The sequence below is a fragment of the Homo sapiens genome, chromosome 10 (genome assembly GCF_000001405.40).
Source record: "Homo sapiens chromosome 10, GRCh38.p14 Primary Assembly".
Taxonomy (NCBI): Eukaryota; Metazoa; Chordata; class Mammalia; order Primates; family Hominidae; genus Homo; species Homo sapiens.
The window spans coordinates 109821053-110395701 of NC_000010.11; the positions used below are offsets into that span (position 1 = coordinate 109821053).

At 42.0% G+C, this 574649-nt stretch overlaps 4 protein-coding genes, 3 long non-coding RNA genes and 2 pseudogenes across 52 annotated transcripts, besides 54 other annotated features; 3 read left to right on the forward strand and 6 right to left on the reverse strand.

The window, feature by feature from the left end:
* Positions 4609-5110: an enhancer, noted in NCBI's record as "H3K4me1 hESC enhancer chr10:111585419-111585920 (GRCh37/hg19 assembly coordinates)". NCBI's record gives its function as "activates a minimal SCP1, AML or CMV promoter by ChIP-STARR-seq in primed H9 embryonic stem cells {active_cell/tissue: H9 hESC(primed)}" and the evidence as "EXISTENCE:reporter gene assay evidence [ECO:0000049][PMID:30033119]".
* XPNPEP1 (X-prolyl aminopeptidase 1) lies at positions 43714-102459 on the reverse strand. Of its 13 annotated transcripts, NM_001324133.2 has the most exons (22): positions 102350-102459; positions 93959-94047; positions 86639-86763; positions 71960-72023; positions 70670-70774; positions 67451-67543; positions 66997-67140; positions 65194-65289; positions 63015-63096; positions 61380-61590; positions 59790-59879; positions 59136-59186; positions 56948-57006; positions 56738-56815; positions 54476-54547; positions 52315-52375; positions 50740-50809; positions 49679-49852; positions 48901-48977; positions 47562-47660; positions 46477-46534; positions 43714-44260 (listed from the first exon to the last, which is right to left on the reverse strand). In NM_001324133.2, exons 1-22 carry the CDS (start codon positions 102379-102381, stop codon positions 44103-44105), a joined length of 2088 nt encoding a protein of 695 aa, NP_001311062.1. In that variant the 5' UTR covers positions 102382-102459; the 3' UTR covers positions 43714-44102. The 13 variants fall into 13 exon arrangements, with proteins under 13 accessions (NP_001311062.1, NP_065116.3, NP_001311060.1 ...); NM_020383.4 differs by lacking the exon at positions 46477-46534; NM_001324131.2 differs by lacking the exons at positions 46477-46534; positions 59136-59186 and adding an exon at positions 72964-73058.
* RNU4-5P (RNA, U4 small nuclear 5, pseudogene) lies at positions 48754-48956 on the forward strand (annotated as a pseudogene).
* Positions 71077-71136: an enhancer, noted in NCBI's record as "active region_3996". NCBI's record gives its function as "activates an Ori minimal core promoter by ATAC-STARR-seq in GM12878 lymphoblastoid cells {active_cell/tissue: GM12878}" and the evidence as "EXISTENCE:reporter gene assay evidence [ECO:0000049][PMID:35858748]".
* Positions 91788-91837: an enhancer, noted in NCBI's record as "active region_3997". NCBI's record gives its function as "activates an Ori minimal core promoter by ATAC-STARR-seq in GM12878 lymphoblastoid cells {active_cell/tissue: GM12878}" and the evidence as "EXISTENCE:reporter gene assay evidence [ECO:0000049][PMID:35858748]".
* Positions 92184-92839: an enhancer, noted in NCBI's record as "NANOG hESC enhancer chr10:111672994-111673649 (GRCh37/hg19 assembly coordinates)". NCBI's record gives its function as "activates a minimal SCP1, AML or CMV promoter by ChIP-STARR-seq in naive H9 embryonic stem cells {active_cell/tissue: H9 hESC(naive)}" and the evidence as "EXISTENCE:reporter gene assay evidence [ECO:0000049][PMID:30033119]".
* Positions 102135-102674: a silencer, noted in NCBI's record as "silent region_2804". NCBI's record gives its function as "represses an Ori minimal core promoter by ATAC-STARR-seq in GM12878 lymphoblastoid cells {active_cell/tissue: GM12878}" and the evidence as "EXISTENCE:reporter gene assay evidence [ECO:0000049][PMID:35858748]".
* On the reverse strand, positions 124507-187329 carry ADD3-AS1 (ADD3 antisense RNA 1). The gene is made up of 5 exons (NR_038943.1): positions 187129-187329; positions 184905-185029; positions 132704-132839; positions 126144-126224; positions 124507-125243 (listed from the first exon to the last, which is right to left on the reverse strand). It is a non-coding gene; the product is annotated as an ADD3 antisense RNA 1 (long non-coding RNA).
* Positions 135548-135597: an enhancer, noted in NCBI's record as "active region_3998". NCBI's record gives its function as "activates an Ori minimal core promoter by ATAC-STARR-seq in GM12878 lymphoblastoid cells {active_cell/tissue: GM12878}" and the evidence as "EXISTENCE:reporter gene assay evidence [ECO:0000049][PMID:35858748]".
* Positions 135848-135977: an enhancer, noted in NCBI's record as "active region_3999". NCBI's record gives its function as "activates an Ori minimal core promoter by ATAC-STARR-seq in GM12878 lymphoblastoid cells {active_cell/tissue: GM12878}" and the evidence as "EXISTENCE:reporter gene assay evidence [ECO:0000049][PMID:35858748]".
* Positions 166293-166794: an enhancer, noted in NCBI's record as "NANOG hESC enhancer chr10:111747103-111747604 (GRCh37/hg19 assembly coordinates)". NCBI's record gives its function as "activates a minimal SCP1, AML or CMV promoter by ChIP-STARR-seq in primed H9 embryonic stem cells {active_cell/tissue: H9 hESC(primed)}" and the evidence as "EXISTENCE:reporter gene assay evidence [ECO:0000049][PMID:30033119]".
* Positions 175321-314513, forward strand: ADD3 (adducin 3). 31 transcript variants are annotated; one of them, XM_047424588.1, is made up of 17 exons: positions 175321-175394; positions 254566-254657; positions 258188-258245; positions 279573-279796; positions 291725-291863; positions 295207-295358; positions 296290-296370; positions 297535-297684; positions 298159-298302; positions 298414-298512; positions 301058-301240; positions 302965-303222; positions 304774-304893; positions 305365-305451; positions 309311-309434; positions 311253-311348; positions 312274-314513. In XM_047424588.1, the coding sequence occupies exons 4-17, from the start codon at positions 279602-279604 to the stop codon at positions 312564-312566; spliced, it is 2121 nt and encodes a 706-aa protein (XP_047280544.1). In that variant the 5' UTR covers positions 175321-175394; positions 254566-254657; positions 258188-258245; positions 279573-279601; the 3' UTR covers positions 312567-314513. The 31 variants fall into 31 exon arrangements, with proteins under 31 accessions (XP_047280544.1, NP_001307520.1, XP_047280546.1 ...); XM_024447796.2 differs by lacking the exon at positions 175321-175394 and adding an exon at positions 186932-187247; NM_001320591.2 differs by lacking the exons at positions 254566-254657; positions 258188-258245 and adding an exon at positions 184912-185099.
* Positions 185577-186132: an enhancer, noted in NCBI's record as "H3K27ac-H3K4me1 hESC enhancer chr10:111766387-111766942 (GRCh37/hg19 assembly coordinates)". NCBI's record gives its function as "activates a minimal SCP1, AML or CMV promoter by ChIP-STARR-seq in primed H9 embryonic stem cells {active_cell/tissue: H9 hESC(primed)}" and the evidence as "EXISTENCE:reporter gene assay evidence [ECO:0000049][PMID:30033119]".
* Positions 186133-186686: an enhancer, noted in NCBI's record as "H3K27ac-H3K4me1 hESC enhancer chr10:111766943-111767496 (GRCh37/hg19 assembly coordinates)". NCBI's record gives its function as "activates a minimal SCP1, AML or CMV promoter by ChIP-STARR-seq in primed H9 embryonic stem cells {active_cell/tissue: H9 hESC(primed)}" and the evidence as "EXISTENCE:reporter gene assay evidence [ECO:0000049][PMID:30033119]".
* Positions 186133-186944: a biological region, named in NCBI's record as "H3K27ac-H3K4me1 hESC enhancer GRCh37_chr10:111766943-111767496".
* Positions 186515-186944: a silencer, noted in NCBI's record as "silent region_2805". NCBI's record gives its function as "represses an Ori minimal core promoter by ATAC-STARR-seq in GM12878 lymphoblastoid cells {active_cell/tissue: GM12878}" and the evidence as "EXISTENCE:reporter gene assay evidence [ECO:0000049][PMID:35858748]".
* Positions 187255-187664: a silencer, noted in NCBI's record as "silent region_2806". NCBI's record gives its function as "represses an Ori minimal core promoter by ATAC-STARR-seq in GM12878 lymphoblastoid cells {active_cell/tissue: GM12878}" and the evidence as "EXISTENCE:reporter gene assay evidence [ECO:0000049][PMID:35858748]".
* Positions 192847-192906: an enhancer, noted in NCBI's record as "active region_4000". NCBI's record gives its function as "activates an Ori minimal core promoter by ATAC-STARR-seq in GM12878 lymphoblastoid cells {active_cell/tissue: GM12878}" and the evidence as "EXISTENCE:reporter gene assay evidence [ECO:0000049][PMID:35858748]".
* Positions 193327-194132: an enhancer, noted in NCBI's record as "H3K27ac-H3K4me1 hESC enhancer chr10:111774137-111774942 (GRCh37/hg19 assembly coordinates)". NCBI's record gives its function as "activates a minimal SCP1, AML or CMV promoter by ChIP-STARR-seq in naive H9 embryonic stem cells {active_cell/tissue: H9 hESC(naive)}" and the evidence as "EXISTENCE:reporter gene assay evidence [ECO:0000049][PMID:30033119]".
* Positions 211099-211393: a silencer, noted in NCBI's record as "tiled region #15659; HepG2 Repressive non-DNase unmatched - State 23:Low, and K562 Repressive non-DNase unmatched - State 7:EnhWF". NCBI's record gives its function as "represses a minimal TATA promoter and a strong SV40 promoter by Sharpr-MPRA in HepG2 and K562 cells {active_cell/tissue: HepG2 | K562}" and the evidence as "EXISTENCE:reporter gene assay evidence [ECO:0000049][PMID:27701403]".
* Positions 238914-238973: an enhancer, noted in NCBI's record as "active region_4001". NCBI's record gives its function as "activates an Ori minimal core promoter by ATAC-STARR-seq in GM12878 lymphoblastoid cells {active_cell/tissue: GM12878}" and the evidence as "EXISTENCE:reporter gene assay evidence [ECO:0000049][PMID:35858748]".
* Positions 239024-239133: an enhancer, noted in NCBI's record as "active region_4002". NCBI's record gives its function as "activates an Ori minimal core promoter by ATAC-STARR-seq in GM12878 lymphoblastoid cells {active_cell/tissue: GM12878}" and the evidence as "EXISTENCE:reporter gene assay evidence [ECO:0000049][PMID:35858748]".
* Positions 251462-251531: an enhancer, noted in NCBI's record as "active region_4003". NCBI's record gives its function as "activates an Ori minimal core promoter by ATAC-STARR-seq in GM12878 lymphoblastoid cells {active_cell/tissue: GM12878}" and the evidence as "EXISTENCE:reporter gene assay evidence [ECO:0000049][PMID:35858748]".
* Positions 265708-265857: an enhancer, noted in NCBI's record as "active region_4004". NCBI's record gives its function as "activates an Ori minimal core promoter by ATAC-STARR-seq in GM12878 lymphoblastoid cells {active_cell/tissue: GM12878}" and the evidence as "EXISTENCE:reporter gene assay evidence [ECO:0000049][PMID:35858748]".
* Positions 308579-308873: a silencer, noted in NCBI's record as "tiled region #905; HepG2 Repressive non-DNase unmatched - State 15:Elon". NCBI's record gives its function as "represses a minimal TATA promoter and a strong SV40 promoter by Sharpr-MPRA in HepG2 cells {active_cell/tissue: HepG2}" and the evidence as "EXISTENCE:reporter gene assay evidence [ECO:0000049][PMID:27701403]".
* Positions 318162-318374, reverse strand: SNRPGP12 (small nuclear ribonucleoprotein polypeptide G pseudogene 12; annotated as a pseudogene).
* On the reverse strand, positions 326295-330928 carry LOC105378479 (uncharacterized). The gene is made up of 3 exons (NR_164121.1): positions 330236-330928; positions 328660-328779; positions 326295-327134 (listed from the first exon to the last, which is right to left on the reverse strand). It is a non-coding gene; the product is annotated as an uncharacterized LOC105378479 (long non-coding RNA).
* Positions 330086-331080: an enhancer, noted in NCBI's record as "H3K4me1 hESC enhancer chr10:111910896-111911890 (GRCh37/hg19 assembly coordinates)". NCBI's record gives its function as "activates a minimal SCP1, AML or CMV promoter by ChIP-STARR-seq in naive H9 embryonic stem cells {active_cell/tissue: H9 hESC(naive)}" and the evidence as "EXISTENCE:reporter gene assay evidence [ECO:0000049][PMID:30033119]".
* Positions 331081-332073: an enhancer, noted in NCBI's record as "H3K4me1 hESC enhancer chr10:111911891-111912883 (GRCh37/hg19 assembly coordinates)". NCBI's record gives its function as "activates a minimal SCP1, AML or CMV promoter by ChIP-STARR-seq in naive H9 embryonic stem cells {active_cell/tissue: H9 hESC(naive)}" and the evidence as "EXISTENCE:reporter gene assay evidence [ECO:0000049][PMID:30033119]".
* Positions 343613-344112: an enhancer, noted in NCBI's record as "H3K4me1 hESC enhancer chr10:111924423-111924922 (GRCh37/hg19 assembly coordinates)". NCBI's record gives its function as "activates a minimal SCP1, AML or CMV promoter by ChIP-STARR-seq in naive H9 embryonic stem cells {active_cell/tissue: H9 hESC(naive)}" and the evidence as "EXISTENCE:reporter gene assay evidence [ECO:0000049][PMID:30033119]".
* Positions 347824-348791: an enhancer, noted in NCBI's record as "OCT4-NANOG hESC enhancer chr10:111928634-111929601 (GRCh37/hg19 assembly coordinates)". NCBI's record gives its function as "activates a minimal SCP1, AML or CMV promoter by ChIP-STARR-seq in naive and primed H9 embryonic stem cells {active_cell/tissue: H9 hESC(naive and primed)}" and the evidence as "EXISTENCE:reporter gene assay evidence [ECO:0000049][PMID:30033119]".
* Positions 349459-349753: a silencer, noted in NCBI's record as "tiled region #9707; K562 Repressive non-DNase unmatched - State 22:ReprW". NCBI's record gives its function as "represses a minimal TATA promoter and a strong SV40 promoter by Sharpr-MPRA in K562 cells {active_cell/tissue: K562}" and the evidence as "EXISTENCE:reporter gene assay evidence [ECO:0000049][PMID:27701403]".
* Positions 353091-353686: an enhancer, noted in NCBI's record as "OCT4-NANOG hESC enhancer chr10:111933901-111934496 (GRCh37/hg19 assembly coordinates)". NCBI's record gives its function as "activates a minimal SCP1, AML or CMV promoter by ChIP-STARR-seq in naive H9 embryonic stem cells {active_cell/tissue: H9 hESC(naive)}" and the evidence as "EXISTENCE:reporter gene assay evidence [ECO:0000049][PMID:30033119]".
* Positions 384634-385134: an enhancer, noted in NCBI's record as "H3K4me1 hESC enhancer chr10:111965444-111965944 (GRCh37/hg19 assembly coordinates)". NCBI's record gives its function as "activates a minimal SCP1, AML or CMV promoter by ChIP-STARR-seq in primed H9 embryonic stem cells {active_cell/tissue: H9 hESC(primed)}" and the evidence as "EXISTENCE:reporter gene assay evidence [ECO:0000049][PMID:30033119]".
* On the forward strand, positions 386553-466313 carry MXI1 (MAX interactor 1, dimerization protein). 3 transcript variants are annotated; one of them, NM_130439.3, is made up of 6 exons: positions 386553-387030; positions 407137-407269; positions 423776-423805; positions 458128-458242; positions 458862-459033; positions 463772-466313. In NM_130439.3, the coding sequence occupies exons 1-6, from the start codon at positions 386757-386759 to the stop codon at positions 463933-463935; spliced, it is 888 nt and encodes a 295-aa protein (NP_569157.2). In that variant the 5' UTR covers positions 386553-386756; the 3' UTR covers positions 463936-466313. The 3 variants fall into 3 exon arrangements, with proteins under 3 accessions (NP_569157.2, NP_001008541.1, NP_005953.4); NM_005962.5 differs by lacking the exon at positions 386553-387030 and adding an exon at positions 404944-405231; NM_001008541.1 differs by lacking the exons at positions 386553-387030; positions 423776-423805 and adding an exon at positions 389179-389263.
* Positions 386724-386803: a silencer, noted in NCBI's record as "silent region_2807". NCBI's record gives its function as "represses an Ori minimal core promoter by ATAC-STARR-seq in GM12878 lymphoblastoid cells {active_cell/tissue: GM12878}" and the evidence as "EXISTENCE:reporter gene assay evidence [ECO:0000049][PMID:35858748]".
* Positions 388944-388993: a silencer, noted in NCBI's record as "silent region_2808". NCBI's record gives its function as "represses an Ori minimal core promoter by ATAC-STARR-seq in GM12878 lymphoblastoid cells {active_cell/tissue: GM12878}" and the evidence as "EXISTENCE:reporter gene assay evidence [ECO:0000049][PMID:35858748]".
* Positions 389084-389343: a silencer, noted in NCBI's record as "silent region_2809". NCBI's record gives its function as "represses an Ori minimal core promoter by ATAC-STARR-seq in GM12878 lymphoblastoid cells {active_cell/tissue: GM12878}" and the evidence as "EXISTENCE:reporter gene assay evidence [ECO:0000049][PMID:35858748]".
* Positions 389084-390077: a biological region, named in NCBI's record as "H3K27ac-H3K4me1 hESC enhancer GRCh37_chr10:111969909-111970887".
* Positions 389099-390077: an enhancer, noted in NCBI's record as "H3K27ac-H3K4me1 hESC enhancer chr10:111969909-111970887 (GRCh37/hg19 assembly coordinates)". NCBI's record gives its function as "activates a minimal SCP1, AML or CMV promoter by ChIP-STARR-seq in naive H9 embryonic stem cells {active_cell/tissue: H9 hESC(naive)}" and the evidence as "EXISTENCE:reporter gene assay evidence [ECO:0000049][PMID:30033119]".
* Positions 389171-389523: a silencer, noted in NCBI's record as "fragment chr10:111969981-111970333 (GRCh37/hg19 assembly coordinates)". NCBI's record gives its function as "represses an EF-1alpha promoter that drives an FKBP-Casp9 reporter gene in an ReSE screen in K562 erythroleukemia cells {active_cell/tissue: K562}" and the evidence as "EXISTENCE:reporter gene assay evidence [ECO:0000049][PMID:32094911]".
* Positions 390364-390583: an enhancer, noted in NCBI's record as "active region_4005". NCBI's record gives its function as "activates an Ori minimal core promoter by ATAC-STARR-seq in GM12878 lymphoblastoid cells {active_cell/tissue: GM12878}" and the evidence as "EXISTENCE:reporter gene assay evidence [ECO:0000049][PMID:35858748]".
* Positions 391816-400875, reverse strand: LOC105378480 (uncharacterized). Its single transcript, XR_946315.4, has 2 exons — positions 400805-400875; positions 391816-400482 (listed from the first exon to the last, which is right to left on the reverse strand). It is a non-coding gene; the product is annotated as an uncharacterized LOC105378480 (long non-coding RNA).
* Positions 393543-393592: a silencer, noted in NCBI's record as "silent region_2810". NCBI's record gives its function as "represses an Ori minimal core promoter by ATAC-STARR-seq in GM12878 lymphoblastoid cells {active_cell/tissue: GM12878}" and the evidence as "EXISTENCE:reporter gene assay evidence [ECO:0000049][PMID:35858748]".
* Positions 404693-404752: an enhancer, noted in NCBI's record as "active region_4006". NCBI's record gives its function as "activates an Ori minimal core promoter by ATAC-STARR-seq in GM12878 lymphoblastoid cells {active_cell/tissue: GM12878}" and the evidence as "EXISTENCE:reporter gene assay evidence [ECO:0000049][PMID:35858748]".
* Positions 404863-405022: a silencer, noted in NCBI's record as "silent region_2811". NCBI's record gives its function as "represses an Ori minimal core promoter by ATAC-STARR-seq in GM12878 lymphoblastoid cells {active_cell/tissue: GM12878}" and the evidence as "EXISTENCE:reporter gene assay evidence [ECO:0000049][PMID:35858748]".
* Positions 405353-405422: an enhancer, noted in NCBI's record as "active region_4007". NCBI's record gives its function as "activates an Ori minimal core promoter by ATAC-STARR-seq in GM12878 lymphoblastoid cells {active_cell/tissue: GM12878}" and the evidence as "EXISTENCE:reporter gene assay evidence [ECO:0000049][PMID:35858748]".
* Positions 406323-406392: a silencer, noted in NCBI's record as "silent region_2812". NCBI's record gives its function as "represses an Ori minimal core promoter by ATAC-STARR-seq in GM12878 lymphoblastoid cells {active_cell/tissue: GM12878}" and the evidence as "EXISTENCE:reporter gene assay evidence [ECO:0000049][PMID:35858748]".
* Positions 464333-464834: an enhancer, noted in NCBI's record as "NANOG hESC enhancer chr10:112045143-112045644 (GRCh37/hg19 assembly coordinates)". NCBI's record gives its function as "activates a minimal SCP1, AML or CMV promoter by ChIP-STARR-seq in naive H9 embryonic stem cells {active_cell/tissue: H9 hESC(naive)}" and the evidence as "EXISTENCE:reporter gene assay evidence [ECO:0000049][PMID:30033119]".
* On the reverse strand, positions 469678-483868 carry SMNDC1 (survival motor neuron domain containing 1). Of its 2 annotated transcripts, none has more exons than NM_005871.4 (6): positions 483696-483868; positions 482416-482535; positions 477596-477738; positions 476515-476676; positions 474176-474329; positions 469678-473235 (listed from the first exon to the last, which is right to left on the reverse strand). In NM_005871.4, exons 2-6 carry the CDS (start codon positions 482533-482535, stop codon positions 473098-473100), a joined length of 717 nt encoding a protein of 238 aa, NP_005862.1. In that variant the 5' UTR covers positions 483696-483868; the 3' UTR covers positions 469678-473097. The 2 variants fall into 2 exon arrangements, with proteins under 2 accessions (NP_005862.1, XP_047280394.1); XM_047424438.1 differs by lacking the exon at positions 483696-483868 and adding an exon at positions 479495-479684 and having other exon boundaries at positions 482416-482519.
* Positions 483380-483699: a silencer, noted in NCBI's record as "silent region_2813". NCBI's record gives its function as "represses an Ori minimal core promoter by ATAC-STARR-seq in GM12878 lymphoblastoid cells {active_cell/tissue: GM12878}" and the evidence as "EXISTENCE:reporter gene assay evidence [ECO:0000049][PMID:35858748]".
* Positions 504157-504316: an enhancer, noted in NCBI's record as "active region_4008". NCBI's record gives its function as "activates an Ori minimal core promoter by ATAC-STARR-seq in GM12878 lymphoblastoid cells {active_cell/tissue: GM12878}" and the evidence as "EXISTENCE:reporter gene assay evidence [ECO:0000049][PMID:35858748]".
* Positions 533496-533585: an enhancer, noted in NCBI's record as "active region_4009". NCBI's record gives its function as "activates an Ori minimal core promoter by ATAC-STARR-seq in GM12878 lymphoblastoid cells {active_cell/tissue: GM12878}" and the evidence as "EXISTENCE:reporter gene assay evidence [ECO:0000049][PMID:35858748]".
* Positions 534416-534465: an enhancer, noted in NCBI's record as "active region_4010". NCBI's record gives its function as "activates an Ori minimal core promoter by ATAC-STARR-seq in GM12878 lymphoblastoid cells {active_cell/tissue: GM12878}" and the evidence as "EXISTENCE:reporter gene assay evidence [ECO:0000049][PMID:35858748]".
* Positions 535516-535975: an enhancer, noted in NCBI's record as "active region_4011". NCBI's record gives its function as "activates an Ori minimal core promoter by ATAC-STARR-seq in GM12878 lymphoblastoid cells {active_cell/tissue: GM12878}" and the evidence as "EXISTENCE:reporter gene assay evidence [ECO:0000049][PMID:35858748]".
* Positions 535516-536766: a biological region, named in NCBI's record as "BRD4-independent group 4 enhancer GRCh37_chr10:112116377-112117576".
* Positions 535567-536766: an enhancer, noted in NCBI's record as "BRD4-independent group 4 enhancer chr10:112116377-112117576 (GRCh37/hg19 assembly coordinates)". NCBI's record gives its function as "activates an origin of replication core promoter dependent on BRD2, P300/CBP, MED14 and CDK7 cofactors, and independent of BRD4, by STARR-seq in HCT116 cells {active_cell/tissue: HCT116}" and the evidence as "EXISTENCE:reporter gene assay evidence [ECO:0000049][PMID:35650434]".
* Positions 536336-536435: an enhancer, noted in NCBI's record as "active region_4012". NCBI's record gives its function as "activates an Ori minimal core promoter by ATAC-STARR-seq in GM12878 lymphoblastoid cells {active_cell/tissue: GM12878}" and the evidence as "EXISTENCE:reporter gene assay evidence [ECO:0000049][PMID:35858748]".
* Positions 536456-536505: an enhancer, noted in NCBI's record as "active region_4013". NCBI's record gives its function as "activates an Ori minimal core promoter by ATAC-STARR-seq in GM12878 lymphoblastoid cells {active_cell/tissue: GM12878}" and the evidence as "EXISTENCE:reporter gene assay evidence [ECO:0000049][PMID:35858748]".
* Positions 543709-543888: an enhancer, noted in NCBI's record as "active region_4014". NCBI's record gives its function as "activates an Ori minimal core promoter by ATAC-STARR-seq in GM12878 lymphoblastoid cells {active_cell/tissue: GM12878}" and the evidence as "EXISTENCE:reporter gene assay evidence [ECO:0000049][PMID:35858748]".
* Positions 567241-567520: an enhancer, noted in NCBI's record as "active region_4015". NCBI's record gives its function as "activates an Ori minimal core promoter by ATAC-STARR-seq in GM12878 lymphoblastoid cells {active_cell/tissue: GM12878}" and the evidence as "EXISTENCE:reporter gene assay evidence [ECO:0000049][PMID:35858748]".
* Positions 567571-567730: an enhancer, noted in NCBI's record as "active region_4016". NCBI's record gives its function as "activates an Ori minimal core promoter by ATAC-STARR-seq in GM12878 lymphoblastoid cells {active_cell/tissue: GM12878}" and the evidence as "EXISTENCE:reporter gene assay evidence [ECO:0000049][PMID:35858748]".
* Positions 567741-567810: an enhancer, noted in NCBI's record as "active region_4017". NCBI's record gives its function as "activates an Ori minimal core promoter by ATAC-STARR-seq in GM12878 lymphoblastoid cells {active_cell/tissue: GM12878}" and the evidence as "EXISTENCE:reporter gene assay evidence [ECO:0000049][PMID:35858748]".

Genomic DNA, 574649 nt, shown 5'->3' on the forward strand with positions numbered 1-574649 from the left:
ATGAGAAGTAGATTTTGTTTCAAAGCATCCCTCTCTCTTGCCATTCATTACACCTCTCCTTACTCTTTTAAAGCATGGCAGCAGCTTCCCCTTTCTGACTCGCAATAAGATGGGATTTTCTTTTCCAGGTCAGCAGCTGACAGGAGCCTTGCATTCTCAGAGACCTGGATCGGCACACACCTGCTGTGTTTCTGAGCGCACCTGCTGTGTGATTTCTCACCCAGATTCTCCTTGTCTGCTTGAGAGATTATGAAAACATGTGGTATGTGTACAGACAGTTCATTACTAGGTACTTTAATACTTACCATTTCACTTAATCTTTGCCACAATTCTGTGAGCATTTTCCTTCTTATACTGGGGAAGAAACTTATTCAACCAACGTAGACTGAATGTTTGCCAAGTGCCATCACCAGGCTGTGGGCAGAAAGATGAGCCAGGCAGACATCCTGTTTTTAAGACACTTACAGTCTGAAAGGGCAGGCAGCAAGTAGACAGACAATTATAATACCATGTGGCAAATGAAGCCCACTACCACCATTCCATCTTATATACATAGTATTAATAAATGTTAATGCTTGTCCTTATTCTTAATGAGGAAATTTTACTGTCTGCCCTCCATGATGAGACCAGGAAAAGATCTAAGGTGACGCTCTAAAAGAAACTGAAGAAAGACAATTTACTAAATGGACCTTAGAGGAACAGGGAAGAGGGCATTCTCGAAAGTGAGAAGATGTTATGCAAAGATCTGGATGATTCGTTTGCAGTATAGTGTGTTTAGGACACTTCATAGTAGGGGGCCTGGATGAAGTACTTGTCCAAGGTCCTGCAGCTGTTTAACCGCAAGTCTTGTGGTCAAGGATGGTTTCCAGAGCATCCTTCTCCCCGGCTGTAAGTGGCCAGACCCTCCCTAACACACTGAGCTTCCTGAGTGTAATGCTGCCTGACCATTTGCCCTCCAAATGGGTGCTCACAGCAAATCATCTCTGTGATTCTTGATTTCAAGCTGCATCTCTTTGGACAAGCCATCTCTATACACTAGCAAATTGCAATCGTTATGATCATAGTCATAACATCACAAGAATAATCAAATGCTGTTGAAACAAAATGTACCAATTTAGGCTAGGCTTCAGCTACTGTAATGTGCATTTAAATGTGTGCATAGTTATGATTTATTGTAAAGATGATGGCCTTCATGATTCCCCTAGAAGCTGTGATAGACTGCCCTCTATAATCTGGTTTTGTTTGGCAAATTTATCTCCCCTTCATCCATCCTCAATTTTGAAAGAGAGGGAAACCAACCCATCTGCTGTAATCTGAGCCTATGCAAACTAGGACAGGCTGAAGTCATGATAAACTACTAGTTGATAATTCCATTCAGTCTTCTTTTCACTGGCAGGACCAGATCGGGCTTCTGTAAATAAGCTTCCAACAGAAATCAGTTCAGCAACTCAGTCCCTGACACTTTCCTGAGGCTGCCCATGATCTACATTCCCCTGCCCTATGTCAGTTGGTCTCATGCAGGCTGCTCTGGTAACTTTCAGACTCGAAAGAACACAGTGTCTGCCACCAATTTTCTCTACAGAAAGGAGCAATCTGGTTGCAAGTCAGGGCCAGAGACTTTTTTGAAGCTATTATATTTGCATGGCAAGGACATTGGGCTTATTCAATTATGTGTTTATTTGAGATGGCGTGGAGAGAGCTGATGGCACAGTGTAATGAGAACTCTCCCAGATGACCCCTCAGTACTACTGTTGACAGCTGTTGTGATACCTCGCTACTTGTCTTCTTAGTTTAAAAGAATTTAAGCAAGAGACACACAGCAAAGGATATATATCTAGAATAGAATAGATTTATTCTATTCTAGAATAATATTCTAGCATTTACTCTATTCTAGAATATTCTAGCATTTACTCTATTCTAGAATAATATTCTAGCATTTACTCTATTCTAGAATAATATTCTAGCATTTACTCTAGTCTAGAATAATATTCTAGCATTTACTCTAGTCTAGAATAATATTCTAGCATTTACTCTAGTCTAGAATAATATTCTAGCATTTACTCTAGTCTAGAATAATATTCTAGCATTTACTCTAGTCTAGAATAATATTCTAGCATTTACTCTATTCTAGAATATTATTCTAGAATTTACTCTATTCTAGAATATTATTCTAGAATTTATTCTGTAGAATAATTTATTGCAAAAGTAAAAGAATATTTTGAAAGTTAGATGCAGAATAGACAGTACACCCTGAGAGAGAGAATTCAGAGAGGGTGACTCAGAAGGAACAGACAGCAAAGACTGGCGCTAGGGACACTCCCTTTATGGGAGTCTTATCTGATTATTCATAAAGGGGTAGGATGAGGTGTTATTAGTAAGCATGTCCTGGGTGGTCCTCTGGGCACACATGCACAGTAGCTGTCCATGCTTGTTCATACATCGCCTGTCTCATTAGCATCTTAAATCTCCACCCGGGGTGTGATTTTTACTATTATAATGAGTAAGGGGTCAGTTTGAGAACACATAAAATCAAAGTACACATGATATCTACAGGAGAAATTCCCTACTGAAGATATCTTTACTTTAATGAGCTCAATTACAATGCAATGCTGGGCTTATTATGTTGACTATACCATCACCATGGTTGCTGTGTCCTGAAGATATGGTCATTTTCTTGACTACCTATCCTGCCTCACTACTAGTAGGAGAACACTCACTTGAGAAGACTGCTTTGTTGTTCCCTCCCCATTTTAAATCCCATATTCCCAGGCAGAATTCCTCTCTCCATCTCTACAGCTACCTTGGCACTCTTCACCTGTATCTGAGCACTTTTTATAGACAGCCAGGTACTAGGACTGCTTGAGTTTCATGTATTTTCTCCATTATGAGATGAGCTCTTAGAGGACAGAGTGCCATAATTCTCTCTGCTTTCCGCATGTATGTTAGAGGTTCAATAAAACCTACGGGAGCTTGTCAAAGACAAAAATCAGATGAGTAAAGAGATTGATTTTATTCAGGTAATTGCAATAAGATGAAAAGATCTGAAGACCAGAATGTCTCAACAAGGTGGCTTTGCCTTAAACTTTTAGGGAAGGGGATGGAGGGTAAATAGCTTACAAAGGAGGTAATTTACAGTTGGAGTTGTTTTGCAAGCAGGACAAGTCTATGTTAGTTATCAGGCCTGGAATATTTTTCTCTATGGTTAACTAATTTCAGGGATACAAGCCATTCCAATCCAGTTAATCAAATATGAGAAAAAAAGAACAGGAGTTGGAGGGGCTGTGTCCAGCCTTGTCAGCAGGTTCAGACCAAAGAGGAAAGGTCTGTGTTTGGCCTTGTCACAGGGTAAACAAGGGAGCCACCCACGAGTCTTATGAGAGTCATGGGAAAGAATGGATTCTGAGTTTTATCCAAATCATATAAGGAAGGGTGTTCTTTACTGGAACACAAAAGGCTGGGGAGATTTCTCAACCATCACTCTTGCTCTCCAGGAGCACAGGGCTCAGGTAAAGTCAAGCTCATCACACTGAATGAAAGCAACTGTGCTGTATTCTTCACCCTCTCTCACTGACCTTCTTTCTATATATATTAATCTATATTGGCCAATAGTCTGCTCAAAGAAAGATTATTCACGTTCTCTCTCTCTCTCTCTCTCTCTCCCCCCCCCCCCCCATTTGTGACCCATTCAAATAGAGAACTAGAAAGAGAAGGCAGAAAGTTCCAAAAGAAAGAATTGCCTTTAAGATTATTGGACTTCAATAACTTTCAGTATAAATATCACACTGGTAATTTTTCCACTAGAATTGAAGATGTGAGAAGCAATGAAAATAAAGTGTTTCTGTGAGTGTATTGGGTGAAGAGACTGGTCAAAGGGGCTGTTCTCTGAAGAGCTAGAGTCAGGGAAATTATAAAGATTTGGTTGGTTCAATCCTGGTTTACTCTGCAGTGACCCCTTATTCACCACATCTAGAGTTTTGTGGAGCTGAATCCCATATCCAGGTTGTTTCAGCAACCACCAACCTATACTATGGTTCACTGAGTCAGGGATACTTTTGCAAGTCTAGCCTGCTCATGAGTTGAATTTTCTTTCTCCCTACACATTTCTTTTTCATAACATAGAGTTTTTGTGTATGTTTCTAGACTGGAGTGAAGAAAGGAGAATTAGGAGATTTGGACGAGACTTGTAAGGTGAGGAAGCTCTTTGAAAAACAAGCTTTGGCTCAAAATCTGGGCAGAAATTCTAGTTGGCTCTCCCCTTTTATTTTTAACTGGTTTGTTTATCCCTAACAAACAGTAGATGAGCAGTTCTGGGAATCATTATTAAAAACATTAAAAAAAGATAAGCCTGCATGTAAAGAAATCCTTTGCTGTTGTATTTGATGAGATGACATGTTTTATTCAAATACCCCATTACCTAGTAGAATCTTTGGCACATAGTAGGTGCTCAATAAACAGTGATTAGTTGATTGACTGAATGTATTAATTGCCTTTTAATGGTATTTATCTTTCTCCTCTCATAAGAGGACACAGCTGTACCTCCCAACATTCTTATGTGGCTTGTCAAAACAAAAACAGACTAGGCTTGAATTGGCCACCCTGATTAATCTGGTCTTGATATTTTTTCAGAAGCCATTTTTGTCATCAGTGTAGCTGGTGAAAGACTTTATCTGCAGGTACGGGGGATACAGGCCAAACTTGCCCAAAGGTAGCAAGGTGGATGCCCAGGCAGTGCCAATTCTTGGTCAAAAGTAAGAAATGTGGCAGAGGGGGAGGAGCCAAGATGGCCGAATAGGAACAGCTCTGGTCTACAGCTCCCAGCGTGAGCGACGCACAAGACAGAAGACGAGTGATTTCTGCATTTCCATCTGAGGTACCGGGTTCATCTCATTAGGGAGTGCCAGACAGTGGGCGCAGGTCAGTGGGTGCGCACACCGTGTGCAAGCCGACGCAGGGTGAGGCATTGCCTCACTCGGGAAGTGCAAGGGGTCAGGGAGTTCCCTTTCCTAGTCAAAGAAAGGGGTGACGGACGGCACCTGGAAAATCTGGTCACTCCTACCCGAATACTGCGCTTTTCTGACGGGCTTAAAAAATGGCGCACCACGAGATTATATCCCGCACCTGGCTCGAAGGGTCCTACACCCAAGGAGTCTCACTGATTGCTAGCACAGCAGTCTGAGATCAAACTGTAAGGTGGCAGCGAGGCTGTGGGAGGGGCGCCCGCCATTGCCCAGGCTTGCTTAGGTAAACAAAGCAGCTGGAAAGCTCCAACTGGGTGGAGCCCACCACAGCTCAAGGAGGCCTGCCTGCCTCTGTAGGCTCCACCTCTGGGGGCAGGGCACAGACAAACAAAAAGACAGCAGTAACCTCTGCAGACTTAAATGTCCCTGTCTGACAGCTTTGAAGAGAGCAGTTGTTCTCCAAGTACGCAGCTGGAGATCTGAGAATGGGCAGACTGCCTCCTCAAGTGGGTCCCTGACCCCTGACCCCTGAGCAGCCTAACTGGGAGGCACCCCCCCAGCAGGGGCACACTGACACCTCACACGGCTGGGTACTCCAACAGACCTGCAGCTGAGGGTCCTGTCTGTTAGAAGGAAAACTAACAAACAGAAAGGACATCCACACCAAAAACCCATCTGTACATCACCATCATCAAAGACCAAAAGTAGATAAAACCACAAAGATGGGGAAAAAACAAAACAGAAAAACTGGAAACTCTAAAAAGCACAGTGCCTCTCCTCCTCCAAAGGAACGCAGTTCCTCACCAGCAACGGAAAAAAGCTGGATGGAGAACGACTTTGATGAGCTGAGAGAAGAAGGCTTCAGACGATCAAATTACTCTGAGCTACGGGAGGACATTCAAACCAAAGGCAAAGAAGTTGAAAACTTTGAAAAAAATTTAGAAGAATGTATAACTAGAATAACCAATACAGAGAAGTGCTTAAAGGAGCTGATGGAGCTGTAAACCAAGGCTCGAGAACTACGTGAAGAATGCAGAAGCCTCAGGAGCCGATGCGATCAACTGGAAGAAAGAGTATCAGCAATGGAAGATGAAATGAATGAAATGAAGTGAGAAGGGAAGTTTAGAGAAAAAAGAATAAAAAGAAATGAGCAAAGCCTCCAAGAAATATGGGACTATGTGCAAAGACCAAATCTACATCTGATTGGTGTACCTGAAAGTGACGGGGAGAATGGAACCAAGCTGGAAAACACTCTGCAGGATATTATCCAGGAGAACTTCCCCAATCTAGCAAGGCAGGCCAACGTTCAGATTCAGGAAATACAGAGAACGCCACAAAGATACTCCTCGAGAAGAGCAACTCCAAGACACATAATTGTCAGATTCACCAAAGTTGAAATGAAGGAAAAAATGTTAAGGGCAGCCAGAGAGAAAGGTCGGGTTACCCTCAAAGGGAAGCCCATCAGACTAACAGCGGATCTCTCGGCAGAAACCCTACAAGCCAGAAGAGAGTGGGGGCCAATATTCAACATTCTTAAAGAAAAGAATTTTCAACCCAGAATTTCATATCCAGCCAAACTAAGCTTCATAAGTGAAGGAGAAATAAAATACTTTACAGACAAGCAAATGCTGAGAGATTTTGTCACCACCAGGCCTGCCCTAAAAGAGCTCCTGAAGGAAGCACTAAACATGGAAAGGAACAACCGGTACCAGCCACTACAAAATCATGCCAAAATATAAAGACCATCGAGACTAGGAAGAAACTGCATCAACTAACGAGCAAAATCACCAGCTAACATCATCATGACAGGATCAAATTCACACATAACAATATTAACTTTAAATGTAAATGGACTAAATGCTCCAATTAAAAGACACAGACTGGCAAATTGGATAAAGAGTCAAGACCCATCAGTGTGCTGTATTCAGGAAACCCATCTCATGTGCAGAGACACACATTGGCTCAAAATAAAAGGATGGAGGAAGATCTGCCAAGCAAATGGAAAACAAAAAAAGGCAGGGGTTGCAATCCTAGTCTCTGATAAAACAGACTTTAAACCAACAAAGATCAAAAGAGACAAAGAAGGCCATTACATAATGGTAAAGGGATCAATTCAACAAGAAGAGCTAACTATCCTAAATATATATGCACCCAATACAGGAGCACCCAGATTCATAAAGCAAGTCCTGAGTGACTTACAAAGAGACTTAGACTCCCACACATGAATAATGGGAGACTTTAACACCCCACTGTCAACATTAGACAGATCAACGAGACAGAAAGTCAACAAGGATACCCAGGAATTGAACTCAGCTCTGCACCAAGCAGACCTAATAGACATCTACAGAACTCTCCACCCCAAATCAACAGAATACATTTTTTTCAGCAACACACCACACCTATTCCAAAATTGACCACATACTTGGAAGTAAAGCTCTCCTCAGCAAATGTAAAAGAACAGAAATTATAACAAACTATCTCTCAGACCACAGTGCAATCAAACTAGAACTCAGGATTAAGAATCTCACTCAAAACCGCTCAACTACATGGAAACTGAAAAACCTGCTCCCGAATGACTACTGGGTACATAATGAAATGAAGGCAGAAATAAAGATGTTCTTTGAAACCAACGGGAACAAAGACACAACATACCAGAATCTCTGGGACGCATTCAAAGCAGTGTGTAGAGGGAAATTTATAGCACTAAATGCCCACAAGTGAAAGCAGGAAAGATCCAAAATTGACACCCTAACATCACAATGAAAAGAACTAGAAAAGCAAGAGCAAACACATTCAAAAGCTAGCAGAAGGCAAGAAATAACTAAAATCAGTGCAGAACTGAAGGAAATAGAGACACAAAAAACCCTTCAAAAAATTAATGAATCCAGGAGCTGGTTTTTTGAAAGGATCAACAAAATAGATAGACCGCTAGCAAGACTAATAAAGAAGAAAAGAGAGAAGAATCAAATAGACACAGTAAAAAATGATAAAGGGGATATCACCACTGATCCCACAGAAATACAAACTACCATCAGAGAATACTACAAACACCTCTATGCAAATAAACTAGAAAATCTAGAAGAAATGGATAAATTCCTCAACACATACACTCTCCCAAGACTAAACCAGGAAGAAGTTGAATCTCTGAATAGACCAATAACAGGATCTGAAATTGTGGCAATAATCAATAGCTTACCAACCAAAAAGAGTCCAGGACCAGATGGATTCACAGCCGAATTCTACCAGAGGTACAAGGAGGAACTGGTACCATTCCTTCTGAAACTATTCCAATCAATAGAAAAAGAGGGAATCCTCCCTAACTCATTTTATGAGGCCAGCATCATTCTGATACCAAAGCCTGGCAGAGACACAACCAAAAAAGAGAATTTTAGACCAATATCCTTCATGAACATTGATGCAAAAATCCTCAATAAAATGCTGGCAAAACGAATCCAGCAGCACATCAAAAAGCTTATCCACCATGATCAAGTGGGCTTCATCCCTGGGATGCCAGGCTGGTTCAATATACGCAAATCAATAAATGTAATCCAGCATATAAACAGAGCCAAAGACAAAAACCACATGATTATCTCAATAGATGCAGCAAAGGCCTTTGACAAAATTCAACAACACTTCATGCTAAAAACTCTCAATAAATTAGGTATTGATGGGACGTATTTCAAAATAATAAGAGCTATCTATGACAAACCCACAGCCAATATCATACTGAATGGGCAAAAACTGGAAGCATTCCCTTTGAAAAGTGGCACAAGACAGGAATGCTCTCTGTCACCACTCCTATTCAACATAGTGTTGGAAGTTCTGGCCAGGGCAATTAGGCAGGAGAAGGAAATAAAGGGTATTCAATTAGGAAAGGAGGAAGTCAAATTGTCCCTGTTTGCAGACGACATGATTGTATATCTAGAAAACCCCATTGTCTCAGCCCAAACTCTCCTTAAGCTGATAAGCAACTTCAGCAAAGTCTCAGGATACAAAATCAATGTACAAAAATCACAAGCATTCTTATACACCAACAACAGACAAACAGAGAGCCAAATCATGAGTGAACTCCCATTCACAATTGCTTCAAAGAGAATAAAATACCTAGGAATCCAACTTACAAGGGATGTGAAGGACCTCTTCAAGGAGAACTACAAACCACTGCTCAAGGAAATAAAAGAGGGTACAAACAAATGGAAGAACATTCTATGCTCATGGGTAGGAAGAATCAATATCGTGAAAATGGCCATACTGCCCAAGGTAATTTACAGATTCAATGCCATCCCCATCAAGCTACCAATGACTTTCTTCACAGAATTGGAAAAAACTACTTTAAAATTCATATGGAACCAAAAAAGAGCCCGCATCGCCAAGTCAATCCTAAGCCAAAAGAACAAAGCTGGAGGCATCACACTACCTGACTTCAAACTATACTACAAGGCTACAGTAACCAAAACAGCATGGTACTGGTACCAAAACAGAGATATAGATCAATGGAACAGAACAGAGCCCTCAGAAATAACGCCGCATATCTACAACTATCTGATCTTTGACAAACCTGAGAAAAACAAGCAATGGGGAAAGGATTCCCTATTTAATAAATGGTGCTGGGAAAACTGGCTAGCCATATGTAGAAAGCTGAAACTGGATCCCTTCCTTACACCTTATACAAAAATCAATTCAAGATGGATTAAAGACTTAAACGTTAGACCTAAAACCATAAAAACCCTAGAAGAAAACCTAGGCAATACCATTCAGGACATAGGCATGGGCAAGGACTTCATGTCTAAAACACCAAAAGCAATGGCAACAAAAGCCAAAATTGACAAATGGGATCTAATTAAACTAAAGAGCTTCTGCACAGCAAAAGAAACTACCATCAGAGTGAACAGGCAACCTACAAAATGGGAGAAAATTTTTGCAACCTACTCATCTGACAAAGGGCTAATATCCAGAATCTACAATCAACTCAAACAAATTTACAAGAAAAAAATAAACAACCCCATCAAAAAGTGGGCAAAGGACATGAACAGACACTTCTCAAAAGAAGACATTTATGCAGCCAAAAAACACAAGAAAAAATGCTCATCATCACTGGCCATCAGAGAAATGCAAATCAAAACCACAGTGAGATACAATCTCACACCAGTTAGAATGGCAATCATTAAAAAGTCAGGAAACAACAGGTGCTGGAGAGGACGTGGAGAAATAGGAACACTTTTACACTGTTGGTGGGACTGTAAACTAGTTCAACCATTGTGGAAGTCAGTGTGGCGATTCCTCAGGGATCTAGAACTAGAAATACCATTTGACCCAGCCATCCCATTACTGGATATATACCCAAAGGACTATAAATCATGCTGCTAAAAAGACACATGCACATGTATGTTTATTGCAGCACTATTCACAATAGCAAAGACTTGGAACCAACCCAAATGTCCAACAATGATAGATGGATTAAGAAAATGTGGCACATATACACCATGGAATACTATGCAGCCATAAAAAATGATGAGTTCACGTCCTTTGTAGGGACATGGATGAAATTGAAAATCATCATTCTCAGTAAACTATCACAAGAACAAAAAACCAAACACCGCATATTCTCACTCATAGGTGGGAATTGAACAATGAGATCACATGGACACAGGAAGGGGAACATCACACTCTGGGGACTGTGGTGGAGTGGGGGGAAGGGGGAGGGATAGCATTGGGAGATATACCTAATGCTAGATGACGAGTTAGTGGGTGCAGCACACCAGCGTGGCACATGTATACATATGTAACTAACCTGCACATTGTGCACATGTACCCTAAAACTTCAAGTATAATAATACAATTTTTAAAAAAAGATAAAAAAAATAAGGAGAAAATGTTACCTTACGCTTGCCTGATGAAGCTGGACATGTCCTTCATACAGAAGGAAGATTTCGCACCGTGACACACTTTGGCCTCTCCAGCCAGGGCCCTCCTCCTCTTGTGTGATCCTAGCCCTTAGTCACAGTTCACTGGAGCTGAACAAAGCAGAGGCATAAGATTCACTTGGAATCAGGGCATGCGAGTGAACATTGGAAGTGGACATACTATGCCGAGGTCTGTGCCAGGAGCCAGGAGGTATGGGAAGCTACCTCCTGGGAAGATGAAACAGAGTTTCCTACTCTAGGAACAAGTTTACATGTGCAAGCACTGCCGGGGGCAGCAGTTTCGTCCTGTGTCATATGAGGAACGTAGATCGGTGGTTCTAAGTCCTGGTTACACACCAGAATCACCTGGGAAGACACATTTTTTAATAGGATGTCGAAGCCCCAGCCCAACCCAATTAAATCAGAATTTCTAGAGTATGGATCCCAGGTTTATTAGTCTGTTCTCACCCTGCTAACAAAGACATACCCAAGACTGGGTAATTTATAAAGGAAAGGGGTTTAATTGACTCACAGGTCAGCACGGCTAGAGAGGCCTTAAGAAACTTACAATCATGGTGAAAGGGGAAGTAAACATGTCCTTCTTCACATGGTGGCAGCAAGGAGAAGAATGAACAAAAGGGGTAAAGCCCCTTATAAAACCATCAGATCTTGTGAGAACTCACTATCATGAGAACAGCATGAGAGTAACCACCGCCATGATTCAATTGCCTCCCACTAGGTCCCTCCCACAATACATGTGGATTATGGGAACTGCAATTCAAGATGGGATTTGAGTGGGGACACGGCCAAACCATATAACCAGGCATAGATTTTTTTTAAAAGCTCCTCCAGCTAATTTTAATGAGCAGCCAAATTTGAAACCCCATGAACTTGATGATTCTTAAGAGCTGTTCCGGGATTAAGATTCAAAGTACCGCATACTTGATACAACAAAATCAAGAAAATATAAATACCCCATTGTTTGGGCCAAACAGGGTGTGTGGATGGGGTGTGTTGTAAATAGAAGGTATGGCTGCCTCATGATTTGGGGAAATTTTGAAAGGCTGAGCCCAAGGTGGTGAAAAGATGTATGAGTCTGGAGAAATAAGGCACAATTGGTAATAAACTTAGAGATCACCAACGTGGGAGATTTATTGAATTTATTTATCAATAAATATTTATTGAGCACTGACTGTGGGCCAATACCTCTTGGACTCTGAGGTTGAAACACAGTATATTGGACATGGCCAATTAGATATGAGCATAATAGAAACACCATCAGTATAGGCACTAATCACTTCTCTGTGAGCACCAGGATATGCTTCAGGAAGGAGGTGGTGTTTGAATTGAACCTTGAAGACTGCATGGATGCACCTGACCAGGTGAAACTCAGGTCAGGGCAGAAGGCAAAGTCAAGGGAGGAGAAAGTTGGTAAACAAAGCTTTGCACTTCACACTTAACAAAACTGAACTGTGTTGTTCCACACACTCCATGCTCTTCCACATCTCTGTACCTTTAATCAAGACATTCTGCCTGCCTGTGATACCTTCCTTCTTTTCACCTGGACAAGTCCTGTCATTTTTTTTTTTTAAGAGTCAGCTGAGATTAGTCTCCTCTAGGAAACCATCTCTGAGGCCCCTGTCAGTCTCCCAACAGTTTCCTATGCTTGCTTCCATCAACACACTTACACACAATAGCCCCAATTATGCTGTGAGCTCTTCAAGGGCAGGAACATCATCTATATTCATTCATGCGCTTGTCTCCAGTGCCCATCACATGCCCCTTGCTCTAATGGGTCTTCAATAATATTTACTTAACTGAACATTTTAAACATTATTTAAAAGAAAATTTAATAATAATTAAATCATTTTGCTTAATTTATTATATAGAATTATATCTCCACTAATGGCTGTATTAACGTTCTTTCTGATAATTCCATCATTCCTTTTCTGTATCTGTTTCTATTGGCTAATTTCTCTGTTGGTTAAAATATAATATAATTATATTTTAATTTAATTTATTATATTAATTAAAGATAACTTTAAACATTATTTAAAAGAAAATAGTCTTTTAAAAAAGATAAATCAGATTGATATCATTCTTTAGCTGAAACTCATCTCATGGTTTCTTGATTACTTACAATAAAATCTAAAGTCCTCATGGGGATATACAACATTCTAGATGATTTGGCTCCTAAATATTTTTCTAGCCTTGAATCACTTTCCTTTTTCACCATGTACATAAAACTAGTCTTAAAAGAACCAGCCTGATCCACAAGTAAACCCTACCAGAATAAAACACTCTTATTAAGAAAGATAATGAAATCCAGATAGTCAACACTATAGCATCCAACATACAATTAAAATTTACTAGTTATGTAAAAAAGCATGAGAATGTGATTCCTAACCAACAGAGAAATGAGCCAATAGAAACAGATACAGAAAAGAAAAGGAATGATGGAATTAGCAGAAAGAACTTTAATACAGTCATTAGTGGAGATAAAATAGGATGCTAAAAAAAAAAAAAACCCAGTTACTCCTAAAAAAATGCAGGAAAGAAGGGGAAAAGGAACAAAGAACATATGACCCAAGTAGAAAAGAAATAGCAAAATGGTAGACTAAATCCCAACTAAATGTAAATGGAATAAACATGCCAATTAAAGTGGGGAGGTTGTCTGGCTAGAAATAAAATTGAAAATAATCACTTGGAAAATAGCAAGTGTCCAGTCTGACCAACTAGTCAGGTTTGGAAAGTTAAGTAATGGGAGATAGGCCAGAAAGTTTGACTGAAGCCAATCTATGTTGGGTCATGGATGTCAAGTCCTATACTTATTACAGGCACTTGTGCCTTCTGTGTGCAAATTAGTAGTCAAGCCTATGAAATGGCATGAGCCGCTGAAAGAACAGGTATAAAGCTTCCTTTTCGGGATGTTTTATTTCATACGGAAAGCAAACCTTTCTCCCATCTCCTGATTGTTACCTTCTTCATAACAGAGTGGCCATGGCCATACATTTCAGCTGCCCAGGTCCCTAATGCGTAAATAAGCCAGGTGAAAAAACATTAACCTTCAAGCTACATACTACATACTATGAATCTTTCTTTTAAAAGTGAAAATACACTTGGAAACTGAGGGAAGTAGTAAGTATAATCTTCCCTTGTCATTAAATCAATAAAGAAATTACTCAACATTACTGAAAATCTGCAGTTCTTGGAAGGTATCTCCTTGTTTGTTATTATCATTATTGTTGTTATTTCACTTTTCAATGGCTGCCAAGTCTGAAGGTTCCTGGAGTTAAGGACATAACAAGATAAAGTAAAGATATTGCTTTTGCATGAGTTAATGAAGCTGATATCAATCTTTTATTTCATATACTTCAGGCTGATTATTGCTTTAAATGCAAGCTTTGCTGCATTAAATGTGACACTAACAGGAATACAAATAAGAGAATTCCCAATGATATTAATGAGTGGGGCTGAGGAAAGGCTGGCTTCCCTCCCACGCCTAGAGAACAAAACACAGGAAAGGTCACAAAGCAGCCAGACCTGGAGATAAATCTGAGCTCCACTAACTCAGTGAATGACTCAGAAGTATATTTTTGCTGTTGTTTGTTTCAAACTAGAGGAAGAAAAGACAAAAAATTTGATTGAGCCTCAGGACAAGGGCTGGCCAGGGTGAGGTTGAAAGGGCCCAGACTTCAGAGTCAGAAGACTTGGTGTTTACCCCTAATTCAGCCCATAACTAGCCAACCCCTCTGGGCATCCACTATTCTGTGAAATGACAGGATTTTGCAGCAGTTAATCTGTAAAAGTCCTTCCTGGCTTGAAATTTTAAAGACCAAGTACAAGCCTATTATGAAATAATCAGAAAGATTTGGAAAATGCCTTCCAAAAGACCAATTGTCTTGATGCCTATGACCTTAAGAGGAAAAAAGGGAACAGTTGAGTAAACTGAGTTTTCACTAAGCTGAAGTACATATGATGAGCTAACCAAACAATAGAGCTAGTCCTACTCTATGGGTCTTCTGGCTTCTAATCCTGCTTCTAATATTGAAGCAAAACGGGGAAATGGTGCTTTGGAGTTCCACAGGGAGGATTTGGATCTGGAACCAAACTGTAAAAGCTTCATGGGTTTTTTCCATAAAGTGAAGATTTAGAATGACATTTGCCCACTCCAAAGTATATACCCAAGAGAACTGAAAACAGGTACTCAAACAAACCGTGGTGCATGAATGTCATCAGTGGCAGGGGATAAGAACAGCCTTTATATTGCTTGACATCCAGATCATTTCTCCACGGACTACAGAATAAACAGCAAAATCCCTAACTTCACTTCCAAAGCCCCCAGTAAACTGGCCTTCTTCTCCTCCACTTCCCATGTAATCCTCACCACTCCACTTCAGTCAGAACAAAGAATAGCCCTTTCCTGTGCCTGCCTCACACTTTCCTGCCAACATACTATTTCCTCAGTCCGTGATTGTATTCTCTTGCTTATCTCCACACATCTCCAAAATTCCAAGAAACATTCCGGCTGGAAGTGCTCCTCTCCCTTTCTCTTCTAAACATTTTCTTCTTTCTCCTCTGTGTACTTTACTTCACTCCTATATTATCATCATTGCTGAACTTGCCTTATCTCCCCTCTTAAATGGTACATTCCATTAAGGCTAAAAAATATGGACTTTCACAGGACATGGCTTTAGGGATTTGAACCAATCTTATCTTGATCTCTATGGTGCCAGGAGCCCCTAGTTGGCATCTCAAATTGGATATTAAACAGCTCACTATAAGTATATAAATATATAGTAATATTTGTTGAATGTTATTTGTTTATTGGTTCATTTCATTTCAAGGCCATTTTATGCTAAAACTCTCACTCTTTATTCACTTTTGGAGTAATATTATCTAACTGCAACACAAATCTGTGGAAAAGCTGAAGACTTCCATGAGCACTTTAAGGGATTTTCTTCTTTAAAAAATGGAGCACTAAAGACCAAGACTTGGGATCCCATTGCTCAATTCTGATATCACCAGAAGAGCTTTAGCCTTGGCAATAGAATTTTCTTTGTGATATATTTTTAAACCTCCCAGAAGGAAACATGCCGAATTGAAAGGAGATACTTTGATTTCATTGATTTAAACCCTTATTCAGTTGATTACTAAAGCACATACCTAATCATGGCACATATTTAAAACCACGAAATATTCACAGTGCAATGCATAAGAGATATGATGTATCGTATATTTATTCTACAGTTCAGTAAATTCTGGATACAAAGGCTCAAATTGATGCTCTCAAGTTACCGTGTTAGTACAAACACAATTTCTTTCAAAAACAGTTCTTCATCTCCAGAATTTGATTTCCATTCTGAAAGATGCTGTCTGTAGATATGCCTTAGATGACATAAATAAATCTAGGCTATAACTCTTTCATACAGCCATCAAAGTACATTCTGCCTGTGGCTGAATCACTTCTGAACAGGTGAGGCTGTTCCTGCTGCTCCTAACATTTTAGAGTTACCCCATAAAAGGCTACGTCTAAGTACATATTTGCTAAATGAAATAAAAATTCTCAGTTGAATTTCCCAGAGCTCTGAGCGACTCCCCACTGCTGTTTTGATGTCTCATAGGAAGCGCTGGCACATCACTGAGTTTGTAATCCTGAGAAACCACAAGGACTTAGTAGTAGTAGGTGCATGAAAGTGGGACAGGCCAAGAGCCTTTCTTGGTCAAAGACTGGAACTGTTTTACTAACTTCTACATTTTATTCATTTGCCTCTTTAAATCGAGTTACTCTGCAACTTCCTTTTCTACAGTGATTCCACCATTAACCTTTTGTTTTGTTTTCCTTGCTCACTTTGTGCAATAGTCACTAGAGTCAGTTAGCGAATACTTAACAAATATTGGTTGAATGAATACAAAATTATTTATGATACTTGGTTACCACATGCCAAGTATTGTGCTAGGTGCCAGAGATGAAACTGTGAAAAAATAAATATGGCCTCTCACACTACAAAGTTAAAAGTCTAGTGGGGAAGACAGACCACCAGTCAAATCATCACAAAATAAATGCTGACTTATACATGCGTTAAGTGCTAACACAGAGCAGCATGCGTGGTTCTAAGAGGGGTTAGGGTAGGGGGCTCTGAGCTGGTCAGCAAGGTCAGGGAGTGCTTCCCCGAGAAACCGAAGCTTTAACTGAGATCTCAATTGTGAGTGGGAGGTGACAAGTGGAGAGAGAGGAGACGTCCCCGGTAGAGGCAGTGGCAAGTGCAAAGTTCCGTGGAAAGGAATCTGGAAGTTACCAAGGGCTGAAAGAAGCCTGAAGGTCTGAAGCAGAGAGTTAGGAAGTATGGGCCAGGCGTGGTGGCTCACACCTGTAATCCCAGCACTTTGGGAGGCCAAAGCGGGCAGATCACCTGAGGTCAGGAGTTTGAGACCAGCCCGGACAACCTGGTGAAACCCCATCTCTACTAAAAATACAAAAATTAGCCAGGCGTGGTGGCCAGCGCCTGTAATCCCAGCTACTCAGGAGGCTGAGGCAGGAGAATCACTTGAACCCAGGAGGCAGAGGTTGCAGTGAGCCGAGGTTGAGCCATTGCACTCCAGCCTGGGCGAAAGAGTGAAACTCCGTCTCAAAAAAAAAAAGAGAGAGTTAGGGAGTGTGGTGAGAGAAAAATCCAGAGAGAATGGGCAACATCAGGTCACACAGACTCCTAGGTCCATGTTCCAGGGTCTCTATTCTAAGAGCCACAGAAGTGTTGGAGGATGCTAAGCAGAGGGTGGCAGATCTGGATTTGGGTTTCAAAACCAGAGTGAAATCATTAATACAAAAGGAGAAAGCAGAAGTAGAACTGCCTTATGGTAGCAGACAAATATTAACTGCAAGGTTAATAATAACAATACGCTTTCATTATTGAGCTATTATTGTTCCCCACTCCTGTTGCTACATCAACACATGTGTTTCTAGAGGAATCATCTGTTTGAAATCATCTCCAAGTAGATCCTTGGAAACCCAGTCTCCTGTAGTAGTAGCCTTTTGGCCTGCAGAGATACTACCTTTGTGATGAAAACAGTGAGGGAAAGATCATTAGTCTGTGGCCTGACCTTCGGAAGTATGCTGCACCTCCTGGTGGTCATTAGCTCACTCAGCTTCTACTGGACACGAACTCGCAGGCCACCATGGCCACCAGAAAGCACAGACTGCAGACTGCTCTCCTGACCCAGGATGACCATTACGGAATAACAGCCCCTGTCACGTGCCACCTCACTCCTACAAAATATCCTAGCTACGACTTAGGGCCATAGGTTCATCACATCAATTTTGCATATGAATCAATGTCCTATTTACTTTTCCTCTATGGTGTTTAAATGACATCTGATTCCTCACTGTAACCTTGAGCTTCTAGTACATGCTACAGGATAGTTCTATAACTGAGGAAGCTTTTTAAGTGGGAATGTTAGCCACTTGGGCACTTAATCATCTTTTTATGGATTACAGGATGCATTTTAGGATATTGTTTATTTATGAGGGAGTCCTTATAAGCTCCCTAAGTACAAAGACATTCTAACTAAAAATATGAGACTTTATTCTTAATTCTCTCGTCCTAATTAAACTGAATAGTCCGTCTTCCTAATGAGACTGAATAGTCCGCCTCACTGATTTCAAATCTACCATGTTTGTGAATCCAAACACAATTCCAAAGGGCCACCTTTTGCTCTTTCTCAGTTGAAATTACACCACTCTGGCTAGGCGTGGTGGCTCACGCCTGTAATGTCAGCACTTTGGGAGGCCGAAACGGGTGGATCACCTGAGGTTGGGAGTTTGAGATCAGCTTGACCAACATGGAGAAACTCCGCCCCTACTAAAAATACAAAATTAGCCAGGTGTGGTGGCACATGCCTGTAATCTCAGCTACTTGGGAGGCTGAGGCAGGAGAATCGCTTGAACCCAGAAGGCAGAGGTTGTGGTGAGCTTAAATCATGCCATTGCACTCCAGCCTGGGCAGCAAGAGTGAAACTCCATCTCAAAAAAAAAAAAGGAAGAAGAAGAAGAGGAAGAAGAAGAAGAGAAAGAAAGAAAAGAAAGGAAAGAAAGAGAGAGAGAGAAAGAAAGAAAGAAAGAAAGAAAGAAAGAAAGAAAGAAAGAAAGAAAGAAAGAAAGAAAGAAAGAAAGATTATACCAATCTTCATGGTCCATATTATGATAATATCTCCCTTGTTGAGTTTTCCTGATTACTATCCCTTAAAAGGCCATGATATCTTTCTTCTCTAAATCTTCCAAAGCTTTTATATCACAATTTTTCCTTTTATGCCAATACCACACACACCTTCCCTAGGCCGTAAGTTGTTTGAAGGCAGGGGCTTTACAATGAGTACCTAGTAGTACGTGCTACAGTCTTCCGGGGATGCTCGACAAGTTGATTGTATCCTCCAGAAGATCCCTGAGAACCCCAACTTAATTATTAGCCCTCCCACGGCTGTCTCAACAATGCAGGAAAATATGCTTCTCATGTTCAAGCTGCTCTTTCCATCAGCTGGGCTGGGCCTTCTTGCTGCCAAGGTAATAATAAACATAATTCCAAACTTACAAATGAGAGAAGCTTTGTAGCTGAAAGAATTGAAATCCTAAGTGTATAAATGGGTGAAAATTGCTAAAGAGAGGAATGAATGCATGTCAGTTACTATGTATACGGGGTTTACAAGTGTATTCATAAATTATTTATATAAGCAGTTGCTTGCTTTCCTTACAGAAACTTATACTGTTAAGGAATTGAGGCTGCTTTTATCTTTATATCCATAGTACTCTGGTTGGTAGTAGAACTATGCCTGGTTGGCAGCAGAAGCCCCATAAATACATGTGGAAACTGATTTCTGGTGTGCCTTGCCATCATGATCAGAGTAAACTATGTTACTAACAATGTGCTACCACTTCCCAGATATCCTTGTTTTTAAAAGGATAACTGCAGATGATAAAGCCTAACCTAGATCTTTGATAAAGTTGACTGCTTGGGCTTCTTCAAACCACAGATATAAGATGGCCCATCCCCCTCTCAGAAGGTATTCTGTTCTCCCAGCTCTATTTTGAGCTCTCCAAGGGCAGGGGCTGGGTCTTGCCAGTATTCCTCGGCCACCTGACACAGAAGTGAGCACACAGAGAGAAAAAAAATAAAAGATTTTCTAGGCCAGGCACAGTGGCTCACGCCTGTAATACCAGCACTTCGGGAGGCCGAGGTGGGTGAATCACAAGGTCAGGAGTTCAAGACCAGCCTGGCCAACATGGTGAAACCCCATCTTTACTAAAAATACAAAAATTAGCCAGGCATGGTGGTGCACACCTGTAATCCCAGCTACTCAGGAGGTTGAAGCAGGAGAATCACTTGAACCCGTGAGGCAGAAGTTGCTGTAGGCTGAGATCGCATCAATGCACTCCAGCCTGGGTGACATAGTGAGACTCAAAAAAAGATTTTGTATATTATTATAGGCACAATCTCAACAGCTGATGGCAGACAGCAGCACTCTGTTACCGCTGCCAAGCCCAGCACCAGAAATGGACTCCATCAAATGCCAGGCTACCCTATGCCAAAATACTCTCACCCAGGCAGAAAGAAGGTCTGTCCAAGTCTTCCAAAAGAGCCAAAACAGGGCAGAAAAAAAGAGGATGAATAGAAATTAAAAAAAAACATTTGGTTCTGTCATGTGCAAATAACCACAACATCACCAAGATTGTCAAACCAGCGAACCTGAATGCCCTCTTTATCCCCTCAAGGAATTCAAAGTCCGTCTTTGCACAGGTCTGGCTATAGAAAGTTCATCCTGACATTGAGCCTTTGTTCCCTGAAATTTCCTCCTGTTGAGGGGGGAATAAAAGTCAGCACCCTGATCACAGGGATTTTTGTCCTTTTTTAAATGTTTCACTGCTTGTAACCCCAATGTCTAGAATACAATCTGACACAGAGTAGCATACAATATGTATCAGCTGAATGAATGAATAAATGAGTCTTAGCTCGGCCTCTCAGAGCTATACAGAATAAGTCTGACCTCCTTCCACATACCACCCTTTCAGATTCTGATGCATAATCATTACACGATGTATCCGTACATGTTTACCTGAGCTTCCTGCTAAAACTTCTCTCCTAGGACAAGTTTCCAAGCTGCTTCTCCATGCTGGTCTTTCTTCTCTGACTACTAAGTCAAGGTTCTCAACAGGTTGGCTTCAGGTGATTTTATCCCCCCAACCAGGTGACAAGCAATGGTTGTAGCCTATGAGACCAGGGGTCATGGTCATGACCATTTCTATAATCCTCACATTGTCTGGGACTGCACATGGCATCATGGCATGAAGTAAGTGCTTAGTAAGTGTTGATGAATAAAGCCCTTAGCCCCTGTTTAAGCTCCAGCCTGGCTGAGCTAGATTTCCATAGCAAGATCTCTTCTCCTTTGTTTCTTTCTGTTTTGTCTCTTTTCTCCAGAGCATTCACTGTCAGGGAACTCCTTCCTCCTCCAATCTAATTAGAGGAGTTATAATTAATCCAATCTATAAGTAATTAGGCAAAGCAACAACAAAACACACTATAACTACAAAATGGAAAGTATATTCCTAAAACCAAGGTTGTTCACACACACACGCCCCACCTACAAACACACGCACATGCCCACACACACACATACACACACACTCATATTTTTTCTACCTGTCCAGTAGGAATTAAGAAACATGGGGAGAAATCAGAATGAGCAATAAGACCGAAGTGGAGACTGTGGGGACAGGAGCAGGGGCCACCTCATTCATAATGACTTAAGTGAAATCTTTGACACACACTCATTTTATATGTATGAATGTCATTATTTTAACTTTAAAAAATATCTTTTAACACTTTTCAGAAGGATAGAAAGACAATTAATTATAATACATAGAGTGGTATTGAGTGTTTTTAAATAACCCCAGATACATCTTGCTTTGGGATATAACTTGCGATTTCACTGAGTGCTGTGTGTCCGGCCCTTAGAGAGCCTAGCTTACAACAACCCTCGGAGAAGGTTGTTAGTTGTCTCCATCTTAAAGGTGAAGAGCTTGAGACTCTAATCACATCCTAAACATGTTGAGCTTATGATCTGCCTGGCACTTCAGCTTGCTATGTCACTCTACCTCCTACAGTCTTGTGAGGATGAGAACACTGAAGCTCAGATGACCTTCCCAAAGTCACTCAGTCAGCAATTAGGAGATCCAGGATTTACAACCAAGTCACTCTGATGCCAAAGCCTGTGATGTTAGTCACTAGACCATGCTGAAAGAAGATGAGGAAACAGAGACTTAGAGCGGTCCCATGACTGGGAGAGAAATTGTCCCTCAGGCCAATGAATACGTCAGGAAACAGACATGACTGCCCCCTCCCAGGATTCCCATCTACTGCCAGCCAATCCTTGTGTCTCCTGCCTTCAGGTCACTGTACAGAACTCCCTGTTCCACTGAGCCATGTCCCATTATATGCAAGGTTGAGTCCTCCCTGCTCTGCAACCTCTTAGCACTTGCCAATTCTCTGGGGCCCTGTCTTTAATCTGCACTCATTTATGAGCTGTGCTGCTCTGAGAATGTTCCTAAGTGCACGCGCACACACACACACACACACACACACACACACTTTCCTCAACTCAGCTTTATGCTCCCTCGTCGCAGAGAAAAAGAAGGTTGTCCTATGGCTGTGTGGTTCTTGCACACAGTGGCAAGAAATAGCTCCTGTCCTGGAAATGCCGAGAAAGACTACCATCACTAATAACAGTGGGCAGGAGACAGGCCAACATGAAACCAGTGACAGGTGACCTGTTTGTGAATAAATGATCTTCAGATAAAATGCAGGGTAGAAAGCAGAACAGTCATTGGAAAGGTTCACACAGAGTTCCAGAGAATCTTTCCAATGTGGAGTATATGAAAAATCAGAGCAGGCTCCAAAGAGAAGATGACATTTCCTCTGGGCGCTGAAGGATGGAAGAAGTTGAGTACATGAGAGGGAATGGGTGTTCCAAATAAACAGCAAAGACAAAAGTCCCGAGGCAGGTAATCACAGGAAGAACATGAGGGGCAAAGAACATGTCCATCTAGCTGGATCGCTGGGTGCAAAAGGGTGCAGCGGGGGAATTAAGTTGGTTATGCAGGTGGGGTCCAGATGCGGGGAGCTTGAGTGGCAGGACCGAGGATTTGATCTCTAGTCTGAGGACAATAAGGAGCCACTTGAGGTTTTAGAGTAGGGGAGTAGCATAATCTAAAATGTGCTTCAGAAAAATATACCTGCTATTAACATGGAAATTGGATTGGAAAGGGAAGAGGTCTGTAGCAAGGATACTTGTGTGAGATTATTTCAGAAGATTACAAAGAAAGAAGACGACCTGAAACAACTAGGGCAGCAGCAGACACAAAGGAAAGGAAAGGGTTCTGAGTGCCCACAGAGACAGAATGGACAAGATTCCACAAAGGGGAAGAGGAAGGGAGAGAATGGACAAGATTCCACCAAGGGAGTGTGGGAGAGGAAGGAGTCAACGCAGGACACCTGGGAAGCTGAGACAGGAACAGCAGATACTGGATGCTTACTGAGTGCCAGGCATTATGTGGAGGACTTGATACAGGTCCCAGCCCATGGAATCCTCAGAAGCACCTATGAAGTAAGCAAACTCATTTAACAAGTGTGATCACTGAGGCATTGAGAGGTTAAATAACTTGCCCAGGTGCTCTCAGCTGGTAAGTGACAGCACTGGGGTTTGAACTAGGGGATCCTGTCTCCACAGCCCATCCTCTTCATCGCAAAGCTAGGCTGAGTTGCAGAAACCAGGAATCCAAGAATTCCAGCAGGTTAGGATGGGCCAAGGCTGAAGAGACAGAAAAGGAGTCTAGAGAGCCAGGAGGAGACTGTGGAAAGTCCAGGAGTCAAGGGAGAAGGGAGCTTCGAGAAGGGAGCAAGGGTGGGAGGGTCCTGCTTCCTGGGCACCCCCTCCAACGGAGCTTGCAAGCACTGCACTTGCTTCCCTCCCAGAACCAGCAGCCACCCTATGAAGCAAGCACTTTCCTTTCATTCCTGTGTTTACAGGTAAAGAAACTGAAGCTCAGAGCTTGTGCACAGATGAGGTGTGGGAAATTAACTCAGGTCTCTGTTTGTCCTAAAGTCTGAGCTTTTAACCAATACTTTGTCAAAACAGACCCAAGAATCAGTACAAATGAAAAAAAGAAAAGGCCACTGTATATGGCTAGTAAGCAGGGGCTGCTGGGGAGGTTACTGTATAGCTTAAAATCCAAACCAGAGCATTTTAGAGAGTGAAATGGATGCTATCAATAATTATGCCAGGAGAAGTGGTGTCAGATAGGACTTTCCCAAGCAACCTAAGATGTGTGTTCATCCTACTAAAAGGGCATTGGCCACTAAAACAAAATGAAATAAAATAAATGCAATGGCAGTGAGCATGGAAGCCAATAACAGCAAGCGAAGAGAAATAGGACATGAGGAGCTGGAGAAAATGAAGACGAACTTGGCGACCTCAAAAAGTCTGAAAACTTTAAAAATAACTTGTGGAGGGCGGCAGGTAAGACCTGCTCAACCATGAGCAGGAACAGCACCTTGCACAGTGCCCAGTACAAGCACTTCAGAAATGCCTGTTGACTCATTAATTGGGGGCAGGGAAAGAATTCTTTTTTAGGAAAGAAAAATACTGAGTATATTTGTAATCAGAAAGAGATGATCCTTTGGCGGAGGAGTATAAAAAATGCAAATGCAAGAGAAATTAATAAAATAAAGAGAGCCTCAAGGAAGTAAGTGGGAGAATAGTTTGCCTTAAAAAGGAGCAGAGGAGCTTTCTTCTGGAAAATATATAAAAGGCAGGGATCATAAGCAAAGGACGTGCAGGGAGGAAGTAGACAGCTACTCAGGAGACGAAATTGAAAAGCCTTGGGGCGAGGACAGGATATCGGCAGCGTCCACTCCACATTTCACCCAACAAGTATGTACTGAGTGTCTTCCCGTGAACACGTTCCCTGAGGCAGCCAGGACCCTTTTTTTAGAGTAGCCTGCAGCTGCATGGTGACCCCAGGACTAGGAAGCTGGAAGCAGAGAGTCCAGGGGCCAGGGACCAATTTCTAATTTGGCCACTGATTTGCTTTGTGACCTGGAACAAGTCACTTCCCCTCTCAGGGGATCAGTTTTCTCCACTATCAAATGTGGAGGTTGAACTTGATCATTGGGTCCCAGAGAACTAGAGACCCAGGTTAGACAATGATGAACTGTGTGTTTTTAACAATTCAAATGTAGTAAGGACAGAAAAATGCATGTTTCATACATTTTCAGTTCTCTGCATTTTCACAAACTGAACATGCTATGAAATCAACACTCAGATAAGAAACAGAACATAACTAGTAGCTCAGAAGCCCCATGGTGCTCACTAACCGCTCACTCAGAGTAACTATACCCTTATCACTAACAGCATGGATTAGTTTCACCTGTGTTTGTCCCATCTCCAAGTATACTCCTAGAATACGTGCTAGTTTATGTCTAATTTCCTCCACTCAGGATCATTCATGAAGTTTGCTACAATACATTCCTACATATGTGAAAAATAAAGACAATACTGTACATTCTGTTATCAAGCTAAATATGTTTCAGTTAAATGACTGTCCTTTATTCTGAGATAATATTCTTTCATCTACTTTGTATAAACAGTCCTTTTGAAAAATTTCCCCCATAGCATTGGAACTTTGGTTGGTATTTTGTTTTCTTTTGTTGTTGAGATAAATGTTTTTGTTCCCATTTAGAAAATTCAACCTCTAAATTATATTGTCCAGGAATTTGGCTGGGCTAGGCCACCCCCAGACGTGGGCCCTGCTGGTGTAACTGGGCTGTAGGGTTCTGGACACTGTAATTTACTGGGCCAAGCTTTAAGACTCTGAGCTTCCTGGTTAGAGCCCTCTCTGATGGCAGAATGTGAAAGAAGAGATGCCACAGGTTCTCAGCAGTGTCTGCAGAAGCCACAGACATAAGACTCGACTTTTCTGAAGAGGAGAGAGGAGAGGAGAAGAGAGGAGAGGGGAGGGGAGGCTTGAAACCTCCACACACTATCCACACAGTGACATAAACAGCAGTTTTATCTCCCCATTAAAACAGACCAGATGAGGTTTTATCAGGCAGCAAAGAAGTCTGGGCTGGGAGTCGGGGGAGGGAGGAGGTGGGCAGAGGGAAACGTGTAACTCACTTGTGGGACAGGACCAGAGGATGGAGCAAGGCAGCACAAACTCAAGTCAGAGTCTCCTCAACTCAGGGTCCCTATGGAATGCTGGGGAGAGGAGGATGGTGTGTGGGCTATATCCTCAGGAGGCCTCAGAACCAGAAGCAGGACCTTGAGGAGAATGCAGGGCCTCTGTTTTAAAAAGAAGGAAAGAAAAAAGAAAAGAAAAGCTTGCTGCATTGACTTCTCCGGCAGAGGGGCAAAAGGTAAAGAAAGTCTGAGAAAGAAGCAAAAATCACCTGTGCTGTTGCAAACAACACCAGTTGTGATGAGGGTTCGGTCTATCTGCAACAGCATCCATTTAACGTGAGCACCCCACAGGAAACCTTAACAAAAATGACCCTGGCTTATTCCCTGTTCTCAAGAAGCCATACAGGAGACAGAATAAACATGAAATTTTTAAAAAGGGAACCCTGGCATGCCCAGTTCTTAAGGAATAATTGTCTGGTGTGATTATACAGAGTCTGTGATGGAATCTTCCATCAAAATCTATTCAAGGAGATGTGCCTTCAAGGAAAAAGATCTCTGTTCCTCAGGAGTGCACAATTATATATGCAGCTGGATCTTCTTTGGAGCAATCCATTATAGGACAACTCCACATAAAACAAAATTATTCTCAGGCTATGTTTGCATCATTAGTTTGCAAAAGGATGTACCAAGAGTTTCTTTTAATAGATGGTGTCCTGCTCCATTCAACATAGGATTCCTTGTGAATACAACTTTTTAGAAGGCTTATATATTGCATAAAGCAAGATACATACCAGCATCTCTCCATAGTTGGTTGTTTTGCCATTGTTTCCATAGGGGGCAGTTCTGGGTTTTGTTTTGCTGTTGTTTTGGGGTTTTTTTGTTTTTTGTGTTTTTTGGCTGTTCAGCATTCAACAACACCCCCCACACCCACCCCACCGCCCATTTCTGCTAGCACCTCCATCTCCTGTTGGGGAAAATTCCCCAGTTTTAAGATCTCGGCAGAAGGTAAGTCCCAGCCCCTGCCACCTTGCACCACCTGCTCTACTAGCGGAAGTCAAGGAGGCCACACTGTTTCTCCACCACACTATGCCAGGCTTGACCAGTCAGATGTTCATTCCTGGGACTTTGAGATTTGGCCAAGTGATGTCAAGTCAGAGGGAATATTTGAAGGGACACATTCACCACGGTGACTGAAGCCTTTTGACACCAACTGTTCCTGATATCCCAACACCAATCCCACCAATAACTTTTCCTAAATCCCTCCCCCTTCCACCTTTTCTCCCTAAATATGGACAGAGTTGGTTTCTGATTCTTGCAAATGAGAATACATCTGGGAAACTGAAAAACACTGTTTCTAGCCCACATATAAAAGGGCCACAGGCCTTCCCAACAGACTCTACACCTAATACATTGCAGGTCCTTCAATAGTAGAGACCACATTTTCTGTTATCTCTTCCCATTCCACCGATGAAACAGACCAACAAAAGAGCTGGGGGACACTAACCAATATGGACTCCAAAGTCCATATTGAAACTTAGCATGAAGTTAACCGAGAAGAGGCCAAATAGAAGCATCTTAAAGTCTTCTAGAGTAGATTGGGTTGTAAATAATACAACAAGTTCATATACTAAAGTACAAGAATATAAATAACTACACTTCATGTCTGCCTCATGAGCAGACATTATGTCTTAGGTATTTAATTTTAAAGTCACGCTGAACATTATGTTTTAATTAACGAACCTTGCTTCACAAGGCAATGAGGAGCATTTCTGCCAATTAGCGTCAGATCTATCTTTCATACATATGTCCTCTAATTCCTCACTTGCACTCCGGAATGGCCCAGGGGAAATTAATGACCTCTCTTTCACTTTATGTATATGGGTTTTTCCACCCACTAGTGGCTCACTTTTTGTCACCTCCCTGCCAAAGGACATCTGGAATATCTACAGCTGCATCTGTGGATGCCATTCCTTGATGTATAATCATGGCAAATCCAATTTCCCTCATAACAAAACCATCAAGAGTGCCCCCGCAACCCCAGGTCCCCAAGCCTTTCCCCTACAACCAGGTTATGCAAGGATGTGTCCAAGTCTGCAAATGGTAGCTGCCTCCATGAGATCAGAACAGGGCGGGGGGCAACACTGCCTCTTAGATGCCAGCGCAGGCTCCAGCATCAGCCTGCCAGGTGAAATTCCTGGTTTTACTAGCTGTAAATTCCAGCATTTACTAGCTGTGCAACCTTAACAAGTCCTTTCACTCCTCTTAGGTTTAGCTTCTTTACATGGAAAATTGGACTATTAATAGTAGCCACCTTACAGGGGTGTTGGGAGGACTAAATGAAACAGCATGTGTTGCACTTAGAAAATAACCCAGCACTTAGGAAATGCTTAATAAGCGTTTGCTATTGCTCTGCCTTCAACTTTGTGAAGTTCAACTTTGTGCCTTCAACTTTGTACACTTTGTGGAGACCTTTCTATCCATCTTTACAACAATCCCATAGACCCAAAGGTTCCTAATGTTTGGGGGACTTTTTGGCTTTGCTTTGTTTGGTTTTGTTTTTTTTGCAGGCCACCCACTTGCCTTGCCAAATGCTCCATGAACCAGGTGCCCAGGATGGTAATGGGCTGCTCTAATTCATTCACATTCTCCCTCACCTGGCTGCCACCTAATCCGGTGCTACAGAGATGTAAGCAACATGTCCTATGACTCCCCTAGGAAAAGAAGGGTAGGGAATAGACAGGCAAGATCAGGGATCTGATCCCTGGGGCAGGCAGCAACACAACACACAGTGACAGGGAAGTGGTGTTAGAGAGGGGGTGAGAGGCAGTGGGTGGTCTAGGCTAGTGGCACCTCCTCTGAGGAGTCCAGCAAAAAGGGGCATGTTCCACCAGATATAAAGGAACATGCGACTCTGTAGTCGGGGGATGAGTAGAGCATAGACTTTCAAGAAATATTTGGCATCAATCAAGCTTAAGCTTCCAGGTCCTAGGAATGTAAAGATGGGGGAAGTGGGAGAGTTGGAATTAGCATTAACTGATGTCCATTTTGCTCGGATTCGAAGAAGGCCACAGTATGAGCCACTCCCATCCCTTTTTTGTTGTTGTTGTTTGCTTGTTTTTGAAATGGAGTTTCGCTCTTGTTGCCCAGGCTGAAGTGCAATGGCGCGATGTCGGCTCACTGCAACCTCCGCCTCCTGGATTCAAGCGATTCTCCTGCCTCAGCCTCCCGAGTGGCTGGGATTACAGGCATGCGCCACCACACCTGGCTAATTTTTTGTATTTTTAAGAAAGGAAGAAAGTGTGTTTCGGAGAAGCCAGGAAACAAAGTCAAGGCACATGGTGGGAAACTGGTAGGTAAGCTCCACCCCACCAAGCTAGTACCTCTGCCCTCTCAGAGTCCAGAAGCTACCAGAGGGCTGAGCAAGAAACCAAAGCTGAATTTCAGGCAAGGAAGGTAATTCAGAAGCCCAGGCCCTTTCTTAGAAGCGGGCACAAGGGGGCTGGGTGCGGTGGCTCAAGCTTGTAATCCCAGCGCTTTGGGAGGCCGAAGCAGACGGATCACTTGAGATTGGGCATTTGAGACCAGCCAGGCCAATATGGTGAAACCCCGTTTGACTCTTCTAAAAAACAAAAATTAGTTAGGTATAATGGCACACATCTGTAATCCCAGCTACTCAGGAGGGTGAGACAGGGGAATCACTTGAACCCGGGAGGCGGAGGTTGCGGAGGTTGCGGTGAGCCAAGATCACACCACTGCACTCCAGCATGGGCAACAGAGCAATACTCTATCTCAAAAAAAAAAAAAAAAAAAAAAAAAAATGGGCACAAGGGGGAAACAGGCCTGCAAAAAGAAGACTCCGAATCTGCTCAGCATTCAGCTTCACAGAGACGGCCCTGGTCCTAGAGTCTGGGCAGGGTTGGTTCTGAAGATGGGGATGAAAGGAGATCATTTTGGGGCTGGAGAGATGGGGATGCAGGAAGTAAAGCCAGGACATCATGTCAACAGGGCCAAGGTGAAAGGTATTGGCTGTGATCATGGAACAAATGAAATCTACTAGATCACCTGAGGTCTTGACAAAGATTCTTTGCTTGGCCAAACTTTAGTCCACTTTTGGAAACTTCTCCTAGGCCCAGCTATGTACTCTCTTGTAAAGTCCACTTTTAGCAAAGAATCCTAAGTCAGTTTAGCAAGAACTCCCACTCCCACCCTTGATATCAGACCATCCTCAAAATCTGATCAGGTTTCTCATCCTCCACCATCCCCCAAATGATAACTGATCCCCCTGGCCTTTCTTCAGAAAGATTCCTTTTAGGTCAGTTTAGCCAGAACCTCCTAGCCCCTGATGTTTCTTCTAAGTAATTTTCCATCCACTGACCCCACCCTGCTCCTTGGCTATAAATTGCTGCTCGCCCATGCTATGATGTATTCAAAGTTGAGCCAAATCTCTCTCCCCAGCTGCAAGACACCATTGCAGGGGTCCCTCTAGCTATCACAATGGTCCTGAATAAACTCTGCCTTACAGTGCTTTGACAAGTATCATTGAAAAAATGTTTCTTTAACAGTTTCAGCAAAGGATTTTGATCTTATCGGTGCTGAGCTCCAAACCACTGAACTAACCAGACTACCTGAGGCTACAGACTACAAAGCACAACACATGAAGAGAGAAGAAAGGATTCTGGGGTCAGAGTGAACATAAACGCCTAGTGGTATCACAGCACAAAGCCTTTGTTTAAATAGGAAATGGCACGATAGAAGGCAGCCCTTAGCCCTCCTCTTGCTATTGCAGAGAATAGAATCCTCATTAGGTTTCCTGTTTAGGACAAAGTCAGAGGAAAGTCACAGAGGGATCCATCGGAAGAGTCCCAGAGGGAAAGGGAAAGGGAAAGGAGGTGAGATCGTTGACACTGAAGACAAAAAGGCTGGGGCGACTTGCTGGCATGGTGAGCCGCCTTACACAGAGGCCAGAGGTAGGCTGTTCTGATGAAATGGATTCGCACATAACTGGGGAAGTCTGAGCCAGATACAGGCTGTGCCAATGGGACAGAGTACTGGGACCCAGCCAGGGGACACCCTAGAGAGGTTCTGTAGATGCCTTACACCTGTTCCATTGCATCATAACCATAACCTCCTCTGTACTGTAGTCACATTTGGGCATGTCAAGTCTCCGTCAAAGCACAGGCTCTGTGAGGGGCACCGTAGGATGTATCTTTCTGTTCCCATCACACCCAGCTGAGGGTCCCATCAGAGCTGGCACTCAGCCCATCTTTATTAAATGAACTCTCCCTACATTCCTGCCTACAGTCATGAGCTGGGTACAATGGCCTCTGAGAGGACACTGAGTGGCAGCCACATGAGCGCCTCCAGGTCAGTAGGAAACCTCGAGAGGGTCCTCCCCGTGTCATCCTTCTCTATAATAATCCATCCGCTTCCTCAGCTGGCTGGCCGTCTCCACTCTCTCCACAGATCCACACTGCCATCTGCTGGCAGAAGGCACAGGAGCATCTCAACGCCGCTGTGCCCGCCTTGCAGGGCGTGCAGCAATTCCCAATGCCTGATGCCCAGAGTAATGCCCTCCTAACCCTTGGCATGTGACAGTGTCAGCCGTAGAAACTTCAGGCTCTGTTCCTTGTGACTTCCCAAGCATCTCCCTGTACTCATCCTCCCTTTCTTCACAAATTGTTCTCTAGTTCAGAAACGTGTCTTCCTCCACCATCCCACCTGGGCATACTGCAGACTCCTTTGACCCTGGGTTAGAGAAAAGAGAGCACAGAAGAGAGCCAGACACCTTCCACTTCGCAGCTCAGCCCTTCTCTAAGGCACTTCACTACAGATCATGATGCCCGAGCAGGCTTGGTTAGATTTTCTATAGTGAGATCTGTGATTTGTTTGTTTCACATTTCAACAACTCAGAAATGAGGATGCATCTTAGAGTCATGAGGTCTCGTGTGAAAACTTTGACACCTTCTGGAGAGATCAAGAAGCACGAGCATTAACGTGTCTCACTTTAAATAGGTGAAGTGCATGATGTGTGAATTATATCTCAATAAGGCTACACTTAGTTTTGTTTAAAGCTGTCTCAGGTTGGGTTGGGGAACATGGATGTATACACAAAGCTAACATTCAAGGATACACTCTACAGGAGCTTTCTCTTTCCATCCTCATAGCCTAATGAGGAGACATCGCCGCTAACCTCACATTACAGAGCAGGAAATGGGGGCTCAGAGAGGCTGTGCTCTTGCCCAGGGACTCACAGCTGGTACACAGTGCCATCTGCTTTAGAACCCATGTTCTAAACCACTATATACTCTTCTTTCACATGTTACTTCTATAAAGGAAAAATAAAAGAAAAATTTCTGTTGTAAGACAACAAACTTTCTTTTTTGATTTAAAAAAAAAAAAGTTATGGTAGGAAGTATCCAAGATGTCCTCCAATAGGTGAATGTATAAACAAACCTTGTGTATCTGTAACAAGAACATTATTCCATGATAAAAAGAAATAAGCTAACAAGCCATGAAAGGACATGGATGAACCTGAAATACATATTGCTAAGTGACAGAAGCCAGCATGAAAAATTCTACATGCTGTTTGATTCCTATTATATGGTATCTGGAAAAAGCAAAACTATAGAGACAGTAAAAAAAAAAAAAAAAAAAAAAAATCACTGGTTGCCAGGACCTTACGGGGAAATAGGAGGTTGAAATCAGGGAAGCCCAGGGGATATTTTTTTCAGGTGGTGAAACTATTCTGTATGATTGTGTAATTGTGGATACATGACACTATGCATTTATCAAAACATACTGAACCTTACAGCACACAGAGTGAACCATAATGTATGCAAATTGAAAAAAAAAAACCATTTAGGAGGTCAAAGGAATCCCAGGATGGAATGCAGTATGTGATAAAATGATCTAACTATATTAAAATGTATGAAACTGTAATACCTTACTGAAAGAAGGGGAGGGGGTGAGAAGGAAGGTGCTGACCTAAGCAACTTTGGAAATAAATGAGTGGAGTCTGTAAAACCGAAGCAAAAATAATTGCATATAAACACTATACTCGGCCGGGTGTGGTGGCTCATGCCTGTAATCCCAGCATTTTGGGAGGCCGAGGCAGGCGGATCACGAGGTCAGCAGAACGAGACCATCCTGGCTAACAGGGTGAAACCCCATCTCTACTAAAAAATACAAAAAATTAGCCAGGCGTGGTGGCTGGCACCTGTAGTACCAGCTACTCGGGAGGCTGAGGCAGGAGAACGGCGTGAACCCGGGAGGCGGAGCTTGCAGTGAGCGGAGATGGCGCCACTGCACTCCAGCCTGGGCGACAGAGCAAGATTCCGTCTAAAAAAAAAAAAAAACCACCGTACTCAAGTTGATAAAGCTGTTCCCCACAGTATACAGGTTAGCAATCTTAACACTGCTACACATGTACACTAGAATTAAGCAATTAAGTGAAATATAAGTGAAATGGATGGCGGATGGTGGGAGCCAAGTTCTCACTGATGAAGTAGGAAGTCACAGAGAAGCAAGGGGAGATGATCATGAATTAGAGTTGGAGACATCAGTGTGAACTCATGTTTAGTTTAATATAGAAACAGATGGTTACATATAGAAACACTGAAAGATAGTTGTGTGTGTATATATATATATACATATACATATGCATACCTCTTTGTCCTTGCTCTCAGCTGAGACGGCCTAGCAGCAAGGACAAGCCAGTAAGAGAACCTATCTAGTGCTCAGATCTTGGTTTTATTTATTTATTTATTTATTTATGAGATGGAGTTTCACTCTTGTCATCCAGGCTGAAGTGCAGTGGCATGATCTTGGTTCACTGCAACCTCCACTTCCTGGGTTCAAGTGATTCTCCAGCCTCAGCCTCCCGAGTAGCTGGGATTACAGGTGCCCACCACCAGGCCCAGCTAATTTTTGTATTTTTAGTAGAGACAAGGTGTAATTTTTGTATTTTTAGTACAGACAGGGTTTTGCCATGTTGGCCAGGCTGGTCTCGAACTCCTGACCCCAGGTGATCTGCCCGCCTCGGCCTCCTAAACTGCTGGGATTACAGTTGTGAGCCACCATGCCCAGCCTGGATCTTGGTTTTAAATACCTTTCTCCGGTAAAAGGCACTAGAGCTTCTTAAAGAAATGATTGATTCTAGAATTGGAGCAGGAAATACACAAGATGAGCCTGGAGCAATTTGTAGTGCCAGAAAGTAAAGAAGTGCTTACAACACACACACACACACACACACACACACACACACACACGATGGGATATATCAAAGGAACACAGGAGACAGCTGAAAGAGCCCTCAGTGGCCAAAGCTGGAACAATTTAAAGAAAGCAGTATTGATTATAATCCAAAGTATAAAATAAATATCTGCAAGCCTATACAAATATGAAAAAATAAAAGAATGTGGAAAAAGAGACAAATCTGTGCAGAAGCATTCTAAATAATTTACATATATTCTGTGCCCTCAAGAAAGTTGAACATAACTTCCACTCCTTAAGTATGGGCTACACGTAGTGACTTTCCAAGAATACAGGATAAGCAGGGGGTTGAAAGAGTCACTTTCCTATGGAGAAATATGACAAACACTGCCTCAGCCAGATGATCAAGGTTAACCTCATCAGTCAAAAGCCATGTTGATAGTATGTACCCTTGACATGATGTGACAAAAATGGCACTTTACCTCCATCGACTTCCGCCTATAAAACTAAAACCACAGTCTAATCATGAGAAAAATATTTAAAATCCCAATATAAGGATATTCCACAAAATATTTGACCAGTATTCCTCAAAACTGTCCAGGTCATCAAAAATGAAGAAAATCTAAGAAACTGTCACAGCCTAAGAAGACAGGACAACTAAATATAATGAGGGACTCCGGATGGGATTCTGGAAGAGAAAAAGGACATTAGCTAAAAACTAGGGAAATCTGAATAAAGTGCAGCCTTTAGTTACTAATACTGCGATAACATTGGTTCGTTAATTGTGACAGATGTACTATACTAAGATCTGAATAATAGTGAAAACTAGGTGTGGAGCATAAAGAAACTCTCTGTACTTTCTTCGCAGTAAATCTAAAACTGTTCTAAATAATAAAGTTTGTTTTTAAAAATAATGATATAGGAAATTTGGGAGGTATTTGGGAAGGAAGAAATAAGGGACAATAAATAGAGAATTCAAAACAGAATTGCACATCTCCTTCTTGTTTAAAAATATAGGTGCCCTGTCACGATAAACAACTAACATTTACTGAGAGCTGATTACATGCCTGACAGCATGCTAAGTGATTTGTGCATATTATTTCTTTTAATCCTCACAAATATGCTGTCAGAATATACCATCACCCTCATTTTGTAAAGGATGAAACTGGAGGTCAGAGAAGATACATAATTTACCCAACCAAGGTCACCAGCTAGGAAGTAATGGGACTGAATTCAATTCTGCTCCCATCATCCATTCTGTTGTAAACTTGTTTGGAATGTCTTCATCAATTCTTAAATGTATCCATCAATAAATATTTATTGAGTAGCTCTTATGTGCCTGGTCCTGAGCAATAGCTGGGGCTGGGCCCCAAGGAACTACAAGTCTAGTTGGAGAGACATGGGAAAGGTTAAATTTCATAAAGAGAAAGTCAATTACAGTTTGTGAAGAAAATGAATGCCAGCAAAACTTAGAGCAAGGACTTGTAGCTGGAATAATTGGGAAACACTTCATGAAGAAGCTATGTGGGAATTGCACTAGATTCTAAAGATGGGAAGGAATTCAAAGTTGAAGGACAGGAGGAAGCCCTCCAGGAAGAAAGGCTGGAGCCAATGACTGTACCTATCTGCCTGCAGAATAGGTGTTAAGGAAGTAGCGCAATCCACCTGGTGCAAACAGCCCTGGCCTGAGAGCCAGGAGACCAGAAATTGATGTGAAGTTGGTCTTAGCCTTCAATCTGGACCTCATATGGTTCACTCTTTTTTTGTTATTGTTGTTGTTGTTGTTTGTCGAGATGGAGTCTTGCTCTATCACCCAGGCTGGAGTACAGTGGCGAGATCTGGGCTCACTGCAACCTCCACCTCCCAGGTTCAAGCAATTCTCCTGCCTCAGCCTCCCGAGTAGCTGGGATTACAGGCTTGTGCCACCATGCCCAGCTGATTTTTGTAATTTTTTTTAGTAGAGACTGGGTTTCGCCATGTTGGCCAGTCTAGTTTCAAACTCCTGACCTTGTGATCTGCCTACCTCAGCCTCCCAAAGTGCTGGGATTACAATCATGAGCCACCATACCCGGCCCTTCCAACACTCTTTAAAAAAAAAAAGAAGAAAAAAAGGATGTTTAGAATCCACCCTAACAATTAGAATACAGAGCATTCTGGACTGAGAAAGAGATAAGAACATTAGCTAGGTGCACACCTGTAATCCCAGCTACTTGGGAGGCTGAAGAGGAAGGATTGCGTGAGCCCAGGAGTTTGAGGTTACAGTGAGCTATGATTGTGCCACTGCACTCCAACCTGGACAACAGAGTGAGACCCTCTCTGTAAATAAGTAAGAAAGAGATCCCCAACCAAATGACCTAGCTTGTCTTTTGCAGCTTCTACTTTCAGAGTGTGCAGCGGGGAACGCTTAAGCCTCAGGTGTCTGTGATGCTGCTCAGCCGCCAACCTTTCCCTGGCCTCCAGGCTGCCAGGAAGGGGATCCTGGCTGGGTACCTGTCCTTACAGAGCTTGCAGTGCAGTAAGAAGCCACAGCTTCTGCCCGAGAACCAATTTTAGATCACACATGTGTTTTGTTAGACCTACATGAGATTTTGTTTTAGTTTGTAAAATGTTACATTGGTTGTAAATGTTTAAAAACTAGGATATGCCCACATACACAGTTTCAGCTCCTCTTTAAAATCCTGTTTCAGGCCAGATGTGATGGCTCACGCCTATAATGCCAGCACTTAGGGAGACAGAGGCGGTAGGATACTACCTTGAGCCCAGGAGTTAGACACCTGCCTGGGCAGCATAGCAAGACCATGTTCTCCACAAAAAGTAAAAAAGACATAAAAATAGTAAAATCACATCTTCACTCTGCCCCTGTGAGCTCTCTTTATCCCAAGGCAGACAGGCTGGAGATGGGACTTCCTGCCACCTTTACATAGAGTACTGCTCTCCCATCCATCATAGGCTAATCCTACCAGCTCTAACTCATTCCCTTGCCCACCTGGCCACTGTTGGCACTGTTTCTTTTTAAATTTTGGGGTTTGTTTATTATTGTACTTTAAGTTCTGGTATGCATGTGCAGAACATGCAGGTTTGTTACATAAGTACACATGTGCCATGGTGGTTTGCTGCACTCATCAACCCATCATCCAGGTCTTGAGCCCCGCATGCATTAGGGATTTGTCCTTATGGTTTCCCTCCCCTTGCCCCCCACCCCCCGACAGGCCCCAGTGTGTGATGTTCCCCTCCCTGTGTCCATGTGTTCTCATTGTTCAACTCCTACTTGTGAGTGAGAACACGAGATGTTTGGTTTTCTGTTCCTGTGTTAGTTTGCTGAGAATGATGGTTTCCAGCTTCATCCATGTCCCTGCAAAGGACATGAACTCATTCTTTTTAATGGCTGCATAGTATTCCATGGTGTATATGTGCCACATTTTCTTTATCCACTCTATCATTGATCGGCATTTGGGTTGGTTCCAAGTCTTTGCTATTGTAAATAGTGCCACAATAAACATACGTGTGCATGTGTCTTTATAGAATGATTTGTAATCCTTTGGGTATATACCCAGTAATGGGATTGCTGGGTTAAACTTTGTTATTAAACTTAACACAGATGCAAAACACCATGTAAAGCAAACATGGGGCTTATTGAATTACATAATGAGCACCCTTGTCACTACAACTAATGTCATTTTATTTTCTTCTGGCCTAAACTGTTGCTTTGAAAATTTCTGATGGCAATATAATTTTTTTTTCACCATAAGTTACTTGGTCTTTTGTCTGATTAACCAGGAAATTTTTTTTAGGTACAGTAATTCTACCATAAGTATGCCCTGTTGGCTATTCTAGGTTTATTTATTGAGTTATACGGCATGCCTCTTCAAAGTGTAGTTTCGAACTTTTTTTTATCTCAGGAGTGTTTTCTTATAGTTTTTTATATTTGTTCTGTTCCCTTTAGCTTTCTTCTTTGTTGAAACCTATTATGTAAATGTTGAATGTTGTTGCCTATCTTCTATATTTCTTTCACTTAAATAATTTTTATTCATTTTGGTTTCAATTCTCCTTTTAGTCATCTCCTGTTTATCTTAAGACATTATCTGTGGTGTTTATTCATTCCTGTGTTCCTCCTACTTTAGTCTTCATTATTTCAATTGATTTTTTTCTCATTCTTTCCTGAGTTCTCTCACTTAATTCCTCAGCTTCTCTAATTCTCTGTTGTATATTGTTTTTGCATACACTGTTTTTAAACCTGTAAATGTGCTTTGAACATTACAGATTTTCATCTGTTTATGGGCATGTCTCTGTGATGTGTTTCATTGTAGGCACGTCATTCTGCACCTTATTTTCCTTTCTAAGTTTACATAGCATTTTACCTCAACCTTTTTTTCTGTTTCTTATTTTTATGTGAAATTTTTCTGAACTTCTGGGAGACTTTAGAATAGTTTTTTTCTTATTTAGGGCTCTAGAGCTCCCTTTTCTGTTGATTTCCTGAAGTATTCAAAAATATAGCACTTACTTTTGGAGATCTCCTGGCTCTGTTCCCCTCCAAAAGAACCTTCTTTCTCCTTTGCCTCCGCTGTACCTGTCCTGCTCCTCTTTGGCTCCTATCCCTCAGCGTGGGGCTTGGTCGTGGGAGTTCCTGGGACGCTGACTGCTCCAGCCCCTGCAGGCCTTACCAAAAACCTCTCATACTCACCCACTGGAGGTGCAAACTGCTCCCAGTGTTAGTGGCTGTTCTCAGATTGGCTCCGTGAGATTCTGAGCTCCTGATGGCTATTGTGGGGTTCTGTTCTCAGGTCCATCAGATACCCCATCACTTCCTTCAGCTTCCTCCTGCACAGATGCTGATAATACGCTGGTTAGTCTTCACGTGCTCTTATTAAGGGTTTGTGGAGATGCTTGACACCTGTATATTTGGTGCAAAGCTCATCCCTGAATTTTAGTTTTGCTACCCCAGTTTATCCGTGTTTTTATGAAGTTATTTGGAGAGATTCAAACACTATGGCACAACTGCTGCCACCTTGCCAGGATCTGCATCGTTGTTCTTAATCCATGATTCTATGAATTTCTTAACTGCTGCACCAGCTACCTGCAGGAACTAGCAAGCACAGTATCCTTCCTCCCCTCTCGCAGCCCTCCCAGTCCCCCATCTTGTCTCTTGCTAGAGGCCAACGGTGCTTGAAAGATGCCCCAAAGCACTCTACTTTGTCTTCATATCATTACTGGTATAAACCCCCAGTTGCTGGGAAACACGAGGGCAACACCTCCCTCATGGCTTGTTAGTTCAACCTTGGTTCCTTTCACAATTGCCCACCCCTAACCGGGAATGAGCCTGATGAGGAACAACTGATGGTTACTGTCAGGCAGCCAGATGCCAGGCACAGCCCTCAAGCTAAAGAAGTGGTGAGAGCTGGGGTGGTGGGGGCAGCCCCCTCACTGGCAGGAGGCACAGATGGACTCTTTCCAGAAGGCGAACAAGCGTCCCACAAGTCAGTCCCTGGAGTGTTCACAGCAGGGGCCCCACATCTGTCCCCTTCCTTGAATCCTCCTACCTTATACATAAAACTTCACCAGGGAATACAGTGAGCAAGACAAAGAAACGAGATCAGCTTCCTTCTTTAAATTCAACACAATGCCCATTTTCCTACCCAACATTTATTTTATCATTTATTTAAAAGTGAGGAAGAGTGATTTTTTTTTTTTTATCTACATTTTTATCTCCTCATCTTCCCTCTGAGCTCTGGCACATTAGAGTTTTATTCTGGTCCTCAATCCTTATGGGGCCATCTTGCCTAGTTTATGTCTCTTGGACTTAATGCCAAGACAAAGCAGGTCCAGGCAGGAAGCTCCAAGCACCCAGCACCTGTTACCTTTGCTTCTCGGGCTACAGCCAATTAAATCAAACTTTGCTCTGAGGCTGCCTTGGGGAAGAACAGGTTTAACAGCCTGATGAACAGACAGTGGAGTTGCCGTCACACTTGAGTTACGACTATTTCAACTCCAAATCAACTGCGATTCATGCCTCCCATTTCCTCAGCAAGAGAAGACTTTGGGATATCAGAGAAGACAACAGCCTGAGTCCTAAGGGAAATCTTCTAACTTCCAGAGGAATGACAGATGAGAAACATGCTTAATACATTCTATCATTTGGGGAGAAATTTCTCTTTTAAGTCCAATGTTATGGTACATATTAGAAATATGACCAAGCATGGACAAAAGGCATTCAAGAATTGATCTTTGATGGATCAAAATATGTCCTATTATTGGGAGGCACTGCTTCTATGCTTTCCTGACCTCGTTAGAAATATACCGAGAGGCAGCAGTGAATCTTGCTTCCTCCCACATAGCACATTGAAATCAATGATCCTTGAGAGAAAAAAAAAAAAAAAAAGAGGAGGGTGGGAGACGAAAAGCAAACAAATGCTGGTTCATTTGTTTTTAGGCACTCTATGTAGGACCACCCTGGTTCTGAATGGTAAATATAGATTGTTTCATTTCATTTTCTGCTCCGCCAGGTGGAGAAAGTAATGGGCACTTACAGCCATGCTTTGGTAAATGGCCAAAGTATGCTTATATTTATTCATTTGTCAAAGCCATTCGAATTAAATATATGGTTTAGGATTTAAGGAGAGGATTCTGGGAAGATGGTAGGAAGCACTCGGAAAGTGTCTCTCCACCTAGACAACAATTGCACTGGCAGAATCTGCCTGATGTAACTACTTTAGAACTCTGGAGTCTACTGAACGCTTGCAACTTCCAGAGGACAACTTGGATGGTAAATGAACGTTAATTTCAATCCATTTCAGCTCTTAGCACAGTAGCAGCTACCAATGTCTACTCCTAACCCCTTGGCAGGAACTTATGCACACGTTCCCAGAGCAACTGGCATACAGCTTGTGGGAGCCAAAATGAACAAAAGGAAACTTGCCCTCCAAATACTGCAGACCTGTGTTCTGGTAACTGCTTCTGAACACAGAGACGCAGACAAAGACGTGGGCAGCCACTGTTGCTGTACATCCCATCCCCCGACTGTTAGAAGTCCCTTCTCCCCTTCTGGCTGAAGTGACTTCCAGAGGATTTAAAGGACCAGTACCCTTTTCCTGCCCTTCATTTTTCTTTTTCCCTCGTTGGGAGCCAGACATTAAGTAATAGGACATTCAAAAACAACTGCACATATAGGGGAAATTAGAGACTGACTGCACATATCCAGGGAAAGGCTCAAGCTCAGAAAAAAACCTGAGAAGACCTTAAGTTGATACCTCAGGCTGATACTTGGCCCACAGACTATCTACAACAATAAATAATAATAATAATAACACACATTAACAAAAAAGGGCAAACCCTAGGGAAAGAGGAAAATCTGATTTCCAGAGTTGCCACATTATTAGATTCAAATGTCCAATTGTCAACCAAAACTCACAAGGCATACAAAGAAACAGGAAAGTATGGCCCATTCAGAGGAAAAGAAAAATCCACAGAAAAAAAGGAAATATCAATAGAGACAGACAACATAAAAAGAAACCAAAATGAAATTCTGGAGCTGAAAAGTACAGTAACTGAAATGAAAAATTCACCAGAGGGATTCAAAGCACATATGAGCAGGCAAAAGAGAAAATCAGTGAACTTGAAGATAGGATAACAGAAATTTTGAGTCTGAAAAACAGAAAAAATATTAAAGGGAACAGAGCCTAGAAGACCTGTGGGACACCATCAAGCTGACCAAAATATACATTGTTAGAGTCCCAGGAGAAGGCAGAAAGCAGCAGAGAGAATATCTGAAGAAATAATGGCTGTATAATTCCCAAATCTGGTAAAAGACATGAATGTAAACATCCAAGAAACCCAATAAACCACAAGTAAGATTAACTCCAAGAGATACACACAAAAATACATTATAGTCGAGCTTCCAAAAGTCAAAAACAGAGAGAATCTTGAAAGCAGTGAGAGAAAAGCTACTTACCACGTAAAAGGGATCTTCAGTGAGATTACCTGCAGATTTCTCATCAGAAATTCTGGAGGCCAGAAGGCAGTGGGCCAATATTCAAAATGTTAAAAGAAAAAAAAAAAAAACTGACAACCAAAGAATCCTATATCCAGCAAAACTGCCCTTCAAAAGTGAGGGAGAAATTAAGAGGTTCCCAGGTAAACATAAGCTGAGGGAGTTCAGTACCACTAGACCCACCCTGCAAGAAATGCTTATAGGAGTTCTGCAAAGTACAATGAAAGGACACTAGACAGTAACCCAAAGCAGTATGAAGAAATAAAGATCTCAAGAAAAATAAATACATTGGGCAATTATAAAAACCAGTATTAGTGTACTGATAGCTTGTGATTCCAGTTTTTGTTTTCTATATGATTTAAGACTAATACATTTTTTAAAAAATTATGTCTAAATGCTAGTATTACTGTTTTTAAAAAGTTAATGAGGCTAGTTTTAAAACAATATAACCATACGATGGAATTAAGTCATTAAAAATAATTCAATCTAAAATATTGCCAAGTTAAAAGATAAAATTGTATACGTACAGAATAATTCACTGTTTGTAAATGTGATATGTTCATATATGGCATATTCTTTCATACATACACAAATAATCAGTATTTTAGTAAATTTTGAATACAAAAAAAAAAGGAGTCAGCAAAAAATATAAAGCAGATAATAGTGGTTATATCTAAGGAGTATGTCAGGTTGGATTAATAAAAAAGCAGACCCTAAAACAAGGATTTGCATGTAAATGGTTCATTCAGGATGGTACCAGGAAACACTAATGGGACAGGAAGAAAGTAGGACATGGAAGAGAAGAAAGAAAACAAAGGGTTGGTTATTGAGCAAGTTACCATGGTGGGCAAGTGGGGCTCAATCCCACTGGGAAACCCTGAGTGACAATGTAAGACATACCTCTGATATCTTAGCCAAAGGATGAGGAAGTCTATTTGCCCATCCCATCCCCAAACGTGATGGTCTGAGATCTCAGGGACATTAACTCTCCAACCCTTGGAGCTTGCCCCACATATACAAGTCAAAAGAAATCCTGCAGAATGGGAGTCGCAGGCACTTGTCACAGAATCCTGCCTACAAGTAACGGAACAATGAGAGCTGTGGCCATGTAGGTAAGACACTTGTGGCATCTGCTATAGGGTGAGTTATGGAAAACTGACTTTTGACATAATTTTTATTGTTTTTTGCATAGGAATGACATATTTTAAAATCAGGAAAAAAAACTGAGATAAAAACACCATAATATTAGGTTTTCTAGAGAAAAGAAAAAGCTTACAACTAAGCCCCCAAATGTGCGGGGAGGCCAGGGGTCTCTTCTCAAAGGGGCCCTTCCACCTAGGAAATGTCTGCCACAGAGCCAGCAGCCCTGGAGATCAGCTCACCCGACATGCCGGGGGACAGCACCATGAAGAAAGAGACAGCTAAGACAAAGCACAGTTCTGACATTTTTATTCACTGATCATAAATATAGTCTCATGAGCATTAAGGTGATCATGAATGATGTACTAGCACCTGGAACATGACCATCATGGAGCACTCACTGATTCCCCATCACTGGCCAAAGAAGTCGGGGCATCTTCCTTTCACCAAGTGTTCAACTTTGGAGGGACCCTCCTTCTGGTGCAGCAATTTTATTCTTGGCTTGTTCTCAACAATTAAAAAATCATAAAAGACTGAGTGTTTGCAATAAAATATCAAAGAGGATAAGAAGATTTTCTGTTCTTCTTAAAGTCTAAAGTAAAAAGGGGAGGTAGGGAAGAAGGAAAGGAAAGGGGAAAGATGTCAGGGATCTGCCACGTTTCTTCCTTCCTCCAGAGCATTTTACAAAAACAAAACCGGGGAGGTATTTATTAATGCTGTTTGGAGATGGGTTGCGTCTCTCTGATGAGCCACTCGAGAGCTTCCTGGCGGCCCTGTTTCTGCAATTCCTTCCCAATCACATCCCTGCAGGTCAGGTGGTAATTGTTGAGCCAGTCGCACTGCAGGGAAGAGAAGGACAGACACGGTATTCACCACTACATCTTTAACAACTGGCTACACAGGTCAACAGCAAAGGCCCCCATGTGCTAAGATCACAAGCTGAGAGAAAAGGTGTGCAACACCCTTTCTCCTTACTCACAGGTAAGTATTTTCCTTGTGTTCTGTTTCCCCGGAAATACATAGGACCAGACTTCATGGCTTCTGGTGAAAAGGCTCCCAGAACAGTTTACTATTATAGACAGCAGTCTCTAAGCCAGTAGCTCCTGCTCCCACCTGTGTGGCTTCATTCCCTTAAACCTGAGCCATCCTGGGAGGTGGTAAGTGGGGGAATAGCCCCGGACTCTGTGAGAACTCCTGCTGAGAGAGACACTCGAAGCTGTCCTGCCAACACACTGGGCTACATATCCTATATCCACTGAAAAAGCTGAATAAAAAACTAGGATCAGCCAAGCCCATGGGTGTCTTTTGAGTGTAGCTGCCTAGATGAACCCAAAACCTGCGGTGGTTAAAGACTGTGGTGCAGCAGAATGGCGCTGGGAGTAAACTTAGTTTTCAGACTCTCAACTCAACATGCCACAAGAGCAGGAGACAAAAAAGAGAGTGAAAGGAAGGACCTGCTGGCAGGACTTGGTGCCTGGGCAGGGGCTGATCCACTAGACATGATGGCAAAAGCTCTGAGGCAGGAAAAAGGGTGAACTCTCCTCCTTGGTTGTATACGGGAAAAGGTGAAGTCTGGAGTGAAGCAGGTTTTACCAAGAGGACAACAAGCCACTCTCATCACTGTCTATGGGGGTAGCTGTCTGGAAGCTGATGAGACTGATAGTGCCATGGCTGTGCTTGTCATAAATGAGTCAAAGGCCATTTTGGAGGGCAGCGATGTTACAGAAGTACTGCTTTCAGGGACTACAATCCAGCCAGGTACCAAAGCCCAGCTGGGGTCAGGATGGGCACACAAACCCATTAATTACAAGGGACTGAGGGCAGACAGATAGGGTGGTGTTACCAACTGGCTGTGACCCAGCCAGGGTTCCAATCCCTACTGAGAAGAGCCTAGTAGCCCCTTCTGGGAGTCAGGGAAGTGATGGGGGCAGGGGAGGATGTCAAAAGCAGGCAAACTGCTATGTGTCCACAGCAAGGCCAGCAGGGCTACAAAGCAGCCTACTGTCCAAAGCAGCTCAACAGTAAGGCAACGGCAGCATCCTGGTGTAAGCCTGGGGCCACAGCCAAACGCCCATGGCCCTTTTGGTTGGAAGTAGGGAGGGAAAAGTGGGAGTGTGGACAGCCTCGGTGGAGCCTGAGGAGCAGCACAAGGCCCTGACAGTCTGCAGCTGGCCATATTCATATCTGACCAAGGTCCTTTGCTGCCATCTGGTGATAAGTGATGACGATGCAGACCCAAACCAAAAACTCCCTAAAGTGACTCCAAAATAAAGGCTAAATAGTAAAGGGCAAATGACCAGATATTTTAAAAGCCAGATATTTTAAGAAGACATTATCTGCCCTACAAAGAGTAACTGGCCGAAAGAATAGTTCAATCATGTGGGCATGCAAGGTGCAGCAATGAAACACTGGGTAACACAGATCCCTGGTCTATGTCCAATGTCACGGGAGTAGACTGATTCTCCTTCGAGGAAAAATGGCCTGGCTTAAACTTCCTCATATACTACTTCCCTGGATAAAGGGGAATGTCATATGGGAGAAATGCCTCCTGATGGGTACACTTTATGTGGACAGGAAGGACTGCATGACCTAGAATTACTTGGCAGGAATCCATAGCCTTGGACTTCCAAGAGTGCGAAATGACTTATTACTGGAAAGCCCCTTGCTAAGTCCCTGGAAGCTGTGCCCAAGGGCCATTACAAGAGACACTGGTTCCTATGGGGCAGAGGGATTCTAAGCAGGGTGGGTCCCATGCCCACCTATGTGTTTTCATTTCCTCTCAGCTAAGGCAACACTTACAGGGGCTGGACAAGAGCCCCTGGACACTGGAAGGACTCTTCCTGCTGAAGAGACACACCAGACATTGTGCTGATAGGCTGAGTTTCCTTTTCCATATCCATCTACAAGCTGCATAACCCACCCGGTATCAGCAAGGCCCATGTGGGTCCTGTGAGTGGGAATGTTTAGCTGAACCAAGGGCACGGATGGTTAAGCAGAGGCGCTCAAGCACAGAGGAAAGCTAAGCAGGAAGTGGATGGACTTTCTCATCACCCACCTGTGAACTGGAACAGGCAGAAGAGGCTTCTAGCTGGGAGAATCCCATTCCACAGCTCCTGTGGAAGGGAAGGTCCTTAACCCCCAAAGACCCTTTCCTTTACAGTGTCAAGAACGAGGCCCAAGTGGGCGCCAGTGAGGAAATGTTCCTGCCTTGAGAGGCACTCAAAGGCCATTGGCTGCCTCAGATAACAAAATATTCTTATTCCGAGAGTAACCCACCGTGCTTACCCTGCCTTCGGCTCCCACCAGTCATTTGCTTTTCATTGGAACTTCTGACCCCTGCCTTGCTCTGGAATTTGTGTCCTCCTGGCTTCCAGCTTCCTGGTTTGGGAACTGTTTTGTCTGTCTAGTGCTAACAGTTCCTACCCCATTTCTGACCCTTGTTTCTGCTCTGACCTTGAACATCTGTGTGATTCTTCAGGCCTTTCTCATGTCCCCAGGACTGCCATCTGACCTGGCCTTACCAGTCCAGGGTCTGAAGGAGTTAAGACCCATAACCCTCTGAGCTGGGCAAGTAAGCACTGTTGTGCCCCAGGCTTTGTGAAGGGTTTCACTGCCCCAGAGTGACCACAGTAGTAACCGAGAAGGGCTGGTACTATCTTTCTCCTTGTCTGTGTGAAAACAGGACATACGATAATAGATTTTGCTTTCCATTTCCTTAATGTTTCATGTAACACAAGAAAACAATCTGGTATGTACAGTGGCCAAGAGGCCCCACCATCCATCTGGCTTTTTGTAGGGACACACATAGGCTCATATTTGCTAAACACGCCTCACTGCAGCTATGGAGGAATAGTACAGCCAAACAATGGCATACGAGTTCCACCCACAAACCCTACAGCCCCAGAATGGCTGCGGGAAACAGGACTATCTCCACCTGGAGGCCCAACAAATACAGGAAAAGCTCAGGAGTCCTCAGAAAACCTAGGGCTTTCAGACTCAACTGGCCTAGACCTCTAAATTTAAAAATTACAAAGTGAGACTGGATTAGAGAATTTAGGATTTAGAGGATGGATTAGAACTATTTAAGGTAGTCTCCACCTCCCCTAGTAACATGCCTGCCCACCAAGACTTCCCCATTACCTCTTTGTCTGTAAGAGAATCCACATCTATCATTTTGGTCTGAATTGGAACCAATGTTAGAGGTTCAAAGGTCAGGCTTCCCCGGTTATTAAAATTATACTGCGGGAGAAAGAAGAAAACAGATGCTTTTACTCCTCTTTACTATGCTGAAGCACCATGAGGTCATTCCACCAGCATGCCATCCCTCAGAGCCAGGGGTAACTGGGAGCCAAGAAGTGGTGAGCTGGTCACCACTTTTCACAGACACACAAGGAACCTGATGCCATTTTCCAAGAGCTCCTCCACTGGGCAAACAATGGCCTGTGCCATCAGGAAAGGCCAAACAAAGGGTGCTGAGGGGCTCCCAGCAACAGGTCCCAAGGCTAATGTCTACTGTGATAGGAAACAGGGGCAGGATATGGGGGTATCTGGGCTTAGGGGCATCTCTGGTTTTGGTTCTCCAGGATGCAGGGGTGTAAGTCCTCAAAATCATTTTTATAACAGTCAACTGTGTGGTCTGCCTTGACCCAGCCAGGCCCATCAGGCGACAACACATCTATCCACTGGAGCACACAAGAACATGTCGGGTTTCTGTTCATGGCAGCTTTTGGGAATAAGATGGGAGGTCACTTCCAAGAATAGTGACTTCCATGCCAAAGCAGAGAGCAGATCCCCGCAGTTAACCTCCTTGTAGACACAGGAAGCTACTTCCCTCCAATTGTTCAATTCCACCAATGGAGGAGGCACAAACAGGTCTTTTAGGTAAAGCCTAGAGCCTAAAACCCTGCAACCTTGGTAACACTGATGGGGGAAGAGGGTGAAACACCTGTCTTGTATTGCCTTTGAGGCTGACCCATGGATAACTCAGGGTTCCTCAACTTTACCTAATAAAAGTCACCTGGGGAGTGTGACAAAATTACAGCTTCCAGGCCCCCCACCCTGGAAATTCTAGGGTCTGGGAGGGGCCCTGGAAATTAGCGCCTTGAATAGGCACCCCTAGCAGAAGAGACAACAGGCCGCCTATAGTAAACTCAGAGCCCCAAATCATGTGAAGCAAGCATCAGCCTGAGGGTCTGTGAATCCCAGTTCTAGATCCCAGTTCATTAAGGATTTTCTTTCTGGCTTTGCAGGGAAGGAGTGTGGTTTCCAGGAAAGTCCCTGATATCTGGAGAAGAAGGCTCCATGTTGGCCCCAGAATGGCATACTCTTGGCTCCAAAGACATTAAGTCTTCATCTTCCCACACTAAGAAACAGGAAAATTTTTAAGCTTTGCGCAGTGGCAGTATTGTAGCCAATGAGGTCTATCCGAGGCGTGATTATTGCTAATAGAAACAGGAAAATTTTTTTAATAAATCCTCACCTTGGTCTTCACAGGAACCACAAGGACAACATTCTCAATGCGAATTCCAAAAGCCCCATCTTCATAGTACCCGGGCTCTAAAACAAACCAAATCCCAAAAATGAGAAGCAGCCCACGATGAAGATGTCTACAGAGAGAAACTTTCACTCCTTGGATGACTGCCCTACTCCAAAGGAGAAGAAACGGGTGAAGAGCCCACTCTATCTGGTGTAAGAGCCTAGAGATGCCACCTTCTCTCATATGGCCACTTTTTTATAGGCACTTGAGGTGCAGAAAGCTAGACTCTGAAGTCCCTGCACACTGGCTACAGGGTAAGGAGTAAAGTAACAGTGGATCCACTAAATAAATCATGGTTCACATCCGTAAGACACAATAATGAAGGCATTAAAATATATTTACAAAGACTTGGCAATGACCTGAGAAAAGGCAATGTATCAAGTAAGAAAGCAGAACATAAGACAAGATGCCCAGTAAGATCTCAATGATTTAAAAAAAAAATGCTATCTACATACCTGAAAGACCAAAAGCTAATACAGTAAAACACTAAGTCATGTTTCCCCTGAGTGGTTAGATTGCAAATGATTTTCATTTTCTTTTTACACAGTTCCCATCTCATTTTTTCTAAAATGAACATGTATCAGTTCTATAATCAGAAAAGTTTGTTGGAAGGGAAAAGTATTGCCAATTTACTTTAAACTAATTAAAAAATACAAAACAACGAATAGCTTTCAAAAAGGCTCAAGGATCCACGCATGCCCTCTATGTGAGGGACACTTACCATCAGTGACAATCATGCCTGCCTCCAAGGGCTCATCAGAGAATGTTTTGTAACTGATGCCGCAAGGACCCTCATGGACATTCAAAAAAGACCCAACACCATGTCCAGTCCCGTGCAAGTAATCTAGGCCTGAATCCCATAAAGCTGAACGGGCAAAGGAGTCAAGAAGGTGACCTGAAAGACATAAAGAGCCACTTAATTGTATTTGTACAGCGCTTTAGAGATTAAATTTATTATGTGTGGCTCCAGAACGTGAAACAGAAACCAATAGGTAAGTTACTGGAGGGTTCAGATTTCAGCACAGCACAAGGAAGAACTTTCTAACAATCAGAGCTCCTGAGAAACCATCAGAGCTCAGTCTGAAGCTAGGCGATCATCCATTCAGGATGCTGGTGAGCGGGGATAGACACCTACAGCACACAGAGGCCGTATCAGACATGGACGTTCCCTTGCCAGCTCTGCGACCCTAAGGTTTCAGAATTACAAAGATGAGACTCTAACCAGACTGCAAGCAGACAGGCAGGCATGACAGATGAGGAAACTGAGGCCTAGGGAGATGAGTACATGTCTAATCTACCCAAAAGCAAGGCAGCCCAGGTCTTGTCAATGCCCAGTCCAATGCTCCACCCACCAGGCCTCAAGCAAAGTAGTACATAGCTGAAGTCAGGGTCCCAGTAAAATAAATCCTAAGAATCCCGAAAGGAAGCACTGGCCCAGTACTAAAGGGCAGACAGGAGGCTGCACCAACTTCCACTCAGGCCCTGTGACCTTCATATCTGGTTTGTCCTCTCCTGGGAGCCATCCACATGTGTCATCCAATACCATAAGTGGTCAGGAGAATGGTGCACAGGGGGTACTGGGCCCAATCCTAACCCGGCTCCCTGAGGCCTCTGGGCTCAGTCAGTGGGTTATGGAGACTCACCCCATGAGCACCTGGCTGGGCCTGAAGTGGGATGGGGACCTCACAGTGAAGGAACGACATGTTCTTTCACTCAAACATAGACATATTTGATTCTCAAACAAGAAAAAGAGCCTGCCATGTGACAGAATGCACCACCTACCTTTGGTTCCAGTCGGGAAAACGGCTGCACTCACAGCTATGTGGCCCTTGAGGACATATGTGAAGCATTCCTGCAAAGAAAACCCAGGGGCATGTTGCAGAATGGGGACAGATGTCTAATCCTGTAGTTTTCTGGTAGTTCAGAAAATCCTGCCTGCTAAAGTTTTTAGCAATATCATAGAGAAAATGTAAGTAAAAAGAAAAAAATCTGGTGGAAAAAAAGCCTGGCCACGGGACCAATTTCCCAGAAAATCTTGAAATTCAATTTAGTAGAAGAGCACTGTCAGAGAGATGACCCCACATGACTTTATAATGAACACTCTGACATACTCCATCATGTGAGCCTTAGAAAGAATGGAAAAGTAATAAAAAGTACTGATGACCCTAGCTAACATTACTGAGCTATCCTCTGTGCCACGCACTATTCTAAGCACTGTATGTTTGATCCCACACTTCACGATGGAGGCACTACTGTTATCCTCGCTTCACAGAGAGATTCAGTAGCATGCCCAGATCACACAGTGCCTAAGTGGCAGCATCTGGCCTTGGAGCCAGGCACTCTTGCTTCAACAGCTGTGCTCCCTACCACCATCCTATCTTCAGGGGTTATCCCCACTGTCCGGACAAGAGAAGTGCTACTCAGAAGTGTAGCAGCTTGCCAGTAAGGTGCAGAGTCAGGACTAAAACTCCATGCTCCTCAGCCTGGTTGAGCTCTTTGAAAAGCACAAAAAGAGTCACACCAAAAGAATCCTAGACGCAAGGTCCAAATTCTTCTAAGGCACTGGTGAATACAAATGGAAAAGGCAAGGGACCAAGACAATGAAACCTGCCCCACTACATTGCATAAAACCCTTTTCCTTGGATAATCTTCCTGAAGGAGCTCTCTTGGACAAACAGATTCACTTAGGTGCTCAATCAGCATTTGCTGAGCAGTGACTATGATCCAGGAACTTGCTGGGCTCATGGGAATTCACAGCCACCCGGGAAGGTGGGTCCTTTTATCCTCATTTTTATGGATGGTGACTGCTTTGTTCAACGTCACAGAGCTAGTAAATGGCACAGAAGCTCTGAAGCCAGGTCTCCAGACCCCTAGTACACATCTCTCTGCCTCACAGCTCTCTTTCCCCTTTCCATGCCAATCATACCAGAAACTTAATAGAGTCTGTCATTTCAGAAAGTTTCCAGAGAGTTAAGCCTGTAAATAAGAATCTCAAAAAAAGAAGGGGGTGGCCTTCAAAATCAAATCTAGGCACTGCTTATAAAGCATGTATTTCACTCTCTCATCCCCAGCCTCAAAGGCATTTCCTGACTCAAGAGAAGGCCAAAGCTATTATATTTAAACTTACACCTGAGCTGCCCTAACCTTAGCAGAATGCTTTAAAAATTTCTCCAAATGTCTTATTCCAATAATTAGTTAAATGAACCTCGTAAAGCAGATAAGCCTGACTCCACAGCAAGGAGCAATTTTACTACCCCACATGTAATTTTTACTTCTTTATACAATCCCTTTTCATAAAAGCAATGCTCTTCTTAAGAAAGCAGAGAGGACCTCTTGAGTTTTTTACCTCCACCTTACCTTCTCGTAGGCTGTAGGGGTCCCAAAATGCATTGTCCGCGTCACATCTGTGGTGCCATCCCTTTCCAAAAAAAGGACAAATTGGTTTCCCGTCAAAATAAGCTTTAAGTCAAATATGACACAGGCAAGCATGTGGACAAGTGAGAAGCCCCATACAATGCTGGTGGGCATGTAAAATAGCACAGCCATCTTTGCAAATAGTTCGCAGTTCCTTAAAAGGTTAAATATAGTCACCATATGACCCAGTAATTCCACTCCTAGTTATATATCCAAGAGAACTGAAAACATACATCCACACAAAAACTTGTACATGAAGGTTCACAGCCACATTATTCATAATAGCCAGAAGATGGAAACAGCTGAAATGTCCATCAACTGATGAATGGATAAACAAAATGGGGGATTATCCACACAGTGCAATACCATTCAGTAATTAAAAAGAAATGGAATACTGATACATGCTGCAACATGGATGAACCTGGAAGACATTGTGCTAAATGACAGAAGCCAGACACAGAAAGCCATACATAATACAATTCTATTTCTATGAAGGGTCCAAAATAGGCAAATCCATAGATACAGAAAGGAGAGTAGTGGTTCTCCAGGGTAGTGGAAAAGGGGGTAGTGACCGCTATTGGGTATGAGGTTTCTTTTTGGGGTAATGAAAATGTTCTAAAATTGATTGTGCTGATGGCTGCAAAACTCTGTGAATATATAAAAAAAATTAATTGTATATTTTAAGTGGGTGAATTACATGGTACATAAATTTTACCCCAATGAAGTTATTTTAAAAAATGAAACAAAGTGTGAATGCAGGGATGGCTAAATAAACTGGGAGTGACGTCAGCCCCTGACACACGCATTCTTGGTCTACAGCATAAGGGCTGTTTCACGAGAGACACTATCACTGGGGTTATGAACAAGACAGAAGAAGGCAAAGAAAACAGGAGCCCATCTCTAGCAAAAGAGGGCCAAAACCCAACTTCTCCTGTTAGAACAGCAGGGGGTTTCCTGGACAGAGACCCTAAAAATATCCAAGTACATATCTTAACACACACTAGACTATATCCCTGACATAGAAAGGATAACTTCTAGAATCCTGCTAAAAATTTAGAAGTGAAGAAAAGTTTACACCATTATCAAGCAATCCTTAGCTCTAGGCTGATATTATTAACACCCCTGTGTCCCAAGGCCAGGCATGGTTGCCACGTAATTGGCTGAGCTCATTCAATAATTAGGTCCTCCCTTAGCCATAGTCCCAACTTCAGTGGGGAATGGAGCAGCACTAAAAGGTCTTGCTCGGCTGGGCACAGTGGCTCACGCCTGTAATCCCAGCACTTTGGGAGGCCGAGACCGGCGGATCACGAGGTCAGGAGATCGAGACCATCCTGGCTAACATGGTGAAACCCCGTCTCCACTAAAAATACAAAAAATTAGCCGGGCGTGGTGGCGGGCACCTGTAGTCCCAGCTACTTGGGAGGCTGAGGCAGGAGAATGGCTGCAACCCAGGAGGCAGAGCTTGCAGTGAGCCGAGATCACGCCACTGCACTCCTGCCTGGGCTACAGAGTGAGACTCTGTCTCAAAAAAAAGGCCTTGCTCGTGCCCTCTTAATGCAGACAGGGTCTATTCTTACTCCTTCTTTTGGGTTCCGTATCAAGACCCAACCAAATCTTGGGTTCTTCTCTGAGAAACTTTGTTCCAGAGATGATAGCCGTGAAAGCAGCAAAACATGGAGAAAGAAATTCAGAAATGTGGGGGCAGCCCTCATTTCTCATTTATTCATTCAAAATTAATCCCTTACTTCATAAGGCCCTGGGGCAGCTGAGAGTACAGGGAACCGGCAGGCGGTTCATGGGCTGGGGTGGAAAACTTTCAACGGTTCCAAAAGCTTGCTTTACTTCACAGTTGTTTACTTATATTTTTAAAACTTCCAGCCAAGGACTGTAACATTTCTATCAAACAGTCTTTTGTGAGAACAGAGTCACAACTGGGCTATTTCAAATAGGGGTGAAAAAAATGACAAGACACAGGAACGATTCCATTAGTGGCCAGCACAGAGGGCGATGACCAGCTGAGTGCTCTCAGCTGGAGCTCAGCTGTCCACCTTCTCCACTGCCTCGAATCCATAGTCAAGTTCCACAGCAGTCCTGGTTTACTTACTTGTATTGAGCACCCGAGTCAATAAGGTACACCTCATCCAGGGACAAGGTCCTATTCGTCTCAGGGACTGGCCTAACAAAGTTAATTAAAAATTAATTATTCCACAAATGTAAACACTTAGTGAATCTGGGAGGAGGACACACAAGAGCTCTTTGTACTATTCTTGCAACTTACATAAGCCTGAAATTATATCAAAATAGAAAGTTATGCAATAATGAATTATTTCAACTAATATTAAACTTCTACTTTTCAAAGATCCAATCAACCTATCTCCCCAGCTGAGATAAAGAGCTCAACAAAGGAAAAGTAACACATTTCTTTATGTCTACCTCTGTTTGTGTCTGAAACAAAATAGGTGTTCAAGAGATAATTCTAAAAGCTAAAAAAATGAGAACGATTAGATGCAACAGGACCTAGCTAGAGTCCTGGGAACTGGGACAGGAGCAGCCTGGAGTCACTGCAGCCTTGCTTGTCTCTGGGAGCCCCAGGCCCCTGCCTCAGCCTCCAGGCCCCTCCTTCAGCCCTGACCCCAGCAGGTACCTCCCCACTCGCTCCCCAGACTGCTAGACAGGCAGGAGTGGATGTCTCAACTTGGGAGAAAAACTAAAGGAATTTTGCTGGGAAAAGGAATGGATCACGATATTCTTCTGCTTCAAACAAACATGAGGTATTTTCAAAAAGTGATCTCTTTCCCCACACCGTTTTCAAAACAATATCACTGCACTGGGAAACACCCAAAGGGATGAGAGCACTCCAAGTCTCTGCCCTGCAGCTGAAGTGAGGTTGTCCTCCATTTCCAGGTACCACCCCCTCTTCAGCAATAAGGGCACCAGTCCACACACAAGCTGAACAACTAAAAAAGACAACCAGTACCTCCAGAACCCCGCCTCTAAACAGGCTTCCAACCACCCACAATGAAGAAATGCCAACGCAGAGGCAAATTTCTTCCACTGGCATGAAACTGTTTAATGTTTTAATTATACGGAAAATTCTAGGATAGTATCCAGCCAGGAAATTCATCCTGAGTTAAACAAAAACTGAAGTCCCTCTGATATTTTTATGCTGGAACAGAAGCATTAAGTGAGGAAACTGTACTGTCCCATCTGTGACTGTCTCCCACACACAGCTTCAAAATCTGCCCCAAGACTAAAAGCTCTAAAAACAATTATTAAAAGGGGGAAAAAAGTGTGTGCCCAAGCACAGTGTTCTTTTGTTGGCTGTGCATGTAACAGATGGGGATGCACAGAACTCAAAATACCCAGTGCAAAGCAAAGCGGTTTGAACCAGGCAGAGCTGAGGCTGAAGCCCAATGGCCACACCTAATGACATTTCCCCCCATCTCCACAGGAAGATCTGTCAGTCCTAGACATATCAGTGCCCCTCTGTCTCACAAGGAAGGGAGGCTCGGCCCTGTGGGTCCATGGGTTCTTGTAGACCACGTGGTAAAAAAACCACATACTGGGATGCCAGGCTTCAGGCTCAGGGGGACAGGAAGAGAGGGTACTGATTATCTCTCCACCCAAAACAGGTTGCCTCACAACCTACTACTAAGTTTTTTTTTGGTATGGAACTGATGGAGCTCACAAGATGTATGGACTAGTACAAAACAGCTGCTGTTACCAAGAAAGAAAACTACTCAAAAATTCCAGTCATGGGCCAAGCACAGTGGCTCACACCTGTAATTCCAGCACTTTAGGAGGCTGAGGCAGGAGGATTGCTTGAGTCCAGAAATTCGAGACAAGCCTGGGCAACACATCAAGATCCTCATCTCTACAAAAAAATCTAAAAATTAGCCAGGAGTGGTAGCACATGCCTATAGTCCCAGCTACTCAGGAGGCTGAGGCAGGAGGATTGCTTGAGTCTAGGAGTTCAAAGTTGCAGTGAGTTGTGATGGCACCACTGCGCTCCAGCCTGGGCAGCAGAGCAAGACCTTGTCTCCAAAAAAAAAAAAACTTAGTCATCAAGATGCAAGGGCTATGCATACAGTTCCTGCAGCTTCAAAAAGGAAAGAGGGACACCCATCTGACTACCCTGCAGAGAATGCCAGTGCCATACTGAGCCTAAGAAGAGGCTCCCAAAAGGCAGAGGCTTGGGGATTGGGAGAAAATAAAATCTTAGAAGTCTTATTTCCCTTCATTTTACAGTCTCAACAGACAGATGAAGGTGGGCACAGAGGCCTCTGGTAAAATAATGTCTCTCCCCTGCTCAGGCTCCTGTGCAGAAGCAGCAAGGCCAGGCAGCATGCTCCTCCGCATGCCTTACGCGTAGTGAATGATGGCGCCGTTGGGTCCCGTACTGGAAATTGTTGGGAAGCTCAGGTCCACAAAGTCTGCCTGTTGCCTGTAACAGAAAGACAGAAAGCAGAGTGGCTTAAAGGTTTTTACTGTGCTAAGATTCAGGGCCCTTCCAGCCTCATTCAACTAGCAAGAAAATCAGCACGAGGCTCCTGGGTCCCCCCAAATGGATCCTTACCTGCGAAACTCCTCAGCTTTGTCAGCAGCTGAGATCTCTGTCACACCACCTTTGGGAACCTATGAGAAAATTGCTTATAAATCATCTGGTGAGATAAATTCATGTGTGCCTCTTACAAATTAGAGGAGGTACATTAAAAGCTCACTTTTTCCTCAATTGCTTCATCCCAACTGACCAATCTACAGGACACATCTTTAGCAAGGGAGAACTCCCAAAGGCTCTCACCAAAGCTATCTAAAATCCAATAGTTTCTATTCATTTAATTTTTCACTCAACTATTGTGCTTCAGTATTTTATCCTAAAACCTCCCAAAACAACATATCTAAGTTTAAAAATTCAAAAGCATCCCCTCCTAAGAAATCATCGTAAGAAAATCATTCTAGAGAAATAAAAAAGATAAATGCGGAGAGATTATTGCAGGATTACTGATAACAGCAAAAAATTAAAAACAACCCAAACATTTAAAAATAGGAGGACTGGGTTAGTAAATCAGAAGAGCCACTAGATGCAGTTTTCATTTGGATCCTTTTTTAAGGCCTCAATGTACATGGAAAATGTTCACACTATGATTCTAAGAGAATAAAATAAAACACAAAATCATATCTAAGCCAGGTGTGATGGCTCACACCTATAATCCTAGCACTTTGGGAGGCCAAGATAGGTGGATCGCTTGAGCCCAGGAGTTTCAGATCAGCCTGGGCAACATGGCAAAACCTTATCTCTACAAAAAAATCAGAAAAAATCAGGTGGGCTGTAGTCCCAACTAATCGGGAGGCTGAGGTGGGAGGATCACCTGAGCTTGGGGAGGCTGAGGCTGCAGTGAGCTGTGATCACACCACTACTCTCCAGCCTGTGCAACAGATGAGACCCCATCTCAAAATAAGAAAAAAAAAAAGAAAAAAAATTTATCTGCACACTAAGAGACATGTAAAAATAATTTATATTTTTAAAAATAATTTACGGCCAGGCACGGTGGCTCACGCCTGTAATCCCAGCACTTTGGGAGGCCGAGGCGGGCGGATCACAAGGTCAGGAGATCGAGACCATCCTGGCTAACACAGTGAAACCCCGTCTCTACTAAAAATACAAAAAATTAGCCAAGCATGGTGGCGGGCGCCTGTAGTCCCAGCTAGTCGGGAGGCTGAGGCAGGAGAATGGCGTGAACCCAGGAGACGGAGCTTGCAGTGAGCCGAGATCGCTCCACTGCACTCCAGCCTGGGCGATGGAGCAAGGCTCTGTCTCAAAAATAAAAAAAAATAATAAAAATGTAATAATAATAATTTACATAAAGTCCAGGCATGGTGGCTCATGCCTGTAATCCCAGCACTTTGGGAGGCCGAGGTGGGTGGATCACAAGGTCAGGAGTTCAAGACCAGCCTGGCCAAGATGGTGAAACCCCATCTCTACTACAACTACGAAAATTAGCCAGGCGCAGTGGCAGGCGCCTATAATCCCAGCTACTTGGGAGGCTAAGGCAGGAGAATCTCTTGAACCTGGGCAGCAGAGGTTGCAGTGAGCCGAGATCACACCACTGCACTCCAGCCTGGGTGACAGAGTGAGACTCCGTCTCAAAAAATAAAATAAAATAAAATAATAATAATAATTTACATAGATGAACAATCACCAGAAGGAAACATGAGGGAAAAAGTTACACTAGTGGGAATAAAGACAATATTTTCTTTTCCCAATTAAAGAGTTGTTTATACAATACTTAAAGGGAACATGATATTGTTTAATAACACCACAGAGAAACCACCCTCTTGTCAACTAGAGCAAGAAATTAATGGCCAAGAGTCAATTTAATATAAAAAGGCTCAAGGCTTAAACTGAAGTTCAAAATGTACACAAAGATCTTTTTCTCCTAATACAATCAGCTTGCCTATAATAATATTATAAGACTCATTTTTCCTTATAATGAAATTCCACTTAGTTATGATTCCCTAACCCAAAAAGCATCCACTCTATTATGGAACTTTTCTTCATTCTTGTTACTATTTTCATAATTAAGGAATTTTGAAATCTACACACACCAAATTTCCAGAGAGAATTATTAAAATAGAGCCCAAAAATTTGATGAAGATCTCAGATCTCATGGTCAGCAGAGCATGGGAGATGCTAGAGTTAGAATCACATATAGGTAGGTCTGAATAATGTATATCCACATATTAAACAAAGACTAAGAACCAACCTCTTTCTCCAGCCAGTTAAAGAGTTCACAGAGAGCAACAGCATCTTTAATCTGTGCAAACAATGGAGACATTTTTTAAGTTATCACTGAAAATCACGTGACCAGATTCAGAGCCTAGCCCTAATGCAATACTGAGAAGGCTGTACCTGCAGGGCCACACATCATCAGCAACCAGAGCTTTACATGTGGACATTTCTGGGAAGCTGGTGTGTGCAGCAACTCCCATTATCAGGGAAAGGCTCCTCTGCTATTCAGTAGTTCAGGTACAATCAGGAAGGGCCCCACCTCAGAGCACAGGGAGCTCCTCCAAAAGGTTAACTTAAAGGTTAAGAACCCTACAGGGGCCAGGAAAAAACAGGCCACTATCAAAAGCCACCTCTGGGCCCAAAATCTTTCTTCATCAGCATCACGTCATCACCATCATCTACACTGTGAACATCAATATCTCCTTTTGTATTGTGTATTATACTTTGTAAAGATCTAATCCATCAAGTATTTTATTTCATTCCCTCAATAACTCCTCCTGGAAGGCCAGGAGGCTGAGGCTCAGAGAGATTCTAACCTTGTGCCAGGCTCAATGCCACAGAGGAGGTGAAGGAGCCGGGCCTTCTGACCACCTCACATCCCATCTTCTGCACCAGCTCCTCTACTCACGTGAGCCCGCCTCATGCCTTCTGACTCAGCTGAATTCTTCACAGCTTTGGCGATGCAGATGGGGGTGTAAGGCATACAGCAGCGGTGGTCCTAGAGGCAAAGGGCAGTAGGGTGGGAAATCAAACCGGCTCCACCCACCCAAGACCAAGGCAACAACCTTTTTGCTCAGCAAAACTTACTTTAGACAAATCATTTGAAGAGCTCCCACTGGCGACCCATATAGCTATCCCCTGGGGCCCCAACGACCTGTCCCTTTTGATTGATGACCCTGAGCTTAAGCTCAACCAAAAAGAGTAAGTACATCAAACAAGGTGTCTCTCTTCCATCCCTCACTCCCTTAGCTCTTTGAGACTGCTGGCTGCCTGCCGTCAGCAAGACATTGCTTTCCAAGCCACTGTGGTTGTGGTTAGAGTTCACTAACACTGAAAGCTTGACCGAAATCACCCTTCTCTTGCTGTACAAAGGGGGCTTTTTCTCCCTGTCTAGCCATGCACATGACCTGATGAGTGAGGTCTCCTGCTCCCTCCCTTCCCGCCCAGTGGTCCTATCTCAGCTACTGATAATAATCTGATCTTGAAGGGCTGGAGAAGACCCTTTCCAATTTGAGAACAAGTTAGAATCCAGCAGAGGGGCCTCAGCACACCTGGCACTTGCACAAAGCTTCTAAAATTGCTTTTGTGATCTTATCTCCTTTTCTCTTTCTCTCCAGAGAGAGAGGAGAGAGAGAGAGGAGGAGTCACACTGTGTGTGATGATGGCAGGGGTACAATGGCAAGCCAGATCTAGAGAGCCAGGCCTGGATTCTTCCCAGGATGCCCCACTGCTCAGTGGAGAAGAAAGGACATCACTGGGCTTGCCAAAGGCCACTTGGCAGCCAGAGGCCCAGGGGAGGACAGTAGAAAAGCCTACCTCTAAAGAGGCCTGGATTCCAGTCCCATCCCAGACCCTAATGAAAATGAGGCAACAAGTGTCAGCTGCTTAGCACTGCCCAGCAAGGGCTCAGTAAAGGGCAAGGCTATCACTATCACTTGAATTTGACAAATCCCCAAATCCCCAACTCCCCAATCCTCTCTGAGCCTCAAGTGTCCTTAGCTATAAAATGTGGTGCGGCAGAAGGAGGGGGTAGAGAAGCATTTCCCAAGCTTCAAGCATTCTTATACCACCTGCACAGCTTTTACCCTAGCTTCTTAACTGCTGTACCCTTATTCACTTAGTACTTTACTTTAGACCATCTTTAAATCAGCTTTATTAAATTCAACTTTATTTTAAATAATTATATCATGAACTCATGCTAGTTATGTTTTTTCTATTATATGCTAAATGCTGTTAAAACAGATATATTTAAGCAAACCTAAATAATAATGTGTACCACCTAAAATAATCTCTCATGCCACACTCTGGAAAACACAAGACTCAACAAGCAATAAGGGCCCTCAGGCTCTTGCTATGGCTCCAGCTTTAAGGCCTCATCCATGGAGACCACAGTTCTGATCCAACAGGCAGCCTCAGAAATCTGCCTGTGCTCCAAAGACAATACCAGAACTGGGAAGGGGGTGGCAGAGTTTAGATGGGCCAAAGTGGGGTCACCAACCTTGGGGATGGTCTCGCTCACAGCATAGCTGGCCTTGTCACTGACCCACACCTTCTCCCTTGGGGAGAGGTCAGCACACAGGGCCTTGAGCTCGCTCAGGATGGACTTGTAGGGATGCACCTGGATCCTGTATTCGGCTTCCAGACCCAAGTCAAGAAGCAGGTGCTCCTTCACACTGGGGGCGTCTATGCGGTCACCATCAATGAAGAGCCTGCAGATGGAGGAGAGGTGGGTGGCAGAAAAAGGAGGGAACATGAGTGAGAGGTGGCAACACAGACACACATACACATCAGGCTCTGTTTCCTGGCAACCAAAACCAAGCCCCTTTTCTCTCCTCCCCACTCCTTTCCCAAATCCTGCCCTCCAAGGTGCATTCCCTGCCCCCATCCACCCAATCTGCCAAGCCAGAAATCTGGGCAGTGTCCTCCTTCACTGATGACCCTCTTCCCGTCCTTCATTAAGACCTTGGGACCCACAGCCTAAATCTCCATCTAATCTGTCCAGCTCATCTACAGCCTCGCCCAGTCACCACTCAGGTTCAGGTCCCACCATCTCTCACTTGGGTTAGTGCCACAGCCTCTAAGTCTTTCCCCATCTACCGATGTTTCAGTCATAATATTCTTTACAACTTGTACATCTAACATGTGGTTCCCTCTGAAAAATTCGTTCAATAGCTTCCCACTATTCTTGTTCAGAAAAAGAACCCAAGCTCCTGAATGTGGCCCACAAGGCCTCTCTTTTCTGTGGCCCCTGCTCACATTCTGGCCTCACTATGTTCTGACCTCACTGAACCACTTCAGGTCCTCCACATGCACTGTGCTCTCTACTGTCCAGAGTCTCTGAAAATGCTGTTCCCTCTGCTTGGATCATGGTTCCCCGCCCCTCCTCACCCTGCCATTCACCTAACTCACCCACATTTATCCTTACTCTCTGCTTCAAAATATTACTTTCCCCAAGAGTCTGCTCTGATCTCCAAGTCTAGGTCAGGCCCCTCTCGTAACACCTGTATCTGTCCCACAAGCAGACTGGTGCCCACTTATGTGCCCAAATACTTTAGAAAGAGGACATGCTCATCTCCCCAACTCCAGCCAAGGACCCCGTCCTGTTTCAGTCACCCTAGCACCTAACAGAGACCCTTAGCACATCACCAGCACTTAATAAATGTGTTGTCTTAATGCAAAAAGCTATTGAAATAGAACAGTAATGAAAAGAAGGCCACACGAAATGCTTTGAAAAAATAAACTGACAATTCAACAAAGCGTAGTTGGAGGGGTTTTCCCATATTATTTTTGACCTTCAAAATGACTGGGTTTATTTGCATTGTGGACCCAGAATTGTATAATTGAGCATATATACCCCTTAACACTGGCTGCTAGAAAACTTGACATCAAATGGGTGGCCCGAACTATAGACACTTTCATGCGTTTCAAACCATTTTGGGGGCTCAAAGAGAGGCAGGATATAAATAAACACCTACTGCTAAGGAAAACAAGAAGGGAAAATGTTAAAAGGGCAAGAAAAAAGAAGCACATCAGTGAAATATCAGGCAGTGATGGGTGGGCCAGGACCAGAAAGGGCACACTAGGGCTCTGAGGAGCTCTGGAAGGGAGTTCCAGATGCAGGGCAAACACTCACATGATCGTCTCTAGTCCTATGATTGCGTAGGAGAAAAATACTGGATTGTGCTCCACATCTGATCCTCGGAGATTAAATAGCCCTAGAAAAGAAATCAAAATCCCTGTCACCTGTCTGACTTAAGATGTTAAGGGGTCGCTTGTAGCGGGAGGGAAGAGCTTCAGCTTGGAGTCCAGCTGCTGCGCAAGGATTCAGTGGAATCGCACAGAAAGGCTGGAAGCCTGACTCCCGTCTGGTTCCACCTCTGAGCTGCAATTGCTCATGTCCACCACGTGATGGCACCAGAGCTGTTTCTCAGGCTTCCACATCACTGCCCGGAGAAGGGAATAAAAGCTATTAGTTGAAATCCTGAGAACTGCCCCCACAAGGAGTTGAAATGATCCGCCTAGTGGTGACCTGCCAGGCCTGGCCTTGAAGCCGACAAACCTCTGGCGCTCCCAAATAAAAAGGAAGGAGACGAGCACTCTCTCCCTTCTGAGGCAGATGACCTAGGGTAGAAAAACTGAGACCCTCCCACAAGGGAAGCCAGGCAAGCCTCCTCTGTAAGGGTCAGTGAGCCCCATGGAGACGGAGCTTCCTGTCAGAGGTGGAAAGAAAAGCAGTGAGTCAGCAAGGCTGCAGCTCACCAATGAAATCAGAGCCTGCAGCCCACCCATGGGTCTGCTCTGGCACCACGACTGGGTGGGGGACCTGCGGACAGCCAGTAACAGTGATGTTGCTGAACGTCTGAGAACTAGACAGACCAGGAGAGAGCACAGTTCTGGTCCCAGGACTTCCAGCTTCCGTCACTTGTTCTCATGAGGATCAGAGCAAAAAAACGCCTGGGCATTAAAAGTATAACCTCTATTTTAAAATAATGGCTTCTTAAAGTGATGAGGCACCATTTTTTACCTATCATACTAGCACTTCTTTAAAAATGACAGTACCTGGTGTTCAGGTGTGGCAAGACAGACAAATTCAAATACAAAGGTGCAAACTTTCTGGCAGACAAAGGGCAAGATGAGTCAAAAGCCCTAAAAGCCAACCAGAAATAGGAAGAAAATTATCAAACACTAAGACATGGATTCATGAACCAAGATTTTGATGGTAGCATCATAATAAATTACAGGATTACTGCAAATAACCCAAAGGTCATCCTTAGGGAAACAGTTAAATAAATTATGGTATAACCACATGATGGAGTATTTAATACTCACTTAAAATTATGCTTGTATATGCTTATAGTGTACTGATACAGTGAAAAAATCAGGCTATAAAATGATATATGCATAGAATATTGACACTGATTATCTCTAAGTAACAGAATTTATACGTGATTTTTTTTTTCTTCTTTTTACTTCCTCTGCATTTTCCAAGTTTTCTATCATGGGATTGTGTTTTTGTTACAATCAGGGAGAGAGAAAAGTTTTACAGGTGTTTTTCTCTGACGTTGAGATCATTAAGTTAATTAGGGATGTAAGTCACTGACACACTTGACAATGTTTTGTGGATGGAAGATGCAGGGACTGAAGAGAGAGGACACTGCAGTAGGGTCTCATTCTCTAGTGAGAAGGCAAAAAGATAAAGCAGTGCCTCTTCTCAGTTGCCCTGGGTCAAATCCACTCAGAAACCAGAAGACAGGACAGGAAGGTTCAACCAGATTCCGTCAGGTTTTAGATGAAAGAAGGTGCTGAACAACTGCATGAAGGTGGGTTAAGGTCCAAAGACTGAGAAACTACTATTACATCAAAGGGCTTGGGGAGGAACTTTTAGTTCCTAGTTTTCTGAGGTAGAAATGCTCCCAGAACATTCTCACTATAAAGACCTTAGGAAACCACAGGACAAGTGTAAAGAAAGAAGGCCTCTCCTATGAGCCCACTTCTACACCTACAGAGGCTGACAGACATAAAATATTTGTAGGAAATGCCCTTCCTCAGAGGTGCCATGGTCCTGAGGGACTGGCCAGAGGTGGGCATCACCCAGCTGTAATACTGCTCTGGACAAGCCTCACTCCCCTCCCCAGCTCCCTGTAATTCTTTCTCCTTCATCCTAGTTGGCATCTCCTATACCCATTTGGTGACGTAGTCTTCTTCTTATTCCCTGGCCACTCAGAAAGTTGAATGGCATGAACACACAGATACCCAGAGACCCAAAGGAGAGATCGGGTAACATGCCCAAACAGCGAAACCAGAGCACTCACACGCAATCTCATCCAAGGCAGTGACCACAAACCACATGACGTTCCTCTCAGCCATTTTCAACCGAAGGTCTGCAACCTTGTCCTTCCAGGAGATGCCTGCAAGAAACAAATGTGCTTTAACTCCAGCCCTGGTCCCAGAAAGCAGTAGGAACCCAGTGAAAGAACCTACCCTAAACATCTTTAATCAGCACCATTTCTTACAGGAGCACGCTACTTAAACAGGCAGGAGGCCTGGATTCAAGCCCTATACAAGAAGTGTCCAAGCCACTTGACTGTCGTGAGCCTTGATTGCCTCACCAGTAAAATTCATTCATTTACGCATCCCACAAATGCCTGTGTAACATCTAGATCTGCCAGGCATAGATACGTGCCAGGCACTCTGCTGGTCACTGTGGTTACAGATCTGAGCCAGACCCAGTCCCTGTCTTCATGGGGCTTACAATATAGAAGGGAAGACAGATAATTAAACCAGCAATTAACACACTACTGTAAATACTGATGCAACAGGGGACACACAGGGACCTATATCAACACACTACCCAGCAAAGGGAACTCACCCAGTCTCAGGGGTCAGGGGAACAGCACCCACCACTTGATGTTCCTGGGGGCTGCAAGACTTGCCTTTCAGTGCTAAGACCTAGGAATTCCCTGTAGTCTGACTCACTGTGATTACCACTTCCAAATCACACTTGCCCTTTCAGACACTGCCAAGGCCTCTCTGTTGCTCTGCAAGATGAAATCGTGGTGCTAGAGGAGCTCACCCCATTGCCACCACAACCACCCTACCAGGGCAGCATTCATAACTCAGGGAACAGCCACCTGTGAGCAGGGTGGGCATCTGTCTTATTCACTCAGCACCTCGCACAGCATCCTGCAGATAGTAGGCACCCAAATGTGTACTGAACAGCAACATTTGCTCTCCCCTCTCCTATAAGCAACAAGTCAGAGCTTCTGCTCTAGTGAAAAAAACTTCAAACCACGCTGATGGAAAATATTTAGCTGACCCTGGGCCACTCACTGGACCCATCCTCCCCATTCCGCAATACCCCTCTGGTGAGGATGTCACACAAGAAAGCAGGCTGGGGCTGCCCCCACACCCAGGGCTGCACTGAAGATCAGTTCGGGAATGCTGTTTAAAACTTGGCCCAGAATCTAGGCTGTCACGCTTTCTTCCCAGGACCCCTCTGGGCAATCTGCCTACATTCCACAGCCATCCCCCATCTACCTCTGTTTCTACAGCAAGACGCCCTCCCCTGCAGCCCCACCTCCAGGCCTCTCTCTCTGCCCCCTCACTGCTTCATAAATCCACACAATGGTTCAGAGAACATGCTGCTTACCCATCACTATCGCACAGGCCAAGGAAACACACCCACACCCCAAAGCCTCTAAAGCAGAAGGTACAAGATGGAGGACAAAGGCCTAGGAAGGTAAATCTACAAATGCTGACATAAGAAGGGAAATGGAACCTAGAAACCTCTATGCTCTATTTCCAATATCAAATACGTTCGAGTGGCAGTTAGCAGCTGAGTGGATAAAAAAAACTCAGTCTTTTCAGCAGCACCCAAAAAGCCACCCAAACGAGCTTTGCGAAAATAACCAAAGCCAAACTAAGTGGCAAGTAGGTGGCAACAGTGGAAACAAACAAAGCTCCTGCTTCTTCAAATATCCCACTGGGGCAGAGTAGGGCAAAATCCTCCTGTCAGCTCCAACTCGACTTGGATTCGGAGGACGAGGCTGGAGACAATAGCAAGAGGTGGGGGGACAATGGCAGGGGCCCTGCTGGGCAGAACCATTGATTCTGACCTGTGTAATCCAGGCCCAGTGTGAGGAGAGGCTTGCAAGGGCGCTCAGGACGGTCTGTCCAGATTTTGTCAACGAGGTTCTCCTTGACAGGAATGAGGTGATGGCCGGCACTTCTCAGAACTTTGGCCATTTTCTTCCAATAATCTGAGGAGACACATTGTGGCCCAGCCATGAGCCGAACGCCCATTGCAGCAGGGCAGGGAGCAGGGCCTTGAAAGTCCAGAACCTTCAGAAAGGTGGTCCTGCCATGGCCCAGAGCTGGGTGTGCAGGATGAGGAACTGTAAAAGCACATCTTCACCACCAGTGGAACTCTTCTCTTCACCCTGACCTCTACTATAAAATCAGTCATGCTGAGCCCCCCAGTGCTCCACACCCCACAAGCAAATGAGGAGAATGGAGGGGAATCTAGAAGCCACTTCCTTACCCAAGCAGAAAGGGACCAAGCTCACTTACCTGTAGGAATGATCAAGGGGTCCACACCAACCCTGGATCCTTCAGGAAGCACACTCACCAGCCAGTCTTCCTGAGTTGGTGTGTCCTTCAGACCTACAGGGGGAAGAAATGATAAGAAACAATTCCCAGTGGGCCCACGCTCATTATCCCACCAGAAAGATACAATTCTCTAACATCATGATAGCAGGGTCTTTATTAAGCAGCTTCTTTAAAGTGGATTGACAGGACTTAGAAAATCTGAACCTCCCTTAATCCTGGAAGGCTACAGAGAGGGAGAAGTGTAAGTTTTTGTGTATGAAAAACATAAGACAAGGGTGAGACAGAAGGGAAAAAAGTATGATTTTTCACTTGACCCCTTGTAAAAATATCTTGGGGATCACTGCCACGTACACACATGGCGTCACCACAAAGATTGTCTCCTCAGCGTTCAGTCACTTCCCCACTACTGGTCACTTGATGAGAATTTGGGCAGTGATTTGGTGAAGTCTGGGAACTGGGAGACTCCCACATATCACATACCAGGTAAGGTGATAACATGCTCCCAGTGCCCGCCCCTCATCTGCAAGGGCAGGGTGGCCAAGAGAAGGCCGCTGCCCCATAACCAGCCTCTGAATAGAGGGCTAAGCACAAGTCTTGGCAGCAAAGAGATCTTTCCGAAGATTTTAAGAGAGGCACACAGGCACCTGTCCGGTTGTCTTTATTTATTTATTTACTTCTGAAGACAGAGTCTCACTCTGTTATGCAGGCTAGAGTGCGGTGGCACCATCTCAGCTCACTGCAACCTCCACCACCTGGATTCAAGCAATTCTCCTGCCTCAGCCTCCCAAGTAGCTGGGATTACAGGCTCAAAATTACCATGCCCAGTTAATTCTGTATTTTTAGTAAAGACGGGGTTTCACCATGTTAGCCAGGTTGGTCTTGAACTCCTGGCCTCAAGTGATCCTCCCACCTCAGCCTCCCAAAGTGCTGGCCATCCTGTTGCCTTTAACATGAGCCTCTGGGTTCCCCAACTCCCAGGATGAGACAGCCCTTTCTGTTTCTAAGACGCTAGTCATAGGACACTATATCAGCCTCCAGAATAGAACTAAAATTACTTCTATAGTCCAGTTTTCCTTTAATCTAAGCCAACACCTTCCATATCTAGCCAGTTATCTTTGAAATGTATACTTTTTTTAACCAATGAGGTTTTGGCCAAACAATTAACATCTTGATAAAATATACATATATTTAGAGTAAAAGTTCACATATTCTAAAACAGTAGAAACTTATCTTTACTATTTTCTCTACTGACTACTGATACAACCACATAACCATAGAAGGGAAGTGCAAAGGTTTATAAAGAAAGAAGCTCATGAATTCCAATTCTAAAAAACTGCCTAGAAGCTGACATTGAGTTTCATTCTGCTATTTGATTCTTTCCTATTTTTTTTCAAACCACTAAACAAGCCACTTATTAATACAGTTTCTCCTAATGCCCTAGTACACTACATAATATAACTTTCACAGGATGAAGTCATGTCATTTCCTAGCAGACAGATCTTCGGCAAAACCCCAGGGATGAATCACTCACTGGCCAACCAAACCCACCAGAATCTCCCTACACAGAAGACTCGACTGAGGAAACTAGGAAGGAGCCTGGAGGAGAGGAGGACTCACTCCCTCTGCCACCCCCTTGCTGCCACATACCTACATTAAGGAACAGGCAGGCAGTGTTTGCGCCTCTGACCCCCAAAATGCTAACAGACTTAAGAGCTGGAATCCGTGGGCCCCAAAGAGAGATGCCTGCTCCCCAGGGGGACACAATGATCTACTGGGTGCAAGAAGAAAGTAACAGAGCTTCTATTTGTATTTATTTTTTATAAAGAAATTACAAAGTTAGTTTTTGATATTTGGAATATAGAGGAACACTAGCACATATAAATAACAAATAAACAAACATACATACATGTTGCGGGTGCTTGACTCCCATTAACAGAAGCACACAAACAAAAAAATTTAAAGGCCACTAGCTTGTCCATTTATAACAGCCAGCTTCAAATGCCTGCCTTTGTGTGTGTGTGTGTGTGTGTGTGTGTGTGTGTGTGTGTGTGTGAGAGAGAGAGAGAGAGAGAGAGAGAGAGAGAAAGGGAAAGAGAAATCAACTGCAGCAACAGGCAACAATCTGTAGCTTTGGTGTTTTTATATTTATGAAATGATTTTTGAGAAATAGAAACTTAATCCAATGCCAAGACAAAAATGTTCCTTGTTCCTCCCTAAGACAAAGAACACATGTGTGTGTATGTGGAGGGTGTGTGGCATACACCTGAGTGCACACACCCCTCAGTCAGCTGGCTGCCTGGATCTCAAGGTCATGGTCTAGTCCTCTGTTTCCTGCTGTGAGTCTGAGGACTATTTTCTTTCCTCATTATTTCCTACAACAAACAAGAAGCATCAGGTATTTTGTTTCATCTTCTCTTTCTCACTTGGCCCTTCCTTATCTTCTGTTCTCCAAGTTCAAAATTCAGGAAGCAAAGACTTTGTACAGTCCCTAAAACCGTGTTTCTAAAGACTATTTTAATGACAGGAAAGTACACACGGCAGAAAATTAAATGAAAACACAGAGTATATACACACATTATTCAATAAACATTGATCTATATGCTTTCCACATAGTAATGCTTTAATTCTCACCACTTTATATGTTACTTACTGTGATTAACCCATTTTACAGATGAGGAAACTAAAGCACTCAAGTGAAGCGACTAGCCCAAGCAAGTTCCAGACCTGTTCGCTTGTCCTGAATGCTGCTCTTCTCCAGAGCTAAGCTTCCAGAAGCAAATCCAAGATCCTCAGAGAGAGCCTCAGGGGAAAGCTTTCTGGCTTCTGTTGCCAATGACTCCTTGCCTTTATCTCACTCTGAATCATGAGGCAGCAAATAGTAGAAGGCCCCCAGTACAGGAGTGAAATGCACAGCAATGTGATCTGCAGCAAATCAACTGTCCTCTCTAGCCCTCAGTTTCCCCTCAGTAAAATAAGTATCCTGAACCAGCGTCCTCCAAAATTGAATGCACATTGGTACGTATGTATAGGCATGCCATTTTTTTTTTTCTCAGTTTTCCTTGGATTCTCAAAAGGGTCCATGACTGCATAAAAGGATTAAGATCCAGGAGTCCTGAGGACCTCTAGGATCCCTGCCCAGATCAGGCCAACTAAGTTTGGGCTAGCCATGCCTGTACCCACCCATCTTCATAAGTGTCCAGTTGCTGTCCATTTGCTTGGCAGCCTGGAGAAAGTAGCGCCCGTCAGTCCACATGGCTGCATGCTCTTCTGTGATGATGGCTGTGCCTGAAGCAGGGGAGAAAAAAAAAAGAAGAAGAAAGGTTTCTAACAACTGCTCAGAAGCTGCACAAAATGACAGTAGACAGGCAAGAGCAGTAAGAGGCATCAGCTCCTAGTGGGGCAGATGGGTCCTTGACTCCAAAGAAACCTCTGGGCAAGAGAAGACCACACTACTGAAAACAAGCTGTGTGTCAAGCTCTGAAAGAACAGTCCTGAGACCCAAGCTACCTGGCACTGGTCCCTGCACAAAAAGGACTCCACTTGCACAGTATGAGTCAAGAACAGAGAATGGAGAACTGTAGACCTATGGCCAAAGTGGTCTCGTATAATCAACAAGACACAGGGAGGGATGGTTCCTGCTCAGCAATTACAGCCACTCCTCTGCTCCACCAGACACCCCAGGGGAGCTGTTTCACCTTTCCTGGAGAAAGACCAAGTGGGCCCTATGAGTGTTCCTGCTGTGGTCACTAGCAGGAAGCTTATGCCTCCTACCTTTATCTGCCCTCCGTTCCCACAGGCCTGGCAGAACTTGGGGTTTTGGCAGAGGTGTCAGCCAAAGCCAATCCTAATGCGCCAACCAACACAAGCACTTACGCCAAAGGAAGCAGCATGCTAACCATGAGGGGAGGGGAGCTCCCACCTTGTCCAGCTTGCTTTAGAGAACAAACCTGAAGTGGGGAGTCCACCCTAAAACTCAAAGGCATAATGGTTTTGAGGAACACCAATGCAGCTTAGAGTTAACCTTTGTTATTTAAGCCAAGAGTGAAAACAGAAACCAAAAGCCAAGCACTTGGGAGAATTATCTGGGACCAATAAGCTAAGAGAGGAGGTTCTGAAACTATATTAAAGTCTCATTTCTTATTTGGGGTGCTAGTAACACAGGTATATTCAGTTTAATTGATAGAACTTTTATATGTATGTTATATTCAATAAAAAGTTCAAAAACTTTTTAAAAATAAAAATTGTTAAAACTTTGAAGCAAAGATACAGAGAGGAATAAAAAGGGTTACTGAAAGGTGACCTTGGGGAGCAGGGAAAGACTGGGAACCCACACCTTTCTGCAGAGAGTCAATGTGGAGCATCTGGTTTGCATTTTCTTTTTGCTTCTATATCACAGGCTGAAACTCGGTTCAGTTATTTTTAGGAGGCGAACAAAGGTGCAGCAAGAACAGAGAAAAAGTAGTGACTCACCCGCAGAGCCATCGAATCCAGAGACAAAAGCCCGCCGACAGTCACATGGAGCAATATACTCACTCTGGAAAACAAAGATGACAACAAAGTGGGCCTCGATCAGTCATGAGCAGACTGTTCTGCCTGCTTAGCCTTGTGCTAGGCTCAGCGGGGACTATGAAGACTGGGGAATCCTTGGCCCCCGCCCTCAAGAAGCCAACAGTCTAGCTGAAAACAACAGATTAGCACACACTGCAGAAGATTGAATTAATTAAGGGCAGAGAGAGCTGTTCCCTTTAGCCTCTATTTCCTCATTAGGAGAACCAAAGCACATCAGGAGAAACAGATAAAAACTGCTCTTTCTTCACTGAGATCTTACTCAAAAATCAAACCAATAATAGCCTTCTCCCCTCCTTGCCACTGACATTTAGGCATCTGTTATTTTTCTGAAAAGTAAGGCTGAATTTCTGTGTTAAGCACCAACAATTCCCTAACTTAAGTTTCTGTAGATACTGACTTGTTTCCAAACTTCCTGTTTGGGTCCTCCTCTGAGGTAGCATCACCAATCTCTCCCATGCAGACCCTGTCCCTTCCTGCTACAGAGTGAGCGGAAACGCTTCATCCAATCCAGGAGGCTTCAGCAAAATAAAATGTCATGTCCAAAACCAAGGTCTTCTCAGCTGATAATCCCCTTGCCTCTGTATGGAAGGGGTTAGGGAGTGAAGAAAGTAAGAAATTCTTACGCGTGGGCAAAGGGTACAAGTCAAAGTGTGCAACTTCTGGTAATAGCCAGTGAGGCACAGAGAGTTTAAGTAACTTGCCCCAAATCACACAGCTAATTAAGTAGCAGAGGCAGGATTTGAACCTAAGCAGTCAACTCCAGAGTCTGGACTCTGAAGCCCTATGCCAGGCTGCCAATGCATGACACTTTATCTCTCGCCCTCATCACTCTCTAGGATAAGACCAATAGCAAATGAGAAAACTGAGGTTCAAAGAGAGAATCTTTAAGTAAGCTGCCCACTTACAAGTTAATAGTAGGTCAGGATCCAAAGCCAGGCCTGCCTGAGTACAGAGCTGCTGCTCCTTCTGCAGTTACCAGGATTCTCCCAAGCCAAAGGACCTGGCAAGGTTAAGAAAGTTTAGGGTGGGGAATGGGGCTGCTGGCCAGACCCAAGGCATTTTTAGGACAGTCAACATGATGTAGGGGGAAAAGGCCCTCATGTTCCTTTCCTGCTATATGGTTAAGAACTACCCCTTTCAGCCAGGCACAGTGGCTCATGCCTGTAATCCTAGCACTTTGGGCGGCTGAGGTGGGAGGACTGCTTGAGCCCAGGAACTCGAGACCAGCCTGGGAGCATGGTGAAACCTCATGTCTACAAAAAATACAATAATTAGCCAGGCATGGTGGCACGTGCCTGTAGTCCCAGCTATTTAGGAGGCTGAGGTGGGAGGATAATCTGAGCCCGGGAGGTTGAGGCTGCACAGTGAGGCATGATTGTGCCACTGTATTCCAGCCTAGGCAACAGAGTGAGACCTTGTCTCAAAAAATTAAAACAAAAATTAAAAAAAAAAAAAAAAAGGACTGCCTCTTTCACCAAGGCACCGGCAATCACAGCCTCAAACCAGCCTCCAGGGAGATACTAGAAGGGCCAGCATAGAGAACCACAATGGCAGGATAAAGCAGCTCTGGGCCACCTGCCCACTAGCCCAGGCCCAGCTGCATAGTCTGCAACAAGTCCTGGCAGCTCTCTCAGCCTCATTTCCTCATCTCTAAGACAGGTCATTTCAGATTGCTAAATGCAACAGCAAGCACGTTTTATTCCTAAAGCATAAAGAACATTCGGTCAACAGCACTAAGGAAATAGAAAGAAATGGCCACCAGCATCGTTTAGGAACTGCAGAATCCTCACTTGTTTATTAACCGAGTAATTACTGTGTGCAAGACTTTTTATTAAAAAGTAACAACGGGGGGAAGGGTGGCCCACACATCTCCTAGGACTCTTGTGAGAAACAGTAAGTTAATGTCTTTCAAAACTCACCAGAAACTTGAAAGTGCTGCACATATGCAATGGAAGAGATATTATTAATCTCTTCTTCCTAAACAGTGAGAAGACATCTAAGGGGCTGGGAAAACTAAGTTAAAAATAACTCTTGTGCTAAAAATCACTGCGCACAATGGGGAATACACAGTGAGGGCACTCTCCACCAACATGACGCCACAGGCTTGGGGCTCTTCCACCCGTGACACAGGGTGAAGATACTGGCAAAGACTGGCAGAGAATGCAGTGCAGGTCTGAGCCCGGCTGGACTCTTCCATTCAGGGACATAGTACTCTAGGGATGCCCCACCCCTTTCTGGGCAAGCTTGGGAGAGATGGAAGATCCGCAGGGTTTACCTAGACTTCTCCATCAGCAAAGGCAAGGAAAGAGTTCCTCCAAAGGGAGGTGGAATTAACAGCAAATGGACATGTTTAGTTTGGGATGGAGACAAGGTCTGGGGTAAGAATGTCCAGACATGACCTAAGTGGTCAACATTCCAGAAAGACATTGCTAAGCAAGGCTGGCCACAGCCTCACCTCCACACTGACAGGCTATGCAGAAGCCAGACAAGCACTGGGCCCAGGGCTGTCACTCTCCTTCTCCCAGGCATGAAGCTGGCAACGCCCAGGGGCGGTCTCCTTAGAACACAGCATAGGGCCTAAAATAAACCAAAGCTGTAGCATGCTAGGAAAAAGGCACAAAGAAGCACAGCTGCTGGCTTTTTCTCAAAACCACCCACTTCTCTCCATTTCTAATAGCAGCACTCAGTCCAAGCCTCCATCATCTCTACCTGGACTACCGCCCCTACAATCCACTCTGCACATACACTCAGAGTGAGCTTTTCCAAATATCTAAGATCATGTTAGCAACCTCCTTAAAACCCTCCAATGGCTTCCTATTATATTTAAGATAAAATCCAAACTCTGGCCCAGTCAAGGTACCAGCTGATCTGACTTTGCCAGTCCTCTTGCAGCTCTGCTCCCATTCACCATGCTCCAGACACACCCACCTCCTTTCTGCTCTTTGCATATCCTGAGCTCATTCCTGCCTCAAGGCCTTGGCACATGTGCTTCCTTGTGCCTATAAAAGTATTTCTGATCATGGTATGGCTAGGTCCTTCTCATCATTACATTTGAGATCAAATATCACCTCTACAGAGAGGCCTACCTGTACTACCCAGCTATAATAGCCACCTGGCCACTTTTAAGTCTCTGTATAGCACACACATACTCTAGATATTTGTCTTTTTTTTTTTTTTTTTCTTTTGGAGACAGGATCGCCTTCTGTTACCCTAGCTAGAGTGTGGTGACACAATTATGGCTCATTGTATCCTTGACCTGTCAGGTTCAAGCAATCCTCCCACCTCAATCTTCTCAATAGCTGGGACTACAGCAGGCACACACCTTTTTTTTTTTTTTTTTTGTAGAAACGGGGTTTTACCACGTTGCCAGGCTGGCCTTGAACTTCTGGGCTCAAGTGATCAGCCTGCCTCAGCCTCCCAAAGTGCTAGGATTACAGGCAAGAGCCACCATGCTGGGCAATGTTTCTCTTCTTAATGAACTTTTTATATGTTTATTGTCTTGTTCCTCAACCCCCATCTTAACCCCAAGCATATAAGTTCCATGAGATCAGGGTATCTGTCCTGTCCCTGCACTCAGCACAGGTGACTAGATCCTCAACCCACATTTGTATTATAAATGAACAAGCAGAAAGAGACATGAAGCTTTTCCCTACATCCAGTTAAAACCTCAACCATATCTACGAAGATGGACGAAGGGACCATGAGCCAAGGAATGCAGGTGGCCTCCAGAAACTGGAAAAGGCAAGGAAATGGACTCTCCCTGGAGCCTGCAGAAGTAACATAGCCCTGCTGACCCATTTTAGACTTCAGACTTCCAGAACCATAAGAGAATAAATTTGTTTTAAGTCACTGTGGTAATTTGTTATAGCAGTGATAGGAAACTAATACATTATCTAATGGGGAAAAGATCGTAAGGGATTATAAATGGGGTTTCAAATTCAAATACCTCAGGGTACAGGACAAAGGATATCTTTTCTAAAGACAGCAGCTCCTACTCAGCTCTGATTTCTGAAATGCAGGCCACATGTTGCTAACCTTCAATATTTCAGAAGAAGCCAGAAATATGGGTTCATGAGAAATTACCCAATTTTTAAATGTTGGCATCTAATTCCAACAATATAAACAATACATAGCCAAATAAAGCATCTGTAAACTACAAAAAAAAAAAAAGCTAGTCATCTCTCAAAAATCTGGTTCAAGTGCTCCCTTTTCCATGAAGCTTCCTGACCCACTTCAGCTTTCAGAGGCTCCCACATTTCTGAATTTTACAGGACCATCCATGTTGGCACTTATCCATACCCTACCTTGGATAATGCTGACAAATAATGTTAGCTAAGATTATTTAGTCTGTATTGTTTATTATTGTCTCAACACCTACTAGTCAATAACTGTATTCATTTCCTCTCATTCTAATCCTCACAGCAGCCCTGGAAGGTATCATCCCTCGCTAATCTACAGATGAAAAAAATGAAGCTTAGAGAAATAACTAACTTCCCCAAGGTAACACCACAGTAAATGGCAGAACCAAGATCTGAACTCAGGTCTGACTTTTTTTTTTTTTAAGATGGGGTCTTGCTTTGTCGCCTGGGCTGGAGTGCAGTGGCGCAATCTAGGCTCACTACAACCTCCACCTCCCAGGTTCACGCGATTCTCATGCCTCAGTCTCCCAAGTAGCTGGGATTACAGGCGCCCACCACCACACCCAGCTAATTTTGGTATTTTTAGTAGAGACAGGGTTTTGCCATGTTGGTCAGGCTGGTCTCGAACTCCTGACCTCAAGTGATCCGCCTGCCTCGACCTCCCAAAGTGCTGGGATTATGGACATGAGCCACTGCACCCAGCCTCAGGTCTGACTTTCGAAAGCCCATACCCTTGCAAGCTGCCAAGCAACCTCTTCTACTTTTGTACAGAAGTTGTACACATCTAGTCTCACAATTGGATTATAAATTCTGAGGGAACAAGGAATACGAGGTGTATGCTGCACTTACCTCTACTTTCATCAGCCACAGAATAGACATCTCCTACAACCAGCAGTTAGAACTCTGTTCAAGCCTGGTTCCCCACTTACTAGCTGGGTGAACCTGGGGCTCAACTTCCTCATCTGTAAAATGGGGATGAACATAATGCCCACCTTGAAGGGTTGAGGTGTGACATAAAGCAATTAGCGCATGCCGAACATCTGATGAACTGCAGCACTTATTGCTATGAACTGCACCGAGCTTGACTCTATAGCAAACATAAGAAACTATCTTCTCGAAGTGGACAATCGGCAATAGTAGACAGATATTCCATGAAATATTAACACTAATAAACAGCCATATAAACGATGCTGAACATGCAGTGTGGTATTTGCTATAGTTTAAAGGATGCTCAGATGTGCCTTAGATCCATCAGACCAAGCTCAGAGGTTTGACTGGGCCACCAAGGATAGGCGAAGAGAGCAGGAAAACAGTCCAGAGGGAAAGGTGTGACAAGGCCCAGAAGCAAGAGGCAAGAGGCCTGTCATGAGGCGACACCCAATTAGCCTAATGGCAGGGGCAAGAAGTTCAAGGGAGCAGCTGCAGAGATTTCTGTAAAGGCCGTCTGAAGACAAATAGTCAAAGACCTCAAACACCAGACTAAGAGGCTTGAACTTTATCCTGCAAGTTCTAGAGAGACACTAAAAGTTGAAGAGAGGGTGGTGACATGACCAGAGCTGGGTTTTAAGAAGAGGGATCAACATGGCTGGTCACATGCCGATGGAACTTGCCAAGTAAAGCTGACAGCTGACTGCCAAGATAAGCATGACTAAAGTTACTAGAGTCCACATTAGCGTGACATCTTTCCCCTTCCCTGACCCTCTTCTCCCATCAGCCATGAGCTTGGCACTGTGCCTCAAATATACAAGGTTCTCAAGAAAATTGAAACTGAATGAATAAATGGCCATCGGTCCACAGGAAGTACCAAAAGTTAGACTGTGAATGGAGATGTGGACTCCTTGTTTCCAAATATAAGTTATTGGCATTTTTTTCTCTCCTAAATGAAACCAAGTCAGGGTATGTGGGAAAAACTGACAGTTGTCCAAAGATTTGTGCTCCTTCCTTAGTGTAGAAGAGTCACTGGAAAGTAGCTGCCCAGCCAGGCCTTCATTCCCATGCCTCATTACATTGAGGTGAGGTCACATGACTTATTCTTACCAATGAAATGTGGGTGAGAGGTGATACCTGGGTCGGGGCTCTAACAAATGAGTGTGCCCTGTCCATACTCTGTCCCCTTCCACCAGCTAAAATGGTGGTACTATGGGATGGAAGAGCCTAGATCCCTGAATCACTTTCCCTCAAGGTAGAGGGAAGTCCCCCACCAACCAGGAACACCCACTCTATACTGCTACATGAAATAAGAAATAAGGCTTTACAATACCAGGCCACTGAAACTTCGAGATGTGTTACCACAGCTAGCATTATTCTAACACAACAGATAAAATCACTGTGGGATAAAAATCATTAACCCCACCCCAAGAGAAAGCCTGTTTATGAAATACAAAACAAAACAGGAAGCTGACTCCAGGAGAATGGAGTAGGGTCCAAAGAGTTTAGGAAAATCTGAATCATGTCTTCCAGGAGGAGGAACCACAAACAAAGCCAAAAATTCACATTGGCAGAGTCAGTCCCTGACAAAACATCACCCTTTGACTAAGCCAAGCCCAACAACATAATATGGGGTCTACGGATGAGGAGGATGAGGAATCAAGATTTCTAAAAGGCAGTGCTGGCACAGCTCTGACTCCAACCAAGGATTCTCCTGCTTTGAGGCAAGTGGTGCCCACGAATCCCAATATACGACTAGGATGGTACATGAAAGTATCCAGATTACCAGAGAGAACAGACGATTCCTTGCTATAAAAGTCCCCCAGGGCCCAAGCTCATTAATACAACAACCCTAATACCACAACCCTTGCTCTGAGTTTAAAAAGAAGAAACCCTTAGAGTTGCAGAGGACAGAGAGAAGCAGACCACTGCAGTGCCAAGTCCTTGCGTAATTATGCATTTGAGGTACGTTTTCTCTCTTGCAGGGAACAGCGTGTGGGTGTGTATATTTGTGTTTTGGAAAGTACACAAAGGACAGAATTCAAGATTCCCCTTCACTTCTCCAACACCCTCCCCTCCCCAGCCGTAGGAGAAACTCCATCAACCCAGAATCTACCCTGAAATGAAACAATTAGGAACAAGAGCCACAGGGAACAGCAGCCTCTCTATTACTGAGGAGGCTACTATGGCAGGTCACACATGAAGCCAGCCCTTCCTTCTTGTTCTCACAATCACAGCAAGGATCCAGAGTCCCACTTAACAGAGTCGCCCCAACTATGTGGCTCTTCTCCACAGGAACTAAAACAAGGAACCCATTTCCTTCTGTTGATGGCACCACAAACACTCCCAGGCTTCAAACCTTCCCAATCCCCTCTACCACCTGCCTGCAAGGTCCACATTTAATCCAGGTTGTACTACTTCTCCAAATCCTACCCCTCCTCTCCGCTCCTAACCCCAGTACCCAAGTCCAGGCCCTCTTTACCCCAACTCTGAGATCCTGCAAGGCCTAACAGGTTTCTCAATTCCCAGAGTCTCCTTTCTCCAACCCATACTAAACACTGCTCCCTCTGATCATGTCACTCTAAAATCCTGATTCTGGTGGTCAAGGACAACCATGACCAGTCAGGGGTAATTCATGGATGGTCTTAACCAGGCCACTGTTCTCCCTTCTTCAAGCTTATTGTCATGCATGTTCTCCTAATTCCATAGATACCCATGGTATTTCTTACCATTTGATCCAGCCATCCTATTACTGGGTATATACCCAAAGGATTATAAATCATGCTGCTATAAAGACACATGCACACATATGTTTATTGCGGCACTATTCACAATAGCAAAGACTTGGAACCAACCCAAATGTCCATCAGTGATAGACTGGATTCAGAAAATGTGGCACATATACACCATGGAATTCTATGCAGCCATAAAAAAGGATGAGTTTATGTCCTTTGTAGGGACATGGATGAAGCTGGAAACCATCATTCTGAGCAAACTATCGCAAGGACAGAAAACCAAACACCGCATGTTCTCACTCACAGGTGGCAACTGAACAATGGAACATCACACACTGGGGCCTGTCATGGGGTGGGGGGAGGGGGGAGGGATAGCATTAGGAGATATACCTAATGTAAATGATGAGTTAATGGGTGCAGCACACCAACATGGCACATGTATACATATGTTAACAAACCTGCACGTTGTGCTCATGTACCCTAGAACTTAAAGTATAATTTAAAAAAAGATTTCCATGGTATTTCTTGTACTTCTCTCCCTCTTTCCATGCATCCAAATTCTACCTGTTCACGTTCCAATTTAAATCCTACTTTCTCCATGAAGACTTCCCTGATCCTGCCAGCTTAAAATACTCTGTCACCTTTGAATTCAGTTCACACTTTAAGTAAACTTACATTACAGTTGCCACCAGCCACATGTGTCTAAGCACTTGAAATGTGGCTATTGTGACTGAGAAACAGAATACTTAATTTTATTTCACTTTAATAAATTGAAATACAAATTTAAAAACTGATATTCAAGATTCAGTTACTGGAAAACTTCTAAGTATGTTTAGAACAACTTGGGTACGTGAGTCCACCTTTTCAACTGTCAGTCTTATGAAATCTAAACACAGATCAAATATTTCCAATGAAAATTTCACATTCAAATTGCGAAGTTTTGTAAATGTAAAAACTTCCCATATTTGAAACCACAGCATAAAAAGGAATGTAAAGTATCTTCTTAATAATTTTTATAATGATGATGTGCTAAAATAATATTTTGGATATGTTGGATTAATATATTGTTAAAATTAATTTCACTGCTCTTTTACTTTAATGTGTCTATGAGAACATTGAATATTACATGTGTATCTCACAGATTCTACTTAGACAGTGCTAATGAGGTCCTTTCCCATGACATTCACCAGTTTCTTTTTGTGTTCTCATTTATGACTGTGGCTTACCTATTATTTAATCTCTTCAAAGGGAATCTCATTCATCTCCACAACAGTAATAACAACAATAGCGGCAGCTAATATGACGAGACTTTTCAAGTGACATCAAGCATTCAAGCAGCAAGCATTCAAGTGCTTCAAGCATTCACATCTACAGTATGAACCCATTTCATCCTAACAATAGCCCATGCGGTACATACCACACTGTCACAATCTCCTTTTTGCGAATGCAGAAACTGAGACCCAGAAAGTTTAATTGACACTTCAGAATTTCATGTAACTTGCCTGATGTCAAGCAACTAGTAAGTAGCAAATCTGGCATCTGAACCCAGAGAGGCTCTAGAGCTCATACGCTTACCTATATGCTAACTACCTGCCCTCTGCATTTGCCCCAGACCTAGCCCTGAGCAGCAGTCAGAAAACATGCAAACAAACAAAACACAATTTCTCCACGTATGTAAGACAGACAGCTAAGCTACAGCAATAGAAATGACAGTTAAGATTATAAAAGAAAGAGTGGAGAGGGGTGATGAAGATGGAAGGACAGCAAGAGTGCAAAAATGTAAGTCTGTGAAGTCTAAACAGTGACTTCTGCAATAAGAGCAACAGCTAACACCAAGCAAGCTTGATACATTTTGTATTTTCAGGATGTTGCTACAAAACACATCTGTCTCAGATTAGAGCCTCAGTTTCCTCATGGAGGGAAAAGCCATCTAATTCTGATATTGCAGGATCATTAGTAGGAGATAAAGAGCTGAGGGAAAGCCTGGAACATCCCCTGTGGCTTAGATGGCCTCACTGCCACTCCCAGAAGGAATTGCTTCGGGTGTAATAGGCCACACCTACTGTCAAAGATAGAACATTTTTAAGTATCAGTCAGGGTGTCCAAAAATCAGCTTTATGATGACCAAACAAACAAAAAAAGCTGGCAAAGGAACAGCACCCAGGACCAAGAACATCAAGATAAACTTGACTCAGCTATAAGATGTCGGTGTCTCCTACTAGTAAACACACAGATAATATCCTAACTCCAGGCAAAAGAAAACTGAAATTGAAATACAAACACTACAAAGCTTCCAACACACCCTTAACCAGAAACCTTCAACTCTTAATTCAAGTAACATTAGCAGGTCGAATCTTTCTGTACACTGAGGCCTCCCCTGGAGGTAAAGATTCACAAATAGTAGAGCTATTAGGAGTCTTCAGCTGAGGCTCCATGACGACCTGTGAGAACCCTTTCGGAGGAGGGCCCCAATTTCAGACAACTGTGCCAGGGGACTTACAGAACTGCCCAAACCAACTGCTACATAATCATCATGTGCTCCAGTTGCGGGAACCACCATCTGCTCAACACTAACAGGGTGACTGCAATCAAATCAGCCTAGGGCAACTGTCCAATGCTTGAAGGGCAGAAAATTAAAAATGCCACTGGTGAATCCAGCAGAGAATCCAGGTGACATGAAGCCCACATCCAAAGGCTGAGGCCTAGGACTGACAGGAAACAAGGAAGAGCTCATCAGAGGGGCCCAAAGAAAAGAAAAAACAAAATTCCTTGAAGACAAGGCAATGGTCTGCCCTTCTTAAATGGGGGAGTGCCCAGCTCCTCTGCTACCTACGACTCATACCATAACTCAGGCTCAAATCACAGTGGCCAGCCTACTTCCTCACCCAGTCCTTGGTCAAGATGATATTTTGCTTCATATGAAGTTGGTCAATCTTTTTTTTTTTTTTTTTGAGACAGGGTCTTGCTCTGTTGCCTAGGCTGGAGTGCAGTGGCGCAATCTCAGCTCACTGCAACCTCCACCTCCTGGGTTCAAGCGATTCTCCCACCACAGCCTCCCAAGTACTCAGGACTACAGCCATGAGCCACCACGCCCAGCTAATTTTTGTATTTTTTGGCAGAGATGGGGTTTCACATGTTGACCAGCCTGGTTTCGAACTCCTGACCTCAGGTGATCCACCTGCCTCAACCTTCCAAAATGCTCGGATTACAGGCGTGAGCCACCACACCCAGCCTGAAGTTGACCAATCTTATTTGTCTATTCTAATGAACACAAACGAACCTCACCAAGTCTATCCTTACCTTCCCACTGCCTACTAGATCTAACAGTTATGCACCCAGCCTCATGGCTTCCTCACATGCCACCACCCCGATTCCAGCTTGATATTCTACTTTTCCTATATTCTGCCAGGCTGAACAGCCAGTGAGCTGGTGCCTGAATACACCTCTCACTCTGACCTCTCCCTTCATCCACCTCTACATGCAAGACCCATCATCGGATGAAAAGTACTATCACAGAACAACATATAAAGGTATTCCATGAAACACTAGAGTCTCCCACCCCGCCCCTGAAATAACTGGGAAAATTCCATGGACATTTAAGTCTGAAAAATGCTGAATACTTTATCCCCTCCTTAGAGGTACAGAGTGCACATCAGCATATTAAAGGCCCTGAGAAGTCCTGCAGCTATGAAACTCATTGGGGCAAAGGACTTGAATAGACATTTTCTCCAAAGAAAATATACAAATGGGACCAAAAAGCATATGAAAAGATACTCAACATCACTAACCATCAGGTAATGCAAATCAAATCTACAATGAGCCATCACCTCACAACAAAACAAAAAATAGCAAGTGTTGGTGAGGAAGTGGAAGAACTGGAATGCTGTGTACCATTGGTGGGAATGCAAAATAGTACAGGTGCTGCAGAAAACAGTATGGAAGTTCCCCCAAAAATTAAAAATAGAAGGATCATATGATCTGGCAATCTCACTTGTGGGCATATATCCAAAAGAATGGAAAACAGGATCTCAAAAAGATACTTGCAAACCCATGTTCATTGCAACATTACTCACAATAGCCAAGAGGTGGAAAAAACTGAAATGACCATCCACAGATGAACAGGTTAAAAAAAAAAAGTCTCTAAATAAAATGGAATATTATTCAGCCTTATAAAAGAAAGAAATCCTGTCATATGTTACAACATGGATGAACCTTGGACACTATACTAAGTGAAATAAGCCAGTCACAAAAAGACAAATACTGCATGATTCCAATTACATGCGTTATCTAAAGCAGGCAAACTTTTTTTTTTGAGACGGAATCTCGCTCTGTCACCCAGGCTGGAGTACAGTGCTGCAATCTCGGCCGGCTCACTGTAACCTCCGCCTCTCAGGATCAAGCAAATTCTCCTGCTTCAGCCTCCTGAGCAGAGGGATTACAGGCACGTGCTACCAAGCCTGGCTAATTTTTATATTTTTAGTAGAGATGGGGTTTCACCATGTTGGTCAGGCTGGTCTCCAACTCCTGACCTCATGATCCGCCTGCCTCGGCCTCCCAAAGTGCTGGGATTACAGGCGTGAGCCACCGTGACTGGCCCAGCAAAATCTTAGAGAGAGAAAGTAGAATGGTGGTTGCCAGGGATAGGAGGGGAGGAGAGAGACTGGGAGGAGCTGTTTAATGGATATAAAGTTTCAGTTTTGCAAGACGAAAAAGTTCTAGAGATCTGTTGCACAACAATATGTGCATGTAGTTAACACTACAGTATTGTACATTTTTAAATGGTTAAAATAAATGTCATATTATACATTTTTCACCACAATAAAAAAACACTGTTCAGCTCATTTCACTATTTTCTCAACTAACAAATATATTTTTTGTAGAGCATCTTACAAGACACAACAGGAATACTGAAGAACACACACAGTTTGGGGAACACTGTTCTAAACATCAAAGTATCCTAAACTTCATACTGTTGCCTCAAATATCCGATCCCTTTGCTTATTCATTTCAAGCCCTTCATTTGCTCCTAAGGCCAGGAAATCCATGTCTCCAGGCAGAGATCCAATCTTGAGGTTGAGTTGTTCCCAGGTTAATACAGGCCTGACCTTGTCGCAACCATGTAGACCAGGACCTCTGGGGAGAGGCAGGAAGTCAGCCAGCCAGAATGGACATGTTTTGTGATCTTTGCTCAACTTACAGAAATACCCTTATCTACCACCCCCTCCATCATGGTGGACTGGTGGACCCCCATTACTCATGTCTGACATCACACAGACACACACACAGACACAGACACGCACACGTGCACACACACAGAGTAACCAGGACCATGCAGAACCAAGTTGCTACATATACCAATCAAGTTCTCATCCTGGACTTTGAATTTGGGGGATTAAGGTTCTAGTTCAATCTGGTATCTTGAAAGTAAGAGAGGAAAAGATATAAATGTAGGTGTTGTCAGGTTTATATGACCCAACCAGTTGGCTGAAAAAGAGAAACTGATATGCAGCAAGACCTGAAAACCCTCCCGTCCCAGTTCTTCTTGAGGGCCTGCTACATTCCTGCCCTCATGTTCCACAAGACACCCTATCTGAGGCCCTGACACACATAACTCTGAGAGCACCATTCACAATCTGGAGTTGTGCCAATATGGTGGCTCTGCCCTTGAATCCTTATAAAGCATTTTTATTGCTCAAGGTATCTCAAGGCAGTTTCTATTACCTGCAACTGAAGAATCCTGTAACAACAGCTTTATTTCCCACCACTGCTTTTTACTTCCCTGGTCTCTTGCCAGGGAAACCTGTCCCACTGTTTCTGAAGAGCATCCGAAGCTTCCCTGTTTCTTTGCCTTTGCTGCCACTAATACTTTTACCTAGAACCTCTTTCCTCCTCCTCCACCCCATCCCTCTATTTACCCAAACTCCACCCATCCTTCAAGGTCCAATTCAACTGTCTCCCCTGTGCCATGAAGCTCTTCATCATCTTCCCCTCTCACCCTCAAACTTCCACAGCCTTCTGTCCAGATTTTCTTGATCACACTTACCACATTTTACCTTACAATACAGGTATGTGCATGTACATCTAAACTCCATTATTAAGCTGTATGCTTCTTAAAACCAGGAACAATCCTCATCTCTATATCATGTCTAATACCTGAGATGGGTAGGGCCTTATACATAAGTAAAGGCTGGGAAAAACTGTACTTATAGATGATTCTGTGGAAGAATAGCACTCTTATATTATTTCATCTCTCACTAAACCATAAGCCTAGTGAGAGCAGACATTCAACCTTAAGTTCATCTTTGCACCCTACAGCACCATAACCACAGTGTAAGCACTCAAACACTTGCTGACTCAATGACTTCACAGTGGATCCTAGAATCCTTTTACCCTACCGCCCATCAACCCTATCACATGAGGTCTCTGCCTCTCCAACTCTCCTGGATTGGGCAAAAGAGAGACAGGGCAAACAATTCTGCTAGGAACACAGTGTGGCAGAGGAGATGTGGAGTATGCCAGCAACAGAAAGTTCCAGAACTTCTGTCCCTTAATTTGCCCACTAATTCTTCATTGAAAGATGGCTAAGTCACTGGAATCAAGGAAGCTAGGGCCAATCCACAAGCATTCAGTGAGACCTATTGGACACAGATCCCCATAGCAAGCCCTGGAAGGGCTTGGTTGTGGCCCTGGTTGTGGGTTGACAATTAGAATCCTACAAACACATTAGGGCTGGGGAAAAAAGACTGAAAAGAAAGGAGAGGCCCATTGCCATGCAGTACCTGATGAGCATCTCCCGATGGGATGATGTAGGCCTGGATCGGTTCGGTCACATACTCAGAGTTCCTCATGGCTTGTCTCAGCTGCCGAAGCAGCTCTGAAGTCACCTTTGGAGGCATTCTGCCGTCTGCAACAACAGGAGAGCAAATTTCAAAACCAGCCTGCCCCCAGCAATTCAACGTCCAGTTCGAAGTGGGCCACAGAGAGAAGTGCCTTCTACGTTCTGCCCCACTCCCAGTTAGGTCTTCAAATTGATCACTCCACCACCAGACCAAGACCAAAGCTGCCAGAAACACTAATGTTCACAGTTCTTAAATACTACCTCCAAATAGCCATTTGTGGCCAGAAAAGTTCAGCTACTAACCATTTCCAACTTGACTGGTTACCTCTTTCACTCCTAGGACTTTATTCAAGAATAGGAGATAAGTACACAGAAATTTAGGTGTTTATCTTTGTTTATAGTAGAAAAAAGCAGGAGAAGTGTATGGTCAGTTAAATAAACTATAATACGTACAACAGTATACTGTGTACTCATTAAAAATTACACAGACCTAGAAAAGAATTACATAGACTTATATATTTGATTTGGAAAGATACCTAGACAACATTTGTGGGTGATTAAAAACAGATGACAGGCTGGGCGCAGTGGCTCACGCCTTTAATTCCAGCACTTTGGGAGGCCAAAGCAGGCAGATCACAAGGTCGGGAGATCGAGACCATCCTGGCCAATATGGTGAAACCCCGTCTCTACAAAATATAAAAAATCAGCCAGGTGTGGTGGCACGTGCCTGTAGTCCCAGCTACTCCGGAGGCTGAGGCAGGGGAATCACTTGCACTCAGGAGGTGGAGGTTGCAGTGACCTGAGACCACACCACTGCACTCCAGCCTGGCAAAAGACCAAGACTCCGTCTCAAAAAACAAAACAAAACAAACAGATGACAAAGGAAAAAAATATAGATTGTTCTTATTTATTTAAAATTGTGTATGTATATATGCAAAGAGAAGTTTCTAGAAGGACAGTCACCCAAGTGTTAAGAGTGGTTACCTTTGGGTAAGTAAATTTGGAGTAATTATTGTCTTCTTGTATTTTTCTGCTTTTTAAATTTGACTGCTTTAAAAGAGTATGTTTTATAAACCTTTTGTTAAATATCCAGCTACAGATTTAGAGAAGAAAGTTCCGTCCACTAGGAGTCAAAAGTCTTATCTTCTAGTGAATACCTGCTACCAACCAGCTGTGCAAGGGAGAAGGGGACCAGGGCCTCAATGCTCTGTGTTCTCCTCTTTAAAGTATGGCGGGAGTGGCCGGGTGCGGTGGCTCACACCTGTAATCCCAGCACTTTGGGAGGCCAAAGCAGGCGGACCACAAGGTCAGGAGATCGAGACCATCCTGGCTAACATGGTGAAGCCCCGTCTCTACTAAAAATACAAAAAAGTTAGCCAGGCGTGGTGGCGGGTGCCTGTAGTCCCAGCTACTCAGGAGGCTGAGGCAGGAGAATGGCGTGAACCCGGGAGGCAGAGCTTGCAGTGAGCCAGGATTGCACCACTACACTCCAGCCTGGGCAACAGAGTGAGACTCTGTCTCAAAAAAATAAATAAATAAAGTATGGCGGGAGTGGATGAGACCCAAGGTTTTCAAACGAAGTCCCAAGGCTCCAGGGGAGTCTACCATTCAAATAAAACCAGAGTTGGAATCACCAGCTTTAGAAAATACAAAATAGGAATAGAAATATAAAACTAATTAAAATGAAATGTTAAAGATGTTAACTCTGGTCCTACTAGAAATTCTTAAACTTGTTTCATCTATATCTATAGTCAGGAATAGTCTCTTGTACTCACTTAGTGGAAGCACAGATGATACAAGCTGACTTAACCACTTTAGTTGGTTCTTCAAAAAGACCTTTTCTCAACAATCACTGATATTAGTTAATGTTCTGATAAACATCATAGCTGTAGTCCTATGTCTACATAACAAAACAACTTCAGAAGGAGCCAATTACAGAATAGTGATCATGCATATTTCACTATATCCCATATACTGGCACAAAACTATACTATTAGAATTCAAAGTAGAATAATGAGTTTTTCCAACTCATTTTTAATAGACTTCATTTTTTACAGCAGTTATAGTTTCACAGCAAAACTGAGCAGAAAATACAGAGTTCCCATGTAGCTCCAGCCCCAACACACACACAGCCCCCTGCCACTATCTGCATCCCCAACCAGAGTAGTACATTTGTTAAAATGGATTAACTTACATTAACACATCATCATCACCCTAGGTCCACAGCTTACTCCTGCATTCATTCGTGGTGTTGTACATTCTATGGGTTTTGAAAAATGTGTAATGGCATGTATCCACCATTATAGTATCACACAGAGTACTTTCACTGCCCTGAAAATTCTATATGCACATGCAGCCTATTCATTCCTCCTTCCTCCTCTCCTCTAACCCGACAATAACTGAGCTTTTCTACTGTCTCCATAGTTTTGCCTGTTCTAAAATGTCATATAGTTAGAAACATACAATACATAGCTTTTCCAGATTGATTTCTTTCACTTAAGAATATGCATTTAAGCCAGGCACAGTGGCTCACACCTGTAATCCCAGCACTTCGTGAGGCCAAGGCTAGTGGATCACCTGAGGTTGGGAGCTCAAGACCAGCCTGACCAACATAGAGAAACCCCATCTCTACTAAAAATACAAAATTAGCTGGGCATGGTGGCACATGTCTGTAATCCTAGCTACTCAGGAGGCTGAGGCAGGAGAATTGCTCGAACACAGGAAGCAGAGGTTGTGGTGAGCCGAGATCACACCATTGCACTCCAGCCTGGGCAACAAAAGCGAAACTCTGTCTCAAAAAAAAAAAAAAAAGACAATATGCATTTAAGGTTCCTCTATGTCTTTTGATTGCTTGATAGCTCATTTTTTTAGCCCTGAATAATACTCCATTGTCTGGATGTACCACCATTTATCCATTCACCTGCTGAGGGACATATTGGTTGTTTCCAGGTTCTGGTAATCATGAATAAAGCTGCTATAAACATCTGTGTGCAGGTTTTAGGTGGACGTAAGATTCCAACTCATTTGGTGTTTTTGGTGTTTTGGAGTTTGCCAACTCATTTTTTAACAAAAATATTTTACTTAGTCAAAAACATTGTAACATAACTCTGTAAGTAACACAGAGTTAAATCAGGACAATTACATGAGGTGATCTTCAACGACTGACATCCTGACTTGCTGTAGCTTAAACCCTGCTGGGCATAGGTCCTTTTTGGATCTTTTTCTTTAACATACTCATTTGCTTCTTCCTTTTCATCATCACCAGCACCTTAGGCTTCTATGCCTCAGTTGTTATGGTGATCTCCAATAGAATCCCCTATGGGGTACCATACTGATCTTGAGCTAGAAAAAGTGCCCCACTTATCATCTGCAGCAAGGGCAACTTCAAAAGCAGGCCTTAGGGCTCACCCTCAGGAGTCTCAGAAGAGAGAAGTACTCAAAGGAAGAGTCAATGGAAACTGTCCTACTCATAACTCAAGCATATCCATGTTCCTTGCATTACACCTGCTTCTGAATATTGTTCAGAGGGGCATTCTTTTTTTTTCTGAGGGGAGACGGGGTCTTACTACATTGTCCAGGCTGGACTCCTGGGTTCAAGTGATCCTCCCGCCTCAGCTTCCCAAGTAAATGGGACTACAGGTACACACCACCACATCCAGCTATCCTTTCGTCTAATCTACTGGGCCTATAATTTCTCACCTATCAGAGAAAAAGGGATCGGAAGTATCTGGTCTGATCCAAGTTTATATGTCAACACCTCCACTGGGGGTTCAAAATAAAGCCCATTGTGATCTCCCAAGCTTGCCAGCATCTAAAAATTTTACTCTGATATCTTTCAGGAGCTTCAGAATAGATTTATTGTGTTTTCAAACCATATTTCTGAGCAAGTTATCATTCTTAAAAACAGTCAAGCAAAAATGAAGCTTTCTTTAGGAGCAGGACTTCAACACTGGCTGCACATTAGGACTATCCGGGAAACATCTGACTTAACTGGTCTGGAGTACAGCCTTGGCTTCAGGAGTTTTAAAATGCAAAAATATAAGAGTCTAATATACTTTCTTTCAAGATCATTTATTTCTTTATAGACTCTGCCTTCCATTCAGGTACATTCTGACGTAAGGATTTTGGTGGCACTGACTGGGTGTTTAGTGCTGATTGTAGTATCAATATTATCAGTCACTAACTTCATCAATAACGTTAACACAACCAATCATGAGCACAAAATCTTCAACTGCAAACTAAAAACCAACAAAAACAAACTGGATCTGTTCAAAAACATCCTCTGCTTCCTGGTCATCACAACCTGCCTCCTCATTCCCACATTCTGATCTTCATCACTACCACCATCACATCATCACGTTTCCCCTGGTGACTGGCATATCAGACCCCCACAGAATCATCAGCTTTATCAGTCTCACTGACACTCCCCTCCACAATGCTACCTACCCCCATCAACACTCAACACTTTCCCTCTTCCTACTTCCTCATCCTTCAGGCCGATCACATTCATGTTCTGGGTGCAATGCAGCTACTTCTTTATCATCAATATTAGACATGATGAAAGAAGTCCCAATACCATAACCAATAGTTAGGATGTGGTAAGGGGCAGTGGCAGCAACAGTGAAGGTGAAGAAGATAGCAACAGGCAATGGCTGAGGCAGTGAGGCAGCTACCACTGAAGTGAATACAGTGGGCCCTGGTGGTTGAGGCAGCTGTACCCACAAGGAAAACAGGTGATGGAAAGTGATTGAATGAGTGAGCAGCTGGAGCTAAGGAGAGAACAAAGTTGGTGCAATTATATAAGTCCTAGCCATTGAGGTGGCACTGGTTGAAAAGGCAGCCAAGATGGAGGAAGTGAAAGTTGTAGCTAATGACCCTCATAATTTGTATAAGGAGTAAATGAGTTACTATACATATGGCACTTAGAAACAGTACCTGGCACATAACAAATGTCATGTAAATGTTTAATGTTATTAGAGTTAGACACACAACTAACCATAAATGCAATGTGATAAATTGTGTAAACAGGTGTGTATACCACTTCTCCGGAAGGCAGGGATGATGTCATCTCTGTATCCATGTATCTACAATTAACATATACATATGCTCACTCAAAGATGGCTAAATCAAATTCACAACATTGGATCTATGATCTTTTCAGTCTCAATGAACAGTAATGAATCTTCAGTGACAGATAGGCTCTTGCAAGGTGCTGTATTATGACATCTGCTCATTCCACATCCTATGACTTTTCAGAAATGTTAGAAACAGCCAAGAGCTAAGCAAAGTATGCAGCAAAGTAGGAAGCCAAGAGCAACAGGCCTAGTCCACGATGAAACATTAGCCCATACACTGCCAGGTATTTTCAAACTATGCCTTACAGAGAATGACTCACTTAAAAGTCTTGCATATACAGGTCTGCTTTTAGAAATAAGTTCCCACACCTTCAGCCTTTATCACAAACAAGATTTTTCACTGATTGTACATGAAAAGCACACCATACTTACCTCACTGGTGGCCAGGCAAATTAAACATGATAATGTGTGTGAAAGCACCATGCACAGCATCTATTACACTGCAGGAGCTCAAGAAATATTTGAATCTGGATCTGAAGCACCAGCTGGAATTCCCAAGTCTCGTTATAAGAATGGAAGGGGCCAGTTTACTCCAATTTCAGCATCTTAACACGGGCACAGATGCTCTTCCAGCATCAATAGCTTTAGAGGTAGTGGTTTGTTTCTCTGTTGCACAGCTGAGGGAACGCTAAGGGCTTTACATACATTAGTGGCTAATTCTCACAACAATCCTCCAAGGGAGGTTTCACTATTCTCATTTTACACATAAAGGAACAGGAGTTAAAAGGAGTTAAGTACTTGCCCAAAGTCAGCTGGTTCATCAGGAACCGGGACTCAAGGTCTATGCAATTCCCAAGTCCATGCTCTATTACACCATATTAGCTGGGGGACATAATAGAGCCTTAAAGTGTTCTAAGACCAACAGAAGCAAAACAAGTGAGCTCCAGTTTCCAGCTGGGATCTACAACCTCAGGCAACTGAAGCTACCTAACCTCTATTTCCTCATACATTACAAAAAGAAAAAGAAGTTATCTTCCAACTCTAAGTTTAATGATTCCATCACTTTTTTCCTTTCTTTACTTTCTCTTTTTCCTCCTTCCTCTGCTACCTCCTAATATGGTCCAAAATGTGTTGGATACATCTATATTTTTTAAAGAAAAAGGATCTAAAATTGCATGCAATTATAGCACTGATCTTCCAAACAGAGATTAGACGGGCATGGTTTCTTATGTACTTCAAGAGATCAATTTTTCAGTCAGCTAAAAAAAAAAAAAACACATGGTTCTCCTTAGTAGTCGTTAGAGCAGTACTGGCTTACTGGGATAGAAATACAGTAATACACCACTTTTCAGAATTCAGGTTTCTGGCAACCCATCAGACAATTAACCAGTTCTGGGGAGAAGGGACAGCCAAGAAATATTTCCCAAAAAGACTTTCCTAAATGCACACTCAATTTATAAAGGACAATAATATATTACAAGCTTTTCTCATTTTGCAATCTTATGATCAAAATTGAAAGCTAATTTCTAAGATAATGAAGGACTATATTAGAGAAATAGAGAACATTTTCCATAATAACCTATCTCCTTCTCCACCACCACCACTCTGACAAAAATGGAAAACGAAAAAAACAAACAACAAAAAAAAAGTTGTAATTCTCTAACTTACTACCTTAAAAAAAAATGGTAATGGCCAGGCGCAGTGGCTCATGCCTGTAATCCCAGCACTTTGGGAGGCCAAGGCGGGCAGATCACCTGAGGTCGGGAGTTCAAGACCAGCCTGGCCAACATGGAGAAACCCCATCTCTACTAAAAATACAAAATTAGCTGGGCGTGGTGTCGGGCGCCTGTAATCCCAGCTACTCCGGAGGCTGAGGCAGGAGAATCGCTTGAACCCGGGAGACGGAGGTTGCAGTGAGCCGAGATCACGCCATTGCACTCCAGGCTGGGTGACCAAGGGCGAGACTCCGTCTCAAAAAAAAAAAAAAAAAATGGTAAATATATAGAAACAGTAACCAACCACTTAGGAAGCCAAAAAATAAAATGGTTTTTAACTTCCAGATACTAACCCCCAGTCATGATCTGTTACTAATTCCTTACCCTCTTCTTCTCACCCAACCTGGGGTTGGGGTGGAGATCTAAAATCCTTTACAGATGTTCCATCTAATTTCCAGACAAAATTATTACCTGTTTCCACACCTGTGTCTCCTGAGTGTGTCACCTCGTTAGGTTCAATTATTCTTAAATTTCTCAGTTGAAAATCCTGGTGATTCACCCTTAAGGAGAGAAAGAACAGGAAGTTGCAGACTTTGACCACAATAAACGTGGCAAGGCTCAGTTAGAGGAGGCATCGCTTAACTTAGCAGTTCTCTAACATGAGTCAGAAGAACTTTCACCCCCATTATCAGTGGCAGAATAAATAAAAGTTTGATGTAAAACTTGCAGGTGTAAAACATCCCCATGGCAGGTTAACCTTCTCAGTTGCAGCTTCTAGTTCATAAATTCTCACACCTCCTATTTAACTAGACTAAGAAGACTTATTTTCAATGTTTTTTCCTTACACAAGTTCTATTTGGTTCTTTTTCACATCTGCCCGTTCTTTCTTTATGGTGTCCTATTCTTGCACTCTGGTTTCTATGCCTTCTCTTTGTGCCTTCATTACTGTAGGCCCTTATTTTATAATTTCTCCCATACTTTCAAATAGATCTTGGGAGACTAACCCTCATGTTTGCTAGGTCTGCTGCCTCTCCCTCTTGGTGGTTCATTCCTTCTGCGTTTTGTGATCTTTTATTAAGAGCTTATCTTCAATAGAGGCTATTTATCTATGAGAATGTGATGGGTCCTGGTTTGTACAAGCAGTTCTGTTATTGTTTGCTTCTAAGACTTTCACATTAATTTATTAGCTAGAAGATTTACACACAAACTTCTTGTTCCCATATGGGGATAGTCTAATGCCCTGGACACCAGGCATGAAGGTCTATATCTGCATCTGGTAACTTTCCCAGGCTCAGGTTACTAGCATACCACTCAGGCGTTAGGTTCCCTCTACATTTTTGGCACTTGAGGATTTCTCTTTCTTTCAAGTTCATTCAGTCAACAAATATTTATTGAAAAATCTTCCATAATCCAGGCCCTATTCTGGACACAACAGTGAACAAAACAGACAAGATCTCTGACTTTAACAAATTAAGATGGGGCAAGGCAGGGGGATGGGCAGAAGACAGGGAAGAGAAGGCAACAGACACAAAACAAGTACACAATACGTCAAGTAATAAGAACGTGTTTTGTGAAAAAAAGTAAAGCACAGCAAGGGGAAGAAAGCATCAAGGAGGTAAGGGGAAGGATTATTTCATATGGGGTAGCCAGGGACAGCCTCTATTATAACAGACAACATTTTAACACAGACCTAAAAAGAGTGAGGAAGCAAGCCATGTGAACGGCTAGGGGAACAATGTTCCAGGACAACAGCAAGTGCAAAGGCCATGAGGCAGGAGTATGTCTAGTTTACCTGAGGAAAAGCAAGAAGGTCAGCGCAGTGTGATTGTATCAGGGGATGGGGAGGTAAGTGGTTCAGAGACAACATCATTGAGGCACCAGGGGGCCTACTGTGGGGCCATAGAAAAGGTTTTGAATTTTACTCAGCTATGAACTCAATTAAGTTATAATTTAACCGCATTTTTACATGTTGGTAAAGACAGAGAGGGACACATTAGCTCAGTCTACCACACGGTAAGAACCAGATAACCAGGCAGCTTTACCAATGACTCTAGGCCTGCTTTCATATGGCTGTGACTTTAGTTTTACTGGACAGAATGGGATGTTCTTAACGAGAGTAAACATATTATTCTTTCATAAAAAAGTAAGACACCCCAATATGTCTTCTAAAATATAAATACAAATATCCTCAACAAAATACCAGCAAACGGAATCTAGAACAATATAAAAAGGATCATCATCGCCAAGTGGGTCTTATCCCAGGAATACAAGGTTGGCTCAATATATGAAAAATCAATTATTATAACAGGCCATATCAATAGAATAAAGAACAAAATCTACATGGTCTTCTCAACAAACGCAGAAAAAGCACGACAAAATCCAATGCCCCTTCAAGTTAAAAGTACTCAGCAAACTAGAAGAAAAATTCCTCAACCTGACAAAAGTTATTACAAAACCTACAGCTAACATCATTCTTAATGCTGAAAGACTGAATGCTTTCCCCTATAATCTAGGGAATGTCTACTCTTGGCAGAGTAGACAGGGATGTCTACTCTTGGCATTTCTATTCAACATTGTACCAGAAGTTCTATCTAGGGTAAGTAGGCAAGAAAATGAAACAAAAGGCATCCAGTTTAGAAAAGAAGAAGTAAAACTATCTCTATTTGCAATTGACATAATCTTGAATACAGAAAATCCTAAAGAATCCACAAACAAAATTAGAACTAATAACTGAGTTCATCAAGAATGCAGGATACAAAAATCAATATTTAAAAAATCAATTTGACTTCTATATCCTTGTAATGAGCAATTCAAAAATAAAATTAAGAAAAGTCCATTTACAATATCAAAAACAAAAAATAGTTAGAAATAAATTTAACAAAAGAAGTGCAAAATGTACACCACAAAAACTAAAAAAGACTGCTGAAAGTAACTGAAGAAGACCTAAATAAACAAAAGCTATTCCATGGTCATGGATTGGAAGGTTTACTATTGGTAAGATGGCAGTAATTCCCAAATTGATCTATGGACTCAATGCATTCCCTGCCAAAATTCTAGCTAGCTTGGAGGTTGAAACTGACAAGCAGATTCTAAAATTCATATGGAAATGCAAGGGACCCAGAATAGCCAAAACAATCTTGAAAAAGAACAAAATCTTGAAAAGAACTCTTCCATCCCAATTTCAAACCTAAATACAAGACAGTGTGGTGCTAGCATAAGAATGGACTTACAAATGAGTAAAACAGAATTAACAGTCCAGAAATAAACCCTCACAACTGTCAACTGATTTTTGAGGATGCCAAAACCATTCAATGGGGAAGGAATAGTCTCTTCCACAAATGGTGCTGGGACAAGTGAATATCCACATGCAAAAGAATAAAGTTTCCAACATGGCAAAACTCCGTTTCTACAAAAAATACAAAAATTAGTCAGGCATGGTGGTGTGCACCTGTAGTCTCAGCTACTCTGGAGGCTGAGGTGGGGTGGATCACTTGAGCCCTGGAGGTCAAGGCTGCAGTGAGCCATGATAGCACCACTGCACTCCAGCTTGGGTTACAGAGCAAGACCCTGCCTCAAAAAAAAAAACAAAAAAACAAAAAAGCCCAGGCACAATGACTCACATCTGTAATCCCAGCACTTTGGGAGGCCAAGGCAGGCAGACTGCCTGAGTCCCAGGGTTCGAGACTAGCTTGGGCAACATGGCAAAACCCATCTCTACAAAATTTACAAAAATGAGCCAGGTTTGGTGGTGCACACCTGTGGTCCCAGCTACTTAGGAGGCTGAGGCAGGAGGATCGCTTAAGCCAGAGAGGTTGAGGCAGCAGTGAGCTGTGATCGCCCCACTGCAGTCTAGCCTTGGTGACACAGAGAGACCCTGTCTCAAAAAAAGAAAAATGAAGTTTAACCCACTTCATATCATATTCAAAAATTAACACAAATGGGCCGGGCACGGTGGCTCACGCCTGTAATCCCAGCACTTTGGGAGGCCGAGGTGGGCAGATCACGAGGTCAGGAGATCCAGACCATCCTGGCTAACACGGTGAAACCCTGTCTCTACTAAAAATACAAAAAATTAGCCAGGCATGGTGGCGGGCGCATGTAGTCCCAGCTACTCGGAAGGCTGAGGCAGGAGAATGGTGTGAACCCAGGAGGGGGAGCTTGCAGTGAGCTGAGATCGGGCCACTGCACTCCAGCCTGGGCGACAGAGCAAGAGAAAAGGAAAGAAAGAAAGGAAGACAGGAAGGAAGGAGAGGAAGGAGAGGAAGGAAAGGAAAGAAAGGAAAGAAAGGAAAGGAGGAAGGAAGGAAGGAAGGAAGGAGGGAAGGAAGGAAGGAAGGAAGGAAGGAAGGAAGGAAGGAAGGAAGGAAGGAAGGAAGGAGAGAGAGAAAAAAGAAAAAGAACGAAAAGGAAGGAAAGGAAGGAAAGAAAAGAAAGAAAGAAAATAAAAAAAAATTAACCCAAATGGATCACAGGTATGAACGTAGGCGCTAAACTGTAAAACTCTTATAGCGCAACCATAAGTCTGCCTGACCTTGGATTAGGCAATGACTTCTTTAGACACAAATCAAAAAGCACAGCAACAAAAGAAAAAAGAGATACACTGGACTTCATCAGAATTTAAAATGTTTGTGTTTCAAAGGATACCATCAAGAAAATGGATGACAACCCACAGAATGGGAGAAAACATCTGTAAATCTGTTGAGTCTAGTATCCAGAATATATAAAGAACTATTATAACTCAACAATAAAAAGACATATAACCCAATTTTAAATGGGCTAAGGATCTGAATAGACATTTCTCCAGCAAAAGTACACAAATGACCAAGAAGTACATGAAAAGATGCTCATCATTAGTCATTAGGGAAACACAAATCGAAACCACAATGTGATACCACTTCACACCCACTAGGAAGGTTATAATAAAAAAGATTGACAGTAACAAGTGCGGGTGAGGGTATAGAAAAAATTAGAACCCTCAAACATTCCTGATGAGAATGTAAAATGGTGTAATGGCTTTGGAAAACCATTCCTAGGTACACAATCAAGAAAATTGAAAATATATATCCTTATAAAAAGTTGTACACAAATATTCACAGCTGCATTATTTGTAACAGCCAAACTGTAGGAACAACTCAAATGCCCAACTGATAAATGGATAAATAAAAGTGTCTATCCATATAATGGAATGTTCTTTGCCAATAAAGGGAAATCACGCCAGGCGCGGTAGCTCACGCCTGTAATCCCAGCACTTTGGGAGGCTGAGACGGGCAGATCATGAGGTCAAGAGATAGAGACCATCCTGGCCAACATGGTGAAACCCCATCTCTACTGAAAATACAAAAATTAGCTGGGTGTGGTGGTGCACACCTGTAGTCCCAGCTACTCAGGAGGCTGAGGCAGGAGAATCACTTGAACCCGGGAGGTGGAGGCTGCAGTGAGCCAAGATCGTGCCACTGCACTCCAGCCTGGCAACAGAGCAAGACTCCGTCTCATTTAAAAAAAAAAAAAGAAAGAAAAGAAAGAAATCACACCTATGACATAGGTGAACCTTGAAAACATGCTAAGGGAAAAAGCCTAATACAAAAGACCACATAGTATATGATTCTATTCACATAAAATGTCCAGAATAGGCAAATCGGTAAAGACAGGAAGTAGACATGCAGTGTTGGTGGTTGCCAAGGGCTGAGGTGAGGAGTGACTGATTACAGGTAACAGGATTTCTTTCGGGGATGAAGAAAATGTTCTAAAATGATTGTGATGATAGTTGTACAACTCTGTGACTATACTAATAACTTGAATTGTACATTTTAACAGATGAATTGTATATAAGTGAATTATATCTCAATAAAGCCATTATAAATTTTATAACATCTCTTTCTTGTGGACAGGGATACAAGTCAGATTCTCACCGAATTTCCCATTACTTCATACGTAAGTTTCTAAGATGGTAAGTAACTGATCCCAATGACTGGTTCAGACACATGACTACAGAGGTGGAAGGTTATCATTTTTTTAGAGACAGGGTCTTGCTGTGTCACTCAGGCTGGAGTGCAGTGGCACAATCTTAGCTTATGGCAGCCTCAAACTCCTAAGCTCAAGCAATTCTCCTGCCTCAATCTCCCAAGGACCTAGGACTACAGGTATGTGCCATCACACCAACCTGATTTTTTTTTTTTAATAATTTTCTGAAGAGACAGGATCTCACCACATTGCCCAGTCTGGTCTCAAACTCCTGGCCTCAAGTGATCCTCCCACCTCAGCCTCCCAAAGTGCTGGGACTATAGGTGTGAGCCACCGTGCCTAGCCAAGGTTACCTTAAGGTAATCCTATTCATTCATTTTACAGAATAAAAAAACAAAGATAACTTACCATAGGCCATATAACTCAGTAGCCGCAAAGCCAAGACCAGAAACTAGGTCTGACAGGTGAGCTCAAACTCTCTGTGTGAGCATCAACACCTCCACCTTTCTGTCAGGATCACAGGAGCTACGAAGCAGCTCAATACTACAGCTGCTCTGTTCTTGTCGTATCTTGGTCTCCGCAGAGTCCAAGATCTATCCACCTTTCACTTGTTTGGACAGATAAAATTCTTAAGTTCTCTGTCAAAGCACAATTATCATTAAATATTAAGAACTAGAAGAATATACCTCAGGGACTATCCAACTCAATTCCCTCCTCTAGACCAGGAAACCAAGAAACAAAGATCAAATGACTGGCTCAAGGCCTCACAGCTAACTGCTGACAGAGCTAGAACCAGCGTTCCAGCCTCCCAACATCCAGCTCAGTGCTCCTACCCTTCCCAGAACTTCTTCGACCTACACCTTCTCAACTTCATGATGAGCCACAAAGTGGGTAAGGGGCAAGAAGCATGCAGAGCACTTTCAATCTTTGTATAAGATGGTTATGGTAGCACTAGAAAAGGCCTTCTCCCTCTTTTTCCAAGAAATTCTGGCAGGGTTCTGAATACCTCACCCCCCTGCAACCCCCAGTTCATGGGAATCACACATGTGTAGCGTTCAGCATGGGGCAAAACAAGGAACAAGATGCTCAATCACACCTAGTGGATGAGACAAGGGTAAACTGGAACAAGTTCTAAGGTTGGGAAGTAAGCAATGTTGTCTTTGTCTACCCAGAATCCATCCCTCCTTTTGATGGGAACCTTGGTTTTCCTTTTGAGAATGTACCCTCTCCATTTCAGCCCAAGGGGTTCAAAGCAGTCTTATCCAAACACCTAACAGGCTCTGGGACCCAAAGCAGGTCAATCCCTCCCTCTGGCCATAATGATTGGTTCACAGATGAACATGAGAATTAAGGCAGCCCAGTGAGCATCAGATCAGGGACTTCTGCTCCATTAGGAAGGAGGGCTCAACTTCTCTGCTGGGGCTGTCAGCCTAGAACTGTCATAACCTGCCATAAGGAGAAAGTCTCCCTGAGAATGAAGCGGATACTGAATAAATCAGAGCCAAGAGATGATAAAGAGAAGTCTGAAGCCAATGTTGGTGGTGCTCCCGGATTCAGCCACACTAGAAGCCAGCTCAACCCCATTTTAGGTAAATCAATTTGAGTTCAGTTTCCATTACCGAAACTGAAAGAAGTGCTCACTTTTACAAGGAATGGCACTCAAATTCTACCAGTAGGGGAGGCGCCTGTGGAAAATGGCTTCCCCTCTCTCAGCCTTTCACTGGACTTTCCTTTGAGGTAAAAAAGACTCTACCAGCTGGTGTAGAAAAGACTCTTCTGCTCCTAAAAGGCTGTGAGTCTATAAATCTAGCACAGATCACCTTGGCCCCCTAAAGACCACCTGAGGCCTACAGCCTAACTCATCATTATCCACTTGCCTGACTCCATTTCCAGCACTTCACTTACAGGAAGCTCCTTCCAGATGGAAGTTCTCCACCCCTCCCACATACTTCCACAGGGTGGGTCTGGTTTTCTGCTCACCCTTAACAAGCTGTGGCAACGGCAAATCCAGGTCAAGGTAGGTTTGGGACCCCCCTACTCACAAACACAAGCAGGAGCCATGGTCTGTGTTCAGCAAGAAAGCCTGGCCATGCTGCAAAGTGAGTGCATTCATGTCTCAAGTGGTTAGCAGGTGGGTGACCCCTTGGGGATGGCCAGGGAGTCTGGCCTGTGGCCTCCATGAACTCTGAACACCTCTCTCCGTCTCCCACTTTGTCAGAGGCTCTGATAAGTACATCCTGGTTATGGCAGGGGAATAAACTAAAACATGTTTAACTTGAGGCCGGGAAATTATCTGTCTCACCCTCCTATGCCCAAGGAGAGCCCAGGGCAGGCTACTGGGGGGATTTTCCTGGAGATTATACCAAAATATTCCCTTACACAGCCTCTGAAACCATTTGGGTAGGGAGGGGCCCGCGACCGTCTATCCTTGTGGCGGTGACAGATCAGTAGAGTGAATTGCAGGAGTCAGTATTGTCGAGATTGTAACTTGAGGTTTAGATTCCTGGGTAACAGAAGCGAGGGCAAAGGCTCGCCCACCTCCCCGGACACGAAGAGGGGCCAACTTCCTCCAAGAACGGGGCCTTCCCGCGGGCCAGGAACTGTGACGGCCGCCGCCCCCTCAGGCCGAGTGCAGCAGTTCCGCGGGCATACGCGTCCAGGAACCAGACTCGGGCCGCCCCGTGCCCACCGACCCTCCGGAAACGAACCGGATCTCGCCCGGCCTCATGGACCCCTTCCCCCGGCTCCTGTTCCGGGGCTCCGGCGAGCGCGGCCCTCGCCAGACTGCGGCGGGCCGGGCTCCTCACCCGCGCGTCCCTGCCCGCCGAGGTGCAACACGCGCGGCCGCGCAGCGAGGGCTGCACGCTGCCCGGACGCCGGCTGCCGGCGGAGTGCCCTCACCTTACTCGCGGTGGCTTTCTGGAGGCTGCCATTCGGCGGTGACGTGCCCCAGCCCACGTCAGGGGAGCGCAGACCAGCTGATCACCCGCGGAAGGGCCGGCGCGAAGGAGGCGCGAGAGCCGGCGGGCGGGCGGGCGGGCTAGCGCCGGGTCGGCCACGCCCTCGCCCGTGGCGGGCGCTGGCGCCGCGGCCCCGCCCACACGCAGGCCCCGCCCACACTCCCGGACCTGGGGTTCGCGGCCGCAGCGCCTGCGGCCCAGAGCGGGGCCTGCCCTTCCACACCAGTCCGCATTGCCTCTCCCTGCAGCGAGCGGGGAAAGGACGCAGTGCTGCTGAGTGTCTTCATTTTTGTTCGTTTTTGTCGTCATTCCTCAAAGAGGAAAAAGGGCTTTGCCGAATAAAGGGGCTACTGTCCCAGGGATTTTCCGGCTTAATTTAGGAGGGCTGAGAAGAGAGGGACGTGGCCGGCTCCGGAAGAACCTCGACAGGGTCTTCGAGGCTTTGGAACAGGGTCTCAAGCTTTAGAAATGTCCCCAAAAGTATGTTCCCAGAGAGCTTCAAAATCCAGCTCTCCGCTCCGCTTGGATAGTAAATAGCCCCTTCAAACTTAACGTCCAAACGGAACTCCTGGAACTCCCAATGCACCGAAGCAAAGCAAAAACGTTCTCCACCAGTCTTCTTTGCCATCTCAATCAATGGCTACTCTATTCTTAAGAGGCAAAATTTAGGAATCCTCCCTGCCTCTTCTCTTTCACACCCCACATCTAATCTGCCAGCAAAATCTTGTTGGCCCTGCCTCCAAAATAGACCCCTAATCTGGCCGTGTCACACCACCTCCACCTCCTACCCTCTGATGTGCATCAGAGGGTTGTACCACCCCACCCGTGTGGTTACAGCAGCCCCCCAAATATCCCCTCACCATCCCGCACCTGCACAGTCCAGCCTGAACAAAGCCGCCAGACCAGTCCTTTGAAGCGTGACACCAGGTCACTTCTTTGCTCAGCACTTTCCATTAATTTCTCGTTTCACGCAGCATAAAAGCTCCATTTGATCTACCCCCAGCCACATTTCCTCCTGTTCTCACCTTCCTCACTCTTCTTCAGCTGAAATGGCCTCCTGGCTCTCCTTGAAAAAGCAGGGTACACTCATGTCCCAGGGCTTTTGGACTTGCTCATCCCCCAAATATTGAGGCTCCCTTCCTCATTTTCCTTCAAGTCTTCGTTCAAGTATCACCTACCCTGACCATCCTATTTAAATTTGTAAATCATTCCAATATTCCTAATCCGCCTTACCCTACTTCATTTTTTCCATAGCACTTACCACCTTTTAACAGGATTCTTTTAATGTACTTATGTGTACTGTATTCTTCCCCCTCTCCTGCCACCACCCACGCACACAACAAAACCATCAGTGCAGATTGTTTCTGTTTTGTTTAATGATGAACAATATCTAACATGTCATAAGTTCTCATTATATATTTTCTGCAGAAATGAATGTTTCAGAATGTGCACTCCTCAAAAGCAGGGATGGTGGCTCTCTTGTTCATTGTTATTTCCCTGGTGCTTAGAACAACACCTGGCACTAAATGAAAGTGACCACATTTTTTTAAAGGTGAATGGCACCTCCTCCTGCTTTGACCTTGGTGTAAGGCCTAATATACCTGTATCAGCTAGGTTCTGCTACCTGCAAGAACTCAAAGTCGTTATTGAATAAGCATTTAGGCAAGCCGAATTAGACTGTGTAGTTAAAGCATGAAAAAACTAAAGATGTGCTTCCTGGGAAAGCAGCACACATCTGTTGCATTTCCCCAAATTTATGAAGCCAAAAACAGAGAGATTGTAAATAAAATACTGGTTCCAGCCCACATCTGAAAGCTGGTGGGAAAAATCAAGTTATAAGAGAAAACGAGATAAGAGAGAGAGAGATAAGTGAAACTTAAGGGGGACAGGTATTTAATAATCACATTGCCTAAAAGAAAAGGAGTTGGCTCAGAATTTACGGCATCCAGCTTCAGGGGAGAGAGAGAAATACCTTGCATTCCCTGAGCTGGATTTGAGTTCCTGTTTGCAAGATAAAAAAAGGAACCCTTTCCCCTCTTGAAGTTTTTTTGTTTGTTTGTTTTTTGAGATGGAGTTTTGCTCTTTTTGCCCAGGCTGGAGTACAATGGCACAATCTCAGCTCACTGCAACCTCTGCCTCCCGGCTTCAAGCAATTCTCCTGCCTCAGCCTCCTAAGTAGGTGGGATTACAGGCATGCGCCACCACACCCGGCTAATTTTTTGTATTTAGTAGAGACGGAGTTTCACCATGTTGGTCAGGCTGGTCTTGAACTCCTTGGCCTCGACCTTCCAAAGTGCTGGGATTACAGGCATGACCCACTGTGCCCGGCCTCGCTCTTGAAGTTCTAACAAGAGAACCTCTGGAGAAGTTATAGCACTGAATTACCATGAGAGAATGAGAACACCAGGAGTTATATAGGTTCTTCTCCTGGCTCTACAGTCCTTGCATCCTCAAAGAAGTGGAACAGTCACACTGCCTGACATTCATTGAAGGCTATGTGTCTAACCCACAACAAACCAATGGGTGAAGGACTCTTATCCTCATTTTACTGGTTGAGGAGACTGAAATTTGCAGAGGTTAAGCCCCTTGCCCAAAGTCCCTGAGCTAGTAAGTGGTGGTACTGTAACATACATTCAGACAGCAGGATGGATTCCTAGCCCTGACACTTAATCGCGAAGTTATCTGGAAGGGACCCTAGAGGTGGCCTCATCCAGTCTCCTAGCCCACACAGCAGAAAGAGGGAGACAGCTGGTTTTGGCATTCACACCCAGACCGGGTGGGTCTTAGATGTAGCCAGAAATATTAAATGCGTAGAAATATGTTGGATTGAATTGTGACCTCAAAAATTCATATGTTGAAGCTCTAACCCCTAGTACTTTCGAATGTGATCTTATTTGGCAATAGGATCAGTGCAGATGTAATTAATTAAAATGCAGTCATATTAGAGTAGGAAGGATCCCTAATCCAATATGAAGTGTCTTTATTTAAAACAGAAAAAGAAATCACACTGTGCACACAGGAAGAACACCATGTGAACACGAAAGCAGAGATCAGGACGATGCATCTACAAGCCAACAAACACCAGGACTGCCAACAAACTGCCGAAAGCTAGGACAGAGCCATGGAACAGATTCTCCCTCACAGCCCATGGAGTGAACTAACCCTGTGGGTATCTTGATCTTGGACTTCCAGCCCTCCAGAACAGTGAGACAACAAATTTGTTTTCAAATCACGCAGTTTGTGTTGCTTTGTTACGAAAGCCCTAGGAAACCAATGTAAAACAAGTTCCAAATGTCCGTGTATAGATTGTGGACCTGTGTTTTGGGCCACCCGACATTCATTCATTCTCCTTCTGATAACCATCCTACCAATTCCCTCTGGGGCCCACCTCTCCCTACTTCCCTCCTTTCCCCATTCTCTATGTATGTTATCCAAGTGCAACACTTGGATTCCAAGAGTGTATCATGTAACCCAGGCATAGGCTACAATGATAGGATCAGATATTGCTATGGGAATAGAGTCTTGCTTCCTTCTGCCAGCCAAGATCCTGGATGCATATACTCGAACTGCTGCCTCTATGTGCAACATGTGAATGGCACCAAGGCAGCAGAAGACAGAGCAAATAGAAAGGGGAGAAGCAGACCTCAAAACGTTATTTGAGTGCTGCATCCTGCAACACCTTAAACCAGATGTCCCACTGGACTTTACTTAAGTAACCATCTGTACCATTGAATTTTATGCATGAGTAGATATCATTTTATTAATGTAGACAATCACGAACTAACAAAGGGAAAAAGTAAATTATAAAACAATATAATATCCCTTTTTTTGTTTTTGTTTTTTGTTTTTTGTTTTTTGAGACAGAGTCTCGCTCTGTCACTCAGGCTGGAGTGCAGTGGCACAGTCTCGGCTCACTGCAAGCTCCGCCTCCTGGGTTCACACCAATCTCCTGCCTCAGCCTCCCGAGTAGCTGGGACTACAGGCTCCCGCCACCACACCTGGCTAATTTTTTGTATTTGTAGTAGAGATGGGGTTTCACCGTGTTAGCCAGGATGGTCTCGATCTCCTGACCTTGTGATCTGCCCACCTCGGCCTCCCAAAATGCTGGGATTACAGGCGTGAGCCACTGCGCCTGGCCAATATCCCATTTTTATAACATATCCATAACTATGTATACTGATACGGATATATAGATACAGAGTTTTTTGGGAGGGAGAGACAGGGTCTTGTTCTGTCACCCAGGCTGGAGTGCAGTGGTGTGATCACAGCTCACTGCAGCTTCGACCTCCCAGGCTCAAGCAATCCTCCCACCTTAACCTTCTGAATAGCTGGGACCATAGGCACACACCACCACACCCAGCTAATTTTTTTTCCTTTGGTAGAAATAGGGTCTCCCTATGTTGCCCAGCCTTGGTCTCAAACTCCTGGGCTCAAGCAATCCTCCCGCCTCAGCCTCCCAAAGTGTTAGGATTATAGGCACGAGCCATTACACCCAGAGTAAGTACTTTTTTAGAATAAAAGGAAAGTGATCCACAAAATCTTAGTGCATATCTTGAGGTGGCAGAACTTGGGCTGATTTTAATTTTGCCATTTTTTTGAGATTGTTTTTTATTAACAAGAAACTCAAAGTACTAATAATTTCTCTGGCCCTTACTCCTTGGAAGGCAGAGCCAAGGAACTCGTTTTGTACTCCAAATCCAAGCACTACAAGTAATAGTAGCCCTCTAGTATTCAATTTGATAATTGGTTGATGACCTGACCACTTATTGAAACAGGAGCAACATCTCTTGATAAACTCCCAGATGAGAGGACTAAAAAAAATAGAAATCCCTGTAGGAGATCAAACAAAATTATAGCTTTAGAGGAGAGTTTTAACCTTTTCAAACATTTCAGTTTGTTCTAATAAAATTGATAGTTACAAGAACAGTAATGAGTGAAGCTCTCATAAATCATTATAACATGGCCTTATTTTTTGTAAAGTTAACTAAAAGATAGGCTTGAGGTTGCACCCTAGAAAGGAATGGGAGAAGACAAGCCAACTTTCAGGATTGTAGAGTCTGCCAAAACAATGTACTGTAAATTAAGGGTGGGAGAATGCATTTGGCTCAATTCAGAATCTACTCACCCTTTGTATTCAATGAAAACTGAACTCAGACCTTTTGATATCTGAGTTCCATTTACTCTTGGCAAAGTTCAATTCTCTGGCTCAAATTTTTTAAAAAGCCCTTTAAGAGGCCCAGAGGGTTTCTTGAACATCAAATGGTTCTTGCACAAACAACATATTGATGAGCTAAGTGCAAATGAATTAGAAACATACAGAGTAAGTGTTCTTTGAAACACACAGACCCTCCCACCCTATGAGGGAAAAGACTCAGGGAAGCTCTATGGCAGTCTCTTCCTTTAAGGAGTATTCCTTTTTACCGTAATTTATCCCCTCCTCAAGAAGCCTTTGGGGGACCTTTGCAAAATATGGGAAAGGGAAGAGAGTATATCCAGCTGTTCATGATGTTGACTTCTCACAATCCCTTCCAAGCTATGTCTTCAAAACTGGGCTTTGGAGAGGGGCAGCACAGCCTAGAGGTCAAGGTCAAGAGACAAATTCTGACTCTGTTTCTGCCGCTAAATAAATGTGTGACTATAGAACTGGCAGAGCACCCTTTCCTCTGGTTTCTTAAGGTGTTGGGCTTGACAAATGCCTTCCAGTCTGACTATGTAGTAATCAAATCCCATATGTTTTCTTTGACCCTGAGTATATATTTTTTTCTTTTCTTTTCTTTTCTTTTCTTTTTTTTTTTTTTTGACAGAGTCAGAGACAGAGTCTCACTATGTCGCCCAGGCTGGAGTGCAGTGGCATGATCTCAGCTCACCACAACCTCCACCTCCCAGGTTCAAGGGATCCTCCTGCCTCAGCCTCCCGAGTAGTTGGGACTACAGGAGTGTGCCACCACGCCAAGCTAATTTTTGTATTTTTTAGTAGAGACGGGATTTCGCCATGTTGGCCAGGCTGGTTTTAAACTCCTAATTTCAGGTGATCCACCCACCTCAGCCTTCCAAAGTGCTGGGATTACACTATGCTCAGCACTACATTCTCTTTTTAATAACAGCTTTATTGGAATACAATTCAGTGCCATACACAGAGCCAATTGAAAGTGTGCAATTCAATGGTTTTTACTATATTCATAGAATTGTGCAAGCATCACCACAATTTTAGAACATTTCATCACTCCAAAAAGAAACTCATACCCTAGGGCAGTCACTCCCCATTTCCCCCCGTCCTCTCCACCCTAGGCAACTGCTAATGTACTTTCTGTCTCTATAGATTTGCCTCTCTGGACATTTCATAAAAATGGTATCATTTAATATCTGGTCTTTTGTGACTGACCTCTTTCATTTAGCATAGCATTTTCAAGATGTATCCATGTTGTAGGATGTATCAGTACTTGATTCCTTTTTATTACCAAATATGCCAATTAAAATTCCATCGTACAGAATATTACTTTGTTTATCCATTCATCAGTTGATGGACATTTGGGTTGCTTCCACTTTTGGATATTGTGAAGAATGTTTCTATGACAATTCATGAGCAAGCTTTTGTGTGGACATGTGTTTTCATTTATCTTGAGTATATACCTAGGAGAGAAAATACGGAGTCATATGGTCACTTTTTGTTTAACCCCTTGTGGGAGACTTTTGGACTGTTTTCCAAAGTGGCTACACCATTCCCAGCAGCACTGTTTGGGGGTTGCAACTTCACATCCTCATCCATACTTGTTATCTTTTTTTCAATTCCAGCCATCCTAGTGGATATGAAGTGTTATTTCAAGTAGTATTGTGGTTTCAATTTCCGTTTCCCTGATGCTAACGATGTTGAGCCTCTTTTCATGTGTTTATTTACCATCTATATGTCTTTGTTGGAGAAATGTTTAGTCAGATCCCTTTCCCATTTTAAATTGGGTTATTAGGTTTTTTTGATTATTGAGTTGTAAGCATTCTTTATATATTCTAGATGCAAGTCCCTTATCAATTATATAATATGCAAATACTTTCTCCCAATCTATGGGCTATTCCATTTCTTTTAAAATTCTAATTAGATGGAAACATTCAAAGAGGAAGATTTCACTATTTAAAAATCCGTGACGGGCGCGGTGGCTCACGCCTGTAATCCCAGCACTTTAGGAGGATGAGGCGGACGGATCATCTGAGGTCAGGAGTTCGAGACCAGCCTGAACAACATGAAGAAACCCCATCTCTACTAAAAATACAAAATTAGCCGGGTGTGGTGGCACCTGCCTGTAATCCCAGCTACTCAGGAAAGCTAAGGCAGAAGAATCGCTTGAACCCGGGAGGCGGAGGTTGCAGTGAGTGCAGATCGCGCCATTGCACTCCAGCCTGGGACACAAGAGTGAAACTCCGTCTCAAAATAAAATAAAATAAAATAAAAAATAAAAATAAAAATAAAAATCTGTGTCTTCGGTCTCTTTTGAAAAATCGGAAGGTTGGTTTGGCAATACTAGTCTTTCCTTCTATACAGTAACAAGGAACATGAACAGCGCAGGGACTGGCCCCATGAAATGGGACAGAGAGCCCTCCATTTAACCACTTACACTGTTCTACTTTACCTGCCAGACCACTATTGATGTCCAAATTTGTGACTCCTCCTCCTGGAGAATCTGACAAACATGGCCTGGATTTCAACTTCACTGAAATTGCCCTTGCAATTAAGCTAAGGTAACTACTTCTTGTCAGAATGGTTTCACCTTTCGCACCTAAACATAGAATCCCCCAAACTTAACACCAGCTAGCAAGTCCTCACTCTTCTTGTTTTGCAATTTGGATTTTGCAAGGCATGGGGCAACTCATTGGGGCTTGGCAGAGCCCCCAGAATTCTGGCAGCCCTGTGTGTACTGATGTCATGAGTGTCCCTTGCCATAATGCATCCTCATTACTAACTCAAATCTGCCAAACTCAAACAATTGGAGCTGAAAAACAGAGTAACAGGCTGCCTGAGCTGCAAAACAGTGCATAAAAATACTCAGAAAAACAATTAGTGCCTAGGACCATATCCAAGAATGAAAATCACTATTTATTATTGTTAATCATCCCTTTCCCTGATCACAATTTGCCTGCTAAAAGCAGCCCCTTCTCAAAATACAATGAGTAGTTCTAAAAGATATCTTAGTAATATAACCTAGTCATATATATTCTTTTCCTTAGTTTCTCATTAACCTATGTTTAATGTTTTATTCATCTACTCCTTCAATTTAATAACCTTTTTACCCTTACTTTTTCTTTTTTAAACAGCTTTATTGAGATGTTAGTTCTCATTACCATTCAATTTGCCTCTTTAAAGTGTCCAATTCATGTCTTTTATTATATTCAGGGTTTTACAACCATCTCCACAGGCACTTTTAGGGTTTTGTTTTTTTTGTTTGTTTGTTTGTTTTGCGACAGAGTCTCACTCTATTGCCCAGACTGGAGTGCAGTGGTGCAATCTCGGCTCACTGCAACCTCTGCCTCCCGGGTTCAAGCGATTCTCCTGCCTCAGCCTCCCAAGTAGCTGGGATTACAAGCGTCTGCCACCATGCCCGGCTAATTTTTGTATTTTTAGTAGAGACAGGTTTTCACCATGTTGGCCAGGCTAGTCTCAAACTCCTGACCTCAGGTGATCTTCCTGCCTTGGCCTCCCAAAGTGCTGGGATTACAGTCATGAGCCAGTGTGCCCAGCCAATTTTAGGACATTTTTATCACCCCAAAAAGAAATCTCATATCCTTTAGCATCACTCTTCTTTCCTCCCATCCTCCCCAGTCACAGGCAACCACTAATGGGCTTTCTATCTCTATAGAGTTGCCTCTTCCAAGCATTTCAGATAAATGAAATCCTACAACATATCATGCTCTGTGACTGGCCTCTTTCACTTATCATAGTGTTCTCAAGATTCATCTGTAATGTAGCATTCATCAATATTTCATTCCTTTTTTGCAGAATAATATTCCACTGTATGAATGTACCACATTTTACTTATCCATTCAAATGGACTTTTAGGTTGTTTCTACTTCTTGGCTGTTATGAATAATGCTGCGAGAACATTTGTGCATAAGTTTTTTTGTAGGTAGATTTCATTTTTCTTGGATAAATACCTAGGATGGAATTTCTGAGTCATAGGGTAACTCTATGCCTAACATTTTGAATAACTGATGAACTGGTTTTTTTTAAAGTGGCTGCACCTTTCCCACCAGCAATGCCTATTCTTATTACTCTTTATTAATATATTTGTTTTCTTTTTTCCATCAACTGTCCCCAGATTTCAAATGAAATTCCTAATTGCTTTTGCCCTTGGGGAAGTGGAGTGGCATTTAATTTTAGAGTGAACCCTTCTTTAGCCTCTCCTGTTAAGGACTCCGTTGGAGAAATCACACTTCAAGGGTCCCTTCACTCTTGTAAATCAGAATTGTTACCACAGTGCTACTTAAGCCAAAGTCTCTAAGTATCTAGCCTAGGTATTTTAGATACAAACAAAATAAAGTAATTCAATCATTTAAAGGCATAGACGTGGAAATTTGGAACTAGAAGGGGCCCTAAGGATTCCTTCATCAATGCCTTCATTTTATACATAAAGATGCTCTAACCAAACCGAGAGTCATGTGAGCAAGGCCACACAGCTGCTTATTAGAGAATAAGACTGAAACCCAGGTCTTCTGATTCCCCTCTATTCCTCTGATCAGTTCACCCTATAGTCTCTCAGCCAGCTGTGCTTAGCAAACACTGGGGCAATTATAATTCCAAGAGCAAGGGCTGCATTCATACATAGAACAGAGTGGAGAATTAGGTGATTCCGGGTACCATGGGCTGATTCTAGCCCATAGATGTATTTAGCTTACCCTACAAGGTATTTTAAGATTTTTTAGAAAATAGTTGCCAACTCATAAAAATGAAGAAATTTCGGCCAGGCGCGGTGGCTCGAGCTTGTAACCCCAGCACTTTGGGAGGCCGAGGGGGGTGGATCACGAGGTCAGGAGATCGAGACCATCCTGGCTAACACGGTGAAACCCCGTCTCTACTAAAAATACAAAAAATTAACCGGGCGTGGTGGCGGGCGCCTGTAGTCCCAGCTACTCGGGAGGCTGAGGTGGGAGAATGGCGTGAACCCGGGAAGTGGAGATTGCAGTGAGCAGAGATCAAGCCACTGCACTCCAGCCTGGGCGACAGAGCGAGACTCCATTTCAAAAAAAAAAAAAAATGAAGAGATTTCACCCCGCCCCCCCAAAAATCTGTTAGCATTGGACCTGCGGTTCCTGCTTAAATTTTGCAAGCAACAGGCTAGAGTTGAACAGTACCTCCCAGTACCCATCCAGTGGACCTCTCTTATCATGTCACCTGCCTAGTTCCTGAAAGTATTTTAATTTGGGACCCTTATTCCAGATAATTGAGACATATATGAGGTGTTTATGCATTTGCTCTCTGTAGAAGTACCCCCACCCCACCTGGTCCCGGTTAAAGAGAGAGGGAGAGAGATAGACACCAGACAGACAGATACTGGTTGGCAACTCAGATCTTTGCAGGCTTGCAGGGCTTGTGAGGGAAGCAGCAGGGTGAGCAGGAAGCTGTGGGGACTCTGTGGGGCCTGCCTTTGGCCTAAGTTCACAAAATAAGCAGCAGATGCAGCAAGGCCTCTGCAGATTTAAAAAAAAAAAAAAAGCATGTTGCGTCAGAGCACATGTCTCCCCAAAGGGTACGTGTACGAACAGCATGCAGACTTGTGAACTGAAGCCCTTCACTTTCCCAAGTGTGAAGAGCTGGGCCTTAACTTGTTTCCATAAATTGCCGTTTAGTTTAAGCTGCTGTGCAGCACATCATCTCTCCTAGTCAATTGCTAACTGGTAGTGTGCACCATGGTAACCTGCAGGCCAACAGATCCTGTTGGATCCCAGGCCAACAGATCCTGTGGAGCAAAGCACTCTGCATACTGAAGTCCTCTGTCAGCTGGTATGCCTGGACTCATTCATGTGTTGATTGTGAAAAGCATGCTGCACATCTTTTGGCTCTTTGCAAGCTCTCAGTTCTTGGAGGTGACCAAAGCTTAATCCGCAGTTGGGTCACAGACACTGAAAGGAGTTTCACCTTACCTTAGTATTTAACACCACAAGCCTTGGTGTCAAATAGATCAAGGCTTGAATGCCTGTTCTGCACCTTAGTAGCTGTAAGATCTTGAGCAACTCACTTTTTTCTCTCTAAGCCTCATCTGTAAAGTGGGAAAAAGGATACCTGACTCTGAAGGCTATTCTGAAGACTGAAAGAAAGAATACAAGAAAAGTACTCTGCACTGTCTGGAGCACAGACAGAGCACAATAAATGTTGGCTCTATTATTCCTGAAGAGCTCCCACAGTGCATTGTACAAATCTGATATCTATACATCTTCATAAAACCATAGATGGTCAAAACTGGAAGAGTCTTTGGAGACCATCTAGTTCACTAAACTTACGAGGAAAGCAGTTTCCTCCTCCACAAAATGAGGTGGTGGCCCTGGCCAGCATGTGGTCCCATCAGTCTAGGGTTTTGTCAATGCCCTTATTGTGTAAAGCAAGGCGCACCTGCAGACACCAGAGTAGATTTGCCCATGGGGTAGGCCTTACTGTTATGTTAAAGAGTCACCTTTCCTGCAGCCTTGGCTCACTCCTTAATAGGCAGAGCTTAAGAGGCCCCTGGGTGAGGCTCAGAGACAAATGAGCTCAGAACACATGTGGGAGGGCACGACTTACATCCTTTCCCTCTTCGCCAGAGTTGCCCGAGTGTGTGAGCAGTGGGATGGACAGCTCTAAGTTGGAGTTCAGCACAGCTGTGAAAACAACCTGTTCCCATGGCTTCCCTCAGCTCTTTGGCACAAAGAGACCTTCCAGCAGCTTCAAACAAAGGAGGAGCTACTCTTAAATGGAAAGAGAGCAAAACAGAAAGCTGCTATTGTATGACCTCGTCACCAACTAGGTCTTCCTTCCTTCCTTCCTTTGAAGTTAGAGGGGATTGGAATCATGTGGGTGTAAAGCAAAGAAGAAAAAAGAAATAGATTAAAAATCTCATGTTATACACCACAATCACCAGTTTCCAGTGCCCTTTAACTGCAAATAGCCTCAAGACATGGAAACAACTCCTGTCTGTTGACAGATAAATGGATAAAGAAATTGCATAAGGGAATATTAGTCAGCCTTAAAAAAAAAAGGAGGTTCTGCTATTTGTATCAACATGGATGAACCTGCAGGACATTATGCTAAGTAAAATAAGCCAGATACAGAAAGAAAAATACTGCATTATCTCTCATTTTATTTGTGGAACCTGGAAAAAAAGAAAAAGTTAAATACATAGAAACAGCATTAAATGATGGTTACGGCAGGGGGCAGGAAATGAGGATATTTAGGGCAAAGGGTACACAGTTTCAGATATGTAGGATAAATACATTTAGAGATTAATGTACAACATGAGGAATACAATTATAATATTGTACACTGGAAATTTGCTAAAATAATATATTTTAGGGGCTCTTGCCACACACACACACAAAAAGGGTAACTAGGTGAGATTTTCACTATGTATATCAAAACATCATGTTGTACACCTTAAATAAGCAATAAAAGAAAACTGCAAACAGGCTTTCAAAGGCTAAAAACCTTAAGCTGTTGTGCTGGGCAAGGCTCTGCCCAACCCTCCGCTTCATCCATGCACCTTCTCTGGGCCTCTTTCTCACCTTCCTTTGTGCCTCGGGACTGTCGCACATCCTGTTCCACAGTCTGAGGATATTGCACATCCTCAAAATGAGCCCCTCTACACACCACCTCTGCCCCAATACCTCTGCCCCAATAATGCAAAATTTAAGCAGGAACCACAGGTCCAATGCTAACAGATTTGGGGGAGGGGGTGGTGTGAAATCTCTTTATTTTTATGAGTTGGCAACTATTTTCTTTTCTTTTTTTTTTTTTTTTTTTGAGACGGAGTCTCGCTCTGTCACCCAGGCTGGAGTGCAGTGGCACGATGTCGGCTCACTGCAAGCTCCATCTCCCGGGTTCATGCCATTCTCCTGCCTCAGCCTCCCGAGTAGCTGGGACTACAGGCGCCTGCCACCATGCCTGGTTAATTTTTTGTATTTTTAGTAGAGACGGGGTTTCACCGTGTTAGCCAGGATGGTCTCAATCTCCTGACCTCGTGATCCACCCGCCTCGGCCTCCCAAAGTGCTGGGATTACAGGCATGAGCCACTGCGCCCGGCCAGCAAGTTGGCAACTATTTTCTAAAAAATCTTAATCCTCCTGCCCCCTGCCATAACCACCATTTAATTCTGTTTCTATGTATTTGACTTTTTCTTTTTTTTCTAGGTTCCACAAATAAAATGAGAGATAATGCAGTATTTTTCTATCTGTATCTGACTTATTTTACTTAGCATAATGTCCTGTAGGTTCATCCATGTTGATACAAATAGCAGGACCTCCTTTTTTTAAAGGCTGAAAAATATTCCTTTATGCAATTTCCCAAAACTCAAATGACTGACAAAAGCAGTGAATGAAGTACATGAGAAAGACTGGATTGGGCAATATTTATTAAGCACGTATTATGTTCCAGGCACTATCCTCAGTGGCACCACAAAGGAGACAAAGATGACTGAGCCTTGCCTCTACCTGGCAGCAAAACACTCCATGGATGTCAAACTTGGGGGCTGTTTTGTTCCAGCTTCAGCCAAAGTTGACCTACTGTTCACCTGTATATCTTCTACTCTTCTTCAGGGATCAGGTGAAATGTCTTCCATAAGGAAGCCCTCCCTGCCCTCCTGACCTTATGAGTGTCATCTGTGCCAGCCTCCCACAACAGCAAGCTCCGTGATGGCAGGGCCTATCCCAGTCTTGTTCCCACACTACATTCTTAGGGCTTAGCACAATTCCCAGCTCATGTGAGATTCTCACTTTCATTTAATACGACAATGAATGTGTACATAGCACATGCAGCCCACAATACTCGACTTTTTCCTTCTCCAAGGAGCTCAGATTCCTCAAGTCTAAATGTACCGACTTGGAGAAAGAACCATCTCTTTGCAAAACTCAACTGACTGAGAAGAGCAGTGAATGAAGTACATGAGAAAGACTGGATTGGGCAATATTTATTAAGCACCTGTTATGTTCCAGGCACTATGCTCGGTGGCACACAAGGGAGTCAACGATGACTGAGCCCTGCCCCGACCTGGCAGCAGAACACTCAGTGGAGGTCAAACTTGGGGGCTGTTTTGTTCCAGCTTAGCCAAAGTTGACCTACCATTCAGCTGAATTGTCCTCTTCCATGCAACTCACATGCCAGACCTTGTGTTGCAGTAAAAAAGGAGAAATTTCCCCCCTCATCAAATAAAAATCACTTGCAAGCAGGTCTTTTATGTGGCAAATATCTAGGTCATGTCATGTAGCCTTAGAAAGAGGGTAAGATCAACGCTTTAGAGTTTGAAGACCTAAAAATGATGGTGAGCAGGACCGAGACACCAATTCTAGATAACTTCTGAATGTATTCCCATATTTAGCAAATTTTTTTTTAGTGCTCCAATATGCCAGGCACCTAAGTGGCAGCAATAGAGCAAAAAACAAAATCGACCAAAATCTTGGCCTATGTGGAGCTTACATTCTAGTGGGAAAAGACAAGCAATAAAATAAAAATATAGTATGTAAGGCAGTGATAAGTGTTAAAGAGAAATAAAAAGGAAGGGAAGGGAAATTGGGTTGCTGGAAGTGGAGTGGGGTGTAATCTCTCTAGGAGTGTCAGGAAAGGCCTCTTTGGAAGCCTAACATTTAAAGGACGTAAAGGGGTGGGCCCTCACAGTAATGTCTTGATGCCTCAGCAGCACCAAAGTTGACAAAGTCACTGAACAGAAGAAAGAGCTGCCCTGGGTGGGATGTGCCAGTGCCCCGGAGCAGTGCCTGGCGGAGGGGACCCAGCCCAGCCTAGGCAGGTCATTTCCACAGCTAGGTTTGCAGCATCTCTCCCCTTTCCATGCTGCCTCCCACACCCTAGGATTATAGCAATACAGTTGGACATTATAAATCCAAGGAGGTCCAGGATAGCTAATGGAAGGAGCCATGGTTGGTGGGTCATGCATGCATTATCACCAGCTGCCAAGGAGCCAGGTGAGGGCAGGGGCTTTTATTATAAGTGTAATGGAATTATCAGACAGGTCCATACCACATACCGGACATGCTAGAGAGCCCTAGGGAAGGAAGCTACCAGGTATGCTGAAAATGAAAAGGAGATGTTGCAGGGCAGTAGGAGGTGTTCAGGGAAGACCATGGAGGACAATAGTTATAGCAGACTTGAAACAAAAAGGCATGGAGATATTCTGGGCTTTTAGGGAACGTTTGACCAAAATGAGGGAAAATTGAAGCTGAGTTGAGAAAGCAGTGTTAAGCTGGGTGTGATGGCTCACACCTGTAATCCCAGTGCTTTGGGAAGCCCACATGAAAGAACTGCTTGAGGCCAAGAGTTCAAGACCAGCCTGGGCAACATAGCGAGCCCACATATCTATTTTTTTTAAAATTAGCCAGGCATGGTGGCACATGCCTGTAGTCCGAACTACTCAGGAGGCTGAAGTGGGAGGATCACTTGAGCCCAGGAGTTTGAGGCTGCAGTGAGCTGTGATTGTGCCATTGCACTCCAGCCTGGGCAGCAGAGTGAGGCCATGTCTCTAAAAAAGGAAAAGAAAAAGGAAAGCAATATTGTAAATGCCCTAAGGGGCTACAGTTTTCTTAATTGGAGCTCCTAGGTTGTGGAGTTAGAGGAGGTGAGCAGGGGTGTACTGGTACAGAACTGGAAGAAAAGCAGGACAAATTAGGGTTCTGGCTCTTGGGATACCCAGTTCTGCCACATGTGAGCTGCAGGGCCTCAGCAGATCACTGTCCACACTGGGCCGTCTTCCCCTTCTCTGAAACAGGGCAGATTGGATGTACCCCAAGCCTTCCTCCTGCTATGACATTTGGAGACTATGGTAACAACTAAGGAATGATCCTCTCCTGGGCCTGCACACCCAACAGAAATATGTACATATGTTCACCAAAAGGCACGTACAATTGCAGCACTGTTCATTGTAGTCAAAAATTGGAAACTACTCAAATGTCTAAAAACAGTGAAATGGATGAATAAATTCTGGTCTATCCATACAGTTGAAAAGTGTAAAACTGTAGGAATGAAAAAGCTATGGCTGTATGCACAGTGTGAATGAATCACACAAATAGGACTCAGACATCTAAGAGTATATGCTGCGTCTGTAGGCCTTTATAAAGTTCAAAAACAGGAAACACTAAATTGTTACATTAGAAGTCAGATTAATACTTACCCTGGCTAGGGAGCTTGTGACTAAAGGAGGCCTGAGTGACACCCCCTGGCTTCTGATTATGCTCTTTCTTAATCTGGGTCTGCTTACATAGATGTGTGGACTTTATGAAAATTCCTGGAGCTATACTTTTATCATCTGTGCACCTTGTAAGTATATTATTCTACAATTAAAAATATACTTAAAAACACTTTTAGAAGAAAATATAGGTGACAATCTTTAAGATCTTGAGGTAGGGAAAAATTTTTTATATAAGACAAAAAGAACACAAATCATTAGAGAAAAAACCAATGGATTCAATTATATTTAAAAATTTTTTAATTCAGAAGGAAGCAGATACAATAACAGCAGTGCACCTGCAAACAGCTTCAGTGTGATAGGGGAATAACATAATGAATAGATTATTCATTTCATTTTGCTGTGAACTATGCCAAGCCCCTTGCAACTGTTATCCCATTGAACCATCATAACTATTCTATGAGGCCAGTGCTATTATCATCCCCATTTTGTAGATGGGTAAACTGAGGTTTGGAGGAGTTAAATTACTTGCCTATGAGCACTTGGTTGGTGAGTAGAAGTGCCAGTAATTGAATTCAAGTGGGTCTGACTTCTGAGCTTTTCATCATTTCTCAGTGACAAAGCAGGTTCAAAGGCCAGCTCGAGTGGGGAGTAAGGTCACAGGTTGCAGGTTCAGGTCCCCAACACAGTCCAGTCCCAGCAGTGTTTTCAAATAGAGCAGATAATTAGTTATGACTCCAAGCTCCCACCCCCCAAGATCAGAAGCCCAAGGTTGAATCAGAACCCTGTCCTCTTGATGGGGTGGAGTAAAAGTGAAAGGTGGGATTACGGGAATCCCATCAATCTCAATTTCAATTGAGAATTGAGAGGAGGAGGTTGGGCTCTTCTGTTGCATTCTCTGTGCCTGTTATAATCAGTGATGATGCCTTTCTCAGTTCCTCAAAAGGAATGTTCTACTCCAGCTAGTCCTCTCCCACTGAGTGTTGGCCCGGTATGCCAGGTTCATTCCAATCTCTGAACACCGTTTGTCCCACCTGGAAGACCCTTTCCCTTTCCCTCCTCTTCTATCTAATTCTGCTATACTTCCAGGCCCAGGTGGAGCCACACCTATACTCTGAAGTTGGCCTCTATTACTGCAAGCCAATACTGTCCAATAGGACTTTCTCTAGTGAGAAGGTTAATTTTGCATTTTCCCGTATAGTGGCCACTAGGTACATGTGGCTGTTGAGCACCTACTATGCCTAGTATGACTGAGAAACTACATTTTTTATTTCATTTAATTTTCTTTAATTTACATTTAAATAGGTGCTTGTGGCTAGTGGCTACCATATTGAACACACGACTTTGACTTTACCTTGTACCGACTCCCTGTATTGCTTTGATTATATTCCTTCAGGAACTGAATACGAAGTTAATAGATATTCTGCTTATTTTACTTACATAAGTCTTATCTTTAGAGCTGAACCATTAGCCTAAGAAAAGAGAAATAGGAAAAAATCTACTTGTGTGGCCATACTATTGGCACACAGTGCTGAGCATAGAGGATGTCAGTCTCAGTGAATTCCTGCTGAAATCAGTTGCTGGCTCAAAGTAGGCAGAGGTGGAATACAAGGCCTGGAGCACTTGGAGGCCTGAGTGGATGGTGCTCTGCTTCTGGGTGTGGGGTAGAAGGTGGATTCCCAGGAAGAAGTTAACAGCTCCCCTGTTACAGAAGTCAGCACCTAGAGCCTAGATGAAGACAGACTTTTGTCCTGGCCAAGTACATACTTAAACTCCTCTAAGGCCTTGCTGCCATTTCCTGGAATCCTCTTGCACCTCCCAAATGGCTCACGGTTCCAGAGCGCATGTCTGAGGCAGAGTACAGAGAAATGATTACAAAGCAGCAGTGCAGCCGTAGCAGAAGCACCTGGGGTGTTAATTAGAGGCATTAACTGTAGCATTCCTGAGAACCCATGAACTCTCTCCTCCCTTTGCCAAGCCGCAGAAACACCTTCTTTGGGATTTTCTCTCTGAAGTAGTAAGGAACAGCAGAGTGGGAAAGAGAAGCAGCTGAGCAGAAAAACCTTTGTCATGCCCCGACCCTGCAGCTTGTCCTTAGGCCCTGCCCTCCAGTCTTGGGCATTTCCCATTGGGACAGGCAATGAGGGACAGGGTCATCAGGGACACTCAGGAACAGATTGAAATGAAAGGGGCAGGCCTTTAATTATGCCTGTAATCCCAGCACTTTGGGAGGCTGAGGCAGGCAGATCATCTGAGGTCAGGAGATCAAGACCAGCCTGACCAACATGGTGAAACCCTGTCTCTACTAAAGATACAAAAATTAGCCAGGAATGGCAACGTGCACCTGTAGTTCCAGCTACTTGGGAGGCTGAGGCAGGAGAATTGCTTGAATCAGGGAGGCGGAGGCTGCAGTGAGCTGAGATCGCACCACTGCACTCCAGCCTGGGCAACAGAGCAAGATTCTGTCAAAAGAAAGAGAGAGAGAGAGAGAGAGAGAGGAAGAAAGAAATAGAGAGAGAGAAAGGAAGAAGGAAGGAAGGAAGGAAGGAAGGAAGGAAGGAAGGAAGGAAGGAAAGGGAAGGAAGGAAGGAAAGGGAAGGAAGGAAGGAAAGGGAAGGAAGGAAGAAAGAAGCAGTGGGGCCCTTGAGACAAGAAGACAAAAGAAGAGATAAAGGGGCTAAAGCCTATTAAAGAATGTTTGTGGCAGGGGTGAGTGAGAAAATAAAAAGAATGTTCATCAGTTCCTCCCAAGGCCCATGCCCACCCAGGTCAATTAGGGATTTCAAAACAGATGAAGGTCAAGTTGCAAGAGAAAGATAGAAGTGAAGATAGAAGGTCTGGGGAGGCTGGACATTGTACCAGGCAATCTGCACACTGGGCACTCCGGAAGGTCTTTGTATGGCGTTTGAAGGGGCCCTCGTACCTTCCTTCAGGGTGAGGTGGCAAATAGAGTGCAATGGAGATACCTGCTACCACCCAGGATGCCCAAACGGCCACTGGAAGATGTCCTTGGGCTGGCCCAGGATGCCCAAACGGCCACTGGAATGAGAAGAGTGGGAAGGTACCTGGATACCTGATTGCATTACAGATGGGCACCCCAAGGTGACATCGTCCTTATCCAGTCTAGGAGGGGTGTATTAGGCCATTCTTGAATTGCTATAAAGAAATACTTCAGACTGGGTAAACCTCAGAAAAGAGGTTTAATTGGCTCATGGTTCTGCACGCTGTACAGGAAATAGTGCTGGCATCTGCTCCTGGGGAGGCCTGGGGAAACTTCCAATCATGGAGAAAGGTGAAGCAAGAACAAGCACTTCACATGGCAAAAGCAAAAGAGAGAGAGAGCGCAGGGTGTGGGGTGTGGGGATGCCACACACTTTTAAATGACCAGATCTCATGTGAAGTCAGACCCAGAGCTCACTTATCCCACCAAGGGGATGGCCCAAGCCACTCATGAGGGATCCGTCCCCATGATCCAAACACCTCCCACCAGTCCCCACCTCCAACACTGGGGATTACATTTCAACATGAGATTTGGGAAGGGGAAAATATCCTAACTATAACAGGAAGAAAGTATTTGGGGTCTATATACTGTAGTACATCATCTGTAGCAGATCCCAGGCCCCACCTTCTCTGTCCACATCTGCTCCCTTGTCCAGGGAGAGGAGCATCATCAGTTTAGGTGGCCTGGCACAAAAAGTCCTTAACATCTTCAAAGCTGTTTTGGGGGGAACAAAAACTGTCTTCCCTCTTCTCTGAGTTTTGCCCTCTCTTCCTTTCCCCTGGGCCTTCAGAGACAGGCTTTGCTGGGTGAGATCCTCAGCCTCATCACTTCCCACCCTCCCCTCACTGACTCCTCCTCCACCACTCCACATCCCTCCACAGAGAGACCACCAGGGACCTACCTGTGGCCAAACTGAACAGAAAAAGCTAAGGCCTCATCTTACCTCTGAGACAATGCCTCCCCACTTCATGAACTGCTTTTCTCCGTACGCCTTCTTTGTCTTTGTGTGTGTGTGTGTGTGTGTGTGTGTGTGTGTGTGAGACGGAGTCTCGCTCTATCGCCCAGGCTGGAGTGCAGTGGCACGATCTCGGCTTGCTGCAACCTCCACCTCCCGGGTTCAAGCAATTCTCCTGCCTCAGCCTCCCAAGCAGCTGGGACTATAGGCACATGCCACCACGCCCAGCTAATTTTTTGTATTTTTAGTAGAGACGGGGTTTCACCGTGTCAGCCAGGATGGTCTCGATCTCCTGACCTCGTGATCCGCCCGCCTGAGCTTCCCAAAGTGCTGGGATTACAGGCGTGAGCCACTGCACCGGGCCTCTCCCTACGCCTTCTTAATACAGTGTTCTCCTCACTTTTCCAATTCCGTGGGGCCCCCTTCCTTTTCCCTCATAAGCCCAGATCATGCGGTGTCAGGGCTCCACTCACCCTCCCTGCACCACCCAGGGGGGGCTTGCCCTGCACCTGCTGGCCTCTCCTGTCGTGGCTTTAACCACCATATCAACAGCACCAGCCCAAAGCTGAGTCCTGGGTCCTTATTTCCAATTTACTCCTCAATAGCATTGTCCACATATTCTGCAGATACTTCAAACTCGACATGTCCAAAATTAAAATTATTCTCTTTCTTCCCTTGAAACTTGATTTCCTTTGCTCTATTTACAAATATTCATTACTATTCTACTCTTTGACAAAGATTCAGCTCCTAATGAGGGGCAGTTTTGCATTTATTTCCCTTCCTCCTGTTAACAGTACCTAGGTTTTCATTCAGGCAAGACCCCTCTCCCCACAGCCCATATGCCACTAGAGAAGGTGGTGTCAGGCATGATCCTTGGTTTTCAGCACATCCCCTCCTCCTAGCCACCAAGTTGGGTTTAGGAATAGGCAGCACGTGGCCCAGTTTGAACTAGGGAGATGTGAAGAGATGCTGCCTGGGAAGGAACTGTCTCACACTTACAAACTCCTTGGACAGCTGCTTTCTCATCCTGAGTATAAATAAGGAAGCATGTAATTCTCAGAACATTCTGGCAGCCACCCTGTGATCATCAGGCAGCCAGTCTTAGGATGAGGCAAATACCTGGGAGCCTCAGAAGAAAAGGAGAAAGAACTAGATCTTTGGTATTATGACATTGTTAACTTCTGGATCAACCCTCACCTGAAGGTCACCTTATCACTGGGGTTGTCAATAAATTCCTTTTATATGTTAAGACTGTTGAAATGGGGTTTGCTATTGCAGGCATACCTCATTTTATTGCACTTTGCAGACATTGAATTTTTCACAAATTGAAGGTTTGTGACAACTCTGCGTCAAGCAGGTCTATCGGCACCATTTTTCCAACAGCATGTAGTCACTTTGTGTCTCTGTGTCAGTATTTTTTAGCAATAAAATATTTTTTAATTAAGGCATGTACATTTTTATATATCATACTATTGTGGATTTAACAGACTATAGTATAGTGTAAACATACCTTTGTATGCACTGGGAAACCAAAAAATTCATGTGACTAGCTTTATTGCAATATTCACTTTATTGCGGTGATCTGGAGCTGAACCTGCAATATATTCAAGGTATTCCTGTACTTGTAACCAAAACATCCTCAGTGATAGAACTAGTAGTAGATCCTCAATAAGTATTTTTTGAATTGAACCAACTTGTAAAAACGCATTAATTATACATTGTCCTTCAAGTGATCCAATGCCTTGATCCCATTAAACTACACACATCTCATTAAGAAGCACTTCAGTGGCAGAGATTGTTTTATTTTTTATTTATTTTAGAGGTTTACAGTAATCATAGGCCTCATGGGGTGCCTCAGATCACACGATGGAGGCAGCTAGACATGCTGCCTGCATGTGAGCCCAATTCTCTCTCCATTTCAATTTCCTTGTCTCTAAATCCAAGTGATAAAACTTGCACTTCCTTCTACCACCCCAGGGTCATGAAAAAGTTAGGAAACCAAACGTATTACATTTTATAAGGTTTGTTTTCCACTGCAAGAAGTGTGGATGCTATCTATATAAAGTGAGACTCCTCACATTTGGAGGGGCAATTTCTCTCTTGGGAAACTTGTGAGAAGAGCTCTTAGGTTGGCTCCTTACACTGATGAAACCTCTAATGAGGTGTCAAAACCACAAACAAAACTATAACACATGATGGCCAAAACAAACTTATTAAATGCTGATAAAATCGTTAAGATGAGTAGGTTGAATTGGATCAGAGGTTTTTGACCATATTGTGCTAACACACTGGTGAGTCACAATCCCATGTGCCATATATGTTATAAGTACTTGCTCACTAATAATTGTCCAAATTTTTTATTTACTATAGGGAACATCTGTTGGTTTTGCCCACTCTGCTTCCATTCTCCCATTTTCTAGTAACGCCCCTCAGTCTTCCTTTGGGGAATACTCCCATAGCCCCTCTTAGTCCATGTGGTTCAAATGAGGCCGATGCCACCTCCATCCCCACTTCCATCCTGGAGAGAAAGAAAGAGAAGATGTAGTCCTAGGCAGTCAGCATATCCCACTGCCCTGAAAACAGTGGCTGATTCAAGGATAGGGGACAGTGATTCCAAGTCAGTCCAATGAGTCTTAATCCTAGAACTTAACACTGAAACTATTGGGAGAAGAAAGCTCTCTTTTCACAGAGGGTGCTAAGCTTTGGGGATACAAACCGAAGCCTGCCAACAGCCATTTATCACTCATGAAAAGACTCTGTCTGACAGTGTCGATAGAAAGAAAAGTAGAACCTAGAGATGAATAAATAGTCTAAGTTCTGACAAAACCATTTGATCCCCTGGATCTAGCCAGGACTAAAGCCTCTACTGCTGGATATTCTTTAATTTCACGAGTCAATAAATATCAACTCTTGCTTAAGTTGGTTTGGGTCAGGGTTTTGTTCCATGTGAGAATCCTGAGTTTGCATTTTTGAAAAATAAATTAGAGTGAAATCAAGGTTACCCTTATAATAACCTCTCTCACTAACATTCTGGTATGCTTTCTTGAGTGAGTGAGAGTGGAGTGGAGAAGGAGCCAATGCCAGCGATGGCATTTTGCTTGCCGTTTAGGTGCCTCTTAAAGTGAGAGACCAAAAATCTGAGCCACCAAAGTAATGTGTCCTGCTCCTGCCCACGATTCATCTGTGCATCTTCACAAGATAAAAGACTGAAACCTCTTTACTATTATTTCTGAAGTTCCTTCCAGCTCTATAGCTTCCAGAGTGTCTAAATGACTTTTATCATCACAGTGCAGTTCTGTCTATGGCTTTTTGTATTTCCTAAAGCATTCCTGCCCAACCCACAGCAACATTTGCACTTAGACAACCCTAAGCAGTCAACAGCCCTTATAATACCACTTCACAGATGAAGAAACTGAACCTGAGAATGGTGAAGTGACTTGCTCAGCCACAGAGCATGGGAAACTCAAGTTTGCTTCCTAACCAGCTCCCTTTCTTCCTCCTGCAAGGGCAAAATGAGATCATAAATAGGAAAGCACTCTGAAAAGAAGGAATCTCTATTGATGCCAGATGTATTATTATAAAGCCAAACCTAAGTATAGGGTGACCTTGTTATCACCCCCAGAGGTGGAGATGCTTACAGATCTGGCCGGTTTAATCTCTGGATACCCTGGGGAGAGTATCTGGGGCTTTCTCCAGTAGGGTTAAGTTTTGCATGTTCCCGACATCACTTTCTCCAGAGGGGACCCATCAGAAAGAAAAGAGTGACATCCCCTCATTCCTTAAAAACATCACCCCCTCAATTTTGCACAACTCAGGCCAACCCAAACGTCAGAGGGTAATAGTGTTGATGTCAGGATTCAAAATTTATGGACAGTGTGGACATATGCGATGGTTTGTTTGGGGAAATGGATTTGTCATGTGCAGGATATATGGCACCAGATAAAACATCCTGACAATATTACACGATTGGGGAGGAGGGGGTGCACAAGGATATTATTTTGAAAATACACTGTTATGACATTTTAAAAATTCCAGAGTGAATGCTGAGAAGATCCAGAGGTTAATGTGATGCTGGAACATGCAGCTGTGCAGGACCATAAAGAGTCATCCATTTTGTATCACAAAGTACATTTTTCATCTTCTTCTCCCTCAAATCATGGAATTGGGGGCAGGGATATTGTAAGCAAATTTGATTTAAGTACATTTAAAGGAGACTAATACAAAAGTAATAATAAAGATTCATCTTTTTGAAATTTTGAAAATAATCCAAGCTGGGCGTGGTGGCTCACGCCTGTAATCCCAGTATTTTGGGAGGCTGAGGCGGGCGGATCACGAGGTCAGGAGATCAAGACCATCCTGGCTAACACGGTGAAACCCCGTCTCTATTAAAAATACAAAAAAAAAAAAAAAATTAGCCAGGCATGGTGGTGAGCGCCTGTAGTCCCAGCTACTCAGGAGGGTGAAGCAGGATAATGGCGTGAACCTGGGAGGAAGAGCTTGCGGTGAGCCATGACTGCGCCACTGCACTCCAGCCTGGATGACAGAGCGAGACTCCATCTCAAAAAAAAAAAGAAAAGAAAAGAAAAGAAAAGAATCCAAATAATCTAAAAATAAAAATTTGTCCAAAATTGCAAGATTTTTGACCTGCAATCCCAGCAAACTATAAACTTTGCTTCTTCTCTTGCCAGCTGGCCAACATAAATGGCTGCCATCCTTTGCCAAGAGGACTCTTATATCATGAGATTTGTTTGTTTGTTTGTTTTCTACTCATCTGAGGTCTCATAAAGTGCAACCCTAACAAAATGCAGCTTCCTTATACTTAGATGCAGTAAAGTTTTTCAGAGGGCCTGTTATATATAGGCTTTCACATGTCTGCTATTTTAAACCTCACAATAGCTCTAACAGGTAGATAACGCCATCCTCATTTCACAGAGGAGGAAACGGAGGCTTAAAGGATTTGAGTAGCTTGCCCATGGTTATGTAGTGAGGAAGTTGCAGAGCCAGAACTCACATTCAGGGCTTCTATCTCCTCTCCACCACAACCACTCAAGCCAAAAGAGATGAATTTGACTGCATTTGTGCATATAGTCATTGTTCTCCAGGCATGTGTCAGACACTGTGCTAGGCACTAGGTCAGTGAGGATGGGAAGATTCCAGAACCAAGATTTCATACGGGCAGGCAGTGCTATAAGGCCTAGGGTCAGAAGTTCCAGGTCAGTTCCAGCAGGTATCAGTATCTGGAGATATGCATGGCAGTGAGAGATGGACAGGGGTGGGGTGGGTCCCCTTCGCCTGGATGGTGTGTTGAACAGCACAAACAAAGCTAAGAGTGCTTCCCTTCTAGGTTAGGTTACCTTCACACCAGAAATTATGGAGATTCATTGTAATGATAGAAATAGAAATAAGAAAGCTCAGCCAAGTTGGTAGGCCTCTCGTGTGAACCAAGCTAAACCACCAGACCGCACAGAAAGAAAAAAATCCACGGCCCAGCCTAGGGAGTTTGGGAGTCTTAGGGAGTTTTGCTCTTGGTTTGGGATCTGGAAGCTGGTAGTCAAATCAGCAGGTTATCTCATGGACTTTCAGGTCTGGTGCTGACTGGTCCCTGGCATCCTACCATTACCATGCCTCCGCTGTTTCCTTTCTCTCTCCTTCTACTTCAGCGGCTCCTGTTGCAACTGACGAAGTCCTGATTCCATCCTTCTTCCCTCCCCATAGAGCAGCTTGTTCAGGACTTCTACGACTTCATGAATTGTATTTACTGTTTTTTTCTCTCTATGTATCTTTTGGCTTTTTTCTTCCTACCAACTGATTCTCTCACTCTCTCTTACTGATTATTCTCTTACTCTCTGACTACTGAGGGAGAACCTCTGATTTGGTTCACTTAAACACTATTTCCCTCTAGTGCAAAGGTCTTGCACCAGGCTACTTTTTAGACTATGGGCCAACCTATGCACTAGCTGACCTTGGGTCAAGTGCTCACTCCTGATCCAATTAGCTATGACGTTGGGGATGGGGTAGGGGTGGGGTCCTATGGGACACAGCATGACCACCTACCTGTGCATAAAGAGCTTAAGGCCATTTCCTCAGCAAGGAACTGTAGGTGTAGGGTTGCCAGATAAAAAACAGGATACACAGTTAAATCTGAATTTCAGATAAACAGTGAATAATTTCCTAATAGAAGTATGTCCCATAGATGGCATGGGACATGCAAATATTATTTATTGCTAAGCTGAAATGTAAATTTGTTGCTAAGCTGAAATGTAAATTTAACAAGGTGTCCTGTATTCTTATTTGCTAAATCCAGCAACCCTATATAAGGGGAATTATTAGAAGAACTTGTAGATATCCCTCGAAGGCTTGGCCAGTTCAAAAAAGAAAGGAGGTAGGAGAACCAAGGCCATGGATGCAGAGAAGGACATCCAAACTAGTCATCAAAATCAAGAGACAGGAAGCAGGTATAGGAAGCCACAGACAATAAACCCATAGATCCAGAGAAGGAATCCATGGGTGTGAGAAGTAGGAGGAGGGTGGTCCCATGTACATGCCTGATGCACAAAACTGTTGTCCCCAGCAAGCTTGTAGGTGATCTCCATGGGCAACATGTGGGAGGGGGTTCTGGAAGACAGGCAGGCAGCAGGATTCTGCTCATGGGTTCATCCAGACAAGGGACATAACCTGTGCCTATCAATGGGAAGAGGGAGATGTTAACGACATTGTCCAATCTCCAGGACAACTTGGCTTACAAAACCATAGCACAGAGAATACAGAGCAGAAAATGTAAGCAAAAGTTCAATTGTTTCAATTAGGCAAAGGTAGCCATAGGCTGTAGTTCAGGAAGCAAGCAAGCCTCTGGGACATAAGCCATGCCATTGGGATACTGGGCTCAGATGAGCACAACTAAATTGAGGTCCTACTTCTGCAGGCTGGAGACTCCAACCAACCATCTGCCAAGATAAGGGTGGGCTCAGGAACCAAGGAAGGGTTCGATTTCCTAGCAAGTGAGGCAAAGGAAGGCTGGGCTTGGCAACTCACAGTGCTATAATTTTTTCAACTTTCACTTCCTGGGACGCTGGGGAGTCAAACCAGGCTGAACTTCCCAGAGTTGGGCCTGGACATGGAGCTGAGAGAAAGAAAGTCTGAGACCTGAATGAATGGGGAGCAGGAATCAGATTCAAAACAAAGTTTCAGCAAGGAAAATAAGGCAAGATCACAGGAGTAGTGAGGGAGACAAGGCCTAGAAAGATCCTCTCAGATAAATGTCCCTAGGGCACCTGCATCAAATCTGTGGGCAGGCAGATAGGAGTGAAATGGTTTGGGCTTTGGTTTGGTTTTTGATCATGTTGCACCACAATCCACACTTTATATACTAGTTTACCTTTACTAGGTAGGTTGCATGCTAATATTTCCTAATCTCTAATCTCTTTTATTTCATTTCTATGTTATTTAGAAATATGACTCACTACATTGATTTCATAGCCCATTAATGGGTCATACCTCATAGTTTGAAAAACATCAGCTTAGATTATATTCGATATACCTTTGGACTATTCATTTTTTTAATCACTGGCCCTTGGTAATGCCGTGTTTTGAAATGTCTGCCTTTCTCATACAACCCCTTCTCTGAGAACAGTTTCCCATTTCCCCCAGATGGGCTCTCCAAAGGCATTGAGGCTCTGGACATATGTGCCTACAACATGATGTTTCCAATCTGAGCATATCTGATTGGAGAAGAGAGGACAACTGGCCCAAAATGGACCACCAAATGTTTTCCTCCAGAAATTTGGAATTTGGCCATTGAGATTAATAGTTAGTTGGATGGTGGGTGGTCCTTGAGACAGGACTATACAACATATGGTTGTACAGGTTGTGGACTACACAACTATAGAAATTACCAGTGACAGCCAGGTGCAGTGGCTCACACCTGTAATCCCAGCACTTTGGGAGGTCAAGGTGGGTGGATCACAAGGTCAGGAGTTCGAGAACAGCCTGGCCAATATGGTGAAATCCCACCTCTACTAAAAAAAAAAAAATACAAAATAAAATTAGCCGGGCGTGGTGGCACATACCTGTAATCCCAGCTACTCGGGAGGCTGAGGCAGGAGAATGGCTTGAACCTGGGAGGCGGAGGTTGCAGTGAGCCGAAACTGCACCACTGCACTCCAGCCTGGGTGACAGAGTGAGACTCCATCTCAAAAAAAGAAAAAAAAGAAATTACCAGTGACATAGACTATAGGTAAAAGGTGCTCCCTAGGGTGGCTTAGTGTACAACCTATACAACTGTACATGACAACCCCGCTGGAGTTGAAAGTTAATTTAGTTCCAGGGCTAAAATGACTGCATTCTATCAAGTACATATGAAACAAGGTTAAAAAAAAAAAAAAGCTTTTATGATATTACCAGCTAGAACCTAAATTTATTTTAGGGAAAGAATTATCTTTGTATATGAAAGTACCATGATAAGCTGCTCAGGAAATCCTTCAATAACAAACATAAGTTGATGCCAAGACATCAGAGAAGGACAAAAGACATTCCACTGGAAATAAAGAAGAAATCTTCTCAGTTTTTCTCCTAAAATGTAGAGAAAGAGTTGAGCAATCCTATATTAGGAGGAAGCTGGTAGACCTGCCTGGAATGCCAATCTATAAGCAGTAGTGAAACCTCATTAGGATAATTTAAATGTCACCAAAAATGCAAAGAAAATTGGAAAATTTAGGCTAACAAAACTCAGAAAGAGAAGGGTACATTTTTAATGAACACTTTGATAAGCCATATGGGGTTGGGGTGAGTCCCCAGGGACATGATTGCATAAAGACAGATAGTTGTTTAAAACAAACAAACAAACAAACAAAACTCTAAAAAGGGTGGGTTGAGCAAAATCCATTTATTCTATTTTATTCTATGCATTTCTTCTATTTTAGTAAGTTGTGCATATTGGGGCCAGAGCTGAATTGCTCAGGATGACAGAGGCTGAGTGTGGTCCTTCTACTTTGCTTTGTACCCCAGGCAGGATTCTGCCTCTCCTCCAAGTAGCAATTTGAAAAAGCATCCAATTGTTAGATTTCCCAATGTACCAACTTGTTAGTCTTCCCAGAATATCCAAGGGCTTTTGATGGCTCTTGGTACAAGTAAAGGGGAAAATGACAAATAGAGGGAGAGAGAAGAATGAAAACTAAGGAGACAAGTTGGGGCCAGGTGAAGTGAAGGGCCAGGGATACTCACCAGTGGTAGGTGACTTCAGGGTGGTGACACGTCTGTTTCATTTGAGGTTTGCACCCCTGTGAGTGTAAGCCCTTCCTCTACTTATTCCTCACCAATTTCTCACTACAATCTCTTACTCTCATAAATAATTTGTGTGAGTGTGAAGTACATATGTATGCATGTGTAACTCAAAGGAAAAAAAAAAAAAGGAAAAAGGGTGGAACAGAACAGAGACCAGCCAGGTACGGTGGCTCACACCTGTAATCCCAGCATTTTCAGAGGCCAAGACAGGAGGATTGCTTGAGCCCAGGAGTTCCAGGCTGCAGTGAGCTGTGATTGTGCCACTGCACTCCAGCCCAGGCAGTAAAGAAAGACTCTATCTCTAAAAAAAGAAGAAGGAAAAAAAAAAGAGAGAGAGAGAGAGACAGAGAGAGACCATTTGAGCTGAAGACTTCAAAAGGGAAAGGAATCTTTAAAAACAGAAAACAGAAGCTCCATTGGGAATTCAGAAATATCTTGGGAAAGCTTTAGATACCCATATGATAAGGTGATCATTCCAATTTCACCTAGACCTTATGGGAAAGGGAAGCTCCAGCTAACAACTGAGTTACATGCAGAATTGAAACGAAAGCCAGCCTACAGAGAGAGAACATGTTTAGCACACACAGAGAAAAAGAGATCATGTTGCTTCTTATATTAATTAAATAAACTAAGCTGTGGTAACGAGCATACAAAATCTTATAATTGCTCAAAAACAATAGGAGTTTATTTTTCACTCACCCAGTATCCAACTGAAGACAGCTCTCCCAGCTGAAGACAGCTCCCCTCCATGTGATGATTCAGAAACCCAGGCTCCTTCCGACTCCTGGCTGCACTGTTCCTTAGGGTCTTGGGCCTCATGATTATCTGTATTCAACTAGCAGGAAGGGAATGAGAGCCAGGAGAGGACACACTGGCTTCTTGGCCTGGAAACAACCCACATCACTTCCACTCACATTCTGTTGGCTAGAACTCAATCATGTAGCCACACCTAACTGCTTGTACAGCCAGGAACGTGTGGTCTAGCTGTGTTCAGGATGAAAAGGAAATGGATTTTTAGTAAACAGCTATCAGTCTATCACAGTCCACCCTCCTGTATGCCAACTGTCCATTTGCATCCTTCTTCCCTCATGGAGACTACACCCATGCCCTCCTCAGGAAAGAAAACCCAAAGTCCCATTCAGCCACTACATCCACCTCAAAGTCCAGGATGCTTGAGGACACAATGTCTTCTTAATCAGGTCTATATGCGGTTCCTCCTGGTCCAGCAATTGATGAACTCAAAGACCAGTTACCTGTCCCTCTAACACATGTCCACTATACTGTGGTGGACCCAAGACCTGATATCTGCAAAAAGACTCCCATTCAGAAAAAAAAGAAAAATGAGAAGAACACAGTACTTACTTAATAGCATGATGGAATTCTGCTGGGCCAACAGTGTAAAGACCCTCTGCCTGGCAGGGGAGATAAATTCCTTACCTAGTCCTTAATCTGCTCTCTGGGAAGAATTTTTTGTCTATTTTTGTTTAGGGCCCCTTACTCTACCCTGTTGGGTATCCTTCCATGTCCATTATTTTTTTTAGCCACTTCTGGAGTGTCCTCCTTGAAGACTGTACCCCCTTTATACAGCTGTCAAAATACAGAATTAAAATAAATTTAATGCAAAAGTCTTAATTGGCTTTATTTGCAATTCTAGAATCGGGCAACACTTCATCCCATAAAATAGAGTGAGTGTTCTGATGAGCCAAGCAGAGGAGGCTGGTTTTACAGACAGAAAAGAGCTGAGGAAAGCAGACACAGGAAACAAAATGTGGATTGGTTGTCTCAAAGTTACATTTCTGGTAAAGGGTAAAGATTAAAGCAAAGGGGGCTTTGTTTTTCTTTTTCTTTTCTTTTCTTCTTTTTTTTTGAGACAGGGTTTTGCTCCATTGCCCAAGCTGGAGTGCTTTGGTGCAATCACAGCTCACTGCAACCTCAAACTCCTGGGCACAAGCGATCCACCCGCCTCAGCCTCCCAAGTAGCTGGGACTACAAATGTACATCACCGTGCCTGGCTAATTTTTTATTTTTTGTAGAGACAGGGTCTCACTTTGTTGCCCAGGCTGGTGCAGAGGGGACTTTCTTACGTCTGCTAAAACTGGCCTGCTTGGGGATTTAACTGTTATCCCTTTCTCTCTCCTGGTTTTTTGGAAGGTCACATAAACAACTTAATTTCAGTTTGGTGATGTGGAACTTAAGCATGAGTGACTCCATTTTGATTTAGTCTGTTGGGCCCAGTGCAGGAGCTCAGTTCAAGCCAACAGCCTCCTGTAAATTTTATTTAACACAGCTCACTTTCTGCTCATACAAATTTAGGACGGAAGGGTAAGGCTTAACCAATCAAAGATTATTTCATCCAAGCTTGTGATTTTTTTTTGTAATACAATTCCCTCAAAAATAGAAAGTTTCTCGTTTATTTGTTTCCAGTAAATTCCAAGTGCCAATAACCACACCCAGAGTTCTTTCCTAGACCTAGTTCTGAAGCCCAAATTATTTTCTTCCTTGTCTCCAAAGATTTCTCTCAATTTAATGGCAGCCACCTTGAGACCATCTGAACAATAGGTCTGGGTGGAAAGGAGCCCTTTGCTGCAGAGTCGAGTTGCTATATTTAACTGAGATTTCTTAATGGGCTTTTCTCCTTTCAAAGTTTTTTTCTTTTTTTAGAGGAGGGCAATTGGGTTTGTGTTTTTGGTTTTGGTTTTTTTTTTTTGGTCTTTGTTTTTTTGTTTTCTGATTCAGTCTATTTCCAGTTGGGTGTCCAGAATCAATAGGTTTTTCCAAATTTGGGGATTGTTTATTCTCTTTTGTTTCTGCTTATAAACTGGCCAATTATTGCCAGGGAATGTATTTTTCTAGTAATAAAGTGCAATAAGCAGCAAATAACTCAACTGTAACACACAACAATGTTCTATCTCTTTATAATGGCTTTCCCTAGAGTTACAGGGACAGCAGATATTTGCTTGGCCTTCCAAATAGTTTTAAGAACTATTTTGCCACGGCATAACACAGGTCACCATTTCTTCAGCCTATTCTGTTTTCTTGCTTCCCATGGCACAACTACTGAGTGCTACATATTATGATTATTTCATACATTAGCACTCTTTCTGACACTGACTTCTTTACTACTTAAGGTAAGTAAACTGCTGTTGAAAATAAATCAAAAATGTATAATGACTCAAACACAATAGAAATTTATTTCCTTCCCACGTAACAGTCTGAGGCAGTTGTTCCTGGTCATTAAGTGGGTCCACTTCACACAGTGATTCAGGAATCAGACTGCCTTACCCTGTGGCTCTGCCACTCCTAAAACTTCTTCATCATCTGCATTCAGCTGCAGAAGGTAAAGAATGTGAAGGGGCATACCTGTTTATTACAAGTTTTGACCTAGAAAGGGTCCACATAACTTCCACCTAGGTTCTTTTAGCAAGAACTCAGTCATATGGCCATATCCAATTACAAGAGAAGCCAGAAGGTACATCCCCCGCTGAACAGCCATTTTCCAACAACAACTCTATGTAGTTAACAGGGGTAGGCAAGCTATAGCTGGCTGGCTGAATCCAGCCCAGTGTCTGTTTTTGTAAATAAAGTTTTATTGAAACACAGCCATGCTCATTCATTTATGTATTATCTATGGCTGTTTTCACACTATAATAGCAGAGCTGAGTAGCTGCAACAGAAACCACACAGTCCACAAATCCTAAAATCTTTTTTCTCTGGCACCTTGACGGAAAAAATGTGTTGACCCTTGCTTTATGCTATGGAGGCTGGAACTGTTGTTGCCATCTTGCCACCACAAGGGGGAGTTTGGAACTACTGGGGCCCACAACATGGAGGCTTAAAATGAAGCCAATCAAAGAGAAGGCAGAGCCTAGAGATGGAGAGAGACCAAGCCCTGATGACCTCATTTGAGCCTTGAAGCCCCACTCCTGAAGCCAGCTAGCCTTGGGCTTTTTTGTTGATTCAATACAGTTCATTCTTCACTTAAACCAATTTGAATTGGGTTTCCTGTCCCAACAGAAAGGGCCCTAATTGATAACCTCTCCTACTTTAGCAATAGCAGGCAACATGAGAGGGAGTGATATTTGTCTTATACTCAAAGCATAGTGATGAAACTTCAGTCTGATTTAGTACACCAATGGGTCGGACACGGACCATGCACAAGTGCTACTGAGGTGTAAAACCAACATGTGACATTTCCCCAGTTTAGCCCTGCAAGCTCTTGAGACACTGCTCACCGAAAGCTTCTTATGAATATTTCATGTTTCTGTCTGAGTCGATCAAATTTCTCAAAGCAGTTGAGGTGAGAGTGAAAGGCAGGGGTTCAATGAAGCAGCTGCTTAATGATTCCCTAAGTCTTGGGAGACCCTGGATAAAATTTGGCCAAGAAATAAAGGCAGAGATTTTTTCAGTCCAACCTGTCCTGGAAAGGCACTGTGTCATCTCACGCAATGAAACATAATAGCCAGTCTCTCTTCCAGGCCGAGCTCTCGGAGCTCTCTGCAGGTGCACTGGCAGAGCCTGGAAAGGTTGGCAAAGGCCAGGTGGCTTTGTTCCCCTGCTGCCTCCTCTTTAGAAGTTGCTCATTACAGAGCAGGACGGTGGTGTTATATAACACAAGCTCAGCCTGATTCCACTAGAGTACAAGGGAGAGGAAAATGTCTAAATGTCTTAAACACACTGCAGACTGAGACCATATATAGGACTCTTTAGACATTGACAGACGGGCAATGCATTGAAGTCATAATACACCCTAGACTTCCTGTACAGTGCCCCTTATAAACGCAAGCACTTGTTATATGATAAGAGTCTTCTAGAGTAGAGCCAACAACAGCAAAGCCTGTATTTCTAATAATTCTTGGGGTTGGCCAAGCAATCTCTTTCCATGGATCTCCAAGAGCTTTGCAAACATTTGCTGTGAAGAAACCTCACACACACACACACACACCCATATTTTTAAAAATCACCCTTGTGAATAAGGGTGATTATACACACTCCCATTTAATTAACAAACATGTCCTCTTGTAACCACATGCCTCCTGTGACATGAATAAGACATTCAACACCCAGGAGGTGGAAATGAGTCCTGCTGTTTTTTAACCCTTTGTAAAAGTATGAGAACACTGTATAAAGGAGGTGGTTTCTGAGCAGAGGTATGTAGGACAAGAATGCTGTAAGCCATGGAAGCACCGAAAGGCAGAAGCCCTGGAGGCTGTGAGCATGTAAACAGTCATGCCTGTACAAAGCTGAGCTCAGTCATACCTGTCCAGGTCCCTCTGGGTCAATCTATGAAGTCTCGGAGTTGGAAGAAGATCAGAGGAAGTTTTATTCAGGGAAATAAATGGTAGCCAAGGCCAAAAAGAAAGTTTAAATAATGGTCATCTAGGTGAAAAGCACAAGGTTGAAGCTAGAAATATAGAGCTGAGGGGTGAGGCAAACACAGAAAAATAAGCCAGAACTGAGGTCAGGTAGGGAGGTCAAGGGCAAGGTGAGCCAGGGCAAATGGCTGTAGCTAGAGAAAAAGAGAGATTTATTTTTTTTTAATTGGCTCATGCAATTGTGGAGGCTGGCAAGTCTGAAATCCATACAGCATGCTAGCAAACTGGAACTTCAAATGAGAATCATGTTGCAGGCTTCTGCCTAAAATTTTAGAGCAGGCCAACAGAATTTCAACACAGGCAAGATTTCTATGTTGCAGCCTAGAGGCAGAATTTCTTCTTCCGCAGGAACCCTCAGTTGTTACTCTGAAAGCCTTCAACTGGATTGGATGAGGCTCGCCTGCATTACGGAGGGTCATCCACTTTACTTTACTTACAGTCAACTGATTATGAATGTTAACCACATCTACAAAATACCTTCACAGCAACATCTAGACTAGTGTCTGACCAAACAACTGAGACCATAGCCTAGTCAGTTGACACACAAAATTAACCATCGTGGGGTGTTTAAAGATGCCAACAGACCAAAGTGTTTACGAAATTCCTTACTCATAGAGATGTAGGGCTAGAAGATACTCTATAGGTAAGGAATCTAAGAACTGGTCCTTAGATTCCTTATCTATAGAGTATAGATGAAGAGAGTATGGTGGAAAGTGATACCTGGATCACCCAAAAGATGGCAAGGACGTAGGCCTCCTAAACCCCGTCCTGTGCTTTTTCAAACTCTGGATCTAGATATCCTAAGCCCCAGTGTGCCAACTCCCACGCGGTTTCTTCTTTGATCAAACTTGGTTGGGTACAAAAACAGCCATGTGTCTTTAAATTTGTGCCAGCTAGATCACATTCTAGTCATCCAAATATCTATTTCTTCAATAACCTTGGGAGGAAGTTAGGGATAGCAGAAGGCTAAGGACAACAACAAAATGCAAAAGTTTCCAAGAGACTGGAAAACATATGTGGAGTTGGAGCCTTGCCCTTGTGGGTTTTATTTCGGAGCCATCTACATCTAGCCAGCAATTACTTTGGGAATTCTCATTTGCACCTATGTTCTTCTATTTGCAAAACTTGAGTTACATCAAGATGGGCCTGCCTATCAAGAAAGGGCTGTTCACTTTTCCGTTCGTTAGGCCTAAAATGGCGAAATCAGCTTGTTTTTGACTTTTTGTGAATGAAATAATAGTGTTTGCTGTGTGGAACCATCTGGCCCATGCACAGCATGGATTGTTTGCATCAAACCCCGCCTGGCATCCCTCTGAGGTCAGAATCCTCCTATGGCTGGGGTGGCTCCAGGAAGTGCTTAGAGCAACAAAAAACTTGGCAAAAATAATCCACAAGAGCATCATGAATGCAAAAACTCTTCCCATAACAGAACAATCACCAGAGGAGTCAGGCGCTTTTCTGTGGAAACCAGGGTGTACTTGAAAAACTCACCCAGAGACCAAGGCAGAGAGGAACGATCTGTTACCATCCTCCCAATTTGGCCTGCTTTTATTTCTCTAAAATCATGGTTTGCAATATGTGGGTGTTACTGTGCTGTTTTTTTCCCCTAGTAGAATGACAACCAGGAAAACCTCCACACTTCAACTGAGCAAGTATTTGTCGACTTGAGTGGGATATAGTGAATAATAACAATAGCTAATTGAGCACTTATTATGTTCCAAGGAATGTTCTGAGCATTTTACATGAACCGACTCTTGAATCCTCACAACAACCCTGAGGTAGGTACATTATTATTCCCTTTTTTTTTTTTTTTTTTTTTGAGACCGAGTCTTGCTCTTTCGCCCAGGCTGGAGCGCAGTGGCGCAATCTCGGCTCACTGCACGCTCCACCTCCCAGGTTCACACCACTCTCCTGCCTCAGCCTCCCAAGTAGCTGGGACTACAGGCACCCGCCACCACGCCCGGCTAATTTTTTTGTATTTTTAGTAGAGATGGGATTTCACTATGTTAGCCGGGATGGTCTCGATCTCCTGACCTTGAGATCTGCCTGCCTCAGCCTCCCAAGTGCTGGAATTACAGGTGTCAGCCACCGAGCCCAGCCCTTATTATTCCCATTTTTTAAATGAAAAGATGAAATAGAGAGATGTCAAGTTAGGGAAAGATTAAATTTCCTAAACAAACACCATAGTTCATCAATTCTAAAATAATTTTTGTCACATTTTAACATCACTGAAATTAGAATGTGTCCTACAACTGATGGCACGTTAGCATTGTGTCATAATTTAATTAACCACTTTTTTTCTTTTTTGGTGATGCTTAAAATAATATTTCATCTTACAGCAACAGTATCTTAAATTTGATGAGAAATGGCAGGGAGAGAGAGTCAGGGTAAAACCCGGGCAGTTTGACTGTGGAGTCTGTGTTCTCAGGCCATGCAATGAGAGATTCCCAGCTGCCCAGGGAGAAGGGGAGGGGAAAAAAATAGATTTTGATTTCAACTAGGAGTTCAGAAAATGCTGTAAGTAGGATTTCTGAGACCTCACCATTCACCTAGTTCTTAAATTGGTCATCAAAAACAAAACAAAACAAAAACTTTACTTGGTTTTTAAATGGATAAAAAGCTAAGGCAGCCTAAGCAGTTTTCCAGTCTTTTAAAAAAGAAATCTTCAATGCTTTTTGATAAACAAAGACCTCATACTGGTCCCCTCCCTATGACACCCCCAGAAATTCTGATACTATATGCTGACCCTACTATCACCCCACTCTGTGAGAATATTTGGCCTAAAAAATATTCAAAAACTGTCTTGTTCTGTGTACAATTCTGCGTGGGATTTGATCCACCTTTCTCTTTTCTTATCTTCTCAAGCATGATAATATTTAGATAGCAATAAACTTAATTTTTTTTTAAAGAGTGAGGGTGAGTGAAAGGGTAAAGAGGAATTGTGTGTGTGTGTGTGTGTGTGTGTGAGTGTGTGTGTCTGTGTGTGTTTTGGAATTGTTTTGTTTTGTTTTATATTTGGGTTGGTAAGGAAGAAGTCTGTATTTTTTTTTAAAGGAAATCTGTAATTTTAACCAATTTATTATTCCCAGTTTTTCTAGCAACAACACATTGATTTTGTTGCCCAGGAAACTGGTGGGAGTTTCTGGAGAATTAATTACCTCATTCCAAACCAGGAGGTCACCAACCACGCTCTTTTCAACTCTGTTTTTATATGAAACAAAGGCCATTCCTTGCAGCTCACCTGAGTCTCTCTAGAGTCTGAAACCTGAGTCTCTACTCATTCCTGGGATTTCGCACTTCCTGCTGCAAACCATATGTCAGGTTATGACGGGAAAACCCTATAGTTACATTTGGGGAGGGTGGGGGAGGAAGGATGAGGTCACAAATCCCTGCAGGAGGCAATCACAGCTCCAACTCAAAGCTGCTAGAAAAACATGTTCCAATAAATTAAATAGATTGTTTTCATAGCCCTTTAACAACATTTTGCTTTTTACAGTTTGAAGTGTCTTTCCCTCTGCTCTGTGCCATAAGTGGGCTCCTTTTAGACTTTTGCAAAAGCTAGCGGCTAGCCTGCCCTGAGCGGTAATCTGCCTGGATTTTGTTCCCTGCACCTGGAAAGTTCTTTTAATTGGAAGGGTTTTTTATTCCCTTCCTTTCTTTGGTGGAGACACCAAACACAGAGAGCCTGGGGGGAAATGGGGTCTCTCAAGTCACTAAGAGACTGAAGTGTCTTAGGGGGCTTTGGTGGTACTGAGGACTCACCTAGCACTCCAGTAAAAGACGCCTAGGGATTTGGGAGGCATGCCTCAGGGGAGAATTTGCCCTCCTAAGGACAAGAGGATGAAAAAGAAGGCTTGCTGACATGCCCCACTATTGATAGGAAACCCTGAGTACCAGGAGTAATCTGGTTACCCATCTGAACCACAAGAAATCTATCACTGGGGATGAGAACATAGTCCTTGTCCCTTAAGTGGAGGACAAGAAGAATGTTTCTTTAAAGATGACTGGCAGAAAACTGACTCATGTCAGGGTGGTGGAGGAGAGAAGGAACAGGATCTGAAATCTGGCAGACTTAAATTTGAATCCTGGCTCTGCCACTTGCTAGCTGCATGACCAGCAGTGAATGAACCGCTCTCTGAGCCTCTGTTTCCACTTGTACAAAATAAGGATAACAATATAAAGTATGAGTACTATGAGGATTAAATTATATCAAGTATTTACACTGCCTAACACATAAAGGCATGGAATGGCTGCTCTATCCATGCAATGCATCGTGCAGATCTCTCTGACTTCACATCTCCATGTGAGAGGATTAGGGCAGCACCTTGACAGCAGGTATGCCCCATTTTCTTTTCTCCAACAAAGCTCAGACTTATCCTATTCCTCAGCACACCTCAACTGCTTCTCCCTGGGGCCTGGTGGGCTTCAGAAGTTAAATCTGTGCTTATTCCACTTCTCCTAACAAGAGACCAGGAATGACGAAGGCTCCAGCCTTGTAGCCATTGTGTTTCTTGGGCCAATTTAGGTTAATGTCATGGACAACTCATTATCTTATGCACTTTCTTTTTTTTTTCTTTTCTTTTTTTTTTTTTGAGATGGATTTTCACTCTTGTTGCCCAGGCTGCAGTGCAATGGCACGATCTCAGCTCACTGCAACCTCTGCCTCCCAGGTTCAATCAATTCTTCTGCCTCAGCCTCCCAAGTAGCTGAGATTACAGGCATGCGCCACCATGCGCAGCTAATTTTTTTTTTTTTTTTTTTTTTTGTAGAGATGAGGTTTCACCATGTTGGTCAGGCTGCTCTTGAACTTCTGATTTCAGGTGATCCGCCCTCCTTGAATTCCGAAAGTGCTGGGATTACAGGCGTGAGCCACCGCGCCTGGCCTTATGTACTTTCAAAACCAACTTACATCAAAGCAAGACCCAGATGTAAAAAAACAAAAACAAACTTATAGGAGTATCATCCCTTTCTTTCAGCTGTTTCTGTGAATTTATTTCCATAATAAGCACATTTTAGAAATCACTTAGTCTATTGCTATTTCCACTAACACTTTCTGTAGCCCAGAAACCTTTAAAACCCCCACTCGGCTAGATTGGAAAGTCCCACCTCCTCTATGAAGCCTTCTCTGGTTGCCCAGTTCACATTGTGCCCTCCCTTCTCAGAAATCCTGCAACACTGCTAATCAGCACCATATGGCTTAGCAGGGAACACTGTTCTTGCTCCATAGTGCTGTGCTCATCTCCCTTGATTGCTATTAAGATTCTCGACGATGGTTGCCAGATAAAATACAGGATGCCCAGTTAACTTTGAATTTCAGATAAACAGCAAAAAACGTATTAGTATAAGTACGTCTCAAGTATTGCATCCCATATTTTTATTTGCCAAATCTGGCAACAGTAAGGCCACATTCTTATGCTTCTACATCTGCAACAGCATTGCGGAGGTGAGACTGTCCTGGGCCACATCACAAATAATTACTGGTATCAACAACAACAACAATAATGGCTAACATTTATCAAGCACCAAGCAGTTACTGCCAGACACTAGGCTAGATACCTTATGTCTACCATGTCAAGGAGAGGGTCCAAAAACATGTACATAAATATGTCATTGACAATGCAAGGTCGAATATGTTTTTTTTAAGGCAATGTAGCTTCAAGATTGAGGGGAGACACTCTAAGCCACATAGCCCAGCACTGTCATTTACTGTCCTTACCACCTTGGGTGTTTACCTAATCTCTCCTTATTCTCCTCATTTATAAAATAATGATGCTAGTAGCGCTTTCCTCCCGGAACTGTGGTAAAGATTAAAGTAGGTAATACACAGCTGGGTGCGGTGGTTCATGCCTATAATTCCAGGACTTTGGGAAGCTGAGGCAGGTGGATCCCTTGAGCTCAGGAGTTCGGAACCAGCCTGGGCAACATGGCGAAACCCCATCTCAACGAAAAAAAAATACAAAAATTAGCCAGGCATGGTGGGATGCACGTGTATTCCCAGCTACTTGGGAGATGGATGTGGGAGGATCGCTTGAGCCCAGGAGTTCGAGGCTGCAGTGAGCCGAAATCACACCACTGCACTCCAGCCTGGGCAACAGAGTGAGACCCTGTCTCCAAAAATTAAAAAAAAAAAAGTAGGTAATACGTTAAGGGAGTGACAAGGTGCCCAGCACATGGTAAGTACTCAGGAAATGGTAGACGTTGTTGTGGTGGTAGTGGAGATGGTATCGTTCTGATGGAACTTAGAGGTGGAGCTCTTTGGCCTGAGTGTTTAGTAGGCCTTCAAGGACTGCTAAGTGTGACGAGTCAGGGAAGATTCCCAGGACAGCAAGAAAGTGGAAGGCCTTTTTAGGATGTGGTAGGTAGACTTACCTAGCTGCTTCAGTTTGCATGGGATTAATGCAAAACCTTGTTTACAATCAAAATGCTCTGTTAATCTAAATTAACTTATAGTCCTCATAGCTTAAATATTTGCTCTTGTGGCTAGAGCAATTGACAGGTCTTGGGACACAAGTTGAATATTCGGTGACATGATTCTTTTTTTTTTTTTTTTTTGAGACGGAGTCTCACTCTGTCGCCAGGCTGGAGTGCAGTGGTGCGATCCCGGCTCACTGCAACCTTCACCTCCCGGGTTCAAGTGATTCTCCTGCCTCAGCCTCCGGAGCAGCTGGGACTACAGGCACCCGCCACCATGCCCGGCTAATTTTTGTATTTTTAGTAGAGATGGGGTTTCACCATGTTGTCCAGGATAGTCTCAATCTCTTGACCTCGTGATCTACCTGCCTCAGCCTCCCAAAGTGCTGGGATTACAGGCATGAGCCACTGCGCCCTGCCCTACATGATTCTTTTTTAAGGGAAACAGCAGGGATAGTTCTGACAATTGATATCTGTCATTGCACCTCATTTCCAAGCTTATCACAGCAAGATAACATTCACCAAGGAACTAAGATATTTATTGACTATCTATCGATTGGCAATAAAGAGAGTTGTACTCTCTTGGTAATGAACCTTGAGGATCCCCTCCAAAAGTTCCTTTTGCCCCTTCTCTTCTGCAGGATGACTTGGGCACGGAAGCATAGACCCAGCGCTCGGGACCTTTTGCTGGATCTGTTTCCGCTGAGGCTTCTGCTCGGAGCTGAGGCTGTGGGAATGAAACCATAGAGGGTGCCAGATGGCAGGGTGTGGGAAGTCTCAGGCTGGAAAGGGATGGCCAAAATAAACAAGCGACTGGAGGTCTGAAAAATGAATGGATAAACATCCAGACCAAAGTCAACAGTGCTGGAGAGTCCAACCCGGTCTCCGCAGCCGGGGAGGTTTCGACACGTGAGTTCAGTCTCAAGTCCTTGAAAGAACTTTTGTGCATCTGATTCTTAAGCATCCCTGCCTTGGAGGGGGTTGTGGGGGAGAGATCACACGGTTCCTGTAGCAATTCAGGAATCGTTAGATTTTCATCAACATGCTTTTCTATAAGGTTTCTGCCTAAAAATCAGTAGATGACTGGACACTTGTTGATATTAAAGAAGTAATGTTAATTTTTTTAGTATAAGAATAGTGTTGTGTATATATTTTTTAAATAATTTTTTTTGAGATGGAGTCTTGCTCTGTTGCCCAGGCTGGAGTGCAGTGGCACGATCTCGGCTCACTGCAACCTCCCCCTCCCAGGTTCAAGAGATTCTTCTGCATCAGCCTCCCAAGTGGTTAGGATTACATGCGTGCACCACCATGCCCAGCTAATTTTTTGTATTTCTAGTAGAGAAGGGGTTTCGCCATGTTAGCCAGGCTGATCTGAAACTCCTGGCCTCAAGTGATCCACCCGCCTCAGCCTCCCAAAGCGCTGGGATTACAGGTTTGAGCCACCGCGCCCAACCTTTAAAAGAATCTTTATCTATTGAACATTTACAGATGAAGTGATGCGATGTTGTGCATTTTCTTAAAAATAATCTGGGAATGGAGGCTGGGGATTGGCCAAAAATGGACAATTTTGAGCTTGGAGAGCATTATACTATTTCCTGTACTTTCATATATGATGCTTAAAATTTTTCATAGTACAAAGGTTTAAATAAAAGTTGTCAAAGGTGCATTTATTTTTATCTCATAGAAAGAACCAAAGTAGGATCTAACAGAATATTTAGGGTTTTTTTTAAAGTATAAAAGATCCCTATTTTAGGTCTACATAAAACACAATGAAATGGAAAAGAAGCAGAATTAAGCCATTTGGAGATAAAGCATAAATAAGTGTTTTACACATCTGAATATTTTATGACAGAATATCTGTGCTTTCCTATAAAGTAACAGATAATATGTGTATAGCACCTTTGGTATTCTCACTTCTCCAGATAACTGGATTGTGTTTACCTCATTTTGGGAAACAGTAAATTCAGAGAGTAGAGTTTATGATGTACATCTAAGAGATGCTTCAGAGTAGCAGTTATTACTTTGCTGGTTGGGGGCCCATTTGCAGTTCAGTGGGGTCTTGACTTAGACTGGGGCAAAAAGAGGAAACAACTCCGTGAAAGAAAGGAGTCTAGCACACTGACCAAAAAGTCCCTGCTGGAATTCTTCTCTGACTCAATTCATTTCCTCTCAGCCTTCTGGTATGATGGGTTTTTTGTTTATTTGGTTTGTCTTTTCAATCCCTGATAAATTTGAATTACAGTCACTCTATGATGTGTGCTATGGAGAAAAGCAAAAAAGCAAACTGTTTAGAATCCTTGTTTAAACTGGAATCACTGATTCAGCTTTGAAAGTAATACATGATCATTTCCTGGCCAGCAAAAGACCCCAAATCCTGTGTGACCAGTTCGTATTTATGCAACTAAAATGCCTCCAGTTTGTTTGCTGTTGTTGGGGGCTGGGTAGAAATGTGCTGCTGTTTCTCTAAAGCATAGTTGGCACAGGCATTGACTCTATAATCTTACTGCGTTTGCAAATGTTGTTAGGAGACCAGCATATGTCATATCACATTGTTTTTAATGCAGTAAAGAGTCAGATGATACCGCACAGCCTGCTCAGTGCGGGAAGGTGCCTGGCTGCTCTGCTAGCGGAGTCCAAATCAATTATCCTCTAATCAGGACTGTTTCCGGCACTGGTCAGAGTGAGGTTCAGAGTGAAAAGGAAAAACTGCTATTTCTCTCCAGATCCTGTTTGCATCAGCGGACTCCATCTGAGACCCATCCTGTTTGACCTCTGGTGTGGCGGGGGAGGGGAAATGGTCTGTTTGACTTTTGACTGTCACTGATCCGAGGGCCTCTTTTTCTCCAGGAAATTCTAGGATTAGTATTAAAACTTAGTCATCATCCTCAGTCTAACAGGATATACAGTCTGAGCTATTCAGGTTTCTCAGACTGGTCTGTGGGACACTTGTTCAAAATGCAGAGTTTGACACAGTCTCTAGGAAGATGCTATTTAAACAAACTACCCAGGTGATTCTGAAGTACAGCCAAACTCAAGAACTTGGATCAGAATGAGAACTCCTCAAATCCAGGCCACTGACTCCAGCCAGGCCCAACTCTTCTATTTATACTCTAATACTGGGAAACTTGTTTAGAGTTCTGGGCACCTAGAAGGGACCACAAAAAGAGATGCCTCTGTTTATGGGCACAGGAATGCTTTAGGACACCACCTTCATACATTCCTAGGGGGCAGATAGTGAGAACCTGGCCTAACCCGGGGTCAGCCTGCAGACAACAGTCAGACCCTGACCAGCTTCCCACCAAGACATGTCAAAATGGGAAAAACAAGGATAAAGTTAATTCACTCAAATGATTTTGTGATTATTTTAGCCATATCTTTCTTGAGGTCCTAAAATAGCTTTTCTTTTAGAGATTTATTTCCAATTTATGTGTTTATTTTTTGAATGGTTAATACCTGATACCCCTTGCACAAAATTTAGAATGTTCAAAAACTTGCTACCTTGACTATGTGCGAAGCCTCCTTCCCATCCCAAAACAGCTACTGATTTCTTTTTCTTCAAAAAATGCTTATTAAAGGAGATAAATCTGTAGAACTCATTTCTAATTAAGCAGGTAGCATCTTCCTTAACAATGTATTGTGGAGCTACTTCTATATCAGTACATTTGGGGAATTTTATAAAATTAAATGATGGTGATGATATATTATAGTTGGGTATTCTTAAAATGCCTTAAAGACTGCACACACACACACATAAACACCCCACAAAATCACACACATACACGCATATTTGGCGGCCCCATACCGGAGCCCCAAAAATGTTTTTACATTTTTTTTCTAGTCCATGAAATCTAAAAGCTAAAGCCAGGGACATAATACCAATGAAGAATAATAATAATTTTTAAATGATATTTTTGTAATATAATATCATATCATATATAATACATAATAATTATTTATTTAATAATAATAGTAAAAGGGTTTCGGACTCAAATGGGTTTGAGCTTAAGTTCTAGTTCTGTTATTTTCTAGTTCCAAGAATTTAGATAAGTTGCTGGTTTCTCTGAGCCATTTTCCTCATTTAGCAAAACTGAAGGTGGGGTGAGAAATAAAATCTCCTTCCTGAAGTTGTGAGAAGTGAATAAATAATGAATAGAAAGCACCTGGAACCTTGAACTTGAAGGATTATCAGTATGTGGGGCGCGGCTAAGATAGCTGGCAACAGAAAAGAGCTGCAGAGAGGTGACATTAGATAAGGACTGGAAGTGCTCATTGACTTTGGCAGTTGGAAAATCAGTGAAGATTCAGCCACAGAGCTCAGGGGAGTGTTATGGGCAGAGATCAGAGCTGGCAGCAGGGGTGGCACAGCGGCTGGCGAGGAGAGGAGGCGGTTGGTGCTGAACACGTGCATCCTTGTTGAAGCTCTGCACTGTGTGCTCCAGTCTCAGAGCAGGCAGGCGTTCTTAGTCAAAGAAATACTGTCTGGCAAGCAAAAAGATCTTTCTGTTCCTTTATCTGCATTTTCTGAACACGGTGAAGGGATTATACTGGCAAGAGGGATATTTCTTTAAGCCCCACTTCTTTCTCAAGGACTCCACTCATATCCTGCGGCTGTTCTTGTGCTTCTCTCACGTAAACAGCCGCCCACCAATCTTCTCCAAAGACTCTTTCTCGCTAGTTCGTTCACGTCTTCCTCCTCTCCCCACTTCCTCTCTGATTCTATCCCAAGAAAGCCCAAAGAACCATTGGTCTAGAAGACAGAATCCTCAGAGGGCAGAAACAATTCACAAATACACAATCCTCTTTGGCTGTCAACAGCAGGGTGGAAAGGGTGGGAACCCTGCTGGGTAATAATTTTTGTCCCTTCACAAATGAATGAATGATGGGTTAAACTGAGCCAAACCCCAGCTGGGCTGCAGAGACACATGGAATGTGCCGAGGGTTTATCTGAGCAAAACTTTGAGGAGCTGTGAACAGACTGTGTGCCCGTGACAAATGGTGTACTGCATTTAACACAAATTAGGTGATCACAGTTGCCTTGCTGGACCAGCAGGAGTGATACTTCGGGATAGAGAGCATTCCAGGACCTCTTCAGTTAAGGGATCCAGTTCTCTTTCTGCATAAAGAACTGGCTGTCTTGACCCTGAACCACGCACTGTGCTGTAGCATGCTACCTTTTTCCATTTCTGAGTAAGCCATCTACGGCCAAAGCCCAACTGGAAAGTTCTGGGAGAATCCTGGGCATCAGGCTCAGCATCCCAACACATGATGGGCAAAATAAGACAGAAGCCAAGGGGAAAGGGCCAGTTGCTTAGCTCTGAGAGCGTTCCAAGTTCCTTGGAAGAGATGTCTCTCCCTGCCCCCTCCTTCTGGAGAACTGAGGCCCAGTTTAACAAAGCAGAAATGTGAGGGATTTGACCTTCTATTAAACTTTGTTATTTCAAAATAATGCTCCGGTTTACTTAAAGGTACAGTGCAAATAATTGGGTTCACGTGTTTCACCAATTCAGATAAAAGATGAGGGCCAATCTGCATAAGTGATGACTCTTTCTTACAGCGAAACTCAAGCTAGGAGAGGCAAGACAGTGTAGCTGTGGAGCTGCTGAGAGCCCAGGCTTTGGGGTTAGACAGACCTTGTCACATCCTAACTCCATTGATGAATTAGTATCTGTGTGTCTTTGGGCACTTTATCACTGTGAGCTATAGTTTCCTTATCTGCAAATTGAAGATAATAACCTTACCGGCCGGGCACAGTGGCTCACGTCTGTAATCCCAGCACTTTGGGAGGCTGAGACGGGCGAATCACTTGAGGTCAGGAGTTTGAGACCAGCCTGGCCAACATGGTGAAACCCCATCTCTACTAAACATACAAAAATTAGCCGGGCGTGGTGGCGCATGCCTGTAATCCCAGCTACTCAGGAGGCTGAGGCAGGAGAATCGCTTGAACCTGGAAGGCGGAGGTTGCACTCCAGCCTGGGCAAAGAGCGAGACACCATCTCAAAAAAAAAACCATACATACCTACTTCATAATGTTGTTGTGAACAAATGTATAAGGCACTTGACATTGTGCCAAGTAGGGTATCTTTCACTAAATAGTTTCTCTTGTTGGTAGGGGTTCTTGGAGAATCACACTTTATGAATGTGTAAGAATTTTTAATAAACTTTTAAATTTTGGAATAATTTTACAGCTACAGAAAATTTGCATAGCTAGCCCAGAGAGTTAGCATATACCTTTCACCAAGATTTTTTTTTTAATGTTAGCATCTTAATATTACCATGGTACATTTGCCAAAACTCAGAAGACAACTTTGGTACATTACTACTGACTAAACTCGGTATTTTATTTTTATCCATATTTCAGTTTCCTGTTCCAGGATGCAATCTGGAATATCACATTACATTTAGAAGAATGTTTTTTAATTAGCACAACAATCAACATTATTAATCAATCAACTAGTGTCTCTGTTCTCAAAACCTAAATGTGGGGGCAAATATGGTGGCTCATTCCTATAATCCCAGCATGAGTTCTTGTGTTGTTGCCCAGGTTGGTCTTGAACTCCTAGCCTCAAGGAAACCTCCTGCCTCAGCCTCCCAAAGGGCTGGGATTAAAAAACAAAAAAACAAAAAACCCTAAATGTACCTTTCAAGACCACTTGAGAGGTCTTGAAAATCATTTATTCTCTTAAGCAATTTTTTGCAATTTGTTGATCTATTGATTGGCATGGTAAGTCTTTTTTGCATGGTTAGTGAAATAGTCAAATACAGGTTAGCATCCGCCTGAATTATCACAATATTCAGTATATTTGGATTTGAAATTAATAACATTTTACTTTGTACATAATCATGTCCTACAAAGAGATGTAGTACCTGGCACTTAGTTTGTGTTCAAAAATCGTAGTTGGTCAGCTAAATGTAAAAGGGAATTCAGATCTCCCAACAGCTTCATCTGTTTACAAGCACAGCTAGATGTAGTTTGCCATCAGCTGGGTCTTGTTTTGAACGATCCCTTGGAGCTTAACTTTGCCTTTGCACATAGAGCCTGTTTGTACAAGATTATACAGAATCTGAGCAAATAAAACTTACTATTTGGCAAACCATGAATTTCTCTCCCACCTTTCACTCAGCAAGAATTGTCCCTCAGGGGCAATTGATTCCGATGTTGAAAATAATCAGTTTTTCTTTCATCTCTGAAGAAAAAATTACCTGTGTGTGCGAATTCAATTTCTAGGAAGTTAGATGTGGTAGTTGCTGTTTTTAATAAACAGTATTAACTGAAAATGATGAGAATCACCAGGGTGGCTGTGCCAATGAGAAAAACAGAGATACGGGTGTCCAAGCAGCTGTGAACTTTATGGTGTGACCAGGTGGGTCTGCTGCAGCCCTGCTGGGACCTCAGGGGTAAGTTATTACAAGATAGGTGTGGCGTGAAGCTGTAGCTTCCTTCACCAGTATTGAATGCAGCATTGCATCCAAGGCATTCATTTAGCCATTCTTTAATTCAACTTAAAATACCTGTCAAGTGACAACTATAGACCATCTACTAGATCACTGTTACCAAAAGTGTGACCTATGGAGCATCCGTTGACCTGGGAGCTTGTTAGAAATGCAGAATTTCAGGTCCCACCCCAGTCCTCTGAATAAGAACCTGGATATTAACAAGATCTGTAAGTGATTCTCATGTCCATTAATATTTGACAAGCACTTGGCCAGATGACAAGTGTTAAGAGCCAGGATCCTGTCAGGAGACAGATGATACATTTATTGAAGAGACTATTAATGAAAGTTAAGTTAGACTTACAGGAGGACACCAATAAGGAATGGTGAAGTGCCCTGGAACTAGTACCAGCAGGAAGTTGTTTCCATACCAGCAAGAGCTGTAGCTGTAGGAGAGGGCTATGCAGTAGAACCAATGGTCTTGGGTAGAAGAAAGCATTACCAAACTGTGCCTTGGCAAAGAGTGAGCTACAGGAGTAAATAGTCCAACCTTTCTCTCATTCTCCAGCCAGTGCCTCCCAACCCAATGCAAAGCTGGAAAGCAAGAAAGTCCAGTTGATGCAGTTGGTAAAGGTCAGGTGCCCAGGGCAGAGGGCACAGTGGGGAAAGGTAGAAAGTGTCTCTGGGTCGGGCCAGGGTAGGGGTGCCAACAGAAAATATCCATCACACCACCAAACATGGCCTTTAACGTCAATGAATTTGTTCTACAGAAGAACTTATATATGTATGGTTTAGAGGTGAAGATAACCTCTTTTGTTCCAACTTATACAAAAACTAGATTTTTCAAAGTGGCCTTGAATTTGATATTCTAGGATTCTCCCAGATCACTCTTTCACAAACTGAGCATATTTCTAAGCAAGTATTATGTCAAAGGTACACAAGTAGGCACTAAGAGAGAGATGGAAGTATTAAAGATGGTCTCTGCCTTCAAGAAATTTGCAATTTTAGGTAATCAGTGCTTCCTGTATAAAACTTTGCAGACAGGCTCACATATCAGCCAGAATCCAGTAAAGCAGTATTCTGAGTTGAGACTCTGGAACTAGGCTGCAGGGTTTGAAACTCAGTCCTTACTTATACTAGCTGTGGATGTGCTGCCTAACTTCTCAGTATCTTTGTTTCCTCCTCTGTGAAGCTATGATGATAAAAATAATTACCTGCTTCAAAGGGTTGCTATGATGATTGTGAAGATTAAACGAATTAGTACACAAAAAGTATTTTTAGTGGTCATCAGCTAGCACACTGACAACCCTATACGTGTTAATTATTGAAAACTAAGAGAGAACTATGCCCCTAGGGGCAGAGGGTCTAAAAAGCAGAGTATCAGACTAATGATATAAAGTTCCCTCTCTAAATTTATTAAAACATGTCAATTAAAGGAGAAAAACAAGGAGCAAATAATCACAGAGTTGGCACAAGAATAAGGAGGCATTGAAACACATAAGTTTGAGAAGCCCCGACCCCTGGTTACTTCCAGCCCCTAGACTCCATGCAATCCCTGTTTGAATGTCCTTAGAAGATTAAGAGTCTTTCAAAGGGGACAGGTTCTTAAAGAGCTTTCTGGTTCAGAGGAAAATGAAATGTAAATATAAAAATAGGAATGCTTTTAAGAAATGGAAGTTGGGGCCAGGTGCGGTGCTTCACGCCTGTAATCCCAGCACTTTGGGAGGCTGAGGCGGGCCGATCACAAGGTCAGGAGATCGAGACCATCCTGGCTAACACGGTGAAACCCCGTCTCTACTAAAAATGCAAAAAAAAAAAAAAAAAAAATTAGCTGGGCGTGGTGGCAGGCACCTGTAGTTCCAGCTACTTGGGAGGCTGAGGCAGGAGAATGGCGTGAACCCGAGAGGCGGAGCTTGCAGTGAGCCGAGATCGCGCCACTGCACTCCAGCCTGGGTGACAGAGCAAGACTCCGTCTCAAAAAGAAATGGAAGTTGGTTAGCCGGGCTCAGTGGCTCACCCCTGTAATCCCAGCACTCTGGGAGGCCGAGGCGGGCGGATCATGAGGTCAGGAGATCGGGACCATCCTGGCTAACACAGTGAAACCCCGTCTCTACTAAAAAATACAAAAAATTAGCTGGGCATAGTGGCGGGCGCCTGTAGTACCAGCTGCTTGGGATGCTGAGGCAGGACAATGGCGTGAACCCGGGAGGCGGAACTTGCAGTGAGCCGAGATGGCGCCACTGCCTCCAGCACTCCACCCTGAGCGACAGAGCGAGACTCTGTCTCACAAAAAAAAAAAAAAAAAAAAAAAAAAGAAATGGAAATTGGTTGTGTATTCAAAACTAAAGGAGTTCTAAATATCTATGGGGGAACAGCTACTCTGAGTATCAAATGTGCTATGCACCCGTGCCAATAGAAGTCATGTGCATATATCTGAGGGCAGAAGTCAGCTCTTGAGGCTTCGTTTAGTTACCTCTTTGTCAGGATTTCCAAATTTTCAGGCTTCTTTTGTTAGATCCAGCACCGGTTTTCTTTGCTTTTTGATGAACTTTTGACCTATATTGCATTTCCAACCTCCAGTCTTTTAGTGGAAGGCCATTAGTGACTGGTTAAACACAGTGTACACACACACACACGTGCACGTTCATATATTACATTTCCAGACCAATTGAATTACAGAAGGAACCAATTTGAAAAGTTATTGAATTAAAACCCTAGAAGACAGAGATGGATTTTATTGTTAGTGGTTGGCATGACAACTTGATATGCTAGAGAGTAGTATGTGCTGAGTTCACATCGTTGGAGACTCTGACAAGTTCAAGGCCAAGGCTTTGCTTCTAAATCTTGTTGCCAAGGTAATGCAGCATAAGGCCAGAGTCCACTGAAATGAATACCTCTGACAGCTCATGCCAGCAGGAGCTATCTGATTAAAAGGGATCTTTTTTTTTTTTTTAAAGAAGAAGAAGAAGAAAAGAAAAAGAAAGAAACAGTACTTTAACAAGAGCAGGAGGAGAATGCAAAGGTGGGATATTGAAATATGGGCAACAGAAAGTCTGAAAGGGAAGCAGCCAGTGGATGCCAAGAAGAAACTAAATAATGGGGTCTGTTTTATTAGCAAAAAGTTGGTGATGTGTGAAGGTCTGCAGGCAGGGATTCCAGCCTGCTGGGCCATCTTGCATGCAAAATGATACTGCCCCAATTTGGTTCCCTGGCTCAAGTTCAGCAGAATGATTTCACTTGATTGGTGGCCACCCTCCTCCCAATGGCAGACTTTAACAGATTTTCTTCTCTGATAATACATTCAGGAAAATGGTTTCTGAGGGACTTCATAGGTTACAGATATTTCCCAAGATGAGAAGGGAATCCACAAAAATCTCAACTCAAGAGTAGAGGCCACCAAAATGCCACTGCCTTCAGCCACTAGAATGGCCTTTTTGATATTCGTGTGATTCATGCCCCGGTGATTTATGAGTCAGTAATTTATAAGATAATATTCTTAGATTCGTGATCTTATGAGATCCTCATTTTCCTAGATTTATGTACTAATTTATCTTGGATTTGATCATGATGAAGCTGTGGTCCTTAAGCTCCAAGAATGGGGAAGAACAAGTCTTTAAGCACATGATCTTATTTCCCATAGGGATTTGACCCAAGCACTGTATGAGCCATCTCTCCTTTACACTTCCAGGGATTTAATGGAGATAATCAGTAAATGGGGATACGTGGCTAAGAAGGTAAAAGGTGGAATCTGAAAGGAATTCAGAATCCCAGGTCAGCAGTTCTAAAGTTCCTACATATTCAGATCAGAGTACTATTTCATAAGCAAATGAGGGAGTAAAAATTTACTTTGCTTATCCTACCCTATACAAATAGCTTATACTGTATAAGCCATAGTGGAAAGTACTAATATAGTAGCCCCTGGAATTACTGACAAAAATCCAACTCCTGCCTCACCAAATGATTTGCTGAATGACATTGGGGCAAAGTATTTAACATGTTTTGTCTCTGTTTCTTACATTTTAAAACAAGGTAGATTATCCCAGCTTTCACCTGTAATGGTTGTTCTCTACCTGGAATGTACAGCCAAATCATGGAGAGAGCTTTTTAGAAAATCAGATTCCCTAGGCCCCACCCCAATCTCTACTGAGTCAAAATTTGTCCTTTCCAAAAGCTCTACACATGATTCTGATTTGCATCTTTAAGAAGCACCAAATATTATGGATAACTTATAAAGATGAGCAAGCTGATATATGTGAGTTGTCATAAGCTCCTTAATCAAAGAAAAGGGGTACTGCTAAGTTCAGCTTACATATTTGTTCAGCTTATATTTTTAATATAAAAAATTTCCTAAATTCCAAAGAAATTTGGAATGTAGGAAACTTGGCATACATAAAGTGGCTACATTTCCGTCTACCATTTGAAGTATTTAGAGTTGTCCAAGCTTTAAATGAAAAGCTCTTTGAAGTATCTTTCTTTGTTCATGGTTTGCAATATTCCCTTCAATCTTTATTGATCTGGACAGAATAATAATGATGTTTATCTAATGCTTACTGGCACTCACTCTGAGTGCTTTTTAAGTGTTAGCTCATTTGATCCTACTTCCTCTTACACACATGCTGTGAAGAGATTAAGTAACCTGTCTAAAGCCTCATGGGTAATAAGAGGTGTAGGTGGGCTTTGAACCCAGGAACCCCACTCTAGAGCCCCACTGTTAATCACTGTGTTACTCAACGACGTGATGGGTCAGATGTTTCCAATGAATTAATTTTTCAACTATTTCAAGTGAAAACAAAAGTCTAGATGGTATATGAATTTTTCCAGGCCTCAGATCATCATATTTTAAAGTGTGAGCCTTAGACCTCCTGCATCAGAATCACCAGAGGTGCTTTTCTAAAATGCAATTTCCAGGAACTGCTCCCAGGCTTATTACACTAGAATCTCAGAGTGCAAGTGAAGACTGGGAACTGACATTTAGAAAATACACTCCTTAGGTGATTCCTGAACCCAGTGAAGTTTAAGAACCACTGGCCTGTATCAACATTTGTAGGTCACCATCATAGGGAATGAGGGTAGGTAGAACATCTTGGGAGCTGCGGGAACCAAAGTTGTTTTCCAGAATCAGATATTGGGCACTGCCTGGGGCAGAACATTCAGTCAAGTGGCTAATAAATCTGTACAAAGCACAGCTTCTGCCCAGGAACCGTGGTTGTTGTCCTTCACTGAGGAGAGCCAGCAAACTGACAGTATGAATTTGCCTTCAGGGCCCAGATCTCATTTCTCCTCAAGGGGCTTGTGCTTGTTGGTGGCAGCTAGCACTGGCCCGGAACTTTGATGTTTTCCTTTTCAGTATCCAAATGCTACAGAGACTGTGTCACTGCATACGCCGTCTCTGGTATAATGGCAGAGGCGGGGAGCAGACTGTTTGGAATGCAGTCTGGCCCCATTGGGACTTTGAACTGGGCTGGAACTTGCAGAGTCTAAGAGTTTAATCGTGGCATCTTTTTCAGATAGGCAAAGAAAAGGAAACCAACCCAGAGGGGTTGGTGTTCAGTACTCTGGAAGAAATCCATGATAATTTTTTAAGGAATTGAAAGTTTTTATGAGGCTTACTGAGGTATCATTCATATACAGTTAATTTTACCCTTTTCCAGTGCACAATTCAATGAGTTTTGGAAAGCAGCTATACTCATTGTCATACCACCATTGCCAGTTCGATAAGTTTTGACTAATGTATGTAGTCAAGTCACCAACATCAAGTAAGATAAAGAACATTTCCATCTCCCCGAAAAGTTCCCTAATACCCATTTGCAACCAATCCCACCATATTTCCCCAGCCCTGTGGCTGCTGCTGATCTGGTATCTGTCTGATTCCAGAATGTCACATAAGTAGAACCTTATAATTCACAGCCTCTTGTTGCTGCGTGTCAGTAGTTCTTTCCTTTTTATTACTAAGTAGTATTCTATTGTATGGATGTGCCACAATTTGTTTATTGATTCCCCAGCCGGGCATTTGGGTTATTTTCACTTTTTGGCAGGAATTGACATTTAAATGAGCTCAAATTCAGCAAGCATTTATCGAGCATGCACAGAAACAGACTGGAAAATGAGATAGTTCATGTTTACAGTTTCTAATAAAAATTATAATCACACTGGAGATTCAAACTAACACCTAAAGAAGAAAGAAGTCTATTTGTGACCCTAGAAACAAACATGGAGGAAAAGGACTCCATTCAATAGCATTGGTCTAATGATTAGGAGAGAATCTCATGCCCTTGGAAAGCCCTAAAATGACACTACCATGCTGAGACACATGAGGGCGCTGTAACCAACCAGCATTGCCAAACACTTCATTCTTACAAAAGTTGTTTGTTTTTTTAATTTATTGGAATGCTTTGTTGAAAACTCTAGTGAATTCTCACTCCTACCCTTGGTCTCCTTGGCCACTCTTGAATGATAGAAAAAAACATAGGCATCGAGTGGATCTGTCTTTGACTAGTCATCAGGGGATTACTGTACCCGACCACAGCTGTACGGTGAGGCTCCCGTCGGCTTTCCTACTTAAACTCACAAGGAAAGGCTCCCAAAGGAACTCTAGATTAGAATACCTCATGATCACAAAGAAAATTGGGATTGACCCTAAAGTTTCATTTTTATTGTTGTTGTTTTCAGGCCTTCCCTGAATATAACACACAAATATTCAAACATAATTGCTGGACAACATTTTAGAAAGACTTGTAAGGTACTTCTTTCACATCTCAGCAATTTGGCTAGTTGAAAGTTGTTCGTTCTTCAATGAGAACACATGGACACAGGGAGGGGAACAACACACATTGGGGCCTGTAGAGGGAGAGCATCAGGATAAATAGCTAACACATGCAGGGCTTAATGCCTAGGTGATGGGTTGATAGGTGCAGCAAACCACCATGGCACACGTTTACCTATGTAACAAACCTGCACGTACTGTACATGTATCCTGGAACTTAAAATAAAATATAATAAATTTTTTTTAAAAAAAGAAAGTGGTTCGTTCTTGTCAAAGCAACCACTACAATCAGTTCAGAGGAAAGCTATCTTTACAGCAAAGCAGCCAGGAGAACTTAGGGTTACTGGGTTTGGCTTCTGAATGGCTGTTCAAAACAAAAACTGAAAAGAAAAAAAAAACCCTCTGGATACATTTAAAATTTTTTGAAAATCAATGACTCATTTGTTACAGAGTAAGCAAGTACAAAATAAAAGACACTTCATAAAAATTGCATTAGAATGTTCTGGTGGGATTCTAAATGAATTTAGCTGTGGGATGGTATATGATTTTTGTGCAAGATCCAGCAAGGCTTAGGGATTCCTCTCTTAGAGAAAGGGTTTGATTCCGTTATTTGAAAGGATGTCTCTCCAAGCCCTTTCTATAATTAATAAAATGCTCACTTGAAGAAAGATTTACTCAGTCAAACCTATCCAACCTAAAATATGACTAATTGTTTCGAGCAGAAAATTATCTCTGGCTGTCATATCCAAATTATATAACAACATGGCCTTAAAATTGGGTGGAAAATAGTGAAGAGCTGATTCTAAAGGCAGAATGTGGCTCTGGTCTGGATTTTTTAAGCAGTTTCACCCAATCTCTCACCCAGAGGGACCAACCTGATGTTTTCTTTCTTCCTATTTGAGTAAAACTCTGAACCACTCGATCAAACCTGGGCCCTTCACACAATCCCACTGTGGCCCTTTCAATTATCCCCTTCAAAAGGCATTTTCCCATTCTCTCCTGATCTTACTCCTTGCGTCCAAAGCTCACTGGCTCTGTGAGTGTGCTGGTAAAAGCATGGACCAATGAGTTGTTGCTGGCTACGTGATCTTGACCTGGCTACGTTACTTAACCTCTCTAAGCCTCAGTTACCTCCACTGTAAAATAGAGATTATAATAATATCTACTTCAGGTCCCCGTAATAGTATCTATCTGAAGTTGTTGAGAAGAATAAATAAGATCATGCATATAAAGTAATATAATCCAGCATCTGACACACAGTAAGCCTTCAATAGAGATTGACATTATTATCATCATCCACAACATTATTATTATTATTATTAATTTCCAGTATGGTCCCTCTCTCTATGATCTGATCTCCCCATCCTGGTAATCCATCCTCAGAGCTCCCTGGAAAGAACCCTCCTAGTCAAAAAAGCCCTTAACCACTCCTATCTCTGCATCTCCCCTGAGGGTTGTCCTCCCCTCCCACCAGGGTTCACAAACAAAATGTAGTCAATGCTAAAAATCTTGTCCCATCACATATTAAGTTGTGCTAAGACTACCAGGAATGGCCATCACTTTAGGTAACCATCAATTCGTGTGGCTTTACCTTAAAGGTGGCACACACTTCATCCTATTATAAATCTCTGCACTATTCATGTTTCTCTCCCATAGGGGAGAAACATCACTTCAGTAGCATATTCTGCCCATCAACAATCTTCTTCTTATAAATGAGATTCAGAAAGAGCACAATGTGAGTGGACAGGTGTTCTGTTTAAGGAGGGGAAATGCTATTTTACATCATTTCAATTATGTGCCCAGCAAGCCACAGAGTCAAGGCACAAGTTGACAATTATAGCTCCAAGTTTTGCAAGAGAAATGGAACAGAGGAAAAGGAAATCCAAAGAGACTATCATCCCAGTTTTTCGAAACTGTCTCTGGTGATAATGTCCTGCGAAAGATGAATGAGGAGAAACAAAGTGCCTCAAAGTAGATTTGTTAATATTTCCTTTGAATAATGGGGGAGAGGTGTCCTACAGACAATTCAGAATAACTTAGAGACAAGTTGTATTTTAAATCAGTTTTCTTGATTAGCTTCTGTGGTGTTTAGGAGTGTGGATTCTGGATCTGTCTGGTTAGTTTGATATTCTGCCTCTTCCCTTTAGCCTCCTTAAGCCTCAGTTTCTCCATATGTAAAATGGGGATGACAGCATTCTCTGCATTGTCTACTCCAGTGTTGTCATTAGAATTAAATAAGATAGTCCATTTATACCACAAGCACAGCACCTGGAAAGGGAAAGGGGATGGGAGATGAAGCAGAAGAAAATAATATAGTAAAATTAGGCCAGTTCCGGTGTAAAATTAGGCCAGGTCAGCACTTTGGGAGGCCAAGGTGGGTGGATCACAAGGTCAGGAGTTGGAGACTAGCCTGGCCAACAGGGTGAAACCCCATCTCTACTAAAAATACAAAAATTAGCTGGGCATGGTGGCGCACACACGTAATCCCATCTACTCAGGAAGCTGAGGCAGGAGAATTGCTTGAACCCAGGAGGTTGCAGTGAGCTGAGATTTTGCCATTGCACTCCAGCCTGGACGACATAGTGAGACTCTGTTCCCCCCGCAAAAGAAAAAGAAAATAATATAGTAAAATTAAACAGAGAGAGGCCTTATCCAGACTAATGATGAAAGGGTGCATGAACCCACAAGTATGATTTACTCAACCCCATGCTCCTGAGGTCAAAGAAAAGCAATAAGGAGAAGGAGCTTTAACACATGGACTTTGCCATTGTGTTTGTCCGTTAGCACATCTTGGCTTATTTCCTCCTTCTCCACTATGTCTGATGTGGTGAGTTTGCTCAGTAGCCAAGTTCTAGAGAAAATGAGTAATAAACAAAAAGGAGCCAAAACAATTATATACCCATAGAAGTAAACCCACATACTAATGAGACTTTAGAGGCTCTTCAGATCAATCGTCTGAGACTGCAGAGGTTGAGTGGCCTGTCAAAGTCATGTGGCTAAGGAGTAGCCAAGTCAGGACCAGGCTCTAAAGGTGTCCTAGGGTCCCCCTCAGTACATCAGGCAGCAGGAGGAATGGAGATAATAATAATAATGTTACCTTATATCATATTTTACGTCCAATGCAACACGAAAGAGAAACTTCTATACAAGTATCTTTTAAAGTTCAACTCACAATAGGCTTTACACTTTAAATGGGTCACTCTTCATCACCATGGTGATTCTTCCAAGTTTTCCTGGAATTATCAGCTGTTTTCTAATAAGGACACTCCCCAGAACTTGCAACTGCACCAAGCAGATAAATATTTCCCAGTAGAAAATACTTAGCTCCTCGCTCAGCTTAGTCAGCAATTGCTTTTTCTTCTCCACTTCCCAGGAAAACAGCCTGAAGCATGCTCCTACATTTGCTTTAGATATCACAGAGTTCTTTAAAAGTCTCTTGATTCTACTGAGGACAAGCTTGCTTCCTTGGGTTTTATGTGATTTATATATTGAGAAACAGCCACCTTCTTGCTTTCTATCTTTCTAACTGAGCAATGAGTAGATCACAATTTAAAAACATATGGCAGCTCTTCAAAAAATTAAAAAAGAATTACCATATGATTCAGCAATCCCGTTTTTGGGTATTTATCCAAAAGAATTGAAAGCAGGATCTTGAAGATATATTTGTACAGCCATGTTCGTAGCAGCATTATTCACAACCGCCAAAAGGTAGAAGCAACCCAAATGTCCTTTGACAGATGAAAGGATAAACAAAATGTGCATATTATTCAGCCTGAAAAAGAAAGGGAATTCTGACACATGTTATAACATGGATGAACCTTGAGGACATTAAGCTAAGTAAAATAAGCCATTCACAAAAAGAGAGAAATATTGTATTATTACACTTATATGAGATAGCTAGACAAGCCAAATTCACAGAAATAGAAAGTGCAATGGTTGTTGCCAGGGGCTGGAGGGAGAGGGAAATGGCAAGTTGGTGTTTAAGGAGAATAGAATTTTAGGTTTGCAAGATAATAAAGCTCTGGAGATTGGTTGCACAACAATGTGAATATCCTTAGTAATACTGAACTATACACTTAAAAATGGTTAAGACGATCAATTTTATGTTGTCTATTTTATCACAGTTAAACATTTTTAAATTTTTTTTAAATAAGAGGGAGAGAGAAAGAGAGATGGGGAGGCAGGATAGAATGCATCCTGTACAGTTTGTATTAAATAGTCTCATTGTTTTAAACAATTCTGTTCTATTTTATTTTATTTTATTTTATTTTATTTTATTTTATTTTATTTTATTTTATTTCAATTCAGGGTCTTACTCTGTTACCCAGGCTAGAGTGCGATGGCGCAATCTCGGCTCACTGCAGCCTCAATCTTTCAGGCTCAGGCAATCCTCCCGCCTTAGCCTGCTGAGTAGCTGGGACTACGGGCGCGTGCCACCACGCCTGGCTAATTTTTGTATTTTTAGTAGAGACGGTTTTGCCACATTGCCCAGGCTAGTCTGGAACTCCTGGGCTCAAGCAATCTGCCTGCCTTGGCCTCCCAAATTGCTGGTTACAGGTGTGAGCCACCACGCCCAGCCTAAATAGTTATTTTAAATAGTCTCATTAGTCTTATCATGCTTCTCAGTCATAGTTGTGAAGGTTCAGCGTTGAAGTCTCAGGGCACTAAATCTGCCAAAAGCACCAGCTTAAGGCAGTGTAAATAGACAGTGAACAACACCATGACCAATTATTTACCTGAATGTTCCCCCGAATTTGTCAAGTTTCCTCTTGGCTCATATTGATCTCCAGTTGGCTAGAGATATCTACCCTTCCAGTTTTGTCAATATCCCTAGAGTTCCTTTGCATAAGTTATGATTTTGACTAACACTTAGAAACTGTTGATTTCGCAGGGAAAAAAATGGTTATCTTTTAAATGGACAAACCAAAATTCTTGAAGTTCAAATCCTTGCTTGTGACATAAGTTCCTTTTTGTACCTACCTTTATGAGTAAAACTGTGTTCCTCTCCTAAAAAAATTTACATATTGAAGCCCTAACCCCCATAACTCAGAATGTGACCTTATTTGAAAACAGGGTAATTGCAGATTTAAGTTAAGATGAAGTCATAGTGGAGTAGGGTGAGCCTCCAATTCAAGATGACTGATGTCCTTACAAAAAGGGGAAATTTGGACACAGTCACATACACAGAGAGAACGCCATGAAAGCAGAGATCTACAAGCCAAGGCATGCCAAAGATGGGCAGCAATCCTGCAGAAGCTAGGGGAGAAGCATAGAGCAGATTCTTCCCTACAGCCCCGAGAAGAAACCAACCCTGCCCACACCTTGATCTCAGATGTCCAGCCTTCAGAACTGTGAGACAATACACTTCTATTGTTTAAGCCAAAAATAAATAAAAATCATTGCCTTGATATGAGCTTCATTACCACCACCATTTCCCTTTCTCGATTCCTTTGCCTCTTAGCGCCTTCTGCTTTTTTTCAACTTAGAAGTAGCCAGCTCTCTTCCCTCCAAAGTTTCCCTGCCCCTCTAGGCTCCCACCCCATGCACCATGGTGGGTTTTTGTTTGTTTGTTTGTTTGTTTGTTTGAGACAGAATCTCGCTCTGTTGCTCAGGCTGGAGTGCAGTGGCGCCACCTTGGCTCACTGCTACCTCCACCTGACGGTGTCAAGTGATTCTCCTGCCTCAGCCTCCTGAGTAGCTGGGATTACAGGCATGCACCACCATGCCTGGCTAATTTTTGTATTTTTAGCAGAGATGGGGTTTCACCATGTTGGCTAGGCTGGACTCGAACTCTTGATCTCAAGTGATCTGCCTGCCTCAGCCTCCCAAAATGCTGGAATTACAGGCATGAGCCACCGTGCCTGGCCCCATGGTGTGTTACAATATGTGCAGCTTTATTTTCTTTCTTTCTGTTTTAAATTTTTTTATTTCCATAGGTTTTTGGGAACAGGTGATATTTGGTTACACGAGTAAGTTCTTTAGTGGTGATTTGTGAGATTTTGGTCCGCCCGTCACCCAAGCAGTATACACCGAACCCGATTCATAGTCTTTTATCCCTCACCCCCTTCCCACCCTTTCCTCCAGAGTCCCCAAAGTCTACTGTGTCATTCTTATGCTTTTGCAGCCTCATAGTTTAGCTTCCACTTATGAGTGAGAACATACGATGTTCGGTTTTTCATTCCTGAGTTACTTCACTTAGAATAATAGTCTCCAATCCCATCCAGGTTGCTTTGAATGCCATTAATTCATTCCTTTTTATGGCTGAGTAGTATTCCATCATAAATATATGATATATATATATATATCTCACAGTTTATATATCTTTGATATATATACCAGAGTTTCTTTATCCACTCATTGATTGATGGGCATTTGAATTGGTTCCATGATTTTGCAGTTGTGAATTGTGCTGCTATAAACATGCATGTGCAAGTATCTTTTTCGTATAATGACTTCTTTTCCTCTGGTTAGATATCTAGTAGTGGGATTGCCGGATCAAATGGTAGTTCTACTTTTAGTTTTTTAAGGAATCTCCACTGTTTTTCATAGTGGTTGTACCAGTTTACATTCCCACCAGCAGTGTAGAAGTGTAGATTCTTTTATTATGGCCATTCTTGCAGGAGTAAGGTAGTATCACATTGTGGTTTTGATTTGCATTTCCCTGATCATGAGTGATGTTGAGCATTTTTTCATATGTTTGTTTGGCCATTTGTATATCTTCTTTTGTGAATTGTCTATTCATGTCCTTAGCCCACATTTTGATAGGATTGGTTTTTTTTTTCTCCTGTTAATTTGTTTGAGTTCGCCGTAGATTCCAGATATTAGTTCTTTGTCAGATGTATAGATTGAGAAGATTTTCTCCCACTCTGTGGGTTGTCTGTTTACTTTGCTGACTGTTCCTTTTGCCGTGCAAAGCTCTTTAAATTAAGTCCCAGCTATTTATCTTTGTTTTTATTGCATTTGCTTTTGAGCTCTTGGTCATGAAATCCTTGCCTAAGCCAATATCTAGAAAGTTTTTTCTGATGTTATCTTCTAGAGTTTGTATAGTTTCAGGCAAAAGCAACCAAGCTGAGAAATCAAGATCTCAACTCCTTTTACAATAGCTGCAAAAAAATTAAATACTTAGGAATATACCTAACCAAGGAGGTGAAAGGCCTATACAAGGAAAACTACAAAATACTGCTAAAAGAAATCATAGATGACACAAACAAATGGATCAACATCTCATGCTTATGGATGGGTAAAATAAATATTGTGATAATGACCATACTGCCAAAAGCAATCTACAAATTCAATGCAATTCTCATCAAAATACCACTATCATTCTTCACAGAACTAGAAAAAAAATCTTAAAATTCATGTGGAACTAAAAAAGAGCCTGCATAGCCAAAGCAAGACTAAGGAAAAAGAACAAATCTAGAGGCATCACATTACCTGATTTCAAACTATACGATAAGGCCACAGTCACCAAAACAGCATAGTACTGGTATAAAAATAGGCACATAGACCAATGGAACAGAATAGAGAACCAAGAAATAAAGCCAAATACCTACAGCTAACTGATCTTTGACAAAGCAAACAAAAACATAAAGTGGGGAAAGGACACACTATTCAACAAATGGTGCTTGGATAATTGGCAAGCCACCTGTAGGAGAATGAAACTGGATCCTCATCTCTTACCTTATATAAAAATCAACTCAAGATAGATCAAGGACTTAAATCTAAGTGCAGGCTTTATTTTCATTTAATTTTATTAACTTGTTTGCTTTTTATTATAAAAGTAATATATACTTATGTTTAAGTTGACTTTGGCTGGGAGTGGTGGCTCGCCCCTGTAATCCCAGCACTTTGGGAGGCCAAGTTGGGTGGATCACTTGAGATCAGGCATTCGAGACCAGGCTGGTCGACATGGTGAAACCTCTTCACTACTAAAAACACAAAAATTAGCTGGGTGTGGTGGTACAATTAGCAATTAGCACCAAAATGAGCATCCTTGTGTTTGTATCTTTAAGCACTTATTTGATTGTATTTAGACGATAAATTCCTAGAGTTACTGGGTCAAAAGACACATGCATTTTACATTTTTATAGATATCCTCCATGGACCTTAGTACCAGACAAAGCTGGGATTGAATCTGTACTCTGATACTAGCTGTGTTGCTTCAAACATGTTACTTTATTCTTTCTCAGCCTCAGTTTCCTTGGCTGTAAAATGGATATAGATTATATCTCAGAGTTGTTCAAGGATTAAACAATATGTTTAGTTCAAAATGGTTAGCAGTTCACATATATTCATACCTTTCTCTCCTCTTTATTGTCCCTCTCCTAATTCCTCTCTGAGTTTTTGCAAAGATTTGGCAAATATCCCATTTCATTTTATGTCAACAAATATTTATAAAACATTTAATATGTGCAAGTTTTGACAAACGCTGTAGGGATTCTAAATGTTTTCTTTTAAGGCACAGTCCTTTCTGGAACTTACAGTATTGTACAGGAGAAAACTATCTCCCAGGTCCTACAATAGGGCAGGCCCTTACTTAACATGTTTGGAATGAGTGAGTAAAGAAAGGAAGGAATGTTGCTGAATGAGTAACACCACAGTCTGGAAAAGAGCTCAGTGTAGGTCCTAGCAGCATAGAGTGGAGCATGGAGTCAAAAGTGACGGAGATGAGATTTTGCAAAACTTTTCTTCTGGATTTTACCTAATCACAAGGGAGGCATTGGGGCTGAAGGCCAAAAAAGCATTTGCTAGAAATATACTTAAAGTCTTATGTTTTAACTTAAAACTTCACATGAAGTTTGCATTCTACTCCATAACACATTGTTTGTTTCCAAATAAATGGAATCTTTCTCCTCAGTCCTAGCATAAAATGAACATTCCAAGAAAATGTACTATATTTATTGGGTGGCTCTAGTTCCTCCTGACATGCTTTCAGAGATATATACACCCAAGTTTGAGAAGCGTGAGATTAAGATAGATGCAGAATGAGTTCTCACTTCATGCTTCACCAGCCATCTCCCCTCTGTCTGTACTACACACCCACTCACAGCCTCATCCCTCTCAACTTTCTGCTAAAACTCTTACCTACCCCTGTTTTCTCTTCAATCCTGGTGTTGTTTTCCTTACCAATCTAAATTTTATGTTGACACTCTGCTACTCAAAATATATGTAAGAAAAAGAAATCAGCTACAAAACTCTTCCAACATCACTTGAGGTCATTAAAGTCTCAAGGGACCCTGTCATTCATCCACATTGTGTTAGCTTCTTCTGTCTCATCCCGGTCATCTATGACAATAGACTCTCAGAGAGATGTAGCTTGTTTCATTTAAATCTTGAAAAGCACCCAAACTAATGCTGTGGTCAATTAATGTTGCTTGGGTTCTGAGCATTCAGCTGAGTGTTCTCCTCTGTGTTTGAAGGACACTGTAAATGGAACACATGTTTTGAATTGCTTCTCCAGAGCTCTGATCTTTCCACCCCTTCTCTACCCCCACTGCTTGGGCTCTGGGTCAGTCCTCATCATCTCTTGTGTGGATTATTTCCCTAGCTCCTTCCATGGGTCTTCTTGTCTTTCTATTCTACCCTCCTCGAAGCTGCTAAAGTAGCTTTTCTAACCCAGAGGTCAGCCCACACTACTCCCTTGCTTAAAACTTAGGTGGCAACAATCTATAACCATGGGCAAGGACATTCCATTTCACTTATAAACATGAGTGAAAGAAGCCAGATACAAAAAAAGTACACACGTTAAAGCTGTAAAATGGATATAAATTCTATCTCAGAGTTGTTCAAGGATTAAACAATATGTTTAGTTCATAATGGTTAGAAAACCGATCTATGGGGTTAGAAGTCAGGATAGTGATTCCACTTGGCAGGGATGTGGAACAGTAGTGATTGGTAGGGAGCACAAAAGGGGTTTCTGATAGGTTGTTAATGTCCCATTTCATGATCTGAGTACTAGAAAAACAGATAGGTTCAGTTTATGCAAATCCATCCAGCTGTACTCTTATGTTTGGGTCACTATTCTCTATGTCTATTCTGTCAATAAAAAAGTATAAACAAACAAAAAACATTGGCCAATTTCCCTTAGCATAATGCACAGTCATTCTCATATCTCCCACCCATTCCCCCTACCAATTATCCGCCCTATGAACCAGCCACACCAGATCACCTGATGTTCTCCAAACACAGCATGCTTCCCATTTTCTCGTGATGCTGCTCACTTCGCCAGCAAGCTCTTCGACTGAAAGTCGACTTATTCTTTGAGGCTCCTCTCAAATATCACCTCCTCCATGAGATTTCTTCCTGACTTCCCTTACTTTGTATTTTCTTTCCTATTTTTCCTATATATATAACAAGATGCATGCTCTGAAAAGTATGAGTTATACTTAATGGGACAATAGGATTAGAATACAGGGATCAGGAATGGCCTGGAAAATCCACGCTGTGTATAAAACATTGTATTATAGTAATTTCTTTGGATTTATCTCTCTATCTGGACCAGAAGTTCTTAATCATTTCTGTGTCATGAACCCCTTTGGCAGACTCGGTAAGTCTACTGATCTCCGTTTTTTTTTTGACACGGAGTTCCACTCTTGTTACCCAGGCTGGAGTGCAATAGCCCGGTCTTGGCTCACTGCAACCTCCACCTCCTGGGTTCAAGTGATTCTCCTGTCTCAGCCTCCCAAGTAGCTGGGAGTACAGGCGCCTGCCCCACACCCAGCTAATTTTTGCATTTTTAGTAGAGACAGGGTTTCACTATGTTGGCCAGGCTGGTATCAAGCTCCTGACCTCAGGCAGTCGGCCTGCCTCGGCCTCCCAAAGTGCTGGGATTACAGGTGAGAGCACCTGGCCTGGATCTCCTTTTTAAAAGTAAGTTTTTTGTTTGTTTGTTGTTTTTTGAGACAGAGTCTCACTCTGTCACCCAGCTGCAGTGCAGTGGCACAATCTTGGCTCACTGCAACATCCACCTCCCAGGTTCAAGTGATTCTCTAAAGTAAGTTTTTATAACTATAAGTGCATAAATCATGTACAGCTCAATGAATGTGTACAAACTGAATATATTCATATTACTAGCATTTGGATCAATAATTAGCTAACCCCAAAGCCCCCTTGTCCCAGCCACCACCCCACAAAAAAGTAAACTATTTTGAAATTAGTCTGTTTTTAAACTTTATGTAAATGGAAAAATATAGTATGTTCTCTTTTGTGTCTGGTTTCTTTTGCTTAACCTTATGTTTGTGAGGTTCATCCATGTTGCTGAATGTAGCAATTGTTTATTCATTCTCATCTCTGGGTGGTATTTCATTACATGATTATACCAATGGTGATTTATTCATTCTTCTATTGATGAACATTTACTTTGTTTTCAGTTTTTTATTTAATGAACAGTGCTATTATAAACATCCTCATGCATGTAATACAGTACATATATGTATCCATTTCAGAACACTTTTTAAATGAATAAATACATAGGAGCACAAAAGAAATAAATGTACGGCTTTCAAAAGACAAAAAAATTTCAGATATAACTACATATGTGCTTCATTAACACAATTTCTACATCTAGCAGTGAGTCTAATAACTATTGTAATTTCAAAGTTATGATGTGCATAAATGACATTTTAAAATTTCTGCCAAACTACCATATGCTATGAAAATATCTATGATTTCTCCTGGTAACAAAGTCACACATATTGTGAGTACTTCTGTTCTTTGGTGAATACATTTACAATTGAAGGAAATGTAAAATTTTAGTTAGAGGTTAGTGGAAAATAGACATGTGATTCTTTTTCCCCATCCAAATTCAAGAAGCCTCTGAATTCTATTAGGTTAATAACCTCTCACCTAGACTTAACCCCCTTAAAAGCAAGGATCATATCTTAACCATATTAAAAATTCAGAATTTGGCACAAAACTTGGCACACATTAGGTGTTCAAATATTTTTTGAATGACAAACTCATGAATGACAATAGCTAACTTTTACTGAGCATGTAATATATGCCAGGTTCTATGCTAGGTACTTTAAATGTTCTTAAATCCTCACGACAACTTTTTGATTGCTGCCTCCATTTTACTGATGAGAAAACAAAGACTTGGATAGGCTACATAAATTGCCATGATTTTATTGCCAGTAGGTGTCAGGGCAGGAATTTAAACTCAAATGTTTCGGACTCCCCCCCCACCACCCACCTCCCCAAGCCCCCAGCTGACTGCTAACTTCTACGTTTACTGCTGACAATTGAATGAAGAGATAAATGAATAAATGAATGAACAAATGGATAAACTTAACCAACTACACACTCTACTCCACTAATTTTTACAACCAGTGGAACAATTTCGAGAAGCAATTGGCTGGAATTAGTGATGCAGGGTGGTTGTTGAATATTTCTTTGCATGAGGCAATTTGGCTCCTTGAAAAAAATTAAGCTCAAGTGCTCATTAACACTGTTTTTTAATCAAATGAACTGGCATCTGGCAAATGTTAGATGATAGATGTTTGCAGTGCCCAGCTTTAGCAGGCAAGCTCCTGGGCCACAGAGCTTTATTCACTGTAACCAGTACTAAGCTCCAAGTGCACACATCAGGTTTTTTGTGGGAAATTATCTGATGACCAAGTCTCACTTCCTTTCAAGAAAAACACTCATAATGGTCATATGCCAGTTAGGGCATTTTGCCCTATCTGAGATCCAAAGGAAGCTGTGGAGGGATATAAAGGAACCCTAGATGTCAGGGGTTCCAGATTCCTCTCTTGTCTTGAGGGCTTAGATAGGTGAGGGTCTTTCTAGGGTATTAAACCAGATGGTCTTTCAGTTCTGACTTTTATCCAAAGGAAACATATTAACTTATTTATTTCCTTTAAAAAGGTATTCTCCAAGTGAGGATTCCTGAACTTTGTGAAAAGGTAACCAAGTGCTTAAACATATGTTTGTGAATTTAGCTATTCTTATTTTACTGTTTTTTGAAATTATACAAATAATACTTGCACATGTAAAAGCACTCAAATATCCAAACATTTAAAGCAAAAAATGAAAATCTCTTTCTCCTAATCCCACCCCTCAGAATTAACTACTGTTAAGTTTTTCGTACAGATTTCCAAACTTTTTTCTAAATACATACACCATATATTTACATCTATATACTCACATAAATATATGCACATGCCCATGCATACATAGATACATATATACAAATATAGCTCATCATATAGTGGTCTAAAACGTACTTTTTTCCTCAACAATATATCATGGACATCATACCAGGTTAACATGATGTTTCATCAAGGCTGTATAGTATTCCATTTTATGGATCCATTATCATTGTTTTTACTATTCTATTGAAAGCTTTAGACTGTTGTTGTCACTGTTGTTTTGTTTGTTTGACATTGGAAACCACCTGGCAGTGAACATCCTTGTAACTATCTTGTTTAAATGTTCACACAAGAATTTCCGCACAGTAACTTCATTACCATGGATTTTTTTTAGTCAAAGAGGCACATGTTTTAATTTTTCATACTTATGGACAAGTTCAAAAAGAGATGTTTTGAAGCTTCTGTTCCTACGGAAACTTTCTGTGAAGTTTCAAATGACTGTGAGGTCCACAGCTCTGGGTTATCTCACTCCTAAACTCATGGAATTCCTTTCACTTTAGTAAAGTTAGCATGTTTCCTGCATTACGACAATCTCTTATCCCAGAGCACATTTGAACTCCTTTCCAAACTATCCTTTATTTCAGAAGCCTCTCATGCTGCAAAGTAAAGATTAAATTCTACCTCCACTATGGATTTTTTCTAACTAGTTAGCATACACTTGCGTACAGCTTCATTAAGTCCCTGTTTAAGCTTCCTTCTTTTCTATTGTACAAGCAAAAGAAGGTGGTTTTATTGAGAAGGAAAATGCAAGGCAATATACAGAAAGTGGTTATTTATTTGAAACAGGAACAAGGGAAAAGTTGAGAACATTTCAGAACAAATCATCATAACAGGAACCTGAAATCATGCCATAAACACCTCAGGCCCCAAGAAATACTGACTTCAATATATTCTAAGAAAAGAATTCTTAATTGTAATTTTACCAAGCACTCTGTATGTGCAGGCATTTTATAGAAAATCTTTTTTTTTTTTTTTTTTTTTTAGACAGAGTCTTGCTCTGTCGCCCAGGCTGGAGTGCAGGGGTGCAATCTTGGCTCACTGCAAGCTCCGCCTCCCGGGTTCACTCCATTGTCCTGCCTCAGCCTCCTGAGTAGCTGGGACTACAGGCGCCCGCCACCATGCCTGGCTAATGTTTTTGTATTTTTCAGTAGAGAAGGGGTTTCCCCGTGTTAGCCAGGATGGTCTCGATCTCCTGACCTCGTGATCTGCCCGCCTTGGCTTCTCAAAGTGCTGGAATTACAGGCGTGAGCCACCGTGTCTGGCCTAGAAATTATTTCTAATCCTCCCAATAGACTTGTCAGGTAAGTTGCAATATCTCCGTCAGGTAGATGAGGAAACTGAGCCTTACAGAACTGATGCAATTGCGTCAAGATTTCATATCCAGTAAAGTGCTTAAGATGGGGTTCAAACTCAGATTCATCTGATTTTCTTTCCATTGTACTTTGTTGTTTCTCTTGCCATCCACATTGCCAACTCAGAACTTCAAGGAAAAGAATCAAGACCAATGAATGGAGGTGCCAAGATGCAGAACTTAGCTCAGCATAAGGAACATAAGAAGATGAGTCACTTTTCATGGGAGGTTGGATGATGGGTTATCTGTCAGGAGTAATGTAGATTATATTTCTGCAGTGGGTCAGAGGCTAGATCAGTCCTCTTCCAAGTCTACACATGTATACTTTGACTCCCATATCCATTTTACAGATAGGGAAACAGAAGTTTAGAATCATTAAGTGATTCGTTCAAGTCCACAGCTCATTAGTGCAGACCCCAAGCATAGTGGTGGCTCTTCTACTGACCTTTCCACAAGAAAACACCTACTTCTAAGTTTGTAGACTTTCTTCTATCTTGTCTATATTATCTTGAATCCCTTTAGTCACTTGTTTGTTCTTGTAGGTTCTGCCTTGATATCTTAAACAAACACAGGATTGGAGCAGAGAGTGCCATGCTTTTATTTTCTCCTCCTATCTCTTCCAAGAACAAAGGCACAAGGGGCAGTCTAGCGCAGGACCATTTGGCGTCACCCTACTTCACCTTACTTTTTTTTTTTTTTTTTGAGACGGAGTCTTGTTCTGTCGCCCAGGCTGGAGTGCAGTGGTGCAATCTAGGCTCACTGCAAGCTCCGCCTCCTGGATTCACGCCATTCTCCTGCCTCAGTCTCCCGAGTAGCTGGGACGACAGTGTCCGCCACCACGCCTGGCTAATTTTTTTGTATTTTTGAGTAGAGATGGGGATTCACCATGTTAGCCAGGATGGTCTCAATCTCCTGACCTTGTGATCCGCCCGCCTCTGCCTCCCAAAGTGCTGGGATTACAGGTGTGAGCCACTGCACCCGGCCACCCTACATTTTTTAATGATTTGATTTCCTCATCTAGTAGTAAAAGTACTGATGCTATATATAAAGAAAGCAATAGCATGGAGAAAGAGGACTGAAATATTCCTCAAAAATACAAAAGCCATCCCAACCACAGGTACATCCAGTAAAAACTCTGGCAATCTTTTTAAAAGCAGTCAGGGTTGTATCAATTCTATCATCCCATTTCATGGAAAAGAAAAAAAAATGAAGGGTCTTTCAGAAACCACCACCTTCTGGACTGAAGCATGTTGGGTCATGGCCAGACTTCAGGGAGACTGGCTCAGAAAATTTACGCTGTATTTGAAGAGCCCCTGAATGTTTAAGAGTAGGCTGTTTGATTTATGTGCCACCCACACTCCATACCAGGTTGCAGATACAAGTTCCAGTCTGGTTTCTCAGTTACTTCCCTGGCAGAGAAGTGAAACCACCTATCAGAAAAATAACTCACCTTTCTGAGAGAGAATGCCACTCACCTTCTCATCCCAAATTCACTGCAACAAAGTATAAACTGCATTTGAAAACCAAAGGCCTTGCTCATGCATTTGGAGACTTTGATTAGATCCCTAAATCCTTACTATTTAACTTAATGTAAAGTCTGGATAAGTAAATTTCTGTAAAGGCTGCTAGAAAGGCTTATCATTGAGTTAACAATTAACATCCAAACAATTTGACTCTTGGAAAGCCTATTTACTTTGATTACCTGGTTCAGGTAGTTTTCAAAATGTAATTCTTAAACATTCAAAGTGAGGGTTAGAAGGGCCTCAAGTACAGGCAAAAGCAAAGACCAGGTGCTCTCTCACTAACTGGCCAAGCAATGTTGGAAGGCGGTAAAGAGAAGGGGCTGATAGCCCAGACTCAAGCCATTTTGTTGCCTGGTGTTGTGCTGAACTCCTATAGACTATAATGGGGATGGCACCACGTTCAAGAGGCCAAAGAAGAGACTCAGAGACATGGAGTTTTACAGAGGAGAGAGGCCAGTGGCGGTGGGCTGGGTATGAGAACCACTTGAAAAAAGCATGCAGTTTACATAGTATTTTCGCTTAACTCCCCGTGCCTAAAACCTCCACCTGGCAACTTTCATTTAACCGAAAACAAAGGACCTCGATCTCCTGTACAGCCCTCACTCCACTGGACAGGATAGGCGCTCAGATGGTCCTTCTAAGATAAGGAACAGATCCCTGATTTGGCCACTCTTGGATTTCTTAGCTCAGAATTCTGAACACACATTCAGGTGCATCTGCCATGTAGGATCATTCTCAGGATATGCACATGTCAAGTTATCACTGTCAGGTGTGTCTAACATTACCTGGATTCAAAACCCAACCACTGCTATTTACCTGCTCTTTGATCTTGGGCAAATTACTTAACCTCTCAGTGCCTTAGTTCCACTGTTTCTAAACAGGTATATTAGGGCAATACCTCATGGAGGTGTATTAAATGAAACAACCTACATTAAAAAGCACTTAACACAGTACCTGGCACATAGTGAGTGCTCAGCAAATGTTAGTAATACTATTATGTTTTAATAAGAATGGTGATTTTTCTCCACCCCCATTTGAAATGAAAATGATTGGCCATGCAGAATCAATATTGTTTTATATCCAGATTTTGTTATGTTTAATTTTCACAAATACCAACCGCTATTAAAAATAAAAAATATTAACTAGACTGGTTTTTACAACTTGATCTCTATTTATACTGTATATAATCTGCAAGTGATTAGATTTCATTTTTATTACTCTTGTTAAACTACAACATGCTTCGTTATCTCTCCCTGGGTGTGGCTTACACCCAGAACTCCTGCTGGCTTTGTTCAGTATGCTTTCTGTTGTTACTTTAGTTTCAGTAATCATTGTGAATGAGACTGTGAGAAACTTGGCTTGTTCAGAAGATACTGTGCATAAGACATGAGGTAAGTCATTAATTTCTTAGCGTTTTAAAGAGTCATAAGTCTTTTCAAAAATGGGGGAAGGAGGAAGGTCAACAAATGACTAGGATTTAACTCAAATGATTAAAAGGACAGGATGTTCCTCTTTTTCCCCTGGGGCCAGAGAAGGAAATGAGAACTAAATTTAATGTTATGAATTCTCATGTTCATAAATTAATGTCTTAGGTTTATGTGTCCTAGTAATTATGCCCTGCTTTGGAAAGCCTTGCTCTGAAAGTTTAGTCTGAAGGTAGAAACTCAGTATCTGGGAGGGCTTAGTAGAAACTATGAAATAAAAGTGTAGACAGTTTGCAGCAAGGTATTTAAATCATGCGTTAAACTTTCCTTCCTACCTCAGTGGTGTGACTGATGTCAAGCCATGGAGCTCTTCACTCTCTTCGGCCTCAATGAATTGTGCTGTTCAGGTTCTGCTATCATACATTTACACTTTAGTGAGAATTTAGGTTAATGTGTTACTACTCCCAGGAAGGATTTGTTTTGAAAGCTTTACCTCTAACTATAGATCACAAGGTTTTTATTGCTATGCCATAGATTATATTTCAAGCAACTGAGGTCACTCTAACTTAAGCAAAGCAGGAATTTATTGGAAGAATAAGGCACAGAGCTCACAGAATTGAAGAGAAAGCTGAAGAATAGGGTCTTGTAAAGACAGGAGCTAAGTGGGTTTTATGAGGTCTTCGTAGCAGTATCTAATCTCATTTTCTTCTAGGACCTCCTTTAGGTGGAATTCTAATCTTAAGTCTTTGTGTTATTACTCAAGATTCAAATGCTAGGAAGAGATTATCTGTTTGATTCAGCATGGGGTCAGCCCCTATCTCAGAAGAGGGTGGGGTGCCAAGCTGCAGCAATGAGGTAAAAAAAGGCTCCAAAGGAATATTGGGGCACCCTTACTGGAAAAGGCAAGGAATGCTGTGCAAACAAAAACAAACATTTACTATAATCAACAAGTAAAGGAATTTCACAGACCTGTAAATAGGGATACTTTGGAGATATAGTCAGAGAAGGCTGTTGCTGCCCTTGAAATCCCTGCACTTAGGTAGCCATTTTTCTTCACATGATGAATCCTTCTGAAGGACCCCTTCACAATGACAGTCTATAAGTCAAACGAGACAGAAGGGACTCTAGGATTCTTTCGCTGCTTTTCTCTCAAAAGCTTTTAAATCACACCGTATGATTTGACTATATTTGGGAATGCCATTGAATTCTTAAAGCCATGCTTTGTGGTCTTTTACACAGATGCCACTGAAATGTAGTTTCTAAGGCAAATATTTGAAAGAACACTGATACATCTAAACTTGTAGTCCACTGCACACCTACAGTGCTGGCTAAATGTGCAGCTTCCAGAGTGCAACATCAGACCTACTACAGAAGAGTTTTGATGGGGAAGGGTTAAGATGGGGGCTGATGCTAACTTTTAATAACGATCTAAATCCGGGCGGTTTTCATGTACACTTAAATTTGAGAACTACTGAACCAGTCTCAACAAATCCTAATATTTATTGGGTATATACTCTGTGACCATCAATGTTCTAGACTCTAGACTGTACTAGGGATACAACAATGAACACGATAAAGTTCTTGCTCTTTTGAAGATTCCTATGGGGAGGAAATTAATGATAAATAAGTACAACAAAATTAATTAACAAAATAATTATAAAGTGGAGTTTGTACTCTGAAGAGAAGAAAGAGGGTAATCTCAAACTTAGCAGAAGGGCTCGCTTTTATCTGTTATACTACTTCTTCTCAAGTCTTCTCTGTCTCAGGTAATGGTACTACCATCCATCAAGACACTAAGGTCAAAGGCTTTGGAGATCACTCTGGATTGAGTCCTCTCTTTCTCTCCTTTTCTGCACTCAACTCATGTACTCCATCAGCAAGTCTCCAAAATATACCCAAGATCTTTCACTTCTCTTCTCCACAGCTACCCCTACAACAAGACCCCATTTCCTCTTGTCAGGATGACTTTAATGGCTTCCTAACTAGCTTCCCAGTCTCTAGTCACATCTCTCTAGTGTTCATTCTGCACATAGCAGCCAGGAAATTCCAAAAATGCAAATGAGACTGTAGCCTTCCTTTGCTTAAAACCTTCTGAAAGTCAAACTCCTCACCATGATCTGCCAGACCCACATGATCCAGCCCCCACCTAGCTCTCCTGTCTTGGGCCTCTCTCCTTCAGTCACAGTGTTTGACCACCATGCCTTTCCCTCAATCTCTCAATCATACCAAACTTGTTCCTGCCTCATGACCTTTGAACTTACTTGTCTCTCCAGCTGCCGACTACAGATCATTCAGGTCTCAGCTCAAATGTCACCTCCTCAAAGACACCTTCTTCATCCATCCTAACTAAAGCAGTACCCCTCCCCCACCCTAGTCATTGTCAATGGCCTATTTTACTTTCTTCTTAGCCTTTAGCATCTGAAATTACCTTATTTATTGATTTGTTTACATGTTAACATCTGTTGTTTTCCCAGTACAATAAAAGCTTCATGAGTACAGGGATTTTTGTTCATTTTGTTCACTACTTTGTCTCTACCACCCAGAACAGTGCCTGGCACATAGCAGGAGTTCAACAAATACTGTTGCCTTAATGAGTGAAAATAACTGAGTGAATTAATGGACAGTGACTGGAAGTGTGGCAACTTAAACAAGCTCTCAGTAAATGAACGCTGGGTGTTTCAGGGTTTGGGGACTACGTACATTCTAAATTTGCCCTACACAAACTCTCTACTCCAGGCAAACAGATTTGTTTGCTACTCTACCAACACACTTTATATTTTGCTGTCCATGTTCAATGAGGAGACCTAGGTTGTGCATTCATAATGAGCTTGACCCTGAGCAAAGCACTGTGGGACCTGTCTCAGAAAGCTCACATGCATACGCTTCCTCCTGCCACCGCCATCACCTAAGGCCCTTCTCCTCGTTTTTCCCCCATTAAAGTTCTGCTCTTCCCACTCACAGACATCCTCCCTGTTTTCTCCAGCAGGAATTGACCTCTATCTTCCCTGACTCCTTTTGGACTCTCTTATTCCCTGACTCTGGTATATTATACTTACAAAATATGTGCCTGGGCAAATTATTTAACCTTTCTGAGTCTCAGTTTCCTCATTTGAAAAACAGGATCAATGATACTAATTTAGCAGGACTGATATCATGATTAAATGTAGTATAAACTTCAAGCATAGTGCTTGGCACATAATCACTCTTTAAACTGTAGCTATAACAAATATTATTTTCCTCATTATTAATAAAACTATCATATCTTAATAATTATTAAAATAAAAATATTGATACGACAGTTATTTATTGAACATTCAGCATTTCCTAGGAGCTTTACATTTATTATGTCATATGAAATAATTCTGCAATCTAGTTGTTTCATACATTTGTGTTTCATTTCCCAGCTAGATGTTGAGGCCATAAGCTATGTCTTAAGGTTGTTTTTTTTTTTTTTTTTTGAGACAGAGTCTCAATGTGACACCCAGGCTGGAATACAATGGTGCGATCTCGGCTCACTGCAACCTCTGCCTCCTGGGTTCAAGAGATTTTCCTGCCTCAGCCTCCTGAGTAGCTGGGATTACAGGCATGCACCATCATGCGCAGCTAATTTTTGTATTTTTAGTAGAGACTGGGTTTCACCATGTTGGCCAGGCTGGTCTTGAACTCCTGACCTCAGGTGATCCGCCCACCTTGGCCTCCCAAAGTGTTGGGATTATAGGCGTGAGCCACCGCACCTGGCGTCTTAAGGTTTTTTTAAATAATCCTTCCACTACCAGACTAGTGTGCTGTTAATAACACATGCTCAAGAACTATCTGCTGTAAATAATAAGATGATTTATAGCTCTGAGAGTTAATGATTTGTATTATGTCAGAATATAAGCTGGTCTGAAAAATCAGATCAATTCAGTCTGCAATTTTTGTGTGAAAACTTGGGTTTGGATCTGTCAGCTGCTTAAATAGTGTGCTGACGCAACCTGTCCCTTCCATTCATTCGACGAGTACTTTTGAGCACCTACTATGTGCCATGCTCTGTTATGAGCAACTGGTAAAGACTTCTAAAATAGGGAAATTATTACATTCATTTGTCAATATTTCTGTTATGTTTATAAACTCCACTTTTGCAGTTCCATACTCTTCCCAAGAAACTGGCTCATATTTTAGAATCTAAGCACTTAGAGAATGTACAGAACATACAGCATGATGAACTGTTAGGCTCTGGAGTCAGAAAGCCTGGATTTGATCCCTAGCAGTGTTAATTCTATGCTTTGATATCCTGGGCAAGTTACTTATTCTCTCCAAGGCTCAGTTCCTTAATCTGTACAATGAAGATAATAATACAGTAGTATCTACCTTTAAGGGTTATTGTAGGTATGAGATGAAATAACACATATAAGACATTCAGTACTGGTATGTTTTAAGAGCTCAAAATTTTAGCCACCATTAAATTACTAGTTCACATTACTCTACCAAACATACTAAGAACACTAGACAAGAATAATGCACCTGGAAACTCATTTTTGAACACAGAGTGAGAGAATAAACAAATATTTAAATTCCATATGGTGTCAGGCATTAGAAGCTCTCCATATGTTATGTCATTTAATCCTCACAACAATGTCAAACAGGTATTATCTTACAGATTAAGATACTAGGGGCTGGGCATGTTGGCTCACACCTGTAGTCCCAGCACTTTGGGAAGCCGAGGTGGGTGGGTCACTTGAGCCCGGTAGTTCAAGACCAGCCTGGGCAACATGGCAAAACCCCGTCTCTACTAAAAACACAAAAATTAGTCAGGCATAGTGGTGCACACCTGTAGTCCCAGCTACCAGGAAGGCTGAGGTGGGAGGATCGCTTGAGCCCGGAAGATTGAAGCTGTGGTGAGCTGAAATCACACCACTGCACTCCAGCCTGAGAGACAGAGTAAGACCCTGTCTCAAAAAAAAAAAAAAAAAAATTACTAGGACTCAGAGAGGTTAAATATTTTGCACACATTTATGCAGCAGAAAAGGTGTAGCCAGTTTTGTGCTTATCTGAATCTCTTTCACATAATGAAACGGGGCCATCCGCATTTCACTCATGTCTGAGATTCTGTCTACACAGTGCATTGTTTCTATAGGATAGCTGTGATCAAACTGGTGATACATGAGAATCACTTGGGGTGCTTAAAAAGTCCTCAATCGTCTTCTTTATTCAGAGATTTTTTTTTAAAAAAAGTCTCAATCCAGGGCCCCATCCTAAAAGATTTAATTCAGTAAATTTGGAGTAGAGCCTATGAATTAGTATTTTAGGAAACACTCCAAATGGTTCTGTTGGAGGTAGTTCCTGATTACTTTCTAGAAATACTGTCATAAGAAGTAAAACACCTGGTTTTAAGATCATGTAACATACTAGAGATTCGTAGCTGAAGTGTGAAGGCATATGACTATGTGATGAAAAGATGTATATGCAACTAACGTATTTTAGGTTTCACATAGCAATTGCATTTTTTGCATTCATTTTAAAGTTTTTCTACATAGAAACTAGCGATTCTTGGCTGGGTGTGGTGGCTCACCCCTGTAATCCCAGCACTTTGGGAGGCTGAAGTGGGCAGATCGCTCGAGGCCAGGAGTTCAAGACCATCTGGCCAACATGGTGAAACCTCGTTTCTACTAAAACTACAAAAATTAGCCAGGTGTGGTGGCAGGCACCTGTAATCCCAGCTACTCAGGAGGCTGAGGCAGGAGAAACGCTTGAACCCAGGAGGTGGAGGTCACAGTAAGACTCCGTTTCAAACACAAACAAACAAAAAGAAACTAGTGAGTCTTTTTTTTTTGAGACGGAGTCTCGCTCTGTCACCCAGGCTGGAGTGCAGTGGCACAATCTTGGCTCACTGCAAGCTCTGCCTCCCGGGTTCACGCCATTCTCCTGCCTCAGCCTCCTGAGTAGCTGGGAACACAGGCTCCCGCCCCCCACACCGGGCTAATTTTTTGTATTTTTAGTAGAGACGGGGTTTCATGGTGTTAGCCAGGATGGTCTCGATCTCCTGACCTTGTGATCTGCCTACCTCGGCCTCCCAAAGTGCTGGGATTACAGGCATGAGCCACCGTGCCTGGCTGGAAACTAGTGACCCTTAAGTTGAGTTTCTATGAGTCTTTATGTTCTACATATGAGTGGGCCTCCCACTAGGAGTTTCTTATTTGTAGCAGTTGTTTGCATATTTATTTAGTCATGATGATTTTAAGTTACCAAATAGAAAATGAATAAATGAGAACAAACACTTAAAAAAAAAGAGGACCCTAAGGGTGATATTTCATTAAAGTTTCAGAAATATATCAGGCTTGATTACTTAAACAGTTGTATAAAGATCTTTCAGATATTTAGCTGAGGTTAATTCCTTTAAAATAAACCATATAGGTCACATAGTACTAATAAAATATGTTGACGAATCCTTGAGTATTGCCCTGATTATATCTCCTTGGGGAATGGAGAACTCATTAGCATGAATTCCGTGTTAGTCCTCCCTGCCTTGTTCCCCAAGTACTTTCCAGACTGGCTTGGCATAAAAGGGTGATCAAAATGTATGCAGCATGGCCAAGTTTCAAATGAATGGCTCATCTAACTCCACTGATTAAATACATAACATTATGTAGTTTGAAAAGGCTGTTGTGCTTCATTAAGTTTACTTTTCTGTCTGAGAGCTTTAAAAAGGTAAATTTTGGGGGGGTGGGATAGGGAGAGGATTCTATAAATTCTTGGCTCTTCATATTCAAATGGCATATGCATATTTCCCAACCCAAGGGAAAATCCTCAAAGCTGAGAAGTTGTTAAATTGGGAACAGTAAGGGTGTGTGTGTGTGTGTGTGTGTGTCTGTGCATGGAGAAAGAGGAAGAGAGAAAGATAAACCTGTTTGCTTTCTGAAACAACAAGTAGTAAAACAGGTTGTTTAGGGTAAAGTCCCTTGAACTAGATAATTGATTTTAAATACATTTGCCTATAATAATACCTTATATTTACATAGTGCTTTGAAAAGTTCAAAGCATTTTTACATTTATTATCTCATTTGAACTTCACTACAACCCTATGAAGTAGGTACAGCACGTATTATAATCCACCGCCACCACCACTTAAAAGACAGCTATACTGAGGCACAAGCATGTCGAGAAACTTGTTTAAGGTCATATAACCAGTTGGTGTTACATCTAGAACTGGAACACCAGAACTCTGAAACTGAAGCCTGTGTTTTCTTGGCAGAAAGTGCCTCTGCTACTGCTTGATCTACCCAGAGTTCCTGTTGAGATTTGTGGCTACAATTTAATTGGAGAATACAAATCAGGCACGTCTAAAGAGCTCTACAGAAAAGAGATTGTTTCTTTTAGATCATGACTGTGTTAGGAAAGGGAGGTAGAGAATGGAGTCAGTTGTTTTGGACAATGCAAATTAAAAACAAACAAAAACACTTTGTAGTCAGTTTCTGGATATGTTGGGAGCAATTCATTCATTAAATCGTGTATTCATTTTTTAAAGTATCCGTTAAGTGCCTTTATATAAGAGACTGTGCTGAGCACTTTGGGAAGAGGTAAAGAAATGCATTCAATTTGCGGGGAGGGGATGTGGGGGAATGCTTTGAATTATACAAATAATCACCATTTTATTCATTGTTCAATACTACCTGGTAGATGAAATAAAAAGCCCTCCTTGCAGAGAAGCAAGGAAAACAAAAACAGATGAAGGAAACTGGGCAACTAATTTCTTTTAATTCTCTCCCTGTAGGAGGCATTAAAAAAAAAAATTGAGGCCGGGTGCGGTGGCTCACGCCTGTAATCCCAGCACTTTGGGAGGCCGAGACAGGCGGATCACAAGGTCAGGAGATCGAGACCATCCTGGCTAACACTGTGAAACCCTGTCTCTACTAAAAATACATAAAATTAGCTGGGTGTGGTGGCATGCGCCTGTAGTCCCAGGCTGAGGCAGGAGAATCGCCTGAACCTGGCAGGCAGAGATTGCAGTGAGTCGACTAATTTTTGTATTTTTAGTAGAGACAGGGTTTCACCATGTTGGCCAGGATGGTCTTGATCTCTTGACCTCGTGACCTGCCTGCCTCAGCCTCCCAAAGTGCTGGGATTACAGGCATGAGCCACCATGACCGGCCAGACCCTGGGAAATTTCAATCCAACTTCCTCACTTTACAAAATAGGGAACTAAGAACCAAATAAGGTTATTTACTTGTTCAAGATCACACAGGTACATCATTAACAAAAGCTGTGCAAAGAAAATTAAAGGCAGAATATTTCCTTTATTTCTTTCTATTCATATTTTGAGATCACACCTCTTCATTTACTTATAGAGAAAAAAACATAACTGGTAAGTGCTTAAATCAAGTAATATAAAGATAAAATGTAAGGTTATAATGCAGATTCTCAGGTGGACACGACACATTTTAATAGTGTAAATAGCAGATTCATATGCACTTAGAGTCAGTCAATCCACTTGTGTTTCTTAATTTTGCTGACCTTTGAATTGCCACTGAAATAGCATTAATACTGTGCTATTATCCAAAAATTATTTTAGATATATTTTGTTTTTTCTATACATAATACTGTAATTTTATTTTATTTTTTTTTGAGATGGAGTCTTGCTCTGTCACCCAGGCTGGAGTGCAGTGGCGCGATCTTGGCTCACTGCAAGCTCCGCCTCCCGGGTTCAAGCAATTCTCTGCCTCAGCCTCCTAAGTAGCTGGGATTACAGGCGCCTGCCACCACGCCCGGCTAATTTTTGTATTTTTAGTAGAGACGGGATTTCACCATCTTGGCCAGGCTGGTCTTGAACTCCTGACCTCGTGATCTACCTGCCTCAGCCTCCCAAAGTGCTGGGATTACAGGCGTGAGCCACCACGCCCGGCAATATTGTGATTTTTTATATCACATGAGCACACATTGAAACCTGTCAACAATATATTTTCTAATACTGGTATTCACTGAAGTTCCAAGTATGCTTATAGGTAGGACTTGAATCCATTGCTTCTAGTCACATAAACGAGTTTTAATTCATTTTTCTTTTTATTCTTATATTAAATACTAAATAGCTTTCCTTTATATAGTTATTATTTTAGTACGATGTTGAATATTAGCACAAATATTAAATTAAATTAAATATTAGCACAAATTACTAATCAGTTTCAAGGCATACAACTTTATTTTGCCATTACCCCAATGTTTGAAATTAGCAGGGCTCTTTAAAACTGGTGCTTCTAGCATTTCATTGACTTACACTAAAATCATTGCCTCCATTCCTCAACCACCCAGTTAATTTTAACCTTGACCTCCCACAGCTGTACTCATTTACTCAGTCCACAAAACTCCCTGATTCCATCCTCTCTGCCTCTTATGAAGCAATACTAGAGAGGAAAAACAAAACCCATTCCTTTAAGAAAGATTCCGCCTCCTCTCATAAGCAAGCGCCTAATGGTAATTGTAGAGTTTACTAAGTCAAACACTTACTACTCAGCATTGAGAGAAGCTGCTGCTGCTAATGCTGCTGCTGCTGCTGCCGCCGCCGCCGCTGCTGCTGCTGCTGTTGGTCTGAGGCTGCAGTAGGTTTCTGTGCAGCATTGCAGAATCCACACCTAGAGAACAGAAGACACAGACACGTACGTCTACTACCCTTGTTAGAAGGAAGCTTTGGATCTTCGGTGGGTAAGGAGATCTATCTAGCTATTTTGTCCAGAAACTGTGAGAAAAGGAATGATCATGGAAAAGACTGTTCATCAGACATGCTTAAAATGGATTATGTTAATTTGTCTTCCTTTGGTGGTGGTGGGGGTGTCCAGATTTGCGACTAGCAAAATATAGTGAGGACTATATTCTGATAGGTGCCCTTAGGATACTTTTTTTGCTATTCATAAAAAGGCTAACCTTGATGCATGCAAAGCTTTTCATTTTTTTGCTTTTTAAATGCAAGAAAATATCCAGCCACTCCCAATATCTCTCTCAAATACTGCAGATATTTTTAAATACCAAATAAAATGTCAGGCTGAGCATTTTCTAAACAATTTTCTTCCTCAAACTAGGCAGCCTTCCCCACGATTCGTTAAGAGTATTTAAAAATAATAAGGCATGGTTGGATTTTTTGAGCAAATGGGAGATGGTGGTAGACTAAAATTTCTACAGCCTTAGTCCAGTGGAGAGAGAAAACGATAAATGCATCACAGTTTGTGTCAAGACAAGATTCATTTTCCACACTTCATATGTGGGAAGAGGAAACTACATTTTAATTAGCACATTTTTAGGGAGGAGGGGGGGGATGAAGATGAGGCGGATGGCGTGAGGTATTTGAGGGGGACGAGTCTGCAGATGAGGAAAGGAAATGAAGTGGATTGTCGCCAGTGCCTTGGAAACGAAGGGGGATAAGGGTGGGGAACGAAGTTTGTTGTGTGTGTTAGGGTGGGGTTGGCCCAAGGGACCATGAATCATTAGAATGGCGCTCGGAGGGGTGTGCTTGCAAGTGTACTGGTGCAGGAGGGACGTGGAAGTCGTGGGTGGCAGAGAAAAGTGTGCACCGCTGGGAGGTCTATTTCAAGAATAGGTTGGGATGAGAAACATGTCTGGGCGAGGGGGGTGGGAGGCCCGGTGTCACCTGTGGATGGATCCACAGCCCTGCAATTGCGTGTTGCAAAGTTTGCCCGGCCCCGCATTCATTTTGAAGGTTCTTGGCGATGCCTCGACTTTTCGCCTCAAAGAAGTGAGCTCTCATAAGGTTCAGAGGCCGGGAGCCAAAGCGGGAGTGAAGACTCTCGAGGGGTCCAAATGAAGCAGAAGCGAGAGCCCCTGTCCTCCCCCTATGTGGAGGTGAAGCAGGGGTTGTGGGGACTAGGCGCCCGCGAAGGCAGCTGTGCTGAGAGCAAAGTCCAGGCCCCACGGGGGGCGTGCGGAGGTTGAACCTTTGCAGTGGCCTCCTACAGCCCCAGCAGCCAGCGTGGGCGGCCGAGGCTGACTCAAAGCGGCGGCTCAGCCTCGGGAGTAGGAGTAGGGGGCTCGCTCATTTAGGGCGGGAGACATTTCCGAGGCGCCCCTCCTCCCCTTCGCGGTCGGGTTTCTATCGGGGTCGTTTCCCCCTCTGGCCCTCCGGGGACGCCGCGGATTCGAGCTGCACAGTCAGAAGAGGACGTTGAAAAGGCGCCAGGCAGCCGCCCCGAACCAGGCCCTCCCGGCTGCCGGGCCTGCAGGCCCCCACCGCTGCGGCTTCACGGACTTAGAGCTTGAGGGCGCGGAGGGGGCTGCGGGGGCGGGACCAGGACTCCCGAGGGGCGCTCGGGGCGGGGCCAGAGAGAGCTCGGGGCTGCCAGAGGCGAGGTCTTGAGGAGGCGGGGCCGGGAGGCTTCGGAGCCCAAGAGGCGGGGCCAGAGGCGTAGGGGGCTGCGAGGGGCGGACCTTGGGGGCGTGACCGGGGGGGGCGCTTGGGGACCTAGGGGCGGGGCGTTAGGGGGCGGGACCAAGGGACGCTCGAGGGGCGCTCGGCTAGTCCCGCCAGAGCGCGAGCCGCCAGCCCGTAACGGTCGCCAGTGTGAGGGGCGGGAGGGAAAGAAGAGGGGTTTAAATTAGATTTTTTAAAACACAGAGCAAGCGCCAGAGGCGTCGGCATCCCAGGTGTCGCCGCTTCCTGCTGCACAGGGCTCGGCGTACAGGTCCCTCCCTCCTCAAGCCCCCTCCCCTTCTCCCGCCCTACCCTCTGGGGCTCTGCGGCGCTTAAGAGGCGGCCGCAGCGGCGGATCCGGCGGCTGCTGCAGCCCGGGCGGCTGCCGAGAAGGAGGGAGGGGAAACACAAAGCCGGCTACGCGCTGCGAGGTAATCTTGCGGGGAGAGGACGCGCCGTCGTCCCGCCTCTCTTCCGGGCCGGGACGCGGGCACCCGCGCGGGGGCTAGCACTGGGGACGCTACTGGGGGTCGCGCGGGGGTAGGGAGCGGCGGCTGGCGGGGCCAAGGGGACTTCTCATTGGCTGTCCCTGCGGCCTCAGGTGAACCCTTTTCCGGGGCGGGAGTGGGGACCACGGCCAGGCCAGAGGGGAGCGTACCTGCGGGGGAGGGTCCGGGGGTGGCGGTGCACGGCCTGCGGCGCCGCCGGGTGGGCCCGACGCTTCGCGCGTCTGCTGGTTTTCCCTAGGAAGGCGGGGAGTACCAAAATCAGTTACTGGCTGAAGCTTAGGTGACCCCGGGGACCTTAAGCCCTGAAGGTGCGCTCCAGGGGAGTGAGAGGTTCCTGCGCTTAGAAAAGGTGGAGGAAAGGGAGCGAATGTTGGTTTTAGTTGTTTTTCTCCTCATTTAAAAAAAATTTTTTTTGTTACAAGTTGAAAGTGTTCAGTCACCTTTCTCCTATAATCCGCTTCCCCACCCCCCAACACAGACACACACAAACACACCGCCCCTACAAACGTATACATGTTAGGTTGAGCTTCCTGCTAGGGGTGACAAGCGAAGTTGGCAGCAGGTCTGGTGTGCTGGTGTTTGGGGCACGTCCAGCCTCTTTGGAGGTAGGCTATTATAGCTTAGGCAAGACCACAGACAGGTAGCATAATCTGGGCCTCTTTTAAAATGGCAAGAACGGCTTCAGGTGAACTTTTTTGTTGCAGAGATTTAATTGCAAGTAGGTGCCGGTTGAAAATGGGAGCGCAAGGAAAACCACTAATTTCCTTGGCACATGTGCTGTTGCAATTAACCTGGTAGAGTGTTAAGGAATTTAACTTAGCCAAGAGGCTTTGAGGGAGGATTATATGCAAGTTTGGGGAAGGAATTGATAAGATTCTGGGGTATGGGACTAGCTACATACACGTGCGTGCAAGTTTACGTTAAATTATGTAGCATTTTAGATTTAGCAGTATTAAATGGTTGCTTTTCTTGGAATGGCTTCTGACTACATAGTGCAGGGTACGTTCCTAATTTTGGCTTTAGAAGACTCCTAGTGAGAGTGTTTTTAAAGATTGAAAAAATAAGAGTACAGTGCAATTTGTCGTTTTCAAGTTAAATACTTGACTGTTAAAAATATTTGTGTAATTAAGTTATGGGACCAACCCATTTATAGGGTTAAGTTACTTAACCCTATAAATAACTGGAACATTATAAATGGAGCATTTGTAGAAAGTTTTTATATCGAAGTCTCCATTATATTGTACTTGCATTATAACTTATTTTCCTTTGCTTAAATGGAGCAGATTAACTTTATGGAAGGAGGACCAGGATAAAATAAAGGCAGCTACATTTAACTCTTCATCTTTCTGAAGAGTTCAGTCTGTGATAACACTTAAGGTGCCCAGAAGTGCTGGCATGTTGGTAATAGTTTTTAAAGAAGAAACGGGTGTATCTATTTTGAATGTTAAACATAATTTGAAGGAGTTCTTGAGATAGTTGGTTATGAGACATTCAATGTATTGCTACATTTTACATATATGATATCAGGAAATGTTTGGTGAACATTTGACATAGTTGATCATATGACACTTGGGAAATATTTTGCATGATAGAAGGATAGTATTTTCGTAATGTAAGTTTCAAGCATTGACTGAAAGGGAGAAAATTACACACTTTGCTGTCTCACCCCTTTCTTCAATATTATGCTGGCATGAATGTGAATTCTGCCTAATTATGTTTAAAGTGTAGATCTGGCCTTTGTAAAACCAGAATGTCTTTTGAGACCAAGAGAACATAACATCAGCAACAGCCCAACTCCTACACACAATCCTAAAACCTAGATACAGGGTGGTGCCCAACTTCTGAGGTTTTGAGGCTTCCTGAAGTAGGCCTATCATGTCTGAGTGCTTTTGTCACATGTAAGCCTACAGGTGGTTAGCTGGTTAATCTCTCCCATTTCAAAGCAGTTGGTTAGCAGTACTGGGTGGCATGTATGCATGTCATCAGAGTATAAGAAGTGTTTGAGGGAAGAAATCACATAAAAGCATAGAAACCTGGCTCTGAACAAACTGTGTAGCGTGTTGGGGAACAGTCACATCAGAACTTTAGCTTAACCGAGTTGTTATATGTAAAGTGCTTAGAATGGGGTTTGTATTCAGTGCTTTTTGTGTTTATCATTATCAGTATGTAAAGTGACATATCTTTTTGAAGGCTGTTAGGTCATGCTACCCAGCATGTGAAGACTCAGCAAATATTTGTAATAGCCAATATTTATTTGCCTAACCTCTGTGCCAGGCACTAAGAGTTTTATATGATTTAATTTACTTAGTCCTTCCAACAACCCAGTGGCTAAACAGAGGCATGGAGAGGTTAAGTATCTTCCCAAGGTGACACAGGTTGGTTCTGAAGCCAGAGTCTGGCCCAAGAGTGAGCCCATGTAACCACTGCCCCTTGTTGCTATTGAGCTCATGGTAATTACTGCAAACCAGTGAGAGGTCTTCATAGTATTCCCACGACTATCAGGTGCACATGTCTTGTTTAACCACATCCTCTGGTATTAATACCACCAAGTTATGCTTAAATCTAAGGAGTGGTGGTTAATCCGCATTAAATACAGTCACCTTTTGACATTGAAAGGGTATTCTCTTTTGATACACAACATATGTTTAGGGTGCTAGAGTTTGTGCTAGAGTGTGCTATCTTTCTAATTACTAAAGATACTAAAGTCTTTTTTTTTTTTTTTGAAGCTTACCAGATATGTAGGGCCCCAGGTGGCCCAGAGGGCACTAATTCCCATTGGAGATTCCAGTTCTGCAGTAAATCAGTAAACCTTATCACCTTTCTGATTACCAACATCATATCAACCTGAGATAAATTTTAACTTAAGTTTGTTCTAAATACCACCTGAGTTGCTTCCTAAAATGAACCCTAAATGCAAAGATGTAACTTGTGGCTTATACTTTGTCATTCACATTCCTCAAGGAACTGTGTGTTGCTGCTTCACCATTGTAGTTGATATGTCAAACAAATTATAAACTAAATTAGGAGCTGTTTTAAGTAATGTTTAGAATTATTGTAGATAGATGAAATGTCATTTGACAACTTAGTGCAATGTAATGTTAGGAAAAAATGTTTAAAAACAAGCATGCGTTGAATTGAGAAAGTGCAAGCTTTATTGAAGACACAGGTTACTAATCTGTTTCTCACACTAAACACTGTTTTTGTTATAATTAGTGCTTTTCAGATTCCTTTGAAAATATTAAATATGTAGAGTTTGAATTTTTAAAAAAACTTTAAATATCTAATCGAGTGCTATTCTTCCTTTTAAACGTAGACCTATTTGAAGTTATTTAAACCCAATTTAAAATTAATTGGACAGTCCTAGACTGTCATGTCATTGAGATTCAAAATAAGTGCCTTAATACTTTATGTCTTCTTTGTTAATACTCTATGGTTTGAACTCCGGGTCCATGCCAGAGTGTTTATAGGTGAGATTGTTATGAGGTCTTTCAGGTTCTGCCAGAGATTCAGTTCTCTTGGCCAAATGCCAAGACAGTCTCAAATTTTTACTGTAATTTTTTACTGTAATGGGTTGTATATATCAAGAATCCTCTAAAACATACAGGTTAGAAGTCTTTCATTGGCTGTTGCTTGAACGAAAAAGTGTGTTATCCCTTAGATGAATATGATTATTTTTTATTCTTGCAGTAGCTAATTATGGATGTGTGTGTCTATGTATACGTATGTCAAACCATGCTACTTGAGGGATTCTCTTCCTTTTAGGTAAAGTTAAAAATTATTCACCTGGTGTATTAATGTAATATTTATTGAGTACCAACAGTATGCATAGAGTAATACCTTTATGTGGGAAAAAAGTGTTGGAGAAAAAAGGTTTGTGGATCTTTTATTTATTTCATGTGTATTTTAATGTTGCTGAATATCTGGACCAGTCTCAAAGTTCAAAATTGAATTGCCAGTTGAAAACATGTTAAATGTTAAGAAAGTACTGTTTAACTTAAAGTCTTAGATGGTAGCACAGATAATGAGAATCAGAGCCCCTTGTTTCCTTAAACTGTTTTTGGTTGAGTATGTTTGAAAAGCTGCGTTAACAATTCCTTTCAGGCTTCTAGGACATTACTTAACTGCATTGAAGGAATACATTTAGAGTATCCTAGAAACCTTAAAGAATGAATGTGGCTTTCAGAGTTGTCTAGCATAATCCAAATAGTAGTAGCATGATCACCAAAAGGTATAAAATGGATGAAACCTCTCTTTGATTTTAAAAGGCTTACTGTTCTTGTAAGTTTGTTTCTTGAAGATAATATTGCTTAGTTTTAACTCCACTAAAAGCTGAACCGTTATTGTACAAGATGTATAGGCCTTGGCATATGTTTATATCTTTTTTTTTTTTCTTCTTTTGTATTTTTGAGACAGCTCTCACTATGTTGCCCAGGCTGGTCTCGAACTCCTGGGCTCAAGCCATCCTCCCACCTCAGCCTCCCAGGTAGCTGGGACTACAGGCATGAGCCACAGGCCTGGTTTATATCTTTAAGGTAAGGTTAGATCTAAATTGAGCCTTTACTTGAAGTCAGACTGATCTGCATCAGCACCATATGTTATGTTTACTTTTTTTTTTCTTTCAATGAAAATGGGCCTGAGGAGATTGGTTTGTATACGGTACATAAACTGGCATTTAAGATGACTACCTCTTCAAACAAGGCTACGGTTTTTTTGGATTTTTAGGTTTTTGTTTTGTTTTGTTTTGAGATGGAGTCTCTCTCTGTCATCCAGGCAGGAGGGCAGTGGTGTGACCTCGGCACACTGCAACCTCTGCCTTCTGGGTTCAAGCGATTCTTCTGCCTCAGCCTCCTGAATAGCTGGGATTACAGGCGCCTGCCACCACTACCGGCTCATTTTTGTATTTTTAGTAGAGATGGGGTTTTGCCATGTTGGCCAGGCTGGTCTTGAACTCCTGACCTCAAGTGTTCCTCCCCGCTCGGCTACCCAAAGTGCTGGGGTTACAGGCGTGAGCCACTGCACTCGGCCAAGGCTAAGGTTTTAATCTAGGGTTATGAAACTCAATTTTTTCTGCAGTGGGCATATGCAATTTCCATAGGATAAACATTTCCCTCAACCAGCTAGGAGGTAAAAACACTTCTGAGAAATTTAAGGACAGTAACATAATGTCTTTAAAACCAGTGTCTCAAGAAGTATACTATATTAGTGAAACAATAAAATAACAGTGATCACAGATACGTTAAGGCAAGCAGTGGATTAAGCAGGATAACCTAACTCCAAGTAATATACACGAAATTATTTTTTTAAGCTTCCATACCTCTTTAAATTTATTCTTGTGATTTCTTACTTTCCCCTCCCTCACCAAAGGAAGTGCTCACCTTTTCAGATGGAATGAAAGAGGAGAGTGCTGATGTGAGTGACTCAGCCTGTTTAACTCTGCCTCTGTGGTGGTTTGTTGGTTACCTACTAGAGGAGGTGGAACTCAAACAATGTAAAAGCAATCAGGTTGGAGAAGTGCTGAGTTTTTAGTGTCATGGGAACTCGGTGTATGTCTTTGTCACCATTAGCAGTGTTTCTGTGCAGTTCTTCCACAATGGCTCAGCTCATCCTGAGCAAGGACAGCATTTCTGTTTTCCTTTTCCATTCAATATTCTCATCCTATCATCTTTTGATTTGCTAGAATGACTAAATGCTAGAGCAGAAAGTTGGGTTTACTCATCCTCCTGAAGAAGATAGTTAGGCTTACTTGGTATATCTAAGGAAGTAAATTTGGAAGTCAAGGCCTCCCCAGGGACTTCTAAGAACACTCCACTTTTACGCCCTAGGAAGTTAGAGTGAGCAACTGTTAGCTGCATCGTGACTTCTGTTCTCATTTGTCTTAATACATGACAAAAAAATTCTAGAAGGTCAGCCTTTTAATATCTAAGGAGGTGGTTGGAAAATGGCAATGGTCAGAGCTCAAATGGAGTTGTGATTGGGCATAAGTGCCTTGGATGAGTGGAATGCTTCATTGCCTGAGCTGCACAAATGGGAGGTAGAAAGGGATTTGCAATGAAGTTGATGCATTGTTCGTATTCCTTATTTCCACAGCCAACTTTTTAAAGGTGAAAACAGTGTACCTCTTACCTTGCCTTTCTTTTACAGTTTTTTTATTTTTATTTTTTTTGAGACAGAGTTTTTTACTCTTGTTGCCCAGGCTGGAGTGCAATGGCGCAATTCTCAGCTCACCGCAACATCTACCTCCTGGGCTCAAGGGATTCTCCTGCCTCAGCCTTCCTGAGTATCTGGGATTACAGGCATACGCCACCACGCCCGGCTAATTTTGTATTTTTAGTAGAGATGGGGTTTCTCCATGTTGGTCAGGCTGGTCTCGAACTCCCAACCTCAGGTGATCCACCCGCCTCGGCCTCCCAAAGTGCTGGGATTACAGGTGTGAGCCACCGCGTCCAGCCTTCTTTTACAGTTTTTATTGTCAGAGTTGAGTTCACTTTCCTAAGGGAAGGTAGAATTTTTTTTTTGAGACGGAGTCTCGCACTGTTGCCAGGCTGGAGTGCAGTGGCGTGATCTCGGCTCAATGCAACCTCCGACTCCCTGGTTCAAGTGATTCTGCTGCCTCAGCTTCCCGAGTAGCTGGGTTTACAGGCATGGGCCACCACGCCTGGCTAATTTTTTGTATTTTTAGTAGAGATGGGGTTTCACCATGTTGGCCAGGATGGGAAGGTAGAATTTTTAAGGTGAATTCTATCTGATTGCTTAACATTTTAGCTTTAAATTGGAGATTGCACTAAAAGGAATTTTTTTCTTTCTCCACAACTGTCTGCTTGTTAAATTTCGAATAAAGATTTTCAAAATAGAAGTGTGACAAACCTTACTCAACATTTAATAATTGGGAGCTATTATTTATTAAAGTACACATTATCAATGAATTAGAAATTCATTGCTTTAAAAATACTTGTTTTTTGAAAAACTAGAGCTGCACTAATTTTCATATTAGAATGTTTGATTTTTTTTTTTTTTTTGAGATGGAGTCTCGCTCTGTCGCCCAGGCTGGAGTGCAGTGGCCTGATCTCGGCTCACTGCAAGCTCCGCCTCCTGGGTTCATGCCATTCTCCTGCCTCAGCCTCCCAAGCAGCTGGAACTACAAGCACCCACCACCATGCTCGGCTAATTTTTTATATTTTAGTGGAGACAGGGTTTTACCATGTTAGCCCGGATGGTCTCGATCTCCTGACCTCGTGATCCGTCCGCCTCGGCCTCCCAAAGTTCTGGGATTACAGGTGTGAGCCACTGCGCCTGGCAGAATGTTTGATTTTTTTTTTAAGTGGACATCAAATTTATTTTCAGTTAAAAATGCTGAAAGTAATACATTTTTACTTCATCTGTCATAGTGAATGTTGATAATGATAAAATCTTATTTCTCTAAGCACTTTGCCATAGCTAAATACCTTAGTAAAACATGCGATAGACAAGGGTCCGGTCACTAGCCACAGAAAGGCTGTCACTGTTATAGCAGAATGTAATAGGGAAGGAACATTTTATGCCTCAATAAGAACAGTGTATTTGCTTGAGATAGTAATAACCTCTGAGAAGCTGATTAATTGGTAATCACTTAAGTTAGATGATTTTATATTGTTTGATGTCTTATAATCTAAACGTCCCTGTGCTCTTTTAGAGTGTCTGCCTTGACCAGTCAGCATTTCAGGAGGGATTGTGACTGTCAGTTAAGTGCTTTGAAGAGAGAACCCCTGCTTTGTGTCACACCTGAATGTAACAGGACATACTTCTTGGGGCTGTTTAATTTGGGCTCAAAGGGAAGAGTGCCATCTACTGAATGGCCAGCATCAAGTTGAGCAGCTCCTGTTTTCCTTACAGAACTCAGCCAGTTCCTGGAGAAACCAGGCCCAGCTTCATTTGGAGGATTTGACAGGATCTTAGTACCAAGTGGAATTGTTGCCTGCTTAATTTTAATTATGCTTCCCAGCAGGAGGCCTAAACACATGATGAAGAACTAATTCAGTACTTGTTGGAATGCATGGGAAAAGAGAAACCTGAAGAAGTTGTTGAGCCTTATGTTAAAAACAGCCGAGTAGTGGTGAAATTAAATTAAGTGGTAAAGAAAATTATTTTAATGAGAGCAGTCTTTCAATAGCAGGTCTGGTTGGTTATTGATGGCTCCTGCAGACAATAATGATGTTAAAATCTGCTTGGGCTTAGAATCAGCAAACAAATCATTTGCCTAACTGGAGGTAAGGGTTTTAAGAATACTTGAATACTTCGATTGTTTTTTTCTCCTGCCCTTTTTGTCTCATTTTGTAAGGCAATGATTCCTACTTGAGTGAATTCACTGTTTCAAAGTAGATTTTGTTGTTGTTTTGGTGTATGGTAGTGGTTTCCTGGTTTTTGTTTGTTTTTTCTTTCCCTATTTTCCAAAAACTTACTGTGGTAGCAGCCATGGGTAGAACTGGAGGTAGTAGAACTAGTTACAGGTCAGTGGAGGTTTAAGGTATCTGGAATAGGCTTGTCAAAGCCAGACAAGAAGGAACTTTGAAAATATGAATTGAAAGGAAGCTTTGAAATTGTTGCTATAAAAATACACTTGATTGTTACATATTTATATATATTATATGTAATTACTTAATTAGTAATCATTTTTGTTAGCCTTTAAAACCTGCCAAGGATCATTTTAAGCACTTCACATAAATTATCCAAAGTTTAGTGAAGTAACTTGCCCAAGATCGTACCGTTAACAAAGGGCAGAGCCAAGATTTGAGGTCAGGGCTAATACCCTTAAGCACTATGCTATATACTGCTGATTTATTTATGTTTATTTTTGTTGGTGACTGCACAGAAGAGTTGAACCAAGATTAGAATGATATTTCTGCCTTGGCTGGAAAATACTGATGCTGGGGTTCTTGGTTTCTGTTGTTGTTTTTAAGGAAGTGGTAACATGGGTAAATACGATTGAGAATTCACTAGAATCAGGACGTATACATGAGATGAACTTCCAAATGTTTTCTATTTGATTTTGTCTATGTTAACTTTTGTTCCTTCTGCTATATTTAAAACCACAAGAAAAGTTTACTGAAACATGAAGTGAATTGTTTCACCCTGGGGCGTGTGCTTAAAATATACCCTTCATGGGAAGAGTTACTGAAGAGGTTTTGGCTGGGTTTATTTTTTGTAGGGGAGTGGGGATTTGTTTTTTGTATGTATAATATATACATATTTAGTTTGCTTCCTTCTAAATATTTTTATGTGGTAGTACTTTTCAATATGGCAATAATCATGTCCACAGTACAATAAAATTAAACCATGTGCCATCCTGAGGTCCTAGGGGAAACCAAGTTTTTGTGCATACCAAGTACGTTCTGTATACTGAATAAGTACCATACCTTACGTGTATGTACTAAAACTTCATTGAATCCATGTATTTTTTAAATTAAGAGATATTTAATACCTGACTACTATTATGAGTAATGGTCTTGTTTGTTAACACATTTTGAGCATAAAAGGTATCTTGTTTAAAAAGGTTGGGGATCATTGTTTTGGTATAACCAAAAGCTTCTAAAATTGCAGTTAAATGATGGTTTTGCTGTGTATTCTTAACCCAGTCACCCTTAGGGCTTCTGGTCCTTCTCCTTTATCTGTAAGGAATTATACTTTAATATGTGTCTTCCAGAAAATCCCCATAAGCTATGAGATACATCACTCCTTGAGACTCAGACTTTCCCAGTCAAACATAGGAATGGTCAGCAATAACTAAAACAACAATGCAAAATATGTTACTTGCCAGTGTGTGTGATGAATGCCAGATGACAGATACAGAAAACAAATGCCACAGGTCAACTGGTCAAGAAAAGAGATGGAGTGGGCTGGGTGCAGTGGCTCAACGCCTGTAATCCCAGCACTTTGGGAGGCTGAGGTGGGTGGATTGCCAGAGGTCAGGAGTTCGAGACCAGCATGGTCAACATGATGAAACCCCATCTCTACTAAAAATATAAAAATTAGCCAGGTATGGTGGCAGGCGCCTGTAATCCCAGCTACTTGGGAGGCTGAGGTAGGGGAATCGCTTGAACCTGGGAGGCGGAGGTTGCAGTGAGCTGAGATCACGCCATTGCACTCTAGCCTGGGTGACAAGTGAGACTTTGTCTCAAAAAAAAAAAAAAAAAAAAAAAAAGAGTTGGAGTGGTCAGAAAAGCCCTCATGGGAAAGAAGAACAAGGGTGGACCTTGAAGGAGGAGTTAAGATTTCATTAAGTGGAGAAGATGGAAAGGATTTTGGCCAGAAATTACTGTCCGTGAAAATGATTCTTTTTCTATAGCATGATGGGAGATAGTTTATAATAGTGGTTCACAATATCTTGCCACTATAAGGCATTTAACAGCTACAGCAAAGACTTATTTGTAGCAGTGCCAAGGACTGGCCTCCCTAGGAAATACATTAGAATATGGCAGGAGTGAAGGGAGGGGATGGAGTGGCAGTGGTGGTCACATGTAGACTTTTAACAGTGCTCCCTCTTAACTCCATATGAAAATTCCTGCTTTTATAGGAATATCCTTATACATCTGTTTTGAAGGCAGTAATGCTTAGGAAAGTTAGTATTAATAGAAAGACTTTAGGAATCCTCATCATTCCCAGCGCTGGACAAGGAAAGCCTCATTTTGGGGAAGAGATGTACGATTTTAAAAATCTGTATTTGTCCATCATTTACTTTGTTTGCCTAATGCTAGAGCATATTCTGTCAATGTCTGTTATATAACTTTTAAATCTAATATGTGGATGATGGATGGATGGAGTTGATACGAGATATGACCATTTCACTTAAAATTTTTGTAAAATAACATTGTCCGTTTTCAGATTTTAGATTTGTTCCAAAGTGTCTCAGTTCTCTCACTCAGACTTGTCATGTTTATCCCTTACTATTTGAAAAATTCTTACTGTAACTCTATTCAAGACATTTTGAGCAAGTAACTTTCTGTTTGCTTTTTTTTTTTTTTTGAGACGGAGTCTTGCTCTGTTGCCCAGGCTGGAGTGCAGTGGCGCCATCTCGGCTCACTGCAACCTCCACCTCCTGGGTTCACTCCATTCTCCTGCCTCAGCCTCCCGAGTAGCTGGGACTACAGGCACCCGCCACCACGCCCGGCTAATTTTTTGTATTTTTAGTGGAGACGGGTTTTCACCGTGTTAGCTAGGATGGTCTCCATCTCCTGACCTCATGATCCGCCCACCTCGGCCTCCCAAAGTGCTGGGATTACAGGCGTGAGCCACTGTGCCTGGCTAGTTTTCTTTTATATAAAATATGTGAGCCATTGGGATAAAGCATTTTTTTAAGATTCATCTGTGCTTGAAGGTGCTGTGATTATGCTTCTGAAGAAGCTGAATTCACCAGTTTGTAGGTTTACTTGGAGAGTGGCCAAGAAACCTATGATTGTACTGTGTGAAGATTCTGGGAATGGGGCTAATAGAAGATGAAGACCATGAAGGTCCTTGGCTCTATGTATATGTGGCACTTAAGAGAAGGACATCATTACCCCAGGAGCTTGTCAACTCCCAGAGTTTGTTGTCAGCTCTTCGGAAGCTAGAGCCTTTGGCAAAGGACAGATTCTTTCCAAAATACGTGAAATGAGCAAGGATAGCAACTTTTCCTAAAGCAAACTGTAGAAACATTGTGGTATCTTTTCCCATAAATGCTTTCCACTCTCATCTGAACTTTATTAGATGTAGTAATATTAGTTCCTCATACATATTTGTGACCTGTTTAGCCCTTATTTTTTTGAGCAGCTCGGTGCATCCTTTATTCATTTATTCATTCAACAAATATTTATTGAGCAATTATTATGTGTCAGGTTCCATTCTAAGTGCTGAGAATTTGGCAGTAAGCAAAACAGACAAGTCCTCCTGCCCTAATGCAGTTTATATTCTTGGAAGTCAATAGAAATAAAGTATGTGTTACGTTAGTGATAAATGTTATGGAGCAATATAGAGCAGGGAAGGGAAACTAAGGGAGTGTTTGGGCGTAATTGCAGACCTAAATAGAGCAGCCAGGAAAAGTCCTCACAGAGAAGGTGACCTTGAAGATGATGAGAGAGCATGCATGTGGATGTCTGCGGGGAAGAACATTGCAGGCAGAGGAAACAAGCCAAAGGCCCCGAGGCCCAAGCATAACTGGCATGGATGAAGCAGAACGTGGTGGGGATAATGGGAAGCCACTGGATAACTTCAAACAGAGGTGTGGCACCGTCTGACAGATGTTTAAAGGGTTTATTTTGGCTGTGTTTTGAGACTAGACCATAGTGAGCAAGTGTAGATGCAGGGAAACTACTTAGGAGGTCAATGCAATACTCTTGGTGAGAGATGATGTATCTGGTAGAGGTAGTGAGAATTGATTGGATTCTGGATATATTTTAAAGATAGAATCAATAGGATTTTCTTACTGAAATATGGGGGTATATGTTGAGAGAGAGGAGTCAAACTTGACACCAAGGTTTTGGGCCTAGGCAAAAGTCTAAGAAGGAGCAGTTTGGAGAATGGGAGAGAATAAGAGTTCAGTTTGAGACATTCATTTGAAATGTCTGTTAGACATCTATTTGCAAGTTGCTATGAGGAGAGATCAGTGCATAATTATAGGCCGACTATATAAACTTGTGAGTTGTCATTTTCCTCCTCCATTTTTTAAATGGTTGCATATTTAATCCCTTTGATGACTAGAATAAGCTTTGCTCTAATATGGGTTTGAAGTATTTCTATACATCTTTATGCTTTGAAGGGATTTAATGTATCTTATAAAACCTTGAATTTATTTTAACTGCTAAGGACACTTGGTCCTGAAGGAAACCATTTTCTCTAGGGATTGAACAACTTTATTTTAATCAAAATGTGAAAATAAAAATAGTGTTGTTACTGCCCTTTAAAAATGGAACAGTCTGGCTGTTCCTCAGAGTTAACGTGGTTAAAAATGGTAACGGTTTACGATCCAGCACTTCTCATAGGTATATACCCAAGAGAATTGAAAATGTGTTCCCACAAAAAAATTGTACACTAGTGACCATAGCAACATTATTCATAATAGCCCAAAAATGGAAACAACCCATATGCCTATCAACTGATAAATGGATAAACAAATGCGGTATCCATGCAGTGGGATATTATGCAGTCATAAAAAGGAATGAATTACTGATGCATTTTATATTATAAATGAACCTTGAAAACATGCTAAGTAAAAAAGCCAGATACACAAGGCCACATATTATATGGTTCCACTTACATGAAATGTCTAGAATAGACATTTATAGAGACAGAAGGGAGATTAGTGGTTGTCAGGAGCTGCAGGGAGGGGGAAATGGGGAGTGGCAGCTTAATGGGTACTGGGTTTCCTTTTGAAAAGGAAAGATGATGAAAAAGTTCTGGAGCTAGATAGTGGTGATGGTTGTGCAACATTGCGAATATACTGAAAACCACTGAAATGTACAATTATTAGTAAATTTTATGGTATATGAATTATGTCTCAAGTTTTTAAAAATACCAGGAAAAAAAATCTGTGCGTGCAAATTCAGATGTATGGAAGAATAACTAAAATAACTTATGTGGACCTTATTTCTAAAACAGAACTGTTTTCCCAGTAGAAAGTTGGATGAAACAAGAATTACCGCACTCAACCTGGTTTAGCCTGCTTTGCTTAAAGAGGCTAGGTTAAGATGCTTTTCTTGTCCAGGTAGAAATCAGGAGGTGGTTTGTGATACTTGATAACTCAGGGGTGAGTCTAATTTTTTTTTTAACACTTGATTTTGTCAGGGATGATCTAGAGAAGCTGAAGAAGCCTCTATGATGATCCTTTCCATGGGTTTCAGAGAGTTGGAACTGTCTTATGAATAAGTTTATTAGGTCTTAAGCAATAAAGATGGTCTACTTTTTTCTCCATATCTATAATTTTAAAATATGGAATAACCAATTCCCAATAATTTTTTTTAGCCAACCCAAAGTTATATTTACCTTCATAAAAAAAACAGAACCATCAAAGAGGATGATACTGGGTTGGCTAAAATATTTCTAAATTACCTTTCATATACCACTTATCGTAAAGTTATTTTTTTGAGGTATAATTCACATACCATAAAATTCACCTCCTAATTTTATTTCAAATATATATATTTATGTAATTTTCTTTATTAGAATGAAAACTTCTAGAAAACAGTGGTCCATATTATTTGAATGGCTGCATAGTCATAGCTTGATAAGTTTTCAGTATTTTAAAGGAAGCATATGTGAACCAGACAAAAACCTTAGTGGTGAAGATAGACATTTATGTAAGTAACAGACTCCAACACAAACCTGCGAGCTATACTATAGCAACAATTCAAAGGAAGTACAGGTGGGCACAGAGAAGGGAAATATCTCATTGGGGAGAAACAATTCAGGGAGGAGAGTGGCATTTGACTTGAGCTTTAGAGAATCCAGTAGCATTTCAAGCTGTTGGGGAGGAGGGTGAATTATAGGCCATAATACTAGAATATGCAAAGCCACGTAAGTCTGTGGGATGGTTATGATATGGGAGAGGAAGTAGGAATAGTGAGGTTGAGAGGACCAGATCATGCAGGCCCTGGGTGCTACTTTAAGAAATTTAGATTTTATTCTGTGGCACCTCTTTCAGTTGAGAAGAGGCATAATCAAATGTCTCTGAGATTTGGTTGTGTGAAGAAAGTCACGATGGAGAGAGAGTGTGTTGGCAAAGAGGTTAGGAGGCATTTAGAGATAAGCAAATGAACTAAGACCATGGCTTTGAGATTTGAAAGAGAATGGTATTTGGTGTGTGATGGTATTTGGAGGTGGGCCTTTGGGAAGTGATTATAAGGGATTAGTGCCCTTATAAAAGAGACCTCAGAGAGCTCCCTCACTCCTTCCTCCATGTGATGACAAGCAAGATGACAACTATCTGTGAACAAGGAAGCTGGCCTTTACCAGACACTGAGTCTGCCAGTGTCTTGATCTTAGACTTCCCAGGCTTCAGAACTGAGAGAAATAAATGTTTGTTGCTATATTATAAGCTACCCAGCCTATAGTATTCTATTATAGCAGCCTGAACAGACTAAGACAGGAAGGAATGGGACATTTTGGAGGCAGAAATCTGTGCAACTTGCTGAACAATGGAGAGGCTGAAGAAATATATAGTCACTGAGGGTCGAAATCTAAATGTGGCATTTGACTCCATTTCCAATACTCTGATTTATGACAGAGGAAAGAGAACACTTGTACTACTTAGAAATGAAGTAGATTCAGCAAGTCTTGAAGGTATATTTTTCTTCCCAAACATAAACATTTTAGAAACTTGACTAGTTCTTAATCTGCTTTACTGCTCAAGTGTTACCCAATCGTCCAGTCTTTAAATTTGTTTTCATTTATGAATTTGGAAGTGGTTGAATAGTCACCATTTTGGCTAAAGAATAGTCTTTTTGTTTACAAATGAAGGTGCTTCCCCTATGCTGTGTTTTTGCATTTAATTTTAAACTTTTGTGCATTGCATTATCCCAAGCAAATTAACACAGGAACAGAAAACCAAATACCACATGTTCTCACTTAAAGTGGGAGGTAAACATTGGGTACACGTGGACATAAAGACAGAACAGTCGACACTGGGGACTACTAGAGGCAGAAGAGAGGGAGGGGATAAGGGCTGAAAAACTGTCCAGCACAATGCTTACTTCCTGGGTGATAGGATCAATTGTACCCCAAACCTCAGCATCACACAATATACCCGTGTAATAAGCCTGCAGAGGTACACCCTGAATCTAAAATAAAAGTTGAAATTATAAACAGAACTTTTGTGCAATGGAATAACAAAAGAATTGAAGGCATTGGGCTTTGCAATATCAGGTATTGCATGTTGTCATTACAGGAAGTCATTGTGCCATCTTGGTTTCCCCTTAATAACATATGGTGGTTTATCTTGAAACTTCAAAAGTAAACATAGCGTAAGCACCTATAATAAATTATTGCCAAAAAAAATCACATGCAGAATTATTTTTGCTATGTGAATTTAGTGGAGAATCCAATCCAGTAAGACTTTTTGCACATTTGAATGGTGAAACAAGATGATTTGGCTCCTCTAGTAGCTTTGTTGCATGCACAGTTGACCATTTTTGTTTGTAGCTCCTTGTAATAAGATATTTAACACAGGGCTTTATATTGGGACATAGTGATTTTATAAATGGGTGGGAGAAAACACTGAATTTGACAGAACTAACTTCTAGATTATTTCAATGTAAAATTTTCATGCTTAAAATTTTTAAGTGTTAGATGTTTAAAATAACTTACTCAAAAGTAATTCTTAGTAAAATGAAAATCAGTGAAAAGCACTCAGTTTTTTAAAAGCAAGAATGATTTTATTGGTTTCAAAGTTAAACTTACTATTTGAATCAAATTTTTATAAAATCCATTTATTTTTTAAATACTTGAAATTTTGAGTAAGAAATATAAGGACATGGAACAAAATAAGGCACAAAAGCGTATACAGTGAAAAGTAAGTTGTCACCCCCAAACCACTCAAGTTTCCTCCTCTTTTCTTTTTTTTTTTTTTGGAGACAGAGTCTCACTCCATCACCCAGGCAGGAGTGCATTGGGTTCAAGTGGGTTCTTGTGCCTCAGCCTCCTGAATAGCTGGAGTTACAGGCGTGCGCCACCATGCCTGGCTAATTTTTTTGTATTTTTAATAGCGTCGGGGTTTTGCCATGTTGGCCAGGCTGCTCTTAAACTCCTGGCCTCAAGTGATCCACCCACCTCGGCCTCCCAAAGTGCTGGGATTACAGGTGTGAGCCACCGCACCTGGCTGTCATTTTATTAAAACGTTTCCTTTCCTAGCGTCCGTTCCACTAAGGCAGAGGTATAGAAAGTGGGAGGTGGTAGCTATAATAATCTTTCACTCATACTATAGTATAAATAATACTTTTTAAATTTAATAATACTAATTTAATTTAATATTTTTTTAATTTTAGTTCGATATTTGTGGGAGAGATGGGAATCTTCAGAGTGGTGGTAGCCAACTTCTGCCTCCATGGTTCAATTAAAAGCAAGTCCCCTAGTTAATAGAAGTAAGGGGTCTCTAGGCTTGCAAGTTTCTTCAGATGCTAAAATTATGCCTTTGTGTAAAATCAGACTTTCTGTTATATGAGTAGACGTAGGAATTCTCTGTATACTTTAAAGGAGAAGCAAATAGAAATAGAGAGGGTGATAAAATCTAGATTCATAGAATTGTGGAAACCTTACTTCATTTTAAGAGTGAAGAACCCAGTCTGATTAAAGGAAGTTCCGTGTTTAAGGCAACATGTTGCTTGTGGCAGATCTAGACTCAAAACTGAGATTCCTGCCTCTGTCCAGTGCTTTTTTCACTTCATTACATTACGAGCCATCTTAACTCCATTCATGCAATTCTGGGGTAAGGGGTTTTGTCAGAATTCCACCTGACCTTCCCTAGAGCAGGGTTTGGACAGGATGAGAGACCCCAATCTCTCAGATTTGAGGCTTCTTTTCAAGATATCTGTTTTTCCCTTTTCCTTAAAAAAGAAAAAAAAAATTTCATCGAATTTGGGAAAGTTTTGTGAAGTTTTTTCCAAAATCTGTAATGTGTCAGGATCTTTCTTGTTTTCTTAATAGAAGCCACACTGATATTATGTATATTGTTCCAATTTTAGTGTGCTCACCACTGAAGCAAGTCATGTACATGGTAAATGTTTCTGACATGTTTAGGAACATTATATAGAAAATTCAGAATGGATGTATTTGGCTGCCTTGACATTCCTTTTTCTTTTGGAAAGGAATGTATTTAAATGAGAAACAGTTCCACCCCTCCAATGAAAAGGAATAGTTTTAGGTCATTTGAGTGAAATAGATTATAGAACTTATGACCCCAGTTTTCTTGTTTTTTTTTTTTTTTTGAAACGGAGTTTCACTCTTGTTGCCCAGGCTAGAGTGCAGTGGCGTGATCTCGGCTCACTGCAACCTCAGCCTCCCGGTTCAAGCAATTCTCCTGCCTCAGCCTCCTGAGTAGCTGGGATTACAGGCACGTGCCACCACGCCTGGCTAATTTTGTATTTTTAGTAGAGATGGGGTGTCTCCATGTTGGTCAGGCTGGTCTTGAACTCCCGACCTCAGGTGATCCGCCCACCTCGGCCTCCCAAAGTGCTGGGATTACAGACGTGAGCCACCACACCCGGCTGATTGTACTTTTAAGTCAGTTTTAATAGGACCCAGGTACAAGGTCAAGGTACTTGAGAATTTTTGGATTTAATGTTTTACATTGGTTTAAACTGGTTGGAGTCTGGCTGTGTTTCCTGGTGACAATATTCATATTAAAAATCTTATAGGTCAGTTTTTATAAAAACTATGTAATATTTCTTTTAAGTTAATGATTGATTTTTTTTTTTTTTAACTTCTGGTGCCTTTGCCTGAGATTTTGGTTTGTAGAGAATAATATGTCAGTTAAGCAGAAATTTCAGTGACCTGAAAGTTTGGGTTCTTCATTTTAATGAGGGCCAAATGATTAAGAATACCATTGGATTTCAGTAATGTATTCGAAGTAGTATCTTCTGGCTGGGTCCCAAAATCATCAGATGCTAACTATACCTTTTCTAGTCTTCTGTACTTAGAATCAATATTTAGAATGAAGATCCTAATATCTTGCATAATTCTTAAACAGTAAAGATAAATATGTTCATGAAAGTATATGAAACCAAAAATTGGAAAGATGGCTTTTAAGATGGGGGAATGAGGTAGAAGACTACATTAGTTTGGCTTATTACTGTAAGAATTTGTTTGCCATTTCTGATGAGAGTAATAATGTGGGTTCCTCCCAAAATGTTTGTCTTTTAAGAGAAAATCTAGTGAGCTATCAAGAGTTGTAATCATAAGGATTAGGCCTTCTGTTCAGTGATGCCTTTTGTACAGGTTGAGTAGCTAGAACTACCTGCATGGTATAATTTGAAGTTTCATAGGAAGGCCCTGAAATAGTACTGTTCTCTCCACCCCAAAATGTGAGCCATATATGTAATTTAAAATGTTGTAGAAGCCACATTAAAAAATTTTTAAAGAAACGGGCGGGAAATTAGTTTCAATATATTTGATTTAACCTAATATATTTAAAATATAATTTCAACATGTAATCAGCATAAAAAATTTTTACTCAGTCCTGTCTATATTTTACACTTAGCACATCTTAATTCAGGCTAGCCACAGTTCAAGTTTTCAGTAGTCACATGTGACTAGTGGCTATCAAATTGGATAGCATATCCCTGGAACATCTTTCTCTTTTATCCCACCTCAGGTGAGAATTCCTCCACTAGCAGTTTTTCTAGGGGGACTAAAGTCTTGCCATTTCTTTGTATGCTCCCTCTATAATTGAAAGGAAAATGAGACACTTCAGAGAGAAAAAAAACACATTAAACCATTCCTGGGGCATGTTTTAACCATTTGTGCTTTATGTGATAACCAAAAGCTAGTACTACTGAAAAAGTGCAACTGTTACTGAATGAAAACTTCAGAGGGCAGGTTCAGTTGGTTATGCTTAAGTGAGAGGAGAGCTTGGGTAGAAAAGGTTGTGGGGGGAAGAAAAGTTGGGACAGGTTTTGACTTCAGATCTTAGAGTCCTGTTGGCCTTGAACAAGTTAGCTACCTTCTCTGAGCCTTTTTATTTGCTTCATACATAGAATTGGGGTTAAATACCTCTCAAGTTGCTATGAGGGTTATATGAGATGACATACGTAAAGTGTGTAATATGGATAATATTTGGTACATAGTAGGTGCTTAGTAAATATGTATTGAATAAATGCTTGCTGATTATTTACATCCCTGACCCCCATCTCCCCTTATGAGACAGGAAAAGAGAGGAGAAAAGCCTAAAATGAACGTAGAAGTATATTAAACAAACAGCCTGGCTGGGCGTGGTGGCTCACGCCTGTAATCCCAGCACTTTGGGAGGCTGAGGTGGGTGGATCACCTGAAGTCAGGAGTTCGAGACCAGCCTGGCCAACCTCATCCCTACTAAAAATACAAAAATTAGCTGGGCGTGGTGGCGGGCGCCTGTAATCCCAGCTACTCAGGAGGCCAAGGCAGGGAGAATTGCTTGAACCCAGGAGGCGGAGGTTGCAGTGAGCCGACATCATGCCATTGCACTCCAGCCTGGGCGACAGAGTGAGATTCCGTCTCAAAACAAAAGAAAAAATAAATAGCCCATTTACAAAATTGACTGGGACTTAGTGTTTGACCTGAGCAAATGAGTCTCTAAGCATTGTGGTTGAGATTTTAATTCAGTACTTTTATCTGAAAAGTTCAGAAAATAATGATGTAGAATCATTCATACTCTGCATTGTTTAAATAGAAAGAAATGAGTTTTGCTAATTTTATTTCCATGTACTTATACCATTAATAGCATTAGTAAATGTTTCTGAATTTGTTTCAGTTAAGAGAAAAATCACAATTAACTCTCGTCTTTCCCTACATATGATACAAATTCATCACTTTCCTTTTTTTTTTTTTTTGAAACGGAGTTTTGCTCTTGTTGCCCAGGCTGGAGTGCAATGGCACGATCTCGGCTCACCGCAACCTCCGCCTCCCGGGTTCAAGCAGTTCTCATGCCTCAGCCTCCCGAGTAGCTGGGATTACAGGCATGTGTCACCATGCCCAGCTACTTTTGTATTTTTAGTAGAGACAGGGTTTCTCCATGTTGGTCAGGCTAGTCTCGAACTCCCCACCTCAGGTGATCCGCCTGCCTCGGCCTCCCAAAGTGCTGAGATTATCGGCGTGAGCCACCGTGCCTGGCTCACTTTCCATTTCTTCAAAAGTTTTATCACAGTAGTTATTGCAGTTTGGAATGTAGACATTTTATGTCTACTTTGCAAGTTTAATATACAGAGTAATAGATTGTCGTGATGATTATAAACTTGTAGTAATTGGAACTAAGGAAAACATCTCTAAATGGAAGAAAACAGCCACTTGGTGACTATACTTCTTGTTATAATGCAAATGGCATATTGTTCTTCTTCCGGCATTAACATTAATTTGTACTTTCTATGACATTAGCTGTATAACAATGTGTTCTGAATCTGTTAAGGAGAAGTCCTCCTATACGTATCATATTTCTGATTTGCTATATATTTTGAGATATTTATTTGAAAATTTGAAATACTGAAAAGTGGGAAAGCATGGAGAGTTCTGAATAGATGATTAGATAAGGGCTTTCCAAAGCTTTAAGCTCACCAATGTGTAGGCCTCATCTGTGGTAATGTTCTTGGAAATCAGTCACATTTGAAAAATCCAGTTTTCTTGCCAGTAGCATCTGGTTGCACTTTATTTACTTTGAAAGTATTTTTTGAATTGCAAAAAAGCAAACCATATGACAAGACTTTTCTTACCTGATTGAAAGTTGCTTACGGTTTAGTTGAATTTTTAACAAACTTAACTAAAGGTATGATTGTCCAAATGCATGGAATATCCTGACAAATCAGATATAAAGAATTTTTAAAGTTATTATTGGCCTTTAAAAATTGCCCAGACTCGTACTTTATTTACTTTATTTTAGTAACACTCTTAAGGAGTCTTATTTATTAAAAGTTCTTTCAGGTTTGTGGAATTTTGATGATAGCTGACCTGACTGGAATGTACTCTACTAAAAGAAAGTGATGATGGCTGGGCACGGTGGCTCACACCTGTAATCCCAGCACTTTGGGAGGCCGAGGTGGGCGGATCACCTGAGGTCGGGAGTTCGAGACCAGCCTGACCAACATGGAGAAACCTCATCTCTACTAAAAATACAAAATTAGCCGGGCATGGTGGCACATGCTTGTAATCCCAGCTACTAGGGAGGCTGAGGCAGGAGAATCACTTGAACCCAGGAGGCGGAGGTTGCGGTGAGCCAAGATCGCACCATTGCACTCCAGCCTGGGCAATAAGAGCGAAACTCCATCTTAAAAAAAAAAAAAAAAGAAAGTGGTGATTATTATGTGATTGGCATTTCTCCACCAATTTCTGAAACCTTCTGACAGCTGTTACTAGTTATATACTTGTGTATATGTTTGACAAACTGACTGTGAGCTTTTAATATACAGGTGTTTTATAGTAATCTAAGCAACTGGATTCCCTTGGTAACCTAGAGATTTGTGAGATGATTTTAGGTGGCATGGATCTAGGCTAACCTGTGAAATGGGTATTAGGGTAGATTCTTTGGAATGGGCCCAGGCTTGGTGCCAGAATTATAGAGTTCCACTGACATTATGGTAACCACTAGCTGTGTGTGGCTGTTTATCGCTTGAAATGTGGCTAGTCCTAATTGAGATGTGCTGCAATTATAAAAATATACAGATTTCAAAGACCTAGTACAAGAAAAAGAACATAAAATAACTTTTTTTAATATATTGATTACATTGGCTACAGCTATTCCAGCTGACTTGGCTCGTCCAATTTGTATTACAGTGCTGTTTTGAGAGCTATTGCCTACAAGCAACCTCTACTCCTTCTCTAACTCTCCCATTGATGAAGTTTAAAAAACGAAACCAAACCACTTGCTCCACCCACTATCTTTAATGGTTGGTGACTCCTGACCAGCTTCTTGAAAACAGGTGATAAAAATAAATTTGTAAGTCCAGGCACGGTGGCTCACGCCTGTAATCCCAGCACTTTGGGAGACCGAGGCAGGTGGATCACCTGAGGTCGGGAGTTCGAGACCAGCTGACTAACATGAGGAAACACTGTCTCTACTAAAACTACAAAATTAGCTGGGCGTTGTGGCGCATGCCTGTAGTCCTAGCTACTCGGGAGACTGAGGCAGGAGAATCCCTTGAACCCGGAGGGGGAGGTTGCAGTGAGCTGAGATTGTGCCATTGCACTCCAGCCTGGGCAACAAGAGCAAAACTCTGTCCCTCAAAAAATCAAAATAAAAAATAAATTTATGGCTACTATCCATTGGGCACCTGCCATGTGCAAGGTACAGTGCTAGGTACTTTAGGTAAAATCATGAATCCTCACATCAGTTCCACCGGATTTATATTCTAAATTACGAAGAAACAGATTCAGATACATTGTGACTTTGCTCTGGGTAAGTGGCAACTAGTAGGTGGCAGAATGGAATTCCAACCTAAGCCAGCCTGGTTCTAGAACCAGTGTTCTTTCAGCTGTATTATACTCCCCTATGTTTTCATTTCCATGTGTGTCCTTTAACATGAAGCGGAGTACTGTTTATAAAGGAGTTTCTTGGCAAATGGTGTTGACTGATCAGTACTTAGGATCCTTAAGTTGTTTTCCTTTGTCTTGGTGGATGACTTTAATGCGCCACCCTCCTACCCTATCTGGTACCTAGTGAGTGGCCTAGATGTTAATGAAGAGACATGAGCTATTTTTTTTTTTTAAGTAACTTTTAAAAATTGACAAAAGTTACATGTATGTATTATCTAAAACATGATTTGGAATACGTATACATTTAGAACATAAGGTTTTAGAATATGATTTATGAGAATGCATAAATCAGTCTAATTGACATATGTATTACCTCAATACTTTTTTTTTTTTGTGATAACATTTAAAGTTTCCCCTCTTAGCAACTTCAAAGAGATTTAATCTTATTGGCAGCCAGTTGAACGGTATAGATCAAGCCTATGACTTTCTCACCTGGAAAATCAGTCACAAAAAATGTTTCAGATGCCTTCAGGAAGAGATACAAGAAGAGTCTCCTTTGCTAAATGCCAGGAATATCAAATCTTGGACTTCAGAGACTGGCCATATAAGGAAAGAGATTTTTATAGACAAAGAGGGTTGAAGTAAAATAATGGGATAGAATAAGCATATTAAGCTGGATAAGTGTTATGTAATCCTAGGTCATCTCTTAATGGCCATGTCCTTGACATTGTTGCATTAAGAATGAGAGCTCGGAGAAATAGTCCATGTGTTGGCATGCTAGTCTCTAAGTTAGAATAGATGTGATCACAAATCATGAGTGCTCTTAAAGGGTGGATCCTGCATTCACTCATCCACTTCTGCCTTCATTCAGGCTCAAGCAAGTGGTGGTGACTTTGGAAAGATAAGGAGAGAAAAGGAAGGACAAAAAAGGAAAAAGGGAGTAAAACCAGACTGGGGAAGTGGGCAGCAGGGATACTTGGGCAAATTCAGAGTGCATAGTATTTGTACATGTACATGCATATTGTATTTATAATACTAAGAGCTATGTAAACTGTAAAATACTATTTCAGGAAAGAGTATAGTATGCTAGAAAGAGAATTTCTGACTAGGTGGTGTGGATTCAGCTTTCTCAGCTCTACCATTACCCTAAGTGTGTAACCTTATGAAAGTGTTAGAATCTGAAATAATCGCTATTCTATTAATACTTCTCTGGCTTTCCTTCCTGATTAAGATCATGCTAAGTTTGAAAACACTTTGTGCGTGCTCATATGCTGTATACATGTTGTTATTGTTTTTATACTGTTAATTATTTCTCTTCATCTAAAGTATTGCCTACCAGAAACTTTATCGAGAGGAAAAAATTTGTACCCAAGAACACACACATTATGATTAAGAGAAGTTAGAGTTAAATTAAATAGCCAATTTAAATAGAGCCAATTTGGCTCTCATCCCTAGGCTTTATAAAAGAGACAGTGGCAGCCTTGTGGGTGAGGGGAATGTGGACCTAATTACTCATTTAATTTAATCATTCATCCCTTTAACTCCTTTAAAACCTGACTTTTATAGGTCGATTATATAATGTGTGTGAGCACAGTGTTTCTCTTTGAATGAAAAACCCTGTTGAATGGCTTTACAAAAAGAAGATTTTGATATATTCATAGTAATAAACTTGGTTTGCATTTCTCTGAGGCTTATGGTCTTCAACTTCTGACCAAGTTAGTGAAGGGCTGCTATAACTACCAGATGGCAGTCTTTTCTGATCCAGTGTTAGATGCCAACAGACTAATAGCAGAATAGATGTAAGCAGAATTCAAGCACAGCATTTGAAGTATTGTTTAAATTGGTCATCTAGCAAATTTAATATAAAGAGGATAAAGAGAATATGTTCATGTCGCCATACAATTGTTTGGTTCTCAGGGCAGTCCCAGAATGCATCTTTAGTTTGTGTTCCATGTAAAATGCAGGGTACAGGGATATTTTGCCAAGTGCTGGTTTGAAATTTACTTGGGATCCATCCAGCTGGCAGATCAGCTGTGCTAATCAGATGGGCCCGTTTCTGGGGAATGGGATTTCATAGAGGGAGCAGTGTTCTTGAAGTATAGTTACTTAAAAACCAGTTAATTTTTAATTTAAAAATTCTCATAAGTGCTATATTAAAATGTATATAGTGCAAGTATTATGTATATAGTGCAAATACTTTGTGCATTCTTGTAAATAATAAATAGGGACAATAAAGTCATTGTGCTATACTCAGCTGCCTTTAATTTCTATTTTGAATCTCTGGGACCGTAATTTGCTAGTTGCCTGCAGTGTTTATTAGGATTAACTCATCTGCATTTCCCACTAATGTAGATCATTAGTTCTAAGAGATTTCTCAGGATAAATAGTGCCAAATATGTTTGGGAAACTACTTTCTGTACCATCTCTTAAAGGTTTATATTGTACCTTAGCATAGCAAAGACTGAGAAGTACAGCAATTAAGTACAGGGTTTGCTTTGTTTTGTTAAAACTCAGTGTGTCTCAAGTATGTCACTAGACCACAGAAATCAGTCTCTAGTTCCATCCCGTGGAGCTCCTGTTTCTTAGAACACTCTTAGGGAAAACACTGCCCTTAAGTTATGAGTTAACAAATCTCTAGAGTTTATTTTTTTGATTACATTTTGGAACTACTACAATTAAAATTTGTAGTTACAAATATCTCAGCCTAGGGGATATAATGCTTTTGTTTTAAAAATCAGTATTCATAAGGTCATTTTACATAGAAATGTTAATTTCTATGGGGTATGTCTTTGAATTGATATTGACATATATCTTGGGACATTTTGGTATTTTGTAAATATAATTTTCCTTTTGTTTCAAAAAATTACATTTTTTGATAAACAAGATAATTTCTTTAGCAAGTATTTTATAATTTAAAATTATATTTTTTCATTAATAAAATAAAATATAATTATTTTAAATTCAACTGTAAGATAAATGTTTTAGTAGCAATTAAACTAGTCTGTAATTCTCATTTGAGCTGAAAGGAAAACCAAAGATTTCAATAGTCCAAGATACTGCCATGTAATCAGTTATTAAATGGGGCTTTGAGACTCTCAACCTAGACAATCATACTCTAAAGATAAGCAAATTACTTACGTATACCAGTCTACTGTTTATATTCTCTAATCTGAATATAAAGGGTTTTAAACATTTCTTTGCTTTCCATGAATTCCTTAAAAATGACATCTGAGAATGTTTTTTAAAAAATGTTATATCTAAATGTGGATCTTGAATCATCCCCAGGTTGTAAAACAGGAAAGTTGTGTCGTTTTGTGAGTAATAGGAAATACTAAGTATAGACAAGCTTCTAAGTGTAAGCCAATGCATACATTAAGTAAATTAAACCAAAAAAGATTAACCAGCCATGTTTCAGGTTTTGGAACATGTAATGTATAAATGTAACCTACTAGAAAAATAGTTCTTTGCCATTAACCCTCAAACCAAATCATGAGACAATTTTTTCAGTTGCATTTGGAAGACCATGTTTGTTAGCTTTGGCTTACCATTTGCTGAATAAATAAAAATGGCATGTTTAATGCTAAGTAGTATTTATAACCAGACCATCAAACACCAAGTGGAATTCTGAGGGAGGGATTCTTTCATATTGAAATATAAAATAAACGTTTTGTCCTTAGGGTTTCATTAGATGGTACAAGATCTGTAAGGTAATGAGCTCATCCATTTCTCATCATTATGTCAGCGCCCCCTTGCTGCTATACCTTCATTGATATTCCCTTTCCACCCTCTGCTCTATCACCAACCCCATCTATCTGCATCCCATGTTTTAAAGAAATTACAGGTAAAGGGAATAAACTCACTAGAACAGCCTTTATTCTGAAGAATATTGCTTGGTGAGGAAGCCTAATGATTAGAGTGATAACTGACTCCATCAGGAAGCGAAGCAACTTCCCATCAGCAGAAGTGCCATTAAAAGCTCTAAATCCAAGCTAGACTTGCTGACTAAACAGAAATTGCACTTGTGGCGCTTTGTCAGCTGCCTGTAGTTTGACCCTCTCTCTTTTCTACTACCAGTAATAGTATGAATCCTTTTAGACTAGTGGTACTCAGACTTTAGCATGCATTGGAAGCACCTGGAGGGCTTGTTAAACCATAAATTGCTAGGCCACACCCCATACTTTGATTCTTTAAGTCTGAAGTAAGGCCCGGTAATTTGCATTCTCACACGTTACCAGGTGTTACTATTGGTTTGAGACTCAGTGTTTTTTTAGGCTAAGAATTGTCTTTGAATTTTCTCTTTTCCTGTCTCTTATGCCACCACTGTCCCCATCGAAGCCTATCATCTGCCAGGCGCGGTGGCTCATGCCTGTAATCCCAACACTTTGGGAGGCTGAAGCGGCAGATCACCTGAGGTCAGGAGTTCGAGACCAGCCTGGTCAACATGATGAAACTCGTCTCTACTAAAAATACAAAAAATGAGCCAGGTGTGGTGGCAGATGCCTGTAATCCCAGCTACTCGGGAGGCTGAGGCAGGAGAATCGCTTGAACTCGGGAGGCGGGGGTTACAGTGAGCCGAGGTCATGCCACTGCACTCCAGCGTGGGCAACAGAACGAGACTCCATCTCAAAAAAACAAACAAAAAACCTGTCATCTGTTGTGGACTGTCCTGGAAGCTCTTTTCTTATTAGCTTTTCCTATATTGGTTTCATCTATAGTGAGGCAGCATTTTACCATGGAGTCCAGTTTCATTATTATAACTTAGAATATCTTTACCAGTTTTGGAATTGTTCATACCTTCTCCAAGTTATATTTCTCATGTGATAATCCCCTTACATAGTTTAGAAAGTGTCTTTTTTTTTTTTTTTTTTTTCTTGAGACGAGTCTTGCTCTGTCGCCCGGGCTGGAGTGCAGTGGCGTGGTCTCAGCTCACTGCAAGCCCCGCTTCCCAGGTTCATGCCATTCTCCTGCCTCAGCCTCCCAAGTAGCTGGGACTATAGGCGCCTGCCACCACGCCTGGCTAATTTTTGTATTTTTAGTAGAGACGGGGTTTCACCGTAAGGATGGTCTCTATCTACTGTCCTCATGATCCGCCCGCCTTGGCCTCCCAAAGTGCTGGGATTACAGGCGTGAGCCACCACGCCCAGCCTTCTTTTTTTTTTTAAATGATCACATTTCAATATCTAAGTAGATACTTTCACTCTCTGAGGTATTGTCATATATGTAATCTTCTAAATATATATTGGCTGTTTAAGGCATGGGGATAGCATTTCATAGAGGAGTGTGCAGGTCATTCCCCAGCAGTAGAAAATAGTGTTATGACTAGCCTTCTGGAGTTAGATATTAGGTGAGGAGAAAGATCTTTTGCATATTCCTCTTGAAGCAGCCACTGCTTTAGCCACAAAAAATACAGCCTCTTTTTACCTGGGACACGGTTAACTAGACTAGTGCTTTTTGCTTCCCATAAGTGGTCAGGTTCTAATTTCTGAGGGTAAGAGATGGGTTTTCTAGGATATGGAGCATTCTGGGAGGACTAGGTATATCATAAGAAAGAAAATACTAGTTGGAAAGAATTGACCATAGACCTCAGAGGTTTTCTAGTTCAGCTTTCTCATTTTATATGATAGGAAATGGAACATTTCCTGGACTTGCCTAAAGTTTTACAGCCAGTTAAACACACATCAGTCGACCTCTGTTTCAGTCTTACCATGGGTTCCTACTGTTCTTTAATACTGGCATGAAATTTTGTGACACAGTCACGTAGTGACTAGCCACACAGTTCAGCTTCTTAAGTTGTATAGACCAGGCAGGTGACTCAACGCCTATAATCCCAGCACTTTGGGAGGCCGAGGCAGGCGGATCACTTGAGGTCAGGAATTTGAGACCAGCCTGGCCAACATGGTGAAACCCCGTCTCTACTGAAAATATAAAAACTAGCCAGGCGTGGTGGTGGGCACCTGTAGTCCCAGCTGCTTGGAAAGCTGAGGCAGGAGAATCACTTGAATCTAGGAGACGGAGGTTGCAGTGAGCCGAGATCTCGCCACTGCCCTCTAGCCTGGGCGACAGGGCAAGACTCAGTCTCAAAAAAAAAAAAAAAAAAAAGTTAACTATATAATATTTATTTCAAAAGTCATGTTTTGGTGATTTTAAATTTAAAGGACACTGCCATATCATAACATACACTGCATTCAGCACTATTTTTATGTATGTTTGTTTCTGATTGTAAAAACAGCATAAACTCATAAGATATTTGGAAAATACAGGCTGGGCGCTGTGGCTCAAGCCTGTAATCCCAGCACTTTGGGAGGCTGAGGCAGGCGGATCACCTGAGGTTGGGAGTTTGAAACCAGCCAGATCAACATGGAGAAACCCCGTCTCTACTAAAAAATAGAAAATTAGCTGGGTGTGTGGTGGCACATGCCTGTAATCCCAGCTACTTGGGAGGCTGAGGCAGGAGAATCGCTTGAACCCGGGAGGTGGAGGTTGTGGTGAGCCGAAATGGTGCCATTGCACTCCAGCCTGGGCAACAAGAGTAAAACTCCGTCTCAAAAAAAAAAAAAAAAAAAAAAAAGATATTTGGAAAATACAGCAACAAATTGGTAGATAAAAATTAGCAGTAAACCACCACCCAGAGATAGCCTCTTATATTAAGGTAGGTTATCTATGCTTTATTAACATCTCCAGAATTCAGTGACTTATTTTCCACTTACATGTAGTTCAGTGTGGACTAGGTGGGGGTAGAAGAGGGTTTGTGTAACCAGGCTAATTCATCTGGTGGCCCCCATCCCCCAGAGCCTTTGAATTCTGCCCTGCATCTTGGATCTTTTGCAGCCAGCCTGTAAGGAAGGAGAGACCTTGGAAGAATCCATAGTAGGTTTTAAGAACTAGAGCTCAAATCTGGGACAGCAGCGTAAAAACAATTTTGTATGCTGTTTTATTAAAACATATGTTTAACATTTGTCCTTAATCATTAAGTACTATTAGAATATTATGCAGCCCTTACAATCTGTCTTATTATTAACTGTTCTTTTTAAACAGATATAAAAGCCTGTCTACTATAAAAGGACTCTTTTAGCTGCTCTTTAAAAGCACGTTGTCTTGATGCACTGTTTCTTAAGGGTCACACATATACATATATATGTTAAAATGTTTGTATTCATTGACTCGATAATTCTCCAAAGAATTTACCTACAGAGTCCAAATGTGAAAAGTTAAATGCATAAGGATGAAAATTATGTTTGTAAACTAGTAAAGACTAGAAAAAACTGGACATGTTTGAAAGAGACTGGTCAAATAAGTGTTAGTAACTACACACATTATACAACATTAGCATATAACACAGCCATTAACAATGATGTTTATTTGCTTAGAAAGATGTTACAGTAAATTATGGGCTATAATATGTGTAATATGAAAAAGTTGATTGCATGAATGTACATGTATATGTGAATAGATACCTTTATGTGTGTTTGGAGGGTATTACCACAGTGTTTCCTAGCGATTATTTCTGTGTTGGCAGATTTGTGGTGATTTTTAACTTTTCAGAAACTCTTCAGAAATGTTTCTGTAGTTTTTAATTGTAACGACTTATATTTAAGCCCACTCTGGCCAGACCCTCTCCCTTACCTTGCACATTGCTTCTGGTATTGAGCCTTCCTAACTCTTCTCCTTCCAGAGTAATCATGTTGTTGCTTGCCCCACTCAGTCAGTCCGCTACCACCTCCTCCCATCCTTTAAGACCTTCTGACTTAAAAGTTCTCCTACCCCAATTTAAGCATTCAGGAACTGATTGGAGAAGAGCTTGAATTGGTGAAGTTAAAAAAAAAAAAGTGTTCAGGGCTGTAATTTAGGTGGAGGGACTAATGAGGAAGGAGGAGTGTGGCCCTGACCTTGAGGCATGATGCAGTGGCAGAGAGTCCCAGCCACCTGGATATAATCTAGGAGGATTGTCTTTTGAAGTTAATGCTAATTATGTATATGAAAGTGAAGCTATTACAAACTGCTGAAGTTATTTCCAGTAGGAAAGCATACAGTGAGCACCCTGTTTAAAGAAAAAAGCAAAACCATAAAATACTGTATTAGTTATCTATTGCTACATAACAAATTACCCCCAAACTAAGCAGCTTCAGACAACAAACATTATCTCACAGTTTCTGTGGAGCAGGAATCCAAGAGCAGCTTTGCTGGGTTCTGGCTCAGGATGTTTTATGATGTTGCAGTCAAGCTGCTGGCTTGGGTCTTCAGTCATTTCAAGGCTTGACTGAGGCTAGAGAAGCTGCCTCTAACTTCGCTCTTGGTTGTTAGCAATGCCATAGTTCCTCATGAGCTTATGGTGGAGAGCTTCAGTTCCTTGCTAAGCAAGCCTCATCACAGGGTCATCTGAGTGTTCTTAAGATGTGGCAGCAGGCTTCCCTTGGAACAAGTAGAAGGATGGGGAGGACCCAAGATGGAAGCCAGTTTTTAAAATAATCTCATCTTGTGAACATACCACCACTTCTGCCCCTATTGCTGTTGCTCTCTCAGACCAACTGTGATACAGCGTGAGAAGGGACTACACATGGTTGTGAATACCAGGAGGATGGGATGGTTAGGGACTTCTTAGAGGTTGCCTGCTGCAAATACTCATGCTGTTAGGTAAATCGTTAGGAAAGTTATTATTATTTTTTTTTTTCAGATTTCCAGTCTTTACCTCATAAAGATATGTTAGACATTGCTAGTTTGAATGAGGTTTGGGTGAGAATATACTTAGTGGAACATGTGATGCAGCTTTCTTATCAACTTAGTGGAGATAGATTATGTAAAACCTTTGCCAAGACTGGAAGGTGATTAATAGGCCAGCTTACCTGAAACATGATTGAACAGATTGACACTGGCAGGATCACACAGCACAAATTTAGTTTGGCCAATTAATATATGTACCCAGTAATTTTTGATGATTATCATCCATAATTAGGAGTACTTAATTGCATATTTAAGTACTCATTATTCCATTGCAGTATAAAGCAGATAGTTTTATAGCAAAGATTATGCCGTGGAGACATATACATACCATGTTGTGGAATTTGGGCTTTTTTCTGTGGGAAATAGGGAGCCAAAGAAGGATTTATAAGAAGTGGATTGATGTGGTCAGATTTGTGTTTTAAAAATCTTCCTTTGGCAACAGTATTGAGAGTGGACTGAGAGAAGGTTGAAGGTAAAGAGATTACTAAAGTATGCCAGGAGAGAGAGAGTGCCTGAACTAAATCAGTGGACTCGGATAGAGAGGAAGAGACTTTTCCTGAAAGGAAAAATGGTAAAACAGAAGGAATGATGGAGTTTGAAGGTCAGGTTAAAGAAGTGCCTAATTTCTGGCATGGAGAAAGAAAACTGGAAAAAAGAACTTGCACGCACGCGCTCTCTCTCTCTCGCTCTCTCTCTCTCTCGCTCTCTCTGTCTCTCTCTGTCTCTCTCTCTCTCTCTCTCTCCGTGTGTCTGTCTCTCTGTCCCTCTCTGTCTCACTCATGCTGTATCTCTTGCTCATGCTGTGTCTCTCACTATCTCCCTCGCTGTCTCTCTGTCTTTGGAAGAATATGTGGGTGATAAGAGTTTGATTTTTCAACATTTGAAGATTGAGATACTTGAACAGCAGACCACAGCAGGAGATTTTAAGTAGGTAGTTGAACATAGAGATCTGGAGCACAAGCTAGAAGTTTGACAGGACTGTAAATAACAGATCTGTGAATTAATAACAGGAGAATTGAGAGTTGAAGTTGTGGGAGGCAGATGAGGTTTTCCAAGGTGAATGTGCAGAGTGAGAGAAGTACACCAGGGATGGAACTCTGTTGAATACCAAGGTATAAAATCATCCTTTTTATAGCCACAATCCAGACTAAGAAAATGCCAGTGTAGGGATCCATTTCAATCCCGGCCCTGCTTGAGGTTACATTGAATAAGGTATCAGACCCCTTTGTGACTTCAAATAAATGGTTTAACATCTCTAAGCCTAAGTTTCCTCATCTGTAAAACGAAAGGGTTGGTTCAAATCAGCAGTTCTCAAGCTTTTTTCTTCTAGATTATGTGTGATATAGGATGTTCACACTCACATTTCCACAGACGTGCTTAGAATTATGGGCAATTTCCACTGCTCTGGTTCTCTGTCATACAAGAAATGCAAGATTGTGAGAACTAAGCTGTTATAACAGTAACCTTGGGCCTCCTCTGTTATATGTTTAAAAAGCAACTAGTTCAGAAATTTTCGTACTGAATCAACAAGAAGTTACTTGCAATAGATACCTGACAGCTGATAGGCATGTAGCAACAAAATCATTACTTAAAACTCCCAGGCTAGTTATATTACTTTTAAAATTCTTTTGGGATCACAGACCCCCTGTAAGAACTAATGAAGGCCATGGATTCTCCCCCCAAAAAATATGTGGATAATTTTTTTATATTTGAGAGAATTCAAATAAAATATTCTAAAGTTGGTAGCGTCTCTTGGGATCCGTGACCCTGTATTAAGAAATTCCTTTTCCAGATAAAAATCCCCTTCTGGAAGATTTTATGACTTTATTTGTTGTAAAAGGAGAAGCATATTTCTTTGGAAATAAACTTTGTGATTAGATCTTTGTAGGTAAGTATTTCTATAGTAGTTTTAATTTTTAAATACTGTTGTTTGAGCTTGCCATAATTAGAAGACAGCCACCTATTCTGTGGATAAACTAGTGCCACTTTAAGAAAAGGTGATTTGGAGCACAATTATATTAGAATAACTACTAGCTATTTTAAATATTCTGTTCTATACTACTTGGGTGAGGGGAGGGTGTCAGCGAAGGCAGTGGTAGTAAGGCAGCCAGGAGGTGACAAAGAGTCCAGGCATTCAGGGGGCTTTCCTGGGGCAAGTAAAGCCTTTCTTGTTCGTGTTTGTCGGTCAGTCTTGCTCAAGTGACTTAGAGGTGTCTGGAAGTGTATGTTCAGTGAGCTGAGAAATAATCTTAAATCTTTTTACCAAAAAAACAACACTCATGATTTTTAAAATAAATTTATTTCAATTATAATAATACTATCTTTAATCAGGAAATAGTCTAATAACATGGAATGTGGATTTTGGTGTTATCTAGAAGAAGAATTAGCACACTAATAAAATATTAATAGTCTTATTATTGATAACTGAGTTTTGTCTGGTGCTGTTTTTTTTTTTTTTTCCATCAGTTTTTTTACTTCTTAGGCTTGGGAACCAAATCGAATTCTCCTGGTAATTACAAATAAGTACTGCTTCAATTTCTATCATCCAGTTATTTCATGAGAAAGTTTACAGTAATGGTAAAGCAGTTTGATTTTGTTCTTTGTCTAAAGTACACCCATACCAAGATAATTTAAATTAATTTTTATTCAAAGTAGTTATTAAAACTTTGAGGGGAAAACATAGAATGCATATTTTTCTACTTCAGAGTTTCGGTGGGTCATATTTAATATTTTTAAATAATGATCACGTATTTCAGCTTTTCAGCAAATGGCATGCACTGGCCTAGTAATGATTAATCTTGGCTCAATGATCAAGAATGTTGACTTTGAAAACTTACTTGCAGGCTGTGGAATAGCCTACAGAGGACATAGTAATTTTGTTTGTGTTTCAATTATGTCCTGAAGATCTTGGTGTGTGTGGTTGTTGGGCCAGCCCAGTTTTCATTTGAACGGCTTGGCCTTTACAGGTGGACTTCTCTTCCAAATGAGTATTTCTTTTAACTTGCATCCGAATTAATGTTCTTTAGAGAAATCTATAACTTAAATAAAGAAATTGACCTCCTCCCAGGTTTCTTTTTTTTAAACAAATCCTATTTATTTTTTAAGTATGGCTGATCTTTTTTTGTATGACTTTCTATCTTTACTACGAAAGTTGCATTTGGATGTTTCTAGATATTTCACTCACCTATTTGCTGTTATTCCATTTTTAGGGTTAACTTAGCAGCCTGCTGCTTTATTTTTATTTTTTTAACCAAGGATGAATAGCTTGGTAAGAATGATATAGTAAAATGAACATGTATTTCTTAGGGAGAGGGATCACTATTGGAGCCACATTTTTTCCACTGCATAAGTTCTCCTAAGAGTAGATTGGGAAATTGTAAAAGCTATGTTAGTCTCTTGAAACTAAGATATTATTTTCAAATTATTGCATCAGGGCTCTAAATTCTTCATTCAATAAATATTTTAATTCTTGCTGATAAACACTATGGGGGATACAATGATAAATCAGAAATAGATTCTTTTCTCAAGGAATATCTAGTCAATGGAGAAGATACACTGTGTGGTTAAATAACTACAGTAAAAAGTACAGATTAAGAGCTGTGGTAGCTCAAAGGAAATACTATTTTTGGGTTGAGAGGAGTGAAAATTAGGGGAGATATGAGCCTTATAAAATTTGTTGAACAGGCCGGGTGCGGTGGCTCACGCCTGTAATCCCAGCACTTTGGGAGGCTGAGGTGGGCGGATCACGAGGTCAAGAGTTCAAGACCAGTCTGACCAATATGGTGAAACCCTGTCTCTAAAATACAAAAATTATGCAGGCATGGTGACACACGCCTGTAGTCCCAGCTACTCGGGAGGCTGAGGCATGAGATCGCTTGAACCTGGGAGGCGGAGGTTGCAGTGAGCCAAGATCATGCCCCTGAACTCCGTCCTGGGTGACAGAGCGAGACTCTGTCTCAAAAAACAGAAAACAAAATTCTGTTGAACATCTAGAAAAAGGAAACTTCTGATTCTATAAATGAAACTTTATAGATTGATTATATTAGGACAGCTTATGTGAGAATTTGTCGCTTTATATTATTGTGTCTTCTGGCCTATTAGACCATTGGCTCCTTGACAGTGAGAATCATATATTTTTATCTTTGTGTTTCTAGAACTTCATACTTAATTGATGCTTATCATATGATTTTTGAGAGATGAATCAACTAGGAACCTAGAATTTTCCATACAAAATCAGACAAGCACTTCATGTATTCTTTGTTTAATGTAACATAGGTGCTGCCTTCTGTACATTAGCTTCAAAATGTTAAAAATATTCATAGAACATCCACAGCTGATAAGTAACACCAATGAAATTTTTATTTCAGATACAGTTAGTGATGTAATGGGGAGGAGAACAAATATATTCCTTCAAAATAAAATTGTAGACTAAAGAAGTAATAGGTGTCAAAAGAGGAGGTAGCAGAGAGTCTTTAGATTTCTCCCATGAGATTCAATTAATAAGACCCTTTTAATTCAAAATGAAGCTATGTGATTTATACTTTGGGACTAGGTAACTGTATGACCTTATCAAATGCTGTTTCTAAAAGTGCTATACTCATAGTAAAACTATGTGTATAACTATGCATAGTCAGTCCTCAAAATAGATTGCTATGTGCATTTGGCTATGTGCATTTGAATTTTGACTACAGTCTTACAAGTGGAATCTTACTGTAAAGTAGTTCCAGACCTGAGGAAGAACGTCAGTTATTCAAGGTGTTGGGGGACTAGTTGGTTACTTAGTAGAAAATACTTTTCCGAAACACTGGGTAGTTTGAAGTAAAGTACCTGGCTGGGCGTGGTGGCTCATGCCTGTAATCCCAACACTTTGGGAGGCCAAGGTGGGGTGGATCACAAGGTCAGGAGTTCAAGACCAGCCTGGCCAACATAGTGAAACCCCGTCTCTACTAAAAATACAAAAATTAGCTGGGCATGGTGGCGTGCGCCTGTAGTCCCAGCTACTTGGGAGGCTAAGGCAGAAGAATTGCTTGAACCCAGGAGTCGGAGGTTGCAGTGAGCCGAGATTGTGCCACTGCACTCCAGCCTGGGTAACACAGCAAGACTCTGTCTCAAAAAAAAAAAGAGAAAGTACCTATGGTGAAAGAATAGAATGGTTTTGGGTCCTCTGTTGCTATTTAGCACTTTTGAGCTATAATATTAGTTATAGCAAAGATCTGTATAAATTTTATCTCCTTATAGTTGACGCTTGAGCAATGTGGGTTTGAATAGCACAAGTCCACTTACATGCAGATAATTTTCAGTACATGTTTTGGAAAATTATTTGGAGATTTGTGACAATTTGGAAAAATGGATGAACTAGAAATATCAAAATAAGAATAAAGTCATGAATGCAGAAAATATATGTAGATTCTATCTACTTCTATCATTTACCACCATAAAATATACACATATCTATTATAAAAAGTTAAAATTTATCAAAACTTACACACACAAACACAGACCATACATGGCACTGTCACAGTTGAGAGAAATGTAAATAAACATAAAAAGGCAGTATTAAATCATAGCTGCATATAATTAACTCTCGTACATACTGTAGTCCTGTAATCATGTAGCCACCTCTTCTTGCTGTTGCCGTGAGCTCAAGTGTTAGGACTATTTACTTAAAAAGCTGTGTGATGTTAATCATCTATGTGAACAGTTCATCCTTCCAGTAAATTGTGTATTTCAGTAAAAAGTGACCTCTCAGTATTATTGTGTATCTTTCATTGTGTCTAATGCAGAAATGTAAACCTTGAATAACACCATGAGACTCATACAAAGTGATACTTTCAAGAAGCAGAGAAAAGTCATGACATTCTAAGAAAAAGTTGAATTGCTTGATGTGTACCATAGATTGAGGTCTGCAGCTACTGTTGCCACCATTTCAGACAAATGATTCGTCTTGTAAACAGATGACATAAATTTATGGTATCAATAAATACAGTACAGTACCGTAAATGTATTTTCTTATGATTTTCTTAATATTTTCTTAGTATTTTCTATAGCTTGCTTTATTGTAGAGTACAGTAATATGTATATATATAACATACATAATCAACTGTTTATGCTATCAGTAAGGCTTCCAGTCAATAGTAGGCTATTAATAGTTGGGGATAGTCCAAAGTTATACGTGGATTTTTTTTTTTTTTTGACTGCGTCAGAGGCTGGTGCCCCTAACCTCCCATGTTGTTCAAGGGTCATCTATATGTAATTCTGGAGACGGGGAGGATCAAAAGCTTTGAAGGATATAAAATCTCATCTAAAGTGAAATTTTTATAGAATGTACATAAATGTATAGGTTAAATGGAAAGCAATGTTACAAGAGCCAAGGGTATTCAAATTCTACTTACTGTTGTCACTTTGGGGAAGTTGCTGAACTTTTCTAGGTCTTGTTTTCCTCATCTACAAGATGGAGGTAATTGTTGCCTCACTAAGGTAGTGGTGAGTATTAAGTACGATAAATATGTAAATCACTTAGCATGATGCCTTGTACATAATAGTTGCTTTAAAAATAGTAGCTGCTAATCAAGCACAAAATACTGGTTTGGAAATATTTGGTTTGAAATTGAAAAAGAATAACACCTTAAATAAATACTGTCATAATCCAGGATAATTTTGTCCTTTTTTTTGGTTTTATGAGGTTTGTATTGAAGCATTGCTGAAGTTCAGTGATTCTGAAGTGATGTCTACTATAAGCCCAAAGGGTCACAAGTGCTGACTACTGAGATGTAGTAGTTTTCACCCCAGAGACAGCAGAATGGAATTTCCACCAGATCACTCTTTGTGATAGATATTTTAAAAGCCATGCTATTCTAATGTGCCCTGAATAATATAGATAGCTAGTTCACAGTAGCTAAATAAATATTATTCATTATCTTTCCATTTACCTTTAGGGCAGTTGTAAAAGTCATGCTATTAATAGATCATTTATATGTTTAAAACTCAATAATATAGGTAACTCACAATTTACAAAGTAGATTTGCCGACTTAACACACTTTTAGCAACAGTCTGAGTAATATTAGGCTTAGACAGTTTTACATAATGTACTTATAGTTGGAGACTTGGCTTCTAGTCTATGACTTTGGGCAAGTCACTTGGCTCTCTCAGCCTCAGATTGCTCATCTGTAAATGCACACTATATTAAGTGGGGAAATCTGTTAAAATCAGGTGCTAGCATTCTCCAAATATATATATCGGGTCCCATTCCACGTCTTCTAAATCAGAACCTCTGTAGGTTGAGGCCTAGATAATTTTTTAATGTATCCCTGAAAACCATTTTATAAATGAAAATTTGTGCAGATACTATCTTTTAATATTCTTTGAATCTTAAGTATTTAGGAACTAATAGAGAAACTTGTCATGCTACTTATCGTATGACTTAGGAAAATAAGGAAAGATAGTTATAGGAAAAAGTCTCTGTTGCAAAATGAGAAATGAGATAGCTTCACAGAAGCACAAATGAAAGAAATGTAAATTCTAGAGAATTATCTGTGGGAAAAAGAAATTGTTTAATATATATCCTCAGAATATCTTGGGAGTGTCTTCAGCTGGTAAGGTAAAATGAGTATGTTTAAAATCCAGCTCAACTAATGAGAACCACTATCCCATTAGAAACAAACATATTATTACTATACTTTAAAAAGATTTAGCTAAGTGTAATATGAAATGTATCCTTTCTCAAGTGATATGGTGTGGCTGTGTCCCCACCCAAATCCCATATTGAATTGTGGCTCCCATAATTCCCATGTGTTGTGAGAGGGTCCCAGTGGGAGATAGTTAAATCGTGGGGGCAGTTTCCCTCATCCTGTTCTTGTGGTTGTCCTTAAGTCTCACGAGATGTGATGATTTTATAAGGGGTTTCCCCTTTCGCTTGATCATTCTCTCTTGTCTGCCACCATGTAAGACATGCCTTTCCCCTTCCACCATGATTGTGAGGCCTCCCCTCCCCAGCCACGTGGAACTGTGAGTCCATAAATCTCTTTTTCTTTATGAACTATCCAGCCTTGGGTATGTCTTTATCAGCAGCATGAAAATGGACTAATACTGTAAATTGGCACCAGGAGTGGGGTGCTGCTGTAAAGATGCCCAAAAATGTGGAAGCTCCTTTGGAACTGGGTAACAGGCAGAGGTTGGAACCATTTGGAGGGCTCAGAAGAAGACAGGAAAATATAGGAAAGTTTGGAACTTCCTAGAGACTTGTTGAATGGCTTTGACCAAAATGCTGACAATCATATGGACAATGAAATTTAGGCTGAGGTGGTCTTAGATGGAGATTAGGAACTTGGTGGGAACTGGAGTAAAGGTGACTCTTCTGTGTTTTAGCAAAGAGACTGCCAGCATTTTGCCCCTGCCCCAGAGATCTGTGGAACTTTGAACTTGAGAAAGATAACTTAGGGTATCTGGCAGAAGAAATTTCTAAATAACAAAGCATTCAAGAGGTGACTTGGGTGCTGTTAAAAGCATTCAGTTTTGAAAGGGAAATAGAGCATAAAGGTTTGGAAAACTTGCAGCCTGATGATGTGATAGAAAAGGAAAAGCCATTTTCTCCAGGAGAAATTCAAGCTGGCTGCAGAAATTTGCAGAAGTGATGAGGAGCCAAATGTTAATCGCCAAAACAATGGGGAAAATGTTTCCAGGGGATGTCAGAAAACTTTGTGCCAGCCCCTCCCATCACAGGCCTGGAGGCATGGAGGAAAAAATGGTTTCATGGACTGGGCCCAGAGTCCCCCTGCTGTGTGCAACCTAGGGACTTGGTGCCTTGTGTCCCAATCACTCTAGCCATGGCTAAAAGGGGCCAAGTTACAGCTCATGCTGTGGCCTCAGAGGGTGCAAGCCCCAACCTTGGCAGCTTCCACATGGTTTTGAGCCTGTGGGTGCACAGGAGTCAAGAATTGAGGTTTGGGAACCTCCACTTAGATTTCCGAGGATGTATGGAAACGCCTGGATTCCAGGCAGAAGTTTGCTGCAGGGCTGGGGCCGTCATGGAGAACCTCTGCTAGAGCAGTGCAGAATGGAAATGTGGGGTTGAAGCCCCCACATACAGTTCCCACTGGGGTGCTGCCTAGTGGAGCTGTGAGAAGAGGGCCACTGTCCTCTAGACCCCAGAATGGTAGATCCACTGACAGCTTGCACCGTGTGCCTGGAAAAGCCACAGACACTCAATGCCTGGGAAAGCAGCCTGAGTGGTGCTGTATTCTGCAAAGCCACAGGGGCGGAGCTGCTCAAGATCATAGGAACCCACCCCTTGCATCAGCGTGACCTGGATGTGAGACATGGAGTCAAAGGAGATCATTTTGGAACTTTAAGATTTGACTGCTCTGGCCAGGCGCGGTGGCTCATGCCTGTAAGCCCAGCACTTTGGGAGGCCAAGGCAGGCAGGTCACGAGGTCAGGAGATCGAGACCATCCTGGCTAACACGGTGAAACCCCGTCTCTACTAAAAATACAAAAAATTAGCTGGGCGTTGTGGCAGGCGCCTGTAGTCCCAGCTACTCGGGAGGCTGAGGCAGGAGAATGGCATGAACCCGGGAGGCAGAGCTTGCAGTGAGCCGAGATCGCGCCACTGCACTCCAGCCTGGGCGACAGAGCGAGACTCCGTCTCAAAAAAAAAAAAAAAAAAAGATTTGACTGCCCTGTTGGATTTTGGGACTTACATGGGGTCTGTAGCCCCTTTGTTTTTGTCAGTTTCTCCCATTTGGAACAGCTGTATTTACCCAATGCCTGGACCCCACTGTATCCAGGATGTAACTAACTTGATTTTGATTTTATAGGCTCATAGGCGGAAGGGACCGGTCTTGTCTCAGAAGAGACTTTGGACTGTGGACTTTGAGTTAATGCTGAAATGAGTTAAGACTTTGGGGGACTGTTGGAAAGTCATGATTGGTTTTGAAATATGAGGACATGAGATTTGGAGGGTCCAGAGGTGGAATGATATGGCTTGGCTGTGTCCCCACCCACATCTCATCTTGAATTGTAGCTCCCATAATTCCCATGTGCCGTAGGAGGGACCCAGTGGGAGATATTTGAATCATGGGGGCAGTTTCCTCCATACTATTCTTATGGTAGTGAGTAAGTCTGAGATCTGATGATTTTATAAGGGGTTTCCCCTTTAACTTGGCTCTCATTCTCTCTTGTCTGCCACCATATAAGACATGTCTTTTGCCTTCCACCGTGATTGTGAGTCCTCCCCAGCCACGTGGAACTGTGAGTCCATTAAACCTCTTTTTTTTTTTTTTTTTTTTTCCTGAAGCGGAGTCTCGCTCTGTTGCCCAGGCTGGAGTACAGTGGCACAATCTCAGCTCAATGCAACCTCTGCCTCCTGGGTTCAAGCGATTCTCCTGCCTCAGCCTTCCAAGTAGCTGGGATTACAGGTGTGCACGACCACACCAAGCTAATTTTCGTTTTTTAGTGGAGACAGGTTTCACCATGTTGGCCAGGCTGGTCTTGAACTCCCGACCTTTCAAGTGATCTGCCCATCTCGGCCTCCCAAAGTGCTGGGATTACAGGCAGGAGCCACCGTGCCTTTCTAAATTACCCAGTGTCAGGTATGTTTTTTTAGCAGTGTGAAAATGGACTAATACATCAAGCCATATTATATTGCTCTCAAATGTGTTTGGATGATGTGGAAAGTGAACCCTCTCATATATCAGTTGGAGTATAAGTTGGTGTTTGGAGGGCAATTTGCCAGTATCAAAATTAATATTGTCCCAGAAAGTAACTCACATATACAGTCAATTGATTTTTTGACAACGGTGCCAGCACCATTCAAGGGGGAGAAAATGGTCTTTTTCAAGAAATAGTGCTGGGAAAACTGGATGTCCTCATGCAAAAAAATGAAGTAAGACCCTTGTACAACATACAAAAATAAACTCAAAATGGATCAAAAACCTAAATAAAGAGCTAAAACCATAAGACTCTTAGAAGAAACCAGAGGGAAATCTTCATGACATCAGATTTGGAAATGATTTCTTGGATGTGACACCAAAAAACAGGCAACAAAAGGAAAAATAGGTAATTGAACTTTACCAAAATTTAAAATGTTGATGAGGATCTGGAGAAATTAGAAACTGCTGCTTGTAATGTAAAATGGTGCAACTGCTATGGAAAAACTATACAGTGGTTCCTCCAAAAGTTAAACATAATACAAAATTTATATAAATATTTGCAAATAAGTATATATAAGTGCATCATTATAATAGTGAAATATTAGGGAAAATCTATATGCCTGTTATAGGGAATTTGCTAAATAGTGATATATCCATACAGTGGAATACTGTGCAACCATTTAAAAATAAGTTAGATGGCTCTCTAAGTCCTGAAATAGAACATATTCTAGGGTATACCATTAAGTAGAACAAAGCAAGATGTAGAGAAGTGTGCATTCTCCAATTTTTGTAAAAACAGGAAATGCATAGAAAGAATCACAGGGTGGCAAAAGTAGTTCTTTCTAGGAAGGAGTTCAAGGTTGAGAGGAAGAGTAACTTAATTGTATAGATTCCTTTTTACGGTTGGCTTTTTATTTATTTACTTATTTTTGAGACAGAGTCTTGCTCTGTTGCCCAGGCTGAAGTGTAGTGGCACGAACATGGCTCACTGCAGCCTCAACCTCCTGGGTTCAAGCGATCCTCCAACCCAGCCTCCCAAGTAGCTGGGACCACAGGCCCACGCCATCATGGCTAAGTTTAAATTTTTTTCTTCTAGAGACAAGGTCTTGCCATGTTGCCCAAGCTGGTCTCAAGCTCCTGGGCTTCCCAAGGTGCTGTCTCAGCTTCCCAAGGTGTTGAGATTACAGGTGTGAGCCTTCATGCCCAGCCCAGTTTGGCTTTTTCTGTACCACTGAATTGTTTACTATGTACAGGTATTATAAGTGAATTGAAAAAAAATGTACCAATAATTTTCTTTTATAGAGGGATCTTTCATATCACCTCTGTCTACCTGGAAAGTAAGTAGTAGGTACCCCCTCCCTCTTTAGGAAAACACCAAAGAATCACTGCTCATAAGATATCTGCTTCAGCCTAATGGTCCCTGCCAGGGGTTCCCATTCCCTGGGCCCCGGACCAGTACCTGTTAGGAACCGGGCTGTGTGGCAGGCAAGTGAGCATAACCACCTGAGCTCCACTTCCTATCAGATCAGTGGTAGCATTAGATTCTCATAGGGGCCCGAACCCTGTTGTGAACTGCGCATTCAAGGAATTTAGGTTGCACACTCCTCATGAGAATGTAGTGCCTGATAATCAGAGCCACAGTTCCATTGGGAAACCATCCCCTTTCTTCCCGACCCCCAGTCTGTGGAAAAATTGTCTTCCCTGGTGCCAAAAAAGTTGGGGACCGATGGTCTATGCTAATAAATGTTTAGGGTAAAACAGCTTTCTTAAACTGCAGGCTCCTCCTGTGCATAAAGATACGTGGTTACTTTGACAAATAGCTTATATCAAAAATGTAAATAAGTGAATAGTTTTATTTTTAAGCCTGAAAACCATTTCAGAGGTTATATTTGATAGGAAAGTCAGTGACTCAAATGAAAGGAACTAAGGTCCATTCAAAGACAGGGTTGCAGAAGTTGAAGTAGAAAAGGTGAATTTCCTTAGAGCTTTAAGAAACATTGTTCAAATGGAGTGCAGGAACAACCATAAATATATAGTATGTTCTATGAAGATATAAATAATAATGAGGCCTTGAAGAGTTTGTCCTGAGGTGGGCAAAATACCTGGTTTAGAAAATGGAAACAAACAAACAAACACATGGGAATAACTATGCAAACACAATAGGAAAAATAGAGTTTTACTTTTGTTAGTGAGCAAATACAGCTTCCCAGTAGTACAGTAAATACAAGCCAGATGGCTGAGAGCATAAGATCATAGCAGAATGGGGAAAAATCAACTGAACAATTTACCAGTGATCTGTCTACATTTTCACATTTAGTTCAATAGTAATAAAAAGAATGCTGTTGGATTCACTTTCAAGTAGATGAATTTACATAATGCCAGTTTCTGCTTGGGTATAATGTGGATTTTTTTGTTGTTGTGGCAAATGATAATGGAATATAAAATAGCTTTTTACTTTTCATTGAACATTTCTCAATGTATCTTCTTTTTGGTTATAACTGTTAGAAACTGTCTATCTGGATTCTATAAAGGTCATCTCTATGTGTTTAAATTTTATGTCTGCATTTCTAGTAATACTCATTAGAAATTAGTACATATGCTGTAATACCCAAGACTATTGTTTTTCTATGAGTAAACTTAAAGTAGTACATTTTCTCTCACAGGGTGTACTTGTGTTATAAATTTGTTTTTATAGCTTGCTTTTGTTCATTTTTTTAACTTTAAAAAAATAGTAATTGGAACCTTTACTAACCATCAGTAGTCTTAATTTTCACTGTGAAGTTAATGACTGATTCATTTTCCTTGAGGATTATTGTTCTCATCAATAGGTAAAATAAGAGTAGGTAAAATTCCCCTAGAACAGAAAACTCCAATTCTCATGTACACACTGGTGTTGAAAGTATTAATAAGTTTAACTTTTATGGAAGGCAATTTGTCAGAGGTTAAATGCAACTACCCCTTGACTTGTCAGTTACATTTCTAGAAATTTACATTTTAGTTCCAAAAAATGCCAAGTTCTATGTACGAAGATGTTTATCATAACAGAATTGGTAATGACAAGAAAACAAACCGACCTGGAAATGGGAGATGTGTATGCCATAATCATGCACAGCAACCGTTGAAGAATGAGGTCATTTGATGTGTACTGACTTAGAATAAAATGTCCACTATAAATGTTTGAAAACTAAGCTGTAGAACAGAATATGCGATATAATAGATTTTTAAAAGTATGAACAATAAAGTTTCGTTTATATATGCTGAGAATGTGTGAAAGATGTACCTGACTTTGATTAAAATTTATTTTGGGGGAATGGTATGTGAATATTGAGTATGTGTTACTTTTATAGTACATTTTCAGAAATCAAGAATGTAGTATAAAGATTAAGAGCCATAAATCTGAGTCTCAAAATATTTCAGCCCTATCAGATAATGCTGCTATTATTTGTGTGTAATACAGGGAGTCTTGAGTTTAGAATTAGAAGCCCTAGATTGATAATCTGGGACTATCACTCAACTAGCTGCAAGATCTTGGGAGAAAGCCAGTTTTCTCTTTTTTTTTTTTTTTTTTTTGAGATGGAGTCTTGCCATGTTGCCCAGGCTGGAGTGCAATGGCGCGATCTCGGCTCACTGCAACCTCCACCTCCCAGGTTCAAGTGATTCTCCTGCCTCAGCCTGCGGAGTAGCTGGGATTTACAGGCACGCACCACCATGCCTGGCAAAATTTCTTTTTTTTTTTTTTTTTAGACGGAGTCTCGCTCTGTCCCCCAGGCTGCAATGCAGTGGCACGATCTCCGCTCACTGCAAGCTCTGCACCCCTGGGTTCATGCCATTCTCCTGCCTCAGCCTCCCAAGTAGCTGGGACTACAGGTGCCTGCCACCATGCCCGGCTAATTTTTTTGTATTTTTAGTAGAGACAGGGTTTCACCGTGTTAGCCAGGATGGTCTCGATCTCCTGACCTCGTGATCTGCCCACCTTGGCCTCCCAACGTGCTGGGCTTACAGGCATGAGCCACCGCGCCTGGCCTCCATGCCTGGCAAACTTTTTGTATCTTTAGTAGAGACAGGGTTTCTCCATGTTGGCCAGGCTGGTTTTGAACTCCTGACCTCGTGATCCGCCTTCCTCTGCCTCCCAAAGTGCTGGAATTACAAGCATGAGCCACCGCACCCAGCAGTTTTCTCATTCTTAAATGAAATTCATGTAAAGTGTTTACCTCTAGTAAGTGCCCAATAATATTAGCTGTTTTAATGCTAAAATATCAGACAAGAAACAGGAATAAGTTATGATGATAAAAACATATGGGCAGGTGTAGTCAAAATATTTTTTTGAACTGTTGAACTTCTTGCCCGGGTGTTCTGAATTATGGTATTGCATGACCATAGAAAATAGTGGTAAAGCAGTCTGTTTACATAAGCCACTCAGCTACTTGTTGCTATTACCCTTAATTTCAGAAATATTACACGTGGTACTTCTTGAACGTTAATTTGCTGAGAAATAAGCATGTTTTGGGATGAGTACTGAGTTCAGTGTTCCATATTTGGCAGTTGATAAAAAAATATGGGTTGCTGAGTTTCACAGCATAAGTTATTTGGCAATGGTATTATCTCAGATTCAGCTTTTAATGAATATTTACAATATTAATATCTTATTTTTCCTTGATTTTTTTTTCTAAGAAAAGCCCAGATTAAAACAAAAATGGATAAAGTATAAGTGAGTAACTATGGCAGCTCAATTGTCTAAGAACAAAGAGGCAGGCATCAGAGTCTTTGATTCCTGTCCTAACTCAGCAACTTAGTAACTCTGTGTCCTTGAGTAAATCCCTTAACTTGTCTAAGCCACAAAATGGATCTTAGTCTATGTATTGGAGCTATGATTTTTAAAAGTTGTTTTGAGCATAAAATGAAATGAAGGATGTAAAAGTGCATTATAAACTTGAAGACACTATGCTGATAGAGATTACACAGCTCCTTCTAATCAAGACTTTCTTGGCATAGTTTATTAAATGACATAAAGCTCATTATACAAATTTTCTCAATGGAATAAGACAGTAACGGTCAAATGAAACATAAATCCATGCTAACGACTATGAAATCTTTTGGCCTAGCTAAATGTGCAGACTATATAATCCCTTTGGTAGCATATGTATGAGTTTGTGACCTGAAGGCTGTTGTATTGCAAGCAGATTTTTATAAGTCAGCAAAGACATCTGAAATCACATCACAATTCCAGTGTTAATGAGATAACTAGCTGCATCACTGCTACCCTTCCTTGGCTCTTGGGTTTAGGGAAAACCTTAATCCTCAAACTAACATAATTCACAATAGGTTCTGATGATGCTCAAATGTATATAATCTTTAGTTCCATGAATAAATTGCATACTAGAGTTACTCACTTTCATTTTGCATTTGCAGACTTTGTGTTCTTACATTGAATGATATGTTTTCTAATCAACTGATTCCTTTAATGATTAATTTTAGGCTTAAACATAATATTTACAAAAGCAGGAAAGTGCAATTGAAAACTAGCAAAGACTAAGACAATTAGTATCAACCCCATTTTATATTGGGAATTAAAACTGTTTTGAAGATGACAGCACAGCCGAAGTAAGGGTTTTTTCTCCTTATCACAAACAGTAGTAGGCATTAATTTTTAGAAGTAGAAAATACCTTTCCTTATGCTTGGGAAATAAATGGAATTTTTTACAAAATAATTACAGGACTTGGAGTAGAAAGTGAAAAATTAATTTTGTGGTTTAGAGTATTAATTTGCTCTAAGAGTTAATAAAAGGAAATGGGAAATGGACAAATCAGATTTGTCTAGTCAACACTGAATAGATTCCTCAAAGTATTGAATTTGAAACAATTGGCACACATTTAAATTCTAAGATCTCTATAGCGAGTAAAACTTGAAGTTACTTTTTATCTCACCTTCCTCAAAAGTACCCTTAACCATGCACCTGGAGCAAAGGAAAAACCCTTTCTTTTTATTGGTCTTCTTTAGCTATCACAGGGACTATTTGGGCAGTGGCTATACTAATGGGAAGATGGGATTATAATTAGGTTAGTTTTCGTTCTTTCTAGACCCATGTCTTTATTTGAAAGTTCTTTGGATTCCTGTGGTCAGTGATACAGGGAAACTCTAGGTTCTTAACAGTTTCCAATTATTTTCTCAAGAATTCCTTAGGTTGCAAAATATTTTGATGCCTTTATGGATAAGAGATGGGCTGGGGTTAGTGACCCAGTGCATTTTTTCATACCCCCAATTCTCCCCATATCAACCCTTTCTCTACCCGACTCTGCACTTCTCTAATTGGGTATTATGTGACAACTAACTCTTCTCTGCATTGAATATATTATATTGTTACTTATCCAAAAATAGTTGCCAGTAATTTTTCCTAGTAGTTCTGGAAAATTCCTCTTCCTTAAAGATGCAGGAAAACAGTTTTACTGACCAAGAGGTGTTTTTTCAAAGACCCAAGTTGAGAACTAATGCTTTCAAACTCATGGCCTCAATCAGTCCTCCTGCCTGGGTTTCCCAAAGTGCTGGGATTATGGGCTAAGCTACCACTCCTAGCCAGGAACTAATGCTTTAGATCTACTGGTACTCAAACATTATTGTTCTTTGGAGTCACTTGGTGCTTCAAAATTATTGATGTCTAGGTCTCACTGCTGAGATTTTGATTTAAATGGTGTCGGTGCAGTCTGGGTACTGGGATTTTTTTAAAGCTCTTCATCTGATTCTAATTTGCAGTAAAGTTTGAAAACCACTGCTCTAGTCAATAAAACAAAACTAGGCAAAACTCCAGGAAGGCAGGAAGCTTGTTCTCCACTGAGACCCCAGCATGTAAAATGGTAAACAGTAGGCACCCAACAAATATTTTTTGTTGCAATGAAAGAATATACTTTTTAAGAATCACTGTAATTTAAAGAATAAACCAAGCAGTGATTCTTTGAAATAATCCATAGGAGCTAATGATAAGTTAGTGATGAAGTATGGATTCTTTTGTGTATGTATGTAGAAAAGCTGATGCTAGATAATCATTTTCAAAAATTATAGATAAAAATCTTTGCATGAATATCAAGTGGAAATATGCTATCATTTCCCTTATGCATATTTGCATTTAAAATAACCCACAGGGACAAAATGATTTTCCCACTGAAGCTAACTCTTACCATGAAATATTTCTTTGATTTAGTTATTTTCTCCTTTATCTCCTGAAGATTTTTTTTTTTTTTGGCTTGCCATATGCATGCTATTTTGCTTTTCCTTTGTACTTTGGGTTTTTGTGGTGTATTTTTTGAGGAGGGAGATTTCTTTTGCAAATAAAGGCAGCACTCTGTCTCTCCTTTTTTCAGGAAACACCTTTTTTTCTGTGTGATGCAGTCAGTTTTTGTCATTTCCACTTTAACGTGAACTAAGAAGTCATCCTTTTCCTGTGAACAGGAAATTTCCCAGCTGTTGATAAACTGTGGAGCCGCCTGTGAAAAAGGGCAAGATCTCAGAATTCCTTCTCTCGATTCTACATGTTCTTTATTGCTTTCTACATATTGCTGATCTTTTCATTTCTAATGTGTACCATCTGATTGACGAGATGGTGACTTCCTGTTTGAGAGTTAGCTCCATTCTTTGTGTATCATACCCACGGTGATAGTACTTTGTGAGGACTGTGGCAACAGTGCTGTGCTCTCCTCTGATGTAAAGGGTAAGCTGGGAAATCAAGACATTGAAAGGAGTATTAATTTGAAAATAATTCTATAGCATTTTCTTGGGGAAAAAATGCTCACCACCTCCTCTCTTTTCTAAACACACCATTTGAGGATATCACTATTTCCTTTGTATTGAGCCTTTTATGTATGTTGAACTATCATTTGGAATATGATCTGCTGATGTACCTGGGCACCTCTAATCAGCATCTAAGTATCTAGCTCATGATTCTTTTCAGTATCACAAATCCATTCTAAAGTGGAACTGTAGGAAGGATCTGTCATATTACTGTTAAATTATCATTGGTTGCAAAAGTTTTCCCAGTGCCTACAACACTGTCTTCCTTCTTTCCTTGACTCTCATCTTTTAAAATTATAGTTTATAAGTGACATTTAATTTATAAATCACTTAAAAATTACATTAGATCCATTGTGAAGTGCTCTCTTTTCACCTCCATTACCTTGGGCCTGGGTTAGGTGCCTTGTCTGTTAGCTGACACAGGATCCTATGAAAGATAAAGGAAATTCTATTTTTTTAAATTATATGTTGGTACCATGGAAACACTTTCAGAAATGGAAAACTAAAGATCACCCATACAGGCCGGGTACAGTGGCTCATGCCTGTAATCCCAGCACTTTAGGAGGCTGAGGCAGTTGAATCACTTGAAGTCAGGAGTTTGAGGCCTGCCTGGCCAAAATGGTGAAGTCCTGTCTAAACTAAAAATACAAAAATTAGCTGGGCGTGGTGGCGCATGCCTGTAATCCCAGCTACTCAGGAGGCTGACGCAGGAGAATTGCTTGAACCCGGGAGGCAGAGGTTGCAGTGAGCTGAGTGCGCGCTGCTGCACTCCAGCCTGGGTGACAAAGTGAGCAAGACTCTGTCTCATAAATAAATAGGCCGGGTGCAGGTGTCTGTAATCCCAGCACTTGGGGAAGCCAAGGCAGGCAGATCACGAGGTCAGGAGTTCGAGAACAGCCTGGCCACTATCACCATATAGAGACACCCCATCTCTACCAAAAATACAAAAATTAGCCGGGCGTGGTGGCTTGCGCCTGTAGTCCCAGCTACTCGGGAGGCTGAGGCAGAAGGATCGCTTGAACCCAGGAGGCGGAGGTTGCAGTGAGCCAAGATGGTGCCACTGCATTCCAGCCTGGGTGACAGAGCGAGACTCTGTCTCAAAAAAAATAAAAAATAAATAAAGATCATTCATACAAGTATGAATTTCTCAAAGGCCAAAGTTGGTTTTGTCTTTCTTGCTACAACCTGTTTATTCTGAAGAGTACAACCAAACACATTAGTCCCACATGGCTTTTTATTTAGGGACATCATGATGAAAGGTTATTCTGTGGACTCTCAAAGTACTTGTCATCCATAGACTTGCTGACACCTCGTCAAGGCTACTTGAATGGGTGTATTACACAGGCTTGGTCAAAGGGTTAATGCATGCTAGAAATGTGAAGTGAAGGGAATAGAGTTGAGGCTTGGGAACATTTATGTTTTTTAGACTGCGACTTCCTGTTCAGCTGAGAAGATAGTCCTGTAGCTTTGCTGTTAGCTAAGGAGACAGTCTTGTAAGCTTGACAGATCACAGCTGTATCCTGTACTTTGTGTGAAAATGTACTTGCTTTCCCTCCTGTTCATTTCGTTTTTCTAATTTCCTAATATATTAACGTTTATTCCAGTGTTTGATGGAGTAAGAAGTTGGGTATATGCCCACATGAGAATGTGAATAATAGCTAAGTACTAGGTTGTAGGCAGATAGTGGATTAAATATGGAGTGTGTGTGCTGCAAAAACTAAATGACAAGGAAAACCCCCCCTCTGAATAAAATTTTACAAGAAAGTCCCAAAAGCACTTGGATATTTTAGCCTAGTGCTATAATTGAAGCAGTTGTCTTATTTCTTTGCAAATCAGATAATTTCTTTATAAAGAATCAAATGCTTGCTCTGTGTTCTAACCATTCCACCATTTTATTCTCTCTCAAAGCTTGAGGACAACTTCGGGACATTTCTTTCATCTCACTATCCTAAAAATCTTTGCCACTGGAACAATATTAAACTACTTCCTTCCTTGGGATTTTGCACTCTGTCTGAGCCTAATATGCTAGTAGATTGTGTCTATCAACACAAATTCATTTTTTGACATTTGGACAGACAGAACTTGAAGTTTTTCAGTATCTCATCTCATTTGAAGTGGATGTTTCATTGTTGCTATAGAGGAATGACAATTACCGTGTTCTATAGGAGGTGGATTCCAATTTAAGCATTCTTTCCTGAGAGGCAACTTTAAATTTTATAGAGTAGAAAGAGTACTAGCCTGAAGTTAGGTTACGCACATTCTGTATGACCTTAGATAGTGACATTGGGCACCTCTGAATTCTCACAAGTGAAAAGAAAGAATTGGACTAGATGACCTTTAAGGTCCTTTTGACCGTATTTGACATTCACTGAGCCTGAGCTTTGTGCTATGACTATGTTGTCCCTCTCATTGTATTAGTGCCTATTACTCTGAAAAACCCACCGCTATATAATATGAAAGATGAGAAAGAGGTAAGCCAGCTGAGCTGTTTAATTTAGAAAGATGGAGCCATGGTGTTCCAGATGGTGAGGCTCATCCAGCAGAGCCATAAATGACAGCCAAAGTAGATACAGGTAATGCTGATGGCTTCCTGACAGTGTATGTAGTAGAGAGGGACTTATGGGATTGACTTACTGAATGACAGTTTTATTGGTGTAGTGCAGCCTGGAAAAGGGTTGTCAGTCTTTTTTTTGGGTGGAGTGGTGGTTTCTGTGTATGTCCCCTTAATGCTAATTGATGTTGAAAGTATAAATGAGACAGGATTGACTGGAGTCAGCTTTCCTTTGGGAAAGCAGAATGATAGCATCTTCAAGAAGTACTTTTGCAAGGTATAAAGCAAATAGGTACTGTACTTCATAGACACTTCTGCAGTGCCCATAAGTGCTGAAATAGATGAAATTCAGGTGCTTGTAGAGGAAGGAATATCCATTTGCACAGAGACCTAACTTAACAAATGGACTGGCTAATTAAGGGTTAACTATTTGCTTTTCTTTTGTATTGCTGTATTATCTTTATCTGGGTACCATAATCATCCTTGTAAATTTCTAGTCTGAGATACATTCTACACTAGACCCATTATAGGATATTAGAATTGTATGAAATCTTCAAGGGCATCTAATTCAGTCCTCTCATTTTCACTTGAGCAAAGTGAGTGCTAGAAAGACTGAGTAACTTAACCAAAATCATTGTGGGAGTTAAAATCAGAGCTAGAACTGGAACTAGAACCTAGTTCTGCTGACTACTAGATTTTTACTGTCAAGAATGCAAATTGGCCAGGCCAGACACGGTGGCTCACACCTATAATCCCAACACTTTGGGGTTCCAGGGCAGGAGGATCACTTGAGCCCAGAAATTCGAGGCTAGCCTGGGCAACAGGAGGACACCCCATCTCTACAAAAAATAAAATATCGAGGCCAGGTGCAGTGGCTCACGCCTGTAATCCCAGCACTTTGGGAGGCCGAGGCAGGCGTATCACCTGAGGTCGGGAGTTCAAGACCAGCCTGATGAACATGGAGAAACACTGTCTCTACTAAAAAAAAAAAAAAAAAAAAAAAAAAAAAAAAAAAAATACTAAGTTAGCTGGGCATGGTGGCACATGCTTGTAATCCCAGCTACCTGGGAGGCTGAGGCAGGAGAATGGCTTGAACCTGGAAGGCAGAGGTTGCGGTGAGCCAAGATCATGCCATTGCATGCCAATGCAGGCCATTGCACTGCAGCCTAAGCAGCAAGAGTGAAACTCCATCTCAAAAAAAAAAAAAAAAGATAGCTGGCTCGTGAGGGTGTGTACCTGTGGTCCCAGCTATTAGGTGGCTGAGGTGGAGGATTGCTTGAGCCCAGGAGGTCAGGGCTGCAGCGAGCTGTGATCTCACCACTGCACTCCTGCCTGGGCAACAGAGCAAGACCCTGTCTCAAAAATTAAATAAAATTAATACAAACCTACCTTTATATATTTGAAAGTGTGAAATGTACCCCCAAAATTTTCAAAATGGTAACCGATTTTAATAAATTAGTGAAGAAGACAAAATTAGTTTTTTCTAGGAATCTTCCTCCCAGCCTTTGCTCTTCAATAACGTATCAGAAAGTAGCATTCTACCAGCAGATACGTTTCCATATCACACTCTACCAGATTCTTAAACTATGAGATAAAACAGTATTAGGCAAAAGTAGCATAATATGGATATAAAATTTCTATTACACTGAGAATTCAGAAAATTCTCTTAGGACAAGATTGGATAGGGCAAGATTGTGTAACCCTGAAATGTGTTAGTCTTGAACAGATATTTCGGGATCTGTTCTGATTATCTCTCCCCAGCAGAAAGATTGTGATTAAGGGAAAAAATAATTCTTAATTATTTGTTGTGGGTTAGTGGTTACATGCAGGTTTTTGTTTTCATTTTGCATAATTTAGTTTCGAACAATGTCTTCATTTTTTTTAACGACTAGAAGGCCTAATTTAGATTTTAAGTGTTTTGTGAATGTGTTGTTAATGTTTCTTATCACTGAAAAATGGCATCAGGAGCTGAAGATGGGAGAAGCTGTTGAATTCAGACAACAGAATGCATTAATACTGTAACACTGCTGTTGGCCACAGTGATTGAACATTGTGATAATTTATGCTGCACTATGTATTTAAATCCATTATATTGTTGAGGTGGAGAAGCGGAGTTAAGTAGTGTACTGATTTCAGACCTAAATTTTCTTGAATTTCTTTATTTATTATGCCTCCTTGCTAAGTAGTTGATATTACATGGATCACTTACATTTTGTATAGGAGTATATATAGAGCTCATATAGGAGAACTTAGATTACTTCTTATAAGAAATTGGATACGAAAATGCTTTGGTTTTGTGAGAAAGAGGATTTAACAGTGTCTCCAGAGAGCTAAGCTAACCAACAGAAAAAATGGCATCAAGTTATAAATTCTTGCTATAGAAAGAGGGGAGGCTTTTCTTTCTTTTAAATCACTTAATTTTTTCAGATAAACTTTTAAATGCAAGTTTAACATATATATAGAAAAGTACAGAAATCATAACAGTACAGCTTGATGAATATGAATATATATATTCATTATATATATATATATATATATATATATATATATATATATATATATAAAGTGAACACCGTGTGTAACCTACCTAAGTCAAGAACTAGAATGCTAGCAACACCCTGCTCTGGGTTCTCAGGCATTTCTCCTCTCTCTGCAAGGCAGCCATAATCCTGACATAATTTAGTTTTGAACATACCATATTCTAAATTCAAAGTTTAGTTTTGAATACCATAGAGTAGTGTTGCCTGTTTCAGGATTTTATATACATGGAATCATTCAATATCTACTCTTTTGTCTCCAGCTTCTTTTGCCCAGCATTTTTTTTCCTGTGGGATTTGTCTGTGTTGTTAAATGTAACAGTAATTCATTCTCTTTATTGTATGTACTGTATTCCATTTTATGAACATAAAATAATTCATTTAGATAATGGTCATTCAGATTGTTTCCAGTTTGCATCTATTAAAAATAATTCTGCCATGAACATCCTTGTTGTATGGTTTTTGTTGTTCATATCCATGCAGCTCTTTTGAGTGTATTTCTGGGAGAGGAGTGGCTGGCTTACAGGGCATGTGTGTCTCCAACTTTTGCAGGTAAGGCCAGTTTCCCAAAGTATTTGTACTAATTGACATACCAACTCTGAGTTCCAGATGTTCCACATCCTTGCCAGTACTTGATATTAAGTTTTTTGTTTCTGTTTTCATTTTAGCCACACTGGTAGGTAGATAGTGGTATCTCACTGTGGCTTTAATTTTTATTTCCCTTATAACTAATGATGATGGGCACTTCTTAATGTACATACTGGGTTTTTGGATGTGCTTTTGCAAAGTGCTGTTCACGTCTTTTACTAATAGAAAAATTGGGTTATTTTTCTTTTTATTATTGATATCAGTGGTCTAAAAAGATATATTCTGGATTATCTTTTTTCAGATACCCTTAAAATGTTAACATCCATTCTTAAAATCCAAAGTTAATAGCTGTCTCTTCCCTTTTTCTGAACAATACAAGGATCTTAAAACACTCTTATTTTCTATTCTTATCTTATATGCTATTATTAACCAGGGTATTAGTTCACCTTGTTTTTAACCACCTGCATTTGTTATTGCTATTTTTTTATACAGTATTTTTAAAACTGCATGTTTCCCAGCCTGGGCAACATGGCAAAACCTTATCTCTACAAAAAATACAAAAATTAGCCAGGGGTGGTGGCACGCACCTGTAGTCCTAGCTATGCAGGAGGCTGAAGTGGGAGGATCGCTTGAACCTGGGAAGCAGAGGTTGCAGTGAGCTGAGATCTTGTCTAGGCGACAGAGCGAGACCCTGTTTCAGAAAAGAAAAAAAAAATTACAAATTTCTTTACTCACTGTTGTTTCTTCCATCCCAGCCTGCCCTTCCAGTTTTAATTTCTTTCTTCCTAGAATTTGTCCTTTAAAAGTTCCTTTAGTAAGTTCATAAAACTTTTTAGTGAGACAGTGTTTTATTTTACTCTTATTCTCCAAAGATAGTTTTGTTAGATATACAATTCCTAGACTGACATCTTGTCACAGCAATTTGAATATATTTCTTTGTCTCATTGCTTTTATTTAGTCTTCTTTTGAAGTCTGTTGCAGGTTTAATTGTCAGTCCTTTGTAGGCAGTCTGTCCCTGGACCACTCTGCAAAAAGTCTCTAGCCATGATTTCCTTGAATATCTCCTCTGATCTATTTCCTCTTCAGGAACTTTGGTATGTTGGACTTTACTAAAGTCTCTTAGTGTGTGTCTGTCTCTGTCTGTCTCTCTCTCTCTCTCTCTCTCTCATTTTTTCTTAGCCTCTCTCTCTCCCCTTTTTTTTTTTTTTTTTTGAGAAAGAATCTCACTCTGTTGCCCAGGCTGGAGTACAGTGGCTCGATCTTGGCTCACTGCACCCTCCGCCTCCCAGGTTCAAGTGATCCTCCTGCCTCAGCCTCCTGAGTAGCTAGGATTACAGGTGTGTGCCACCATGCCCGGCTAGTTTTTGTATTTTTAGTAGAGACGAGGTTTCACCATTTTGGCCAGGCTGGTCTCGAACTCCTGACCTTAAATGATCCACCTGCCTCAGCCTCCCAAAGTGCTGGGATTACAGGTGTGAGCCACGGCGCCCGACCTCTTTTAGCCTCTCTTCTGTATATTCTGTTTCTTTGTGTCTCTGTGCTTCATTCTCGCTAGTTTTTTCAAGTATGTATTTTAGTTTACTCTCTTGGGTCTCATGTACTGTTACTCCATTAAGTTTTTTCAATTATTCGATAGTCCTTAAAATCTGCTGGTCTTTATAGCATCTTCCTTTCTCATGCTTCTAATTTTATCTTTAAGGGTTTTGAACACTTAATTTAAGGGTCTTGAAACATGAAGACCACTTCATGTTTCTCTCTTGACTTGGGGTTTTCTGGACCATGCTGGTGTATAAACCCAAATCTCAAATCTTTGTGAGTGTAGGCCTATTGTTACAGATTAGCAAGGGAGACTTTTTCCATTCAGCGTTCTGGAAAAGACAGATAAGGCTTTTTGATTTGAGTGTTTGTTTGTTTTTGAGAGTCTCTCTCTGTCGCCCAGGCTGGAGGGCAGTGGCACAATCTTGGCTCACTGCAACGTCTGCCTCCGAGGTTCAAGCAGTTCTGCCTCAGCCTCCTGAGTAGCTGGGACTACAGGTGTGTGCCACCATGCCTGGCTAGTTTTTGTATTTTTAGTAGAGACAGTTTCACTGTGTTAGCCAGGATGGTCTCGATCTCCTGACCTCGTGATCCACCCTCCTTGGCCTTTCAAAGTGCTGGGATTACAGGTGTGAGCCACCGTGCCTGGCCCTTGATTAGGGTTTTTAATTCTCTCTGTTAAGGGATAGATTTTTTTTTCTTTCTTTTTGGTCAATCTTTTAACTAAGAATGAACCCTTCAACATTCTGGGTTTTTTTTGTGGGGTTCTCTGTAACTCCCCATCTTTTAGAAGTCTGTTACAGGCTTCGATAAGCATAGCCCACAATTTGTGAGTAGAAGAAAACCTGGTTTCTAGTTGTTGACTATGACTCTGAAATTCTTTTGTAAATTTTAAGCAGCTTATATTTCTTTGAGATATAATTGTCTAGAATTTTTTGGAAATTCTAAAACGAGTATTTCCATGAGCGTTTCTTACTAGTGGTGTGATCTATATAATGACATTATGTTGAGAGAGGTTTGTATATTTAGATCCCTCTTTTGCACTCTAGCTACAAATTTTTGTTTACAAACTGGTAAGCCAAAATATTAAAGCTACACTTGGTTGCTCTGTTCTGACTGTGTTAAGAACACGGGTCTAGGTGCACTGATTGGTTTCTGGTTTAGCAAGCACACCTTGACTTTTGTATTATGGTGAAAGCAAATGCTTGTTAACTGTATAGTGCCTTTTAAAAAAATTCCTGTAGGAAGATATTAATGCTTAGAAAAATCAGTAGATTTGATTAATAAATCATCTATAAAAAACCTGAAATATTTTTCAACTTTCATTTCCTAGAGTGTAGTAAAGGCAGTAACTGTTAAACGTGAAATCAAATAAAGTAATTTGCACCTGGAAGAAAGCCTTTCTAAAATTATTTCTGTAGTTTCTAGCCACATGATTGAAAAATACAATAAATGTATATTATGTTATTACTTCTCATTTGCAGTTTTTATAAACTTTAAAGCAACTTCAGAGGTGCTAACTTGGGCCTTCTTTCTTCCCTCCACCTCCCCTTTTTATTTAAAGCATCATATCATTTATTATATTGGACCAGCAGGAATGAGTTTAAAGAGGTTGAGAACTGTTTCAGATTAATAACTTGGAAATATCCCACAGGAGTCACAGTATTGCTTATCTTGGATTAAGTTTTAAGAATCCAGTCATTGAGAATTATTTCTATAAGCTGCCATATTTAAAGTTGGAGTGAGGAAGAACCTTACACTGATCCACATACCCCAAAATTCGTGTCAGTGTACTTTATGGGGATCTTGTAGTTTGAAGGATGGCATGGTCCACAAGATAAAAAGCTTCATCATGACAGTCAATAAGTAATGTTCTGGGTTTACATAGAGTTTATATTTCTTTCCTCAAGGTTCTCAGTTTTTCATTTTCATGTATAAGGTATACATCGCTTTTCTAAAACACCAACAATGCTAGATTATTTTTGCTTTGATTTGCTTTGTTTTTTTCATATTCCTTTGAATGATTTAGTTATTACTTCTCTTTGTTTAATATTTTTTAAAGGGATAACTATTTATCCTAACTTTCTCTATACTGGAAAAACACCCCCTTTCCTTCCCCCATTTACAGGATTGTGCAACCTTTCAGTTAAACAAAACCAAAATTGTTCACTTGCTCAGTGTTCCACCCCCTTGAAATAAGCCACATAGCTCTCTATGGGTGTGGCCCAGCGTCTTTGGCTGCCACAGTTACTTGATCCCCTTATCTCATGTCACCCTTGGCTCCCTATATTGTCTCTTCATCTGGTTTCTTAGCTCCTCCTTTTCCCGCTTCCACCGAGTTTTTGTACTGCTCCTGTCACTTTGCTTCTCAGAAGTTCAGAAGCAATTGTCATGAGCTTTTCCACCTCCCCCCCTCCTTTCTCTGAATCTTCTGAGGAAGTTACAGTTGGCCCTCCACTTCTGAGGGTTTCGCATTCTCAGATTCAACCAACCACAGATTGAAAATATTAGAGTAAAAATACAGAATAACTACTTACATAGCATTTACATTGTATTAGGCATCATAAGTAATCTAGAGATGATTCAAAGTATTCAGGAGGAAGTACAAAGTTTTATGCAGATACCACTTCATTTTATATCAGAGACTTGAGCATCCTGGATTTTGGTGGCCATGGGAGGTCCTAGAACTAATCCCTGATGGATACCTAGGGACAGCTGTACATATACACTGTCCAAAGAATTCATTGAGGATTTCCTACTCCAGGATTAAACTCCTGAAGTGAACGTTTTGAAAGGCAAAAGGATTTTTTCTTTTTTGTCAAAGTTTAGATGTTGTAGGTGTGAATTCATTAGTATAAAGTACTTACAGCCCTTGCTTTATATAAAGTATATGCTCCTAAAAAGTTGGCTAGTGGCTGGTCATGGTGGCTTATTCCTGTAATCCCAGCACTTTGGGAGGCTGAGGGAGCTGGATCACTTGAGCGCAGGAGTTTGAGATCAGCCTGGGCAACGTGGTGAGACCTCGTCTCTGCAAAAAATAGAAAAATTAGCTGGGCGTGGTCATGTGAGCCTGTGGTCCCAGCTACTTGGGAGGCTGAGCTGGGAGGATTATTTGAGCCCGGGGAGGTTGTGGCTGCAGTGAGCCATGATCATGCCGCTGCACCCAGCCTGGGCAATAGAGTGGGACCCTGTCTTAAAAAAAAAAAATTGCCTGTATCTCAGTATAACATGGTTAAATGCAGGTGCGATTACTATTTAAGACAACCTGGCAAGGAATCTTTAAATAATTTACATAAATAATCCTACCTTAATTTTTCCATTTTAAAGGATTTTTCCTCTCAGGTTGTCATGATTGTATATGCTGTAAATGATCTGCATATTCTTCTTCATAAAAATGGAAGATTTGTTATTTATTTGTACTTCAGTGTGGAAGCATCTTAAACATTAACCCTGTGGCATTTTCTCATCAATAGTAAGTTGATCAAATGAGTGACCCAGTCTCAGCAATTTAACATATCATCCCTTTCAGCTTTAAATGTATATTTAATCACCTTAGCCCATTTTTCAATCCACAAAAGTAACCTTTCTCATATATCAACAGCTTTCTGGGCCAGTGAACCTTAGAACTTAAGTGCCTTACAAAACATAATGCTTATTAGTTGTGTTTTTTTTTTCCCCTTCCCACCCTCTCCCATTAAATCTACCTTGCTTATACTTGATGCTTTTAAGGATTTGAGCTCATAGGGTGTAGTATAATGTAGTGCCACCTTGACCATGAAATTTGTTTACTGACCTTAGTATTAACCTAGAACATTCTTATGCCTCTTTTCATGGTGATGTGGTGTCAGATTACAATTTGACTGGCTTTCAAGATAATTGGTCTTAATTATTTCTAAGTCATTGGTTAATGCAGTGTAAGAACAAGCATTGTTTAAAAAAGAATATAAATGGCTTTTGAGTTTCTTTTCTTAGCATGCAAGTCAGATTAGAGTGAAAGCAAAAGCACATGACACAAAACTGTGGTTCGCTAATAGATTGTAGGCTTCCTGTAGCTTAAATTATACACACCACAGTAAACTGTTACCCAGTGGCAATTTTGATTTCCCTTTTGTATTAGTTGTAATCTGTGATACTTTTATTTAAAGTAAAGCCATGTATTAAAAGTTTATTAAAACATATATTGTCTTTTTTTAATCTTTTTCCTCTTCACCCCATACATATATACTCATTCCTTTTAGACCAAGCTCCAGGGTAACTTGCCCTGTAACCTTTCAAATAGGCTCCTTTCTCTGAATATATCTGTAGTATATCTGTAGTATATCTATTATAATAACAGAGTGTGCTACAATTGTCTCTCCCTCTCCCCTGCCCCAACCCACTAAATTGCTAGTATTTTAGGGTCAGAGACAATGTCTCGTTCATTTCTTACATTTTTTACCATGATACCTGTTCACTTGTAGCATGTAATAGTAGGGGAATGAATAGTTAGTAGAATAAATGTATTTAAGAAAAAAGTAGAAAAGAAATATATGGTGAATTGATTTACCAACTCAGAATTTAAATATAAATTTAAAAAATCTAAAATCAAAGTAGGTTATGTGATCAGTACTGCTGTAGGTTGCAGAGAATAAATTGATACTCTACACTTTAGTTATGTTTGGGAGCAGTATGTATGATTCTGTAAACTGAAATCCCTCTAATATGTACAGAAGAAATACATTTACAGACTAGTTTTGTTTTTGTTTTCGTTACACCTTCTATCATGCCACTGAGTATATAGCAAATCTATCAACCATTGAGTGGAAAAACACATTAAGATGCTTGAAGGCAGGCAGAGTTATGCAGGGGTTGAAGGATAAAGATTGGGGGGTAGGGGTGCAGATAACCAAACTTGTCTCTCGCCCTGTCTTGGAAAAAGCTTACTTATCATATCTGAGGACTCTTAAAGCATTAATTTTAGAGGCTGGGATGTGGCTCTTGTCATATACAGGCAGCCCAAGTTCTACAGCTAGATCTCAGAGAAGCTGAGAGTGTTAGTAGGCCTACAAACACATCATGTGGGTTTTTTTTTTTGTTTGTTTTTAGTTTTTTGTTGTTTTTGGGGGGGGGGGGTGGGGAGCCAGCTTTGCCTCCTACCTATCCAACAGCAGTGTTTGAAGCTAAGTGCTTGAATTTGTTTTAGGAGGATAATTTTTAGAAACATTATTGATACTTAAATTTCCCAAGATTAAAAAAAAATTGGGGGAATGGCTTTTACTGGGTAAAGTATTTGAAACGTAAAACATATTTTTCCAAGTAAAATGATGTCTCATAGTTGGAAAAAGCAATTTAAAAATGCCTACAGAGCCCCATATCCTTAGATGGAACAGCTCAAAGCAAAAGTAACATTTTTAACAAATTGCAGGGGAGAGGGTTTCAGTCCAACAAAATAAAAAGGCTCTTTAGGTTTGCTATAGAACATTGTACCTATAATCAACAGTAATGTATACTTAAATTTAAGAGGATAGATCTCATGTATTCTTGCCACAGTTAAAAATAAAAGTTATACCTCAAAGATTTAGAAAGTAAAAACAAATTGCATGTGTCATGAATATTTCGTATATTGTGGCTATATTTCATTTTGTTTTTACTTGTTTTCTATTCCGTTTTAGAACTTTTCCCAAAACAGAAATTATTCATGATTGCAGATTTTTTTAATGGCACAAATAGATTTATTCTTCACTTTTTATTCTGTGCTTTTTTCTTTTTCATGTAGTCTGTGTCTTCACAAGGTGTTAATAAAATGCATAGTTTTCAGAAGTACTATGCCATCAGTAGAGTCAAAGCCATATTATGTCTTTCTACCTCTAGTTTGGCAACCTTGAAGATACAATACAACCTCACTAGTTTGGTGAATTTTTGTTTTAAATGGGGATCATGCCTAATCTTTAGACCTAATGACTTACTGAATTTCAACCTCAGCTTTAATAAGCTGAACTTACCAATCATTGTAGGTTATGTTGTGTACATTTTTTTATCCAGAAAAAGCCTATTTTGAACATTAACCATATTTCACTTATCCCCAACCTTGCCTTTTCTATAATTCTTCCTTTTTAAATCCTGGATTACCTGTTTTAACAAATAACCATCTATCACATATTAAATAGGCAAGGGACATTATTCATTTACCATGTATAATTTTATTTATTTATTTATTTTTAGACGGAGTCTCTCTCTGTCACCCAGGCTGGAGCGCAGTGGCGCAATCTCGGCTCACTGCAAGCTCCGCCTCCTGGGTTCACGCAATTCTCCTGCCTCAGCCTCCCGAGTATCTAGGACTACAGGTGCCTGCCACCACGCCCAGCTAATTTTTTTGTATTTTTTTTAGTAGAGATGGGGTTTCACCATGTTAGCCAGGATGGTCTCAATCTCCTGATCTCGTGATCCCCCAGCCTCGGCCTCCCAAAGTGCTGGGATTACAGGCGTGAGCCACTGTGCCCGGCCACCATGTATAATATTTTTTAAACTCCTTTTTCAACCCCTGGTCTAGGTCCTGAGGGGCCCTGCCCTCAAGTTGCACACTGTACGTGTGAGAGGTATACCCAGGGAACAGACAGTTAGTGTAAGGAGTGCTATGTTGGAAGTAAGCCAGAGGGTTGTGGGACTTGAGGCTTTACCGGGTGGAGGCCTGTAGGAGGCTTTTCTTTACAAATCCGTCTTTGCAGGAGAGGCTAAACCAGGGCATCCCTCAAATAGGAAATTATAGAATATAGTCAGAAATGCCTGCAGACAACAGTTGGATTTCACCAACTTGGATAGTCTCTCATTATCTTCTGAAGCATGAACACCATGGTCAGCATTTTTATCAAGGAGTTATCTATGTGGTATTATCACTTGTGAGAACAGTTAACTGGGAGAACAAAAGCTCTGAGAGAGTAAGAGCTACTCTTGAGCCCTTCTACAGTTCAAGGGACATCTCTGAATTAAAACTATAGGATGGCAGACTGTTTCATGAAGCTTCCTCCTACATAGAACTCACACAACTCTTACACCTTGGCTTTGGTTTACTTTTTGTCCAGGCCTTTTTTTCTCCCCTTGAGTTTTACTCCCTCAGCTGAATCCCACAACTGAGTTTTCTTCAACCTAGAACCTCCATAGTGTGTGTAAAATTGGCCTATTGTGAAAATCACCAGGGATGAAAAAATCACTGTTCGACTTATCTCCATTGCCACTAGTTGTATGACCTTATTTGCTTAACCTCTTTGAGTTTTAGTTTTCTTTTTTTTTTTTTTTTTTTTTCGAGACTGGGTCTAGCTCTGTCACCCAGGCTGGAGTGCAGTGGCATTATGTCGGCTCACTGCAAGCTCCACCTCCCGGGTTCATGCCATTCTCCTGCCTCAGCCTCCCGAGTAGCTGGGACTACAGGTGCCCACCACCACTCCCAGCTAATTTTTTGTATTTTTAATAGAGACGGGATTTCACCGTGTTAGCCAGGATGGTCTCGATCTCCTGACCTCGTGATCCACCCGCCTCGGCCTCCCAAACTGCTGGGATTACAGGCGTGAGCCACCGTGCCCGGCCCTAGTTTTCTTATCTGTAAAGGAGGCATCATGACAGTACTACCGATAGGGTTGCTGTGGAAGTACATGGAATAAGTATGTAAAGTGCACGGCACAGCAGTCTAAATTATTCCAGTGGCACTTTAACTGCTGAGCAGCATTTAGATCTCTGAGGACACACAAGTTTGCACAGTTGGTTTTTAATCTTTTTAGTATTTCATGCATTTTACTCTGATCATCTCCTTGCCCCCTATTTTTCTGTCATTTTGCTTTCCTTTTTGGAGAGTGTTCATCCTTAGTTGTTTTGTTTTTATTATAACTAAATGCCTATTACCATTCAGCACTTAACGGATGGTTTCAGTGGGCTAAGCTCTAAGCTCTGTGCTATCTGTTGGAATACAAAGGTGCTCCCAACTGAGTAGAGGAACCCATGGAAGCAGCCACCTTCCCACCCCCGACTAACATGAATTTAACCTGATTTAAACAGTTTAGACAGACCTTTTTTTTTTTTCCTTAGCCAGTCTTGTAGTAGATGGAGAGGTTACTTTCCATAGACATTTCAAGCTAGACTGAATGTCCCACAGAGCTGAAGCTTGCCAAGCAAAGCTCATCTCTGTGGCTGTTTTAAGTCACTAATAGTTATACCACATTTCTAGAAGTTGGTGTCACCATCAGCCAAAGATTAAACTTGTCTCCTCTCCTCCCCCAACCCGATATATCCTTGACCAGATGATGTTTGTTCAAAAGGAAAAGCCCTTTTTTTTGGTTTTGTACTTTTAGTCTACCACATGTTTGAGATGCCTAGTAGTTCCTTAACAAATCAAACTTTGTGACTTCGGGATTCATAGCACTTTAGTTGGAGACAGTTTCTCATTGTGCTGGTTTGATTTCTGGCACTTGAAAACATCTCCATTTGGAAGCTTATGGAATGTTTCATTCACTCCCCTATTTGGAGTAGACAGTTTGTCTTCTCTTCATTGATCAAGCCCTAGACCCTAGTGGTGCCCAGAGTGAGTGTCCTGTCTATGTTGTATTTGAGAATGTACAGGCACTAGGAGTGCGTGAACTCTTGTGCAGCTGACGTTGATTGGAGGGCAAAAGGGGAAGGGGAAGGCCCTTAGGACAATGAATTCAGTCATGGGGCTACCTCATTTCCTTTTTTTTTTTTTATCTTAAACAAAGCTAAAATATGTTTTCAATTACTTTGTTTTTAAAATGCTATCTTTCTCTTTTTGCTAACTTTCATAACAATAACTAATCGCAAGTCATTTTATGTACTGAAAATACAATATGACAGAATGACATTTTACAAAATTTAAATGAAACAAATATTTGAAATAAAATTGGAGTTGGAGGACAGGAGAGAAGGGGGATAGCATGCTTCATGAGTTGCACACAAGCTCATACTTTAGTTGTTAAGCCTCTGGCACTCAGTAGAGTATTTTTATTTAAAATCTACAAAACTGAGGAGGCGGGAGGGAAGGAGAAATTTCACTGCTTGAAAGTTACCCTAGAAGATTGGATCTGTAAATTTACATGAATCCCTGAAACAGGCGTGTATGTGAGTGCCAAATAATATCAAGACTAACCAAGAAAAACTTGCTTTTCTGCATGATTGTGGTGGAAGCATTGGTTCCCAACAACTTTCACATTTATAAGGATTTTTTAAAGGGACTAACTACACATTGGGCAAGTAGCTGTGTAGTCCAGAGTATTGGCTGGATTTAACATACTGAGGGCATGTGGATTCCTAAGAATGTCACACCTTGTCTGTGCCAGTAAATCAGAGTGTCTATTCTTGATACTAAATCTGATATCATTGGCAGATTTTCTCCTTTATTGGAAGGGTGATATTCAGAAGGGAGAATATTTTTTCATGTATTTTGCTCTCTCTGTGATTGGGGTGTTTTTATGGTTTTTTGTTTTTTTTTTAAAGCTATGAAATAATACTGGCAAGTCCCAAGAAAACTAGATCTGGATTTCATTTTGTCTCTTCAACTCTGTGTGATCTTGTGCACATTCCTGACATGTTACAAACAGCTTGTGTCTCTGAATGTGCAGTATCAATTTTCAGTGGTGAAAGCCCCAAAAGGAAACAGACTGATTCTTCCATGCACAAACAGCTGGGCAGTTGTGGATGGAATTAATTGCTGATATATATTGGCTGTGTTTTTCTTCTCTTGTCATTTCCTTTGCAGCTGTGAAAGTGAAGTTTGGCTTGAAAACACATTCTGCCAGTGCAAATCCAAAAAGTATCAAGACAGGATTCTTCTACTATAATAACCAACTGGTAACTTTGAATTGTTAGTTTGAGGGGGGAGATGAGGAAGAGCCAAGAGATAGCAGCAGGTGATTGATAATTACATAGATGGTTGAAAAAATAAATCATGCTGTTAGACTATGAGAAGAGTATGTTGGAATGGTTAATTTATCATGTGGCAAGAGTGACCTCATAATCCAACAAAGGCAAGATCAATCAACAGCCCCTCACTAGGGTCCTGAGAGAGGATGTTCTAGGCCATCTCTCAAAATATTGAAATGTTCAATACTCCAGACTGAATTATTGTTCCAATGTGAGAGAGTAGCTCTTGGCTAGAGTAACATGACAACATGCATCATTAAAAATAATATTTTCCTGGTGTTCTCTCAAATCCTTTTCCATTGTTCATTTTAAATTCTATGTAAACAATTACATAGTTTTTTATATGCTTATTTTACTCAAACTTTAATTTTATGATTATAGGAATTCAATTAAAAATAACTCTTGGTTGTGTTTCTGAATATGCGTATACAGAAAACAGTATTGGTTAAAATCACTTGAATAAGTATCAGATGTTTGTTAATAGTTTCAATAACTGATAAATTATTTTAGATCCTATTAAAGATATTTGTACAGTATTTATACATACTGTGGAAAACTTTTTAAAATAAAATTCCTACAAAATTATTGAAAAAGTGGGTGAGTATAAAATTTTTTAAAGTATGGTATGCATAATAAATAATTTTCTTTTTTACATGTACATTTCAATATTCTACCAGAGCAACTCCATAAATTCAAAATAAATCTTATTTTGAAGGGAACTATTGCTAGTTGATAATAAAACGTTTTTATTGTTTGTGTATTGCTAGGAGAACTAGAGCACTGGTGAGGAGAGAAAGAGGTAATTTGTGTTCATGGTCAGGACCTCCAGAAACAGGCTGAAGTAATGTTTTAGAATGAGCAATGCTTCTGACACCTTGAGATATGTAAAAGCTGCTGTTGCTAAACTTAGAAGTTGGCATGGTTGGACTTCCTTTATAGTACTCTACTTCCATCTAACATTCTGTTGGTTGAACTGTGTGATCTGTCTTGCATTTTATCTTTACTTTCTTCACAAACAAGAAATGAGAATACATTTTACTTCAAGGCAGGAAAGCTGATCTACAAACATGAACTCTCCCCCACTTTTTTAGGAGGACTAATGAATTAATTGTGACTCCAAGGCTCTGAAAAATGTGTGGCAATATTAATGTGCAGTTTGCTCTCACTGAAGTCTGCCTGGGTGTGTTGTTTCCCCCAGAGTGAGCTCCACCCTTGCTCTAACCACATTGAGTGTGGATATCTTGCTCTTTAAAACAAAGTTCATTGTTAGGGCAGTATTGCAACAGAATTGCCACACAAAAACCAGCTTAAGAAATGTACAGCACTTCAATTTTTTTGTAAGTAATGGATTGTCTATTGTAATACTGATTGCTCACAGCTTAAGGGGAAACACAGATAAGATAGATGGTTAAGCTTTGTGCCAGCTGCTAGTAACATGCAATATTCTTCTTTGGGAGGAGCCTCTGGCTTTATCACTCCACTAAGTTTTTTTTCTTTTAGTTCACTTGTCTGCTTTTTTTTTTCTTTCTCTTTCTTAAACAGTTTACTGAATTGTTATTTTTAACGATTTTGGGGATGACACTGACTGTTCAAATGAAGGCAAATAGTATTCTCCCAAATGTGCTAGTTATTTAACTTGAAAATGCTTGAAGCAGTGTTTTGTACTGAATTTATTGGACCCATTAATAGCATAATCTGGCAATACTGTATTTCGAGACATCGTGACATGAACTTTGTGTGTAAGAGTGGGTTCATTGAATTAAAAAAAAGGCAGCTTCTAAAGAGCCTTTTATTTCTGTCATAATGATGCTTTGTCCTGTTGCTGTTGGGTATTTGTCAGAAGAGTTGGGGCAGGCTGCAGCCCAAAGTTCTGTTCCATGCCTCATCAGTTCCGTGCTTCTGTGTTCTTTCTAGAGTTTGTGACGTGAATGGTGAGTTGAACTATAGGAGAATTATTGTTGTTCATTGAGGTCCATGTTCAGCAATTTTTTTTTTCGCAACTGGGGGTCTGTCTGATCTTTTTTCCCCCTCACACACTGAGTTTCTCTTTGTACCTGAGTTTTAAATGCCTTTGGAGTGTTTAATTATTCACTGACTGAAGTGGGCATGTAGAGAGAGAGAGGCTGTGCTTTGTGTTATCTATACTCTCTGGTGTGTGGTCATGTGTACACTTTGGGTAGACACTCATTTGGTGCAAGCAAACTGAATAACTGCCTCTGTTGAAATCAAATCTGAATGTTGAAAATGGCTAATTTCTGTAAGGCTTGCAGGGGTGACATTGTGTCATCCTTTTTGAACTAAGACTTCTTAGCATCTCCTTGCTTCAGCTTCCTCCTTTTTACTTGGTAGTAATTGGATTTAGCTGACTTCTAACTTCATAAGGATGTAAGAATAAAGCACAGGTGTGGTATCATAGCAAAAAGCACTAGCCTGGGAATCAAGAGACTGTTTTACCTCTTTGGACATTAGTTTCTTTACCTGTACAGTTAGGAATTTAGGTTAGCCTCTTCTAAGATCTTTTCTAGCTTTGAGTACCCTAATTTTCTTTGTAAAGACACATGACTATCCCAGCAATGCTAAAGGGAATATGCTAGAATTGAGAGAAAAATGTTTGGATGTTAACTCAGTAATTCTTATAAGTGACATGAAAACTAAAGCTTTACTTTAAGAAGTTGTGTCTGTCAGGAATTTTGAAATTTACTTTTTAATATCTGAGTAGTAGAACTAGCTATATAAATCATCTCATCAGCATTTTCAAGTTGAAATTAGGCCAACCTCCTGCCACAAGTGTTTTCGTGGACCTGGCTACTCGTGGACATTGGCTACTCAGTGTACAGCTATTAGTTGTGTAGCCTTGGGTAAAAGTGGCTTTCAAACTTTTTTCAGTATATTTTGCATCATGACCCAATCATGACACACACGAACCACTTTACATCTCTGAAATAAATCTCTCTTACAACACAGAAAATGCTATTTTCTGTTATGTTTCATTTCAAAAAATATTGGTTACAATGTACTGTCCCTTTGAACTCTGGAGGAATACAGTTAAACTTCGACTTTTACAGTTATGCTGGAGCAAAGCTTGCCAACGAATTTGCTGTTAAATATTGAAATTAGAAGATTTTTAAATAGATTTTTATTTGGAACTTTAATAGAAAATCATAGTTAATATCTCCATTAATACTCTTATCTTTTCCTAAATACATAATATAAAGAAAATGGAATATTTTTTACCAAGCCCTGTGAATCTGCCCCTCAGTCTCCTCCTTTTTACTCCAGTCTGCTATACAAGCTTTGTCTTATTTATGCATACCCTATTAGTGAGAACTAATAGACATACCATGACATGAAAAGCATTGAGAAGGCTTTTCTAGAGAACTAGATATAATGTGTCATGTACATTAGATATAGAGTGTCAGATTACCATTGATAAACCCTTTCTTTATCTTCATCACCAGAGTTGTCTCCCAGAGCTCCGTGGAATTTCCTTTCTCTGCTTTAACGTACTTTTAAAAGGTAATTTTACTAAAAAATGCATATGGTAAAAAGATGAAATAATATAAAAGGGCATGTGACAAAATGTTTTTCCCACCCTAATCCCTCAGCCCCACTCCCCAGAAGGGAATTTATTTTTCAAAAAAATGATGAGAGAGAGAGAGAGAGAGAGAGAGAGAGAGAGAGTGTGTGTGTGTGTGTGTGTGTGTGTGTGTGTGTGTGTGTGATCTACCTGAACATCTTTTTAATACATATAAAATTATACCATTATGTATCTACTCTTTTCCTTTTTTTTTTGAGACAGAGTCTTACTCTGTCACCTAGGTTGGAGTATAGTGGCGCGATCTTGGCTCACTGCAACCTCTGCCTTCCAGGTTCAAGCGATTCTCCTGCCTTAGCCTCCCGAGTAGCTGGGATAACAGCTCGGCTAATTTTTGTATTTTTAGTAGAGATGGGGTTTCACCATGTTGGCCGGGCTGGTCTCAAACTCCTGACCTCAAGTGATCCACCTGCCTCAGCCTCCCAAAGTGCTGGGATTGCAGGCGTGAGCCACTGCACCCAGCCTACTTCATTCTTTTTAATGGCTTTATAGTACTTTATTGTGTGGATGGATGTACTGTAACTCAGTTATTCCTCCTTTGATGGATATTTGGATCATTTCCAAGTTAGTTCCCATCCCCTCTCCATCAGACGTACTTATGCTATCAGTCTTCTCCTACCTCCGTTTTGGGATAGAACCCAGAACTGGGGTACTATAGGGAAGGTATAATAGTGCTGTGTGGAAATAGAAAATTCCCTTACCAACTTCTATGTATCAGACTAGGGCTCCAAAACTAGGCCGCACTATCCCAGGCATTCATGGGTCGGGGTGGGTAAGAACTGCCCCAGGAGGAAGTCATTTCTCCTCAGAGCAGTGAAAGAACATTGGGTTCAAAGTCGGGTAACTTGGGTGTGGTATTGGGGTGGGTCACCTGACCTCCTTGAATCCTCAGTTTTACCATCTATAAAATAAGAGATTGAAATAGATGAGTTTTAATGTCCCACCCAACTTCAATATTTATGTAGTATTTTTGTTGGAATATTGATTTAAACTGGATAACCCAAATTATATGAAGTTTCTCATATTTAAATTAAAAACATCTATTGTATATATTGTGTGGTCTGTAATTTATTTGACCTTCCATGTGGCCTAAGCTATTTTAAAGTTTAAGAATGTAAAAAAGGAAAGTTGAATATCATTCTATATTTTACATAAACTATCCTTTTCTCAAAAGTCAATTTCAAAAGTATAAAACCCATTCCAGAATTAAAAGCAAATCCTTTTTATCAAGCTTGAATATTTGAGGAGGAAGATTGTGAAGTTATGTTTGTTTTTAAAATGGATCCTTATAATTTTTCAGTGAGTCCGACCATTCAGAAGTAATCCTAGGGCTTTGAAACTTGGCTTCAGGTTTCTTGTTTAAACTGTTTGCACATTCTAGCCCTTTAATCCATCTCCTTGTTTCGTTAAATGCTAAAACTGACATTACTTAACATAATTAAAGTTTTCAGATTTGATGCTGAGGAAGCTGCTTTAGAGGTGAACTATATCCTGCCAGCAAAGTTACAAAGTTACATGGCAAAGTTATAAAGTAACAAAAGCAGTATTTTTGCTGTATCACACATAGGATATTTAGCATTGGGTAGCATTACCTGTTTCACAGTTTTAGTTTCATAATTCAATCAAATGACAGCTGTTCTAAAGATAAAATGATGTAAGGACTTCAATTGATTTGTGTAATTACAACTGGAAGATAAAAGACATTTTCTTGGCCAATAAGGTAGGAGAGAGAGTTTGTATGTTTGTGTGGTGGTTACCTTAGTTTCTTTGCAGAAGGCTTAATATACCTTGAATATACTTTTCTATAATCTGAGATATTATTATTATTCAAATAATGCTAGATAATTATTAGTGTTCCTTGTTAATTTTCATACGCATTTTTTGACATACAATTCCACTTAGCAAAATGTATCGAAGACCTTCTAGCAGCCAAGCACTGAGTTAAATGCTAGGAGTACCTAGGTAACTGAGACAGTCTTGCTTAGAATCCTCTAAAATGACAACTGCTCCTGTTCCTTGCGTTGTTGGAGCTTTCTAATATCCACTGGTGATTGGAACTTGGCAAAAAATATATATATATTTAAATTCGAATCTGTGAAAATAGATGAAAAGTATGTTTTCAGTGTTTAAAAAGAAGGTCTTAATGTCTTAGTACAGTGTCAGTTACTTTGGAGGCACACTCTTCTGTATGAGGCTCTGCTGGTGACACCAGTTTCTCACTAATTGAACTCTAAGTAATGCTGTGGTGCTTGGACTAATTAATTGAGGCTAAATTTTTGTCTACTAAAACGTATCTGATGTATAAAAAACTGTTGGAATTATTGTGCTTCACCTATTATGATTTTTTAACAATTGCTTATATGAAACCACGCTTGAAAATGGTCACCCTCTGTTTTGAAGATACATCCTGATGGCTTCTTTGTCAAATTACCCCATCCATTGTGGCATGTATAACTAAGGAAATTCTTCATAGTTAGAAATATACAGGATGCTGCTGTCTACAGGATGTTGAACAAACTTTGAAGCATTTGAAGCCATTTTAGGAAAACAGTCCTATGGTGGCAAAATCAGTCAAATAGATTGTAGTTTGAGCTGAAACAGACATTTTAAACGAGAGAAGGGGAAGTCTCATTACCCTGGTCTGTTACGCAGTCCCAGAAGGCACTGCTGTTTCTGCTTTGGAGCCCAGCATTTGGCTAGGGTCCTGTGACACACAGTGGGAATTCACTTCCTATCAGGAAATGCTGTTTTTCAATGTATTATCTTGCTGAGACAACCACAGTGAACAATAGGCTATTAACGTTTTAGAACAACAAGTGTCATGACTAAGCCAATATTTGCTTTGTTTTGAGTATCACTCTAAAAAAAAACTTTGGCTGAGCTTCAGAATACATTTGACCATCAGTAACTGTTGGGCATAAAAGTCATGACAGTTAAAAAGATCAGAAAAAAAATGCTTTAATAGTGGTTATGACCTTTTGCAGGCTTAGCTTACTCTACACACTTCCTGTCCTTAGATGAGAATGAATTATTTTAAACATACCTTTTGGGTATGAAAAATGTCCATTTAAAGACCTATTTTGAGTTTTGGAAGCCATGAATTCAAGTTCTGTAAAACATTAAACTGTCTTACGAGATAGCTTATTCGGTTTACTTCTCTCCACAATTATTAATAAACTGGAAAGTCCTTAAGGGCAGGAATCAGAGCTGTGCCTTAAATAGTCTTTATAACCTTTTTCTAACACCTGAATTAGCATTTGCTGATTGATTGGATCAGTAGTTTCTTTGGTGTTTGAAGATAACATTTTTGTATCATTATTTGTACGTGGTCTCAAAACATGGCGGTAAATATAGATTTTTAGAAATTGCTCTTTTTATGTATGTATTTACTTATTTTAAGTATTTCCAGATACCGATAATGCTCTTCTCATATCTTCACACTTTTTTTGTGTAATTACTTTTCAGTCAGCTTAAGACATTTCATATTCAGGTCACAATATTCATTACCTCAACCATCTTGGATACTTGGCCAGTCTTATCAAACCACGAATAGCCCAGTTTTCAGAGTTTGCTCTAGAATCCCTGTCCTGGTTTATTCTAAGACAAGTAGAGAATGGGGGTATTATGAGTCAAGAGCCTTACTCACCTCAGTGAGTTAATAAACCCTTATTGAGTAACTCTAAGTGGACAGTAAAGAAAGGAAAAAATGTTGACCCAGTTACTTGGAGCCAACAGACATACTCAGATAATTAAAAGGCAATACAGACTATGACAAAGTGATTTGAACACTAAGGTTGCGGGGAGAGCTAAGATGGAGGAACTTAGGAAAGTCACCATGGAAGGGGTTGGCTTTTGAATAAGAATTCAAAGTATGGACAAATATTGGATGGACGGATGGAGATGAGAGGGGAAAACAGTCCAAATGTATGAGATATGGTGAGCATCCTGGCTAACACGGTGAAACCCCGTCTCTACTAAAAATACAAAAAATTAGCCGGGCATAGTGGCTGGCGCCTCTAGTCCCAGCTACTCGGGAGGCTGAGGCAGGAGAATGGAGTGAACCTGGGAGGCGGGGCTTGCAGTGAGCCGAGATCGCGCCACTGCACTCCAGCCTGGGTGACAGAGCAAGACTCCGTCTCAAAAAAAAAAAGAAAATAGAAGAAGAAGTATGGTGAGCAAAGCAACAATCGGGGATGGCTTTTTTTTAGGAAGAGTCATTTCCCTCTAAACCTAATTAATAGGGATGGACTTTGAAGTCTTTCCTATCGTTTTTTCAGGGCCTGAATTTTAGAAGCCCCAGGCTGATAGCTAAGTATTTTTTAAAGATGGGACTTCCTGGATGCTTTTTTATTTCCTTGGGGCAGGGACTGAGGAAATGGTGTTTTTGGAAAACTATAGTAGTTGGCTTTGTGCTTCTTTGTTGCAACCAAGGATCCCAGGGTTGTAGTACTCTTACTACCTTTTAAAGGTTTAAAATAACACTTTCTAGCACTTTACAACTTGACAGAACCTTTCCTAGACAATAGAGATCAAAAGTAGACACAAAATATTTACCAAACTCTGGAGAGCTACTTAAGTTACTAAGCTCCTCATAGATAGCTTTTTATTTGACAATAAAGTACTTGATGTAGGCTTTAAGTACAGCTAAATAGACACTATAGAACTAAGCTGTGAGTCTAGTCTTTGTGAGCCTCAGAAAAACAAGAGTCCTACTTCAAGCTGGAATTTAAAATATAGCAAGCAATTTCAGTGGACCTTTTAGGCATGTGTGAGTGGGCACAAAAAGCTGAGTCATGAAGTTTACTCTTCCTGGTGAATTACCATGAAAGCTTGAAAGAAAAGCACTCTCATTATTTTAAAATAGTAAAAATTGTTTTAGATTCTTATGGAAATAACACCAACAAAATGTTTTGTATATTAATCATGAGCACATACCTAGAAACCCTTTAAAATCAAGAAATTGTAACATGAGGCATTACCTGGCTTTTTAGAGATAAAAGTTAACAGTTTATTTAATGTACAGTAGCACCTGAAATGTGCTTAAAATTGTGCTTACCAAAATCTTTAGTTAAATAAATTTCTAAGTGCAGTTCATGTTTTAAATTTTTCTTATATGAACAGATCATATGGTCTACAGTCTTATGTATCTCATTCTAATGTAGATAAAGTGAAAAGTATTGGGTAAGATAAATTGAGGGACTTGGGACACGTCACTCTCTCTCTCAGGATCTGTTCTACCTTTCTCCATATGAGAAATGAGGTAGAATAAGATTTGATAATATCTTACATCCTTTTAAGCTCTAACATCTTTAAATTCTAAGGATAGTATTCCTCTTTTGGCTCTCATTAGGTAATATCAGGGAAAACAACTCCTCTTGTTGGAAGAGTTCTTATTTATATTTACAAAGCAATGTTGTTTCTCTACAATCCTAACAAACGTATGAAAGTTATTCTTTGTTGTTTTAAAGTCTGCATTTCTGTTGTTTTTGATAAACTTTCCTCCATAAATTAAATAGTTAATTAGTTTAATGTTTTCTCTTTTTCCTGAATTTGATATTAGACTTCTCAGGTCTTTTTCCAGATTTTCTCACTTTTTATTGAGAGTTCAGTTTCCAGCAGTGGACTGGAGACTTGGGTTGTTGTCTCTTTATCTTCTCATTATTTCCAGTTTCTTCATGTTAGAAATAATTTTAATTCCCCCCCATTTTTTGATATGAATTAGTTTGGTGTCATAAAATATCAATGTATACATACATTTTTAGAATTCTTGTTCATATCAACTAGGCCTACTTTTCAAAGCTAAATCCTGTTTTATCAGGAAAGAGCCTAGACCTCTTTAAATGCACCCACAAGCTTGCATGGCAGTTAATGTCCAACACAGTTCAAAATGAAATAATGGGGCATATATAATCTGGAGACCAGGATCTAGAGAACTTTTTCTAAAGTTCATAATTATAGTTTAGATTACACTTTGTTGAAGATTTAATTTGGTGAATACCCAGGGGATTTTACTGACTGGAATCCAGGTAAACAGTCAGGAGCAGATTCCCAGAAATGGGCAATAGGAATGAGTCCAGGTATGTGAACAGTCAATATGAGTGAGATTCAGTAGGTGTCAAACTGTAGCACATAGGCAGAGTTTAGGGACAGGGAATTTTTGGCAAAGGGTGGTAATTGGTAGAAGTCCAGATCCAATCAGTACCAGGGAGATCTGCATGGCATCGGAGATCTACTGCCATATGCAAAGATGTGAGCTATCAGGTGACCTCAGGGAACAGTGGCAAATGATAGAAGGGTCTAAGACTGAGACGTGGGCCCTAGGGTTCAGGCATAGACCTTCAATTGTAAAAGTATTTGAAGTTACCTGATAGAGAAACAAGAAAGTGAATTAGGCTGCTTGAGAGTGAGTGGAGTGGCTCAGAATTTAATGATTAAGAAACAGACTTGGGCCGGGCATGGTGGCTCACGCCTGTAATCCCAGCACTTTGGGAGGCCGAGGCAGGCAGATCACCTGAGGTCGGGAGTTCGAGTCCAGCCTGACCAACATGGAGAAACCCCTTCTCTACTAAAAATACAAAATTAGCTGGGCGTGGTGGTACAAGCCTGTAATCCCAGCTACTTGGACGGCTGAAGCACGAGAATCGCTTGAACCTGGGAGGCGGAAGTTGCAGTAAGCCGAGATCATGCCATCGCACTCCAGCCTGGGTGACAAAGAGCGAAACTCCGTCTCAGAAACAGAAAGAAAAAGAAAAAGGCTGGGCGCAGTATCTCACGCCTGTAATTCTAGCACTTTGGGAGGCCGAGGTGGGCGGATCATGAGGTCAGGAGGTCAAGACCATCCTGGCCAACAGGGTGAAACCTCATCTCTACTAAATATACAAAAATTACCTGGGCATGGTGGCACGTGCCTGTAGTCCCAGCTACTCAGGAGGCTGAGGCAGGAGAATCACTTGAACCCAGAAGGTAGAGGTTGCAGTGAGCCGAGATCATGCCACTGCACTCCAGCCTGGGGACAGAGTGAGACTCCATCCTCAAAACAACAACAACAAAAAACAGGCTTGATATGGTTTGGATTTGTGTCCCCACGCAAATCTCATATTAAATTGTGATTCCAAGTATTGGAGGTGGGGTCTGGCAGGAGTTGATTGGATCATGAGGGTGGTTTCTAATGGTTTAGTACCATCCCCCTAGTGCTATCTCATGATAGAGTTCTCACAAGATCTTGTTGGTTAAAAGTGTGTATGTAGCACTTCCTCCTTCGCTCGCTTGCTCTCCTGCCACCATGCAAAGATGTGCTTGCTTCCCCTTCACCTTTCTGCCATGATTGTAGGTTTCCTGAGGCCTCTCCAGCCAAGCTTCCTGTATAGCCTGTGGAACTGTGGTAAATTAAACCTCTTTATAGATTACTTAGTCTCAGGTAGTTCTTTACATCAGTGTCAGAACATCAGAGTGGGAACAACTGCAAGACTGACTTGATGCTGAGAGATACTAAACTAGTTTCTTAGGGTTTCCCATAATCCAAGGGTCCCAGAGCCTGGCATGAACCTGCAAGATGTGGGTTCAGTGGTCTCCAATGTGAGCAGAATAGCAGAAATGCAGCATGTATGTACACATGGCAAGAAACCCACTCGCTTTAGAAAGTGGCTTTTATTTTTTTTTTATTTTTTTGAGACTGAGTCTGGCTTTGTCACCCAGGCTGGAGTGCAGTGGCACGCCATCTCAGCTCACTGCAACCTCTGCCTCCCAGGTTCCAGCAATTCTCCTGCCTCAGCTTTCCAAGTAGCTGGGATTACAGGCGCCCACCACCACGCCCAGCTAATTTTTGTATTTTTAGTAGGGATGGAGTTTAGTAGAGATGTTGGCCAGGCTGGTCTTGAATTCCTGATCTCAAGTGATCCACCTGCCTTGGCCCCTCAAATTGCTGGGATTACAGGCATGAGCTACCATGCCTGGTCCTGAGCAAGTGGCTTTTAAGTCCATCCTTGCTTAAGTGAAAATATATTCCGTAGTATTTTATGATTTAGTAACTGCTTTAACAGTGTTTCCGCTATGATGGAAGCAGTAGAGCCTGCTGCATCTTTAATTTGTGGTTGGCCTTCATTATGAATCTTCAGTTTTACAAAGAAATTTTTGTTCATCTGATGTGACAAGAATGTTCATATTTTTCTTGCTTTAGATTTCCTTGGAAACACTGACTGACAGGGTAGTTGGCAAAGGTCATGCCATTGTGGAAAACCAGAATGTTGCATTGTACTTATGTATATCAGATGTCTTGTTCAGGTTAGTGTTTTGACGATTTGTTATTTCTGAAGAGCTGACATTGATTCTGCAAAGGTGTGCTATCTATTCACACTGTTGATGGTAAAATGCTTTCAAAAATAGATATTAGGATGGAAATTCCTTTGGAACAGTATATGTGTTAGTTTCCTAGAACTGCTATATAACAAAGTACTGCAATCCCGGTGGCTAAAAACAACAGATCTATTCTCTTACAGTTCCGGAGGCCAGAGGTCCAAAATCAAGGTGTTGGCAGGATTGGTTCATTCTGAGGGGTCTGAGGGAAAAATCTATTCCATGCCCCTCCCCGGGCTTCTCATGGTTCCCAGCTTGGTCCCTAGGCTTGTGCTGCATCGGTTCAATCTCTGCCCTGTCATCATAGGGCTTTTTTCTTCCTTTGTGTCTTTTTTGTTACTTGGTGTCCAAATCTCTCTCACTTTCCTCTTATAAAGATACTAGTCGTTGGATTTAGGACTCACCCTAATCCAGTATGATCTCAACTTAATTTGATCTACAAACCCTATTTTCAAATAGGCCACACTGTGAGCTTCTGGGGACATGAATTTTTAGGGAAGACACTATTCAACCACTATAGTACAGTAGTATGGCTGAATGTCAATCTTTAGATCTAAAAGATGATACATTTGAAAAAGCAAGTTTTTGACAAATCCGTTTTGAGAAACAGATTTCTGAAATTGATAAAAATCTCTTTTTGTGAACTTGCACTTAAAACCATCAACCAATTGCTAAAGTGGCAGGTTATAACCAAAAAGTATTTTTGCAAGTAGTTTTCAAGTACCATTATCTGTGCTTAATAAGATGCATTTTCATGGCACAATATTAGGCGTTTCATAAACAAAACAGATCAAGTTGTGATGATCTTGAAATGTTCCTTAGCAGCCAAAATCGGAAGGCAGAAACTCCTCCTTCAAATCCAACTGCTTTGCAGTTGCAGTGTGTTGAGTTGCCTACAGTTTTTGGATTGACTTTTGCAGCTGTATTTTTTATAAGTTATGAAAGCCAAAAGTCTTTAGCTTGAATATCTGAAATAGTAGATCAAAATGAACTCTTGGTAATTATACCCTGTGGTTCTTTAATATTTTTTTGTGTATTTTCCTCCAATTTTTAAAATAAGGAACTTTGTCTCATTTTTTTGTGCCTTTCCATCCCTCCCTTTCCCCCACCGTGGCACGTCACAATGACTGTATTAGGAATGGAACACAGAAACATAGTCCATGGTAACAAATCAGTTTCCTAGACTAGCCTTTTCAATGCATATTTATTTTGCAGACTCAGCTCATTTTTAATAATAAGCTTTGTTGGATTATTTGCATTTCTTCAGTTAAAATCTAATTTCAGCTTGTGAAATAGGTAGATGTAAGATTGGAATTTGGGGAAGTTAAATTTCCTATATTATTTGTATTTGAATATTCATTTGAGAAAAGGTCCACTGAGATTTGTAGAGTGGGTATGCAGTAAAGTATGAAGTATGTGAGAGTTGATGTTTCTTTAAAAAATAAAAATAAAAAAAAAGCTTTTTGCCTAGAAAGACTACCAAATAAGAATCAAAGACTTACGGTATCTCCTGAAATTGAGAGCAATGAATGTTTATTTAAAAATAATAATTTCTAGTGATTCCTCTTTTTAAAACCTCTCATTTATCATGAGCTGTCAAGCTCTGGATAGTTTCCTGGATCTCAATTTTAAAATTTTCTCTAATAGCAGGGAACTCAACAGAAACTAAATGTCTGAGACGCACATCTAAGTAATCAATCCACTAGTCTCTGTCAGCTTTCTCTAAGGAAGGGGTTGGGATGTGGGGTGGGGAACCCTTCTTTTGTTTCTCAACCATTTTCCAAAACTCCACATTGAAGACAAATGGTGACTAAGGGAATATATATAGAATGTTCATTATATTTTGTAGAAAGGAGAGTAAAGGCTCACCAAGGCTGTGTGTCTTTGGGTTCTGTAAGATACTTGAGGGATTGCCTTTCTGTGGTTGATTGTTTTACTCATTTCATAGGAATATATATATATGTACACACACATATGTATATATGATATATGTTTATAATATATATGATATATATATAAAATCAGTTTCATATTTACTTTTCCAAATGGTTTATGTTGGGAACAATTCAAGTTAATGTTAGATAATGATTAATGATTGAGTTTGGACTTGAAGAAATACTTTCTCTGAACTTTCTGTACATGTTTTCAACTTTGTAACCCTGCCCCTTGTATGGCCATTGTAATTGGTAAATTTGACCTAATTATAATAAAGATTTTTATTTCAAGTTACCAGTGAATGTTATTTTCACCTCTACCAATGTCTAAGCAAGTAACTGCCTCTCTTCCTCTCCCAACCCCCACCATCACCTCAAGTACAGAAATCTGTTTGCCTCACTGTTCCTTGTAACAGGTAACGTAGATCAATAAAATATCCTTCGTCGTTAGTGACACAGAGGTTAGACTGATCCTCAGCATTGTCCAACTCTGTCTTTAGTCTTTGAATCACCCTGTTGAATGATTATGTTGATATAACAAGCACCTACTTGACTTTTTTTTTTTTTTTTTTTGGCAGACAGAGTCTTGCTCTGTCGCCCAGGCTGGAGTGCAGTGGCGTGATCTCAGCTCACTGCAACCTTCACCTCCCGGGTTCAAGCGATTCTCATGCTTTGGCCTCCCAAGTAGCTAGGACTATAGGCATGTATCACCACGCCCAGCTAATGTTTTGTATTTTTAGTAGAGGTGGGGTTTCACCATGTTGCCAAGGCTTGTCTTGAACTCCTAAGCTCAGGCAGTCCGCCTACCTTGGCCTTCCAAAGTGCTGGGATTACAGGTGTGAGCCACCATGCCCAGCCCCTACTTGACATTTTTTTACTTACTGTTCTGCACCTACATTATGAACAATGTGTGTGTTATGACTACATCTAACTGCTTTGTTCCAATTGTACAATCACAAGGAGACTCATGTTTGCCAAGAGTTTATATTAATTCATATTATATTTTTATTTGTAAAACAAAATTTGAAACTGAAACACCCTCTTAGCTGTGGCCTCCAATTGACACATATTTTATCTTTTTTAAATGACTGCTTAGTCAGACATCAACTTCCATTAAGTACAGAACATTTAGTACCGCAGTGGGTTGCTGTTACTATTTTATTTTATTTTGTTATTGTTGTGGGGGTTTTTTCCCTTGACTTTAAGTTGGATTTTAAACTAAGGCTCAGTCCTAACTTTTACTAAACAACTATAGATTTATTATTTCCTGGACTTTATATTGAGGTTTAGAATTTAGTTTTATTTTAAAGATAACAAGTCATTTCAAAAGAACAAAAACGGGGTTCAGGAATTTAAGAATAATACGGATCAATCTGACAATTCCAGCAGTAGGCCAGAGAGGTAGGTAGGTTTCCACATGTGTAGGTTTGATAGCCATGGAAGACTTTGTGCAAATTTTATTGCTACTTTTAGAATATTTACTATTTCCACTTTGGTATTGAGTATTGTGATCATATAATATTTTCATCCCCCCTCCCCCAAATAAAGTCAGTGATCTAATGGCTGGATATATCTTTAGGAAATGATAGTCCTTTGAGCCATCTCATATTTTTTGGCTAACTCCACCATGCCTGTTAAGATCTATAACCATGAGTAATTTCCTTATTTGTGAGAAGAACCTTTGGTAATCTGAGACAAATTTATTAAACCTCAGTTTTTATACTACAAGACTACAGTAACTAAAACAGCCTGGTACTGGTTCAAAAACAGACACATAGACCAATGGAACAGGTTAGAGAACCCAGAAATAAAGCCACACACATACAACCATCTGATCTTTGACAAAGTCAACAATAACAAGCAACGGGGAAAGGATTCCCTATTCAATAAATGGTGCTGGGATAATTGACTAGCCATCATATGCAGAAGATTGAAACTGGACCTTTTCCTTTCACCATATACAAAATTCAACTCAAGATGGATCAAAGACTTACATGTGAGACCTAAAACTATAAACTCTAGGAGAAAACCTGGATTTCACGATGAAGTCTCCAAAAGCAATTGCAAAAAAACAAAAATAAACTAGTATGACATAATTAAAGAGCCTTCTGCACGGCAAAAGAAACTATCAACGTAGAAAACAGACAACCTGCAGAATGGTAGAAAATATTTACAAACTATGCATCCAACAAAGGTGTAATATCCAGAGTTTATGAGGAACTTAACCCAACAGGTAAACAACCCCTTAAGAAAATAGTCTCAAAGGACATGAACATCCACTTCTCAGAAGACATACACACAAGTCAACATGCATATGGAAAAATGCTCAACATCACTAATCATCAGAGAAGTGCAGATCAAAACCACAGGGAGATACCTTCTCATACCAGTCAGGATGACTGTTATTAAAATGTCAGAAAATAACAGATGTTGGCGAGGTTGTGGAGAAAACGGAACACTTATACACTGCTGTCCAGCCACTGTGGAAAGCAGGAGGTTTCTCACAGAATTTAAAACAGAACTACCATTCAACCCAGCAATCCCATTTACTGGGTGTATACCCAAAGGAATATAAATTATTCTACCAAAAAGACACAAGCGCAAATATGTTCATTGCAGCACTATCCACAATAGCAAAGACATGGAATCAATCACCTAGATGTCCATAACAGTGGTCTGAATGAAGAAAATTTGGTACATATATACCTTCGAATACTATGCAACCATAAAAAAAACATGAAATCATGTCCTTTGCAGCAACATGGATGCAGCTGGAGGCTATTACCCTAAGCAAATTAACACAGGAACAGAAAACCAAATACTGCATGTTCTCACCTATAATGGTAACTAAACATTGAATACACATGGACACAAAGGTGGGAACAATAGACACCCGGTCTACTTGAGTGGGGAAGGTAGCAGGAGGGTGAAGGCGGAAAAACTGCCTATCAGGTCCTCTGCTCACTTACTTGGCTTATGAAATCATTTGTACTCCAAACCCCAATGCCGTACAATTTACCTATGTAACAGACCTGCACATGTACCCCCTGAACCTAACATAAAAGGGGTGGGGAAACATTATGTTGTATACTTTAAATAAATATAATTTTATTTTTTAAACTGAAAAAAAAAACCCCTCAGTTTTCTTATCTATAAAGTTGGGGATACTGGTCGCCTTTTCATAGAGTTGTGAAGGATTTTTCTTGGAGGCTGGAGAGACAGAGTCTCACTCTGTCACCCATGCTGGAGTGCAGTGGTGCAATCTTGGCTTATTGCAACCTCCACCTCCTGGGTTCAAGCAATTCTCTTGCCCCAGCCTCTGAGTAGCTAGGATTACAGACACATGCCACCATGCCCAGCTAATTTTTACATTTTTAGTAGAGATGGGGTTTCACCATATTTGCCAGGCTGGTCTCCAACTCCTGACCTCAAGTAATCCGCCCACCTTGGCCTCCCAAAGTGCTGGTATTACCAGCGTGAGCCACCACACCTGGCCAGAGTTGTAAAGGATATTAAATGAGAAAATCTGTATAGAGCATAGTACCTGGAATTCTGTGATTGCTTTAAAATGTTTCATTAAATTACTGCTTTTGTAGTTTAGACATGTTTATGTATACATGCATTTCTATTTAGTATCTATATTAGACCAATTTCTATTACCACTTATTTCAGTTGGTGTATTATACTTGTCTTAACTCTTTAGGTCCCAACAGGATATTTTTCTGAGGTTTGTTTTGTTTCATAATACAGCCCTCAACTCTTTTAATATGATGCTAAATTATATTAAAGTGAAACTTAAATACAATTTATTATTACCCAGAGCACAGTCAATGTCATTTTGTTAATAGCTTCTAATTAAGTCATAGTGGTCATCTGTCAGGTAAAGAGTTAAGACTTCCTATATACTGATCAATAGCCAACGTAGTCTCCTTTTCAGATGGACTTGAGTCAATTTAGTGGTCCGTACCTTGCATGTAGTTCCTTTTTGTTTGGAACTCAAAGTTGTGTGGAATGTTCCATGACATTTTATTATACCATTTATCTGCCTGCTCATTGAGCTTCTTCATCTGCCCATCTCCTAATACTCTTTGTCTTTATGCATCTTATTTATATGTTTTGCTAAGTACTGATGGCAAAGATACTAAGTGTCTTTATGGTGTGTGGGTGTGTGTGTGTATGTATGAAAAATATATAGTTATGTGAATGTGGTCTTTCCCTGTATCTCAAAATCTTATTGTACTATATTCGCCTATTTTTGAACAGTGGTTGACCACAGGTAACTGAAACTGCAGTTAAGGAGGGGAACTACTGTATTGATAAAATGTTAGTGAGTACTTTTTAATATTTAATGATGTACTTAAAACTTGTCCCTTTGGTATTTAGGTCAAATAAACCACCATTATACAACTACCCCACTTGTACATCTATTTTTCTGTGCATGCTAGGCAAACGGACCATTAAGTCTATTACAAGCACTAGAATTTTAGTTCTTCTTAATAGCCTGTTCCTCTCAGTGGATGGTATTTATAAAATACATCCATAAACATGGCGTGATGGGTCTGTTTTCTTTCTTATATTTCATTGAAGGAGTAAATTTTGATTATGGGGCAATCTGGATGACATGGTAATGCTAATAAACATCATTATTATGATTTTATAATATGATATTTGAGCAATGTAACTTTAGAAAAGTCACTCAACACCACTGAGTATAGTTTCCTCTCATCTGTAAAAAGTGATCATTGAATCTAGTCTGAAATATTTCAAGAGAAGCTCATATAAAATCAATAGCCTTTTAGGAATAAGAGCCTAGTGCTTTGTGGGATAATTAAGTTTTTCTCCATTTGTGCACTTAGTGCCATCTGTATTACTCAGTGCTGCTCAATGCCAGGTTCATTTGGGTTTTTTCTCCCATTTTTCTTCATTTTTATCTATTTCTGCTTCAAGTTTTCAGATCTGTCAATTTCCATGTCAGTTGTATATAAAATTTTGGCTAGCATTTAAAAGCAGCTCATGTCTTTTAGAACTTAAAATGAAGAAAATTTCACTAGTGATCTAAGGATAGTAGCTTGTCATAGTTTGTGTAGGGTCTAAGTTGTTTTCTAGAACTTCAAATAACTTTAAAATTTCATAGTAACTTTCATCAAGAAAAACTGAAATAGCATTTGTTGTTTTGTTTTTTAACCAAATATGCTGCTTTGCGGTCTTGGCATATCTTTGATTATTCTTTGAAGTGTGGAAAAATAGGTCTGGTAGTTGAAAGTACAGCCATCTCTTTGCTTATTCTAAAGAAAGCTATTCAAACTGCCAAGAATTTTAAGTTTGGAAAGATTTTTTTGTAAGTAATAACTTCTTTTCAAAAGATTGTTTTTACTATTCCCAGCCTATAAATAATGCAAACCAGATTTATTTGGAAGGAGTTGTGATATAGTAAAGTAACTTAATTCAGCCCCCATTTATGGAGTTCTCGCCCATTGTGAGGACTACAAGAGAGTCCCCATTCCCAAGCTTGCAAGGTGGTCAGTAGCTTCTCAGGTTGGATTTTTAAAATAACAGTTTTATGGAGATAATTCACATACCATGCCATTTGGCCATATAAAGTATACAATTCAGTGGTTTTTAATATAGTCACAGAGTTGTACAACTATCACCACAATAATTTTAGAACATGTTCATCACTCCAAAAATAAATCTCATTGGCGGCCACTCCTCATTTTCCCATAGTGCCTGGCAGCCATTAATCTGTTTTCTACCTCTATAGATTTGTCTTTTCTAAACATTTCATATAAATGGAGTCATACAATATGTGGTCCTTGGTGACTAGCTTCTTTCACTTACAATGTTTTCAAGGTTCATCCATGCTGAAGCACATATCAGTATTCCATTTCCTTTTATTGCCATGTAATATTCCACTTTCTGGATTACCATATGACAAAATACTATACTTTGTGTTTGTCAGTTGATAGATGTTTGGGTTGTTTCTACTTTTTCCTGTTAATGAAAAAATATGCTATAATTTTATAATAGTCAAAGACGAGAAATAACCAGTTGTCTTTGAGTAGACAAATGATTAAACAAATAATGATACAGCCATACCATAGAATAGCATTCAACAGTAAAAAGGAACAAATTATTGATATGACAGCCTCCACAAATGTTCAGTAAATGATTGAGTGAAAAAAGCCAATCCCCAAAGGTTTTATATGTTGCATATTTTCATTTGTATAATATTCTTTAAATGACAATTATAGCAATAGAGAATGGATTAGTGGTTGCTGCTGATTAAGGAGGGAGTGGAAATGGGCATTGCTATTAAAGGGCAGCATGCGGAGTACTTCTGGTGATGGAAATAATCTCCTTCTTGACTATATTACTGTCAGTGTGCTGGTTGTGATACTGTAATATAGTTTTGCAATGTGTTGCCATTGGGAGAAACTGGGGAAAAGGGCATAAGGGATGTCTGTGTTATTTATTATAGATTATTATATAAAAATATTTTTTTGGAAAAAAACAATACTCAGTTGGCTCTTTCAGCATTCTACCTAGAAATCTTAGTGAGCTCCACATTCGTTAAGCATGTTTTCTAGTTTTCAAGTTAACACATTCTTGTTAGTTTGTGCTCTCATTATGCAACATAACCCTCTCTCCAGTCTCCAGTAGCAGTCTCCTCACTGCCTTGTCAGCCTCCACTAATAGCCTCCCCACTGCCTAGGCCCCAGAGCTAATGCCAGGTTTTCAGTTTTTGTTATTACAGCACCAGTAACACCAGTTTTCACTTTAGTTATCTGTTGCTGTGTGAAAAACAGAAACAACAACAAAAACAAAGCTTTGTGTGTTTAACAATTTATTATTTCTCATGATTCTGTATGTTGACTGAGTAGCACCTTACCTGCTTTTACCTGGACTCATTCATGTTGCGATAGTTAGCTGGGGGGGGTCTGCTGGGAACCTGGCTTACTGGGGACAGCTGGGCCTCTTTCTCCTCATTTTTCATTATGGGCTTCTTCATGGTGTGGCAGCTGCACGACCCTCAAAGTGTATAATGTCACTTCAGCCACATTGTTTTAGTCAAAGCAAATCACAAGTCCAAACCAGATTTAAGGGATAGGAAAATAGTCTCTACTTCTTAGTGGAAAAAGTAGATCGCAGGGAAGCATGGAAGAATTCTTGAGGCCGTCTTTGAAAAACGATGTACCACAGAGCCCAAATCAGGAGTCCAGCTCATCTAGAGGCATCTAACAGGTAACTCAGGTGGAAAGGGCTCTACAAGTGGACCTGAATACAAGCAACCCAGATTGTAAGATAGGCAAGAATGGCACTAGCAGTGCTGGTGAGCTCAGAATTGAACATAGGGGTATTTTTCTCAGTCTGTGAACACTTTGGGTTAATTTGATAATGAACAGCTTTACAAAATACATGGTATGAGCATATGTCAGATACTGTTTAAGTATATTAACAGTTATACAATGTTACTACCTCTGTTACTTTGAGTTTTGAGGGTTCTTATATTAATCTAAGTGGATTGGGAATATAGCTTTCATATGTATGACTGTTTTTGTTTAATAGCTCAGGTATTGTTTGGGGGTTTTCTTTTTGTAAGTGTGTTTTGTATCCTATCTTACCTGTGAGCAAACTTTTAAAAATTCTTTGGTGAGGAAAGAACATGGTATACTATAAAATTCAGGAGGGCCCTGAAAATTGTGGTATTAATATTTTCCTTTGACTGTGTTGAGATTGGATTTGTCTTATATTGGATTAATGTTTATGTATATATTTTGGATTTTTTGTGCTTTGTTTTGAAATTATTTCAGACTTACAAAAGAGTTGGCAAAAATAGTGAAAGAATTCCTGTTTGTCCTTTACCCAGATTCCCTAAATGATAATATCTTCCATAACCATGTTGTAATTATCAGTTTCAGGAAATTAACATTGATGTAAATACTATTATCAAATTTACAGATTCTATTTAAATTTCACCAATTGTCTCACTGATGTCCTTTTCCTGGTCTAGGATCTGATCCAAGATTACATGTTGCATTTAATTGTCACGTCTTAGTCTCCTTTGTCTTCTTTAATCTGGAACAGTTCCTTACAGTTCCTTAGTCTTTGTTTTTCTTTTTTTTTTTTTTTGAGATAGAGTCTCGCTCTGTCACCCAGGCTGGAGTGCAGTGGTGTGATCTCGGCTCACTGCAAGCTCCACCTCCCAGGTTCACACCATTCTCCTGCCTCAGCCTCCTGAGTAGCTGGGACTACAGGCGCCTGCCACCACGCCTGGCTAATTTTTTTGTATTTTTAATAGAGACAGAGTTTCACCGTGTTGGCCAGGATGGTCTCGATCTCCTGACCTCATGATCTGGCCGCCTTGGCCTCCCAAAGTGCTGGGATTACAGGCATAAGCTACCGCGCCCAGCCTAGTCTTTATTTTTCATGACCTTGACATGATTGAAGAGTACTGGCCAGTTGTTTTGTACAATGATCCTCAATTTAAGGCAGTCAATTGATTTGATTCAGAGGAGCCTGGTCTTCTGTAGTTCTGCTTTGAAATGGTTGAATATACTGAAACATTGCAGAAATATTATTCTTATCTATGAATAATAATCCTAGGAGTTGGATGGCTAAGGGACTGGATAGAAATGTAATGATTGGGAGTATTTTTAAGTGGCTCTGTGTTTAGAGTATCTGTTTTATAGGTACTTATTTTCAAAAATCCTCCCCCAAAAATGTGCTTTCAGATGTATAATTCATAGAATCATAAACAGCCCTTTGTAATATCCTCAGAGAGCTTGAAAATGTTTTTATCTTTCTGCAGTGCTGACATTGATGTGTTTTAAATGGGTAGACATTGTGCTATTTGCAAAGCCTTCTATCTAAACTAAGCAGATAGTTGTAACATTTTATCTGTGACTGGCTAAAGTTCTTTTAACACCCATATTTCTTAAAGCAAATTGTGAACTATTTTCATGAATACAGAATTTTTTTTTTTTTGAGATGGAGTCTCACTCTGTTGCCCAGGCTGCAGTGCAATGGCGTGATCTCAGCTCACTGCAACCTCCGCCTCCCAGGTTCAAGCAATTTTCCTGCCTCAGCCTCCCGAGTAGCTGTGATTACAGGCACCTACCACCACGCCCAACTAATTTTTTGTATTTTCAGTAAAGGCGGGGTTTCACTATGTTGGCCAGGCTGGTCTCGAACTCCTGACCTCGTGATCTGCCCCCTTGGCCTCCCAAAGTGCTGCGATTATGGGCATGAGCCACTGTGCCGGCCTGAATACAGAAACTTTTTTGCCTCACTCCATCGCCCAGACTGGAATGCAGTGGTGTGATCATGGCTCACTGCAGCCTCAACCTCCTGGGCTCAAGGAATCCTCCCACCTCCACCTCCTGAGTAGCTAGGACTACAGGTGCATGCCAACACGCCTGGCTTTTTTTTTTTTTTTTAATTTATTTTGTAGAGACAGGGTTTCACTATGTTGCCCAGGTTGATCTGGAACTCCTGGGCTCAAGTGATCCTCCCACCTCAATCTCCCAACATGCTGGGATTATAAGCATGAGCCACCACGCCCAGCTTAAACTCTATTTAAAAAAAAAAAATACAAAAATGTGATTTACTGTAAGTACTATTTTTAAAATATTAATATGTAAAGAAATATGTAATAAGCTACAATATTTCTTCAAAAAAATCAATCTTACTCTCCTCTCTAGCATATATTCATTCTCAATTAACATTTCCTACCCCTTCTCCCTTCCGTTTCCTTCCTGACCATAACTTAGAGTTTCTAGGGCATTGTTTTTCAAGTTGTGGGTCACAACCCATTAGTGGATCATCAATCAATTTGACTAGCGTGTATTAAAATGAAGTAGATTAAAATAGAAAATATCGGAATATACCACATAGTAAGGGAAAGTATGTCATTAATTTATCTCAGTTATGTATCTTATATATTTGTATGTGAATACAATATAAAATGTTTGAAAGCCACCATTCTGGAGTGTTTCATCTATTTGTGTCTTGAACCTAATGTTTTTTAAACATGCATGTTGGATAGTTGTTGCATAAATATTTGCATAAGATTTTTAAAACTAGAATTCTGTATATACATGATACCTTGTTTCTATTCTGCATGGCCAAAGGCTACATCAGAGGGAAACCCTTAGTGTTCACAAGTTTTATAACTACTTTTTAAAAATTCGTTCTTTGCAGCACTTTAAAAGAATGTTGTTTAAGACTATTTTTTCCCTAATGTAATTCATACTGGTTTGTACTAGTTCCTATTACTCTGAAATACTTAGAAAGTATGACTTTGCATATGTGGTATTAAAAGTAGGAGTTGGGGGCCAGGCACAGAGGCTCATGCCTGTAATCTTATCACTTTGGGAGGCCAAGGCAGGAGGATCACTTCAGCCCAGCTGGGCACAGTGGCTCATGCCTATAATCCCAATGCTTTGGGAGGCCGAGGTGGGCAGACCATGAGATCAGTAGTTCCAGACCAGCATGGTCAATATGGTGAAACCCCATCTCTACTTAAAAAAATACAAAAATTAGCTGGGCATGGTGGCACGCGCCTGTAGTCCCAACTACTCGGGAGGCTGAGGCAGGAGAATCTCTTGAACCCAGGAGGTGGAGGTTGCATTGAGCCAAGATCACGTCACTGCACTCCAGCCTGGGTGACACAGTGAGACTCCATCTCAAAAAAAAAAAAAAAAAAAGGCAGTTGATGACATTAACGTAATTTAATTGAACCATGAGTTTCTGTTAGCTCTGAAAATATCAATTACAAATCGAGCATTATAATCTAAGATCTTTTTATATGAATAAAAAATTGTTCTAATATTTTTGAGAAGCTACTTTTTAAAGTGCACCTGTTAACTCTGAGGGCAAAATGTAAAAGTTCTGCTTGACCCATGTAAATTTTGAATTTAATGAATTTATCATGGATGTCCTTCTTTGTGTTTATTAATGCAGATAACAAGAGTAATCCACAGACTTAAAACATGAGCTCAGATGCCAGCCAAGGCGTGATTACCACTCCTCCTCCTCCCAGCATGCCTCACAAAGAGAGATATTTTGACCGCATCAATGAAAATGACCCAGAATACATTAGGGAGAGGAACATGTCTCCTGATCTACGACAAGACTTCAACATGATGGAGCAGAGGAAACGAGTTACTCAGATCCTGCAAAGTCCTGTGAGTTGAATTAGAAGGCTGTAATTTTTCTCCCTCTTTGGAAATGTTAGTATAATAAGGTAGAAGTTTTCTCAAACTACCCTCAGGTTAAAAGAGGGGTGGAGGAGGAGTGGTGACCAGTTGCTTCCAGTCTTTCAAAGGAGAAATGGACATCTAATTTGTGTATTTGATTTGCAGAGCCTTAATGACAACCTAGTATTGTGTTTGGTGGTTTAAATTTTGTGTGTTTTCTGGGTATAGCACTTTATTAAAGGAGGATACCCAATTCAGACTGAATATGTAAAGAAAAGAAAGGCATGACTCAAGTCATAGGAACCAATAAATAAGTTAGGTATATCCCATGCACGTATTTTCTTCTTCCTTTGGGTACCTTGACGCTCAGAGTGGCATGAGAAGACTTAAGGTTTTTGAGGAAGTCTGTGATTTGGCAGCCTAGTATTACATATGTCTACTGCAAGCACACGTGACTACACACTAAATTAACTAAATTAAAAGTAGATTATAGGCCAGGCTCAGTGGCTCACAGTGTAATCCCAGCACTTTGGGAAGCCGAGGCAGGAGGCTCACTTGAGCACAGGAGTTTGAAACCAGCCTAGGCAGCATAGTGAATCCTTGTCTCTACAAAAAAATTTAAAAATTAACTGGGTGTGGTGGTGTGCACATGTAGTCCCATCTACTCCTGGGAGGCTGAGGCAGGAGGATCACTTGAGCCCAGAAGGTCAAGACTGCTGTGAGCCGTGATCATGCCACTGCATTCCAGCCTGGGCAACAGAGTGAGACCTTACCTAAAAAAAAAAAAAAAAAAATTCAACTCAAGTGGAAAAATCCTGTCTGCACAGCAATAGTCAGACTTTGTGAATCATATTCAAATGATCTGTTTTCTTACAAAATCTTAGTGGAAATGTATTAATACATGATGGAAAATGAGAGAACAGCTTGATTTAAAATGCAAAATGAATTTGTAACTTTCTGCATGATGAAGATCATGCACCCCTAAGACAGAGTTCAGCACACAGACATATGATGCCCAGGTTAGGGTTATATTAGGTTTCCAACTTGGGTATCAAAATTAGCACCAAGGCATAGAGCTGCCTGAAGTAGCCCTGGTAAATCATTTTTGTTGTGTCCTTGTGAATTTAATCATAGAGGTAAGTCCAAAACCAAAGGGGAATTCCACTCTTAAGTAATTAATTCTCCCATACCAGTGGCCTCGGTGAAAGCATTGAAGTACAAGTTATAAAAGCAATGTAAGCATTGAGTAATTTTATTTTTTATAGTGCCCACTTTAAAGAAACTCTTTCCAAATGGAAAGATTCATCAGAAAAGTCATGAGAGAGTAAATGTTCAGTGCCTTACTTTATGCAAACTTGAGTGTCTAGGTTTATAAACACTTGAAGAGCACATTAATTATTTAGATCAAAAATAGATATGTTTCCTTCTCCAAAGAAACCCCATTTTTAAGAACTAACTTACTAGATCGGAAATGGTGGCTCACGCCTGTTGTAATCCCAGCACTTTAGGATGCCAAGGCAAGAGGATTGCTTGAGCCTAGGAGTTTGAGACGAGCCTGGGCAACATAGTGAGACCCAGTCTTTGCAAGAAATTAAAAAATTAGTCGAGCGTGGTGGTGTGAGTCCGTAGTCTCATACTTGGGAGGCTGAGTCGAAAGGATTACTTGAGCCCAGTAGATCAAGGCTACAGTGAGCCGTGATCACACTACGGCACTCCAGCCTGGGTGACAGGGCAAGACCCTGTCTCAAAAAAAATTTTAAAAGAACTTATCAACCAAATGATTGTAGTAACAGCATATTAGTAACTGAAAGAATGAAGTGAAGTTTCAATTTTGGTTAAGGTTGTTAAATATTGAGATTTCTTTAGGAAGTATCTCAAAGAGGACCGTTGAATTCTAACTGTAGAGTCTAAATGAAAAAAATTACTAAACTCCATTTTTATGCCAGGGTTTTTGTCTTATAGTTTGCCCATTAAACTAAAGTTGCATAATGTTAAGTAGATTAATTTTTTTGTATTTAGTATTTCTATTTGTAAATTGGCTTAAAAGTAAAAATTTTACTTATGCCTTGGGGAACTTAGTGAAATAATGTGAAAGGGCAAACGCATAGTGTATCATTTCCCTATTCACTTAACGAGAATGATCACTTTCTGCCCAGAGAGGAACAAAGAAGGCTGAGATTTAAAAGAATTAAAAGTTGATATTTTTTTTTCCTAGATCTTGGCTAATGAATTTAAAATCTTCTTTGTGAAAGACTTAAGAAAGTGTATACATTTTGTCTTCCTGCCATATTTTAGGACAGTGGTTTTTAAGTTTCTTTTAATGCAACAGAAACTTCACCAAGGGAAATGATACTTGGTGGCTTGTATTAGTTATCTACTGCTGAATAACAAATTATTCCAGAACTTAGCAGCTTAAAACAAGCATTCATTATCTCACCATTTCTGTGGGTCAGAAGTTTAGGAGCAGGTTAGCTGAGTTTTTCTGGCTCAAGTTCCCTGATGAAGTTGCAGTCAATATGTTAGCCAGGGCTGCTGTCATTTGAACACTTTACTGGGGCTGGAGGATCCACTCTTAAGATGGATCACTCACATGGCTGTTGGCAAAAGACCACAATTCCTTGCCACGTGGACTTTTTCTAAAGCTGCTTGAGTGTTCTTCCCCAGAGCAAGGATCCAAGAGAGAGTAGCCTGAAGGCTGCTTTTGAACTAATCTCAGACATCACACACTGTCACTTCTGCCATATTTATTAGTTAGAAGTGAGTCTTTCAATTCTCCCCATGCTCCAGGGGAGAGAAATTAAGCTCCATCTTTTGAGGAGAGAATTGTCCACTCTCTGGTTACTATTTATTTATTTAGAGACAGGGTCTTACTGTGTTGCCCAGGCTAGTGTGCAGTGGCTGTTAACAGGCACAATCATAGCACACAAAATCCTGTGCTCAAGCGATCCTCTTGCCTCAGCCTCTTGAGTACCTGGGACTACAGGTATGTGCCACCATGCCTGGCAGGTCACAATTTATTTTAAAGGAACCGCAGTCTGTCCTTCTGCCACAATTTATTTTTCTTCCTTCCACATGCAAAATACACTCTTCTTCTCCTAGCACCTCCTAAAAAGTCTTATCCCATTCCAACATTAGCTTGAATCCAGAATCTCATCATCTAAATGTAGTCCAGCTGCAGATGATTGTCCTCAGGGTGTAGAACCTTAAGTACAGGTCCTGTCAATCTATTAACCTGTGAAATAAAGATTCATGTTATCTGCTCCCCAGTGGCAGGAGAGGGCATAAGATAACTGCTACAGACATCCCTCTTCAAAAAGGAGAAAATTGAGAAATTCAAAGGAGTCACTGGTCCAAAGCAATTGTGAAATCCATCTGGACAAATGTTTGGAAGTGTTTTGATTAGGACTCAGTCCTACTATTTACCAGGACTGAACCTCCCTGGTGCTTGGCTCTGCCCACTAGGTTCTTGGTTCCACTGTCTAAGTCATCCTTCCTTTTTCTTGAAAGGTAGCCTGTGTTTGCCACTTTGTGTTTTTCTTAGTCTGCTTTCTTCTTACAGAAGTTTTAGGGGTGCAAAGGCCCCTTTTCCTTTTGTACTGTCTTTGTTCCTTTCAGCCCAAGCTTACAGTGTTTCTGCTGATATAATTCTTTAAAAAATTTTGTCAGTCTCCTGTAAATATTGGGATTCACTCTGTTAAACAAAATCCATAACCAATAAAGATTAAAGTCAGATTTTACTAATTCATGTTTGTAAGTGACAAATTTATACACCTTCTATTTAAAATTCTCAGCTAATTTGGGTAGAAGGGAAATCAGGAGAGAAATTAATAAAAGCAAAGTATAATACTTTTTTATTAAGCACTTACTATATGCCAAGCACCTATTATGCATCTTTAATCCTCAAAGCAATTCAGTTAAAGAAGTATTAAGATGCCTAAGTTATAGATGCATAAACTGAAACTTAGAGACATTAAATAACTTGCTGAAGTTTTACAGCTTAGTTAAATGATGTGGTCAGAATTTAAACTGCAAAGCTCACACCTGTAATCACTAGGCTGTACCACTTACAGCATTCAGTGACAATGAAAAAATTCTGCCTATATGTTTTTATATCATCTTATTCATCTTCAAAGCCTGCTGCTTAAGTTAATTCAACGCAACCTGGAAGAGTTTATAATCACAAGACATTTTGGTGTAAATGTAAATTTGGATGACAAAAATCACCCCTTATTGCTTTGAGCTGAGAAAATAACAAATAATTTTTGTTATTCTGGCCCTCAGGTATTACTTATTTCTAGGAATTTCACAGCCTTTTTATATTTAATTTTTTAAAATAAAATATTTATCTTAGAAATCAAATACCACTTGGTAAATTAATTTGGCTTGAGATTTTGTTGCAGTAGAGAAAATCCACAAGTTCTCTTTGTGGAGACCCTAAGTTCTAATTTACCCCCTTTTCTCAAAACGAAGTGTTCAGGACAAACTATTGGAATTAAGTGATTCCTTTTCAAAGTTAAAGAAGCATATAAATTGAAAAACTAAGCAATAGCACATTGAATACAAGAGATGGTTACTAAATTCTGAATGCATGGATGGATAGAGAATAGCTAGGTGGGCTTTGAAACATTAAACATTTGAATATTGTCCAACAGGCTCCTACTGAACTTGACTGCTTAACAAAACAGTTGCTGGGCTTCCTAAGCCTTACCACCATGGGAAGCAGTTTAGACTGGTTGACACAAATGTGCAGTGTTATTCTGAAAAATAACAGGAGTGTATGTGGTGGTAGCCTGGGCACATGACATACTAACAGTTTTTAATAACAGGGCAATGCATACTGCTGTAAGCTTATTTTGATGCGAGGAGAAACGTCAAAGGCATATACATTTTAGGATATCACTGGAAGTAAGGCCTGAGTGTTAACAGGGTTCCTTAATTCAAATTGGTCAAAATCACCATGATCTGTGGTCAGTTGAGAAGTTTAAGATGCAGGTATTCTTAACTTTATTTACATTTCTGTTGTACACAGCTTCAAGAAAAATATTCTAACCTTTAGCTTCATGTTAATCAAGACTTAGATACAGAAGAAAGACCATCCAGAAGAAAATATGGTTTATTTGTTTTTTCTCCTTTCAACAGGGCCAGTGGTATTCTATTTCCAAATGAGTACATTTCTTAATGGAGAAATTCTAAGTAAGTTTGTTATGCTCCTAATCCTGCTTTAGGAGAGCTCTAATAACATAATTATAGGGTGCCTTGGGAGCAGCAAGTCTGTAATCTTTTTTTTTTTTTTAACTTTTTGCCCCAATTTTCCTCTCTAGTAATTTTGAGGTAAAACATCCAGATGTGGATATTTAAAATTCATCTCTGATGTCTCCTATATTTATCAGTGTTATTATCTGAGTGTAAGTTAGACATTACTGATAAATGAGCCAACATGGAGTTTTTTTTTTTTAAGCATTAATTGAAATAATTTTATCAGGTCAGGTTTTTTTAAAAAATCAAATTGGTTCTCTTTTCTGTGACTTAAGTATTTTATCTCCTGCCACTTTCTCCTGAAAGTTCTGACCTTGGATACAGAGTTTTAAAATGTGATGCCTCAAGTGAATTCTACTTTTGGTTTATAGTATTCCGGAATATGTGAGTACTTAAAGTATATTCTTAGCCTACATGAATCTCACATCTCTGAATATTTGACATTTTTAGAAGTCCATTTATGTCCATACTTTATGAATTCAAAGTTTATAGCCTCACTCCCTCGACATTGATAGATATATAAAATAAAAGGGTGTGAGATTCAGATAAGGCTTTTAAGGCACCCTGTCTCTAACTTAAACATTTTGCTTTTCACCTAGTGATTTTTTTACCATACTTTTTGGACCTATGTTTGAAGAGCTGTTCAAACTATAATGTTCTGGGGGCAAATTAAGTTTTCAAGTAGGATTTTGTTTGAGTTGAAGAATTAAATGGCTTTTTAAAAGTTTATAACATTCAATGAGGATGAATTTCTTATTTAAAGAAAATAAATCTTACCTAGTAGATTATGGGTAGGCCTAATTAGACAGCAGGGATTTCTCATTCAAGTAATAGACTGATAAGACTGTTTTCTAGCTAATAACCTATGAAATGGATATTTGCTACGTTAACTGGGTCAAGATTGAGATCAGATTCTTCACTTTCTTTATATCTAGGAAAATGAAAAGAAACTCTTAACTTAGTATTAATTGAGCACTGAACTACACACTCAGGGAGAATCTAGAAATGTGAAAGACACAGTTTCAGTCCTCAGATAATATGGTATAGTAGAGCAGGAAAATAGTTAAACAATCACAGTCATACACTAGGTACCCTAAGTATAGTATAGGGAAAGTTCACAGTGAAGTGTAGAAGAGAAGAAATACAGAGATCCCTCCTAACTTGGATGATTAGGTGACTTCAAGGAGAAGGTAGCATTTGTAATGTGTTGAATAAAGGAAAGAATTCATTAGGAAGAAGAACAGTGGAAGTCAATACTTCCATTGGATGAAGTAGATCGAGCAGGGCTAGAGAAGTGCAAGTTGTGATCAGAGAATGCTGCAAGAACCTCATAGGCTAAAGCATGAGGTAGTAATGGCAGATAAAGCAAAAAAAATTACATAGCAGCAGACTATGGAAATTTTGCAGTACCAAGCCATTTTGACCTAAGTTAGGAGTCAGTACATTTTCTCATCATTGCCCATTTTGTTTACACAATTTTTTATAAAAGTGTTTGTTTTGGATCTGGGTTCACATTTTACTTTGCCTACCACTTACTAGCTATGTGACATTACGAAGCTCGTTTAACTTGAGCTTCAGTTTCCTTGTTGGTAAAATGGGGAAAATACCTCACACGGTTGTGACAATTAAATAAAATAACATAAGAGCATGCAGTACAGCACGCAGCACGTAGTCGGCAACTGTTTTTTGGAAATTATATATTTATTGCTAATTTGAAGTACATTATGCTTTTGTGGCAACACTTGAAGATTTTAATTCCTTAGACTGTATTTTGGTTTTTTAAGGTCTTGAATCTGTTACCCTGATGGCATTCTGGTTTATTCATCTTCACAAAATTTAACAACTACCACTACCTCCTCTTCTATGCTCTTCTGTATCTGAGAAAGAAGACATAGTTTATGCCATGGTTTTGTGTATATGTTGTTTGATCTTCTAACCAGTTCTTCTCTAGTGGAGACTCCAGGGAACTGTTGGCTAATCTGACTTAAGCCCAGTATGTGGCCACACCACCCTGATTAGAAATCAAGTTTCTCATTATGCTTTGATGAATTCTTAGCTACAAGAGGGCAAGTACTTAGCCTGGTATTCCAGGATCACCATAATCTGCCAGTATATATATATATATTTTTGCTTTATCTGCCATTGCAGTCTAATGCTCTAATCTAGCCTAAGAGGTTTACTCAACATTTCAGATCACAACATGCCTGCTAGCTTATTAGTTGTATTTGGTTTCAGAGATACAATCCAAGTCTGAATAAAATTAGGAAAAGAACTTGTGCTCAGTTGAGGGTTCCATATTTGAATCTTTATTCCATTTACTTATTAGCTTTATAACCTCGAGCAAGGCATTGCCTATCTCAGGACTTTGTGGTGAGACTCAAATATATCAACTATAAAGGATTATTAACATTGAACTTTAGTAAAAATATGATTAACTACCCATCTCAAAGATAAATAAAATTTTTATCTTAATATTTTAATGAAAGCTCAATAAATTTACTGATAAATTTAAAAAATCAGCTGAAATTAGTAATTAGTAATTTTTTATATTAGTCTTATATTAGTAATTTTTACACTTACTGTTTTATGACTTAGGTGATTATCTGAACAATATTTGAGAAACATTTGAAACATGTAAAAATGAGTAATAAATGTTCATGACAAAATATTAAACCTTTTTTGCACTGGAAGAATTCTTACCTGTTGAAGCACTGTGAACTGTAAACAAGGCTGGGGGGATTTCATATACTTTGAAAAAAAATTTTTTTTATACCTATACTGCGTAGAAGCTATTCGTCAGCTTTAAAGGAGACATTCGTATTTTCCCTCTTACTCTTAATTTGATTTCAGAAGAGCTTATACATCGCTCTATGACACCATAGCTATCCCAAAGGTTTTAGAATGGTACTCACATATTGTGGGATATATGGTAATGAAGAAAGCATTTCACTAATGTAAAAAGAGCATTGGACTTGTGTCCTTGCCTCTGGCATTTACTAGCTGTATGTCCGTGAACAGGTTTTCAACCTTTCTTTAACTTTCTCATCCCACCCAGCAGAAATTTCTCACCAGTTTAATAAATTGTGATTCTCTTGAGTACCTGGTTGATTTTTTTTTTTAATCTAAAAACCATTGTAAATCAATACACTGAGCAAGCTGTCTTAATTCATGTTGGCTGCCAGAGTTGAGATAAAATTTGTCCCATCTCTAGCAAATGCATACAATTTTATGGCATTCACTTTGTATCTTAACCTCATTCCTGGCTCTGTCTACCTTCCTTATGCTTATTTTCTCTTCAGCTTTATTTTTCTTACCTATATTTATTTTTGTAGCATTTTAATCTGTGGAAGCTGCCTTAAATTTTTCCTGGAAGAACATGGGTGCAAGACATTTAATAAAATAGATAATGCCTACTTCTCCAAGTTATTGTAATATATGTAATGAGTGATACACATAGTAGGTATCATTAATTTTGGTTTTTTAAAAACTGAATCAAAGAATATCAGTTATAACTACTTTGAACTGAGAAAAGTTTAAATAGTTTGGTTTTGAAGGGAAGATAGAGTTCCAAAAGAGCAGATTGGCCCATTGCCATGTGTCCAGAAGTTTTCTGTACTTTACATAAAGATAAATGAGGATATCTGGAACATTTTTTTCCTTTCAGCCTTAAGCATGGTAAAATAGTTATGTTACTTGTCTGTATGAAGGTGTCCATCTATCTTGTATACAGCTCTCAGCCATCTTATCTTCACAGGGTCTTGGATGAACAAGAAAACTCCCTAATGGAGTTTTCTGATAAATGAAGTATATCTTTGTAGAGGATATTTTACAAGACAGTTTTTCTGATTTAAATCGTGTATTTAAATGAACTAGATACCGGCAATAGAACCAGATGTTTTTGAGCTTTTATTATATTGTGTGAATGATTTACACTTAACAAGCCTTGAATTTGTAAAAAGAAAAGCCATATTTAACTGGTGCAAACTGCTCCATGAACTTAGGATTCAAATGTCACAATTAGTATTTTTAAAAATTAATCACTCAAATATCCACTTGCCTTATTAGCAGAAAGTACACCATCTTTCTCTTGGAATTTCTGCTTTTCTCTGAATTCTTCCAGAACTTTAGTGACTTACACTGACTGGGTTAATCAGTGGCCTCCATATCCAAGATGGGTGTGGGTCGTGTATCCATGCATCTGTATATATGTATGTGAGGGAGACACACTAGAGTCTGTTCAGTCCACCACTGCCACTGTACTTCCCTGCCCCATGGTAGAATGTTGAAAACCAGTCTTAAACTGTTCAACAGGAGCTATAGGTTCACTGTTGACTCAGATGTTTGTGCAGGCCACCACAGTGCATCAGGGAGGGATCTTCCGGTGCTAAGCTCGGTCCTTTATGGTTGAGCACCCAAGATTACAACTATTAGCACCCAGCTCTTAGAGTTCACATCATGGAAACTTCTCAACTATTGTTCTAAGTGCACTGTAAACACTGAGTCAGGACTAGTTCTAACATCTACCACCTCATACCCTTAGAACCATATTTCCCCTTATCACCATGAGCTCGTATGCCATTTTTTTTTTTTAAAGTTCCTGGCTGAGTGTGGTGGCTCACACCTGTAATCCCACCACTTTGGGCTGAGACAGGTGGATCACTTGAGGACAGGAGTTTGAGACCAACCTGACCAACATGGTGAAACCCCATCTCTACTAAAACTACAAAAATTAGCCGGGCATGGTTGTGCACACCTATAATCCCAGCTACTTGGAAGGCTGAGATAAGAGAATCACTTGAACCCAGGAGGTGGAGGTTGCAGTGAGCTGAGATTGTGCCACTGCACTCCAATCTGGGCAACAGAGCGGAAAAAAAAAAAGTTTCCTAGACATATAGGTTATTTACCCACCCTCTCAGAAAGGCTCCATCTAAGCGGAGATTCCAGGAGATTTTATTCCTACCGTCACGAGGCAGACCACTGTCAGTGACTCAAAAGAGATTCACCCTTCTAAAGGAAGTTTTCTCCATTATCTCCCAGGTATTCATACCTACCCTTCTTGGAGGAAGTGATTCCAAAATAATTTTCTGCCTTCTCCCTCTTAGGCAGAGTGGGGGAAATGGAGCTTAATTTCTGGCAGGGCATCCTGCTACATAAGTAACTAATCTCAAATGGAAGAGCAAGGGTTAAGTGACTTATGTTGCAAGAACCTTCATCTTTAAAACGAAGGAGACATGAGCAAAAGAACAAATGACAAACTTAATAAGTGTTGGTTGGGTGTGATGGAAAGTCAGAACCAACTATTTGTGATATGAAGGATTGGGAGAAGTTTCAGATGTTGAACCATACTAGTAACTCGAGGGTTACTGGAATAGAGGCGTTCTCTTAATATTAGTTCAGGATTTTGATCTCTATAAACACTGTTTCTGCCACTACCTCACCCACCCCACCCCCAAAAAGATACAGAACTCCAGAATAGGAACATATGGAACCCAACGTTCCATTAAAAAACTGTCATTTAGCCGGGCGCGGTGGCTCACGCCTGTAATCCCAGCACTTCGGAAGGCAGAGGTGGGCGGATCACCTGAGGTCGGCAGTTCAAGACCAGCCTGACCAACATAGAGAAACCCTGTCTCTACTAAAAATACAAAATTAGCCGGGTGGTGGCGCATGCCTGTAATCCCAGCTACTCAGGAGGCTGAGGCAGGAGAATCGCTTCAACCCGGGAGGCGGAGGTTGCGGTGAGTTGAGATCGCGCCGTTGCACTCTAGCCTGGGCAACAAGAGCGAAACTCTGTCTCAAAAAAAAAAGAAAAAAAAATTGTCATTTACCACAGTGTTGCAGAGAGTGATTAGAACTCAACTCTTATTAATTTGCTTTCAGAGTTTATGGAGCTAAGGAATTTCCATAGAAATCATAAAGTAGAAATTATTTTAGTATGTCTCAGTGAAAACTTTTGCCATTGAATCACTCTGTATTCAAAGTTGTGCCCCATTCACATGGGAACTCTGTCTTTTTTTTTTTGAGATGGAGTTTCGCTCTTGTTGCCCAGGCTGGAGTGCAATGGCATGATCTCGGCTCACCACATCCTCCTCCTCCCGAGTTCAAGCTATTCTCCTGCCTCAGCCTCCTGAGTAGCTGGGATTACAGGCATGCACCACCACGCTGGGCTAATTTTGTATTTTTAGTAAAGACGAGGATTCTCCATGTTGGTCAAGCTGGTCTCCAACTCCCCACCTCAGGTGATCCACCCGCCTTGGCCTCCCAAAGTGCTGAGATTATAGGCGTGAGCCACCACGCCTGACCAGGGACTCTGTCTTAGCTAAGCAAGGAGTGGGTCACCTTTTTTTTTACAATGGTTTCTTGGTGCTTGAGTTGTATATTAATAAGAGGAGTTTTATCTGTGCCTGTCTAGTGTAGATATTATAATATCTCATTTTCTTTGACATGAAGAATGCCTAGTGGTTTTCCCCCCTAAAAGCAAGCATCTTGCTGCTTCTTGCAGTGCTTTGATTTTATTATTTTGTGTTTTATATTTGTTTTTAAATAGTACAGGTAAAAGCTATTCAGAAAAGGGATGGGGTAAAGATTGATTGTATCGGAACAAGTTACTTTTGGGCCATTCAGTCTTGCTTGCTCAGTCTTTATTTTTGTGTATTACAGGCCTTTCGGGAAGACTTGGAATGCCTTATTCAAGAACAGATGAAGAAAGGCCACAACCCAACTGGATTACTAGCATTACAGCAGATTGCAGATTACATCATGGCCAATTCTTTCTCGGGTTTTTCTTCACCTCCTCTCAGTATGTCAGTTTTGGAGAGTTTTAAACATTATAATTTTACTTCCACTTTGGACCACTATACATCTCTAGCAGCATATTCTGCTCGGGTTCAGTCCTTAAGTTTATAACATCTAATACTTAGAGTAACATAGTGTTAGACCCTCCTACCTTTTCATATCAACCAGGCATTTACTACACTTTGTACAGATTATAAGATGATATAAGACATGATTCTGGGCTGGGACTTGTGGCATGTGTCAGTAGTCCCAGCCACATGGGAGGCTGAGGTGGGAGAAATGCTTGAGCCCAGGAGTTCGAGACCAGCCTAGCAAACAAAGTGAAAACCTTGTCTCTATTTTTGTTTTTTTGTTGTTGTTTGTTTTTTCTTTTGAGACAGGAGTCTTGCTCTGTCGCCGAGGCTGGAGTACAGTGGCCCGATCTCGGCTCACTGCAACCTCCACCTCGCAGGTTCAAGCGATTCTCCTGCCTCAGCCTCCTGAGTAGCTGGTATTACAGGTGCGCGCCACCACGCCTGGCTAATTTTTTGTATTTTTAGTAGAGACGGGGTTTCACCATGTTGGTTAGGCTGGTCTTGAACTCCTGACCTCACGATCTACCCACCTTGGCCTCCCAAAGTGCTGGGATTACAGGCCTGAGCCACTGCACCAGGCCCACCCTGTCTCTATTTTCTAAAATAATAAATCTGATTTTAATGTGGCTGGATATAAATCATATCACAGTTGGATTTGGAAGTTTGGGTTTTATTCCTAACTTTGATGGGAAGCCATTTTAAGCAGAAAGATGATTTTAAAAGACCACTATATTTTCTGTGTGAAGAATGAACTGGGAGATTTCATAGTATTATTAACAAAAATAGAATAGTTGGGGATCTGGTTTGGCTTGGGAAATGGAGGAAGTTCAACTTTGGGCATGCTCCATTTGCATTGCCAAGACATTGCAGCAATTGGAAGTGCAGTCAGAGAGCTTAGGAGAAACACTTGGCAGATGGACATAGAGAAGTAGTACTCAAAGCTGTGGACATTGATTAAATAATCATACAGGAGTATGGGCTGACAAAAGATTCCAAAGAGAAAACCTCAAAAGCTCAAAGAGGAAGACTAGTCAGGGAAAACAGAAATAGTAAAAGAAGCTGCCCTGGAAGTGTCCTGGATTCCATGGCGGGAACAAGGAGCTACAGGAGACCTGGGCCTGCTGGCTGGAATGTACAAAGGCATGGCAGGAGGAAAGCCATGTGCCACTGTTTGGAGATCAGGAAATAGCAACCAGTTGCCTGAAATACTTACGCAGTGAAGTGAAAAGCGGAAGTTAAAGTTGGAAGGTTACGGGGAGAATAGAAGACAGGTTAATGGCTGACTCTAAAATTTTGTCAGAAATTATGCTATTTTTTGTGGCTTATGTATTAAAACTATTCAGATTACTTCAAAACATCTCAAAATTAAAAGGTTTTCCATTGAAATATTCTCTTTAAAAGTTCTTGCTCATATTCTCAGGTAAAAAGCAGTGCTTTAGAAAACTCAATGGCTTTATGCATAATGAATTTACAAAGAAAGGGGCTACAGTCGAGTACAAGAATGAGGCTTATTGCAGGGATCCATGCATGAGTTAAGGGCTGAACTCAAGAGTGGACAACGAGGGACCTTATGAAGAAAACAGTCATGAAATGTGGTGACAAATTATATATGGTTACCCAGGAGAGGTTAAGGAGGTAGAGGTTACTGAAACCCAGAGTTTGAGCCTATAGGAATGGTAATATCAATATTAGAAGCAAAGTAAGGAGAAGAGAGAAGGTAAGAAAAACCAGGAGAGAGAAGATAAAATCACCTTTAGACCCTTTTAATTTTCATGTTATTGCGTTGTAGGCACTTGGAAATAGCAGGCTAGGCTGGGCACAGTGGCTCATGTCTGTAATCCTAGCACTTTGGGAGGCCAAGGCAGGAGGATCACTGGAGGCCAGGAGTTCAAGACCAGCCTGGGCAACATAGTAAGACCCCATCTCCACTAAACAAATTAAAAAATTAGCCAGGTGTGGCAGCATGCCCTGTAGTCCTAGCTACTCAGGAGGCTGAGGTGGAAGGATTGCCTGAGCCTAGGAGTTCGAGGCTGCAGTGAGCCATGATCACACCACTGCATTGCAGCCTGGGTGACAGAGTGATACCCCTGCCTCTAAAAAAAAAAAAAAAAAAAAAGGGTGGGGCCAGTTGCAGTGGCTCAGGCCTATAATCCCAGCACTCTGGGAGGCCAAGGCAGGTGGATCATCTGAGGTCAGGAGTTCAAGACCACCCTGACCAACAAGGAAAAAACCTGTCTCTACTAAAATACAAAATTAGCTGGGCCTGGTGGCACATGCCTGTAATCCCAGCTTCTCAGGAGGCTGAGGCGGGAGAATCGCTTTGAACCTGGGAGGTGGATGTTGCAGTGAGCCGAGATCGTACCATTGCACTCAAACCTGGGCAACAAGAGTGAAACTCCGTCTCAAAAAAAAACAAAACAAGCAGGCTGGAAAATGGGGAGGAGGACCTGATCAGAACTAAAGACCAGGGAGTGAGTCGTCTACACAAAAATAACAATAGGGAGGCTCAAGAGTCTATAATGTTTTTGTAGGGAAAAGTAAAATGAGAAAGAACATAGTGGAGGACTGAGCTTTGGGGAAGAGCCAAAGCTGGGCAAAGGGAACAGATGAACTTGTTAAAGGAGAAAAGCATGTAGACAAGGAATAAGAGATCTAGGATAGTATCACATGGGCCTCGAGAAGAGTTCTAGGAATGAGGCAGTGTAAATAGTGTAAAGCTGTAAAGAGGTCAAGGAGAATGAAGACTGAGCAAAAGTTGAACTTGGTAACAGCTGAACTTGGCAATTAGATCATTAGAGACCTTCAAGACCTTCAATAGGACAGAAATCATACTACTATTTGCATGCATTATTTTCCATCTCAAATGTTTTTTGTGTTTGAATAAAAGTCAAGAGAGATAATAGAAAAGTAGCTTTCTGTTGAGGTCTTTTCATCATAAAACTAGCAGTAACCTCAGTATTTAACACTTTTACCCTCGGAGATATGTGTAACCATTTTTCCCCAGTGGTGTGAGCCTTTGATATAGTCACTCCTTAGCAAGCACTACATGAAGCAACTTTTACTAAGCAATCAAAGATAGCTGATACTTATTTTTACTCTCAGTTTACCTCTCTGAAGGAGAATAAGCTAATAAAATATTATATGGGCTGATAAATTTCAGATTATTATATACAAGGCTGGGATACTCCCAGACGCAGGCTACTTCCTGGCAACTAATTTCCAGGTAAGGGATTGCATGACTCGTATCTCTCTCCACATTTTTTGCTCTTTTAGGTCTTGGCATGGTCACACCTATCAATGACCTTCCTGGTGCAGATACATCCTCATATGTGAAGGGAGAAAAACTTACTCGCTGTAAACTTGCCAGCCTGTACAGACTTGTAGACTTGTTTGGATGGGCACACCTGGCAAATACCTATATCTCAGTGAGTTCTTCAGCTTTCAATTCCTTTTTTAAAAAATTCCAGCTAGAAGGCAACTATACTCTTCTTACCTTTACCTGGAAGTCCAGTTTTCAGACTTATTCTCTAAACCTAGTATGCTAGATCACAACCAAATACTGATTTAAACCTTATACCCAAGGGAGAGGCTCCAATTCCCCCACCTTTCTTCTCCCCTTACTATCTATGTTGTTCCAAGTTCCTTTGGTTCAGACCAACTGTAGAATCTATCCAGGAAGAAATCCTTCTGGCAAAATTGTCCCTCTCCATGATAATTATGTCTGAGCATCAGTGGCTTTAAAAAGCATTTGAGGCAAGGAAGATAGAGGAGGTCAGGGAAGTTTCCTCCCTGGTCTTTATTTTTAAAATATATTCTTTCCATTCACCATCATATTTTTATTTTGCCACACTTGGAAAAAGATGCTATTTGGAAACAAAAGAGGATTAAAATATTGTACAATGGAAATGGTACAGATGCAGTCCATCAAGAATCTTTCTTCCTTTCCACCTTCCATCTTTATTTTAATTCCTTCCTAGGAAGAGATTTTGTTCTCTTTCCTTTGCCCATTTTGCCTTAACTTCCAAGTTATAAATTAAGGTTATAATTATTACCACATTGGCTTGAATAATATTAGCATTTATTTTTCATGAACATAGCTGACCCTAAATAACCTTAGAGCCCCAAAATAACACTTTTAGGTAAGTCCAGTAAATAAGAAACTAAAGTCAGAATTTTTTAGCAAGTACTTGAGGGAAACTTTAGGAAAGTTTCATGTTGTAGACCTTTAATTTTTGCTTTGTTGGTTTTTTTTTTCCTGATCTCTTACAATTATTCATTGTAAATATATTTGTAGTCATGTTTCCACTGCAAAATATGAACCACTTCATAGTAATTCCCTGTTGTTTTTTTTTCCAGGTAAGAATAAGTAAGGAGCAAGACCACATTATAATAATTCCCAGAGGCCTATCTTTTTCTGAAGCTACAGCCTCCAATTTGGTATAATTTTCCATTCCTGTGTTGCTTTTTCTGAGCTTTCTTTGGCTTTTCTGACAGTTCTTAGCTTTTAGCACAGGACAGAATAAGAAGGTATGGATGGAAAAACATTTACTAGTGAACAGTGAAGGGAATTTGAACTATGTTGTTTTAGGGAAAAGCTTTAGAGAATAGCGTAATTGAAGAGACTAATAAATGAGTTGGTCTTATCAGTTAACTTGTCTATGTTTTGAAGGGAATCGTGATTTTTTTTTTTTTACCACCCTATACACTCAGAAATTTGTGTAAAAAAATTGTGTAAAAAAAACACACACGGCCAGGTGCAGTGGCTCACGCCTGTAATCCAAGCACTTTGGGAGGCTGAGGCAAGTGGATCACGAGGTCAGGAGTTCAAGACCAGCCTGACCAACATGGTGAAACCCCATCTCTACTAAAGATAACAAAAAATTAGCTGGGCGTGGTGGCACACACCTGTAATCCCGGCTACTCGGGAGGCTGAGGCAGGAGAATCGCTTGAATCCATAAGGTAGAGGTTGCAGTGAGCCAAGATCGCACCATTGCACTCCAGCCTGGGCTACAGGGCGAGACTCTGTCTTCAATACACACACACACACACACACACACACACACACACACACACACACACACACACACAATGTTCATAGCTAGATTTAAACAAAGTTCAGCTGGTATGAGTATAGGATCTGACCTTAGTATTTTATCTTTTCCATGACTACTCCTAGCCACTGTCATCAGCTTACAGAGTGACAGGAGCTACCTTGGTTCTGGGTGCTTGCTGCAATGTTAGCAAATAGAAGTTTTCTAGCCAATTCTATACATGCCAGACTTGTTCAGACCTCCGATGAAGAGCTTAAGTTTCTCCTTTTCTTGGAAACTGTACTTCTTGCCAAGTACCAAGTTTTGTTGCACCTGTTTTATAAATAAAGTTTTATGGGAACAAAGCTATACCTGTTAACTTACAGATTGTTTATGGCTGCTTTTGTACTGCAGCTGCAGATTTGAGTAATTGCAGCAGAGGCCCACAAAGTCCAAAATATTTGCTATCTGACCTTTTACAAAAAGGTTTGCTACCCCCTGGTTTAGCTTGTGAAACACAAACTTTGATACGTATATACCAGTTAAATATGTCCTTCTGATTTTTTCCAGGTGAAAGTCAATATAATAGGAGAAGTGGTTGACCAGGGAAGTACCAATTTGAAAATTGACCATACAGGATTCAGTCCCCATGCTGCAATCTATTCAACACGTCCTGATGTTAAGTGTGTGATACACATCCATACCCTTGCAACAGCAGCTGTAAGTCAATGAAAGTCCAAAACTGACAGGACGCTGGAAGATGTATTATTTTTGTGGCTTTCTCAACAGGATGCTTTACTATCTGCTTTTCAAAATCATATTTGATACAATAATCTGCATACCCAGAAAGCAAAAGGCCTTTGGGACCAAATGCTACCATTCTAGGAAACAACTGGAGAAATAACATTTGGATTCTAAAACTAACCAGTTTGAAAATTGGGTCATTGAGTTTTTTGGAGCAAAGCTTCTTTCATAATATTTGACACAGCATATAAGTTGAGTTGTATTCCCTAAGTCCTTTTTGTGTGTGTGTGGAAGAAACAAAATGGGAAGTGAATAAAGTGGGAAGTGGGCTGCAATGGTGAAACACAGTGAATAGGCCAGTGTTTTCCTGAGCTGACCAAACAATCAGGTTCCTATGAAAATGTATTTAGTAACCAAATGTGTTATCTTGGTATGGGCCAAACCAAATAGGTATCCTCCATGAAATGTGGGATCCTTCCAATTTCTCAAGAGTCTCTTCTTCTGGGAGATGTTGCCTATTATGACTACCAAGGGTCACTTGAAGAACAGGAGGAGAGAATTCAACTGCAGAAGGTTCTGGGACCAAGTTGTAAGGTATGTAGTAGAGTTTGTCTAAGGAGCTATTTTTGTTGCTGCTGCTGTTGATGAAAACAGTGTGAGCTATGCCAGTTATTTCAAGTGATTGCTGTGGGCATTCTATTTTAGGTGCTGGTACTCAGGAATCATGGTGTGGTTGCACTTGGAGAAACATTAGAGGAGGCTTTTCATTATATTTTTAATGTGCAACTAGCCTGTGAGATTCAGGTAGGAAACATTATTCCCCTTTTTTAATTGCTTTGTTATTTGCTCGTTTAGTTGGATTTTGTGTACTTATTTGCAAATACATATTAGTTAGTGGCTTTTTGTCTTTTAAGAGAAGTTCTGCTCTACTTATGTAGGCAGGGTTTTCAACTCAGTTATCTCTTGAATTGAAAATAGGAGTAAAGGAAATTAAAATTTTCTCACACACAATCTAAGGGCCTCATAAACATCATTTTCCCTACAATCCTGCTTTTTAAGTTAGTACAATTGCATATTTCTGTTTTCACCCTGTAGTGGTGGTACTAATTAAGGAAGAAAAACAGCTGCAAATCAAGAATCAAATGTGTTGTGGTCACTTTTGTAAAAAGTTTGACTAGGTCCAGAAGTTATATGAAATTGCAGTTTTCAACAATTCCACAGCCTCATTATGATGAGAGGTTGGATATTTATTAATCATTTTTTTCATCAGAGATGTTGAATGTATTTAAAGGCCCTAATTTTCTTTTTCTTTTTCTTTTTTTTTTAATTATACTTTAAGTTTTAGGGTACATGTGCACATTGTGCAGGTTAGTTACATATGTATACATGTGCCATGCTGGTGCGCTGCACCCACCAACTCGTCATCTAGCATTAGGTATATCTCCCAATGCTATCCCTCCCCCCTCCCCCCACCCCACCACAGTCCCCAGAGTGTGATATTCCCCTTCCTGTGTCCATGTGATCTCATTGTTCAATTCCCACCTATGAGTGAGAATATGCGGTGTTTGGTTTTTTGTTCTTGTGATAGTTTACTGAGAATGATGATTTCCAATTTCATCCATGTCCCTACAAAGGACATGAACTCATCATTTTTTATGGCTGCATAGTATTCTATGGTGTATATGTGCCACATTTTCTTAATCCAGTCTATCATTGTTGGACATTTGGTTGGTTCCAAGTCTTTGCTATTGTGAATAATGCCGCAATAAACATACGTGTGCATGTGTCTTTATAGCAGCATGATTTATAGTCCTTTGGGTATATACCCAGTAATGGAATGGCTGGGTCAAATGGTATTTCTAGTTCAAGATCCCTGAGGAATCGCCACACTGACTTCCACAATGGTTGAACTAGAGAGCCCGCATCGCCAAGTCAATCCTAAGCCAAAAGAACAAAGCTGGAGGCATCACACTACCTGACTTCAAACTATACTACAAGGCTACAGTAACCAAAACAGCATGGTACTGGTATCAAAACAGAGATATAGATAAATGGAACAGAACGGAGCCCTCAGAAATAACGCCACATACCTACGACTAGCTGATCTTTGACAAACCTGAGAAAAACAAGCAATGGGGAAAGGATTCCCTATTTAATAAATGGTGCTGGGAAAACTGGCTAGCCATATGTAGAAAGCTGAAACTGGATCCCTTCCTTACACCTTATACAAAAATCAATTCAAGATGGATTAAAGATTTAAACGTTAGACCTAAAACCATAAAAACCTTAGAAGAAAACCTAGGCATTACCATTCAGGACATAGGCATGGGCAAGGACTTCATGTCCAAAACACCAAAAGCAATGGCAACAAAAGACAAAATTGACAAATGGGATCTAATTAAACTAAAGGCCCTAATTTTCTCTTTAAATCAAGCAGATTTGGCCAGGCACGGTAGCTCATGCCTGTAATCCCAGCACTTTGGGAGGCTGAGCTGGGTAGATCACCTGAGGTCAGGAGTTCGAGACCAGCCTGACCAACATGGAGAAACCCCGTCTGTACTAAAAATACAAAATTAACAGGGCGTGGTGTCATGTGCCTGTAATCCCAGCTACTTGGGAGGCTGAGGCGGGAGAATCGCTTGAACCCGGGAGGCGAAGTTTGCAGTGAGCCGATATCGTGCCATTGCACTCCAGCCTGGGCAACAAGAGTGAAACTCAGTCCTCAATAAATAAATAAATAAATAAAGCAAATTCTCATGAAGCAAATGGTAATAATCTTAATTTATTGGAAGGGCCACAAGAAAGGGGGAAAAGAACAACTAAAAAAAAACTTTTTCTACCAACATTAACTTGTCCTAACAATCAACTTATTTTTGCTTTAATGGTTCCTCCTCTTCTCAAATGGGGCTATGAAAAGCTTAATTAAATTAAGATAATGAGCTGATGGCTTCTGCCTAAATATCTTTAAATTCAAAGTACAGTGTTTTTGTATTTCCTTAAAATTATAGCTTTTAGCAAAAGTATTAACTGGATAACCCTGGGAAAACTTCAAGAAAAGAAATTTAAAATTTGGCAGCAGAATTCCGTGGCTTAAAATATGTTAAGAGGTATGGCTCTAATGTGTTTTCCATCAGGGAGGATCAGAGTCTTGGAAGGTTTCTTTTTCAGATAGGTGGAAAAGATACTTCAGCTGTCTGCTGGCACAAGAGTGTCATCTTGTCTTTGTTGTTAGTAGCCTGAGCAAGTATTATAGATATTTGCCAAATTGAAATTGTGCCTTTTTGAAAGTAAAATACTCATTACAGTCTTTATAGTTTTGTGTCTCTGTATATTTTACCATTGATTACAGGTGCAGGCCCTAGCAGGTGCAGGTGGAGTAGACAATCTCCATGTACTGGACTTTCAGAAGTATAAAGCTTTCACTTACACTGTAGCAGCGTCTGGTGGAGGAGGTGTGAATATGGGTTCCCATCAAAAATGGAAGGTTGGCGAAATTGAGTTTGAAGGGCTTATGAGGACTCTGGACAACTTGGTAGGTTGCAAAATTGAAGTAAAACTTGGATTTAATGTCTTCAGATTCAAGAGCAGATGCTTCCATTTTTGTAGAACATGCTCCATACTCTTCCAGAAGCTGAGTTTGGCCCTAGGAAAGCATTTCATTGTTATTTAACCACACCTTTGAGAATTAAACAGAACTTACAAATGTCGTGTTTTTTTTTTAAGATTACAATATATTGTTATTAACTGTAGTCACCATAGTACAATATATCTCTTGAACTTTTTCCTCCTAACTGAAATTTTGTATCCTTTGATCAACATCTCCCCACCCCCACCTCCTTGTAACCACTATTCTACTCTACTTTTATGAGTTCAACTTTTTTTTTTTTCTTGGAGGCAGGATCTTGCTTGGAGTGCCGTGACACAATCAGGGCTCACTTGCAGTCTCAACCTGCTGGGCTCAAACCATTCTTCCACCTCAGCCTCCTGTGTATCTGGGACATAACGTGTGTGCCACCGTGCCTGGCTAATTTATTTTTTTTTTTTTACTTTTTGTAGAGATAGGGTTTCTCCATGTTGCCCAGGCTGGTCTTGAATTCCTGGGCTCAAGCAGTCCTCCCACCTCAGCCTCCCAAAGTGCTGGGATTACTGGCGTGAGCTGCCATGCCCAACAAGTTCAACTTTTTAAGACTCTGTATATAAGTGAGATCATGGGGTATTTGTCTTTCTGTGCCTGGTTTATTTTATTTAATACAATGTCCTCTAGGTTCATCCATGTTGTCACATTTGACAGAATTTCTTTTTTAAAGCTGAATAGTATTCCATTATGTTGTATATACCACATTTATATCCCATCCATCAATGGACACTTAGGATGATTCCATATCTTGGCTATTGTGAATAATGGTGTACCTAACATGAGAGTACAGATACCTCTTTGACATACTGAGTACATTCCCTTTGGATATATATCTGGTAGTGAGACTGTTGGGTGATATGGTAGTTTTATTTTTAATTGTATGAGGAACCTCCATACTGTTTTCCACAATGGCTATACTAATTTACATTGCTACCAACAGTGTGCAAAGGGTCCCTTTCTCCCTACATTCTAACACTTGTTGTCTTTCATCTTTTTTATAATAGCGATTCTAACAGGACATGCCATCTCGTGCTTTAATTTGCATTTTCTTGATTAGTGATGTTTTAATACACTTGTTGACCATTTGTATGTCTTCTTTTGAGAAATGTTTATTCAGATCCTTTGCCTATTTTTTAATTGGGTTCTTCTCTTGTTATTTTTTGAGTCCCCTATATATTTTGGATAGTAACCCCTTAAAAGATGTATGGTTTGGCAAATGTTATTTTAGATTTTACCCTCTTCTGTGAAGGCTCAGAAGGCTGACTGCCTTCAGACCCAGGAACAGAGACTTAAATGAGCACTGAGATTTGCTTCCCCAGAACAGTTTTATAGATAGAAAAGCACTTCTGGTCAGCAACTTAGAACTGTTCGTTTGTCGGGAACAGTTGTGTGAGTGGAAATTGCAATATCAGCTGTTATCAGCTCTAACTAGGTCTTGAAATTTGCATAATTTCAGCTCCAGTGTTACATGAAAGTTATGTGGTGTTTGGAAGGATGCCTTTTTCTTTGTTTTTTAGCAAAGGAGTCTTTTAAATCATTTGTATACAAAAGGAATTAGGATCCAAATGCTGTTATTGATACAGGTTTGATGCTTCAAATGTGGCTTTTCCCTCCCTTAGGGGTATAGAACAGGCTATGCTTACAGGCATCCTCTCATTCGAGAGAAGCCTAGGCACAAGAGTGATGTGGAAATCCCAGCAACTGTGACTGCTTTTTCCTTTGAAGACGATACAGTGCCACTCTCTCCTCTCAAATACATGGCACAGAGGCAACAGCGTGAAAAAACAAGATGGCTGAACTCACCAAATACTTACATGAAAGTGAATGTGCCTGAGGAGTCTCGGAACGGAGAAACCAGTCCCCGAACCAAAATCACGGTATGCCAGTATTTTATGTAGTTTGCCTTTACTAAATATTTTGCCTAGTTACTCAAGAATTGAATGTTCTATATTGAAAATATTTGGAAAGTAAAATAATATTAAAAATATTACTGTCACTTATCTGGCTTTAACTTTGTGCAAGACACTCTTCTAAGTGCCATACACGAATTTTCTCATTTAACTCTCCTAATATGAATGATGCTGTTTTTCTATTTTATAGATGAGAAAACCAAGGCAAGAAGGGTTAATTAATCATGTTTTAATGGTAAACTCGGGATTTGCATGAAGACAGTCTGACTCTTGAGCCCAGTTCTTGTCCACTACATGATACTGCTTTGTAGTTTCTATTAAACTACACCAGTAGTTTAATTCACCAGTGAATTAAAACTGTAAAAGTTATCAACTCCTAATTGTACCAAAGCTGCATGAATCACTGCACATAGCTACCCTTAGGCAAGATCTTGTAGGTAGAGAAATGGGTTATTTTATCTTTTTCAGAATTTTGCATTAGATTTGGTTTGGTTTGGTTTTGGAGTGCATACCACCAAACATTCTCTAGGTCAGTCTTGTCCAGTCCATGGCCCAGGATGGCTTTGGATGCAGCTCAACACAAATTTGTAAACTTTATTAAAACATTATGAGAATTTTTTGTGATTTTGTTAAACTAATCAGCTATCGTTAGTGTTGGTGTATTTTATATGTGGCCCAAGACAGTTCTTCCAATGTGGCCCAGGGAAGTCAAAAGATTGGACACCACAGTTCTAGATATTCAGAATTAGTTCATCTTATATAAACTAATGGCATTCAATATGAAAATACCTAGGCATCAAAATGTCTTTTCTGTAGTCTATAAGATTTCTTGCCTCCCAGTAAAAGAACATAATTAAACTCATTGGTTTCTCAGAATTCATTTTGTTTACAGAGATTGATGGTCAGCCATCATTAATCTTGATCGAGATTCGCTTTCTTTAAGGATTATAATATGGGGTAAATGAGAAGAATTATGTAAGCTCCTTCCAACCCCGTGGTTCTATTTTGCTATTATATACCAGATTATCCCCATTATAAAATGCCGATTAGGGCTTGGCCTTTTCTGTCAGCCAAAAATAAAAAGTGAAGTCTGATAAACTAAAATCTTAAGATATTTCTTAAGTTTTTTTTTTTTTTGATTACTCCTTTGCCATCTTCATCTGACTGCTGTCTTCAGTGCAGAAGACAAAACACTGAATGTGAGTGAATGTGAGATCATGCTCTCTGTGCTTGAAGTAGTTTCAGCATCATATTTTCACTTGACACAAGGAGAAAGTTTAATTAGCAGTATAATTGAATATTTATGTGAATCGTAATGGCATTTATTTTTTAAGTAAATGTTGATTTTGAGCCTTTTCTAACTAGTATGAGATGAAACTAATTCACCACTAAGATACTGCTTAGTGAAATTATTTAAACATTGGCAATGCCCCTCTTGAGACTATAAGCAGTTATCTAACAATCTACTAATATTTTCTTAACACAAAGCTTCATTTTAGAAAATTTTTGATTCTTTAGTGGATGAAAGCAGAAGACTCATCTAAAGTTAGTGGTGGAACACCTATCAAAATTGAAGATCCAAATCAGTTTGTTCCTTTAAACACAAACCCGAATGAGGTACTAGAAAAGAGAAATAAGGTAAGACATGGTCTTCTATAGCCAGGGGAGACATTTTAATTGCTTTATGTTTAAATCACCAGTGGTTGAATCTGGTTAATGCCAAACTTAGAAGTTTGAATACAGAAGAATTTGGAATTTAATTCAGTATAATTTTAGCTTATATTGAATGCCTCCAGCTCTGTGCTAGTAATTGGTGAACAGGCTACATGGGGAAGATGTATTGAACATTTTTCTGCGTTAGAGAACCCTGCTATTAGGGGGAAAATGCAGTTCTCTAACAACCTAAGACGAAAGGAAATAACTTGCCATAAAGAGCAGAGGAGACTAATATGAGTTGTTAGGATGGTAAAAGAGGTCTTTATGGAGGTGGGAATTGAAGAGACTCTCACTCTGGAAATGTCAAGTAGTAAGCTTTTATGAAAAGATAAAGCAAAGGTCATCTGCATAGTTGCCCTCAAGAACTTTATATTGAATTGTTTTTCAATTCAGATTCGGGAACAAAATCGATATGACTTGAAAACAGCAGGACCACAATCTCAGTTGCTTGCTGGAATTGTTGTGGATAAGCCACCTTCTGTAAGTTTATGAAGTAGTATGATCTTTGTTTTTTATTTACCACATTAATTTCATTGATTTTTAAATATGAATATTTATTTTTACTAAGGTTAATATAAGCACAAGTTAAAAAGTCAACTCACAAGATTTAAAATGTCACCCACAATTCCCAGTTTCCAGGTGCAGCAACTTTCTGTTCTTTTCATTGCTTCTAATGTTTACTTTGGTGTTTCTGGTTAGTTAGTTGAGATGAGGTCTCACTCTGTTGCCCAGGATAGTCGTGAACACCTGATCTCAGGTGATCCTCCAGCCTTGACCTCCTGAAGTATTGGGATTACAGGTATAAACCACTGCTCCTCGTCCTCCTTTGATGTTTCTAAAGAGCATCTTCTGCTTTTTCTTGGTCTATCAGTTTTAGACCTTGACTATTTTTCATCAAATCTGTGTTATCCGTTATAAGAAGTACCATTGTTTTATATGTCACTAAAAGAGAAAAAACACTGCCAATTATAATTGTTCCCAATTTCAGAGATGGAAAAAGTTCATCTTAGAATTAATGAAATATTTTTGAAAGATGGGGATTTAGCCTGTTTATACAGTGCTTCCCTTTTTCCCTCTCCCCATTCTCCCAGTAAGGATACATCACAGTTTTTGTTTTTTGTTTTTTGTTTTTTTCTGTTAGATCAGCTTTCGTTATTTATATTACTACATGTTTGCTGCTAAGCCAGGTAGTATTTCCTTTCTTACATAAGTCACCCCTCCCTACTCTCACCTTGCCTTTTTTTCATTGGCTTATTATTTGGGGTACATTGGCTTAGTTCTTCCCGAACTTTTTAAAAGAATTATAAAGTCCCGGCTGGGTGCAGTGGCTCACGCCTGTAATCCCAGCACTTTGGGAGGCCGAGGCGGGCAGATCACGAGGTCAAGAGATCAAGACCATCCTGGCCAACATGGTGAAACCCCATCTCTACTGAAAATACAAAAATTAGCTGTGCGTGGTGGCGTGCACCTGTAGTCCCAGCTACTCAGGAGGCTGAGGCAGGAGAATCACTCGAACCCGGGAGGCAGAGGTTGCAGTGAGCCAAGATCATGCCACTGTACTCCAGCCTGGTGACAGAGCGAGACTCCGTCTCAAAAAATAAGAATAACATAAAATCTGTCCTAATATTATTTTCCACAGGGTGAAAGTCAACAGGTAATCTCTCTGTTCCAGCCCCCCTTCATTCTGATCCAAATCTAAATTGGTTGCTCTCAGGCCAGCTGCACAGGTTCATCTGGAGGATTCCTGTGCTGCTGATCTATATTGTATTCCGTTTCCTGTATCTTGTGTCTTCTGCTTTCTTGATTTCCTCCTTTACTGTAGAACGCACCCTCTAATAGCTTTCCGAGAAAAGGATACATAGGTGGTAACAGTCTGAAATGCCTTTATTCTATCTTCAAATGTGCATATAATGGATATAGAATAGTTTAGAAATAATTTTCCCCTGAAATAAGAAAAGCATCATTCTGTTCCCTATTTTATTGTTGAAGTAGGAAGGCATTGGAATTCCTGAACCTTTGTTTAGGATTTTTTTTTTTTTTTTTTTTTTGCTTTTAGACCCTTTCTGCATCCCTGCTGTTCTGAAATTTTATGATTGTGTGCTGATCTCTTTTTAGTCTTTTTTCTAAGTAATTAGTAACCCTTTTCAATCTCCAGAGTCATATCCTTCAGTTCTGGAAGTTTTTTAAAAGTGTTTCTTCAAGAGTGTTTTCTTCCCATTTCTTTTTCTGTCAGTATATTATGTTAGTTTGGATGTTGGGCCTCTTTGAGCCTCTGATTTTTTTCTTTTCTCTCCTACTTGCCATCTCTTTATCTTTGTATCCTACTTTCTGGGAGAATGTTTTCTAACCCTTTTAATTTTTTATTTTGATGTTAACTTTTTTAATTTATTTTATTTTATTTATTTTTTTTGAGATGGAGTCTCGCACTGTTGCCCAGGCTAGAGTGCAGTGGCGCGATCTTGGCTCACTGCAAGCTCCGCCTTCCTGGGTGCACGCCATTCTCTGCCTCAGCCTCCCAAGTAGCTGGGACTACAGGCGCCTGTCACCGTGCCCGACTAATTTTTTTTGTATTTTTAGTAGAGACAGGGTTTCACCGCGTTAGCCAGGATGGTTTCAATCTCCTGACCTCGTGATCTGCCCGCCTTGGCCTCCCAAAGTGCTGGGATTACAGGCGTGAGCCACCACGCCCAGCCAACTTTTTTATTTTTAATAAGAGTTCTTATTCCCTGAATGTTCCTTTTTAATAACATCCTGATCTTTACACTTTCTCTTATTGCTCTAAGGGTATCAATTTTAAATTTTCTTCATTTGCCTTTGTTGTCTTTGTCTATTCTGAGTTGTTCCGTATGTCTGTTTATATGGAAGAATGAGACATTAAAGCATATCAGAAGCTCTGGGTATACACAGAGCTCGGGGATTGGTGGGCTTCACTGTAGGGTGATTGGATGTGGACCAGGTTGTTTCTCTGGGGAATCCCCAAACATTATTCTCTGTAATTCTTTTATCTGGGACTATTTAGTTTATCTGGAAAAGAACTCCAGTCTCCTGCCAGTTTCCAACCATCATTCTAGGAGCCTGCAACTGTATTTTGTGTCCCCTAGTTAGTTTTTCTTTCTTTCTTTCTTTCTTTTTTTTTTTTTTTTGAGACGGAGTTTTGTTCTTGTTGCCCAGGCTGGAGCGCAATGGCGTGACCTCAGCTCACGGCAACCTCCGCCTCCCGGGTTCAAGCCATTCTCCTGCCTCAGCCTCCTGAGTAGCTGGGATTACAGGCATGCACCACCATGCCCGGCTAATTTTGTATTTTTAGTAGAGGCAGGGTTTCTCCATGTTGGTCAGGCTAGTCTCGAACTCTGGACCTCAGGTGATCTGCTCGCCTTGGCCTTCCAAAGTGCTGGGATTACAGGTGTGAGCCACCGCGCCCAGCCTAGTTTTTCTTTCTCAAGCCTCTGATCTTCTGCAGAGATGAGAGAGAGGGAAATGCTTGGCTCTGTGGAATAGGGAAGGGAACCTGGGAATCTGTTTCCTATTCAGACTTTGAACATGTTCCTCTATTTTCACCTTTTCCTTACCACCACCTTCTATGGTACCTATTGCCTCTAGTTTATGGGCCTTACCAGACCTCTTCAGGGCAAATAAGCATGCTTCTCATTTGCATCCTTTTTTTCAGGACTGAGGCTTCAACTTTCTCAGCTCTGCTACCTGCTGTTCCACTTGCATTCCAGCTTCCAAAAATATGTTAACATTTCTCATCCTTTGTTGTTTCATCTCACATTCTTTTGTCCTTAAGGGTGTTTTGTTTTGTTTTTTTCTATTCCTTTACTATCATTTTAGTGGGGTTTTGGGAGGGATGAAAAATAAATACATGGGTTCCATATGCCAACTGCAACTGAAATTCTCATTATTTCCTTTCCTGGAGAAAACAGCTACAAGCTTATTTTCGTAACAGATTTAAAGAACTACTTTTGGTACAGTTTCATTTCTGTAAGCCTTTTTTACAGTGGTCTTTAAAATGGAGCAATTCTTGTTTTTTTCAAGTTTTTTTTATGTGAAACTTATTAGAACTTGGCATAATGGTTTTTAAAAATTATTAAGATTTACTTATACAGGCTTATTGAGGAAATATCACTGGCAATTTTAGTCCATTGGATTAGTAGTTTAAGGGCATCAATCTTACAAGAGCATTTTAAACAAAGCATGTTACCTTGCATTTCTTAGGATTGTTGTGAAATAAGGCTTCACAAACATCATATTTGCATTTATGTGTATATAGATGGATGGATGGATAGATATATAAGTAAAACTCTTGGTAATGAATCGATTTTTATTTTTTCTTTGTAAGACTATGCAATTTGAAGATGATGATCATGGCCCACCAGCTCCTCCTAACCCATTTAGTCATCTCACAGAAGGAGAACTTGAAGAGTATAAGAGGACAATCGAACGTAAACAACAAGGCCTAGAAGGTTAGTTAATCTTTACATTCAACCTAGGGTAAGCCACACTGATAACAATAAAGTACCTCACGTTGGATGATAGAAAGCAGTCAGTGTGGCCGGGCACAATGGCTCACACCTGTAATCCCAGCACTTTGGGAGACCAAGGCAGGTGGATTGCTTGAGGTCAGGAGTTTGAGACCAGCCTGGCCAACATGGTGAAACCCCGTCTCTATTAAAAATTAAAAAATTAGCCGGGCATGGTGGTACACGCCTGTAGTCCTAGCTACTCTGGTGGCTGAGGCAGGAGAATCGCTTGAACCTGGGAGGCAGAGGTTGCAGTGAGCTGAGATCGCACCACTGCACTGCAGCCTGGGCGACAGAGAGAGACTCCGTCTCAAAAAAAAAAAAACAGAAAAAGAAAAAAAACAATCTGAATGCTACTATTTTATAGTAAAATCTTCTAGAAAGTGAGATTCCCAGATGAGTAAAGAATTACTAGCCAAAGTAGATGTAGATAAATTAATGGATTTAAACATTTCATAATTATGTGGCTTTTTAACTCTCTTAATTTTAAATAATTACAGATTCATAAGTATGTAGTTTTGATGCTTTGTAAAATCTCTATTTCTGGTTATCTCAAGGTGCCAACATTGTCACTTCAAAATTTAAAACTAACTGCTAAAATTTTGATGTGACTTTCCTTAAGCACACGGACACTCTAGTAGGTTGAGTTTTCTGGCTTTGGAACCCTTAGTAAGTAGATTGTTAGGATTATATTTAAGACTTGTTAATGAAAACATCTTAAACAATTGACTACTAGCTCCCTTTTTCTCTGGAATAAGAGATTCTTCCTAGCAGGAGTTCTCTATCTTGAGTCTTTGGATAAGCTTCAGGCAGTCCATGAGCCACCTGAAAAATACATGCTTTATTGTTTAAGGTACACATTTAGGGAGGGAAGGGTTCAGGGTCAGGAACAAGCCTGTCACCCAAAAAGAGGGTAAGGAGCCTCTGCTTTAGAGCATCCACAACATACAGTTGAAATTTTCATGCAAAGCAAAATAAGCCAATAGTTAATGAATTTTTGTCCATGTTAGATATCATTTAGGAAGAACTAATGACATCTTGATCATCCAAGGAACAGTTTTTTGTGCCTTTGTCACAAAAGGGAGTTGTCCTGATTCATTAATGTAATTATACTAAATTTTCTAAATGGTGTTATTGAATTTGTTTATTCTAACATAAAGTTGGGAGCTTTCTCTGTTTTTCATATTTTGTAAAATATCCCTCTTTAATCTCTTGTTTTTTGAAAGCCTAAAGATGCCAGGTAACAAATGTTGCACTCTAGAACCGTCACCTTTTTTATATAACTTTATAGTAGTTTCTTCCACATTTATTATGACCTTATGAATTAGCTCAGTAACATTGCTCTGACAGGTATCACTAATTAAATATTGTTCAAAAATTCTGTGAAGCATTCTGCCTCATTAATGTAGCATCATTGGTGAGGCTTTATAATTTTTTTCATCTGTCTGCGCAGTATGTTTTGGTTTTCTAATGCTAGCAAGAGCTACATGCAACATATCATTTGCCTGGGCTGCCAGCAGCTGTGCATCTTTTGTAACCTGTACGTAAAATAACCATTAGCAGCCAGAAATGTTAACACATTAACCTCCTCTTAATGTATAATTATGGATATATGGGATAACTGTTAGCATGCTCAGCTCACTGCTGAAGAATTTATCATCTCTTTGTATACAGGCATTTGATGTATGCACTAACCTCCCTAAAATCATATGCTGCTTTGTTTTGTTTTGCATGGCTTTTAACTAAACTCTTATCCAACAGATGCTGAGCAGGAATTACTCTCAGATGACGCTTCATCTGTTTCACAAATTCAGTCTCAAACTCAGTCACCGCAAAATGTCCCTGAAAAATTAGAAGGTACTCAATGTAATTTCCCACATAGCATTCACTGAGTTAGTCTTGAGTCTGTCCCTCTGTGTTTTGTTTTCACGTGAGGAAGTTGAATACCTCATCACAGTAAGTTTTCCATATTTTACTTATATCTCCCAATAATTACATATTTTATATCATTAAAAATGGGGCGCTACTTTTGTTCAGCATTTATATTGATTTACCTTAATCTGAATTTTGGCAACCCGCAGTTCTTAAGAATTTGTGGAATTGGCTGGGCGCGGTGGCTCACACCTGTAATCCCAGCACTTTGGGAGGCTGAGGCAGGTGGATCACGAGGTCAGGAGATCAAGACCATCCTGGCTAACACGGTGAAACCCTGTCTCTACTAAAAATACAAAAAATTAGCTGGGTGTGGTGGCGGGCGCCTGTAGTCCCAGCTACTCGGGAGGCTGAGGCAGGAGAATGGCATGAACACGGGAGGTGGAGCTGGCAGTGAGCCAAGACTGCCACTGCACTCCGGCCTGGGCGACAGAGTGAGACTCCGCCTCAAAAAAAAAAAAAAAAAAAAAAGAATTTGTGGAATTAAACATCTCCCAATCAGCAGCATGAAATCTTTTTCAGTATTGATTGCCAAATGATCCCAAAACTAGAGAAAAATATGTTGTCTTCCTCATTTATACTTAATTGATTTACAATGAAACTGTTATTTCATCAAACTGGGATTATCTAGCTTTTGCTCTTTGGTTTAACAACTTTGTTCCTTTCCCCTTTATATCATTAAAGAAAATTAGCTTCTTGCTAATAGATCACAGTTTATTAAAATAATGATCTGTCTTCATTGGAATCAAAGTAATGCCTTATTACATTGCTAAAACATTTCAGTTTTGTAAAGTAGAGCAAAAATGTTAAGTATGTAAAATAACCCCCAAAAAACCCTCCCCTTTCGTAGAAAACCATGAGCTGTTTTCCAAGAGCTTCATCTCCATGGAAGTGCCTGTCATGGTAGTAAATGGCAAGGATGATATGCATGATGTTGAAGATGAGCTTGCTAAGCGAGTGAGTAGGTTAAGCACAAGTACAACCATAGAAAACATCGAGATTACTATTAAGTCTCCAGAGAAAATCGAAGAAGTCCTGTCACCTGAAGGCTCCCCTTCAAAATCGCCATCCAAGAAAAAGAAGAAATTCCGCACTCCTTCTTTTCTGAAAAAGAACAAAAAAAAGGAGAAAGTTGAGGCCTAAATAAAGTCTTTTTATAATTATTATTATAACAATGTGACATTGCACATCTAAATACCACATTTAAGTTGATCATTAATATGCAATGGTAGATCAGATTGGGGGATGTAGCAAACTGGACTTTAAGAACTGGAAAGAGGTTTTACAAAAGAAAAACTTTCAGATTCATCTCTCATTTTATATGTCCAGAAATGGCTTTGAATTTTAAGCAATTACTAGTTTTAATTAGCTCTGCCCTCATGAAGTATTATTATAATTCACCATAAACAGCTATCTGTCTGAATTACTTCAGGCCTTCTCCATAATATCTGTTAGAAAGAAATTGCCAGTGAGCAAGTGAGAATTTTTATTTCTCAATACCTGCTTCACTTGATAATCATATTATAATTTTTTATCATGATTATTGACTATATTTTTGGAGTCCCATTGTTTCAGTGGGCATTAACAGAATGCTTTAAAAACTTCTAAGACAAGAATCTATAGCATTAGTATACACTGGCACATAATTTTTTAAAAAGTTTTAAGAAAAGATTCATTTGGAATTTTATTCACAGTATAAAATTTCCTCACCTGAAGTAACTTTGTTTGCCAAAAAAGTTGTTTTAATAAACTATAATTTTTGAAAACTTCCTTTTTTATTAGTTTAGAAAGCCCCTTATTTTTCAACAAAGGGGATTTTGTACACATAACATGGGTTATTTAGTTTAACTCTGGCAAAAAAAAAAAAAAAAATTTTGTATGTTGATGTTTGTATACCGTTCAGTATAAAAGTGTCCTAAGCATATTAGCCAATCTTTTCACAGTAGAGCATACTTAAGGCTGCTTGGTACTGAGTATACTTAAATATAACTCCAGAATCCAGGGACTTGGTGTTAAAACAGGATTAGAGCATGTAAAGGTACATCTAGATTCATATTTGAATCTTAAACTGTATTTTTCTCTTAGTATTGCTAATGAGTAAAGAAAAGTCTCATAAGGTAGCCAAATGAAAAAGAATGAAAGGGAAAGTGAAAAATTAAGGGGACAAAAGATGGGATGTGAAAAGAAGAATTCTAGTTTGATGGTGACTCATATTCACGATAGGATACAAAGTGTGATTTGTTGGAAACATGTCCCAAATTTCTAAAATTCTGCTTCTCTGCCAAAAGCAATGTCTTTCTTGGTTGATATTTGAGTTTTAAAAGGGTCAAATCTTTCTAATTTTTTGTATCTTTAGAGGGCAGCACTAGAAGAAATCAGCAGGTCTAATCCCACCAGTAAGAAAACTACCACTTCTTGATTTTTACAGATTTAAAAAAATCTTTTCAGTGACCTTTCTTTTTAATGTAAATACAAATTTAAACCTAGGCTTAATATAGGCGTTTCCCCTTTCACCCAAGTGATGTCACAGTTCGATGCAAAATCAATGATCCAGAATGATCGTGGGTAAAAATAACTCAAAGTGTTTCTTAAGGGTGAGTTGGCATGCAAAAAATTACATTGATTACAGTGTGTTTTGGAGCTGGCTCTGTTTGTGTGCATATGATAATGCAGAGTTGAGCCAGAGCCTGGAAATGTCATTCTAGATCTCACTAACTACTGGAATCAGTGTTTTAATCTCTTGGTGGAAACTTTCAGTTGCTTAACTCTCTATTGGAAGATTTTTTTAATGTTCTACATCATTTATGTTGTATTACAATGTATGTAGAAATAGTAACCTGTGAACTATGCTTTTCCATAACTTTTTAAAAATATATATATCTAAATGAATGCAATGTGCATAAATATTTTTTAAACATAACAGTGAACTATTGCACCTTTTGCTAATGCCTCTATTTACTTGCTTTGGCATAAAGAATGAGCCAATGAACCTCTGTGTCCTGTGGAAAAATGTATAAATGTTATCTGATATTGCTCTTAGATGTAATGCTAATTAATGTTAAATCACAAATAAACAGTATTTTAAATATACGGACTTGTATCATGAGGTTTCCATTCACAGGTGGTTACTTAGCCTATTCATGGTCTGTTGAGTTTTATACTTCAGTGAAACTTGGTAAGTTATTGATGCTTCTGAATAAAGAATGTCCTGATAAATATATTTTCAAATTAGTTGAAAATTATATATATATACAAAACCTGTCTTTTTTCAGCTTATGTTAGAGGAGATATTCCCTGAGAGACCTGTTTTGTCTCTTGATAATGGGTATGGCAGCCTCTATCAATGTAGAATAGATGTTGCAGGATATGTACCTCTCTGATTTTTAATGTATTTGTTGTACAAATAACAATGTAATAGAAAAACAGCAGAAAGAGTAGAAAGTAGTTCACAATTTTATCACATTCACTTTTTTTTTTTTTTTTTTGAAACGGAGTCTCACTCTTGCCCAGTCTGGAGTGCAGTGGCACAAACTTGGTTCACTGCAACCTCCGCCTCCCACGTTCAAGTGATTCTCATGCGTCAGCCTGTTGAGTAACTGGGATTACAGGCATGCGGCACCATGCCCAACTAATTTTTGTATTTTTAGTAGAGACAGAGTTTTGCCATGTTGGTCAGGCTGGTCCTGAACTCCTGACTTCAAACAGTCCACCCACCTCGGCCTCCCAAAGTGCTGGGATTACAGGTGTAAGCCACTGTGCCCAGCCTTTTTTCCTTTTTGACATGGTCGCCCAGGCTGGAGTGCAGTGGTGTGATCATAGCTCAATGCAGCCTCAAACTCCTGGGCTCAAGTGATCTTCCTTCCTTAGCCTCCCAAGTAGCTTGGACTACAGGCATGCACCACCACACCCAGCTATTTTGTTTCTTTGTTTTTTGTTGAGACAGGATCTCACCGTGTTATCCTGGATTCAAGTGATGCTCTTGCCTCAGCCTTTCAAATCATAAGGATTATAGACGTGAGCCACCATGTCTGGTCCATATTCACATTTAAAAAAATTATATTCCCTTCCAGCTATTATCTAGTTATATATATTTATATATATATCATTTATATGTAGGTGTTTTTTATATATTATGGTGTGAATGTAATTTTTCAGGGTTTTTTTTCCTACTTAGATAACACATCTAGATTTTCAAACTAAATCTGTCATATGAATAACTTCTTGTGATTATTTTTCTACTTTGCCCTAAAAATACAGTACAAGAGGAGGATAACATGTTAATTGAGGGCTCTGGTTAATTGAAGTTTTTACTATAATTACCCATTATAAAAATGAAGGGTTTGGTCAGAGAAAAATAGTCATAGTCTTGGGCATATTTAATTATTACCTTGGCTTGTAAATCACCCTGTGGTAAAAAATTGCTATTTTAGAAAGATGCTCATTTCAAAATTCCCTTTCATAAAGCAACAAAGGCGATTATCTTCAGTTCTCACTTGAGAGTCAATATAGTAGAAAAGTTCGCATGTGCCTTTTCTTCATTGATTAGTATTTTCATTCAGGGAATAAAAACCAAACTGATAAAATTTGTGACAGCACTGGCTTCTCTTAACATCAGGCCCCTTTTTCCCCCCCACATAGGCAGAAAATACAGACTGGTTATTTCTTTTCAAACTCAAGGTTGATACATACACATATCCAAGTTGCAATCTTGGCCAAACTGGGATTTTGATAAAAACAGTCTTGTTTGTGGCCACTAGAGGGAGTAATAGATCTAACAATCCAATGTTTCCATTCCTTGCACTGAACTTCCCTATTTAGTCTGTAGGCACCATGTTTGTTGTGAAATACCCAGAACTTGAAAGAGAAGGCATTTCCTTTGTTGTTTATTCTCCTCAGTAGATCGTTCTCGACTTTGTTTCCTTAGCAGGTCTCATTACAGATATCACCCACAGTGGAGAACACATAGAAAGTTGTGGTGTGCTCTCAGAGGCTGTGATAGGATATGACACCTCAGAGTTTTCATACCTGTGAGTGACAAGACAATGCCTTCTTCAATAATTGACTTTTTTTTTTCTTTTTTACTAAGGAGCTAACCGATAATATTTTTTGTTGATGCCTTCTGTGTACCAAACGTTAGGCTAAATGCTTTTCATATATGACTTCATTTGGCCTTCCCAGTATCCCAACAAAGTAGATGATATTATTCCCATTTTGTAGATAATGAAACTAAGGCTTGTAGAAGATGAAAAGTAGGTGGTAGGATTCCACCCATAGAGATTCAGACTTCTATAATTACTCATGCCATCTGTGTGCCAGACCCTGTGTGGCTGCAGTACATTTCCATGGTTTTTAGGAAGAGGCAGTTATCTTAGTTTGGACTGTAAGTCAAGCCACGGTGAACTTGTATTTTGATATAAGTAGATTTGGGATCAAACATTGACTTTTGATTTGGAAGACTTTTTTCCCTAACAAATCACCTCAAGAATGAAGAAATTGGTGGATACCTGAGAAGCAGGAATGACCTGTGGTGATAGCAACCTTTAGGATAAAGAACCAGCTCCTAAATCTTACACCATGACACCTGGAAGACAAGTTATCATACTTTTGCTTAAGATGCAGCAGAGACTTGAGAAGAAGCCCTTTTTCTTTTTCTTTTCTTCTTGATTTCCATTATTGGAAACAGAAGAAACATTCTAAGGAAAATGTTTTTAAAACCAGAAAAGGTAGCTTAATCTAGTTACAGAAGTCATTTTAAAGATCAGAAATACACTGTATCTACAATTTTATTTAAATGAGTGTAATTGAAGATGGTCTGTCTTGGAGAAAAACAATGTAGAAGCCTTTTGGGGAAACTTGATAGAAAAAAACCCTGAATTTGCATACTCTTACTTTCAAAGGGGTTTCATTTCTAAGAGCTGACCATTAGGGGGCAATAGTGGATCTAAATTTAGTTTTAGTTCATTGAGGGAACTCCTTCGAAGTATTTTTGGGCTTGATTTAGAACTCTATTTTGATTATGCATTGCTAGGTGCAGTCTAAGGTTGAGGAAAGTTTATAGATACCAGATTATTTTATTTGTTCCTTATAGCCTGGTTATCTTGTTCTGACTTTGTAAGAATTATCCTTCTGAGAGCTGGTGCTTACCTAATGTCATACACTTCATGGGGGCGCTAAGCCCGGATTCAAGAAAAGGTCTTCAAGTCTTCATTTCATGCTTGTCATACCACAGTTTTCCTTGGAAACCCATCAGGGCATAACCTACGAATGGATAAAATAGATAATAGATACATTTTCTAAAGTTTACTGCAAATTGTGATGTTTAGAACTTTATTACGGGAACAGTTTAGAGAAACACATTGCAAGACCAAGCCTAATTATTATTTATCCATAGTTGTTTCCTAAAGTTTCAAGTTTTTAGATGCTCCATGAGTCTTTACAGTATTGTCTCAAGTTGCTGATTTCTTTACTGTTGGAACCTCTAATATTTTAAATGCCATTTACACTTCAAGTGACAAACGGGCACATTTTGATATTCTGTACCAAAAAAAAAAAAAAAAAAAGCTTTTTTTATCTAGCAGAAAAATAGATGGATATATATCCAGTCCACAATTCCTTTTTATTTAACAAAAAGTTTAGTATGAAAATATACATGATCCAATTTTTACGTCATAGTAAAATAGGCCCTTCGGGGAGAGGTCATGGATTTCTCTGCAAAACAGCCTTGATTTATACTCATCCCAAGGCTTCTAACATGATACAATTTCCTCATATCACCATGAGGAATATCATTCTGTTACCCACTAGTTGCAATCTCCACACATCCATCAATCAAAAGATTCATAAAGGGATCAAATCCCTGCAATATTCCTTAGACATGTCTGTCACCAGTTAAATCCAGCAATAATTCTTGTCTATTCATTTTTCCAACTCAGGAAAGAGATCCTTGCTCATGGTGTTGACTCCATGGACTCAGAGCTGCCATGACACAATTTTCACCCTCCTTCACGCTCCCGAAGTAGGCCTGGCCCACAATTATTTTTAAGGCCTATATAATTTCTGGTTGGGTAAGTCTTTATACTGAAGCTGTGGTGAAGGGGGTTTTTGTTGTTCTTGTTGTTTTGAGATGGAGTCTCACTCTGTGCCCAAGCTGGAATGCAGTGGTGCGATCTTGGCTCACTACAACCTCCGCCTCCTGGGTTCAAGCGATTCTCCTGCCTCAGCCTCCCAAGTAGCTGGGATTACAGGTGCCCACCACCACACCTGGCTAATTTTTGTATTTTTAGTAGAAATAGAGTTTCACCATGTTGTCCAGGCTGGTCTTGAACTCCTGACCTCAGGTGATCCACCCGCTTCAGTCTCCCAAAGTGCTGGGATTACAGGCGTGAGCCACCATGCCCGTCCCGTGAAAGTTACTAAGTTGCCTTTTTGTTTCTAGATTTTATTTTTACACAAACGGTTTTGTCATTCTCCAGAGTCGGTCCTGACCTTGCTTCTGATGGTAAGAAAACCTCTCCAGTGCTATATGACTGCTGTCACGAGGCAAAATACTCGTTCCTTGCTGAACAACATGCTTTAATAGCATTGGTTTTATTCATCTAATTTGAACGTGTATTGAAGAATATTAGATTTCTAAGAAACTCTAGGATTTTTTAAAAAGTGTTTATGAAATGGCAGAATCAATATGTAGTACAAACTTGCAGCACCAGATGAAAGGACTTATAGGCAAGATTTTCCTCATTGTCTATATTAGACTCGCACTCAAAAAGCTGGTAAATATGTCAGCCCTATAGAAAGACCATTGCAGAGTGTTAATTGGACTTCTTAGACCAAACAGTGTCCCTTCAGATTGATATTTAGACTTGAAATTTTTGAGAAAAACTTGGATTTCCCAAAGCAATATAACATATCCTAGCAGATAGGGATGGAAATTAGGAAGTAGTACAGTTATAAAATGCAGGCTTTATTATTATTTTTTTCTTTGAGACAGTCTCACTCTGTCGCGCCCAGGCTGGAGTGCAGTGGCATGATCTCGGCTCACTGCAACCTCCGCTTCCCAGGTTCAAGCAATTCTCCCGCCTGTCTCCCAAGTAGCTGGGATTACAGTTGCCCACCACCACGCCCAGTTAATTTTTTGTATTTTTAGTAGAGACAAGTTTTCACCGTATTGGCCAGGCTGGTCTGGAACTCCTGGCAGTTGATCCACCTGCTTTGGCCTCCCAAAGTGCTGGAATTACAGGCATGAGCCACTGCACCCAGCAAAATGCAGGCCTTAAGAGGCAGACTCAGCCGGGCCCAAGTAATCCCAGCACATTGGGAGGCCGAGGCGGGCGGATCACGAAGTCAGGGAATTGAGACCATCCTGGCCAGCATGGTGAAACCCCCTCTCTACTAAAGATACAAAAATTAGCTGGGCATGGTGGTGCACGCCTGTAGTCCCAGCTACTCGGGAGGCTGAGGCAGGAGAATCGCTTGAACCTGGGAGGCAGAGGTTGCAGTGAGCCGAGACTGTGCCACTGCACTCCAGCCTGGCAACAGAGCGAGACTCCATCTCAAAAAAAGGGCAGGCTCTTTTGGATTTCCCTCTGGTACTCCTGACTTATCTTTTCTGGGTTTATAAAACAAATATAGTGACAGTCCCCAGCCTGGACCTGGAGCTACAGTTCTGCTAGACTCTTCTCAATGGTTTTCTGGCTGTGTTCTGTCCTTCCTTGAAGACCATTTTCTTTCATAGACAGTCAAGATCTAAACTAATTGTTTTTTTTTTTTTTTCCAAAAGCAATAGCTTCTGAAGATTTTCACTAAGCAGGAGCTAGGGAGGAAGTAGTTGTTGCGTGCTATAACTCACCCCTTTCCTGTTGAGTAATGCTGTAGAGGTTGGATTCAGTGGCAACTGGCTTGCTAGACTTTGACTTCAGAGTAGATGAGCTCCTAGTTTTATGAGAGAACATGTAGATACAGCCAGCTTGTTGGCATGCACAGGCAGTCTCTTCCAAAGGTGTTTGCTGGACTAAGGAGTTAAAGTTCAACATTTCTTCCTACCTGATTTCTGTTTTGGAAATGTTGGCTTCAATTGTTTCAACTGAAATAAAGGTCATTTGAGGCTATTAGGATAACCAAGACTGTATCCCAAATATTATCTACTGGTCCACATCGCGGGGAGGGGTAAGACTCACTGCACCCGGATGTTTGGGTATCTTAAGCCTTTTAAATTATTTAATTTAAAATATCCTGTGTGGTAATTGAGATGTTTTGTTTTTAAATTATTTTTAAAATAGTGTTTTACTTTAGAACATATTTTCAAAATATGAAATTTTTTGATATGTAGGTATGGTCGTGTGTCTCCATTTTGACCTTTAAGTTAATATTGAGCAAGGGTATATGCACATGTACTTGCCAAAGCCAAGCTGAGCATGGGTCAATTAACTGCAGAGGAACAGGGCAGGCTGGGTGGGGCAAGCTCAGGAATTCTACCCACTCACTGAGCAAAGTCAGGCACTGGGGGAACAGCTTGAGCTGGAGAGCTAGTAGGAAGCCCAGCCCAGCCAGTGAAACATGGAGCCTCGAGAACATAGCCATCGGCCAAAAGCGTAGTCTGGTAAATGGTCTGCATCAGGGAAGTGGGAGTCCCAGTCAGGATTCTGGAGTAAGAAAGCAGGATGGCAGAAGCCCAGTAGCATGTGTAGGAGTGCCAGCCACAGGCTTAGCTCTAAGAGCAGCGCTTCCTCTACTTCCTGTGGGGTAATGGCAAGATCATGGCAGGACCTCAGGCTTAAGGGGCCTGGGTATAGTTAGCAGTTCCTCAAGACAGGAACTCGGATAGAAGGAAAATGACAGATGGGAATCCTGTTATCAGAACTGAGGTACACAATACTGCTCAGAATTCCAGAAGCCAGGCAGTGCTCAGAGCCAAGACAAGGTCAGGACTGGCCTGGGGACAGGCTTGGCTTGGTGCCCAGTGAGTCCCAGAGCCAGGAGCTAGAGCTACCTCAGTTCCGCTGGCCTCATTAGGACTAGTCCTGGACACCACAGCCAGGTAAGTCGGTCAAGTGGCCCTAGTCGTTGTGGGAGAGGCACACTGCAGAGACAGGGAAGGGCCCTGACATGGCTTTCACAATGGAAGCAACCCTGTGTGATAACAAGACAGCCACGTAAGAGTGGCTGCAGGAATGAGTTAATATTTCACACCAGAACCTACCTGAGGACTAGCAAAGATGAATAAGCAAAGGCCAAGTGCTACTGAAACACTCGCTGTGAAGATGGCCCCATGTTTCCTGTGAACTAATTTTCCAATCGGGAGGCAGTTTCACTATAGAAAAATTTAGCTCCAGTGATGTCTCTGCCCTTCCCCGCCCCCAACCCCGCCACCCTCTTACCAGGAGTCACTATAAGATGCACCTCAAGAACACTAATTGAATAGAAGAGAATCGAAGACAGTGGTCTGTGTTTCCTCCTCCTATAAAAAATGAGGCTATGATTTTATGCTGGCAAAACACCTTCGATTCCACATGGCGTCCTCCATAACCCTCTGGTTGTGGCAATAGCCGTTTGCCACTGAGTCAGAGGCCTCTCTGATTTGTCTTGCCACATCCACCCAAATAATGACCTCTCAGTTCACTCCTCCAACCTGCTTCCGGAGAGAATGGCTTCCTTAGGACCGTACCTGTAGCAGCTCCAATCTGTCATCATCTGGGGGACTCAGGAGCCAGCTGCATGAGTCATCCAGTCCTCTACTCCCACAGTTGTCCATAGAACACCTAGCCCTGCCACCTGGCAAGCCAGCCTTCTTTCCCACCCCATCTTCCCCAACCTGGGTACCCAGCAGAAGACATATACCCTCCCAGTGACCGCCTTAGCTCTCCAAGCACCCTTCTCCACCTGGGCACACTGATAGAGGATGTTTCCTTTCATCAAAATGACTTCTTCCTTTACCAAACTCCAGTAGCACTTCAGGATCATACTTAGCCTGTCTTGTAAGCATTATTGATTATGCATCTGTCTCCCCTACAAGATCATAAGCTCTGGGAAAGCAGGGACTGTATATACCTTGTTCATCCTTTTGTCCTTCACCATGCATGGCCAAAAATAGATTCTTCCTTTCTGTTGCTCACAAGGGACAACACTGTTCATGTTGGTGACATGTTAATAACATGTACATAGCAGAAAGATGTTCTCATATATCTTAAATAGTGAAAGTCAGGAAGTGGCTTAGGGTGAAAATCCTCCTTGGAGCCATTAGTCTGATCTATAAAGCTAATAATAATAATAGCTACAGTTTATCAAGTGCCTACCATGTAGGCTTTGTACTACATGTTTTAATTACATTATCTCATTTAATCCTCAATCATGCACTATATGGTTATCCACCAAAGGGGGAAACAGGTTTAGAGAGAGGCTAAGGAATTTTTCTCATTTCACCACTTAGTAAGTGGATTCAGACTCTTAAGTCTGTTTCTAACTGTTATGCCAGGTTATTCACTGAGTGCAGCCTTCTTGCCAGCTGGTAGGAAAATCAGGTATTAGAGCTTGCAGCAACATCACAGAAGCCTTCCCCAACTTGTCTCTCTCATGGCTAAAGTGGCTTCTAGGTGAGAAAGAGTTCGCATCCCCACTGGCATTTGCTAATCTAGGGTGCAGAGGGCCTTCCAGAGCACCACAGTGTCACTTCAGTTAGGTAGCCAAGGATAACTTTGGGAATGTGAAAAGGATAAAAGACTGGGTGCTGGTCTTAGCAAACCCTACTACAAGCATGCTGATAAAATGAATAGTGATAGCACACTTTCACTATTCTGATCAGCAGTGTGGTTTTCTAATTCATGTATTGTCCATTGGGTCTTCACTAATTGTTTATTTTACTGAGGGCTGCTGCCATCGATAGAGGTTGTTGGCACATTTTAACCCTGAGTAAAATGTAATAGCTAGAATTTACTGAGCACCAGGTACTTTAAGTTGATGCATTAATTTAATACAACAAACCTCTGAGGTAGATTGTTATCATCTCCATTTTACAGAGAAGAAAACTAAAGCTTAGAGAAGTTGCCCAAGATCACACTGTTAGTGTCAAAGCTGGGGTTCAAACCTAAGCAATCAAACTTGAGAGTTTATACTTCCACTTCCCTGATTCCCAAAAATACTTGCCATCTTATTCATCATCTTAGTTTACTGTGGATCTCTGGGGACAGCTGGCGTCAGTTAAATAAAACATTACATTATACTGGGCTTGTGTTTTCTTTCCCACTCAATTTGATGATAGAATAGCTATGACACATGATATGCTGCATGTTATCTCATTAAGCAATTACACCAATAATACCCTGAAATTTCCACATTTGAAATTGTTGTAGCACTTTTTTTCTTTGTCCAATAGTAAGGCATTATTGCTCTAGAGTCATAGAGACCTGAGTTTGATTCCTACCTCTTCACTTTTCTATTAAATGGGTATAATAATTATGCTAAACTCTTAGGGTTGTAATAAGAATTAAGCAAGATTATAATATACAAAAAAAACTTAGCACGGACTCTAGTATCAGGAAGCCCTCAACTGATGTTGGTATTGTTTGTATTATCACTTTTCTCTATCTCGATCTGCTAGAAGAGAATGCATATTAGGAGACAGATTAAACAATGGCTGGCTTATCTCTCACAGTTACCCACTTGAAATTTGTCATTCCTATTCTTTACGGAATTCTTTGCTGAATTGTGACCAGTTTTCTACTCTTTGAAAAAGGACAGAAGATGAGTAATGGACAGATAAGTTATGTAATTTACTCTTTTCCAGTAAGAAACCCCATTGTTGGGAAGTATGATTTGTGCCTTGAGAAGGTGATGGATTAAAAGATGATGATGACTCCCCCCAGACAAAGATGGTCTAGAGCAGCAGCTTCAAGATCAATGGGAATACCTAGACTGCAAGCAGCTTCCTGGAGAATTCTAGAGGAATATGACAGACAAGTCACTGTGGTTCTAAGATGTGTTCAGTGGAAGCAGCCGCCTTTCAGGCTGTTGTTGAAAGGAATTTTTTAGCTCTCTTTGCCCCTTGAAAGCTGAGGAGGCACAGGGGGCTGGTCATCTGCAGGCTGTGTGGCCCTGGCTATTTCATCTTGGAAATCTAGGAAAGCCTGTGTGAACAAGCTTAATGCTTCACAATTTCGGTTTTCTTGGTGTCTTGCAGATACCAAGTTTTCTATCTTGGGGATGCTCTGGTAACAGAGGTTAGACCAAGCTGTTCTCAGCAATCTGGAGCAGACACAGAAAAGGCAGGTTCATGTTGGTCCTGTGCTGGCAGAACATTAAGAAAAATAACTGTGCTTCTTAAGAAAACCCTGCATATGGCCGGGCGCGGTAGCTCACGCCTGTAATCCCAGCACTTTGGGAGGTTGAGGCGGGCAGATCACCTGAGGTCGGGAGTTCAAGACCAGCTTGACCAACATGGAGAAACCCCATCTCTACTAAAAATACAAAATTAGCCAGGCATGGTGGCACATGCCTGTAATCCCAGCTACTCGGGAGGCTGAGGCAGGAGAATCGCTTGAACCCAGGGGGCGGAAGTTGTGGTGAGCTGAGATCGCACCATTGCACTCCAGCCTGGGCAACAAGAGGGAAACTCCGTCTCAAAAAAAAAAAAAGAAAAGAAAAGAAAACCCTGCTTATACTCACAATATAATGGTTGAGGAGGGGGGAAAGTATGTATAGTAAATGGGGAAAAAAGCCAGATTGTAAAATTATTTCTACACTTTGGTGCCAATTTTACTTTGAAAATTAAACGCAGTACACATTCATATTTATAAGGGGAAGACAGCATGGATTTAACTCGAACAGCATGGATTTAACAGTGATTTCCTGGAGGAATTACAAGTGCCTTTTATTGTCTTAACTCTTATATGTGTGTGTATATGTATATATTAACTCATGTATGTATATGAGTGTGTGAGTGTATATATATATATATATATATATATATAATTTTTTAAGAGACAGGAACTCCCTGTCACCCAGGCTAGGGTGCAGTGGCACAATCATAGCTCACTGCAGCTTCGAACTCCTGGGCTCAAGCAGTCCTCCCACCTCAGCCTCCTGAGTAGCTAGGACTACAGACAAATGCCACCTTGCCCGGCTAATTTTTTAGTGTTTTTGGTAGAGACAGGATCTGGCTATGTTTCCCAGGCTTGTCTCAAACTCCTTGCCTCAAGTGATCCTCCTGCCTCAGCCTCACAAAGTGCTGGGATTATAGGCATGAGCCACAACACCAACTTTTTTATATATCTCAGTGTTGAACAATGAAACAGTAGAAACTCAGAAAATCAAAAATTGTGATAATTAGGGGAAGATATTACTTGGAGTCATGTCAATATGGAGTAATAAAAAGCTCGCAGTGCAGAACAATGCCTATGGTATGCTGCCATTAGTATAATGAAGGGGAAAACAATTTATATGACTTGCTTGTATGTGTATAAAATATCCCTGGAAGTCTAAGCCAGAAATCACACAGGGTTGGTCACGGGAAAGGAAACTGGCCTGTGGGGGATGGGTGGAATGGAGGCTTTCTTTCCACTATCAACCCTTTTATGCCTTTTAAAAAATCTAGTACCTATGAGCTGGGAGTGGTGGCTCACGCCTGTAATCCCAGCACTTTGGGAGGCTGAGGTGGGCGGATCACCTGAGCTCAGGAGTTCGAGACCAGCCTGGCTGTCATGGTAAAACCCCATCTCTATTAAAAATACAAAAATTAGTTGGGCATGGTAGTGGGCACCTGTAATCCCAGCTATTCGGGCAGCTGAGGCAGGAGAATCGCTTGAACCGGGGAGGAGGAGGTTGCAGTGAGCTGAGATCGCGCCACTGCACTCCAGCCTGGGCAGCAGAGTGAGAGTCTGTCTCAAAAGAAATAACAAACAAACAAAAACTAGTACCTATGTTAAAAGTTATATCTTTTGAATATGTATGTGTGTATTAATATATTTTTTCTATTTTTATGATGCCAGGAGTTCCTGAAAACTGTCAGAAGGTGCACGGTTATACGTGAACTGTGCACTACTGTATTTACCATTTCAAACACGCAGAGTCTGATCTACAGTAGGTGGAGTGTCTGCTCGGCACCACCCACCAGACGGTGTGATGCTGCGTACCTAAAGGTCCACATGTCAAATGCACATCCTCATTCAGAGTCACCACCACCGCCACAAAAAGTTTTAATGTGACCCATCAAGTTTCCATTTTTGCCCTGGCTTGCAAGGAGCCTAGAGCTATGTTTTGTCTTTAGCCAGGTTTTCTAATACAGCCAGGCTCCTCCCTATACCTACCACATTTATTATTTCTCTGTCTTCTTTTAAATCCTGTTCTAATAGCTTTTCATTTAGTTAGAGCTATGACTTTACCTATATGCAGTTTCAAAACCGTTTTGGAAGGCAACAGGATACATGCTAGTTATCTATTGCTATGTAACAAATCAAAACGTAGAAATTTAAAATAACAATACACATTTAATATATCTCACAGTCTTGGGGGGTCAGAAATTCAGGAACATTCTGGCTTGGAGTCTTTCAAGAGGTTGCAGTTGAGACATCAGCCAGAGCCACAGCCATTTGCAAGCTTGACTGGGGCTGGAGGGTCTTCTTCCCGGATGGTTGGCAAGTTGGTGCCAGCTGTTGGCGGGACCTTAGATGCTCCCCGTATGGGCCTCTCTGCAGGCAGCTTGAGTGCCCTCGTGACAGGCAGCCCCTGCGGCAGACAATCCAAGGGAGAACAAAGCAGAAACCACAGTGACACACACTTGCACTTCAGCCACATTCTAATCATTAGAAGCGAGTCACTAAGTTCAGCCAAATCGAAGGGGAGGGACACTAGTTTCCACCTTTTGAAGAAAAGAGTGTCAAAAAATCGGTGAACATGTTTTAAAACCACCATGGGTTATAATAATCAATTATTCAATATCAGATTAGTCAAGTGGGAAAATGATGGAAAGGTGCTTTCAGAAGGAGGGAACAATGACTGAGTACCTTGTGTGTCCTAGGCTCTGTACTTCACATACATTATTGTGTTTAATTTTTTTTTTTTTTGACAGGGTCTCACTCTGTCCTCCAGGCTGGAGTGCAGCAGTGCAATCTCGACTCACTGCAACTTCTGCCTCCTGGGTTCAAGCAATTCTCATGTCTCAGCCTCCTGAGTAACTGGGACTACAGGCATGTGCCACCACTCCCGGCTGATTTTTGTATTTTTAGTAGAGTCAGGGTTTCACCATGTTGGCCAGGCTGGTCTCGAACTCCTGACCTCAAGTGATCTACCCACCTTGGCTTCCCACAGTGCTGGAATTAAACGGTGAGCCACCATGCCTGGCCTGGGTTTAATTTCATGAAAACTTTTTCTCAGTTTTACAGATGAGGAAAGTGAGACTAAGTGGAGATACGGCTTGTCCGAGGTCACATCACTAGTGTCAGAGTATGTCAGGTACATAGCCTGAAGCCACAGCTGTGCCATCACCTACCTCAGTGGAAAATGGAAAGCATTCCCAAGTATGTGCTACCTTGACTTATCTAAGCCATGTCCATTTTGCCACCAGGGAGAATTGTGATCAATACCCCCAGCTGAGTGAATTCTAAAAGAGCTGTTTAATTTGCCTCTAAATGCTCTGGATCTTAACTCCCCTTCAAAGCACCTCTCCTGCTTTCTGCCATTGCCAGTATTTGCCCAGCCCAGGCAGCGCCATGCCTGTCCTCACCCCTGACTTTGAGAGTCAGCCCACTCCTCTTCCCACTACAGCTGGCTGCGGTCTGGAGGCCAGTGGGGTCAATGAAGCAGGGTGGCACGGAGTGCAGGGGTGAGAGGGCAAAGCCCTCTGTCTAAAGGGGACTGAGCCAAGCCCAGCAGGGCGGAGATAGGATGGCCCATCTCTGCCAGTTCCATGCTGGACTGCAGAGGCCTGATAAGGCCAGGGAACCACCCACCCAACTATGTCTCCTCTTCCAAATAGAGGAGACTCCCCACACTGCTCTCCCCGCCATCGGTGGCTACATGGATGCTTTCCTCCAAGGGTGGCTGGCTGCCTTTCTCCACTGGGAGATGGAACGTGATCCGGGGCATGACCAGCTCTTTGGGGTGACAGGTCAAGTGGCTGAGGTCTGTGCTGGGAGTTCCCGCCTCTCCTACTCCCCTCCCTTCTCAGCATCGGCCAGTCCTGTCCTTCCAAAAAACAAACTTTCTGTTGGATTCTCTACTCAACACTGTCCCTTCTCCTGGGAGCTCATACCTGGAGAACTGCCGGAATTCTGCTCCACTGGTAGTCTCATCTCCTAAGGCACATTTTCTTGGCAGAAACCGTTCCTTGGGTTGGAAGTTTGAGGAGCCAGTGTTACTGTTGGAACCAGAGCTGGAGTAAGAAGCAGGTCAACAGCTGTTAGCCAGCGCTCCAGACTGTAAGGGACTTAAAATCCATTCTGATAAAGGTGGAAGGGATGAAAAACATCAGCTTCCTGGAATTCCTCGTAGGAACTCTACTGTCTGTGGTTGAAAGAATACTATAGCTGGGCGCAGTGGCTCATGCCTATTATTCCAGCACTTTGGAAGGCCAAAGGGGGTGGATCACTTGAGGCCAGGACTTCCACCAGCCTGCTCAACATAGCGAGACCTCGTCTCTATTAAAAAAATTTTTTTTTCTAAAAAAGAAGACTCTGATCAAACACTCTGAGGTGGAGGAAGGCATTGAGACCTCTAGCATCCATTGGTTGCCAAAGATGACAATCTGGTTAACAGCAGGGCCTTTCTCTCTGGGTGTGGTTGTGTGTTAGAAGCCCATTGCCACTCCCACCCCACCCTACTTGGCCCTCCACCCCTCTCTCTGTGCTCAACCCCTCTCTAGAAAAAGAAGTAAGAGATATTGAGAGGGTATCAGCAGGCCAGGACACCAAGTTGTTACCTCAAATAGAAGGACCAGGTCTCAGCCCACCCTGGCTGGAGCAGCGCACCTGTGGGGCAGGCCGCCCTCCGAGTAGGGGCTTTATGGGATGGATCAGAGCCACCACTGACTGGGATAAAGGGAGACTCTAGGGGGACCAAGCCTATAAACTAGCTGCCCTGCCAGCTGTCCGCCTTCCCCTCAGACCTGCATGCTGGCTTTAGAGCCAGTAATTCTACTGGAATTTTTCCTGTCCTCTTAGATGGGGTTTATCCCTCACTTGAAAGAACCCGGGACATTTGACATTGATGAACAAAGCAGGGGAGTCCACCTCCTGCCTGGAGGGCAGCTGGGAGTCAGAGCCAGTCCGTGTTGTGTGCAGATGAAAAAACTCCTGCCTGGTGTGATGCATGGGCCTTGGGAGAGGTCAGCCTAGGGGGAGAAAGTACAAAAGTGATCGATTCCACCAGCACGTGTGGGGACCCTCAAGTCTAAGGCAGGGCTCTGGAGGCTTTACCTGGACTATCACCCTCCCAGGACACCCCCACGGGGTAGGCACCATTACCACCTACCCTGCCTTAGGAGGGAGGAACTGCAGGCACGGGGAGGCTAAACATCTTGCTCAAACTGGTGGCTAGTAAGTGGGGTTCAGGACTCAAAGGCTGGTGTCTCTGACTGCTGAGCCCTTTGAGCCACTGTGTCTCTCCTGAGAAAAGTTGCCTTTCAGAGCTTGCGACCCCCAATCTGTGGCTCTTCTGTGCCTCTGTTGTGCTCCACCCGCTCCCTGGGGATGGTCAGAGCCTGGGCCCTCTCCCCCGGGAAGCTGTTAGGACAGCTCCTGTGATCCCTGCAGCAAAACTATTTGTTTTCCAGAACAAATAGGAGCCTGAAATCAGAGTGCCTGTGTCCCTCAAGAAGGCGGATTCCCCACCTGGTGGGGAGGCGCTGGGCTGTGATGGAGGCTGAGGAGGAAGAAGAACCATGGAGCCAGAAGTTTTGCCAAGGACCAGCCGAGTGTTTTCCCTGAGCTCAGTGTTCTCAGCTCTAGCGTAGGGATGAGCCCCTCCTCTTCCTGGAGCTGAGGCTGGGATGAAGGGAGTGTGGGTCGGTGCCTGGTGCTGGAGGGGTCCACGGCAGGCATCCAGATGCTGTCACTGGAGGGCACGAGAGGCCCCTCCTGGGACACACCCTCTGTCCCCAGTCCCCCTGCACCACCTCTCACCCTGTCTCCTTCCTCTTCCACTTTCATTCTTTCTTTCCCTCTTCCTTCTACATGGATGGAGGCCTCAGAGTGGCCAGAGGGATGTGCTGAGCCTGGCCCTCCCATGGGGAGGAGCCAGTAGACACACCTGCCCGTGGCCTGGAACACTTCCAGCTGGAAAGGCGAACCGAGCCAGGCCCTGAGTCAGTCAGGCAGCCTCACCCCACGCCTCTGGCCCCTGCCCACCCCTCACTCATAGGCACCTGCTTGCTGCCGTCCCTCCTCACCCCGACCTCTGCCCACTCCAGCTGTGGCCTGGGAGGGGTCTGCAGTGAGGGAGAAAATGTTGACCACAGAGATCATGCCACGGCCACTTTTCACTGGAGGGGAAACTGCAGACTGCCTTCCTCCTCCTGCCCTCTCCCCTAACCCAGAGGGAAAGAGGCGTGGGGAGGGGGCTGAGGGATTACCACGCTTGGCTGGCTGGCTTTCCATGTGCAGAGTATTGAGGCCGCCTAATTGACAGATAGTAAACACGGATAAAGACTTTGGGAGAGAGAAGCAGGGGGTCGTTGGGACAAGGCAGGCTGAGGCATTGGGAGGGTGGGGGGCTGAGAGTCTTGGGAGAAGACCAGATGGCTCCCTGCCATGTCCCCATCTGGGCCTCTGCTAACTTTAAGCCAAGTGAACAGGGCCTGGTGGACAAAGGCCAGCGTGCACATGAAGGGGGCCATTAGAGGTGTGGCCTGGGGGAGAGGAGAACCCAGGGGTCCCCCCTTCTGTGTGAGGCCTGGCAGCTTGAGAGTCTGGGCCTGGCGTCCCCTCCCCCAGGCACCAGGGGAGGAATCCAAGCTCCCAACTTGTTCAGAGGGATCTCGCACCATCTCCACACCACCTCTCAGCTCGCCTGTGAGGGCGGCCCTGGGACAGCTCCACGCAGTGTGAATGTTAAGTTTTCCTGCAAGGAGCTGGGGTCTGTAACAGCCCTACTGGTGGCAGAGCTCAGGGAGAGGCTCAAGGCTGCTTGGGAGAGCCTGGTTGTGGCCACCAGCCCTGGGAACACCCTCCACTCCCTTCCAGCGTGGCCCCAAACCCAGAGGATCCAGGCTTCCAGCACGGGATGGGGTTCTGAATGGGGAAGGAGGAAGGAAGCTGCCTGCTCTCTGCCTGGGCCCCTGTACTACCCTCACCCCAGCATGGTCACTCCATTCAACCTACTTCTGTTTCCAAGGCGTCTTACTGTGCCCAGCACCCTGAGGAAGAGAGAGGATCAGAGACATCCCAACCTCCTGTTGGACAAATTCTCTTACTTCCACATTTCTGCCTTGGCTCCTTAGAGAACTCTTCCAAGGCCTCAGCTGGATCCCCTGAGCTCTGACCTGCCAATCACACCAAGGCTGCTCGCCACGAAAAAGAACTGACTTTGCCTCCTCTCCCTCCCTGTCCAAATCCATCCCAGGCTTTCCTGTGCAGCTAAGTCCTTCCCAGAGAGACATCAAGATGAAAGAAAGCAGACAGACCTGGATTCAAACTTCATCTCTACTCTTTATGACTTTGGGCAAGTTGCTTACTCTCTTTGAGTCTCGGTTTCTTGATCTGTAACTGGGAAAGCAGGTGCATCCTTGCCGAGGTGTTGTGAGGATTTAATAAGGTGCGACTTGGAGAGCACCCTGCCCTCCCTCCCTGGCAGGTGTACAGAGAGCTTGTCAGACCATAACTCAAAGGCCACGTGGCCACCATTGCCCATTGACACTACCTCCGAAACCTCTCTCCCGTTCAGCTCCTCTTTCTATCCCCATTGTCACAGCCCTAGTCTAAGCCCCTGGTTTCCCACCTGAATTCATTTAAACAACGAATTCATTGACCCTCTTACTGGTCTTCCCAGTACCCCCTGTCTCAACCCTCAGTCCAGCCTCCCGCTGCTGGAGAACGAGCTCTTTAAAATGCAAATCATGGTCTGTCACTCACCGCCTAGTTGCCTATGACTTGTGAGAGATGAGATCCAACTTCCTTTGCAGGGAGAGAGTTCATTGGTGCCCTGGCCTTATCTGCCTCCTGGCTTGGTTGCTACCCTCCCACCAGTCGCCTCATCTGCCACTTGCATTCACAATACTAGGCCATTGCACATGTTCTTTTCTCCGCTTGACAGGTCCTTACCCTGCTCAACTGAGAGCCAACTTCTCATCCTCCAGGGAGGAAGGAGACACGCTATGTGGCAGGCACTGTGCTAAGCATTTTATTTGCATTATTTCATGAGACAGATACTATTATCCCCACTTAGTGGGTGATAAAACCAAGTCTCAAGTGGTTAAACAGAATTCAATCCTAGATCAATTATGACCCTAAATCCATGTTTTCCTGTTACATCTATTTCCCAGCTCAAATGCCTCCTCCTTCATGAAACCTTCCCCCACTACGAGTGTGGAGGCCGGATCTGGCTTGGTGTTTTAGGGGACAGAGTACATAAATGAATTTCAGAGATGCAAAAAGTTTCTGTTTAGGGGAAGTGCATGATCAGTCCAACAAAGAGATTCAGCATTTCCTGTATTCAAGGAACATGTCTGGGTGCTGCACAGAATGAAACATTAATTGGTGGGCAATAACGTGTTGGCAAAGACATGGAGAAATCAGAGTCTTCATACATTGCTAATGGGAATGTAAAATGGTACAACCATATTTGAAAAACAGTTTGGCAGTTCCTCAAAAAGTTAAACATAGAGTTACCAATTCTACTACTCAGTATATACCCAAGAGAAATGAAAACATATGTCCACGTAAAAATTTTCACACAAATGTTCATAGCAGCATTATTCATAATAGCCAAAATCTGGAAACAACTCAAATGTCCATCAACTGATGAATGAATAAACAAAACATGGCATATGCATTCAAGGAATATTATTTAGCCATGTAAAGGGATGAAGTACTGATACATGCTACAACATGGTGAACCGTGAAAACACTGTGCTAAGTGAAAGAAGACACCTATTGTAACATTTCATTTGTATGTGAATGTCTTGAGATGTCAAGAATAGTAAAAATCAGCCAGGTGCCATGGCTCATGCCTGTTATCCCAGCAGTTTGGGAGGCTGAGGCAGGTGGATCACTTGAGGTCAGGAGTTCGAGATGAGACAAGCCTGGCCAACAGGGTGAAACCCTGTCTCTACTAAATATACAAAAAAATTAGTTGGACGTGGTGGCAGGTGCCCGTAATCCCAGCTACTTGGGAGGCTGAGGCAGAATTGCTGGAACCCAGGAGGCAGAGGTTGCAGTGAGCTGAGATCGCACCACTACACCTCCCGCCTGGGAGACAGAGCAAGACTCCGTCTCAAAAGAAAAAAAAATAGTAAAAATCCATAAACACATAAAGAAGATTAACGGTTCCCCTGGTGTCAGGGTGTGGGGTAAATGCAGTGACAGAAATGGCTGTGGGGTTTCTTTTGGGTGTGATGAAAATGTTCTAAAATCAGATAATGGTAATGGTTTCAGAACTCTGTAGATACAGTAAAAACCACTGAATTGTACACCCTAAAATGGTGAATTTTATGGTATGCGAATTATATCCCAACAAAGCTGTTTTTAAAAAATTGGGCCAGGAATTAAAGACCAGCCTGGGCAACATAGTGAGACTTCCTTTCTACAAAATTAAAAAAAAAAATTGGCCAGGCATGGTGGTATATGGCTGTAGCCCCAGTTACTTGGGAGGCTGAGGTGGGAGAATCGCTTGAGCCCAAGGGGTCAAGGCTGTAGTGAGCCATGTTTGCACCACTGCACTCCAGCCTCGGTGACAGAGTGAGATCCTGTCTCAAAAAAATGACTATAACCTAAATGTCCAACAATAGGGGCTTATTGAGAAAACTGTGATACAACTGGTAGACAACTCTGCAGTGATTTTCAATGATGCAAAATGTTGGTATGAAAATGTTTTAAGGTTATCGAGTAGTTAAAAAAGGAGTAATAGAACAATGAGAACACATGGACACAGGAAGGGGAACATCACACTCTGGGGACTGTTGTGGGGTGGGGGGAGGGGGGAGGGATAGCATTAGGAGATATACCTAACGCTAAAGGACGAGTTAATGGGTGCAGCACACCAGCATGGCACATGTATACATATGTAACTAACCTGCACATTGTGCACATGTACCCTAAAACTTAAAGTATAATAATAATAAAAAGACAAAAATAAATAAATGAAAAAATTATAGCAAATCTTTACTTTTTTAAAAAAAAAAAAAGGAGTAATAGACTCAAAATAGAGTATTGGATTCCATTCTGTTAGGTGTGTGTGCGTGCGTGTGTGTGTGTGTGTGTGTGTGTGTGTGTCTGCATAAGAAAATGGAAAGATCACCAAAATGTTACAGGTCCCAGCTGGGCATCAGGGATACATTTTATCCTCTCTGCAGGGGAGGTGGTGGGGAAGCCATCTGAATTTTCTAATATTTCCACATAGTAAACATCTATTAGTTGTGAAATTTCTAAAAAGAGTGATTAAGAGATCATCCTTGCCCCTCCAAGGGTTCACAATCTAGCAAGGAAGATGAATACAAAAATTGCAGAGGGAGGCCAAGAGACCGGGAGAGAGTGGAGTTCAGTTTTACTGAAGGGCACCAGGGAGCTCTCCTGGGAGGGATGGAGTCTGAAATTATGGCTGAGGCTGGCCGTGGTGCCTCACACCTGTAATCCCAGGACTTTGGGAGGTCGAGGCGGGCAGATCACCCGAGCCCAGGAGTTCAAGACCAGTCTGGGCAATATGGCGAAACCCCGTCTCTACCAAAGAAATACAAAAATTAGCCAGGTGTGGTGGCACACGCCTGTAGTCCCAGCTGCTAGGGAGGCTGAGGTAGGAGGATCACTTGAACCTGGGAGGTCAAGGCTGCATCAAGCTATGATCACACCACTGCACTTTAGCCTGGGTGACAGAGAGAGACTCTGTCTCAAAAAAAAAAAAAAAAAAAAAAAAGTATGGCTGGAAGAAGCATTTGGGGGCACCACCAGAAAACTGAGCCTACAACCCTCAATTTCCAAGAGACAAATGGGAAGGGGCAAATGGCATTTCTCATCAACTGCTTCCAGAGATTTTGTGTCCTGTGTGGCCCAGTCCTCACCTCATGTGATTGAATAATTCTGGATAGAGATTGTGCCTTCCGTACCCCTACAACCATTGGTGGGAGATCGAGTACATTTATCAAAAACCTATGACCAGGCAGTCATCAAACTCGCCTGGCAGCATTTGAATGGGGTCTGGACCAGAGTCCCCTGGGGCAGCCACTGGGTGGAGGGTGCAAGTGTGGATTCAGAGAGGCAGGACACGGACCCTCAGTCCCCTGCGGCTTCCCACGTCCACCCCTTTTTCTTTCTGGTTAAATCCTGTTTCAGCTCAAACTGGGGAGATGCCTAGTGGGGTGTGAGCAGAAGTCAGAGACTGTGAAATAAAACAAGAAAGATCAACAGGAAGCAGGCAGCTAAATCATGAGGAGAACGACGTCGAGAGGGCGTGGGCTGGGTTTGGTCTTATTTTTAGTGGTCATGGTGGTGACAGTGGTGGGGAATTGAGGCCAGAAGCAGGAAGCTGGGTTTCCCAGCCTCAGCTTTTGATGGTTTCCGGGTCCCCGTGGGCCAGTGAAGAAGCAGCCCACCCCTGTGATAAACCAGTTTGTTAAGTTGCCTTTGTCTTTGAGAGATTTTTATACGTTTTTTGTGAAACCGCTGCTGCTGCGAGGGGCCCCTCAAATCACGAATAAAGCAGAGGCTATTAACCAGGGTGTGAACACTGCCCTGCGCATGCTCTGTGAGTGAGCCCCACACACGCACAGGGTGGGCACTCACAACACGGGGAAGGGAGCTTTTGACAGGATCCAAAGGGCCCCACAATTTATCCCAAATTAAGAATCACTAATAAGGCCGGGTGCGGTGGCTCACGCCTGTAATCCCAGCACTTTGGGAGGCTGAGGTGGAGAATCACTTGAGCCAGGAGTTTGAGACCAGCCTGGGCAACATAGCAAGAACCCCATCTCTATAAAAAACACAAAAAATTAGCTAGTCATGTTGGTGCACGCCTGTAGTCCCAGCTACTTGGGAGGCTGAGGTGGGAGAATCGTCTGTGCCTCAGAGGTCAAGGCTGTAGTGAGCCAAGATCGTGCCACTGCACTCCAGCCTGGGTGCTTCCTGGTTAATAGATTCCGTGTCTGGTAGTGATCCATTTCCTGGCTAATAGATGGCCATCTTTTCGCTCTGTCCTCACATGGTGGAAGGGGCAAGGACTCTCTCTCTGGCCTCTTTTATAAGGGTCGTAATCCCACCATGAGGCTTATGCCCTAATGACCCACATCACCTCCCAAAGGCCTCACCTCCTAATACTATCACATTGGGGATTAGGCTTCAACACAAAAATTGGGGGCAGGAGCACACACATTTAAACCACATCAGGTTGTCAAAAATAAAGTTTGAATCTCAGCACTGCGACTGATTTGCTGTGGGATTTTAGGCAAGTGACTTAATGTCTCTGAGCCTTAGTTTCCTCATCTGAAAGTGCATCTAAATGAGATATGGCACCTGAAAGCATCTAAGGGATATTTGCTGTATCTGAGTCTCTCTGGAGAGGGTGGGTGGAAAGGCATTCTGGGGCAAGCAAGGCCAGCGTGCAAATTAGCACCCTGACTGGCAGAAGGCATAGGGGACAGAAGAAGCTCGTGATGCAGCAGGAGTTGGGTCAGCTGGGGGCTTGCCAATTGTCCAAAGGCCCTGCCACAAAGAACCACTTCTTTTTCCTCTGTTTGAGCCCCCTCCCCTCCTCCTCCCTAATACTTCCGCCGTAACCTGTCTGCACACCCCACCAGGCATCTTGTTTTTACCTGGTTGGCCTTTCCAGCTACTGCGTATTTCATTTTGTGTCCTGACTCCTCCAGAATCCTGGGAGTGCCTCAAGGCTAGTGAAATGGCCAGGAAGGAAAAACAGCAGAGAGGAGTCAAACAGACCATGCTGCAAGCCTAACGCGACTGAGTCGTGAGACCTTGGGCAGCTTAATTCCTCTGAGACTGAGTTTTTTCATCTGCAAAGAAGGAATCATTAACAGTACCTTTCTCATAGGGTGGTGTTTTAAAGATTAAAGGAGGTATTGCATGTAGAGACATAGATGGAAGGAAGTAAGCTCTCAGCGAGTCTTACTTGTTAGTTTTCTTCTTACCCCCACCATGTGGAATGCAGCACTGAGCAGGGCCTCAGCTTCCCAAACTCAGCCAGGTGTCATTGCAGTCCTTCCCACAGACTTGTTTTTCTGGCAGACACTTACATGACTGGCTTATTGCAAATACATGCACTATACTCCAAAATGCCCTTTTAGATGACTGATCCCAAACCCGGTGGCATGTCAGAATCATCTGGGTAAGCTTTCTTAAAAAAAAAAAAATACGGATTCCCAGATACCACCTTACCTACCAAATCAATCTCTGGAAATGGGGCCTGGGAATCTGTACTTTTAAAATGCCCCTCAGGTGGCTCAGATCCAGCCAGCAGATCACCATTTTAAAGGAAAACAGCCTTCTCTTCTTCTAAAGCTTCTTGTTGGCAAGTTTTGAGCCATCTTGTTCCATTATTCAGAACACCCCACAACGGACAATGACAAGATGTGTTTATTTTTTCATTCATTGAACACATGTTCATTAAGTGCCTCTGGTCTAGAATAACAGCTAAAAGTTTAAGCTCTGGGTCGGTTCATACCCACTGGGATGGCTATAAACAAAAAGACAATAACAAGTGTTGACAAGGGTGTGGAGAAACTGGAGCCCCCATACACTGCTGGTGGGAAGGTAACATGGTGCAGCCACTTTGGAAAACAGTCTAGCAGTTCCTTTAAAAAACATACGTTCTAGGTTCCTCTATCATCCCGCAGTTCCACTCCCAGCTGTATACCCAAGAGAGACGAAAACGTATGTCCATCCAAAAACTTGCTCATGCTTGGTCATAGCAGCATTATTCATAATACTGAAAACGTGAAAACAACCCAGTTCATCAGTTGACAAAGAGATAAAGTTGATCTGTCCATACAATGGACTATTTTTTTGGAAATGGAAGTGCTGATAGATGCTACAACAGGGAGGAACCTTGCAATCATTATGCTAAATGAAACAAGCCAGCCACAAAGGACCACATATCATATAATCCTATTTATATGAAATGCCCAGAATAGGCGAATCTATACAGACGGAAGTAGATAGGACTGAGAAGTTGGGGGAAATGGGGAGTAACTGCTAACGGGTATGGGCTCTCTTTCTGGGATGATGAAATGTTCTAAGATTGTTTGTGGTGATGGTTGCAGGACTCTGTTAATGCACTAAAAACTGTCTGATTGTATACTTTAAATGGGTGAATTGTATGGTATGTGAATTAGATCTCCATAAATTTATTAAAAGTAGAAAGTTCAGGCTCTGAAGTCTGACTTCCCAGGTTGGAATCCTAGCCCTGCTATTTCACTAGTTGGGCAATTTTATGCAAGTAATATAGCCTCTCCATGCCTTAGCTTCCTCATTGTAAGATTAATTTAGTTAATATGTGAAAAAGTTTAGAAGAGTCCCTAGCCCATGGGAAGTGTTCAGTAAACATTAGCTCTTCTTGTTTTGAGCCAGCCATGTTCTAGATCTGTGCTGTCCAATACAGTAGAGAATAGCACTTAAAATGTAGCTACTCCCCACCGCCACCCCCCTCCAAAAATGTAGCTACTCTGAATTAAGATATGCTAAAAGGACCAGGCACAGTGGCTCACGCCTATAATCCCAGCACTTTGAGAGGCTGAGGCGGGTGGATCAATTGAGGTCAGGAGTTTGAGATATGCTGAAAGTATAAAACACACATCAGATTTCAAAGGCTTAGTATGCAAAGTAAAAATCTCGTTAATATTTTATAATAATTACATGCTGAAATATTTTTGATATATTGGGTTAAATAAAATTTATTTGTAAAATTAATTTTACCATTTACTCTTATGTTTTAAAATTGTGGCTACTAGAAAACTTAAAATTGCATAGTTAACAACTAACATCATAATTAATGGTAAAAGACTGAAAGCTTTCCCCTAAGATCATGAACAAGACAAGGGTGTCTCCTCTTCTTGTCAGTTCTATTCAACATTGTGCTGGAGGGGCTAGCCAGGGAAATTAGGCAAGAAAGTGAAATAAAAGGCCAGTTTGGAAAAGAAGAAGTAAAACTATCTCTGTTGACAAATAATCTTTTATATAGAAAATACTAAGATATCTACCCCCAAGCACCAGGCTATTAGAGCTAATAAACAAGTTCAGTAATATTTCAAAATATAAGATCTGCATATAAAAATTAATTCTATATCCATATGCTAGCAATTAAAGTTTCAAAAATAGAATTTAGAAAACTATTTCACATCTAGTAGTATCAAAAGGAATAAAGTACCTAAGCATAAATTTAACAGAAGTACAAGATGTGTACATTCAAAACTGTAAAATATTGTTGAAGGAAATTGAAGAAGACCTAAATAAATGGAACAACAACACATAGTTGTGAATTGGAAGGCTTAATATTGCTAAGATGGCAATATTCCCAAAATTGATATAACAGATTCAATGCAATCCTATCAAAATTCCAACTGACTTCTTTGTAGAAGTTGATAAGCTGATCAAATGAATGTGGAATGCTTGTAAAATGCATGTGAAAGCGCAAGGAACCCAGAATAGCCAAAACAATTTTGAATAGAAAAATAGAAGATTCATACTTCTCAATTTTAAAACGTACTACAAAGCTACAGTAATTAAGACAGTGTGGTACTTGTCTAAAGATATAGACATAGAGATCAATGGAATAGAAATGAGGGACCAGAAATAACTCTCACAGTTGTGGTCAATTGATTTTCTTTTTTTTTTTTCCCTTAAAAACAGTGTCTCACTATGTTGTCCAGGCTGGTCTCAATCTCCCGGGCTCAAGCGATCCTCCCACCTCGGCCTCCCAAAGTGCTGGGATTTATAGGCGTGAACCACCATGCCCAACTGTCAATCAGTTATCAACCAGGATGCCAGGACCATTCAATGGTGAAAATAAGAGTCTTTTCAACAAATGGTGCTGGTGCAAATGGAGATTGACATGCAAAGACAGGTCAGGACTACACTTCGTGTTTCCTGTGTCCGGTGTCAATGTGTGAAGCTGCCTTGGATTAAACATCCAACGAGAAAGGAAAAACCCTCGTCTCCTCTTCCTGGGATCCCAGCCGCCAGAGCAGGGGCACCAGGCAGTACTCAGCACCACCTAAAGAAGTGCCTGTGCTTTGACCCGGCAATTCCACTTCTAGAACTTTACCCTACATACACACGCACACATGTGCACCACGACTTAAGTACGTGGTTATCTGCCGCAGCACTGTTCATAACAAAAAACTCTGGAGGTAATCTGTGTTCATCAGTGGGGGCCTAATTATGCTGCATCCATAAAGGACCATAATTTATATAGCAGTAAAAAAGAATGAGAAAGCTCTGTGTGTACTAATAAGGAATGATCTCTAAGATCCATCATTAAGTTAAAAAATAAGGTGCAGAGGCCAGGCTCAGTGGCTCACACCTGTCATCCCAGCATTTTGGGAGGCTGAGATGGGTGGATCATGAGGTCAGGAGTTCAAGACCTGCCTGGCCAATATGGTGAAACCCCGTCTCTACTTAAAAATACAAAAATTAGCTGGGTGTGGTGGTGCGCGCCTGTAGTCCAGCTGCTCAGGAGGCTGAGGCAGGAAAATCTCCAAACCCGGGAGGCGGAGGTTGCAGTGAGCGGAGATTGCACCACTGCACTCCAGCCTGGGCGACAGAACGAGACCCTGTCTCAAAAAAATAAATAAATAAATAAAAATAAGGTGCAGACAGTGTTCAAAGTATGTTAATTTGTTTATCGTGTGCGCTCATGTGTGTGTGTGTGTGTGTGTGTGTGTGTGTGTGTGTAGGGAAAAGGAGTGTTTGCATAGATACTAGATACTAGTACATTTGGTTGACTCCAGGGAGAAACTGGGTGATTTGGCAAGGGATAGGAGAGAAATGTTTATCGTACATCCCCATGTCTCTTTTGTATCCAGAGAAATAAATGCATATTCAAAAAAAATTAATAAAAGAAACCAGCAGAGTTGTTTCACAAACTTGAATACATGTTCTTCAGCCAAGTTTGACCTGAGCTACAACAGGAACTGGAAGTCACGGGTGGCTATTTTTCCTGCAGAATTACTGTGTGAGTTACTTTACCTCTGTTCAGAAGCGGAAGTGTGGGGATGATCAGTTCCCATTCCTTTCTTGCCCCCAGGGAGGTTGAGGAACTAAAGATTCTTCAGGCTGAGCTTTGAACTCCTGGGATACTCGGCACCCTGGAGGTGATGCAGAGGGCAGCTGTTGGTGCCCACACCCTTCTGCTGTTCTTGCATGCAGCTCAGTGGGGAGGCGTTTCCTCGTGCCATCAGGAAAGTGGCCCCTTAGGATCAATGGCACTGCCCAAGGGCTCCCCCATGTGATGGTGAGGGAGGAAGCCTGGCTCTGGCCCGGCTCTGGCCAACTCTGGCCCCAAGTTGATGTGGGAGATCAGACAGGTAAGTGAACTGTCTGTTCCAACAGTCCTCCCACAGAGCATCCCTCTTCCTAACCTCACAGGGACACCGGTGGGTGAGGATTCGCAAAGGAGAATGTGAAGCAATCAGGCTCTGACTGGTTTCTGGGGAACACCAAACTTCCCATGAGGAAGTAAGTGGCTTACTCCCCAAACTGACTCTCTGGTCAAAAAAAAAAAAAAAGAAAAGTCTGGGAAAGGCAGGATTAACAGAGTTAACCAGGTACCTTCACTGCAGACCTTCTCGGAGCCTTAAATATGCTAAAAGCACTGGGACATGTCAGATGTGGCTATCCCGTGTATCCTTTCCCAAACTTGTTTGACCGCAGAAGCACTTTGGAGCAAAACACCTATTAAACTCTCCTGGAATAAAGGCAACCCATGGAGCACAGTTTGAGAAGTGCTTATTAGGTGAAAGTAGGGTAAACACAAAACACCATTCAAAGGCACAATGGTAGAGATAATGACTGCAATATAAATTCCTGTCATTCTAACCTCCTATTCAGTTTCCCTGGCTCACAGTGCTAGGTGTTTTTAAAACTACAGACTATAAACCATTTGTGGGTAATGAAATCAATGTAGTAGGTTACAACTAGCTTTAAAACAAATGAATTTGGATGGAACAGAAAATAACAGAGGGTATTGCATTTAACATGGGTAAGCTTTGCTTTGTGAAGCACACATGCACACATGTATGCACTGGTTTGTGATAAAAAATGTATTTCTTACTGTGGATTATAGTCAAAACATTCAAAAAGACATTGCTCTAGAGCTCCTCTTTCAGTATTAGGGTAATTACCACGTGAGGGCTTCCCTACTTTCCCAACTGAACCTGTCTGACTGTCTGCTGAGGGCTCTGGGGACGGGGCCCCTCCCTGGCTGTGTGATTGCAGGACAGATTTTAGGATTAGCAGTGTCACCTCACTGGACCCAGAGAATGACAGAGGCCCCCTTTGTTATCCAATGTGCCCCAGAAATGCACATTCTTTCATTCTTTTTTCAAATGCTGCTCAGCCTTCCCGACCAGAAGCAACTTTCCACCTGGGAAAAACAGGATTGTTTTTGGGGCTCAAGCTTCTAGGTTCGACTTAGACATCCAGAATGCAACTCCCATGCCTTCCATTCTGAAAACTCATTTTGACTTTGACTCTTGGACATTTCTCTTTAGCTGCTGTGTTTTTCTTTCTTAAAACATTGTGCCTGGGCATAAGTCATTTCCTTGCCCTGATTCTCATTCTCTGTGATGGGTGAGTATTGTTTAAAACTTCAGGGAGTGGCTGAGCACGTGGCTCACTTCTGTAATCCCAGTACTTTAGGAGGCTGAGGTGGGAGGATCACTTGAGCCCAGGAGTTTGAGACCAGCCTGGGCAACAGGATGAGACCCATCTCTACAAAAAAAATTTAAAAATTAGGCCGGGCGCGGTGGCTCACGCCTGTAATCCCAGCACTTTGGGAGGCCGAGGTGGGTAGGTCACGAGGTCAGGAGATCAAGACCCTTCCTGGCTAACACAGTGAAACTCCGTCTCTACTAAAAAATACAAAAATTAGCTGGGCGTGGTGGCGGGTGCCTGTAGTCCCAGCTACTCGGGAGGCTGAGGCAGAAGAATGGCGTGAACCTAGGAGGCGGAGCTTGCAGTGAGCCGAGATCGCGCCACTGCACTCCAGCCTGGGCAACAGAGCGAGACTCCGTCCCAAAAAAAAAAAAAGAAATTAAAAATTAATAGGTGTAATAACATGCACCTGTGGTCCCAGCTACCTGGGAGGCCAAGGTGGGAAGATCATTTGAGCCTGGGAGTTCAAGGTTGCAGTGAGCTCTGACCACACCACTGCACTCCAGGCTAGGCAATACAGCAAGACCCTGTCTCTAAATAAATAAATAAATAAATAACTTTGGGGGGTTTCACACTGACCAATTGGAGCAAATATCCTGGGAAGCTTTATTTATTTATTCTGTATTAGTGATTGATTGATTCTCTGTTAAGGGGTGCTTTGTCAAAGTTCCAGCACAGCCACTGCCAGCTGTGTGACTCTGGGTAAGTGGGCTCCTCCCTCTGTGCCTCTGTTTTCTCATCTGTTCAGTGGGGGTAATAAAATCTGCCTCCCAGGAAAGTTATGACGATTAAATGACACAGTTTCTCCAAGACATTTATCACAGTCCTGGCACATAGTAAGAGCTCAATTAAGAACTTTTTTTTTCAAGACAGGGTTTTGCTCTGTCACACAGGCTGGAGTGCAGTGGCACACAATCACGGCTCACTGCAGCCTCGACCTTCTGGGCTCAAGCAATCCTCCCACCTCAGCCTCCTGAGTAACTGGGACTCTAGGTGCATGCCACCACGCCCGGCTAATGAGAACTAATTTAGTCACTGTTCCTCCCACTACTTCTTTGTAGTATAACTCATCTGTTTCCTTGAAACTTGAAGTGATCTGATCCAACCTTCTGTGTCTTTCAAAGGACCCGTCAAGGTTTGTAAAATAGCTTTGAGTGTTTGGAAGTAGTCCCCAAACCTGCAGAGGTCTCTGCCCAGACTCCCAAGCTTCCTGCCACCTCCTCCTTGGGTAGAAAGAGAGAGTCTAGTGTCATGAAGAGTTCAGGGAGGCTCTTCTGTGCCTTGGGAGAGCACACAGGGCCCTCTGAAGAGACCGTGACTTGCCTTCCCTATAGGTTTTGCTCAAGACTTTCTCCTGATTTTTGCACTGAATGGCCCCGATTCCAGGAAACCCTTCCATCCCGGGCAAATCAGGTCGGTTAGTCACCCTGCTTCCCAGGCCTCCATCTGGTGGCCTTTATCCCCCACCCAGGACTCCCTGCAGCCACTCACTTGGAATCCCCCACCCTCGCGCACATGCACGCTCTCTGCTTTCCCGCTCCCTGAGCTCTGCTCCCTCATTCGCTGGCTTCAAAAGCCCCAGCTTCACTGGCATTTCTCAGTTGACTCATCCATCTTCTCAGCTAATCTCTGTGTCCCTTGAGGCCAGGGACTCTATCTTGTCATAAATTCAGCCTTGCACCCCTCAGCAGCTCCCACTGCTTGAAGGGGCGACTGGTGCCTGACTGAGTGCTGGGCAGTTGGCTCAAAATCAGGAGGGAACAGCTCCAGGGACCACCTCCTCCTCTCCTCCCTGCTCATTGCACAAACCCAGGATGCCCCCTGCCCCTCTGGAATTCTACGTGGAAGCTGTGGCCCCAGACATGAGTAGAATTAACTGAGAGTCCTCCTTTTGACTAGAACCATCAGCAGAGATGACAATGTGGACTCTGAGCCAGTCTTGCTCAATGGGCCATGTTATCAGGAATGATAATGACCTTTACTGAAAACACTAATTCTGGCTGGGCATGGTGGCTCACACCTGTAATCCCAGCACTTTGGGAGGTTGGGGCAGGTGGATCACCTGAGGTCAGGAGTCCTAGACTAGCCTGGCCAATATGGCGAAACCCCATCTCTACTAAAAGTACAAAAATTAGCTGGGCGTGGTGGCACATGCCTGTAATCCCAGCTACTTGGGAGGCTGAGGCACAAGAATCCGTTGAACCCAGGAGGCAGAGGTTGCAGTGAGCTGAGATCGCACCACTGCACTCCAGCATGGGAGGCAGAGTGAGACTCCATCTCAAGAAAATAAAATAAAATAAAATGAAATAAATAAAACACAAATTCCTGGGCTCCACCTCAGATCTACTCAATCAGAATCCTTCAGGATGGGGCCCAGGAATCTGCTTTTGAATAGGTAATTCTGATGTCAACTAAAATCTAGAAACAATGATCTAGTTGTAGAACTTCCTTCACCTGCTCCACTCCCAGGTACCTTTCCTGGACTCAATCCCTGGCTCACACTCTACTGGAGGAGCAAATGTCGGCCCACCCAGTAATTTCAGGGCTGGGGGTCAGGTGGGTGGCGGAAAGGCCCAACAGCATGGTCATTCAGAAAGGATGATGTGGACAGGCCAGCCCCCTTCTCCAGCCTGAGACAGACCCTAGAATCTGGAATTGGTGAAGGGGAAAAGATGGCCCCAAAGCAGCCTGGCAAAAGACCCCCGGCCTGGGTCTTCCCTCCTCTAGCACGTGGTCTTTGCAGAAGTCTAAACCCCAATATTAGTCTTGAGTTTTTATTTTATTTTTTAATTTTTATTGTGAGACAGGTCCTTGCTCTGTTGCCCAGGCTGGAGTGCAATGGCACAATCTCGGCTTACTGTAGCTTTGATCTCCCAGGCTCAAGCGATGCTCCCATCTCAGCCGCCTGAGTAGCCGGGACTACAGGTGCATGCCACCACGTGAAGCTAATTTTTAAATTTTTGGTAGAGATGGGGTCTTGCTGTGTTGCCCAGGCTGTTCTTGAACTCCTGGGCTCAAGCAATACTCCCACATCAACCTCCCAAAATCCTGGGATTACAGGTGTGAGCTACTATATGTGGCCTGTTTTGAGTTTTTTTTTTTTTTTAATTAATTCTGAAGTGTTGCTCACCTGGAACTGGTCCCCAAAAGAGGACTTTCAGAGCCACAAATCCCTTGAAATTGACTACACAATTGTGCATGTGTGTGTGTGTGAATGCACATGCACGCTCATGTGCCTAATGGTTAATGGTGTGGACTGTGGAGTCACACTCACCACGTTTGAAACCTGGCTATACCAGTTTGCAACCAGTGACACAAGTTACTCAACTTCTCTGAAGCTTTGCTCTCTCAGCTGTAAAATGGGGATAATGAGAATAACTTACCATATGGGTTGTTGATAGGATTAAATGAGTTAGTACATGTAAAGCACCTAGAACAGCACTTGGCCTGTGGTAGATATTACTGATCATTAGCTGACAAAATAATAGCTTTTGGCACATCTTCAAAAGTCAGTGTTCCAAAAGAAGGTTAAGAAACACTGACGTTCTCTTGGGGCCCGAGAGGCAGTATCGTGGGGTGGTTAAGAGTGTAGTAGTCCCATCCATGAACTCCGAAAGCTCTGTCAGTTTAAGCGGGGCTGGGGACAAGTAACTGTACCTCTCTAAGCCTATTAATACATCCTTAAACTGAGAGCAACCGTGGCACTCATTTCAAGAGACTTCCGTGAGGGTTAACTAGGGGGCTGGATTTAGGGTGCTCAGCACAGCGTCCGGCAAGCATCAGTAAAGGCTCAGCAGCCATCACCATCATTTTGCTGCTGCAGGGGTTCCCAAGAGACAAGACTTCTCTATAATATCTCCTTTGCCAGCTTCCCAAAAAAAACCATCCACGAAAGCAGTCGGGAGAATGGTCCACGAAAAACTCCCTCCATCCATCCATACTGTCTCGGAAGGGATAACTTCTTCTCTGCAAGAGAGAGTTTTAACAACGACCGGCTCCCTACTGTCAGCCTCAGGGCGGAGAGAATCACTGAATCCCCTCCGAGCTAGAAATGAAGAGTCTCCCCCTTCACCTCCTCCCCTTCATCTGGCAAATGTGGCTTTCCTCTGCTTTTTCCTGGCTCCCAGAGCTCCTCCCAGCCCTGCCCTAGGTATCTCTGGGGCATCAGGGCGGCTCTGAAGACAGCTCAGGTGCCCTGGAGCCGTCAGAAGGTGCCAGAAAGTCTGACACAGTGGCTCAGGAAGGACCTGCCTAAAAATAGAATCTCCAAATCTCAGGCCACACAGGAGTCGGAAGCCCTGATAGAGTATCGGGTGCAGCTTCCTCTCAGTGGCGGCTCCCTAAGGCCATGCCTCCCACACCTACTTAGTGCTTGCTAAAAGCAGACTCTGGGGACCAACCCCTGCCCCACCCCCCTCCCCCGGAGATTCAGCTATGGTTCTGGAGGGGGAGGCCTGAGAATCTGGAGGTGGAGGAGCATCTAGGCAATTCATGTATCAAATAAGTTACAGCATCTCTTGAATGCCTCTGGGAATGTGGAAATCACCATTGACTGTCAAAGGTTGTGGAGAGGATGGAGTTAATGGTTAAGAGCGTGGACTTTAGAACCAGCAGCGGGTAGGGACCTCCGCTCTCCCAGGTGCTAGCTCAGCCACATTCAACCAGTTACTTAACTTCACTGAACTTAATTTCTCATCTGTGATCTGGGGGCAGTAATTAATTGCAGGCATCTACTTCCCAGGTGGTCAGGAGGTTTACTTAAGCCAGTGTAGATGAAAGTGCTTAGCATACGACTTGACATTGTCCTTCATAAATGGCTGTTGCTAGAATAACAATAACAACAACAACAGCAAGAAAGTAGTCTGATGTTCTTTCTTATGTTAAAAGAACATCTCCCTTTCTAAGATGTATATCCAAGGGGATTCTCTGCCCTCTGAAGCCCCACTTCCTAATCTCTTTTTTGTGACAGCCCTGCAGGTATCTGAAGGCAGGTACCACATCCCCCTTATTCTCCTCTCCCCAGTATTTTTTTCTTCCCTTTGAATATGAGGATTCTTAAGGCTGGGTGACAACCTCCCAGGTACAATTTGAGGAAGAGGTAGAACCCTCTCCCTCAGACCCCCCAGACACCACAAATCACCCAAAGTGTCACATCTTTATTTCTAGAAAGCCCCCGGTAAAAGTGTTTGTGATGGTGACTTAATGGCAGTCAGCAGTCACTAGCACAAAACAGCTTTTGGAATGTGTTAGAAGAGGGGAGCAAGATACTCAGGAAGAGGGTCCCAGGGCAGCCAAGGTGGCTGGATCCCAAGCATCCTCCTTGCACTGAACATGTGCCTCTCTCCCCTACCCCCTCCTCATCTCCCTTCTCCCTCCTGGTGTTGAACCTGTGCCCCAAGACCTCTGAAATAACTGCCCCCACCCCACATTTTTCAGAAGGAAGGGAGAGAGAAAGGGCTGAAAACTTCCCATTGAATGGCCTTTAGGGGATGGAGGACATTGTGCATGTTTTGCAACTCTGAGAGGAGCGCAGTATCTTCCCATGATGTAGAGGTTAAGTGCTCAGGCTTTGCAGAGACTGTCTTGGCACTGATCTCACATCTACCACTTAACCTCTCTAAGTCTCCGTTTATTCATCTGTTAAAAAAAGAAAGAAAGAAAAAAGAAATAATAACGAATATCCACTTCACATGGTTACATTGAGAAATAAATAAGATAATCCACATGAAAGTATCCTGCAAGCCTTTGCTACTGTGATCTCCTGCGCTGCAAATGGGAGGGTTTCACCAGCCCCAGCCAGTCTCCACAGCCGTGACAGATTTGGTTTAACGTCCTGGGAGACAGAGCTTCACACGATGTCCCCTAGAGCCTAAAGGCTGGTGGGGGGACTGGAGCAGCTGTTTGTCAATGGGGAGAGGTCAATGCTTCTGGACCAGAGGCTGGGCTCTGCCACATCCCCAACATGGAGCAGCTGCTCACATGGTACAGTTGAAGTGACGACCCCGGAGCTGCCCTTGAGCCCTTTATCACCCTGGACTTGGCCATGGCGTCTGCCCCCGCCCCCCCCACCCCTGGAAGGAGATTGTCAGTTTCCTTGTCCTTTTCTTTCAACTTGTAGCAGGAGGACACCCTGGAGGCAGGAATGGGTGTGGCTTTGCAGAAGAAGTTTTCTGGCAGCCTGGGGGGTTGCAGGAGGGGATCCTTCCTCTCCCTAACAGCCTTGAGCCAGGGACTTTAAACAACCCAGGGTGGATTTTCTTTCTGTTTGCATTTGGGCTCCGGGAAATTAAGCCTGATGTGTGGTCCTCCCAGGCCTTCCTGGAGAGGATCCCCGCCTTTCTCCCTTCCTCCCCAGCCCATTTATTGTGTAGCCCTTGTGGGCTGCTGGGTCCATCGGTGGCCAAAAACGTTTTTTTAAATCTGCTAACAAAGAATACTTCCTCTATCTCACACTACACTGAGGAACTATAAACTTTCTAACAGAAATGGGAGATCAGGAGTCAAAATATGGAACTAGAAAAAAAAATAAAAATAAAAAACCCAGACTATTTTCTTGGAGGGTTTGCTGTAATTTGCACAAAGGGCTGAGATCTGTCTCGCAGTGACTCCTTGTTGGAAGGCAGCTGCCCCTCGTTGGGGGCAGACCATCCTTTTCTTTCAGGTCCAGCGACTCCCTGAGGCTCTGAGCTGAGGAGAATCCCAATCATCCGCTGGGAGCCTAACCCTGCCTTTATAGATGCAGTATCTGAAGGGAAATGACTCACCTAAGATCATGGCTGACTGAACCTTACCTTTCCTCTCCCAGGAGGAGGATGTCACACCTCATGTTTCAAAGTTAGAACTGTGCGCAAATCACCACTATGTGATGTTGGATGCAACGGATGCAACTCTCTATATATAAATATATATTAGACACTACAAAATAATAGGAAAGAACAAAAATGAGTGTGCATCCAATTTGCTTCATAGAAGCCACGTTTTATTATCAGAAAGTTCAATGTAGGATGTTTTGGGGATCAAAGGGAAGCCAGCACATCCATCCTCTCGACAAACCATCTTTACCCTAAACTGCACAGCCTGAAATTCAACCCACCTAATAAACCCACTTTTAGTCTGAGAGTACACACACACACACACGCACACATGCATATATAGATATCTATATATCTATCTATATATTTATTTATTTTTTTGAGATGGAGTCTTGCTCTGTCGCCCAAGCTGGAATTCAGTGGCACAATCTCAGCTCACTGCAACCTCTTCCTCCTGAGTTCAAGCAATTCTCCCTCCTCAGCCTCCCAAGTAGCTGGGATTACAGACACCCATCATCATGCCTGGCTAATTTTTGTATTTTTGTAGAGACGGGGTTTCACCATGTTGGCCAAGCTGATCTTGAACTCCTGACCTCAAGCGCTCTGCCCCCCTTGGCCTCCCAAAGTGCTGGGATTACAGGTGTGAGCCACCACACCCGGCCTTATTTATATTTTTTAAACATCACAGAAAGACTTGGCCACAGTTTAAGGACCTGTCTTTCATGTGACTAATGGGCATCCAAGTCACTGATGCGATTTGAAGGACTTGGAAGAGGCCGCCCTGCACCCTAAAACTCTCCCCCAGCGTGCTGGCTCTGTGTCTGAAGTTCTATCATAGGTCCTGCTGCACATTCTTTGGTTTGGCTTTGTGTTTCTGGGGTCCCCAGAAATGGTTCCAGCGTGCCAGCTGAGCATTTGTCTACCATTAAGCCACTCAAATTCCAACTCGAATAACCACAACTTTTCCTGATTTTCCCCATTCCTGTGCACTTGTTTTCTTCTAATCTGCATGGTTGGTGTTTTGCAGTGCTCTGACAGCCAGATGTCACGTGTCTCTCTCTTGCTACCTTCAAGATGTCTCATGCGTATTAAGCAAACATGACTAAGAATGACAGTAATGCCCATTTACTTTAAAACAACTGTTATTTTTATGTTATGATGTCCCCCTACTGTCATTATCACTATGCTTATACGATTTTACACAGGTGTAATCAAGGCTTGGAAACTGTTTTGTATTCTTTATTTACCTGAAATTGTTTCATATGTACTTTTCCACAAATCTACTTAAACTTCCGTATTATCTTTCCTTTTTAGTTAATATTATTTTACCTCTTTTATTTTTCTTTGGAGAAGGCATCATAGCTCAAAAACTTCCTTATTATCTTTCTTTCGTCTCTTTTCTTTTTTTTTTTTTTTTTTTTTTTTGAGATGGAGTCTCGCTCTGTCGTCCAGGCTGGAGTGCAGTGCCACAATCTCGGCTCACTCCTGGGCAGTGGCACAATCTCGGCTCACTCGGCTCACTCCTGGGTTCAAATGATTCTCCTGCCTCAGCCTCCCAAGTAGCTGGGATTACAGTCGCCCGCCACCACTCCCAGCTAATTTTTGTATTTTTAGTAGAGACGGGGTTTCACTGTGTTGGCTAGGCTGGTCTCAAATTCCCAGCCTCGTGATCCACCTGCCCCTGCCTCCCAAAGTGCTGGGATTACAGGTGTGAGCCACCTCGCCCAGCCCCTTATTATCTTTCATAACAGCAATGTGCTATTCCATCAATTTAATAAAACAAGTGTACTTAACTGTTTTCTTTTGTTGGGCATTTGGACAATTTCCAGGTTTTCATCACTGTGGATCATGCTGCTATATTTTTATATAAACAGCTTTTTTAACTTTTGACCAACATCCTGGGGATGGCTTCCCCAAAATCCCTTTGGATTTTGAGTTCATGGGAGAAAGGGACTGCACTTGCTGTTTCTTTGACATTGCATACTTTTTTTTCTTTTTTCTTTCTTTTTTTTTTTTTTTTTTTTTTTTTAATTACAGACAGGGTCTCCTCCCTATGTTGCCCAGGCTGGTCTCAAACTCCTGAACTCAAGTGATCCTCCTGCCTCAGCCTCCCAAAGTACTGGGATTACAAGTGTGAGCCACTGTGCCCGGCCATGACATGTCATACTTCTTTTTTTTTTTTTTTTGATAGAGTCTCGCTCTGTTGCCAGGCTGGAGTGCAGTGGCATGATCTCGGCTCACTGCAACTTCCGACTCCAGGGTTCAAGCAATTCTCCTGCCTCAGCCTCCGGAGTAGCTGGGACTAGAGGCGCGCACCACCATGCCTGGCTAATTTTTGTATTTTTAGTAGAGATGGGGTTTCACCGTGTTGCCCAGGCCGGTCTCGAACTCCTGAGCTCAGGCAATCCACCCGCCTTGGCCTCTCAAAGTGCCGGGATTACAGGTGTGAGCCACTGCACCCAGCCGACATGTCATACTTCTTATGTCCACCTCTCAACCCCTGATCTCACCTAGGAAAGAAATCTGCTCATCCTGAGGGCTCTATGCTTGTGCTGACTGATATTGCAGAGGGATAGCCCTGTCTTTCTTACTGTCTTTAAAGAAAGAGATTGGTGATCTTTCTTTAGGAAATACCCTAATCCTTAACAGATTTGGCTGCCAGGACACATTGTCCAATGGTGGTTGGAGAAAGACCCTCCCAGGAATTACGGAAAGAAGGACTCCCCAGTACACTAGGCTGGCTGCCCACACATCAGCTGCAGAGTTTGACGTGAATAGTGCTCCTTGAGAACTGTGCTGGGTCCTTTTATTTCCAAGCAGTGAGTGATGAAGACAAGGAGTGGTTCTTCACCCCAGCAAAAAGGGTCCTGGACTGAAAAAGTCAATGGCTTCGGTGCTGAGCCAAGGTCAAGTCTGATTGTGTTTCCAGGAGATCAAGAACATTTCATTTTAAGCTATATATATTCAATAAACAGAAAAAGAGGGATTATGTCCTATTAGTGGGACTCCTCACAGGCCCTCAACACTGTAACAACTGGTCTGTGGGGGCAGGATGGGCTCTTAGAGTCTCTGCTCTGCCACTTACCAGCTGTGCCTCAATGGGCAAACCACTTGACCTCAATGATTTCCTTGGAGGCTACACAATGGGGACAATGCTGATGCTAAGGGACTCCACAGAGTTATTGTGAAATTATACAATGTAATATATGCAAAAGTGCTTTGTAAATACTAAGCAAATGCCAAGGATTTCTGTTACTGGTATTTGGATGATCATCATTGGCTAATTGGAGAACACTTCCTTTGTGCTTCTGAATGGAGGCTGTGACCTATGGCTTCTCTTTTGAATATCAGGTAACTGAGCTTAACAGCTCAACCTAGTCATAAAACAATATGATTTCAATCACCATGATTGAATTTTTTTTTTTTCTTTTTGAAACGGAGTCTTGCTCTGTCACGCAGGCTGGAGTGCGGTGGCATGATCTCCGCTCACTGCAACCTCTGCCTCCCAGGTTCAAGCAATTCTCTTCCCTCAGTCTCCTGAGTAGCTGGGACTACAGGTGCATGCCACCAGGCCTGGCTAATTTTTATATTTTTAGTAAAGACAGGGTTTCACCATGTCGACCAGGCTGGTCTCAAACTCCTGACCTCAAGTGATCCGCCCACCTCGGCCTCCCAACAGGCGTGAGCCACTGTCCCTGGCCAATTGAATGTTATTTTATGTGTAAGACATTGAGCTTCTGTGGAAAGAGAAGAGAGAGTTACTCACTGTGTGGGAGACTCTTCCTCATCCATTATGTTATTCAATCCTTACCACAACTTTGCATGATAGATATTATTATTCCCCTATAACGGAACAGAAATTACTTGGGAAAAGTCACCTCTCTGTACATGCCACAGCCTGGGAACTGAACTCTGTCTGACTACAGGGCCTATGTTCTCACCTTGATATTTTGTTACGTCTTTGTCCCTAGGACTTCAATGTAGATGGGCAATAGGTCAAGAGACATAGACAGGAGGTACCAGAGGAGGGAGAAAGGGCAATAATAGCTTACTATATGCATCAGTTAGCTATTGTGCATAACAAACCACCCCAAAATGTAGTGGCTTAAAATAATATGCTTGTGTTTAGCTCTTGAGTCTGTGGGTTGATGTAGTGGTTCTTCTGGTCTAGAACAGCTTCACGTGTGCACCTGTGTTCAGCTATTGGTCATCTGTAGGTTGGCTGTGCTTTCTCACATATCTAGGGCCTCAGCTGGGACAATGAGGCTGATTCAGCTCTGCCTCACTTAGTCTCTTATCATCCAGCAGGCTAGCCTGGGCATAGTCCCAAGGCAGAGACAGAATTCCAAGAGAGAGCAGAGTGGGTAAAACCTCTCGGGGCATAGGCTCAGAACTGGCCCACCTGTCACTGCTGGCCAAAGGAGGGGGGCAAGGGTCAGGGGAGCAGGGGAGGCAATATTTCCTGCTGCCCAAAGGGGAAAAAAACTAATATTTCTGTTTAACATGTTTGCCTAATTAAAACATTTAATCCTAATAATACCTCCTTGAGATGGAAACTGCTAGTAGTCCCACTTTACAGATGGGGATATTGAGTTACAAAGGGACAAGGCAAATTTTCCCTAAGAAGCACTCTCTGTTAAGTGGCAGAAAGTTGAGATTACAACCCAGAAGTCACTCTCTTAGCCACTTGTGCATACAGTATTTGCAGCATGATGCTCCCCTGGGGAGGGGCAGAAACCAAGGCTGCTGAGGGAGATGGGGTAGGTTACACAGCACAGAATGCCTGCCTGTGCCACCCTGATAGGTGTCCAAATTGCCCAGCTTCTGTGACCTCCTTCTCCTGAGAAGGTGCCGAGGGAAGAAAGGGAAGGGGCCCTGGAGGATGGCATAGCCCAGCCCAGGCCACTGGCCCTTATATCACTGGAAATGCTTGTTTTGGTGCATTTAATTTTTTAAAAACGTCCCCTGGCTGGGACTTTCCATGTCTGGCTCAGTCAGAGAGCTGTTTGCCTGGGACGAGCTGGGAAGCCTTTGGACCTCGGAGTCCCCGATTGCCGCCTCAGCTCAGCATTGTCACAAAAATAGCCCTTCTTGGGGAAGGCAGGTACTTCCTCTGGCTGCGTTTCCCCTCTCAGCCCCGCCTGGCCCTCAGAAGAAAAGAGACACAGAAGCCACTGCACACAGGACTGGGACGTGGCTGGGGAGAGGGCTTTATGGGGACTCAACAGTAACAAAGGGAGGAAATGAATATGCAGTATTAGTAATTATACTGTACGCGTCCCAATTTGTATTTCAATATGTCATTTCCATAATAAAACTGCTGAAGCGAGTAACTAATGACACGGACTCATGTCAGGGAGTTAGGAGAGGAAAGGGGTGACAGGGGCTTTTTTTTTTCCTAATAACAAAATTGCCTTCAGTGAGAAACTCTTTCACGGCAGACTGGCTGTTCACAAGGCAGATGTATTTCAGGAGATGAAGCTGCAGCCCAAACCCTTTATGGAAAAGGAGTCAAGGTTGACCGGCCAACTGTTGGCGCTCCCTGGCTTCCACAACTGTGTGGAGTTATGCTCCGGGGCAGGGACACAGCCTACAGGACCTCGAGGCTGGATAAGAGCAAACTGAGATGTAATTTGAGCTTTGGAAAGCCCAAAAGCTAAAAGTATGAGCTGGCCAGTCTTATGAATTTGGCTGTCCCATTTAAGGTCCCGAACCTATTATATTTCTTTTTTTTTTTTTTTTTTTGTGAGACAGAGTTTTGCTCTTGTTGCCCAGGCTAGAGTGCAATGGCGCGATCTCGGCTCACTGCAAACTCCACCTCCCAGGTTCAAGGGATTCTCCTGCCTCAGCCTCCTGCGTAGCTGGGATTACAGGCATGCGCTACCATGCCTGGCTAATTTTGTATTTTTAGTAGAGACAGGCTTTCTCCATGTTGGTCAGGCTGTTCTCGAACTCTCGACCTCAGGTGATCCGCCCGCCTCGGCCTCCCAAAATGCTGGGATTACAGGCGTGAGCCACCGCGCCCGGCCCCGAACCTATTATATTTCTTTTTTTTTTTTTTTTAGACGGAGTCTCGCTCTGTCGTCCAGGCTGGACTGCAGTGGCGCCATCTCGGCTCACTGCAAGCTCCGCCTCACAGGTTCTTGCCATTCTTCTGCCTCAGCCTCCCGAGTAGCTGGGACTACAGGCGCCAGCCACCACGCCCGGCTAGTCTTTTGTATTATTTAGTAGAGACAGGTTCTCACTGTGTTAGCCAGGATGGTCTGGATCTCCTGACCTCGTGATCCGCCCGCCTCGGCCTCCCAAAGTGCTGGGGATTACAGGAGTGAGCCACCGCGCCCGGCCTGAACCTATTTTATATTTCTAAGAACCTCCATGCCTTTGCATTTGCTGTTCCTTCCGCTTGGAGTGCCCTTTCTCCTTTCTTTGCCTTTCTACTTGTTCATTTGTTTGAACTCAGCATTATGGTCACCTTCCTAGAAGCCAGCCCTGGCCACCGGTCCCCAGATTCGGATTCCCTATGTTGGAGAAATGTGCTCTGTGCAGGCCCTGGGCTGACGTCTGCAACACTAGCCGCATCACATGGTAATTGCCATTTCACTTCTCCCCTCCCACACTGGGGCAGAGAGCCCCGCACAGTAGGTCAGAAACTCCAGGCCGGGGCCCTTCTGAGGAAGGGGAGGAGGAGAAACCGCCACAACCTTCTCCATCTCCCGATGATCAAGTCAGATTTATCTGGCTTTGCCCAAAGCGCCTTTCTCCACTTATAGATGAAAGAGAGTACAGGAAAAAAAATCACAGAGTAAGTGTCTGGTTATGAAAAAAAATAATAATCCCCCCATAACCGTACGGTGCTCTACCAATTACACAGCCCTTTGGGAACCCTATTCCAATGGATTCTCTCTTAACAACACTGTGAGGTAAGCAAGCAGGAATTATAGTTCTTTTCATGTCACAGAGAAGAAAGCCAAGACTCCAAGAATAAGTGACCTGTTCAAGGTCACATGGTGCAGATGTGTGTTTGGAGCTGAGACCTGAACTCTGGTCTCCAATTCCAACTCCAGGGCTTTTCCTACTGACTTGGAAGGTGTTGTGATGGTTTCATAAAGCATACCAGTCATCAGGCTGAGATGTTATTTTTTTTAAAATTATTTTGATTTTTATTTTGATACAAAGTCTCACTTTGTCGCCCAGGCTGGAGTGCAGTGGTGTGATCTCGGCTCACTGCAACCTCCGCCTCCTGGGTTCAAGTGATTCTTGTGCCTCAGCCTCCTGAGTAGCTGGGACTACAGGCGTGCACCACCACACCCAGCTAATTTTTGTATTTTTAGTAGAGACGGGGTTTCACCATGTTGGCCAGGCTGGTCTCAAACTCCTGACCTTGTGGTCTGCCCAACTTGGCCTCCCAAAGTGCTGGGATTACAGGCATGAGCCACCATGCCTGGCCAGGCTGAGATGTTATTATGGCTCTGCAACTAGAGGGCTTGGGTTACCTTTAGCTGAGATTTTTGTCTTTTCTTGTTTTTTGGGTTTTCTTTTCTTTTTTTTTTTTTTTTTTTTTGAGATAGTGTCTTGCTCTGTCACCCAGGCTGGAGTGCAGTGGCCTGATTTCGGCTCACAGCATCCCCTGCCTCCTGGGTTTGAGCAATTCTCCTGCCTCAGCCTCCTAAGTAGCTGGGATTACAAGTGCTGCCACCATGCCTGGCTAATTTTTTTATTTTTAGTAGAGACGGGGTTTCACCATGTTGGTCAGGTTATTTATTTTTTGTAAAGAGAATGCACACATGGGAAGATATGAGCCGTGCAAAGGGGCATAGACTGTGTCTGTCTTGTCCACTAATGTATCCCCAGTGCCTAAAACAGTACCTGACAAATTGTGACTCAATAACAATGAGACACCTTTTGTTTATTGATTCATGTCAATAATTGTGACTCAATGAACAAAGGTGTCTCTCTCTCTCACTCCTGGACTCCCACCACCCTGCCACCTGGTTTCTTGGGTATCCTTCCGGAGATATTCTCCACATGCACAAGCATATCTGCCAGTACAGTCTGTGATTTAGATACAGCCCTTTACCACCTCCCTCCCTCCTGCTATCCCCATGAGGACCGACCACGCTTTGAGGGTGGGAGATAACAGCCCACTCATGAACTCCTCTGCTGGTCATCCCACAAGCAGTAGAATCAAGTGCGAAGAATCCTGGCTGAGTCAGGAATGGGGACCTGGGGGCTTTGGAGAGCTCCTCTTGGTGAGCTGCAACGAGGATGGACCCAGACAGAAGATAGACGGGAAACCCTTCAGAAGGTGGATGCAACCGTTAAGGGGCAAGAAAAGGAGGGTCCCAATAAAGCTGATGGTTTTGGAGATGGAGCAGACAAGTTGTTTTGGAAGACGATGTGGAGACCTTGAGAATGCTCTTTCTAAAAATGTAATGCAGAACAGAAGAAAAGATGGAGCTGAGGGAAGAGTTTGTTGTTTGTTTGTTGGTTTATTTGTTTGTTTTGAGCTGGGTCGCATCCTGTTACCCAGGCTGGAGTGGAGTAGGGAAATCATAGCTCACTGCAGCCTTGAACTCCTGGGCTCAAGTGATCCTCCCACCTCAGCCTCCCATGTAGCTGGGACTCCAGGTGCACATCACACCTGGCTAATTTTTTTTTTTTTTTAATAGGGAAGAGGTCTTGCTATGTTGCCCAGCCTAGTCTCAAACTCCTGAACTCAAGCAATCCTCCCACTTCGGCCTCCCAAAGTGTTGGGATTACAGACATGAACCACCACACCCAGCCAAGAGTTTTGTTATTTGCTTGTTGGTTGATCTTGAACCCAGGAGGCGGAGGTTGCAGTGAGCCAAGATCACACCACTGCACTCCAGCCGGGGTGACAGAGCGAGACTCCGTCTCAAAAAATAAATAAATAAAATAATGATTTTAGGCTGAGCACGGTGGCTCAGCCTGTAATCCCAGCACTTTGGGAGGCCGAGGTGGGTGGATCACTTGAGGTCAGGAGTTAGAGGCCATCCTGGCCAACATGGCGAAACCCCGTCTCTACTAAAAATACAAAAATCAGCCGGGCGTGGTAGTGCTCGCCTACAATCCCAGCTACCAGGGAGGCTGAGGCAGGAGAATTCCTTGAACCTGGGGGGTGGAGGTTGCAGTGAGCTAAGATCACGCCACTGCACTCCAGCCTGGGCAACAGAGCAAGACTCCATCTCAAAAAAAAAAAAAAAGAAACTATTTTAATAAACAAAATAGAGAGGGGAAAAGTCACATCCATACTATTGAACACTATTGCCTATTCAAAAGAATGGGAAGAACACAAAGATACATACATATATGAATATATTAAAAAATGTATTTTTATGTAGGGAAACAAATCATAATGTATACTGTATTATTTTCTGTGTCTAAAAAAGTGTACATCTATAAAATCCCATATGTCTATGTTTGCATAGATGGAAACATTAATTAATTAATTAAAGTTAAAATTATTAAAATCCCAGAGATTGTGGTGAGTGCATGTAATCCCAGCTACCCAAAAGGCTGAGGCGGGAAGATTGTTTTAGCCCAGGAGTTTGAGGCTCGCCTGGGCAACATAGTGAGACCTTATCTCTAAAAAAAATTTTTTTAAAAATGTTTGCATAGCTAAATGCAAACATAGAAGGAAAAATCCAGAAGGATTGTAGTGCATGTATGGGGGTATAACAGAATGAATGTGAATTATACTTTTTACACTATCTTATATACTTCTGTGTTATTTCAAATGTTTTTATGTGTAAAGATAAACTTTTTAGTTTTGAAAAAGAAGCCAGAGACCATGGCTGGTCTCAGAGCCCCTCTCCCAGAAGGATGAAGTTCCAAGGCCTTTGAAGGCCACTTCTGGTCCTGGTTAGGACAGACATTCCAAATCTAGTCAGGGCCTAAAAGCTTCTCTTCTGTGGAAATAAAGCAAGCCTGCTGGCTTTGAAAACTGATAACACTGTACCTGAAGATAAGCCCAAAGCCCCCAGGAAGGCTGGAGTGGGTGGGAGGGCTGGGGGCGCTGCAAGAAACCACATTGTTGATAGTGTCACCCAGGTCCCGGCTCCAGGAAGCAACAATGAAAAGATATTGGCAACTTTGACATGGGGGAAATTGCTTTCTTCTGTAGGAAAGAAGAGTTCTGTTTTGCGGACAAAAAGCCACTTGCCCTGACAAAATGCTTAATTAGGAGATAAGCCAGGGAGCAGTAGGAGGGGTGTCATTTTCCAGGGGTCCTGGGGAGCGTGTGTGTACACAGATGCTGTCCTCCGCATCCTGTGGTCAGGGCTGATCAGGGCTTCGCGGGCCGCTGAAGAAGCAGTGTGTGGGCTATTACGGTCAGGGCTCTCCTGGCCCCTGGACAAGTCATCGAATCTGTCAGGACCTTAGTTTACTCATCTGTAAACTGGAGACCGTAATCCTCACCTCACCAGGGGTGGAGAGGATTAAGCGAGACTGCATTTCAAGTTCTCAGCACAGTGCCAGGCACCTAGTCCCTGCTCAGTGACTAGTGGCAGATATCACTGTGATTATTACAAAGGCAATTCCACACATTGGTAAGGACATGGGCTCTAGGGTCAGACCACCCTGGTAAGATTCTCAGCTCCCTCACTGACTAGCTATGGAATTCGGGCAATCACTTGACCTCTACATGCCTTAGTTTACTTATCAGTAAAATAGGGATAATGCTAGTACTTACCTGGTAGAGTTGTTGCTAAGATTAAATGAGCTAATGTTTGTTCAGTGATATGTGTCTGGCCCAAAGCGGTCAGGACTTGGCACATGTTAGCTGATACTATCGATAACAATGGTGGTAGCCACAAGGCAAGTATGTCCTGAGGGCTTGAAGTCTTCTTTCCCATCACGCATTCTTTCACTGTCCAATCCTGTTGGGTTGAAAGCGATATGGAACAGGATTCCCTTCTTCCTCCTGCCCAGACAGATAAAATAAAGAAGGAAGAGGTTTCATTCCATGTCCCAGATGCCCCTGCTGGAAAGTTGAGGCCCAAGATTCTCATCTCCCTTGTTTCAAGACCCATGCTGTTTTCTCTCAATGTGGCTCCAAGGCACTGGCCTGATAGTCAGTGATGTGGACTGAGTGCCACTTGCCTGTAGCTTTGGATAAGCTCCACAAGAGAGAAGGTGGCAAGTGCAGGGATTCCTAATTGGAATTTGAAACCTGAGATGGTCTAGTGGGCACCGCCACCACTGAGGGTGGTGAACCTGGAAGTCTGAGAAGAGATGACCTGGGTCTGTCCCTAGGGGTTGGCACTGCTTAGATTTGGGCTCAGCAGTTTTTAGTGGAATCATTTCTTCCCAAAAGGGGCAGGGAGTAAAGTACTCCTTGCAAATCATCTTCTACTGAGGCAGTGGTAGTTGAGGGACACCCAATCTCTTAGTGCCAGATGCAGATGTTACAGAGGGATGATCCACTAAAGGGGCTACACGACCCTTCTCAGACACCCACGTTTAAAGTGCCAATTGCTGGCCAGGCATGGTGGCTCACGCTTGTAATCCCAACACTTTGAGAGGCCAAGGCGGGTGGATCATTTGAGGTCAGGAGTTCGAGACCGGCCTGGCCAACATGGTGAAACTCCATCTCTACTAAAAATCCAAAAATTAGGTGGTTATTGTGGTGGGCGCCTGTAATCCCAGCTCCTCGGAAGGCTGAGGCATGAGAATTGCTTGAACCTAGGAGGCGGAGATTGCAGTGAGCCAAGATCATGCCACTGTGCTCCAGACTGGACAATAGAGCAAGACTCAGTCTCAATAAAAAATAAAAAATAAAAATGAAGTGCCAATTGCCATGGGAGAATCATCCGCATAAACCTTTATGCATATGTTAAGAGCAAATCACAAATTAATTGGCAGCTTCTTGAAAATTAGAATGACACTCAAGTGATGAAGACAGTGTGTGTGTTGGGGAGAAGGGATAAGAAGTGGACATCTTCATACATAGCTGATGGGAGCAAATAAACTCCAGGACAATTGGATAAAACCTTTCTCTAACCTCAACAATGTACAAATGTCTATCCAGCTATTCTCTTCCAGGGAGGTTTCCTAAGGAAATAATTAAGGATGAGGGCAAAGATTTTGCTATAGAATATTTATTGGAACATTGTTTACAGCAGCAAAAAATATTTGGAAACAATTTAATTGTCCACCATTGGGAGACTAGTTAAATTAATTATGGTGCAGCCATACAATGGAATATTGTGCAGCCATTAAGATATCATAAAAGCATACTTATTGACCTGGAAAGATGTTCAAGATTCATTACTGAGTGGAAAAAAAAGAGGTTACAAAACTGTCTGTATGGTATATAATTTGCAAGAAAAAAATATACATACATGCACACTTTGTAGGTAGGGAGAGCATTTTTTTACAGAGGACTTTGCTAGGGGAACATGTAATACGGGGCCTTATGCAGAATGTTTCTGTATTATGGCAATATAGCTTTTTCACATAACATGTTTTTACTTTACCCGGAAGGCTGGGGGGAGGTACAAACCAAGGAGTCTAAGTGGGAAAATAGGTGTTTGTGTGTATATATCCACCAAAAATGTTATCACTAGCAACTGGGATTTTGATAATTTTTATCATCCTCTTTTTTCTTTCTTTTCTTTTTTTTTTTTTTGAGATGGAGTCTTGCCTTCTTGCCCAGGCTGGAGTGCAGTGGCACCATCTCGGCTCACTGCAACCTCTGCCTCCCAGGTTCAAGTGATTCTCCTGCCTCAGCCTCCCGAGTAGCTGGGATTACAGGCGTCTGCCACCACGCCCGGCTAATTTTTTGTATTTTTAGTAGAGACGGGGTTTTGCCATTTTGGCCGGGCTGGTCTTGAACTCCTGACCCCAGGTGATCCACCCGCCTCAGCCTCCCAAAGTGCTGAGATTACAAGTGTGAGCCACTGCGCCCGGCCTATTATCTAATTTTTTCATCTTTGTATTTCTGTAATGATTATTTACTTATTTTGAAATTTTTTAAGTCTTTTTTTTTTGAAGACTAACGGAAATCTAGATGGCCAGAGTTCTATGAGACTTGAAAGGGAGGAGAGGGGAGTGGAGAGAGCACTAAACTCCAGTTGCCTCAGAATCTCATCTGCAGCCCCTCAGGGACCGATGCCCCTGACATTTCCAGACTCTCTTAGACACATGCCACCAATTGCCAGGCCTTCTTTTCCGTGGTCACATCTCCTTGGGATGATGGTGCAGACAAGTACCATGTGCTAGATTCTGTTTCTGGGCAGACACTGGGTCTCTGCCACGTGGCCACCTCATTTTTGGTTAGGCCTGGAAAAGAGAAAAAAACAAGGGAAACCAAAACCACTGCTGCACCGGAAAAATGTGAATGGGAACCAGGGGGGATAGCTCCAGGCCCCAGTACACAAGAAAGAGAGAACTTCAACCGAAGACAACAGTGTGCAGAAAAGAGAGTTCCTGCCTCGTGTGTATGTGTGTGTGTGTGTGTGTGTGTGTTTTAGCTGCAGCCAATATTTTATGAAAATGCCATTAAGGTGAATATAAGCAAATATAAAAATAAGTAAATAAGAAGTAAATTAAACATACAGTGATAACTATTAGAATATAAGAAAGTTATACTGAATAAGTATATTATACCAAACATTTGTGTTAGAGGAACTCTATACAACGCTAATGCATTTTTTTTCTTTTTAAAAATTTATATCACGGTAAGATAACTGTAGCTTGTTTTGGGGTAAGAGGCTACCCATGTTGAAGTAGAATAAGGTATATTTTGACGCATACATATATATATTCAGCACCTATGAATGGAGGACATAGTTGTACCTTCCAAGGGTAATTCTGAATCCTTCTCTCTTTTTATTCCTTGCCCTATTTTTAAGTAATCTTTTTATTTTTATATAATTGTGGATCTTGTCTACCCTTTACCCAGTTCTCTAATCCTGCAAAGCTATCATACAATACCACAACTAGGATATTGACACTTCGTACAGTTAAGATACAGAATATTTCCATCACAAGGATTCCTCATGTTGACCTTTTATAGGCACACCTACTTCTTCTCTTCTGCATCCATCCCCTCTTTAATGCCTGACAGACACTAATCTGGTCTTAATCTCTATAATTTTGTCATTTCTTTTCTTTTTTTTTTTTACTTTAAGTTCTGAGATACACGTGCAGAACGTGCAGGTTTGTTACATAAGTATACATGTGCCATGGTGGTTTGCTGCAGCTATCAACTCATCATCTAGGTTCTAAACCCAGCATACATTAGGTATTTGTCCTAATGCTCTCCCTCCCCTTGCCCCCCACCCCTGACAGGCCCCAGTATGTGTTGTTCCCCTCCCTGTGTCCATGTGTTCTCATTGTTCAACTCCCACTTTTGCGTGAGAACATGCAGTGTTTGGTTTTCTGTTCCTGTGTTAGTTTGCTGAGAATGCTGGCTTCCAGCTTCATCCATGTCCCTGCAAAGGACATGAACTCATTCTGTTTTATGGCTGCATAGTATTTCAGGGTGTGTATGTGCCACATTTTATTGAGCCAGTCTATCATTGATGGGCATTTGGGTTGGTTCCAAGTCTTTGCTATTGTAAATAGTGCTGCAATAAACATATGTGTGCATGTGTCTTTATAGTAGAATGATTTATAATCCTTTGGGTATATACCCTGTAATGGGATTGCTGAGTCAGATGGTATTTCTGATTATATAGAAATGGAATCATGTAGTGTGTAACCTTTTGGGATTAGCTTTTTCTTTTCAGTACAATTCCTTTGAGATTCATCCAAAAGGTTGTTTGTTTCAGTATTTCATTCCTTTTTAGTGCTGACTAGTATCTCATGGTATGGATGTACCAGTTCGTTTAACCATTCACCTGTTGAAGGACATCTGGGTTGTTTCCAGTTTTTGGCCATTACAGATAAAGCCACTGTAAACGTTCATTTACAGATTTTTGTATGAACACAAGTTTTTCTTCCTCTTGGTTAAATGGCCTAAACTACAATTGCCAGGTCATGTAATTGTTGGATATTTAGTTTTTAAAGAAACTGCTGGCTGGGCGTGGTGGCTCATGCCTGTATCCCAGCACTTTGGGAGGCGGAGGCGGGTAGATCACGAGGTCAGGAGATCAAGACCATCCTGGCTAACACGGAGAAACCCCGTCTCTACTAAAAATACAAAAAAAAAAAAAAAAATAGCCGGGTGTGGTGGCGGGCGCCTTTAGTCCCAGCTACTCGGGAGGCTGAGGCAGGAGAATGGCGTAAACCCGGGAGGTGCAGCTTGCCGTGAGCCAACCGCGCCACTGCACTCTGGCCTGGGTGACAGAGCGAGACTCCGTCTCAGAAAAAAAAAGAAACTGCCAAACTGTTTTACCAAGTGACTGTACCATTTTACATTCCTACCAGCAGTGTATGAAGGATTCCATTTCCCCACATCCTTATCAGCATTTGATGTCACTTTGCTTTATTTTAGCTATTTTGATAGGCTTATGATGGCTATCTCACTGTGGTTTTAATTTGTGTTGAACATCTTTTCATGCGTTTATTTGCCATCTGTATACCTTCTTTTGTGAAATGTTTCGTGACATCTTTTGCCTATATGCTAGTTGGATTGTTTGCTTTTTTTCAACTGTTGAAGTTAGAGAGATTTTTATACATTCCAGATACTAGTCCTTTGTCAGATATGTGGTTTGCAAATATTTTCTCCCAGTCTGTAGCTGGTCTTTTCATCCTCTTAACAGGATCTTTCATACAGGAAATACTTTTAATTTTGATGGAACTCAATTTATCAGTTTTTCCTTTCAGGAATCATGCTTTTTATGTCGTCTATGAACTCTTTGCCTAGCCCTAGATCCTAAAAGTTTTCTCCTATATTTGTTTCTAGAAGTTTTATATTTTATGTTTTACCTATAAGTCAATGATCCATTTGAGTTAATTTTTATAAAATGTATGAGACTTAAGTTGAGGTTCTCTCTCTCTCTCTTTTTTTTTTCCTATAATGCCCAATTGCTCCAGCACCATTTATTGAAAAAGCTATCCTGGGAGGGCCAGTTGCATTTTAAAAGGTATTTTTATACTTTTAGAGAACCCCTAGAATTTCTGTATATATACCGAAGTTTTAAAGAAAAGTCTATCTTTCCTCCATTGAATTGCATTTGCACCTTTGTCAAAAATCAGTTGAGCATATTTGTTGGTCTATTTCTAGATTCTTTACTGTCTTATTAATCTACGTGTCTATTCATATGCCAATACCACACAGTTTTGATTACTCTGTGTGTGTGCATAAATCTACTTGATTTTCTTTCTTTTTATTTTATTTTATTTTATTTTTTTGGAGACAGAGTCTCACTTTGTTGCCCAGGCTGGAGTGAAGTGGCGCAATCTCGGCTCACTGCAACCTCTGCCTTCCGGGTTCAAGCGATTCTCCTGCTTCAGCCGCCTAAGAAGCTGGGACTACAGACACCACCTTCGGCTAATTTTTGTGTTTTTAGTGGAGACAAGATTTCACCCTGTTGGCTAGGCTGCTCTGCAATTCCTGAGGTCAAGTGATCTGCCTGGCTCAGCCTCCCAAAGTGCTGGGATGATAGGCATGAGCTGCCGCGCCCAGCCAATTTTCAAGATTTTCTTTCCTTTTTCTTTTTCTTTTTTTTTTTTTTTTGAGACAGAGTCTCGCTCTGTCGCCCAGGCTGGAGTGCAGTGGCGCGATCTCGGCTAACTGCAAGCTCCGTCTCTTGGGTTTACGCCATTCTCCTGCCTCAGCCTCCCGAGTAGCTGGGACGACAGGGGCCCGCCACCACGCCCGGCTAATTTTTTTTTTTTTTTTTTTTTTTGCATTTTTAGTAGAGACAGGGTTTCACCGTGTTAGCCAGGATGGTCTGCATCTCCTGACCTTGTGATCTGCCCGCCTTGGCCTCCCAAAGTGCTGGGATTACAGGCGTGAGCCACTGCGCCCGGTCAAGATTTTCAAGATTTACTGTACATAACAAAGGGAACCAAAACTGTTGCTGTGCAGGACAGCTGTGAATGTGAACATAGGTGGTGGCTACTGGTTCCAGTATGCATGCGTATATGTCTGTCTATACACATACATATATATGTGCATAGTCATGTACCATATAACATTTTGGTCAACCATGGGCTGCATATATGATGGTGGTGCCATAAAATTATAATACTGTGTTTTTACAGTAACTTTTCTATGTTTAGATACACAAATATTTACTATTATGTTACAATTACCTACAATATTCAGTACAGTAACACTCTGTACAGGTTTATAGCCTAGGAGCAATAGGCTGTACCATATAGCCTAGGTGTGTAGCAGGCTATAATATCTAGGATTGTGTACGTGCTCTCTATGATGTTGACACTATTATGAAATTGCCTTATGACTCATTTCTCAGAAAGTATTTCTGTTAAGTGACACATGACTATATATATATATATACACACAAAGTCTTAAAATCTGGTTTGAAATCAAGTAGATTGATATCTACCACTTTATACTTTTTAATTCAAAATTGTTTTAGCTATTCTAATTCATTTACCTTTCCATATAAATTTTAGAATAATTTTGTTTATATCTACAAAAAATCTCTCCAGGATTTTGATAGGAAATGCATCAAATATGTGTCTCATTTTAGGAAGAATTGACATTTTTACTATGTTGAGTCTTCCAATCCATTAACATGGTATGTTTCTCATTTATTTAGATTACCTTTGATATCTTTCATCAGCATTGTGTCATATTCACCATACTAGTCCAGAACTGTTTATTGTTTTGTACCTAAGCATTTCTCTAAAGAAAAAATTTGTCAATTTTATTGATTTTTTTCAAAGAAACAACTCTTTATTTTGTAGATTTTCTCTATATTTTGTATTCTAACTTTTGTTTATTTCTACCCTTTATTATTTCCTTCCTACTGCTTGCTTTGGGTTATTTTGTTCTTCTTTTTCTAGGTTTGTGAGGTGAGAGCTTGTTGATTTCAGACTTTCCTCTTTCCTCATGTTTTCATTTAGAGCTATAAACTTCCTTCAGTACTGTTTTAGCTTCTCCTCATAAATTTTGATATATTGCATTGAATTTTCATTCAGTTCAATGTATTTTTAAATTTCCCTTGTGTCTTCCTTTGATCCATGGATTATATGGAAGTGCATTGTTTAGTCTGCAAATGTTTGAGGATTTTCCTGTTATCTTTCTATTATTAATTTCTAGTTTTATTCTATGATAGTTGAAGAACACACTTTGTAGGATTTTATTATTTTGTATTTGTTGAACATTTTTGCAGCCCAGAATATGATCTACCTTGGTATCTCTCATGGCCACTTGAAAAGAATGTGTATCCTGCTAGAGTTGGGTAGAGTGTTGAATAAATGTTAATTAGATCATCTTTGTTGAAGATGCTACTGAATTCTTCTATATATCCTTACTGATTTTATGTCTAGCTCTTCCATCAATTATTGAGATAAGATTACTGTGATCTACAAGTATAATATTGAATTTATCTATATTTCTTTTCAGTTTTAGCTTTATGTATTTTGCAGCTCTGTTGTTTGGTGCATGTACATTTGGGACTGATATGTCTTCCTTGTGTATTGATTCCTTTATTATTATATTCTGCTCTGTCTCTTGTGTTTTTTATCCTCTGCAGTATACCTTATCTGATATTCAAATAGCCGTATCTGCTTTTCATTGATTAATACTTGCATGATATATCTGTTTTCATCTTTTTACTGTCAACCTGCTTATAGTGTTACATTTGAAGTGAGGTGGTTTGTTTTTTGTTTTTTTTTTTGAGACAGGGTTTCACTCTGTCACTGAGGCTGGAGTGCAGTGGCATGAGCTCAGCTCACTGCAGCCTCCACCTTCCAGGTTCAAGCAATTCTTCCACCTCAGCCTCCTGAGTAGCTGGGACTACAGGCGTGTGCCACCATACCTGTCTAATTTTTGTATTTTTTGTAGTGACGGGGTTTCACCATGTTGCCCAGGCTGATCTCAAACTCCTGAGCTCAAGCAATTGGCCTGCTTAGGCCTCTTAAAGTGCTGGGATTATAGGCATGAGCCACCACGCCCAGCCTGAAGTGTTTCTTGTAGACAGCAAGTTTGGTCATGTTTTTAAATCCATTCTGTCAATCTCTATCTTTTAATTAGTGTGTTATACAATTTATATCTAATGTAATTCATGATGTGTTAGACTTAATTCTGCCATTTTATTTTTTGTTTTTTTTGTTCTGTTTTCTGTTTTTCATTTTTTAGAATTTTATTTTGATTTCTCTATAGTATTTTTGAGAATATCTCTTTGTGTAGCTTTTTATGGAGTCTTATTACAGTCTACTAATATCGTCACTTTACCAGTTCATATGAAGCATTGTACCCTTACCTCTCTTTACTTATGTTTATCCTCCTCCATTCTTTGCCATCTTCCATATATACCATATAGTTAAGAGAATTACATATCCTGTGATATAATTATCTTAACTATTTCCTCTACATACATTTAGAGCAATGTCAGACAGTTTTATTTTCTTTCACCATTAAAATATAATTTTAAAAATTCAAGAGGAGAAGGAAAGCCTAGTATATCTACATATATTTTCACTTACCATGTTCTTTCTTCCTGATGTTTCAAAGTTCCTTTTTTAAAAAAAATTATTTACTTTCTTGTTTAGAGAACTTTTTAAGCCATTCGTTTGGAGTATGTCTGCTGGTGACAAATTCTATTAGCTTTCCTCATCTGAGATATCTTGATACTCCCTTCATCCCTGAAGAATATTTTCAGTAGGCATAGGATTCTCAAGTGACAGCTCTTTCAGCACTTGAAAAAGATTGTGCCATTTCCTTCTGGCCTATATGGTTTTGATGAGAAATGTACTCTCATTTGAATTGTTTTTCCCTACAGATAAAGTATAATTTTTCTCTAGTTACTTTCAAGAGTTTGTCATTAGTTTTCAGAAGCTTAGTTTATGGTTATCTTGGAATCAGAAGCTTAGTTTAATTATGGTGGAATGAATCTTTTTGGATTAACCCTGTTTGGGGTTCACTAAGCTACTTGAATCTGTAGGTTTATGTCTCTTGACAAATTTGGGAAGTTCTCAATCATTATTTCTTCAAATACTTTTCCAGCCTTGCTGTCTTTCTCCTCTCATTCTGGAACTCCAGTGATAGGAATGTTAAATCATTTGTTATAGTTCCATAAGGCTCTGCTCATTTTTTTCAGTGTATTTTTCTCTCAATTGTTCAGTTGAATAATTTCATTGTTCTGTTTTCCAGCTCCAGTTTTGCTTCTTCTGTCTCCTCCATTCTGCTGTTAAACCTATATACTGAACTTTTTACTTTTGTTATTGTACTTTTTAGTTCTACAATTTCCATTTGGTTCTTCTTTATATCTTCTTTTTTTTTTTTGCTGAGACTTTCTATTTATTCATATATTTCAAGTATGTTTGTAATTATTCATTGAAGCATTTTATCGTAGCTATTTCTCTTTCATCTAAGCATTGTCATCTATTTTTAAAATTATTTTTTAAATTGACAAACACAAGTTGTATACATTTATAATGTGCAACATGTTGTTGTGTTTATATGTGTATATACACAATATGTATACATTGTGGAATGACTAAATCAAGTGAACTAACATATTCATTACCTCATATATTTATCATCTTTTGTGGTGAGAAAACATGAAATCTACTCTCTTAGCAATTTTCAAGTATACAGTACATTGCTAGTAACTATAAGCACCATGTTGTAAATCGATTTATTGAATTTGTTCTTCCTGTCTAATTGAAAATTTTTTTTTGAGACAGAGTCTTGCTCTGTTGCCCAGGCTGGAATGCAGTGGCACGACTTTGTCTCACTGCAACCTCCGCCTCCCTGGTTCAAGCGCTTCTTGTGCCCCAGCCTCCCGAGTAGTTGGGATTACAGGTGTGCACCACCATGCCCTGCTAATTCTTGCATTTTTGGTAGAGACAGGGTTTCACCATGTTGTCCAGGCTAGTCTTGAACTCCTGACCTAAGGTGATCTGCCCCCCTTGGCCCCCCAAAATGCTGGGATTACAGAGGTGAGCCACTATGCCCAGACCTAACAGAAATTTTATCCTTTAGCCAACATCTCCTCAATTCTCCCTCCTGCTCCCATCATCTTTCAATTGTCTTTTTTATTTGGTTCGAGATCTTGCTGGTTCATAGAATGACGAATGATTTTTTTATGGAAACCTGGAAATTTTCCTGTTATGTTATAAGGCTCTGCATTTTATTTAGACCTTCTGTTTCATGTGGCTTTCTCTAACACCACCATGGCGGGGGAAGAAAAGGTACTGCCTTGTTACTGCTAGGTGGAGATAGAAGTCCAAGTTCCCTTGTTGGTCTCCATGGACACTTGAGGGGGCGCTGTGTTAAATTGTGCAGGAATGGGAGCGCCTCTGTGGTCACCACTAACCACAGTGGGGAGGGCCCTTATTACCAGCTGGTAAGATTGAAGGTCATGGCCCCTATTCTGCTTTCTCTGACATCATTCTTGTGGAGGAGTTTGGAAGGCGTGCTATAGCCTGGCTAGGGTGAAAGTTGAGGCTCCCCACTTGGCCTTTTCTGGTGAGAGTGTGGGTGGGGTCACAGTTTCTCTGTGGTACTTGGCTGCAGTAGAGTGCTTATTATCTAAAAGTTTTTGTCGTGTTAGGCTGTCCCCTTCCTGGTCCTTTGGCTAGAGAGAATAGGCTTTTGTTGAGACTGTTTTTGCCTCTGCACTTTTTGGTGTGTCCAGGTTACTGGCTTCTTCAGCTCCAAGCCTGGAACATATGAGGCAAAAATAAAATCCAGAGAATTAATCACTGTGTTGTTCCTAGGCTTCTGAGATCTCTGGGCAGTCTTCCTTTCTCTCTCCATCTTTTAGAGTTGTCTTATGCTTGTTTTATATATAATGTCTAAGGTTTGGGGTTGTGCTTAGGGGGAATAGAGAAAAGTATGTCTACCCCTTCTTTTTGAAAATAGAAATTCTTTCTGCCCCGTTTTTACTTACACCTCTTAACCAAAGCAAAAACCCACTAAAATTTCAGTATCTTTCCAACTTTCAGCGTAACTCATCAACATTTTTAAGCGATCAAAATCCTTTGCTAATAGAACGTCTCCATGAGATATTTTGGGCCCATCTTTCCAGAGAGCTAATCAGGCCTGAGTTATTCAAGTATCCTTTCTGGGTAAATCTGTTATCACAGTAAAATTAACCCCATCAAAGGATGTTAAATCTCCACAGTTCAAAGAGGGAAGATAGTTTTACACTCCGAATGGCTGTCCTAAAAACACCAAAATGCCCAGCTGTTGGGTCTTGCTTTACCACGTCAAAACTCCGACTGGTGGCTGGTGATGTCCCCAAATTAAGTATCTGCAGCCCACATCCCACTTTTTAGATTTGATCTCCTGGAGATGTGGCCTGAATTCCTATTATGTTTCTTTCAGCAAGGCAAGTGACCAAAATCAAATCAGAAACAAATCTCTGAATATTATTAATAAAGAAGTTTCCTTTGAACTAGAGTCTTTTTAACTGTGTTTCCCAGAGATTTCCTGTGCAGCTTCAAAAGGAGTTCATGTCCAGTTTGATTAAGACTTTATCTCAAATCCTAATGGAGACAGCCATTTTCTCAGAATACCCATAAGCATGAATGTTAGCCAGTTATATAGCCTTGTAAAAAAAAGCAACATAACCTCTCCTTGGGATCCACACTAGTAAAATGATTTTCTTCATTAGAAGTGAGAGGCAGCTATTTATCCAGCTCTGAACCCTGTGGCAGGAAAACTTCTGGAAACCCAGATAACTTTTCTGTTGGTACCATGTTTGCTGTTAGGTTCGTCCTGATATTGAACAAACATGGACAAAATGCTGTGTGTTGCAACCAGATAATATATTGTCTTTTATTTCACTATTATTTTAGTTATTTGGGGATTTGGAGAAAGAGGATGGGGTAGGGGATGGTTAATGGAGACAGATGGTCAATGCAATTATCACTTGAAAAACAGGTTTGTCCTTCAAAAATGACAACAGTGGACTCTCAATGGCAGGTGAAATTTGAAAAAGGATTAGGAAAGGATTACCTAAGAGAAAAAGAACAGGTGCATCCAGGGTGCTCCAGTGAGTGGGGAGGGTGAATGACACCCTCAAAATAGTCCTTTTGCATTTCAGTTCTATTTGTACTCTGGACTTTGACAATGGTCAGTGCTGGGTGAGTTTGGGCTCATCTTAAAGATGGGCAAAAGATAGAATGAGCAAAGAAGTTTCCCTCCATTCTTTGAAGGGAAAACAGAACTTAAAGATCATATGTTGTACTTTTGGCCGGGCGCGGTGGCTCACACCTGTAATCCCAGCACTTTGGGAGGCCAAGATAGGCGGATCACGAGGTCAGGAGATCGAGACCATCCTGGCTAAAACGGTGAAACCCCGTCTCTACTAAAAAATACAAAAAAATTAGCCGGGCATGGTGGCAGGCGCCTGTAATCCCAGCTACCGAGGAGGCTGAGGCAGGAGAATGGCGTGAACCCGGGAGGTGGAGCTTGCAGTGAGCCGAGATTGTGCCACTGCACTCCAGCCTGGGTGACAGAGCAAGACTCCGTCTCAAAAAAAAAAAAAAAAAAAAAAAATCATATGTTGTACTTTTTAGTGAAAAGATGTACAGATGTACCTGAAGAAAAGGCAGGAAACCGACAACTTTCAAAGCTCTCCACTCTGCGTGAGCCCCAGTTCTCCTCTTCCCGACCCTGGGAATAGGTAGGGAAAGAATATTAACTATCTGGGGAAGGTGGCTGTAAAGTCAAGGCAAGAATTTCTATAAGAGAACTTATCAAGGAGTATTATGGATGGAAGTGATCATCTGGCCCATACTCATTAAACAAATGAAGAGACTGAACCGTAAGTGATGCAATGACCTGCCTAAGGTCACGACAAGTTATTGGCAAAGTCACAGCTGGAAATCAGGGAGTCAGGTCCCTTTTATCCACCCCAGCCCTTTTCTTTATGCTATGAGTAGTGCTATTTTGGCTAGGCACGATGGCTCAAGCTTATAATCCCACCACTTTAGGAGGATGAGGAAGGAGGATTGCTTGAGCCCAGGAATTTGAGACCAGCCTGGGCAACAACGTAGTGAGACCCTGTCTCTACAATAAATAAATAAATAAATAAATACGTGTGTGTGTGTGTGTGTGTGTGTGTGTGTGTGTGTGTGTGTATCCAGGAAGAGTGGTGGCTTGCATCTGTAGTTCCAGCTACTTAGGAGGCTGAGGCAGGAGGATTACTTGAGCCCAGGAGTTTGAGGCTGCAGTGAACTATAATTGTGCCATTGCATTCCAGCTTGGGCAACAGAGTAAAACCCTGTCTCAATTTTTTTTTTTAAAAGAGTAATACTATCTTAACAGGCTTGGCCTATGTCTTTCCCTTAAAAGCTGAAAGATGGGAACAGAGGGTTCTGAGCCTACATTCTGTTCAGCAGAGGGACTCCTTGAGGAGCTCCAGGTTTTATAGTACTGCACTCCCACCTGCAGTACCAATGGCCCCTGCTCTCCTGCTATTGCCAGATGTTGGGAGAGGGGGATCTGTAGGGGACCTCTGGGAAAGATAACAGCGATAAAATAATAACAACTACTTATTGAGTGCTTTGTCCATGCCAGACACTGGGCGAAGTGGGCATTTTACAGGCATTATCTCATTTGATTCTCATGATAATCTTGTGAGGCAAGTATAATTATCGTTCCCATTTTGCAGATGAAAAACTGAGGTTCAAAGGGGTTATGTAACTTGCCCAAGCTTATATACCCCCAAAGTAATTGACAGAAATAGAATTTGCACCTATCTCTGTCTGGCTCCAAACTTCAAGCTTTAGACCCTGTGTTGTGTGACTTCTCAAGGCGGACTTCACTCTGAGCTCCCCAAGTCACAGGAGAAATTTGGGTGGCTGCTTAACTCACATACACAAAGGAAATGAAATTTGACATATACTGGCTTTGCTGTTTCTGGATGGAGGTGGTTAGTGGGAAGGTTGATGTCTCTGGAGGGCACTGAGCTCCCAAGAGATGGTACTGGGCACTCTGGTGTGACCTTGAAAACACGATGGCTGCACAGTCCAGCTCCACTCTGACTGTGGCTGACTTGGTCTCTGGGATGTGGCCCAGCAGAGCTCCCTGAAGGCAGAACTTTGGGTAGGTGACGTTTGTCACATGTCTCCATTCCTTTCCTACGTAGGGGTTGCCCACTCTGGGCCAAACCCCATTTTCCTTCCTATGATCTCCAAGATTTTAGCTCCCTTCTATCAGTGATTCCCAAGCACAGCTGCCCACTATAATAACCTAGGAAGCCTTTTTAAAATTATTAGTATCTGGACCACATTTCAAGAGATTCTGATTTAATTATTCTCAGTTGTTTCCCAATTAAGGTTGCCAGATAATATATAGGATGCTCAGTTAAATTTTAATTTCAAATGACAATGAGTAATTTTTAGCATAAATATGTCACAAATATTACATGGGCCATATTTATACTAAAACATGATTTGTTGTTTATCACAGATTTAAATTAACTGGGCATCCTGTATTTTCACTAGAAAAATTTGGCAATCCTATCCCCAAGTGATTCTGATGTACAGGCACAGGCTGAGAATCTGCCATATGCGATCCACAGTCCTTGCAAATGCACCTATGCATTACTCTCCGCTTCACTACCTCTGGCCAGGGCAGCAAATGCATGCATTTTCTTAGGGTCTTCTGTGAATAATGGCCTAGTGTCTGCCCTTTAACTCAGCAGTGGGGCTGATCATGTGAAGGGGAAGACAGACACCGTGAGAAGTCACCGTGGGTGCACATAGGAGGTTGGTAATGTCTGATAAATAACTAGAGGTTCTGCCTACTCCCTGGGCTGGTCCTGTGTGGAGTTCTCAGTAATTGAACAATGCTTATTGGGTAGCTACTCTATGCATGATGCTTGCTAGGCCATGCAGGGGATGCTGTGGATGCTCTAGAAGAACTCAACCTGGGAAGGGAGAATCTGAGTTTCCTTTACTAGAAATTTTAATCTACAATCTAACAGGGATTAGATTAGAACAAGTACCCTTTTATGCACATAAACCCAATTAGTAAGACTGCATACACTTATACCCAACCAACAGGTGACTGGACAGAACTGAATGAAGATATGTGCATTGTAAACAGGAAGAAGGAATGTCTTGCCATTTCAGGATGGAGACCAAGAAGAGCTCCAGCTCTACCACTTACTAGCTATGCCATCTGGGTCATAGTATTTATTTTTCTTCAGTCTCCATGTCTTCATCTGTAAAATGAGAATGATGATAATAGGTCATGGCGAGATTATGAGGGTGAAATGAAACTGCATGGAGTATGGGTGCTGGAATACCAGCACACCTTAGAGATGCTATAGTTTTGGGGTTTTGATTCCAGACCACCTTCATAAAACAAATATCACAATAAAGCCGCTTACATGAATTTTTTGGTTTCCCAGTGTACATAGAAGTTATGTTTACATTATACTGTATTTTATTAAGTGTACAGTAGCATTATGTCTAAAAAATAAATGCACAAACCTTAATTAAAAATACTTCATTGTGGCCAGGCACAGTGGCTCACACCTGTAATCCCAGCACTTTAGGAGGTCGAGGTGGGCGGATCACTTGAGGTCAGGAGTTAAAGACCACCTGGCCAACATGGCAAAGCCTTGTCTTTACTAAAAATACAAAAATTAGCCAGGCTTGGTGGTGTGCACCTGTAGTCCCAGCTACTGGTGAGGCCGAGGCAGGAGAATCACTTAAACCCAGGAGGAGGAGGTTGCAGTGAGATCATGACCCTGCACTCCAGCCTGGGCAATAGAATGAGATTCTGCATCAAAAAAAAAAAATAATAAAAAATAAATAAATAAATAAATAAATAAATAAATATAAATAAATAAAATAAAACAAAAAAGAAAGAAACTTTATTGCTAAAAAATTCTAACAATCATCTAAGCCTTCAGGGAGTCATAATCATTTTGCTGGTGGAGGGTCTTGCCTCAATGTTGATGGTTGCTGACTGATCAGGGTGGAGTGGCTGTGGTAATTCCTTAAAATAAGACAACAACAAAGTTTGTTGCATTGATTGACTCTTCCTTTCACAAAATATTTTTCTGTCGTATGTGATGCTGTTTGATTGCACTTTACCCACGGTAGAACTTCTTTCAAAATTGGAGTCAATCCTCTTAAACCCTGCCATGGCTTTTTCAACTAAGTTTATGTAATATTCTAAATACTTTGTTGTCATTTCATTATTGTTCACAGCATCTTCACCAGCAGTAGTTTCACTCTCAAGAAACCACTTTCTTTGCTCGTCCAGAAGAAGCAACTCCTCGTCTGTTCAAGTTTGATCATGAGATTGCAGCAATTCAGTCACATCTTCAGGCTCCACTTCTAATTAGAATTAGAAGAATTCCTTCGCTATTTCCACCACATCTACAGTTACTTCCTTCACTGAAGTCTTGAACCCCTCAAAGTCATTCATGAGGATTAGAATCAACTTCTTCCAAACTCCTGTTCATGTTGATATTTTGACCTCTTTTTATGAATCACAAATACTCTTAATGGAGTCTAGAATGGTGAATCCTTTACAGCAGGTTTTCAATTTACTTTGCCCAGATCCATCAGAAGAATCATGATCAGTGGCAGATACAGGTTTATGAACTAATTTCTGAAATAATGATTTGAAAGTTGAAATTACTCCTTGATCCATGAGCTGAAGAGTAGATGTTGTATTAGCAGGCATGAAAATAAGATTAATCTCCTTGTACATCTCCATCAGAGCTCTTGGATAACCAGGTGTATTGTCAATGAGCAGCAATATTTTGAAAGGAATCTTTTTTTTTTTTCTGAGCAATAGGTCTCAACAGTGGGCTTAAAAATATTCAGTAAACAGATGTGCTGTTATCCAGGCTTTATTGTTTCATTTATAGAGCACAGGCATAGAGATCTAGCATAATTCTTAAGGTCCCTAGAATTTTCAGAATAGTAAATGAGCACTGGATTCAACTTAAAGTCACCAGCTGCACTAGCTCATCAGCCTCTATCTAGACAGTCAGCCCGGCTTTTGAAGCTTTGAAGCCATGTATTGACTTGTTCTCTCTATGACTTATTTAACTATGAGAGTCCTAGATAGCATCTTCTTCCAATAGATGGCTGTTTCATCCACATTGAAAATCTGTTGTTTCACGTAGCCACCTTTATCCATTATTTTAACTGGATCTTCTCAATAACTTGCTGCAGCTTCTACGTGTTATGGAGATGGCTATGTTATTATGGAGATGGCTTCTTTCCTTAAATTCATGAACCAGTCTCTGCTAGCTTCCAACTTTTCTTCTGCAGTTTCGTCACTCCTGTTAGCCTTTATAGAATCGAATAGAGTTAGGGCTGCTTTGCTCTGGATTAGGCTTTGGCTTAAGGAAATGTTCTGACTGGCTTGATCTTCTATCCAGACCACTAAAAACTTTCTCCATAGCAGCCATAAAGCTGTTTCACTTTCTTATTATTCACATGTTCACTGGAGTAGCACCTTTAATTTCCTTCAACAACTTTTCCTTTGCATTTACAACTTGGCTAACTGGTACAAGAGGCCTAGCTTTCAACCTATGTAGGCTTTGTCACTAAGGTTAATCATTTCTAGCTTTTAATTTAAAGTGAGATACATGTGACTCTTCCTTTTACTTGAACACTTACTTGCCATTGTAGGGTTATTAATTGGTCTAATTTTAATATTGTTGTGTCTCAGGTGATAGGGAGGCCCCAGTAGAAGGAAAGAAATGGGAGAATAGCTGGTCCGTGGAGCAGTCAGAACACACACAACATTTGTTGATTAAGTTTGTCATCTTTTGTGGGTGTGGTTCTTGGTGCCCCAAAAATTACAATAGTAAAATCAAAGATCACTGACCACAGATCACCATAACAGATATAATAATTATTTGAAAGTTTGAAATATTTTGAGAATTACCAAAATGTGACACAGAAACACAAAGTGAGCACATGCTGTTGGAAAAATGGCGCCAATAGACTTGCTCAATGCAGGACTGGCACACATTTTCAATTTGTGAAAAATGCAGCGTCTTGGGAATGCAATAAAGCAAAGCACAATAAAATGAGATGTGCCTGTACTAAGCATGCTATAAATACTAGCTCTTACAATGACAGCATCTCTAAGACAATATGGGACCATATTACCCATGTTTATAATGCACTCAAAAGTGTCCATGTCCAAAGAATTTAAGAATAAAGCTACCAAGAGAAGACCTTTTTTTAACACCAGTTTAGTCTAGGATTTGATAGAGCCTAAATCTTTGAAGACTGTGAAACGTGACACAGGAAATGGAGAAGAATTTCCCAATTCTAGTCTCCCTGTTTGGTATTTTCCACTAAATTTTACTTTCACAATGATGCAATAACTATCGAAAGTCTAGAGCAGGTTCTTGCAACTGTATGCCAACATGTTATTCTCATGTGCCTGCCTGTCTGGGATGGGTGTTTTTAGGGTGTAGTTATATGGAAATAGCCTCTGATTATGTTTCTGACTTTTCCAGGTAGGTTATAATTTCATACAGTTGTTTTGACGTGACTCTTTGGCAAGGCACACATATCTGTGAGATCTTCAGAACACTGAATTAGAATGACATGAAAAATTTTAAATTATTCTAATACATGATGTAGTGTGTCTTGATACTGTTTTGTTTTGTTTTGTTTGAGACAGAGTTTCACTATTGTCACCCATGCTGGGGTGCAATGGCATGATCTTGGCTCACTGCAACCTCCGCCTCAGCCTCCCGAGTAGCTGGGATTACAGGCATGCACCACCATGACTGGCTGACTTTGTATTTTTAGTAGAAATGGGGGTTTCACCATACTGGCCAGGCTGGTCTCAAACTCCCGACCTCAGGTAATCCTCCCGCCTCAGCCTCCGAAAGTGCTGGGATTATAGGCTTGAGCCACCGTGCCTGGCCTTGGTACTGTTGTAACATGCAAAGGGTCAGCTGTATGCAAACGAAAGTTAATTTCCAGTATAAGCAAGGAGAAAGAAAAGGAAAACATGAAAGCAAACCATTCCTCACTTTTATGACTATTTCTGCAGTGTGTGGAGAGGATATAGTCGTCTTTCTGTATAAATCCTGCTACTCAGGCCCTAATTTGAGTTTACATTTCATTGTCTGAAAGACACAGCAGTTAAGGGGCCTGTTTTTGTATATACATCTGCATGTGTATGCCTGGGTATGAAATAAGTCCTGTGAGGGTGGAAGGTTTTGGCTGTTTGCTCACTGCTGTGTCCCTGCACCTAGAACAAGCCTGGCACACAGGAGACTCTCAACATCCTCTGATGGAATGAATTAACGTGTATGTAGAGTATGTGCTCCTGGATCTGTTATCCCAGATAAACATACTCACTTCAGTGCTCATCAACTTTTTCACCCATGAGAACTGTGCTTTGGATAAGGAAAGGGAGAAGGACAACTTATAGGCTACAGGTAGGAGAGACAGAAAAAAGAGAAAGAGAAAATAGACTCCAGAGGTGAGGACAGGGTGGGTGGTAGGCAGGTGTCCAGGCAGAAGGTCAGGAACTAGAAGCAGCAGATTTTGTATATCCCCCAATGTTGGGTGGGAGGCTGTCTTCCAGATTATTCAGTCCAGGAGTCCTAGGCCCCTAGACTAGGAATGAGGCTTCTTCAACTTTTCTTTCTTTCTTTTTTTTTTTTCTTTCCAAAAAAGAACCAATGGGAAGCAGTCTTTTCCAGAGATGAGGCTGATTGGGTGACCTAAAATGCCAATCTTTTTGCCTTGGGCTAGAATTTTACCAGCTCGATGTGGTCACAATAGTTCTCCCATGCTGTTCCAAATACTTCTGGGCAGTGACATCCCAGTCTGCCATTCATGAACATAAGAGAGATGAATTAATGAAGCTTTCTGGAATGGTGGAGAGAGGTAGACTCTGTGGCAATGGAATACTCCCTTCATCAGCGAGGACACCGAGGCACCAGATGACTAGATTGTTTATTCAAAATTACACAGTGGTTCAGTAGAAGAGTTGGCCCAAAGCCCTGGTCTTCTAATTTCTTCTCCCATTTTCTTGTCATTTTTGTTTTTGTTTTCCCTAAAAATCTTCCAGGACTTTTGTAGCCTGATTCTATCCTGACATGCACACCATTGTTTTTTGTTTTTTGAGATGGGGTCTCACTCTGTCACCCAGGCTGGAGTGCAGTGACGTGATCTCGGCTCACTGCAAGCTCTGCCTCCCGGGTTCAAGCAATTCTCCTGCCTCAGCCTCCAGAGTAGCTGGGATTATAGGCGTGCGCTACTATGCCTGGCTAATTTTTTTGTATTTTTAGTAGAGATGGGGTTTCACCATCTTGGCCAGGCTGGTCTCAAACCCCTGACCTTGTGATCTGCCCGCCTCAACCTCCCAAAGTGCTGGGATTACAGGCATGAGCCATCGCGCCCAGCCACGCACACTACTCTTCACGGTTTCAAAAGTTTCTTCATATATACCCCTTCAGCAAGGCAAGCATTGTTCTTCCCACTTCGTCGATGATAACACGGATTATCTGAGAGGTTAAGTGACTTATACAAGTTCAGCTAGCTGATAATCAGGAGGAAAACCCTTTGCCACTTGCAAACTACCTTGCCCCTTCATCTCTTGATGCCTAATATTTTACCATTAGAATTTTATTCCTTAAAGCTTAAGGCACTGGTCATCTTTAATTCCAAACGCCTCCAGGGAAAGTCATATTTAAGCTAGTCAGTCACTGATACCTGCCACTTTAATGTACATAAATTTAGAGACTTTTGCTGAATTAATTAAAAAATATGGAGATGTTAAAGAACTGGGGCCTGAAAGACTGAGAAGACACTCTAGAATGGGGGAGATGTGAGAAAAGCTCCATCTGACTTCTAATTTAGTCTCAGGCCACTGCCTTCACCGCCTGGTGATTTCTGAAAATTCTTCATTAGAGGCATCTTATAACACAGGAGACCCATCTTGTCACCAGATCTGTCACCAGCAGTAAGGACAGGGGACAGGGCAGCTGAGTCTCTGCACTTTTTTGTAATGGAACCTCAACCATCTGGCTCAATGGGTTTCTGGCTTCTCCATGGAGACAGCATTTAGATATTTAAACTTTAATGTGAGTGACTCAGGAATAGTTTTGCAGACAGCATCAAATGCCTCTTCTCACCACTGGAACGAGAAGCCATGAACGGCCGGCACCGAGGCTCTGACCAGGCAGGGAAGGGCATTCATGCCTTTGACTCGTGACCTAAGCCCCAGTATTATGCCATGCATGTGCTAGGTGCCAGGGCCTGGGGATGCTAGGAGGAGCAAGGTGTGCTTCCTGCCCTTGATGAGCTCATAGTCTAATAAGCCCTCTAAGTACTGGGTGTTGGACAGGAGAAGCCCAGGAGTCTGCTGAACCAGGAAGAGGCTGCCAGACTCACAGTTCTGGGAGAAAGGAGGGCAGAGTCCAGGAGAGCTGAGATAATGCCTCCAGGAGCAGGTGACACCCAGTGAACTCCACTGTAGGGCGGAGGCTACTTATCCCCTGCCCATGTCTATACCCACTGGTGAGTGTGTGGGTGGTGGTGGGTGGTATGGGCAGTGGTTAGAGGAGGCCTGGTCAGCACTTTTAGGCCATGGGAGAGGCAGAGTCTCACAGTTCTCCTTGTTCCTACCATTCTGCTTGTGTCTTACAGTTCCTAACCCTCTATTCTTGGGCCTTCTACAGGGCCACTCCTTTCTAACAAATGAAAGCAAGAGTCAGGCCCCCAAGGAGAAGGAGCTGTGAGCCAGTTCCTCATCTCACTGCCAGATGATTCCTTTCCAAAAGGGAAAGGTACCCAGGAAAACTGTGGCTGGGAAAGCTCTGAGAATTAGGACTCAAGTGACAAGGGAGGGGACAGAAGAGCTCTTCATGGTGTTTGCCAAGTCTGAGTACAAAGATCACAGGGCAAAGAGTAAGAAAGAATCTGACTAGGACATTTTGGCAAGGTCCAAGGAGAAACTAGAGGGTGGACGAGTGACGGATTTAGGCAGAAAAGGCTGGTGAGTGGGGAATAGATGAGGCAGGAAGAGCAAGGCTAAGGAACCCAAGAGAGCCAAAATGGTCCATGACAGAGGGAAGAGCATCCCATCCCAATGCAAGGTGGGTAGGTTTCGATGGCAACGCATCCATCGCCTTCTCAGTAATTAACCAGCCTCTGTGTACATAAAGACATAATTATAGGCCAAACAACTCCTTTGATGTAAGAGTATAGAACGTCTGGGGGGAAAGGGGCAAATAAAAGAAAGAACAATCTTGCTTTAATATACAAACAAGGTCCATGGAAAGGTATTGCCAAACAAGCAAATAAGCCAAACAAACAAATGAACAGAGTGTTGGGAAAGCAGGACCCAGGCCGACTGGGCACCCAAGATATCCCGGGCCCTCTGAGAGCATTCTAGCTGACTTCATTGGGCATTTCTGCTTTTCTTTCAAAGAGTTCACATGTGTTCTCATCAGAATGGCTGTATTCACATCCCCTACCTGTTCTATGCAGAAATTCTCAGCATTTCCAAAGGGGCCTGTTTACTTCTGGAATCAAAACCCCAAAGAAAGGGGGGGTTGCAAAGGGTTTGAATGGCTCCTCCTGGGAAGCAAATCTAATCGGGAATGGAGCTGAGCTTGTAACCCAGCATCCTGGATGCCTGTCCTGTGATATAACCCCTGAAACACCACTCTTTCTGTTGGGGCCAACTTTATTAGAGAAATCTGTTAATTGGGGAACGGAGCGGGAGAAGGGAGAGAGCAATGGGATGTTAATATGATTTAACACTTGATGGGCTCTGAAAACAAATAAGGAGGGGGCTTCGGGCTTTAGCTTGGCACATTCGTCGTTCCACATACGTGTTACCAAAATGAATATATGCAACTAAACTATATGCGAGACTCTGGGGGCACAGTAACACAGACTTTGTGAAACAAAAAGGCATTTCTCCTGCTTCCACTGTGTCTCTTGTGGTGCCATTGTCTGATGCTAAGAACTCACATAATAACAAAAAACAATGCCCCTATGATGGGGGGAAAACTTGATTTGGCACCAGCCGTGGTGTTTTCCATGGGAATGATGGTGGGGGCTGTGGCCGACTGTGGGAATAGTGCAAATCAGCACTTTTTTGTAGATTTTCTTCAAGCCATTGTTTATTTTGGCTTTGGTCAGATCCGTGGCCCAGCTTGAAGATTCCCACTGGGCTTTCTGAAACTCGCAGACCTATGAGAGATGGAACAGGGATAAATAAATAATTACAAAACACCCTTCCCCCACCATGGCACTCATGCATGCGTGTGCCTGTCTTGGTGGTGCATGTATGTTGCAGTACTATACATCTGACCCATGCCACCAATGGGCAATTAAAGAGAAAGCAAGGTTTTCTCTGGGCTTAGCTGGTTCATTGTCTCAGTACCATCTTTCATTTGGGGCAAGAGAGATCAGAGCTGTTTCACACAAGGGCCAGTTTTTGCAAAATGGCATTGGAGAAAGCTTGTTTGAAACTGTGCATACATGAGGTCTTCCTAACATTTTTAGATGTTTACAGGCATTTCAACACGAATAACTCAGGTTGTGGTTCTCACAGAAGCAAAAAATCAGTAATTGTTCTAATAATGGAAGATAAACTTTTTTTTTTTTTTTTTTTGAGACGGAGTCTGGCTCTGTCGCCCAGGCTGGAGTGCAGTGGCGCTATCTCGGCTCACTACAAGCTCCGCCTCCCGGGTTCACGCCATTCTCCTGCCTCAGCCTCCGGAGTAGCTGGGATTACAGGCATGCGCCACCACGCCCGGCTAATTTTGTATTTTTGGTAGAGACAGCGTTTCTCTATGTTGGTCAGGCTGGTCGCGAACTCCCAACCTCAGGTGATCTGCCCGCTTTGGCCTCCCAAAGTGCTGGGATTACAGGCGTGAGCCACTGCGTCCGGCCATCAAGAGTTTTTATGACAATGTGTATGAAGCTGCCTTTGAGTAGGGTGGCTGCATCGCACACCTCCAGGGGGCAGCATTGTCTTTGTCCTCTATATAAATGGTTCCCCTGGAGGAAAACTCCAGGTGACCTTGCAAAGTAACCATATTTAGATGGGCTTGTCATAGAGATATTTTCCAAGGAAGTGCAGAAGAGTCTTGTTCACTACATCTTGTTCCTTTCTTAGATACAAGTTACATCAGAATAGGGGACTCAGGCTCTTGCCTGGGTCTGGATTGGAAGAAAAAGAGCTTACCATGGGCCAGAGTGTGCTAAGTCAGATACAATACACAAGCATCTTATCACACATTTCAATGATGTGGAAACTTAGGCCAAGAGAGGTTAAGGGACTTGTCCAAGCTCACACAGTCTGTATGCAGCAGAGCTGGGATTTGAACCCTTTCCTATGGCACCCTAGAGCAGCCTTCAATCATCCCCTGACACCTCCAGTACTTCCCAGGGCTGGAAAGCATCCATGATTGCGGACAGCAGTGGCAGTGAAACAATGTCAGCTGGGGTAGGGGTTTTCAGAGGCAAAAGGTGGAATTCAGCTGGGGAGGGGGGTGGTTCCTGAGCTGCCACTTCTGCCTCTCAAATTAAAGGGAGCCAGGTGTGGAGGCATCCTGGTGTGAGCTTTGCACAGCTGAACCAAGGCTGGGCAGAGGAGTGTGGAGAGGGATGCTGACATCTCCTCCCACTTCTGGAAAATAACTTTGCATTTGAAGGGAGAAAGGCATGAGTAAATCTGTAACTCGGATTTGGACGGCCTGGGATTTCATTTGACTGTGTGAAGGCACACACAGGTGCCTCGCAAGTGTGTGCGTGATTACGTATGTATGTGTGTCTGTGAGTAGGAGTGTTTGTGTTGGGGGTGGGGGGATCTTCTGGTTACACACTGGTTCCCTTCTTCCCATTTGGATTGGGGAGCTTTTATTTATTTATTTTTAAGTCATAGCAGCCACCATGTATGGGGACCTAACTATGTGCCAGGCATTGTGCTGGACACTTTCTGAGGCATTATTTTTCTGTGAAAAAAGTAGTTTGTTTTTATGCAGGTGCACCCAGAGACATCAGGTATTTTTTTCCATTCCGGTTAAAAGACAGTGTTCTACTCTGTGGTAAGCCTTGGGGAGAGGCAGGGAAGCCTGCGGGGACGGGCAGGGGCGGTCCCTGCCTCGCTCGCTAGTCTCCACCTTTTATTTTGACCGGTCCGATGGCGACAGGCTCGCACTAGGACCCAGGCGCCAGAGTGCCTCCGTCTGTCCTGTAGGTTCATTCAATCTCCCATACACACAGACTCACAGCGAGACCGACACACACTCCCATACACTCACACACACAACTGCAGGCAGCGAGGCTCGGGAAGTCAGGCCGGCTTTTCGCCCCGGCGCCTTCTCTGCTCCAGCCGGCCGGGTCTCCCTGGGGGCCCGGAGCTCGGCCGGGCCGCGCAGCCCCGTTAGAGGACGAGCTCGGCGGACCCCCGCTCCTCCATGGGCAAACGCGGGCGGCCGCGCAAGGAGGCGCGCTGCGAGGGCGCGGGGCTGGCCCCCGCCGCGCCCCCGGCTGTGCCCCCCGCCGTGGCCGCGCCCCAGCCCCCGGCCCTGCCCGAGGACCCCGCTGGGGCCAAGCCCAGGTGCCCCTTCTCAGACATTTTCAACACCAGCGAGAACTCGATGGAGAAGCACATCAACACTTTTCTGCAGAACGTGCAGATTCTGCTCGAGGCCGCCAGCTACCTGGAGCAGATCGAGAAAGAAAACAAAAGTAAGTTTGGGGGCCCCTGCTCTTCCTCGGCGCCCGGTTCTTTCTTTCTCGCCCACTTGGGCGACCCCTGTTGCGAGCTCGGCCCGTCCCCCCCCCGCCCAACATACACATCCAGCCCTTGGCAGTAAAGCCGATGACACCGGAGAAAGGACACGCACGCACAAAGCTGCTAAAGATGTAACAAAGACGGGCGAGGGGGAGAGGGGCCTGTCGGTGCGTCGGTCTGTCCTCTCCGGCGGGCTGGGGCTGGGAGGATGGCCCAGCGGAGGAGCGGGGGAGTGTTGTTGTTTGCTGACAACTGAGCCGAGAGCTCATCTCTTTGAGGTCGCTTTTCTTCCTTTTTTTTTTTTTTTTTTCCGGAGCCTTCTCAGGCAGACAAGTGTTGTTTTTCTGTTGCTCGTTCCTGGGTGGGGTGGGGATTAGAAGCCGAAAGTTGGAAACCATAGGCAGAGCTCAGAGGTTCCAGAAAGAAAACACACAGACACACACTACAACAATAACAACCAAACAGCTCTCCACGGCGTGGGCTCGGCTCTGTCTCTCTCTCTCCCTCCTACTTCGCCTTTTTCCTTCCCTCTAGCAGCAGGACTGGGCTCAGGCCATCACGTCTACGGACACAGTCCCCCTGCACGTCCGTTGCCGTGGGGTGCCACCGCCGCCCCCCCCCCCCCAAAGAAGGAGGCCGGCGGGGCCAAGCAACGCCAGCAGCTCGCCCCGGACACGCCGTCCTGAGCCCGGGAAACTTGGCCGTGGGGACGCGGCTAGAAGGAAACTTTGGGATCTTTGAGAAACAATAGTTGGGGAAGAAGGTGTGGGCTGTTCTGTGCTTTTTCTTTATTTTCCGGGAGACGGCTCTTGAGTGAGCGCACAGGGCAAGCAAGGCAAACGCCTTCCTGGTCGATTTCTACTCCCCCCACCCGCCCACCCCCAGATTCACGTGGATAGTAGTGCGTGGGTGGGGGTGTGCTGGGAACCCCACCCTGGCCTGGCTTCTTTTTTGTATTTATTTGTTTCATTTTTGCCCCTACCAGCCAGGTCACCCAGCTTTCCCCAGGCAGTCGACTCAGCGCCCTAACGGGGGCACGCGTGTGCAGCGTATCCAGCACCGTCCTCAGAATAATAGCTGTGAAAAGGAGGAAGGGAACTAGGCAGACAGACCGACAGATAGGGGGAAACCGGGATGTTTAATGTGTCCGAACAAGTAGGAAGATCAATGAGGCGCGAGTGTGTGTGTGTACGTGTGCGCGTGTGTGTGTGAGAGAGAGAGAAAGAAAGAAGAAAGGTCCCGATTGCAACGTGTCAGATCTTGCAACCTTCCCCCCACCCAACACAACAACCCTCAGACACAAAAACACCATTGCTGACTGATACCCCAGGTCTTCAGGGTTAAAGGAACCGTGTGTTGGCAGCGCAATTGTGCAGACGCTGTAAGGCCAAAACGAGGATTTGTGTTGTGAGGTCGGTGGTGCGTTCTTTTCTTTCTCTTCTCGCCTGTTTTCCCGGAGTGCCTGGGTTGCGAGAAAGGCGCATCGCAGGCTGTGCAGCCGAATCGCTTCGCAATTATTCATGCTGGTCGGAGGGGGATGGGGCGCGGGAAGCTATGTGTGCATTTGTCTGGAGGGTAGTTTCTGAAAAGCCAGAGCTGGTGGGGAGCTGGGTGAAGACGTGGTTTTGTTTGGTGTGTTTGCTTTTGTTGCAGGGGGGAGGGGCGCGATTTCTTCAGCTACCCCCATCCCCGGCTACCAGTTCTCTGGAGTCTGTCCCGTGGCGTTGGCTCTGACTAGGGGTACACCCCATGAGGGCACGTTGGCAGTGTGTGGCAAACCTGGCTTGCCCCCCTACCCCAGCCACCCCCCCTCACCAGCGAGGTGTATGGAGGAGGCGGTCGGAGATTCCTCAGCGTCCCGCCCCCCACTTCGCACCCGCAGACAATCGGAGACCTCCCCCTGCCCCACCCCCCACCCCCCACCCCGCCGCCCTGGCCGCCGCCACCTCGTTGTTTACCCCGTGCCGGGGCTCCGGCGTGGCCACCAGTCACGTAAGCAGAGAGCCGGGCGCGCCGGGCTTGGGCTGCCCCGCGCGGGGCGGGCCCGTGGCGGCGTAACCGGGCTCCAGAGGCTGGTGAAGCCGAGGGGCTTCCTCCCAGCCCATCGCCCGAGGCGTCCGCCCTGCAAATCTGCCAGCCCCCGAGAGGGGTTTGGAACCTTAGCACCCAAGTCTAAGTCAACTTCATGTGCGTAATAAGTCCCTCGGCCCCGCAGCCCCCCTCCTCCGGCCGGCTCCCGGCGGGAGTATTTTTAGCTCTCTTGCTTCTTTTCGCCGCTGCTGTTTGGCTCTAAATGACGTGATGCCAACGGCCCCCAGATTTCCCCGAGAGCTTGGGGCGCCGCGCCGTGCCCAGTTTGGCTGCAGAGACCCCGCTCCAGGCCCTCGCCCCGTCCCCAACAGCTCGAACAGGCTGGGGTGACCTCCGGCAAACTCCGTGCGACCATCCGCCAGGCCCTCTGTTATCCCCCTTGCAAAGAGAAGCGGTCCACGGGGGCCACTTTATCCCACCCCCTCTCCTCCCCTCCTCCTGCCCGGTCTAGGTCTCTGGGTACGGAAAACGGCGGGCCCTACATCTGCCTCGTTTTATGGGGGGCGCTTCTTCGCGCTGGCGGCGCTCGTCGTTGTTTTCTGCTCGCTGCACACAATGCCCGCGCGTCACGGCAATCCGCGTGTGCACAGCAATAACGCGAGTCGGGGGGCGGGTCGTGCGTGCGCCCGGCTCGGGCACTGCGGGTCGCTCGGCGCGCGCGGGGCTTGTTTTGCTCCAGAGCTCTGCTTTCCGAAACGCTTACATCATTCAGTCGTTGGGGGAGGGAGAGGGATCTGGGCGTTCCGATAGGATTCCAGCATCTACCGGGTCCCTGGTTTCTGGAAGGAAGCAGGGACCCTAGCTTTTTAGTAGTTATTATTGGGGGTGGGGTTGGGTAGTTTGTTGTGTACGTCTTTTTTTTTTTTTTTTTCGGTCACTACTGCAAAAGGGCATCGTTGGCCGACTCAGGTGCACAACCTCCCCGCCTTCATTTCAGCGAGTTCCCCTATAATCACTTGATCTCGGTTTCTCCGCCTTCTCCTCCTCCCCCTCCCAGCTAGAGACACATGGTTTCCACATGGAGACAAACTTCTTTCCTCCGACTGGACTTGACCTAGCTGCGTCGTTCAGCCAATCGGCAGCTCCAGCCTCTTCTGACGTCACGCGTTGCTGGGGCCGGAGGCTGGGTGGGGGGTGGAGCCAGGCTGCAAGCCAGGAAATCTCTGGGAGCTGTAGTGCGGCCAGCTGGTCCAGTCTCTTCTTAAAGGGACGCTCTTCTGTCCGGAGATGAGTGTCGGGCCCCGATTCTCCATTTCGGGTTCGGTGAGACCTTTCTGAGATGCATGGTGGACCCTGGTCACGAGTTAACACGTTCCGTTTTTACTGCTGTTTGCGAAGTACTTACTTGGCAGGAGCTTGCCTTATTTTCCATCGTAGCCAGAACTGCTTTTCGTTCCCTTGTTGAGGTTTCCGTACTGGTAGTGTTCACCAAGTTGTGGCCACATGGCTGAATTACTTCCAGTGGAGAGGTTGAGTTTTCTTGGAGGAGGGGTTCAAATTAAGTCACATTGTTGACTGTCTGCTGTGTGCAAGGCAGGGGGGATTCCCTAGGAAAGGCAGGTACATTCTCCCAAAACTCCAACTGATGTGAATCTCTACGGATCACAAATTGAAGGCCTCCAGAAATATTAATCATGAAGGCTGTGATCCTATTACCACAAATTCAGAAATTATATGTAAATAATCTCTGACATCATCACCTATATGCATTTTGAGTCCAGTGGAAGGGTGGGAATTAAGGACTGACTAATAAGTAGAAAAAGATCTTGGAAAAGGTTAAAACTAAAAGAGAAGAACAGATCCATAAAGGGATGTTATGTGCATAAGAGCCGACTGGCAGGTAAGTGAAACAAGCTGTGAGAGCAGGTAAGGTCTGGAGGAGAGAAATGGGCTTCCTAGTGTCTGGAGGAGGTTGCTTTGGAGGCAACACTTAAGATAGGGAAGGACGATCAGATGAGAGTAGAAAGCCATAAGGCTCCTTGGAGTGGATCACCTGGGTTTGAGGGTGGGGTGCTTTCCTAGGGGCACGGACAGCCCAAGAAACAGCCTGTTCCTCCTGGTAGAGGAAGCTGCTGTTGTGTGGTGTCATTTGGCCCCACCCTGCCTTCTGACTTAATCTCCTCTTCCTTGCCCTGAAACCTCTGTGTCTGTACAGCAGATCCACCAGCAAGCAGGCTTCACAGTCGAACCTCTGTGCTCGACTTAGACTCTTCCACTGTCTAGAATGCTTTCATTCTCTTACTCCCCTAGGGATATCTGTATCCTACCTTCTCTTCAAGACTTAGATCAGTTTCCACCTCCTCCAGGAAGCTTCCCCTAGCTATTTCAGCCCATTTGGCTCTATTTGTTAAGTCATTGTACTTGAGAGAATGAAACCTTTGCAGTCACATGGAGCAGGGCCCAGCTTGCTACTCTACTGCTTACTGGCTTTGTGACTTTGGACACAACTTACTTAGCCTGAGGTTCCATTTCCTTTTTGCAAAATGGGGATAACAATAGTATGACCCTCATATCATTGTCAAACAACTCAATGAGGCACTGCACTTAAATATTTAACGTACCTGAGATATAATAGGTGCTCAATAAATAGCAACTTCTCTGAGCTTTGATAATCAGTACCATGCACTTCTCTACTTGCTTCCTGTGTGTTAGCTTTACCTTTACAAGGAGTTTATTAGTAACTTAAGAGAAAAGATCACTTACAGTATTCAATGCATGTTACCCATTGCATATAGCACACCACTGGGCATACAGTAGTAGATCCTTAATATAAATGTTTTGATTGGTTAGATTTGTCATTTACTGCTAGCTATGGCACGAGGATCAGGTTTGGAGGCCAGGGGACACGTGACAGCCTTTCCGAAGATTTGGAGACGAGTCAGAAATACTGATCTCCAACTCCCTTGGGTGGTGAGACCAATCCCTGCAAGAAGATGATAGTTCAGACCTGAAGAGCTGAGACTGCATCCTGTGAACAGCTGTGACCCTGAGAAACAAATAAGAAAGAAGGAGACTAGAGTGACTTCTGCTGAAATCGAGGGCTTTGATGGCAACTAATGTTCAAGCTGGTCACGTTTTTGCATGGCAGCAATCTTATGAATTCATACATTCTTCAAATGTACATTGAATGTCTACTATGTGCAGATGCTTCTTTCTGAAAACTCTGTAGGTTGAAGTATGGTGGGGGTGGAGTAGGGTATTTGTCTTTAGTGGAGTTATGTGAAGAGCATTCTTAAATCAGGCCCTATTTCCTCTGCATCCCAAATTATGTTCCCCAGATTCAACTTATTTTTTCCAGTTTTAAATATGATCTCTGCTGACTGGTAAATACCAGAAGAAGGCTTTTTTGAGGATATTGTTACGGCTTTCAGAATCACGGAGCTCCCAAGGACTGTGTGTCCTGGAAAGGAGATCCAGGGAAAGGGGACAGGGCCTTGGAAGTTAGAGAAGTTGAATTGAGCCATTCCTGGTTTGGGAGCAAAAAGGAGGCTCCATTAGCTACCAAGGCAAAACAGTAGCTGCTCATCCATCTCTCATCTCTGATGGAAACAGTCTCCCACTGACACATCCAGAAATGGGGATTCATCTGGAGATGCCTGGGCAAAAGTCTAGAGGTGAAACTGAGGAAAATGAAGAGGGTGCTGGCGTGCAGCAGCAGCAACTAATTGTATGGCATAATATCAATAATGGCTACAATTTATTGAACACTGACTATATTCCAAGTATGGGGCTATGCATTCATTATCTCCCCTGATCTTCACAACAACCTTCTGATGGATGCAATTTTATTACCCTCTTTTACGGAGGAGGGAACTGAGGAGCAGGGATGCCAGGTAATTTGCCCAAAGGATATATAGCTAGTAAGTCGCGGAGCTGAGTTTTGAACTTAGGCCTCTGATTCCAGAGCCTGTGCTCTTAACCATATACACATGTACTCATTTCACAGCCAAGGAATGAAGTCCAGAGAAGTGAAATGACTTACTCAAGGTCACCCAGGAACCTGAAGCAGAGCTGGTATTTGAAACACCTTGTTTATTGTCCAAGGTCTTCCTGCACACACCTTGCTTAGAAAAGGTTTCGAAGTGAGGCTGGAGTCAGAAGAGCCAACCAGAGAGGCTTTTTTTCTTTTTTTGTCTTTCAGAGTTGTTCAACTCTCCTGGCCTTAACTCAAGTTTAGGGCTCCTAGGAAACACCACCCCCCTCCTGCTGCCTTTCCCAAGTCTGTCCTCTGGGCATATTAGAGGACTTGGGGCTGTTGCTATGGTACTGGGGCCAACAGCAGGTTCATCAAAAGCCGGGTCTTTTGCCTTTTGAAAAAAAAACCCAGCCCTGCAGAAGCGAATTGGCCACAAAGATTTGCATCAGTCATTGTGGCTTGTTCTGTTTTAGATCCCCCTGCCTCCCTACCCCACCCCCTCCTCCCTACCACCACCACTTTCTATAAATACAGTTGGATAAATATTGATTTAAACTGGGTTTCTGGAGGAGAAGCACATGCTTGCCCTGGCTTGGTCTTCACTTAGATACCACCAGTATGTCAGGCCTGACACACCTAACCCCCGACAGCTCTGGCTTCCAAATGTCCTGTTTTGGGGAGATGAATTGTGGTTTTGTGGCTTTTGAGTTTTTTTTTTTTTTTTTAAAGGAGAGAAAGAAAAAGAAATAAAAAAGTAACAACCCAGCAAGAAATGGGAGTCTTCCTGCAGAATGAGGAAAGCAATTTTCAGCAGGCAGAAATGGGGGAGCTTTATAGTAATATGGCCTCCTGAACCATTCTTCTCCCTTCCCATTTTTCTTTCTGCTCCACTTCAGTTTTTTTTTTTGTTTTTTTTTTTTTTTTGAGATGGAGTCTCACTCTGTTGCCCAGGCTGGAGTGCATTGGCACAATCTCAGCTCACTGCAACCTCCACCTCCTGGGTTCAAGTGATTCTCCTGCCTCAGCCTCCCAAGTAGCTGGGACTACAGGTGGTTGCCACCACGCCTGGCTAATTTTTGTATTTTTAGTAGAGACAGGTTTTCACCATGCTGGCTAGGCTGGTCTTGAACTCCTGACCTTGTGATCTGCCCACCTTGACCTCCCAAAGTGCTAGGATTACAGGCGTGAGCCACCACACTGGGTCCAGGTTTTGTTTTTAAAGGAGGCAGGTATTAGCACAGAGCATCAGGGCCAGAAGGAGCCCCAGAGGTCACAGAGCATCCATCATCTGTACAGTCATGGAGTCTGAGACCCAGAGAGGGACACTGGCTTGCCCAAGATGACACAGCAGAGGCAGAACCAGGTCCTTCTGGGCTGTGTTCCCTCCTACCTGATACGAGAATGGGTTCCAGGTAGAGTCCCAACCTGGGCATTTGTTTCACAGGTCCAGTGCTCATAAAGTCAGCAATTTTCAAACCTGGTTTACTGATCCCAGGGTGTGTCCGGTTATTGCAAAGGTCATTGCAACATTCTCAATAGTCTTTCAAAATGAAGCTAATTTCAATTTGCCATACTTAGAAAAATACTATCTTTTACATTTGGGGGCTGGGAGGAGGGAGGAGCTAGAAGGTGGTGGCAGTGATGAGGTGGCTATCCCAAGCCTTGACTGAGGAGGAGGAATTCAAGTCTTGGAGGATCCTTCTGGAGGTGGAGCTCTAGGCTCACAGTGGGGAGAGAGAAAAAAAAGAGAGGGAGGGAGGATGGAAGGGAACGGGAGAGGCTTCAATTCCCTGTCCCAAGGACAGACACCTGCTCTCTGGCTCTTCTAACTTAAAGGAAGCAATTGTCTCTGATGTCATTGTACCCGAGTGGCCTGGCTAGAGGTGTTAAAGCTGTCAACAGCTGACTTGATCTTTGTGGTCAAAAATAATGGGCATTTGCCATCATCATGCTGAGCAGGAGGCTCCTTCTTTGCTTCCTCATCTTGGCAGAAGTGTGCTGGGCCCCTTGCTTATGAAATGTTTTGAAAGTTCAGGTGACCCTTGGTTTGAGCAGTACGCTCCAGGGAATATATGTAAACAGAATCCTTTTTCAAAAAAATTTAGAGAAACTCTCTTGAAAAGCCCTTGTGGCAACTATTTTGGTAAGATGTGGAATTATGTTGTGAGCCATTCTCCCTAAATTTGTGTTTATTCATTCATTAATTAAACCAGTACATAAGGAGTACATACTTGCTTAATGGGAGGCACTGTGCTAGGTCTTGGAGGTAGAGTCCTTGCCCTCATGGAGTGTATTATTCCAGTGCCAGGTTTTAGAGGTAGAGTTCCTGTCTTCATGGAGTGTACTGTTCCACTGCCAGGTTTTAGAACTTCACTTGTCTTAAAGTGAACCCCAACAATGCAGGATGGCATTTGACTTGAGTATTTTTGTCTTTGGTTCTAGCTATCATTATAGACAGAATAAAAATTTAGCCTGGGCTTCCAAAAGGAGTAGTTCTTTCCCTCCCTGTCTCCCCTATCTGTGTTTAATGTTTTTTTTTTTTTTTTTTTTGGAGACAGGGTCTTGCTCTGTTACCCAGGCTAGTACAGTGGCACAATCTCAGCTCACTGCAACCTCTACCTCCTGGGCTCAAGTGATCCTCCTGCCTCAGCCTCCCGAGTAGCTGGGACTATAGGTGTGTGCCACCTTGCCCCACTGATTTTTTGTATTTTCTGTAGATACAAGGTTTTGCTATATTGTCGAGGCTGGTCTCGAACTCCTGGGCTCAAGCCATCGACCCACCTCGGCCTCCAAAAGTGCTGGGATTACAGGCATGAGCCACCGTGCCCGGCCTACAATCCTTTGTGTTTTTGTGTTTGTCCTTGTAATTTCTACAGATGTTTTTTTTTTCTTTCACTGCCTGAGCTTAGGAAACTGTGTAAGCAACCTTGTAAGTAAATACATTCCACTCGCAGTTCTTTACAGATAGGGGCCTTCTGCACTTGGAGGATTGTCCACACCAGCATTCCTCCCAAGTCCACTCTCCTGTACAACATGCTCTTGGCCACAGACCTCTAATATCCAACTCCAGTGTCTGTAAGGAAATTTAGACACAGCAAAATTAGAAAGATAAACACACTGTCCGGAGGGAGAGGGAGATTGAGAAATTCAAACTGAAGCCAATTAAAGGGGATCTGGATTACCTACTATTTGAAATTTCTTTTTCTGTGTCTTTATTGCCATTAGCAAGGATACTTGAATAAAGGTGATTTGGGAGTAGGAAGGCTATTGTATTAAAGTGGAGGACATGCCCAGGGCTGCTCTGGGCAAGTGAGAGCTGGTGTGGACTTTGTTTTTATTTCTACAGGGGCCCAGAACTACCTTATGGTGCCCCTGTGTTATCTTCCTCTTACCTCCACCACAGCCTGACCGTCCTGCCATATTTCTTGGCTCCCAAGACTGTGTGTGCCTTGCATACAACTTACTTTCATTTTTTTCTGCCAGTGGTACTGAGCTAAGTTTTTGTTGAACTGAGCTAAGTTCAACAAATAATTTCTAAAACCTGCCAGGGAGCCAAGCTCTGTGCTTGGTGATTCCAAAGTGAAGCATGTATGATCTCCAGTTCCAGGTCTATCTTCTAGTTCAAATGATAGACGAATAGAAATCAGTCAACAATTCTTGTCTGTCTTCTGGGAGAGTGTGATAACCTGTCCCCAAGAGAGCTGCTGACAAGTGCAATGTCTTCTCTGTTTTCCAAAGGAGTGGTGATAATGCCCTCCTAGTATTGAGCATTTACTATGGGCCAGCACAATGCTACGTGCTTTATATTAAATTCTCACAAACATCCAATATGCAGGTGCTATAATAACCCTCATGTTGTAGATGAGGAAAGCCTTAGCTTTAGCAAGACTAACTTTCCTAAGGCCACAGTCTAATAAATAGTGGAGTAGAGACTAAAACCCCAGATTTTTCTTTCTTCCTAGAGAGACCTTAGGGCTCTGGGAAAAGCCCCAGGGAGTAAGAAATGTGCAAGAGTCAAGAATTGGAATCTGGAGGCTGGGCACGGTGGCTCACGTCTGTAATCCCAGCACTTTGGGAGGCCGAGGTGGGCGGATCACGAGGTCAGGAGATCGAGACCATTCTGGCTAACACGCTGAAATCCCGTCTCTACTAAAAATACAAAAAATTAGCCGGGCGTGGTGGCGGGCGCCTGTAGTCCCAGCTACTCGGGAGGCTGAAGCAGGAGAATGGCGTGAACCCGGGAGGCGGTGCTTGCAGTGAGCCGAGATCACACCACTGCACTCCAGCCTGGGTGACAGAGTAAGACTCCATCTCAAAAAAAAAAAAAAGATTTGGAATCTGGAATGTTTTAAGTTAGGCTGAGGGTGCCCTTGAGGATGCCTCCCTGGAGCGACTTCCTTTTCTCCCCACTCTTGCTAGGGTAGAGAGTGGGCTGTCAGAACCTCCAGGGCCCTTTGGGTGTTGACAGTGGAGCCAAATGGCTCCTTTCTCTAGACGGAGATGGTCTAGGGTGTCACTGCTTGCACCTGCAGTAGTACCTTGCCCAGCACCCCCTGGGGAACTCACCCAACCAGTAGGTCTCCTGTGGTTCTGCATACTAGGGTGTCAGGGTGTGAATCCACACCCTGTCAGGCTTATTAGGCTTCCTGGAGGCGCCCGAGCTTGTAGGGCAACTGGGCTGGCCCATACATGGAGCCAAGGGCTTCTGCCAGGGAAGCCAGAGGAGAGAGGCAAGTGTGAGCTGCAGAGATGAGCATTAGGTCCTCGCTGCCACCGTGACAGTGTGGGCCAGCTGGTTCCAGTCAGACAATGACATAGGCCAACCACTTTCTCTCGCTGATCCAGAGCTAGGAAACAAGGGATCTTAAATATAACTGCATTTGTCTGGGCGAGGTGGCTCATGCCTGTAATCCCAGCACTTTGGGAGGCCGAAGTGGGTGGATCACCTGAGGTCAGGAGTTCGAGACCAGCCTGGCCAATATGGTGAAACCCTGTCTCTACTAAAAGTACAAAAATTAGCTGGGCATGGTGGTGGGTGCCTGTAATCCCAGCTACTTGGGAGGCTGAGGCAGGAGAATTGCTTGAACCTGAGAGGCGGAGCTTGCAGTGAGCCAAGGTCGTGCCACTGCACTCCAGCCTGGGAGACAGAGTGAGACTCCGTGTCAAAAAACAAAAACAAAAACAAAAAACCCAAAATATAACTGGGTTCCTATTACTCACTTTTCAAAAGCCCTTCAATAGCTTCTTTCCTGCCTCACTTAAAATAAAATCCAAACTCCTTGTCATGGCCTTCATCATTGCCGTTCGGAGTGAGTGTGATTGGAGGATGGAGAGCCTTGGTACCCCCTGGGAGCTTGTCAGAAATGAGACTCCAGGTCTGCTGCAGTAGAATCTGCATTTGCCACAATACCCAGGTGATTTGTGTGCTCCTTAAAGTTTGAGAAGATGTCTTAAACAGTCTTTGTGATCATCCCAGAACTCCTCACCCAGCCACCTAACCTTATCCCATTTTTATCATTTATCCTGTATCCTGCTCATCACAATTTACACTTACTCTACTTGCTTATCATCAGTCTGGAGGGCTGGAATATAAGCACATAGAGGACAGGGACCATAAGTAGTTTTGTTCATTATTTTATCTTTGGCATCTAGCTTAGTGCCTGGCACATAACAGATGCTTAAGGAATATTTATTGAATAAATGATTAGTTTTCTGTCTTTATCTTTCTGACCTAGTGTTTCTCAACACAGGAGCTGTTGGTGTGACAGTTCTTGTACAGATTAGTTTGGAATATGGCAGGATTTAACATCCTTGGTTCCCACCCACTAAACGCCACTGGAACGCCCCCAGTCATTGTGACAATAAAAAAGACACTCCTACAATGTTTCTACCGCCTCCTAGTGTGATGGGATTGCCCTTGGTTGAGACCATTGCTTTAACCAATTTCGTTTGACCTGACGCGATTGAACATAACATGATGTATGCTGTAGGGTCCAAGGGTCAGAAAATTCAAGTTCCAATCTGTTCATAGCCTGTGTGACCTTGGGCAAATCACCTATCCTTTCTGGGCCTTATTTGTAAAATAGGAATCTCAGAGGTGTGCTGAGGATTAAATGAACTGACTGGAGGAGCAGCACCGTGCATGTTGGCCCTAGTTATGTGGCAGCTAGTAGGCAAATGGATGTGTATTGTTCTAGGATCTAGGGACAATCCCAGCTTCCTCAAATCAAAACACTATTGCTGGAAGAGCTGGTGAGATCAGCTATACCTTGGACAGGCAAGAGAATGGTATTTTTATTATAAGTGCTGCATCTGAGGCTGAGAGAACGCAGATACAAGGCAGCAGGAGCTGGTTGTGTGGTTTAGTGTTCAGGGCCTGGCTAGACCTAACTGTGACCTCCACAACTTTCTGCTGCCTGGAAAAGGGTGGTGATGCCAAGGGGTGGGGGCAGGGCAACTCGAGGCCAGCTCCTGGCAGGGGAGGGAGGGTTACCCAGGGCTTTGGCAAGAATGTGGGGCATCCTCTTAGCAGCAGGAGAAGGCCTTAAAAACAAGTTACATCTAACTTTGAAAGAACAGACTATTGCAATACCAACATCTAGGAAACACAACAAAAAATACAGTTTACTTTTGCTTTCAAATATAGATGCAGAAATCCTAAACAAAAATATCAACTCTTGGAACTGAACAGTGCTTCAAAACAATAACACACCGTGGCTGACCAGGTTATTTGCCAGATATTGCTGAAAGTCACAAAATCTACCAGCATAAATGATTACAGGCACAAATTAAAGAATAAAATGTGTTTACACTAACAAATGTTGAAAAGTATTTGGGAGGCATTTCTAATGAAGAAAACTACTTCGGCACAACAAAGATTGTTTCCTGTGGTGGTCTTTTAATTATAGTGGAAGGGTGAGGTTGGGCCCAAGGTTTGCGGTCATCACCAGGAGTGAAGGAGTTGACTCTGATGGCAACCTTTCCTTGGGGAAGAATGAACCATAAACAGAAAAAAACAGCATTTGGATCCTTTGGGAATGCAACTTCGTCTTGATATTTAAAGGAATGGGCCCCACGGGTTTAAAAAAGCCTGAGTTCTAACCCTTATTCCATCAGTTTGATAGACAGCTGTTGGCCTTGGGCAAGTTACCATACCTCTCTGAGCCTCAGCTTTCTCAAGTGAAAAATGGGGACTGTATTGAGAAACAAGCTTAATGACACAAACTTCTATGACATAAACCTTGAAATGTTATTTGGGGAAATATTCACTTGGCATGGCCCTAGCAAAATCCTCCCAAATACCTTATCAGTAGCACCCTGGTGTCACCCCAAGTGGGGTGCTCCAAAGTAAGCAAGCCGCTTAGATGTGCATGTTAATTGAGTCCTGCAATGCAGATGTCTTCTTGGATCCAAGTTCATGCAAAAAAGAAGGAAAAGGACATTTGAGAGATTAACACATCCATTATAATCACTGAAATAGGCTGCTGTAATAAGGGCCATTTAATAAAATGTAAGAAGCCCTTTTCTAAGAGGGAAGAGATGGGTCAGGATGGAAGTCAAGTGCAGCTGTTTGAGCATTTGCCAGTGGTCTGATCTCACCAGTAAAACTGGAGTTAAAAAGCAACAAACTTCCAGATTCAGCCGTCTCAGATAAACACTGCCTCCCCCTGGCGTTCCCCCCACCCCATGTCCTTTCCCTTTCTCCCCAGCTCGGGCAGCACCTGAGTCGCTTGGTGCGTTTCCGTGTGGTTGGGATGTCAGCCGGCAGCCCTGGCGACAGGAGCCCTGGGAGGCGGCAGCTACCTCTCGGGTTTAGCATTACGTCATCCCTTCTAGACCCAAATTTATCTCGGCTGCACACAGACCCGCAGCTCTGAGCTGCCGCTGACTTGAGGAGAGCTTACGCATGAACTTAGGCAAGGCTGACTCACTGGGCGAGGGAAAGGTTTTCTGCTGTTCTTCACGTTTCTGGGCTCTGGGGGAAGAGGAGGGGAGGAGGCTGCAGTAGTCATTTTGGGATGGGAGATGGAAAAATGTATAACTGTTAACGGTTCTCATTTAAGAGCTTAGAGTTCACCTCCCGTGTCCCCAGTGTTGATTATTTGAAAACGCCCATCCTTAAAGATAATTGCAGAAAACAGTGCCCTACTCAGTAAACACTTTGCAGTTTCAGGGAAGTTCTCCTAAGTGCAAGGTGTCATCAACACAGTAACTTTGGACTTGTAACTTAACCTCATGGCCCCTTCCTCTCTCCCCATCTCGCCTCCCTGAAGAAAAGATACAACACATCAGCCTCCATTGTTTATGAATCTGCAATAAATCACTTGGAAATTGTCACTAAGTAAACTGTGCTGAGAAAGGACCCTTAAGAATTGAGGGCTTTGCCTGCTTCCTTCAGAAGGCAGATTGTCCCCATCCGTGGCTGTGATCGTTATAGGCCTGGGGTATTCTGGGGGACTTTCTCCATTTTCAAATGACTCCCTTGAGAGAGAGATATACTTTAGGGAGAGGACAGAACAGAGACTATGGGTAGGATTCCAGGTTCTTATGTCAGTAGACTTTGGAAGCCTTGCTTTTCCTGTTTCCCCATCTGCATTTGTAGTGCAAACTAGTTCATCGGAACAAAAGAAAGGCTATGGCTGCCTCTGGGTTCCTCCGGGCTGAGACTGTTGCTGAGGGATGGTTTGTGGGTAGCATTACTTTCCTGTGGATAGAGCCCTAAGCTTTGTGCTGGAGAGGCCCTTATAGCTGATGTCCAAGGAAGGACTCCAGGAGGCAGCCAGCGCAGGGAGAAGGAAGTGGCACTTCAATTGCTTTTAGAAAAGGCTGGAGATTTCTGTACATGAACCAGCCCTTAATACTGCCCACCATGATCATCATCTCTCCCCTTCTTCAATGCAGGTGGCCTTTTGGTGAGTCTCGCTCTACTTTCCATGTCCTCATCTCCCTCTTGGCCATGGCTCTAGAAGAAGGGCTCTAGGTTAGTTCACCTGGAGGTCAACTGTGAAAGGCCATGCATAGGCCCCAGGCCTCTTGCATGTAGCCATCTCTTCCTAACCAGCTATGGTTCTGTGACCTCTGGAATTAAAGCCATCTTGAATTCATGTATATTTTCAGTTTGTACTACTTTTCTTGATTGCTTGTCACACAAGTTTACCTCCTATTGAGAAAAGTAGAGTTGTATTTGTCCTGGCCAGGGACACTTTGGGAGGCTGAGGTGGGCGAGTCACGAGGTCAGGAGTTTGAGACCAGTGTGGCCAACATGGTGAAACCCTGTCTCTACGAAAATCAAAAAATTAGCTGGGCGTGGTGGCAGGCGCCTGTAACCCCAGCTACTTGGGAGGCTGTGTCAGGAGAACCCGGGAGGTGGAGGTTGCAATGAGCCGAGATCGCGCCACTGCACTCCAGCTGGGGTGACAGAGTAAGACTCCGTCTCAAAAAATAAATAAATAAATAAATAAAAAATAAATAAATTCTACCCTCAACTAACAGATGTTCTAAATGAATGGTATTTTCTTTAAAATAATCCAGTCCCACCCCTACCCAACATGGCCCTTGTTGAGGGTGAAGGGAGGTTGTTACCAACACCCAGTGGGAAAGTCCAGATCCAAAATGACCTGGGAAAGTCCAGATCCAAAACGACCTAGTCAAGAGCTAAAAGAACAGTCCCTTTTTGAAAGCCTTTACAAAAAAAAAAAAAAGTTCTTCTGTGGCTTGCGAACACCTCTCATTTTGGGTCTGCTTGCATTTGATGGAACGTCTATTTGGTCTTAAATGTGGTGCCAAGTGTAATATTTAAAAGGACTGGCAGAATTTTGCAGCTTGTGACCTCACTGGAGATTTTGTTCACTTTACCAAAAAAAAAGAAAAGAAAAAAGAAAACAAAAGGTATGAGGGAAAGGTAAGAAAACAAAAGGTATGAGGGAAAGGTATATTAAAATGCAGCATGAAGCCGATAACATTTTTAAGAGGGTAAGATTTCCATCTCAAGATGGTATTTTCTGCAGGAGCCAATGGAATGACCACGGGAGGGGGAAACTCCCCCCTCACCAGGAGCTTCCTGTTATTTTGGATGTGATGTCAAGCAGCAGGTTAATATAATTGGGGTGGAAAAAAGTTATGGGTATGTTTGCACGGTTCCCAGCTTGTTCCTAGAGCATTCAAGTACGATTCTCTTGTTCTTCCTCTCCCTAGATCCCTTGTTCCCAACTGGGGGACAGGGGAGGGATTTTGTGCCCCAGGAGATATTTGGCAATGTCTAGAGGCATTTTTGGTTGTCACACCTGAGGGGTGGTGGTGTGCTACTGGCATCTAGTGGGTAGAGGCCAGGGATGCTCCTAAACATCCTGCAAAGCACGGAACAGAGCTCCTGCTCCAAGGAGGAATTACCCAGATCAAAATGTCAATGATGCTAAAGTTGAGAAACCCTGGTCTAGACTTTGAGGATTTTTTAGGTGGAGGACTTAGAAAGAGAGTGGCCATGAATGAGCAGTCAGTGGCTTTTTTTTTTTTTTTTTTTCTTTGAGACTGAGTCTTGCTCTGTTGCCCAGGCTGGAGGCCGGAGTGCAGTGGCGTGATCTCGGCTCACTGCAACCTCCGCCTCCCGGGTTCAAGCGATTCTCGTGCCTCAGCCTCCCGAGTAGCTTGGATTACAGGCACCCGCCACCATGCCCGGCTAATTTTTGTATTTTTAGTAGAGACAGGGTTTCACCATGTTGGCAAAGCTGGTCTCGAACTCCTGACCTCAGGTGATCCGCCCACCTCAGCCTCCCAAAGTGCTGGGATTACAGGCGTGAGCCACTGTGCCCGGCCAGTGGTAGTCTTTTAATGTGGTCTCCGCTCTCTAACTTCCTTTTTAGCTACAGAGGAGAGCATAAGAGAAAACATCATCATCGCTTCTATTTACTGAGTGCCTAGTATATACTAAGTGCTGGAATTATTATATTTAATCTTTGCAAAAAGCACTACTGAATACACAAACCTCGAGAGCAGGTCTGCGTCCGTTTCTCTCTTACTATGCAAACTAAGTCTAGTACAGTGCCTGGCACATGGCACGCCCTCAACGCCGTGGATATGATCATATCCATTTTATACATAAGGAAAATGAGGCTGGAAGAGTTCACACAGGTCTCAGTGTAAGTAGCAGAGTCAGGATTTGAACCAAACTGTTCCGCACCAGGGAGAATTTTCTGGCGTCTAAAAGCACTAGTGAGGAGAGGAGAAAGTTTTAAAAAGTAAGATTAAAGAAAAAAGTAACTACTTGTCTGTGTGGAAGCTGAGGTGGAAGAAGGGCTTCATGGAAACCCTCTCTGATGAAATCATCCCTCGTTTTTGAACAGCAATTTTGGCTTTTCCAGTTTCTGTGTGCGCTGTTGGTGCAGGTGTGTTACTCTTCTTATTTTGCAGATGAGCAAACTGAGGCACATAAGTTACATGAGAAAGTAGGAGATAGAGGACTGGAACATGATACTTCGAATAAAGAATGTCTCAGCCCCTGGGCAACCGCAGGGAGTCGCTGAGAAACAAGTTTCCCCGGGAGTAGACTCCCAGCTCGCTCAAATCCTTCCCATTCCACATCGTGTCTGGAGGGAGGAAAAAAAAATTCTTCCCTCCCAGAAGCAAAGTCCCGCAACTTCTTAGTCTTCCCTAGAGACAGGAAAGGAAACCCAGCGGGACTACACCTTCCGACGACCTTTGCGAATCTTGCGGAACGCAGGCGCCCTGAAACGGCGTGTGCACTACGATTCCCGGCAGCCGCGGGCGGGTGCGGGACTACATTTCCCAGGGGGCAGAGGCAGGGGCGGGAGGGGGCGGGCCCCGGCGCTGCTCCCGCCCCTCCCCCGTGCTCGCGGGGAGAGGTAAACAAACCACGCGCGGGCTGCCCGCGGCACGGCGGGCGCGGCTGGCGCGGCTGGGGCGGCAGGGGCGGCGGAGAGCGCGCCGAGCCGCGGCCGAGCTGGCCCGCCCGCCCGTCGCACATGTTCCGGAACGGCGCCCGGCCGTAGCCGCCTGCGGCGCCTCCTGTCGGCCCGAGAAGGGAGTGCGGAGAGGCGCCGGTCGCCACCCGCGGTGCCCATGGAGCGGGTGAAGATGATCAACGTGCAGCGTCTGCTGGAGGCTGCCGAGTTTTTGGAGCGCCGGGAGCGAGGTAATGGCTGGGCGCCGCTGCGTGAGCCCGAGCGCTACTAATCTTTTTCGGCAGTGCGGTGCGGCCGGTAAGGGAGGGCACGCGTGTGAGGTGCGCGCATGAGGTGAGGTGTGCGCGCATGTGAGGGGAGGGGTGTGCGCGCGTGAGGGTAGAGGAGCGCGCGTGTGTGGGGAGGGGCGTGTGGGGAGGGGAGCGCGCGTGAGGGGAGGGGCGTGTGAGGGAGGGGTGCGCACGCGTGAGGGGAGCGCGCGTGTGAGGGGAGGGGCGTGTGAGGGAGGGGTGCGCGCGTGTGAGGGGAGGGGCGTGTGAGGGAGGGGACGCGCGTGTGAGGAGGGGCGTGTGGGTAGGGGAGCAGGCGTGTAAGGGGGGCGTGTGAGGAGCGCGCGCGTGAGGGGAGGGGCGAGTGAAGGAGGGGAGCGCGCTTGTGATGGGAGGGGCATGTGGGGAAGGGAGCGCGCGTGTGGGAGGGGCGCACGCGTGAGGGGAGGGGCGTATGAGGGAAGGGGAGCGCGCGTGAGGGGAGGGGCGTGCACATGTGAGGGGAGGAGTGTGTGAGGGGAGGGGAGCATGTGAGGGGAGGGGAGCTCGCCTGTGAGGGAGGGGTGCGCGCGTGTGAGGGAGGGGTGCGCGCGTGTGAGGGGAGGGGCGTGTGAGGGGAGGGGAGCGCGCGCGTGAGGGGAGGGGCGCGCGGGTGTGAGGGGAGGGGCGCGCGCGTGTGTGTGAGGGGAGGGGTGAGCGCATGTGAGGGGAGGGGTGCGAGCATGTGAGGGGAGGGGCGTACGCGTGTGGGGAGGGGCGTGTGAGGGGAGGGCCATGCGTGTGTGTGAGGGCAGGGGTGCGCACGTTAGGGGAGGGGCGTGTGAGGAGAGGGGCACGCGCGTGTGTGGGGAGGGTCGCGCGTGTGCGGGGAGGGTCGCGCGTGTGTGAGGGGTGCGCGCGTGGGAGGGATGGTGCGCGGGGGGGAGGGGCGTGTGCGGGAAGGGCGTGCGCGTGTGGGAGGGGCGTGCGCGTGTGGGAGGGGCGGGTGCGGGGAGGGGCGCGCGTGCGTGGGGAGGTGTGTGTGCTGAGATCGTGAGTGGAGGCGTGTGTGAGAGGTCGCGCAGGTGCTGGGGGAGGTGCGAGGGTGCGCACGGAGGGTGGGGCTGTGGGTGTGCGGCGAGCGGGAAGGAGACGGGTGGAGGGAAGTTGGAGAGAGGGCGGTCTGGGGCTGGAGAGAGGGTGACCGTGGAGAAGCTTGGAGGGCCCCGGAGCGGGAGAGGGTGCTGGGAGATAAGAGGAAGGAGGAACACGGATGCTGGGGGGGGTCAGGGGAAGGGACGAGGCCGGGAGAACACTGAGCGGGGGAAAACCGGTGGAGAGGGGCCTTTGAATACCTGCGGGGTGATGAGATGGGGTCCCTTTAGCGGTGGCAGCCCAAGGGGCTGTAGAGATGGCGCAGAAAGACCAGGAACTCGGAGACTGTGGTGTCGAGAGAGAAAATGTCTTTCTAAGACTTGTTCGAAGTACACAAAAATATTGGGCTTAAAGAGACTCTTTAGAACAGAGAGAGTTGAAAGTAAAGGGGAATTTTTGAGGCAAGCGAAGTCAATGAGGTGAATGGTAACTGGTCACAAAATTTTTGTTCTAAAGCATCTGAAATCTCAAGTTCTTGGGAGAGAAGGATTTTGGAAAGGGGGGATAAACTCTTTGGTTTAGAGGAGGTATCAAAACACCTTCCAGCTGGTGGGGTGTCACAGGATTGATGTCCAGGCGAGGGACATTAATTTTCTAACCAAAAAGAGTGGAAACATTTTACCTCTTTTCCTGCTTTCAAAAACCTGTTACTGCAAAGACCTCGGATTTGTGGGTCAATGGATTTGGGTACTATATTCTTCTTACCGTATCTTTTTTTCTTGCTTTCTTCAGAGTGTGAACATGGCTACGCCTCTTCATTCCCGTCCATGCCGAGCCCCCGACTGCAGCATTCAAAGCCCCCACGGAGGTTGAGCCGGGCACAGAAACACAGCAGCGGGAGCAGCAACACCAGCACTGCCAACAGGTAGCAAGCTGGGAACGCTTAGAAGAGGGAACTGGAGGGAAGGAGCACATTTCTCCTGTAATCCCAAGTCTGAAGGAGCAGCACTTGATGGGTTCCTTTACCACTACCCTGGGGATTTGGCCCTTTTAAAATAATGAAGTCTAGAAATCATAACCTGGTTTTGCATGGAAGGAAAGGAATATAATCTGGAAAGACAACCAAAGAAGTTCTTGCTGGGATTATTAAGATGGCTATGCCAAGTTGAGAGACTTGGCAGCATGTGTCCATGCATGCAGCCACCTGCTAAAAGTAATCGTGGGCTGGCTTTCAATATTCTGGCCAAGTTTTGGACAGTCCAAGAAGATTAAAAAAAAAATCAGAAATAGGTCTGGCAGGGTATAAAGCAGAATCAAGGGTTTGTTAAAGGAATAAAAATATTTAGGTAGAATTGGTAGTGAGCGGATGTGGTTATTTGTTTAAGGAGAAAAGGGAAGACCATGCTGTGAAAGTTTTGCCTCTTTAAATGATGAGATCGGATTGGTTGGTGGGCTCTTAAAGCAAAAAGGAAAAAAAAATCTGTTTATCTTTCAAGCAGAATAGATCTTTAAAAATATACTTGTCTAGATGTACTTGGAAAGGCTGGGCCTAGTGGCTTACGCCTGTAATTCCAGCACTTTGGGAGGCTGAGGTGGGAGGATTGCTTGAGCTTAGGAGTTCAAGACCAACCTGGATGACATAGTGAAACTTTGTGTCAAAAAGAGAAAAAAATAGATGTACTAAGATGTAGCTGACTTCCATTTTTGAAAACTTTTGAGTAGTATGTGGCTATCTCTTCGGTGTTTTTATTCTAGGGAGCCAGTGAATTCCTAGGATTCATCTCATAGGAAGTTTTCAAAAGGCCTTTCTTAACAGAAGATTAACAGATGGCTGCCTTTTCCATTGATAAGGGGAATTAAATGAGACCTTTATTTCTGTTTCCCAGAGCTTTGTCTAGAGAATATAATAAACATTCATTTTGAGGAGGACAGAGCAATCCCTGGGTAACCAAATTTCCCTGAAGGCTTTGGGGAGCTTCAGTCAGGTGGTTGGTTAGTCATTTGGGACAGCAGATTGGGTCAGAATGGGGCTCTTGATTCAGAAAGCCTGAGGCTTCTACAGATAATAATTGGAACTCATGAGGTTGGATCATCCCACTCTGTATTTCAGACATCACCGAGGAAAAACTAGGATTCACTTTTCTCCTTTGACTTCTCTATAGAGCTGCACGTTTCCTTTTTTAGCTTCTTTTCATTAAGACTACTATATAGTTTTTAAACTTAATTTCTTAAGTTATAAAAATAATTAACCATAAGCTTGATGTACTATCTGTGTTGTGTGTGGGTCTAGAGATTTTGTTGTAGTATGGTGTATTTGAGATGAAAATATGTAGTATGATATACAGCATTTTAAAAAATGTACATTTGCTTGCCCTTACGGTTTCAGTGTTTAAGCTATCAAGAATTAAGACCTATTCAGGAATTTATGTGTCTTTCAATCCACATAGATTAAAAAACTTTTTTTTTTCAACTTGGAGACATAGGAAGAGTACACATAGGAAACTAGACCTGGGTTCTGTCGTGCTGCAAGTATTTAAGCCTTTCCTATTTTCTAGAAATTAGGTATATAATTTCAGTACATTTCCCATCCCTTACTGTATTCATCTGTAAAATAAGATGCATTAGAGTCTCACCAAGGTCCCTCCTTCTCCTGAACTTCTATGACTCTGATTTATTGACAGTTTTAGAGATTGGTTACTATATTAGTAATTTAGTATGTCTCCCATCATTGCAGATGTGACATTTTTAGGAACTCAAGGATTATAGAGGCATAAATAAGATGCACATTCCTAAGTTTTATCAATTATGTTACCGGTCATTAATAAGAAACTCTTAGTCATCTGTTGACTTACGCTTTGCTCAGCTTGGGGTTTGGGCTAAGTGATGTTTCTCTTTCATGCTAGTGTCTCTGTTAGGATTCTAATATTATGTGTGGGACCACAGTGCTAATTACTGTGTTTTAGCATAGCATGTCGGAAAATTTGTAAAACTGCAAGCATGCCATATTGTTCTGATAGTGCCCAAAGGAGAATATGTGTACATTAGACCACCTAAAACAGGAGAAGATACTTTTTTTATGGGAATATAAGTAGCAAGAAAGAGAGAGAGAGAGAAAAATATATTTTAGAATATATTATCTCAAGATCCACCAATGTGTGGGTTTTGGGCTGGGGCTTATGAGAGAGAACTAGTATGTTAAAATGAAACACTAGAAATTATTTCTCCTTTGCCACTTATTTAAAATGCCTGCTTCATGGAAGTAAGGAGAGCTGAGGTAGAAATTCCAATACTGGGGTATTTGGACAATAGTGTTGGTCCATTTGAAAGAGGACACTGTAGGCTTCTTCTTAATTTTAAGTTTACTATTGGATTTTAATGAGATTTTATTATGCTGGTTACATAAAGCAGAAAGTTAGAAGACTTACAGAAATTTCCATGTATTTATCATCTGAAACAAGGAAAGGAATGGACTTCATAAGTATATATGTCTTATTTTTTCCTGATCAAAAAGCTACTAGTGTGGAAGTAGCTGTTATTTTATTACTATACATCTTGAACACTGATGTATGTTATAAAATGACATTTGTTTCTCTGACATCGTAGCATCTTTAAGATATAATGGTGATTGACTATTTTACCCCTGATATTCTCAGGTATTATATGATATGCCTGATAAAATGTTACTTTAGGCAGGGTGCAGTGGCTCACGCCTGTAATTCCAGCACTTTGGGAGGCTGAGGTAGGTGGATTGCCTGAGGTCAGGAGTTCGAGACCAGCCTGGCCAACATGATGAAACCCTGTCTCTACTAAAAATACAGAAATTAGCCAGGTGTGGTAGTGTGTGCCTGTAATCTCTGCTACTTGGGAGGCTGAGACAGGATAATTGCTGGAACTTGGGAGGCGGAGGTTGCAGTGAGCTGAGATTGCATCACTGCATTCCAGCCTGGGCAACAGAGTGATAATCCACCCCCCCCCCCTCAAAAAAGTAACTTTATAAATTTATGCTGAAAGTAGTTAACTCCTAATATTATAAATTCCTATTCCCCTTTCCCCCATTCCTTAAAATCTTATTTTCAAAGAAGTAAAAAGGAGAGAAAATAAATGATATAATGTGATATTACAAATATGTTCCTTGCAAATACCAGTAATTTTATCATTTGGGATCCTTCTGATAGTTGGAAGTGGCACCTATAATATATAATTAAAATAAATGCTTGATTTTACTGTGGTCTTGGTCACAGCCTTCTGGCACACTTCCAAAAATCAACATTGCTAAGATGTTACTGCTGTTAGAGAATGTGGCTGCAATAGCTATCTGGCTTTTTGGGGAGCATCAGATAAGTTCAAATTCCAGCTTCTTTACTATTTGGTACCACAGGTGAAAAATCTCAAGGTCTGTCATCCTTAAAACTCTACTAAATAAGCCATGACTGCAGTGTAACACTGATTTCTTCCTAAATATCTCTTCAGTCGGCCTTCTTTCCTGTTACCTTCATTACTATCCTCCTAATCTCAGCTACCATCATCTCTTACTTGGACGACTGCAGTAACTTCCTACCTGGTGTCCCTGCAACTACAGTTTTTTTTTTTGTCTGGTTCTGTTGCCCAGGCTGGAGTGCAGTGGCGCGATCTCAGCTCGCTGCAAGCTCTGCCTTCTGGGTTCACGCCATTCTCCTGCCTCAGCCTCCCGAGTAGCTAGGACTACAGGTGCCTGCCACCATGCCCGGCTAATTTTTTGTATTTTTAGTAGAGACAGGGTTTCACTGTGTTAGCCAGGATGGTCTCAATCTCCTGACCTCATGAACCGCCCGGCTTGGCCTCCCAAAGTGCTGGGATTACAGGTGTGACCCACCGCACTTGGCCAGTTCTTATGAATTACATTGGCCAGCCTTCTTTTGATTCCTTCAGTACGCGTTTTCTTCTACCTCAAGATCTTTGCATACTTTCTGTTCCCTGCAGGGAATCATTTTCCCTCCCCCTTTGTTATCTCTGTTGAATAACACTCTTCTTCAGCTCAATCATAAGTTCCTCAGGAATGTTTCCTCATCTGCCGTAGTAGATCAGGTCTTCACATACTTCATGGCACCCCTATTTTTCCTTCATAGTGTTCATCACATTTGTAGAAATACAGTTATCCAGTTGTTTCTTAAATTCGTGTCCTATTCACTGGATTAAAAACCCTGCGAGGCGGGCAGGGATTGAGTCTCTTCTGCTTAAACATTTATCCCTAGTACTTATCACAGTGCCCCGTAAATAGTATGTGTTTCTTAAAGAATGGAAGGTTTTCAAACTCCAAGCAGACTGTCTTAAATTGAATTTCTTTTTTGTGCTGAGTACCATATTAGACTGGAAGGAAGAGTGATAAAACCCCTGTTTTGGCAAACTCTGATTACTTTGTGTTCCAAGGGATGTTAATGATACATTTGGAAAAACAGCATGTAGTATTTAAAGAATAAAAATCTCTAAACTGTCAATTCTTTTAAACAAGCAGGCTACAGAATGCTACACTTAATTTTGAAGAACATTCAGTGTCATCCTGTGTCATGAAAATAAAATAATACCAAACTTGCATATTGAAAGAAACAGAAGTCTTTCAGATATTGGCAATAAATATTCATATGAGCCTGTGACACACACATAGTAATTGCATTGTTTTAAGGTAATCTGGGAAGTAGTAAATAGCCAATTTATGCTTTAATTTCAAGTTGATATATTTCTTCTCTTTAGTGTCCTATGGATACTAAAGAATCTCATAAAAGCAGTATCTCAGTTCCACTTTCTAAGATTGAGGACACTAAAAAACAACTTTTCTGTTGTTTATAAGGCTTTAGTTTAATTTTTCTTAAACTGTAGAATAAAGAAATGCTTTAGTCTTATTTTAGATAGAATTATTGTATTGTTATTTTTTAGCTTTGCATCCTTTTCAGCTATCTTCATGGATTTTTAGTTTTTCTGGGGAGAGGGATGGTGGTGAATTATTTTCCTAGGATAGTTTCAAAGGATTTTTTCCAGTAGTAATTTGAGATGCTTTATCTTCTCTTTATTCTACGTGAACCTATTTGTTCACAGAAGAATTGAATGAAGCCTTATTTTTATTTTTGTGTAATTTTTTTCTACTATTCTGTGTTTTTCAAATTTTTTTATATTAAAAAGTAGTTTCTGGGTCTTTGTTCCGTAGAAAACTCCCAAAGTTTCAGGACAAAAATGTAGATTAGTAGCAGTTAAACTCTTAATGATGTTGTTATTATTCTTAAGTATTTTCTGCATTTTGAGTGATTAACACATCCAGTGAAATGTGTTTTGTGATAGTCTGTCTTCTACCAAAATTGACTTAAATGAAAAATTCCCAAGAATTACTTATATGCCTTATACTAAAAAAACTGAGGCTTTCCTTTAAATGCTTCTTTGAAGTGTAAGTTTGCTATTGCTGGGTTTCTTAAGGTTATATTCCTCTATGGAAGTATTGAAGGAAACTTGTATGATCATGCCTTGTAAGTCAGTAGGACAGCTGTTTCTGTTCCTAGTCGATGAAAGGCATTTTTGTCAAAATATTGAATATATGATGTAGAAGATCACAAAATGTAGAAAGGGAATTCTTTAGTACAATTCTCTGATTTATGAAGACAAAATATTATCACTCATTTTATGATTAAAGCACATGTGGCTTAGAGATGGTGATTGCTTAAGCCTTACAGCTGTAGATGATGGTTGACTTTATTGTCAAGCTGGATTTTAAGCAATATATGCATCATTGTTATAATCAGGCAGTACTGTTGACTGGAAGAAAGCTTTCTCTTCTAGATTTCTCCTTGCAAATGAAAGAACATTGCCTGCTTTTGAATATAGCATGATTCTTTGTCATTTCTTCAGTAAGGACAGTTTTCTAGATACTAATCTAATCAAAGAGGCTTGATGGTATGCTTTGACAGAGTGTATTTCCAGGTCCCATTTTTAGTGTGATTGTATAGTGCTGATGAAATATAAACATGCATTTTTTGTTAGATTGTTTTTTTGTTTTGGTTTCCTACATTTTAAAACACAGTCAGTGGTACCATAATTAACAGCATTACCCATAATATCAAACCTATTTTTTTGAAGTTGCTCCTAACTTTTATATTATTATTAATATACTCAGCTCCTCCCCATAGATGCAGGTGTTATACATCTATGGTACCACTCGTTTTTCCCCCAACAGTTATTTACTGAATGTTTATTTCATGCCTGACTCTTAAAATGATTACCTTTGGAAGTCAGATGAGTTAGGAAATTGCTGATATTTTCTGTACTTTTAAAGGTTTTTTAGAATATTGCTCTGTAATAGAATTTGTTGTTAACAAATGAAGTAGTCTAGATAATTAGTTGTTTACCTTAATGTGTTTTTTAACTTCGAGAATATGTTTAAGAGCAATTATTTTAACCTTCAAAATTCTCTGTAGTTTCTAGTGTTGCTGCCTTACCTAAGAAATATTATTTTACAAACAATATTTAACTTTAGAATGTATAAGATGCTTCTTAATTTCTGCTGCTACCAGGTGAACTAGTTATTTTAAATTCTTAACATTTTATAAAGGTAATATATGTATATAGTTTAAAAAGTCAATTAATACTAAATAGCTTATAAAGGAAAATAACATCCCCATGCCCCACCTCTCTCCATCCAATTTCTGCTTCTTAGAGACTACCACTTCCGATAATTTCACAGCTTCTTCTGTTGTTTGCTTTCATATTTCTAAATGAGAAGCGTTTCTTGCTATAGAAGATGAGAATTTGACTGTCATACTCTTTGACTAACAGCAGATTAATATGCCAGAAATGAAGATTTTTAAAAAGTACATGAGAGCAAATATTCTCCAAAGGAATGATGTTTCCAAATGAGATACTTTGTAGTACTGTTTATTATTAATCACCTACAGAAAAACATTGATATTTTACTCTCATCTCTGAGTACTTTATGGTAAATTATTGCCTCAGTTTCATGATGAGGTTTATTAGTTAAAAAAAATAAGCTTGGCCGGGCACAGTGGCTTACACCTGTAATCTCAGCACTTTGGGAGGCTGAGGCCAGCAGATCATGAGGTCAGGAGATCGAGACCATCCTGGCTAACATGGGGAAACCCTGTCTCTACTAAAAATACAAAAAAATTAGCCAGGCATGGTGGCGGGTGCCTGTAGTCCCAGCTACTCGGGAGGCTGAGGCAGGAGAATGGTGTGAACCCAAGAGGCAGAGCTTGCAGTGAGCCAAGATTGCACCACTGCACTCCAGCCTGGGTGACAGAGCAAGACTCTGTCTCAAAAAATAAATAAATAAATAAATAAATAAATAAGCTCTATTGGCCGGGTGTGGTGGCTTATGCCTGTGTTCCCAACACTTTGGGAGGCCGAGGCAGGCGGATCATGAGGTCAGGAGTTCTAGACCAGCCTGACCAAAATGGTGAAGCCCGTCTCTACTAAAACACAAAAATTAGCCAGGCATGGTGGCACACGCCAGTAATCCCAGCTACTTGGGAGGCTGAAGCAGGAGAATCACTTGAACCCGGATAGTGGAGTCTACAGTGAGTTGAGATCATGCTACTGCACTCCAGCCTGGGCAACAGAGTGAGACTCCATCTCAAAAAAAATTTTTTTCTCTATTTTCTTCTAGCAGTTTATAATATTAGGTTTTACATTTAGATTTAAAATTCATTTAGAGTTAATTTTTGTAGAGGGTGTGAAGTAAAGGTTGAAGTTCTTTTTTTTTTTTTTTTTTTTTTTTTTTTTTTTTTTTTTTGCAAATGGACATCCAGTTGTTCCAGTATCATTTGTTGAAAAGACTATACTTTATTCATTAAATGGCCTTGGCACCTTTGTGAAAATCAGTTGACCACAGACTTGTGAGCCTTATTTCTGGATTTTCTGTTCTGATCCTTTGATCTAAATATTCATCCTTATTCTAATGCCACACTGTCTTAATTATTATAGTTTTTCAAAAAGTTATGAAATCAGGTAATGAATGTATTCCGACTTGGTTCTTCTTTTTCAAAAGTTCCTTTGGCTATTCTAGGTCTTTTGCATTTTTATTTTAATTAATTTATTTTTTTGAGACAGGGTTTCACTCTTTCACCCAGGCTGGAGTGCAGTGGCATGATCATGGCCCACTGCAGCCTTAACCTTCTCGGGCTCAGGTGATTCTCCCATCGCAGCCTCCTGAGTGAGGAGCTGGGACTACAGGTGTGCACTCCCACACTCTGCTAATTTTTATATTTTTTGTAGAGATAGGCTTTCACCATGTTGCCCAGGCTGGTCTTGAACTCCTGGGCTCATGCAGTCCTGCCACCTCTACCTTCCAAAGTGTTGGGATTACAGGCGTGAGCCACTGTGCGTGGCCTGCATTTTTACATAAATTTTAGAATCAGTTTGTCAGTTTCTACAACAGAGCCTGCTGGAATTTTTATTGGGATTGCACTGGATCTATAAATTAATTTGGGGAAACCCAACATGTATTAACTATTGAATCTTCTAATTCATTAACATGAATTAATAGACATGGTATGTCTATTACTTAGATATTTTCAAATTTCAGCAGTATTTTTTAGGTTTTCAGAGTATGGGTCATACACATACTTTATTAAATTTTTCCTTAAGTATTCTTTGATGCTATTTTAAATAGCAATTAAATTTGGCATTTTGGTTTTGTGAACTGACTTCGCTAAACTTAATTGTTCTAATAGTCTGTATATTCCTTAGGATTTTCTAAATAGACAGTAATGTTGTTTGCAAGTAAAGACATTTTTATTTCTTCCATTTCCTTCTGTGTATTTCCTTTTCTTGTTTTATTTCACTGGCTAGAACCTCTAGTACAGTGCTGGATAGAAGTGATGAGAGTGGACATTCTTGCCCTGTTCCTGATCTTATGAAAAAATGCATTCTTTGACCATTGAGTGTGACTATAGTTTTTCTTAGATGCCTTTTAGGTTGAGTAAATTCCCTTCTTCCCTTATTTGCTAAGAGTTTTTATCATGAATGGATGGTAAATTTTATTTAAATGCTTTTTCTACATCTATTTAGGTGATACTGTCATTTTCTTTTTTATTCTGTTAATATGGAGGATTACATTGATGGATTTTTGAGTCTTAAACCTGCATTCCTGAAATAAATCCTACTTATTCATGTTGTATTTTGTACTGTTGCAGTACTGATACTAACAACACAGAGCTAAAACAAACTTCACAGGTTTGAGGATTTAGTCCCCAACATGTCTGCCCTCGCTACAGATGCCAGCCATAAGTTCAGGAGTCCTCAGGCCACTCTCACATCTGACCAACTGGCTGCAAATTCAGAGGTTCCTACAGCCCCTTCAGGTTTGATAATTTGCTGGAACTACTTATAACTCAGGAAAGTGCTACACTTTGTCTGTGTTTAGAGACAGAGTCTCAACTGTCACCCGGAGTAGAGTGCAGTGGTGAGATCAAAGCCCACTGCAACCTCAATCTCCTGGGCTCAAGGCAGTCCTTCTGCCTCAGCCTCTCAAGTAGCTAGGAGTACAGGCATGCGCTACAATGTCCAGCTGTTATGCTTATAATTGCAAGTTTTATTATAAATGATACAGATCAGGACCAGCCAAATGCCCAGACACAGAGAGAGAGGTCTGGGAGGAACCTGGACACAGAGCCTCTGTGCTTTTTCCATGGAATCAGGATGCATTACTCTCCTGGCACATTTATGTGTTTACCAACCATGAAACTCACCCAAGTTTCAGGTTCCAGAGTTTTTATTGGGATATTATTACATAAGCATGATTGATTGAATCATTGGTTATATGGTTGTCAATTCCCAGTACTTCTCTCCCCTGTGTTGGGCCACAATCAGTGACTCAAAGCCCCAACCCTCTAATCACATGGTTGGTCTTTCTGATGTGACCATCCCCTATCCTGAGTTATCTCTCCTTGGCATAAACTCAGGTGTAGTCCGAAGACCCACTATGAATAATGAAGACACACCTAATTACTCAGAAAATTTCAAGGTTTTAGAAGCTCTGTCCCAGGAACTAGGGTACTTTCTGTATATTATTGGGTTCAATTTGGCAAAATTTTGTTAGAATTTTTGTGTCTGTGTTCATGAGAGATGTTAGTCTTTGTTTTGTTTGTTTTCTATGTAATTTGTCAGGGTTTGGTATCAGGCTAATACTGGTCTCATAAAATGATTTGGAAAATGTTCCCTCTCTCTTTATTTTTTCAAAGATTTTATGTAGGATTGGTTTTATTTATTCCTTAAATGCCTGGTAAAATTTGCCAATGAAGAACTTTCAGGCCTGGAGTTTTCTTTGTGGGAAGGTTTTTTTAAAAATTATTATTTTAATCTCTTTAATAGATGAAAGGCAATTCAGAGTTTCTGTTTCTTCTTGAGTCAGTTTTGATCATTTGTATCTTTCAAGAAATTTGTTCATATCATCTAAGTTATCAAATTTAGATGATGTGGACAATTATTGGCATAAAGTTGTTAATAATATTCTCTTATCCTTTTAATGTATGATGTATGTAGAATCTGTAATGATGTACACTCTTGATACTGTTTTTGTATTGTAATTTTTGTATTTTATTCTTCATCAGCCTTAGAGGTAGTTTATCAATGTGTTGATTTTTTAAAGTCAGCTTTCAATTTTACTGATATTCACTATTTCTCATTTTCTATGTCTTTCATTCCTGTCCTTGGTTTTTATTATATTTCTCTACTTCAGTTTCTCAACGTTAGCAGTCTTGACATTTGGGGTCAGATAATTCTGTTTTGTGCATCATAGGATGTTTAGCAGCATCCCTAGCATCTCCTCACAAAATGCCAGTAGCCTCCTCCTGATTGTGATAACCAGAAGATCTCCAGACATTGTCAGATGTGTTGGTGGGCAAAATTGCTTACAGTTGAGAACCGTTGCTCAACTTCTTTCAGTTTAGTTTGTTCCTTTTTCTACTTTCTTAAGGTGGAATCTTGGATCATTGATTTTGGACACTACCCTCCCAACAGAAGGATTTAAAGCTAAACAGTTGTGTTTAAGCACTGCTTTAGCTACATTCAACAACTTTTGATATGTTGTGTCATTAAGTTCAGAATATTTTCTAATTTCTCTGCAATTTGTTCTTTGAGCTGTGATTTATGTTCCAAATATTGGGATTTTTCTAATTAGCTTACTGTTGCTGATTTCTAATTAAATTTCATTGTGATTGGAGAACTTACTCTGTATGATTTCAGTACTTTTAGATTTGTTAAAAATCATCCTTTACAAAGCACATTTGTTTGAGATGTAGTATGCCAAAAGATTTGTCAAGGACTTACATTAGGGTGTTTGCTATATTTGAAGTAAGAATTGATTTTTAAAGAATTCAGTTTGTATGCTATTAAAAAATTTTTTCCTGTTTACCAAAGTAAAATGTACATACAAAAAAAGCATACAAATCCTGTGTACAGCTCAATGAATTTTTACAAAAGCAAAGAAATATTACAAATCTTAGAAGCCCCCTCCTGACTTTTCCAGTCACTGTCACCCCCTCCCCAAGGTAACTGCAATTCCAACTTTTTTTTTTAATTCCAACTTTTTATGCCATAATTTAGTTTTGCCAGTTTTGAACTTTATGTGAATGGAGTTATGTAGTGTGTACTTTTTGTGTGTGTTTGGCTTTTTTCATTCAACATTATGTTGAAATTGTGTAGATTAATCCATGTTATTGCACAATAGTTGTAGTTAGTTTATTCTCATTGCTGTGTAATATTACATTGTATGAATATTTCACAATTTATCCATTCTACTATTGATGAATGCTTCCAGTTTGGGGCCAGTATGAATAGTTCTATACAAGCATTCTTTTGTATGTCCTTTGGTGAACATGTAAACATATATTGGCTTGGTATATGCCTGTAAGTGGAAATACTTAGTCATAAAGTATACATATATCCAGCTTTGATATGTAAGTTTTAAGGAAAAAGGTTATTGATTATAGTTATTGTTGTGCATCCTGTTTAGATACTTGATGTTCGTGGGCTTAGTTATTGTGGTGGTAATTGTTTTGTCATTGTTAAGAAAGAAGCAATACATTTCTTATGAGGCATTTTTTCTAAAAGTTTATAGTATTCAAATTTTACTGTTTTTAATGGTTTTTAAAAATGAGATGTACTTTTCGATGGAAACAAATGCAGAAAACTACCGTCTTAAAAGAAGAATAATAATAAATAGAAGTTTTACTGTTCCACTAATCCCAGTATATTTTCAATCTCAACCCCTTTGGTATATCCTTGAAAGATACCTGCTCTACTATAGCTAAAATTTTCTGGTTTTTTTGCCCTCTACATGTATGTGTAAGAATTGTAAGCTTTAGGATACCAGTTAGTTAGAATTTAGCTTTGTAGAATATGCTCTTTTCATTGTGTGGAGGGCAACATCTGTGAGGCACTTTAGGATTAGAAAGTAAGTTAAATGAAAATGTTAACAAAGTAGGGATTGGCTCATTAATTCTGCAAAATTAGAGGTCTTTTCTTTTGCTAGAAGAGAGTATTGAAATTCTGGAGTGGGGATTTTTATTTTCTTTCCACAGTGGTACTACTCTTGAGCCAAACTGTACCATTTCGTATAGTTTCATTTCTATGGTTCATTTCTTTGACTGCCACCAAACTACACCCTAAATAATCACAAGTTTATGTATTGGAGCTATGTTGTAGTCAATGAAAAGTCACATATCTGGTTAAGGTAGTCACATTTCATAGATAATGACTCCCATTCAAATAGGGAATACATTAGGATGCCTCTCTTAAAGGGATGCTGTTTGCGAAAAAGATTACCTGTGATTCAATGATAAAATGATAGAAATGTCTTTGTCATTGGAAGTTGTTAAGTGTTCAGGGTAAGGGTGTTTGAAAGGAAGACACAATTCATTAGTGTTTGCTCTCAGAGGTGCATTTTATTGGGAGAAGAAAAGTGGGCTAACTAGATGGGTTATTCAGAACATCTCAGCCTTACACAGGGAATTTATCATAATTGAATATTTCAATGGAACATTATTGGAAGGGCTTGGTTGGACACATACCTCAGAGAAGCAAAGGGGTTGTTTCTGAATGTGCTAGTGTGTGATACATTTAATTACTTGTTTATCGCCTGTACTGTTTGGATTACTTTCTCTGTGTACGTATAATTAGGCATCTCTCTCTGTAATATACTCCTAAACCTTGTACTGTCCTCACAGCTGACTAAATGATAAAGTAGCTTCAGTCACCTATCTTTTCTTTCAGTTTCTCTTTCCATCATTATGGTTGTTGTTTGCTTATTTCCAGGCTAATTCAAAGTGTTATTGAGAACCTATCAATTTGTTGTCCCATGTAGTATAGTTAATAACGTTTTGGGTAACATAATTTTAGTCTTTTAAAAAAGTAATAAAAATACTAACAGTAGCTAGCATCTATTAAATACTTATTAGGAGCTAGATGTTTTTACATCTGTTTCTCTAATTCTCACAGTAACCTGGCCAAGGCATGTGTAATACTCCAGTTTTACAGATGAGGAAACTGTAAACCAGCGAGGTTAAATAATTTGTCTCAAAGTTACACAGCCTGTGTGAGTGACAGAGTTAATATTTAGATTCATGACTTTCTTTCTCTAACACCATGGGTCTTTATGATCTTTTTGTGTTGTTTGCTGGTTTTGCTTTGGACTTCACAACTCGACTTGTTTGCTTATCTTATCCCTTCCACTTGGAATGGCATCTCCTTAACAGTTTCAGACTCTACTAGTAGCAAATGTACCTATTATTTAAGCCTTAGACCAAATGCCACCCTTCTAAAGCTTTTCTTACAGTGCCATTTGGAAGTAAACTGTCTCTTTTGAGCTCCCACAATACTTTGTACCTTTCTTTGTATATTTATTTTGCCTTCAGTTATAATTATTGCTAAACATATCTTAATTTACCCAATGGAGACTGTCTTTGATTTCCTGTAGTGTAAGACAGCCTTGAACACTGAAGGTACTCAGTATTTGTTGACTTGACATTACAGGTAAAAACCCATCAAAATAGGAGTAAACACTATTGATGCTTTTGTAAAAAAAATTGGAAGAACATGGCAACATGGTAATGATTTGTATATTTATGATCATTTTTGCTTCTCGTTATTTGAAAATCTTGCTAAATTTTGCTGGTGGTATAATTAAATGTGGCATGCATTTCCTGGTTTGGTGAAAAGGTTCATAATCTTAGCTATCATTTTCTTTAAAAAAAGATAATAAAGAAATGTCTGTTTGGCAGGCAGGAAGAACCTGCTGTTTTAATTTTGTTCACAGCAGTGGGTCAGATTATGATCTTTTGGAGCTAGCTTTGATAATAGACTCAATATAATATTGGAATTCAACAATTGGTTATTGTTGAGTATATTATCTCTTGCACTGATGGCTGTCAGTGGGATTGCCAGACTGTTTAGAATAAGTTTATGGCTGTTTAGAATAAGTTTATGGCAAATAGTCTGCTCTTCTCTAAATACAATGTTTCCATTTATTACTTACTGTAGTATTTTATATGTGCATTGTCTTTTTGTTTTGTTTTTAGTTTTCTTCTCAGAGAGAGGCAATTAAACCAAAACTTGCTCACCAGTGGGGGTGGGGAATCTTACTATTGATTATTTATTCAAATTTTGAATTATATTTTTTCTTCTAAACGTCTTTAAATAGGCCTTTTCCCTCTTCTAACTTGACTGATTAACATTTAATTCAAACAAAGATTAACAAAATTTTAAACACTTTTATGGTGATAAAGGCACACTGTGGTTATAATTTATTGAATTTTGAGCTCCGAGTCTCTGTTAAACTAGGATTTCTGACTGTGCTTTTATAGTTTCTTCTATCTGAATTCTTGAAACATCATAAGACTCTATTTACTTCCCTCAAAGGAGAAGTCCTTTTGTTAAGATAATATTTTTAAATGAATATCAGTCTTTTTCATTTCATGTCTCTTGGACTTGATGAAATTACTCATGAAGCAAAAGGTGGATAGGAGACAGTAACTCAAAGAAGTCTTTTGGCCCTTAAGCTAAGACAGTGGGTAAAAGTTACACAAATTATGAGACCAGCAAAAGCACTCTTAATTTTAAGGTTTGAGAATCTGATTATTAAATATCCATTGAAATAATCAGATTAAAGCCATAAATATTCTTTAAGCATTTGACATTAACCAGAATCTACAAAATGATTAAAGTTTTAGTTCTAGTGACAGGAATTTAAATTCTCCTTCATAAAATTCCTGTTGTTGTTAATGTTAAGTTATTGCAAAAGTAACACATGTTAATTCTAGGGAACTAGTATAACAATTCTAATAGTAGCTAACTTTAGAGTTCATTATATTTTGCTATTTAGCATAAACCTGTTAGTCCTTATAACAATCATATGAGGCAAATACTGTTATTTTTCCTATTTCATAGATGAGGAAACCGAGCACAGAGAAATGAAGGGACTTTACTGAGGCCATACAGTATTTGGACTCAGGCAGTTTGGCCTTAGAGTCTGTGCCCTTAACCTCTGTTCAGTATTGCTTCTCACTGAGTGGTTAAGATTTGGGGATTGTTAAGATAGACCTGGATTGAAATCATGGCTGCCACTTTATACTCTTGGGAGAGGAGTATATTTCTTGACTTCTCTGAGCTTCAGTATTCTTGATTATAAAACAAAGGTTGTTTTAGGGATAAAATAAGATATATTAACTGCTTATCCCACTGTTCCCCAGATGCTGTGCTTGTTCAATAGAAGGTATCATTTAAAACAAATAATGAGAAACAAAAGGAAAAAAGTCACCAAAACTAAACAATAACCATTGCTAACATTTCGAGTTATCCAGTCTTGTAAAACACGTTTCTTGATTTTATTAATATATTTTTTCTTTATATTAATTTTCTTTCATGTATAACTTTTTCTTGTTTTTGTTTCACAAAATAAGGTGGGAAGACTTGGATTTGCCTGTATCACTAAGCAGTAACGCAAGCCTTTTTCAGCTTCTATGCTAGCCAAAACTTTTTTTTCTCTGTTTAGAAGTGGGTAGATGGAGATAGAGGAGGACATGGAAGTACACCCACTTTTTTTTTTCCTTTTTAAATAAAAACAGGATTATGTTTAAAATTTCTTATATAACATCTGCAGATCAACAAAATCTAGGATGCTAGAAGTAGGGAGAACATGTGCTAGTATTACTTTTATTAAAATAACAATGAAACTCCAGTTTCAGACTGTTAAGAGTTGTTAACTGAAAATACTATATTTGTATAAACAATCCTAATGAATGTAGACTATTTCCTCTCGATGAGTGAGCTTGTAGAAGTCTGACCATGTGTTGCATTGTTAAATAAATTCACTAGGTGTAGCATAGCAGTAACTAATCTGTCTTTCTATAGCTTTAGCAACAAAGCATGGCTAATGCTTTTTTTTTTTTTTGTCTTTTAGATCTACACACAATGAGCTGGAAAAGAATCGGTGAGTCAGTGATGAGGTACAGCTTTCACTTACGTTTAAAAGCAAACTCACCATTTTACCTGTGAAAATAATGTAATAGTGCATATGTAGTTGTAATTTTATTTTTCAGATGTATAGCCCATTGTGAATCTGATATATATGTATTTTCTCCAAAAAATGATTTAATAGTAAGCTTATAGCAGCTAGAAGACATAAATACATTTTTAAAGCTTACTCGAATTTGAGTTTTAGGTATAGCCTTTATTTCTGTCTCTGAAAATGAGTTAATTGTTACAAGCTCATGGTTTAAATGTAGTTTTGCTAAAGGGTAGGATTTCTAAAGAGTAGGTAATAAGCATTACAAATTGGAGGGCATTGAATTTTTCTTCCTTTGTAATTTGTTCATTCATTCATTCATTTATTCATGCATTCAACAACTATTTATCAAACATGAGCTGTATGTCAGTGCCAGGCAGGCAGAATGCTTTATATAGGAAATACAAGAATATATATGATAGTTTTTGTCCTTAAGGAATTCAGAACTTTGTAAGGGAAAGACAGGTAATTAAAGTACTATATAATGTGGTAAGTATGGTAATGGAGAAGCAGAAGGTACTAGAGGGTACTGAAAGATATTTTAGAAGGTCACCTGATACCTTTTTGAAGGGAGTCTTGGAAAGTTCTGCAGAGGATGGTGAGTGAGCAGTGTATACTGAGGAAACTGCAAAAGGTTCAGTGTGACTATAAAAGATTGTAACATGAGTAAAGCATGCCAGGTGTTGAAGAGTCTTGTCTACCATGCCCAAGAGTTTAGACTTCCTGAGACCCATAGGGAGCAGTTAAATAATTTTAAAGTGGATTATCATATGATCAGCCTGTGTCTTGGAAATATCGTTTTGGCTACAGCTTGAAGAATTGGTTGGTTGGGAGAAGGGATACCAGAGGCATGAAGATGCTTTTGAAGGCTATTGCAGTAATCTAGGTAAGAGATGATGGTGGCCACTGAGATAGAAGTAGACAAAGTAAAGAGTATGGAATGGAGTCAATAGAAATTGGTGATTAGTTAGCTATGGATAGTTGAGTCTTAGATGATATTACTGTTAATCAAGAAAAGAAATAGAAGAAGAAGACAAATTTGGAAGAGAACATAAGAATTGTAAGAGTAAAATACTTTCTTTTTGGTGTAGAGATTAGATTAATAGCAGCCAGGCATGGTGGCTCATGCTTGTAATCCCAACACTTTGGAAAGCCCAGGTGGGAGGATCGCTTGAAGCAAAGAGTTCGAGACCAGCCTGGGCAGCAAAGTGAGATGCCCTCCATCTCTACCAAAAAAATAAAAATAAATTAGCTGGTGTGGTGGCATGCAGTCCCAGCTACTCAGGAGGCTAAGGCAAGAGGATCACTTGAGCCCAGGAGTTGAAGGTTGCAGTGAGCCATGATCATGCCACTGCACTCCAACCTGTGTGACAGAGAGTGAGACCCTGTCTTAAAAAAAAAATGAGAGAGATTAGATTAATAACAAACTGAAATCATATGTACCAGCTGTTTTTGACAAATAAGATCTCATGACCTTCAACTTTTTGTCCTCCCTTTAACAAAAAATATATTGGCTAGCCCAACTGCCTCATTGCAAGTAAGTTTAAATGTCAAATCCCCTTGAAAAGGCTTAGCATAGTTTTTCAGGCAGACTCAGTGGCTTTTACTACTTTGCACAGTGCTGTGTTCTTGTCTCTTATTGTAAGGCTGAATAGGTAGCATTGTAATTATTTCTGCCAAATGACTATGCCCCAAATGCAAAGATACTGTTTTGTTCAATTTTGTATCCTCAGTGCCTAGCATTTGAGGCATGTATAGGAGACAATGGCTCTAGTATTGAGTGAAGGATAAAACTGGAACTCAAAGTTGAGTGGTCTAGTCAAAGACATTTTGGTAGTTAGTGGTAGAAACTCCTTCGTTTTAAAGAATCTTTTCTGCCTTTTATTTCTGATTTATTAAAGATCTGGATGGATAAAGGAAGGACATATCTGGCTATTTTAAACATAACAAAAAAGACTAAGAAATGAAACTTCTGAGGCTCCTAAAAATAAAACCTTAAATTGAAGTTTACTCTAAATTAGATCATAGAGTATGTTTTGGGCCCATGGATTAAATATTGATAAACATGTGGCTTTTATAGTTATTTCATTTGAATGTGGTCCTTGGGAGACCTTCATTGGAAACCTGGTGAAAACCATTAACACTGGACTAGGGACTCTCTTTAGTAACTATTTGGAATGGAGCTTTAAAAATCTTTGATTCAGTGATGATGAGCATTTTTTCATGTGTCTTTTGGCTGCATAAACGTCTTCTTTCGAGAAGTGTCTGTCCATATCCTTTGCCCACTTTTTGATGGGGTTGTTTGTTTTTTTCTTGTAAATTTGTTTGAGTTCATTGTAGATTCTGGATATTAGCCGTTTGTCAGATGAGTAGATTGCAAAAATTTTCTCCCATTCTGTAGGTTGCCTGTTGACTCTGATGGTAGTTTCTTTTGCTGTGCAGAAGCCCTTTAGTTTAATTACATCCCATTTGTCAATTTTGGCTTTTGTTGCCATTGCTTTTGGTGTTTTAGACATGAAGTCCTTGCCCATGCCTATGTCCTGAATGGTATTACCGAGGTTTTCTTCTAGGGTTTTTATGGTTTTAGGTCTAACATTTAAGTCTTTAATCCATCTTGAATTAATTTTTGTATAAGGTGTAAGGAAGGGATCCAGTTTCAGCTTTCTACATATGGCTAGCCATCAGAGAAATGCAAATCAAAACCACAATGAGATGCCATCTCACACCAGTTAGAATGGCGATCATTACAAAGTCAGGAAACAACAGATGCTGGAGAGGATGTGGAGAAATAGGAACCCTTTTACACTGTTGGTGGGACTGTAAATTAGTTCATCCATTGTGGAAGTCAGTGTGGTGATTCCTCAGGGATCTAGAACTAGAAATACCATTTGACCCAGCAATCGCATTACTGGGTATATACCAAAAGGATTATAAATCATGCTGCTATAAAGACACATGCACACGTATGTTTATTGTGGCACTATTCACAATAGCAAAGACTTGGAACCAAGCCAGATGTCCAACAGTGATAGACTGGATTAAGAAAATGTGGCACATATACACCATGGAATACTATGCAGCCATAAAAAATGATGAGTTCATGTCCTTTGTAGGGACATGGATGAAGCTGGAAACCATCATTCTCAGCAAACTATCGCAAGGACAAAAACACAAACACTGCGTGTTCTCACTCATAGGTGGGAATTGAACAATGACAACACATGGACACAGGAAGGGGAACATCACACACCGGGGCCTGTTGTGGGGTGGTGGAAGTGGGGAGGGATAGCATTAGGAGATATACCTAATGCTAAATGATGAGTTAATGGGTGCAGCACACCAACATGGCACATGTATACATATGTAACTAATCTGCACGTTGTGCACATGTACCCTAAAACTTAAAGTATAAAAAAAAAAATCTTTGATTCAGTTTTGTTTAATGCATTTTGCAGATTATTTCTGACTCATTGATAACCTTTTTAAAAACCCTCACAGAAGATGTGTGCATCACCCATAGTATTACTTTGGTATGCCATTATAAGTTGTTTAATCTAGCATCTAGCTGTGGCATAGGTATAACACATGTGGTTTTATTACCTGGGCTGTGTGTAATCTCCAATAAAAGTCATTTGTTCCTATTTTATTTACTTAGATATAAGACTTTCAGGCTGGTTTCTTACCCTACCTTACTTCACTTAAGGCATGATTTCCTCATCATCTTCTAATAGCTTTGGAAGTGCTAATAGATATTCTTTATTAGCCCAAAGGACTAATAAACATTGTTTATTTCTCAAATTATTTCTTCCACTCTCTCTTTACTCTTTTTCCTCCTTTACTCTCTCTATTCCCTGAGGCTTCATTGAAAGATGATATAGAATTAACTTTTCCAAGATATATTTGTTTTTAAAAGGGATTTTTATCAACAAAAATAAAACTCGAATTTAGAATAATAATCTGTACCCTACTTCTGGGAAGTTACCAGTGGTGGTCTGGCAAAAAACAAAAATACTGGTAGACTTAGGATAGGGGAGGTGGTTTAGCAAGAAGGTGGCACAGGAATATTTTTAAAATTTAACCCTGTATTATTTTTACATTTTAAGGCCCCCATCCAGTTCTGTTTAACAGTCCTTTTTACCAAGGCATCATTTTTATTTGACGTGTTAAACAAAGAAAAGTTATTCTAGCTTTGGCATCCTTTAAAATAAATAGAATTTTGGCTTTACCTTTGATCTGCCTTTGAGTGTGATGTTATATGAAGATAGTAACTCACTATGAAAAGATTAGTTTTGTCTTTGTTCTGAAAAGACATTCCTGAAGTAATTCATATTCCTTAAAATTTGCCACTTTGTATAACATATTCATGTCAGAAATTGCTTTTTTCCTTTTTAGCGTGGTTCTGAAATCTTGGATATAAGCTTCTCTGAGTTAGATAAGCTGGAACAACTGATACCTCAGTATCAGTTGTTACTGATTACAGTACATTAAATACAAAAATTAGACAGGCATGGTGGTGCATCCTTGTAATCCCAACTTCTTGGGAGGCTGAGGCACAAGAATTGCTTGAACCTGGGAGGTAGAGGTTGCAATGAGCCAAGATCACACCACTGCATTCCAGCCTCGGTGACAGAGCAAGACTTTGTCAAAAAAAAAAAAAAAGAAGGTACACTAATAGTGTTTTTCATACTGAAAAATGAAACTCACTAGTGGTCTATGTGATCATTTAGTGAATCATTTTGAAAAAGAAATGGAAGAAAATACCAAAGTACACTGCATGAAGTAAAGTTAAATATGGAATTGTGAAACCTGTGTATACTGGATTATGATATAAAATACTGTGGGTCATAGTCAAAACCTACTACTCTGGATATAAGCTTCTCTGAGTTATGATAAAAAACATAATTATTTTTATTGGAGCAAATGCAGTGAGATTTGGAGTAGGTGATTTTAAATTGCTGGTGAATGGCTAAGTAATTCCAGATAGCTATCTCAAACAAAACCGTGAGATTGTTGAAGCCCTGGGGTCTGGCCTTAAGGAGATAATAGCCACCAAATGTTGAGGTTCATACTACCAGATCTCCGAGGGAAGCCTAATGGTGGAGATTTGGGTTTTGGCAGGCCCAGAGTAGTTGGTTGTGATCCACAATTACCCCAGGATTCCCATAGCCCATTAGGGAGCTCTAGGTAGTTTCAGGACTGATAGAGAAATTCAGATTTTTTTCTTGGATAGGTCTTGGGAGCTGATATCTGCCCAAATCCTTGTTGGTTATACTGAGTATGCTCTAGATGGTTCAGAGCATTTGTTACCTATGTACCAACCCTGTCCCCCTAGGCCCACAACAGGTCATAATAGGCCTAGGAGATGGAGGGGAAGCAAAATACTTCAGTTGTTCTGCATTCCTCAGGAACCTATGTGAATCATCTCATGGTAAACTTAATGAGACTTTGAGATTGAAGAATTAAGATATTACTTTGCCCATTGGCTTATCTTACAGTTTGGGTCCTTTGCCAGATAAGACACAATTCAGTATCAGTACAGATTTTAGATTGCCTCATTGTTTTTTCATTTTCTTAATTCAAATTGCTGATGATGTTTTAGAAAGAATCAACAACTTTGGCCAGGCATGGTGGCTCATGCCTGTAATCCCAACACTTTTGGGAGGCTGAGGCAGGTGGATTGCTTGAGGCCAGGAGTTTGAGACTAGCAGGGCCAACATGGTGAAACCCCATCTCTACTAAAAATACAAAAATTAGCCAGGCATGGTGGTGCATCCTTGTAATCCCAACTTCTTGGGAGGCTGAGGCACAAGAATTGCTTGAACCTGGGAGGTAGAGGTTGCAATGAGCCAAGATCACACCACTGCATTCCAGCCTCAGTGACAGAGCAAGACTTTGTCAAAAAAAAAAAAAAAAAAATAACAACTTTAACAGGACTCTGATGGTCAAGAACCTTAGTGCTGACTGCAGGAGAGGCCATTTAACCTTAAATAGCTGTTATTCCATCAAAACAAAAGGCTTATCCTTATTATAACTTTGGCAAAGCTAGAAGGGCCAAGGAGAAGTGACTAAGTATTTGTTAAAAAAAAAAAAAAAAAAAAAAAAAAGAGAAGGATGTCTAGTGAGTAGTAATAGGTATTCTCCATATAAGGACTTTCACCTACCTCTGAGGGAAAATTGGAAATTAGCATTTATAGAGTTCTTACTGTGTTCCTCCACTGTGCAAGGCTATTACATAATTCTGTAAGGTAGAAAGGCAGAAAGTTTGAGTCAAAGTGTCAAAAACTGGCCATTTTATCATCATAGCTACAATTTGAAACAAGATGGATACAAACACAAAACAGTTCTAATCATGATCCTTTTTGATCATGAATATGAGAGTTACGGTTAATATCAATCTTTCAGCAACAATTAATAAATACCATGTGTGGCATCATGATAGATCAAATGAAGTATAAGATACCCTATTCTATTCTAGTTAAGGTTAAGGTCATTATAGTTTGGTATTTATATTTCACCTTTCAGTACCATTATCTAGTTAAGTTACCAGTAAATGTCTAGAAAGGTACACTAATAGTGTTTTTCATACTGAAAAATGAAACTCACTAGTGGTCTATGTGATCATTTAGTGAATCATTTTGAAAAAGAAATTGAAGAAAATACCAAAGTACACTGCATGAAGTAAAGTGAAATATGGAATTGTGAAACCTGTGTATACTGGATTATGATATAAAATACTGTGGGTCATAGTCAAAACCTACTACTCTGGGTAGTTAAGGAGAATGTATACTGAGCCGTGAAGAAGAGAGATAATTTGAATATAAGAAAAGAATAAGGAAAGGAGTCAGTGTGAGTAGAGCCATGGAAGCAGGAATGTAGCATCATAAGCTGTGTTCAGGAAGGAGTGGGTAGACCGTATTGAGTTAAATAGCAGAGTCTTATCAGATTAGTAGTGGAAGATGAGGCTGAAAAGGTGGTTTGGAATTAGACTGTGGAATGTTACTGAATGCCAAGTAATTTGGATTTTATTTTATTGGCAGTGGTGAATTTTTGAGGCTTTTGAAGCAAAGAGATAGGCATGTACAAAGCATTTAAAAAAGTACAATCTAGTAGCTGTAGAAGCAGGGAGACCAGTTTGGATGCTTTCTGAAGTAGTCCATATAATAAAAAGATATGAGTCAGCACTCAGGTGATAGAATTGGGAACAGAAAGGAAAACAAAGGTCTAAGAAACACTATAAATAAAAAGTATTTTCTGTTAATTGGTACTACTTATTTCTTCACATAGCTGCAAAAGTTATCTTCTCTTAGTGCCTACTGCAGCAAGGAAAAAAGAAGTGATCTTCTCAAAGAACATATCAAATTGAGTCATTTCTCTATTTACAGTCTTCCATTGGCTTCTCACTACAATTAGATAAAATCTGTGGCCTACAAAGTGCACCACTCTATCCCTTCTGTAGCTCTTCTGACATTGCTTCCTTTCCTTTCTTTAAACACAGCGTGATCATTTCCATCTTAGGGCTTTTGCACTTGCTGTTCCTTCTGCTTGGAAAGCCCTGCTCTAGTTCTTCATCATTATTTAGTTCTCAACTCTCAGGTCATCTGCTTAGAGAATAATAATCACCTCCTGGTCACACTCTATCACATTACTTTTTATGTCGCCTTAACATTTATATCTGTCTGAGTTATTTATTCATTTATGCTGTCTGACTTCTTTCACTAAAATATAAGTTTCAGGAAGGCAGGACTTTGTCTTATTTACCCTAGCACATAGCAGTCATTAAGTAAAAATTCATTGAATGAAAAAATGATATGTGATAGTAGATTTATAATCAACATGTTTTCACATTATAATGACTTCAGTGAAAAGTGATGAAGATATATACTCTTGAGAGTTCAGTTGACATAATAAAAGAATTTTATAATAGGCAAATAGAAAATTTAATGAATTCTTAAGATGTAAATAAATTATATGAGAAAACTTGATAAGTAAGAACAGCTTAAAGGATTTTTACCATGCCGGAGTTTATCGTACTTTTTTAGAAGCATATGGACTCATTTAGTCCTTTAGGATACCATACAGTGCACTAAGATAAGGATAGGTAATTTTATAAAGGAGAACACTTTATCTGATGAAGTTTATGCTATACTTGTGGGATCTTTATTCCTTTCTCATCCCATGACTTGAAAATGGTAAGCATTTTTACAAGGAAAAGATTTGTTTATACTTGTAGGCAAGAATCCTGTAAAAAATTTCAAATTTTTCATGTTAGAATTTTTGATGGATTAGTTCTGTTTATTCCAATTGTTTGGACACGATAATGAATGCATTTTTTTTTCTATACTGCCTATCGTGTCCCCATTTTACATGGATGTTTTGAGAGAGTGATGGTTTTGGTCTGCCTTATCTTAGAACAAAACGTAAGAGTAAATCTTTATGACTGAGGGTTAGGCAGTGTTTTCTCTTGGTACATCATCAGACTAATTTAGGATTCCTTGGCAGGAAGAACATATCTGAAATCGTTTTCACTGCCTATTTTGTATGCTTTTAAGATATTTGTTTAAAAAGGGCATAGTTTTTTTACACGGTGTACACATTCTACAAAAAAATGTACACTTGTTAGTAGGAAAGAAACAACATTGGTTTGACAGAACTTTCTTTAAAACTCTTACCTCAACTAATAGTACTTAAAGGGTATTTGCTTGCATTAAAGTCAGGTTGCAGGGTTAGGGAAGTCAAACTTTTATTCTAGGTTTGAAATTAACCTATAACTTCAGCTGGATTAAAAGTCTACAGTTTTAGATTGGGTCCTGTAATTTTGGAAAGTTTAGTCAAAATCCCATTTTAGCCTTGGTTTTTACTAAGATGCAAAGGGTATTAGTATGTCTCAATATGAAAATACCTTAGAGTAACTTTCTCAACCTGATAAACAGCATTAATGACAAACCCACAGCTTATGGCACTTGTAATGGTGAAAAACTGAATCCTTTCTCCCTAAGATCAGAAATAAGGTTGTCAACTTTCATGACTTATACTCAACATTGTACTGGAGCTTCTACCCAGGGCAGTTAGATAAGAAAAAAAAAATAAAAGGCATCCAGATTGGAAAGAAAGAAGTAAAACCATTTCTGCTTGCAGATATCATGATCTTATGTACAGGTATACTTCATTTATTGCACTTTGCAGATACTGCATTTTTTAGCAATTGAAGGTTTGTGTCAAGCAGGTCAATTTCTAATCGCATATGTTCACTTCATGTTTCTGTGTTGTATTTTGGTGATTTTTGCAATATTTTAAACTTTATTATAATTTCATACGTTACGATGATCTGTGGATCTGTAATCTTTGATGTTATTATTGTAATTGTTTTAGGGTGTCACAAACCATGCCCATATAAGATGCAGACTTAATAAATGTTGTGTGTGTTCTGATGGCTTCACTGACTGGCTGTTGCCCCATCTCTCTCCCTCTTATTGTCCCTGAGACACAGCTATATTGAAATTAGGCCAATTAATAACCCTACAATGGCCACTAAGTGTTCAAGTGAAACAAAGAGTCACATGTATTTCACTTTAAATTTAAAGCTAGAAATGGTTAAGCTTAGTGAGGAAGGCATGTCAAAAACCAGGATAGACTGAAAGCTAGATCTCTTGTGCCAAATAGCCAAATTGTGAATGCAAAGGGAAAGTTCTTAAAGGGAATTAAAAGTGCTACTCTGGTGAACATCCAAATATGAAAGTTAAACAGCCTTATGGGTGATATGGAGAAAGTTTTAGTAGTCTGTATAGAAACCAGCCAGAACATTCTCTTAAGCCAAAGCCTAATCCAGAGCAAGGCCCTAACTCTATTTAATTCTGTGAAGGCTAAGAGAGGAGGAAGCTGCAGAAGAAAAGTTGGAAGCTAGCAGAGTTTGGTTCATGAGGTTTAAGAAAAGAAGTCATCTCCATACAAAAGTACAAAGTGAAGCAGCAGGTGCTAAGGTGGAAGCTGTAGCAAATTATTGAGAAAATCTAGCTAAAATAATCAACGAAGGTGGCAACAGATTTTCAAAGTAGACGAAACCATCATCTATTGGAAGAAGATGCCATCCAGGACTTTCATAGCTAGAGCAGAAGTCATAGAGAAGGGAAGTCGATGCTTGGCTTCAAAGCTTCAAAGGCTGGGCTGTCTTAATAGGGGCTGATGGGCTGATGTAGCTGGTGACTTGAAGTTGAAGCCAGTGCTCATTTACCATTCTGAAAATTCTAGGCCCTTAAGAATGAGGCTAAATCTCCTCTGCCTGTGCTCTGTAAATGGAACAATAAAGCCTGAATGACAGCACATTGTTTATAGCATAGTTTACTATTTGACGCCTACTGTTGAGACATACTACTCAGAAAATTTTTTTAAAAAATTATTGCTCATCGACAATACACCTGGTTACCCAAGAGCTCTGATGGAGATGTACAAGGATATTAATGTTATTTTCATGTATGCTAACACAACATCCATTCTGCAGCCCATTGGACCAAGGTGTGATTTCAACTTTCAAGTCTTATTATTTCAGAAATACATTTCATAAGGCTGTATCTGCCATAGATAGTGAATCTTCTGATGGATTGGGCAAAGTAAGATGAAAATAATTACATGTACAATAGCATCTAAAAGAATAAAATACCTAGGAATAAATGTAACCAAGAAGATGAAAGCTTTGTACACTGAAAACTATTAATACAAAATACTTTTGAAATAAATTAAGGAAGACCTAAATAGATGAAAAGATATCCTGTGCTCATGGATTGGAAGACTTAATATTGTTAAGATGGCCGTACTTTCCAAATTGATCTATAGATTCAGTGCAAGCCCTATGAAAGTTCCAGCTTCCTTTTTTTTTGCAGAAATTGACAGCTGATAATATAATTCATGTGAAAATGCAAGGTACCCAGAATAACCAAAACAATCTTGAAAAGAATAAAGTTGGAGAGCTTGCATTTCCTGATTTCAAATCTCACTATAAAACTATAGTAATCAAGGCAGTATGGAACTGACCAAAGAACAGACTTACTGATTAGTGGAATAGAGTTGAGCGTGTAGAAATAATTTCTCACATTTATGGTCAACTAATTTTTAGCAAGGATCACAAGACAATGTAATGTATTTTCAACAAATAGAGCGGACACAACTGGATACCTACATACAAAATAATGAGGTTGGATCCCTACCTCACACCATACACAAAACTCAAAATGGATCATAGACCTGAATTTTTTAAGAGCTAAAACAATAAAATTCTTAGAATAAAACATAAGTGTAAATCTTTATGATGTTGCATTAGGCATTGGTTTTTTACATATGACACCAAAAACACAACCAACAAAAGAAAAAAATAGACACATTAGAATTTATCAAAGTGAGCTGGGCATGGTGGCTCATGCCTGTAATCCCAGCACTTTGGGAGGCTGAGGTGGGCGGATCACCTGAGGTTGGGAGTTCAAGACCAGCCTGACTAACATGGAGAAACCCCATCGCTACTAAAAATACAAAATTAGCCGGGCATGGTGGTGCATGCCTGTAATCCCAGCTACTCGGGAGGCTGAGGCAGGAGAATCACTTGAACCAAGGCAGCAGAGGTTGCAGTGAGCTGACATTGTGCCACTGCACTCCAACCTAGGCAATAGAGTGAGACTCTGTCTCAAAAAAAAAAAAAAAAAAAAAAAAAAAGAAATGGCCAATATACATGTGAAATGCTTAATATCAGTAGTCATTAGGGAAATGTGAATCAAAACTATAAGATACCACTTCACAGTTACTAAGATGACCATCTAGGGTTGCTCACCAACTTTGTAGTCATCCATTCATCATACCAGTTACCACTGATCAGAGAAAGGTCTTGAAAAGTCCACTGAGTTTGCAGTTTGGCACTTAAAAACTGATAATGTCATCATCAGCTGATGGCACTGCACAGATGGCTCAACACTTTGCAATTACTTAAGACATGTAATTAACCACAGGTAAGTTTTCAATATATTATGTGGTGCCAGTATGTAATGTGGTATGAGTATTTAATAATGGAGAAAGATTAGTCTCTATTTAGCATATGAAAAGAATATACCTTTCTTTCAGCTGGAATTACCGTCTTCCAGTAATTTACCAAAATAACAAACATAAAGGGAAAGAGGAAAGACTCCTGATATACGTTCTCTGGGTTTCTTAGAAAACATGGAATTGTTCCTTTGGCCACAGACATGCGATTCTACAAAAAAGATGATATTGTAGATATCAAAGGAATGGGTACTGTTCAAAAAGAAATGTCCACAAATGTTACCATGGCAAAATTGGAAGACTGCGAGCATGCTATTAGCATTGTTGTACACAAACAAGTTAAGGGCAAGTTTTTTTTTTGGTTTTTTTTTTTTTTGAGACGGAGTCTCGCTTTGTTGCCCTGGCTGGAGTGCAATGGCGCGATCTTGGCTCACTGCAACCTTTGTCTCCCGGGTTCAAGTGATTCTCCTACTTCAACCTCCCAAGTAGCTGGGATTACAGGCACCCACCACCACACCTGGCAATTTTCTTTCTATTTTTAGTAGAGATGGGGTTTTGCCATATAGGCCAAACTGGTCTCAAACTCCTGACCTGAAGTGATCCACCCGCTTTGGCCTCCCAGAGTGCTGGGATTACAGGCATGAGCCACTGCGAAGGGCAAGATTCTTGCCAAGAGAATTAACATGTGTATTGAGCATATTTTTTAAGCACTCTAAGAACTGAGGTAGCTTCATGAAATGCATGAAGGAAAATGATCAGAAAAATAAGCCAAAGAGAAAGGTTTCTGGGTTCAGCTGAAGCACCAGCCTGCTCTATCCAGAGACGCGTACTTTATAAGAACCAGTGGAAAGATGCCTGAGCTGCTGGAACCTATTCCCTGTGAATTCATGGCATAATAGGTGTTTAAAAAACAAACAAACAAACAAAAAACAAAAACCCTCTGGAAAAAAAAATAAGGGGGGAGGTATAGGTTTTAAGGATTTCTAATTAACAATGAAATCTAACAAAATTAAGACTAGATATTGAAAGAATTTACTAGTTTTATAAATTTCATTTAACAAAATTAAGACTAGATATTGAAAGAATTTACTAGTTTTATAAATTTCATTTAAGATGTAACAGAATATAACTTGATTATATTTGTTATGCCTTGAACAACAAAATTAAGAAGTATAGTTGTGGAGGAAAGGAAAAACAACATTGTCCAGTGATCAGGAAGTAGCTACTGATCCAGTTTTCTGGATTTTATTTCTGGCAAATAAAAATGGTGGTTACTTCCCATTTTTAGCCTAAAGGTAGAAAATTGATACCCATACTTTTAATTATTGCAAAAGTCCTGAAGAAGATAATTATATTCTTTGTACTTTTTTAGACAGTAGGAGTCCAGTTGCAGGGCTGAATTATAGAGGGTTACTGTAGAACACTTATGTCTTGGAAAGTAGGGGCCACTCATTTAATTGAATTTTCTTATGAAACTCTTAGAAAGTAGGTGACACTCATTTACTTGAATTTTCTTAGGAACCGGATAAATATGTAAATTAACATTATCAAACAGTATGAAGAACAGTATCATTTATCAGAGAGCTATATAATTCATGTATTTCTTTTTGTATGCAAGTAAATGAATATTTTAACTGTAATTTCTATAGGGATAGGAATACTGAAAACTGTAGACCAACTAAAAATAGTTGTCAGAGGGCAGAGATAGGCACCTGTTAGAGTTAGAATTGAATGCTATATGAGATAAAGATGAAGTAATGTGCAGGTTTTAGAGATAAAATAGAGGAAATGTAGCCAGGATAAAATTACACATCTAAAATGCAGTCTGTACAATGAAGTCATTGCAGTTGTGTCTAGATAGATTCACAGTTTCTATACTGACCTTTGTTAGAAATAGTTCATTAAGACTAAGCTTTCTTCTCCCTGACCTAGGTTACATATACAGCAAGGTGACAGAGGCTCATTCGGAGACAAAGACTGAATTGTAGGAACCAAGTGTTTTTAGTACTTCAGCTAGCCAGTTATTAAAGTTTAAAGCAATTCTACAACTGATGTGTGGGAAGAAATGAGATTATGAGATCTTAAAAAATAATCAGAAGTACTGTAACTTGAAATTCAGCTTCTAAAATTTTGTATAGAAATAAACAAATAAGTCAGACATTGAATAATTGACATGGTATATTATAGCGAAGTTGTGGTAGCTTTTTATGCAAGTGATTGCAGAGTGCCTAACTTAAGCTGTAACTTGTTTAAGAAAACAATTCTTCTCAAACTATGAATTTGTAATTTAAAAAAACAACAGGAAGAGTTTAATTAATAGATTTTCTTGAGATATTTTAGATGATGCAATGTAAACAAATTTATTTTATATGCAGCTTTGAGGAATGTGTTTGATTCATAAACTGACTATACCTTTAGTACTGATGCTTGTAATAATTACACAGGAGAATCCTACTAGACTTTAAGGCAATATGTTATTTTGCTAAATTCTTTTGCTGCATATTGTAAAGGAATTTGTCCATTGTAAATGCTGTGATAAATATTGAAAATTGAATAGTAAGCACAATTCAAATACTTTTTCTTAAACTAGAATCTTCTTCATTTAAAGATAATTTCTATTCTGGTACAAATTTTGGCAATTAAAGCATGCCAAGAGGAAAATCAGTAAAAAATGTCTTTTTATTAGATGAGAGACTTTGTTAGTATCTTGCATTTATATTCTAAAAATGAAGAGATTCAGATATTTTGATATATTTTAGCTGTTTTGAGGAAGAGGATAATTCTTTACTTCTTGCTTATCTTTTTCTACTTATTCTAGTAAATAATGTCAATCCCATGACAGTGAAAGTCCCGTAAGTGTTACTAGTGAAAAACTTTAGGTCTAAACTAGGATTCAGTAATGACAACAGAATTTCCTAATCTGATTACTAGCTAACCAGTTCTTTAAGACGAATTTGTTTGGAAAATAATTAATCAGCACTATGACAAACACATGACATAGTGCTTATACTCACATCTTCTAAATCAAGAAAAGTTGGAACTTAACTCATAAGTAAATGACTTCCTTGTTTTGTTGTTATTTTGGGAAAAGCCAATGGAGAAAGATAGGTTTTAATACTAAACATGATTTTGGAGCCAAATTGTCAAAAATGATACCCAGAATCCAACACAGATGGCCCTTGGGAGATATGTAATGCATTGACATGAGTATCGTACCAGAAGTCAGAAGACATAATTTTTCCTTTCATCTCTACTACTGATAGGTTGTGAATGTTGTATAAGTTAAACCACTTCTTGGAGTCTTGCTTTTCTTGGCTATTAAAGGAGGATCTCTAGATGATCTTAGAAATCCCTGCCTACATGTAAAGTTTTGTACAGTTTTGTGAATTTTTGAGTTAAGTAATTATTGGCATATTAGAAACTTAGTTGTTACTCTGCTGTTTCTGAAGCATTTTCCTTGATACAGGTGTGTGTGTGTGTGTGTGTGTGTGTGTGTGTGTGTGTGTGTATACGCCCACAGATATATACATATATATAACACTTGAGACACACACACACACACATGAAATGAAAGACCAGCAGGAAAAATCAGCTTAGAATCTCACTTCATTTAAAATTTGGTACTTTGTAAATATCTAAAGATTATTATAATACATGGTACTGTAGCTATAATAAGGTTTTAATTTATAATGAAGAACTTTGATAAGTAGTAAATATTTATATAAGACTAGAATTTGCCCTAAGAAACATATATTTGTGTGTATACTACAAACACATTCCTCAAAGCTGTGTGTACACATACACACACTCATATGGATAGATATAGATACAAATTCTGAAATTTAAATGCTCAGGAACATTCAGGACCCTGTCCCTTTTGGAAAACTACTTACCACTGACTTCTAAGGAAATGTAGTTAATCTGGTAAGCATTATTGTGTTATAACTTCTGGCCACTTTTTTGTATTCTCTGACAAGTTTATATTTGCTCAGGCTCCAGAAATCTGGTTTTGTGGTTGTAACTGTATTATATTGTTGTATCTCATCAGTCACTTTAATAGGCTCCAGTGATCACTGGATGGAGTGAGCCATATACCAGGAGGAAAGAGCACACTGCTCTTACACAAAACAAGGAGCACAGCTTAGCTCATCTAAAATATTTGTCTATAAACAATCTGAAGAGAAAGTAGCTACAGGTCAGTATGTTGGAATCTTTCTTCCTAACCATTTAGACAATAAAAGTAGCTTTTAAATAATGTCCTCACTGCTTTGATAATCTGCCAAGCCCCATTCCTAATTCTAGGACATGTCTACTGTTTATTTTTTTTGCTTGCAGAGTTGCTAAGCGTTGGAAATGAGAGCTGTGCTGACTGGGTCCACTAGATAGTTATGCTGTGTTTAATTGCAGCCTTCTATGGATTGGCCATTTTCACTTCTCATTGTCCCCCTGTAGCATTTATCATAATGACTATTCAAACCATTTTTTTTTTTTTTTTAACCCCTCCAAGAGAGTGTGAGGCAAAAGCCAAAGCTCTAGAGGTCATCAAATCATATTGTGGTTTACAGACAGGACCTTAGTTCCTCTAAAATTACGTGATAGAGATGAATGATCTTTAAGATTTCTTCTAGACTAAAAATTTCTGCTATTTGAAGTACCCAATCCCACTTTTTACTCTTAGATCTAGTTTTTGAATCAATGGCTAGGACCCATATCTCCCATCTCCTAGTCTAAAGATATTTCCAGTATACCATTGTGACTCTTCATTTCTCCCTTTGCTGAAAATATGGATGCCTGGTCTGAGCTTTTTCATCTTCTCCTATATTTTCTACCTTTATAACTTCAGCTCAGATTGACTATATACTCCCCCTGCCTTGTGAACTTCTACTCATGTACAGATAGGCATGAACAAGAATAACAAAAGTGTTTATAATAAAAATTAGAAGTAACATGAATTTCTGTTAACAGGGGAATGACTAAATAAATGATGATACATCCATACCATGTAGCAAGTAAAAAGAATGATGTAGATGTGTATATGTGTATGTGGAGAGATTTCCAAGACATATTAAATGAAAATAAGCAAATTGCAAAATGGCATTTCAATATGATCTCATTTATGTTAAAAAATAACAAAGCAAAATCACATACAGTTGGCTCTTGTATCTGTGAACTCCACATCCATGGATTCAAACGACTATGGATTGAAAATATTTGGGGGGAAAATTGCATCTATGCTAAACATATACAGACTTTTTCCCTGTGTCCTTATTCCCTAAACAATACAATATAACAACTATTTACATGGTATTCACATTGTAGTGAGTATTATAAGTAATCTAGAGATGATTTAAGGTATAGAGGAGGATGTACATAGGTTATATGCAAATATTACACCATTTTATATCAGGGACTTCAGCATTTGGGGATTTTGGTATCCCCCATTGATACTGAGGGATGATTGTATTTCTATATGTACATGTATGTGTATGTAAATGCATCGAAAAGGCACACCTCAAAAGAGATGTCAGATGGATACACTTTTGTTACTTCTGGGGAAAGGAGTGAGATTCAAGGGGAAACGATCATGTTGATTTTATTGTCATAGTTTCTGTAGTAAGAGTGCATTAATTTGTGAACTTAAAAAAAGATTTTTTTTGAGCCACTTAGTTTACAGTACTTTAAAGTAAGATTTTTAAAAAGGCAATAGGTGTATTCTATTCATACATTTCCACAGATAATAAAGGTGGGAGAGACCTTAGAAGATCATCTAGTAGAGTACTGAAAATCTAAGTCCCTGTAAGTAATATGCTCTACCAGTCTGGTTAATGACAAAGTCAGGATGAGAAACTAGGTTTTCTGATTCGCAGACCAGAGTTTTTTACACTACCTTCAAGATGCACAGCTAAGATACATAATTTTTCACAAAGTGTTTCCTGATTATCCAAACTGATCTCTCTAAATTCCTATCTCAGATTCACTGTTTGTGTCACTTGTATGAATTTTAACCCATACTACTTTATACTGTTATTTCCTCCCTTTCTAGATCATTTATATTCTTGCTAGAGCATATATATTCCATGAGGGCAGAAACTGTAACTTGCTTGTCTTTGTATCTGACACGGTGCCTTGCACTTAGTACTTAAGGTGAATTAGTAAGGAACATTTCTGTAGCAGGCTCTGCACCTTTCGTTAGATTCAGAGAAAAAAGTTGACTTTGGCCAAGTCAAATAAATAGCTGAGTTTTTTTTGTTTTTGTCTTTGCTGGTAAAACCTGCCATGTCGAGATAGAAAATATTTTAGGAAGGCACATAGTGAGATATTTGCTACCCTGCAAATATATTCCCTTTCCAAGGAAAATAGTTTTGTTCTCCACTCCTGCTTCAAAGAGAACAGTTTGTCCCCATAGAATATTCTAGGTAATATGACCCACTTAGGAAATATGTGGTGATTGTGCTTCATAATGGGACCTCTTTGCTAAAGTTGTACCATGAGAAAATGCCTCTTGAGTGCAATGGTTTTACAGATGAAAGTACATTTTTTTTCTGTATTTGAATTGGTACAGCAGACCAAGAAACTCCATTGTGACTTCAAGTTTACTATAATTAGCATAGAAGCTGTGACAGATCTTTTCTGTTATGAAAACCTTTCCTTAGAATTTTTGGAATTTATACAAGTATCTGGCCCTTGAGGTGTTGTTACCCTGTTCTGTCTAAATAGCTCTATAATTTGATATAGCATCTTTGTAGATTTCAGCTTGCTTTTCGAGATATACTCTTTTCTATGATTTTCATCTGCAGTTGTGTTAATCCTATTTTCCTTCTGATTTTTTTGTTTCTTCTCACAGCTATTTAATTTGACATCATTTAAGGCCTGTAGAATTATTTACAGAAATAGAATCTTTCATGGAAGTTTCCATGATCTGCTGGAACAGTGATCTTGGACAGAGCCTTAGGAAGACCCATTCCTTTTTGGAAAGCTAATTGTCTCTCTTAGTTTAGAATTAATAGCTTTAGGAAAATATCTCAGGATGTTCTAAATTTCCATACATGCTGCTAGCTACAGAGATTGTTATTGAAGTGGCCAATGGGTTCATCTGGAGCCATTTTTCTGTTACCATAATTTAAAAGTGTGTGTGTGTGTGTGTATGAGAGAGATACATATACACATCTTTTTTTCCACAAAGGTATATGAGTTACATATATGTGAGTTCTGAGTTTGATTCATTTGAAGGCTGTGAAGCAATTAGAGATAAGAGGTTATTAAAAAGAAAGTAATTTATAACTATTTTAGTGAGTTTCAAATATGGTATACCAAAACTTGTTCCTGCTGTATTGGGCATTGTATTAGAAATTTTGAAAGTAGTTTTGTTTAGCACATTCTGATTTGCTGTGCTTAGAAAGAAATATATTAGTAATTGATTTTTTTTTTTTTTTTGAGATGGAGTCTCGCTCTGTCACCAGGCTGGAGTGCAATGGTGTGATCTTGGCTCACTGCAACTTCCGCCTCCCGGGTTTAAACGATTCTCTTGCCTCAGCCTCCCGAGTTGCTGGGATTACAGGCACCCGCCACCACACCCAGCTAATGTTTATATTTTTCATAGAGACGGGGTTTCACCATGTTGGCCAGGCTGGTCTCAAACTCCTGACCTCGTGATCCGCCTGCCTCAGCCTCCCAAAGTGCTGGGATGAGCCACCACGCCCGTCCTAGTAATTGATTTTTAAATATTCTTGAGATCATAAAATTTTAAACTTCATCCAGATGAAGATTTCTTATGTAGATTAATTTACTCAGGCAAATTCCTGTTAACTTTATCATATTATTTTTCTAGATTTTAACTGGCTTTATAATTTGCCATAATAAAATTCCATTCATTTAAAATTGTAGTCAACAATGTTTTAGTTTAGTATTAGTTGAATGGAATATAAAAAAATTGATTTTTAAACATTAGCTTGAGGCTAGTGCTGGTTAGTGCTTTATGTTAAAAATTTTTTTTTTTTCAAATGGTGGTCCTCGATGGAGAAATGTTTTCTAGAAATGGTATACAGAACTGTATTCTACTTCTATTTAGGATTTTTTAGTTCGGATATGAAAAAGCTGGAGCTCAAATATATGTTTGAGTTTGGCACCTTCAATTTGCAAAATGGACACATCTTTCTTGACAGGTGAAGGTTTTGATAGAGCTCTGAGTACGGAGGAGTTAGATGCTAGTACAGGCCCAACATTGGTTAGGAATAAATAATAGTTAAGAATTGTTTATCTTTTAGCAACAGTTTTACTATATTCAATAAAGTACAATTTGGCTCCTCTCTCTGACTCTTCTTCCTCACCCTTTGCACTTTAGATGACATAACAAGGAAATACGTTAAAACTTTAGATTTAGGGTTTGTTTCAAACTTCCTTGATTACTTGATCTTGAAAATTTAGGATTTGTTTTGAACTTCCTTTGATTGTCAATCTAGGGTGACTTGCAAGTAATGGGTAATTATGCTAATGTCTCTTAACAGTCTTATATACCCCAAGATGATGTTTTCTGATTTGAAATTTTTGGTGGAAATGGAGTTCATTTGAAGTGGTATAGTTCCTGACACTGACAGAGGACTTATAAAGATAATTACAAATCAACTGACAAGCACTTATTAGACATTGTGTGCTAGGTAATGGGAATAGGATAAAAGAAGTAGAAGTCCTGAGCCCTGCTCTGGAGGATTATAGTCTAGGTAGAAGACAAAAGATATTATAAGCTCCTATAAGCAGCATATAATTAAGTGCTAAGTTGTATGTGTTTGAGATGGGAGTTGAGGTAAACTCATAGCAGGGGGTTATCACGGGCTGAGGCTAATATGAACTGCTTAGACATGAGTGGTTATTCCTCTGCATGGTTCTCTCTTGGAGTTTGCCGTAATTGGTTTTTATCATGTTTTCAGTATGTTTAAAAGGGCTTTCAGGAGAAACACTACATCTGAGTCTCTTTTGCTCTTTTAATCATTATAGTTGTCACTTACTCTGGGGTGAAAGTGAACTTGCAGCTTTTCAGCATGGATAAGATAGATATAGGCCTGAGAGTACATTTGGAGAATGTGATACAACCTTCTTACTAATTTATGGTCGCTTTTCTGGTATGTCTCTGATGACAGCTAAAATACAGAGTCTTTTTCTTTTCTTTCTTTTTTTTTTTGAGACAGAGTCTCGCTCAGTTGCCCAGGCTGGAATGCAGTGGCATGATCTTGGCTCACTGCAACCTCTGCCTCCCAGGTTCAAGCAGTTCTCCTGCTTCAGCCTCCTGAGTAGCTGGGATTAAGGGCATGTGCCACCATGCCCAGCTAATTTTTTTGTATTTTTAGTAGAGACGGGGTTTCACCATGCTGGCCAGGCTAGTCTCGAACTCCTGACCTCGTGATCCGCCCACCTCGGCCTCCCAAAGTGCTGGGATTACAGGTGTGAGCCACCGTGCCTGGCCTAATACAGTGTCATTTTTAATGGCTGTGTTTTCTATGAAGGAGTGTCTACAATGGTTCTCCCTCTTTTTGTGGTGGCAATGTTGGTGAATGCCCAAATGTCTTGTGAAAACAACCAAAAGCCTCAACTGGGACAGATCAATCTATCATTACCTCTGAGTAAATGAGGATACCTGAACATCCAGTTCCTTAGCCCTCCATAATTTCTTAGAGGTCATTGTGTTTTGGAGTACTATTGAAGATGTCAACTTTATTCTAGCAGGCCCTATATGATGAAGAGCCTACTAACTTTTGAGATCATGTATTTCACGTTGTACATTATATTTTATCTGAGTGCTTCTCATCCTTTAATAGAGAACCCCAAGCAAGATGTTTGCATGGGAAATCTTGTGCCTTTTAAAACTTTCTGCCTGCTTTAGTGCATCAACCTGTGATTATTGATTTTTAAAAATTTTAACCCATAACCTATCTCTTATAAGCTTCCCTAAAAACTAAGATTGATAGGGGATTTTATGCCATTACAGAAAAATATATGTTTAATAGAATCCTTTATTTTCTGATACTTTTATCCTGAAGTAACTAGAGTAAAGCTGACCCTTTAAAATCTAAAATCAAATGAGAAAGATACAGGCTTTCTAATGTTGAAGTGTAATGGCTAAATTAAGATAAGGGAGAAACTTGGAAATTAGGAAAAGGTACACTTAGATTTCTTCATCAGAAATCATAATGACTAAAATGAGGGTGTCTATTCCCTTTGAATCCTAAAAGAGGAATTCTCAAATTAAAAAAGGCAGTCTTAATACAATATGTGGTAACTATATGGGGACTTACTACCCCAATAAAAAATAGAAATAAAATCAAACCAAGTTTAGATCAGTTCTTTGATAAAATATTGCTATTGGGCTTTAGTAAGGAGATGTTAGGGGTATGTTTCTGTAATATATTGGTTACTGTCTTGGAGGACAGCCATCATAGTTTTTTCTGAGCCATCTGTTGGTGTCATTGTCAAAAGTGAACTCTTTGGCATTTGGACCATTGATGCAACCAAATATGTCATTTTTCTTCAGAATTGTAATGTTTGTAGGCTTTTTCCATCTTGATTCACTTTATTCCAGCCTGATTCACAATTATTCCTTTACAGAACAGCTTGTATTCGACAAAGCTGTGAAAAAAATCACTCTTCTCTAAATAAGGTTCTTTTTTTGATTAGAAATCCCATCTTTGCAGTTAAAACATTTGTAAACATAACACAATTTAGATAGAGCTGATTGACTTTTCAAGACTGCTATTTTTATAATGGAAAAGAATTTTTCTTAAAGAAGCAATTTGGTGATGGGGCCCTTAGAATGTCCTTGAAAACAGCTGGAATTTACTGCTAGCATATATTGGGTCAGATGAATGAGGGAGCATGGGTTTGGCTGATTTGCAATGTTCAAGAAATATTGATATTCTTAGAAGACAATACAGAATATATGTTGGGTCTTATTTTCCAAAATGTCAAAGTGTCCTTCATATGCCTTTTGTTCTGTGAGATAACAGTTGTTGGTGATCCTGAAAGATGTTTTAGAACTTTCATCCTGCAGTATCTGAAAGGAAATGTAGCCAAGATTGGAAAATTTAACCTCCATACTCTACTGGCTTCTTTAGTTGGAGTAGTGGTCAATATGTTCTTGCTGTTGGAATATACTTAGGCGAGAGAGCCACACAACCTGCCTGATGAACAACTAAAATATTGACTGGCAATGGTAACAAAATAAAACATGTTCCCCTCCACCTGTCTCTTCCTTCTTTTCTCAAATCCCTGGAACTGTATAGATTTTTCAGGGCTGTTCTCCTGAGCTATTGATGAAATGAAAATAATAGCACTTGTGTAGCAGTCCTTAGAAAACTGTAATGGTATTGAGCTGAGGCTGGAATCATATAAAATAAATACTAGAGCTTTGATTCCTCTCTCATTTAATCTTTTCCTGGGCTTTTCTAGAGGAGAGTCAAACTAAGATTTAGACAAATATAAATAGAAGCAAGTCACACAGTGTAATGTTGCAACCCAGATATAACTTGAACCCAGTCTTTTACTTGATAAAGAGGAGATAATTGTAATTGTTGTTAATCTATCAAACACCTTTCCCTTTTCAGAAGGGTTTTAAAAAATAAAGTAGTTCTTAAGGCATGTTCACTTTCTATCTACCTAAAAGTGCTAATCTGTAAGTGCCCTACTATATATAACACTGAGAAAATTTCTGCCTTATCAGAGGAGGGCATGCCCAGGATTGGTGCCAGGTGTTGTGTTATGCTAGGCTGCCTCCAAAAGTTACTCTCAAAAACTACTCTTCAGTTGGGCCCTTTGTGGTCAGGAAAAAAAAAAAGTGATACAGTATAATGAAAGAGAGGTCAAAACAGTTAAGTAATTTAGAAATAAAAAGACATACCAAAACATTGATTCTCTATTATTATCAGGGACTATGGCGTATTTTAAATTCTGTAAATTTTATTTTTCCAGAGGTTGCAAATGGCCTGTAAATGCTTCAGTTATTAACAACAACAACAACACATACACACATACACACTGGCCAACAATTCCTCTTTGTTACCCTTTTTCTACTGCAAATTTTATCTCCTCCTCACCAAAAAACAAACTGCATTTTGATTTTGGGAAAATTGTTCTAAAATGGGACTTTAAAAATAATTCCTGGCTGGCTTGACTGGATTGGCAGATGTCCAGCAATGCCAAACCATTTGCCATCTGCCAGTAGTAAGCATGGTTACCACTTTTAATCGTTTAGCTCTCTATTTCAGGTTGCTCATATTCAGTACAAATTATGAATATTCGCCTTCCAGGGATGAATTAATTCTTGGGCCAGATTGTTCCTGTTCCATTTAATAAAATGTCTTTCCTCCTATATGAATATTCCCCTTAAAATGAGCTATTATACAACTCACATCTTATTAGTAGGGCCACTTTTAAAGGTGCTTTGCTATTTTCATTTTCTGCTTCTAGATGAACAGCTATATTACAAAGCATTCTTTAAATGTGCTGTTTTGTGCTATGTAAGATCACCATTTTAATTAGAGATCAGTAACAGTATTTCGTCATTTCCCTCTTCCATCCTGGACAATAATTTGATACAATAAAGCAGTTACACTGGGCTCTGGGTGGGAATAGAGCTGTGAGAGTTAGACTTAAACTTTTGTAGAAGAGAAGACTTAATTCTTGCATTTTGTACATAAAATTAGGTCAGTGTCTTGTAGAACATTATCACTGCGTCTCAGATCTCACTTGCCAGCACGTAGGAAGTTTGTTTTGGTTTCAAAATGTACTTTACCCCATGGTGGCTGGCAGGGTACAATACTATTGACATCACTGTGTTTCAAATAGAAAGTTAACAAGTAGCTACTGTTGTGATTGCAGATTGCCTTCCCAGTCCCTGTGAGAGAATGCTTTTTCTTTTGGACAGCAACACTTCTCAGCCCCTTGGTACCATTAAATCAGCCAATGGGGGCTGCCAGAATAGAGATGAACACCAACAAAAGGCCAAAGAGTAGAAAAACTGTTAATAAGGCAAAAATCTTTAATCAGTTTCCAAATTGATGTGAAAGATAATTAAAAAATATTCTCTCCCATCGATGGCTAAGTTTTGACAGTAGTCCAGGTTCAGAGCCTGATCTCTCTAGAGAGGAGTATCCCTTCCCTCTACCCAGACCCCTGGAAAGTTGCCAAAGGAAAATAAGCTATTTTGTATTTAGAACAAATTGCCACTGTTTTCTCCAGTGATGTAGCCCTATTTCCCAGACTTTGAAACTTGGAATACAGAAAGTTCTTGTGTGACCAAAGAAGAAATATGGTGAATGAATGATCAAGTTTTTCTTTTTAACTAAATCCTTATAAACAGATAAGAGAGGGGAAGTATGCATAGAAACTAAATTTAGCACAGAATGGATGTCAAGTGAGCAATTTCTGTTAAATCACTTTGGAGTTTGGGTTCCTTGTGGGAGTTCCAGTGAAGAACAAATGCCTCTGGAACAAGATTTAATTATTTTTTTTTTTTTCAAATGAGGCTGTCAAAAATGAAGTCTTCCTTAGACATGAATGCAGGATAATTAAAAAAAATAGTTGTTTATATGTTCTGCACTATAGTCTTCAACTTAGCAAGCAGTCCATGGATCTGGTAAGCATACACTAGTTTCTCATTTATTACATGGGATTAAGAACTGTTGACTTAATTTTTTTCTTCTTTGCATTGTGGAATATTGCTTTTTAGACTTTCCCTTCTCATACCTTGGTTTTCTTAGCTGTTTGTTTTCCTAGTCCTAGGCCCCTTTCACTGTAAATACTTTGATAAAGTCATTCTGTTGTAAAAGCTGCAGTTCTTAAACCCTTTGCTTCACTATTAAAAAAGGTGTTGGCCGGTTGCGGTGGCTCATGCCTATAATCCTAGCACTTTGGGAGGCCGAGGCGGGCAGATTGCCTGAGCTCAGGAGTCCGAAACCACCCTGGGCAATATGGTGAAACCCCGTCTCTAGTAAAATAAAATAAAAAAAAATTAGGCTTGGTGGCACATGCCTGTAATCCCAGCTACTCAGGAGGCTGAGGCAGGATAATTGCTTGAGCCTGGGAGGCGGAGGTTGCAGTGAGCCGAGATCGCGCCACTGCACTCCAGCTTGGGCAACAGAGTGAAACTACGTCTCAAAAAAAAAAAAAAGTGTTGACTCTCATCAAGAGTTAGGTTGGAGACTGTTGGTTACTCTACATGTAGACATCTTTGGTGGTATGCACCTTATTAACATTTGCTGGTGATTTCAGCTGCACCAGAAAAAAAAAAGGTTAAGAGTTCTGGCATTCATAAATAGATCTCTCACAAATGCTGGCCTGGCATCTGATTATACTGTTTGGAGGTCCTGGTGTTGATTGTTACCTCAACTTTGGTGAGTTAGAGAGTCCCAGAAACATCCACTAGAAGTATTACATCTCTCCTCCCCACTGTGTGCCAGTCATTCTGTTTATTTGAAAAACAGAAATGACTAAAAGTATGGATTCACTCTCAATTGAAATACAGTGTGATTAGTATGAAATCAAGTATCATCTGAGGAAGGAGTATGGCAAGGATGATCTTGTGGAAGAAATTGTTTGGCCATGGCCTGAAAATGAGTTAGATGCCCACCAGGTGGACATTTGGAGAGAATGCATTCCAGGTAGAGATATTGGCAAGTATAAAAGCACATTTGGTTATGGAAGAGGTTTGCAAGGGTATGAGTTATGGGAAATGAGGCTGGAAAGGTGGTAGGCAGAGGACTAAATTATAGTCTTCAAACAGGTAAAGATTATACTACTGACAACTTGAAAAATCGTTATAGCATTTAGCTCAGTGGTATAATAAGGCACTATTGTTTACTGATGATAATTGTTATTGACTGAGTGGCACTTCATGTTCTTCATATTTCTGAGTTGTAAAGACTAAATGACATTTCAGCCTATGTGGTATCTGTGTAGTTTGAGAAAGAATATGTGACTATTTTGTCATCATTAATTTACATCTCCCTTTCCTCTCTCTTCCATATCTTCTCTCCCTTCTCCCCTGTCCCTTCTTTTTCCCTCTCCAAACCTTTGAGAGACATAATCCCAGCCATGAGTCAAAAATGATGTTCCAAAGTCCATAGTGATGTGTTGTGATTTGCTGTAGCAGTTTGAACATAGATTCCTGGAGGCCCTGGGATGTAGTACAGGTTGAGCATCCCAAGTCCACAAATCTGAAATGCTCCAAAATCTGAAACATTTTGAGTGTCAACATGACTCTCAACAGAAATGCTCATTGGAGCATATCAGACTTAGGATTTTTGGATTTGGGATGCTCAGCTGAGTATAATGCAAATATTCCAAAATCTGAAAAAATGAGAAATCCAAAACATTTCTGGTCCTAAGCATTTCACATAAGGAATACTCAACCTGTCTGAAATAATATGAAATTTGAAGTCTTCTTTTAAAAACACATTTTGCATTATCTGTGTTTGTTTTTATATAAAATATTTTTCTTCCAAATTTTTGAAAAAATTATGACTTCTGGAAAGGATAGTATAACCCTGTGGCTTCAAATATCCTCTGGCTCAGTGTTGAATACCTCTAGAGGTATATATAGCCTATGCTAAGAACTATTTATATTTTATTGAAAGAAAGTGGTTTTAAAAAGTCTCCCAAGAATAAGTAACATGCATCTCAACCATTTTAATTCTTATTTGTATACAGATAAGCCCTTTCATGCTGAGGCTGACAATGTGACAGAATAATTTATATTATTATATTATATATTATATGTAATTTGTAGAATTTGCAGCTTTATTATACCACTTGTTAATATTTCTATTTGATTATTTTATAAGATACCAATTAAGAAGGCTATTTAAGTGAAAGCTGCTTTTTTGAAAAGTGAGAAGAGAGTCCCAGCTATTTTCCTAAGTTTTTATTTCTGTCATCATTGAGTCCCATGACTACCACAATCAGATCTGACACTAGGGACCTGCCACTTGCCACGTTACTACCTGGGAGTTAACAGTCTGTTTATTTTCTGTGAAGTAGATAATATATGAGTTGTAGGTGAAACATACGATTATCAAATGCCATTTTGTAGAAATAGCTTGTTTAGCTTTTTTTTTTTTTTTTTTTTTTGTGAGATGGAGTCTCGCTCTGTCACCCTGGCTCGAGTGCAGTGATGCGATCTCGGCTCACTGCAACCTCCGCCTCCCAGTTTCAAGCAACTCTCCTGCTTCGGCCTCCCAAGTAGCTGGGACTACAGGCATGTGCCACCACGCCTGGCTAATTTTTTGTGTTTTTAGTAGAGATGGGGTTTCACCGTGTTAGCCACAATGGTCTCGATCTCCTGACCTCATGATCCGCCCGCCTCGGCCTCCCAAAGTGCTGAGATTACAGGCATGAGCCACCGTGCCTGGCCTTTGTTTAGCTTTCTTATTTCATGAACCGAATAAGCTGAACAGCAGAATATGATCATACATGTTTTAGTAAATAAAACTCATGAACCACAATATGCTTTTGATATATCAGGATCCATTTTTAATGTCATTTTTCATTAGGAAAACAGGCAGGCAGGGTTTTTTGGGGGGATAAATTTGGGTTTTCAGAAGATTCTCAACACATTAAGTTTTAGAGACACTTTGGTATATATGTGTAGGAAAAGTAGCTAGCTGCTGTCACGTGCAGGAGTGTGTGTTGGGAGTTGAGAAACCTGGCCACAAGCCACTGCAGCTTTGAAGAATGTGGCTCATGAGAGGACTCATAGTTCATTACGTAACATTCAGCAGAGCGGAAAATATAAGCACTGTCTCCATCACTTGACTTGCTTTCCATTTTGATTTAGTTATCTGGTAAAGTCTAGGTATCCTATAGTGGAAGAATGAAAGACAAGCAGGTTCCAATGAAGGACCATGCTTCCAAAGGCATCAGCCAGTGGATCGTTTGTGGGGCCAGGCGGGGGTTAGATCTATTATTGTTGGACAGGGGTATTAGAGTTTTGAAAGACTACTTGAAAAACATAATCAAATGATACTTGGAGTTTGTTCCGAAAGGGTATTCTTTCCTCTCTCTTCCCACAACAGTGTGCGCTTCCTATTATAGTTGATATACCTGTGCTTTAAAATAGCACAGCTACTAGTAGAGGCCATTTTATACCAAAATCATTTCCCTTCATGTTCTGTGGTACATCAGTTTGGCAGTAGAGGTTACAGAGTTTGAAATCAAAAGGAGCATTGGTTCCTTCAGGGAAAAATGATACCAATCTACCAAAATAAAAGCCAAACAGACTCTCATTGTTCTTTATCCCACAAGGGGCTTGCCCTTTTTGAAGGTGTGGTTAATTTTGATAGGACTCTTCTCTCTAACAGGGTTAGTGGCTGGGAATTACCTTTTCCCCTGGGCAAAACCCACTTTAAAATCTCATTTTAAAACAGAACTCAAAGTGTCTTTGAAAATAAAAGTACTTTGGGAACTCTTCATTGTGTAACCCCATCCCTCTCAGCAAGGGGACTCCAGTTTTCTCACAGGGCACTTCCTGCTGCAGTACCTAATTCTAACTTTGTTTTACTATAACTCATGCTAAAATAGGAAAGGTTTCAGCTTTACAGTTTTTATTAGCTGTTCATGTGTTTTTAAAAAGTATGTGTTAAATAAAAATAAAGTAAATGTCCACCAAGGAGCTAAATTTTTAAAAATCAGTTTCCATTAAGTCTAGTTCTATAAATGTTTCAGTACCAGGTTTTTTCTACTTGCTGTTTGTCTAATGTTCATCATAATATTCAGAAGAGCAGCCTTAACTTTCCCCAACCTTCTTTCCCTTCTTTTACTAGAGGTGCAGGACCATGCCTTTCATGAATCGTTATTCTCTATGTCAGCTCTTCTCTCCCTTGGAGACTTGAAAAACATCATCATATGATACTTGCAGTTTTTTTCCTCAGTGAATAAGGATTTTTTTTTTTTTTTTTTTTTTGGTGGAGTCTCACACTGTCACCCAGGCTGGAGTGCACTGGCGCGATCTCTGCTCACTGCAACCTCTGCCTCCTGGGTTCAAGCGATTCTCCTGCCTCAGCCGACAGAGTAGCTGGGATTACAGGCACGGACCACCATGCCTGGCTAATTTTTGTATTTTTAGTAGACACAGGGTTTCACCATGTTGGCCAGACTGGTCTCGAACTCCTGACCTCAGAAGATCCACCCACCTCGGCCTCCCAAAGTGCTGGGATTACAGGCATGAGCTACCGCACCCAGCCTGTGAATAAGGATTTTCAAATCAAACCAAGCTTTTTTCTTCTATTGCTTGTCCTTTTTCCTTCCCCCAAAGTCTTACAGCACCCATGATTTGGCAGCCTCATACAGGAGGCTCTTGAGCTACCAGTCACATGAGAATGAAGGCAAGAAAAGAAGGGACCAGATGGCATCAAAAGATATGCCTTTCTAGGTCACTGGTGGTTAAGCTTGCAATCTGGTTACCAACAGGGAGACTTATGGGGGAAAGGGTGGAGAGCAGCATCATTGAAAAGGAAGAATAATTTTGCCATACAATTGCTGTTCTAAGAATTTGCAGGAGAGAAAAAAAACTTAGACACTGAGGAGAATCGATTTTTCTGATTTAACTCTTTCCAGTTTACAGTTACAGGGCATCCATTGCTCTTGGAAGGGTACATTTACCTAAGTGGCAGCTAAGGACATGTGGTAACTGTGTGCATTATTTGGATGGGACTCTCCCTCTTGGTCAGCTGCTGTTCTTCAACTGCCATTAACCATTTGTTATTCTACTCTCCAAATGCCTGTTTCATTTAAATACAAAAACTTAAGGAAATGACATGTATCTTCCACAGGTACACCTCTGTCCACAAGAGCAGAGGAAATAATTCACTGTTCATCTTTCATATTAATACCGATTTTGGAGGACTGTATTTACAAAATATGAAGAATGGCATCACTGGCCTTTGTGAGATATCTCAGGGTATATTTTCTTGGTGTAAGCTGTATCTCAGAGCAGATGAATAATTATTTGACAATAAAATGTTCAGTAGTGGCTAAAAAAAATATCTTTTAGAGCATTCTGCCTTCCCTGTTCATTTAGGCATTTTTCAAACTTTGGTCTGGGTACCTCCTGATTTGTCGGTGCATTGCAGATCCTCAGACAGCTGAAACTAGCTGATTATTTCCATATAGAATTCCAGCTCAGTTGTTTTCCCTTGAAGGAGAGAAAATAAGGCATTTTAAATTTTATGTTTAAACTTGGTCCCAGTCTATAAATTTAGGTCCTTTACTTTTTAAATTACCTAGAAAATCCTCGCTTTTTCATACACAAATTCTATATTATTCAAGTCCAAAGTCAAATTTGAACCTCTTTTACAGGTCTACCTCCTCCAATTACAATCTCTCCATTTATTCAGATTTTTTCAATTTTATGTTTAAACTTGGTCCCAATCCATAAATTTAGGTCCTTTACTTTTAAAATTACCTAGCAAATCCTCACTTTTTCATAGACAAATTCAATATTCTTTAAGTCCAAAGTCAGATTTCAACCTCTTTTACAAGTCTCCCTCCTCTGATTACAATCTCTCGATTTATTCAGATTCTGTTGTCCTTGATATCTGTATGACTCATTCAGTATGGACCAAATGAAACAAAGTAATATGTTTCTTTCTGTAGTCTTGAGTGTAAACTCTTAAAGTTAACATTTTTTTTTTACTTTTCCTTCTCAAGCAAGTGTCTGGAACAGTGCTGAGTATGTAAAATCCATGTAATAAATACATGGAATGATTAAAGAGAGAAAAAATTTTAATATGTTAGTTATTTTCATTCTAGGTTTTAGCAAGTATCACAAAACGGAAAATAGACTCACCTTTCTTTTCCTTGATGTGAAAGTTTATGGAATCATTTTGATTTTCCTTTCTTTCTTTTCTTTTCTTTTTTTTTTTTTTTCTTCCTGAGGCAGAGTTTCACTCTGTGGCTCAGGCAGAATGCAGTGGCGCCATCTTGGCTCACTGCAACCTCCACCTGCTGGGTTCAAGCGATTGTTGTGCCTCAGCCTCCCGAGTAGCTGGGATTACAGGCGTGCACCACCATGCGCAGCTAACTTTTATATTTTTAGTAGAGATGAGGTTTTACTGGGTTGGCCAGGCTGGTCTCGAACTCTTGGCCTCAGTCTGCCCACCTTGGCCTCCCAAAGTGCTGGGATTATAGGCATGAGCCACCATGCCCAGCCCATTTTAAGTTTCTTAAAAACTAAAAAATAAAAGATAATTCTTACATATACTGAAGTTTTGGAGTTAATTTGAACCAAATTGACAAGGTATTCTTGCGGTAATGTGCTTGTTAACTTTACTAGTTGCTTTGTTGAGTTTTTTAGAAGACTGAATTTAAAGCAGGATTGTCTATTAGTGTAGCTGCCAGTCTTTGTTTCCACGCTCCAGTCATATTATATGAGTGCAGTTGTTATCATATGCCATAATAATCTTAATGAAGAGTTTAAAGGCACTTTTTACTCTGGTGTTTTGTTGTTGTTGCTGTTTGTTTGCTTTTTTTGGTCTGCTGAGCAAGAGCACTGTGGTCACATGAGAATCCTCACCTAAGAAATTTTCCAGTTAAAAATGAAAATTTTGTTAAAGGTTCTATGCATTTGGGTAGTACAGCAGGGGAGGAAAGTGACTTTGAAGTTGTTAAATATCATTAAGGAGAATCCATTGATATACCTTTGATTTAGGGATTCCTTTATCCACACCAGTTACGTCAGGTTTCAGCCTGGACCCAATTATTAGACCTGAGGTACTGAACTCAATAAAGAAATTTGAAATGGAAATACTGTCAGACCTTTAACTATAGTTAGGTTAGTAGGTGCTAGAAGAATCTTAATTCATTAGCCAAACCTCTGACCTCACTACCCTTAATCATCCTTGCTTGTCATGACATAATTGGCTGCTTATTGCCTTCTCCTACCTCTCTTTTCAAATTGCTAGCCTTTGAGAATTTCACTTGACATTATTTCTTGTCTATTAAGACAGAGAAAGCGCATAGTTTGGTGTGTGAATTAGCAAAACCATTTTAGTCCTCTTTCAGAAGAGAATGGAGGGTGTGTGTTTTGTTCTTGATGCAGTTAAGACAGTTACCAAAAGTTCAATTATAGGTCTTTAAGGACTAGGGGTAAACTGTGAACGTATTTGTGGATTTTCTTTTCAGATATGCTGTTAACTGCTGAATTACCTTACCCCTTATGAAACACAGGACCAAAGATGTGGACTAGTATTGTTTTAGGATGAAGTTAAATACTCAGAACTCTCTCATCACCATGATCATAGTTCTTTTAGGGCACAGGGAAGGTAAATCCATGAGGTTCTCTGCTAGCATTTCTAGGAGAAATTTCCCTCAACTTTCCCACAGGAAGGATAGATTAGAGAATGCAATGACTTTCAGTAAGTAATTTTTGTCACCTGTTGTCCTTGTGGATTGGAGGCAGGTAGTGAGAGAGACGAGAGAGGAAGAGAAAAAAGAAATAAAAATTAAGCTAACGAGCTAGCACACTTAGATAGGAAGCAGGGGATTATTTTATGGGTTATTTCTGTGGCTAGAATTGACCACAGGGCATATATTTTGTCTAACCCTACCCTAGCTGGTCACAGAATTTTGCTGTTTCTGTTGTATTGGAGTATAAGAAATCAACATTTTTATAAGTGAAAAGTGGTTGAATATCAGAAATTTCATGTGGTTCAAACTAATATATAACAACATGTAACACACTGTAGGATGGCTACAGTTGTAGAGAGGTAGGGTGTGTGTGTGTGTGTGTGTGTGTGTGCCCACACACGTGCAAGCAAGTAAAAGGTGGGAGGGGGGAAATAGAAACTTGTGAGCATATTATATTCCCTTGGGGTACCATAGCTGAAAACCTCTCCTCTCGCCTGTGGTTTTAGTTATTCAAGATCAAATACAATTGTCCTGGTATGTTTTCACACTTCCATATTAATACAGTTGAGACAGTTTATGGGGTGAGTTAAAAAATAAACCATCTTGACAGAGATTACCATTGGGGATAATAATCTAAAGTGAGTGTTGTCTAAAGAGTACAACAGAAATAGCAGAGACTGAAATGCGGCCACCCCTACATTCTTTGACAGTGGAGAATTAGGGGTGTGACATCTATCCTATAGGCTGAATAAATGCAAATTATTGTTTATCTTAAAATAGGTTTTATGATATTTCTAGTGAAATAACCAGACTGTGCTGATTTGACTTTTTGTCTTTCTTAGACGAGCTCATCTGCGCCTTTGTTTAGAACGCTTAAAAGTTCTGATTCCACTAGGACCAGACTGCACCCGGCACACAACACTTGGTTTGCTCAACAAAGCCAAAGCACACATCAAGGTGAGAATTTTTACTTTCAGATTTGCACAATTCCCTCAGTTCTGGTTTAATTATTGGCACTGATTCCTATTCATATACATCAGCTAGTTCACCATGCCCTCCTTAATAACTGACCTCAAGAGAAGTCTTTCTAAAAACTTACCAGCTAATCTGATGGGAACAACATAACCTGATTAAACTAAATTGTTTTGACAGCGTGGCCATTTGAAGAACTGAGAACACTAGGAAAATAACAATTACCCTCTTCATACTCGGAAGGCAGTTGTGCCCTCTGGTGGAGATGACTTCATTTGGCTGTGTCCTTCCGTATTTTTCCATCAAATACCATACTAGAGGAAGTTTCTCCGTGGAGATTACTTTACAGACTTTTAGAAGTCCATCTTGTTCAAGTAACATAGCATTCATTACATACACACAAAAGTAAAGACAAAACTATTTTTTATTTTTAAAAATATGTATTTATATGCATTCTCATTTTGGAGGCTTTAAAATGTATTTATATATTTTTATACACACTCACACATGTATATTCATTCATGTTTTCTCTGCTAAAGGAGGAATCAGTTTTATTGTTTGTACTGGACTATACACAAATGTAAAAATCATTTCATCATTTCAGAAACTTGAAGAAGCTGAAAGAAAAAGCCAGCACCAGCTCGAGAATTTGGAACGAGAACAGAGATTTTTAAAGTGGCGACTGGAACAGCTGCAGGGTCCTCAGGAGATGGAACGAATACGAATGGACAGCATTGGATCAACTATTTCTTCAGATCGTTCTGATTCAGAGCGAGGTAGGCAGCTTGCCTCTTCTCTAATGAAATACTAAACATCTCTGTATCTGGATTTAGGGAAGGTATGTTGGGAGGCACTGTATTTGCTTTCTTTCTAGCCAACAGAGTAACATTGTAGGTTTTATGCAATCATAATATTGTCTACAGCAGTGCCAGTGTGGACTATAAAACTTTTTGTTTTTTCCTTGAAAAAAAATATATTTATATATTTATATTATAAATTATATAATGTCCCTCAATTTAGGTTTGTCTGATGTTTTCAAATGATTAGATTGAGGGTATACAGTTGGGGTAAGGAATATCACAGAAATGATGTTGTGCCCGGTGGCTCATGCCTGTAATCCCAGCACTCTGGGAGGCCAAGGCGGGCAGATCACAAGGTCAGGAGATCGAGGCCATCCTGGCTAACATGGTAAAATCCTGTCTCTACTAAAAATACAAAAAATTAGACGGGCGTGGTGGCAGGCGCCTGTAGTCCTAGCTACTCGGGAGGCTGAGGCAGGAGAATGGCGTGAACCCGGGAGGCGGAGCTTGCAGTGAGCCGAGATCATGCCACTGCGCTCCAGCCTGGGCAACAGAGTGAGGTTCCGTCTCAAAAAAAAAAAAAAGAAAAGAAATGATGTTGTGCCTTTCTCAATCCATTGTGTCAGGAAGATACACGATGTCGAAGTTTTTACTACTGGTGATGTGAATTTTTATATGTAGATTTTAAAGTACAACACCCTTTATTTCTCTTTCCATCTATCCTAGAATATTTATCTTTGACAGAGTTAAAGAACAGAAGTCAACCAAAAAAGAATGGTTTGAATTTTACTGATTGTTCTTCCCAAAGCTTCCACCACATCAGGCTTCATATCACATTAAAAGATCCCAGAGGTGAACACTGGTGATTTGAAGTCTTACATTTGGAGAAAGGAGCTCATGAGCTCTTTAGGATTCTAAAACATGAGACAAGTGACAGAGTTTTTTTGTTTGTTTGTTTTTAGGACTCTGATTTTGTTTTTTGTTTTTGACTTTTTTAAGTGGAAATTTTCAAACATACTTAGAATAGAATAATGAACTCCTGTATACCCACCATTCAGTTTGAATAGCTGTCAACTTGTTTCATCTGTTCTTCACTACGCTCACCCTCAATATTTTTTCTGGAATGCTTTAACTCAAATCCCAGATAACATCATTTTGCCCCTAAATACTTTAGTATGTATCTTGAATAAATAGGATTTTTAAAAATGTAATTATAATGCTATTATAATACCCCACAAAATTAATTCAGATAATCTTTTTTAATATCATCTAATACCCAGTCTGTGATACATTTTCTCCAGTTGTCTCAAAAATGGCATTTTACCATTGGTATGTTTAAATCAGGATCCAAAGGCCACATTGCATTTGTTTGATGTGCCTTTTAAGATATTAATCTATAATAATTTTTTCTCTTCCCCCTACACCGTTTTGGTAGAAACAAAAACTGATTTCTACATAACATCTCAAAAAGACTTCTTTGGCAGAGAAAACATGAAGGAATATATAGGTATAGATCTGTGTGTTGTATATATGTACATATTTTTTTAAACATCAAGAGACTGAGTCATTTTTCTTATAGAATTTCCTACATCCTAGATTTGGCTGGTTGAATCCTCATGGTGTCATTTAACATGTTATGTCCTTTATATTGACTGTAAACTGGTTGGTAGATGCAGAATACTTCATAGGTGGTGCTTTGTACTTCCTGTTATGTCAGTATTGTGTGTAGTTGTTGTTGCACTTTTAATATTAATCAATAGGTTCAGGTAAGGTCATTTTAATACATTTATATAAATGTATAGCCTTTAACTTAACAGTTTTAGCAATTATTGCCCTTATTTCATTGGGTGTCATAAAATAGTGATTTTCTAATTGTGTCATTCCTCTTGTATTTATAAACTGTTTTTCTCCTATAAACATTTTCTCATCAACTTTTCGGTTATCCTGAAATAAAGTTCATACAGGGAAGGTGGGATAAATGCTTGGTCTTGGTTTTTGCTTTATCAGTTTTCCAAACAGAGTTGGTAACCTAGCAGCTTCCAGAAGTAACAAGTTTTGGTTTTACTATTTTTTGATTATATCATGAACTCATGTTTTGCTGTACTGAATGTGTTCCAATCCATTGCAGTCATCCTTTTAAATTCTTTTGAATGCTCAAACTGTCCCAGATTTGCTGAGTAGGAGCCTTTTAAATAGTTTTTTCATCCTTTTTAACGCAACCTTTTTAACACAACCCTAGGAGTTCTTGTTTTTCTGTTTTGTTATTTTTCTATGTAAAAGTTTATTTTTGTGTGGCAGTTTTCAAGAAAAGTCTACCAGAGGCAGTAGCAAGAACCTGAAGTACATGCTACATTTATCAGTAACAGTGAAATATAGCAGAAATAACCCTGACCTTGGTGTCCCAGTCTTTCCTCTATTGCTAACTAGCGGAAACCTCTTCTTAGGTCTTTAGGTTTTAGCTGTCCTTCCTGTTACCTCCTCCTTGTACCCACCCCAACTACCTCCAAATTTCAGAGAGGAGGGTGTATTTTCATCACTATAGCTCTCATTTTTTTTTAGTGTTCCCAGTGTACCTTACTTTAGCGGTACCTTACCAAGTACCATCCTTATCCTGAGCTGGCAACCTCCTTTTTGTAGTGTTATGGGGGCTTTTAGTTAACATCTGTGGTACACTTGGCTAAAGCAGTTTCTCATTTTACTTTGTTTTTTTGGGTTTTTAAAAAATTTTTTTAAACATATTTTTAAATTTTATTAAAATAGAGATGGGCCTTGTTGCCCAAGTGGTCTCAAACTCCTGGGCTCAAGCAATCCTCCTGCCTTGGCTTCCCAAAGTGCTGGGATTATAGGTGTGAGCCACTGTGTTGGCCATCATTTTACTTTATTTTGACTGAGTTCAGCATGCTCTTTTGGATAGTGTGCCTTGTTATTATCTTCTAGTTGTAGGTTGGATGAGTGTTCAGTGGTGCTGGGAAACAATGGCTTCTGAAGCAATTCGGATATAGAGCCAATATATGAATTCACAGATTATTTGGACAGCTGCCTACATTTTAAAAACATCTCTAGAATCTCTAAAACTTTTGAAGCAACAAGCCCTTTTGAAAAGTATATTCCTGGAAATAGCTTCACCCTGTCCTTTTGGCCTCACAAGAATCCACTTTTTTTTTTTTTTTGAGAGAGAGTGTCTCGCTCTGTCGCCTAGGCTGGAGTGCAGTGGCGTGATCTTGGCTCACTGCAACCTCTGCCTCCTAAGTTCAAGTGTTTCTGCTGCGTCAGCCTCCCAAGTAGCTGGGACTATAGGCGCGTGCCACCATGCCCAGCTAATTTTTCTATTTTTAGCCTAGACACGGGGTTTCACCATATTGGTCAGGCTGGTCTTGAACTCCTGACCTCGTGATCCACCTGCCTCAGCCTCCCAAAGTGCTTGGCCGCACCCGGCTGAATCCACTTTTTTTTTTTTTTTAAAGCAGTTGTGATTAGTGTGAACCCTTAAAAAGTCAGTGCCAAATGTGAAACATCAGGCTTTGAATTTAAGTAAGGTAACTGAAAAATCCTGGGTTTCACTCTAGCTCTGATGGGAGAAAACAACTTTTTAACTCCTTTTTGTTTTTAACATGTGTATTGATTTATGTATATTATTGATGATTGAATATCTAGTATTTAACAATTAAGATTTTTTTTTTTATTTTTAAGAGACAGGGTCTCACTCTGTCACACAGGCTGAAGTGCAGTGGTGAGACCTTGGCACACTGCAGCCTCAACCTCCTGGGCTCAAGAGTGATCCTCCCACCTTGGCCTCCCGAGTAGCTGGGACTACTGGATCACCCACTATACCCAGCTAATTTTTGTGTTGTTGTGTTTTTTTTGGTAGAAATGAGGTCTCACTTTGTTACCCAGGCTTGTCTCAAACTCCTGCACTCAAGTGATCTTCCTGCCTTAGCCTCCCAAAGTGCTGGGATTACGGACGTGAGCCACTGCGTCCAGCAACATTATCTATTGATAGCTGAGTCAAATATGTATTTGTGGTGTTTTTTTTTTTTAATGTTTGGCTTTTAAGTCTGTATACTACCACCAAAATGGATCTCACTATAATCTGAAGACTTTTAAGTCTCAGGCCCTTATTTCAAGCTATATTTGATGCAAGAAAATTAAATCTAAGACATATACCTCAAACTCTACTTTATAATGACTTGTTTGACTGACTAGTTGAAGATCTTTATGATGAATCCTAGAAGTCTGTTGAACTATCTGTAGAATGGCACCACCAAAGGCTTGGATGGGTAAATTTTCTAGTTTGCCTATATTAAGTTTATGCTCCTGCCCACCCTTTAAGGCAACCCTGATTAATAAACAGAACTGAGAATTAGTTTGTGGTTTAATGCAAAACAGATGTTTTTAAACCACTTGGGGGTTGGGACCTTTTAATATTAAGCACTAATTCCCAAATACGCCAAGTGCTTTAGGGAGGTCCAGACGGACTGGCGTCAAAGGATTTAGGAAATTTGCTGCCTAAATTAAGACCACCACTGTATATCAGACATTCCCCTTGGCAAAAAATATTCCTGTCTCTTCACCTTGTTCCTCTGTTCTCCAGACATCACTGATAATAAGCTTGTTGTGTAACATTTCTTATACCTCTTTTCCTCATGCTGTTAGTTTTTGAAGGTGCGCTATACTCGATAATTAATGTTCTTCTTTTTTTTTTTTCCTTTGGCAGAGGAGATTGAAGTGGATGTTGAAAGCACAGAGTTCTCCCATGGAGAAGTGGACAATATAAGTACCACCAGCATCAGTGACATTGATGACCACAGCAGCCTGCCGAGTATTGGGAGTGACGAGGGTTACTCCAGTGCCAGTGTCAAACTTTCATTCACTTCATAGAACCCAGCATGACATAACAGTGCAGGGCAAAATATTCACTGGGCCAATTCAATACAAACAATCTCTTAAATTGGGTTCATGATGCAGTCTCCTCTTTAAAACAAAACAAAACAAAACAAAACTATACTTGAACAAAAGGGTCAGAGGACCTGTATTTAAGCAAATACTTAGCAAAAAGTGGGGCAGAGCCTCCCAAGGAGAACAAATATTCAGAATATTCATATTGGAAAAATCACAATTTTTAATGGCAGCAGAAAACTTGTGTGAAATTTTCTTGATTTGAGTTGATTGAGAAGAGGACATTGGAGATGCCATCCTCTTTCTCTTTTCTAGTTTGCTCATACTACATTGAGTAGACACATTTAAGGATGGGGTTATGAACCCTTCCTGAGCTTTATGGTCCTAAAAGCAAAATAAAAACTATTCGAATGAAAAGACAAGAAAATCAGGTATTAATCTTGGATAGCTAATAATGAGCTATTAAAACTCAGCCTGGGACAGTTTATCATGAAGCCTGTGGATGATCAATCCTTTATTATTATTTTTTTTTTTTGAAAAAAGCTCATTTCATGCTCTGCAAAAGGAGAGACTCCCATGAAGCCTTTTGAAAGGGATCATCATGCAGCTCAACTTTCTGTTGGATTCCATGCTAAGCAAGCTAACCTTATCCTGCATTGTTAGCACTAGGCACCCAGCTGCCACCTCTCCATCCTGCTGCCCTTAGGCCACATGGGAGCAGTCCATGCATGACAGCCTCTATCCTACAAGGCCTATGAGTATGGATTGGGGGGGCCAAAAGGAAAAAGCTCCATGTGCCTCTTTGTCTGCGTGGGTCAGAAGAGTTGTGCACGCAGATTAGCAGGCCAAGGTCTGAGCCACAGCAGCATTTTTATTTCAGATTTTGATAACTGTTTATATGTGTTGAAAACCAAAATGACATCTTTTTAAAGCTTATCCATAAAAAAAAATAGATGTCTTTTATAGTGGAAAAACACATGGGGAAAAAAATCATCTATTTTGATGCAGCATTTGATAATGATAAAACACCTCACACCTCACTCTTTATAGTGCACAAAATGAATGAGGTCTGGGCTAGGTAGAAAAAGGGTCAATGCTATTTTTGTTTTTAGAATCATTACCTTTTACCAGCTTTTAACCATCTGATATCTATAGTAGACACACTATCATAGTTAACATAGTAAGTTCAGCACTTGTCTCATTTTAATGTAAAGATTTGCTTCCATTTTCCTACAGGCAGTCTCTCTCTTCCTCACAGTCCCACTGTGCAGGTGCTATTGTTACTCTTACGAATATTTTCAGTAATGTTATTTTCTTCTAAGTGAAATTTCTAGCCTGCACTTTGATGTCATGTGTTCCCTTTGTCTTTCAAACTCCAAGGTTCCCTTGTGGCCCTCTCCCTTACCCTGGGAAGGCCTCTTGGAGACCTTACCCCTGGCTGTTTGGACTTTGTATACTTTAAATAATTTAACTACCCTTAATTACTTAAAAAAAAAAAAAAGCTTTATGATTTTCATAACTTATTGCTGATTTTAATGGATTGTTAATTTCAGTCCTGTAGTTTTATTTTATGTTTAGATAGGGCTGGGCAAGGAAAAAGAAAATAAAGACAACCATATTTAGCAGTGCAGTTGAGTTGTGTGTTAATGTTAGACTATCCCTTTGTGAGTGACACTTTAACAGCATTCACTGCTTCTATATATAGTGTACCATCTTGGTCATACATTACGCCTCAACATATACTTGTGCTCTTCCTTTGCCTCCAGAAGAAGTTTTTCCTTGATTGTGCTATGTTTCAGTGGAAGAAATTCTTTGAAGTAGATGTGAGTGAAAAACTGCATGCCTTTAGAAGCCCAGTATCAGAACTTGCTACGTTTCAGGTGCTAGGGACTTAATGAAAAACAGGACAAAACAATTCCTTTTTGTGGCCCAGGTAAATTATTTCTGGTTTCACTTATAATTACTAATGGCTGAGTCAAGATGTTGTCTCTGTGTTTGCTTACTCTTGATCAAGTGTGAGACAGTTTGAAGACTGTGCTACCATACAAAGTGAATGAAGCCAGTGACTAAGCTTCTGTTTGTTTTGTTATTCTCATGGCCTTCGCTTGCATTATTTGGGCCTTCATTCAGATGAACTTGAGGTGCCATTTTGTTGCATATGTACAGGATTATGGGCTGGAAAGCATTTGTTATAAACCTATAGTGCACATTTTAACTGCCCCCTAAATTACCCTTCCCTGGGTTTGTTTTCCTTGGGGTGGTGTAGATTGTATGAGTAAGAAGTATTAATTTTTTAAAAGACAAATCAACTTTGAAGACACAAAAGTTAATTGGAAGAAATAAAAACTGTGAACGAAGAATACCTTTCTTTTTGTACCATCCTTCTTTATGAAGGCAAAAACATGAATGGGTATCCACACCTTAAGAGGTAACTATCTCCTAAATGTCTGTTGATACCAAATCAGTATCAATGCCAAATCAAATGGCAGTTTGAATTATAATTGCCATTCCTGTTCTGCAATTTAAACAGGAGCCTGACTGGTAACTCCATATAACCTAACTGCATGTGGTTTAATGTGCCACATTAATAATAATATTAACTGCCTCAGGTAGGACACAAAGCCATTCTCATGATCTGTTCTCTAAATAACTTTTGGGAGCATCCTTTAGCTACACTATTATTCAAATTGCAAACAAGTCTGGAAGTTCCACTAATCTTATTTAGGGTACCCTATTTATAGAACACCTGAGTGACATTTATATTAAAAGGTACAGGTAGGCCAGGTGCAATGGCTCACACCTGTAATCCCAGCACTTTGGAAGGCAGAGGTGCGCAGATCACTTGAGGTCAGGAGTTTGAAACCACCCTGGCCAACATGATGAAATTCCGTTATCCACTAAAAAAAAAAATACGAAAAATTAGCTGGGCGTGGTGGCATGCACCTGTAGTCCCAGCTACTCAGGAGGCTGAGGCAGGAGAATCTTGAACCTGGGAGGCGGAGGCTGCAGTGAGCTGAGATCGAGCCACTGCACTCCAGCCTGGGCAGCAGAGCGAGACTCCGTCTCAAAAAGGTACAGGTAAAACCTACTGTAGCGCGTTATGACTAGAGGATTCTGAAGTCACTGCAACTCAAGTTTCTGGTTAGAATAGGTATGAGAACTCCTACAGAAATGCCTTTCTAATCTCCCTGACAATGACTGCTTTTAGCATTATGAAGGAATTTTAAGAGGCAGTGAGGATTATTGAGGCAAAGTTGCTGACCAAAATCAGGTTCCCAACAGTTAACCCAGAACAGTAAAGTGTGGGAAAAGCAAGTGTTTTAATTACACTGTAATCCCAGTTCCAACATTGCTGACCCTAGTTAAGTTGCTTGATTTCTTCATGGAGCCCTTTTCTTCCTGAAAAGCTATTATAAGTACTACCTCTATCTTGAAGGGTTGTAAGGATTTAAGCTGATATATATAAACTACCACCCCACTCCCTGACTGCCATCTAGGAAGATGTAGCACTAAGGAAATTAAAAGGGGTGTATTTCTCTAGTTTCTCTGATGAATGCAACCTTTTAATGCATCCTTAATCCTGAATTTTAGTTACTTTGACTCCAGATCTTACAGAAAAAGACTGTTCCTAAATATTGGTTCACTTAAAATTCCATGGTAGGTAATACTTTAACATAAAGTAGTTATTTTTTATTTCCTATAGAATTTCTTTCTGTCACCCAGGCTGTAGTGCAGTGGTGTGACCTCGGCTCACTGCAACCTCCACCTTTTGGGTTCAAGCAATTCTCCTGCCTCAGCCTCCTGAGTGGCTGGGACTATGGCATGTGCCACCACACCCGGCTAATTTTTGTATTTGTTAGTAGAGAGGGCATTTCACCATGTTGGTCAGGCTGGTCTCGAACTCCTGGCCTTATGTGATCCGCCCACCTTGGCCTCCCGAAGTGCTGAGATTACAGGTGTGAGCCACTGCACCCAGCCTCCTATAGAATTTCTTAAATGAAGGCTTTATAAGATTAATGCAGCATCAGTTTTAGTGATTAGTTGGTCTTTCTAGAAAAAAGAAAAAGGACTAATCTCAAGTTGAACATATTATACACTGATAATAATGTGCCCTAGGTCAGTATTTAGTGCTGACTTTGCCAAGAAAAGACAATCAGCAGCTATCTCCTTTCCTATGTATCAGAACTAATAGGAAACTGGTTTTCTTGTGGAATATGTCAGATTGTTTTAAATAGGCAGCGTAGTTCAAAATAAATGTACTGGCTGAAAACTTCACTTCCTGTTGTTTTACCTTTCTATACAGTCATAAATTAGAGAAAATGGCTTTAAATGAAGTTCTTTTAAGATACTGCCAACTAACTTACTGTAGTTTTGGAATTTTTTCCATATCCTCAAGCTCATAGCTCTTTGCCATGGGGAATGCTTTAAAAATCTTTATTGGTAGGGTAATAATTGAGATACTTATTTCAGATGCTCACACCAGGGCACAGAATAGCACTGTAAAAATATAACAAAACCTATAAAAGTACCTCTAAAATTATAAGAAGAATATACATTTAAGATCAGTCGTTTCTAAATTAGTAGCTTCATCACACTTAGAAAGCTAGGTCAACTAAACCTGAGGGGCGATTTTGGAGGGAAAAACTCCAGGCAAAAGAATTAAAGGGATACTTACTCCTTCCTGCTACTTCTGAACAATGAACATTTGGACAGTTACCATCTATTAAAGTGATTACTAGCCTAGCTTCAGATCTCAGGCTTCAACTCTAGTTTCCCAGGATATGGAGTCAAGTGTTTCCTCCAAGCCTGAATTCTTTGTTTCTCTGGTCAGAAATTCACTGCATCTTGCTAAAGTAAGTACAGGGCTTGAAAGGGGAAAAAACAAAAGCACATCAGTTTTACCAAGAAAGGTAAATCCTGAGCCAGCAAACAACAACCATAACTTTCAGCCCCAAGTTGAGAAAGTAGCTCTTCAAACAAAATGCCAACCTTCTCTCCTAATGATTATCACCATGGCTCTTTCAGCCGTATTCTTAAAAAAGACTAAGTGGAGAAACAAATTACAGTTTAAATAATTCCAGTGACTATACTGGTTTTGTTTTAAATGAACTGGTAAGGTGTGTGGTGGAACTAAGTTTCCAGTTTTTGTTGCCTGGGAACTGAAAGATTAATTAAATATCCAAAACTTCGTATTTTTAGCTAGTTCAGCTGTCAACTACTACAAACCCCTATTATTCTCAGTTCTGCTTTACCCCAATCAAGGCCACAAAAGAACCACCTTTATATACATAAGTTAAAAGGCAGAAAAGGCAATTAAAACACCTCACAGAAATCTAACACTATTTTGTTTTATTTTACTCTTTTGGCTAGGCCAAAACGAATTATTAAAATGTTCCATCTATAAAATTGATTTCTGAACCTCTTAAGATGTTTCTTAAGAACATAACTATACACATACATAGGCCTTTTAAAAGATGATTGGATAAAGGGCGCCAATTACTTGGGTTTTTCTGTTTGTTTAAAATACAGTATTACCTGTTATTTTGCCTGCTATGCTCCTCCTCTCTACTGCAGTAAAAATTCAGTTTAACTTGCAACTCAAAAATCCTAGATACAAAGAATGTTTACATTTACTGTTGAACTTGTAAATTGCCATTTATACTAATTGATTGCTTCGTAGTACCATACAGATACTTAATTCAGCTGATATTTATTGAATCAAGATTTAAAAAAATATAAAACCTCATTGGTTTTAATAGATTTTCTTCCTTTATATTTCAGTTACTACCCAAGTTAAAGCAAAAAGCTAAATCAAAGCTTTAAATTTTTTTTGGTTGAATTTACAACTGGTAGTTTTTTATCTTATAAAAATTGTAATTATAAAATTACAATCTACAGACACATGAGTCACACAACTACAGTTTTCCTTTATGTTAACCTGATGGTCTCCTTTGCTATTTTTAAGGCAGACATTTGGCATTAGAATTGCATACTGGAAACAGACACACACCCTTCATTGTGACAACAAGCAATTTTTTAAAAAAAATGTGTTGCTACAGTAACTGATGCATCTTGTTTTGGTTTGACGCCTAGTCTTCATGATTAGGCTAAAAGGTAATTTTTCTTCATTTCCAAAGTCAAACTTTTATAGTTAACAGTTCTCAGACGGGGATGCACATCAGGATCACCTGCGGTGTTCGTCAAACAACATACCTTGGCCTGGATAAGTCTAAGGTTGGTCCCAGGCCCACAAATTCCTCTTTAATTTTAAACAAGCATTAGGGGTGACTTTTATTATAACCTTCACCCCCTTCCCATTAAGAAACATGCCCTAGTATACAAATTAGTTCAAACCTTTAACTAGGAATACTAAATATACCCTACAGCCTTGGTAATTTGATAACACTTCAATAATACAGTTATAATTGGATGCCTCAAATCATAAACAATGGGTATTGTTATCCATTGTAATGTGGATTGCTATTCAAGTTAAGGAAAAAATATCAGATAATTCACCACTGCCACTCTGCAGAGTAATAGCAGACGCTTCTATAGTGCTTATGCCGGATACTCTTAAGCTATTTACACATTTGAATTCAATCCTTAAAACTGAAACAGATTTTTCCATTCTACAGCTGAGAAAAATGAATCAGAGGAATACACAGGTAATAAATGGGAATACACAGGTAATAAATGGTAATAAACAAACACTAGTCTGGCTCTAGAGTCCTTGCTGTTTTCCAGTATGCTCTGTGGCCTCCCTACATGTTAATTAAAATAGCACTTGTTACCTGTGATTACCACTAAAACTCAACATTTTATTTTCGGGAGGTTAGGACTGTTCTTTCCTTGAAATGGTAACAACAGTCAAACGTCAAGCTTTGGTAAGTTACATGCAACCATTTCTACTTAGGGGCCCATAACTCAATATTTAACATTTCAGTCTGTCACAGTTTCAAAGCTTCAAGTCTCCTTTCTTAATGGGGAAAACTCTACATTAAATTTTCTAACAAAGCTTTTTAAGGTCAAGGTTTATATTTTGTTTCAGAATATAGAGAGCTTAACCACCTTCAACTGTAAAATACTGTGGGTATCATGCTTCTCATTGAGCATCTTCTCAAATTCAGTATCACACTGTGACAGGTAGTCTCCCCAGGAGTCCTGCCTCTTAGTTCAGAGACACAAACATCATCCTGACACTAGGATTTTCCAAAGGGCCACATCTAGATCTTTGACACAAAGGTTGCTGATTTCATTCTAAAGGTCTATTTTCAAAACATTTTTTTTTAAGGTCACTTTTATTCTTTTTCTCTCTCCTACTGCAAAGTCCTCTGGGAAAACTAAGGCCCCCCAGGGTCAAAAGAGGGACAAGACTGTTAACAGTCCTGCCTACACAAACATCAAGTGAATTACTATTCTAATACCACCAAGGTAATCTCAACAACCATTTTCTGGGGTCACACAATGACACCAAATTTCTTCCCAGTGCTTTTTAATTCAAAGGATTCTCTTGCAATCCATCAAGGCTACTCTTGATTATTGATAAGCTCTTAAGATGTTACAATAACAAAGTATATTTTATTTAGAAGTTTACAGGCTTCAACAAACCCTTTTTCTACTGCAGTTTGTGCCTTTCTGTCCTTTGTGTCCTACCCTGTGGCCACGAATTATATGAAGAAAAAGTGACCCTCCTGGGTTGAGAGGGGTGGGTGTGGAAGGGAGAGATGAAGAATTCTACCTACCACTGTCCTAAGTTTCAATTTATAAAAAAAATTAAAATTCATGAAATAAAAACTTATTTTCCCCTTCCACCAAAAATCTACAAACACCCATTAAAATGAGGACATCCTATAAACACAGGCCTGGTTTGCCCTTTAAGATCCAATTTCTTCTAATGGAAGGAATACTTAAGCATTTACTGAAACCTCTCACACACTCAGTATTCTCTTGCATGAATGCCGTGTGCAAGTACTTGGAGGTTTAATTGCTTTAAGTGCTGACAGCTAAAGACTTTACCCTTTTGTTAACACACCCTGGAGATTTTAAAAACACTTTATTTAATAAAAGTTAAACATACAAAACTGAAATAATACACATCCTAAAAATTACCTTCTTCCATTAATAGGAAGACCCTTTTCTATGCATGTATTTGGCTTAAACTCAACTCAGGATAACTGTGATGATGTTCACTTACACCAACAAATGCAGACAACCTGATCTAATTAACAAAAATTACAAACAGCTAAATGAACATAATATACAGGGAAATTATCGTCAGATTAATGCACAAGAAATACAAGAAATTTTTAATGATGAAATATTCAGTATTCTTGTTCATTAATTTAGCCTTGTGTTTTTACAAAAATAGTATCTACACTGTATACAGGGCTATACATCAGCTTTTTGTTCTCCCATATAAACATCACACATCCAAAACATGGTACCACTGCCGTAAATGGAAAAAACAAAAAACAGGAAAAAAGCAAACATACAAAAAACAAAAACACCTTAGAAAAGGGAGCTCATCCTAAGGTTTCTTACATAAAACTAAGAGTACATAAAAATAAAACAGCTAGATCAATTTTAGAGATGGCCTAATAGGCCTGGGAAACAAGTTATTGAGGAAAAACCTCAAAACAAACTTTGCCATTTACAAATTAACCTATCTTTAAGCTTAACTGAACGACAGCTAAGTTTTAAAGCTGAAAATAAGAAAAATGAAAAGATCTCTTTTAGCAGGTTGGTGTTTTTGCCTTGGTGTTCCAATGAATTGCTAGAGTATGTGTCAAGTTCAAAGCATCTGAAAATTTCAAGTTACAACTTACAAAAAGTACACACCATAGGTTAAGTAGGCGCCTGATATTAGGAAGATCAATAATTCATCTAAGTGCTGTATGAAACAGCATCTACAAAAGTTGCTTTATTCAACAAACTTTGAGGGAACCGTGGTACTGATAATGAGAAAAGTTAAATGAATAGCAGTTATCAAATGCAATTTCTTCACGTTTCATTCTACTGAAGCCAACCAATGACGACAATGGTATCTTGCTTACTCATCTAACAAATAATTTACCTTTAGAAAAATATAAGGATAAAAAGGTAAATGTAAAGCCCTGCAGAGATGAAATCCAACAGTTTTTCTGATTATTGAGGCATCAAATGCCTGACATTGTATTTAGAGGTATCTTGATATTGTGTCATAGGTTTATCAGCAATTCCACAGGTTCCTACTCCAACTTTACCAGTCACACTCTCAGGTGAAGCAAAAATACTCCTCTTTACCTAAGGGAAAGAAAACAGAAATCATTCCTGATTAGTGTTGGAAAAAATAAAAAATTTCAAATTTTAAGTAATGTTAAAATATATTCTGGTTTCAACGTTTAAAAGAAGAAAAACATATTGCCTTTGTTTAGTGTTAAAAAATGGGTACAGAAGTGGTCCCATGCTGGAAGCCATTTACTGTAACTTCTAAGTTGTGGAAAATATCATTACATTTACTAATACTCATAACACTTGCCTTCTGATACGTCAAAATTTTAGTTTTGTAAACGCAAATCCTAACTTCAGCTGTGAGCTAGCCATTCTAGCATGATTAAAGCTCTGGCTGTATTGTGGTTTACTGTGGGGCCTGTTATGATAGCCAAATTGTGAAGTCCCTTGGCCTTTGTCACAAAATAAACATCTTTATGAAAAGGAAGCGCTTCTTTCCAGAAGCCATGTCCATCAATGGAAGGGCTACCTTGATGGCAGTGAAGAGTAACACATGGGTGAAAGTCAGGTTATCCTTATTCTCAACTTCCTATATGAATGCTACAGTTATTTTCTACCCAACACACACAAGGTAAGTGTATCAAGGGAAACTGAATGCACTTTTAAATAAAATCTACCAGTGATGCCCAGCATGAAGGCATGTTAACAAAGCAGATAGAGTTAAGCACACTGCCTCTAAGTAGCAACTATTTTTTCAAATATTAGTTTATAGAAGGAAAAGAACATAGACCTTTTGTAATTTCTGATATAAATTCTCTCATTTGTAATATTTTTATTGCAGAGACAATGGCTAACATTTTTCAATAAGTTAAATTGAGCATCAACAAGGATTCGGAATACAAAATCTGAGTTAATCATACTTTACAAAAAATCTCCATCTCTTTTCATTTTAAAGTTATTTTAATGACAGTTGCATTTCTCAAATTTACAAAGTGTAAAAAGATTTACCAACCTGGCCTTTTTTGTTTTTAGAATAGGCTCTGTTGTTGAATTGTTGCCATTTCACTTTCTGGTCCTCTCTTTCCTGCTCAAGTTCTTTTATTCTCTGAGCTTTTTTCAAAGCTTTCTTCTTTTTATATTCACGCTGCTGGGCAATCATTTCTTTTCTGCATGAAAAAAAGTTAAATGTCAACTGTTAAGACTTATCATACAAGAATGACTTCCTTGAAGACACCGGCAGTGCAAAAAAAAAATCTAATAAACATATACAATGGTCTATGAATAAAAAGTACTAAATCATTAAAATCAGTACCAATCACCCAGAATTACTAAGAAATGTTTTTTTAAAAAATGGCATCCTTGGAAGCTTTCAAACATAACTGTAATCTATTTACCCATATAAGGTAAATATTTCAACTATGCCTTTTTTTTTTTTTTGGCGACAAAGTCTTGTTCTGTTGCCCAGACTGGAGTTGGAGTACAGTGGCACAATCTTGGCTCACAGCAACCTCCACCTCCTGGGTTCAAGAGATTCTTGTGCCTCACCCTCCCAAGTAGCTGGGACTACAGGCACATGCCACCATGCCCAGCTAACTTTTATATTTTTAGTAGAGATAGGGTTTCACCATGTTGGCCAGAATGGTCTTTAACTCCTGGCCTCAAGTGATCTGCCTGCCTTGGCCTCCCAAAGTGTTGGGATTACAGGCTTGAGCCACTGCGCCCAGCCTTAATTATGACTTTCTATTTTACTTTTGTATAGCTGTTACCAGTTGTTTTAGGAATAAGTTGAGTTTCAGTATTAATGGGTATCTAAGCCTTCAACTACTTCCAAATAGACATAGTTAACAAGTGCAGCATTTAGAAAAAAATGTATGAAGAGATTCGATGCAGATAAAATATTTTACCTACATTGGAAGAATGCAGCAGCACAAATGGAAATCATAGCTAATAATTCTCACCAAAACAAAACACCTGGGGGTTTCAAAAACATTCTAAATAAGATTCTAAATAGGATCAGAGCCTAAAACCCCCAATAATTTCTGCTCAGTTAACACTGACTTCTCACCAAAAGGATGAAAAGAAAGATCCTTAAGAGGGGCAATATCTAGACTCCCCGGTACCATATTACCACCATGAAGCTATGGCTTTTTACACAGATGACAAAGACATTAAAAAATATATATATACATTGTTCTAGAATTTTATTTTATTGGAATGCTTACATTAATATATAATTTTTGCATATTCAAATATAAATATGTAGCAACTTAAGTTTCAAAAACTCTTGACAAATCAAAAGACTAAGTTGTGGCAAATATGCAGAAGTTCACCAAAATATTGTTAATTCTGCCTCTTACTTTTCAAAACTGCATAGTTCCCCATTCCCATTGCAACTCCCTGGGTTCAGGCCATCATCTTATACCTGGATCACAGCAGTAGTTGCCTCTCCCTACTGACAGTGATCATTCTAAAGCTCAAATGTGATCACATCATATCCCCTCTACTTAAAATGTTATCGGTGGCTTACAAGCTCTTTATGTTCTGGACTTTACCTCTCTAATCTCTTCTCAGACCACCCACCTTCCAGGCCCCAAGTTTTTACCACAGGGATTTGTTACTTGTACGTGCTCACCTCCCCCCTTTAAAAAAAATTTACTAAGCTCTTACTACATGTAAAGAACTGTTACAAGCTTTACTAACACTTATCGTTTGAATCCTCACAACCCAATAATGTACTGCCCCTATCTTACAGATGAGGAAACAGAGTTAAACAGCTTCTCCAAGGTCATAATGCTCATTAATAACAAAGAATTCAAGCCCAGATCAACATCATACCGCCTTGTAGCTTTGTACTTGGCTCTTACTCTTTTCAAATCTCAGTTTAGATGTCATTTTCTCAAAGAAATCTGCCCTAATAATAAAAGTGGAGGCTGAGTACCTCTTGTTCCCTTACAGTACCTGTTATAGCTCCTTTGTAATGTTTACACTGTACTATTAAAGCACTTCATTAATGATGAGTTTTCTTCTCTAAATATAAACTCAGTTGGGACAAGGCCTGAGGTGGTCTCCTGTGGTATAGCCCCAGTACCTGGCTTATAAAATATGCTGGGAAGATGTTCATTGTACATAGTTATCTTCTTAATATTTACTGAATGCCTAAATGGGAATCAAAATTATCTTCACTTTACTTAGGCACACTTACACAGACAATGTTGACCCTTTGTTGCTAATCTTCAAAACAACGGTAAAACAGTATTACAACTTTCTTATGCATAGATTCTCTCTGCAGACTACTTCAAGTATCCAAATGGGGAAGATTGCACCTAAAATGGAAAAGTCAAAGTCACTTACTTTGACATGGGTTTGTTGCCACTGTCCTCCTTTGCCTTCCTTCCTTCTTCTACAGGCTTGAGGTTCAACAGTGGAGTCACTTCAGCATTGCCATAACCAGCAAAGGTGATTGCAGCGGTGCCATTTTCTTCATCTATCTCCTCAATCTCCGCTTCATAACACCTGTAAAGATATCATGGCTGTAAGCAGGTGAGTAAAGGTTTAGTACTCAGCCTACAAGACTTATACTGTAGTGATAAAATTATTACATGTGTCTATAATGAAACTTCTATAATCAAATGGTTGTTTCAGCAAAGAGAATACAAAAGAGTGGTTGAAGTTAGTTATCTGCTATCAAAAAAGGACATCCCAATCATAATATTGCTGGGCAAGTCTCTTACATGTACCTACTCAACGTGATTTAATGTCTTTGAGAATAGAGGTTTCTTTTTTTCTCTTTTTTGCGACAGAGTCTCACTGTCGCCCAGGCTGGAGTGCAGTAGTGCAATCTCAGCTCACTTCAACCTCCGCCTCCCAGGTTCAAACAATTCTCATGCCTCAGTCTCCCAAGTAGCTGGGATTACAGGCACACGCCACCACACCTAACTGATTTTTGTATTTTTAGTAGAGATGGGGTTTCACCATGTTGGTCAGGCTGCTCTCCAACTCCTGACCTCAAGCGATCTGCCTGCCTCAGCCTCCCAAAGTGCTGAGATTACAGGCATGAGCCACCACACCCAGCGAAAAGATATTTCTTATAGGAATGATGTCAGTGTATGCTCTTCACAGAATTCTCAGAAAAACCAACCATTCACTCAATTTTCAATTAGAGAAAATAATTTAGATTATTTTAGAAAACACCCATTCATTGTCCTGTTTTTCTTTCCTCCAGAATCCCAGCCATTCTTCTCCCCAAAACTTAATCTAAAGCTAAAACTAAACTGTATTAATGGCAACCACCCAAGAATCAAATTGGCTCTATAAATCATACTGCCTAATAGAAGTCAAGATTAAAATAGGGTAGTTAAAACTGAATAAAAACTTCTTACCATTGTATTTTATTATTTCATGTTATAGTTAGAGTTTTTTTTTCTACACTTACTGTCCATCTTCACTCCAGACTGCCATACACTTGTCTCCTACTTTCCATGAATGAGTAGGTTGAGTAGAAGCAAAACTGTCTGAACTTGCAAGCGTCTCAGAAGGTTGAGTTGACAGAAGGTCTTTGGTTAGTTCTATAACTTCCTAAAAAAGAAAAACAAAAACTACAACATTATTTTTATAATTCTCATTGTCAACTTAGTTTCTGATGACAGCCTTCATACTGTACGTTAAGTACTCTACATATATTTCATTTGCAGCTCATAACACTATTAAGCAAGTACTGTGATTATCCCCATGTAGAAACTGATACAGTATTGTCTACCAGTTAAGTGGCAGAGCTGTGACTTAAGCCCATATAGTTGCCTTTCAACTTAACCACAAATACTAATGAAAATATAAGACTTGAGCTTATACCATGCATTATTTCTAAGTGCCTATTTTAGCTGAATAGATCTCTCTAAAGATGAGAAAGTCAAGTATGAGGCACTGAATTAGATACTCTTATTGTAACATATTTTATGCAACTGTACTGTTTTATAGGGCATTACTCAGCAGTATTAACTGCCAAGCAATCCCAAAACACTTTAAGCAGCTTTATTAGTAACAAAAATGTTCCTACTTATACATATCTCGACTAAAATACTACAGGCAATGTAAAAGAAACCAGTGGTCTTCCTATTCAATTATTGTAAAACTCACCCCATCTGGGTAAGCAAATTACCAGGTTAGATTTTAAATGTTCCATACCTTAATGTTAAGCACATTAGCACAGCTTCATTTAAAAGGGGGAAAAAAAGGTAACACACAAAGGCAATGCCTTTCTGTGTGGCAAATATTTTTTTCTAATTCAGGCTTACATTTATTGGCTTCATTCAAAGATGTTTGGTGTAGGGATGGCTAAAAAATTGAGAACAGTACAAGCCGACAGATTCTGCTACCTGTCTACTATATTGTTACTCTAATGAAGATCCACACTATGCATCTTATCTGATCTAAGAACTTGCATAGCTGTTCACCCATTGTTGCATTTAAAACATCATACTGTGTGTTTGGGGAGAAAAATTAACAAAGTTAAACTATGTACTGAGTTTCTTCTAGTTCCCACTGAGGTTTCATAATAGTAATTTTGATTCCAGTAGCCAAGAAAGTTAAATATTACCTCTCTCCTAAAGATTCTAAATCTTCCTGGCTATTTCTGAAAAAACTAATATTTGAGTCTTAAATCTCTTGAAGAAAGGTTAGTTTTATAAATAAATAAATAGAACACTTAGGTTTGATTTAAAAATTTAGTAGGAATAATATCTCTAAGTTTTATTAGTTGCCAACTAGCCATTAATTAGATCTTTTTAATTAGACAGTCCTTTGCAAACAAAGCAAAGAACCTTCCAAATAACTAGATCAAGTAGTACACAACAGAAGAGTAAATTATCTGGTCTTATTTTTAACCACTTTTAGGGGTAGGAATGTAATCCAGTCAGCCTGACTCAAGAGCCCACACAAATCTCTATCATTAAATACTTCCAGATCCACCTAGGGATCATTTAACTTAAGCACAGACATGAATTCTGCACTTGTAGGTTTCAGATTTAGAACTCTATTTCTTTTAGGACAGAACTGTTTTCCAAATATATTTTGTTAAAGAAATATATTTCATCAAAGAAAAGGGTCCTGAAAAGCTGTGCATATTAGTGAATTCAGAGGCCTGTGCTGAAATGACCCTTTTTTAGAAAAAATCCAGAGCATTTACTCCTAATGTCCTTTAACTTTGCCATGGTTTTACATAACCCTCCCAACAAACTATGAAGAACCTTCTAAATTTCTATTCTTCACATGTGCGTATGGACCAAAGTATTAGAAAAACTATTTTATGTATGAGGGGGTTCTTGAAGGTACATACCATTAATTACTTTTCCTCCCTCAAGTCTGAGTTCTGAAACTGCTCCTTCATCGACAGATGGGCAGCAGTTACAGTAATCGGCAATTCCAGGAAGCATCAGGTGTTGTGATCTACATATCAGCAGGTCAAATGGGGTGCACTCAAGCACTCTGCTTACTGAAGGAAGGCGTTTCGGGGATGCAGAGAGCCACTGTAATATATGAGACAAGTGACTTGACCCCTGCCTCCTTTAGAACCAGCTTATTCAGCAAAACAGCCTAATAAATTGACTATCTCTGATTATCATAGACTGCCCGGGGAGCTAGTCAGCTAGCTAGCCTGGATTTTATCACACCCACTTTTTTAAGTGAAAAAAGAAAGGCAGGACTTTAGTAGATTATTTTGCTGCCTGCTGAATAACTTTAGTCTCTATGAAAGACAGTACATGAAAGAGATAAACATGGAAACCTTACTGGCAAAATGAAGTCATTGAAAAGATGCAAAAAAAGCATTTTGTCATAAAACAAAGGGCAAACAAATTAATAACTGGGATAAGGATCTAATTCTATAGAGGAACACAAGAAATTAGAAACCATATGATGGTCAAAAAATATTAATATGAGGAAGCCACAAAATCAGTCTGAACAGACTTTTCACCAAATATAACAAGCTGAATTAAATACCCATAGCATGAGATACATCCCAGAAGGCAGAGAAGGAAAAAGGAGGGGAATGAGGGGGGGAACCCCACAGCAAAATAGAAGCTGTTAAGTGTAGTCTCAATGGAGACAACAATTACTGAGTGGAAGCTTATAGCCAAATACTTTTCAGAGTATTACCTCATCTTAAAAGATGGTTTCCGTTTTTGAGTAGTTTTCAATTCAAAATAGACCTTATCTAGGGACCAAAATGAAATTTCTAATGATAGAATAAAATGGGAAGAAACTCTGATCAAGACTGGTCAGGAAAAACATTCTGTTATTACTATCTGAAGTATTAAAACTTGCACTTCTAAATCCTTGCCATCCAGTATGGTAGTCACGTGTGGCTAATTAAGTTATACTAAAAACTCAGCTCCTAAGTAAACCTAGCTGTATTTCAAATATCCAACCAAATGTGGCTAGTGGCTATGGTACTGAATAGCAGATATAGAACATTTCCATCATCACAGAAAGTTCTACTGGACAGTGCTGTTTTAAATGGTTATAGAAAAGAGGATACTTTACAGAAAAATGATTTCCAGGTCATTATTAACTGAACCCCTGCAAGCAAGCCTTTTAGGGGCTTACTACAGTGTTTATCACAATGGTTTCCCCCTACAGTACTTTCCACTATGATGATCATGACATGGTAAGGCAGTTCTGCTCAGACTCTAATGAGGAATTATTCTAGAAATATTAAAAAGACCTGATGATAATGCTATTTCTAACTCCACTCCCAACTTCCCCAACCCAACCAGTTCAACAAATACCCCTCCTCCCACTGCCCAAGAAGCAATATACAAAACATTGGCACCCAGTGTTTTCTTTTCCTAAAAAAGGACTGCTTAAGTTGGTAAAGGTAGTCAAGGCATCTCTCTTTGGGGCAAACAGAAAGCACTTTACAGAGTGTAAGAAAATAAGAGGTCGGTGTGCCTCTGTTGCCTCATCTTCAATGTATACTCACAACATATGAGCAAATCAAATGGACAGGTGGCAAACCACTGGGTTATTTCTCACTTAAGGGCCTGGGAGTGGGAGAAACTGCTCCCAAAACATCTTTTTTGTATTGACTGGCACCCTGAAGCCCACAGGCCTGGCTTCTACGTATCGAAGAGGGGTCTTGTTCATATTGAAATTAACCCAGATAGTTTGTGTGTGTTTAAAAATAACATACTACTGCAATTTTATTCTAAATGTAGAACTTGAAAGTATTCAACTCATCTTAATTACGCCCAGATAAGCAGTTCCAGAATCCCAAATCCGGACCCTATTTCCGTTAAGTTTGTTTGCAGTTCTGATATCCCTAAAATAGTAATAGTTTTAACGGGCAGTGGGATAATAAAGGGAGGGAATGAATTTTTAGACAGGATACAGATTTGAGTTTAGTACTCAGTCGGTAAAGCAATCTCTAATCAAAACACCCTTGAAACTTTTTAAAAATCAGGTTCAGAATTTAAAGGAAGCTCTTAAAAGTCATATATATTTGCAAATTATATATGGCATTTTTCTGAATCAGTCTGGTGTCCTGAAACACAAAAGGTATTTACTATGATGGCTCTATGTTTGTCTTGAAATCCCAGTGCAGGTTTTCAAAAAAAGGTTTCATTATCTACTAAACTCTACCATGACAAAGATCTCCTTTTCACCACATAGTTCAATTTCCACAAGTGTCAACAACTTTACTGTAAAACCTAGCCTTAAGTCTGAACATCTATGTAACAATTATACAAAGCACTTGTCTCTCTTTAGGCATTTTTGTGGTGTGTTTTCAATACAAAATGTAATCCACTAGCTTTGGGGAAAAAAAAAAGGCACGCATTTTCAAAGAATCTTGTGGTATTAAAAAGAATCTTAAGGTTCTATTTTTCTCCTTCAATCTTTGTTACTTTTTGAACTAAATTTCATTTGCCAGGTCTTAAAAACTAAAAGCGTTTTTCATTGTGAAGTTACATGTACCTCTCGTCTTGAAAATCTGACAGACTTGGAAATTTCTATCAACTTTAGTTTTTAAAAATTATGTAAGCACACAAGATTTATATAACAAAGAACAATATTTCACTCTGATGTACAGAAACCTGAGAACTGGGGAAGCAACCCTACTTCTACAAGCAATGGTACCTACAGAATTTACATATATACATAGGGTGGGGTGTAACCCCTCAAAAGGCGCTTTGGGTACTTAGGGATTCAAGCAATAATTTGAAAAACAGAGAAAAAGTACAATTGTCTACCCATACTTACTTGTAAATCTTTCTTCAATTTTAGCAAATCTTCATTTTCTCCATTTCCAGATAATGCAGCTTCAACTTGCTGGAGCTGAGCTTTGTAGCTTGCCAGCTGCTTTGCTAAATCCTCTGACATCTAGGGAAAATAAAAAGGGTTAGACCATGAAAACTAAACCAAAAATCAAGGCATAAAAAACTAACTCCCCTGTCTGCCTGAATTACCAGTTTTTGCCTCTAACTCCTTCTAACACTGCAGCTTAATTTACCACCATTACCTTTACTCTCAGTTTAGACTTCAGCTAAACCACAAACTTAAAGGCAACAGATTCTGAGGATTATAAACTTGAGATACATTCCATACTTTAAAAAAGCATACAGATACAAAGAAATTTCTAATTTTCTTTTAACTCCTATCCACAGGGTAGGTGCTGAATTCGGCTCAATAATCAGTGTTATCTTTTTAAAAAGCACTACTCTGTTGGAAAAGTCGAAACTTTCAAAAACAATCCAAATACTTATTTTTAAGCACTACAGTATGCTTCCAAAGCCAAACAAGTGCGTTTTTAAATTAACTACACAAACTACGATCTTTACTTGAACTATTCAATTAAGAGTGTATTTAAAAGTGCCTCTCCAAAACAAAAATCTTTCGCCCAGTCGCTTAAATATTTATCGGTGCATTATCTTCAGCAAAAAGAACAGCACAGGTACTCTCCCATTTAGGCATTCTAACGAATGTGCCTTTCGCCAAATCCAGCTCAGTCATTTTCCTGAAAATAAGATACCAATTAACCTTTTTTGATGGTTTATAAGCAAATGTACCACGTTTCCGAGGACCCTTCTCCTTCGTAAAATTCCCGTCCAACCAAAGGCTGGGAGCCTGCAAAGGCCCCCTAAGAGTTACAGCGACCCAGGCTGCTCTCCTCCCCGCCACGCAGCACCTCAAAGCCCGCCACAACTCGATCATTCGGACGTGGAAATCCACACGCCAGCTCCAAGACCACCGCCGGAGCCCCGCCGCGCTCCAACAGGCAGGCTCCACAGGGAGCCGCGCGGCGCCCAGCCCCACCCGACCCGGTCCCCTGCGGGCCGTGTTTGCCGCCGCCGCACGGAGGCCAGCGCCGGCCGGGCCGCCGAGGCTCAGCTCTGGCTGAGAGACGGCCGTGGCTCCGGGATCCAGGGCCAGCGCCTGGGCGTCTCCGGCGAGGCGGGCTCCTCAGCCTTGGGCCTCCGCTTCACCTCGGGAGGGACCCGGGCCCGGCCAGGCCTTACTCTCTCCCTCAGGGGGGTTGTTACCTTGTGTGGGGCTGGGGGCGGGGCGGCGGGAAGGGGTCGGGGCAAATGAGCCCAGTGGTAGTGGCGGTGGCAGCAGCAGCAGTAGCAGTAGCAGGAAAATCACCGCGACGACAGCAAGGCGACCCGGTCTGAAAAGGAAGAACTCGGTCGGCGGCGAGGGGGAAGGGAGGAACGCCGGGCACTGGAAGGAGGAAAAGACAGAGACGGTGAAGTCTCGCGAGAAATACAAACTCTCGCGCGAGGTCGCTCGACTCACGTGACTCCGCGCGCCCTCTAGCCAGTCCCTGGCTGTCAGGGACACGAAGTAGGCGGGGCCTAGGAAGGAAATGGCGTAGCTGGGCTTCGCCAGGCGCGGAATGCAGGTTATCTTCCTGGAGTTCCGGCTTGGAATTTATTGGAAATGCAAATTCTCAAGCCCCACCCCAGACCTCCTGAATCCAGAGACTCTTGTTTTAATAAGCTCACCAGATGATACCAATGTCCGCTGACGTTTGAGAACCACTGCTTTTCCGGGGCGGTGGTGGTGGGTGGCGGGGGGTGTTGGTGGGGGCTCTCTTTACGTTGCCCTGGCTGGTCTCCAGCTCCTGGGCTCAAGCTATCCTCCTGCATCGGCATCCCAAAATGCTAGGATTACAGGCGTGAGCCACCGCGCCCAGCCTGAGAACCACTACTTTATATGATACAAGCCTTAGTAGTAACAGAAAGCTAATTAAATCGTGACAGAAATAACCTATTGGAGAGAAGATTGATTTCTTTAAAATCTGTTTTGTTAAAACCTACTTGGTTTTAATTTAGTTGGGTTAATCTCGCCTGATAGGGAACAACGTCCAAGTTAGTCTAGAATGGTAAAGAGTGGTAGGAATACTCACATTTGTGTTCAAAAAGAAATGCCCCTTGTGTATGTTTGTAATAATATATACGCTTTCTGGACGGATACACAAAACTGTTCAGAGGTTTGGAGTGGAAGCCAAATGTTTTATTGATTACCCTCTTTGCTGTTTACCCTTTTTCCTTTTCTTTTTTTTTTAAACCATATATATATAATTTATTTCAATTAAAAAAGCAATAAAGGCCTGAGACACAAAGTTTTATATAGATGACAGGAAGCAACCTTTCCTGGGAGGTTGGGAGTTTGTTGCTGGATCCATAAAAAGGCCCACTTCTCGCGGATCACCTGAGGTCAGGAGTTCGAGACCAGCTCGACCACGTGGAGAAACCCCGTCTCTACTAAAAATACAAAAAAAAAAAACCAACAACAACAACAACAACAAAAAGCCGAGCATGTTGGTGCATTCCTGTAATCCCAGCTGCTCGGGTGGCTGAGGCAGGAGAATCGCTTGAACCTGGAGGCGGCGGTTGCGGTGAGCCGAGATCGTGCCATTGCACTCCAGCCTGGGCAGCAAGAGTGAAACTCCGTCTCAAAAAAAAAAAAAAAGGCCCACTTCTCAGATGGGCTCTTTTGAACTGTGCCAACATCTTTAGTTCCTAGTTTTCTTTTCAAGGAGCCTTCCCTTTTGTTCTCTACACACACACACATAACCCTTGCAGTGAGTCAGATAACCTGTATAGATGGAAACTAGGTCGGGTTTGTGAGTGTGAAAGATTGAAATTGCAGCAGAGGGCAGCAGTGTGTAGCTAGAATTAAGAAGGCAGACAAAACAGAAAGCATGTGCTTTTAAATAAATATTCGTTTAAAATAAAATGTAGTTTTAGAGAACTTCTGTTATTGTAATTGTGTGTTTTAAGAACCGATGCGAGGAGGAACTTCCTTGAATATAAAGTCAACCTTATTGTGTAAAAATCTCTTAAATGAGAACTTTTCCTGAACCCCATAGATCAGAAAATAGGCAAATATTCATTATAAGTTCCATCATAGATTTCTATACCATCTTAATAATTTTTTCAGGATTGTTTTTAGGATTGTTTTTATCTATGCAACATTCATTTATAAAGAAAAGCTATATTGAATTTTAATTTTCACAAAGAAATAACAGTTTGTATGTGCCAGATACCATTCTAAGCACTTTACACAGGTTCATTTAATTTTCACAATTGTATGCGGTGTTGCTCCAGACAAAACTGGAGCAGACAAAACTAAGAGCAATACTTCAAATAGGCTTTCTGAATTACTATTTCCTTTGAAGTGTCAAAATTTACTTTCAGTGTCTGATTTTTCTTAAAACATTTGCATTCAAACTTAATCATGTTTATTTAAAAAAAAGTATCTTAAACCTTTAGTTTTGAAACGTGATATTTATTTTATTGAAAGACAGTAAATAAATAAAATGTAAAGGCTCCAAATTGTCATCAGAATATACAGCTATTTCCTTTCTACTAAAGAAAATTAAAGTATGGCATGATGGCACCCAGCTACTTGGAAGGCTGAGAAGGGCATCCAGAAGTTTGAGGCTGCAGCACACACTGACTGTGCCTGTGAATAGCCGCTGCATTCCAGCTCGGGCAACATAGTGAGATCCTGTCACAAATTTTAAAAAATTAATTTTTTTTTAGATGGATTCTCCCTCTGTCACCCAGGTTGAAGTGTAGTGGTGCAGTCTCAGCTCACTGCAACCTCCACCTCCCTGGTTCAAGCAATTCCCTTGCCTCAGCCTCCCAAGTAGCTGGGATTACAGATGTGCGCCACCACGCCTGGCTAATTTTTTTGTATTTTTAGTAGAAATGGGGTTTCACCATGTTCGCCAGACTGGTCTCGAACTCCTGACCTCAGGCAGTCCGCCCGCCTCAGCCTCCCAAAGTGCTGAGATTACAGGCTTGAGCCACAGCGCCTGGCCTAAATTAAAAAAAAAAAAATTAAGTATAGCTCTTTGGAAATGTGCCAGCCCACTGTAAAGCAGAAGAATATGCAATAAAGTAATACATGTTGGTCAAATAGGTTTTTTTTTTTTTTTTTTTTTTTTGAGACTGGGTCTTACTCTGTTGCCCAGGCTGGAGTGTAGTGGTTTAATCTCAGCTCGCTGCAACCTCTGCCTCCCAGACTCAAGCAAACCTCCTGCCTCAGCCTCCCTAGTAGCTGGGACTACAGGCATACACCACCATGCCCGGCTAATTTTTGTATTATTTGTTTTTTGCTAGAGACAGAGTTTCGCTATGTTGCCCAGGTTGGTCTCAAACTCCTGGGCTCAAGTGATCTGCCCACCTTGTCTTCCCAAAGTGCTGGAATTACAGGGTGAGCCACCTCCCTGGGGCAGAGACTGCATTCTTTATCTCAGCTTTTATTGTATCATTTCCTGACTAAAAGTAGCCCCAGATTTGGCCGCGTTTTTTCTATCTTGACCAAATGCCAAAGGTGATGAATTAGAGTTGTGTACATAATCATAGTAATTGTTTTATGCTCCTTTCTTTAGTCCTAATAAGTGATTTGAATCTTTGCATAATTTGCTGCAGGACAAGCTACTTGCCTTTTTGTGCTTATTGAGTGTTTTTGGATACAGTACATGGAACACATATATCCTGGGATGAAGCTTAGGTGGCATCATCCATTTAAAGTTGATGGAAAACAACCTGAAAATGGTGTTGGTCAGCGCAGGTCTTCAGATGTTCATCAGTCATAGCAATCCTGAATTGTTTGCTTAAATTTGTATTGCACTGCTAGCCTTAGGATGTGCATTTCAATTATTCTGTATTTTACACGTACCATTGAGGAACAGAAGACTGTACCACTAAAAAACAAAAATATGCCACTAAAAACGGAAAACGAGAATTTCTTCAGGTTGAAAAAGATTATAGTCTAAGGCTTTACAGGATAAGAAATGTCAGGCTTTGTTTGTTTGTTTGTTTGTTTGTTTGTTTGTTTGTTTTTTGAGATGGAGTCTCTCTCTGTCGCCCAGGCTGGAGTGCAGTGGCACAATCTTGGCTTACTACAACCTCCACCTCCTGGGTTCAAGCCATTCTCCTGTCTCAGCCTCCTGAGTAGCTCAGATTACAGGCATTTGCCACCACGCCTGGCTAATTTTTATACTTTTAGTAGAGACGGAGTTTCACCATGTTGGCCAGGCTGGTCTTGAACTCCTGACCTCAGGTAATCCACCCCCCCTCAGCCTCCCAAAGTGCTAGGATTACAGGCATGAGCCACCGGGCCTGGCCAGAAATGGCAGTTCTTTTTTTTTTTTTGAGACGAGTCTCGCTCTGTCGCCTAGGCTGGAGTGCAGTGGCGCAATCTTGGCTCACTGCAACCTCTGCCTGCCAGGTTCAAACAATTCTCCTGCCTCAGCCTCCCAAGTAGCTGGGACTATAGGCGTATGCCACCATGCCCGGCTAATTTTGTTTTGTATTTTTAGTAGAGACAGGGTTTCACCATGCTGGCCAGGCTGGTCTCAAACTCTTGACCTCTGATCCGCCGGCCTCGGCCTCCCAAAGTGCTGGAATTACAGGTGTGAGCCACCGCGCCTGGCCTTGAAATGGCAGTTCTTTACTACTTATTTAGAAGTGGTGCTTAATAGTACTCCAACCATACATTCTTAGTGGTTTATATTCTGAGAGCAAAAAGAACAAAAACAAGCAAAAGCCCTCAAACACCACATATTTATTGCCAGTAGTGGTATTGGTAATGTAATTTTGAAACTCAGGCCTACTATAAAACAAACAAGAAATTTATTAGTAGAAACTCTAAGAGGAAAGAAATACAAATATCCTTTTTGTATTTTTAAAAGAAGATCCACCTTCTTTTATATTTGTACTTCTTTCCTCTTATAGTGGGAAAAACTGATGTTAAAACCTCTGATGTTAAATTGAATTAGAATTTTTCATATGTATATTTCTTAGAAGCAATGTCACCCCCCTAGAGAATGCCCACAGCTTGATATCTAAATACCAATCCCCACTAAGAGGAAATAATGTTTCTTAGAGAAATGGCTAATTTCCGGTTTCAGGCGCATAAAGTACAAAAAAAGAAAGTTAAGCCTGAAATACCTTACCAGAAATCAGGGAAGTGCCCCAAAATGAATAAGGTCAACTTAAAAGCCCACAGAGCCCAGCTCAAGTGGGCTCCACTAGCCAAATATGAGTCAATTTGGCCACTAAAAATAATAATAATTCATAGATCATCAAAGCCTTCAATACATTTTAAAAATCTATTAAGTCCAGAGTGATACTCAAAGAGTTTGGGAAGGGAGTTTCTCTTTAAAGAAGAATGCCAGCCAATTCATATAAATAAAATGACGGAATCAGAAAAATCACCGTTTGCAATTCCCAATAATTCAGGCAAGTATCAAGAGAAGCTAAAAACCATCTGGTGAAAGGAGGTAGGGAAAAGGAGGATGTTGGCATAATGTCAAAGTATCACACCTACATACAAAGTATCCCCACAGACTATCCAATAATTACAAAGGGGAAATATACCTTACTATGATGAAATTCAGCTGTCACCAACTTAACCCAGAGATCAAGTTTAGCACCGCTAATTGTGGAACAACCTGATTTTATATGCCTGTTGTTTTGATGCAACATGAAGCACTAATAGCATTACCTGTGAAGGAGGGTTGCCAAAAATGCTTAACCTGAATACAATCAAGTTTATTGACCCAACTTCCAGTATACAAGAAATAGGGGCATAAAGGAATGAGTAAATTGAGCATGAGGGAAGAATTACATCCAGAATATGGGACATTGTATAAGAAAACACCTAAATTCTTCCAAAGGTCAGTGACATTGAAAAGCGTGGGAACTGTTCTAGATTAAGAGGTAATCAGATGTAACAAGTGCAATGGATAAATCTTGATTGATCTTGGTTTTGAAAAACAAAGCTGTAAAAAAAATTTAGGGATCACTGGAAAATTTAAATATGGACTCAATATTAGATTATATTAAATTATTGCTAATTTTATTAGATGTAAAAACTATTTTATGGCTTCTTAGGAGAATGTCCTATGCTGACTATAGAAGTGTCCTATAGAAGTGATTGTTTCAAATTTTTCAAAATGAAAAGTATAGATAGACTGGCTAAAACGCCTTTTAGAATAGTTTTGGGAGGTGTGTACGTGTGTGTTTGGGGATGATGGGGAAGAGCAGAAGATAGTTGCAGGGAACTCTGGGCATTAGCAATAGCTTAACAAGCTCAGAAGTAATACAGGAGATTACAAAAGCATTGTCAGAAACAAAAGACAATAGAAAGCCAGATGGGTCAATGTTTAGCAGGAAAGATGTGGGCAGGAGGCTGTAGCAGTCACCAGGAGCTCTTTGAAGGGCAGGAAGGAAAGCATGATTAATGTGAAAGAATTACTTTGACTTCCCCACATGCAGGAGAGTCAAGTGGGTCTTGCCTTCTGATGTTGTGATAGGAATTTTTTTTTCATTTTTTGGCCCTGTTTAACTTTCTCGTATAGCAGCTCCAGCAGCAGTCTTAAGACAGTCTTTTAAACTCGGAATTCATTGGATTCGTTTGCATCACAGCCCCTGAAAGTACCTTTCTTATCTGGATATTCCCCACCCCATATTCATGTCACTTACAGATCATTTATCTTAGAAAAAAGAGGAATGGTGTGAAATAGTCCACATTATTTGTATTGCACAGTGGATAATAGAGCAATCTTTTAATGAAGTTTGCTTAAACTGAACAACCATGAGTGGCAGGGGATGTACATTCCCAAATGTAGACAGGAAAAAATAAGGCAGTTAACTTGACTTTTTCCAAAAACCAAAATGAATCCCAGAGTTTTGCCCCATGAAGACTAGTGGGCATAATTTGACATGGTCACATTTGCCATTTTGTTGATATGTCAGCAGTTGAAAAACCCCAAAAAACTACACAATGGAGACCTTAATGCTCAAAGATTCCATTAGGTGGCAGTCAGGATACAGGAATCTTTCAATGTCTGATTTCTCCGCCCCCTCCCCCACCTCCTCCAGCCTTAGTGAAGGAATATTGCCAGGTAGCGTGGTGGGGAGAGAGGAGTTAGGGAAAAACAAACACCCCCAAAAAACTATGGCTCGCAGTATCCAAATGATGAAGAACAGCAAGTTTTCTGTGCTCAACTTCCATTTTGGTTCTAATATATATGTTTTTCTTTGGCCTTCCTGTGATTCCTTCCTTTATAAATTCTTCTATATCTAAAGCCCTTTATAGACCACTTGTAATGCTGTTTACATCTCTGTGTTATTAGTCTTAGAGCATAAGTAGGAAGTGTGGCTCATTTTGTTAAAGACCTGTAAGAGTTCAAGGGACTTTTGTAGTGACACTCTCATCCTCTGTAATTATTGCTCATGAAAGGCTCCTGGTGGTCCTGGTTGGCTTTGTACATTGGGTTTCATGGGGAAAGGACTCTAAGTTCTGTGCGAAAGGTAAAGTTTTGGAGAGTGCCCTTGGGAACATCACCTGTGACGGCTGATGGGCAGGACTGGACAGAGGAAGAAGGTGAACTGTTATGCGCTTGCAATAGGGACCTTAATCAGTCCCATAGAAGCTCTGGAACTGGGATGGCCCTTCTGTAACTGAGATGCCCCTGTCCCTTAAGTCAAGGGGCCAGGGCTTTATGTTCACCCATCATCAATTGACCAGCCAATAGATGGGGGCTATCCCTGTGAAAGGGGCTAAGAGCAATTCAGCTAAGAGCTGTCAGCTACTAGCACTCCCAACTGCTAGGAAGATGAGTACCTCAGTCCTAAAGAGGGAATCTGGGAAGCATACCATAACATCTGCTACACAGATGAAAACGACGTACTTTCTGAGTATCACCCCTATTTTTGGTATCTCTGACATTGTCTCTCTTGCAAAAGCTACCCATATTAGAGATCATGAAACATCACCTTCTCATCTTGTTTTCCTTGGATTAAAACTAATGGAGAAATGCCTCAGCACTTCCTGCAGATGATATGTTTGTTTCAAATTGATTTCTGATATATATATATTTTATGCTGTAGGAGAGTTTGCTTATGCAGAAGCATCTCAGGTACAAAGATTAAGCATTTCCTCTGTTGCAGAATACTCCAAAATATTTTGGCACAATTGGTGATGATTTACTCCATCTCATCAAAAAGCCATTAGAGTGAGTTTTATAAAAAGAGAAAGAAAACGGAGAATAAATGATATTTTCTGAAAATAGCCTATTTGCAGGTAGTAAATGTATGATTGGCTAGGAAGAAGATTTTAAATTGATATTTTTGCCTGACCTTGGCTTTTATTGTATTTTGTGACACTGATGCTCTTCCTAATTTTTTTTTCTAGTTTTAGCTGAAGAAATCACTTTCCTCCCTTATGGTCATTTAACTAGTTTTAAAGACCCTCTGAAAGTCTTTTGGATGTATTCTCTTTCCTCTATCCCCTGTGTTGCAAACCAGACTGCCATCATTTCTCACTTTGTCTAATGCAATAGCCTAAGAATGAATTCCTTCCTGAGACGCATCCTCCACTCTTGGTTATCAGATTGATCTTCTGGAAACACCAATCTTAGCAAGCCCACACCTACTCATTGAAATCCTTGGTTAGCCCAGCATATAAGGCCATTGGGGATGCTGTCACAGCCTTAGCACTGGCACACACTCCTTATGTAAACCTGCCCTGTCTTTTCATGCATTTTTGCCTTTGCTCCAAGTGTCTGCTTTACCTCACATGCCTTTCCCCACTTCCCTGCCTGGAAGAATGCCTTTAAAGACCCAGTTTTTTGTTTGTTTTTGTTTGTGTTTTGTTTTGTTTGTTTTTGGTACAGAGTCTCACTCTGTCACCCAGGCTGGAGTGCAGTGGCCCGATCTCAACTCACTACAATCTCCAAACCTCCACCTCCTGGGTTCAAGTGATTCTCCTGCCTCAGCTTCCCGAGTAGCTGGGGCTACAGGCACCCGCCACCACGCCGGGCTAATATTTTTTTGTGTGTTTTTAGTAGAGATGGGGTTTCGCCATGTTGGCCAAGCTGGTCTCAAACTCCTGACCTCAGCCTCTCAAAGTGCTGGGATTACGGGCGTGAGCCACCACGCCCCACCAAAAGACCCAATTCTAATGGGCATTGGTGACAACTTACCAGCTTTCAGGAGTAGAGCTCCTTGCTTCTCTTTTCTGCTCCCTTAGTCTTTTTATATTTGTTAAGAGAACCCTGGACTACTGGGTTTAGAACTGGGAGCCTTGAGACATTATATCCAAGGGGTAGGGGGTAGTCACATCCTGTTCTTTGCATCTTCAACACCTGGCGAGATGAGCCTCCTTGATAACGTGACTGTTTAGTTGGACTACATTTGATCTCCTTGAGAACACAGAGAAAGTATATTTTTGGTATCAGTGAACACTATATTTGACTTTGGCAAATATTCTAAAGATTTCTTGTAATTGGTGTTATAATACTTCTCTGACACTTGGACACATGACATCAATTTCTTCATAAGTTTATTACTATAGTAAAAAGTAAGGAGTGAATGTTTTAGGCATTTTCATTATGGAAAGAACTTCTGATTAATCCTAGTGATAGCATGTTTTTTTACAGCCAATTGAAAGTGATTTTTACATTCATTTGTGCTGGTAAGTATATAGATATGAAAAATGAGAGCTGTAATAGCAGCTTGGTTATGAGCAATTTAATCAACATAGCTCTGGTCTATATTTTCAGCGCTACTGGCTGCCCAAGTCTGATGATGTCTCTACAGGCAACATTAAGTAGAACCAATTAACCTGGCTTTCAGTAGAAGAACAATGTTCATGTAACTGAGACAAGAAAGTAGCTATGATGTATAGATACATGTGGCCATTGATCCTGTGGCTTATGAAAGTATTGAACATGTTCTTTGCATCTTATCTGGAAAAAAAATGAAGATAACATATTTCCCTATATCCTCATAAGACAAACAAATGGATGTGAATATAATAGCTGTTTCTAACAGTTTCTGTGCCACATTTAATGGTCATGGGCTTTTTTGGGGTGTTGATGTTCTGTTTTGACTAATTAGTTTTTTCTTCACATCACTCTCAAAACTATTTTACCATCAAAGGAAGATATGTCAACATTCTTTTTTTTTTCTGAGACAGAGTTTCGCTCTTGTTGCCCAGGCTAGAGTGCAATGGTGTAATCTCAGTTTACCGCAACCTCTGCCTCCTGGGTTCAAGCAATTCTCTTGCCTCAGCCTCCTGAGTGCTGGGATTACAGGCATGCACCACCATGCCCGGCTAAATTTGTATTTTTAGTAGAGACGGGGTTTCTCCATGTTGGTCAGGCTGGTCTCGAACCCCTGACAGCAGGTGATTCGCCCACCTCGGCCCCCCAGAGTGCTGGGATTACAGGCATCAACCACCGTGCCCAGACCTCTTTTTTTTTTTTTTTTTTTTTTGAGATGAGGTCTCACTCTATTGCCCAGGCTGGAATGCATTGGCACAATCTTGGCTCAGTGCGACCTCCATCTCCAGGGCTCAAGCAATCCTCCCACCTCAGCCTCCCGAGTAGCTGGGACCACAGGTATGTGCCATCGTGCCTGGCTAATTTTTTGTATTTTTGGTGGAGATGGGGTTTTGCCATGTTGCCCATGCTGGACTTGGACTCCTGAGCTCAAACAATTCACCCAATTCAGCCTCCCGAAGTGCTGAGATTACAGCCATGAGCCACCACGCCCGGCCCCATGTCAGCATTCTTAATGAGCAGGTGAGACAGCACCCTGGATGGGAATCTGTAGTTCTAGTATGGATTCTGCCTCTCACTAGCTGTGAGACCTTCTGCAGAGAGACCTTAATTTCAGTGGGCCTCCATTTCCTTCCTTATGTTTATTTTTCCCCCCACATTTAAAATTTGTTTTTATTTTACCTAAAATTACCAGAATAGTTATTCCCAACCTACTTTACCTCATTGCCTTATGTAGGATATCACCTCATGAACATTTTTTATTGGTGTAACACTTAAATGTAATACAGATAAAGAGATAGATGTTTTAACTGTATACATTTATTTATTATCTTTAAAAAATAATTTCAGAATTTATTAAATGTAGTTTTAAACACTTTTAAAAATGAAGATATTTAACCAACAGTAGGAATTAAAAAAAGTTGTTAGCAAGTTTTTTCTGGACATATGTCATATTCTTTTACATAATAAGGTCATTTAGACAAATTAGTTTGTGTGCACATCACATTCATAAAGTGAAATACCTAGTTTTATGGAATTAGTCACTTCTGATACTGTTAATATTTAATGAATTCAACCTAAGACATATTTAATCAAAATACAAAATTGTTACATCTTTTATAACTACTATATCTAAATCTCCTTATAAAATATTTATATGAAATCTATAGATGAAGATTTTCCTTCCATGGTCAATTGACCACCAGTTATCTATTAATTTTCTTTAATGAAACTTCCCACAATTTAAAAAATTTTAATGGTTTTAAATATAAAATATAAATATATAATTATAAATATAATATATACTATATATAATACCATGGTTTAAAATATAAATGTAAAGATACCTTTTGTAGGCATAATTTCAATATAATTTTATATATTATACTTTAATATACTTCTTCTCCTTTCATTAACTAAGATATTATCCATGAATACTCTTACTTATATTTCATTGCAGCCTAAGACTCTGTGATTCCTGAGTGTACAGGAGTCATAACATTTGACATACAGTCTGTCTGCCCTGATGAATCCAGTCCATAGACAATTACTCAATCCTATCCCAATCTCTCCTTCCTCAAGTTTCTACTGCAGTATTTCAGAGCTACACAGTCTAATGCTTATTAGTCCTCTGATGGTAAGTTCTAGTAAGGCAGGGTTCCATGTATGAAATCCTACCTCGTCCCCCTCCCCTCAACCCCAGCCAACTCCCAGGTCTAGGCATTTGGTGTGGACTCAGTTAATACAAGGTGATGGAAGGTGGAATCTCAGGAACTCTACAGCTATATCTAAGAGTTGTCCTCCCCTTTCATTTTACAGAGAAAAGAAAGATCATTTGGCAAGAATTTCCTAAGATACCTTCCCCCCCCAGCACATACACCTTCAGGTTTTATTCATCCTTGAAAATACTGAAAAAATATGACTAGATTAAAATGTAAATCATGTATACAAAGACATTCTTAAAAAGTTAAAGACAATCCGCAGACCATGAGAAGTTACTTGTGATAAAGAATTAGTAGCCATAATAATAATAATTTTAAAAATCCTATGTATCATTTAGAAAATAAATAACCCAATGGAAAAATGAAAAGTAGAAGAAAGAAGGAAAGTAGGAGGTTATCTAAACAAACAATTTACAAAAGAAAGAACCCCAAATGGCTGATAACATATGAAAAATACTCAAACTTATGAATAATCAGGGATATATCCACAAAAACTATAGCCCCTCAGGTAGGAGAAAATGTTAAAGTCTGAAAAGAAAACACTCAGCAAATGGTAACACTCATACACGACTAGTGGAACTACATATGGTCATACCCACTGTGGAGGCCAATTTGGCATTATCTAGTAAGGGTAAGGTGGGTGCTCCTGTAGCCAGCAATTCTATTCTTAGAGAAGCTCTTGGATATGTAATAAGGAGACACATAAAACTGATTTCAGCTTTAATTTTAAAAAGGAAAACTTTAAAACAAAACCTGAATCCCCATCAACAGGAAACTGCTGGGAAAAGTGTGGTATATTTATTCAATGGAGTATTGAATAAATATTTTATGAAATGAAAAAAAATGAACTAGAGGTACAAATATCAACATGGATAAATCTCAAAAAAATGTTAAGCAACAACAACAAAAAGAAAATTTCAGTATAATATATATAGCTGGAGACCATTTATACAAATTTTAAAGTCATGGAAAAATATTTCATATTGTTTATGGGAACACATTGGTAGCAGAGTATAAGACCATGCATGAAAATGAAAAATACCAACTTCAGGATAGTGGTTGTCTCCGGGGAAGAAGGAGGGGCATTGGGGTACTACAGAAAGCTTTTCATTATGTCTGTAATATTTTATTTCTTCGATATATGATGTGTCGTATGTTTAAAAAGCAGAGAAATCAAGATCTCATAAGAGTCCTTATGGCATATTTATTTAAAAATATGTAAGTTCAATACAAGGACACTTTTGTAAATTTTAGAAAAAGGCGATATGAGAGGGGGGCAGGGAAGTGCTGGGTAGAGAAGGGTGAGGTCCCTGGTGAGGGCTCCACCTTCGGGCCTGCGCCCAAGGACCTAAGGGAGGACAAGCATTCCTGGTTTCCTGCCCAAATGTTGCATTTTCCAAGACCACCCTGGCCTGCCACACCCCGCATCGTGTGCCCACAAAAACCTGAAGATCCTAGCGGGCCTACACACAAGCGGCTGGATGCCAAGAGGATCAGAGGAGAAGAGGAGCACACCGACAGACACCAGCAGACGCTGGCAGGCCATTGATGACAGGACATTTTGGAATTCGGTGGGGGGGCGGTTGGAAGAGTCCAGCCAACTGGAAGACAGGGGACAGGGGAAGACAGCCTTCCCACACCATCTCCCTCCTGGCCTCCCCATCCATCTCGCTGAGGGCTACTTCCACCACTTAATAAAAAACTTTGCACCCATCCTCCAAGCCCACGTGTGACCCAATTTTTCCGATACACTAAGGCAAGAACCTGGGATACAGAAATCCTCTGTCCTTGCAATAAGGCAGAGGGTCTAATTGAGCAGATTAACACAAGCCACCTGCAGATAGCAAAAGTGAAAGAGCGCACTGTAACACACGCCCACTGGGGCTTTGGGAGCTGTACACACTTAACCTTAGATGCTGCCATGGGGTCAAAGCCCAAAAGCACTCCCCATGACCTGCCTGTTTGCATGTTTCTGCTAGGAGTTTGAGCAGCAGGATACCAAAAAAGCAAGCCACAGCCCTGTCACATGCTTTGCGAAGGGGATAAGGGAAAACTCCTCTCATTTCAAAAGTACCCCCTCCCTTCAACAAATGTGATGCCACAGAGACATGTTTAGATAGTACGTGACTAAGGATGCCTCTTCCTCTAGGTAGACACAGCCCCACATCAGGGCTTATAGCTTGGAGAGCAGAATGCTCCTCTCAGCCAGGGATCCACATACAGGACATGACCAATATAACCATATGTAGCAGCCCTGACTCTATATCAAAGAAACCCTTCTTCCCCTCCTTTCTTGCATCTCAGAGTCAAAGGGAGAAGTCTCCTTGCTCTTGTCCAAGGCAAACAGCTCCAGCTGGGCTAAGCTTATCTCTCCCCAACTTTCCTCTCTCATTATTCCCTCATTCCTGCAGCTTCAGCCTTGCTTCCCTTCTAGCCCCTTTTCCTAGCCTTTGACCTTATGTTTCTATTTGCTGCCACTTCTCAGCCCATTGTAGTCTTCCACTGTATCACTGAAATGACTGTCATACACAAAGTCATCAAAGCCCTCCTAACTCTCAGAGAGCCACTCTGCCATTCACTTGATCTTTGCAATATTTGACACCTTCCTTATGAAAACTCCTCTTGTGAGGCCAGGCGCGGTGGCTCACGCCTGTAATCAATCCCAGTACTTTGGGAAGCTGAGGCGGGCGGATCGCGAGGTCAGGAGATCGAGACCATCCTGGCTAACACGGTGAGACCCTGTCTCTACTAAAAAAAAAAATACAAAAAATTAGCCGGGCGTGGTGGTCGGCGCCTGTAGTCCTAGCTACTCCCGAGGCTGAGGCAAGAGAATGGCGTGAACCTGGGAGGCGGAGCTTGCAGTGAGCCGAGATCACGCCACTGCACTTCAGCCTGGGAGACAGAGCGAGACTCCGTCTCAACAAAAAAAAAAAAAAAGAAAAAAGCCGGGGGTCGGAAAGAAAACTCCTCTTGTGGCTTCTGTGACATTATTCTCTCCTGGATTTTCTCCCTTTGGCTGATGGAACTCTTTGTTTTTATAGGCTCTTGTTCTACCACATGGCTTGTAAATATTAGTGTTCCTTCCTTACGCAAGTTTTCATCTCACTTTGATTCAAGTAGTTTCAACCTTCATTTAACAACTATTTATTGAACGCCTACTCTATATCATGCTCTTTGCTCAGTGTTTGGGAGAAAGCAGTGAAAAGGCCCTGCTCTTGCGGACCTTATATGGTAGTGAGGGGAGACAGACAGCAACAATTTAAAAAGCAGATACTAGTTACGTGAAGATAAGTGCTATGGGGAAAAGCAAAGGAGAGCAAGGAGATAGGTAGTGCAAAGGAGGGAAGGAGTTGTATTTGTTTTATAGCAACGGTCAGGAAGGCCTCATTGAAAAGTTGACTTTGGGGCTGAGACCTGAAGGGAGTGAGAATTGTGAACCATGTGGATACCTGGTGGAAGATCATTCCATACAGGGGGAACAGCAAGTGGAAAGACCCTGAGGTGGGCATATTCCCGTTTTGAATATGTTGAATTTGAAAGGCCTATTATTTATTCAAGTGGAAATATCAAGGCAGTTGGAAATATATTCAGACTTGGGGAGGAGCAGGTTGGCGGGAGGTAGGAATGAGAGAGAGAACCAGGAGTTTAGTTAATTTGTGCTAGATGAAGCATATGTTGTCTATCAGTGATCAACACATAGCTATAAAGTGGGTACTTGAATCTATTCAATAAGTATTTATTAAACCCCTGGAATTCCATCTCTGTTAATAGCAGGTAGTTCATATTGGATCAGCCCTTCTGCAAATAACAATTATAAACTCTGGAGGAAAAAAATTGACCTAAAGGCATTACAGAGTGACCAAACTAGAAACCAGAGGATAATTTACAATTGGAAGAAGGAAATGGTGCTGGATGAGTTTGCTTTTTTTTTTTTTTTCCCTAATGAATTTTTGCCTGAGGAAAGGCCTCAGTCAGCTCTGTGATGGGATAGTTAGAATTTGGATAGAAATATACAATTTTGAGGAATTGGAAGTCAGACCTTGAGGTTATCACAGCTATTGCAACAACTGGGAAATTGTTGTGGTGGTGGGTATCCTAAAAAGGAGAGAGCCACAGAAGAGAAGCCAAAAATTCTGTGTATAAACTTTCCCCAAATCTCTGACTGTCCTCCAGATTATACACATAAAGGGCAGACCTCAAATAGCCTAGCTAATGACAAAAGAACTGAACGGACATTTTAACTCTTGCACATTATACGAGAGAAAGAGTTTGAAGTTTTAGTGTAGCCAAGTTAACTGTTTTGTAAAACAAAAAATTAAAAGCTTTCCAGAGGAACATAACAGAAACCATGGTCTCTATAATGTATAATTTACCATGTGCAGGTCACAATCCAAAATTACTGGACAATCGAAGAAAACAGAAAAACGTGGCCTATATTCAAAAGAAAAGGCAATCAATAGAGATTGAATCTAAGATGATGTAAAAGTTTGAATGAGGATACAATTATTTTAACTATTGTAAACTATTTTAACTCTGCTCAAGGACATAAACAAATATATGCTCATAATGAATGAACAGAGAGGAAACCTCAGCAGAGGGACAGAAACTACAAAAATGAACTAATAGAAGATTCTAGAAGTAAAAAATAACATCTAAAATTAAAAATTCACTCAATGCACTTGACAGAAGATTAGAAATGGCCGATCAAAATCAGTGAGCTTGAAGATAGACCAACAGACATTATCAGAACAGAAGATAAAAGAGAAAAAAAAGATTGAAGAAAAATTAAGAGCTTCAGTGACCTCTGGGTCAACACAGAAAATTCTAACATAAGCACACTTGTAATCCCTAATGAAGAGAAAATAATACAGAAAATGTATTAGAAAATAGTGGCTGAGATTGGGTGCAGTGGCTCATGCCTGTAATCCCAACACTTTGGGAGGCTAAGGCAGGAGGATTGCTTGAACCCAGGAGTTCAAGACCAGCCTGGTAAACATAGAGAGACCCCATCTCTATTAAATACAAATTTAAAAATTAGCCAAGTGTGGTGGTGCACGCCCGTAGTCTAAGCTACTCAGGAGGCTGAGACAAGAGGATCGCTTGAGCAGGAGGTTGAGGCTACAGTGAGTTATGATCACACCACTGCACTCCAGCCTGGGCAACAGAGTAAGACCCTTTCTCAAAAAACAAACAAACAAGCAAAAAAAGAAATTAGGCCAGGCACAGTGGCTAATGCCTGTAATCCCAGCACTTTGGAAGGCTGAGATGTGTGGATCACTTGGGGCCAGGAGTTTGGGACCAGTCTGGCCAACATGGTGAAACTCCATCTCTATTAAAAACTCAACATTTAGCTGGGTGTGATGGCATGCACCGGTAGTCCCAGCTATTTAGGAGGCTGAGGCAAGAAAGTTGCTTGACCCTGGGAGGCAGAAGTTGCAGTGAGCTGAGATTGCACCATCGCACTCCAGCCTGAATGACAGAGCAAGACTCTGTATCAAAAAAGAAAAAATAAGAAAATAGTGGCTGAAGTTTTTCCAAATTTGGTGAAAGACATAAAGTTACATATCCAAGAATCTTGGTAAACCCCAAGCAGGATAAATACAAAGAAAAGCATACTTTGGAACACTTTACTCAAACTGCTAAAAGTGAAAGAAGCCACAGACATTTTGCACACATGTCCAAAATGGAATTTATCCTCTTCCCTCCGAATTTGCTCCTCTTCTTATATTTACTTTTTCAGGAAATGATGCTACCTGCTGCCTTCTACAAGAGAGAACCCTGGAGTCCCTCTGAACTCATTCTTCTCCTTTCTTTTCTACTTCAGTGGGACACCAACTCCATCTACTATGTCATTACATAGCTCAAGCCTCTTTCCTTTCTCACAGCTGCTGTCTTAGTACAATTCCATATTTATAGCCTGGGAGTCTCCTAAATTGTCATCCTGATCTCTTCTCTTTCTGCTGCCGGAATGGTTATTTTAAGCCCGAATTCTGACCTTGTCACTTTCCAGTTTAAAATCTTCCAGTGATTTTCCATCCCTTTGGAAACAGAATTTCTATACCGTAGCATATTGCTTCAAGATCTGGGTCCTGATGTCATCTCTAGCCTTAGTTATGCCACTTGGAGGTCTCCAAATGAGCCACAGTGTCACACCTCTGTGGTTTGCCAATGTTGATCTTTTTTAGTGGAAGTTTATTCTCTTGTTTCTCAGGCTAATCTGTACTCATCCTTCAATCACCAACTCAAGGGTCATCTTCTCTTGGAAAACGTCCCTGACCCCTTTCCCTAGGTGGAACTGGATGCCCCCTGCTCATCCTGCGTAGTGCTGTGGTATCTGTGCTCCTTTACCTCTATTATATCTGGTGTTCCATTGTACTCTTGCCATTGATTTTCCTTTAGCATCAGGTCTTATTCATCTGTAGATCTCCAGAACATGGCAAATAGCTGGGGCTGAGTGTTTGTTGAATGAGCAAATGGCTGAGTGAAACAAGAGTTTGAATTGATTCCCTATATGGAGCCTATCTGTTTCTCAGGCAGTAAGTTCTTCTTTTGCCATGATAAACCTCCCCAAATAAGATTATCCAGGTGAGAAAACCAGCAAAGAACCTGAGGCAAAGGCCCAAGGAGGGGAACTTTGTACACGTGCTTACATAATGGACAGTGAGGCAACTGAGCTTATTTTTCCACCAAGGAGATGCGTTGGGCTAAGCAATTCATGTGTAACTTTGGTCACTAGCACATGAGTAGACCAACAATAAGCTTAAACTAGGAGAGTGATCTTTTTCAATGAAACCGTTTTGGACTCTTTTCTGCTGTAGGTGAGAGACTACCCTTCTTTGCTTTTTATACCACTTTTTGTGGACTAGTACTCATGTCCATCACTCATATCCCTAGGATTCTTCCTTCTAACTCTTAAGCCACTCATTTGCCAAAACAAAGCCCAAATTTCTCCAAAATATTGTCTTTTGTTTGCAGTCATTTTCAGCTCATCAGCATTATTGATTTTATGTCCACTCTGAAGGGAAGGCCACAGAGTTGACACCCAGGAAAATGATTCTCACTCAACTTACAGACCAGCTTAAACCAGGAAAAATGGGACCTGCAGAAAGATCTGGCTGTCCCAGACAAATGGGCATGAGTCAGGTTTAGCTCTGTCAGGAGGCCTCTCTGCTGCTGCATCACTGCCACATCAGCTGCCCTCCCGCACATTCCTGCTCTTGCTCCTTGTCTTCTGGAGCTGGTTGAGCATAGGCCCAGGGACCTAGTGAGTCAGCTCACTATGCCAGTTCCCTCCTCTGTGACCTGGTGCTTTTCTTTCCATCCTTTCTTTCCTTTCTATCGTCCTCCCAGATGATAACATTTCTCTTATAAAGATTATATTATGACCATACTTGAAAGATTTGTACATGTTTTGTTTATTTTCATTGCCGGAGCTAATTACCACACTAGTGCTTTCTGTAGATATCTCTTGTCTATCCCAGAATTCTTATCCTGAGTCCACTTAATAGATAACATAGGTGGGAGTCCTGAGACCTGGGAGAGGCAATATTCCTCCAATGTCCAGCCCAAGCCATATACTGAACATCTGTTGCCAACTCTCTTTGTACCCCCAAGAAACTCCTTTCATATGAGGGAGACCCCTTCATGGTTTACTAAAAAGCAATTTAGAAGTAGCAGAAGTAGCATCAACAAAGGTAAGTCAAAGAAGGAAAATAAGTTGTCAAGAACAGTGAGCAGTGATAGAGCTCAAAAAAATCAGACCACATATTTCTTTTTTTTTTTTGAGATGGAGTTTCACTCTGGTTGCCCAGGCTGGAGTGCAATGGCGTGATCTTGGCTCACTGCAACTTTCGCCTCCTGGGTTAAGGTGATTCTCCTGCCTCAAACTTCTGGTAGCTGGGATTACAGGCATGTGCCACCATGCCCAGCTAATTTTGTATTTTTAGTAGAGACAGGGTTTCTCCATGTTGGTCAGGCTGGTCTTGAACTCCCATTGACCACATATTTCTATGCTTGGGGTGTATCCATCAAAGTGAGTGGGTGACACTTGTCCCAGCCCAACACTGAATGACTCACTTTCTGTGCTATCAGCAAACAACCAAGGCTCTGCCCGGTAGTTAACAAACTCACCGAAGGAAACGCTATTCTGAATCTGTCACTAATTGAATTTTTAAATGTAATCCAATTGCCAGCCAATTTACAAACTTCCTCTGTATTCTCCAGGTTGTTTCTAGCCTTCCTCCTAATCACTTTTGCAGCCTGGCTGGATTTGATCAGGTTTATCTTTGTTTGGTTTGAGAAGGAATTGAAATGCCTCCTTCTCTTAAGAAGATGATTGTATATCCCTTGCAGTTTGCTTAGGGCACAGAGGTGATCTCATAGGGTTTTTCCACTCGGTGTATTTGATTTTAAAAACATAAATATGTGAAAGCCCCAATGTTGCCTCTTAAAATCCCCTTTGTGCTCAAAGAGGAAGTTTGGTGAACAGTTTCAGCAAAGTATCAGGAATATCAGATAGCATTGATTCACCGAGTTCTGGAAACAAACCTCAGCTTCTCCAGTCATTGGCTCATGATAAGAAAACTTCCCTTCCCACAAACTAATATGACAAAAAAGAGAGATCAGATAAAGATGACACATGAATTTGACGAGTGTTCCATCTTTTTTTACCCCAGCTCATGCTGTGCCCTTCTGGCTACATCATTGCCCTTGCTTCTCTACACAAAAGTCTTCTTCATTCTCACTCTTGCCCAGTAACCTTCACCAACATTCTGTCCTGTGGGGAGCTCTTCCTCCCCTGAACAACTCTGGCTTGCATGTAAAAATCTCCTAACATACACACACAGTATAGACTTTCCAAGGCAGGGACTCTGCTGAATTCTTATTTGCACACCTGTGGGATAAGCTGCTTAGCTCACAGCCCTGGTGTGCAATGCAGGCTGGGCATCAGAACTACCCATATAGCTTTTAAGAACTACAAATGTCTAGGTTGGGTGCAGTGGCTCACTCTGTAATCCCAGTGGAGGCCAAGGTGGGAGGATTGCTTGAGCCCAGGAATTCAAAACCAGCCTAGACAACATAGTGAGACCCCATCTCTACAAAATAAAAAATTTAAAAATTAGCCAGGCATGGTGGCATGCACCTGTGGTCCCAGCTACTCGGGAGGCTGAGGTGGGAGGATTGCTTGAGCCCAGGAGTTTGAGGCTACAGTGAGCCATGTTCACATCACTGCACTCCAGCCTGGGTGACACAGTAAGACCCCAACTCAAACAGCAACAACAACAAATAAACTACAAATGTCCAGACCCCACTCCGGGCCTTCTGAATCAAGATCACTCCATAGGTGACTCTGACTTGCGGCTGAAATGAGAACCACTAGCTTACCATCATTGGAAGGATTAAACGAGTTAACATACAGACGGATATTTTTTAAACTATAGACTTTCATGACAAATGCTAGGTATGATTCGTAGTGAATGCTACAGTTGCCCTCCACCCCATCCAACCCTTCTAACTCCTCCTCCCTTTCTCAAAGTTTCTGTTCAGAGGGTCACTCCTCCTCCACGCAGCCCCGTGGCTTCAGGGAAGCTGACCCCGCCTTCAGTGTCAGGTGAGGGGCTGATTTGTCTGAGCCTAAATCCATGATTCAGGAGTGGGGATGTGACTGGCCATTGAGACCCAGAAGGACTGCTGGAGGCTTCTGGGAAGAGTTTCCCTCACTTTGGGAAGCTTTGCTCTCCTGTCATGATTCTAGTTGTTACTGACAGCCATTCTGGGACCTTTCTCTCTCTCTTTCCTCTCTCCTTTCCCCAGAGGTAACAGGGCTTAGGATAATGCTATGAAAACACCTTGGTCTTTGACGGTGGATGGAGCTACCCTGAGCTGATCTCAATTTGGATTTCCATTTCTGTGCACCAGGAAATGCCTCATGGTTTAAGGCAGCTCTGTTACTTGTGGCTGAAATATCCTCCTGGCTACATTTGCTTTTAATTCCTTCTCAAGTATCATCTGACACAATGCCCTCTTTAGTAAATGCTTCAATAAGTATTTGTTGAATGTATGAATGACTTCATCGTCATTGAGTGCCTAGACTTGCTGGGTACTGGAGATACAGTAGCAACTAAAAGAAGTCCCTTTCCTTATGGATTTTATATTCTGGTGGGAATAAAACTGCACTTGTGGGTCAGGTTAGCAGCTTCTCTAGAGAAATAAACTTTATGTTTCTAGTTGTACAAACAGATGGTTCAACCCACATTAGGGGTTAGAATGGTAACATTTGTGCTAAAGAATCACTGCTTAGGAATTCACCTGACCACCAGAGTGACTTTCTGCAGCTAAAGAAAAAGGAAATGACAAGAAGAATCATGAAGAATACTTTGTCCCTAAGTTTATGACTCAGAGGAAAAACTACAGGGCTCTTGTTCCCAGATCTCAACACCAGAGCATGAGACAGGTCCTCGATTGCAGAAGACAAAGTGAGGAGTAACAATCTGAAAGATTCAGGATAACTCGATTTTAACAAATGAATGAAACTGGAAGAAGGGGAAACTGACGACCTGCTGAATGTTAATATTTGAGTCAGTGCAAGGTATCACGAGAGGTAGGGATCAGCTCATCTCTAGGTCTTCTGTCTGCAAGAAAGCAGGCAAAGGGAGGATGCTTCCAACTTACAGATTGTCTAGTGCAGCTTAAACTGAGGGACAGCCTTTCTTCTTTATTTTTGTATAGGATAGCCTCTTTTTCAAGATTGCCTTAGATGTATTCTTTGCACAAATGTTGGGATGATCCCATAACTTCTCCGGGGAAGTCAATGCTAGCTAGGGTGGCTACATTCACCACTCAGATTAAGGAAAGAGTCACCTGGCAAGTAAAATGACCGAAATGAAGAAATGTTTGGGGCAGCAACAGGCCTGGTGATTCAGCTGGGCTGGCCAGAGAGCAAATTCCAAGGGGTAGGATAGGAGGGGAAGCAGTCCAGCAACCTGAGGTAAGGGCCAAATTCAGGAAGATTAGTGATAACGCAAGGCAAAGGTAAACACGCTAGACCTGGAAGATGAGGGCTTCATAGAGCAGGGCTCAGGAACTTTAAGCCTGGACACTTGGGGAGCAAGAGGTAAGGACTTTGACCCTAAGATCCTGAGGTTAGGTCCCAGTAATAAAACTCAGCACCAGCTGACAGAAAGGACAATGACAAAGGGTGTACCCTTCAAGGGTAGGAGGAGTCCTACAGGCTTTGTGAGATATGGCACACAGTCAGTGCTGTGTAAATGTTAAAAGGGTGAATGAAGTCACTAGGCTGGGCTGTACGATGGCAGCAATCAGACTGTTTTTCATCCTTAAGCTCTAAAACTACTGGTTCTTCTGGAACTGGCAAAATTTTCAGTAAGATGCTTTAGTTCCCCAAAACAGATAATTGAGATAGTTTTTGTTTTGTTTTTGCCCAACCTGCTTCTATTCCCCTGGAGATAGCATTGCAGTTTTCTTTGGGGGACTGCGCCTCCTCTGCCTTCAAACCATGCAGCTCAGGTAATGCCCTGTTTACTAAATGCTTCAGTAAGCATTTATTGAATGAATGAAAAAATTCGGCCAGGCATGGTGGCTCACGCCTGTAATCCCAGCACTTTGGGAGGCCGAGGTGGGCAGATCACGAGGTCAGGAGATGGAGACCATCCTGGCTAACACGGTGAAATCCCGTCTCTACTAAAAATACAAAAAATTAGTCGGGCATGGTGGCGGGCGCCTGTAGTTCCAGCTACTCGGGAGGCTGAGGCAGAATGGCATGAACCCGGGAGGTGGAGCTTGCAGTGAGCCGAGATCACGCCACTGCACTCCAGCCTGGGCTACAGAGCGAGACTCCATCCCCCCTCCAAAAAAAAAAATTCATTGTCATTGAATGCCTAGACTTACCGAGTACTGGAGATAAAGTAGTAACTAAACCAAGTCCTTGTCCTTATGGATTTTATATTCTGGTGGGAATAAAACTGCACTTGTGGGTCAGGTTAGCAGCTTCTCTAGAGAAATAAGCTTTATGTTTCTAGTTGTACAAATAGATCGGTTCAACCAACAAAAGTGGTTCAAATGGGAACCCTTGTGCCAAAGGATCACTGCCAACCATGCTCTCCTATCTAGGAGTGGGCAAGTGGCTTGGCTAATTAGCATATTCCATTCCTCTATACACTGTGATTAGTTCGGGGATGGGCACATGATCTACGTTGTTCCAATGGAAGTTAATTCTGAGACTTTTGCTAGAACTACTGAGAAGGGGCCAGTTTTTCTCTGCTGAGGTTGCCGAGCTATACAATGTAGAATGTAAACCCAGGGTTGGCAGGAGTCACTGCATGGAGCTGGCCTGGCAGCAGATGGAACCAACTCAGAAAAAAGCATAGCTCGGGAAGTAGGGGATAGATTGAAAGACAATAATTCTGGTGACATAATTTGAGTTTCTGGTACCAGCTGTGCCTGAAGAGAGGCCTACCACTGGTCTTCTCTATGACTATTGCTTAAGCCAGCCTGAATTGGGTTTCCATTACTAACAACTTGGTGTCCTGAAATGATAAACAATGGAGACTGTATGATAAGTAACTGCTTTCCCATCTTGTCAGAGCTGATGAACTCCAGGCCAGGCGCAGTGGCTCACACCTGTAATCCCAGCACTTTGGGAGGCCAAGGTGGGTAGATTACTTGAGACCAGGAGGAGTTTGAGACCAGCCTGGCCAACATGGTGAAACCCCGTCTCTACTAGAAATACAAAAATTAGCCAGGTGTGGTGGTGCATGCCTGTAATCCCAGCTACTTGGGAGGCTGAGGCACGAAAATTGCTTGAACCCAGGAGGCGGAGCTTGCAGTGAGCTGAGATTGCGCCACTGCACTCCAGCCTGGGTGACAGAGAGAGACTCCATCTTAAAAAAAAAAAAAAAAAAGAGTTGAGGAAATCCAGCCAATCAACTAATACTTATGTAGTGATTTCTGTTGCCAGATATTGTTCTAAGTACTGGGGATACAGCTATAAACAGAAGTCCTTGCCCTCAAAGAGCTTACATTCCAGCAGGAGGAGACAATTGTTAAAGTAGTCAACAATAAATACATACGAAAAGTTTAGGTATAAATAAGAGCTATTAAGAAGATTAAATAGGAGCGAGCCACCTGCTCTCAGACAGGGCCCATCTCTCAGAGGGGGCAACATTTGAATTGCGGTCATAATGACAAGATACAAAGAAGCGGCCATTCAAAGACTGGGGCAAGAATGCCCTGAGGAGAATGAATAGCCGGTGCCAAGGCTCTAAGACAGGAACAAGACTGGCCTGTTCAAGAGACTAAAAAAAGGCACATGTGGCTGGAATGTCTCGAGTAAGGAGACCAGTAGAGAGAGGAAGATGGGGCAGAGAGGTAAGCTGAGGCAGTCCCCTCAATTTTGTGAGAATTTGAATTTTATTCTGAATGCAACAGACCTTCACTGGAGTTACTGAGACCTGATTTACCTTTTAAAAACATTATTCTAGGCCGGGCGTGGTGGCTCATGCCTGTAATCCCAGCACTTTGGGAGGCCAAGGTGGGCGGATCACTTGAGGTCAGGAGTTCAAGACCAGCCTGCCCAATATGGTGAAACCCTCTCTCTACTAAAAATACAAAAAAAGTAGCCAGGCATGGTGGCAGGCGTCTGTAATCCCAGCTACTCGGGAGGCTGAGGCAGGAGAATTGCTTGAACCTGGGAGGCAGAGGTTGCAGTGAGCCGAGATTGCGCCATTGCACTCCAGCCTGGGTGACAAGAGTGAAATTCCGTCTCAAAAAAAAAAAATTATTCTAGATGTGGGTTGAAGGTTGGACTTAAGGAAGGCAAGAGGGACATAAGGAGGACCTATTAGGAGATAATGCAGTAGTCCAGGCAAGAGATGATGGAGGGGCCCCAGGCCAGGGTTGGAGCAGTGGAGATGGAAATAGAGAAAGGGGGTTGCATTCAGGATACATTTTGGAGGCTTAGTCAATAGAATGTACTGTGGGTTAAAGGGAGGTGTGAGGAAAAGATGATTTAAGCCTGATGACTAAGTTTTAGCCTGAGCAGCCAGGTGAATGATGGCGCCATTTACAAAAATGAGAAAGTCAAGGCGGGGTGTGATGGAATCCATATTGTTGGGAGAAAAGCTGAGTCGTTGGGAGAGAAGCTGAGGTGGAGCTTACATGTCTGCTAGACTTGCTGGCTCCTTGCTTCTAGCACTCCCATTGTCTCAAGTAGCCATATGTTTCTCATTCACTTGATACACCATTTCGTTTCAACCCCCACATCCTCACCACCTGTTTCTTTGATCACCAACAAATAGCGAGGGCTCCCAAAGCTCAGGGCCTTCCCAGCCTCCACACTCGCGATGGCCCCCTGGTCCCACTTTCTCTCTCAAACTGTCTTTTTCTCATTCTTTTGACTCTGCTGGATTTCGTCGCCCCCATGACCTGGTGTTGAGTCTGATCACCCCAACACATATTGCTGCCTCAGCTATGCAAGACATCCAAGTGTAGATGTCAAATGGGCAAAGGGATAGAACATTCCTGGAGTTCCTTTTTTCTTTTTCTTGCTTAAACAACAAATTTATTTTCTCACAGTTCTGGAGACTAGAAACCTAAGTCCGAGATCACAGTGTCAGCAGGGCTGCTTTCTTCTGAGGGCTCTCTCCTGGGCTTAGAGATGCCCATCTTCTCTCTGTGTATTTGCATGGTCTTCTGTCTGTTTGTGTCTGCATCCTAATCTCTTCTTTGTATAAGCAAGAGGTGACAGCGTGCTGGCAGCCCTTGCAGCCCTCGCTCGCTCTTGGCACCTCCTCGGCCTCGGCGCCCACTCTGTCCACACTTGAGGAGTCCTTCAGCCCTCTGCTGCACTGTGGGAGCCCCTTTCTGGGCTGGCCGAGGCCGGAGCTGGCTCCCTCAGCTTGCGGGGAGGTGTGGAGGGAGAGGCGTGGGCGGAACCGTGGAACCGGGGCTGCTCATGGCGCTTGTGGGCCAGCACGAGTTCCGGGTGGGCGTGGGCTCGGCGGCCCCGCACCCGGAGTGGCCAGCTGGCCCCACCGGCCCCAGGCAGTGAGGGGCTTAGCACCCGGATGAGCAGCTGTGGAGGGTGTGCCGGGTCCCCCAGCAGTGCCAGCCCAGCAGCGCTACACTGGCTTTCTCGCTGGGCCTTAGCTGCCTCCCCACAGGGCAGGGCTCAGGACCTGCAGCCCGCCATGCCTGAGCCTCCCCTGCCCTGCCCCCTGCTGTGGGTTCCTGTGCCGCCTGAGCCTCCCCGACGAGCGCCGCCCCCTGCTCCACGGTGCCCAGTCCCATCGACTGCCCAAGGGCTGAGGAGTGCGGACGCAAGGCGTGGGACTGGCAGGCAGCTCCACCTGCGGCCCCAGTGCGGGATCCACTGGGTGAAGCCAGCTGGGCTCCTGAGTCTTGTGGGGACTTGGAGAACTTTTAAGTCTAGCTGGGGGATTGTATATGCACCAATCAGCACCCTGTGTCTAGTCAGGGTTTGTAAATGCACCAATCAGCACTCTGTGTCTAGCTCAAGGTTTGTAAACACACCAATCAGCACCCTGTGTCTAGCTCAAGGTTTGTAAATGCACCAATCAGTGCTTTGTGTCTAGCTGATCTGGTGGGGACTTGGAGAACCTTTATGTCTAGCTAATGGATTGTGAATGCACCAATCAGCACTCTGTGTCTAGCTCAGGGTTTGTAAATGCACCAATCAGCACCCTGTGTCTAGCTCAGGGTTTGTGAATGCACCAATCAGTGCTCTGTGTCTAGCTAATCTAGTGGGGACTTGGAGAACTTTTGTGTCTAGTTCAGGGACTGTAAATGCACCAATCAGTTCCCTGTCAAAACGGACCAATCAGCTCTCTGTAAAACAGACCAATCAGCTCTCTGTAAAATGGACCAATCAGCGGAATGTGGGTGGGGCCAGATAAGGGAATAAAAGCAGGCTGCCGGAGCCGGCAGTGGCAACCCGTTCAGATCTGTTTTCATGCTGTGGAAGCTTTGTTCTTTTGCTCTTTGCAATAAATCTTTCTGTTGCTCACTCTTTGGATTCACACTGCCTTTATGAGCTGTAACACTCACGATGAAGGTCTGAAGCTTCACTCCTGAAGCCAGCAAGACCACGAACCCACCGGGAGGAATGAACAACTCCAGATGTGCCGCCTTAAGAGCTGTAACACTCACCGTGAAGGTCTGCAGCTTCACTCCTGAAGCGAGCGAGACCACGAACCCACCAGAAGGGAAAAACTCCGAACACATCCGAACATCAGAAGGAACAAACTCCGGACATGCCACCTTTAAGAACCGTAACACTCACCGCGAGGGTCCACGGCTTCATTCTTGAAGTCAGTGAGACCAAGAACCCGCCAATTCTGGACACATAAGGAAGCCAATCCTATTTGATTAGGGCCCCCCCATATGATTTCATTTAACCCTAATTACTTGTTTCTAAGAAATCATCAATTTATTTATTTTTTTTGAGACAGGATCTCACTCTATCATTCATGCTGGAGTGCAGTGGTGCGATCAGAGCTCACTGTAACTTTGACCTCCTGCGTTCACTCAGTCCTCCCACCCCAGCCTCCCAAGTAGCTAGGGTTAAAGGCAAGTGCCCTACCACACTCACCTGTTTTTAAAATATTTTGTAGAGATAGGGTTGCACTATGTTGCCCAGGCTAGTCTGGAACTCCCGGCCTCAAGCAATCCTCCTGCCTCAGCCTCCCAAAGTGCTGGGATTACAGGCATGAGCCACTGTACCAGGCCTAATTTACCTTTTTTTTTTTGAGATGGAGTCTCACTCTGTCTCCCAGGCTGGAGTGCAGTGCAACCTCTGCCTCCTGGGTTCCAGCAATTCTCCTGCCTCAGCCTCCCAAGTAGCTGGGATTACAGGTGTGTGCCACCACACCTGGCTAATTTTTTGTATTTTTAGTAGAGACGGAGTTTCACCATGTTAGCCAGGCTGGTCTCAAACTCCTGACCTCAAGTGATCTGCCTGCCTTGCCCTCCCAAAGTGCTGGGATTACAGGCGTGAGCCACCGAGCCAGGCCCAAATTTACTTTTTAAATTAACATGTAATTATACATATTTATGGAGTACATAGTGATGTTTTGATACATATGATGTATAGTGCTCAGCTCAGGATGATTAGCATATTCATCATGTCAAACATGTATCATTTCTCCATGTTAGGAACATTCAATATCCTCCTAGCTATTTGAAACTATGTATTATTAACTTTAGTCATACTCCAGTAGTATGGACCACTAGAACTAATTCCTCTTGTTTAGCTGTAATTTTGTATCCCTTAACAAATGGGACATGTTTTCTTAATATACCATTTAACACACTCTATGAAAGAACAAGTTTCATTTTTCAGCTTTAAATACATGAGCTTTACATAAAATAGCTCTTAATTCAAAAAACATTGGCCAAACCAAACTAATCTACTGCGTTAGAAGTCAGGATCAGGAGGAGGAGAGAGTGTGTAGTGATGGGAAGGGAAATATCAGGAGCTTCTGGGGTGCTAGAGATGTTCTGTTCCTTTCACCTGGGTAGTGGTTACATGGCCCACTTAAAGATAATTAAGCTGTACACTCACGATATGTATACTTTTCTGTATGTATTCCTCAATTAAAATTTTTTTTTAAAAAATAACAAAGGAATCAGGAGGCCTGTGCTTCAGTTCCAGTACTAAAGGTAACTAGCTGTGTGATCACAGGCAAGTTACTTAACCTCTCTGGACCTCAAGTTTTCTCACCTGTCAGTGGAGAGGATTGAACCAGATGCTCACCAAGATCCCGTCCACCCAACATGGTTCCACAGGCAGCTTCCTCCATTTGAGATCGGGCACTTGTGCTGCTGGAGTCAGCCTGAAGCCCTCTCTGACCTTCACCAAGGAGGAGCTGGTCCTTTTTCATGTTCTTCCTTTCAGAAACTAACAGTTGTGGCTGATGTCTCTGTGGTACCACTTGTTACTAACAAGGCAGCTGTGAAGTTAATGATAGTGCAAATAAAAAGCTGCTGGTAATTAGGTGGCTGGATGTTCAGGCATTATTGTTATTTTTAAAAAAATCGGCTGGGCACGGTGGCTCACTCCTGTAATCCCAGCACTTTGGGAGGCTGAGGTGGGTGGATCACCTGAGGTCAGGAGTTTGAGACCAGCCTGAACAACATGGTGAAACACCGTCTCTACTAAATATATATTTAAAAAAATTAGCTGGGCATGGTGGCACATGCCTATAATCCCAGCTACTTGGGAGGCTGAGGCAGGAGAATCGCTAGAACCCTGGAGGCGGAGGTTGCAGTGAGCTAAGATTGCACCATTGCACCCCAGCCTGGGCAACAAGAGTGAAACTCCATCTGAAAAAAAAAAAAAAGAAAAAGAAAAAAATCAATTAGCTGAATAAGAAAATGCCATTGAGATGAACATTTATTTTTCTCCTTAGCATGATTCTGGTTGGATAGGAGGTTAATGTGGTCAATTCCAGAAGGGAAAAATATGTTTCTTATATATTAGAACTTAACATATACTTTTAAAACTGCATAGGGGGCCGGGCGTGGTGGCTCATGCCTGTAATTCCAGCATTTTGGAAGGCCGAGGCAGGTGGATCACAAGGTTAGGAGTTCGAGACCAGCCTGACCAACATGGTGAAACCCCTTCTCTACTAAAAATACAAAAATTAGCTGGGCATGGTGGCATGCGCCTGTAATCTTAGCTACTCGGGAGGCTGAGGCAGGAGAATCGCTGGAACCAGGGAGGCAGAAGCTGCAGTGAGCCGAGATCTTGCCATTGCACTCCAGCCTGGGCAGCAGACTGAGACTCCGTCTCAAAAAACAAACGAACAAACAAAAACTTCATAGGGGAAGATGGAGGCTTTTAATTTTTTACAAAAGGTTTCTGTAAGTGAGGGAGAAGCTTCATAATAATGACCTGTGATTTGTACCTACTGCTGACTTACTAACTAACCTCTGACTCTGGCAATGACCACATCCTCATTTCCTCCTTTTAGAAGGTAACCAAAAACACTTCTAGGAAGTCTGGGGTTATTGAGCCATAGTCCTATCTCTAAGACCTAGATAGTCTATAAAGCAAAATAAATGAAGCAACAAAATTTTTTCCTTGTACTTCTGTTGTTCACTGTTCAAATATCTACATTTAACCAAGCAGATATTCTAATATGGCTGTGTTTATTTACGACTGTCTTCTGAAGACTGCCTGGATCTGTTTTAACCCGGTAACCCTGGGCAAGTTACTTACCCTTCCTGAGCCTTATTTCTTCATCTGTAAAAGGAGATAGTGACAGTACCCACCTCAACGTTTGTGTGTGTGCACGCATGTGTGTGTGCACAGACATGCATGTGAATTAGGTGACATAGCCCATAGAAAATGCTTTGCACAATGCCTGGCATGTAACAGGCTCTCAAAAAATATGAACTATTTTTACCCTTGGGTAGAAGTGGTTCTTACACCTGTGGGGAAGGGACTGGGCAACGTTAGGCAGCAGAAAGTAGGTCTGGCTGTTTTCCTTTTGTGTGGCCTTGAGAACTCCTGCATATAAGGGCTCTTGTCCATCCTGGCTCTCACAGGACCCCCAGCAGGGCTTTTAGACTTCTCTGGGTTTATCAGTTTTCAGTCCCTGCTTGTCGCGCTTTTGGAACTACAAATAGCCTCGGAGAGAGGGCGTCAGATGTTTTGAATCTCCCCCTGCTAATGGATGGGACCACACCCCCTGCCGCCACAGCTGGTAACACAGGCCTTTAGGATAATGGAAGGCATTTGGGGATCTATTTTTCTCTTACTGTGCAGAGCATTACTCACCTCACTCCTCTGTGTTACAAGGAAGGCGAAGGAGAAAAGCACAATAAGCTGCCAAGGATGAGTCAAATTTCAATAGAGCGTCTTTGCTCAGAGGCAGCAACTGCCAACTGCCATTTCTTATGCATTCCTGAGATTCACATTGCAAAATAAATCCTGAACTCCTGCCCCTTTCTTCTTTTTTTCCCCAGGGAAGGGCAACAAATGGAGCTGCATTTTGACTGCACTCTTTCTAGGTTGGAGAAGCAGGGAAAGTGATACTCCGGGAGCTGGTGTGTCTAAGGCCTCTGTGAGTCTGCATGGTCAACACAGCTGGCTCTGCCTTTGCGCTCAGCTTCTCCTGAGGCATCAACCTGCATCTAAGCTCTTCTGCCTCCTTTCCGGGAATGGCCACGGTCTATGGTTTCTCAATTGACTCGAGATTCAGGAGAGTATGGAGAACTTCTCTTTCCCTGACCAGTGGTATACTGCTGTGGCCCTTGTAGCAGGGGAACAGCCTAACTGCTACAACATTCATTTCAGCCAAGAGATCAGTCCACTCCCACATGGGAGCAGGTGCCTTCACCCATGACCCTGACCTTCTTATAAAGCTTTCATTCAGGATGGCATGAGGTCTTTCCTCAGAAGGTGTCAAGAGAGAGAAATGCTAAAGGAAGAGATGCAATCAGTTTTATGATCATTAGGTGTTTAAGCTATAGGGCTTATCTTATAACACATTGTATCTGTGGTACAAAGCAATGGATGTATCAGAAGGGAAAGGATGAGGTTACGTTCAGAGTGTAGGGCAGGAAAAGAGAACACACAACATTATTGAATTAACTAGACTCTGTCTTGCATGAGGCATATTTTGAGCATCTCCATAGGCCATAGGAAACAACATTGCAGAAAACATTAATTTTAACTGAATGTTCGTACTTGAGGCTGGTGGTTCCCAAACTTGGCTGAGCCTGAGAGTCACAGGGAGCCTCTGATGATACAAGTTCTCGGTTCTGTGTAAGGGAATTCTGATTCCCTGGGTCTTGGGTGGAAATATTCATTTTAGAAGTTCCCCAGGTTGTTCAGATGACCAGTCAGGTTTGGGAACTACTAAGGTGGGCCACATTTTGAAAGGACATGGTCCCATATCATCTACCATCAACAAGTCAGCTTTTAAACTTTTTATTGTGAAATAATGCACAGATACAGAAAAGCTTATAAAATAGAAATGTGGCTCAGCTCAGTGATTTAGTTCAAAGAAAATGCCGAACTGTCCACCTCCCCCTTGAGAAGTAGAACATTGCCAACAGATGTATTTCCTGGCAACTAAACGAAATCTTGAAATTGTCCTCATTTATAAACCGTTGGAGCGATTTGACTTCTCTAGTACCTGGATTTCAAGCCTTGGGTTTTGTGTGTATCTCTGATACTCTCAGACTTTGCTTTGACTTAAGGAGCTGAGTTTTTTATCCTTTATAATCTTGCACTTGGAACTCATAATTAACCAGGAGTCAGAAAATCTCTCTTCAAATCTTAACTCCTCCACTTGCATGCAGTGTGATTGTGGGCAAGTTACTTAACATTTCTGGTTCTTAGGTTCCTCGTCTATTAAATAATGAGAATAACAATATGCACCCGATAGGAGTTTGTGACCATTAAATTTTTTGAACAAAATAATGCCTTACAACCGTAGAACACTTTTCTATCAGATCCCATTTTCATTTTGCTATTCTCCAAAATGACTCTTCCCAGCAATTATTCCCTGTCTCCCTTGCATCTGGGCCCTGTGCCAGAACCTGTGTCATTTCTGTACTGCTATGGTTTGAATGTGTTCCCAAAGTTCATGTGTTGGAAACTTAATCCTCAATGCCACAGTGTTGAGAAGTGGAGCCTAATAAGAGGTGATTGAATTAATGTCATCATTATAGGCTTGTTATAAAAGCAAGTTTGGCCCCTTCTTGCTCTATTACTTTTCCACCTTCTGCATGAGATGATATAGCAACAAGGACCTCACCAGATGCCAGCCCCTTGACCTTGGACTTCCCAGCCTCCAGAACTAGAAGAAATAAATCTCTGTTCTTTATAAATTATCCAGTCTCAGGAATTCTGTTACAGGAGCACAACATGTACTAAGACAATTCATTGCTGCCTTACCTCTTACTTTAAAAGGAAGCAAGCAAACAAAAAAAAAATCTTCCTTGACCCCACATCTTTCTCCTGCCATCGCCTTATCATTCTGCTTCCTTTCACAGCTAAAATTTTGTAGTTACTGTCTATGTTCTCTCCTCTATCCTCTGCAGCTGGGGCTTCTGTCTCTGTTCACCCACTGAGATGACACTTGTCAGATCGCAGTCATATCTGTGTTGCCCAAGTCCAGTGACTACTGCTCTATTCTGGACTCAGTTGGCCTTTCAGCAACATTTGACAGAGGGAACTGCAAATACAAAGGCCCTGATGGGGGACAGGTTTGGTGGATTGAAGAAACAGAAAAAAAAAATGCTGGTTTGGTTGGAGCACAGAGCTGAGAAGGCAGTGGTCGGTGAGGGCCAAATCACATGACGGCACCTTGTCAACTGGAGTGAAGCTTCAGACCAGCTCTGGCACAAGCAGGTGCTCAGTGTTAGCTATCACCATTGTTACTAAGAGCTTAACAGTGCCAAGTGTGAGAGAGGTGGGAAGGAGGCTGTCAGGGAAAGGAAGAGAAAATCTCAGCCCTTGAAGAGCTTTCCATCTAGTTGAGGGTTTAGATTGTACCCGTGACATAGGTTACTGGGCAAGAGAGCCTGTGAGCCAATTTCTTGGTGGCCAATTTGTTGTCATTGCCCTCCCCTGCCCCATTCACTTTCTTGGTGAATTGCATTGCATCCAGTGATTGTCTCTGGATAATTAAGATTTTTTTTTCAACCTGAAAGGAGGCAAAAGTGGGCTGTGAGCCCCAGTAAAGAAAGAGGCAATTAAGAAGTAGCAACCATGAGATCAGAGTGTGGGTTGAGGACAGAAACTAAACCTGGTGTCCTCTCTCTTTTTCCAGATTACTCAAGATAATCCCCTCCAAATAAATAATAATAGCTGGTCACTGCTGTCTCATTTGTACTAAAGCTGCAAACCACACAAAAGAAGTCAGACTGCAGAAGTAGCCCTTTGGATTCCTGATGCAACACAGGAGACCTAAGGCAGGTGTATACGTGTGTGTGTGTGTGTGTGTGTGTGTGTGTTTAAGACAGAGTCTTACTCTCCCACCCAGGCTGGAGTGCAATGGCGCAATCTCAGCTCACTGCAACCTCCGCCTCCCGGGTTCAAGAGATTGTCCTGCCTCAGCCTCCCGAGTAGCTGGGATTACATCACCACCACACCCAGCTAATTTTTTTTTTTTGAGATGGAGTTTCACTCTTGTTGCCCAGGCTGGAGTGCAATGGCACGATCTCTGCTCACCACAACCTCCGCCTCCCAGGTTCAAGCGATTCTCCTGCCTCAGCCTCCCGAGTAGCTGGGATTACAGGCATTTGTCACCACGCCTGGCTAATTTTGTATTTTTAGTAGAGATGAGGTTTCTCCATGTTGCTCAGGCTGGTCTCGAACTCCCGACCTCAGGTGATCCGCCCACCTCAACATCCCAAAGTGCTGGGATTACAGGCGTGAGCCACTGCACCAGGCCTAATTTTTGTATTTTTAGTAGCAAAGGGATTTCACCATGTTGGCCAGGCCGGTCTCGAACTCCTGACCTCAGGTGATCCACCCGCCTCAGTCTCCCAAAAAGCTGGGATTACAGGTGTGAGCCACTGCGCCCAGCCAGGCAGGTGTGTTTTAATCCTCCTGCTGTCTTTGCCACACATCCCTACTACAGGCCCATTTGCAGGCACACACTCAGCAGACCCACACACTCAACGCACACATTCAATACATATGCACACTTAATACACACTCAATAATATAAACACTCAACACCGGAACAATTAATACACACACACACACACACTCAGCACACATGCTAAACATACACACACCCACCAGAAACACAACACAACTCAGTACACATGTACACACACACTCAACCCACACGGTCAGCACCCACACATTCAGCACTCACAGACATTCATGCACAGTCCGAGCATTCATGATACTGATGGACTGTGAGTTATTTTCCATTTCTTTGCCTGTATTGCCCAGCAAGCTGAAAGTTGAACAGCATGGAACACTGAAGTGAGTCAGGAAAGATTCACCATCTTCAATTATAATTTTCTGCCACTTATCTGCCAGATCACAGTCTGGTGAGATCAAGAAAAATGAGCAGGTAATTTTTACAAAGAAAGACACTACTGGCATAGCATGCTCACTTTTTCTATACATGTGTCTCTCTGACACTATCTCTCTATGTCTGTCTCTATCTTTGATTATGGAAAAGCTGGCCCAGAAGAGGGTCCCATTTAGAAATGAGCTAGACAAAAAGTTAAAACGTACTGTGACTTTTAAAGGAGACCTGTTTGAAATAGGCCATCCTGAGTTAACTCCCAAAGCTTGAAAGGTTAGAGAATAATACTCCAGATACCATCTGGGCAAATTAACAACGCTGGATGATGCGAAACCAAAACTTTAATGAAGAATTCCATGAATAAGTAGAATAGATGATCTCGCCCTATCTAAAATTAATTTGCTTTCATTTCCAAACTCTGACGCTAGCAGAGTTCTTCCTCAAAATGACGAACCTGTAGAGCATTCTGGGCAATAGCATGCAAATGAGTAAGATCGCTGTGTTCCCTGCTTGGATTCTGGCAGACCACTTCATATGGCAAGAAATATGCTAGGGTAGAGCTTATTCCAATCTTAATCTGGTTGTTTTCAGATTTTCTGTTTGAGGACATTTTGTCATTATCCTAGTTTTCTAGTGTTCCTCTTTTTAATGTCTGGTAGCTCAATTGTCTTTTCTTTCATGCCTCTTTTCCAGCATTTCAGGCCAGTTTGATACCTTTATTCTCTCCATTTTAGATTCTAAAGCATCCATTGAGTGTCTAAATGTATCTGGCGTTATACAGGTGCTTTGTGTAAAGAAAACCTAGTAGAGTATTAAAAGCCAAAGTCGCCGAAAAGGATGCAGCAAATTTTCCTTGACAATTGTCTTAGCACTTAAAAAAATTTTCAATGTATTTTATAATCTTATTTTATCTTAGAACATATTGGTCTGCCACTAATGGAAATAAAACAAAAAACTGGTCCATCACCCATAGGTGAAATAGATAACATTAAAATTAAGAAATGCTAGCAATGAAAAGACATACAAGGATGAAAAAGCAAGTCATAAAATGGGAGAAAATTTTCCAACACATTCATTGTCAAAGGAGTTATAAGAATTAATTCAAACAAAAATGGGCCAAAAAAAAAAAAACAAAAAACCCGTGGAGAGACACTTTACATCAGGAAATCCCAAGGCTCAAGGAACAGGTGAGTAGTGTCCTACCTGACTTTCACCAGTTAAATGAATATTAAAACCACAACGAAAGCCACAGAGCAACCAGAGCAACAAAAACTAAAACATCTCACAATCCCAGGTGTCAGTGAGGATGCTGAGCAGCAGGAACACCCGAACACTCTGTTGGGAAGTAAAACCATCAAAGCCCTTCAGGGCACTCTTTGGTAGTATCCACCAAAGCTGAACGTGAGAAGCCGAACTTGTGAGCAGCAGTTCCACTGCTAATCCTCATCCTAGGAACCAACAGCAGTGTGTGCACAAACCCCGTAGTGGGGATGGGCGCATTCATGCTTGGGCACCAAGCAGGGTTTGTGATGGCTGCAAAATGGAAACAAGCAAAATGTCCACCCAAGCTCACTGGATAAATGAAAGCTGTTGTATTCACACTTTGGAATAGTAAACAGCAGTAAAGATCATCAAGCCGCAGCTTCAGATACCGTTGGTCTTGTCTGACTTCCCCACTGGATCTGCAGGGCATCCCAGGGACAGATTCTCCATGAATGCAGTCACGTCTTAGTGCTGGGGTTATTCCTGTCTGCAGAGCTTGCCCCTGCTTGGTGCCCAGACATCATAAGGGGTAAGAAAGGACCCCTGAAGAAGTTTTGGGTGGGAAGATCCCCCAGGCTCCCTACCACAAGCTTTGGCCCCTGGTAATTGCTGGGATGCTGTCCAGAGTATTTGGCCTGCTGGTTCATGAACCACAGGTGCTTGTTCAGGTTGAGTCCGGCAGCCCTTCTGCTCCTTGTAGGCTGGGTACCCACTTTTCTCCAAGTATTTCTCTATCTCCTGCTGTGATTCCCTGCTAGGACTCTGTGTTCCTGGTGCCACCTCCTCAAGGACTAAGGATGGTGTGAGGCCCTTGAGATTCTTAAGTTTTTGCCTCCTTCATTCCTTTGTTCCCTCCCCAAGAGCTTAATACATTTTTTGGTGTGTGTCATCTAAAATTTTCAAGCCATATACTTGTCCAAAAATAAGGCCTCCCAGAAGCATTAGACCATGAGGCAGTCATGGCCTTGGCCCCTGTGAAGATAGCCTGGATTGATGACTGAATAGAAGACACTTGATGAAAATGTTAAGACATTGAATAAATGCACACAGAGAATACCAAGGACCTCCCCTTTCCTCCTGAAAATAACCGGCTGCCTCTTTTCCTTCCCATTTGCAGGTCCCTGCAGCCCCACTGCTTAACCACATCTTTCAGCTTTCCCCGACCCTCCCCAAATAGATTTCATTTACATTTTGCCTAATTGCTCCAATAGCTTTTGTGGCATTTTCCTTCTAGGAGCACTCAAAATGGACTCCCAGTCGGCAACCCTGCCCCCTAAAAATCAGCATCCAGGTAGAACAAGCCCCAGCCCCAGCTTCTGGAAGGAGTGAAGTCACAGGGTTAAAAGCCCAGACACTCCTTAAAAGCTTTGTGATGTCTTCACACTAAAAATGTGTATTTTTTAAGTGGTTAGTTGTATTTCTTTTTGAAAAAAATTAGTTCATCTAATTATAAAATAGGTAAAACATGTACATTTACAAAATTGAAAAGGTAGAAAGAGGTACACGGTGAAAAATGAAGTCTCTTTGCTCTCACCCCTGTCTGCAGACTCCCAAGCGCCCTCTCCAGAGGTACCACTGTCACCAGTTTGTGCCAGAGACAGTCGATGTGTGTGTAAGATTATATGTACATAGACTTTCTCTTTCCTAAAATTACAAGCAATAGCATACCACACAGTGTTTGCTTTTTCACTTAGAACTATTTCTTGGCAATTGTATCATACAAGGACATTTTGCTCTGCCTCATTAAAGGCTTCATACTACTCTACTCCATAGAGGTGCCAATGGATGGACATTTAAGATATTTTAATAAGGTTTGGCTATTATAAATAAGACTGCAGTAAGTAAGAACCTCTCTGTTTCAATCGTTCTTCTCCAGACTCAGTCTCCTAGGGGTAATCTTTTAAATGTTTAAGAGAATGTAGACAAGGGAATGGTCTTCTTTGGTGCCTGCTGGGAAATTAGGACTCCTCTGTCTAGTACTGCGTCACCTTGGGAGAGTTGCTTATCACATGGAGGTAAAGTGGGTAAACTCTCCTAAGAGGGGTCTGGATGAAAAGCAATAACACATTGGTTAAAATGCTTTAAGAAGTTGAATGCATTTTACAGATATAATAAGGTATGACTATAGACTAATGGGACAGATTTTACCAGAATCATATACTAGAACCAGCCACGTTGCTTTACATTGGATAGATGATACTCGGAAGACAGTTCAGACTGACTTAGGAAAAAACCGGAAATTTATTCTCTTGTGTAGCATAGAAGCCCATGGAGTAGGGCTGTCTTTAGGTATGGCTGGATTCCAATGCTCAGATGACGTCACTAGGATTCAATTTCTCTGTCTTTGGCTCTGCCTTTACATGTATTGACTCCATTTTCATATGTACCCCCTTGTGTGGAGAGGATGGTCATAGCAGCCCAAGTGTCATGTCCTCCCTGGTGTTACTGGCTGCAGTTGAGTCTCCTCGACTCTTATTGACCAGAATTAGGTCAAGTGGCTGTCCCTCAATCAATCAGAGAATGTGGTCATCTGGTTGTGCCAGCCTCGGCATAATGCCTTTTCTAAGACTCAGCGCAGAGTCAACTCCACTGGAATCCAATGAACTAAGGGGGAAAGAGTGGTATCTGAACAAACACCCAGTGCTCTCGGGCTTTACAGGGATGGACGCTGGGCTCTTTTCTTTATCTGTTTGTGTTGCTATAAAGGAATACCCGAAGCTGGGTAATTTATAAAGAAAAGAGGTTTAATTGGATCATGGTTGTGCAGGCTGCAAGGAGCATGGCATTGATATCTGCTTCTGGTGAGCTTCAGGAAGCTTCCACTCATGGCAGAAGGTGAAAGAGAACAGGCATCACATGGTGAGAGAGAAGGAAAGAGAGAGGAGAGGGGTGCCAGCTCTTGAGTGAACTAACAGAATGAGAACCCAATTACCACAGGGAAGGCATCAAGCCTTTCATGAGAGATCCTCCCCCATGACCCAAACACCTGCCACCAGCCCTACTGCCAACTTCGAGGATCAAATTTCAACATGAGATTTGAGGGGAGAGATATTCAAACTATATCGGCCATCAGGAAGCCACAAATATTCACTACCTTTTGGGGATTTGCTGTTCACAAGCCTGTCATTTCAAAATTCTGGCTCAGACAGCTGAATTCCTTTCAAGGAATAGCTCTGCATTAGGTTTTAGGAGGTAGTGGAAATAAGCAATTAAAGGCATGCATGTGGCAAAAGAAGTGTTTACATGTTGAAATAGCCTTTAAAAATATTTCTTCCTTTATAAGATAGAAGAAGACTTCCTCCTGTCAAGTAAAGACGTTTGCCCTACAAAGGTCTGGCAAAACAAATTTAGTTCTTCATCTGCATTGCAGGAAAAACAAAACCACGAAGGCTGGCATGTTCCTTCTGCACAACTGGGAAGACATTAGGTGCTGGAAACCCCCAACACATTTAAGGACATTTAAATCTACAAAGAGGGAAGAAAATAATTGTTTTGGCCAAATACATGATGGTTATTAAGATAAGCTCAGCCATGTTTTTTTCAGTTACACAGGGAAGGTGGAGGAGGTCCCTAAAAATCTCCCTACCTCAAGCTTTGAAAGAGACAACAATGGAATGCAAATGACCCAAAATTACGCTAGGAAATTCATGTTGAAATAACCTATGAGGGTGTCAGCCCTCTAATCTTATTTTCTTGGTTTCGGTATCTGCTTCCATTCCTTTCTGCATCTTCCTTCTGTTTATTTCCCCAACTCCATCCTACCCTCAAGTCTCACGTCATGGGAGCTTGCCAGTCTCACTGAGCACAGGGAACCAGCAGTGCTTGTAGCCGGCAGACAGGCCTTCCTGAGTGGGGAATGGCTGTGGGGGGCCCTGTTTCCATTTCACCATTCATGTTAATCAGCAGTTACTATCTTGTCCTCAACTCTGCTTTTGGGGAGAGTGGAGTGACTCCTGGGGACAGGTGAGTTACAGGAGGCAAGCTGGAGGAACCACAAGGAACATGGGTAGAGAGCTGTCCATCTGACAGCCAAAGGGGCCTGCTCTCTCTCGCATTCTCTCTCTTTCACTCTCTCACTCTCTCTATTGCAGGAGGGGAAAGGGAGAGCTTTATTCTCTATGAAGAACAGTCTGCAGACTGGGGAGACAAAGCCTTTAGTATAAGTGAAAGTGTGCTCTCCACAGAGGGGCTCTTTTGACTCTTTTTCTGGCTCTGTGGCCAAGGAGCTCCCAGCTCTCCCCGTTCCCCCAAAACTCTTTGTTTCCAGGCAACTTGTTCCCCTGCAGTCAGGGACCCAAAACTGTTGGCTGGCAGACTTTGCTTTATTTGGCCAGCAACAGGTTTGAACATATTTTAAATTTAAATGCCTTTGGGCATAGTGTGTGTGTGTGTGTGTGTGTGTGTGTGTGTGTGTGTGTGTGTGTGTATGTATGTGTATCCTTCAGTTTTCCACAGTCTCCACCACTCCCTATTGCCTTTTACAGGCCTGCTCCACTCTGTCTTATCTGCCTAGCCCATGAGTTTGTGACTCTGACCTGCAGCTGATAGATGACATATTCATTCTTTCATTTTCATAATTTTAATTCTCTCCCCTCCATTCTTTCTGAAGCAAACAACCTCAAATGATGACTCCCAAACTTGACTGTATGCCCTCTTCCATGCCTCCACCACCTCACTGGGCCACACTCTTCATGTCTGCTTTTCCTGTCCTCAAACAGCCCTCCTGCTCAGGGTCCAGACACATTCTGGCCCCCTTTTCTGCTGTGCCTTTCAACCTCCCATTAATTAATTTAGACTCAGCCTCCAGAGCCCCTCCCAAATGTTACTTTCACAAGGAATCCCTTCCCTGACTGCTCTAGACAAGGGTAGATCCCGTCAAATGCTCAGAACACCTGCGCTTTTCCTTCACAGCCTTACCTAGATTGTCTTGTAATAATTAGTTATGAAATTAACTATTAACTGTTTGATATCTGCCTTCCCTCTTCCTCTGCTCCCCACCTCCATCACCTCCCAAACATGAGCTTGAAGAGGATAGTTACCCTGATCACCTTATTCAGCTGCGTCTCCAGCTTCTGGTACAATTTGAGCACTCATTACATTTTGATGAATAAGGGAATGAATGAAGGAGTAAATGAAAGGATGGGTAGGCCAGGCATGATGGCGGAAGCTTGTAATCCCAGCACTTTAGGAGGCTGAGGTGGGAGGATCACTTGAACCCAGGAGTTCGAGACCAGCCTGGGTAACATGGTGAGACCCCATCTCTAATTAAAAAAAAAGAAGAAGAAAGCATGGGTATGATGTCATCAGACTGAGATGGCAGGGAGGAGCGTTTCAGGAGAAAGACCGAGAACAAAGTCTCTGTTCAATTAAGTTTAGCCTAAAGCTGCCTCTTTACATATATTAAGTTAGGCCTAAAGGTTTCTCTGTACATAGTGAACTGTAACCTAACTGGATGTGTAAATGCACTGTAACCTACTCTTGTACCAATCACCAAGTTTCAGCTTATCAAAGGTGGCCAGCTGTCCAAACCATCTTCAAATTAGGCAGGTGCCAAACTGTAACCAATCCAGCTATTTCTATACCTCACTTCTAGTTTCTGTATGTCAGTTTCCTTTTTCTATCCATAAATCTTCTACAACCATGAGGCAGTGCCAATTCCTCCCAAACCTACTCTGGTTCAGGGGGCTTCCCAATCTATGAATCGTTCTTTTTTCAATTGTGTTAAATTTAATTTGCCTAAAATCAACAGGTCCAAGATGGTAAAGCATGGAGCATATGTAGGGACCACGTAGAGCCACGTTCATTCATAAATCCAACCTCCCTGAACGAGCCGGACTTCCTGAAGGTGCCTGGGTGAACTGGAGGCTCTCATCCCATCATCCTTTCCCTCTTCACTCTGTCCCAAGTGCCTACCACGCACGGGCAGAAGAGGGTTTCCCAGCTTCCATGGCTCCTTTTACTTTCCCCTTTTGCCCTCCCTCTAGGATGCTTCCCTCCTCTTCCCCACTCACTGTTTAAACTCTTCACTCCATTCCTTCTCAAAATAAAGGCCATTTAGTGATAACTTCCTCAGTTTTTCTTTCTTTTCATCTCAATGCTGTGGCCCTCAGCGACACTTATGTAGGTAGAGCAGTCTTCTCAGGGCAAGTATTTTTTTTTAACTTCTGTGGTTTCATCTGAATTGTTTTTGTTTGAGGCTTAAATGGATCCATTGATTTTTCTGACCTATTCAGGAACTTTGCTATTTTTAAATAAAAGAGAGATGTGCCAAGGAATAGCAAGCCAAAACCACTTCCATTGGTGAAAATCACCTTCAAGAAGGACAGACTGACTTTCAGAGGCCCGGCAAAGTGGTGGAGTGGGGGCTCCAGTCTGAGTGCAGGAGGTCTGGGGGCTCGGCTGTTTGGAGCCCAGCCCCTGATGGGTGACCCTGCACATCATTGCCCTTCTCTGTACCATGAGGGGGTTGGTCAGGGGATTTCAAGCCAATTTCTAACTTTGACAACTCACCTGGGTCTCCTGAGCTTAGGGTCATTGGATGTCACCCTATCCCTGCAAGAGCAAAGCCCAGGGAAGCCCCAGAGCATGAGTCACATGGGGTGGCCTCAGTGGGCCTGCCTGTGTCCCTACACAAGACAATCATCCTGCCTGTCTGGGTAGGGCATGCATTGTGAGGTCCAATTTACAGGAATGGGAGGAAATTAGAGAAGTGGCTCTTCCTCAGTTTTGTAAAGACTCTAAATGAGCCAACCTCTCACTTCCACCTACCAGACCTGTGACTCAGGAGTGGCCTCATGGTTGGGTTGGAAGAAGGGTTCACTGCATACACAGGGTCTCCTCATAGCCCCTTCAGGGTCCCCTACATTTTCTTCCCTCTGCCACCTCTGGTCACCACTGACTGGAATATGCTTGGGTGGTCAGGTGGAAATGGAGAGAAGACTTCCTCCTTCTCTGTGCCCCATCCCTAATAGAATAGTATATTAATCACCAAAGGGGACTGTGTTAGTCCACTCTCGTGTTGCTGTAAAGAAATACCTGACACTGGGTAATTTATAAAGAAAAGAGGTTTAATTGGCTCACGGTTCTGCAGGCTACACAAGTATGGTGCCCGCATCTGCTCAGCTTCTTGGTAGGTCTCAGATAGCTTTTACTTATGGAGGAAGGCAAAGGGGGAGTCGGCACATCACATGGCAAAAGCAGGAGCAAAAGAGAGAAGGGCAGGGAGGTGCCGCATACTTTTAAACAATTGGATCCCACTAGAACTTACTTACTATCATGAAGACAACACTAAGCCATGAGGGATCTACCCCCAGGACCTAAATACCTCCCACCAGGCCCCACCTTCAACACTGGGGGTTAAATTTCATCATGTGATTTTGAGGACAGATATCCAAACTAGATCAGGAACACAGAAGTGGTCAATCATTAGATATTCACCATCCCCTGAGGACCACATCGCAGTGGAAAAGAAGAAACTCCTGGAAGAGTCAATGGCTCGGGTACACTTACAGCCTGGACAGTTAATAACAAAATATCAGGTTAATGTATCCCACGACTGGAACAACTAAGATCCATTCACCCCCAGGGTTCCAGGAAGCAATGGCAGACACTCAAAGAAGCTTGGAGCTTGCTGAGGGCTCAGTGTTGGGCACTCGTGTTAGTCCATTCTCACACTGCTATAAAGACACTACCCGACACTGGTTAATTTATAAAGGAAAGAGGCTTAATTGACTCACATTTCCGCATGGCTGGGAGGCATCAGGAAACTTACAATCAGGGTGGAAGGTGAAGGGGAAGCAAGGACCTTCTTCACGTGGCTGCAGGAGAGAGAAAAACGTGTGAAGGAGGAACTGTGAAACATTTATAAAACCTTCAGATCTCATGAGAACTCACTCACTGTCATGAGAACAGCATGAAGGAACTGCCCCCATGATCCAATCATCTCCCACCAGGTACCTCCCTCAATACAGGGGATTATGGAGATTACAATTCAAGATGAGATTTGGGTGGGGACACAGACAAACCATATCAGCACTGGAAAGAAATTCTGGGTGGAGGAAGATATGGGATGGGGCTCAGGACTTCATGTGCCAAGTAGTGTAAGCCCTATCACCAAGTCATACTACCAACCCCTGCTTGTGAAGTGGGAGGAGGTTTGCAGCTTCAAGTATTGCAGAGTCCAAGCCTGGCTGACATTCTGATGCCAGGCTTGACTCATCCAGACCCTTCGATTCTTTCCAAATGTCTTTCATGGGCCTTTCCCTGCTCAGAAAATTTTATGAGTCTCTGATTTTTGAAAGCAAAACAAATGCGACCTCCCCAGCTAGGCCAATGCTGAAAGCTGTCCTGGCTTTCCAGTATGGAGCCTCCCCAGCCCTTTTCCCACTCCTGCCCTCGGTAAGCCATCTGGGACAGTGAGTCACAAGCCTCCAAACCCCCCAACTCATTTTCCTCTAGTCCTTGCTCCTTCTTCAAGTCCATGTCTGGGTCCTCTTCCTTCTTGAAGCCTCACCATCCACCTGGTCTCTGTGAATCTTTACTTTCCCTGAGCTCTGTTGTAGGAAGGAAGTGTTGCAGCCTAGTTTTGACCCATGGATTAAAAGGGCATGAAGGCCAGGACCATTTTTGTTTTGTTCGCCAATGTATAATATCCATCATCTAGGATAGTAGCTGGCACATAGGAGGTGCTCAATAAACATTTGCTGAGTTAACGAATCCCATTTTTTTTGTTTGTCTTGTTTCATGTATGCAATTTAGTTGCTCAATTAGACTACAAGCTTTTCAAAGCCTGACCCTGTTTCTATAACTTGTGAAGTTCTTGTCCATGGATTAAGGTCATCATCATAGCCCATGATAGTAGTCATTATGTAGGATTAGGTAATATTGAGCATCTCTGCTAATGCTTTTCTGGAAAGCAATTTGACAGTACAAACCAAGAGCCTTAAAATTGTCCACACCCCTTGATCTGGGAACAGCACTTCTATGAATCCATCCTAAGGAAATGAACTGAGATGCCATCAATATTAATAAAACAAGAGTGGCTGCAATTTACTAAGCTCTTACTTGTGCCAAACATTCTGCCGCTGGCCACTTTACATATCTTCTTTCACCTGATCCTCCAAGTTACCTCACCAGGCAAGCATTATAATCTCCATTCTACAAATGAGAAAACTGAGGCTCAGAAAAGAAACTTGACTAAGGTCACATTCTTGGTAAATGACAGAGTCAGAATTTGATCTGGGAATATAAGACTTCAAAGCCCACGCAATGCATTCTTCTTATAATGGTGAAAACTATGAACAACCTAACTGCCAAACAAGAGGAAAATGAATTAATTATAATATATCCACAACATGGAATGTTATTGGCCATGAAAATAGTGGTTTTGGTTGGATGTGGAGCCTCATGCCTGTAATCCCAGTATTTTGGGAGGCTGAGTCAGGAGGATCACTTGAGCCCAGGAGTTCAAGACCAGCCTGGGCAACATAGCAAGACCCTGTCTTTACAAATAATTTTAAAAATTAGCTGGAGGTGGTGGCATGTATCTATTGTCTCAGATACTCAGGAGTTTGAGGCAGGAGGATCACCTGAGCCCAGGAGGTTGAGGCTGCAGTGAGTGGTGATCATGTCACCACACTCCAGCCTCGGTGACAGACTGAGAACCTGTCTCAAAATAATAATAATAATGCTTTTGGAAGACTGCTCAATGACATAGGAAATATTTAGGTAAAAAGTTAGGTAGAAGTAATAAGATACTGTGGTAGGTTTAATAGTGGCACCTAAAAGATCTGTCGACAAATCCTGGAAACCTGTGAATGTGACCTTATTTGGAAAAAGGGTCTTTGCAGATGTATGTAATTAAATCAAGGATCTTGAGATAAGACATCCTAGATTACACAGGCAGGTCCTAAAACAAAAACAAATGTCCCTCTAAGAGACCGAAAGAGGGAAAGACAGAAGTGTAGAAGGCGACGTGGAGATGGAACAAAGATTGGAGCGATGTGGCTATAAGTCAAGGAATGCTAGCAACCACAAGAAGCCAGAAGAGGCAAGAAATAGATTCTCCCCTAGATCCTTTGGAGGGAGCATGTCCATGCCAACACCTTGCTTTCAGACTTCTCGTCTCCAGAACTCTGAAAGAATAAATTTCTATTGCTTTAAGTTACCCAGTTTGTGGTTATCTGTCACATAGTCTCAGTTAACAAGCCCAGATTTGTAGATGCCTTAGTCTTGTCATTGTAGTCCAGACCCATTGCAATATGACTCTGACCTACAGCTCAAGTAGATAAGCTTTCTGGGGAACCTGCCTCAGAAATGCTGTCCTTTCTCCTCAGGCCTGTGTCCCTCGAGTTCTCCATCCAGCCAAGGAGATACATAGGCACTTACCTATTTATCTGATACAAAAACCTGTACTTAATACCACCATTGGGATTTGGTTCAGTCAACACTGACTGCGTACCAAGCACTGGGCTGGGCACTGGGGACACCGTGCAGATGTACTTCCACTGGGTAGTGCTTTCAAGTTTGCAAGTCACATCCGTATGCATTTCTCTATTGGACGTTCAAACTGCCTTATTAGGTAAGTAAGACAAAAGAATCTTAAATCTATTTTGCAGATGGGTAAACTGAGGCTCCAGAGATCGTAAGTGCTTTGTTCAAAGTCATGCAGCAGGGCCAGAGCTTAATCCACATTTCTTGCATATTCTTTCCATGGTACTAAGCTCCCTCTAAGCCCAGTGATTTTGAAGTCCAGGGAGGGAAAGTACAAGTAGGTAGGCTCTTAGAAGAGGTAGGAATTGAGCAGTTGTTTTGTAAAATGAGTTGCAATAGGTCAGAAATTAACAAAGTGGATTAAATCTGACCCACCTCCTGCTTTTGTATTAAAAAAGGTTTCTTAGAACATAGCCTTGCTCACTCATTTACATGTTGTCACACTATGGCTGCAGAGTTGAGTGGCTGGGATAGAAACTGTGATCTGCAAAGTCTAAAATATTTATTATTTGACCCTTTACAGTAAAACCTGCAAATCCCTGCAGTAGATGGTGTCATGCGTGGGGCAGGAGCTTGTGGGGGTGGGAGGGGTGAATGCCTACCAGATAAGGAAATTCACAGCTCCTGGTTAAAAGTAACATTCAATTCCTTGGAGTGACTATTTTTGTAGTCTTAACAATAGCAAACACTTAACACGGTGCTCATTGTGTGCCAGGAAGTATTTTAAGTGCTTTACACATAACAATGCTTAATTATTAATTATTATTATTATCATCCCCATTTTAGAGGTGAGGAAGTAGGCACACAGAGAGATCAAGAAGTATGCTGGAGCTCACACAGCTAGCAAGGGGCAGAGCCAAGGTTCGATGCTGGGCAATCCATGCCAGAGACTGTGTGCAGAGTCCCCCCAGTTTAGCAGCTCATATCCTTAGGAACCCTGGGTATTCATCAATTCATTCAACAAGAATGTATGGAGCTCTGCCGCAATAAACACCCAGTGCTAGATTCTGTAAAAAGTGCCAGCTGTTTCTTTCCACGTGCATATTTCCTTACCATTTTCCTGACAGCCCCAGACACCCTGATGTGTGATGCCTGCCGCTCACCTGGGAGCAGAAACGTTATTCTCAGGATGGTGACTGTTTTGATGCACTGGCCTTGGGAGGTCAGGGAAGCTATGACAGAGCAAAGGCTTTTCCGGAACATAGACAAAGTGCTGAAGCCACGATGCAGTGATCTAAGGCATAGTCAGCGTTGAGTAAGGCAGGGAGGGAGGCTGCTGGGCACTGTCATGACGCTGAGAGACTCGTCACTTAGCCATGAGGACGTCTCGCTTCTACTGAGGCTGTGGCTCTGCTGAAAGCCACATCGTGATTAACTAGAGAGGATGAGAATGCTGGGTGTACCCTCCCCCTCCCCCAACCTCACCCCCAAGAGCACCAGTCAGTTGTATTCAGCTGTGTAATTATCCTATCATAGTTTATTTCCTATCTTCCTGCAGAGGTGATTGGTGCAAGAAAATTAAGTATGTGGCATCTTGTCAGGAGACAGAAAATTTCATACTGATTATTTCATCTAAGGTTGGGAGAGGGAAGGAGGCTGCTCTGCTGCAGTGTGTTTCAGAGGAAGCAAGGGGCAGGCTGGAGCAGGCACCCACCTGCTGGGATGAACTCACCTGGCCCTGGCCCCCCCGCCCATCCCTGGGTATCTGTGGTCAGATCTGGCTCCTAGTTGCTGGGGGGGTGGATGAGACAAGGGCGGGGTGAGAAACTGTTAAGGTGAATTTGGCTACAGTTGGTAACAGTGCTCTCCTTCTACAGCCCCTGCTCCCCGGGCAGCAAGCCTGGGAGGAGAGAAACTGAGGTACAACTGAGGTTGTACCTCAGGCTTCTTTATCACATAAATCCTTCCCCTCCCCACCCCAGCAACCCAACACTGAGAAGAAACAGAGGAAGAAGAAAGAATACTTGATCAGGGCTCCCTGGCCCTTAGTAGGGAGGTAGTCACACACACATGACAGATGGCGATCTGTCACGGAGTCATGGGTGTCAAGTTGAAAAAAAGAAAAAGAATACACTCTACCCTACACTAAATGGAATGAAAGGGAAAATACGGAGTATGAACGACAGGCTGTTCCCTCAAGACAGCTCCATTATCTGGAGGCGAGTCCAGCGGACAGGAGAGGGCGCTGTTTCAGAGCTTCTTCCTCATTACTGATGTGTGCAGCCCTCAGAGGATGCCCATCTCAGCCATCTACTCACGACCTTGGCTGACAGCCCCTGGCATGACCGCTGGTGAGCCAGCCAACTGGGAATTTGAGGGAGCCTCACAACTCAGAGACAGGCTCTTGAGAAAAGGAGGGAGCATCCAGAACCCACTTTAAAGATACACAGAGGAGCCCTGGAGGTCTGCGCCTGCTTGGCTGGTGGCTCCGCTCTGAGGATCTGGGCCCATTCACTGCACTGACCACCTGCTCATCTACCGTTTGTGCCTACAGGCTAAAGGCTTAAGCAAGCTCCCAGTTGCACTCAGGCCTGGACAGGATTTCAGGAATGAGTGGCCCAGCGGGCATTTATTCCTATGCCCTGATCCAAACCTCCAGATGCCACCATTTGTTTAAATCAGCAAGGGATGGGAGACAGCCTCCACATGCCAGGCCAAAGGCACCAAGGACCTAGGCCCTGCTCACACAGAGCTTAAGGTCTCACAGAAGCACATGGACCTGAAACAAATAAATACAAAACTGTAAGTGATTCTATATGCCATGAAAAAGAAGAGCCAGGTGCCAAGGGGGGGGGGGTGGTACCAGGAGATCTAAGTTTGTTGGGGCTCAGAGGAAGCATCCAGACAGCTGTGCAGCTTTGGGGTCGCGGGGCGGGGGGGATGCTGAGGCTGGGGGAGGGAGAAGCTGTGCAGGAAGAAGCAGTCACACCTGCAAAGCACACAGCTTGGGGCACCAAGCGGACCCCAAACCAAGGTGGGTAGGAAGGGAGAGAGCGAAGCGAGAGGACAGGGCCTCAGCTAGGGCCCAATCAGATTTGACTTTTTCTGGGATTTCCCCAGGCCCCAGGTCTCCAGCTACCAAACAGAGCAGCCCAAGTTCTTTCTCAGGAGCTTTGCATATTATTTGCTTACAACTTCTCTTGCTTTCTCTCTCTCTCCTTTATGTTTCTTATTGCATTTATACTCACATGTTGTGGGAGTCTTTTTTTCCTGTCTGTGTTTGTATTTCAAAGCCATCATCCTGCCCTCCCTGAGCTGCACTAGGCAAAAATATGTGTCCAGGATAGACGAAAAGACATAAGAAAGACCCTCTGAGGGGACCTAACTTGGGGTCTCCTTCCCCTGAAGACCCCACTCCCTGTCCAGTGCTGAAGGCATAACTGTTACAATAGAGAAAAGGAGGCAGTCAAGAGCTGGATCCGAGTCCAGTTGGGTGACCTTGCACAAGTTGCTCACCCCTTTGGGATTTGTTGCCTCATCTGTGAAATGAGTGGACCGCACTAGGTAACCGGTTCCCTATCTGGGATCTGCAGATAGGCTTTAGGGAATCTAAGAATCCCTAAAACTGTAGGTAAAATTTGGTAGACTTGAGTAGACATTGTTCTGGGGGAGGTTCCATAACTCTCATTCAATTCTCAAAGGCAACCAAGACCCCAAAAATGTTAGGAACACCTGCCCTGGGTGATGTCCACCAGCCCACAGCTTTCAGAAGCCTCATCCGAGGTGCTCTTACCATAAAGATGAAGAGACACAAGCTTCCGTTGCCCAAGAGAGCAGGGAGACTCTGGGAGTGTTCTAGGCAGGGAAAGGAAGGCAGGTGACAAACAGGAAGCATTGCTGTGTGCGCATTTCTGGTAAACTGCCTACATAGATTGCTGAAGGAAGGGGCCAATCTGTAGGGTGTCAGCAATTTGCTGTGATTCCCCACCCCCTCCTCCTAGGTAAATACCCACTTTTGTACTTAATTTTGTTTTCATACTTTTGTATTCTTTTTATTAAGGAGTGTCCCAAATTGTAAGTCTTTGGGCCCCACACAACATAGATACACTCCTGGGTCCTGAATATAACCAAGGCTGAGATGGCCTGATAGGCACAAGCACTGTCCGGACCTGCGGCCGTCAGGTGCCCGGCACACCCCACATAGGTGCACAGGTGCTGCTCCGACTGGGTGGCTCTCCTTGTCGCCATCCTGGTTTCTGCTTCCTTTCCTTTCCTTTTCCCCTTCCCTTCCCTTTTCTTTTTTCCTTTAATGTGGATTTCAGAAGTGGGGTGAAAATGACCTCAGTGAATAGCCCAGCTCCCTGGGACAGTGGCCTGGTATTTTTGACGTGGGAGTGGCGTCTGCTCTGACTCAACCTGGACCGGCCCAGGGACAACACCTCCTTCGGAGTAGCCGCTTTGTTTCGTTTCGAGCAGCCCAGCTGCGTTCTGCATGACCGAATTGGACACCTCTCACTTCCTCTGAGAATGGAACTTGGTGTTTAGATGACGTGCAAGCCAAGTCAGTTGTGTAAAATAGCACAACTCCACCTTTGGTCTCCCATCCCAACCCCCAAGGCCTAAAAAAAGAAAAGAAACAGAAAAAAGCAACACCTGAGAGGAACTGGGCTTCAAACAAGTAAAGACTTTTATAAGCGCAGCAAGTGCCTCCCTCTGGACTGGAGAGGGGCCGAGGGGGGCTCCCGAGACCTGTAGGAATGTCGGATCAATGCCGTCCTAGCTGTGTGACCTGGGCCAGTTTATTTAACATCTCTGAGCCCCTGGTTTTTCATCCTCACAGAGACAATGACGTTCGTGTTTCTGTGAGACATAAGCGGTGTAGCACCTGGCAGGCACTGATGAATTGTTCTCCTCCTCCCAGGAGCCCTGCTATAGGGTCGAGCTACTGAGGCACCTTCCCAGTGCTGGAAATGCTTCCTGTGGACACCTTCCCCCACCCCAAAGGAAGGATTGGGTCAATGGTCTTAAGCTCCAGCCCATGCGGGGGTGGTCAAGCCTTCAAAGTGGAGGGAAACCCAGGCTCCAGGTGAGCCCCAGGAGTCTCAGCTCCGGAATCTGGCAAGAAATACGGGGGACAGATGTTTTGGTCTCTGAGCCCATTTCCTTCCTGCTCATAGGCTCTCCTGTGACACGTCGATGAACAAATCCTCCAGGAATTATGCTCCTTTGAAGTTCTTGGCCGAGTAAAAGTAAGCAAAAATGAAAATATCTGTAAGTCACGTGAGGCGATGTCGGTTTGTATCGTCTGACTCAACAGCAGTGTTTCTGCTGGGGCACACTCACACGGGCGAAGGCGTGGGGCTGTCCTCCCACAGGCTGGTTTGCCTGAAGACAGCTGAAGATAAACAGGCAGCCTGAAGAACTAGAAGTCAGAGAGCCGGAGCCCACGCTTCCAGGCTGTGTGAATTTCAGCAAGTCACGGACGCCCTCTGGGCCTCAGTTTCCTGTTTGGGGAGGACTTTTATTCTCACCTTGGAGAGATGGCTTGAGGGTTAAGCGAACACCATCCGTCCTAGCACCTAGCACGTCACAGGTGCTCACTGCATGTCCATTGCCTCCCCTTTTTCTTTTTTCTCAGCCCCTTCTCTCTGAGAACAAAGTAGCCCATCCCCTGGGTCCCACCAGCCAGACTGAGCCACGTCCTGAGGCCTCCCTCTGCCTCACTGCCACACTTGGCGCCACAGAGGCCTGAGCCTCCTATTGCCCGAGTGCCTTGCTGCCCAGGTCAACCCTCACCATCGCTCATCCTGAGCCTTCTAATGCCCGAGTGCCTTGCTGCCCAGGTCAACCCTCACCATCGCTCATCTCTGCTCTGGACTCACAGCCACCTCCTGTCCAAATTGGTTCTCCTGCCTCCACTCTTGCCCTCTCCCAGCCACGCTCCCCGGGCCACTGCCACCTTTCTAAGCACGTGCTGGCCTTCATGGACCTCTGGGATCAGCCCCTGTGCCCCTCTCCAGCCCCCTCTCTCCCAACCTCACTCTTGGGCTCTGGTGAATCCAAACCATGTCCTGTTGCCCTCATGGGTCAGCCTCTGTCCCTCTGTTCCCCCACTCACTGTCAACAACTCAGATTTCAAGGCTTGGTTTAAGCACCACTTCCTTTTGGAGTCTTTTTTTTTACCACCATAGTGACCCCTCAGCCCTGCCACTCCTAGTTTCAGTCCCTCCTGGTCACCTGACTCCGTGTCTGTGGCACCTGGAGCACTTGGTGCTGAGAGCTAACACAGAGACAGAACAGGCTGCAGACCAGCCCTGTTCCAAATGGCTCTTTTCATGTTAACTCATTTAATCCTCACAAAATTGCCCTATGAGGTGGGTGCAGTTATCAAAATTTTTACAGGAAGCTGGGGCACAGAGAGGTTCAGTGACTTGCCAGTGACCACACAGCTACTAGGTGGCAAGACCCTTAGACCTTAGGGTGGTTTTGTGCTCCTAGGCATGATGCTATTCCACCGATTCATGGACTTTGTCTGCTTTGTCTATATGCCTGCCCCTCTCCCTTACACCATGAGCTCGCCTAGGGCCCTTCCCATTTGGGTACCTGCAGACCAAGAGTGAGGTCAGGTCCACAACAGGGGCCACTAAAAGTCCCCCAACTGAAGGATCCAGCCTCTACGTGGCTGCCCATCATAACAGGGAGGCTCCAAGAGTCTGCATTCTACCAGGAGAGACACCAGGCAGAAAGGTCAACTGAGTCCCCACCCCCACCCCAGGTGACTTCCTCAAAAGGCAGAGAAGGAGCAGGAGGGGAGCAGCTTTGCATATGGAAGAGGGGAAGCCTGTCCCTAGGTCGTTCTCGTGAAAGAACCAGAGTTCTGTCTTCAAGGGCTTCGTGCAAGGCCTGAGTGGATGAGGGTTCCCATCAGCCTCCATGCTCTACTGCCCTCTCCAGCACTCCATCTGCCAAAGATGGGCAGGAGTGCAGTTGATGCTTCTTATTACACTCTATGTTACCATCAGGTTAAGTTTGTCTTGCAAGCCTGAGGTCTGAAAGCCTGGAATGCCTTACCAGCCTGCCTGAGTAATGTCTCCCTCTAGTTTTGAAGTTTCTGCCAAGGAGGAATGTCACTGGAATGCAGCCTCTACTAACACCTGGGCAGCTGTCCCTCAGTCATGAGGCTGGCCCGGCTGGCTCATCTGGTGAATGATGTGGCTGCCAGGCGTGGGGCTGAGGGCCCCTGGTGAATTGGCCACACTCTCCCAATGGGCATGTCTCCAAGACAGGCGGCCCAGGTTAAGAACACCATCTGCAGCTAGGAACAATGATAACAACAATAGCAAGAATGAACAGCAGGTTTGCCTTGATGAAGCACATCCTATAAGTCAGGCTCTGAGCAAAGCACAACCTATGCAGGATCTAATTCAATCATCCAGGCAACCTAATAAGATATTAACATCCCCACTTTACAGATGAGAAACCGGGGGCTCGAAGATTGAGGGACTTGACCAAGGCTACACAGAGGTGGAACCTGTTCTTCTAACCACTGGGTTCCACTGCCTCATGGAAATGGAGTGAAGCTGATCCTAAGCCCACACAGTGATTTAGAGCAGCAGGTTTAATCTGTACAAATGACTGATTGTATTTGAGTGTGGTTGCCAGTAACCAGCAGAAGGATTCTCCTCCACCCGGGTTCCAGGTAGAAAACCAAATGGGGGCCGGGCGCGGTGGTTCACGCCTGTAATCCCAGCACTTTGGGAGGCCAAGGCGGGCGGATCACGAGGTCAGGAGATCGAGACCGTCCTCGCTAACACGGTGAAACCCCGTCTCTACTAAAAATACAAAAAATTAGCCGGGCGTGGTGGCAGGCTCCTGCAGTCCCAGCTACTCGGGAGGCTGAGGCAGGAGAATGGAGGGAACACGGGAAGCAGAGCTTGCAGTGAGCCAAGCCACTGCACTCCAGCCTGGGCGACAAAGTGAGACTCCATCTCAAAAAAGAAAAGAAAAGAAAAGAAAAGAAAAGAAAACCTTATGGGAAGGAATGGGCCACTCCTTGCCTGCCCCTCCCAGCCTCTCCATTCCAACCCACTTTCCTCTCCCACATTTTCTTTCTTTCTTTCTTTCTTTCTTTCTTTCTTTCTTTCTTTCTTTCTTTCTTTCTTTCTTTTCTTTTCTTTTCTTTTCTTTTCTTTTCTTTTTTTGGAGACAGTCTCGCTTTGCTGCCCAGGCTGGAGTTGAGTGGTGCGAACTTGACTCGTTGTAACCTCCACCTCCCAGGTTCAAGCTATTCTCCTGCCTCAGCCTCCCAAGTAGCTGGGACTACAGGTGTGCACCACAATGCCTGGCTAATTTTGTATTTTTAGTGGAGATGGAGTTTCACCATGTTGGCCAGGCTGTTCTCCAACTCCTGACCTCAGGTGATCTGCCCACCTCGGCCTCCCAAAGTGTTGGCATCACAGGCATGAGCAACCTCGCCCAGCCCCCTCTCCCACATTTTCAAACCACCCTCCCACCATCCTCTGATGTCTACAAGAAAAAAGGAGAGAGATTTTTTAGCATGATATCAGTTTCTATCCATCATTCACTGAATTCTCATTCCAGCCCTTGGAGGTTGGGTGTCATTTTTACCATTTTACAGATGGAGAAGCTGAGGCTCTGAGAAGGCAAGCAACTTGTTCAAGATCACCTCATTGGCAGAACTGGGCTTGATACAAAGCTAAACCTGAAGCAGAGCCTGTACTTGGTCTGCCACACTGCAAAAAAATGGGAGAAACCCTCCTCAGTATTGGAAACGACTTCAGAACCTTGGAGAGCAAGGCTGAGCTTGACTGGGAAAGAAGGGATAGTTTGGAAGAAGAGATGTGTCCTCTTCTGTCAGAGCTCAGCCCCAACCTGCCCTGGTAAGGTCATGCCCCTGCCATGGTCAGCCCCCTGCTAAGGAGAAATAGGATGCTGGCCCTCCAGTAGACAAGTGTCTGTGGGGTGAGTCACCCATTATCCCCCTCCCGTGTGACACACTTAGTACAAGGCATTGGGAAGTATCAGACCAAGAGAATAGACTTCAAGATGCCACGTGCCCACAGGCCTGGGAATGCTTGGCTTCCTGTGACCTTGGATTGCACACGCATTCAAGAGGCTCCCAAGAAGCTTACCCAGCCAGAGGTTCCCACGCCAAGGAGTTGGGCTGGACTCTGTGACCTCTCTTTGCCTTGCCTGGGGCCACCCAGATCATTAGACCATAGGCACTAATGCACCTGCCTGCTGCCTCTTACTGTAGAAAAAGAGATGAGTAGAGGCAAGTGGATTCCTTGGCGCTTGGGAAGCTTCAAGGTGGTGCACATAGTCTTGGAGCCAGGTAACCCTGGGTTAAATCCCAGTGCCTCCTCTAATTAGTCAGACAACCCTGCACAAGTTAGGTTACCTTGCTAAGCCTCAGTGTTCACATTTGTAAAAAAAGTGCCAATCATGCTTTTCCACAGTTTGGATTGAATCAGAAAACTTAAATAACCATCTATCCCCAAAACAGCTGACACATAATAAGGGATATTTAAGTTAAAACTTTTCATTTTTATTAAAATATTAAACATCTTCAAAATTCACATAGAAAGAAGAGCACTAGAATAATTGCAAATGATGGAGCAACCAAAGCCACCAATGATTGAAATGTTCTCTGTGACTAAAGGATGGTTATTTATTCTGAAAGTAAGAGTACGATGATATCAGGAGAGGAAAGGGGGTGGAGCTCATCTTAAGTGCTGTGCTTGCACTGTAGTGTGTGTGTGAGAGAGAGAGTGCATGTGTATGTGTGTTTGTGTGTATGTGTATGTGAGTAAGAGACAGAGAGAGAAGGGTGGGGGGACACACTTTCAACAGACTAAAATCTAATCCCTACCCTCAGGAATTTACACATAACTGGAATATTTTTAAAAGTGTCAAAATTGACATCTGTGAGCTACAAAGTGCTACAGGAATATAAAGGCAGGAGAGTTCGCTTCCAGCGCAGCTGGGGTTCTGAGTGGTATGTGACACTTCCTGGAGGAATGCTATTTGAGGTAACTGAAGCGAGGGTGAGATTTCAACAGGTACTAATGGGGATAGGGTGGAAAAGAGAATTGTTGAGAAAAGCCACGAAACAGAGAAAGCAGGGTGTGCCCTGTGAATCTGAGGTAATATGAAAAAAATACCAAATACCAAAATATTCTTACCCTTGGATGGTGGGATGATACCTGATTGATTTTAGTGTGTGTGTCTTTCTGAATTTTCTATTCTTTAAAATGAGTTTGGGCCTGTAATCCCAGCACTTTGGGAGGCCGTGGTGGGCGGATCACGAGGTCAGGAGATTAAGACCATCCTCGCTAACACGGTGAAACCCCGTCCCTATGAAAAACGCAAAAAAATTAGCCAGCCGTGGTGGCGGGCGCCTGTAGTCGCAGCTACTCGGGAGGCTGAGGCAGAAGAATGGCGTGAACCCGGGAGGCAGAGCTTGCAGTGAGCAGATATCGCGCCACTGCACTCCAGCCTGGGCGACAGAGCGAGACTCCATCTCAAAAAAAAAAAAAAATGAGTTGGGTAATTTGTATACTCAAGAAAAAAAATCATATTTTTAAAACCAACATCAGTAACAAAATCAGCAAAAAAAAAAATAGTGCTTTTGTGACTGAAGGTAAGAAAGCAAGAATGTTTAAAATTCTAGAGAATACTGGCAGTAGAGAAGGGGGCTTGTGTCTAACTGGGCTCTCTACCGCAGCACTGTTGAGATTTTGGACTGGATCATTCTCTGTTGTGGGAGCTGCCCTGTGTATTGTAGTATTCTAGTCTCTGCTAGATGCCAGTGGAATTTTTCCCCTTCTCTCCTCGGCCACCCCAACTATGACAACCAAATATGTCCCCTAAGGGATGAAATTGCCCTGGGGTGGATAGAACTACTATTCTAAACCCTGGAATATTTGATGTGAAGGAAAAGTCACCCCTACATACTTCTCTGCATGCACAGAGAGTGTAATCCCGTCACTGTGCCTTGGCTCTCTTAAAAAGTTTCCCTCTTTCATCCAATCCCACCCAAATCCAGGAGGTAGAAGGTCTGAATGCTGGGTCCCAAGTCTTAACACTAGTTAGCTACATGATCTTGGGTTAGTTGAATGGCCACTCTGGGCCTGCTTACTTATCTATAAAAATGACAGGTAGATGAGAAGTGCTCAAAGATTCTGTGAATCCGTGTGTCAATGCCAACCCCTTATTTTGTACAGGAAGAAAATGACATTTGGAAATGTGTAGTTTTGCCCAAGGTTACACACCTCACCAATGGCAGCACCACGACTAAAACCCAGCACCAAGACTAAATGCCATGACTTTTGATTTCTACTTGTGCCCCTCCACCCCACACTCTTTGTCACCTGTCTCCTTAGAAGCATGGCTTCCTTGTGTCAAAAAGGAAGAAAACAAGAGTGACTGGGCCAGGCCACTTACATGCGCTATTTGGTGAGCAAGACAACAGAGAAACCTCCTCTATGTAAATAATAACAGGGACACCGACATGACTTTCCGAATGAGCCAAAGCAGCTCGAAGAAACAAAGGGCTAACTGGCTCTTTCAAGACAGTGGAGAATCTGAGGGTGATGAGTTTTGTGGTATTCAATGGCAGGCTGCTGTGACAGAGGGCTGCAAATGCCACTCCGGGGACACGTTAATGAAGGCTCTGCATGCACAACACGAGAGGCAATTATTCTGTTCTCCCTGGCACTGGGTCCTCCTGGCAGGAGAGCTGCCGCCGACGCAGCTGGAAAGAGTTCAGTGCAAAGTTCACAGAGACAGCCAGATGGAGAATGAACAAGACTTGCCGTGTGGCTCAGCCAATGCCAAACAGACCAACCGCTCATCTGCAGGCCTTCCCCTGATCCTCGGGAACATATGCAGGAAGGGCATGGTGGGCGGAAGAGGTGGAGACTTCCGCTGGCAGATGCGAGAGGCATCTGGGGTGCTTCCGGCCTGCGTGTAGGCTGCCATCTCTGAAGCTCCCCGGGCTTAGGGCTGCCTTCCCTTCTGGCCAGGTGTTGTCAACATAGGATGCGAGGAGTCATCCCAAGACAAAACATGGCCAGACAGGTGAGCCAGAAAAAAGAGGCAGTGAATGCACATCAGTTTGTGGATGATTTTCCTGGCGCCCATTTCGTAGGCCGACCCGGCCTCTTTCTCTCAGGTTCACGCAGGGGAAAGGCTCTTCGAGGTGCTGGAAAGAAGACTTTGTCTCCTTCCTTTTCGGCTTGGACCAGCCCTATTAGTGGAGTTTTCTAGGCAAATCTGGTCCCCACCCCACCCCCCACAAATCAGGTGAAGTCAGGTTAAAAATAATATTGAAGGCTGCCGTGAGTGCCAGTTGAGTCACAGCCCTGAGGGTGTGTGGGTTGCAAGTAAGTGGGTCCCACACGTTTCCCAGGGAGATGATGGGGCAGAAACAGGTTGTGGAGTCTGCAGAGGGGTAAAATGAACCCCAGATCTTAGCAGCAGCCTGCCCCCACCCCCACCTGCTGGCATTTCCAGGCCAGAAGGGACTGTTCTGTCTCACTGTTTCTCAAAGGCCACCTGCTGCTGCCTCAGTGAGTCAGAAGGGCCTGTGTGGCTTGTCGTGGATCACTTGGAACCTGGCCACATGCCTCCCTTTTCTATTTCTGTGCCTCAGAAGATGGCAGTACCACCCAACACCCCACCCAGAAAATCGCTGCCACTAGCTCTAGTGAAGCCTCATCTCAGGGCTAGTTACCTAGTAAGAAGAGCAGTGCTGAGAATTCCGGCAGGTAGAGATGAGGTCTGCAGCAAGGGGAAAGAGAGGAGACTTCTGAGGGCAGCTGCTCAATGGAGGAATTAGGGAGGGTTGGAAGCAGAGTTATCCTCAGGATGAGTTAGCGACAGTCCTGGCAATAGGAACATTGTCCCTGTGAGGACTCTTGTGTGGGCCTGGACAGCTCAGGCCTGGGGCTGGGTAGCTCACTGGTTAGGCCTCAGCTAATGCAGGCAGAGTGTGAGGACAGCCGCCAGGCACTGGGGCAGCTTTCCAAGGGATGCTCTTTTAACGGAAGTAATTCCAAATCCTTAGTGCATCATGCAGTACCGTATGCTGTTTGGGGCCTTCTCACCTGATGCTCCCTCCCCGCCTACCCCCCACGCAATGTCCCCTTCTCCCAACTTAGTGGACAGTACAGCACAGTGTGAGGGATTTCAAACATTCCGTGCATCAGAACCATCTGGAAAGATTGCCAATGGCAGCCTCCTGGCCCCATTCCCTGATGTTCTGATTCCGTAAGCCCAGCCAGGATGCTGCGTTTTTATCAAGCATTATGGGGAGATCCTCAGCATGTGGTTCCTGGACTCTGCTATGAGAATGCTGGTTTCATGGCTAAGAGCTTAGACTCTGAAGTCAGACCAGAATTCAGATCCCAGTTCTGCTGCTTACCAGCTATAGAACCTCTAAGCTTCGGTTTCCTCATCTGTAAAATGGGAATGGTGAATTACTTTCCTCATGCTATGAGGATTAAATGAGATGATATATGTAAAGACCCAACAGACTGCCTGAGAGGCAATGAGCACTTAATAATGTTATTATTGCTAGTGGAATTCCTGCTGTTGCGTGTTCCCGACACACACATAGATGCTCAATGTGTGATGACATGTTTGTGGCTGACTCAAAACTGTCCTGTTCTTTATGGGAAATGATGCAGGGGCTTTAGAGGTGAGCTGCTTTCTCTTTGGAGAGCTGGGCCTCTTAGCCACCCCAAGGGAGAATCTTCTTTTTTCACCCCAAGGATGAATTAGAATCCTGTGTTTGGCATTTCATCATGCAGTAAGACATGAAAGACCCTCTTCTTGCACCCTTCACCCAGCAGGAACTGGGTGTTGAAAAAGTCTTTTTGACAGCTTGGTATCTTTTTTAACTTTCACAAGAAAACAGAAGTCTGCTTGTGAATAGTATCACCGTTGAACTCAGAGCCTGAAGGAATAGGAGTGGGCTGGGCAGAGCCTGGACTAAAGCCAGGAACCTTCCGTGAGGAAGATGAAGCTCTTGGCATGGGGCTGTTGGCATCCAAGGCCTCCCCAAGCCCTGGCATCTTAGGCCTGGGCTGCCCTGAGACAAAGGGAACCACTAGGGCCTAGCCTGGGTCTAGCCTGGCTAGACTTTTTTCTTGCTGTTCTCACACCTCCGTCTCCTCCTCAGCTTCCCAGGACCCGGCTGGGAGGTGGAGCGTGGCAGATGACCCAGGGCTGCCAAGGCTGGTGGCTCTAGAAGGGACTATTCATCCAAGGATTAGGGCATCAGGAAAGGCCACAGGACAGGGCAGAAGCTAAAGCAACCCAGGAAGGTGGGTTACCTTACAGAGGCCACTAACAATTACTGTTTGACAGCCAGACCCTGCCAAGTTTTCTCAAAAGCCTCCTTCACATTTCTCCTGAGGGTCTATCCAGTAGAGTCTAAGCTATAAGACCTGGATATAGTTACAGAAGATGATGACCCCATGGCTTAAAAGCACCTGCCCCATCTGACGCCTGGAATTCTACCATTGGAGCACTTTGGCCCTCACAGACTTTGAACCCCATTTAACTCCACACATCCTTGGACGAGGTAACATTAAACTCTTAACGCAGTGCATGTTGACACCATGCCAGCAAATGAGAAGCACTTAATATTTTGTAGCTTATAACAGAAGCAGTAAGTAATTAGTAGTTATCATAATCATCGTGAACACTTTAGAATTACTGAACTTCCAGTTTTTTGCAAATAAATTTTTTTGAAAAAAGGCAAAAGAAGAGAGCATTGAGTTTCTGCAGGAGAGAAGGAAGGAACTCACTAAAACCAGCTACAGAGCCCTATAAATTATGTAGCCTTGGGCAAGTCAGCCAAACCATCTGTACCTCAGCATCCCTTTTGGTACAGTGGTGACGGTGATTCTCTAGCTCCTAAGACTTTAAGATAAAATGAGGTAATAGCTTTCTGTGGGTTTTGGAATCATATTTGCCCTGTACATAACTGCAGAGGAGTGTGACTTACAACAACTTCTGTTAGTATCAACACACCAATTCTGCCATTGGTGCCATAGCTGTGAACACAGAGGATATGCTGTCTGTGAAGACCAACTGACCAGCAGCTACACATGGCAGTGGGCAAGGAGGCCCTGTCCAGATTCTGCACCCTGATTACAACTCCTCACCAATGGCTGAGGTCACACTTCACCTGCCAAGTTGCAAGAGAAACCACCAACAGAAGCCTGGGCAGTTTGGTTGGTGGTTCAGAGCACAGGCTCTGGGGGCAAAAAGTTTTGGGGGTCAGGTCTCACCTCCACTACTTACTAGTGGTGTGGCTTTTAGCAAGTTCTTTTTATCTCTAGCGTCAGTTTCTTCTTCTGTAGAATAGGCTAACTGGGCTGTTCTGTGACGGGAATCAACTGAGAGTCTGCATGGAATGTACTTAGCTCAGAGCTGACTTAGTGAGGAGGAAAAATTATAATCCTCATTGCTGCCTGATTTGCCTCCCTTCTCTTGGTCTCCAGTTCAACATTCATTCAGCATATTTTAAATTATACTTCTCTATGGGGAGAAAGAGGAGACCACTCTTGAAAGACATTCAAGAAAAGCAACTGGGTTTTTCTGCATTTCGTGGAGCATACTGATAAGCCCCCGAGGGAGGAAACAGCTCAGGGATGCTCCTTGGGCTGACAGTTGTCATGGAGGAAGCGATGAAGGTGTTTCTCCTTGAAGAAAAGTTGCAGTTGGTGTTTTTCTTTCTTGTTCCCTCTGTGTCTCAGGGAAATGGTGTGAAGCAGTTCCCTGGGAGAATCCAGGGGCTGTGTTATTGCTATCAGTCCACAGGGCTGAGCGTTCTTCCCGACCCTGGGCTGACTCACGTCCACAGGGCAGGCGCTGTCCCCTGGAGATAGCTGCCCTTTCAGAAAAAAGCCCCTGCTGGTGTGGGGAGAAGCATAAGTGGTGTGAAGGGGAAATAGAAACTCACTTGACTTTTACCTAGAAACTCCCTGTTTAGTGTGTGATTCATTATTAAATCCCTCTTTCCTCTCTAGGCTGCAAGCTCTTCAAGGGTCATCTGGTTCACTTCTGTACCCTTAGTGCCTAGGACAGTTGGTGCTCATGTAAATATATCCAGAAAACAAAAATGGATGGATCAATAGACAGGTGGCTGGATGAAGGATTATGATGGCACCCTTGCCCTTGACTGGCCCTCAGGCCAGTTGAAAGGTCAAGATACACCCAACATAGTTTGCAGGTGCAGAAAACAATCTTTATTTAGGCATCAAATTGAAGGTGTAATCTGTGGAGTCCAAATCATTTGGGAAGCCAGTGAGAATAAGCCTCACAGGCCTTCAGCTATAGGAAGTGTAATTAACTATGGGCCTCACCTGCTGTGTTCTGAAATCCATCGATGCTGAGGCCACATTTCCCATAGGCTGCTCCCAGCCAGTGACTGAGCATAGCAGGGTTACTCGGGCAGGCCCCTTCCTGGGAGACAACCAACTCCTCTGACAGCTGGCCTTGCCTGAGGACTCCTCAACAGCTTTGCCAAAGCTTCTTTAAACTGCATGACGGTCTAGGATGCTTTCACCCAACCTTTTCTTCCTCTGTTCTTCACTTGGAGTCAGACTTTTGTGGAGGCCTGATGGCTCCCATTCTTTTTGGTTCCCTCTCCTTTTTTTTTTTTCCCCCTCACATAGACATTTCCCCTAGTAAAATCCTTGCATATTTATTCCTGTCTTTGTGACTGCTTCTCAGAGGACTTGGACTATCACACCTTCAGAAGTTTAAAATGACCACTGTGGCCTAGGGGAGTCAGAGCAGGTTTAATAAAGGAGAAGGCATTCCATGGACTTTCCTAGTAGGGTGCAGATTCCTAGTTAGGGTAGTGGAGGCACAGGTTAGACTGTGGATTCTATGAAATAAGAGGCTGTCTGCATTGTTCATTGTAAATCTTTTGCACCAAACACAGTACCAAGCACATAATGGTCTCTCACGGCATACTTGTTGAATAAATGAATAAACAAAGACTCCTTTTCCCACCTCTATAGCATCAGAATGCTTTCACCTTGCCTGTGTTCCATAAGCCATCACACTTGGCTGTTACTGAAAGAATTACTCATTTATCTCTGCCCCTAGGCTGTTTGCCTCTTTTTTTTTTTTTTTTTTTTTTTTTTTTTTTTGGAGACGGAGTCTTGCTCAGTCACCCAGGCTGGAGTGCAGTGGCGCCATCTCGGCTCACTGCAAGCTCCGCCTCCCGGGTTCACGCCATTCTCCTGCTTCAGCCTCCCGAATGGCTGGGACTACAGGCGTCGGCCACCACACCCGGGTAATTTTTTTTGTATTTTTTTTAGTAGAGATGGGGTTTCACCATGTTAGCCAGGATGGTCTCGATCTCCTGACCTCATGATCCACCTGTCTTGGCCTCCCAGAGTGCTGGGATTACAGGTGCGAGCCACCGTGCCCAGCCGGCTGTTTGCCTCTCAAAGGCAAAGAGATCACATTCTGAAGACTCAGAGGCCTGGCTTATATGTAGTGTCCAAAGAAGAAACTAATAGACTGAACAACGATGGCCGAGGGAGAAGGTGGTCATGAGGATTGGTTATGACATCTGAGAAGTGGCTCATAGTTAGGGGTGAGGGTGGTATTCCTGGTTGCTGGTCGGGGCACCTCACTTTGCCTCTGTGTAAAATGCTGCGCTTCTTCCAGCTGCATCCTGGCACCACAGCCAGCTCCTTTCTTTCCAGCTAACATTCTGTGGTCTCATGAGGACCTTCTATCTGAGGGGATCTTATTTTTTTCAAAATCCCACCATATACATGATTTTGTGGGAACTGCACAGCTCACGGCATGGAGAGGTTAGCTATTCCCAGTTTCACAGATGCAGTAACAACTGTGGTTTTAGACTGCCCTCAGCCACCAGCACAGCACTTCTGCTGGTAATGACACCGCAGTTTTGCTTTAAGGAACACCCTGCCTCCATTGGATTATCTTGTAGGACTGTCCAGCAAGCGGTCCAACACTTTCCTGGACAAAGGTGGTCCTGTGACTTGAGTAAGACCCATTAGACACTTGTCCTAGAATTTGAATCTTGCGCAGATAGTAATTTAAAAGCTAGAGCCTTTGAGAATAAAATAATGGATTTGAACAACAATAACAAAAACCCACTTCGGCTGGGTATGATGGCTCACGCCTGTAATCCCAGCACTTTGGGAGGCCAAGGCAGGTGGATCATAAGGTCAGGAGATCGAGACTGTCCTGGCCAACATGGTGAAACCCCGTCTATACTAAAAATACAAAAATTAGCTTGTGTGGTGGCGCTTGCCTGTAATCCCAGCTACTCGGGAAGCTGAGGCACCAGAATCGCTCGAACCCAGGAGGTGGAGGTTGCAATGAGCCGAGATCACGCCTCTGTACTCCAGCCTGGTGACAGAGCAAGACTCTGTCTCAAAAAACAAACAAACAAACCCACATCTAGGAATATAGGCAAAAGAATTGAAAGCAGGGACACCAACAGACATTTGCATACCCGTGTTCACAGTGGCATTATTCACAGTAACTAAATGGTGGAAACAACGCAAATGTTTATGTGGATAGAATGTATGTGCTATATACATACAGTGGAGTATTATTCCGCCTTAAAAAGGAATGAAATTAGGATGCTACAACATGAGTGAACCCTAAAAATCTACTTACTGAAATAAGCCAGACACAGAAGGACAAATATATTATTATAATGTAATATTGTAATATTATATTATAAATACATAGATTCTGCAGCCATAAAAAAGGATGAGTTAATGTCCTTTGCAGGGACATGGATGAAGCTGGTAGCCATTATTCTCAGCAAACTAACAAAGGAACAGAAAACCAAACACCGCATGTTTTCTCTCATAAGTGGGAGTTGAAAAATGAGAACACATGGACACAGGGAGGGGAACATCACACACTGGGGCCTGTCAGGAGGTTGGGGGCCAGGGGAGCAAGAGCATTAGGAGAAATACCTAATGTAAATGACGGGTTGATGGGTGCAGCAAACCAACATGGCACGTGTATACCTATGTAACAAACCTGGACGTTCTGCACATGTATCCCAGGACTTAAAGTATAATAAAAAAATTTTTAAATTCAATAAATACACACATACATACATACATACATACATACATAGATTCCATCTATATGAGGTACCTAGAATCATCAAATTCATAGAGACAGAAAGTAGAAGAGTGGTCACCAGGCTAGGTGGGGAGGAGGGAAGAGGGCGTTATTATCTAAAGGGTATAGAGTTTCTGTTTGGGATAATGAAAAAATTCTGGAAATGGAAATTGGTGATGGTTGGACAACATTGTGAATGTACTTAATGCCACTGAATTGTACACACATCAATTGTGTATTGATGGTTAAAATGATATTTTTACCACAAGTTAAAAAATACAAAAAAGTAAAAGTTTCAACATCATCCGCTAGGGCTTGTCCCTCACGTCCGTGTGAAGAGGCCACCAACAGGCTTTGTGTGAGCAACAAGGCTGTTTATTTCACCTGGGTGCAGGCAGGCTGAGTCCGAAAAAGGAGTCAGCAAAGGGTGGTGGGATTATCATTAGTTCTCACAGGTTTGGGATAGGCATAAAAAGTACATTCTCAAGGGTGGGGGAGAATATATTGTATCTCTTAGGGTGGGGCAGGAACAAATCACAATGGTGGAATGTCATCGGTTAAAGCTATTTTCACTTTTTTTGTGGATCTTCAGTTGCTTCAGGCCATCTGGATGTATACGTGCAAGTCACAGGGGATATGATGGCTTAGCTTGGCTCAAAGGCCTGACAGGGCTGATTCATTTACAATGCTCATACCCTGAAGAATCTTTTCATTAGTTTCTGCTACCTGGGCACCCAGTCTTCTTATATTCCTGTTCTGGGTTTGAATCTTGGCTCCACCACATTCCAGACATGTGACCTTGGGTGAGTTACTGTGCTTCTTTGAGCCTCTATTTTCTCATATGTAAGTGAGGATAATACCCAACGCATAGAGTGGTTGGGTTCCGTAAAAGAAGGCACACCTTGTTCTTAGCATAGAGCTCTGCACATGGTACATGCTCAGTGAAAGGTGGGTGCATTATCCTCATGAGAATAGCTTTAATTCCTAAACACAGAGTTTAGGAACTAAACCCACATTCACATAACCAGTCAGCAACAGAGTTGTGACTAGGACCAGACTTCCAGACCCCTAGGTCTCCAGCTTGAAGGAGGAGAAAATGACCTGAGAGGTCTTTGGTAATTGCAATGGACGGGAGAGTTTTTCATCAGCTCATAGGACATCTGCTCTTCGAGTCCTTAGTTGCGAAAGCCATTTGCTCCCCAACTATCATTGTTTAGCCATGAAGACACTTTAAGGAAGGGAGAGTTTTGTCTCAGTAGGAAATTGGGGGAAGGAAGGAAACCCTACACACAAAGGCACCTTAGAATTGACTTACTTTGAGCTTTTCTTGGGTTACAACCTCCCATCCCAACAGAGCTTTGTGAGGATTTAATGAGATATTACCTATAGGCCCTAGCTTGATTCCTGGCACACAGTAAAGACTCAATAAATTCTAGCTGTCATTGTTATGATGACTAATAGGCACTATGGTGATGTGAGTTCAAAGGATTTGCGAATGGCTCATCAACCCCCACTCCACCTTGAAATGCTACCCCCATCAGTTCCCAGGGTCTGAAATTCCTTTAAGGAGAGACTGATTCTTTTTCTTCCATAGTCAGAGATATAGTTGACCATATAAAGTAAAGGAGGAAGGGAAGGAGATGTGAGCAGTACGCATCTTGTGCTGGAGCAGAAATGCTGGCTGGGGACCCTGGAGTCTGCGCTCATGGTTTCTGAGCTGAGCACACTCTCCCCACAGTCTCAGTCCACCTGCTCTTGTGTCTGATCCCTGGAGAGTCTCTCATCCCTTCACGCAATAGAACCTAGATTCTGAAGACTAAGGTGAGAAGGAGCTGTGAGTTGGAGGGGTGAGTAATAAGGAGGAAATCCCCTAAGCCCAACTGGAGAGAAATCCAGGAGTCTATAGCGTTCTCGGCTGGAAACCCCAAACATTGCTGGTTCACTGTTCTCTGGTTTCCTGGTCATTCAGCATTTTCCCAGCACTTGCCAGGAACACGAAGACAAGTAGAACTGTGGCTCCCACCTTCCAGGGATTCTGTAGGGATGCCTGTGGTGCCCGACTCACAGCCCCTGGATCCACTGCTCTCAGCCACAGCTGCTGGGACAGTGGCAGGTGAGCCTGACAGCACCCCATCTTGCCTGCCTAGTTCATGCCCCAGGGCTGTCTCCAGAAAGTATAGGCCAGAATACTTATGGAATACAGAATACAGAATATGCCTACCAGAAAGTATAGGCCAGAAATTCATTCCCCCAGGACAACTGGCCAACCAGCGGAGCCCAAGAGCCTTCCTCCAGGCAGATGACTCTGGCCACATTCTGATTTCTCAAGGGTGTCCAGGAGACCTCAACCCCTATTTCCCACAAGACCCACCTTGATAACACACACTCCTCCTGGGCTTTTCCTCATTTCTTTCCTCACTTTCCCCATTCCCTGCTCCCAGGATCACCTTCCACATAGACTGCCTGCACGTGAAGCCTTATGCAGGCTTGGTTTTGGGGGAATCTGATCTCAGATAGGTTTCTCATCTATTATCAGAGTGATGAGTTCTGAAATCAAGATAGGAATAGGGCGCACAGAGGAGGAAGAACAAGCCACATGGGGACAGAAAAAGCCCCCAGAGGAGATGACATTTGGTCTGAGTCTTGAGAGATGAGAAGTCAGTCAGTAGACCAGAGACAGGAGGCATTCATTCCAGGCAGAGGGGCTAGCCCACGCAGAGACCCAGAGGTGAGTGAGAACATGTGGAAACTTCCAATAGTTCAGTCCACTGGAGTCTGGGATGCCAGTGAGGGCAGGTCCGGGGGAACTGGGCATACAGGTGGGCCTGGGCCAGGAAATGTCCGCCCATGGAGAGGTGGTGAGGGTCCAAGGTAGTAACAAACAAGAAACCCCCGTGTGAGCCCCTGAAACCAGGTCTGTTCAGTCCATCTGGGCTCCCAGAGCTGGCAGGAGAAGGTGTTCTGTTGACATGGGTAAAGGAAGGGGAGGAGGAGGAGAAGCCAGTGAACTGAACTGGCCAACCATGCTGTTGGCCACACACAGGTCCTGCAGCAAAGACACAGGACGGCCTTGCCTACTCACCTGACAGTGATGAAGGGGGTAGGGAAGGGCATGACTTGAATCCCAGGGTAACTTCATTCGGCAAAGTCCTCCTGGGAAATCACCCCCCAGGGTCCCTTCCCCAGGAAGCCCCTCTTCCTCCACTCTCACCTCCCTCCCACCACCTGCCAACTCACCATCGCCACCATGAAAGCTCCTTGAAAGTGCCCCTTCCCTTGAAAGACACAGTTTCCAGGGCTCTTTTCCCTCGTAGGACACCGGACCAGATGCTTAGCCCCATTCATGATGTTTGTGTTTTTTAAGACAGCAAAGAGGCCAGATAGGGTTTTAAGTTGCTTTTTTATTTTTCTTTTTTTTTGAGACGGAGTTTCGCTCATTGCCCCGGCTGGAGTGCAATGGCGTGATCTTGGCTCACCGCAACTTCCGCCTCCCGGGTTCAAGCAATTCTCCTGCCTCGGCCTCCCGAGTAGCTGGGATTACAGGCATACGCCACCAAGCCTGGCTAATTTTGTATTTTTAGTAGAGGCAGGGCTTCTCCATGTTGGTCAGGCTGGCCTGCCTTTTTGTGTTCTTATAATGCTACAGCTTTACGGTGGTAAGATGTGTCCCCAGGGAGCTTGTCCCCTGGCAAGAGTGACCCATTTGTGGAGGATATAAGGGATCTGCCAAGGAGGAGATGAAGGATTGAAGGGGCAGACCTGGATGAGGAAGGGCGACTGCAGGTCTCACCTTCCCTCCCTTGCCAACCCAGAGCACTGCAGCTATGCCTCCATGCTCAGTGAGAGCTGTTGGCCCCCTCCAGTCTACATCCCACAGGGGAAAGCCTCCCACTTCCCTAGCTCTGATAGATTGGCAGACAGGGCAACCTCACCTTGGAGCAAAAGCATGAATTATCCACCCGCCCAGTCTTGCAGTAGCAATCTTCATTTAGTACTTACTCTGTGCTAAGCACTTTACATGAGTTAACTCATTTCATCCTCATAATTGATTTAGATACTATTATTATCTTCAGTTGCAAATGAGGAAAACAAGACTCAGAGAGGCGATGTAGGTAGCCCAAGATCACACAGCAGGTGGTGGAAACGGGCCCTTAGGCCCCACAAGCTCAGGATGGTACGTTGGATGTTCCCGTAATCGGTGACTCTGTGGGCCTGTGTGTAGGGAGGGAAAAGACACACATGTGAGCGGAGTGTGTGTGAAATAAGAAGAAAGCCCAGTTGTAATAACAGTAATTCTGATCATAACAGCAGTGGCGCTGACTGGGCACTCAGTGTGTTCTGGGCCTCGTGCTCTACCTGTGGTTTCATTCTCACCCATGCCGCGATGAGGTAGGTACTGCTGGTGCCATCATTGGAAGAGAATGCTCTTTCATCCACTTGTTTCCTCCTTGCACCCCTTCACTCATCACTCCTTGAGCTCACGCTGGGGGTTGTCTCCAAAAACTGGTCCAGATGCCCAGTGAGAGCAGCCTGACCCTGGCCTGAGGCCTCCCCCAGCCATGCTCTGGGTCTGTGGCTTCATTTACCCACATGCTGAGCACCTCCCTCCTCCATCCATGCCCTCGCGGGACCAGCTGTCCTCCCAGCCCTGCAGGCCTTGAGCCTGTGCATTGCTCAGCAAGCACAGCTGCTGGCGCCTACCCATCCTGCCCGGCCAGCTCACCGTGGGGCGGGCAGACACCACAGCCTTCACCCAGCCAGGGCTTCCACATCCCTCTGCTTCCCCATCCAGCACGCGCTCCTGACACCATGCTCTGTTCGGGCTTTGTCAGAGGTCCTGGCCCACGGCCTGGAGAGACCCCACGGCCCCAGCAACACCACAGCCTCCACCCTTGCCCTCCTCCCCAGGGCTCGGCGTCCCAGTGTCCATCCAGGAAGTCTGTCCTTCCTCCCCAGGCGACTTGGCCTTGGCCAGGGAGCATCCTCAAGTGCAATTTCCGTCCAACTTTGTCCCATGACCGCTGTGCCGTGGAAACGCCACCCTCCACTCCCCTCCTGCCTCCGGCGCCACCTCAAGGCCACTTCCTGTGTGACCTTCCTGCTCCTGGGATCAGTCATTCCCACACTGGCTGGTGCTGGGGCCAGCCCCTTCTCTCCCTTCCTCCCTCTCTCCTCTGTTCCTCCCACTCTCCGGAAGGGAAGAAGGTCTGTCACCAGGCCCACAATTGATTAATAGCCCAGCTTTCACTGATAATTCCACCTCTGGGGGCTGCAGCACAAAGGTTTGAGTAAACATAGTGATTTTCTTTAAATACACATCCTCCCCACAAAGTAAAGTTTGTGACCCACCAAGGCCAGCTGACCCAGCAACTGTTTTCACCTCGGTGTCCTGGTTCTCTCCTCCGCCACCCCCCATGGCAAGGGTGTGGGAACAGCTTGGGATTCAGAATCCCCTTGGGGCCCAGGGCCCTCACCCTACTTTGGTGAAGCCTTTCTAGACCCTCTTCAGCCTGAGGAAGTTCCTCTCTGCTCCTCCCCTGCTGCCTCCTGGACCGTCCTTCAGGCTCAGAGCTCCTGGTCCCTGCCACTGCTGACCCCTTCAATGGTGCCTGCCACCCACTCCAACAAGGAGCAGAGTAACCAGGCCAGCCTGTTGCTCTTCCATTTTAACCTGCCATTCCTGGCTGTCCCTCTTGGACTTGCGAGGTCAAACATTCCTGTTTCTGAGCTCCCGCCTCTTTCCCCAGCTTATCTCCATAATGTGTTTGGACCCCCTCTCCTGCCTCTACTCTCATGGCCTCAGTTTTGACCTCCTCTGCCCAGTTCCATGCCCTACTTCAGTTGCAGGGGCAGGGGATTAGAGGCCCTGGGGACTGCACACGCTGCAGGATTGAATGCCTCAGGGGCAGGAACTTGCGGAGGACAGAGTCCACTGCACGAGCTAGTAAAAAACTCCATCATTGAGGGTCACAAAACTGAAGGTCTTGATTCCGAGCTCTTCAGAGGGACCCTTGAGTGGGGCTCTGGTCCTGTGGCCTTTGATCTCATACTCAGTCCATTGCAGCAGATGCTGTGGTCACGTATAACGCTGGATCTTTTTGAAATATTAATTTTTTCTTTTTTTCCTCTACATGTTAGCTCTTTTTTTTCTCTCATTCAAGCAGGAGGCATTTGAAAGTTATGCTGGGTCTTCGTTTGCCCACAGATCAAGAACAATTTAGGGAGTTTGCAGAGCAGATGAACAGAGATTTATGGAATGAGCAAAATGCCCTGTGGGAGCATTGGGGAGTGAGTTCTCTGGCATCTCCTGCTCTGAGACCAGAAAGCGATTCCTCTGAGGAGATGGGGAGGCCACCCAGCAGCTGGATCCCAGCCCTGCTTCTTTGCAGGGTGTGTGGAGACAGCAAGACCCCGGGGAGGAGTGGCTCCCCGAGTGCAGCACGCATTTGGAATCAGCACTGGGTTTCTGGTCTTGGCAAAGTCTCTGGCACAGAGGCAGAGGAGAGTCAAAGTCAGGCACAACAGCATGTCCATACCAGGCCATGGAGACTGGTCACTGATTCCATGTTTTGGTGCAGGAGATTACAATCCTAGAATACCAGGAATGATGGGGTGACATTTTCCGTAGCTTGGAGGAATAGACCTCAGAGTCAGAAATGAATTTTACTTACAAAAGATGACTTCTGTGTTTGTGCACTAAGATTTATACCCTAAATAACCAGAGGACGTGTGGTTATCAGAGCACACCACGCTATTTCCCGTCTTCTGCAGCAGCCTTTGCATGTGCTGTTCCCTTTGACTAGAAAGTCCTTCCTCCCTACAGTCTGTGTGCTGACTCCTGTTGGCCCTTTAAAACCAGGCTCAGGTGGTGCTTTCTCTCTAGGAAACCTCCCCAGAGAGGCAAAATTCTCCACACCTGCTTCCCTCTCTGTGTGCTGCTTGCCTCTATAATGTTTTTTATATACATATATATAATATCCATTTTATATGTATATAATATGTACATATTATTTATAAATATATATTCAACTATATATTATATGTAATATATTATATGTTTTAATATATTTTTATATATGCTTCCCTCTCTGTGTGCTACTTACCTCCATACTGTTTTTTTATATATATATTTTTTCTTTTTATTGAGATATAATTGACGTACCATAATGTTCATCCTTGTGAAGTATTACAGTTCAGTGGTGTTTTCAGCATATTCACAAAATTGTGCAACCATCATGATATGGTTAGACTTTGTAGCCCCACCCAAATCTTATCTGGAATTGTAATCCCCATAATCCCCACATACTGAGGGAGGGACCTGGTGGGAGGTGATTGGGTCATGGAGGCGGTTTCCCCCAGGCTGTTCGTTCTCATGATAGTGAGTGACTTCTCACGAGATCTGATGGTTTTATAAGGGGCTCTTCCCTCTTCGCTCATCCCTTCTCTTTCTTGCCACCATGTGAGAAAGGTCCTTGCTTCCCCTTTGCCTTCCACCATGATTGTAAGTTTCCTGAGGCCTCCCCAGCCATGTGGAACTGTAAGTCAATTACACCTCTTTCCTTTATAAATTACCCAGTCTCGAGTATGTCTTTAGAGCCATGTGAAAATGGACTAATACACATCACCACTCTCTAATTCCAGAACATTTTTATCATTCTCAAAATAAACCCATACCCATTAGCAGATACTCCCCTTTCTCCTCTGCCCCTAGCCCTTGGCGACCACTAATTTACTTTCCCTCTCTATGGATTTGCCTATTTTGGACATGTCATATAAATGGAATAATACAATAGGTGGCCTTTTTTGTCTGGCTTCTTTCACTTGGCATAATGTTTTCAAAGTTCATTCATGTTGTAATATGTACCAATACTTCATCCTATTTTTAAATTTTAGATAACAATATATTTTATTACTTGACCAAGCTATTTCTAAAAGTAAGCTAGTTATTACACCACAGAAAAATAATGTCTTATTCAAAAAGAATTACTCTAGATTTATTTGGCAAGTCTTATTTTTGTTAAATATTAATTTTAATGAATTTTACCCTTTTTTTTTTTGAAACAGGGTTTCACTCTGTCACCCAGGCTGGAGTGCAGTGGCTGGATCACGGCTCATTGCAGCCTTGACCTCAGGGGCTCAAGCAATCCTCCTGGCCTCAACCTCCTGAGTAGCTGGGACTACAAGCTACCTCGCCCAGCTGATTTTTGTATTTTTTGTAGCGATGGGGGGGTCTCACCATGTTGCGTAGGCTGGTCTCGAACTCCTGGTCTCAAGTGATCTGCCTGACTTGGCCTCCCAAAGTACTGGGATTACAGGTGTGAACCACCGTACCTGGCCCATTTTACACTTTTAAATCCTTTTCTACTAAGGTGATCATTCAATCAGTTTCCATATAGTTTTTCCTCTGTACATAAAGATTGGTAACATTGTAAATAAGTATTACAATCCGAATTCACAGAAAATATTTATAATCTCAAGAGAACAGAATCTATTTTGAACAGAGCTCTTGTTTTTGTAATTAGTTCACCACCACATTTTTCCATATGTTTCTGTATCCACCTTTTCTTGGAACTTATGGGCAGGAAATGACAGAAGAAGGCAGGAAAAGGAAACGTCAAAGTTTTTTTGGAGGGACTGCATTTTCTGGGACTGATAAGATGGATGACTTCCACTGTAACTCTGGTTATCAAAGGAATAGGAGAAATAACAAATTCTCAGTATAGTTGTCAATCTCACTTAATACCATCAGAATGAAGGATTTAAATGAAAAGTTCAAGTTAAAAGGCATCTTTATACATAATCCTCTGATATTCCTAGTGCTCTCACTTATTTACCTGTGTGGGTGTTTTTAAAAAACTGGAAGTATAATAAAAAGAATCCAGAATCCATATGAAAAGTAGATATGTGTGTTAACATAGAAATTGAATAAATTGGTATTTCAAATATCAATCCCTGTATTTTTTCCATCATGAAAATGAAATACATTTTTAATGTAAAGTTTTGGGTTTTGTTTCTTTTTAGAACTTTCACTTATTTGTAACTTTCATTTCTTATTTTTTGTAACTTTCATTTTTAAAAAATTAACTGCTTTGCATTTCCCCTTGTGGAAAAAAAGAAAAACTACTCAAAATAGCTTTCCCTTTATGAAGTGAATGTACTCCATTTATTTTTATGGCTGAAAAATATTCTATTGCATGAATATACTATGTTTTATTATTCCATTTGTCAATTAATGGACATTTGATTGTTTCCATTTTGGGGCTATTCTGAATACTGCTGCTACGAACATTTGTGTACAGATTTTTGTGTGGACACATGCTTTAATGCTTTTGGGCCTATATGTAGGAGTGGTATTGCTGGGTTACATGAAAACTCTGTGTTTAACCTTTTGAGGAACTGTTGAAAGTGGCTGTACCACTCTACATGCCCCCCCAGCAGTGTATGAAGATTCCAATTTCCCTACACCCTTTCCGTCACTTGTTATTATCTGTCTTTTTGATTAGAGTCATCTTAGTGGTTTGAAGCAATATCTCATTGTGGCTGGATTTGCATTTCTGTAATGACAAATAATGTTGATCATTTTTTAATGTGCTTATTGGCCACTTGTGTGTCTTCTTTGGAGGAATTTCTATTCAAATCCTTTGTCCATTTTTAATTTTTTTAATTGTTGACTTGCGTGTGTACATATTTCCACTAGTGCATTTCCCACACTGTTCTGTCGCCTATGCTTTATGTGTCTGAGTTTCCTATTAGACTGTGGCCAGATGTGGGCAGGGTCTGGGTCAGACTTGAACCCAGGCCCTTCTCATGGGCACAGTGCAGAGCATGCAGTAGGCACCTGGTAAATGCATCAAGACTGGAGACCCAAACTCTCTGGGGAGCCCTTGTGCTCTCCTCCAAGCTTCTTTCTTCTCAAAGTCCCTGCATTTCTAGATTCCTTATATATGGAAGCCCGTGGTGGGTCTGGGTCCTCTCTGGGGAAGCAGGGGTTGAGCTGAGAGGTCTCAATTCTGGAACATACTGCCTCACTGCCTAGGTAAGGGCCCCGCTCCACACTCAGCCTTGCCTCTGTGCCTATTCTCTTTTCTTGTTTCTCTTTTTGTGTTGGTGGAGGTGATGGGGGAGAAGAAATGATTGCTTTTGAGCCAGGGTTGATGCAGCCCTGGTTGAATTTTTAAATAAAAGGAAAATCTCCATCTCTTAGTTTGTGCCACATGAATCCCAAGATGCATTTGTCTTGTAGCCACATTTAGTGAATCTGCTAACTCTACCTTGGCTAGGGTTCTGGAGACCTTCTGTTTGCTGCCACCCACTCCATCCACTCTCTCCCCTCCTCTGTGCCCAGAAGCTGACATTGGTGTGTTATATCAGTGGGTTCCTTTGGGCTCTGGCTTCCAGCTGGATTTGACCAGTGGGACACTGGCTGGAAACTGGACAGACATGGAGGTGAGCAGTTAGAGGTGTTTATTCCCTTCTTGCTGAGCTGTGTCTATGTCTGTCCACTGAAGGCCACAGCTCCTGCTAGGGAGCCTCTCCACATAGCCCCTGTCTCAGGTTCGGGCCCAAGAGTGCTGTCCACACAGCTGGCATGAGCTGAGGGTACACTGCTCTCCACTTGGGCTTGCCCAGACCCTGCTAATACTTCTGTGCAGTGTCCCTTTATTCACTTTCCTGAGAATACCCAGTTTGAGTGTGCTTCATTTCCTACAGGACCCTGGCTGATATAGCTGGGGACTGTCAAATGTGATGGCAGAGAGCCAGGTATTGGTCTCGGACTGCCACACATTAGCTGCATTAACTTGGGCAAGTCATGTAAGCTATCAAGCCTCAACTTTCTCATCTGCAACGTGGACACAATACCAGTTCTTCCTTCACAGAGCTGACGTGAGAAGGAAGTGAGGCTGTGACTGTCAGCGCAGCAACTGGCACATACTAAGGCCCCCTTCAATAGTGGATGCTATCGTTAGAAGGACTAGAGCTTTGGCTGTTGGAGGAGAGTGATTTACTCTTTGTCCTTGCCTACTTGCTCCCATTTCACTTGAGATGAACAGCTGAAGAGCACTTGCAGGAACTCAAGGTTGAAACAGGAGTAAAATAGCACCTGATCCACACTGGGAAGATTGTGGAAGGACACAGGAGTCTAAGAGAAGATCTTCTCACCTTTAGGGAATTGGCCACACACTGGAGAAGTCAAGACAGACCCACAGGGGAACTGGGCATGAGAGGGTCTACTGAGCCTGGATAACTAGAGTCGTAGCCACTCAGACACTTGAGCCTCCTGCCGTGTGGCAGGGGTTTGGATGTATTCTCCATAGTTCAGGGGACAGAGGTGGCATCAGGAAATGAATGTTCCTCCCAACTCTAGATCCTGTGAAACTCCCATTTGATAACAAGTGAGCCTCCTTCTGGTTTATCTCGGAGGCTTTCTGGGCTATAACAGGAAGAGTGTCGGCCTTGGGGGCTGCAGAGACCTGAGTGTGACCTTGTGTTGCTCGCTGGCTGGGGACCAGGGCGAGACACATGACCTCTTTGGGCCTCCATGTCCTCATCTGTGTTGAGCACACAGAGAAGCTTTATCAAAGGGGATAGTGGCCATTCAGACTTTTAAAAAGAAAATAAACTAAGTATATAAGGCAAGGAGGAAAAGAGCTCTGGGTGGTCCCATGAGGGATCAGAGCCAGGGAGTTGTGAGCTGGGCTGAGCGTTGAAGGCCAGTGGATCTAATCAAATGTCTGGAGATGGGGAATGTGTCAGGCTAAGGGTCTCAGGGAACCTGGGTGAGAGGCCACCCTCAGTGGGTAGAGTACAGGTCATAGAGAACGACATTAGAGAGACTGGTTGTATCTGACACCCCTCACCCTGGCTTTCCTCCTGGGGCTTAGGGCTGGGGCAAGGGGCAGGCATAGGTGAGCAGACAGGTGGGTAAGTAAATGCTGGGGCCTAATGCCAATAACCGGGGGGAGGGTTCCACACACCCGGGCCTGCCTTCATTTGCTCAACAACATTCAAGGAGCATTTGTTATTGCCCGTGACATTCCAGACCTGTGTCAGATGTGGGGACATGGCAGGAAAGTGATCCAAGTGCTGGTCTCAAGGAGGTCACAGTCTTAGATGCCTTACTTAGTTACGCCAGGTCCATCTGAAGGCCCACAGCTCTCTTATGAGCTCTGTGATCTGGGGCAAATGAGTTGTGTTTTTTGGACATTTCCCTCATCTGAGCGGATAGGGACACCAGTTCCATGCAGGGTTGATTGGAGGAATAACAACATGTGAGATTATGACACAAAAAATTTAGCATTCCCCGGCCGGGCGCTGTGGTTCACGCCTGTAATCCCAGCACTTTGGGAGGCCGAGGTGGGCAGATCGTGAGGTCAGGAGATGGAGTCCATCCTGGCTTACAAGGTGAAACCCCGTCTCTACTAAAAATACAAAAAGTTAGCTGGGTGTGGTGGCAGCCGCCTATAGTCCCAGCTACTCGGGAAGCTGAGGCAGGAGAATGGTGTGAACCCAGGAGGCAGAGCTTGTAGTGATCAGAGATTGTGCCACTGCACTCCAGCCTGGGTGACAGAGCGAGACTCTGTCTCAAAAAAAAAAAAAAAAAAAAAAAATTTAGCATTCCCCAAGTGCCAGTACATGGCAGCTATTTGATTGACATGCATTCAGGTACACTTGTAACCTTAATAAGTAAATGAAAGTTTTCCTAGAGAACCACTTCTACATGTGTGCAAAGAGGCATTTATGCTGAATGGTCTGTAACAGGCAAATACTGAAAATAGTGTCGAGTGTCTGTCTTAGTCCATTCAGGCTGCTATAACAAAATACGTTAGATGGGGTAATTTTTTTTTTTTTTTTTTTTGAGATGGAGTCTGGCTGTGTCACCAGGCTGGAGTGCAGTGGCATGATCTTGGCTCACCGCAACCTCTGCCTCCCGGGTTCAAGCGATTCTCCTGCTTCAGCCACCCAAGTAGCTGGGACTACAGGCATGCACCACTGTGCCTAGGTAATTTTTGCATTCTTAGTAGAGACGGGGTTTCACCATGTTGGCCAGGATGGTCTTGATCTCTTGACTTTGTGATCTGCCTGCCTCGGCCTCCCAGAGTGCTGGGATTACGGGCGTGAGCCACCACGCCTGGCCAGGCTGGGTAATTTATAAACAACAGAACTGTATTGCTCACAGTTCTGGAGGTTGGGAAGTCCAAGATCAAGGTGCTCACAGACTTGGTGTCTGGCGAGAACTCACTATGCTTCATAAACGGCACATCGGGACACAAGGATGAACAAGCTCTTTTGAGTTGCTTTTATAAGGGAACTAATCCCATTCACAAGGGTGGATCCCTCATGACTTAATCACCTCTTAAAGGCCCCAACTGCTAATACTACCACACTGGGGACTAGGTTTCAACATGTGAATCTGGGGAGACACAAACATTCAGACAATAGCAGTGTCTGTCAGAAGGGGAATGCTTAGCTATGGTACGTTAGTACTATGAAATACTGTGTAGTAGCTTAAATGAATGTGGTAGCTTATATGTACTGACACGGAAAGATCTCTAAGAAATAGCATTGAGTATAAAGGGAAAGTTGCAAAATGGGTGCAGAATGGTTCCATTTCTGTAAACCTACAGAAGATATCTAGATGGATTCACACAAAAGTGATGTAACCTTCGGTTACCCACTGGGGAGGGGCGGGAATTAATGAGGGAGGGTATTTCATCTGTTCAGATGCTGCTCAACTTGTGTCAGGGCTCACATCCCAATAAACCCATCATTAGTTTAAAACACTGTAAGTCAGACCATCATAAGTTGGCGACTGTGTGTACTGTTTAAAGTTTAGAATACCTGTTATATCTGAGGTATCAAAAATGAAGTTAAGGGACTGGGTGCAGTGGCTCATGCCTGTAGTCCTAGCAGTTTGGGAGGCCGAGGTTGGTGGATCATCTGAGGTCAGGAGTTCGAGACCAGCCTGGCCAATATGGTGAAACCTTGTCTCTACTAAAAATGCAAAAATTAGCCAGGCATGGTGGCTTGTGCCTGTAATCCCAGCTACTCAGGAGGCTGCAGCAGAAGAATCGCTTGAACCCGGGAGATGGAGGTTGCAGTGTGCAAAGATCGCGCCACTGCACTCCAGCCTGGGTGACAGAGTGAGACTTCATCTCAAAAAACCAAAAAAAAAAAAAAAAAAAAAAAACACAAAAAAACAAAAAACAAAAAAGATGACTTTAAGAAATGACTTTTTTTCTACCTCTCTAAGACTGTTTCTTTCTTTGCAGAACGAGGGGTTTTCATTAAAAGATATTTAATAGTCTTTCCATTCTTTTTTATTGTAGTAAAATATATATGATATTTATCATTTTAACCTTTTTTTTTTTGGGACGGAGTCTCACTCTGTCACCAGACTGGAGTGCAGTGGCACAATCTAGGCTCACTGCAACATCTACCTCCCGGGTTCAAGCGATTCTCCTGCCTCAGCCTCCCAAGTAGCTGGGACTACAGGCACATGCCACCACGCCCGGCTAATTTTTATATTTTTAGTAGAGATGAGGTTTCACCATGCTGGTCAGGATGGTGTTGAACTCCTGACCTCAGGTGATCCACCCACCTCTGCCTCGCAAAGTGCTGGGATTACAGGCGTGAGCCACCGCGCAGCCCATTTTAACCATTTTTAAATGTACACTTCAGTGACATTAAGAACATTCACATTGTTGTACAATCATCACCACCACTATCCAGCTCCAGAATGTTTTCATCATCCCAAATTGAAACTCCATACTCATTAAACAATAACTCCCTATTCCCTCCTCCCCACAGCCCCTGGTTACCACTATTCTTTCTATCTCTATGAATTTTACTATTCTAGATACATAATGTAAGTGGAATCACACAATATTTGTCCCTTTGTGTCTGGCTTATTTCACTTAGCATGTTTTCAAGGTCCGTCCATGTTGCAGCATGTATCAGAATTCTTTTGAAAGACAATAACAACCCAGTTTATTGTATCACATTTTGTTTATTTATTCATTTGTCAGTGAACATTTAGGTTGTTTCCACCTTTACTATTGTGAATAATACTGTTATGAACATGAGTATACAAATATCTGTTCGAGGCTGGGTGCGGTGGCTCACACCTGTAACCCCAGCACTTTGGGAGGCCGAGGTGGGCTGGGCAGATCACTTGAGGCCAAGAGTTCAAGACCAGCCTGGCCAACATGGTGAAACCCTGTCTCTATCAAAAATACAAAAATTAGCCAGGTATGGTGGTAGTGTGCCTGTAGTCCCAGCTATCCCAGAGGCTGAGGCAGGAGAATCGCTTGAACCTGGTAGGTGGAGGTTGTAGTGAGCCAAGATCGCACCACTGCACTCTAGCCTGTGCAACAGAGTGAGACTCTGTCTCCAAAAAAAAAAAAAAAAAAAAGAAAGAAAGAAAGAAAAGCAAGAAAAGGAAAAAAAAATCTGTTTGAGTCCCTGTTCTAATTCTTTTGTGTTTATACTTGGAAGTGGAATTGCTGGACCCTATGGTTATTCTGTTTAATTTTTTGAGAAACTGCCTACCGTTTTCCACTGAGGTTGCCTCATTTTACATTCCCACCGGCAATGCACAAGGGCACCAATTTCTCCACATCCGTACCAATACTTGTTACTTGTTTTTTGATAATAGCTACCCTAATGAGTACGAAGTGGTATCTCATTGTGGTTTTGATTTGTATTTCTCTAGTGATCAGTGATGTGAACATATTTTAATGTGTATATCTTTTTGTATATCATTTGTATATCATTTTGTATATCATGTGTATATCATTTGTATATCTTTTTTGGAAAAATGTCTATTCAAGTCCTTTTCTCATTTCTTGAATTGGGTTGTTTGGGTTTTTGTTGTTACTGAGTTTTAGAGTTCTTTAGATATCCTGGATTAATCCCCAATCGGATATATGATTTGCAAATACTGTATCTCATTCTTGGATGGTCTTTTCACTCTGTTGATAGTGTCTTTTAATGTGCAAAGTTCTAACTTTTTATGAAGTTCAATTTATGTAAAGGAATTACTCTAAAAGTATTTAAAATAAAAAAGGAGAAAAGTGCCGGGTGCATTTGCTCACACCTGTAGTCCCAGCAACTCAGGAGGTTGAGGCAGGAGGATTGCTTGAGCCCAGGAGTTCAAGGTTACAGTGAGCCATGGTTGTGCTACTTCACTGCAGCCTGGGCAACAGAGGGACATCCTTTCTCTAAGAAAAAGAAAGAAAGAGAGAAAGAGAGAAAGAAAGAGAGAAAGAGAGAAAGAAAGAAAGAAAGAGAGGAAGGAAGGGAGGAAGGAAGGAAGGGAGGGAGAGAGAGGGAAAGAAAGAAAGAGAAAGAAAGAAAGAAAAAGAAAGAAAGAGAAAAAGAAAGGAAGGAAGGAAGAAAGAAAAGGAAGGGAAGGGGAATGGGGGAGGCAAGGGAAAGGAAAGGAAGGGAGAGAGAAAGAAAAGAGAAAAAAAAAGAAACGAGGTGGAAAAAGAAAAAGGAAGATGGGGCAGAGACATGTGGAACCAAAAGCAGGTTCTGTGGTCCTTGGCTCTTGTTCCTGGCTCGACATCACCTAGCTCAGGCTGCCCCAGCCCAGGGGCACAGCATTGAGAACAGAAGGTAGAAGGTGGGAGAGAGGCTGGCTGGGTTCCGGTTAGCCCCAACCCAGGCTCACAGGCCGCCTGACTGGGAGTGGGTGTGTGTGTGGAGGGGGTGGGAGCCCTGGGGTTTCCCTGAGATCTGTAACCTGGGGACTAGTAGGTGGGCTCAAAGGCAGGAAGTTCTCAGTTAGGAGACCTGTGGGTGCACCCACCTGCCTCTCTCAGCCTCCTTAACTGCAGATTAAATTCCGGGGCCCAGAGCCACGGTTTCTAAAGAGCATCTGTCTCTCTCTCTCTCTTTCTGTCTCTCTCTCTCTGCCCTTTGCTCCCTGTAAATCACTCATCACATTTCTTTTGTTTCATGAGTTTTTTTTTCTGATTCTAAAAATAATATGCTTATAGAAAAGTGACCAAAGAATAGAGGGAAAAAACAAACCACAAGCCTACCATCCTGTGTAATAACAGTGACCATTCATTGGGTGTGAACCTTGTGGCAGGAACTGGGCTTCATACTTCCCTGACACCCGCCTCCAGACTTCCCCCAGCCCCTCACAATCATACAGGCCCCACCAAGGAAACTGAACCACTTGGTGAAGGGCTAGTTCGAACACAGCTGGGCTAGAAGAAATGATCCTGGCATGTCTTGGGGAAAGTAATCTGGTGTTAGGGTGACATGCATGACAAAACCATGTGCACAGCGGCCAGCAAGGAGGAGTGTGTGAGTGACTTTCCCTGTATCCAGCTGCTCTGGAAAGTGGGGTAGAAGGGAAAGTCGGGGACTCATGGCTCCCAAGACCTCTTTTATCTCCCTTCCAACAACAACGTGAAGCACAGAGCTCAATCCTATCACCCGTGATAAACCTCACAGTTAATGATCCAGCTGCCGCCAGGGGGACAGACTCACTGTCGCGCTGTCCAGAGAGATGTCTAGAGGGATAAGGGAGGGGATTTAGGAGGTCTATACATTATGCCTCTGGGTGACCTGTAGCAGGGAAAGGGGGTGTTGGGGGAGGTCTTCCCTTTCTTGTCTCCAGGCCAGAAAGTGAATGATCCCTTGGGATTGGTCACCAAAAGACACATTTTCAAAAAACCGCTGCCTTTGCTGTTAGTTGTCATGAGGTTGTCATGGTTGTCATGAGGAGTGTGAGGGGGCTCTTCAGGTCCCAGAGGCTTGACTGGCCGGGGTAGAGAAGCCCCCAAATGCCAGGTTTCGGGGGTCATTCCACTGAATCTTTCCCCAGGTCTGGCTGCTCCCTGTGTCCCTCCTGAAGAACCACAGCCTCACATGCCTGCATTTCCATGGCACACGGGGGTGGCTGACTCCTCGGCGTGAGGAGCCTGCAGCCTCGGAACCTCCCTTGTGCTTTGCTTCAGCCTTGTCTGCACCAGGCACTGAGACGAAATGATGAGCAACACCCATGAGGCTCTGCCTTCACAGGGGAAGACAGACCAGAAACATAGCAGCAAATCAGGAAGCAGATGATTCCAGCTGGTGACAGTGGTGACGAACCTCAACTGGGATGAACCGGGTGAGGCTGACTTTAGCCAGAGCTCCAGGTGACTGCTCTGAGGAGACAACATTCAGGCTGCAACCAGAATGATGAGAAGGGGTCTGCGTGTGAAGATCTAGAGGAAAAGACATCTGGGCAGAGGGAAGAGCAAATGCAAAGGGCCTGAGTGGGGAAGGAGCATGCCTGATTTGAGGGAAAGAAAGGCACATTTTAAAGCAGCAAGGCTCAGTGACCTTGCCCAATGCTGCCATATTGTGGATGAAGAGGCAAAGGCCCGGGAGAGAACCTGATTGGTCCATTGTCAATAGCCAGACCTTCCCTCTCGTCCTGGACAGTACTGTTTTCACTCTGCAAGTCTGCAGATGCCCCTCCGGCTTCAACTCATCCACCTGGTAAGGGCAGCATTGCAGCATAGGGCACAGTCACAAGAGCAACCCCACCCTCCTCTCCCTCATGATGGAAAGTTGTGGTGGCTGGGCATGGTGGCTCATGCCTGTAATCCCAGCTCTTAGGGAGGCAGAGGCGGGAGGATAGCTTGAGCCCAGGAGTTCGAGACCTGCTTGGGCAATATAGTGAGACCTTGTTCTCCACAAAAAGGAAAAAAAAAAAGAAAGAAAGAGTGTGATGTGAATGGGTGAGGGCAGCCCTCCTGCTGCTGGGGGACCTGGAAGCCAGCCTCCTTATCCATCAATATGGCACCTTGACAATCAGCAGCGGAAAGAGTAATGTGGCTTAAAACTCACCTCATGGTGGGTCACTCACACATGAGCGCTGAGACCTGCTGAGTGGTGCAGGCCTGACTCCGAAGGTCTCGCTAGTCCAGCCTTCTCCTCCTAAGATGGGGAAACCCAAGGATGAGCTGGAAGAACAGGTGAGAGGACCTCGGTTCTAATTGTCCAGTTCGTGTCTCAGTTTCTTCATTAAGAAACAGGCTAACTTGGCCAGATGCCATGGCTCATGCCTGTAATCCCAGCACTTTGAGAGGCCAAGGTAGGAGGATTGCTTGAGCCCAGAAATTTGAGACCAGCCTGGGCAATATAGGGAGGCCCCCATCTACAAAATTTGTTTTAAAAATTAGCCAAGCATGGCGGTGTGCACCTGTGGTCTTCAGAAGGCGGAGATGGAAGGATTGCTTGAGCCCAGGAGTTTGAGACTGGAGTGGACCAGGTTCGTGTCACTGCACTACAGCCTGGGCAACAGAGCAAGACCTTGTCTCAAAACAAAACAAACAAAGCTAATTCAAGTCTTGTCTTACTTTAGGCAAGTTTTGTCCTTAGGAAAACAATTCTCATTTAAATAGTTTACAGGGGCTATGACAATGCTGACAACTCTCACCCAGTGGTTAGAGAGTTTAAATAAGAAGTTTTGGTGGGTGCAACATGGCTCCCACCTGTAATCCCAGTGCTCTGGAGGGCCGAGGCGGGAGGATCCCTTGAGCTCAGGAGTTCAACGCTACAGTGAGCTGTGATGGCACCACTGCACTCCAGTCTGGTCAACAGAGTAGGGCTCCCATCTCTAAAAAGAAAGAAAAATAAAATAAATAATAGAGTTCCTTGAAGGGACAGATGGAAACCCCACACAAAATACCACTGGCTCTTAAACGTAGAAAGGTGCTCATCCACCTCCTAATAACAGCAATGAGAATTCAAGCTACGCTGAGACTCTGTATTTCATCTGTCTGTTTGCGAAAGACCAAAATGTTTGCTGATGCTGTTGGCGAGTAGGGGAGGAGAAGCTGGCCCAACATTCTGTGGAGGGCTTGGTGGCAACATTCAGTGAAAGGATAAAGGCCTGCACTCTTCTAGTTGGTACTGCTATTTCTAGGAACCCGTCCTACAGCTTGACAGGAAACAACCTAAATGTCCACTAAGATGGATCTGGCTAAATAAATTATGGGATGTCCACACACCAGAATACTATGCAGCTATGGAAAAGCGTAAGAAGGGCGTCTGTGTACTAATATGGCAGAATCTCAGGATAACCTTAAGTAAAAACATGGTGCTGGGATTTTTTTTTTTTTTTTTTTTTTTTTTTCAGTCATCACCCAAGGGCTTTCTAGCTCTTCCTCCAAAGACCTGTCTGGGCGATCATAGCTTTTTGGTCCCCAGCCCTGGAGCCCTCTCCAGACCGGTGCAGGCTCTGCAACTTGTTGGAACACCAGGTTTGCCTACAGAGCGAGGGACCTTTGGGGCACCAGTGACAGGCCGCGGTGAGGTCCACCTGGGTTAGCTCTGTGGACAGCTGCTTCTCCGGAGGCACTGACTGGCCAGTCAAGCCAGGCCCAATCCCTCATCCCCCGGGGTTTTGGTCCTTCCTTAGTCTACTATCCTGCAGATATAACTCTACAGGCCAAGCTCTCTCCCTCCAGGACTATCCCCACTGCACTTGACTTTTCCAAAATCCTGGCTGTGCTGTCTCAGGGAGCCCACTCTGGGTCTCAAGTCTTCCAAGAATGCCTGCCCTGCGGCTCAGCTTCCTGGGGACTCTCCTTTGCCCCCCTCCCACCAGTATCAAAAACCACTATTTCTCAAGAGGCAGGGTCACCTGTGCCAGGGGTCTGGTGGTAAACTGCTTGGGTTCCAATCTTGGCCCTGGGGTCTCCCAGTATATGTTAGCTGGCAGAGTTACTTGCCCTCTCTCTTCTAAGAAGTGGAGATGCTAATAGCCTTTCTCTTTAAGGTCTACTTAATAGCACTTGGCACAAAAGCAAGAACCCAATAAATGTTGCTATTATTTTATGGACCACTGGGAAGCTAGCCTGAGTCAATACATGGCATACTGAGAGGAAATTTATTTCCTCCGAGTTTCCCCCAACGGACTTTAGGGGGAGAAAGTCATTTGGCAACGCTTTGCCCAATAGCGTGGCAATTGTGTTGGGGGAGTGGCCCTGTCCACCACGGTGGGCTTTGTGTTTTAAGAGGTGTGGTCCAGTAAGCACTGTCTGCCCCCAGTGTTAGCCAACCACCTCAGGTTGGCAGGAAGCGCGAGACCCTTTCTCTGCTGAGGTCCATCTCTGGCTGGGATGAGGGATTCAGGAGTGAGTAGGGCTGGTGCCTGGTAGAGTCCAAAGCAGCTTAAGTCACTCACTTAAGTCAGTGAGGCTTTTACTTCTAGCCTGACAACTCCCACACAGGTGAGAAGATCTGGGAGTCACAAAAGGGGCATGGGTGAGAGAGACCCCTCCCCTGTCCTCTCCTGATGGTAGCTTCCTGGCAGAGCTAATGGACCCCTCCTCCCCTGTGGGCTTCTGCCTGTCCCCCTCCTTCCTCAGGCTCACAGCACATCCCCAACAAGTCCTAGTCCCAGACCCTTGCTAGAGGCTCAGCACTCAGCCATGTCACTCTGTTGCCAGACAGGATGCCCCCTCTGCCTGCCTCCTCCATTCTCCTGCCTTTCCTTCCCTCCCTGCTCTCTCCTCCTCCTATCTCCTCCCTGCCTTGCTTCCTCTCAGCCTCTCACAAAGGCTCAGGGAGTTCCCCCCACCCCCGCCCTTTCGCAATCGGGCCACATGGCTCTATCATTCGAATATTCCCTAGATTTATGGCAATGCCGAGGAACAGTCGGGTGCTCCCAGGCGCCCGCCTTGGTATGAAGACACATCTGTGCGGAAAGCCGCTCTCTCTGGAAGCGGAGGATGGAAGTGTTGCCAGCAATTTTCCTTCTAAAAAAAAGTGGCAAATGTGGCCCAGGGGCTTTGTGCTGCCAAGCAGTTTGCTGCTTCCTTAACTCTGAGAAGGTCTAGTGGGGAAGAAGCCCGAAGGGGCACATTAAACTCCCCCAGGTGGGGATATTAACCAGGATTAACTGGAATTAACTGAGGACAATGTGAGCCCTGGGACGGGAACTCCTGCTGCTCTCAGGGCAGACAATCAGGGAGACAATGCCGGGCCTGACTCTGGAGGGACAGCTTTGCCCACCCACTCAGTGGGCTCACACTTGACACCGTATTTTCACATCACTGTGGGCACTCGCTGCCCAGCCCACAGGCCCTCGACCCACATGTGGATTCCACAGGCAGCAGGTTCCTCCCCTGCCCACACACCCAGTGCTCATCCATATGCCCCAAACAGACTCACAAAGACAGCAATATTCCCCATCACAACCCCCACAGCTGACACAGACACACAGAATGACCACACAGAACCAGCTCCCATAGGCAGCAGGTAAGTCTCCACGCACACCTCCCACCGTTTCCACTCCCACCTGCAAGGCACACGCGTGGCGGATTCATAGATGCAAAGGTGACTCCCAGCCTTCCCTCCCCTCACACACGGACACCTGCCCCTCAGGGACTCAGCCCTGGCCCATGGAGTCTTCAGGCGATTCTCACAGCTCTCATGTTTCATACCCAGCAGCTTCACATCAGGCACTGCCTCTCATTTGGCCACTGATACTACCACTTGCACATAGGCGTGAGCACACACACACACGAGACCTCTACACACACAGACACACACATGCATACTCATGCCTAGATTCTTCCATCCCTGCATCTCAGCACTCCCCCTCCAAGCCCTGCAGGGGCGAGGGTGCTCTGGCTTCTGGGAAAGCAGCCCTGGGAGCAGACCCCATGCTTCCCGGAGGCAGGAGGATTCCCCTCCCGACCTGGCATCCCAGGACTCCCACCCTACCACTCCTGCCTGTCCCAATGCATGCTCCGGAAACCTCTGGGAATAGGCAATCAAACTCATCCTGGTTGGCCAATGTCCTGAAACCCCTTCAGTCATTATCAAATGGGGAAGGTTGGTCAATGTCTTGGGGAACGCAGTTTGGGCCTGGCCGGGTAGACGTAGCCCCTGGCTATCAACGTGTGCATCAAGGCAACTCATTTCCTCTGAGTTTACCCCTCTGTCTACAGGTCTATACAATGGAACTGTGGCTTTTCCTTAAACAGCCTTGGGCCCTGGCTGTTGTCCTCAGCCCCGGGCCACAGCCTCCTCTCTCCTGGGGCCTCCATCCTGGAAGCAGGGAGATGCCCAGGCAATGCGATGCCAGAGCTGGCCCGAGCTTATGAGTCCAGAGCTCCTAGCAAAAGCCTGGGGACGGGGGTGGGGGCAAGGCAGGCTGGGCAGGTCAGGCCTGGCTCCAGGAATGGGACACACTGCACCACAGATGTGCTTGGAAGGGGGCATTCAAGTAGGACCACCTGCCTGAAATGTCTTTCACTGCCAGTTATTTTACCATTAACACTCTCATCCCTTATCATCTGCCTGCTCAGATATCCTCCTACCTGCCTCCTGCAGGAGTCATCACATCCTACGAGACCTGTTCTTTCGGTCTTATATGATTGGCTTATATACACTGAAAAGCCAGGAAGTCGATCTGAATTTGGACAAAGATGGAAGCTCAGTAGATGTGATCTGGAATCCTCCTCTCTCTCTTAAACACACACACACACACACACACACACACACACACTCACTCACACACACACCCTCTTCTGCTCCTTTTTTCAAGGATTCCACTCTTAGATTCTCATAATCGTGACCAAAATGGCGGAGCCCACCTCCAGACTCCATCCTACAGCGGAACAACAGCCATGTAAAGAGAGGTCCTTGTGCCCAGCCACAGTCCCAGCGTTGATTTGGATTGGCCAGGACTCACTTTCGTGTGCCCTCAGGGTTCTGGAGAGTGGATTAGCCCTACTGAAGCACATATGGCCAGAGTTGGGGCCCATGGTTCTCCCCCAAAAAAATACGATCAATTTTACCAGAAGAAGGGGGAATGGGCCCAAGACAGGCAAAATAATGTCCACTGAAGTGGGGCTTTTCAAACTTTAATGAGCACACTCATCTCTTGGGGATCTTGTTTAAAAACGCAGATTCTGGTTCAGCAGGTTGGGGTAGGGCCTGAGAGTCTGCATTTTTGACAAGCTCCCAGGGGATGCTGATGCAGCTCCGCTGGGAACCCCATCCTGGACAGTGAGGGACCCAAAGCACCTTAAGACCTGGCCCCGAACACACTTCATGTATGTGCAATGTGCGAGGGGGACTGAAGTGCAGGTGGGCTTGGTGACCACCTCAGTCCTCCTTGAACCCCAGGGCCCAGATGCCCTCTTAGATGGTTTCTCACTGGCACCTGACAGGACAGGCAAGGCAAACCTTCTTTCTTATTCCTATTTGGCAGATAAGAAAACCGAGGCTGAAATAAACTCCGTAGCTCTCCCA

Excerpts from the sequence above, each read along its gene's own strand:
- XPNPEP1 (NM_001324133.2), bottom strand. The coding sequence starts at position 102,381 with ATGGCAGCCTCCAGAAAGCCACCGCGAGTAAG. Across the intron at positions 61,591-63,014 it reads ATAGGACTAGAGACGATCAT|GCTCTTCATTGATGGTGACC; the intron begins GTGAGTGTTTGC and ends CTCCATCTGCAG. Across the intron at positions 47,661-48,900 it reads TGGTTCCTGTGAAGACCAAG|TATAATTTTAATAACCGGGG; the intron begins GTGAGGATTTAT and ends TTTCTCCCGCAG.
- ADD3 (NM_001320591.2), top strand. The coding sequence starts at position 279,602 with ATGAGCTCAGATGCCAGCCAAGGCGTGATTACCACTCCTCCTCCTCCC. Across the intron at positions 303,223-304,773 it reads GTCCCCGAACCAAAATCACG|TGGATGAAAGCAGAAGACTC; the intron begins GTATGCCAGTAT and ends TTGATTCTTTAG. Across the intron at positions 309,435-311,252 it reads TAAACAACAAGGCCTAGAAG|ATGCTGAGCAGGAATTACTC; the intron begins GTTAGTTAATCT and ends CTTATCCAACAG.
- MXI1 (NM_130439.3), top strand. The coding sequence starts at position 386,757 with ATGGGCAAACGCGGGCGGCCGCGCAAGGAGGCGCGCTGCGAGGGCGCG. Across the intron at positions 407,270-423,775 it reads AACACCAGCACTGCCAACAG|ATCTACACACAATGAGCTGG; the intron begins GTAGCAAGCTGG and ends TTTGTCTTTTAG. Across the intron at positions 459,034-463,771 it reads TCGTTCTGATTCAGAGCGAG|AGGAGATTGAAGTGGATGTT; the intron begins GTAGGCAGCTTG and ends TTCCTTTGGCAG.
- SMNDC1 (NM_005871.4), bottom strand. The coding sequence starts at position 482,535 with ATGTCAGAGGATTTAGCAAAGCAGCTGGCAAGCTACAAAGCTCAGCTC. Across the intron at positions 476,677-477,595 it reads GTCTGGAGTGAAGATGGACA|GTGTTATGAAGCGGAGATTG; the intron begins GTAAGTGTAGAA and ends ATATCTTTACAG. Across the intron at positions 473,236-474,175 it reads CTAAAAACAAAAAAGGCCAG|GTAAAGAGGAGTATTTTTGC; the intron begins GTTGGTAAATCT and ends TCTTTCCCTTAG.